The sequence below is a fragment of the Delphinus delphis genome, chromosome 5, assembly GCF_949987515.2.
Source record: "Delphinus delphis chromosome 5, mDelDel1.2, whole genome shotgun sequence".
NCBI lineage: Eukaryota > Metazoa > Chordata > Mammalia > Artiodactyla > Delphinidae > Delphinus > Delphinus delphis.
This window is the reverse complement of record NC_082687.1, coordinates 102,909,387-103,478,325: the sequence shown is the minus strand read 5'-3', so window position 1 is coordinate 103,478,325 and position 568,939 is coordinate 102,909,387. Positions and strand designations below refer to the sequence as shown.

Genomic DNA, 568,939 nt, shown 5'->3' with positions numbered 1-568,939 from the left:
CAAACTAAAGTACAGGAAAAAAAGCTGAAAAATGAATAATCCTCAGTGACTTGTGGGATATCAAATGGCTATATAATTAGAGTATTAGAAGAAGTATAGCAGGAACTAATATTTAAAGAAATAATGAACAAAAAATCTAAATTTGATGAAAATTATAAACGCAAAAATCCAAAAAGCTCAGCAAATCCCAAGCAGCATACACACACACACACACACACACACACACACACCCACACACACCCAATGCACGTCTGAAATTGCTGAAATACAGTAATAAAAGAGAGAATCTTAAGAGCAGCCAGAGAAAATAGTACATCAAAAGAAGAGCAAAGGTCTAAGACCTACACTACCTGGCTTTTCAAGATTCAGTATGAAGTCTTATAACAGTGGTATTGGCATCAAAGATAGACAAATAGGTCAATGGAACAGAACAGACTCCAGAGACAGACCCACACATTATGTGGTCAATTGATTTTTGACAAAGGTGTAAAGAAAATTCTGTAGAGAAAGGACAGTGTTTTCAACAGATGGTGCTAGAACGATTGGCTATCTATATAAAAATGAATTTTGATCCATACCTTGAACCATATATGGCAATTATCTCAAAATGGGTCATAGACCTAAATAAAAATAAAAATTATAAAAATTCCAGGAGAAAACATAGGAGAAAATTGTTGTGATTTGGGGTTGGACATAGATCTTAGGTACAGTACCCAAAGCATAAGACATTGATCAAACAGTGAAAAGGCAAACTATGGACTGGGAGAAATTATATGATTATATAAATAAATGTGAATGTGTGTGTGTGTATCAACTCCCACAATAAAACAAACAAACCCATTTAAAATTGTCAAAAGATTTGAATAGACACTTTACTAAGAAGATATACAGATAGCAAATAGGTACATGAAAAGATGTCAGAGCGTTAATCATGTAAATAAAAATGAAAATTAGAAGTACAATGACCTACCACTACATACTTATAAGAACGTCTAAAATTAAAAAGGCAGACCATACGAGGTTTTGGCGAGGTTGTGCAGGAACTGGAGCTCTCACGTGTACTGCTGGTGGGAATGTAAAATGGTACGACCACTTTGGAAAAGTTTGTCAGTTCTTAAAAAGTTAAACATACATTTGCTACCTGACCTGCATTTTACACTCTTAGGTATATACCCAAAAGAAATGAGGGTATATGTCCACACAAAGACTTATATACAAGTGTTTATAGCAGCTTTATTTGTAATAGCTGAAAACTGGAAGCAATCCAAATGTCCATTAACATGAGAACGGACAAGCAAATGGTGGTATATCAATCCAACAGGATACTTCTGAGCAAGAAAAGGAGTGAACTATTGGGCTTTCCTGGTGGCGCAGTGGTTGAGAGTCCGCCTGCCGATGCAGGGGACATGGGTTCGTGTCCCGGTCCGCGAAGATCCCACATGCCACGGAGCGGCTGGGCCCGTGAGCCATGGCCACTGAGCCTGTGTGTCCGGAGCCTGTGCTCTGCAATGGGAGAGGCCACAACAGTGAGAGGCCTGCATACCGCAAAAAAAAAAAAAAAAAAAAAAAAGGAGTGAACTATTGACCAGTGCAACAACCTTGATGAATCTCAAAGTAACTGTCTAGTGAAACAAGACCAGGAAAGCGCCAGGGATGAGAGGTGGGTGTTGGGGAAGGGGAGAGGCAAGAAGGAGGCCTCACAGAGCAGCTCCAGGAAGCCTTCGAAGGATGAATAGGTTCACTGTCTTGATTTGTGGTGATGGCTACACAGGCGTCTACACGTGTCAAGATTTATCTTCACTTTATATACGTGCAGCTTATTCTGTACTAATTTTCCTTCAATAAAGTTGTTACAAAAAGAAAAACTATAATTGACAGTTTTAAGCAAAAATAATTACACTTTTCAATTTATAAGAAGTATAGAAGTAAAATAATGGGCAATAGCACAAAGGAAAGGATGGGAGAAGATTGAAGTATAAGGTTAAAAGTTCACACATTACATGGGAAGTGGTATGTGTTATTTGAACTAGACTGGGATAAAGATGCATATTATAAATTCTAAAATCAGCCAGTAAAAAAGTAAAATAGAGGAATGGCTAATAAGTTAATAGAGGATAGAAAATGGAATACTAAAACACTTAATTTAAAATAAAGAAGCAAAAGGGGAATAAATAACAAGTGGGAAAAATAAAAAGCAAATACCAAGATGGCAGACTTCAGCCCACCCGTATTCACAATGACATTAAAAACGGATGGATAACAACTCCATAGAAGAGGCAGATTGTCAACTAAATAAATAAGAAGACCCAGTGATATTCTGTTTATAAGAAACCGTTTTTAAACATGAAGAAAGATGGGCTGAAAGTAAAAGGCTGGAAAACAATAGACCATTCAATATTCTTAAGGATCAGGAATTTCACAAGGCTATATAAATAACAGAAAAAACCCAGACCTTACAACAAGGAATGTTACCAGAGAGGTTGCATAATGATAGAAGGGTTAGTTCATGAAGAAGACGTGACAACCTTAATTATGGATATATGTAATAATAAAGCTTCAAAAAATAAATGGATCAAAAAGTGACAGAGCTGAAAGGAGAAATGGACAAATTCACAATTATAGTTGTAGATGTTTTTTGACCCCACTCACTCGCTTGATAATTGACAAAAATCAGTTGATACATAAGAAGATCTGAACAGCGCTATCAACCAACTTGACCTCACTGACATTCATAGACTCCTCTACCCAATAAAAGCAGATATTGCCTCTCTCCAAGTGCAGATGGAAAATTCACCAAGATAGATCCTGTGCTAGACCATAAAATACGTCTCAATAAATTTAAAAGGGCCAAAACCATACAGAGTATCATCTTTGACAACAGGAGTATTAAAGCAGAATTCAGTAGCAAGAAGATGTATATAAAATCCCCCAAATATTAAGAAATTAAGCACCACATTTCTAATTAATACACAGGTCAAAAAAGAAATCAAGGGATTGACTGGAAACCAGGGGAAACAGAAAATATTTAAAACTGGATGATGATACATACTGTGTATATAAAATTAGTGATCTACTTAATAGTGTTAAAAAAAGTAGAAGCCAGAATTAAAATACTGGACAAAAACTGTGTAACCTGAGAGAGAAGTGACTGAGGTTAAAGTACTATTGTTTGAGATGATGATTTAAGATTTTGATTAATTTAGGCTTTGCAAAATAAGTATGGTAAAACTTCCAGGTGAATCACTGAAAAGATGGAAATAAATGATAACTTTCAAACAGAGGAAAATGGAATAAGAAAAAATCTCATGTCATCTAAAGAAGAAACAAAGAGAGAAAAGGGAGAAGAAAAAAAAAAAAAAAGCAAGACAAAATCAGATGGGTAGAAATAGCTCCAAAGAGATCTATACTCACGGTCTGCCTAGATGAAGAAGCTTAGCTGGGTAAGGATGGAGCGTTATGTTGTAAAAATTCAAAACCCAAGTATACAAGACACACCTAAAGTGTGAGAAGGACACAGGAAGGTTGGAAGTCAAAGGATGAAATAAAATCCATGAAGTAAAAGAAAGCTGCAGTAGCTTTTACTATCGGACAAAATAAACATGAGATTAAATCATCATTAGGATAAAGAGGATTACTACCAAATAATGAATTCGCCAGCAAGAGATCACAATCTACAACTGCACGCGTGGTATATGAAACACAAATATATGAAAAAAGACGGAGAGAACTGGAAGGGGATAGTGACAATTCCACTATCTTAGTGGGGCAGTTCAACATACCGCTTTTTAAAATTTAATTTATTGTGTTGAAATATACATAATATAAAGTTTACCATTTTCACAGTACAGTTCAGTGATATTAAGAACATTCACATTGACGTTGTGCAGCCATCACCACCATCCACGTCCAGAACTTTTTCATCACCCCAAACTGAAGCTTTGTCCCCATTAAACAATAACTTCCCATTTTTCATTCTCCCCCAGTCCCTGATAACCACCATTCTACTTTCCGTCTCTATGAACTTGACTACTGTAGGGACCACATGTAAGTGCAATCACACGGTATTTGTCCTTTCATGACTGGCTTTCCTCACTTAGCATAATGTCATCCACGTTGTAGCATATGTCAAAATTTCCTTCTTTTATTGAGAGTCAATACTATTCTGGGGTGTGTGTGTATCACACATTATTTAACCGTTTATCTGTTGATGGATACTGGGGTTGCTTCCACTATTTGGCTATTGTGATGAATGCTGCTATGAACATGAGTGTACAAATATCTGTTCAAGGTCCTGCTTTCACTTCTATTGGGTATATACCCAGATGTGAAGTTATTGAATCATGTGGTAATTCTGTGTTTAATTTTTTGAGGAATCACCATACCATTTCCCACGTGGCTGCACCATTTTACATTCCCACCAACAGTGCACAAGGGTTCCAGTTTCTTCACATCTTCTCCAACACCTGTTATTTTCTGTTTTTTTGATAGTAGCCATCCAAATGAATGTGAAGTGTCAACATACCACTTAATAATTTATAAGCCAAAGAGTTAAAAGCTGATAAGGATAGAGAAGATCTGAACAACACAACTATAATCAGCTTTATTTAATGAACACATAGAGAATCCTCAACTTATCATATAAAGAACATTTATCATTTTAAGATACCATTTACAAGGACTTCCTTGGTTATCCAGTGGATAAGACTGCACACTCCCAATGCAGGGGGCCCGGGTTCGATCCCTGGGTGGGGAACTAGATCCCACGTGCATGCCGCAACTAAGAGTCAGCATGCTGCAACTAAGAGCACTCATGCCGCAACTAAAAAGATCCCGCATGCCACAACTAAACATGCCGCAACGAAGATCCCACGTGCCGCAACTAAGACCCAGCACAGCCAAAATGAATAAATAAATAAATGATTTTTTTAAAAAAGATACCATTTACAATAGCAAAACAAAATGAGAAATACATTTATTGACAGATATGCAAGACTTTAACAGAGCAAATTGCAATTCCATATTGAAGGATGTTTAAGAAGACCCAAATAAATAGTGGGATTCATCAATAGAAGGACTTGATATAAGATGTCATATCTCTCCAAACTGTGTGATAGATTTAATGCAGTTCCGAATACAATCCCCATAAGGTTCTTCGCAAAATTTGCAAAGCTAATTCCAAAATGTATATGGAAGAGCAAAGGGCTAAGAATAGCTTAAATGCTCCTGAAAAAGATGAACAAGTGAGGGGGGGAAGTGACAGATATTAAGACAGAACAAGTGACAGATATTAAGACTTACTCTAAAGTTAAAGTAATTATGACTGTGTGATATTGACACAGAGTTAGACAGATAGACAAATGGGACACAATAAGCAGACCATGAATACATGGAAACTTGACAAATATCACAGGTGGCATTGCAGTTCACTGTGAGGAAGGATGGAGTTTTAAATAAGTGACGATGGGACAATTGGCTCTTCCCATGAGGGAAGAAAATGAAATAGGACCTCTAGCTCACAGTGCACACAAAACCCCATTCTAGGGCCATTAATTCTTAAAACTAAAAAGTAAAACTTTAAAACATTTAGAAGGGAATATGGGAGAATATTTTGAGTGCTTCAAGATATGGAAGAACTTCTTAAACAAAATGGAATAAGCAGAAATCATAAATGCAAATATTGAAAAAACAACTATATTAAAATTAATATTTTATTCACCCAAAGGAGACCAAAGTAATGAGAAATGACAAGCCCTTAACTGAAAGAATGTATGTGCAAAACACAGGCCCAGCAAAACATTAGTATATAGAAAATATCAACAATCCCTGAAAATAATATGAAAAAGACAACCCAATAGAAAAATAGGCAAGATACATGGAGAGGCACGTTCATTGATACAAAATGTGAGTAGCCAGAAATACACAAAGAGTTGCTGTCAGAGAAATTCACAATTCATTGACTCTGAGACACCACTTTACTCTCACCAGATTGGCAACAACTTAACAACCAGCCAATAGTACATGTTGGCAAAGATGAGGAGGAACTGGCTTTCTTGCAGACTGTTGGTTGGAAAATTAATTAGCATGAACATTTTGGAAAACTATCTGGCAGTTATCTTGTTAAGGTGAGGATATTCCTGACCTAGCAATTCCGTTCCTATGGTATATACTCTGGAATAGAGGTTCTGTCTGTGAAACCAAGTTTTTTGTACATGCAAGAAAATCTAGGAAACTGCCTGTGGAGTCTAGGTGTCTTGGAGACTTTCTGACCACAAAAAAAACCTCAGAAACTATATAAAGAAAGAAAAAGAAAGTGAGAGCCGTTTACATGTTTGACTATATAAAAAGTTCGTTGTTGTGTGGCAAAGATGCCACAGGTGAAGAACTTGAGAGATGAAGGCTGGATCTGGAAAAAGTGCCTGAACAGTCATGACAGGCCGAGAGGTAACAGCTCTACTGAGCAATCTTAAAAACTGACAAAGGAAAAAACCCCAACTAACAATGGGCAAAGCGTATGAACAGTTATCAAAAGAGCAGATCTAAAGTTATGTATATATTCAAATTCTGTCAAATTCCCAATAGACAGAGAAACGCAAACCAGGATAACAAGGACATATCACTTTACATCCATCAGAATGGCAACAATTACAGCACGCTGTAGTGTCCGCATTGGTTGATGATGAGAAATAAACACATTGAGGTAGAAGGGTGAGGGGCCACAGAGTCTTGGGAAGTTGACCTCTCAACATCTACTAAAATAAAAGTTTAAACCTTCAAACCAGCAATTCCATGCCTGGGAATCCATTTGTAGAATGATATGTGAGGACATGCGTGCAAGAGTATTTACTGTCCACTGTCCTAAGCTGACAAGGACAAAGAGGATGCCTACATCATGGAAGCCATCAGCCTTTCAACCTTTCAAAAGGATGAATCTAGTTCCCTCTAGATGCTAGTAGGGATTTTCGCCAGGTGTTGATGAGCATGAAAAGTAAGAAGCAGATAAATATGATTAGGATGGATTCATTTTGTAAAACAATGACCCCCGCAAACCCCTGTATGTGTGTGTGTATGTAGGCGTGTATGTATACAGTATATACTTTCAAGCATCCATAATAAAAATGTGGTGCATAAAAGGAGTCCATTCATGTAAGTCATTTGTATGTACCTGCACTGGAGGAGATGCATGAAGGCCTGGTCACCCGAGGGCCCATGGGGTTACCCTGTGCAGCAAGATTCAAGGTGACCTTTGTTTTCCTTTTTATATCTGCCTGTACCGTTTGAATTCTTTACAATGAGCATGTATTATTCATAGAACCAGAAATAGCCCACAGAAAACCGTTTTCATTGGAAGGTGGACAGGAGATGAAAGAAGCCTGTCTTGGCACAGGGACCTTGCTGCTGAGAAGGCTGGATGCCTCCACGCTGGAGGTGGTGGAGAACTTTGGTGTTCTGCCTGCCCCACCCGCGTCAAGGCTGCTCCACCCTGTTTCTGGAGGACAATTCCCCCCTCCCCCCGGTTCCATCTCCCTGTCCCAGGGAAGAACGCTGTCTGGTGCAAGAGCCTTGGTCAGCTATCTTAACCACTGTCTTTTAAAACAACTTTTTATTTTGAGATAATTGTAAATTCACATGCAGTTGTAAGAAAAAATACACAGCGACTCATTATACTCGTCACCCAATTACCCGCACTGGTAACACTTTGCAAAACTATAGCACAACATCACAAACAAGACAATCAATGTTGATACCAGCCATCCACCTTATTCAGATTTCCCTGGGTTTATATGGACTCGTGTGTGCGTGTGCATGTGCGTGTGCGTGTTTAGAGCTCTGTGTGCCACCACCACGGTCAAGATACAGCACAGTTCCAGACAAGGACCCCTCCTGCTAACCCTATATAGTCACAGCCCCCTCCCCGACTCCTGGCAACCACGGATCAGTTCTCTATTTCTAGAGTTTTGTCATTTTGATAAAGTTATATAAATGGAATCATACAGCTGTTCTCACTCCCCATCATCCCCATCCTTTGCATTTGAAAGTGAATTGATGGAGAAAATGGCCTTGGGGTCATAGAGACCTGGCTGTAATTTCCAGATCCTTTTTGTCAGAGTGACTTGGCCTCTCTGAGTTTCCACTGTCTCATCTAGAAAATAGGAATCACAGCACCTGCCCTGCAGGGATGGAAGGAGGTAAGCTTTTCAACTATGTTTACCAGCAGTGTTACCGAGTACATTTAATAGCCCCGACCCCCTTTTAGGTGTGTCTTGATCGGAATCTATTTAAATAGCCAAAGCAGCCTGTGAAGTAGGTTCTGTTCCCATTACTCAGATGAGGGAACTGAGGTTCAAGGTAACCTAGGGACCAGATGGTGGACCCAGGATTCACATCCCAGACCATCTGGCAGGTGTGCGGTATGGCAGCCCTAGGAAACCAATAGAGATTCATATATATTAACTCATTTAATCCCCACCCAAAGCTAGGAGGTTATTACCATTATAAGCTCCACTTTACAGATGGGGAAACTGAGGAAAGTAAAAGGGCAATAACTTGCCTAAGGTCACCAGCTAGTAAGTGACAGAGTCAGGATCCAACGCAGGCAGCCAGGCTCCTGCAGTGGTGGGCACAAGCCTCAGGTTCACCCCGGCAGAATCCCCTCTCCAGTGCTCTCCTAAGTTCACAGCCTTCACAGCCAAGGGAGCAGCATCTCTGATGAGGGCCTTTGTTCTCATGATGCTGAGCTGAAACCTACCTCCCTGTGATGTCCAGGCCTGGGTTACACACCACAAGTCCCACGTGCCAGGGAGGCCGCTTTGGAGGAGAGGGATGGGCTCTTGGGCCCCACGTTACTGCTTCCTGTGTCTGGGCCCTGGGGCCCCCTCATCCCTAGTAAGGAAGTAGTGATGGTACCTGACTTGTAGGCTTGTCCTGGGGGTGTGCCGTGAGCACATAGTGGCAGTAGGCATGGATTCCCTGAAAAGTAAGGAGGGCAAAGCTGCAGGCTCCTCCAAGGCTGGGGAGGGCCTGAGCTCTGGGTTCAGGTGGTCACATAGTTTTGACAATTTTGCAAATGTGAGATATTTTAGCCACAGTTGGTCAAGCCCACTGCTAGGGCTGCCATAACAAAGTACCATAGACTATATGGCACAGAACTTATTTTCTCACGATTCTGGAGGCTATAAGTCCATGATCAAGGTGTGGGCGAGGTTGGTTTCCTCTGAGGCCTCTCTCCTTGGCTTGCAGATGGCCGTCTCCTCCCTGTGTCCTCACGTGGCCTTCCTGTTGTGTGTGTCTGTGTCTTAATCTCCTCTTCTTACGAGGACACCAGTCATGTCGGATTAGGAAACATCCTAAAGACCTCATTTACCTTAATTAGCTCATTAAAGACCTTGTCTTTAAATACAGCCAGTGTTCGAGGTGCTGGGGCCTAGGACTACAACATATGAATTTGGGGGACACAGTTCAGCCCATAACACCCACCGTCTCTTTCCCACTGGTTTCCCATCATCATACTCCTCATGTTGGGAGGTGCTGGCGTGGCTGAAGGCATTTTGGGGATGTAGCTGAAGGGAAGTTGAGTGGAGGATGTCTTGATGTGAATTTAGTGGGCAATGTTTATATGGTCCTCAGCCAATCTGTGTAGGTCAAGTTATTGCTCCCTGAGCAGGTACGATGGCTTCCAGGTGTGCCCTTCCCCACACTGTGCCAATCCAGGGCCACCTGATGTCTGAGTAAATGGGTAGAGGAGGAATGAGGTTTAAAAGGTAATTTTTCCAATGGGGAGACCTGGATTTGCAAACCTTCAGAGTCAGAAAGCAACCTTGGAATCACCTAATCCAGGGCCTCTCAGGCCTCAGCAGACATTGGAATCATGGGGGCACTTAGTAAAATACCGATTCCTGGGCCCTGCTGTTCCAAGGCCTCACTTCAGCAAGATGTGGAGGAGCCCAGGCATCTGCATTTTTATATGTTTCCACATGTGCCTGTGAGGGGCACCAAGGTTTTGGAACTGCTGGCAGAGTCATCTTCTGGAAGATTTGTACAATTTCCAGAAGACTTATTTGAATCTGTACAATTGCCTTTTGTCCCCCAAATTAATAAAATCACAATGAGGAAACTGAAAAAAAAAGCAAGTCTTCCAAATCCTAGTGTTCATTTATGAAACAATGATAGAGGTCTTCCCAAATTTGACAACAATCCCAACAATGTACATGAATACTAATAATGAGTTATGAAGCTGAAAGAAAGTTTTCTCATTAACGTTTTATAAAAATCCATCATTAGGGACTTCCCTGGTGGTCCAGTGGTTAAGACTCCATGCTCCCAATGCAGGGGGCCTGGGTTCAATCCCTGGTCAGGGAACCAGATCCTGCATGCTGCAACTAAAAGATCCCACATGCTGCAACGAAGATCCCATGTGCTGCAACTAAGACCCGGAGCAGCCAAATAAATAAATATATTTTTTAAAAAATCCATCTTTAGAGGAGTACTATGAATTACTTTCTATTTTCTCCATAGAAAAAAATATTGCGAAATTATTGTCCTATGAAGAGACAATCCCAAAAGATGAAAAAGCCAAAAAAATGTAGAGAAAGATATTATAAAGGTGGATATCAGTTAATTAAAACTTATATTATTTTTCTGGATTTTTTAAATGCTTGTGATATCTGACAACTTGAAACGTTTAAACATTTGTTGTGATGTTTAAAATTATTCTAAATATATATTCACTTTTGTACTTAATTTTGTATTGTAATTTTAAAATTTCTTTTTCTTAAAGAGGACCTCCCAAATTGCGGAAGCTCCAGGTCCTGTGAAACCTGCTCCACCCCTGCTAGTTGCCAGCTGGAAATCCATTCTCCCCTCTTGCTCACCAACAGAACCCTGATTTTGTTTCAGGCAACAATGAACCCTCCTTACTTTTTTGTTTTTTAAATTTCTACGAAGCCAGGGGTGGCCATGTGACACTGACTTGGTTCAAAAACAGAAGTCTCTGGGAAGAGTTTCCAGGAAAGTGGTTAAAGGGAGCCAACTCAGTTGAGTTATGCCTTTTGCCCTTCCCTTTCTTTTTTTTCCTTAAAGATTATTTATTTATTTATTTATTTATGGCTGCATCAGGTCTTTGTTGTGGCATGCAGGATCTTTTGTTGTGGCGCGCGGACTCTTCCTTGCAGCGTGCAGACTTCTCTCTAATTGTGGCATGCGGTTTTTCTCTTCTCTAGTTGTGGCGCGCAGGCTCCAGGGCGGGTGGGCTCTGTAGTTGTGGCTCGCGGGTTCCAGAGTGTGTGGGCTCTGTAGTTTGTGGCACACGGGCTCTCTTGTTGAGGCGCGTGAGCTTGGTAGTTGTGGCACACGGGTTTAGTTGCCCCCTGGCATGTGGGATCTTAGTTCCCTGACCAGGGATCGAGTCCATGTCCCCTGAATTAGAAGGCGGATTCTTTACCACTGGACCACCCGGGAAGTCCCTTCCCTTTCTTCTTGACTGGTATAGTGATGAGATGCTGGAGTAAGGGTGACCATCTTGCCACCATGAGGCTATAATGAGGAAGAAAATTGTATGCTGAGGATGAAGCAGTGCAAACGGATAAAAGAAGGGATGGCTTACCTTTGGGTTTCTTGTTGAGTGAGAAAAAAAAATTTGTTTAGGCCACTGTATAGTTGGCATTTTGATTACTCACAGCCAAATATAATCCCTAACTATTGAAATATGCATGTATCAACGTACCCCAAACTGAGTGGCTTAAACAAGAGAAATTTATTGTTTTTCAGTTCTGGAAGCTAGAAGTCTGAGATCAAGGTATCAGCATGGCCATGCACCCTCTGAAGGTGCCAGGGAAAGGTCTGTTCCAGGGCTCTCTCCTAGCTTCTGGGGGTTTGCTGGCAATGTTTGGCATTCATTGGCTTACTGATGCATCACTCTGGTTTCTGCCTTCATGTTCTCATAGCATTCTCCCTGTGTGTGTCTCTGTGTCTAAATCTCCCCTTTTTATAAGGACACCAGACATATTAGATTAAGGCTCACCTCACTCCAGTACAACTTCATCTTAACTAATTAATATGCAATGACCCTATTTCCAAAAAAGGTCACATTCTGAGATATGGGAGTTAAGACCTCAACGTTTGATTTTTTTTGGAATTCAAGTCAACCCATAACACCAGGGCCATCCCTGATGCCTCTTCTCTCTGGGTGCCTCCTGTCTAAGCCTTGATCAAGTCTTGCCAATTTGATGCTTGACCCTCTCTGATGCTCCTCTTCCCTTGCCACCAAAGCCACGCCCACCCACCTCTGTGATCCACACTTGCCTTCTTCTTCAGTCCACAGTCCATAGGCAGCCAGTGCATCTGTTAATGAGAGTCTCATCTGTTCACAGATATTCCAGTTCTTCTCATCTACTGGGAACACGGGAGGTCTGCACTTCTCACCCTGATTCAAGTCAGGAATGGCCATGTGACTTGCTTTGGCCAATGAGCCATGAGGGGAAGTGATGTGTCTCTTCCAAGTGGAAACTTTAAAAGCCGGTACAATTTGCCACCTTTCATTCAAACTGCCAAATATATTGTGGGTACAATACACAGTTTCAGATAGAGCCTCCATCAGCTTGGGCTCCTGATTCACTAGAGCAACCAGAGCCCCCTGTTGGCCCAGGTGGGATGTGTAGCATGAGCAAGATGGTGAGATTTGAGTTTGTTTGTTCCTGGGGCTTTACATAGCTCATCCTGACATGTACATTTTAAAAATATGAATCTGACAGTGCTCCTATAGACCACCTTCCCTGGTGAGACAGTCTCAGGATAAATTCCAAATTCTTTCCCATAGCCTATGAGAGCTTACATGTGCTGGCCTCTGGCCACCTTCCCAGCCTCAACTTTCCCCACTCTCCCGCTTACCTCTTTGTGGCACAGAGACACCCACTTCTTTTTTAGATTCTCAAATATGCCACATTTTCCTCCAGTCAAGGGGTTTAACACGTGCTGTTCCCTTTATGTGGACGCTCTTTCCTCCCTTCTCTTTGCTAGAATGTAAGCTTCAGGAGGGCAGCTGTTTGCTTTCTGTTTTTTCACTGCGGTATCTCTAGATCTTAATGGTTATCTGGTACATAGGACACATACCGGTACATAGGATATGTACCTGGTACAATAAATATTTGTGAAACGAAACTGAATGAATGAATCTTTGCCTAGCTAAATGCTACCCTTCCTTCAAGCCTCAGCTGGACATCACATCGTTCATTTTACTATTGTTTGGTGATGCTGTTTTGCCTAGTAGTGAAGCCTCTGGGCTCAGGAGTAAGACTCCTGGCTCTGCCATTTGCTGGTTGTGTTACCTTCAACATATTCCTTTAACCTCTGACTTTCAAATTGTTATCTATACAAAGGGGGAAACATAGTACCATGGTCGTTGTGTCTTCTGGACCACGGATGGCCCAGGATGGCCACAGTCTCAGGTTATAAATATCAACACACTCTCTCCAAACTGGGTGTGAGTCCCCTGAGGGCAGGAACGAGCTTCCTGGGGCCCTTAGCTTTAGATGGAGCCGTCAGAGTCAGCCTCGACCCAGCGCTGGGCAGAGCGGCTAGGCTGATGGAGCTCAGCAGTAGGTCCCCCAGCCCCTCCCTGGCACGAGCCGCTGGGCCCACTGCGCACGCTCAGGCCTCCCCTAAACTCCTCTCGAAGCAGCAGAACAGCTCCCGGCCTCGGCCCCTGGCGGGGGCGGGGCAAGCGCCGGGCCCACCCCTCCGACTGGCAGGAGGACGGACCAACCGGAGGGGCGCCCCGGGTGAGGGGCGGGGCCGCGCTGCGAGCCGGGCGCCGGGCTGCCGCGGGAGCTGCAGCCGGGAGTGTGCGGCACGCGCTGACCGGCTGCCCTAAGCACGGTCACCCGCGTCGCTGCATCTCAACCCCCGCCCCGCCGGGCCGCGCGCGCACATCAGCCCGTCTTCCTCATTTGCTTCTTACGATTTTTTTTTTTTTTTGCATGCATCCTTTTTCTGTTCCGTTTTGTCCTTTTTAAGGCGGGGGCGGCGGCAGCGTAAGCTCTGGGCGGGGAGGGGGGCGGCCGGAGGATGCGGTGCGGGGCTGCGCTCGCTACGCCCGCTGCTGCTGCTGCCCGGCTCGGGCCTGAGCACCGAGCAGGTGGGTACAGGTGCGCCGGGGGGCGGGAGGCGCGCGATGGCCAAAGGGGAGCCGCGGACTCCACGACCGATGGGCTGACCCATTGGCAAGGGACGCAGTGACCAGTGCCGCCCCGCCCCGTCTCCCACCTTCCCCGCCCCTCCTCCAGCCTTCGCGCCCCCATTTGATTACACTGCCACTCTTGCATCTCACCTCTGAGGTCCCGCACCTTTCCGTTCCCATCCCCCAATCCCCTCCAAATCCCCCTGCAGTCTCCCAGCCGGAGGACTCTGCGTCGCCTTCCTACATACACCCCCTCCTTCTCCCGCCCCCAGCCCTCTCTTTCTTATGCCACCCCCATTTCCACTCCTCTCCCCATTCCGTCTCCAAGCTAAGGAGGGGGAGGGGGATCCACCGGGTGCCTCCCGGCAGTGGCGCGGGGGGCGTGGCCGGCCGGTTCTTTCTGGGTCCCACCCCCTGAGTAGGTCTGGGTCCCACGGATCTCTGCCGAGGTGGTACAGAGGATGGAGCCCCGGGCCGCGCCGTGGAGGCAGAGGGCCGGGAGGGCGAGGCCGCCCCACCCCACGCACAGCACACGCTGCCGCGGCCTCTGCCACGCACACCCCCACGCTGCTCCGCCCACGTGGGCGCCGGGGAGGAGGCTGGAGAAATGCGAAGAAAGGCTGGTACCCACCCTCCTGCCTGGCCGGCGCGCCCTGGGCGTCCTCTGCCTCCGGAGATGGCGCACAGAGATTGGCTCCCGCGGGGCCGGGCACCTTGCCGGACGCCCTGCGTTCAGGCTAGCGGCCGCTCGGGCCTGCCGCGCCTTCGCCACCAGCCGCCTGACTCCATCGCTCCATCACTCCACCCTCCTGGCTTCGGGCTCCTGAGCCGGCCTCGTCATCCCTGATAGAGGCTGCCTCCCAGGCTGGAGCCTTTCGCCTAAAGACAGCCCCCTCGCCCCCGCACACACATACACCACCACCACCACCTCCCCTCGCCACACACTCTAGTCTACCCTTCTGAAGTCTTGGCCGGCCTGGGCTCTCCGCCGGCCTCTGCCCAGCTCTCTAAGCTCCAGAGATACTGTATCTAACCCTGGTCCTCCTCCGCCCCCCACACCCCTTCCATGCACACTCACAGGCACGCTCTCCTTGGCCTTTGCTCGTGCTCTTCCCTCTCCGGGAACTCCCCTCCTTTAACTGGACAGCTCCTTCTAGAACAAGGCAGGGAGAGCCCCGTGCCCCACCTGAGCTTTCCTGTATGGCAGAGCTGGACATACTGCTGCCCTAACTGATGGCCGCCGCCTCCCAGACCAGACTAAGAGGTTCTGGCGGAGGGCGGAGGAGCCTAAGCCCCTCGCAGAGGGATCCACCCAGAGTACATATCCGGCCTAAGTGGGGGGGGCCTTCCCCCAACTCAGGGTGACCTGGTATGGGGCGGGGCTGTGGACGGAGTTGGCTTCTTCTCCAGGGCCTTGGGCAGGTGGGTGGCTCTTCCATGAGCCCGGATGTACGAAGAAGAGGGACAGGTTTGGGGATGGGGTGGGATGGTCAGCACTCCCCCACTTCCCGCCCCCAGGATGCTTGCCCAGCAGGGCATTGTCAACTCCCAGAGACCTGCTGGTCTGAGCAAACTTTTCGTTTTGTACAACTCGGTGGAGGTTTATGGATGGTTGCACAGTTTTTGTTGTTGAGACGCCTGCATGTGGTCTGTAATGCTGAACATCTCTGGTCGGAGTCTGGGGGCAGCTCTTCCCTTGAGTCTTATCACAGCAAGAAGCCCCTCAAAGGGTCAGAGTGTGGGTCCCACAAATGAGCTCATTGCCATTTTCATCCTTCACTAACCATCCATGGCTCCCACTGCCTCCATGACCTCACAAGTTCCTCACATCCCGGCTTCCCTGGCCCACCTCTTCCTCTCCCCACCACAATCTCAGCCACACATGCCAACTCTGTGTCCCCAGATGCATCTTCCCACTTAGGTTTTCCCCACGTGCTGTGTTTTCTCCCAGAAATGATCCCCTCCTTTGTCTGTCTGGAGAACTCCTATTCATATGACAAAGCCCAGCTCTCATGTTACTTCTCTGTGGTGTTCCTTGACTCTGCCAAACAGATTGTGTAGTTCTCTCCCAGAACCTTATATCTGTACGTGGCATAGTATTTGTGTCATTTTTCCTTAAGCAGACCTTGCCCACCAGAGACTAGGGGCACAGTGAAGTCTGAGAGGCAGCCCCTCTTTGGTGGGGCTCCATCTTCCTGGGGAGGCCTTCACACTGGCATCGGTACTGCCAGCGCTGGAAGAGAGACATGTACAGAGGGAGAGAGCATGACAGCTGCCTTCCCCCGACCTGGAGCCTTCATGAGGAGGAGGCACGATGGAGCCCGCTGTCTTAGCACAGAGCAAGTTGGGGCTGGAGAGGAGCGGAGGGGGAACAGTTTCTGAGGAAGGCATAACCCAGCAGTGATTGCCGCCGTGTGCTATGGCTGTTTACCTCCCCGAGGACGGGCTCTCCCTCTCTCCAGGCTGTAGAGCCAGACTGCCTGGGTTCCCCTTCGGGCCCTGCCCCTTACTCATCTGCGGCTGGGCAAGTGCTTCCCACCTGGGCTTTCTAACTAAAATGGGATGCCTTCCTCAGAGAGATTGGGGGTGACTGCAGTGTATCCTGGTTCTTCTCTGTCGGCCTCCTTCCCCACTGTGGTTGGGTCAACCTGCAGGGCTTCTGAAGCTGGACTCACCTGTGCCTGTTCCTTATGGCTGTGTGATCTTGGGCAAGAGGATTAACCTCTCTGAACCTCCATATCCTGTACAAATGAGGGCAGTGGTCTGTCTTTGGCTGAGTTGGTGTGAGATCAGAAGTGTAGTCTCTGGGCATTGGAAGCATTTAAATAAGTGGTCATGACAAGGAAGGAGGGTGTCATAAGTGATTTGAAAAAGATAAATCCTTTAGCTTTGTCACAGAGCAAATGGCCTGGTTGGAGGCCCTCTTTGTCCTTCGCAAGCTAACAACGTCACGCCAATAAGCTAAATATTCAATAAGCAGGAATGAAAGATGAAAGGGGTGGGTGCCGTGTTGACTAATCCCAACTGTGCAGACTTGTGTGAGAAGGTGCTGAGAGCTACATGCAGGAATCCTGAACTCAGAGTCCACTGGTCCCAGAACAGTTCCTTCGATGCCTCTTTCATCTAGACTTTCTCCCTCCTCAGTGTTGGGGTACAGCAGTTACAATAATTTCCACCCAATTCTTAGGAAAACTCGTTAAAAAAATTTTTTTTTATTGAAAGATAGTTGATTTATAATGTTGTGTTAGTTTCAGTTGTACAGCAAAGAGATTTAGTTATATATATATTTCAGATTCTTTTCCATTATAGGTTATTACATATTATTGAGTATAGTTCCCTGTGCTATGCAGTAGGTCCTTGATGGTTATCTAGTTTAAGGAAAACTCTTAATGGAACTAGTGATCATGAGCGGTGGCCACCAGCTAGGTGAGGTGGGCTGGGAGGGAACAGGGCTGGGTTAGAGGAGCTGCATTGAGAACCACCTCACCCCTACTAGCTGTGTGACTTTGGGCAAGTCACTTAACCTCTCTGTGCCCAGTTCCTTTTCCTGTGATGTTCGCATAGGGAAAATAGCTCTCTATTGTTGCTTAAACTCCCACTTCTGCCATGAATTATCTCATTTAAACGGCACAGCACCAGGCAGGGTAAGGATTATGTGAGGCCCTGACAAGCAGGGGCTGTGTCTGGAGGTGGAGGCAGAGGTGGAATTAAGCAGTGTGTGTGTGTGTGTGTGTGTGTGTGTGTGTGTGTGTGTGTGTGGGCGGGGGGTGGGGGGGGGTGTCTCTCACTCCGGAGCTTAGATGTTGTTCCATGAAGCATGCTGATTCCAGTAATGGAAAGAAAACCTTCCTACAGGGCTAGTGTGAGAAATCAATCAGAGGAGCCTTCTCAGTGCTTTTAATAGAAACATGTTACCTTAAAGGCAGTAGTAGCTATTGCTGTTGGTGTAGCCCGAGGTTCAGAAAAAAACCCCAAGGCAGGCTAGCAGTGGGACCTTGGCTTGCCACTCTAGCCCTGAATGCCTTCTGAAAATATTTTCTTTGCTTATGCCTTTCCAAAGCCAGATGGACAGCCCAGGGACCATGGGCCAGCAGGGAGGGGCAAGGACAAGGAAGGGGGCCCTGAGGGCCTCATGGTGTGAAGGGCAGGGGTCAGGAGCCCCTCCTGTGGGAGGTGGGAGGGGCACGAGTGCTTGCAGAGAGTAGCCCAGGAGGTAATTAACATGCTGGTTCTGAATCAACCTGAAAGCAGCAGAGAGAGGGCGCAGGGGTGCTCAGGGTGAGGGAGGGGCCAGCTCCGCAGTGGGGACAGTGGCTCTGTTCTTGTCTTTGGTGATAGTATTTATTTTCAGAACCGCAACAAGGAGTACTGTGCCTTTCATTGGTCTACAGAAATGAATTGAGATAAATGCCGTTTTTCTTAATTGTAACAGTTAACATTGGCTGAGCACTTACCAAGCGCCAGGTGTCCGCAAGCTACTGCTCATCGGCCCGCTGCTTGATTTTGTAAAGAAAGTCTTACTGGTACACAGCCATGTCCATTTGTGTACCTGCTGTCTATGGCTACTTCGGCCCTGTATTGGCAGAGTTGGGCAGTTGGAGAAGACACCAGTAAAGCCAGAAACATTTACTACCTGGCCCTTTGCAGAAGTTTGCCACCCCCTGGTCTGTGCTCTCTCCCTGGTTTGAGTTCATTCAATCCTGAACACAACCCCAGAGGGAGAAGCCCTGCATCTCCCATTTTACAGGTGGACACAGAGAGGCTGTGAAGCCTACCCAGGGTCACAGAACTGGTAACTGGGGAAGCAGGGATTTTTTTCCAGCAGGGGAAGAATTTATATTTTTTATTAGCTTCTAACAGAATCTTACCATGTTCAGAGAATGTGGTCTGTATGATATCTCTTTTTTAAAATTTGTTGATAGTTTCTTTATGTCCTAGTACCTGACCAATTCTTCAAATATCTTTGCTTCAAATATATATAATATTTAATATTAACCATTTCTGAGGGTATAGTTCAGTGGCATTAAGTACATTCGCATTGTTGTGCGACCATCACCGCTATCCATCTCCAGAACTTTTCCGTCATCCCAAACCGGCGGCCCGTGTTCTTAACCATGACTCCGTCCTGCCTTGTGGGAGTTTTGTAGAAAAAAGCAAACATCAGCAGCAGCATAATTTAGCACAGGAGGCGTTGATGGCAGCCTTGGGTTTGAACGCCGGCTCTGCCGTATGCTGACCGTGGAGGATCGCCTGTACCCTTTGAACCCTCCACAGCTCAGTGTCCTCATTTGTGAAATGGGAATAACCCGAATCCCCATCCTTGCCGTCCACGTGGGTGTAAGGATGAAATAAAGAACAGAGGTGGGGCTTCCCTGGTGGCGCAGTGGTTGAGAGTCCGCCTGCCGATGCAGGGGACGCGGGTTCGTGCCCCGGTCCGGGGGGATGCCACATGCCGCGGAGCGGCTGGGCCCGTGAGCCATGGCCGCTGAGGCTGCGCGTCCGGAGCCTGTGCTCCGCAACGGGAGAGGCCACGACAGTGAGAGGCCCGCGTACGGCAAAAAAAAAAGAACAGAGGTGAAGACCCAGCCTTGTGTGGTGGACAGTCGCTGTGATGCTGTTCCCTGGAACAGCCACACCCTTAATCAGTCGTTAGGTCGGTCTGTCCTCTCTGTGTGGCTCGTGGTGTCCCCTTTATCCTTTCCAGGTCTTGGAATCATCCTCAGGACCCGTCATGTGTCCTAAAGCCCCCAACTGGACCTCAGAGGACCCATGTGCTGTGTGGAGGCAGGTTTCCTGCTGTACTTTCTCCCCTGTGGCCCAGAGTTGGCTGAAGGGCCACTTTAGGGAATGAAAGGAGGTTCTGTTGTGGCCATCCCGGGGCTGCCAAGGGCTGCCCATTGTAGCAGTAATGCCCTTGTGTGTGCCAGGTCAGGGGATGCGCTGGCTCAGCCTGCTGGCCCCCAAGCCTCCATCTCGGCTGCATTTTGATTCAGGAGCCCTGGACTGGCCCCTCGTCCCTTCCTTAGGGCTGGTAGGGGTGGGACACACCACTGAGGAGAGTCCTGCTTCCTATGGAGGACAGGAAGACTGTGAGTATCACAGGCGTCGATAGTGGAGGTGAGAGTGATCTGGTAAAGTATCAATAGCTTTCTGCTTCTTTTAACATTGGAAAGTCCGTCTTCTCTCTTTTCCTTTTCTATTCTGGTACTTCTGGAGGCTGATCACTCCTATCTGCTTTCTGAGACACGGGGTTTTATTTTATTTAACAGGATCATGACCTGACCGTTCTGTTGAAACAATTCTTTTTTCCTCCCCTTCCCCTTTTTTAAAAAATTGAGCTGAAATTCACACAATGTAAGATTAACCATTTTAAAGAATACAATTCAGTGGCATTTAGTACATTCACAGTGTTGTACAGCCAACACCTCTGTCTAGCTTTAAAACACTTTCATCATCCCCGAGGAGAACTCCCTCCTCGTGGAACACTCACTCCCCCTCCCCGTCCCTCAGCCCCTGGCAACCACCCATCTGCCTTCTGTCTCTGTGATTTCCCTGTTCTGGAATTTCATATACATGGGCTTATATAATATGTGGCCTTTTGTGTCTGGCTTCTTTCGTTCAGCATCATATCCTCAAGGTTCACCCAGGTCGTAGCATGTATCCGTACTTCAGTCCTTTTTGAGGCTGAATAATATTCCATTGTAAGGATGGACCACATTTTGTTATCCCTTCATTTGTTGATGGACTCTTGGGTGGTTTCTACCTTTTGGCTATTGTGCAGAGTGTTTGAGGCGTAGCTTCAAGTGTTAAAGCTTTCTTCTTGGGGCCTTGGCTACCAGGCTTCTGTTGTGGTGCTTCCACTGTCTCCTCCCACTGCTCTCTGATTCATCCGTTCAGCCACTCAGCAGATAGCTATGAATGTGCCCTCCTTGCCAGGCTCTGTGCTGGGAACCTCCAGCCTTCACTTGCTCTTGACATCCGGAGAATGGTTTGTAGATTTCTCATTTTCCAAGCCAGAGTGTGGGAGCGCCCTGAGGCAGGGGGGGCCCCCAGGGGCCAACCCGGTGGCCCAGAGAGGCAGCTGGCACAGCATAGGGGGCCTTTCTGACGGTTCCTGGAATGTACTGGACTCTCCTGCCCAGAGTGTTGTGTCTGCTTCTTGCCGCCTGGCCTGTTCATCTCCTGCCCTCACCGGAACTGGCTTCTTCTCACCCTTCATGTCTCAGCTTAAATGTCCCCTCTTTGGAGAGGTCTTCCCTGCCCTTCTCAGGTAGATGCCCGCCTTCCCGCTCCACTGTTATTCTCCCCTCTGGCACCCCGTTTCTTCTGAAATCATCATGATCTGAAATGCATTTTGTTTCCCCATTTGTGATCATTCCCCTGGTCCTCCTGAGCTAGAATGAAAGCACCGTGAGGGCAGGAACCTCGACTGGCATGTTTTCTATCTCTCAGCACAAGACGCTGGCATGCAGTAGGTGCCCAAGAAATAATTGTTGTTTTGCTTAGAGCCAGATGTGCGTTAATTTCCTAACTCCACCTTGGTAGCTCGGTGATCTGGAGCGTGTTACTTCATCTTTCCAAGCTTCCCTTTTTTCTTCCGTTCAGTATGGAGAAAGTTCAGCGTCCCTAGCTCTTGGGGTTGGTGTGAAGGTCAGAAATAACTGTGCAGACGTCCCAGAGCATGCTGGTGTACAGGAGGTATGTGTCAGGTGGTACTGCTGACACTGGCGGTTCCAGAAGTACTGGTCATAATGATTATGAACGGGCCTCCTAAGTCATACGTTCACTTGCCCTGGGGAATGGAAAACACACACTGGCTTTCAAAGACTTTGTAGGAAAAAGAGAATGAGAAAGATCTCAGTAATAACTTTAACACTGATGACTTGTTGAAACAAAACCGTTTTGGATACGTCGGGCTAAATGAAATGTATCATTGAAATTAGTTTCGCTGGTTTCTTTTTACTTTTTTTTAACGTGGCTGCTAGAAAATTTAAATTTTTACCTGGGATTCACATTGTATTTTGGGGGGCAGTGCTGCTCTAGACGCTATGCTCCTCAGGGGCAGGGACCAGGCCCAGAGGATGGTGGCTCTGCCTTCTGTGAAGTATGTGGCCCTGGGCAAGTGAGTTACATTCTCCCATGTTTCAGTTTCCTCCTCTGTAAACAAGGCACTCAGTCTGATAACAAAGAGTGACAGTGCACATCTGTGGGCCTCCTGTGTGCCCCCGGAAGGAACTAGAGCCCCAGGAAGACCAGGCGCGGCAAGGTCCCTGCCCATGGCAGCTTTCATTCCGAGAGAGGGGAGACCCACAAATAAAACACAAACCCCATCACCAAGACTGTGACTGTTACCTGGAGAATATGAGGAAGGAGACTCGGTAAACAATCGCAGGGCGGTGAGAGCTGGGTCTCTAGCTGGGAGCCCTGAGGGCAGACCTTGTGAGGGGAACAGGCTGGATCCACATACAGCCTGGTGCGTGGTAGGCTCTCTGTAACTGGCGGCAACGTGATTAGGATGAACAGCGTTGGGACACTCTTCTGAGTCGCCTCCACTCAATGGCTCTAGCGTTTTTACTCCCTCTGCATAGAGTAACCGCACCAGAATTCTTCTGTCCTCTGAAGAGTTTGCATGTTCATTTCCCATGGTCTCTGAAGGTGGAGATCTCTCCATGCTTCTCAGAGCAGTGGGCAGGGCTGCCCAATGGCCAGAGCTGATTGCTCGAGGGAAGCTGATTCTCAGGGCCTGGCAAGGCCACCTCCATGTTTTGCGCATCTCCTCTGCTCCAGACCATCTGCTTTCTGCCAGACCTGGGAGGGAGTCTGGGTTGAACTCCACTCCTCACCCAGCCAGGAGCCTCGAGGGAGACGAAGCACATCACCCCTGGGAGTTCTGGTGTCCTGGGGGGTCACACCCCTCTCCCCAACCCAGGGTGCCATGTGTTCCACGTGGAGAGATGCCCGTGAAGGGCTTTGTCCAGGTTTTGCAGGGGTCAGCGAATATTGTCCTCCTTGTCTACTCCATGCACACCTGCCTGCGAGTTGCTGGCCTTCTGCTGCTGCTCGGGTGGGGACTGAGGAGTGGATCGTGCTGACGTGTAAGTGGAAGTGGGTTATTGAGGGCAACAGCGAGTCTTCCTCTCCAGCCCCTGTTGGGCCCGTACCACCTCATTGGTGAAGAATGAATGACTTATTACCTGAGATTGCCCAGGTAGAAATGGCAGTGATGGGGGTCAGACCTCTGGCTACTCCAGTTGCTGATTACTTATGAAAAGAGTGCGGCCAGCTTAGCCTGTGTTCAGGGCCCCCATGGCCTGCTCCCAACTCAATTCCCATGTTTCCCCTGGTGAATTGTACCCCCCTCCTAAGCACTGTCCCTTCTTCCAGACCCTTGCTTGCCAGCTCCCTCTGCCAGGAATACCTCCCTCCCTCACCCCCCCACCTGTGAATCCCTGCAGGTTCCATGGCCCGGCTTGGATGGTGGAGCCTAGGAGAGACCTGTTTGCTTACTCTACAAGTGAAGATACAGTGGATGAGGTCACCAGGGCTGGATTAAGATAGGAACAGCCCGGAGGCAGAGAGGCGGACTAAACAGGCTTCCGGCACTCTCCTGATCTTGCCAGGGTGGCGTGGCCTGCCCCTGCCTCTCTCCTTCCAGGCCTTCAGTAGAGCACGTTTCCAGCTGTACCATCCGCCTGCCATTCCTGACTGAGCCGGGCCTTTGCACATGCTGTTCCCTCTGGCAGATCTGCCCATTAGCCTTTCCTGCCCCCATTCACCCAGTTGAACATCCTCCACGTGTGCTTAAGATCCACCATCAGCCTTATTTCCTCCAGAAAACCTTCCTTGACAATCCTTCCGCATCCGCAGGCCAGGTCAGCTATGTCCCCAGGGTTCCCGTTGCTCCGCACATCCCTCTGTTACTGCCCTGGATTCTGTATTCCAGCTGCCAGTGACTTGTCCGACTCTCCCACTAGACAGAAGGTTCTGGGAAAGTAGGGATGCTGCCTGGTTCACAGTGGGATTCCCAGCACCCAGCACAGGGTGAGGGGCACAGTAGGTGGTCAATCACTTTTGGGCTTTAGCCTTAATATTTGCTGTTTATAGTATTATGACTGAATTGTTTTCACTTCTGGGCCAAGAAAGGAAGAATGAATATGTTTCATATTCCTATAATGTTCGTGTTGGGAGGGACTGTAACCGGGTGCCGTAGGTTCTTCTCTCTGTTGTTTGCATCAGGTCCACTCTGCCCTCAATAAGCCCCACTCCTTTCTCTGTAGCAGCCTCCTCTAGTGACATCAATTCTCCAAAGCTCCGACCCCTCAGTACTCGTGGTTGAAACACCCCTGGTGGTTCTATCAGCCCAGAGATGACATTTGTGAAGTTTCTGTAGAACTCAGTAAAGCTACCCTTCCCCTGCACACGGGGATTTCACAGCCTTGCAGTGCAGTCTGCGTTTAGTTAAGGGCAAAAAAAAAAAAAAAAAAAAAAAAATGTTAGACAGCTGTTCTTCAGAATCCAAACCATGTTCTTGTGTTCACAGGTCATATTTCTTGTTAAACTGGTCTGATGTTTCCATTTCTCCCAAGCTGCACCTCAGAATACGCTTTGGAAGACACATCTTCTTTTTGGAAGTTGGCGGGGCTGCTCTGTGGGCCAGGGCAGCTGGGTGAGTGAGCTCGTTAAGCCTGGCGGTAATTGAGTTTCTGCGGCAAGTCTTGGAGCCTTTCAGGATCAGGGCTGGAAGAGGTTCTTTTGCCAACCAGACACCTTATTTAAACAAGGGCCCGGATGCCCCCAAATTATGCCTAATCTGTTTAAACTATTGGGCAAATGGGCACTTTACTTTTAGTATCTATCTCTCCCTGGAAGTGCACCAGATACCCAGGATGAGCCCAGTTTATGAGCGCCTGGGCATTGCAGACCCCCTGAGTTTTCTATAGGCATGGCTAAAGGTGAATGCAAGACACTTCATACCAAATACGCAAACAAGTCCTGTTGCTGGATAGGATATCGGAAATTGGGAGTGTTCCAGTCAGAAGATGGGGGAGGGGTGCTGGGTGCCCCAAACCTCAGGTGTTCACAACATAAATTGTGAATTGGGGATTTCACAATTCACAAGCTCCCGGATTGTAGTTTCCCTTCATATTTGTTGATGAACAGAGGGCATTGTAGGTAGGTCAACTAAGAGGTCAAGTGACAAGGAGATGGGGGGCGGGTATTAAATCACTTCCTGGAAGGGATGTGGGCTGATCAGTTTGTGGTGTCTCACCTGTTCATTGTAGCTGGTATAGAAAACCCCTCCGCTCACCAGATCTTTGTTAGCATCTGTGCCAGGTGTCTGTGAAAGCACTGCCACAGCCCTTGAAAATATCCATGCTGTGGACTCTGTTGTGAATTCCAACCATCCTTTCCCACCTTGGTCTGAAGCACTGAACTGTTATGACACTTTGTATCATCCCATGTCATGAAGGTGGTCCTCAAAACACCGTGAGTGGCCCCATGCCTCCTCTTTGTGGGAAGGTCAAATTCTAGCCTCAAATTGTCCAACCCAGGAATCTGGTAATGGACATTATTATAGACGATGTTCTATGACTATTGGGTGAATAATTCATTTGCTCCTGTTTACTGGAACCAGAGAGAAAAAAATCATGGTCGATTAGAAAATGAACCATTTTAAGAAACTAAAAATTGCTGGAGAGGTGATTTTGTTATCTGAATTAAAAAGAATAAGCTCTTTGAAGTTCTTGCTGTGACATATGCCTGATTCATTTAATGCAAAAGAACACGGTAAAGGAGGAATGGAGGAAGTAAACTGACATGAGACATGTAGAAAACAAAAAGTAAAATGGCAGAGGTAAACTCAACTGTATAAATAATAACATTAAATGTGAATGGCTTAAACAACCCAATCAGGGACTTCCCTGGTCATCTAGTGGTTAAGAACTTGCCTTCCAATGCAGGGGATGCAGGTTCGACCCCTAGACGGGGAACTGAGATCCCACATGCCGCGGGGCAACTAAGCCTGCATGCCGCAACTACTGAGCCTGCACGCCGCAACTACAGAGCCCACGCGCTCTGGAGCCCGTGTGCTACAACTAAAGAGAAGCCTGTGTGCCACAACGAAGATCCCGCGTACCACAACTAAGACACAATGCAGCCAAAAATAAATATTTTAAAAAACCCCAACCCAATCAAAAGGCAGAGATTGTTAGAGTATATTAAAAATGATCTAACTATATGCTGTCTACAGGTGACATACTTCTTTAGGCTCAAAGATACAAATAGGTTGAAAGTAAAAGAATGGAAAAAGATACATCATGCAAAGAGCAACCATAAGAAAGCTAGAGTGACTATACTGATATCATACCAGATAGATTTAAAATAAAAAATAGAGATAAAGGGCTTCCCTGGTGGCACAGTGGTTGAGAGTCTGCCTGCCAATGCAGGGAACACGGGTTCGTGCCCCGGTCCGGGAAGATCCCATATGCCGCAGAGCGGCTGGGCCCGTGAGCCATGGCCACTGAGCCTGTGCGTCCGGAGCCTGTGCTCCGCAACGGGAGAAGCCACAACAATGAGAGGCCCACGTACCGCAAAAAATAAATAAATAAATAGAGATAAAGAAGGACATTTTATAATGACATTTAATAACATTTTACAATGATAAAAGGATCAATCCATTAGGAAGATATAACAACTAGAAACACACATGCATCTAACAACAGAACACCAAAATATCAATATTTGAAGCAAAAACTGATCTAAAAGAAGGGAGAAGTAAATAATTCAGCAATAATATTTGGATACTTCAATACCCTACTTTCAATAATGGATAGAACAACTGGACAGAAGATCAGTAAAGAAATAGAAAACTTGAAGGACACTATAAACCAACCAGACTTAACAGACACCTAGAGAATACTCCACCAACATAAGAATATACATATACACATATATATGTAGAATTGAGGTATAATTGATATAAACCATTATATTAATTTCAGGTGTATAACATAATAATTTGATATTTGTATACATTGTGAAGTGATCACCAAAATAAGTGTAGTTAACATCCATTGCCACATATAGTTACCAAAAATTTTTTCTTGTGATGAAAACTTTTAAGATCTACTCTCTTAGCAAGTTTCAAATACACAATATGGTATTACTAACTGTAGTCACCGTGCTGTATATTGCATCCCCATGAATTGTGTATTTTATAACTGGAAGTTTGCGCTTGGTGACCTCCTTAACCCATTTTGCCCACTCTCCTGTCCCCCGCCTCTGACAGCCACCAATCTGTTCTCTGTATCTATGAGTCTGGTTTTTGTTGTTGTTTTTTAAGATCCCACATATAAGTGAGATCATGTGGTATTTTTCTTTCTCTGTCTGATTTATTTCACTTGGCATAATGCCCTCAAGGTCCATCCATGTCTCACGAATAGCAAGATTTCATTCTTTTTTTGTGGCTGAATCATACTCCATTTTATATCTATCTATTTCATAGTTTCTTTATCCATTCATCCGCTGACGGACACTTAAGTTCTTTTCATTTCTTGGCCATTGTAAATAATGCTGCAATGAACACGGGGGTGTGTTTATCTTTTCAAGTTAGTGTTTTCGTCTTCTCTGGGTAAATACCCAGAAATGCTGGATCATGTGGTGGTTCTATTTTTAATTTTTTGAGGAACCTCCATACTATTTTCCATAGTGGCTACACCAATTTACATTCCCACCCAACAGTGCACAGAGGTTCCCTTTTCTCCGTGTCCTCACCAAGAATATATATTCTTCTCAAGGGCACAGGGATCGTTCTCCAGGATAGACCATATGCTCAGCCATAAAACAACCTCGATAAACTTGAAAGGATAGAAATAATACAAAGTGTGTTCTCTGACCACAATGCAATGAAATGAGAGATCAATAGCAGCAAAGACAGGGCCTGGTCCATAGCTGATGTTCAGTTCCACCCTTGTAAGCCTGATTTCTACAGCCCCTGCTTTTTCCTCCCACCTCATCCTGCACCTCATTACTCCTAGCCACCTCTTTGACCCCAGTGAACTACTGACTTCCTTACCCACTGTTCCCAGATTCCACGTGTTTGCTGCCCCAGTCCCTGGAATGCCTGTTCCTCTGCCTTCCCCCATCCTTGCTGTCGTAGGAGGACCTACCTATCCGGGCTTATGGGACCACCTGCCCTAATGAGTCACAGTAAGCAGAGTTTGTAAAGAGCAGATTAGAGCAGTGGTTCTCCGAGTAGGGTCCTGGGCCAGCAGCATCAACGTCACCTGGGAGCATTTTAGTAGCGCACATTCTCAGGCCCCACCTTGAGGGGCTGAGTCAGAAATACTGGGTCGGGGTGTAGCAGTCTGGCAATAGTTTGTTTTCATATTTATTTTATGACTCTAAACTTATAGTGCTTCACGTCACGTCAGTCCATGAGAACAGTGAGGTTGCCTTGATGCATGTAACTTTCAAAATGAAAAGTTTGGGGTGACAGTAGTATTCTTAACAGCCATGGCACCCTGAGTGTTAATTGGGCTTTGTTGTGGTTGTGAAAATATTCTGTTCTCAGAATCTTTACCTACCACATTTGCAATCGGTAAGGTTTTTGTCAACAACTTGTCTTCTAGTTTCAGGACCCATTTTGCTGGAGATGACAGGAGAATCTCAACCCCAAGACGTGTATAAAACTGAGTATTCACCTGGCAACCCAGGTCCATGCAGTGGCGTCTACAGAGGGTCGACATTTGATGTGCAGCTCATTTGAGCTTGTATGCCGTGTTTGTAGTTTAAAATGATTCTACCTATAAAAAATAGAACCAAACATTTGTTGCTCCAGAACCCTGATCTCTGATACCCCTGAGCCTCTTCAGGGTGGACCAGTGCTCCATGGAATGTGGTTTGAAACCCAGGCCTGGTCACCATCTCCCAGTGCCCCAAAGTTCTGATGGTTCTGCTCTGTTTTAGGTACTGGCCACCATCCCTTTGCAGACACCTGTGTCTCTGTGTTGTCATGTGCCCATCAGTATCACATTGGTTCCGTCTCAACCTCCAAGTATTCTCATGTTCCTAAGACTGGGCCCTGGGAAGGAGGAGCCTCCAGGACTGTCACTGACTGAACTGAGCTGGGCTGGAGAAAGAGCTGCATTAAGACCAGCACTTGCTTCACCCCAGGTCTCTGTGAACAGACCTTGAGGGTCCAGTGCTCTCCGAGGACCGTCTGAAGGTTCTGCCCACCCACTCCTTCCTCGGAGTGGCTCTTGAGTTATTGGGAGTATTTGGGAAGACAAACAGTCATACCAAGAAAGGCTGATATCTTTCAGAAACCACACCTGGCTGTGTCACCCCTCTGCTCGATGGACTCCGCCGGTCCTGGGATGAAGCACACACTCCTTGTCACCACATCTGTGACCTCATCTCTCGATGCTCTTGCTTTTACCAATTATCTTAGTCTGCTTTGGCTGCTATAACAAAAAATGCCATAGACTGGGCAGCTTACATAACAGAAATTTATTTCTCACAGTTCTAGAGCTGGGAAGTATAAAATCAAGGTGGTGGCTGATTCTGTTTCTGGTGAGAGTTCTCTTCCTGGCTTGCAGATGGCTGCCTTCTCACTGTGTGCTCAGGAGGTGGACAGAGAGAGGAAGTAAGCTCCCTTGTGTGTCTTCTTATGAGGATGCTAATCCCGTCATGAGGGCGTAATCACCTCCTGAAAGCCTCATCTCCAAATACCATCACATTGGGGATTGGGGTTTCAACATATGAATTTGTGGGGGGGGGGACACAGACATTCAGTCCATAACACTGTCCCCTACCATATAGAAGAGTCTGACTTCCTTGAACCTGCCCTCCGTTCCTCCTGTCTTTGCACATCTGTACCCTCTCTCTAGCGCGCCCTTTCTGCCGCCTCTAGAGGTGGCTTAGGCTCATATCCTCGGGTACTTCCCTGACTCCCCAAGCCTTGCACATCTTTCTGTCCCAGCTTTGGCCATACTGTGGGACTGTTGTCTTTCACAGTTTTTCTTCCCCACTGGCTGGAGCTCAGGGCCCGGCTGGGATTCGCGTCTGAAGCCCCTGTGCACAGCACCGGGCCTGGTATTGGGCAGGCACTGGGATGTTGATTGAATGTGGTTCTCTGCTGCTCTCCCTGCCTAAATGCCATTCAACCTTCCTTAGACCCCTATTCCCTTGTCTGCATGTCCACATTTCACCCCTGCCAGGGCCCACTTCAGATGTCTCTTTTGTCACACCCTACTGGGACCCACAGCCCTGGTCTGCACTTATCACCTGGGTTTGCTGCACTCTGTTCCCTTGCCTGCCTCCCTGACTTGACGGGAACTCCTCACGCATGTGGGGGAACCATTGGGACACCCAGCCCTGGGCCAGCACATTCGAGGGATTCGGCAAATGTCTGCACCTGATGAAGTCATCCTTAACCATCCTCCTTCCCGATGGTGGTAGTAACCTGGTAGTAAATAACCTGGCAGTAAGTTCATCTTGGTCCGAGCACCCGAGCCCCATAATTAGTGTTCCGATTTGAGCCCCTTGTCTCTCCCTGCTTGCTTCAGCCTTACCACCCTTTCCCCTGTCCTCCAGTTCTGGAGTCATTTGTAAGTGTCTGTTGAGGAGTGCCCTAGGCATATCGGACGACATTGAGTGGCTGGTGGAGAAAGGATGTGGAAACCACAAAAGAAGTTGCTCTTGGCTTGAAAGTCACGAGTCACACTGCTTGTTCTTAGTGGTGTGATGATGTGACTCATTTCAGGAGAGGTGGGACAGAAACAGCCTAATGGCTGAGACCTTTTCTGGGACTCCTTAAGGGGCCCTTGCACATCAATAAAGGGGAGATTACAAAATGGTGCAGGGGGTTTGCGAAGAGTCAGCACGTAGTAGCAGAAAGCAAAGGCTTTGTATTCAGGTGGGGACTCGAGCAAGTCCTTTACTTACTTTCAGCTGAAATTTTGTCCCTATAAAATGAGGAAAATAACATGTGCCTCTCCAGGACCTCGTGAGCACCAGGATTATGTGTGTAAGGACCTGATGCGTTTTGGCTGCCTAAGGGATAGCAGCCATCTACCCCCAGGTATGCAGAATGGCTGAGGCTTCGTCAGTCTTATAAATGTATTTACTTTGGCATTTTGCGGATGAGGCAGTGCCTGGGCCACCCTAGTGGCTCTATCTTCACATTCTGGCTGGCAGAATGTCACAGGGCTGTGGAATAATAGAGAATCTGGAAAGTTTGGAACAGTTTCTAGTACAGAGAGACTGCTGTATAAGCAGGGACTGTTATTCCTGTTAACTTGGTGCACGTTGGTTGTATTGTATTGAATTCTGTCTGATGGAAGAGGAATACGGGTGCTGCCACGATGCTTTGTTTTTCTTGCCGCACAGTTATTGTTCCCATTGCTCATCCCCACCTCAAAGTTTCTCTCCTGTTCAGCACCTGGTAAGATTTTACAGTGAAAAGCTAAAGAAAAAAGAAGACGTCACATGCACAGAATATTCCAAAGGAAGTGTCATCATGTTCCTGTAACTGTTGATAAACAACTATCGTTCCTCTATTTGATGAGAATTTTGTTATGGGGGTCCTGCATACGAGTAGCAATTTTATCAGATTGTGTTTGTGGGTGTGTTTGGTGTTTTGGTTTGGTAGGTGGTTTTCTGATGATATTGGAAGTTTTTCATGATTGAAAAAGTTTTACTGTTTTATAGAAGTTTTACTGTTTTATATATGTCACTCATTCAGTGACATTTGATTTGCTGTCAGTATGCCTGGTTCTTGGAAGGTGATGGCATGATGTGCAGGAAGGAGCCTGGCTGTTCATTCCTAAAAATGTTCTTGGGTGCCTTCTAAGAGCATTCATGGTGCTGGGTCCTGAGGATAGAAAACAAAATTGACAGTTCTTTGGGCACCTGGGAAGTGGCCTTAGAGTCAGACATACCTGGGTTCAGTCCTGGCTTTGCCACTTACAAGCCACAGACCTTGGGCAGGTGACTTCACCTCTTTGAGCCTCAGTTTCCTTATCTGTCAAATGGGGATAATACTGTTACTTGTTTCACAAGGACGGATGGACTGAGGATGGATTGAGATGGGTAGGTCCAGCACATTGCCTGGCATAGAGTAGGCTCTCATGAGTGGCAGCTCTTGGTTTAACAATGCTGCTTTTAGGGCCCAGAGGAAGGAGTCCTGCCCCAAGAGTCCCATGCAGCCTGACTCGGGGCCACCCTGGGCCACTCCCTTCCTCTTGTTCTCCGGCTGGCAGAATGGGTAGGGTCACCTTCTGCAGAGGAGGTGGCTGTGTGTGGGGGTGAGAGGCCTGGTTTCCTGTGGGTTTGCGGCAGTATCCCATCAGGGTCTCCCAGGAGAGCACGGCCAGCGACCACCCCCCCTCCCCCTTGGCCTCTGCCTTCCTGTCCAGCTCTATCCAGTCTGCCTCTCAGCAGTGGTATTCACTGAGTGCTCCCTGGGCAGGTGCTTTCTGCTTCTCTCTGGGCCCCTCAACCACCGTGTAAGAAGGTAGGAGGGCACAGGAGGCCCTGGGAGGTTACACAGTCATTGAACCGTCAGAGTTAGTGAGCGGTGGAGCCTCAGGACGAGAGCCTTGCCCTCTCTCCACCCACGCTGGCGCTTTCTGGGTGGGCTCAGCAAAGGTGGCTTAAGAGGCTGAGGTTTGGGTGTGGGTCCTTCCAAGAGCAGCTTCATGTGGACTGTCCAACAAGTTTTCATGTCATGAAAAAAAGCAAAAACTGTTTGAAAAGCACCTCTAATCTTTATTTTTTTTGCCCTCTGAACATATATGCTAGTTTTGTATTTTACTGGGGTCATACTGAACCAACTTTGTAGCCTGCCCTTCTTTTTAAATGGAGCAATCGAGGCTGAAGACTTCCCCACGGCGTGGTTCCTTTGGGGCGGGGACAGGAAGCAGGCTGTGGGCGTGGCTAATGAGGTGGGCTGGGGACAGGAAGCGTAAGGGGAAGAGTCAGGCTCCACTTTAAAAGTCCGTGGCAGGAAGTGACGCAGGACTGGCCGGAAGTGGAAGGGGCAGGAATCAGAGTTGGCGGCTTTGGGTTAACGTCAGGGCCTTAGTGAACAAACTTGCTTTTGGAGTTGAGGAGGCTTGGCATGGGGAGAGGAGAGGTGACCAGGCAGAGGGATGAGGGATGGCCTGCAGCGTGTGAGAGGCCCCGTGGCAGGACGGGGTCAGGTGCTTCCCAGGCCGCAGAGAAGGTGGTGGCTCTGACGTAGGTAGTGGCATTGGAGGGGAGCAGAGTCTGTGGCACTGACATTAAAGGGAACGCAGCTGTTATTGTATGGCTGTTCTCTGGGCCCATCCATGGAAGTCTAGACTCTGCAGGGGTCTTCTTAATTCGTGTAATCCTTACAACATTCTCAGGAGGCAGGGTTTTCTTTCGTTCAGGTGACATGACTTGATTTAGGTCCTACAGGAAATAAGGGATGGAGCCAGGATTCGACTCTGGGTCTGACAGTGAAGTCCAGGCTTTTTTGGGAGTCCCAGGATTTCAGGGGCAGGAGCCTTGGCAGTCATGGAGGACTTCCTGGAGCCGGTGGTGATGTGGCTTATACACCTTTACCAGGCTAAGTATGAGGTAAGGGTAAGGAGAGCAAAGGATTGGGTTCAAATCCTGCCTCCCTGTGTACATTTGCATTAGACACACCATCTCTGGGCTCCATGTCCCATCTGTACAATGGGGAGGTGGGACCAGATGGCCTTTCTCAACATCCCTTCTAAGTCTCGGGCTCACTCCTTCTCTACAGCAATGTTTGCTAAATATTTTCCTCTTGGGGAAGCCTGACATCTGACTACCAACACTGTCTCTCTTCCTGAGCTCCCTTTCTGGTTCCAGGATGCCAGTGGGTGCCCAGGTAGGTGTCCCTGTTCACGACAACGAGGGCTGTGCCCTGCCCGCCATTTTGAAAGACTCCAACTCTTTCTGGCCACCTGGGCTATCAGTGCTGCTAGGAGGTTCACCTGCTGGGTGACGCCATGAAGCAGGCCCTGGGGCCTGACAGACCTGTGTTCAAATCCCAGTCTTCTTGCATGTTCGGTGGAACCTTAGGCCAGTCCCTCTGCCTCTGAGAGCCTCCATTTCCCTATTTGTAAACATGGAGGTATTATCTCCCTTAGTCTCCTGACCTCCCTCCCCCATCCCCCCACCCTTGGTTTTCACCCTGAGGGCAGCGGGAAGCCAAGGGTGAGGTGAAGCAGGGCTGCTTCACATTTCTGCAGAAAAGCAGCCGGGTGGTAGGAATGATAAGGAGCTTGGTGAACCCTTTGATGAGATTTAAAAATAGATTAAAATGTAAAATACAGCTTAATTCAAGCTTTAGGAAATCTTCTTTGTCCCTCTCGTCCTATGGGTTTTGCCTCCTGAAATATTCACATCCGTGGCTCACCTCAGGCCTCTTCGTCCCCTACCAGGTGAGGACACAGCCTCAGCACTGTGCCTCTGGGGGCCCCCTCCAGGCAGCCCTCCGTGTTGACCCTGAGCAAGTGGTCTGAACTGCGTGGGTATCTGACCTTTTCCTCCCAGGCATAAACCTTAACCAGTGGCTCCCTGCTGTGCTCAAGGTCACGTACTAGCCCTTTAGGGATTTATTGTGCTTCCTCCTACACGAAGAGCCTGTAATCACTCCAGGGCAGCACTGCGTCTTGTTCATCTCTATACCATCAGTGCCTGGGAAAGTATCTGACACTTAGTAGATTCTCAGTCAGTGGTAATGATGCTGCCTGTCTACTGAGCAGGGTACCTCCTCCACTGTTAAGAGTTTCAGTTACAGCCCTGTGGATGCCAGTATTATTATCTCTTATATGGATGAGGAAGCTGAAGTTCAGAGGATAATGGGTCTTGATGGGATTCAAAATGATCATTAAATAAATATATGGTTACTCTCTTAAGCTCTTTAAAGGGAGCCATGAGGCATCTATTACTTCAATTGGACAAAAAAAACCCTGAAGTCTTCCAGGTGCAGAGAGAGCCCAGGATAGGCAGGCATGCTGCAGATGTGGGTAGGGTCATGGGCTAGGGCAGCGTCCACCTGCCTGGGCAGAGCTCAGGGGGAAATCCTACCTGTGCCAGCCACACTGAGGTGAGTTCCCAGCTGAAATCAGGCCACCAGTTTTATCTCCTGTGCATAGCATATCAGCTATATCAGCATATAGTGACACTGAGATGCTTGTGGAATTCTTCATCACTTAGCGCCTGCCAATTTCTAGCCACTTTTATTTTTCCACTGTGAAAATTTTACACCATACAAAATTAATGGAAGTATTGCATAAAGAAAAAACACACCAGCATCCACCTCTATTCCTAGCACCCTCTGAACCACTGTTGTAATGTCCTTTCCAGCACTGTCCAGAGGCAGTGTGCATGTAGAGACCTGCATCGATGAAACATTTTGCCTTTAATGTGGGATGAAGGGATCGGGCTTGGAGCTCACTTCTTTGTGCCTTGGTTCTATCACTCCTGAGCTGTTGAACTAGGGAAAGTTTGTCAACCTCTCTGGGACTCCATGGCCTTAGCAGTCTGTCCCGTAGAGAATGCCATTGCTGGTCAGGGCCGCTGCTTTCTGACGTTGGTTGGGATGGCGGGTGAGGGGAGTCCGAGGGGATCTGTGGTAAGGGGGAGGTGGGGAACAGACGAGGAAGGGCTTTATCCAAGCCAAGGAGTTTGGTTTTCCCCCTGAGGCCAGTGGAGAGCCAAGGGCAGTCTACGAATATATTTTACTATTTCTGACTCTCAGAAAAGTAGTGGTAGACACCCGGATCAAGAGGCCCTGATCAGAACTCTGCGGCGCTCAGGGTGGCCGTGGCCGTGGGGGCAGTTGGGGCTGCATGGAGTGGGGCGGGGGTGAGGAAGTGGCCAGATCCCATCCCTACAGATGGGAAAACTGAGGCCCACAGCGGCTGTGTGACTTCTCCAGAGTGACTCAGCAGTTGAGAGGTGGGAGCCCAGGTCCCCTGCTTTTCTGCGCCATGGCCCACCTGGCCCACGCTGCCAAAGCCCAAGGACAGAAGGACCCTACTGTCCTGCCTGAGAGCGTGTGGTTTGTGTTTTCTTAGACACAGAGCTAAGGACCAGGGCTGGCATCGGCTGAGGGGTGATTTGAGACTGATCCTCGTTTATCGCTGTGCCCAGAACCCCTTCCAGCTGCCCTGCCCTGTTGTCAAAGATTATTCTGTACTTAATGATGTTTATTATTCTTGATTGTTATGTTTTACTTTTCCACTTGATTATTTGGGAAAGTTTGTTTGTGGTTTGGAGTACCTCTGACAGAGACAGAGCTGCATCCTGCCAACAACTGCTATTTAATAAGTGCTGCGTGAAGAAAAAGAATCATTTTGCTACATAGGACATCATTGCAACAGTTGGTGACATTGGAATATGAAATGTATCAACGATAAAATTTCCTGGTCTTGATAATTGTGTTATGATTTCATGATGTCTTTGGCGGTAAGGGATGAAAGCCACAGCACCGAGCGTGAGATGTCATGATGTCTGCAATATACTTTCAAATGATTCATAAAAATAGACGTTTATATATAGAAATGTATCTTTATAAAGTAGCTGTGGGAAAATGTGAACAATGGTGAGTTTAGGTGAAGGTATGAGGAGTTCATTATACTATTCTTGGGACTTTTCTGTAGTTTCAAAACTTTGCAAATTGAAAAGTTTGTGAAAAATACTCCTAGCGGGAGAGGTGTGGTGAGGCTCGGCTGTGTCCACCTGTCCACCCTGGTGTCTCTGGCCTCTTCTGTGTCTCATTTGCCTCTAGGTGGAGAGATCTGCTCACCCCACAGTTCGAGTCTGATCAACCCCTTGGGGGCCAGTCTTGAAATAGAGGCACAGCCTTTTGACAAAATTCATTCTTCCCTCTATAGAGAATTCATTAGATTTTCAGAATCTTTGCTTTTGGGTCAACTTCCCCTAAAATTTTCATTTCCCTCCTTCCCTTATTACATTTTTTAAAAAGTTGTGTTGCCTTCCAAAATTACTAAAGTAGTATTTGTTATTTTAATTATTCAAACAGAGAAGAGAATAAAGAAATGAATAGACTCTATTTTTCTCCATCCAGTGTGGGGTAACCAGTGGTAGGTGGAACCCCCAGAACGTTCTCCCATGCTCGTGGGAACACATAGAAATGCACACACACATCTAGTAGGGCTTGGTGTCTTCTTTTCATTTTTTGTCCTTTGTTAACCTGGGCTTCCTGCCTCTCCTTGAAGACATGGCCTAGGGGCCACCTCCTCCAGAAAGCCCCCCAGACTCTGAGCGCTGACCTTACTTCATTGCAGTCATCTGATTACAAGCCGCCTCCCCTGCAGATCGTGGGTAATGCAAAGGCAGCAGCTGTTCCCATTTCATCGTCTGCACTCGAGCCAGGAGCCCAGGAGATGTACAGTCGGTGTTTGTAGAGTGAACAGATGGGCAGGGCAGGCATCCTGGGCGAGGAAGCCACATGACCAGAGCCTTGCAGGTAAGAGAAGCCTTCTCGTTCAAACACTCCTAGCCCCTGGGAAGAGAGTCCCAGGCCCCTGGGCATCTGGGGTTGGAAAGTCACTTTGGGGAACATGGTCACTGCCGCCCTGAGGCTCCCATGCCCGGGCTGATTCTGTCCTGTCACTAATGCCCTATGTGGGCCAGGCTGGTGAGATGGCCATGAGCAACCAAGGGCGGGCAGGGCTGGATCCTCTCTTCCATCCCAAGCCCCGTACAGGCTTGGCCCACTGGGAGTCTCAGGGGCGACAGGAAGAAGCCCAGGCCAGGGCTGGAGCAGCACAGGATTTAGACGTGAGCCTGGCCTAGTCTTGTTATCTGGCCATAATCCCGACTGCTTCCTCATTAGAGGCACTGCTTTCTGCATCTGGGATTTATTAATCTTATCTGCAGGTCGTCCGATTGGTGCCAAGGGACCAGGTCACTGCAAGCTGGAGGAAGTTAAAAATTTCAGCAGGATGTAAAGCTGAGGGGCTGGCTTCTCAGCCAGTGTGCTTGGGTAGTGCAGAGAAGAGCATCCCTTGCTCTGGGCAGCTGTCCCAAGCTTGCCCGCCAGTTCAGGCTGGAGGGGCCCTGGCTTATCTGATGGCGGGACTGTAGACATTAGAGCACTGGACCAAGATTTTAGATGATTTAGGTTACTGGAAGAGAGTGCGCTGCGAATTCCCTGGTGGGATGGTGTGGGCATGTGTCCTGGGAAGAGCGGTCATGGTCAGTGTCAATTGGGGAGCCTGTTAGAAATTAGAAATTCGGCTTTTCTGTTAGTTTTGATTATTAAATTATTAAATAGTTATTCAGTATTAATAGTGCTTGACTATTAAATGTCTTCATAGCTTTGTAGGAATATATACTTCAGCAGGTTTGAAATTAGCATTTTCCCTGTTTAATGGAGGCATAAGCTGAGTGGGAAAGTGACTTTGGAAAGTCAGGTCTTGTGGACTCATTCCTGATGCCATGCCAGGCCCCGGACCGAGAGTCGACAGTCGGAGATGAAAGAAGCACAGTCCTAACCTCACCTAGTCTAGGTGGTTTTTAGGTTTGTCCACCAACGTGCAGGGCATGTAAAGCTTCCTCTTCTGTCTCCCACGCCCGTCACTATTTTGTATTCATTCCCATGGCGTTTAGTTCTGAACAGGTGCTGAAGTGAATTGAGTTGGGCTACATGACAGCAGGTTCTACATCCTTCTCTCCCTCTCAGTTTCTTGTCTGCTCGTCCACATAGGCTGACATTCTTTGATGGCTGGAACTGTACTGTGAATACCCGGTGGTGGTGCTGGTGGGGTGGTGGGGAGGGTGGTGACAGTGATGATGGTGCTGGTGGTGGCAATGGTGACGGTAGTGGTGGTGGGGAGGGTGGCAATGGTGACGGTATTGGTGGTGGCGGTGGCAGTGGTGGTACTGATAATGGTGTTGGTGGTAATTGTGATGGTGATGGAGGTGGTGGTGGTGAGGATGGTAACAGTGATGATGGTGCTGGTAGTGGTGATGGTGACGGTATTGGCGGTGGGGAGGGTGGTGATGGTGACGGTATTGGTGATGGCGGTGGTGTTGAGGGTGATGGTGGTGGTGTGTTGGTGGTGGTGAACGATGGTGATGGTGGTGGTGGTGGTGGCAGTGGTGATGGTATTGATTGATGGTGGTGGTGGTGAGGATGGTGGTGGTGGGGAAGGTGATGGTGGTGGTGAAGCTGATGTGGCAGTGGGGATGGAGGTGGCTGTGGTGGTGGTGGTGGTGTTTACTAAACTTAAAATTATGGGCCTGTCCGTACTAGGCACTCTTGTAAGCACTTTAGTTGTCTGAATCTGTTGCCTGCTCATAACAATCTATGAGGTTGTAACCATTGCTAGGCCCATTTGCCAGGTGAGGTGATTGAGGCACAGGGACACACAGTTAGTGCATGCTAAAGTTGGCTTCAGAGCCCACACTAAATCAGAGTTACCCAAGGATGGTCCTGGGTTCTCCAGCATCACATCACTTGGGAGCTCTGTGGAAATGCTGACTCATGGGCCCCGACTCATGGGATCAGCATCACTGGGGAGGGGCCAGCTAAGGGACATTCAAGGAGCTTGTCATTCTCATGCATGTTAAAGTTTGAGAATCACTGCATTAAACTGTCACCGAGTCCTGCTCTCAGTGGCTGAGTCAGCTTGTAACCAGGCTCATGTGACTCTGACCTTGTTACTTAGAGTAGCCTGCGTGCAGCACAGTAGCAACTTAAACAGGACCTGGGCCTCACCCCTGGCTGGATGAGAGCTTCTAATCCAAAGTGGGGGGAGGGGCAGGGAGAGGAGAAGAAGGGAGGGTCTTCTCACTCCTTACTGTGTGCTTAAATCACCTGGGCATCTTGTTAAAATGCAGGTTCTGATTCAGTGGGTCTGGCGGGGGGCGGGGAGAGCTGAGACTATATCTCGCAAGATCCAGTGATGCTGACGCTGCCAGCCTGTGGACCCACTTTGAGTTGCAAGGCCCTAGGCAAGAGATTCTCACACTTAAACTAGCATCAATGGCACCTGGAGGACTAGCTAAACTCACCCCCAAGTTTCAGATTCAGCAGGTCTGGGGTGGGCCTGAAATCTTGCATTTCTAACAAGCTACCTGGTGGAGCCAGTGCTCTGGACCTGGAGGCCACACCTGGAGCAGGCAGGGCCCGAAGCCAGCGACTTCAGCTTGGACTGCACGTTGGAATTACCTGAGGACCTTATAAAACCACTGAGGACTTAAAAAACCCCACTCCAAGACGCTGAGTCACTAGGACTGAGAGGGGCCTGGGCGCTGGGAATTCTCAGCCAATGTTGAGAACTGCTGCTCAAGCCTTTTTTTTTTTTTTTTTTTTTACCCTAGTTGCCTGGGGAGGTGAGAATATAATACCATCTTGCCCCTGGAGAGTTCTCATTCTGTGGCCAGGTGGAGCCAGGCAGGGGCATGAACAATAAATTCTCCAGACTTTTCCGGTGGGCAGTGTGGCTGAGAACAGCTGCCCCGGACCTAGAGCTTGTGCCTGGCCCCTCGAGGCTCTTCTGCTGCCGGCAATAGGTCCTGAGGGCCAGCCTTGCATTCCTAGCCTCTAATTCCTTACCTTGGTGAGGTGAAGCACCTTGAAGTCAGAGACCTACACAGAGACTCCGCTTCTCCTGCTCCCCGCTGGGCTGTGTGACCTCCGGGAACTTACTTAACCTCTCTTGAAGTCTGTCTTCATCTATAACATGGGGGAAATAAATTATTTGCTCCAAAGAGTTGCCTGAGAAATAATGTTTATAAGCAGCTTGCACAGCACCCGACACCCGGGAGTCCCCCTCAATATCAGTAGCTGCGTATATGTGGGTAGTACTGTTTATCAAGTACAGCAGCTCTCCAGCGTGGGGGGCAGGAGAATCACAGGGGGACTTTAGGAGCTGGGCCTCTGTGACCTTTATGAGCCCTCCAGGGCTTTTGGTGCACAGCAGTTTGAAAACCACTAATGTTATAATAATCTGGTGGCTATTATTAGCTAGTAGCTAAGAAGCACACCCAGATTTCTGGCCTGGGAGTCTGGTGGGGTCTTCTCTGGGCTGAGGAACATGGTAGAAGCACAGATGTGAAGGAGGGAGATGGGGAGCCCAGTTCTGGGCTACTTAGTATGAGGCATCTGGGGGTCAGCCAGGGGAGGTACAGATGGCAGTTGGGGACATAGGTCTGAAACGCATGAGAGAGTCCTATGCTGTATTCCTACCATCTCTGAGGAAAGGCTCTGGTTCTTCAGGACCTAGAGCTTCTTGCATTGCATTGTGACATTAGCAGTCGGTCGTACAAGCGAGATCCATTTGTGGGATCTATGGGGATGCTCTATGCCATGAACTGGCTCTGGGTCTCACTCACTGTCTGCCTTGTCCCTCAGGCTGTGGCTCTCAGCACTCTGACCACTGCCTCCCACGTGCTTTGTCAACCCCTGGCCTCAATTTCTTTGCCCTTCCTCCCCTGACACCCCCTCTGAGGCTGCCTCTCTGAGGCCATGGTTAATGGTTTAATGTCTCTGGTCAGATCTGGTCACAGCTGTCCTTTGCAGGCTCTGGGCATCGACATGGCGTCTCTCAGCCTTGAGAGTTTTGTTTGTTTCACTTGCCTAATGGTTAAAAGTCAGTTTAAAAATAAATCATATATGCTCAACAATGCTAATTGTTAGAGAAGTGCAGATCAAAACTACAATGAGGTACCACCTCACACCGGTCAGAATGGCCATCATCAAAAAGTCTACAAATAGGGACTTCCCTGGTGGTCCAGTGGTTAAAACTCCAAGCTTCCAATTCAGGGGGCGTGGGTTCAATCCCTGGTCAGGGAATTAAGATCCCATATGCTGTGGGACGTGGCCAAAAAAAAAAATCTACAAATAAATGCTGGAGAAGGTATGGAGAAAAGAAGACCCTCCTATACTGTTGGTGGGAATGTAAATTTGTGCTGCCACTATGGAGAACAGTATGGGGGTTCCTTAAAAAACTGAAAAGTTACCATATGATCCAGGAATCCCACTCCTGGGCATATATTTGGAGAAAACCATAATTCAAAAAGACACATGCACCCCAATATTCATTGCAGCACTATTTACAGTAGCCAAGACATGGAAGCACCCTAAATGTCCATCAACAGATGAATGGATAAAGAAGATGTGGTACATATATACAATGGAATACTACTCAGCCATAAAAAAGAATGAAATATTGCCATTTGCAGCAATGTGGAAGGACCTAGAGATTGTCGTACTGAGTGAAGTAAGTCAGACCGAGAAAGGCAGATATCATGGTATCACTTGTATGTGGAATCTAAAAAAGAATACAAATGAATTTACTTACAAAAAAGAAATAGACTCACAGACATAGAAAATAAATTTATGGTTACCAAAGGAGAAAGCGGGGAGGGATAAGTTAGGAGTATGGAATTAATAGATACACACTACTATATGTAAACCAGGTAGCAGGATTTACTGTATAGCACAGGGAACTATGCTCAATATCTTGTAATAACCTGTAATGGAAAAGAATCTGAAATATATATATATATATATATAAAACTGAATCACTTTTCTGTACACCTGAAACTAACACAATATTGAAAATCAACTATACTTCAATTAAAAAAAAAAAAGGAAAACATCATGTATATATGTGTGCACACATACACAGAGTTTCCCAGGGCTGCTGTAACAAAGTACCACAAGCTGGGTAGCTTAAAACAGATATTTATTCTCTAGTGGGTTTAAAGTGCTGTCTCACTGTGGTTTTGATTTTCCTTAATGACTAGTGATGTTGTGCATCTTTTCATCTGCCTATTGGCTATTTGTATATATTTTCTTTGGAAAAATATCTATTCAAATCTTTTGCCTATTTAAAAATGAGGTTGTCTGTCTTTTCATTGTTGAATTATAAGAGTTCTTTATATAGAGTTCTGGATATAGGCCCCTTATTGGATATACGACTTGCAGATATTTTCTACTGTGGGTTTTCTTTTCATTTTCTTCGTGCTCTCTGTATTAATTTCCTGGGGCTGCTGTATAACTACAAACTGGGTGGTATTTTCTTAAAACAACAGAAATCTATCCTCTCACAATTCTGGAGGCCAGAAGTCTGAAATCAAGGTGTCAGCAGGGTCATGTTCCCTCTGAAGTCTCGTCCTGGCTCTCCCAGCTTCTGGTGGCCCCAGGCATTCCTTGGCTTGTGGCCACATCAATCCAATCTCTACCACTGTTTTCACACAGCCTTCTTCCCTGAGTGCCTTTCTGGTGTCCTCTTCTCTTCTTATAAAGACACCAGATCCAGAATGATCTCATCTCGAGATCCTTAACTAATTATGTCTGCACATACCCTATTACCAAATAAGGACACATTCTGAGGTTCTGGTGGACATGAATTTTTGAAGGACACTATTCAAACCACTACAGTATCCTTCGAATTTAAAAATTTTGGTCAACTCCAATTTATCTATTTTTTTCTTTTCCATTTATGCTTTGGGTATCTTATCTAAGAAACCATTGCCTGATCCAAGGTCATGAAGATTTATTCCTATGTTTTCTTCTAAGAGTTTTATAGTTTTAGTTATTGCATTTAGGTTTTTGATCCATTTTGAGTTAATTTTTGTATATGGTGTGAAGTTCATTCTTTTGCTTGTGGATATCTAATTGCCCAAGCACCATTAGCTGAAAAGACTATTCTTTCTTTCTTTATCAACTTGTCTTGGTACTGTTGTTAAAAATCAAATGACCACAATGTAAACATTTATTTTTAAATTCTCACTGCTATTCCATTTATTTATACGTCTGTCCTTATGCCAGTATCGTATTATCTTGATCACTGCGGCTTTGTGGTGAGTTTTGAAATCAGGAAGTCTGTGTCCTCAAACTTTTTGTTTGTTTTCAAGGTTGTTCATGTTGAAATGTGAATTTCAATGTGAATTTTAGGATCAGCTTCTTAAAGAAGTCAGCTGGGATTTTGTTAAGAATTGTGTTGAATCAGTGGGTAAATTTGGTCTTAACCATATTAAGTCTTCGGATCCATGAACATAGGATGCCTTTCCATTTATTAAGGTCATCTTTAATTTCTTTCAACAATATTTTGTATTTTTCAGTTTTTTACTTCTTTTGCTAAGTTTATTCCTGAACATTTTATTCTTTTACATCTTGTTTATTTTTAAAAGTTGTCCTAAAAGCAAAATTCCTCAGTGGAAAAGACTCCTCCAGTTTGAGAAATGATTGTTTCCCTCCTTTGAGTGGTGCTTCTGCTGAGAATTTTCCTTCTAAGCCGAGCCCAAGAATTGAGGCCAGCCCCAGGCATCAGGGGATTGTTCCATAAAGTCCTAGAAGCTCAGGTTGGAAGGATCTTATGGACCCCCTGGACCAAACTCTGCTTGGGCTCTAAATCCTCTATTGAAGTTCTGAGTTGAACTGAGAAGTTTTTCTTTATCCCTCTGTTTATCCATGCATCCATGCATCCATCCACTCTCCCACCCCTTTAAGCCCGCCACTGGGGTATCCCACGTGCACCCTGTGCTGAGGGATAGAGACTAAGATGACTTAGACCCAGTCCCTGCCCTCCAGAAGCTCACAGTCTGCAGGAAATTAGGAGGCAATCCAGATGACAGCCTCAATGACTGTGGCAAAGCAGAGAGAGGCAGAGGTTAGGGGTGTTGGGGACAGAGGGAAGTCTTTATTTTAATGGGAATGACCCAAGTATATAAAGCTGACAGTGAGGTGCCCTGGAGGGAGGTGACACTGCAGCAACTGGGAGAAAGAAGGGAGGTTTGGGAAAAGATGGGGATGATAAGGTGTCCAGGGCCAGAGAAGAAGGGGGTGTTGATTTGGGGGCGTAGGGTTGAGGGTGACCCTGTCTGATTCTCAGTTCAGCTTGCTCTCTCCTTTATAGAAAAGTACCGTTTTCTTCTCTCTCCTGAACAGTCTGTGCTGTTCATTCCTAACTCCTTTTGTTTCAGTTATAAATGGAATCTTCCAGTTTTATCCACAAATTGGTTATTGCTGGTATATAGGAAAGAAGGCTATTTTTTGGGTCACTTAGCCCTATCCAACTACTTTGGGGAATTCTAGAAGTCCCATTAGTATATTTCAGACTGGACGTTTGACTTTCATCTTCTCAGTGCCATTGTGGCTTCTCTCCAGCCTAATTTCTTCTCCCTCTCTTTTTCTTGGCCTAAACCTAGCCCACCCCCACTCCATTTCCTGGTTCTTTTCTCCCTCCCTGCCCCTGATAGGAGCCTTCCACCTTCTCTTTCTAAGAATCCTCTTTGTTCACACAGCCTCCTTCCCCTGCCCCTAAATGGAAATACTTTCTTGGCTTATCCTACTCGTTAGGGCTGTGATGTCAGCGAGTGTCTCAATGTGGGGTTTTTCCCCTGAGAAACGGGATCACCCCGTTTGTGACCAGCTTTTCTCACATACACGGGTATACAGAAATCTTGCCGTGGCCTCTGCGGCTTGGACGTATTATGATTTATTTAACAAGTCCCTTATTATTCCCATCTTTATGGATTATCCCCTTGTCTGATTGTTCCCTTAGGAAAGATTCTAGAAGTGAAGATACTGAGTGAAAGTAATCCATGTTTAAAAAGGTTGACAGAATTGCCAAATGGCACTCCAGAAGAGTTGCGTCAATTTGCACCCACCAGGGATGAATGAGAATAGCAGCTTCCCAGAACCTTGCCAGCAATGGATATTGCAGATCTTTGCCAGCGTGATAAATGCGAGTTCTCAGCCCTATTCTCACTCCTCTGATTGCAGTGAGGCTGAGCATCTTGTGGTCTGTGTACTGGCCACGTGCTTGTCTTCTCTGGAGAACTGCTTCTTCATTATTTATACTAATTGTTCTATTGATGTGTTGCTTAAAGCAATTTTGATTTGTAAAGTCTCTTCACTAAAAGGGATATTAACCTGTGGTCCTTAATATGTTACAGATATTTTTTCCCAGCTTTTGGTCTGATGTTTTTGCTCTGTGATGCTTTTCCCCTCCGGAAGTTTAACAGTGGTGCCTTCCGTGGACGCTTAGACTGTTTGCCTCCTTTAATACTTGTTTTTAGGAGATTCCTTTGTTTTGTGTTTCTTTGGTTTTTTTAAACAAATGTATTTTTAAATTGAAGTATAGTTGATTTACAATGTTTCAGGTGTACAACAAAGTGATTAGGCTACATACGTATATGTATATATATATGTATGTATGTATATATATATATATATATATATATATATATATATATACACACACACACACACATACACCTATTCTTTCAGATTCTTTACCATTATAGGTTATTACAAGATACTGAGTATAGTTTCCTGTGCTGTACAGTAGGACCTTGCTGCTTATCTGTTTTATATTTAGTAGTGTGTATCTGTGAATCCCAAATTCCTAATTTATACCCCCCTTTCCCCTTTGGTAACCATAAGTTTGTTTTCTAAGTCTGTGAGTCTGTTCCTGTTTTGTAAATAAGCTCGTTTGTATTATTTTTTTAGATTCCACATATAAGTGATATCATACGTATTTGTCTTTCTCTGTCCAACTTACTTCACTTAGTATGATAATCTCTAGGTCCATCATCTCTAGGTCCACGTTGCTGTAAATGACATTATTTCATTCTTTTTTAAGGCTGAGTAGTATTCCATTGTGTGTGTATGTATATATATACATACACACACACACATATATATATATATACCACATCTTCTTTATCATTCATCTGTCAACGGATCTTTGTCTTTATTTCAATTTGTAATCCACTTGAAAGTTGTTTTACTGTAAGGATCTAGGTAGATATCCAGTTTTATTTGTTCCCAAATGGCTAGTCCTTTATCCCAATCCACCTGTAGTGCATGAGCTGTTCTCTGTCCCCATTTGTGTGTGTTAAATTCCTGTGTCCATCCTTGGATCTGTTTTTGGACTGTCTCTGCCATCTCACTGATCTGTTGAGCAGCCCACGTTTTACCCCTAAGGAGAGAGACACAAACTCCCAGTTTGAAGTTTTCAAACCAGATTTTTCTTTGCTAACTGAAAAAGATGGACTTCCTGTCTGAGAATGACAGCTGTTATCTGAAGGAACCCAAAAGATCGTCTGTGGGTGACCAGCCGTATACCCCAGCCCCTCTAGAATGTTCTTATACCTTCTTTCTCCCTAATCATATCTCACCCGGGGCTCCAACACTAAACCTTTACTTAACCTACAGACATTGCTTGCCACCTCCTCTGCCAGGCCCTGTGCCGGGGCAGCCACACGAGTTAAGCAGGGGCTTCAGAAACCATGACCCCTGGTGCCTTTCTTCACCCACCACGAAGCTTTGTGGACCTGTGTTCATTCGCAGCATCTCTGACATTCCTACTTGGAAGCAGGCGGGCAGGCAGACACCACCACCCCACTGCTGTCCCTATGCTGGAAGGCTCTTGGCCTTCAAGTGCTTCGTATTCGAGCCTGTGGGAAGCTGGAACGTGCGTGGGGAAAGCTGGGATGTCTGGAGCACTCGCTCTGTGCTGGCCTTTATCTGTCCTCAGTTCTGACAGCATCCCTGTGAGGTGGTCCATTCTCATCAACCTCACTCTGTTGAGGCTTGGAGACAGTGAGAAGAGGGCAGAATAACCTGGCCAGGGTCCCACACAGGGGAAGGGGGCGGAGCCAGCCTACAGCTGGGGCTCTGCCGTGTTGCACTGTTCTCCGTTCCTCTAGCCCTGGAAATGTGGCCCAAATAACTCTTCTGAAGTTGTGGAAGCTTAGTTAGCTCTTGCTCTTTGGGGGAATAAAATGCTCCATAGAAGGAAAGCTGAGCTAACCCGGTGCTGTTGCTCTAAATGAAGACGTCGTGCGAGTAGCTCTCCTCCCCAGAGGCACTGCAGGAGGGGGCTCTGTGCCTGGTGCTTTGCAGAGAGGTGGATCTAACTGTACAGGGAATGGGAGAACTAGACAGTTAGCCCCAGGTTACACACGAGGAGATGGAGGCTCAGAGAGCTTAGGTGGCGTGTCCAGGGCAGCACAGGGAGACAGTGCTGGGATTCTGGCCCCAGTTCCTGGCTCTTAGCTGCTGTGATGGTTTGTGCCACTGACTCACGAAAAGGTCTGGGCAATGATGGATTTCAATCAAAAAAAAAAGGCAAGTGTTACGATGGAAAGTAGGTGCTGAAGTTTTCCTGAAAGTTTGAGCATTTCTACTCATTTGTGTCTCCTAAATGTCACGAATTACCTTGTATAGAAATTGCTGCTATTCAGAGAATTTTCAAATGAATCTCATTTGGTTCTCAGAACAACGCTGTGTAGTGGGCCGGATTCCCATCCCCAAGCCCTTCTTGCAGATGAGAGTAACCTGCCTAGGGTGTCCGACTTTCATCTAGCCGTGGGACCTGTTAAAGGACATGCAGGGCTGTAGAGCACTGGCCAAAGGGTGCCGGTCCTCTGAGTGCTGAGAAGTCACAAGAGGACCAACAGCTGTTGTGGACAGACCACGTGCCAGGCCGAACATCCAGGGGCGACGGGGCTGGGATGAACCCGAGTCTGGGCCAGAAGCACCCTCTGGCCCATCCTGTGGCCTCCAAGAACGTAGAGAAACCCTCCAGCCGATGCCGTCAGAAGTTTCCCAGGTGAAGACAGGTGAACAAGCCTGTCATTTGCATCAGATCTTGGTTTTGCATCTCAGCAGCAAAGGGTTGGATGACCAGGAGTACTGGGGGCTGCAGCCACAAGCTTAGGACAGATGGCATTGGATTAATTCTTGAAAATCATGAGAAAGGGGATGCACAGCAATCTGTTAGCTGTGTTGGCATCCGACTTTAATTTTTTAAAATCAGAATTATGTACTCAGTTCCCGTATTTTAATAAATCTAAGATGACAGCAATTGAGAGATGGCATCATTATCTTTGTACCACTAAGGAAGGGGAAGAAACAACGCTGCCAGCTAAACCATGACAGAGTTAGGTTGTAAGACACATTCTGATTTCAGAAATGTTAAAAAGTGAAAGGACGTGCAACTCAGAATCAATGCAGACGGCAGTGTTCATGTGTTTATGTGTTCATGTGCTGGTGGACTGCGTCCGAGGGCTGGTTCTGTGCTGGGTACGACAGGGTAACAAGATGTTCACAGGCCCTGCTCCTCAGAGGCACACAGATTGGTCAGTTATTTAGACCTGCCAACAGAGCATTGCAGAATAGTTTGTTGATTGATGTGTTCATTCAGTCACCAAATATTTCTCGAGCACCTGCCGTGTGCCAGGCACTGTTCTAGGCACTGGGGACCCTGTGGTGAACAGAACTACTCGCGGAGCTCACCCTTTCCATGGCATAAATATTTATCCCCAGCAGTGGTTCTCAAACATTACCATGCAGAAAACTGTACATGTAAAGATTCTGATTGCCAGATCCCACTTCCAGACATTGTGTTTCATGAGGTCTAGGAGGGACCCAGGAATCCACATTTTCACACACACCCTGGGAGCTCCAGGGGCAGGAGGACTTCAAACCGAAATGTGATAAATAGAGTTTATGACTCTGTTAGCATGTTAACGACTTCATAGCATCCCACTGCGTAAATGCTCCTCAGTAGTTCAGGACGTTTGCTAATATTTGGATGTTTAGCAAATACTTAGTCGTTTCTTGTTTTCCTGTTAGAAACAACACATCCATGAATATCCCTGCAGCTAAATCCTTGCGTAACTCTCCCGTGGTTTCTTTAGGGTAAATTGGGCAGCGGTACTTGGGCTAACTTTCTAAGGGTGAGGTATGGGTCTGCCGTAGTTCTCCCAGCCCGTCCACCTGGGTTCCTTTGCCACTTGTTAGCTGGGCACTTTTGAGCAACTTCCTGAACCTTGCCATATTTTCTCATCCCTAAAACGGGACACTAATAGTGCCTACATTTTAGGGCTATTGTAGGGGTTCGATGGAGGTGCTTAGAGCGGGACTGGTAAATGGTAACCGGGCTGTGTTATGTGCATATTAGCTGCAGTGCTGGTTGTGATACTGCCTGGCAGGTCGAGGGGCCCTGCTTTCTCTGCACGGTGTCTGGGCACAGCAGTGACTCTGGAAGGATGCTCTGGATACAAGCAGTCAAGCATATACGATTTGATGCTGGAGACCCACTTCGTCATCACGGATCCAGTTTCAGCCTGTCTCCCACATTGTCACCAGAAATTTTCTACCACGCTCGTCTGGAAGTGTTTCTCTGCTTGTGTCTCCTCCCTGACTTCCCACACTGCCTGAGGATGAACTGTAAATTCCTTACACACCGGACAAGGAAGGAAGGCCCTTTAGAACTTGGCCCCAGCCCCATGGAACAGCCCCCCGGACCCCGCCCTGCCCCGTGTGCTCTGTGCTGCTCTGTGAAGGGAGAGATTCTATGAGGGGAGACTTCCTGTGGGAGGTGATGGTTGAACTTGACCATCATTCCTGGGCCTTTGAGGAATGAATAGGAGTTTTCCAGGTGGAGAAGGAAGGAAGGGCTGTCCTGGCTGATGAACCGGCACATGCAAAGGTGTAGCTGAATGTTTGGGGTGATGTCAGTAGATCATTGCGGCTGGGTATGGGGTGTTGGGATGGGGCTCATAATCTAAATTGAGAAAGAGGCAGCTGGGGGCTGGGTTGGAAGGGGCTCCAGTTGCCGGGCTGCAGAGTCGGGCAGTGGTTCCTGCACGCGATGGACCCGGCATGGCAGGGCTCTTGAAGTCATGCTAAGGTTCCCCGTCTACCTTTTCAATAGGGCCTTTTTCTAGGCTGCAATCCACCTCCCCATTCATTCTCTATTTCTATTTTTTAGAGGACTGTAAACATCTGACAAACTCCTTGCCTAGTTGCTAAGGGCACAGAAGGCTTCCCTTCAGTTATTTAGCTCGTTGCAATACTGGGACTTGGAAGGCTACCAGTCCCTCTTTGCATTCTTTGTGGTAAATCCCTTCTGGGAATGCAGATGCGACATCTTGGAGGGCTTTTCTTGCAAAAGGTTTTGATGTGAAAGCGACCGAGTTATTAAAATAACTTAGTGGGCTGAAAAAATGCAGGCAGAGGACGGAGAATTAGGAGTAGCTCTCCCAAACGTAGCCTTTGCACTTTCACCGCTTTGTTTCTCTTCTGCATCCACCTGGTTTCCTGCTTGGCTCTGCTTCTGGTCCCCTCTCCCTCTGGGTGGCCGTTTCTCTGAATGCAGCATTTATCAGCTCCGAGGAACGTAAGCTGGCTGCTTCCGGCTGCAGGTGGTGGAACTCAGTCAGGTTGGTCAGAGATGGAAAGGAGATGGGCCGTGGATTGTCCCTCGTGTTCAGCAGCCAGTATTTAGTAAGTGCTTGCTGTATACAGGACACCGGGCTAGACTCAGTGACAAGTAAGATGTGGAATCCAGACTTTCAGAGCTAAAGGGGCCTCGGGAGGGAGTGGTCACTTCATTAAGTATTTCTCCATGGGGCATGCATGGCTTTGTAGGTACGTGAGAAGATTTGGGGTGGCACTTGGACGTTTTATTTTAATAGGAATTATTTCCGCGTGTATTAGAGAAAGTATACCTAGCCCATTAAGCCTGTCATTTTGTGGATATCATTGCTTAGAATAAAGCTGAAGCCATGTATGTTTTTAAAAAGTCAGTCATTTTAAAGGAAAATATTAAGCAAACAAAGGTAAGTTGCAAAGGGGTGTGAGGGAACTTTTGGGGGTTCCCCCAAACGTTTTCTATCTCAATTGCTAAAACCCTTTGAGCTTCCACTTAAAGTTGATTTTTAAAAAGTAGTACTTGTTATATGTATTTTATGCAGAAATTACAGCAGCTGCAACCGGATGACTGAAACACTGTCCAGCCCAAATGTGCATTTTTCAAAGGATGAAACTGAGGCCCAGAAAGAGGCGAGACGTGGCCTGAGGTCACACAGTGCACTGAGGGAAGAATGGGGATCAAAACCCAGGGCTGGCGGCGCTCAACTCAAGATCCACCCCAGATCCAGCCTGCGACCAAGGCCTGTGTTAACAGGAGGCCGGGGTGCGGCAAGGTCTGGAGCTGAGGCGGCCGTGGCGGGGGAATCTGAGTGCTGGTGACGTGCAACAGGTGTTCGGGCCAGGTGCACGAAGGTCTGGGTGGGGCTTGAGTTTGAGGCCTTGTGGCTGGATTTGCCTGCTGAGTTGTCAAGGAAGGTGGGAGTGGTGGACATGCCTGGTTGTGGCTTGTTACAGCAAAACAGATGGTCCTCAGGTTAGCAGGTCGGCGCTGTGGGTTACTAGAGTTGCTAAGGAATACCCACTCCTGGGACAATATTCTGAAGACATCCCCATGGCAAGAGTGAGGGTTTAGAAGTTTCAGGATCAAAGAAGGAGAGTTTAGGTTAACTTAGGGGTTAAAGCATCGTGTAAACACTCCTAGGGGTCCGATGTTATGGTTCTCTCTTGTTGACTGCCTGCGTTTTGAGGGCTGGCCCAGCTCCTCCGATGCCTGGTCTTACCTTTATGTTCACGGCACACAGAGAAGCTGCAAGATTCCTCAGCGGGTTGGTGGGGGTCGGGGGGTGGGGCGCTGGGAGCAGAGGCTCCAGGCTCAGGTAATGCAGCCTCCGCCAAAGAAGATGAAAGTCAGGCTTGGGTAAGTTAGGACAGTTCATCAAAGCCGCTGCGGGGTGTCATGGCCAGAATTCGAAGAAATTTGGCTTTTTTGCTCCCATTTAGGGCATTGTCTGTCGGTTATGCAGTTTTATTCCAGGTAGATTCATTGGCCTTTTTCTTTCTTCCTCCTTCCCTTCCTCCCTCCCTTAAGTGGCTTACAGTGTATCAGGAAGAGTGGTGAGGACTGTAGTCGCTACCGAGCCAACACAGGAACATCAGCTAATGTTTAGTGAGCGTATAGCAGGTGCCCAGCACTACGTTAAGCTTTTACTTACATTATCTCATTTACTTCTCGCAACAACACTGTGAGTTAGGTATGGTTGTTTAATAATCCCATTTTCCAGTTGTGTGTCCCCTGAGCTCGCTGGTGGACCACCTGCTTCAGGTGTAGAAGTGGGTGTCTTCTGTCTGGAGGCATGACTGTCCTGCTAAAACGGAGGAACCCCAGACGGGTGTAGGCAAATCATACCCGTTCTTTAACCGTCATGGTCTAGGAAGGTGATTTTAGAGACCTGCATTTCCAAAGGTGCTTTTCAAAGAGTTTGCTTCCTATCAGCAGCATCAGGGCCATTTTGGGGGCCCAGGTGGAGTCTGTCGGGTTTCAGGGAGGAAGACAGGCAGACGCTGATGCAGATGCTGCCGGCTCCCTGGGCTGTTCATCACGATGGAGAGGCCGTTTCGGGGAACACTGCTCAGAAGCCGAGAGTGGAAGCATGTGTCTATTCCTGGACGCGGAAACCACTCAGTTCAGCAAGCAGGGCCGTGTCCCTGCTGTGTCAGGCCGGAGACAGGGCCCTGGGGATGCAGAGGTGGATGAGCTGCAGAGACTGCCCTTGAAGTTCAGGGCACAAAGGTCAAGGTTTAGGTAGATTGAACCCTGATGGGTGGGTGCCGCTTCCCAGCCCATGATCTTGGGTAGGTCACTTAATTTCTCTGGGTTATGGTTTCCCCTTCTCTGAAATGGGGGTGGGGTGGGGAGGGTGACAGCATCTCTTTCAAAGAATCATGACGATCACCGAGCACATAGCATGAGTCTGCTCTTGAGAGCTGCTCCTCTCTCTCTCTCTCTAGAATGTTCTGTGCTGTAGGAGCAGGGTGGGGACACTACCTGTCTCATTCACCTTTCACTCACAGAGCTTGGCATACAGCAAACTTTGTGGCATGTTTGTTGGAGGAATGAATGTGACAATGGCCTTGGAGAATTTGGAGTTCAGGCAAGTGGAGACCTGGGAAGGCGGGTCAGTGTTCTGGGCAAGCAGGGAGCACAGAAGGAGCAGAGGTGCAGAGGAGGGGAGGCCGGAGGCCTGGGCAGGGGTGAGAAGAACGGCCCGGCTGGAGGGCGGGTTTCTGTAGGGAGAGTTGGCAGTGGGACGGGAGAGGTCAGCAGGGCTGTGCTGCAGATCCTGACCACCAGGCGGATGCTGTCACTGAGGTTCTGAGGCTGTCTTTTGGGTGTGGGTAAGAGATGTTTGGCCTCGTCTTCTCCAGCCTGGTGGCAAATGGAGGCCTGCTCTGTGCTGTTCAGGAGCTGAGAGATACAGCCCTCCCCGCTCTTGGAGCTTACAGCCTGGTCAGGAGAAAAAGACACTGCAGGTGCAATGAGAACTTGATATAATTTGGACTTTGTGAGCAGATATAAATATTGATGTACAGCAGAAACTAACACAGCATTGTAAAGCTATTCTCCAATAAAGATATTAAAAAATAATGAATTTTAAGTTAGGTAATTTTTTGCCCTATTTTTTTAATCTTTGGAGGAGAGATGAAATGAACTTTCCTTCCATCTTGAGCACATGTGGCACAAACAGTGATTTGCAGTCAGATCTGGTTTCAGATCCTGGACTCAGTATTTCTTACCTGGGTGGCCTTGGGCCATGTCACTTGATTTCACAGAAACTCTCTTTTCGTGTCTATAAAGTGTGAGAGTCCTTCTTCAAACATAAGACTTGAGGGTCGACTGGGATGGTCTCACAGAGCTGGGCCTGGACTAAGTGCCCGCTCACTGCTGGGCCTTTCCTTCTGGGAAGAAAGGTTGCAAAGACGCCATGTGTTGGGTGTGAGGTGTGGGATTGTAAATTAATTTTGTTTTTTTTTCTGAACCCCTCAAATTTTTTCTTTGCTTAGCATGATTTTACTTTTATAATTAAGAATATGACTTATAAAGAAAAGCCCCAACAAGCAATCTGCTCATTTGGGTCCTTGCCTCTGCAGACTGGCCTTGTGCCCACTGGCGGCAGGTGCGGGACTCAGGAGCCCCATGCCCGTGGTGGGTGGATGCCATGTGCTGCTCCAAAGCTTTGAAACTTCCCAGGCAGCCAGAGAAAGGGAGATATTTGGACCCTGGTACATTTGCAAAACCATTCGCTTACATGCTCATATGCATTTCCTGCAGTGCAGAAGCTGAAGCTTGAAATCCTCATTTGCTTAGGAAGAAACAAATGCAAAATGTCACCAGTCCTCTGCTCCAGAAAATCTGCTAGGTGTGAGCCAGCACTGGGGACTGTAAGTCAATCAGCTGCATGGAGCGTCTCGTCAGGAAATGCACCTGCCCCGCTCTTGGTCTGAAACTGACGCACCGTAGCCATCACATCATTGCACTCCAGCTGGCATTCAGCTTGGAATATGCCAGAGTTCAGTTAGCATGTACTGTTACCCAACCCACAACAGTTCCAGAAAGCCATTCTGCAGTGGAAATCCTGCTTGATTTTCATTCTGTCACCCACTATTCTCTGAGCACCTACTCAGCCCCAGGCACTGTGGTAGATCCCGGAGCACAAAGCTGACCTGACCAGGTCCTGGCACCTAAGGAGTGAATGTTCAGAGGAGGTCAGCTCTGGGAGGGCAAGGACTTCTGTCTGTCGGGTGGTCCCAGTGCTGAGAATTGTGTTCTTCAGAGTGAAGGCTCAATAAGCCTTTGTCAACTGGATGAATGATTGCGTGGGAACAAGTCAGTGGGTGATGCCAGCCCAGCATAGCCAGGGTAGCCCTGTCAGGAGGAAGTACGGGAGCTGTGGGTACCCTGAAGCGGATTATGGAAGCTTCTGGAGGAGGAGACTTGTGAGCTGAGAAGAAGACTGTGTCCAGACTGAGAACAGGGCCTCTGGTCAGAGGGAGGCAAGGAGGCAGAACCCACATTGTTAGCAACCATGCGAGTCCAGTGAGATGCACAAATACACCTGTGTCTTCTGGGCCGTAGCTGGGTGTTTTCTTAATTGTATTTTCCCATTGTTCATTCCTAGTGTATAGAAATGCAATCAATTGTTGTATACTAATCTTGTATCCTGCCACCTTGCTGAATTTGTTTATTAGTTCTAATAGTTCTGTGGGGTTTTTTTTTGGGGGGGGCGTCGATTCCTTAGGGTTTTCTATACAAAAGTTCATGTCATCTGCAAGTAGGGGTAGTTTTACCTCTTCTTTTCCAATATGGATGCCTTTTATTTCTTTCTTCTGGCCTTATTGCACTGGATAAATCTATAGTATAATGTTGAGTAGAAGTGATGAGAATAGACATCCTTGACTTGTTCTGAACTTAGAGGGAAAGCTTTCAGTCTTTTACCATTGAGTATGATTTAGCTGTGGGTTTTTGATAGGTGCTTTTTATTTGGTTGAGGAAGTTCCCTCCTGTTCCTGGTTTGTTGAGTGTTTTAACCATGGTAGGGTGATATGCCTTTTCTGCACTGAGATGGTCCTGAGGATTTTGTACTTTGTTCTATTAATATAGTATATTAAACAAATTCATTTTGGATGTTAAATCAACTTCGCATTCCTAGGATTAATCCCACTTGGTCACGGTGTACAGTTCTTCTCATATGTTGCTTGTTTGTTTTTCTAGTATTTTGTTGAGGATTTTTGCATCTATATTCATAAAGGATATTAGTTTGTAGTTTTCTTATAATGTCTTTGCCTGGTTTTGGTATCAGGGTAATGCTGTCCTCATATAATGAACTGGGAAGTATTCACTCCTCTTCTACTTTTTTGGAAGAGTTTAGCATTGATTCTTCTTTAATGTTGGGTAGAATTCACCCATGAAGCCATCTAGGCCTGGGCTTTCTTTGTATCTAGCTGTAAAGTTTGTTTAATACATAACAGTTTTCATCTCTGTTGTGGCATTACAGTTTTACCTGAATTGGAAAGGAATGGCTAACAGGGCCAGGGCTTTTAAAGGATAAATTTACATCAGATTTGCACCTTTTTTTTTTTTTTTTTTTTTTTTTGCGGTACGTGGGCCTCTCAGTGTTGTGGCCTCTCCCGTTTCAGAGCACAGGCTCTGGACGCGCAGGCTCAGCGGCCATGGCTCACGGGCCCAGCCGCTCCGCGGCATGTGGGATCTTCCCGGACCGGGACACGAACCCATGTGCCCTGCATCGGCAGGCGGACTCTCAACCACTGCGCCACCAGGGTAGCCCCTGCACCCTTTTGATATAAGGATGCATAGGCAGGAATGGTAGTTTTTTTTTCCTACCCAAAATCAGACCTTTGGCGGCATCATGACAAAGCTCCTTCCTTTCTAACCCGTCTACCCACACCAGCCTTTGTGCTGAGCCTGGGTCACCATCTCCCCTTTAATCTCACGGATGCTGTGAGGTGATTCTGTGGTCCCCTGTTCCAGATGAGGAGACTGGGGAGAAGGGAAGGTGCTCACCCAGAGCCATTAGCCAGTAAGTAGCGGGGGAGCGGACTAGACTGGCCCCAGGTCCCGCAGGCCTTCCGTTGTCACCTGATGACCAGAGAGAGTCACTGTGAGACTATTCTTTTTCTTCTCCATTTAAATAAAAAGCCATGCTCCAGAGCAGCATGCATTAGGATCAGCTGGAGGACTTGTTAAACCTCGCGTTGGTGGGCCCACCCCCAGTTTCTGATTCGGTAGGTCTGAGTCGGGGCCAAAGGCTTTTAATTTCTAACAGGCTCCCAACTGGAGCTGATGCTACTGGTGCAAGGACCACACTTTGAGAACTGCTGTTCTAGGGGAGGCATCCAGACTAAGTTAAAATTTAAAAAAAACCAATTATCCAGAGGCTGTAGGTGAAGCTGTAAGAGACTGAATGGGACCTGGGGTGGATACAGCAGCGCTGCTTCTTGTCTTCGTTTTGGAGTGTGAGGGGGCCCATGCTGGCCTCAGAGGGGACCTGGTCACTCTGATGAGCCCGTGTTCAGAGAGGGCCACAGAATGAGTCTATGGCAGCTGAGCCTTAAGCCTTGGTGATGGCAAAAGGTGGTCTCCCACTTCTAGATCAAAATTCGGACAGGGGGCCACAAAGCCCCTAAGTCTGTTCAGAAAGCTTTCAGAACATATCCAAAGGAAAACAAAAACGGGATAATAAAGGTTTAACGTTTTCTGCGAACTCTGCCAGGTGTCAGGTGCTGTGCAAAGTGCTTTACATGTGTTAAGTCATCTAATCCTCACAGGTGAGAGCTGTCATTGTCTCTACAGATGGGACGCTAAGGCTCAGAGAGGTCCAGTAACTTGCCCAGAGTCACCCAGCCAGGCAGGACCAGAGTGTGTGCTGAACCTGAGTCTCCCAGAGCCCCTGGAAGGCATCAGGGTAGTTTTTCTCTTTATGTAGATAGTGTAGTTGGAAACAAGAGGCCGTACACACGTGCATATGTGCATACCCACACACACACAGTGCTGGACTAGGGAACCAGGATTCCAGGTTAACCTCTGTCATTTCCAACTGTGTCATTTAACTTTTCCATCCTTAGTTTCCTCATCTGTGGACAGTGAGGTTGAGTTATTATCTCCGAGGTCACTGAAAACCCCACGATATCATTTGTCACTTCTTAGAAACCTTGCAGACAGCACTGGGAGTATTTAGATGAGTGTGTCTCTTGGTGGTTCAGTCGTATGATAATCTCAGCCCCTGTGGACTGCATGCTGATTGCGGCCAGGCCCTGTGCTAGGAGCTTTCCATCTTTGTCTCATGGAATCCTACATCAGACTCCAGAAGCCATGAACTTGACCCCTCTGCTAGCTGCCTCTTGAGTCTGAGAGCAGTGACTCCAGATATATTTTAAGATTCAAGATTGGAATGCGGATAGTAACGTTTTGATATGTTAGCTTAAAAAATACCACTAATATGAAACAAAATCAAAATATACAGCTTTTGAATATCACCGAGTCTACTTAGAACTTTTATTGTGTGACAAATCAGCAGTGCTGTGGCTGAAGGTGCAAAAAAAAAAAAAAAATGTCATTAGGAAGCACTAGTCTCAGAAAAAGCAGAATCTGAGAAGCTACCATTATGAAAACATAGGACTCCTGGGTTGGGCCGGCTAACCTTGCCTGTGCAGGTCTAAATGGGTACAAGCCCCTTGGAAAGTTTGTGAGGTTTGGCCAGTGAACCCACTCCTGGGAAGGGAATAATTCTAAATATGCATAAAAGTGCCTGCAAAGCAAGGGTCAGTACAGCTGAAAAAACGTTGTTCACGTTTGTTCTACCCCCTCCAGTCTTTTTTCTCTCTGTGTGGATGAAATGGTTCCCTTCAAAAATTGCGACAATATTTTATATGCCGTTCCCATTACTTAGTAAATATACTGCATTAGTTTCCCATGGCTGCTGGATGAAGGGACCACAGACTGCGTGGCTGAAATGACAGAAAATTATTCTCTCGCAGTTCTGGAGGGTGGAAGTCTGAGGCAGGGTTGGTTCCTTCTAAGGCTGTGAAGGGGGATCTGTTTGAGGCCTCTCCCCCAGCTCCTGGGGGTTTTCTGGCCCTTCTTAGGGTTCCTTGGCTTCTAGCTGCATGCCTCTGATCTCTGTCTTCACACAGTGTTCTCCCTGTGCGCATGTCTGTCTCCAAATGTCCCCTTTTTATAAGGACACCAGTCATATTGGATTAGGGCCCATCCTGATGGCCTCACTTTAACCTGATTACTTTGGTAAAGACCTTATCTCCAAATAAGGTCACATTCTGAGGTACTGGAGGTTAAGACTTCAACATGTAGCTTTTTATAGGAGGGCGAGGAATTTAACCTATAACATATCAAGAACATTTTTCAATATCATTGAAATTTTCTTCTGACATTGTGGCTTTCAAATGTTTTTCAGCTGGCGTGGAATCCTTTTAACAAATGAAATCTTGAAGTCCATGTGAAACCCTCAAGTGCAGGTTAAAGTGGGGGAGGGAGAGTGGTGCCCAGGCTTTAGAGGAGTTCAGAGGAGAGCAGGGCTGGCCCCTGCTGTTGTGTGTGTGTGTGCATGCATGTGCGTGTATGTCCGGGTATGTGTCAATGAGTATTAATTATTAATATTAACTAATGGGATGGGTAATAGTTAATAATTATCCCCACTGTTCCCAGAGGGGTGGGGAAATAAGTGATTTTTAATCTCATCTTTATCTGTCTTGTTCACATTTTCCATAATGAGCATGTAATACTTATTAATTAATTATGTGTACTCATTAATGTTAATAACATTAATTAATAATTAAATTATGACTTAACAAGTTAATGCAACTCATGCTGTACTCACAACAACCCAGCCCTGTGAGGTAGGTGTTATTACTTTCATCATTTTCCCAGGTGGAGAAACTGAAGGCCAGAGAGGACAGGTAACCTGCCCAGAGACGCACAGCTAATGAGGGGCAGCTAGCTCAGTCTGATGCCACAGTCAGCCCTTGAGAACCCTCCACTCCACTGCCATTTCTGAGCTTCTGGACTGAGAAATTCCATCAGTGGAGTGTAGGTGAGGCAGGCTCTGTGTGTGCTGAGCGTGAACAAAGTATTGGGTTTTGTGCTGTGTGATTTAACATTGTGTGTCCCCCTTTCATTTCAACTCAGGTTTCTGGGGCACCGCCTTTTTTTTTTTTTGCAGTACGCGGGCCTCTCACCACTGCAGCCTCTCCCGCTGCGGAGCACAGGCTCCGGACGCGCAGGCCCAGCGGCCATGGCTCACGGGCCCAGCCGCTCCGCGGCATGTGGGATCCTCCCGGACCGGGGCACGAACCCACGCCCCCTGCATCGGCAGGCGGACTCTCAACCACTGCACCACCAGGGAAGCCCTGGGGCACCCCCATTTTAATCTGTGTTCAGTTGCAGACAACAGAAGCCACTCTCTTGGGTTCCTTTAAACAGAGGGGTGTCGCACAGGGAAGCAGGTGCTGACAGCATGCTTGGAAGGTGGAGGAGTGGGGTTTGGGCTGGGCCTCAGGGTACCACCCCAGAGTTGCCCTCTGGGGAGCTGGGGGGTTAGAAGCCACTGTCCCAGGGCTACAGCTGCAAGCAGAGAGGTGGCCAGACCCCAGGAGCACCAGAGCATCCCATATCCTCCAGGCCCACACCAGCAGATGGGCGCCTGGCACCAGCACCTGGTTGCCCATTTATCCTGGAGTCAAACCTTGTGTTTATGAATGATTGAATGAATTGAATGAAGGATGGAGTGTGAGTCCCACGTGAAACGCTAGCCCCGATGGAGCTGAGAAGTGTAGATCTCAGCTTGCCAGCCTCCGCAGTTGACGTTGGCACGTTTGTCCCCCTAGGGGGTCATTTCCTCAGGGTATGAGAGAGTATGGCCAGACCTCTAAAGAGAATTTTGAAGAGCTCCTGCCTCTAACCTTTGAATGAATCACTGATGTCCTGGAGCAAAGGACTTGAAGGGTTCGTACTTGACATGCAGCCTGTGCTGTTTCCCAGAGTGTGAGTCAACTTTGCAGGAACTGGAGCAGGTGTGTGGCGGTGATGGCTCCACAGGGCAGAGCCTTGTGCATTTCCTGAATCCCAGCGAAGACACAAGAAGTGCAGCGTAAAGCTGCTCTGGGCCCTGTTAGGAGAACAGCGACAACACGCTGTCTCTCAGCAGAGATGGGTGAGCCCACAGGACGGGCACTGAGAACACATGCAAAGCACCTGTCTGTTCACATGGAGGAGCGTGGAAGAGGCGGGGCTGCACGGGCTGTGTTCTGGGGCATAAGATGGGGAGTGCCACCAGGCAAGGCGACAAGCAGCCCCTTACTCTGAAAGTGTGGAGTCGGGTGGGAGGTGGGGGGGAGAAGCAGTTATCCCTTCCTTGGGAGGGCAGAAGGGCCACAGAGTGGAGCAGAGGAGGCTGGAGGGAGCAGGCTGCGGAGTCAGGCCCAGTGGGATCGAGGCCCCCATTTCACCTCCTTGAGCCTCAGTTTCCTCAGCTGTAAAATGGGTAGTCAACTGAATTCCATGAGCTTGTTATGGAGTTTCAGAACAAAACTGTTTAAATGCTGAGTGGCTACATGGTTTGTTGCTGTTGTTTTGTTTCTGCAGGCTGTTCACAGAACAGAGCTTTCTGGGTGCAGAGGACCTGCTGCCATGTGGGTTCTGGCCAGCTGATTTCTTTGTTTTTTCCTGGGCCGGCCATTTCTTAGAAGTCTAGTTTCTTTACCTTAGTTTGGCTCTTAACTAGTACTCAGTTTCATCAGAAGTAAGAAAAGCAAGCAAGAAAGGGCTAAGAGTAGGGGTGGGGTGGGGACGGCAGGGGCCCTTTCTGGCTGTGTGAGCATGGGCAGTGGCTCAGCCTCTCTGTGCCTCAGTTGTCTAATGTGCAGAGTATGCCAGATGAGCCTCCCTGTCAGGAGCTCGAGAGGGTTAGCGAGATGACTCTGTGCAGACACTTAGCACGTTCTAATAGGTCCCTAATTGGTGCTTCCCTCGTTCCTGCTCCTGGAGGGAAATATTACCACTGGGGTGCTGAAATAGGATCTTTCCAAAAGTGCTTAAATATTCTCACGGTTATTTGGGTTTAAACAGACCAAAATATGGATTCATAGATGCCTGCAGGAAACCAGAGCACTTCCATAAGCATTGAAGGAATGGTCCATTCACTGTGTAATTTTCCACCTCCCACTATTTCTTAATTCCCAGGACACCAGTCTCTATCACGGTGTTAGGTGATGATTTGAAAACGTTTGTAAGAATTTCTGTGACAGCTAGCAGTTCTACTGGGCAGTGCTTTGGGAAGGAACCAGTGGACTGGGCTTTCAAAGGTTTGGGTTCAAGTCCAGGCAGAGGTGGGACTTCAAACATTCAATTACTGCTTCAAATATTTCTTGCGTTCCTTTCTCTGTTTCTTCTCTCTTCTCCTCTCATTATGCATATGTTACAGCTTTTGTAATTATCCCACAGTTCTGGGATATTCTATTCTGTTTATCTCAGAGTTGTTTTTTTTTTAATTTGCTGTTCACTTTGGAAAGTTTGTATTGATGTATCTTCAAACTCACTGATTCTTCAGCCATGTCCAGTCTACTAATGAGCACATCAAAGGCATTCTTCATTTCTGTTACAGTGTTTTTGATCTCCAGCATTTTTTGCTCCTTTCTTAGAATTTCCATGTCTGCTGACATTAGCCATCTATTCTTGCATGTTGTCTACTTTTTCCATTAGTGCCCTTAGCGTATTGATCAGAGTTATTTAAGGTTTCAGTCTTATAATTCCAGTATCACTGCTATATCTTAGTCTGGTTCTGATGCTTGTTCTGTCTTTTCAAACATTTTCTGTTTGGTTGTTTTTTGTTTGTTTTTGCCTTTTAGTATACCTTGTAACTTGTTGTTGTTGTTGAAAGCTGGCCAGGAAGTATTTGGTAAAAGGATTCTAAACCAGTTCCCACAGAGGTTTCTACTCCTGGGTTTCTGTTGTGTTATGTTGTTCTCTGTATCTGCCTGTCTGCAGTGGTTTGCCTCATGACCTCGGTTCTCTGACGGATATAAGAAAAGTTACTGATTTTCAGTTTGTTCAGCTCTTGTCTTGTGATGACTCCCAAGTTCCTTACACACCAGACCAGAAACCAGAAGTTTGATTCCATTCTTTCTGTGTTCTCCCTTCTCCCTCCTTCCTTCCCTTTTTCCTTCCCTCCCTCCCTTGTTTTTTTCTTCCATTTTTCCTCCCTTCCTTCCTCCTGTGTAGGGGTCCCCTCCTTTTCACTGGGCGGAACTTTGCCAAAGTGGCCACAGGGCAGGTAACTGCACAGTGTTGCCCTATTTGGGTTTCTCTGTTTTTTTTGGCAGGGGAGGGGAGCTGGCATCCATGAGTGCAGGTGTGGCCTCTGTGGGTCCTTGACTATGAGTCCTGGTGTTTCAGAGTCTGCAAATTCAGAGAGGCCTCCTGTCCCTGAACTTGGCTGTACTCTACTGCTTTGGGACATATCAAGATGGGCATGCTAGGACCAGGTGATGGAGGCTGTCCAAAGATCCCTGGGCTCTCCTGCTCCTGTTGAAGGGGTGTCCTCAGGGTCCAGCTGTTGCTTATGTCAGCTCCAGCCATTCACATGCTCTTGACCTCAGAGGTGACGATGCTGATTCTGTGACTGGGGTGACAATGGCAGGGGACGATGGCAGGTGATGCTGCCATCAAAAGGAGGGGGTGTTCTGACCTCCTAATACTTTTCTAGGGATTGAAGGGTGGTGGTCCTTGGAGAAATCTCACTACACCCTTCTTACAGCAGTTTTAAGGTGCAAAGGGCAGGTCTCCTCCGCAGCTGCGTATGGAGATACAGAAAAGAGCAAGGGAGCAGGGGTCTGAGAGGAGGGAGCGTTGGGCTGGAGAGGCCGTCAGCATCCCGAGGTGGGGGCGGGCTGGGGCGGGGCTACTCGGTGCCGTGGTCCAGTGCCCAGCGCAGTGCCTGCATGCAGGAAGTGAGCGGTGTGCTTCCGCTGAACAGATGAGGGAATGACGTGTTCATTCGGCTGAGCTCCTCTCTGCAACCAGCTACCCAAGGGCAAGGCCAAAGTCTTTGATGCTCATATCTTGTCATTTTGCTGAGGGCCACATTTGACTATGGGGGGTACCCATCTGGCACAGCAAGGGGGCCAGCTTGCAAGTGAGCCAGACCCACTATCCCGGGCACTCGCGTCTCTGTCCACACAGAAGTCAGTTCTTACGTAGTGATGCTCGGCTTCATGGTTGGGGGATTATTTTTACCAAGGACTCAGGAATCCTGCATCCCTTGAAGGATCTCTTGTGTCCTTCTGCCTGAACTTTGTAATTGTAAAGACACCGTGGGCTGGGTATGAAAGAAGGGTATGTGATGCTTTCACAGATGAGCAGATGTCCGGGAGGGGCCCTGATGTCGCCAAGCACCTGCTCTGGGCAGGCACTTTGCTTGATACTGGAGAGTCAAGTGAGTAGCTGAGAATCCGGCAGGGCAAGCAGACAAGGAGATGCGGCAATGGGGCAAGACGGCAGGGGCCTCGCAAGGCATCCTCGGTGATGTGCGGACTTTCCCCTGAGGCAGTGGGACCACAGCAGGTTGACGTGTTGTTTGATTCTTACTGTTGTTGTTTTGATTATTTTCTAGGCAGGGGTGCAATGTGGGCTGACTCCTGCTTCAGGAGGCTTCCTCTTGGTGGCTGTAGCTGGGTGACTGGAGTCGGGGGGCCAGGGAGACTGCTTGGTAGTCTGCCAGGCTGCAGGTGGCAGGTGCGGGGAAAGGGAAGGACGCTAGAGGGAATCTGACAGGTGGCACCGTGGGTTTGGGCATTGCCCGTGAGGGGCAGGCAGCAAAGTCAATGGTGGGAGGAGCGGCCCATGCCTGTGTGTCCCCCTGAGCTGGGGTTTGTCCAGTAGATGAGTCCATTCTTTTCTCTCCACTTGCGGAAGCAAGTTTGCCACCAGCCGGGTTCCCCACTGTGGGGACGAACTCCCAGGCCCCAGGCTTCCCTTCACCCCCTCCTCTTTCTCTGTCCCTCTGAGCTCCATCCACCACACCATCCGCAGTGCCTGGCTCCGGCGGGTAGAGTGCTATGTCCTCACGTTTGGAAAAACACACCCACAGGAAACCGGTGCTGGCCGGCCCTGTCCCCATGGAGAGATGTCCCGTGCTGAGTACCTACTGTCTAGGACCTTCTCAACAGTGACAGCTCCACTTCACAGATGGGAAGACTGAGGCCCAGGGAACTCAGATCACAGACCGCAGACCAGAGTGACTGGGATTTGCATCCAGGTCTGCCTGCCTCTTTTCTAACTGCATGACCGCCTCGATTTAGGGCCTCAATTCCTCCATCCACAAGATGGGGGCAACAGTAGCACCTGCATCACAGTCATTGGGAGGCTTAGATGGATTTGTCCTGTAAGAGGCTGACCGTGGTGCCTGATGAGGGGCATGTGCCTTGCTCTTCTTATGCCTCGTCCCCTGGAGGAGAGGAAGGTGGGGGAGTGCGATGGGCATCTTCAGGCTCTAAAGGGCCTTCTTTGTGGCGGGGGAGTGGGCTTGTTTGGGGCAGCTTCCAGGTGCTGGAAGGCACTAACAGCAGAAGTCCTAAGGAAGCCCTTTTAATTTGTGTGTCTGCATGTTTTGGGCTTGAAATAGGAAGTGCTTTCTAAAGTAGGGATGCCCTGGAGAGCAGACGTTCCCATTGTGGTGGCGTCTTCCTGTCCCTGGAAGGACTTTCAAGAGAGGCTGGAAGGCCACGTGTGGCAGCTCCCGCAGGGGAATGGCCAGGAGGAGGTGACCTGTGGGGCCTCTGGGTCCCAGGGTCCCTGCTCACTGACCTTGTCTTTGTTTGCGTTATTTTTTCATCACACATTGAAAAGCCCTGTTTCTGGGCCACTTCGTGGCCTTCCAAGTACTGTCATAGCCATTGTCCCAGTTGGCCCTTACCAGTGTGCTGGTGGGGTCGTGCTAGTGACCTGACCAGTGGGAGTCAGAGGCTGCCCGCCGAGCTTCCCCTGCCAGGGCCCGCAGTCTCTGCCCTGCCACCCCAGGCCACAGCCCACACCCCCTTTCTCCTCTGCTTACCCCCATCCTTCCACAACAACCAGCTTTTCAGCAAACCCAGATGTGTGGCTTTTTAGTGTGTGTGTGTCTGTGTGTGTGTGTGTGTGTGTGTGTGTGTGTGAGCCTCAATTTCCTCATCTCTTAATCGGAGAACAACCTTTGCGCTGCCTGCCCCTGGGTCACTCTGTGGTTTGGCCGCAGTGAGGTGGGCCATGGTGGGCAGCTGGTAAACCAGACTCAGATGGGGCTCGCCTGCAGTGACTTGGGCGCTCTGAACCCCTCTGAGCCCAGTTCCCTCGGTGGAACGATGGGAATGATGATCCCGTCAGCCTGTGGGCCTGCTGTGAGCGCACCTGCTCAGAGCCTGCCGATTCTGTGCTTGCCTTTGTTGTTGGTAACAGGAATTCTGAAGCACCCAGGCCTTCCCGAGTCATTGGAGGCTCCGAGGAGCCTTCACAAGACGCACAGGACCCCTTCTGGGGAATCCCGACATGGAGGCTGGCGAGGCAGGTCTGCGCGTCTCAGAAAGGCTTTCCTTGGACATTCGGGGCCTCCCCATCCTCGTTGGAAATGCTGACCTAGTGCGTGTGGCGTGTATGGGATGTGTGTTGTGTTTGGAGGGTATGTGTGTGGTGAGTTTGTGGTGTTTGGTGTGCATCTGTGTGTGTGTGTGTGTGGTGTTTGATGCCTGTGGTGTGGTATGTGTGTCTTCGTCAGCTTGGGCTGCTATAACTGAACTCCATAGACTGCATGGCTTAAACAACAGGCATTTATTTCTCACAGTTGTAGAGGCTAGAAGTCCAAGATCACGGTGCCAGGATGCTCAGGTTCTTATGGGAGCCCTCTTCCTGGCTTGTAGACAGCTGCCTTCTTGCTGAGTCCTCACAAGGCAGAGACTACAAAGGCACTAATCCCATTCACGAGGACTCCACCCTCACGATCTAACTTTTTCCCAAAGGCACACCTCCTAATACCATCGCATCGGACATTAGAATTTCGACATACGAATTTTGGAGAGAGACATTCAGTCCTTAGCAGTGCGTATGTGTACTCACTTCTCTGTGGTGTATATGTGTGGTGTGTGCATTGTGTGTGTGCTTCTGTATGATGTGTGCATTTTGGTGTGTGTGCGTTTGTGTGGTGTGTGGTGTATGTAGAATATTAACAGAAGCCACCCCTCCCTGTCACTAGAGGGACCCTCAGATGTTTGTTGGGTGCAAAATGTATAACCTGAACTAGAAAAGGAGGTCAGCACAGCGCAGGCCCTGTGGTTGCAGAGTCCGCGGCTGGGAGACTTGGCAGCAGGGGTTGAGTCCCAGCTCAGTGGGAACGGGTGGCCCTCGGTGTAGGGAGGAGCTAGGCAGGGTCTTGGCTCCGGTGGCCCCTGGGATGAGAGGGTCCTAGGTGAGGGGTCAGCCAGCCCAGGCAGGGGAGCCCAGCTGCTGTGATGAATGACATCACTGGCCCGGCGGTGGGGGCCATGGGAGCCGAGGGCACTCCAGTGAGCTGGGGCTGGGCCCGTGGGGTCCGTGTGGGGTGGTGCCCACCCCACAGCCTCTACAGCTCAAGGCAAGCTCTGCCGACTGCCAGGTGGGCTCAGGGGAGTGGTGAGTTCTCCTCTCCCCACTGGGCCCCCCTCCCTGTGACCCCAGGCAGGCCTCCGATCTGTCTGGGCCTCAGTTTCCCCATCGGTAAAATGATTCTGTCTCCTGTGGCAGCCCCAACCCTGCTGGACTCGTGGCCCTGGATGGTGGCTGAGCGTCAGTCTGGTGAGGCTCGGGCTGCAGGGACACCCTGACCCTGCCTGTGGGGCGGAGAGGGCTGCCGGAGGAGGTGTGGCCGGAGTCACGTGCTGGGCACAGTTAGGAGGTGGCCCTGTCAGGCAGGGAGAGGCACGGGCTGAGGACGGCAGGGGACGGCAGGTGTGGCCCACGGGGGCCGGGCAGTGGATCAGGGCCCAGCACAGCGGGCTGCTTTCTGTGGCCATGGGCACTGTCCCCTGCAGGTTGTCAGCAGGGAGTGGCGAGGAGGGTCATCCCACTGCCCCTGGAGCCTGGGGGGCCAGGCAGTGTGCAGGCCAGGAGACAGGGAAGGCCACAGTCAGGCCAGCGGGACGGCCAGAGCCTTGGGAGGAGAGGACACCTCTGAGAACTGGTGGGAACAAGGCTTGGTGGCCGGACACTGATGGTCAGGAGCCCCGGAGTCAAGGTGAGGACCGAGCCGCCACACAGAGAGCTTGGAGCAGGGCCCAGGGAGCCGAGCGCTGCCAGATGTGCTGTTCTGTCATCATTTCTAAGACGTGGCAGCTCCGGGCTGCTGGGGTCTGTCGCGGGACGCAGAGGCCCCGGCACCGTGGCCGCAGGCAGCCTGCTCTGGGGTTAGCCGTGGTGGCAGCCCTGGCGCCCACACCACCCCTGCGCGGCCCGCTCCACTCCATGGCTCGAGAGTCCTGGGTGAGGAGAGCGCAGAGGTTGGTGGCGGAGCTGGGCTGAGCGACTGAGCCCAGCTCCTTCTGGGTCCTCTTTATAGCCCTGAGCCCCGGAGCCCAGGATGTGTGTTAGGAAAACCCGACTCAGCTGACTTTATTTATTACATCTCATGAACTTTTTTTTTTAAACTCCCACTGACTCTCTTGCACCAACACTGTATAAGAAGAGTCTGGACAGGTAGCACCTTATTAATTTGCTGTAATTGGAGAATGAGGTGTCCTAAGAATGTTAATATTTTAGGCCTTGCAGGCTTTTTACGTATTAAAGGTAATACTGAAGGTAATAAAAGTAATTATTATTTTACTCTCTTAAGTTTTGGGGGGGAAGGTATGGTAGAAAAATCTTTGCTCTCTTTTCATTCTCCTATCTGCGTGTTTGCCTTTTGCAGAACACCGTCTGCCGGTTTTTAGTTTCCTTCTGCTCTGGGCTGGGAGAACAGACAGCACAGCTTGCTAGCACTGTGTGTAAATCATGAGATAGTAGGCTCTGAGTGAGGGACAGGGGATTTGCCTGTGGTGTGGCGTGAGTTGGCTTATTACTGATGGGAAAGGAAGCAGGGAAAGAAGCAGGGCTCAGTGCTGAGAAGCTGGCTATCTTAAGTCATTCAACAAAGTGCTGAATGTGTCCCACGAGCGTTTTTCCCTTCATGCCCAGTGTATTCCTTTCCGGTGTCTGCCATAAAGAATTTCCACAAGTGGAGAGGCTTAAAACGACAGAAATTTACTTTCTTACAGCTTTGGAGGCCAGAGTCCAAAATCTGGCGGTGTCAGTGGTGTCGGCGGGGTGCTGCTCACTCTGGAGACTCTAGGAGAGGACCCCCCGACCTCCTCCAGCTGCATCACTCCAATCCCCCCTCTCTCTTCACACGGCCTTCCCTTCTGCGTGCTCTCTGCTCTGTGTCTCTTTCAAGGGTGCATGTCACTGAATTTAAGACTCGCCCTCATCGTGGATGATCTCATCTTGGGATCTTTAACTTGATTACATCTGCAAAGACCCTTTTTCCAAATAAGGGCATATTCCCAGGTTCCGGGGAATAGGATGTGAACATGTCTTTTGGGGACCATCATTCAGCCCACTGTGGTCCTCATCAGCTAAAAGCTGACCCCTGTTGCTCGGGACCTGCTGCCCAACCAAGCATCCTCAGAGTTGCGCTTAAATTCTGTCCGGGGCCAGCATCGCCGGTGCATGGTGTGGTTGTAGAGGCCGTCAGGGGGCTTCACTCTTGGTTTAATGCTCAGTGTCGTGGTCATGAAAAGCTGAATAGCTTTTGAAACAAGACCCTCGCATTTCCATTTTGCACTGGGCTGCACATTCTGTACCTGGCCTTGACTCTGTCCATGGTCTCTAGGCCCCATGTGGTCGGGCAGTTTACTCCCCTTGTCTCCCTCTGCCAGTGACTTGGGTAATATTTGATAGAGGTCTCAAATACCCTGTTTACTATTTCTTTCCAACGCCAATCCCAATCCAGAGTTATTTTATGTATTCATTTCCGTAGTCGTCTCCCTGGCTAGAAAGTTCTATGATGGCTGGGACGCTGTCTGGCCTTCCATCGCATCCCAGGGCTAGCGCAGGGCCGGCGCTGAGTATAACTTCTGGAGCGCACCTTCTCGGCCCTTCTCTTCCCGTGGTGTGGCATCGAGCAGTCACATCTCCTTGCTGAGACTCTCGGGCTTCTTTGTCAACACTGTGCTGTGCCGTGTTCTGTGGGGTGACAATACACAGTGCTACTAGCTGTCACTAGGGCCTGATTTTAATGGCTTTGGCTTTGACACCGTGTGGGCTGTGAGGGCAGCCCTACCAAATGGAAGGTCTGGGGTCCCCCAGGGAAATGTGAGTGCGGGAGGGGCCGTTAGCTTATCAGGGCATCCCGTTGGCCGCCTGACCAGCTCAGGCCTGGCCAGGCGGGCACAGAGGCCTGGAGGCCTGCAGAGCACCGTGCTTGGCTGTCACTCCTCCAGGGGCTGTGCTACTCCCCCAGGCTGGCTTGGGCACCAAAACTGGGCCCAGAGCTAGCAGTTCTGGGCAACCAGTGCTGTGCTAGTCCTTGGGGTGGGGAGGGAACCACTAACCTTTAGTGAGTCAAAAAGCCCAGTTTTCAGAGTGCGGTCCTTAGACTCTGCTCCTGAATCACCTGGGTGTGTGGATGAGACATCCAGGTCCCCTGGCCCCCTCCCCACAGGCCTCAAGCTTTGAGCTCTGTGCTCCCCCAGAATCCTGCCTGTGAATCAAGCACCAGGGTGACCGAGGCCCAGTTACACTTGCAGATCGAGGTCTATAGTTGCTTAGATGGCATGGTCTCATCTTGATGAGGCCGGGACTGGACCAGACAGAGCTACTCAATGAGGGTGGTCACCTGGGAGCCTCACCTGGGAGCCTGGGAGACGTGCAAATCAGATTCCTGGGGGTGGGCCCAGGACTCCGTCTTAACAAGCTTCCAAGTGATTCTGATGCGGCCCCTGTTGGAGAAGCCCTAGGTCAGTGTTGTGAATGGTGGGCCATCTTCGGGGTGAGCAGGTGCCCGGATCAGGGAGGGAGGCATCGGCAAACGCTGCCTGCCATCGTGTTTGAGTGCCCCAGGCGAGGGGGCGCCGGCCCGCTCTCTCTGCTGACCTGGCTTCCTTCCTCCCCCAGGATCCCAAGTGATGGTGGTTTACGCAGAGGAGCTGAGCCCTGTGAGACTGATTAGTGCGGTGGAGCTGGGAGCGGCGCCTGCTGGCTGGCGGGAGTGAGCACAGGATCTCAGCGTCTCAACCTGAGAGGAAGCATGTCTAAGAAAGGCCGGAGCAAGGGCGAGAAGCCTGAGATGGAGGTGGACGCGGTGCAGATGGCCAACGAGGAGCTGCGGGCCAAGTTGACCAGCGTTCAGATCGAGTTCCAGCAGGAAAAGAGCAAGGTGGGAGGGACAAGGGCCTCCTGGCTCAAGTGAGGGGTGGGCTGTGAACTCCCGGGGGACAGACTGCCCCCGAGGGAAGTGTGAAGGGTGTGTCCCAGGGCTGGGGTGGGGCTGGGCGCTCCACCTCTCTGAGCCTCAGCTTGCCTCACTTTAAAATGGGTATAACATCAGTGGTGGTACAGAGACCACCTGGATGCGAATCCTGTCCGCTACCCGCCCCCCACCGACCCTCCCCGACATTTGGCTCTGATCTCAGACAAGGTACTTCACTCTCCACACCGTAATTTCCCTCACCTGCAAGATGGGATCATAACAGTACCACCTGATGGGCCAGTGGGCAGGAGTAAGGATGTAAATACGTATATCAATACGTAAAGCAGCGGTCCCCAACCTTTCTGGCACCAGGGACCGGTTTCGTGGAAGATGGGTTTTGCATGGACAGGGTCAGGGGTAGGGTACAGGCGGTAACGCGAGCAGTGGGGAGCCGCCACGGGGAGCGCCAGCTGAAGCTTCGCTCGCTCGCCCGCCGCTCACCTCCTGCTGTGCGGCCCGGTTCCTAACAGGCTGCGGACCGGTACCGGTCCACGGCCTGGGGGTTGGGGACCCCTGACATAAAGGGCTTGATTTGGAGCCTGGCTCTGTGATGGGAGCTGTTTTACTCTCGTAAGGCAGGTATGAGCTTTGGAGCCAAGTCAGTACGATGCCCCGTTGGGTGCCAATCAAAGTGTCGGCGTGATGGGCAGCCAGTCACAGTGGGAGGAGCCCAGGCTTCCTAACCATGCAGACCTGGCTTCAGATCTCACCTTGACCCCCGACTGGCTTCACGATCTTAGACAAGTGACATAAAGCCTCTGAACCTCCGTTTTCTCACGTGTAACATGGCATCACGATAACCACCCAGTTTAAGGTTGTCTTAAAGATCTTAGGTAATGTAAGCAAGAAAAGCCCATCCGGTGCCTGGGCGCTGCCCCAGCCCTCCTTGTTGGTGTGGTTCTGACCTGCGTGGTTTGAGGGCAGAAGCAGGCGGGGTGGAGGTGCTCTCCTAGCAGGATGGAGCCGCCATTCGTGTGAGAAGAGAAGGAGGACGGGGTTAGGGCTTGCTCCTGGGGGGCCCGACGGAGGGGCTGGCCTTATACCCCAACCGTGAAGGTACCCTCCGGCCCTGCCCATAGCACCTGAGGGAGGGGAGGGGCTGCTTGGGGGATGGCAGCAGGTGTCTGGTTGAGAGCTGCAGTGCTGAGCGGGGTCCAGCTCCTGGGTGGGGAGGGGGCTGGGGCTTGGTCCTTGGCTCTGACCCCAGCTCAAGACAGCTACATGGAGAGCAGAGGCAGAGCCCCCGACCTGGGGCGATGAAGACTGGGCTCCTGGAGCTTGCGGACACATGTGCTGCCTCCCATCCCCAGACGCTCAGAGTTCCAGGGCCAGTGCAGCCAAGGTGTTTCAGCACAGTTGCTGGTGGTGCCAGCCTGTCCACATCCTGTCCAGCTCAGGAAGGATTTGCCTGCCAGGATCCCCTGGGTTGTCAGCTGCACAGCTGGGCCTAGAGGGGCTGACCAGGCAGTAGCAGCAGCAGCTGTGGTTATGGGGAAAGCCGCACAGCCAACGTCATTCGGCCAGGTCTCCGTCCCACCTCCACCACCTAACTCGCCTTGAGGCCTTGGGGCAAGCCAGGTAGCTGCCTTATGCCTCAGTTTCCCTATCTGTTAAATGGGGACATCTGATGTGTCTGCTTCCCTGGGTTGTTTAAGGAATAAATGAGAGAGTCATATCCGGAGCCTGGGCACTGCCTGTCACATGTAGTTACTCAGCGGTTGGCAGACACGTGTCTGCTACACAGGCCACACCAGGTACCTCAGAGGGCCTCCTGACCCTCATAGTGACCTGTGAGGTCAGATGTGGCTTTCCCCACTTTATAGGTGGGCAAACTGAGGGTTGGAGAGGAGAGGTGGCTGGGCTGCCGTAACAAAGTACCACAGACCGGGGTAGGGGTTCAACAACAGAGATTTATTTCCTCACAGTCCTGGAGGCTGGGAGTCTGAGATCAAGGTGTGGGCAGGGTTGGTTTTTCCTGAGGCCTCTCTCCTTGGCTTATAGACGGCCGCCCTCTCCCTGTGTCCTCACATGCTCTTCTCTGTGTGCATCTGTGTCCTAATCTCTTCTTGTCAGGGCACCAGTTGTATTGAATCAGGACCCACCCCCAGGACCTCATTTAACTTAGTAACCTCTTTTAAGACTGTCTCCAAATACAGTCACATTCTGAGTGTCTGGGGGTTAGGACGGCCACTCAGGAATTTGGGGGGACACAGTTCAGCCCGTCACAGCAGGTGTGCACAGTCACAGGTCACACAGGTGTTGGCACTGGGTTGGAAGCCAGGCCTACAAGAAACCCAGTCTGTGCCTCCCCAGGCACCTCCTGCCTCTACGTGCCCTGGCTGCCCGTTTGCTCAGTCCAGCCACCCCGTGGCCCTGCCGGGGGCGTTATCCAGGCCGCCACTGGGAGAGTTTCTGTTCTCAGAGAATTCAGCAATGTGCTTACTGGCTGGTATGAGAAACATAAGTGTAAACTTTGTGATTGCGTTTAACTGCTGTTTCTATATGATCTCATGATAACTGTTGCTGATGTATTTACAGTGTTGTTACTTGAGTAGAGGAGTCCCCATTGAACACCGCAGGGCGAGGGCATGTGGGGAACGTACCTGTTGGTTCATCCACACATTCATCGAGCCCCCAGCCCCCCGCCCCGTGCCTGTGCTCTGGGCCTGGGCTGGGCGTTTAGAAGTGACTCAGAAACGGCCCGCCCTCAGGCAGGCTGGGTGCTCAGATACTCAGGGAGCTAGCCGGATGACAGTACTTGGCATGTTGCACCAGAGATTTTAGGAAGCCATGCAACGGTCAGAGTGGCCCGAGAAAGCTTTGCAGGGGTGGTCTGGAGCTGGCTCTGAAGGATTTTGCTGGCTGGCATAAAAGGGAGCAGGGCTCACACCGTTCCAAGTGTCTGGCATCACCTGGGAGTATGCGCAGCACCAATCAGCGTGCCAAGGCCACTGGGGCAGAGACCCTGACTTGTTGAGGCCCATGGCCTGGAGTGGGTGGGGGCAGAGAGGGCAGTGGTCAGCACTGAGCTGGTGATTCATTCGTTCTTGCAATGAGCAGCCCACTCTGGTCTGGATCTACATTGGAGGTCCTCTCCTGGAGCTAGTGTCTAATGGGGGAGGTAGGGAACGAAGGCCAGGAGATTAACATGTAATATTTATTCCATAGTGAAAAGTGCCAAGAAAGTAAAGCAGCAGAAGCTGGTGGAGAGTCGTGGGGCTGCAGTGGGGGTGGCTCTTTTGGGAAGTGGTCAGCAAAGGGGTGCTGCAGGGGGTGGGAGGGCAGGTCCTGCAGAGGCCTGGCTGGGAGCATTCCAGGCAGAAGGGCCGGCTTGGGGAAAGGCCGCAGGCGGGAAGGTGCCTGCATGTCTGAGGTGCAGCAGCCAGGGACGTGGCTTGAGCTGGGTGGTCAGGGAGGAGGACCGGAGAGCCATCAGCCGGGGTCAGTCCTGTGGGCCGGGGAGGACGTGGGCTTGTATGCTGGATGCCACAGAGCCCTCGAGGGTGTTTTTGGTTTTCTTTCGTATTTTTACGTGTATCAGTTCAGTCATTTATATCACTATGAACACTATTTTACACTTCGGCTTATAATCCAAAAGTACTTTATTTTGTTGCTCAGACTGTTCTAGCTTTGGCCACGGGAATCTCTTTCAGTTGACCCCTGTGTTCCTTTGCACCCCATCATTGTGGCATTTATTTATTAATTTATTCTTGGGTACACCCTTACTTTCCAGTCCTGTAAGGTGCTCCAGGTTCGTCTCGTATATTCCCTGCCCCAGTCCTAGAGCCACTCATTTCTCCAAGGAGCCCTGGTCCCACTTATTAGAGAATGGCATGAGAAACCAGGATCTGGGCACTGGGTGTGCTCACCGCTGCTGGCATGTCGTTGCTTCTAGGCTTAGCTGACAGAGCAAGGAAGTGTATGCGTATATACTAACCGTGTATGTGTACATATCTAAAATATTTCTAAATGTAGCATCTATATGTATATTAAGTTAAACATGAGTTCTTACCGATGTCCCCAGGCTAATCCACTAGCACCTGGATCCTCTGGCCTTCTCCCCTGGCTCATCTGTCCTCCCTCCAGCGGGGAGGGCCTGACCCCACCACCCATTTACTTAGTTATTCAGCACTCTAGTGGTTTCAGAACGGTTAACCCTCACCCCGTGGATTCAGAGGGCAGTAGAGGGAAACCTTCTAACGTGTGTGTTCAGAGGCCTGTGCTGGCCGCTGGGAAGGACTAAAGGGCGAGTGTGCGGGGGCAGAGGCAGGGCGATGGGTGAGAAGGTGACTGCCACGGTCTGGCAGAGGGCTGCTGCCGCTGGCTTGGACCAGGGTGGTCGCAGGGAACGGGGAAAAGTGGTCTAGGCCTGGAAGTGGAGACCCGGCGCTGACAGATGGGCTGAGGAGCTGGGGAAGGAGCCAAGTGGAGGCTGACTTCACTGTGCCCAGGGGGCGCTGGCAGTGCTGCCTCAGAGTTCTCCAGGCCAGCCCCTCCCACCTAGATGCCTGCCCTTTGTTGGTCACTTTGCTCTTGCCACATTTAGAGCCCAGGCGCTGAGGCAAGGCTGGTAAGGGCCCCTCTCTCCTGCTGCACCTCTGGACTTGGGGGCGGGGCACAGCTTGGAGGCAGCTGGCGAGTCAAGTGGCACATGACTTTCGTAGACCTGCTCCACTCAATGGAGTAAGGAGCGGGTGCTCTGTGCCCACCAGGGGCCACCCCGCCTCACTGTGCCACACCTGGCTCATGGCGCCTGGGCTCGGCCCTCAGCTTTTCTAGGCAGAGCTGGTGGGACCCAGCAGGGCCTTCTCCCGCAGCCCATCCACTGTTAGCCTCCCTGCCCTACACACGGGTGTCACCTGGCCCATCTCAGCTGGCCCCCTCTGCCCCTCCCAGGGGCAGGCCCGGCCTCGCCCAGGCTGCCCTGCACACGCCTCTGCTCACGCTGGCCGCATTCCTCCTTCCTTTACTGCCTGGGACCAAACTCCCCTTTATCCGCTCATCCGCTTTCAGCTTTCCTCCTCCCAACAGTCTTTGAGGGGCAGCTGTTGGTAGCCTTGTTTCCCAGGGGAGGGTCAGGAAGCTCTGGGAGGTCTGTATAGTCAGGGTTCTTCAGAGAGAAGAAGAACCAGTAGGAGAGAGATGGAGGGGGATTTGGTGTTTTCAAGAAGGTGGCTCACATGGTCACGGAGGCTGACAAATCTGAAATCGGCGGGGCAGATAGGCTGGAAATCCGAGCGAGCACTCATCTCACAGTAACGAGGCAGAATTCCTTCCTCATTGGGGGACCTCAGTCTTTTCTCTGAAGGCCTTCAACTGACTTGGTGAGGCCCACCCACATTATAGAGGGTCATCTGCTTTACTCCAGGTCTACTGATTTAAATGTTAATCACATCCTTAAAAATTCCTTCACAGCAACATCTAGACTGGTGTTTGGCCGAATGACCTGGTACCACAGCCCTGCCCAGTTGACACGTAACATTAACCATCTCGAGGTTAAGTAGTTTGCAGAGGGAAATGCACTCGTCAGTGCAGATTCGGATTCCGACAAGATCCCATCCCTTTGACTTCAAATCACCGTCAGCATCCCAGAAAGTTAGAACAGTGTTGCCTCCTTAGAAGGAGAATGCCAGAAGCATTTAGTTCCTCCCTGGGGAGATCATGTTAAATATTTAAAGTTCTGGCTTCCTGGCACTCAATCCCTTAGGAAGAGGCCAATTCTAGCTCTTGGGTGAGATGAGCCCTCTGACAGGTCCGGTCCTTGTTTTATTTCTGTGATTATGCGTGTTTGATGTAAGGAGACATTGATCTTGTATCTTTGCCTGGCCAGGTTTATTTGCTCCTTTCCCTGCTGTTATGAGTAAGGATTTATCAACCCGAGTGACATCGTGAAACTCCTCACCTAAAAGTAATTTCAGCATGTTGGTGTTCTGTAGACTGTGGTCTGGGGGAAATGTTGCCACCTTGGAAGCAGCTCATCCATGAGAGACACATTGGTTTCTGTTCTTCGGAGATTGCTGTAATTTAGAAAACGAATGGGTTCCTGTGGAATGTGTGTAATTGTGTGATATTTGAAATAAAAAGATCGAATAAAGCCTTTTGGAGTGTTTGAAGAAGACACTCCCTTGGCATATTTTACAAATAATGTTTTTTTTTTGCTGAATAGACGAATACCTTCTGGTGGGGTTAGCAGCCTGGCACCCGCAGAGCACTGGCCCTGGGGCCGGGCTCCTGGGGGTGAAGCCTGGCTCTGCCCCTTGGCAGCCCCTCATCCCAGGCAGGTCACCAGCGGCGCATCTCTGATGCTCGGCTGCCTTGTGGCAAAGCAGTTACCTCCTTCCTGGCTGCTGTGAGAGCTTCATGTGGGGGGGAGGGTCACAGAAGCCCCCAGCCCGGGCAGGAGAGCCACTCAGCAGTGAGGGCACCTCCACCCCTGCCCCTCTCTACGTCCACCTGCTCGGCCTCCTCTAACTCCAGAGTTCAGGGCATGGGCACTGGAAATTTGTTTCTGGTTTACAATCTGTTCTGCTCTGATGAGACAGATGATTTCTGCGCGGCATATTTTGTGACTGATAAACTGTCCTTCCTCGTAAATCTCCAAATTGGAAGGGATGTTAAAGCCTTACTCTCCTCTCCAACACCCTCAGATGTTTTTCCACGGCTGGGAACATCTCAACAAAATAGTAGGGAAGACTCTGCGTGGGACTGATGGAGGTGGCAGGAGGGGGAACTGGAGAGTGGGGACCGGGGGAGGGTCTCAGGGGCCTGTCACACACGAAGGGACACGGGGAGGTGGCGGCAGGCGTGGCCGGCTCCCCCAGCCCGGACCCTGACTGGCTCTCCCCCCCACGGCTGCAGGTGGGCAAACTGCGCGAGCGGCTGCAGGAGGCCAAGCTGGAGCGCGAGCAGGAGCAGCGGCGACACACGGCCTACATCTCGGAGCTCAGGGCCAAGCTGCACGAGGAGAAGACCAAGGAGCTGCAGGCGCTGCGCGAGGTGCTTATCCGCCAGCACGAGCAGGAGGCAGCGCGCACGGCCAAGATCAAGGAGGGTGAGCTGCAGCGGCTGCAGGCCACGCTGAACGTGCTGCGCGATGGTGCAGCCGACAAGGTCAAGACGGCGCTGCTGGCCGAGGCGCGTGAAGAGGCGCGCAGGGCCTTCGACGGCGAGCGCCTGCGGCTGCAGCAGGAGATCCTGGAGCTCAAGGCGGCACGCAAGCAGGCGGAGGAGGCACTCAGCAACTGCATGCAGGCCGACAAGGCCAAGGCGGCCGACCTGCGCGCTGCCTACCAGGCGCACCAGGACGAGGTGCACCGCATCAAGCGCGAGTGCGAGCGCGACATCCGCCGGCTGGTAAGTGCGCTGCCCTCTCCCCCCCACCGGCTCGAGTGCGTACCTGACCTTCCGCACACGCAGCCCATCCTCCCTGCACACATGCAAGCCCTCCTGCACACACGCAGCCCATCCTCCCTGCACACACGCACCCTGCTCCCTCTTACGCACAAGCAACTTGTCCTCCCTGCACACATGCAAGCCCTCCTTCTGCACACACGCAGCCCATCCTTCCATGACGCATGCGCCGTGTCCTCTCCACAAGCAAGTGCCCCAGTCCTCCCTCACGGAGCAGTAAATGCCGAGTTTTGGGGACCCACTGTGCTCCAGGTATGGTTCTAGACCCTGGGGTCCCAACAAAGCCCCTGCCATCCTGGGCGTGGAATGGAAGCTTTGGCAGGTCTCTCCTGTCTCTGGAAGACACCTAAGAAATTTAAGGACTGGAGGCAGAAGGACCAGGTGTTCTTTTTGGAGGCCTGGTCCAGCTGTCCATCCTAGACTGGTCACCAGTCAGTGACAGAGCATCAGTTCACAGCTTAACAAGCCAGTACCAAGAATGGCAGAAGAGATGCACTGATTTTAAATGTCTAATGTATAGAAAATCTAAGCACATACCGATACTAAGTTCTCAGAAGTATTCCCCAGCCCCTTTTCCCTTTGTGTGTGTAGGGGCGGTGTTATCACATAATAGGAAGAGAAGGCTTTGGAGAAAGTCTCTTCTGGGTGTGAATCCAGACTCCCTCACTCGTTAGCTGTGTGAGCCCAAGCAAGTTGCTTACGGTCCCTAAGCCTCTGGTGCCTCACCTACAAAAGGAGAAATAATCACGTATCTGTTACCGCATTACGAGAATTAAGTTAACTAAAGCATCTATCCGCAGCTTGTAGATTGTGTAATAGGAGACATGTAAAATATGTTCCTCTGTTACAGGAAATGTATATTTAAGGTAAATAAAATGGGGAAAAAACAAGTATTTGCACAAGAGACAGACTGAGCTTAATTTAAAACGAACCAAGGACTTGGTGTCTGTTTCCATTTCAGTGCCAAACAGAAGTATCCCCAGCTCAGGTAGTCTCAGTGTGTGGGGGCCACTTAGGAGAATAGAGTGAAAAGAATAAATGTCCATTTCTCCAGTTCTCCACGCATTTGATAAATGTCCCTCGTCAGACAGGCCTCTTGGCAACGTGTTCAGAAAGTGGCCTGCGTTTTGTTTCTTTGTCAGCTGGATTGGATTAGAAATGCAAAAGGCTTCCAGGCTTCCACTTACACAATTAACATGCCTCTTAAGAAACAGTCGAGAAGAAAAGGCAATTATGGTCAACGTGGGGCTATTGGACACATTCTTTAGACCAGTTAGGATTAGGTCTGAGAAGACTCCCCCCAATACACAGGGGCTTAAAATCTGGAAGTTATTTCTCTTTCATATACAAAATCTGTAAAGTGCTCCACAGAGTAGGGTAGGCCACAGGGCCTCTTACCTCTTCTCTCAGAAGGGGCTCTGGGATGTGGCCATGGTCCTCATGGCCCCTCATGCCATGGAGTGCCAGCCATCACATCTGCATCCCAGGTTGGCAATAGGAGGGCAGATGAAGGAGGGTATGGTCTTCATTTAAAAGCACTTTTCTTTCTGGAGGTTCTATATACCTCCACTTCCGTCTCTTTGGCCGGAAGTTACTTGCTCAGCCTCACCCAGCTGCAAGGGGAGCTGGGAAATGCATGGCAGCTCCTAATAAATCCTGGTATGGCACTCTGTTCATTTCCTAGGGCTGCTATAACAAACTCCATGGCTTATAACAACAGGAATTTATTCTCTCGCAGCTCTGGAGTCTAGAAGTCTGAAAACAAGGTGTCAGCAGGGCTGTGCCCCTCTGAGGGCTCCAGGGAAGAACCTTTTGTTTGCCTCTTCCAGGCTTGGGTGGTTGCCGGGAATCCTTGGCGTTCCTCGGCTTGCAGCTGCATGACTCCAGCCTCTGCCTCCACATGGCCTTCTCTTCCCCACGTGGCTGTGTCTTGTCGTCTTCTTATAAGGACACCAGTTACTGGATCTAGGGCCCACCGCCATCTGTTATGATTTCATCTTAGTTATATCTGTAAAGACCCTATTTCTAATAGGATCACATTCTGATTTTCCTAATAGACATGAAATTTGAGGGGGACACCATTCACCCAACTACAGGTACCAAGGAGGAGACGAGAATGGATCTTGGGGTAGCAGCTTCTTTTTCATTCTTTGATGCTCCAAACTTTGCAAATGAAGTGGAACTAACATTTATTCACAAATTGGTGGGTTCGTTGGGAGCTGACTAAACTGAGGTTTTCACTGAGACGAGTGTCCTGATGGATGTGACTGCTGAGAAATGCTTAGATTCTGTGCCTCTGGGGCTGAGAGAGGGCATAGTGAGGGCTTTGCAGGGGCTGACCCGAGTCTGAATCATGGATCTGCTTCTGACTAGTGTGTGGGCACATTCACCTCTCAGGGCCTCAAGCTTATCTGTAAGATGGAGTAAATAATGTCTACTTTGAGGGTCTTTTGAAGACTGAGAGAGAGAGTGTCTCTTAAGTACCAATGTAGTCCCGAGCTCACACTAGCACGTAAGTAAAAAGTGATAGACGTCATCCAGACTGTTGTTCTTTCCCTAACTGTATGTCAGCTAGAATCTTATGGTTGCAAGGGACAGAAATTCCACCTCACACTAGCTTAAACCATGAGTCTGCCGGCTCTCATGACTGAAGTAGCAGGACTAGCCTCAGGCATAGCCCCAGTGGCACTAATGATGTCACCCCGGACCCAGGTTTCTCAGGCTCTGCTGTGTCCCCTGATGCATCATTCTCAGGCTCTGAGCTCTCAGTGTGCTGGTGAGATGCCACCACTGTGCCAGACCCCACATCCTCACAGGAAACAGCCCAGTTGATTTACAATGTTGTGTTAGTTTCTGCTCTACAGCAAAGTGAAGCTGTTATACATATACATATATCCACTCTTTTTTAGATTCTTTTCCCATATAGGTCATTACAGAGTATTGAGTAGAGTTCTCTGTGCTATACAGTTGGTTGTTATTAGTTATCTATTTTATATATAGTAGTGTGTATATGTCAATCCCAATCTCCCAAGTTATCCCTCCCCCCCTTTCCCCCTTGGTAACCATAAGTTTATTTTCTACATCTGTGACTGTATTTCTGTTTTGTAAATAAGATCATTTGTACCATTTTTTTTAGATTCCACATATAAGTGATATCATATATTTGTCTTTCTCTGTCTGACTTACTTCACTTAGTATGACAATCTCTAGATCCATCCATGTCACTGCAAATGGCATTATTTCATTCCTTTTAATGGCTGAGTAATATTCCATTGTATATATGTACCACATCTTCTTTATCCATACCTCTGTCAAAGGACATTTAGGCTGCTTCCATGTCCTAGCTATTGTAAATAGTGCTGCAGTGAACACTGGGGTGTGAGAGAAGCTCTTTCTTAGCTCCTAAGGAGAAACAGGAGGGGCCTAGCAACACCCTCTTCGGGCCTGTTGGCTCTGATTGGGTCATGTATCCATCCCTGAACCAGTTACTGTTAGGCGGCAGAGCCATGCAGGTGATGTGAGCCAATCAGGGCCTGCCCTGGGAACTTGGAGTGATTTCAGCCCCACCCCTCTCCTGAACCACATGGTGAGAGTGGGAGTGTGGGAGAAGGGGAAATGGATGCTGGGAGGCAACCCAGGAATGTCCAGCACACTCAGGTGTTGGGGTTTGGGGAAGCTTGAGAAGCTCATTGTCAGAGGTTTACACTTCCTCAGGTCCTCAGGGCAGGGGGCAAGATCACTAAGGGCCCAGCCTGGGGGCCAGACCAGAGTCGACAAATAGTGAGAGTAGCTGTGTGAGCTGGCAGGTCTCCTGACCTCTGCAGCCTCAGGACTCTGGCTGGGGAAATGTGACAACCTAGAAAATGATGGCTCCACAATCTATTCCACATTGTCCATCCATTCCTGGATGCCATCTCCACTAGCGGAGACTGTTTTCTGGGAACCTTTCCCACATGATGGGGTGTAAGTCCTCTGCTCATTTTCTAGGATAAATGGGGAATCTGTGCTCTTCCAGGCTGAGAATTTGGATTTCCAGAGATGTCTTGCTTAAGATGCTGTTCTTTCTTGTGGGAGGAACTAGTGTAATGCAGTGGTGGAGACAGCGCTTCTGGGCTCCAGTGCAAAGCCAGGAGTGTGCAGCTGGGATGCTGAGGGGGACGGACTGGAGCCCTACCTGTTAACTTGTAACACCTCCCCAACTGGCACCACTGATTCCCCTCGATTTATCTTTTTCTCCTAGCATTAATCATGCTCTGATCTACTCCATGTTGACTTTTTTATTCTGTTTTCAGCTACCCTCCCCTCTGGAATGGAAGCTCTGAGGGCGGGGACTCTGTTTTGCTCATCAGTGTTTCCCAGCACCTGCTGATGGCACTCAATTCAGTATTTGTTGAATTAATTAAAGCATGTTTAAGTGGTTTCAATTAATGAACTTTCACTGGTTCACATTGCTTCTGGATTGAACCCTGCAGTGGCAACGGTGTTTTCTGCATCATCAAGTGCTCTTCCCTACAGCGGGGAGGTGTTCCCACCTCCGGCTCTGAAGAGCGGGGAGCTGCGGGTGACCGCCACCAGGGGGAGCAGCAGGCACATTCTGCAGCTGCTGCAGGAGAAGCTGCACCGGGCACACCCTTGGCTGGAGTTCCAGGAAACTGTCATGGGGAGGTGGTTGGGGAGTATCCTTTTTTCTTCTAAAGAAAGGCCACTCAAAGAGCTTGTCAGAGCTCTGGGACTTTGCTTGAAAGCCTCAGTCTGGAGGTTGGGGGTACCATTTGCTGCCTTCTGTAAACTGTATTTTGTAAGTTTTTCATGGTCTGCTGTTTAAATCAGATAGCCTTCTGTTATGCAGGAGCTAAAGTAGATTACTAGTGGCCGCTAACATTGATTGTGTGCTTGTAAGATGCCAGGCTCTGTGCTAAATTCTTCCCGTGGTTGAAGTCTCCCCCCAGTTGGACGGGGTGTTCTCAGTGTCCCCACATTACCGAAGCTGAGGCTAAGAGGGGTGGCCCAGTCTGCCCAGAGTCACACAGCAGGTAGGGGCGGGGATTTGAGCTAGCTTCTGTCTGCCCTCAGGGCAGGGCTCCTAACTAGCATTCTCTGCTGTAGCGATGTTTCAAGTTACAATCAGCTTTAGTTTGTTACCCTCTGAGAGTGTGATGAGTGAGAAGGGCATTTGTATTAGTTTCCTGGGGCTGCCTTAACAAATGGCCACAAACTCAGTGGCTTAAAACAACGGAAGTTTACTCTCTCACTGCTCTGGACTCCAGAAGTCCAAACTCAAGGTGTCAGCTGGGCTGTGCCCCACTGAAGGCTCTCGGGGAAGACCCTTCCTTGCCCTTACAGCTTCTGATGGCTCCAAGAGTTCCTGGGCCTGTGGCTGCACCACTCCAATCTCTGCCTCCCTCTTACATGGTGATAAATGGAATATTTCCTGCCATACCAATAAACAAAGGATGTCACAGTCATCAACGACTGCAGCCCTTCAACGTGAGCCGGTGAGCTCTGAGGAAACTCAAGGCTGACAAGAATACCTGCCATCTAGCAGCCCTCAGACTGCAGCCACTCCCTGCAGCGGTGAGCCCTGAGGAAACTCAGGGTGTGAAAATACAGGATACTGGCCCCAGGTAGCTGAGGTGCATATCAAAGGAATGATTTCAGTGAGCCCAGACTCTTGCATCTTCCCATACATAGGAAAGCACTAAATTCCTTTACTTGAGATATCTGGTTTTCTTTAATTAACAATCATCTTTTGACGTTCCCTACTACTTTGCCTTTGTCGCAAAAACTCCCCTATATCCTGGCTCCTCCCCTCGCCTCCTCCGAGCAGTTTCTCAGAGTTGCCTGAAACGCTGTCTCCTGGGCTGCGGTCCTCATTTTGCCCCCAATAAAACTTAACTCGCAACTCTCACATTGTGCTTTTTTTTTAAGTCAGCAATGGCCTCCCCTCTGTTTTTTTTCTTTGGTCTGCGTCTTCTCTTTGTCCTATGAAGACACTTGTCATTGGATTTAGGACCCAGCCAGTTAATCCAGGACGATTTCCTCATGTTAAGATCCTTAATTACGCCTGCAAAGACCGTTTTCCCAAAAAAGGTCCCATTCACAGATATCTGAAGTTAGGATGTGGACATGTCTGTTTAGGAACCACAATTCAAACAACTGCAATATTCATTCATTCATTTCCTCAATATTTGCACACCTAATGGAAACAAAAGTCTAGGAAAGACAGGAACTACTATTTATTGAGACCTACTATGTACATGCAGCAATTATAATTAGAGCTAATGTTTATTTTATGCCTACTGCGTGCCAGGCGGTTTTTATGTGTTAGTGTATTTCATCCTCAAAACATCCCTATTATTATCCCCATTTCACAGATCGAAAACTGAGGCTTAGGAAGAAATCAAGTAACTAAACCAAGGTGACAGAGCCAATAAGTGGTGGCATCAGGGCTAGAACCCAGGCAGTCTGGGCCCAGTGGCCTTGCTCCTAAGCAGCCTGCCTGTCTCTGCTGTACCCTTCAGCCCTCACAGCTCCCCTTCCAGGTGGATGTTCCTACATCCCCATTTTACAGGTGAGGAGCCTGAAGCTTAGAGAGGTTGAGTGACTTGCCAGAGGTCACACAGCTTGCCAGTGGGGATTAGTCTCCAGTTAATACTTTTGTACGCCATGCACAGTGCTTTTTCCTCTGTGCCACGTTGCTTTATATCAGTTGGCTTTAACCTTTACGTTGGGTAATCAAGGTAGTATCCACGTTACACTGCCTAGTACAGGCCCGCTCATGGGGGGCACTCACAGGTATGTGTTAAATAAATCCCCATCATATAGACTTTGTCCAGATTTCGTTGAAACCATCCTTACTAAAGCATTAGTATTCTTTTCAGAACTTTTTAATGTACCTTATCTCAGATAGAATTTATTCCTAAGTCCCATGATGATAGTAATCACTGTAGCCGAAACTCTTATGGTTTTTGTCAATTAATGAAACTCTAGTACTTGGGAAATTTTCTCTTTTAACACCTGTATTAGTTTCCTAGGACTGCCGTTACAAAGTACCATGAACTGGGTGGCTTAAACAACAGAAATTTATTCACTCACAGTTTTGGAAGCTAGAGGTCTGAAATCAAGGTGTCGGAGGACCATGTTTTCTGAAGGCTATAGGGGAGGATCCTTCCTGCTGCTTCCGGCTTCTGGAGGCTCCAGGCGTTCCTTGGCTTGTGACCACATCACTCCAGTCTCTGCCTCCATCTTCTCCCTGTGTGTCTCTCCTCTTATAAGGACACCAGTCGTTAGGGCCCACCCGACTCCACTGTGACCTCATCTTAACTAATTATATCCGCAAAGACCCTATTTCCAAATGAGGTCACATTCTCAGGTTGTAGGAAGGATATGGATTTAGGGGAGGGGCACCCCAGTATAGCACCCTTACTGGGGCAGTTTCCCAGCTGTTGGCTTTGTGTTCAGAAACAATCGAAGTGTATGGCCCGGGGCAGAAGCTCCCTCCTCCGTAAGCTTCTTTCTGCTTGGTTTCCTCTAGGGAATGTGGGGCGAGGCTGGGCTGGGGGAGCTGGGGCTCACGCTGAGGCTCAAATGTGGGGAGGCTGAGGTGCTTTGGAGGCCCCAGAAGCATCCAGTCGGCTCTCTGACCGCGGGACCCTGAGAGACGTCAGGGCGGAGGGAGGAGGTTGGAGTGTCAGCTGCACACGGGGAGTTAGCATGGGTGAGGATGCGGCTGGCTGAGGAGAGGATACAGACTGGGAAGAGAGCCAAGCCTTGGAAACTACAGATTTCAATGGTGACCAGGGCAGGGCGAGAAGAAGATGGAAGCAGTGAAGTCCCACAGAGGGCGCGAGGGTGGGAGCAGTTCACGTAGCTGGAGTGGGCGACAGTGTCAGACGGGGTGAGAAGGAGAGAGGATGGAAAATTGTTCAGTGAGTTTGCGGGCCAGGAGAGCGTTGGAGACGTTAGCAAGAGCCGTTTACTGGAGGGGTGGGGACGTGGCCAGACAGGAGTGGGAGAGAGGACGACCAACTCTGTGAAGAAGCTGAGCTGCTGGAGGGCCAGGGGGTGATGGCTGGAGGGCCCTGGCAGGTCAGGATTTGACTTTATTTCATTAAGGTGAGAGAGATACGAGCACTGATCAGTTTCGAGGGTAAGTGTCTGGTTGACCATATAGGTCGTTGAACCCACAGCTCTGTGCTCCTCTGTGCTGGGGGCGGTGACGGCGGAGCAGGGCCTGGGCTGTGCACTATGGTGTCTCTCTGTCCTGTGTTGCTGAGTTCAGCTGCCCCAGGTCCATGGACCTGCTGCACCTTTCCCTGGGCCTAAGGCCAGCAAAAGAGAGCTTTCCCTGGTCACGAGCCCCTACAATTGAATGCTTATTCTTTCTCTTTCCAGATGGATGAGATCAAGGGAAAAGATCGTGTGATTCTGGCCTTGGAGAAGGAACTCGGTGTGCAGACTGGGCAGACCCAGAAGCTGCTTCTTCAGAAAGAGGCTTTGGATGAGCAGTTGGTTCAGGTCAGAGAGGCTGAGCGGTACCACGGTAGTCCAAAGAGAGAGCTCCCACCTGGCATAGGGGACATGACCGAGCTCATGGGTGTCCAGGTGAGGGGCTTATGCAAGCACTGGGGCCTCAGAGCTGACCACCTACCTGTCCTTCCTCCTACTGGTCATTCTTCTGGCGAACTTGCCTGCCTGCCTGCCTTTCCCCCACCCCTCCCCCTTCCCTCCCATCCATCTGTGCGTCCTTCCTTCCCTCCCTTACCCCTTCCTCCCCAAACGTGAGCTCAGTTGAAAAGAAATGAAAACATGAGTGCCGAGTATACAGTGAGAGCTCAGAAAGGGACCCAGTCAGATCAGGACATGACTTAAAGGCAGAGCTCTGCCCATGAGGAGAGCTCAGCCAGCAGAGAGGGCACCTGGGGCCACAGCTTGGTACTTATCAGGCACAGAGGAGGCCAAAGCTGCATTCCTTCATTCATTCCCTCATTCATTCATTCACTAAATACTCAAGTGTCTGTTGAGTGTGCTGTGTGCAGACACCACGTGAGGTGCTGGCGTCTCAGTGGTGAGTGAGGTGGGCACAGTGCCTGCCCTTGAGGAGCGTCCTGGAACTCTGTGACTGTGCCTTTGTCAGAGATGCTTGGCGGGCAGGGGTTGGGACGGGAAGGTCCCCAGATACCACGTTCAGATGTCAGGGAGCCTCTGGAGGGTTTGAGGTCTTGTCGCCTTTGAGATGAAGTCTTTCCACCTGTTGCTTGATTTGGGGGAGCCCCAGCATGGCGCACGGTCCTCCTAGTGAGGAGCTCACCTTTGCCCTCAGAGTTTTCCACAAAGGGTCCACAGAGCGCTTTGACTCAGTTAAGCTTTTTCAAAGTATGTTTGTATCTTGCTTCTTTTTTAGGATCAGCATATGGACGAGCGAGATGTGCGGCGATTTCAGCTAAAAATTGCTGAACTGAATTCGGTGATACGGAAGCTGGAAGACAGAAATACCCTCTTGGCAGACGAGAGGAATGAACTGGTAATCAGCCCCCAAGAGGCAGATGGCGCCTTGGGATGCAGGAAAGCAGCCCCGGGGCCACAAACCACGCCCTAAACAGGAAGTTAACGCACAGGCCATCTGGTTTTCTCTACTTTCCTTCTCATTTCTTCCTGATTAAAAATCTAACACTCGCTTGTTGAGGAAACCTGTTAGTGCCCTTGATTCTGTAGGAATTTATCCTGAGCTGACAATCAGAGAAGTTCAGTGAGGGGTGTGGACAGGGTTTTCATTGCAGTGTTGTTTATAGTAGCAACCGAAACCGAACCAAAACAAAAACCAAGCCCCACCTAAGTATTGATCAAAATAATTATGGAACATTTATGCAGTGAGTTGCGTGCAGTCATTAAGAATGATGTTATAGGTCACGTTTATTTGCCATAGAAATTTGTTCACGATGAATTAAATGATAAAAGCAGTCTACAGAACAAAAATACATTGTCATCCTCCTGGATTTTGGAAGTTGTTTTAGGTGGTGTGATTATGGATAATTTTTATTTTTTGCTTATCTATTTACTTTCTTTTGCATAAAAGTTCACATATTTCTAATTTTAAAAGTAGTGAATGTGAACTTCTGGTTAAAAAAAAATAAATCTCTAGTAAGAATAGCAATTTCTTGAATATGTTTAAGTTTGCTGGATAAACAATTAACCTAATTTTTATGTAGTGGTAGTCAACACGTACAAATGTCTTGACAAGTGTCTCGTAATATTTCTCTTTATTCTAAATTTTATTATGAAAGTAAGTGTATCAATATATTTGAAAAACATGGGAGATGAAAAGTGTTAAAAAGTGTCACCTCTTCACAATTTTAACAGGATCAGAATAAATTCATTTCCTTCCAGTATTTTTAAAGGCATATTTTTATATAGTTTTCATCAGACTGTACATCTAATATTATGTCTCCACTTTTCATTTAAATATTCATGAGCTTAAAAAAAAATCCCTCATGAGAGGCAAAATAGTTTACTAAGTGGATTAGAAAAAAAAATATCTTGCTTGAAACAATGCAAACCTTCTGAAGTGTTTAAAGTAAGAATCAATAAGCTGGCCAGCACTGGGATCTTAAAATCATGAGGTGACTTCTGTTAACAGTTTGAGGTGATTCTCACGTGTTTTTAACGCTTATGCAAATATTTTGACACCCACGAAGAGCCTTTTTCTTATTGTTTTGTGGTTACAAACGGGACATTTTCCCTGTGTAATATTGTTCTGCAACTTGCTTTTTTCGCTTGCTGTGCCAATTACAGTGCTCCCCAGCAATGCGCGAAGATCCACCTTTGTCTTTGTAACCGCTGCATCATACTCTGTTGGTTTATTGAATGGTTTATTCAACCATTCCTCTACTGGTGAAGATTTAGGCCGTTGCGCGTTTCCTTGCTGTTGTAAACAGTGCCTCACAGAAGATACATTTCTGTCTTTACCGACTTGAACCTTTATTTCTGCAGGATAGATTTCTAGAGGTACAATGTATGAGTCAAGGTACATGTTATACTTTAATGGCTACCATCAGTGTTTTATCTTAACTTTCACAGCCTGGTAACCAAAAGCAGGGGTGTGCAGTCAGTCCCTTGTGTTTGGTTCTTGGTCTTGGCACTTTCTATGTGGTACATCACCCCACCTCTTTGTAGCCAGGTTCTTTGTCTGTGGAATGGGGATGGGGATGGGCCCCCTCCTAGGGCGGTGGTGAGGGCTAAATGAGAGGGGATGCCTGGAAGTTCCGAACATCGTTTTGGACACATGGCGAGTACTTGATAGATGCAGTGGTTCTTGTGATTGTCGTGATACTGGTAAATATTTTAAATTGTTTATGTTTTTCATCCATTAAAATGACCCTGCGAAGACTCTCACTATGCATTTAGTTCTCATAACAAGTCTCTGAGGCAGATACTACCATCATTCCCATCTTATAGAAGAGGGAACTGAGGCTGAAAACTCGGCGGTGGTCGTGCAGCTAGTGTGTATGTCACGGAGGACACTGTACTCAGAAGGGAAAAGAGTGGGCGCCTCTAATGGAGCAGCCTCCCAGTCCCAGCTCCCCCTCCCCCTCGCCTGTCATCTCTCGTGTCTCTGTCTCGCTGGACTGGCCTCCACACAGCAGTCAGAGGGATGGATTGTTCTAGAAGGCATTCCTGACCACAGAGTGCTCCTGCCTCAAAGCCCTGGGGGCGGCAGGAGTGTGGCTGCAGGTGGAAACAAATGGCAGAGCTCTCAGCTCCCTAAATCAGACCTCACCATGCCCGCCCCTGCTCTGCCCATCCCGCAAACTCCTTGCTCCCGCTGCACTCAGCGACGCGCCGTCTTCTTGTCCGTTCTGAACCCCTGGATGTGTGGTTCCCCGGCCTGGCGTGTCCACCGGCTCCTGTCTCACTGTGTTCTTACCTCTGTTACCGTCTTTGTCCTCTTCTCTCGTCTGTTGGACGGTCACCCCATCGTGTCATCCCTTTGACCCAACTCCCAGCACAGGGCCCGGGCCCAAGAGGGGCTCCTCAGATGCTGATGGGATGAGAGAGACTGGAAGGACACCTCGTCAGTCATAGGGACTGTGCTCAGAGGACTCAGGGCGTGGCTCCAGGGCTGGATGGAGCCCTGAGCATTGAGGCTGGCATTGAGCAGGGCCAAGGGATCGTCTGTTGTCTGAAAAGTGTTGAGCTTTCGGCTAGGTCTCTACCTGGAGAGGAATGGTGGCCAGGAGGAGCTAGGTAGCTGGAATGACCTTTATGCATATGACCCATGACCTCTGGGGGTTATGCCCGGAGGTAAAGGAAGTGTGGAAGAGGCTCAGGCCGCTTGCCGGCAGGGACGACCTGAGGGAGGTCTCTGGGCCTCCGTGTTGGGCTGCACCCCCTCCTGTTGCCCTGCCCGAGGCCCTCTCAGGCTCAGGTGGGAGCCTGCATTTGGAAGCCAGGTGTCTGTGGGCTCTTCGTGGTGTTTGCACCACCCAGGAGATGTGGTCCCAAGCAGCGGCAGCTCCAGGCCAGGGGGCATCTCCACTGGCCTCTGAGGTTGTCTCTTACAGCTGCTGCCCTCTCTGTCTGGCCGCAGCTGAAACGCTCCCGTGAGACCGAGGTCCAGCTGAAGCCCCTGGTGGAGAAGAACAAGCGAATGAACAAGAAGAACGAGGACTTGCTGCAGAGCATCCAGAGGATGGAGGAGAAGATCAAGAATCTCACGCGGGAAAACGTGGAGATGGTAAGTCATCGTCTCGGAGGCCTTGTCTCTGCCCGGGCTCCTCCAGCTCCTGGCCCTCACCGTACACGTTCCCTGGGGCCACCTCCTACCCACCTTCCCCAGGAAGCCTGCCGAGCGGTCTCAGTCTGCACCCGTCCCTCCTGCCTCTGTTCTCCACAGTTCACAGCACTGTGGGCATCTGTGCCTGACAGAGAGCCCGGGGCAGTCAGACAGTGGGTCTCCACCCAGGGTCCTTAGGCCCAGCCCTCATTCTCTCAGCTTCCTCATCTGTGAACTGGGAAGGAAAATATCAGTGCTGTGGGTTTAAGGAGAGGATGAGTGATGGCGTAAAACATTCTCACAGAAAACCCGGTGCACTGACGAAGCTCAGTACATGAATGATTACAATTTTGCTCTGAGTGCTTTGAATTTGGGCCTTTTATTTGCTCCAACAAGAATGACTGGTCTTTGTGGTCAGGGTGGTGTCTTGCAGTTGATGGTTTAAGGAATACTCTGAGGTTCATTGTCTAAACTAGTGTCAGTCATGCCCATTTTACAGCTGAGAAGACTGAGGCTCCGGGAGACAGAACACCCTTCTCCCACGCCCTGGCAGGTCCAGGTGTGAGTGTGTGTCGTTACCATGTGTTCCGTGCTCTCTTTCCCCAGCGACCAAGCTTTCCAGGCTTGGTGCAGACACCCACCTCTCCCCACCCCAGTGCCCACCCAGCCCTTCCTGTCAGCGTCAGGCACAGTCAGCCACACCTCGGGCCTGACTCTGGTCTGCAGCTGTCCACTCCTCCAGCTTGACGACCTGGGGGCTCTCATCCCTCCCTCCATTCTTCCATCCCATATCCCCAAGCCCACACTCCATGCCCTGACGCACACGGTGGCTTCCTATCAAGTGTTGTAGATGAGTGGCCCTGCAGTGCCCTCTCTTCCCTTGGCTGCAGAAAGAGAAGCTGTCGGCACAGGCGTCCCTGAAGAGGCACACTTCCTTGAATGACCTCAGTTTGACGAGGGACGAGCAGGAAATCGAGTTCCTGCGCCTGCAGGTGCTGGAGCAGCAGCATGTCATCGACGATCTCTCGCTGGTATGTCTGCATGAGCGTGAGCGACAGCCCTCCGTGGGGCGCATGAGACCCAGGCCCCGGGAATGGCAGCAGGGCTGCAGGGCGATGCTGCTGGCAGGGTGGGATCTCACAGAGCTCCTCCTGGTGATGGGCACCTTCCCCCTTTGTTCTTCCAGAAAGCAGCCTCCACTTGTTTATATGACATCACTGGTATCTGGGAGCGGTTTTCATGGCTGCTCTTTTTCTCAAATCTTATCCCTAGTTTGCTGCCATTGAGAAGCAGCATCAGTTTTTTAAAAAGAGCCTTCTGGCCTCTACAGAGTGGGCATGATCTGTCCCCAAGAAATCTATTTTCTTTTCTTCTAGCCTAGTTGTTGCAGACCGTGAACTTGAAAACTGGAACCTTGTGATCAGAGCAGAATTTGAAGGACTTGTTAAGACTGTGTGTGTGTGTGTGTGTGTGTGTGTGCGGGGCATCATTAAGGGGGTTGTATGTCTTAAGTAGGTGGAGTGTTACACCCAGAGAATTCTGCACCTCTTTGTGGAAGGAGCTTAGGAACCAGGAAGGGAGCATCTATAGTGAGCTTTAGTTGCATCTTAGAAGCAAAGTGTGTTCTGCTTGCCCAAGGGGGTATGTGATGCTTCCGTTAGTGGATCTTCAAAAAGTAGAAAAGCCAGTGATCAAAATTATAGAAAAGGCTTTGACTGTAATTGTCCAATTCATTTTGCTTTCCTATCTCTCTATCTCTACTCCTTCCTTTTCTCCTTCCACTCACCCATACATCCTCCCTCCCATCCCTCCATCCATCTTCCCATCGTCCCCTTCCTCCACCCATCCCTTCTTCCCTCCATCCCACCTTCATTCCAACCATCATCTAATCATTTATCCTTCCATTCATCTTTGCTTCATTACACGAAAGTCTTTATGCCACATAAGATGAAAAAAACACACTCAACAAAACAATGATAGAGTTGAAAGAGGAAGATTAACAGATAAGACTAGAGAAAATGAAGATAGCAGCATCAGTTAAGATCAGCAGGGACACATGGGTGGACCATATGGGCTGTGGCCAAGCACCAGATTTGTCTCTGGGTTTCCTGGCAGCCAAAGAGAATAGGAACATTTGATTAGGAAGGAGAGAATTTACTGGTTTTATCTGGGGCAGAATGCTGCTACTCCTGCTACTACTCGATGGATGCCATTTCTACTGACAAGAACCACAGGTACCCACAGTCTCTGAAGGGCGTGTTCCAGTCCATATAGCAAAGGAAGAACCTGAGAGTCAGAGAAATGAGGTGTGTCACCTGACCAGGAGGAGGCCCCATGGGGACTTGGCCCCAGCTCTGTCTGAGATCAAAGCTGCAAGCTTTTTTATTTTCTGCTGGGATCACTGACAGCTGATGTCTAGTCAACACTGCCTAAAGTTTTATAGCTTACAGCCCCAGAGACAGACAGGCTGGAGTTTTACAAGATTGGCAAATCTTGGCATTTTTTCTGGGATGGTCCATGTCCAGTTAACGGCATGGCTCTGTAGCTGTCAGTTCTGAGAAGCAGCCATGCCTTGGGTGCTCAGAACCTGGACTGACCCAGGCCTGGTGCAGACAGGTAGGCACAGCAGCATTGTAAGTTATGCCCTCTGAAGTCAGCTGGGTTGGTGGATGTGATGTGAGGCTGGCTGAAAATCCCAACAGTTGTGTTTCCTTCTAGGAGAGAGAACGGCTCTTGCGCTCCAGAAGACATCGTGGGAAGGGCCTGAAGCCACCCAAGGTGAGCGTGCGAGGGCGCAGCTGCCCTGCTTTGGCTCCATGCCAGCGTCTGCAGGGCGGATGGTCCAGGCATAGGGGGAGAAGCGAGCAATCCATAGAGGAGCCCTAAAGGCAGACACACTCACATCTCTGCATATTCGATGGTGAAAAACCTGTTATAACTACCTCTGAAAGCAACGTGGGGCTGCTTACTGTAATTTATTCATGGAAAATTTACAGATGAATTCTGTATTTAGGTCTCAGGGGATGCACACCCCAAATTAAAAACTTAAATACTGAGACCTTTTGAAGGATTTAAAAGACACTTAGTCTTGGTTTATAACATCTATATCCTGTTTTGAAAAATCAGGAGCTTCGGGCTTTTTTGGAATGATACAGGATGCGTTCTTTTTGGAAAATGTGGTTTTGCCCATTTTATAGAGATGGTGTCCAAACGTCCAGTGAAGAGAGCAGAGCTGGGTTTGGAAAACTCGGATGCCCACAGAGACCAAGCTGGAAATTAAAAGAACAAATTGGTATTTAAAAAGGACTTAGTTTGCATTAATACCCGTAAACATTTTTCACTTCCATGAAGATGTGGGCCTGTTCTCCTTTTTATTGAACCAGATGCCCCTCATGGTTTATCTTTGGGTAGAGATATGGTTGTAGAGAAATATTTCTCTCCTATAAAGAAAACAGCAGTGCAGATGTCTTACTGAATGATCACTAATATATGGCTTTGGTGTCAGGGTGACAATAGGGAGTGGTGGGGACTGTGGAAAACTGGCCCCAGACTATCAGTTGCTATAAGAAAGTGAGCCAGGTGGTATCAGATATTCCAGTCATTCAAGAGAAGTGGGGCTCCTTATGCATTAGTTTCCTAGGGCTTTTGTAACAAAGTACCACAAACTGGGTAGCTTAGAACAACAGAAATGTGTTATCTCAAGGTTCTGGAGTCTAAAAGTCTAAAATCAAGGTGTTAGTAGTGCCGTGCTCCCTCTGAAACCTGTAGGGGAATCCTTCCTTGCCTCGTCTGAGCTTCTGGTGATTTACTGGCAATCTTTGGCTTTCCCTGTCTTAAAGCTGCATAACCACAATCTCTACTTTTGTTGTCACGTGCCATGTTCCCTGTATGTCTCTGTATCACGTGGCTATCTTCTTATAGGGGCACCAGTCACATAGGGGTCCACGCCACTACAGTGCGCCCTCATATTATTGCAATGACCTTATTTCCAAGTGAAGTCACATTCTGAAGTACTGGGGGGTTAGGACTTTAACATATCTTTTTTGGGGGACTCAGTTCAACCCGTAACACCTTTATGTAAAATCTAAGGGTTGTAAATATTGGTGCAAATTGTTTATAGTATACTCTGTGGGCCAAATAAAATATATCTGTGGACCGAATTTGGACACATGGATAAGTGGTTATTTATACCATCTCATTTAATCTTCATAGCAACCCTGTGAGACTGGTGTTATTTTTTTTTTCATTTTAAAGTTACAGGAAGTATATAGAAATAAAATTTAGAAATGAGTCAAAGACGTAAAGTAATTGACAAGGCTGACCTTCAGCCTCAAGTCTCGGGCTCCAAGGCCCAAGCTCGTGCCACCAAGTGAAGTTGAATGAGATACAAATCTCTATGCACTGACATTAGAAACTCAGGAAAGGGAAGTGGTTCAGCAGAACCTGGTTATTTTTAAATATATATATTTTATTATGGAAGTAGTATAACCACATTGTAGACTATCTGGGAGACAAGGGGTCCATCACAGCGGTACCTCCCCAGTGCAATCAATGTTGGCATTTTAACGCAATCTCCGTTCCCCCCATCCTCATTCTGCTTCCATTTTTTTTAAATAATGTAACTGTAGGGCTTCCCTGGTGGTGCAGTGGTTGAGAGTCTGCCTGCCGATGCAGGGGACACGGGTTCGTGCCCTGGTCCGGGAGGATCCCACGTGCCACGGAGCGGCTGGGCCCGTGAGCCATGGCCGCTGAGCCTGCGTGTCCGGAGCCTTGCTCCGCAACGGGAGAGGCCACAACAGTGAGAGGCCCATATACCGCAAAATAAATAAATAAATAATGTAACTGTAATTGTAGAATACACTTTTGCACCCTGGGTGTTTACTTACTACTATACTAAAAAGCATTTATCCATGTTATGCTGCTGTCATCACAAATGTGAATGTTCATGGCTACATAATCCATGGAGTGGATGGGCTATAGACTTGTTTACTGTCCTGTGTCTGCCGAGCATGTTTGCTTCCAGCTCCTCACGGTTGTGAATAATGCTGCAGTAAATGTGTCTATGCTTAGCAGACCACTCTTCACGGGCCAGTTCTGCTGGATTCCCTGAGTGCTGAACATCTCATTGGGTGACCACCCTTTCTGTCTTCCTGGACTTCCTTCTTCTGTAAATGTCGCCACAGCGAACTCTTTTTGTCCAGAAAACTGTGTCCATAGTCTGGATCGTTCCCGTGGGTAGATTTCCAGAAGTCAAAATGTGGGTCAGAGGGTGTGAAGGCTTCAGTCAAGAACATTCGCCCCCAGCCCCCCACCCCTGCTTTATAGAAGGGTTGCGTCATTTTGCACAGTTGCCAGTAATGTACACCAATGCCATTTTCACCACAGGACGTATGTTTAGAAAGCAACAATCTAAAGGTATTCAGTTTGTTGCATGAACTGGATGTGCTGCGGCCTCATATATCCCAGAAAGGTTTTCAGGAAACCCACTTTGGAGCCGTAACTATATTTTTCAAACCTTATCAGAATGCCTGGAATAAGAGAAGATTATGTTTCCCCTTTTCCTGTTTCTGAATGTGTCTATGGGAAGGAACTTTACAGAGGCCTAGAATGGGCTTGGGATTTGCTAGGCTTGCATGTACAGCCGGCAAGGAGGGCAGCACCTGTGTCCTGCTCACCACGTCCTGGTCACTGCCTGGCACAGAGTGGGTGGCCCTAAATAGCTGTTGACTCAATAAACAAATTGCTTTTACTGGAATGATACATTTGCCTGACACTGGGTCTTCTCAGGATGGGGATGTTTGGTCACTGTAATTGCAATAGTTTTATGCCACTGGAAGGTGGAGTTTGGGAACTTCTGTGGGAAATTTCCTGACCTGATTCAGGGTCTTTCCCACTTACTATGACCCACCAGCATCTTTCTTTTTCTCAAGGTTCAGTGTACAGCTGTTTCCCTTATGCTACTGCTCAATCCCAGCTTGTCGGGGCTGGATGGGATGTTATCTGGGTCCATCGGGGACCCGGTTAGGTTTTTAATTCTGTAGGGCTGCCTCTCAAGCTGGGCAACTTCCCTTCCTCCTCTCCACAGGCCGCAGGGATTCAGTACTTTCTTTTCTCTCCTTAAATGCCTCCATCGCACTCTGTCCCTTATGCATCCACGCACTTTACCGCTTTGTCCGGGTCCTTGCATGACACAGTGTCATGGTGAGCGCATTGAAGTGTCCAGAATTTTCTGGAAGTCTGACAGCCATCCCTGCTCTCTGGCTGTTGCAAGCCTCCCTGGACTCTGCAGTTCCCCCGAAGGGGCTCCTCTAATTCCACACCCACAGCCCAGTTGCTGCAGAAGTGCTGAGGGGAGAGCAGTGATGCCAGCCCTCATCTTCCAGGGGACCATCCTGTCCCCGAGGGCTGCTGACCTGTCTCATGGGTCTTCTGGGGACAAGACTGGTGTTGGCTGTCCCTGCCCGGGGACCCTGCTAGTTCAGCCCCGGGTGGAGGTTGCAGGAGAATGACCCTGAGCGGTTCCTCGGGCCCTAGCCAGGGAGGGGGACTTGCTCTGCAGAAGGTCTGATCAGGGCCTAACTGGAATCAGAGCCCCGCCATGGAGTGGCGGGTGGTAGGGGGTCAGCTCGTGCGGCCTGGCAGCAGAGAGCTGTGTCTTAGGAGAGAGCTGGGTGCGTGAAGAATGGCTAAAATTAGTACAGTTTGCTCACGCACCTTGAAAGGGGGGCTGGGATCTTGGATGAGGCTCAGAAACCGTAGCCTGGAACAGCGTGGGGGTCACACCGGCTCCTAGCTGTGTGGCCTTGAACTCTGGGAACCTCGGTTTCCTGGTTCTTACAATGAACATCACACCCATGAGATTAAAGGTAGCTTCTGGCTCCATGCCTGTTGTGTCGTCAGGGATCAGTAAATTATAATTTCTCTTTCTCCCTTCATCTTAAATCAGTAGCTTTCTTTTGGAGGGCCTTTTAGATGCAGGTTCCCGGGCCCTGCCCCTCCCCTCCCCCACACTCTAATTCACGTCACCATCTTTTAGATAGAGACAGTCTCAGGTAGCAGTGAGGTGACATCTCGATGCCCTGTAGACAGCAGCCATCCTTTGAGGGGAGGTTGGGAAACATCAAAGCACCACCTGAGAATAGGCCCTTCCTTGGGTTCAAGCATCTGTTCTGTGGTCCCCGCTCCCAAATGGACCAGGGGTCTGCTGTCACCAGGACACAGTTCACACCTGGGGAGCTTCTGATACGTCACTCCTGCTCAGTGGCTCCTGCATCCATTCTGATAGGACACCTAGGGCCTATCCAAACTTGACCTTGTGCCTCCGAGGCCAAGCCTGCGGCCTTGTGGAGGGAAGGACCAGGGTCCCAGCAGCTGCTCTGGCACAGAAGCCAGGGTGCCGCACCTTAGCCTAGCTGGATGCCAGGCACTTTCCATCACGTGGATACATTTCCCATTTTTAAGTAGCCAAAGGAATCTTTTTTCCCCTTTCTGGTTGTTTCCACTTGACTTTGTTCCTGTTACAGCCCTTCCCCATGGCTCTGTCATCAGCCTTTGAGTGTGGAGAGGGCTGGATCCTGCCTCGTTCGTCCAGTTATGAGCAGCTCCCAGCACAGCACCCGGCCCACACAGTGGGGCTCGATCACATGGACTAAGTGAGCTATACTTCCTTTCAGTCCTGCTGGTCTGTGAGGCTCCCCGCGTGGCAACGTGCAGCCGAGGGCTTTCGCTGGGTGTTTCCTTCCCTGGACAGGACAAAGGCTTGTCCCTTCCAGGCTGGGCAGCACCCCGTCACTTGTTCCCTCCTCCATAACCCGGTCAGGCAGTTGGCTGAGCTCTACATCAGTAGTACATGAGGCCCCCAGGAGCTGCTCCAGGCGCCGCCTGCTGGGTTTTGGGGGCTGTTTGGTAAAGGACTCAGGAAGAGATTCGGGTCCTGCAGATAAAACATGGGGATGATTTTGAAGATGCAGGGCAGCTGAGTAGCTAGCCGCACACGCAGTCTGCACTGTCCCGACCTGGGGCAGCATTGCAGGTTGCTGGGCAATGGAGGGAGGAGAGAAAGCAGAGCTGGGGGCCTGACCTGGCTGCAGAGCCTGCCCAGGGCACCTCATCCCGCATAGCAATGCCCATGGGGACATCCAGGCCATACCCGAAGACTTTGGAATAGATAGGAGGTGATGGTGGTTCTAGGCAATGTATTCTAGCAGGGCAGGAATCCCCAACACGGGGAGTGAGCATGGGGGTGAGCCTCAGTCTTCGGAGAGGAGCCAGCTGAAAGGCGGGTCTGCAGCTCCTGGCCTCCTGCCTGGTGTTAGGAGGGGATCCCAGACCCAGTGCTGAGGAGCTTGAGGCAAAGCTCCCTGATTCCAGACCCTCCTCTCTAGGCCTCTGCTTCCTCATCTGTCTCCACCATCTTCCTTTGGGCCCTCATCTGCTGTCCTGGAGTTATTGCCACAGCTCCCTGGCTGCTCCCCTGCTTCCAGCATCTTCCTCCCCCAAGAGCTGTTCAGAACAATCTTTTCATGGCACACGTCTGACCCCGCCACCTTCTTCTTAGAAACCCTCCACTGGTTCCCCATTTCTTCTGGGACCTGGTCCCGCTTGCCTCCTGCCCAAGGCCTATGGTGGCTCGTGTCCTCAGTGGGCTAGGTGGTGAAGGCCAAGGTGGTGCAGCTCTCAGCCCTTCCCCTCCCCCCATCTCTCTCGCCATTGCTCCATCATCCGTGGAGCATGTGCCTTGGGCACAGCACAGCGTCAGGTGATGGGTGCAGAGGGGTGCCTCCGCTCTTGAGGAGCTTCCAGCAAAGGTGGGTCTAAGTAGGTCCAGGAGGCAGCCCCACTGGACATGTGTCATGGTGTCCACAGAGCCAGGAATCTGCTTGCAAGGCAAAGGTTGTCTTTCATTTTTCTTGAGGGTTCAGGTGTAGAGCAGCTCAGAGAGAAATCAGTCTTTAGGCTTATCACAGAACTCAACAGTTTGCAGATGACTTGATTTCTAGGATTATCTCCCTCTTCCCCATTAGCCAGGATTTTTTCTGTTGCTAGCGTCAAAAACTCAAAGTCATTTAAACAAAGAAAAAAATTTGTATAACTGAGAAGTTTAGACTGGTTTCAGGCATGGCTGGATCCAGATGCTCACACGATATTGCCAGGTACCTATCTCCATCTTTCAAATGTACTTTCCTCTGGACTGGCCTCTTTCTCAAGCAGGCTCTCCCATGTGGTGGCCCAAACAGCTTTAGCAGCTTCAGGCTGGCATTATACCTGTCTAGCAACCTTTGTGGTCAGAGGGTGTCTCTCCTTAGTGGTTCCAGCGAAAGTCCCAGAGCTGGTGCTCCTTAGCTCAGCCTGGTCACAGGCCCATGCCTGAACCAGTCCCAACTCTGCCTGGGTGGCAGCTCATTTGGAAGGATGACTTACAGACTTAGCACTAAGTTCCATTGTATGCCATGGTTACGTAGCTCATATCATGGCTACTTTGAAAGGAGCAGAGTATCAAACATTATTAGAGTTAAAATATGTATGAACCTGGCTATGTATATTTTTTCTTTTGTGAATTAATGTTGCTTTACTACCTTTTAATGTTGCTTTACTACCTTCCAAGTTACAGAAGTTTTACTTTTTAATGGTAAGATGCCCTTTTTTAAACCCTCCATTAGGAGGGTTTTTTTCTTTTGATCTTATGCTTAGAGAAGTCTGCAAGAAACGCAAGGCCCTCGTAGGTGCCACACAGTGGGAAACTGAAGACCTCTCTAGTTGCAGTTTTTCTGTTGGATGATGGTTTCTTTCGGTTCGTATAAATGATAAAAACAAATACTTACAGAAGAATTGCTGAGAACCCATGAGTTTAACTAGTCCGGGGCGTGTACAGGGTGGACGGGGATCAATAGAGAAATTTCCCAAGCCTCCCCGTTTTGGGCTCTGGTCATGAAGAAGCCTCTCTCAGCTTCATGGTTGCTAGCGCTGTTCCCGGGGGCCCTTGTGATCATCCAGGGACCCGGGCCCATGGAATGGCCCCAACAGCAGGGCGGCTCAGGGAACCTGGGGTCTGGGAGGAAAGCCCCCAGAGAATAAGCCAGGCTGGAGGCCGTCCTCTGTGACTGACACGCCCAGGCCCGGCCCCTGGAAACCGGCTCCTCTCAGCCCACGGATCTGCCCCAGAGCTGGCATCCCTTTTAATAAAGGTGCATCTTCCGGAGTATCTTCATTCTCAGAGCTCTGCAGCAGAGAAGGAAGACAGTGGGCTTGTGTGGTCGAGGGAAGGAGAATGCTCTGGGGAGGAATCGGTGCTTCCTCCTAGGACTTGAGAGAGACCTAGAAATTGATGGCAATGATATGGCTTTCGGCTCCCTCGACACACACGGCTGGTGGGTCCTGCAGCCCCTCCCCGCCATGGAGTATATCCTCTTTGTGCTGTACTTCTCCTTTTTCCTCTGTCTCTGCGCCCTGGTGTGCCTCTACTTTTCTGGCTGCCAGGAGATGACCTATAAGCGTGACGGTGAGTGGCCAGCTTTGGGGGATAGGTTGTGGCCATGTGAAAGTAAGTGGCTATGATCGGGGAGCTCCTTCCTGTGACCACGATTGTTGGGAATGACACAGATGAGGAGAGAGGAGGCTGAGAGAGGCTGGAGTCAGTTGAAGGGTTGTTTATTTGGGGGGTGCCTCGCCTTTTCCTCTCCATCCCATGTGATCTGCTAAGAATGAGCGTCTATTCAGCACATAAATGGAGAAGAAATGTTTATTTTTCTGTCATTTTTTGCCCAAACTGCATTTCAAGCATTTGGATTAGGTAGTAAAAAGGTGTCAGCAAGGCAAGACTTTGGTGGTAAAGAAAATAGAAGTCTGGAGGAGTGCGCCCCTTTTATACAGAAAATGCACTTGGAATGGGCAAAGATGGAAATTTTATGCTCCTGAAGTGTCTTTTCATAAGAAATTCCCAGAGAATTTTTGAACAATGGAGGCTCCAAAAAATCGATGGTTTCTTTCATGCTTGACTTTTTAAAAGCCCATTATGAGCCGAGCATTTGAGGAAACAGTATTTGCAGGTGATTTTCCTCTCATTCCTTGGAGGCTGGTGTGTTATTTTGTGTATAGGAAAATGCAGTGGAAGGCAGTGTTGCTTAGTCTCCAAGAAGACAGCCACCAGATTTTCACTTGAAACATTAAAATGTCTTTTTCTATCTTGTTGTTTTATCAATAAAGGCATAAATATACATAGTACATTCTGGCTTCCCATATAATACAGTCACTTAAAAAAACTAACCCTCAGAGGAAACAAACTAACCTCACCCATAAGTTATACAAGGTGGGGGGCAGGTCATAGTCAGCTCACTGCTGCCCTGGAAATTGTCTGTGCTGTGTATTTGCGGATTCGTCTCCTTTCTGATTGTGGGGGTATAATTTGATCCTTTTGTGTTTGATCCCCACTCTCAGAGCCGCTTCCTCCTTCCCTCACTGCAGCACGCTTCCTAGGGTTCTTGGTCTCTGGGCCCACATGATACTTCGGGGGCTCCCCTTGAGTCTGGGCAGGTCTGCTTTAAATGCGCGGCTGCGGCGTCTGTAGTTAATACACTGTACTAGGGCTCAGTAATTGAGTACTTAACTCGCAGTCCCGCAAGTGTTCAAAAAGCGGGTTGTCCTAGGTAATGGAACACTGAGCCATCACCTCCCAGCATGGCCCACGACACCTGCAGTGAGTGACCACCACTCAGCATTGCGTCCTGGCCGTGCGGAGACTGTGAGGCTTGATGCTTCCTGGGGCTCCATCGGTGTGCCAGGCGGGGCCCTCCCCGCATCACGGCTCGCTGCCACTCAGCACAACAGGCCTGTCCCCAGAGGCCTAGCAATTAGCAGTGTTTACAAGAAATGAGGTCAGCTGAGTGGCTGCCCAGAAAAATAAGGAGCCTGAGGCTCGGGTGAGCTGCGTGTGCGCAGAGGAGCTGAGCGCCGTAAATGCTTCCGCCATCAGATGTCATAGCCACAGCTCCCTGGAGATGGAACATCTGGAACATCGTTGACACTTGAACTCAGGTGGGGTTTCCCAACCCAAGGGCAGGGGGGATTTGAGTGTAGGATTGTCTCCTCCAACCTCCACTCAGAAAGGAGCCTAATAGGGCCTCACATTCCTACCTGGCGGACTCACCTGGGGTGCACAGTCAGGTGGAGGCCCAGCTGATGCTGGCTGTATGAATGAGGGAAGGGAGGTCACGTGCAAACCCGACACTATTTGTGGGTAAACAGGTTTGTTTGGCATTGAGTTCATTGCAAATACTCATTGAACAACCGATATTTCTTGAGTGTGTCAGGTCCTGGGCTACAGTGGGGAAGAGAAGAGCCCAAATCCTTGCTCTCATGGAGCAAAATCCCTGTCCTCATAGGGCCTATATTCTAGAGGAGAAAGACAGCTAATAGACACGTAAGCAAAATATGTCTTATGTTAGGTAGCGATGAGCACTATGGAGAAAAATAAAGGAAGGAGAACAGAGGTTGAGGTGGGGATAGGTTAGTCAGGACTTTGATGTGGTGGTCAGGGAGGTCTTTTTTAATGTTACATTTGTGCAAAGACTTGAGGGAAGGGAGGGAGAGAGCCTTGTGCATTCTGGTGAAGAGCATCTAGGCAGTGCAAAGGCCCTGTGGCAGGCATGTGGAAGATGCAGGGGTGTGCTTGGCAGTGTGGCTGGAGCCCAGTGGTCTCCAGGGCCTGTGGACTGCAGTGTGGATTGACTTTTACTGAGGTATGGTGCAGAGCCGGTGGGCTTTGAGCAAAGGACCAACGCAACCTGACTCTTGTTTCAAAATAGTTCATCTGACCACCAGGGTTTGGGACAAGGGCAGGAGCCGGAAGGACAGTAGGAGGCAGTTTTTTAAATTTCGGTGAGAGACGATGGTGGCTTGAGCCAGGAGGGAGGCGCTGGTTCCTGGAGGATTGGATTCTGGGCTGAAGATGGAGCCAACAGGATTCCTCCCAGAGGCATGGAACATGGGGGGCGGGGCGGGGCGGGAACCTAGGTTTTTGCCTGAGGAACTAAAAGTATGGAGCTGCCGGTGACAAGCACATTAGACTGTGGGAACAGTTGGTTTGGGGGTGCCCACTAGCCACCCATGGAGCTGTTGAGGAGATTATTTGGGAGTTCACGGGGCAGTACCTGCCCCTCCTGTATTAAATAAACAAAAAGGAGCGCAGGGTGAAAGCAGTTTGCAGAAACACGAACGCCAAATGCAAAGCCATTGTGGGTGACAGCGGTGGTCAGGTGCCTCCAGCACAGCCTCTTGAGAGACACTAACCGCACGAGATGACAAAGGAGCCCCTTCTTCTCCCTTCCTGATTCTGAATTATTTCCTAATCACGTTATTGATTGTGGTACCAACCACATTTTTCTTACATCTGGGCACATGAGACTGTACACAAGCATTAGCCCCAACAGAGTGGGAGGCGCCCTGCGCATGTGGGGAGCGCCCTGACCCCTCCCTCTGTGTATTGCAGGGGGGCAGGCGGGGAGGGGGATCTGGGAGGAGCCGGTTCAGATGAAAGGGTAGGAGCCTGGGCTTGGCTCTGGATTTAGTTATAGTTCTTTCTTCATGGCCAAGAGTATTCATTGATTGTAAAAACAAATGAAAATCCTTCTTTGAGGCTATTTTGGGGAAGAAAAGCGCCAGTGTTTCTGGACAAGGGATGTTGATCTGGTGATTGTGAGTTGACATCTGCAGCCCCAGGGGACAGAAGCTCTTTGTGGTAGCGACCAGGCCTGGTTTTGGTCTAGTTGTAGCCCCCAGGCCCAACCTAGTGTCTGACCCATAGAAGGCGCTCAGTCAGGTGTTTGCTGAATGAATGAATGAATGAATGAGTGAACGAAGCCCCATCTCCTGTGATATTTGGGGTGGGAGAAGTGCTGGGCAGGGTAACCGGGAGGCCAGTACACAGAGCATTTAAAATTGCCTCTGAATCTGAATATTGGATGTATGTGGGTCTGTTACACTCTTCCTTCTCATTTTGTAAGTGTTCCAAGTTTTCCATGACAGACGGTTAAACTAAAATTGCCTCACGGGGAACGTCTGGTGAGGACCTGGGGCCCACACTTGTCCAGCTGGAGTCCCAGGGTCCACCCGTGGACAGTCTGCCTCACCACCTTCCCCTGTGCCTGGTCTAGAACACCACGTCTCACGTGGCTCCCCTCCCCGCAAGGATGCTGCTCACTCGTACTGCCCTGGGCGTGGTGCTTGGTGACCTCACTTTGTGCCCACAGGTGAGGGGGGGGGTCCCATGTCTGTCCGATGGAGAAAGTAGCTGGCGCTCAGAAGGGCCAAGGGGCTGACTTGCAAAAGGTCATCAGCTCATGCGCCTGGAGCCAGGGCTGGGCCAGCACGCTCTGCGGCAACCCTCCACCCTCTGACCACCTTTGGCGCCCCCTTTCTCCCCCAGCCAATCCCGGACAGACCCTACGACCCACCTCCTGGGATGCCCCGTTGGCCCAGATGCCCATCGTAGCCCCCTCTGCCCCGGGGAAGACGGGATGGAGGATCCAGGTGATTCTGAGTCCCCTCCTCATGTCATGCAAATTGCCTTTTACAGAAGCATGTTGTGGAGACATTTTTTGGATTTGACGAGGAGTCTGTGGACTCGGAAACATTGTCAGAGACGTCCTGCAACACAGACAGGACGGACAGGGCTCCGGCCACGCCCGAGGAGGACTTGGACGACGTAAGCAGACCTCACCCTGGGGATGCTTGTACGGCGCCTCCCGCCTCTGGCCGCTGCAGGCATTGCTCCCTCACTGTGAGGCACGAACCCTGCAGGACCTGTGTGATCACAGTCCAGCGTCCAGGAAAGGTGGTCCCCACTTTCACAGGTTCCGAGAATGGTGATGGGGGCGCTGGCAGCACGTGGGGACCCCTTCCTTCCCCAGCACGGCTTTCACACAGGAGATCCGTGGCCACTGCGTTGTTGCTTACCCTTTGTCATTGAAACTGCTGAGTGGCGGGCTGTTCCTCGTCCCCCTGTGCTCACACACGCACGTGCATGCACACGCACACAGACACACACACCACCCATGTATATGAAGATGGCATATCATTGTAGGAGAGGATCCAAGCAGCACTGAGAAGGGTAGAGAGCAGAGTGAAAGCCACCTGGAGCCTCTCATCGTGGCTCAGCGCCCTCACGCTTTCCTGACTCTCCATCTGTGCACGCCCGCGTCCGTGACCGTGGCTCTGGTGAGCTGGAGCCACAAGGGAGGGAAGAGTAGCTTCACTTTCCCCCACCTCCCCCACCTGGTGGGGTTCACTCAGGAAACCCCATGAAACGTGATCACGTCAGACATATGCTTTTTGATTTGCTCTTTTCACCAAGAATGTGTAACAGGCATCTTTTGACACCAAACACTGTGTTGCACATCACCCTCTGTCACGAGCAGATCCTCATGGATCTGCACGTGCCTCTAACCTAACAGGCCCCGATGAGAGGTGTTACACGGATTCCAGTTTCTCACAACTGCGGCGATGCTCTTTGAGTGGTTGTTTCCTGAGGAGAAACTCCCAGAATGAGGAGGGCTCCTCGTGCTGGGTGGGAGGGGCGCCCTTTACAACGTAGATGCTCACCGTGCAGTCGTGCAGTCGGGGCGGGCTCACCCTTGCTCGCCTGCACGTGACTGAGTGATTCCCGGGGTTCAGGGAGCTCCTGGGAAGGGCGCTGACGGCAGAGAAGGCATCTTGTCCCCGAGCCCTTCACTCCAGAGTTCCAGTTAGGTCCTGGCAGTGACCGGGTCATTGTGTAACTGTTGGCAGCAGTCGTGAGATCTGGACATGCGCTTTGCCTGACTTGACCCTGGCATCGCAGTTCACGTCAAGTCACGCACTTCCTTGTGCTTTTCTTTTCCATGACGTTAAGACTACAACCCGAGAAGAGGCTGACCTGAGGTTCTGCCAGCTGACCAGGGAGTACCAGGCCCTGCAGCGAGCCTACGCCCTCCTTCAGGAGCAGGTGGGGGGGACGCTGGACGCCGAGCGAGAGGCCCGGGTAGGTGCGGCGGGCGGGGCGGCGAGCGTCTGGGCAGAGGCCGGGTGGCTCGTGCCCTTTCCGGCATCGGGATTCCATAGGGGTGCTGAGCGAGGATGGGGACGCCTAACAGCTTCCGCCGTGGCAACATTCCAGTGTTTAGCAAACCGGACGGGGACTATCTGCCCATCCTCAGTGTGACAGTGGAACTCGCAGAAGAAACGCTGCCGTCGCACACGTGTCGTGTGCGCCGTACATTGACAAGAACGGTTTCAGAATTTAAGACTCAGTGATGAAATCAGGCTCACTGTTAAACAGACTCCCCTCTCTCCTGGCTGAGGAGCCCTCAAGCCTGTCCGTAAGGAGCCCAGGCAGAGACGGTCGGGGTGTCCCAGCCCACACGGCGCTCTGCTGGACACGCAGGTCTGGGCCACGCCAGCCCTCGTGCTGGGCTGAGCTCTGCCTTGTAGTAATATCCACTCACTGGCCATCACCCCACCTTCAGGAGTCACACAGACCAGGGTCTGCTGGCCCTTCCTTCTGAAGGCGAGGGGGACTCCCAGGGAGCACACCCGCTGGGGCCAACATTTCACCCCAGCGCGTCCCCGTTTCATTCCCACAACAGCCCCGTGAGATGGGAGGTGGCGAGTGAGGCTGGGGGAAGGAAGCTTCTAGTGCTACAGTAGCGTTCCACCTGTAACCGATAGATTGGAGGAGGTATACTGCTGGAAGTGGTTTGGGCTGAATCGTGGTTTTCATTAAAAATTTCATCTACTTGCAGCATTTAAAAGTCAGGAGATTTCACATCGAAATCCCAATTCCTGGCTTCTCTCGAGGGCTCAGAACACCTGGCAGAACGGGGCTTCCCGTTCCACATAGTCCCATTTGGCCGCAACCACTGGGTGGCACTCCCCCTGAGATGGGATGTGTGCCTCTGGTTTGCCACAGTCCCCACCCCTCCCTATTACCCCACACCCAGTTGGCTTCCTTCTTTATAGTAGCTGCCTGGTCCTTGGGGTATTTTGGAATTCAGCCCTTGTTCTAGGTGGCAAAGGCCCACGAGACGGGCTAAGCGATCATGAAAGTGTTGCTGGCATTCGTGATGCAGCCGCTGCACTTGGTCAGCTGGGCTGGGACCTGACGTGAGTGAAGAATCTGGCCCCTTCTCCAGTCTGCAGACTTATTTCTAAACTGAGGCGGTAGCACTGACAGCCTCTCAAGACCTTGCAGTTCTTACACACGTCACACCTGTAGGTGACAGAGGAACCAAGCAGGCCAGTTTGCACGTGTGCTCCTAAAAAAGGACCCGTTTCTTAGGACTGGATCCTGCAGCCTGGTCCTTTCCACTCTCCTGTCACCATCCAGGGTGACATGCTCACTTCCTGGTCTTTTTCATTTCAGACTCGGGAACAGCTCCAAGCTGATCTGCTGAGGTGTCAGGCCAAAATCGAAGATCTGGAGAAGTTACTGGTTGAGAAGGGACAGGTGAGCAGAAACGGTCGTGTGTTCTGTGGCTGTTTACATTTCTGTTCCCTCGGTGGTGGCCCTGGGGCCTTGGTGCCAAGGGGACTATTCTGTGGATCTGCATCGTTCACTGCGGAGACAAGAGAAAAAAACACTAGCCGAGACCAGGCGAGAATATCCCAGCTCACGTGCCTCTTTACCGAGCTTTTAAAAATCAGACACGTTATGAGATCCTGACTTGGCTTTTTCTTTGTTTGTTTGTCAAATGCACAAGAATAGGAGACAATTCCAAAAGTAAAGTGGTCACCAAAATCTTTTCTGACTTGAATCTGGAAGAAAAGCTGGCATTGCCTATGAGGATTCAGTTGTGGAAAAGAACTGGTACCTGCAGCTAGCTCTGAGTGATGGCAGGCAGAGGCGGCCTCGGGATTCCATGCGGTGACTGCCACATAAAGACCTGGGCCCCGAGCTTCTCAGATTAAAGTCACCTCCGTTTGCGCTTTCTCTGAATTTGGTTAGGCATGAGTTCTCTGAATTTGAATTCATTGCATATGTTGACAGCAGGACACAGTCGAGAGGCAAAACCTGGGCCCAGACCCATCCCCTGGGGTGGGGGGACCCTGAGGGGCTCTGGGTGGAGGTCCAGCCTCTCAGAGGTTAGCATCTAAAAGCAACATGAACCCAGGGGTCAGTACGGGTGGGCCATGCTCTCCACGTCAGAACTCTCTGTGGAAGGAGATAACCGGGACTTCTCAGTGGCTTACCACAAGGTTTCTGTCCTTGTGGTAAGGACACGCTGCATGTCCTCCTGTAGGCAGAGGGTCTCCGCTCCATGTGGTCACTCAGGGATCCAGCACTGGAGGCAGCGCCATCTTGTACTGGCCTATCCCTAGCACATCCTCCTCGACAGAGGCCAGGAGAGGCTGTTCAGTGCCTCAGCCTAAACAGGCACACTTCCTGCCTCTTGTGAGGGTGCCAGGGAGTGTGTGGGCAGGTGGAGTGTGTGGTGGCACCACTGCCTCAACCCCAGGGCAGGAGGTAACATGAGGAGGTCTGGCATGGGCTACTAGAGGCCCTACGGTGGGACACAGGGAGTGGGGAGGTGGGTGTAAGGGAAGGGGTTGTAAGAGGCTCCAGGAGGGTTAACGGGGGCTCAGGAAGAGCTACGGAGCAAATGGCTTAGAACTAAGTCTGGTGTCCAGTCAGTGGGATGAGGGCTCAGGTTGTGACTGACATTCAAATGGAGGCAGCTGGCTAGTAACCGGAACTCAAGCCTGCACAGAGCAGTTCACTGTGGCAGCATTTATGCAGGACTGACTGGGCACAGGGTAGCAGCCAGCCCTTGGGAGCTGGTCACGTAACCATGGTCCAGAATCCTCTGCGGAGGCAGGAGTGCAGTGCAGGGCACACGCTGCAGCAAACCCACCACATTCCAGCCCCACCACTGACCTGTTGCACAGCCTTGGGCAAGTTACGTGGTCTCTTGTGCCTCAGGTTCCTCATCTTTAAAATGGGGCTAATAATAGTACTTAACACATAGGGGAAGGGGAGACTCAGCAGCAGCTGGGCGGAGTCCAGGTGAGAGATCAAGCTGTTTTCAGACTCCTGTCCTAACCGGCTGTTGACCTCAGCTTCCCTCTTCCAGGCTGAGCTCACAGATTGTTACTTACCCGACCACAGTCTACGAATAAGTTAACCTCCTACCTGAGGGTGCTAGGCCCTGTTTGTGGGCCCGCTCTGCCCTCAGTTCCTACTAAATGAAGAGGCCAGTTTGGGACAGAGCACATGGCCATTCATTTGGTGAGCACTTACCAGAGCCCTTGCCCTGCGCCAGGCTCTGGGCTTGGTGTGTGGGATAATGTATCAGTTAGCTATCGCCGCCTAACAAATCACCCCCAAACTTAGTTGTTTACAATAACAAAAATTTTATTTGGCTACAGTTTTATGGGTCAGCAGTTTGGGTTGGGCTCAGCTGGTGGTTCTGCTGCTAGTCTCACCTGGGGTCATTCTAGAGGCTTCATTGTTGGTAGATCGATTGGGGATAGATGGCCCCAGTGGTCTCTCTGTCCTGTCTTTGCATTGGTGCCAGCTGTTGGCCAGATTCTTATGGTCTCTCATCCTTAAGGAAGCTACCCTGGCTCCTTTACCTGGTGGTCTGGGGGCAGGAAGAAAAGGCAGGCCCCAAAGCACAAGTACATGCCACGCCTCTGCCTGTGTCACATTCACTAATATCCCAGTCACCAAAGCACGCTGCAGGCACGCCCAGCCTCGAGGTTGCAGGAAGAGATGCATCTCTCCATGGAAGGAGCTGCAGAGTCACGTTGCAAAGGGGCACAGAGATGGAAGGGACGTTGCCAACAACCTCCCACAGGAAAAAAGATGAATGGAACTGGCTCTGTCCTCACAGGGACTCAGCCTCGTGGGACCTACACGTGTGTCAACCCAGGGATGGCGCAGGGTGATAATGTTGGGTAGAAGGAAGGGAGGAAGAAAGTTCCCTCGTGTACTCCTTCATCCATCCCCTGGCGTTTATTGAGCACCAGCTGTGTGCCAAGCACCATGCTAGGCACTCAGGATGCTGGTGTAAAGGCAGACTTAGCGCCTCGTGCTCCTGGAACGTTCCTGGACAAGACTTGTCCAGGCAAAGAGACTTGGTTAGGGCGTCACGGGCAGAGGGTCTAGGATGAGCAGAAATGTGTTACTGTAATGACTCCAGGTGTGTTGAGTGTGGGCAGACCCTTGAGGTGCGGCCTGGGCGCTGGGCTGCGGGCCGCAGAGAACAAGCCAGGGGAGGGTCTGTTGGGGCCAGCTCAGTCGCCGTACAGGTGCTTTTCTGTCAGTGATACAGATGCGCTCCCTGTGCTTTAAGGAACATGAGAGGTGGAGGAGGGATGCGCCACAGACCCGCTGGTTCTCTTTTTCAGGTTTTGAGGGATGATGCGATCGTTCTAACTGCTGTCCTTTTCTCTGACGTTTTCATAGAAAGTTTCATACGAAGTGACCTTTCCCACTGCCCCTTTATTTGTTATTTAGCTGTCTGTTTGCTTCAATGAGTGTGAACATATTTAGTACTTTTCCTTAGGATTCCAAATGGGTGGAAGAGAAGCAGCTGCTCATCAGGACAAACCAAGACCTGCTGGAAAAGGTATGTGCCGCAGACACCCTGACGCCTCCGCAGGGGGTCACCCTGACGCCTCCGCAGGGGGTCGTGGTATGCGCCGCAGACACCCTGACGCCTCCGCAGGGGGTCACGGAGCCCCATGGGCTTCAGAGGCCTGCTCTGGCCGCAGGGGTCGGACCCGCGCCCCTCCCGGGGGCCCCCGGCCTCGGGTCCTGGTTCTGTCCTCTGGGGCGGGGTCCACAGAACTGGGTTAGAGCATGCTGCAGGCATGACTGGGGCTGCCCATTCTTCTGATGCTGGGCTTCCAGGCCACCTCTGCCATTGCCCTGGGTTCCAGACCTCCTCCCCCGCCTGCTCCCCGTGCATGGGCCTGAGGCACTGGTTGGCAAGCAGGCCCTCGGCGGTCATAGTCCAATTCATGGACCGGAGGCCGTGGCGCTGGCAGAGCTGAGCCTGGCCTTCCCTCTCTGGTCATGGAACTTTCTGGTCAAGGAACTTGACAGAGCTCTCTCAAGGAGTCAGCTTGGCGAGTAGGTCTATAGCTTCGGGACAAGACTTTAGCTTTATTTTTTTCTTATTTGTGAACAATTAGTGCTTTTTTTTTTTAAGTAAATTTACTGAGTCATGCAACCATCCCCACAATGCCATTTTTATCTTTTAAAAAATTTTTTGGCTGTGCTGCACGGCATGCAGGATCTTAGTTCCCCAACCAGGGATCAAACCCGTGCCCCCTGTAGTGGAAGTGTGGAGTCTTAACCACTGGACCGCCAGGGAAGTCCCGCCACCATGCAATTTTTAGAACTTTTTCAGCCTCCCGTAAAGATCCCTTGTGCTCATTTGTAGTCACTCCCCATCTCTCACCCTGCAGTCCCTGGCAACCTACTTTCTGTCCCGATAGATTTGCTTGTTCTGCACCTCCCGTACTAGTGGAATTGGACCTGGGTTAGGCCGTAGCTTCTAAGCATCCTAGAATGCCCCAACTGTATGAGCCCAGCCTTGCCCCCTTGGGTGGGGGGCCGCGGCCCTGTCCCAGCTCTGCACTGGCCCGCTGTGTGGCCATCCATTGTCCCATGTCTCTCAACAGCATCTGGGGCATTGGGACAGGACTGGTCATTGTCCTGCGAGGCAGCCCCGTGCGTAGGGAGAGATTTTGTATCCTTGGTCCTGCTCGCTATATTGGGAGACACGGAAGGCTCTCACAGTGTTTCCAAATGTCTCCCGGGGGTGGGGCGGTACCACCCCAGTAGAGACAGGAGGGAGTAAAGGTGACCGTGACCCACCGGGGCCCTCGTTTCCATGCATTGTCTTAGTCTCACCGCAGGCAGCCTAGTGGGGGGGGCTGCTGTTTGCCTCTAAGGTACCGACAGCTACGTAGCTGGCCCAGGGTCTCCCAGGGGGGTTGGGACCCAGGCCATCCCCCTCCCAGACTGTGCTTTGGGGAGATCTGCTACCATTCGGGCTCCCCATAGGAGCACTCTGGGGAGTACAGGGTGCCTTCCTGCCGGACTCTGGGTGGGCTGACTGGGGGGCCAGGTCGGAAGGAACTCAGACAAGCTCGGGGATCACTGTTGCTTCCCCCACGACTGACCTTGGGGACGGGACTTAATCGCTTCATGCCTCAGTTTCCCCACCATTCGTGTATTCAGCAAACATCTGGCCCCCGTGCTGGGCCAGGCTCGGGGCCGCAGGGGCGCAGCAGGCGCGGCCTCCGTCTGTGCCATCCCCAGCTCCCGGAGCAGAAAAGGCCTTCTTCACCCACTCGCTGAAAGCCTCCCCTTCCCACCCGCCCCCTGATGACAGCCCCTGTGTCCTCAGGCCAACACCGAGGGGGTCTGTGATCGAGGGACACATTCTCATGGCCCCTGGTGAGAGACAGTGGTTCTCCCACCCGTTAACCCACAGGTATTTCTGCTCCAGATTTACAGGCTGGAAATGGAAGAGAACCAGCTGAAGAACGAAATGCAAGACGCGAAGGATCAGAATGAGCTGTTAGAGTTCAGAGTGCTAGAGCTCGAAGTAAGAGACTCTATCTGTTGTAAACTCTCAAACGGAGCAGACATTCTCTTTGAGCCCAAACTGAAATTCATGTAAAGTCCCAGATGTTTTCAAGCATGTGTAAGGGGACGTGTGACACTTGCTTTCTTTTCTTTTTTTTTTTAAATCTGTATGTTCAGAATAATTTCACTGCCTTAATATGTTCTGGAGAGAATGCTCACCGAAGTCTTTGGACATGTACCAGAGCTAATATATTTATTGCCTACGGCTTGTTTTTGCACTTAATAAAATAATTTGTTTTTGCAATATTTTGCCTTTTTTATTTGTGTTTCATTTCCATAACTACTTCCTTCTTGCATGCATAGTCACCTGGTATGCATTCTGCAAACCCGGACAGAAGCACTGTTGCAATTAATAACACACCTTTTTAAGTGACCTTGCATGCATGAATCTCACCTTTTGAGAGAGCGGGGTCTGACCTGGCCCGCAGCTGACTCTATAATGTGTTTACTGCTAGTTTGGCCCATTTTCTATTTGCCAAGGTAAACACAAGGTAAGTAAACAGGGTAAAAGAAAGTATTTGCATAGGCGGTTGAGAAAGCTCGTAACGTTCCAACTCCTTGATGCGGTGAATACAGACATGGCAAGCAGTGTTGGACTAACACAATTGTTGTTTGTAACTCAAACGGCAACTCAGAATGACTCTTTAGCGTGAAGGGAGATTGGATGTTGTTCACAGGTAGAAATCTTGTCCCAAATCTTCAGTGACTTCCCACATACACGGAGTTGGACCCAGTGTGAGGGGTATTGATGGGACTATTGCTTCCTACTGGAACTTTGCCTCGGGTGTGTTACTGTATTGCCTTGCTACCACTTCATACTCCTTTTTTGTTTGTTTCCATTTAAAAATCATCAACCTGTGAGACATCACCTGAGTTTGTGACTGGTTTTCTCTAAGCATCTGTGGTGACACGGCTCTGCTGTCCCTCCGCTGAAGCCTTTGCATGTCCAGAACCCTCAGTAAAAGCGAGCTCCTTGGCAATGTTGGTGTTTCTCTGATTTTGTTTTCTCCTCCCGGCCTCAGTTAAAATTCTGCTTGCACTGGAACTTCCCATCTTGTTCTTTGTTGTGCTGACATGGACCGTGGCCTGAATATCTCAGAACCAAGTGTTGCCGTGCAACTCAGCTCTTGCTTGAACCTGAACTGAGTCCTTCCTTCATTCATGCAGCAGGAGTAGAAGTTAGGAAAGGTCATGGTTAATACTACTGCCACTGTTAGAAAACCTTTCACGTCTCTTTGTGTCTTTCTCATGAGAATTCCATAAGCATCGGTCGCTTTACTAGAACTTTCTTTGAGTGTCTCCACCATCCTTTGGAGCCATTGGAAACCAGTCTTTTGCCTTTTGTTCATATAAAACATGAGCTTTCTTTTGTCACCTTTTCTGTGGAGACCCCATTTAAGTAAGCATTACAGGTAGGAAAGGCATCTGTAGCACAGAACCATTGTGAATTGTGGTGTTCTTGTCTAATAAGGTTTTCTATCTAAACCGATTCAAACCAGGTTAGGCAGATTGGGGCTTGGTGGAAATTAATTGAATTAATGGCCCCACCCTTCCTCTCTCCTTTAGAGCATCTGCTTAAGACCTGCCATCTGGTGCTCATCTTGGCTACATTTCTTAGTTGAATGGGTAAAGAAGCCCATTGGTTCTGTAGCTAGGTTCTGCAGGCATGGTCCAAGGCAAGCTTACTTACCATAATTTTGAGAAAATAAAAGCAGTTTGATTTCAAGGTATCATTTGGAAAAGGTCTTCTCTGCTGGCTGACCTGTCCATTGCTCAGGGTTTAAAGGCAGCTCTGTGTAGAAAACACATTTGAGACCAGAGTACTATTCTGCTGCTGTATTTTATTTCTGTAAGTAATTGGGCTTCTCCTGTCCTTTTTAAAAACTTGTCACTTTACACATGATTAATGTACTGCTTCTGGGAAAATGCTTGCTCTCCCTCCTGAGTAGTTGAGATTTGACTATTAATCTAAGGCAGAGGTAGAATGATCATTGCAGTGTTAGTGCGGTTCAAAAACAAATTGTGAACAAAGTCAGCAGATTATATTGAAAAAGATGTGAAGCCAGGGTCAGGGTCCTGGCCCTGCCACTCACTCATGTGGGACCTCGGGGGTCTCTGCCTCCCCAGCCTCCTTCTCTTTGTCCACAAAACGGAGGCAGTCATGGCTGCCTCATGGGGTTGTGTGAGGATGAAATGAGATAACGATGATTTCTGTTGAAATTTCACGCGCTTGTTCTTCCCGAGTATTTCATGATGATAGTGTGACTTCCTGAGCTTCCATCAGCAGGTTAACTCAGGACACTCTGCTAACCACTTCTTCCCAGCTGATTAGATTAAGAAGTAACCCCGTGTCCACAGGAGATCCACTGTGGTGCAGACAGGACACAGTCTCCATCAAGATTGTAGCCTGAATGCGTGCTTTCTAGTAACACCTTTGCCAACTGGAATTCGTTGGTTTTTGCTGAGTAACGTGGGAAAATGGCAAGTGGTAAATAATCCAATAAAGTTCTGTTTTTAAACCAAATCTTTTCCCCAGGAGAGAGAGCGGAGGTCGCCAGCATTTAACCTCCAAATCAGCACCTTCCCCGAGAACAACAGCAGCGCCCTCCAGCTGTTCTGTCACCAGGAAGGAGTTAAGGTAGCGTGCCTGGGGGGTGCCCCCGCTCTACTACGGCCACAGCCTGCTCAAACGCTAGGCTCAGCTGGAAAGGGGATCGTGTGCCGGTGCCAGGGGTAGAAATGATTTTAACAAGATACCCCCGTCCCTCCACTATATTTTGAAAGTCAGAGTTCATTATTCCAGTGGGTCACCAAAGGTTACTCTACCTGTACTCATGTTAAAAGAGCAGAGCCTTGGGATGCAGCCTTGAAGGTAACAGCTTGGCTACTTCCCAGCTCTGGCCTGTAACCTCTCTGACCCTCAGTCTCTTCATCTAGGAGAGCTGAGTGGCAACACCCACACCGTGAAGTGGGTGTGACAGTTAAATTAGATAGTGAACATGAAGGGCTCAGTGCAGTGCCCAGAGTGTGCTGAGTATTCTAGAGACAGTAGCTGTGGTCGTTCTAGCAGCTCAGTGTTTGCCGTGACCCTGGAGTCCCGCTAGGCCCGCGGGCACAGAGGGGTCCTTCTGACCCACAGGATTCCGTGAGCCTTTCTAGAAAGCGGTGTTTGTGCTGGCGTAAAACTCAGCCAATGCGCAGCAGTTACCAGTCCTCCCTCCCTCCCTGAAGGAACTGCTAAGAGTAACTCTGTGCCCGGCCTTAGGCTCTAAGAGACGAGAAAGGGAGAGGTGTCTTATCGAGGACTGAGGGCTGAGGCCCTAGATTGGTGTGCATGGTCTTTGTAGCTCACACAAAATGAACGTTGGACATCTTTTCCAGGATGTGAATATTTCTGAACTTATGAAGAAATTAGATATCCTTGGCGATAATGGGGTAACTATGAGCGATCGGTTTCCGGTTTCGTGTTCTTGTTTTGATTCGGGTGTACTCTGTGTGGCTTTTGTTTCGTTTCGTTTTAATTTCTTCCTAATTTAAGAGATCTACTAAGTACAATGTAAGGCTTTTGTATGGCCACATTCCTGCGTGGGTGGCTGGGTCCACATCCATCAGAAGTGGGGTTCTGAAGTTAGATCGTCCTGATAGCCCGTGAGTGATGAGGGGGGAGAAAGCCTAAAAATGAATGTCCAGGAAGAAAGTGGAATCAGTCGAGGTTTCTGAAATCAGAAAGTGAGACTTCTGCCTTCTCAAAAGATCAGCTTGAGCGAGGCCCTATTTCTAAAAGGCTCAGTGCCACTACATGAGACATTCCCACCCCGAGGGCCAGTCCTCAGATATGTCACATCTGGTCCCGTCAGTGAGTGGGGCTGACCCTGGGGAGGCCGCTGTCAGCGTTGTGTAGGGCTGACTGTCTGCACGTGATGTGAGATCAGTGTAAAATGCCCTTGCCCATTTTTGTGTTTTAGAATTTGAGAAATGAAGAACAGGTTGCAATAATCCAGGCTGGAACTGTGCTTGCCCTGTGTGAAAAGGTAGAGCCCAGCGGCATTTCTGTCCATACACCGTGTCTGAGCTTCCCGGCACCATACAAGAAACTGTACATTGGCGTCTCGCTTTGTTCTGGAAGCATGGTTCTGGTCTGTCTGTGTCTGCATGCGCACGTGCATGCCTTTTTGTTTTCTGATTAACGTCACTCATACTTACGGTAGAAAACTTAGAGACCGTGAAAGGAAATCAAAACCCCCTTCAAGGAAACCATCTGCGACAGTTGGGCTATTTCCTTCCAGTTTTTTCCCACGCCCTTTTAAAAAACTTGGTCAGGATCATACTTGAGTTTTTAATCCTGCTTCATAAGCTTCCACCATGAGAATGAACGGCCCTGCATCATTCCACCTATAGCCACACGCTCGGTGCTGATTCTTTCGCTGTTAAGATATTGAGGGCGTTTCTGCTCTTTTTTTCTATTTACCATCATGCAGCGATGAGCGTCTTTACCCATAAGTTTCTATCTACATATTAAAACACTTCTACAGGATAGAGTCTAGAAGTGGAATCACTGGGCTGATGGGTAAGAGAGTTTTTAAGAGCTTTCATGCTGTCAAACGTTTTCCAGAAAAGTGGTACCAATTCCCCTCTACCTGAGTGTTACCGCTGCCGGTTTCTTGTTCAACAAGGCATATATCACCACTAAGAACTCTGCTGATAGGATAGGCAGAAATTATATGATGTCATTATTTTAATTTTCATTTATTTGAGTGCTAGTGATAATGGATTTTTGTGTATTATCCATTTTCTTCTTTCTTGTGAATCATAATTACATTCCATTGCCCTTCTTTGTTACTTATTCATTCATACATTAATTCAATCATGCATTCATCTATTCACTTACTTAATACGTATTTGGTCATAACTATGGTTTTTCTTACTGACTTATCTATGTGCTTTACATACTAAATATAATAACTTACTGCCGTATTTATTAAAAATATATCCTGGTTTGCCTTTTCCATTAATTTAGGGTGTTTTAGGCATATCCAACTTGTTAATGTAGTCTGGTCTATAGATCTTTTTCTTTGAAAGCACATGAGTTAAACTTTAAAGTGCTACTTATATCTTGATGAAGTCTTCATGATCTTAATCAGGATTCCTTCCAGAATCTTTGGAAGGGCATTTAAAATATAGTTTTCTTCCCTGAGCACCTGTCCATCCTTCCCCGAGTACAGGGCACTAGACGTTGGTAACAGACTTATGGCAGACCCTTGCTGAGGTCACACAGGTGGTTAAGTGGCGATGCCCACATCACTGCTACTGTCACCTGGCTGAGTCTGTGTCCTCAGGTGGGTCGGGAGATGAGGATGACTCATACCTGGCTGGCTGGTGGCCCCTCAGATAAAGGTGATGGTAAGTGTGCGTTCAGTAAGCATCCCTCTCACCAGGAGAGCCAAAGGCTACAGCGTAGCCTCCAGGGGGTCACGCAGAGAGCCCAGCAGACACTTCCAGTTTATTCCTCGTTCACGCCAACGTTCACTGAGAACGAGCCTCCCAGCGCCCAGCGCCCAGCGCGCCCGGAGGACGTGGCGATGCCAGACCCAGGCCTCCTTCCTTATCCCCCAGAGGCCCCTCCTGGGCTGGCTCTTAGCCCCCCGCAACCCGCCAACTGCAGGGGCTGCTGCAGGCCAGCGCCTTCCTCCCTCTGAGCCGCGAGCCTTGCAGAGCTAGTGTCAGGACTCCAGGACACGGCACTTCTAAACAGGACCGAGCCTCGCTGCCGAGCACCTGGGGCAAGGCTGGGGACTGAGAGGTGTTTGAGCGATGGTTGTGGTCAGTGAGCAAAGAGCAGCGACTGCCAGGGACTCGGGGTGGGGCTGGGGCAGTGGTCCTGGGGAGGGGGCTCTCCCTCTCTCCTGCCCCCAGAGACTCCTGGAGGGGGGCAGACTGTCGGGAATCCCCAGCCCTCTGCCAGTTACCGAGTTCTCCCGCCCCGGGCCCTTCCCGACACTCTCCTCCCCACACCAGGTTCCAGACCCACGGCCTTGGCCCCAGCTCAGGCTTTCAGGGCTCCTCTTCTTCTCCACAACTGTGCAAGGTTAGCAGCACGGGTCCCTGGACACAGAGGACACGGGGCCTGCCTGGCATGCGGCTGCTGTCTGCTTTCACCCTGTCGCCCACCCCGTGCCCACCTGTACCAGCCCCTGCCGGCTGCTGCCTGTCTGCCAATGACCACAGAGCCCTGCCAAGCTGGCTGGCTGGCGCTACGCTCTGCTGCCCTGGCCTGCCAGCTCCTCCCGAAATCCCACAAGGGTGGTGGCAGGAGAGGCGGTGCCCGGCGCTGGCCTTTAGAGGCCCGACTCTGGACCAGGTGAGAGGGGCCCAGTTCCCCATTTGGGACAGTCTGTGGGGACTGGACTTAGACTGGTGTTGCCTCATATCCTCAGGGACACTAGCTCTGCCGCATGTCTGTGATTGAAGGCCCAGTGTTCGGGAGGTGCTGTGTCTCCCCCGTGGAGAGAACTCAGTGCTGAGTGCACCCCCGGAAGAAAAGTCGGTCAACGGGACTCCCCTGGGAGCACCTACAGGACAGCCAGGGTGTCCGACTGTCCGGTTTCCCCAGGATGCATGGGACTTTCAGTGCCGAAACGGGGACAGTTCCAGGCAAACGGGGGCGAGTTGGTCACCCTGGGGCTGATGGGTGCGAAGAAAATCTCGCAGTGGGGCTCAGAGGCCCCTGCGACGTCCTCAGTCAACCCCCCTCAACCAAGTTATACCTCATTTAAAAAATTGCGATTCAGTACTGGTATCTGACTGGCGGTACTGAGGTCCACTTCCATTTTCTACTTAGGAGCACAAGGCTCCTTTCAAGACTCCTTTGAGTCACGAAGTGCGACTCAAACTAGTTCGCATGTCCCTTGGCATTCTTGCTGCAAATGGCATCTTGCCCTGGGCGCTTGCCCTCCTCCCATCACCACCTGGGGAAGCCCTGCTCTGTCTGGAAGGTTCAGAGAAACACATGCCGGCCCATCTCAGCGCCCTCCAGACCCGCCTCTGTTTAGCGGAGTCCAAGATTGGGGACGTCGCCTTGCTGCCTCAACCCAAACACACAGCACACATGCTGAGCAGAGAACATGGGGCGTCAGGGGGACTTACAAGTGATCACAAGTCATGCCTCTGCTCCCTCGAGTTCAAGATCAATCAGAAAGATGGAAGTTTTCAAAAATCCACGCTCTTACTGGTAACAACAGACGAGAAGAGGCAGCTTAGGCCACAGGCAAGCTTTCTAATAGTTGGCCCAGCGTCAAGGCCTTAGGACCCTTCTCTGAAGGGAGGGTTGAGGGTTAGAGGGGGGAGGTTCCCCATTCCCCAGCTCTGAGATCAGGGTCCTGCACCTGTGGGCAAAGTGCCGGTTGGGGCGGAGGTGCACCAGCCACACCTCCCACGAGAGTCCTCTTCCCGTGCCCTGTGGGCTGACTCACTTCTCCCTGAGGGTTTGGGGGCAGGCAGGCACCCTGTCTCCACTCCCCAGGTTCTCACCCCAGAGCGAGGCCCCATAGACATCTGGCCGGACTCCGATAAGAAATCCATGCCCTCACACGCCCAGGAGGCCCAGGGCCAGCATTTTCTGTTCTCACTTTACTCTCCCAGTGGCTGAAGAGGACCTGTCAAGTTTTTTCTTTATGTGCATAATATGCCTGTCAAATCTTTGTTTTTTAACAATGAGAAAAAACTGGACATTTTGTTCTACAAAACCTAAGAGCAGCTTGTAGTGATTCAAAACTGGAATTTTTTTTCCATTTTATTTTATTCATTTTATGACTGCTTGCATTAGGATAGTAAAAAACGAAATATTTTTCATTCCTTGTCAAAAATATGCTTACCTGTTTCTAAGACATTGCACACCGGCTCAGCACCGTCTAAAGCAATGCTGCATTGGGTGCCTGCTTCTGCGGCTGGCTCTGGGGCCGCTCTTGGGGGCCATGCTAACATGGACTTTAGCGGGGAGGCTCTGTGGGCGGAGCTTTATCTAGGCTTGTTCGTTCCCACTATGGAGCCAGAACACACCCCACAGACCTCCAGACCCCTGCATCCTCCTTCCCTAAGCAAACGTCTATTAGGTGCTTGCCTCACGCCAGGCCCTGTGCAGGGTAAGGAAATTTAACAGAACACATCCCATGTCGTGGGAAAAGGGAAACAGCAATCTGTCAGGTGAGTGCTGTGACAGGGGATCCATGGAGGGCACCAGGCCCCACAGACTCAGGAAGCCGGGCAGGCTTCCTGGAGGAGGCGACAGCTAACTCAGGTCCAGAGGCTGAGCAGGTAAAAAGGCCTGGGGCTGAAGCTGGGGATGGGAGAGGTGGTGATGTTCCAGGCAGAGAGAGCAGCATGTGCAAAGGCCCTGAGGTGAGGGAAGGCATGGCTGGTCCCCCAGCCATTGTCAGGAGCGATGAGATCTCCTTGGGGAGGCTTTCAGTGGGAGCAGGGAAGGTCCATGAGAGACGCTAAGTGTTTGGAGAGAACACGCTGGCTGGTAGGCAGAAGGGGATTTGGGGTCCGACGTGAGCCTGAGGGCTGAGAGGGGGCCTGCGCTGGGTGGTGGTTGTGGAGTGTGGTGGGTGGGGTTTTGAAACGGGAGGGGGTAGAAACAACGTTTGGGAAGTGAAGGGGGAGGAGCCGTGGCTGCTCCCAGTTCCCCAGTCAAGGTGAGCTGGGGCTCTTCCCGTTCGAGGGAAGCCCTTTCTCAGGGAGCTTGAAGCATCGGGGTGTGGGGGGCAGATCTGGGCTGGAGGGGGACGTTTCAGAGAGGGAGAGAGCATAGGGGAGGGTGGTACCCCCAGGGGAGTGCTGAGGAGAGGGGATGGGCAAGGGTGGGGCCTTTGAAAAGGGCGCCAAGAGTCCAGGACGGGCAGCCGCAGCCAGAGGAGGAGGAGGAGGAAGGGTCTGGGCCGTCGGGAAGGGGCGCGTCCACAGCTGGGCAGCAGGCAGGCCCACGGCAGGGAGGTCGTCCGATGGCTTTAGCAACGAGGAGGTTGAATATACACATTTATACATGTTGTCAAACTGACACCCCTAAAACCTAAAACGTCCCCACAGGGCATTAGCCAGGTGTGTGGACCTCCCACCGTGTCTCAGGTGGGCTCCTCGAAAGAGACACCCACGTGCCTACACCTGAGGAACAGCGGCTCGCCTCCTGCTCACCCCCTCCCAGACCTGAGAACAGGCAGACGGACCCCCATCACCAGCCCATGGCAGGTGCCCCCGCCCGTGCTCTCAGGCCCTCACACCCTGCACGGCCAGACCCCCTTTCACGCCTGCACCCCGTGGTGCCCCCAGCTGCTCAGACACGCCCCAGTGGCTGCAGGGGTGCAGTCCCGCAGGCTGGGTTCGAAATCCCCACTTCTCACCTGTGTGACCTTGGACAAGTGACTTAACTCAGCTGCCATGTCTTCACCTGCTAAATGGGGAGATGCTGCCTTCTCCATGGGGTGGTCATGAGGGGGCCGGACGAGGTCCCAGGCGTGAAGCCGCCAGCACAGCGCTCGGCAGGGTAGAACCCAGGGAGGCTCGCCCGCCCGGCTGCGGGGATCCCAGGGCACACACTCGCAGCCTTCCTCGTGTATCCACCACGCACACCCACAACCTCTCCCACTTACAGGCTTGCCTGGGCTCACACCCCACACCTACCTGCATGCACGTACGCACGTGTGTGTACCCACGATCCCTGTGCTAACATCTGTCGAAGCTGAAACATTGGGATGGACTTGGAAATTCCATTTCGAGGACCACCTTGGGACATGATGGGGACCCTCTCCGGGCCAGGAGCCTCCTCTTGGAGGACGGCCCCCAGGGAGCTCTTGTTCTCACTAGCTGTGCGCTCTGTCCCTGCTGTTTTCCAGTGGCTGAAGCAAATAGAGGGAACGGAGGCGGCCCTGACCCAGAAGATGCTAGACTTGGAGAAAGAGAAGGTAAGAGATGCAACCCCCTAGGAGGGAGGGGGGTTGGCAGCTCAGAGAATTCGCTTCCCAGGAAGGCTTGGCGTGTGTTTCGTATTGATTTGCAATGCATTGCTAAATTTTGCTTTTGCTCTCGTGGCTGTTCTGTTAAGTATCATCCATTCACTCAGTTATTCACTTGATACATATTTTTGGAGCCTCTGCTCTCCTGGACACTATGTCAGGATTAGGGGTTCAGTAATGAATAGCGGGGTCCCTGCCTTGTCTAGCCTGCAAGCCCTTGGGGGTGTATGCGCGGGAGCTGGCAGCGGCAGCGTCGTGTGGGAACATTAGGGGAGGCACTTTGGTGGTAGGGGGCACATGGACCAGGGGCTCAGGCACACCAAGGTGGAGCTCCAGGCTTCACTTGCCCCTTCTTGGCCATGAGTTTGGGAGAGACACACTGGACTTTGCTTCCTCATTGCTAATGGGGTTTCCTATCTCCGCCTCGCTGGGCCATAGGGATGAGAGATACTGGACACATGGCCCGTTTTCACGCTGTGCTGGGCACACGCGGTACCTGATAAACAGTGATGCCAGCTCTTCACCAGGTGCCGTGAGTGTACAGCGGGATCCATCTTCCCCAGCCTGGGGATGTCAGAGAAGTCTTCCCAGAAGAGAGGGTTCTTGAGCCTTCAAAGACCAAATCGAGTTTTCTAAGTAGAAATGAGAGGGGAAGGACCAAGGAAGAGCCTAAGGCCTGGAAGCAGCGTGTTGGGTGGGAAGAGCCCTGGGCTGAATCACCGGGCCTGGGTGTCTAGTCCCACCTCTGTCACCAGTGAACTGTGGCATCTAGGGCAAGGCACTGGTCCTCTCTGGCCCTCTGTTTCCTCCTCTATAAAATCAAGTGGCTGCAACAGCTGAGCTCTAAACCTGAAACCCTCCGATCAGTAATAAAAAAGAGATTTGGGTTTCGGAGAGATCACGCTTTCAGGGACTGAGTGACCAGAGAGTGGGGAGGATGCGTGCAGCAGGGAGAGTAATCAGGAGGTGGGTGATGCCACTGGTGTGGGGAAGAAGAGCCACATCTGAGAACCAGCCGCATCCAGGGTCCACCGGGATGTGACAAGAGGAATCGAGAAGGATTCCTGTAGCCCGGGGCGTGGGAACCAGGTCAGACACCTGAGAGGAAGGAAGCTGGGAGGAGTTGGGACAGGCTTGATCAAGGCTCCTGGGCCAGCGAGGCTCCTGCTGGGGATTCACGCAGGAGCAAGCAGGGCAGACCTGACATCCCTTCTCACCCAAGCGCCTGGCAGGTCCCCAACTCGGTGGGACCGTCACTGTCCATCAAATGTGAGAAGGTTGGCTCTGAAGAGCTGCCCGGTGATGGCTTCTCACACTGACCTTGACCTTGGGCACCTGCTCTTTTTCAGGACCTATTCAGCAGGCAGAAGGGCTACCTGGAGGAGGAGCTAGACTACCGGAAGCAAGCCCTCGACCAGGCTTACCTGGTAGGACCGGAAGTGGGTTGCATGTTCTGATTCTTTAGACTCAGCATTACAGGCTGCTCTTCCTTTTGGGGCTGACGGCACATTTGGGGTCCTTGAAATGCCGCGTGGCGCGATACCGATGCCATCTCCACATTTTCGACTGGTTTCAACCCGAATGACCATACAGATAAATTGTCACTTTTTCCAAATCAGTCATGATTTTTCAAAAGCATTTAGTTAGCTTGGTGGTTTCTTTGGGCATACTTATTCAGTTCTAGTAATCATTGGAGATGAAGGAAAAGAAACTTTCTGCTTATTAATATTTCTTATTAATATTTATTTATGCTTAAAGCCCAGAGCAAGTTTTCCCGTAAATAGCAAAAAGAGACAGTCACAGAGGAACAAAGGTAAAGCCATGAGTGGAGGGTGGGTGACGATCAGAACAAGAATTACTTGTTGTGAGGTCCTGTGCAGCATTGCGCCTGGGTCACAGAACTGGTTCTGGACTTACTGGTGATGAACATGAGGTGGGACCATGCTCAGGTTCCTATGGCTTTGAGGGGGCATTTCCAGGATGTCCTCACAGCAGAGCGCACTTGGAGTTCAACACCGCTCTTGCAGGAAGAAGCAGTGAGTATATAGAGTCTGGAGCAAGGCTTTGCTCAGGTCATTTGTAGCTAAAATCATTTTACAAAGTGGGTTTGTACCTAAGCAATGCAGAATCAATAACTAAAAGTCCCCGTCTCCATGAAGACAGAGAGTAGGACGCTGGGCTTAGCACAGGTGGGAGATTCTGGATGTGAAGGCTGGTCCACCTCGCTGCGACCCTCGAGCCTTTGTATCCAGGCTCTGAGGCTTGAATCCCCAGGGCAGGGGGCAGCAGATGGAGAAGGTCAGGACGGTTTGAGCCTCATCAAGAAGTGGCATTTTCCCATTCGGTTCTTACTTCTGGGCACGTGCTGTTAAGGGCAATTTAGGAATGAAAACACTCATCCTTTTCTTCCCTCTTTCACTTTTTTGGGTTTTCCTTGATTCTGTCCATTCTCCATCCTTTTGCAAGCGCCCTTTGCCGCTGCACTATACACCACCTCTGTCCTTCCCTGGCCTTCCCCAGAAAGTTCTGAGGAATATGATTTCAGGAGATAACGTAGAAACGCATGGCCCCAAAAGGAGGGAGAGGCTGCCGGAGAGTAAGTTTGGAAAACTCTGAGGACTTCTTGGGTCCTAAAGGATGGGCTGAGACTTCAAGAGGAACAGAGCAAGCCATGTCCAAGTTCAGTGGTTCTTGGGGCCCTCTCTCAAGGGACATCTTGCAAGATGGGTGTTTCCCAACGCACTTTGGAAAATTGGTGTCCTCCTTTGGCTCTCTAAGTGCCATGTGCAGAAAGGCCCTTGGGGACCCTGAGTCCAGGTTCCACAGAGGAGGCCCCTGGGCGTGCTGATCCTGCCACTGGGTAGAAATGACATTCTTACCCAAAGAATATTCCAAAGCCTCAAGTGGGCTTTCAGGCACATGACGAGATTGGAGCTGTGATCAGCGCTCGGCTGATCTGAACGGTCAGGGAAGAAAAGTCTCCAGAGGGTGGCAGTGCCGTGGCCGCGGGCAGAAGGGAGGACAGCAGGTGCCAAAGTCACACCTGTGTTCCTTTGTCGTTGAGCTGAGTGAGATGGTGCAAGGCCACAGTGGAGCTTCCAGAATTGGATGGTGGGGTCCTGGCTGGAAGCTGGCCACATGCGGGTCTCCTAGGAGCCCAGCTGCTGCAGGGGGAGGGGGCGGCCAGCAGGCACAGGCAAGCTCCGGCTCCATGTGGATCCCTTGGCTGTGTCAGCGGACAGATTCCCACCTTCTAGTTTCCCAGGGGCGACGACTAGGGTCAGGACAGGGGAATTTGATGCCTGCTGGCTAAGATCGGTCTGATGGGCCTGGAATTCCCTTGCGGGGGAGGTTAGCACAGCCATGCTGAAGCCGGGGAGGCTGCAGGAGCAGGTGGCCACAGGCACAGAGGGCCACCCGTGTGGACCCACTGCTTCAAACCTCCTCCTGCGTCTTCACAGCAATTACCATTAAAATGGGTGATTGGTCTATAGCGTCTTTGGAAGAGAAAGAGCTGTTCCTAGCAAGGGACATGGGTGGGGATTTAGGATGGCAGAGAAGGAGATACTTCTCTCTTCTGTCCCTAGATATTCCCATGAGGTAAACGTATTTAAGTGTCTCGCCGTGAGGCTGAAAAGAAATAACTTCCTCTCATGATGAAAACTCTGAGCTTTCACAAGGATCTCCTCCCCTGGCTACTAGTCTCTCATGTGCTCTGCTAACCAGGGGTGTCTTGCTTTTCAGGGGGAGGAGAGAGCAATGAGGACACTGTCCCCATTTGCTTGGGGTTGAAATTGCTTTTCTAACTAGGCAGCTGAATGCCAAGTGCATGGCATTTGGGACACATTTTCCACGCTACTCAAGATAAAAGGCGAGATTTGTTCCCAAGCTGGGGGCAGTAAATTGGAAGCCAAAGACAAAAATAAAGACCAGTTGAGTCAAACCTCTCTGAATCACACATCTTAAGGGGCGGTTATGACTATTTCTTCTTATTGCCCTAGTCCCCTCCTGTACAGAGCACGGTGTCTTGATTGAACAGAGTTAAGAAGTGTTCTCAAAACCATGTGCACAGGGCTGAAAGGGGCTCCCTCGCCCCCATGCCCACCCCCGAGGCCGCTGGCCGCTCTGCTCGGCCCCTGCATGCCTCCCCTCCCTGCCCAAGATCCCCCAGCTGGGCCTCGCTCGGCTGCAGTGTCCTAGGGGTTCCCGTCCACCCACCTGTGACCTCCCACTGTCTGTGTGATTTGGGCCGCTCAGAAAATCCAGGAGCTGGAGGCCACGCTGTACGATGCACTGCAGCAGGAGCCGGGGCGGCGGGCCAGCGAGGCGCTGAGCGAGGGCCAGCGGGAGGACCTGCAGGCCGCCGTGGAGAAGCTGCGCAGGCAGATCCTGCGGCAGAGCCGGGAGTTTGACAGCCAGATCTTGCGGGAGCGCATGGAGCTGCTGCAGCAGGCCCAGCAGGTAGGGGCAGGGGCCCAGCTGGGCGCCACTGGCCACCATTGGCCACCATCCCCGCTCCTCCACCCCTCCCGTCCCCTGTCGGCACACTGACACCTCTGACGGACACAGTCGTTGGAGAGCTAGCAGGAAATCAAGTTTCCGTGAAGCAGGGAGGTCTTCCCGTGGACGCCCTCATAGCCCACAGGTGAATCCTCAGTGATGGGGAGACGCGGGGCTCTCGGGCCCACTATACCGCCAACTGTTTCTAATCACACACTTAAACAACACAGTCCCCGCCCCAGCTAAATGGTAACACAAACCAAAGCAAGGCGTCCCCTCTTCCTCCAGCATTTGTGTTCTGTTTAAACTCAGGTTCTTGTAACCAGGAGGCGCGGGCTGGACGGTTTGCTCTGGGGCTGATCTTGTGATGAGGCTACTTTGAGGACTGGACCTGTAGGCTGTATTAGTTGTCACCTCTGTATTCCTAAATGTGTTTGGGGTCCTGTGCGAACGTCATGTGCTGCCGAGCGCACGGGGACCAGCTTCCCGGGACTCGTGAGGGGGACAAAGATGAGGATGCAGCAGTCGCTCTGGCATGCATTGGGCACGCACTGTTTTAGATCCTTTACCTCACGGCACTCCTGCAGGTGGGATGATTATGTCCATTTTCCTGGTGAGAAAACTGAGGCTCAGGAAGGTTTACTCACGTGCCTAAAGGTCACACAGCTCATAAGGAATCCTGTCTGTGAGGAAGGATCTAGATAACCAGTGGGGGTCGGTGTCACAGAAGGAGAGAGACAGAGACAGAGAATTGGAAGAAGGAGCAGGTAGAGAGCTGTGTCCGAAGCAGCAGAAGCCCCCATTAGGACTGAGAAGCCAAGATCCCCGGTGGGTTTGGAAGGGGTGTGGGGGGCACAGCCGACTGCATCCGGTTGAGGACTGAAAGGACCGTGATGAAGGGGGAAAGGGTAACTGGAGGTTATGACGGCGAACTCTTCATTCCACACTTGATTTGGGTGAGAGGACTTCGGGCATCCCCCACGACCCTCCACCTGGGCTCCCGCACTGCCCCGTCTGTGCCAGTGTGATCTGCTCGCCAGCTCCCGAGTGACCTGGCTCCGATGGGCATAGCTCCTGAGCTGGTATGATGTCTGGCACATGCTAGGAATGCTGGGGACACCAGGAGGGAGAGGATGGAGATGGAGGGGAGAGAAGGGAAAAGCATGGAGGGGGTGTGACAAGGACACTGTCACTGAACCATCTCTGTTATGGTCACATCACTAATGAAAAGTCCCCTGAGGTGGCCGCACCCCAGCGGGACAGATCCCGAGCATCTAGCGTGACTGGGGCTCTTCAGTCGGTGCACACAGAGTGCTGGGGGTATGGGGAGGTCCCTTCCCAGGGCAAGCTGTGAAGGTCCCGATGGAGGGCCCAGCTGAGCCAGGTTTTGAAGGTAAATAGGAAGAAGCCAGGTGGCCATTGGGGGAGCAGTGTTTCAGGCAGCAGCAGAGCAGGGGTGGTCAGCTGGAGTAGCAGTGGTTTAAAAAACAGACCCTGGGACAAGACAGCCTGGCTTTGAACCCTGTTTTCCCACTTATTGGCTGTGTGGCTTTGGACAAGTGACTTAACCTCTCTGGGTCTCACTTTCCTGAGATGGTAATAATGCCTACTCACTGGGATGCTGTAAGGTTTAAGTGAACTATTACATGGAAAGTGCTCTCGGTAAGTGTAGGCAGCGTTATTGTTGCCAAGTGTAGGCTGTGAGTAGGTGTAGCAGGACCAGGACCAGACCAGGCTAAGAGCTGGATGCTGGATTAGCTAATGCCCAGCACTGGGTGTCGTTTGCAGGACTTGCCAACTGAGTGTGAATGAAGGGGTTGATTTCATGTTCAGCAAATCCAGCTCAAAGCAGAGCATTTGTGTATTTGAACCAAAAAGTCATTACCCACCTGAGGATCCAGATCTCACGAAGGTGCTGGTTACAGTCTAAGTCCAGAAAGTGTGATGGAGGGGCCAGTGAGCGCACCCTAAACCCAAAGGGCAATGCCACATGTGGCCGTGACTCCCTGAAAAGCACCATGTCCCACATACGAAGAGAAAAAGGGACTCAGGTGATTAAAAAAAAAGCAGCAGAAAGCAAGCCATGCTGGCTGTGTGGTCGATTGAGGACTCGTCTCCCTTAAAGAAGAAAATCATTTCAAATACAAGTGTTTTGGAGTGTTTGTGTAAGATCGTATGGGACCAATCACTTCCTTTTCATTTCTCTTGACCTACCTAGTAAATTGCATGTACCTAAGCATGGGGAAAGTTGACTAAGAGCGTGACCCAGGGCTGGGAGCTGCTTTTCCTTTATCTCTGGAACATTTTCAAATCAGTTGAGAATTCTGCTGAGGGTAAATGGTAGATACCCTTCCTCCCACCGAAAATGCCCTCACTCTCATTAATATGCACTGATAGGCGTCTGTCAGCCAATACCAATGACAGATGATATATCACTCTGAGGCATTAGTGAGGTAGGACATGCAAATCAGTTAGTGAGCGCCTGGTGCCTGGGAGGTGTCTAGTAAAAGGAGGACTCTCTTTATATAATTACAAACGTGGATGTTGACACCCGAGGCCGCGTTCTGTTCTGTCCACCCTGGCTACTCAAAGTGTGGTCCATGGAGCATCTCCTGGGAGCTCTTAGAAATGCAGACTCTCAGTGCCCACCCCAGACCTACTGAATAGGATTCTGTTTCTACAAGATTCCCAGGAGATTTCTGTGCAAGTTAAGTTGTTAAATGCTAGTTAGTCTGAGAGATACATGGCTGTGAGTTAGAGAGGGGTGTAAGTGTCTGTATTAGTTTACTTGGGCTGCCATAGCAAAATACTACAGACTGCATGGCTTAAACAACAGAGGTTAGATGTCCAAAATCAAGGCCTGGCTGATTGGGTTGCTGGGGAAGGCTCTTTTCCTGGTTTGCAGACAGCCACCTTCTCTCTGTGACCCCCACATGGCAAGGGGGATGCGGGGGGCAGATTGGGGCAAAGATGGGAGGGAGAGAGATTGTCCTTTTGTTATAAGACCACCAATCCTACCAGATTAGGGTCCCACCTATGACCTTATTAGGGCTTCAACATAAGAATTTAGAGGGGTCACAATTCCGTCCATAGCAGGTTTCCCGTTACATTTTTGGCTTTGTAAGGAAATGAGTTCTCATGCCTTCTTCCCTGACTCAGCTCAGGTGAGCCCCTCCTCCATCACATCATGCCACAGAATCCAGGGGAAAGGTTCCACCTCCTCCCTTCTCTGGGCTCAGCTCCGGAACTGTCAGCAAGGCTACGCCCTCCTGGCCTCCTGTTCTTCGTGGGTGGTTCGGAGCAGCTCTAGCTCCAGGCTTTGTCTTAAGGGTCCTGTGTCACCCTGTAGGCAGAAATGCTTGGCCAAACTCTCCCAGTGTGGCACCGATGTAACCGATGATGCCATGACATTCACAGATTCTTGCTCCCCCCTCTCCCAGCCCAGCATCACACGTGTAATAGCAGCAGGAAGCAGGAGCCCAGGCAGCATCTCAGGGCCTTTGCAAAAGATGCTCAGAGTTCAGAGTACATCTGTTTTACTGGGTGTTTCCTTTAAAGGGATGGGCTGGATTTGGTTCATCCAGGTGGTACCTGGGTAGAGAGACTTTCCTTACAACCAGCCCCGTGACAGCGTGATGCTGGGGACAGAGAGACCCTCCTGTCTCGAGCTTTCATTCAACAGCATATCACTGGGCACCAGTCACGTGCTGGGCACAGGTCTGGCTGCTGGAGATGCAGCAGTGGGCAAAGTTCCTGCTTTCCTGGGGGGTGTCTTTTCATATCTCACTGAGGGGAAACAGGCAACATGCATGTAGATATCAGAAACGGTGAGACTTGAGGCTAAAATGATGTGAGAGGTGAGCCATTCAGCTATTTGAAGAGAGAACAGCAAGTACAAAGGCCCTGAGGTGGGAACAGGCTTATTATGCTGGAGAAAATGTTTACATTGTTCATCAGCTGTAGTTTTCAAAAGCAGTTCCCACCACATACAGAATTTTTAAAAGAGACCATCAACCCGAAACAATAGTTGTAATGAACATTGTTAAAACCCCAGTTTGTAGAGTATCACATGACTTGTAAAACTCTTGGCTATCTAAGTGTTTGACCCAGTTTAATTGATGGGAAACAGAGGCCCAGGGGCCAAAACAACTTGATTAAGGGCAACCCGCCTTTAGGAAGCAGTGGCCATTGCGCTAGGGGCCAGTTCTGAGTTCGCGTCATACTAATTCCCTGAGGTTTACTACTTGTTTTTGGCAAGTGTTTGTCCTGAATTTGATAGAGTCTCCAGAAATCTGGCATTAAAAAAAAATAATTTAGAAGAAGCCACATTTCCAATGGGAGAAGGGCGTTAGGAGCCTGAGAATTTCAAACGTGCATCCCAGTGATTTTTTTTCCCTCCAGGAACATAATAAACAGCATTTTAAAGCTTCGAATGGAGAGCTACGATGTGGCGTTAGGAGCACAGGGTCTTGGGTCAGACAGGCCTGGATTCAAACCCCCCCGGCCCCGCCCGCGTAACCTGAGACAAGGTACTTCAGCTCTGTGAGCCTCTGGTGGGTGTCCTCATCTGCAGAATGGGGACACTGCCAGCACACATCTCAAGGGTTGAGGTCAATGGAGAATTTCTGTGAAGCATTTGGAAGAGAACCCACCATGAATTAAGCGCTGGACAGGTGTCAGCTCCTACCCGCTGCCCTGGGCCTTTCCCACCCAGCCTGGCCTCCACTGTAGGTTCTGTCACTCACAGTAACAAGACCCCTGCTGGAGTCCCCAGCACATGCTGATCAGGCAAGTGCGGTCCAGGCTGTGCTCCAGGACTGGGAAGAGGGAGAGTGAGATGCCCTTGGCCTTGTAGAGCTCACACCTGGTATAGTGAACACAGAGGCAGGCCCTGGGCAGGGGGTGGCCATGACGGGGGTTGGGGGGTGCTGGGAGCCAGGGAGAGACCTGCTGGTGGGGGGGACCTCGACATGTACACCTGAGGGTAGGAAGGAATAGGCCCTGCCCAAAACCCCCCAAGTCTTCCCTTCATTCTTGGAAGAAGATCCCAGGTGCGTGCGCTCTGGCCCCGTGTCACCCCAGCCCTTGTGCCCAGATCCAGCCTTGCATCTGCTGTCCCCCTGCTGGGGACACATTCCTCAAATGTCACCCGAGAGCGGCTGCCCCATGGTCTTGCTTAACCAGCTGCTCCCCTGATTGACTTTTCTTCCTGTCACTTCTCACTACTTGGTCTTTGCTGACTGTCTCCCCACGAGGCTCTGAGGGCAGGGGAGCTGCCGTGTCCCAGTGCCCAGAACAATGCTGAGTGCAAGCACAGCACAGAGGCACAACACAGCACGCACAACACACAGCACACACAGCACAGCACACACAATGCACAACACAGTAAATATAACACACAACACACAGCACACACAACACAACACAGCACACACAACACAACACGGCACAGCACACACAATGCACAACACAGTACATATAACACACAGCACACACAACACAACACACAACTTTCAGAACACAGCACAGCACACACAACACAGCACACACAGCACAATACACACACAACACAACACAGTACAGCACACACAACACAACATAGTACAACACACACACAACACAGCACAGCACTGCCAGGCATTCTGGCAGCACTGAGCTGCATCTGACCCGGCCTGGAGCACCAGCTGCCTGCGTTGATGGGAAGAATGCGTCCCAGTTTGCCCTGGATGGCCCCTGTCTGTTTTGCCTGCATTTGGCCCATGGGATGCAGTGATGTGACGTCATCAGCCTGGCCCCAGCGGCCATTTCAGTTTTCAAGCCCTATTAAGTAAGGGGAAAAGTGGGTGCAGGAAAAAAATCAATCAGCCCATGGTACCTTTCCCAACAGAACGATTCTGCATATTTGCAAAATGTTCTCCCGGCGTGAAGATTGGAGTCGATCCACTCATATAAACTTGCTTTGTCCTCTCCCTCCCCAGGCTTTACTCCCCAGCACCAGCTGGCCTGCACCACAGATATCTGCTGGGACCACAAGCAATTGCAGTACCACCCTCACCCCTCACTGCCCCTCCCTGCCAATCCATCCACTGCACCGCAGAAGCCTTCCTAACACGGCATAGCGCCACCCCTCCCCAAAGACCCTCCCTGGCTCCCCCGTGCCCAGAAGATGAAGTCTGGGTTGCTTAGCCTCGCACCCTGAGCCCCTGGGCGCTGTGCTCACCTCTACAAATGCACTGGCTGCCTCTCTCACGAGCTTCTCCTGCTCCATGTCACACCATTTTCATCTGTAATTTTTCTAACATCTACATACCAGGCTCTGTTCTAGGCGCTGGGATACAGCACTTGCTCTCATGAAGCTTATATTCCAGTGCAGGGAGACAGATCAGTGATGGCACATAGAAGGGGCTCCATAAATGTTGGTTCACTGATGGTCACACCAACCCTCTGAGTGGGAACCATTGATGCAGTTTCACAGGTGAGGTGAGTGAGTTCTCAGAGAGGGTAAGCAACTTGCCCAAGGTCACACAGCCAGGAAGTAGCAGAGCTGGAATGTGAACCCATGTCATGAGATGACAAAGCTCTTAAGCACTGCCCCTTCCAGCCTCCCATGACTGGATGAGAGACTGACCCTAGTTATTAAAAAAATTCAGGAAAGACTAGAATGAGAATCAGCTTCTCAGGCTGAGTTTTTTTAAATAAAAATATTTATTTACTTTTTTTTCACTTAATCTTTTTAAAAAAATTTATATTGGGGCATAGTTGATTTACAATGTTGTATTAGTTTCAGGTGTACAGCAAAGTGATTCAATTATACATATGCATATATCCATTTTTTTCAGATTCTTTTCCCATATAGGTTATTACAGAATATTGAGTAGAGTTCCCTGTGCTATACAGTAGATCCTTGTTGATGATCTATTACATATATAATAGTGTGTATATGTTAATCCCAAACTCCTAATTTATCCCCCCCCCATCTTTCCCTTTTGGTAACCGTAAGTTTGTTTTCAAAGTCTGTGAATCTGTTTCTCTTTTGTAAATAAGTGCAAAAAATGGGCAGAAGATCTAAATAGACATTTCTCCAAAGAAGACATACAGATGGTCAAAAAGCACATGAAAAGATGCTTAACATCACTAATTATTAGAGAAATGCAAATCAAAACTACAATGAGGTATCACCTCACACTGGTCAGAATGGCCATCATTAAAAAGTCTACAAACAATAAATGCTGGAGAGGGTGTGGAGAAAAGGGAGCCCTCCTGCACTGTTAGTGGGAATGTAAATTGTACAGCCACTATGGAGAACAGTATGGAGGTTCCTCAAAAAAACTAAAAATAGAGCTACCATATGATCCAGCAATCCCACTCCTGGGCATATATCCAGAGAAAACCATACTTTGAAAAGATACATGCACCCCAGTGTCTATTCATAGAAGCACTGTTTACAATAGTCAAGACATGGAAGCAGCCTAAATGTCCATCAACTGATGAATGGATAAAGAAGATGTGGTACATATGTACAATGGAATATTACTCAGCCATAAAAAAGAATGAAATAATGCCATTTGCAGCAAGAAGGATGAACCTAGAGATTATCATACTAAGTCAGACAGAGAAAAACAAATATCATATGATATCACTTATATTTGGAATCTAAAAAAATGATACAAATGGACTCAGGCTGATTTTTAAAGCCCAGAAGTTGTTCCTGGGAGATTTTTGCAAATCCTTCGAAAGCTGTAAAGCATTGTCCTCCCTCCACGTGGCATTGTGATTTGCAAGGCACTTTCCCCCAGGTCCCCATTTCACCCCCAGGATTACAGGGTCACTGTGCAGTTATTACAGAAGAGGCGTTCCACACAGAGAGATTATTTGATTACATGACTCTCCAAAGTCCACCCTCTGGTAAATTGGGGACCCGGGATCCAAGCAAGGGTCTAGCCGAGTTCTGTGCTCATTCTCAGATGCTCTCTGCCTGCCCGCCTTGCAAGGGGGTCTCTGGAGGGTGGTCACAGTCTCCCTCAGGTGGAAGAGAATTAGAAACATACTAGGTTTCTCGTCCTTTATAGAGCAGGTACTCTCTGCCGACTTTGCTATAAGTACTTTGCACAGATTCACTTGCTAAATCCTCAGATGTGGGCAGCACTATTACCCCCAATTTACAGATAAGGAAACCAAGGCCAGAGAGGCTGAACTACTTGCCCAAGGTCACATATCTGAGAGCAGAAGTATTTTTCATCTCTCTTCCGTGCCAATCCATCTTCTGTTTTGCTGCCAGTGTGATCTTTCCAGAATCAAAATCTCATTATTTCCTTACTTGAAATCCTTCCTGAGTTCTCCATGACACCCCCAAATCTGTAAGTTCCTCATCGGGACATTCCAGACCCTCTGAGCTCTGCCCCCCTGCACTCCCAGCTCCCTGCACACACACACAACATTCCTTCTGCCTGGAGTTCCCTTCCCTCTTTGGCGTCTGGAAAACCACAGAGGGCTGGGTTTTGTGTTTCCTCTGGACCCCCCAGCCCACACTTCAACTCCTTACACCCCTCACCTCTGCTCAAGTGTGATCTTCCCTGAGCACCCCTATGAAATAGCACCCCATTCCTTCCTTACCTCTGCTCGACTTTCTCCATGACATCTGTATTCATCCAGGGCACCATCTATGTATTTGCGTAATACCATCGTCTGAACCTGATGGGACCACACACTCGAGGCCCCGGGCATACTGAGCCATATTTGCCGAGTGGGTGAATGTGCCCACAGTGGTGGTTCTCAGGGTGGGGTCCCCCGACCAGCAGCAACCGCACCACCTGGGGACCTGTGAGGAATACAGCTTCTCAGTCCCACCCTGAACTGCTGAGTCAGAAACCCTGGGGAAGGGCTCCTGGGACCCGTAGGGCCTCCAGGGGATGCCGATCTGAGTTTGAGAATCTGGACAGAAGGCTTCTCCGGACTGATGATGGTCCACAGGCTTAACTCGGGCTGACCTGGGTCGCCGCCCTTCAGCCCGACAGCGTTCTCCAGAGGAGTGAGGTCTCCATGTACATTCAGGGTTGGCAAGGCTGTAGCCAGCTAAGCAGCTGTCCGGGGGTATCAGCCCTTGAGGGGTATTGAAGTGCTACTGGACACATGACAATCTGGAAAAGGCTGTACTTGCCAGACCCCCTGGGTGGGATGCTGTGTGTAACTGGAAGGAACAGATGGATAAACCACCGAGGCTTGGTGTGCACCCCCAGGGGCATTCGGCAGGCGCAGAGCCAAGTAGGTGACCAACTGTCCCTGTCTCCCCGGGACTGATGAGTTTCTCAGGACTCTGGACTTTCAGTGCTAAAACCAGGAAAGTCCCAGGCAAATGGGGACAGTTTGTCATCCTAAAACCTAGCACTACGTGGGCTTCTGAGAATCTGAGTGGACGCTACAGCCATGCCTACCACTGGCAGTCATCTCTGCACCAGCTCTGAGGCTCCAGCTAAATAAATCTTGGACAAGTCATTTGGTGCTGCTTCAAATCCGTGATCTCTATTAACCTGCCCCAGGCACCTCCGTGTCCTGGTCTAGTCTTGATGTTTATGTTTTGAAAAGAGTACGCGCTGTATAATTCCATTACGATGCATTTCAAGAAGAGGCAAAATCTACTTTTAGTGACAGAGGTCAGAATAGAGTCCCATGGGGGCCTGAGGGAGCCTCCTGGGTGCTGGGGAAGCCCTCAGTCTTGATTCACGGGGTGGAGAGACAGGCCTGCACACGTATAAAAGTTAGTCGAGCTGCCCACTTATTATTTGTATGTGTCACTGCTTATACGCCACACCACGATAAACAACGAAGAGTAAGGTTTGAACCTGGAAATGTTACTTTTTCTGATACAGAACTTAATGTGTTGCAGAGAATCCGAGAATTGGAGGATAAACTGGAGGTCCAGAAGCGACATCTGAAAGAGCTGGAGGAAAAGGTGAGTGGTGTGAGCTCAGACCAGCCCCTGGGCTTCTCTCCATGAGTCGTTCACGTGGAATATTCTCTTCTCCTGTCAGTTTCATGCAACCCAAGGAATGGGCTCTGTCTCCAGCCCTCCCTTCTCTGCCCATGTCCTCCAAACTGGCAGTCCAAGAAGTAGATAGCCTCATCAAGTGCTTTTCTAGGGAAGAAAAGCACAGTCCGGGGGCTTCCCTGGTGGTGCAGTGGTTGAGAGTCCGCCTGCCGATGCAGGGGACACGGGTTCGTGCCCCGGTCCGGGAAGATCCCACATGCCGCGGAGCGGCTGGGCCCATGAGCCATGGCCGCTGAGCCTGCGCATCCGGAGCCTGTGCTCCACAACGGGAGAGGCCACAACAGTGAGAGGCCCGCGTACCACAAAAAAAGAAAAAAAAGAAAAGTACAGTCTGGGATCAACTTTATGTGAGGGAGGAGGAGGGTGTCTATTTTTTTTTCCACCAAAGACCTTCAGGTGAACCCCCTCTGACACTACCTCACCTTCTTTTGTGAGCCGTAAACCAGCCACAGACATTGGACTCATTCACCTTGAACGACATATATGCCAAAAACCAGTGAGCGTTCTTAGAAGTCTCCTCCCTCCAGCAGGAAGTATGGCTGACACCCAGCCCCATTGTCTCCCTACGGCTATCACCATTTTAAGAGTGAGAGCATTGAGCCTGAGAAAGATTCAGACACTTGTCCATGATCCCACAGCTGGAAAGTGACACCCGGGGTCTCCAGGGATGTCACACCAGTGCCCCCGCCACACGTTGTTGGTCCAGACGGACAAATGAGTCCACACATGCGGCATCTTTGTCAGGGCACTTACCACTTCCTGTCCATCCACTAGCTTTTATTCATCTCTTTATCCAAGACAGTTCTTGCCACAGAATAGGGCATCATCAAATGCTTGCAGAATGAGTGACAGATGAGTAGAGAGAAAACCTACAACTGCACATTTTATATCGCACAGGTACGCTCACATGTGGGAACAGGTGAAGGGCTCTGACCCCATTGGGCTGGTCCGTTGGGGACAATGTGCCCCAGGAAGCTTGAAGGGTGATGTGCCGTCACCCCGGGGAAGCAGTTGGAGAAAGGGCATTTCTGGGCTTCGGGTATCTGAGGCTGGCCTTTGGAGAGAGGAAGCCGTCTCATTCCATGGACAGAGTGAGGCCAAAGTCACGAAAGCCACCAGAGAGCAGATTCAGGGCTATCTACAAATGGGATGACGGCCCGCTCTGTCTAGAGGGAATCCAATACAATGGCCCAAAGAGACAGAACAGCTCTTCAGATGGTACACCAGCTTCTCTCCTGGGAGTCAGCTATTACACAGGTTAATTCACCTTCTTGGCATCTTCCCATCTGCACCTGGAGCCCTGGGGCCTACCAGCCTGCACAACCAGCAGCGGGGCAGCAGAGGGTCATGGCTGGAGGATTTGGGCCAGTTCTCCTGTTGGCGCCCTGGAAATCCCATGGAAATTCAATTTAAGCAGATTCCTAGAGTCCCCATCTGCTGCGTGCCATCCCCCCTCCCCAGCTTCCAAGGTTATTTTGAGGAGCTGAGGGGATCTCAAGGATACTTCAAGGATTTCCCCGCGGGCACTACTGGCCTGGGCTGGTAGAAAAATAACTCCAGCCACCATGGTCAGTGGTCAGGAACTCTGTCCCTGCCATACTCCGCAGGCTGGTCTTGGCAAGGACCTCCCCTACCCCGGGCCTCAGTTTCCTCATGTAGAATATGAAGAGCTAGGTGATTCTAAATGCCCCTTCTAGCTCTAACTTCCAGTGATTCTAAATTTTGTTTAAAATTTGGTGGCTGTCTGTTTGGATTTTCATTTTTTCAATAACAATTTAGGAAAAAAATAATGAATTCTTTTCAAAAGCCCTGGATAATGTTCAGACGTTTCACCTACTCACCAGCAATTCTTTTTGAATAACGCAAGTAATAAATAAACTAAGGGAAAAAACTCTACTCTCAAACTGACCTGTATAATTTTTCATTCCCTTAAAGTCATTTTTTTCTGCAAATTTTTTCTTTTTAAAGTAGACTAATCAAATGGTAAAAAGATTTTAAACAGTGGAATCTCTTGGGAGAGGGGGCCCTGGCAGGGATGGTATAGGGGCCGGTCCGCAGGTCGGACTGGATGACCTGTGACCTGGGTGGAATCTTCCTTGATCCTTGTACGCATGTCATGCCTGGCCTTTGGTGGGACCATCAGCTAGGACTATTGGAGAGGTCTTCCTCTATATATGCTGTCCTGCCAGGTTCTTCAAGAAAGTCACACCTCTGCACCAAAAAGCCCTGGTCCATGGTGTACATCTCCCCTGTCTAAATTAGCCAGATGTTTGGGGACTGTGTAGGGACAACCCACCCTGGGTGACACATCCCACAGGATGGGTTTCTCCGGTGAAATCCACTCCTACAGCCCACTGACTTCCTGTTTCTCTTTCCAAACCCAACCCCGGTGGTGTAGTTCTTGTGAAATGCTGTCATTGAGTTCCATACTACATATCTTACATCTTTTTTTCTTTTCTTTTTTTCCCCCTCATTTTCTTTTGGTCTTATTTTATAGTTTTTGTTCCTTTTTTTGTTTTTCTCACTAGCATTCATTCTGTGGCCTTGATGACGTCAGTGAGCCAGGAACTCGGGTTGGTATCCTTTCATTTTCACTGATAAAAATGATTTTTCTAAAAAGGAGATTTCCTCCCAGCTCTGACTGTAACATTCCTTTAGGTGCCATGGAAAGTGGCCTTGTGGTAGATTGCCCCTGGTCAGGCTCACTGGCCCCAGGGCATCCGGGGGTCACTGGCGAGTTCCACCCCTGAGAGGAAGATCAGGGAGCGCTCTGTGAATAGGATTGGACAATGGGGACCTGGTTGTCCCCCTGTTGTATTTTATCTTGAGAAGGTGGTTGTGGCTTTTCCCCAAGGTTCTTTCTATTTTGGCTTTGGTTTTGGGTGCTCTCTATTGCCTGTGGGACAGTAAATTCACCGTAGGGTCCAGACCAGGGTGGGCTTCTGGGATCAGGGGTCTGCAGGAGTAGGAGGCTGATGGGCAAGTCCATGACCTGCATACAAAATGCCCAGGAAGCCTGTGTAAAGAGCCCAAGCTCCTTGCCTCTCCCCCACCACCTGCCCTGGACCCCAGGCCTGGTTTTGATGCCATCCCGGCAGCTGGTCCTTCTCTGATCGTTGGACCCTGAGTGTGTCTCATCCTGAGTTCCTTCTTTGGCACCCAGGCCTCCCCCGTTCTCCCTGTTCTGAGTGTCCACCATGGACTAGGGTCTGCCAGGGCCCCTAGAGTCTAGAATTCCGCTGCTGAATCCAGCCCAGGTGAGGGCCCTGTGAATTCTGAGGATGCCCACAGCCTACTAGCCGCCTGGACCCCCAGGCTGAGCTCTGACACCTGTCCCTGCCTGATACTGTGGATACCCTGAGCCCAATCCCTGCACACAGGGCTCTTCCTTGGACCCTCTGTGCCCTGGTCCTAGGACAGCGCTTGGCACATGGTTGATGCTCATGCCGTGCTTGTGCAGCAAATAAAGGAATGATCCCAGGTCTGAGCAGACTGGGAGTGGGGGTTGCCATAGCGGGTTGGGGGTGGGTGCTGGGAGACAGGCCATCTGAACCCTATTTCCTCGCTCCCTGGATTGTCGGGGAAGGTCCCTCAGTGGGCTCAGCTGGAGAGTTCAGGACAGTGATGGGAACAGGTGAGGGCAGATAGCCAGGGGCTTCCCCAGCCATTCTCCCCCTTGGTTCTTGTGTCATGTCAAATTATTTTTTAATTTTCCAGGATAGAAAAAGAGCTTATGGAATAAACTGAGTCCTGTGGCAAACCCAACCCCACTCAAACCAAAATTCAACAGCAAAACAAGCTATTCCAAGCCCAGAAACTGAAACCAGAATTCACAGATACTACACGACAGCTTGAACGGGAGGCATTTAGGATCTATGGCTGGGTCCTGGCTGGGCCAAGCTGTAGGAGCTCTGCAAGGATGATGGGGAATTTGTCAAGCTCAGGGCCACATCCAAGTCCCCACTGTGGCACCTTCAAGAGCCCGAGGGGCAGAGACCTGAATACCAGGAAACCAAGTGCAATTACTAGAAATGGATTGATTGGAGAGCCACTGCACTGTCTGGGGACAGACTGCATCCTTGTCCCTGCACAGCATGCCTCCCCTAGCTGTGGTGTGTGTGCCCGGCTAGACACTGACTGTGTACATATGTCTCCATGAACTGTGCCATGTGAATCCTGGAGTCTGTCAGCCAGAGTGACTCGCAAATGTCCCTGTGATCTGAACCCAAAGTCAAGCCCCAGTCAACAAAACCCTCCAGATCTGTGTGCAGCTGAATTCAGCAGCCGTTGGCCAGAGAGAGAGGACTGGAGCCTCGCCCACTGTGGACAGTGGACCCCAGGACCTCGGATTTACAAGGGGGAAGCCACAGGCTCCCTTACTCTTGAGGGTGAAAGTCCCAGAGCTCGACTGCACCTGGGCCATTGTAGATCAAGGATTGAGAGGTGGACAGCATCCCCGCCTAGACCACACTCGGGCTGTCTCACATCTGGGTGGTAATTTGCAAGGGGCTGGCCAGGAAGAAATGCTGGGTTGTGGAGTGATCCCTGGAGCACCCGCGGGAAATGAGGCTCCTTCCGCAGTGGTCTGAGACCAGGTCCACTTTCTTACAACCTCAGCCATTCCTGATCCCAGGAGACCTGCCTCTGCACCACGCCTCCCAGGAGAACGATGGATTGGGTGGGGCTGCCGAGGAGGCCAGGACACCAGCTGGTGGAAGTCAAGCCCAGGAGCAAATCCTGGAGAAGAGAAGTTACTTTCGGCTGTTGTTGCTGTTGTTATTCTAGGGTGAGCAGGTGGGTGGGGGAGCATCTCCAGGAAAAGGCACCTGCTCATATGACTGATCCCTCCCAAACTTCTGGAAGGAAGACGTTGGGAATCAAAGTAGATCAAGTGAAATGGAAGGTAGTGAATGTGAAGCAAAGGACAGCTGCATGTTGTTGGAAGGAGCAGCTGAAGGCAAGGATGGGTTGATCCCAAGGATGGAAAGATTCATTGCTCTGTGTTTGTTGGGCTGCAAGGGCAATCCTATAATTTCTAGTGAGAATAACCTTTGGAGAAAACTAAAATGACTGAAATGCAGGCTACCAAAGGAATCAAGGAGGGCAGGGAATCCAACAGAGGAGCTGAAAGTTCTCAGAAGGATAAACCCAAGGATGGAGAAAGACATGGAGCTCAGCACAGAAGGGGCACCCAACCAGATGGAGAAGGATACTCAAACCAAACCAAAGGATTAGGGGGCTCTAAGAAAACACACACCCAAGATAGCTGAGAAGTGATCATTCTCTTTTGAAATCTAAACCCAAAGCACCACCACAGCAGCCCCCATGACTTTCCCACATCTGATAACCAAAAGCAAATGAACTGATGTCTTTGCTTGAAAAAAGCAGGCATCTGAGAACTCCAGGCAGCAATGGGAATGTGGAACCACACAGCAACTGAAAATGAAAAGCACGTCTGCTTTCTCTGGGGCCAGAGAAACACAGAGAAGCCTTGCTTTGCTAACTTAGTAGCAGAAGTCCAGGAGGTGTGCAAGGTCTCTGGGAAGCTAGTCCCACAGCACAGAGTGTCCATCCCTCCCTGCTGCAGGAGTGTGGGCCTCATGCCCTACTGCCCCGCGCTTCTGTCTTCTCAGCTCTCCCACTCGGACAACAGGATGCCAATGGCAGTGGCTTTGAAGTCAGACACATCCAGGTCCACTCCTAGACCAGCCACTCCCCTGCAGTGGACACTGGCAAAGTACTTGCCGCTCGGAGTCTTAATTTCTTCATCTGTGGAATGGTGGGTGATAGTTCCCACATAGCACCTCGCAAGAGGTCTTCTTTGGGCACAGCTAGACAGTTAGACCCAAAGACCCTCCGATACTGGCAGGAGATGCAGCAGGCAGCATCTGATGCACCCCTGTGGAAGTCGTCCTCCAAGGAGACCACACGGCCCACAGGGGACCAGGGGCCAGTCTCTTTGGCCCCCAGGAGACAGTTCAGGTGCGAGCGAGTGAGGCTCATACAGGCAGGTGCAGGGAGCCAACAACGAGTCGGCATTTCTTGTGACGGTCCCAGGCATCGCTTCCAAGGTTCCTGCCGGGGACAGGCCCAGTCACAAGAGCCACAGGGGGCCTCCGAGTTCTGGCGGCCCACCAGGTGTGTACTCGTGTACTCATACGTCATCCTCTGCCCTCTGCGCCCAGATGAGACACACAGCTCAGAGCTGCCGTTGTGCTTGTCACCTAGTAATGCAACTGACCTTCTGCCCAGATGAGGTTTCCAGGTGGTAGAGCTACAGACGCAACGGAACCCAAGTCAGTTTCTCACACAGAAAGGAGAAGGGTTGGGTCCACCCTTTACCACCAGCCTCCTCACAGATCTACTTGGGGGGTGAAGGGAGAGCCCAGGTCAAGTTCCTGACACAGGGACGCCATGCTATGCCACTTAAATGTGCTGTTTCCCACTCCCCTCACATCTCACCCCTCCCCTCCCCTCACACCTCATACTTCATTCCTCCCCTCCCCTCACTCCCCCCCCATCATATCCCTCAGTCCTCTACAGGCAGTGGAAACCAGTGAGGGGCAGGGTAGAAAAGTCCAGGGTGCAGACCGTGCCCCGCCGCCACCGTCTGGCAGCGGTGTGGGCCCGGAGACCAGCCCTGCGGGTGACCAGCCATCCGGTTTGCCCAGGTCAGGACTTCCAGTTCTAAAATGGGGAAGTCCCGGGCACACTGGGCACTTCCCCCCCGCTGCACGTACTGAGTTGGAGTCGGGTGAAATGCAACAGGCGGGCGTGTGCGGGAGCTGAAGCTTCTTGAGTCTGTTCACCCTAGAGGTCCCAGGCGCACTGACTCGGTGCCCAGGGCCCTGTGGGCGGAGGGTGGGGCGGGGCTGGAGGGGGCGGGGGCGGGGGGAGGGTGGTGGCACCGCAGGTGCACTGCGCACGCGCAGGCCCTGGTCACCTGGAGAGCTGGACTCTGCGATTTAGCGCCCACTCAGCACCTTTCTCGGTGAATTCATCATTCTCTCTCCTTCCATTGGCCAGCCCTCCTTCCCTCTTTCTGGATTCTCGCGTTCCGCAGTTGAGCCTCAGGGTCCGGGTCTCCTGCTCTCCCCTCACCTTCCAGAACCTGCTTGTGAAGAGCTGATAAGCGGGAATCCCACCTGCCGCTTCCAGTACAGAAAAGCACGTTTGTTTCTCTTTTCTCACATTTAACCAGGACCTGATAGAGGCCTGCCAAATTGGGGATCCCAACCAGCCGATTTGGGGTGCCCTCCAGGTTGTCTGAGAAGCCCTGGGGACTCCTGCAGATCCCGCACTGTGACCCTGGTTCCAGCTGAGGGGCAGAGCTGCCGGTCTCCGGAAGCCCGGCCCCCTCCCCACCATCTCTCTGGGGCTGCCATTTCATCTGAAGTGGGGACCCCTGCGTCCGGCCCTCAGCCAAGCTCTGTGTCCTTCCTGCGGTCGCCGTCCGCCTTGGGGAACCTCACCCAGGCTGCGAACGATGCAGGGACACGTCCTTACAGCAGTTCCACGGCCATCTGTCCCCTTTTCTCAGGTCTCCAGCCCTGAGAAGCCCGCAGGGGTGATAATGTACGGGCAAGCCGCGCTCCTGTCCTTCTCCCTCAGACACAGATGGTTCATTCCAAATGAAGCCCACAGTCTTAGTCATTTATCCAAGAAAGGTCTGAAGACACTTCCCCAGGCAGAGGCCCTGGGGCTCAAATGCCCTTTACCTGTCCCGGCTGCACCTTTCCTCTAGGCTGCTCCCCTGAGAAAGGTCTAGAATACCTGCTTCCTCCTCCTTGCAGGCCTGGCACATGATTTTTCAGGTGGTCACTTGGCCCCTGTCGGCTATCAATTAATCCTTCTGCTCGAGGATGCTTCTGGCAGCTAAGGTCCCTGCGGGCTCGCTGTGCCAGGCAGAGCACCAGGCACTTGAGAGCTAAGTGACTCGTGCAACAGCAGGGAGGGGACTGCTGTTCATCTCATTTCGCAGGGAGCTGGGTTAAGTGCCTAAGATCCTGGCGCATAAGAGGCAGAGCTGGACACAGCCCAGGCAGGCGATCTGAACTACATGTTGCTTCTGCCTGTCACGCACCGCCTGCACGCTGCATTCACTGTGTGCCCGGCGCTGTGCACTGCCTACCCTACAGCCACTAATTTATGCCTAAACAGCTCTTGATATGGGTACTATTTTCACTACCCACGCCCACCTTTTATGAGAAGTTAAGGGATTTGTCCAAGATTCCATCTAAGAAACACCGGAGATCTGAGTTGCCCCACTGCGCCCCCTCTTGGCCGATACCCCGCCCTGCTGCCTCTGACCGCTCCGTGTCTATTGCAAGCCCCCTGCGCCACCCTACACAGCCACTTTTGAGGAAGTAGATTTTAATTTTTTTCCTTTGCATTATGGCTTATTACAGGATATTGAATATAGTTCCCTGTAGTCTATAATAGGACCTCGTTGGGTTTAAAAAAATCTTTTTTCCATTATGGTTGGGAAATACACTCTAAAACAAAATTTTCTCCCGACCGAGACAATCTCTTCACTAAGGTAGACAAGAAAGAAAACAATTTTATTATCGAAAGAGCATCAAACCAGAATGTGATGTGCATCACAGACCATCCGCTAAGAGATTTGCAAAGACAGAAAAGAATCTCACTTCTTGTTAGCCAAGGAGATACAGCCCAATTCGTACAGGTCCTTGGGATAAACAATAATTTGTTGTCACGTAAGAGAACTTGGCAGCACTATTTATTACATATAGGTCACCCTAAATCCACCTGGCCATTGGAGTGACCCTCTGTGTTTGTTCATTTGTTTCGTACAAAGAAAGGTGGAATTTCTCCTATCTCTATGACAGGAGGTGGTTTTGCAACTTGGAGCCGGGAGACCAGGAAGTTAGGCTCTGACCCTCCCACAGGAACCGGGAGACAGGGTTCTATTTTCCTTGGGTGTTTGCATGCCAAAGAGATGGCTCCCAGGATCTTCAGAAACACGTTCCTGGGTCAGAAAAGCAGCAAAGGGCCTATATAGCTTTTAAAAGAATCAACATATATTTCAAAGAGATGAAGAAAGAACGACAAGTTTTCTAAAGTAGGAGCTCTCAGAAAAGGGTGGGGGAAGTCTCTTCCATCATTTTTCACAGGGAGGGTTAAGTCCTGTAGTTTAAGTTTCTATTTATTCCTGTACCACTCTGCATCAGGCCTATTTATTGCACTCTTCCCTGGCCAGCTCCTTCCGTTCTCACCTCCTGAACCCCCCGCGGTACCCCATCCTCAGAGATCTGACCAGGACCCTCCTTGGCTCTAAACACTCCAGGACCCCCTCACTTCCCACACAGAGATGCCACGTCCTGGAGTCCAAGGCCCACAGGGTTATGGCTCCAAGTCACCTTCTGTCCTGGGTCCTCACTTCCCCCTCAGGGTGTGCACTGGGCCAGCCACACCCGACCACTCCCACTCCCTTCACCTGTCCTGACTCTGTCCTTGGGCTATGGTCCTGAGACTCCCTCCGCCTGGAGGAGCCTTCTTCCCACCTCTGCCATCTGCGATGGGTCATCCCTTGGCCACCTATACAGCCTCAGTCTCCTCCACAGCAGGATGTGTTTCCTCCTGTTCGGTGTCTGGGTTCATCCCTTACCCCTTGAGTTTTGGAGTCAGACTTGGATTTGAATCCTGACTCTGCCACTGCCCATCTGTGGGGCCTGGCCAACTCCCCCAGCTTCCAGAGCCTCTGCTTCAGCATTTGTAAAATGGTTATGAAAATGCCCATCTCCTGGGGTTTCCAGGAGAATCGGACTAGGTAAGGTGAGATGACCCAGTGCAGTGCTAGTTTCCCTTCCCCTTCCCCTAGTAAACTCCAAGCCTGTGATAAATGTTTGCTGGACTCAGAAAGGAGGTTTAGAACTTCATGTATTACCTGGTGAAAACTTGAGCTTCACTGCTGAGAATTTATAACATTCTGATGGTCCTGCCTAGAAATCTTATTTTCGCTCTTTGTACACATTATTAAGTTTTCAATTCCAAGTGGCTTTTCTGCTTTGGGTGACTGCCGGCATGCTGGCTTGTAAAACGAGAGGCTTTCATTCATATTGTATGACATTTCTGCAGGTGTAACCCAAGTCCCCCACTCATAAATAATCCACCTGTTCTTGCCCTCCTCAAAGGGTATTTTTCTGCACAATCTGAAGGCACCACAGCCACCTTGAAATCTACAGAAAGTCCATGTTGCAGATTCACTTAATTGTATTAAGTCTTGGCCCATGAACTATGTCTGGGATGGAGCCGACAGCTAAAGGACGGACTGAAAAAAGTTTCAGCTACGTTGTCAGAGCCCCCAGCAGCGATGGGTTTGATATAATGAACGTCGATGTGAAGATCGACACGTCCTGGATCTTCCAGGATGTAGAGGAGACTGGTGAGGAGCCGGGATGTCTTCCAGAAGAAGCAGCTAGAAGCCCAGACATGGACACGGGAACACTCAGGAAGCAACTGGAATCCTCAGAACAGAAGCTGTTGGTAGCCGTGGACAAGTACGTGATGTCGGAGTCTGGGCTGAGGAGCAGGTAAATATACCCTTTGGACCTCTTCTTTGTGTATGTATGAATCCTGGGGCATCCTAATTGTGTCAGGATGGAGTGTTGAATCATTTCTGTGACTGAGGCTGCAGGCAAAACAGTCAGTGTTCCATAACCCGCCACAGCAGTCCCTGCTACTTCTCTGTCTTCCCCTTCCTCTGCTCCGTATCATAGGGGCTGAGCCTATTTCCCAGGCTCCCTCGCTCACTGACTTCCATCTGGGTCCAGCCAATGGGAGACGCTGAAGGGAGGACGACGGGAGAAGCCAGGGTATTCTCCCCTTCTCTTCTGCTCTGGGTGACGTCTCTCACTATGGCTGCCATTCAGTCATGCTTTCGGCTTCCTCTGTGGTCCTGCTTCTGGGCCCCAGTATCATCACCTCCTCCCTGTCTATCCCTCCAGCCCCAGGGGCAGAAGTGGCTCCCAGCAGCTGCTAACCTCTGGGTTGCCTGTCATCTCTGTCTGGCCTTTCATCTCTTCCATCCCTATGTTTGTTTGATTCTCACTGCTGAACCTTCTGGTGTAGGCTCTATTTTCCTGATGGAACCGACATGGTCCAGAGGTGGGGCATTTGAATCCAGGTCTTTCTCCAAAGCCCATGCTCTGTTTTGATACCTAGGCCAGTAGAATGAGCTGGGGTCTTGCATACATATCAAAGGAGAAACCAGCATGGAAATGCAGTACGGTTATGGCTGGGGTCTGACAGGTTTACCAATATGCCAACAACCAAGTGTCTTAAATTTGTCCGACTTCACGCTTTTGGTGTGTTTTCCTTCATTTTAGTAAAGGCAAGTCAGTAAATGTGTATTTACATGATCTTTACTTTTTCTCCTCTTTGTAAAACTTTTCACGTGAAAAAATTCACATATGAGAAAAATTATTCTGTCACCTTCAGTATCAGTCTATGTGATTGTCCATTCCCTCATTCATCCATTTATTCATTCATTCCCTCATTCATTCCCTCATTCTACAACGTGCACTCAGCCCTCGGGAATCACATACTGTTTGTTGTATGAGTCTGCTGGGGCTGCCATAACAGCACCACAGACTGGGGGGCTTAAACTGGGGGGCTTGAGCAAAGCACCACAGACTGGGGGGCTTTATTTTCTCATAGTCCTGGTGGATGGAAGTAAAAGATCAAAGTGTGGACAAGGTTGTTTCCTTCTGAGACCCCTCTCCTTGGCTTGGTGATGTCTGCCTTCTCCCTGTGTCTTCCTGTGGTCTTCCTTCTGTGCGTGTCTGTGTCCTAATCTCCTCTTCTTATAAGGACACCAGTCATAGTGGATCAGGGCCCACCCTAATGACCTCATTTTAACTAAATTACCTCTTTAAAAACCCTATCTCCAAATACAGTCACATTCTGAGGTACTAGGGTTAGCTAACTTCAACATATGAATTTGGGAGGACATATTCAGCCCAAAACATGAGTTCTAGGGGTTGAGAGCTGGAAAGGCAGGGCCCCAGCCCTGGAGAGATAGAAGTATAGCTCACGCAAGGTTGTACATGGCAGTGAAAACCAGATGGTCACAAGGCCTGGGAAAGATGGGTGGGAAACCTCTGCCAGAGGAGACCCCTCTATGTGAGGGAGAGACAGGCAGCCTGGAGGCACCATGAGTGGCAGAGAGGAGGGGCCTCTGTGGCTGGGGCCGGGGGTGAAGCCATCCTGGAGGCGGTGTCCTGGACCTGCCTGTGGGGAAATGTGGGCTGTGTCCTTAGTTCTCTGAAGGTGGGATGCACCATCCTGTAGAAGCAGGGCTTCGGGAGGGGAGGCCCGATCTGCAGCAGGGGTTGGGAGAAAAAAGAATTAAGGCTTACCAAGAGCCTGTGGTGCAGGGCACAGGGCTGACCTCCCCCCACCATGCCTCCATCGCTGCTCCCTTGAACCCTGTGGCACATAGAGTGATATGATCCCCTTTTCCAGATGAGGAAACTGAGGCTCAGTGGATGAAATACATTACTCAGTGTCACGGAGAGCTGAAGCCAGGGTCTGAATGCACAACTGTGAATATAGATTTCAGGCTAATTTCACCATGGGTTTGCTCTAAGTAGGGGATAGTAAAAGATTGATAATGTACATTGGATTTCACTTCAGTTAAAGAGTTAATATTTAAAAGTATTTATTGCAAAACTAATGCAACCACGATGTTAGAAATTTGAGAACGAGAACCCCACTCCCACCTCCGTAACACTATCATTGCTGCCAATTCATTTACAATCTAAATGCAACAAAATTAATAAGAGCTGAACACTTGTTGAGTGTTTCCTCTGGGCTAGGCACTATTTACATGCTTGACCCGTATTAACAGACTTAATCCCTAAAAATAAATTACTAGAAATGAAGTAATAGCAATATCTTCAATTTCTAGATGGGGAAATTAAGGTGCTGGCTTAAGTAACTTCTCCGTGGTCACACACCCGGCTACATGCGGGCGCTGGGACCACCCAGGCTGCCTGCCCGATTTATCCTGGGGGATATTCCCTGATGGAGTCTCCCAGTTCCGTAGCACTCTTTGCAGCTCTACACTGTAATATGTATATTTTTAACTTGTCATTAATCAGTGGAAAATGGTACTTCATTGCCTAGTTCCTGTTTATGTGTGTATATGTTTCCTATGGCTGCTAAAACAAATTACTGCAAACGTGCTGCCTTCAAACAACACACATTCATTGCCTTTCAGCTCTGGAGGCAGAAGTCCTAAAGCAGTCTCACTGGGCTACAGTCATGGTGTCCGCAGGGCTGTGCTCTCTCCAGAAGCTGTAGGGGAAACCTGTGTCTGTCTTTTCCAGCATCTATAGCTGCATTCCTTGGCTTCTAGCCCCTCCCCGTCTTCAAGCCAGCAGGGTAGCATCTTGCTTCAGTGGTCACATGGCCTCCCCTTCTGCCCCCCTCTCATGAGGACAGTCGTAATTGCGGTTAAGCCCACCCAGATAATCCAGGATAATCTCTCCGTCTCAAACTCCTTAACTGAACCACATCTGCAGTCTCTTTTGCATCTTAAGGTAACATTCATTAAGTTTTGGGAAGCAGGGCATGGATATATTTGGGGGCTCTTATTCAGCCTGCCACCATGAAAGTAGTCATTTTCTGCCTAGTTTAAGTATAGGGATAATACCAGAATTAAATATTGTCCCAGATTTAACGTTTCAGATTGGTCTCAAAAACTAAAAAGTTAAACTTTTCTTTTCCCATTCAGATATCACCACGTTTTATAATCAATCAGAAGGCACTCCACCCAAGCCTCTGACTGATGAATGTGCGGCCACTCCTCTGGTTCATTTTGGAAGGAACTTAATTTTAATCTACACAAGAGGGCCCCCTCCCTTCTGTCACTTTAGAGACCCTCCCCCAGGGCCTCAAAACTAGAGCAGGAGAGGGGACTCTTGGCCCTATTATTAATAAGAGTGACTCACTTTATTTAATCTTCACAATAACCCTCTGAGTAAGGTGCAATTACCTGTTTTACGGATGAAGATACTGAGGGTCATAGTGGTGGATGAGCCCAGTTAAGACCTCATGGCAGGTAAGTGGCAGAGCCAGGAGGCAAAGCTAAGTCCTCGCCCAGGGAAGCAGAGTCTGTCCTGGATGAGCAGGTCACCTGGTGTGGAGCTGGGTAAAGGAGTGAGGCTGTGCAGAGCTTGTCCATGTAGGCTGAGAATGCACTTGCCACGCGTTTCATGGTCTTCTATTATAGAAGTAAGATTGGCACATTGAGGGGACTTGGCTACTAGGTACGAGCAGGAGACAGACAAGTGAGTCTATGTGGCTCCGCCGCTCCTCATGGGACCACTAGGCAGATGTTCCTTCTGGCTTCCCTCCATTCACATGTGCTCCTCCTTTCTATGTAGCTGAGGTCAGGGTTCACTTCCAGCCTGGGTATTACTTTGCATATTGTACAACTTCAGCACTTTCTGAAGTGCTGAAGACTTCAGGTGGCTTAGCCATCCCTAACTGGTCGGTCATTTCCAACGTCTCACTTTTGTAATCCAGAGATTAATTTTTTAAATTGCAGAAACCTTTTTTCTGCATTTCAGTCATTTCCTTAGAAAAGATTTGCAATAATTTAGCTTAAATGGGAGGCAACAGAGCACAGGGTTAAAGCATGAGTTTGGGAGCCATGCAGCCTGGACTCTATAATGCTCTGTGACCTGGGGCAAGTTGCCCGGCCTCTCTGATCCTGTTTTCTCATGTGCGAAGTAGGGGGAAGGGAATCCACCTGTAAGGATTAATTGAGACAATGCAGATGTATGGTTCAGATGTTTGGTTCAGTCCTTTTTCATTGGTATGACCTGAACTGGGGATTACTGGTTTAGGGATGAGAACATTGTTAAGATTCCCAGTGACTTACTATTCAAAAGAGGTCTCTGAAGTATTTTAGATCATCTTCAAAAAGATAGGTATGAATGTTTTACAAAATGTCATTTTGTCAGAATATCAAATTGGCCAAATAACAGAAGAAACAAAGAAGATCCTGGTGTCTGTGAAAAGCTTAGGCCACGCTTACAGCATCCTGAGTAAACGCCTTACTGCTTCAATGCGCAGAATTCAGGAGCTGGAGCTGTCGGAGAGGAAACTCCTCCAGAAGGTGGACCAGCTGAGCGCCCTCGTGTTCCAGGAGAGAAGTGCCTCTCTCCGGGCCCAGGAGCAGCTGGAGGCGCTGCAGGGGGAGCTCGCCAGCCAGGTACCGAGTCCCTCCTCCTTCTTTCCAGTACTTGTTTCTTGTCCCAGCAGAGTCACCCCATAGGTTTGGACGTGGTAGCAGCTGCCCTTGAACATAGACAGTGGGGCGGGCCTGGAGAGCCTAGCCAGGAGGGGTAAGAGAGGTCCCAATTCTAACAGTGCAGGCAGGGGCCGCTGGACCTGGGCAAGGTCACGTGGCCTCCCTGCGCCTCGGCTGCCCCATCTGTAAAACGGGGCTCCCATCCTGTCCTGCCTGCCTCATAGGGCTCTGGCTGGGATCCACTGGGTGGCATGTGGGGGCTGTGCACTTGCTGGGAGCTCTGGCCAGAGGTTCCTTTCTGTGGACTTGGTGCCTGTCAGGGGAGCCGGCTCTGGCCTAAGGACAAGGAGAGGACTGATGCGGGGTCTCTGCCCTCAGGAGCTGGCTTGCGGGCAGGGACACAGATGGGAAACAAGTAACTCCAAAGCTGGATGCTGGGAGCCGTGGGGAATGTGGTGTGTGGTGGGGAGACAGAGTTGGTGAGGCAAGAGGGTTGCAGGGAGGACAGGTCGCCAGGGCCCTGGCATGACCCAAATTCTGGAGGCAAGGGGGAGCAGGACTTAGGGGGGCCTTAGCAGGAGAGGCTCATAGTCAGGGTTTTGGGGGATATCACTCTAACTGCATGGGAGAGAGAGGCGGCAGGGGCAGGGGGCAAGTTAGAGCGTGATTGGAGAGGGAGTGGGTGGTTAAGAGGATAGGCTCTGGAAGCAGATGCCTGGAGCCAAACCCTGGCTCTGCTACTCATGAGCTGTGTGATCTAGGCCAAATGACTTAACCTCTCTGGACCTCAGTTTCCTCATCTGTGAAATGGGAATGATACAGTACCAACCCTGTTCAATTGTTGTGTGGGTAAAGGAAGGTAATACGTGTAAAACACTCACAACGGTAGGCATTTGGATAGCCCTAGCTGCCTTTGTAATTACTAGTCTTTACTGAAATATTCCAGGGGAGAGATGACGAAGGCTGGAGGGCAGAGACTTGGCAGGCAGAGACCCAAAGATCCCGAGAGGCATCGGTTTCAGTAAATTGCTACTCACGGGGCAGCACAGCGACTGTTAAATTGCAGGTTGACACCCGTAAGTGGGTTGTGAAATCAATTCCGTAACTCACAACCAGCAATTTTAAAAATGGAATTGACTAGGAATTATGAAAGGGCATCACGTGTACGAAGGGGAGTGCTGTTTCCTGAAACTTCTGTTTCAGTTGTCAACACGTGCATATGTATAACGGGGCACGTTCTTAAATGTATTTTTTACCATGGGAAGTAGTCCAGAATGTTTGAAAAAGACCAGATTGATTAGCTTTCAACTGAAATAGAAGTGAAGCATGGAAAGCTAAGAAGTTCCATTAAATTGAAATTAGTCTCTGAGATGCCAGGGAGACATGCAAGTGCCACTTTTCCCCTTTGCATTGAACTTCAGGTGCAGAAAGTTGAGTTCATCCTCCTTGGTTCACAGCACATCATTGTCAGGGTCCGGGAGTTTTTAACCCGAGGTATAGTAGTGTTACGTGGGATCCCACCATCAAGAACATAATCTCTCCATGGAAAATCCTGTAATTAATATTTTTTGTCATGCCTTATATACATATAGGGTTTCCCAAGTGAATAGACACAGTCCTGCAATCACCAGAGGTTCCTAGTATGATGGGGAGACAGAGGATGAGGGTGACAAGCAAGCGAAATGACATGAGCGAGCTCGGGGCACTGCAGGACCCGCAGTTATGTGGCCCACACACATTTCTTCATTGCATTCTCTTGTAGTCTGTATGCTCCTGGGAATGTCCTGTCACAAAACCGCATTTCCAGATGAAGGGCAAGATTTCAGAGAGGTGAGGGGTCTGGCTTGGGTCCCCTCGGAGACCACTTGGCCCAGCTTCAACCCAGCCCAGACACTAACCCTCGATCTCTCCCCGGAGCTATCTGCATTTCAGAGCATATTTTGCAGGAGTGCATGAACTCTGCCCTTTGTACCTGATATCTGCCAAATGGCAATTTGCCCCATTGTTGTCAATATTTGCAGTAAGCATTTGCATACAAAGACACCTCACTTTTGTGGTGACCCGTGGTCATTCCCAAAGGTGATAAATGTAGACCCATCCAGGTGATGGGGCACCGTCCACCTAGCATCACCGAGTACAGGATTCATACCATCGGGAAGACCCCGAGCAATTTTCCTCGCAGGGAATCTAACTCCAGTTTTATCTGCCCGAATTCCCCCCAAAACACGCTGTCAAACAAAGCCTGCCGGGCTGTTCCCAAGTTTCCTCTTTCACATTTGCTCTTGCTTGTTTGTTTTGTCTTCTGCAAGCTCTCGTGGCTGTGACTGAGTATGAGCAGCAGGGACTAGCAGTTGACAGAGAGCTTAACATGAAGGCAGTTCTATCCATTTGCATCAATTAATTCTGAAAATTGGGCAAGGACGCCCATTTTTGCAGTGCATGGGTCACCCCAGTCCAGCCTACAGCTCATGCGTGGGGGGAGGGCAAGGTTTAAGAACAGGGAGATGTGTTCCTTGGACAGGCAGCGGGCCAAGCGGAAAAAGGAAAGGTCTTGAGTCAAGTACATGGCGGTTCAGTGACTTTTAGTCGTGTGACATTGTGCAGGTCACTTCTGAGTAGCTCCACAGGGCGTATTCACAGGAAGGAACAACTGCTGTGACACTGGTGGTCCTGTCTCACCAACCAGAAGCCATGGTCAGCTGATCCTTATTGGTTCAGGCATTAACCCTGTAGGCACTGGGAAATGGAGAGGTCTGGGAAGTTCTGCAAGTGAGGAAGTGGGGACACTCAGGGGGTTCCAGGTGGCAGCTCTTTACAAACTGGTGTGGGGGAATCACATGTTGGAACCACTGGCCCTCCCAGTGTGCACCAGCCCATCCCCCTCCTGCCCGTTGCACAGTTTCCTTCCAAGAACTCGGGGAGCTCACGGATGTGCAGGGCCCACACTAGGGGGAGGTAAGGTGCTCGTCTCCTGGGCAAACTTTAAGGGGGCGCCAAAAAACAGTCATCGAGATCAATAATATTTTGCAGCAATGTTTTAATGCAAAAATTAATGCAAAAAGAAAAGGCGCGCTGAACAACAAAACATCGAAGTTTCAAATAAAGACAGGCTCAATGCGAGCTACGGTGCGTCCCCGGCCGCCTTCCTGACGCCCTCCTCCACCGCCAACCCGTAGGTTCAGGAGAAGGAGCGCGCGGCCCGGCGGCAGCGGTGGCGGCTGCGGCGGCTGCGGGAGCGGCTGCGGCGCAAAGACGAGGCGCTGGGGCTGCAGGCGGCGGCCCTGGAGCGCGGCCGGCGGCTCCAGCGGCGCCAGCTGCGACTGGTGCGCGAGCAGGAGCGCATCCTGCGAGCGCAGGTGCAGCGGCTGGAGTTGGACGTGCGGCGCCTCTGCCACGCCGCGGGCCTCCTGCTGGCCGAACTGGACGCCCCGAACCAGGGTGGCCCCCGACCCCCGGGCCCGACCAGTCCCCGAGGCGCTCCCGAGGAGGCCGCGGAGCCGCGCGCGCTGCGGGCCAGGGCCGAGCGCGGCGAGCGCGAGCGGGACCGGGCGGCGCGCCGGCTGCGGGAGCAGCGCGCCACCGAGCGGCTGCTCCGCGGGCAGCTGGAGGAACTGCGCTGCTGCATCTATGGGCTGAAGCTGTCGGAGATCGGCCTGCAGGGCCAGGTGGAGGAGCTCGCCCAGCAAAACAGGTGCCTGCGAGAGGAGCTGGGAGCCCAGGCCCCCCGAGAGAGAGCGCTCAGCACGGCTCCTGCTGGTCACGGTAGCCTGGTAAGTGGCCGCAACCCAGAGCACGAGTGATTTTCTGCTTTTCTCTAACTTTCTGCCGCTTGGTCAAGTCACGGGCTCCGTCATTCCCCCGTTTTCCTCTTCAACCACTCCTGCAACCCACCAGCCCCCTTCACCCACCCTTCATTCCATCCGCGCATCTACCCACCTGGTGGTGCCCATCCACCCCTACAGCTTCACTCACCCGTTCACCAAGCCAGCCACCTCCCCACCACCTGTCCACCTGCTCGGCCACCGTCCACCTGTCCATGCCCTCATGCACCGTCTTGTCTACCCACCCACCCACCCCTCTACCCACACTCCATCATCTCTTTCACGCGACCATCTGCTTGTCCATCTCTCCTTGCAGCCACTCTCCAGGCAGTCATCCAGTTACCCTTCACCCCTCCTCGTCTGTTTCCTCCTGTCCGTCCATCTATCTGACATTTGATGGGTCCCTGCCTGTGCCAGGCCCCGTGCTGGGCGAGCTCCTCCACGTGCAGTATGACATTAACTGTCATGGTCTCGTGACTTCCACCCCGATCCGCCCCTCCCTGGGAAAGCCATCACCCTTTCCCACCTCCCTCACAGCTCCAAAGGTGACCACGGTCCCCAGCGTGCCGGTGCTGTACGTGCACCTTCATTTCTCCTCCTTTAGACTGTGAGCCCCTTGAGGGCAGGTCAGATGGCTTCTGTAGCGGCCCCCCCAGCAGCAGCACACAGGAGGCCCTCAGGACTGTGCAGTAGAGCACATGCAGGGTTCAGCTCCTTTCCAGTTATCCTATTTGCTAGCTGTGACCCCAAGCAAGTTTCTTAAGTTCTGGAGCCGAGAGCAGGCTGGGCACCGATGTTATCACCTAACTGATAGACGAGCAAAAACTTAACGTTTAATATACTCCTGCCATGTGCTTGGCACCCTACGGTGTTTTCAAAGGCATCATTTAATGCTCATAAAACTGTAAAGCAGGTACTATTAATGTCCGCACTCCACAGAGAGGAGGCTGAGGCTCAGAGAGGCAGTGCACTGACCTGTTGTCACACAGCTCAGAAGAGGCAGAAGTAGAATTGGATCCAAATTGGATGTGAGTCCAGAGTACTTTGTGTCTCCTGCACCAGGCTGCCTCCCTGAAAAGGGAGAGTTAACTCAGCTCCCTCCAAGACATCCAGATCCCACTGGGTTAATCTGCATTTAAGGAAAAATAAGGGAGACACTTTAGCCCAAAGAAGATGACTCATTAAAAAAAAAATTAAATTTATCTTTGGACCTGGACAACCTATTTCAAATTAACTGGAACTTTAGTCTTCTCAAGATAATGAAGTGTATCCTGCCTAGATCATTTTAATACTGAGTTTATCTGTGGTTATATTTTATCTTTTTAGTACTTCATTCTACTCATGTTACTTCTGCGTGTCCTGTTCGTTCTTCCTCCATTATGTTCATCAGGTAAAAGGAATACAGTGTACCTTTAATATTGGCACCTTGTTGTAATTTCAGAAAATAAATCGTGCAGAGATGGAAATTGTCATTTAGAATCCTTTCTGTAATTTTTCTAAACGTAAGATTTTAATTTAGGCTGTCGGCTTACATCCTTATTCTCCCAATCTTTCTGCCTTCCCGTGCACTTCTACTCTTTCTTTTATCTAAGGAAAAGGGTGGATACCTAAATATTTTAGAGATGCCTCCTAATGTTTTGTACGTTTTGTGTTCTCTCATTTAATCTTTAGTACAGCCTTGCAAGCCAGGTGCTATTATCCCACTGACTAGATGGAGAAACTGAGACCCAGGAGGTTAAGTGACTTGACCACAGGCATGCAGCTCCAAAGTATTAGGGCCAGCAAGGGGACATGGGCCAGATCAAGGCTGTGACTCCAAGAGGCTGTCCTTACCTTAAGATGCTGGGGCCAGCGTTGGTTCTTGCGGAGTTTGGGGCAGTGTCAGTGGCTGCGTTTGGCGGCTTGTGTGATCAGTTATAAGCCCCTTGTTGACATGCATCTGTGACCTTCTCGATGTTTCATGTCTTATCATTTAAAAGACCCAGTGCCCAAGGAGAACTGCATGCTCTCAAGACCTTCCTGGAGGCTGCTGTGCACAGTCAAAAGTCTCTCAAAAATTCCCTAAATTTCCCATAAAGTGTGGTCCCCAGCCAATTCTGCCTCTATAGCATCCGGAGGAGCCAGCCTGTTATCAGATGAGTAGCAGAGGAAGCAGGGGCCCGTGGAATAGAAAATGTTGATCCTTAAACATGGGAGCCATACACACTGGGGTGACATGCTCATGCTCTAAGATGGCAGGTGGGACCCGGAGTGGACAGAGGCGGTGGATTCCGCTGGGTGAAGGGGTAGTAGCACTTGCTGTCTTCTGAGTGTGTCAGAGTGAAGAGCCCATGGGAGCGTGAATGCAAGAGCCCTTTAAAGATGGAACAAATGTCAGTTACCGTTTCAGCATAGAGTGTCATGGGACGGTCACTGATCCTGGCTTTTAGCAATCTAAATGGCGGCCTGGGAGCATCCGGGCTGGGAGAGTGATATTAGCAAGGGCTTGCTTTGGCCGTTGGCGTCCATGTCATCGTGGTTTGTGCATTTCCTGTGTGGCTTGCTCTCACTTCCGGGAAGTGGCTCCCATCCCCTTGCTCATGATCTCTCCACGGGGGGCTCGGCACCAGGGCGACCAGCTTCTTGCTCCAGCCAGACGTTAGCAGTTCTCCCAGATGGAGACAAGCAGGGCCGAGTCCCCCCAGCTGGTGGGCCTGGAGCCTGGCCCTGCCTTCTAGGAGCCCCGGGAGCCTTGCCAGTCATCTTATTTCTATGCCTTAATATCTTTATTGAGCAAATAGAAATGTAGGTACTCTGAGAGTTTCCTGGGGCTACCCTAGCAAAGAACCACAAACTGTGTGGTTTCAACAATAGTCCTGGAGGCTGGAAGCCCGAGATCGAGGTGTCGGCAGGGTCGTTCCTTCCAAGGCCTGTGAATGAAGATCTGTTCCGGGCCTCTCTCCTTAGCTTGTGGGCGGCTGTCTTCTCCCTGTGTCTCATTGTCTTCCTTCTATGCATCTCTGTGTCCAAACGTCCCCCTTTTATAAGGACACCAGTCATGTTGGATTAGGGCCCACCCGAATGACCCCATCTTAATTGAATCAGTTGTGTCTCTATTTCCAAATCAGGTCACGTTCTGAGGTCCTGGGGGTTAAGAGTCAACTTAGGAAGTTTGCGGGGGGGACACAATTGAACTCATAACAAGTGCCCTCCTGGATGCACCGTTATGAGGCCCCGTGAAACAGTAGAACTGTCGGTTCTAGTTCCTTGATGTGCTTCTTCGCCAGCTTCATGGGGGTACAAAACGATTCCTATATTTATGAGGGAGTCTTTGCACTAGACGCCATCTCTCGTGCTCTGCATCTGTTGTCCACTCATTTTGTCCCTCAACGACCTTCAAGGGAGGCACTATTTTACCCCCATTTTACAGATGAGGAAGTGAAGGCCCGGAGAGTCCCAGGGTCCCACAGATAGTAAGTGGTGGGGCAGGATTTGCGTCCCGGCAGGCTGACCCTGAGATGAGCCTGTGAGTGCCATGCTCTGTTCCTCCGGTAACTAGTGGTCAGTGGGTCCAAAATCAGCATTTAACGGGTGCCGTACAACGAGGTGTACTCGGGCCTGAGCTTGGTACCAGGGCTGGGAAATAAGACAAGACCCCTGCCTGCACGGGATGACAAGACTGCCTGGAGAAAGAGGGTGCAGACAGAGGAAGGGGGAAGGGGCCTGACAATCTGTGGGTCACTGTTGGGGATCTTGGTGTTTGGAATGGGGAATGGACCATTCCCCATGACAGGGCCACAGGGTATGTCAGAGTCTTCCAAACTGTCCTACTCTCAGCGGGCACTGACAGCCCTGACTCTGAGCACGTTGGAGTCGAAAAGGGCCACCTTGAAAGGAAGAAATCCTCCAGAGAGCGCGCTGGAGAGATGGGAAATGCCAGCCAGTCACCAGGTCACGGGGCAGCATGGCTTGCAATTTTAAAGTTAAAATGCTAAAATCTATTGATAACAACACCGTAAAGCCAGATGGTGTCCCTCAGGTCTTGGTCTGGCCTGTGGCCATGGCTGTGCACGTATGAGATTGTACTCAGTGTTCTGAGAGCATTGCATGCATGCATGCATGATTTCCCAAGGCTGACAGTGCATTTCCAAAGGGGCAGGACCCAGAATGGTTAAGAGCCACGCGGCAGATCTTCAGCGCCCTTCTCTGGATAGCGGTGTAACCCCCAAATGATCTCTTTTCATAAGCCCCCAGCAGCTCCATCGCCTTGGGATCCAGCTCCACTTCCTAACCTCGGCATTCAAGGCCCCAGCTGCTCTAGCCGCTGCCTCCAGGCTCACTGCCCACCCCTTCCTCCCACCCTGTGGTCCTGCAGGTCCCTAAATATGCCAGACTCCTCCAGCCTGCTTACTTTTCCTGTGTCTAGAGACTTCTACCGTCTGCTCCCCATGGCCCCTTGGTAAACCCCTGCTTCTTTCTCTCCATTTGGTGAGAATGTCTCTTCCTCCAAGAAGACTTTCCTGATTTTACGCCAGCTCCTTCCCTCCTTGGTGCCCCCATTATGATATGACCCACCTCTGGCGACCCTAATTCTCACTGTGCTGGGCCTGGCTGCCCACCCCCCCGTAGCTGTTCCTTCATCGTCATCACCAACTGGGTCTGATTCAGCCATAAATCCCAGCCCCTGTCCACAGGCTGTGGAATACTTGGTGAGGAAGTGACTCAGTGAATAAATGGCCAAAAGAAGATATTTGCTCCATTGCCCATGGGAAATGGAAACTTCCAGATGAAGGGACCTGAGATGGCAATGCTGGGAAGTGAGGTGTAGAAATTGGGAAACGAGAGGGAGGTCTAGCCCCAGGGAAGTGTGTATCATATTGAAAATCATTGCAAATTATTAGGGTGCCTCCAACCCAAACCAGCCCCTTGGTTACATCTGATGTGTGTCATGGTGTGATTTATGGTGAGGGTAATCGTTATGAGAAGATATTTTGATTCTTATTTACACAGCGCTTCCCCAAACAGGATCTCCTTGATGCTGGGAGGTAGCCAGGCAGAGATCAGTGATTTTGTCCCCAGCCCCACAGAGGAGGCACATGCCTTGCCCAGGATCACACAGTTTATAGTTTCGAGAACAAGTTGCTTGGAGCCCAGGTCCCCACAGGAATAGCCATTGCGAGGACAAGCGCCCAGCTCGGGGAGGAGTTTGGAGAGGGGGTTTCTGGTCAGAATCCCAGGTGAAAGAAAGTTTAAGAGGACTCTGGTTTGCAAGAGAAGCAAAGCCTCTCTGCAGATGTGTCCAGATGCTTTTTAGCAAGCGTGCACTGGGCATCCTGTATGTTCCAGGCACCGTGCCGACCACTGGGGCTGGGGAGGCGATCCTTCTCTTCAAAAGTTTATAGGGGAGATAGACACAGGGGCAGAAAGGGCAATTTGGGTGACGACCACTACAGCAGGGGACACCCTGGGGCAGTGGCCTGGCCTGGAGGGTATCAAGGAGGCTCGTATAAAGAGATTAAAAGTCACTGTCTTATGATGTCAGTGTCAGGCTGTCATCCCAGAGCTGCGACCCCGCTCCTTGTGACAGTGGCCTCAGGAATGCGGGCTGCTCAGGCCAGCTTCTCGACCCCGGCGATCTGAGTAGAGCGACGCCTGGTGGCGAGTATGAGAATGTCTTGATTGTTTCCTGAGTCCAGGCAGCCCGTTCCTGCTCACAGCTTGCACCTGAGCAGAAGTGCCCGTTACTTTTTTGTAACTTGTCACTCACTCCTGCAAGCGAGCAAGGGCTTTAAAACAGTTTCGATAATGTCAAAAAACAAAACATAGGCAAAAGCCACGAACATACAAATAACGTAAAAAGGAAATACAGATGGCCCGTGGTCTTACAAAAAAGGTCCATTACTTAAAAACAAAATACGAATGAGCAAAACCTCACGATTCCACTGTATTCTGAATATTTGTCATATATTAAAGGTACCTCAATACTGTTTATAGTTGGTAAAAATTGGAAACAACCTAAATGTCTGATCAGAGGGACCTGATTTGGTAAGTGAAGGCATTCCTTACGTCAGAGATCATTCGGCAGCCCTAAAACACCACATTACAGAAGAAGTTGTGGAGAAATGATCCTTCGATACCATCACATGAAAAATGCACAAAGCGAAAGTCAACATTTTGTAGAAACAGACTTTTGGAAGAATTTAAATGTCTCTGCACAGAAAAAAAGCCCAGAGGGATATATTCTCACACATTTGTAATATTTGTGTTTGGATATCACTGTATTCCTCATTTTCTTCTTTCAAAATAATTACACGTTAAAACTAAAGCCAAATAAAGTTACAGGCAAATGCTCCTGTGAGTGTTGAAAAGCAGGGAGGGCTGGCAACACTGAGCAGAGGGGGGCAGGAAGAGGGAGAGAAGGCCCGGATCAAGTTCGGAGACCTGAGTTCAGGTCCTGTTCTCCCACTGTGTGTGCTGTGTGACCTTGGACAAGTCACTGTCCCTCTCTGAGTATTGATTTCATCACTTGTGACATGAAGCGGGTATAGCATCATCTTGGAAGTCCTCCCCTGGATGTTAGCTCCTCGAGGCAGGGGTCTGTGTGTGTCACCCATGGCTGTGTCCCAGCCCCAGGACAAAGCCTGCCACATAGTAGGTGCTCAGAAAGTATTTGTTGAACTGAATGGAAGTAAACTTGGTACTGGAGCAAAATCCAAATAGAAATGAACAGCAGAACAGTGGTGGCCTTCGACACTGCCCTCCGCCTCCCCTTCATCTGTTCCCTCCTCCTTCCTTCTGCTTCTCTCTCTTGCTTGCTCTCATGTCTTTGAATTTCTGTCTCCCTTCTTGCATCCTATTTCCTCTCTTTTTTTTCTTTCTCATTTGCCTTCTCTCTCTTCCTTTCTCTTGTGCCTTCTCTCTCTCTCCATTTTCTCATCTCCACCTCCTTCCAATAGTGATTTTAAGCTCTTGACAAGAGTGTTTAATTCTGATCGAGTGGGAAGCTAGTGGAGAAAACCGTGAGGTACCCCAAGGTCTGTGGGCAGAAGGCACCTGTGGCAGGTTGTCCGGGCCCGTCTGGATGCAGAGCAGGGCTGTGCCCAGACCCCTCTGGTTTTCACTGGTCTTGGCTGGGGCCCTGTTCTGGTACTTGTTAAAAGCTTCTGGGTGATCCTAAGGTGTGGCCAGGGCCTGGTCTCCCCTGGTCTCTGAGGAGAACTGGACAAGACACAAACTGTCGCACAGTAACTGGAAGGTCACAACCTTGGGGTATGAGGAGAAGATGCTGCAGTGAGGGAGGGGCTTCATTTGGGGGAGGCTCAGGGAGGCCTCATTAAGGATCTGGCCTTTAAGTTAAGCCCAGAAGGGAGCAGCTGGGCCAGGCAGAAGGGTGGGGAGGAGAGGTGTAGGCAGCAGGCACAAGGGGTGCGAGGCCCCAAGGCAGGAGGGAGAAGGGTCCATCCAAAGAGCAGAGATGGGCGTGGTGAGGCCGCACAGGCAGGGGTTTTATCTTTCAGGGCAGTGGGAAGCATGAAAGGGTTGGAAACAGGAGGGCAACCTGAGCCTGTTTCCATTTCAGTGCAATTGCTCGGCTGCCAAAGGGTGTGGAAAGGAGGGGCAGAGAGCCAGGGGCAGGGAGGGCTTTGCAAGAAGCAGCCTGCAACCAGTACCCTTCCCAGGAGGGTGCACCAGGCAGGCAGGAAGAACCACACGTGCGGAGGCCAGCAGGAGCCAGCGTGGGGGAACAGGGAGGCACTGTGAGAGGAAGCCAGGACCAGGAGCGTCAGGGGCTGCGGTGACAGCCCTGGACGGCCTCCGTGCCTGACCGCAGCCCAGGAGTTGATCCTGTGGACTGAGTGGGGGAGGTGAGGGCGGACTTGCAGGTCAGAGGGTCCCTGGCAGCTGCGGGCAGGACGGGAGGGGAAGCAGGAGGCCCAGTTAGTGGCCAACGCAGGGGTCTGCTGAGAGCAGGTGAGGACCTGGGGACGGGCACGGGGCATGACCTGTCCATTTCCGTTTCTCCCTCCCCTAGAAGAGCACCTGACCCACAGTAGGAGCTTAATAAACGTTTGCTGAATTAATGCACGGCGAGTCCGAAATGTCTGCCTTTCTGCAGGCTCTGTCTATCCATCCAACTGTCAAACCTTTATTAAGCACCTACTGTGTGCCAGGCTGGAGTGTCAGTGCGGACCGAATGAAGGCCAGTTTCCTTCCTGAACGACCTCAGGTCTAGTGTGGGAGCAGGTGGGAAGCAAACAGCGCCCCTTAGAACCGGGCTAGGCGTACCCAGGGCAGTGGGAACCTGCAGGACACTTGTGCCCTGGCCCCTCGTGGGTGGTGGCTGGAGCCGCAGTCAAGGTGCTGCCTCTAACGTGCTCTGCGGGGCGGGGGGTGGGTGTTGGGTTAGGGAAGCTCCTTGCTGCAGCCCAGCTTGCCTTTTGGGGTGAGATCCAGAGGAGGAGGGTGCCGCCCGGAGATGCCTGGCTGCGGCATTTGGGGCCTGTGGACAGTTGAGGGACAGGACTGCCCAGAGGGACAGGCTCCCACCTCGGGTGGATACAGAGGGAACTTCCGCACCGCCAGAAAGGGGACTGAAGCCTTTGGTGCCACCTTGGGGGGCCCAGAAAAATCTTGGCTGAAGGGACAAGCCCCCCATTGTCTGCTAAATGCTTGCTGGGTGCTCACAGGAGGCAGTTTCGTTGGCAGGACCGAGAACGCAGGACCAGGGCCCTATGGCCAGGCCACTGCCCTCTGCTGTCCTCACCTGGGGAGGGGATGCAACTCCCTCCAGGGGTCCTTGGGAGGGACTTGGCTGGGACAGGCTTGGAGGGTCCCTTGCAACCAGGGACACTCACAGCTGTCTTGTCTTCTTGTGTTTTTTTCCTCAAGGAGGCCCTGGGCTGTGTTCAGGATGAATCGCTGCCCCTGCCCTGGGAGGAGGCTCCGGATGCCTGCGGAAACCGAGGCCCTGACGGGGCCCCTGGACCAAGGGGCTCGGCAGGTGCGTGGGGGGCCCCATGTGGACATCCGCTGATGGGCCAGCTCTCTTACGACATCCTGATGACGCAGCAGGGTGGCGGTCCCTGCTCTACGGTCAGGAAGCTGAGGCTCAGAGAGGTAGTGTTGCTTGCTTGTTGCCACACAGCTGGGAGAGGTAGGATCAGAGTCCACAATGCCCACGGCAAGGTCTGTGACTTAGGATCAACCCGACATTCAGGCTCAGCCCTCAGCCCTCAGAAGGTGCCAACCAGGCGACGCACGTGCCAGCCTCGGGCAGCAGGGGTCCCTTCAGGGGGATTTGTCTTCGCAGAAGACCGTGTCATGACCGGGAGCTGTTCTATTCCCCGCCCCCGCCCCAGTGACAGCTCAGGTGTGAGACAAGTGTGCAGCCTGGGAGTTGCTGGGACCCCCTTATCCCTAAGTTGTCCCTAACGGGAACCAATATCTCTGCTAATATTCTCGGGTGCAGCTTCCAGGGTCCCTGCTGCAAAAGCCACTGCACGCAGGGAGCCCCAAAGCCATGGTGTCCAACTGGCCATCTGTGGTTTATGTAGTTTTCCAAGGTGAAATTCAACTTAAGGATGAGGGGGTCAGTTATACCCAGCGGGGCTGTTGACCAGCAAAGCTGACCTTTCCCCTCCATCCCATTTCTGGGGAACAGAGCTGACAGGTCAAACGAGGTCAGGTTTGTCCTTGGGGAAGGGGGCAGGGCGTGTCTGGCAAAGCCTGGGCATCAACTCCGCTATCTACGTGCTGACCATGAGGGGCTGGGGGCCAGGGATCATGACCCTGTGTGACCATGACGGTGTGGGGCCAGGGAGATGTCGTGGGCTTTGTGGTCAGAAGAGGTGGCTTCCAGACCCGATTCTGCTGCTCATCAGTGAATGTCATTCCCCATCCCTGAGCCTCGGTTTCTCACCTGACAGGCAGTGGTGGCCAGCAGGCCACTTGTGGAGGCTCAAAGGCCCTGAGTCATGAGAAGTGCTGTCTCATCCTAACAGCAGATGGCACTGCTGGTGGCAATCATGGGAAAGCTCCTAGGAGGGTCTTCTTAACTCTCCGGTCCTGTCATTTCCCAGGCCAGCCCTCCGAGGGGCCCCGCGCCTGGGACTGCATCGGGGCTGGACAAAGCACTGCTGTCTTGATCCCAGGCCCGGAGACCACGGACAAGCTCCCAGGAGACCTCGCAGGATCTGCCCGTGGACAGGTGAGGCCAGAGGCTTTCTGCGTGCCTGGGGTGCCAGCTGGGTCTTATCAGCCCTACTGTGTGTGCTGCACAGTGTGGCCACCACGCAGAAGATGGGAGAAGGAGGTAAAGAAGCTTGGGGTTTGGAAGAACGTTCTGGAAATAATTGAGAGGGAGATTTGAGCCCTGGGTGGGGAGTGGGCAGGAAGGCTGTGTGCCCCAGCTGTGTGCCCAGACCCAGCTGCCACGTAGCAAACTTCATCTCATTGAAACCTCCCCGCCAGCGATGGGGCAGGAGCCATGACCCCCCCGCTTCTGCATATGAGGAAGTCGTGATTTCCCAAGGCCTCACAGCCCTCTAGGGGACAGGGGTCCTCACATCTCCATAGCCCACACTCTGCACCACACTCTGCCCTACGGTTCAGGAGCCTGGCTCCAGCCGGCCCTGATGCGGTTCTGTGGTTCTAAAGAGGGGGCCTTCCTTGCTCACCTACTTTCATTCATTCACCTCCTGCTCTGAGCCACTGCGTGGTGTGCTGTGTCACACCCAAAGTGGGAAAAGAGCAGAGCAGCCCCTGGGGTGGGGAGAGCTTCACAGAGAAGCTGGGGAAGTAGTTAGACAGACAGGAAACCAGGGATGGACAGCGAAAGGGCAGGCCAGGTGGGAAGACCCGGCAGGTAAAGGTGGTGAGGCTGGGAGCGCTGCGAGGTGCGAGTGGGGTCGTGGTCGCATGTGAGCTGAGGGCTCCTACCGAGCCTGGATGAAGCCAAGTTTCCTCTCCCGGGCCTCAGCCCAGCCCGGGTTTGTTCTGAGTCAGGCCAGTCCTCCTCTCTGGTTAAGCTCATTGAATAAGTAAATATAAAAAGATATTCAAAAATATCTATGAAACCCCTCCTGTGTGCCCAGGACTATTCCAGGCAGATGGTCTACACCGTGCTGTCCACTAGAGCCTTCCACAGTGCTGGCAATATTCCGCACCTGTGCGGTCCAGTGTAGGAGCTGTGAACCACGCGTGGTTTCTGAGCACTTGAAACGTGGCTGGTGTGACTGCAGAACTGAGTGTTAACTTTCACTGAATTGCTTTAAATTGGAAGAGCCCCGTGTGGCCTGTGCGGCTACCGTATTGGACAGTGCAGGGCTATGGGAGGAGTTAAACAATTACACACACACATATCCTACATGATGTGAGTGAGGGGAAGGCGCCACAGAGCGAGGGAAAGGGGGTGAATGGACAGACAGTGGTGGAAGTGGTCAGCAAGGCCTTTTTGAGGAAGTAACGTTTGAGCTGAGATGTTAAGGAAGCCAGAGGGTGAGCCGTGGCAGGGGGGGCGGGGGGAGCAGAGGAAAGGGCAGGGGCAGAGGCCCTGGAGTGCTAACAGACCCGGGGTGTTTGGAAGACCTGTATGGCTGGGTGAAGAGATGAGCTCAGAGAGACGGGGAGAGGCTCTATGGGGGAAGGGGCCGCTTCACCCCTTCTCTTCTCTTCCCTCCCCTAGTTTACTCCGGCTGAGCCCAGCTTGGGCGAACAGACTCTCCTTCTCATCTGTGGCTGCCCCCCGGGGCAGGACATGGACGGCTCACTCCTCCCGGTGGAGCTGGCCTGGATTTCAGAGCAGAACCTAGCAGCCACCCTGGCCCAGGTGTCCTTCCTCCCAGTGCAGACATGCACAGGCCCTCCCTGGGGGCAGGCTGGGGACTCGGCTCCCCTGCCACTACTGCAGCTGCTCCTGGAAGATTCCCCAGAAGAACTGCAAGCCCAACAGGTGCTGGAGGCCAGGCCCCCGCCTGCTTCCTCCGCTGCAGGACACCCCAGCCGGGATCATCGCACGGCAAGGAGCCACGATGCCTCCCTCTGCCGAGAGTCCCCATGCATTTCAAATCACCGATTTCCCAGGAGAGGCCCCAAGGACCTAAAAGACTCTTGCAAGGAGGGAGGAGGAACCCCAGGGCGGAGACCGGAGGTGTGGGAGGCGAGGAGGACCGGCGGCAGGAAGGAGGATGACCTCGGTGCCAGGGCTCAGTCAAGTCAGGAAAGCCGTGAGAACCTGAGCCTGGAGGCTGGTGTCAGGGCCCCAGAGGGTGTATGGAATGATCACGGGGCTTCTGAACCCCCGGCTGCAACCTCCTGCCCTGGGCCCAGGCGGGAGCTTCCACTGCCCCTTCTTCAGGGGGAGGCCTCAGTGTCAACGGAGGGCCCTGAATCCCTGAGCAGGAGGGGGTGGGGCGGAAGGCATGTCTGGAGCCCCCAAGAAGGAGGAGAAGGGGGAGAAGGGGGAGGAGGGCTTTCATCATCAGAGGAGGAAGAGGCCCCCACAGCCGCCTTCTCCAGGGCCCACGGCACCAATGGGCCGCCTCCGGCAGGTGCTCCAACCTTTGCAGAGCAGGGCAGAGCCATCAGGAGAGTTCTGGGCAAGGAGGAAGACTGCGTGTGGTCTGGAAATGCTCTGCTTTTCCCAGAGGAAAGCCCTGAGGACAAAGGACAGGAAGGGGAGGAGGAATTGTCGCATCTCCAAGGGTGCAGCCCGGGCCACAGGGATGTCCGGGAGGAGCCTGGCTCCGAGGGCTGTGAAGCCAAGGAAATGCTTTTCCTACTGCAGGAGGGAGGTTTGCCACCGTCTCCTGGATTGGCTTTATGGCCCGAGGGGGCCCGACCTACCAGTCACCCCCGGGCTCCGAGCAAAGGCCGTGAGGGATCCGCGTTAAAAATAGAGGAATTTGAAGAGGAGATGGAGGCTTGTTTCCAGCAACTCTCCATCCTGAAGCCTGGGAGTGGGGGGCATGGCCGGAAAGCTTCCTCGTTGGCAGGAGAGAACTGGAGCTTTGCTCGGAGATGGTACAGCTGCCAGGAGGACGCGTATCCTCAGCAGGCTTTGGCAAACCAGGATCTCGATATTTGTTATGCCAAGGAAGCAAACCCCGAGGAGCCTGATGAAGACGTTAAGCGGGGAGAGAATGAGGCCCTAGGCACTGGCGAAGTTCTTCCAGGGCCGGTGCTGGATTTGGCCAACCTGAGCCCGGGCCCGCCAGAGGGGCCCTCTGAGTGGGGTCGGAACCAGCTCTCTGAGCAGCCGAGAGCCCTCGAGAGAGCGAGGACGAGGTTTCGTCAGCTCATTTCTGGATTGAAGACGGAGAGAAGCAAAGTTTTACGTGACAACGCCAAGCTTCAGGTAGATCAGGAACGATGCCACAGAAAACTGCGTGTCCTGGAAAAAGAGAGGGCGAGAAATGTGAAAAAAATATCTGCGCTCAAACAGGATAACGGCGTGCTGTTAGGAGACATCTCTCACGTAAAGAGGGAGCTGGACCAGTACGTGCAGGTCATTTCAGACCTTGAAGACTGTAACAGGAAAAGTTACTGCAAAATTTCTGAGCTCGAAGAGGAAAACGAGAGATTGAAAGGGCACCTTGGGCAGCTCCGGAAAGCCATGTCTGCGAGCATCCGAAAATCCAAAGGCGTGATGGAGTGCATCACCCTGGAAAACTGGGAGCTCAGTGCACTGATTTCGGAGCTTGGGGTCAGTTATAAAGAGCTGATAAAGGATATAGTGCTGGGAATAGAAGACATGATCCAAGCCTTCAGGGGGGAGAATGAACACCTTCTACAAAGGATCCAAGTCCTGGAGGGGGAAGTCGTGTGGGGGAGCAGCACAGATGTGGGACCTTTGGTGAGAGCAGAGGAGTATCTCCAGGGAAAAAACATGATGGCGGTGGACCAGGTGAACGCGGTAGAAAGGGGGGTGCAGGTGACTGAGCTTTCAGGGCAACTGACTGCAAGAGGCCCTGGGCCACCCTCGGAGCAGGAAATGGGTCTGGCTGGAGTGTGGACGGAACCTTGTTTAGGCCTGGAGAATTCCAGGTGCGGTGCTGATTCTCCTGCTACATCACTGGTCTGGGGAAACGCCGCAGGATCCAGTGCCCTGCAAGGAAACACCGATGGGGCAGGAGTGAACGAAGCACATTTGGAGAAGGACGACAAAAGACCACGGTGTTCTGCAGACCAAGGGCGAGCTCTGAAGTCCCCACGCAGTGGCCCCCGGGTAGGTTGACTCTGCATGGTTGTTTAATCATCTTGCTGACTTATAGCACTGACCACACCCTTTACTACCGTGTCCTCCAGCAGCCCTAGGAGGGAGGAACAGTCACCACCCCCATTTCCCAGATGAGAAAACATAGGCACAGAGAAGTTAAGTGAGTTGCCCAGAGTCACACAGCTAGGAGGGGTTGAGCCCAGACTCTACCTGGGCAGTCAGGCTCCAGAGTCTTTATTCTTACCCTGGACAAGATAATGCGAGTCTGCCCCTCTGCTCAGGCTGTTCAAATTGGTATCTGGTGGGACATGGAGTGGGTGTTTACACTTCAATATTAGAGATTTTACTTTCAGACCAAGGAGTTTTTCAAGCACCTCAAGTTATAATTCTGCACATTGAGTCTTTTTTTTGTTGTTGGTATTTATGTATTTATATTGAGACATAATTGATATCTAACACTGGGTAAGTTTAAGATGTGCAATGTGTTGAGTTGATACATTTCTATATTGCAATCTGATTACCACCATAGCTTTAGCCAACACCTCTATCACACTGAACACTGGGTCTTGAAAGGAGAGAGCAGTGGGCTTTAGAATTCAGTCAAACAGGGTTCAAACCCAGGTCTGTGCTGACTACATCCGTGACTTCTCTGAGTTGTTTTCCTCGTCTGTGGACAGTACTCGACATTCAGGACTGCTAGGATGAAATTTATTTTTCCAGTGGTCTTGAATGTGTCTGTAGGATATTTAGTGTTGAGTCCTTTGTATATATTCATATCCGATCTCTCTGCCTCTCTGTCTCTGTCTCTCTGTCTCTGTCGCTCTCTCTTTCTCTCCAATTTTATCAGTCATTTCACAGGATCATTTTTTGGTTTTATTGATGTTCTTTATTGTATGTCTGTATTTTATTTCATTGGTTTCTTCTAATATCTTCATGGTTTCCTTTCTTCTACTTTCTTTTGGTTTCATTGGCTGTTCTTTTTCAGGCTTCCTGTGTTGAAAGTTTGGATCATTGATTTTCAACTGTTCTCCTTTTGTGATTTATGCATTTAAATCTATGCATTTCTCTCTAAGCACTGTTTCAAGTACAACCCGCACATTTTGATAAGTTGTACTTTTTATGTCTGTTCAGTTCAAAGTTTAGCTTTTAATTTCTATTGTAATTTCTTCCTTGACCCATGGGTCATCTAGAAGTGTGTTGTTGAATTTCCAAGCATCTGTAGAATTTTTTAGTTATATTTTTGTTATTGATGTCTAGTTTTATTTCATTGTTGTCAGAAAACATACACTATATTATTTTATTTTTATTTTATTATTATTATTATTTTTTCCTGTATGGGGGCCTCTCACTGTTGTGGCGTCTCCCTCTGCGGAGCACAGGCTCCAGACGCGCAGGCCCAGCGTTCATGGCTCACAGGCCCAGCCGCTCCGCGGCATGTGGGATCTTCCCGGACTGGGGTATGAACCCGTGTCCCCCGCATTGGCAGGAGAACTCTCAACCACTGCGCCACCAGGGAAGCCCCACTATATTATTTTAATCTTGAAATTTGTTGAGATTTTTTTCATTGACCATGTTATGATCTATTTTGGTAAATATTCTATGTGCCCTTGCAAAGAATGAATATTCTGCAGTTGCTGGGTATTAATTAGCCCAAGCAGATTAATTATGCTGATCAAATCTTCAGTAGCATTACTGATGTATGGTCTATTCGTTTTGTCATCTACCGAGATGGCTTTTTTTTTTTTTTTTTTTTTTTTTGCGGTATGCGGGCCTCTCACTGTTGTGGCCTCTCCCGTTGTGGAGCACAGCCTCCGGACGCACAGGCTCAGCGGCCATAGCTCACGAGCCTAGCCACTCCGCAGCATGTGGGATCTTCCCAGACCGGGGCACGAACCCGTGTCCCCTGCATCGGCAGGCGGACTCTCAACCACTGCGCCACCAGGGAAGCCCTGAGATGGCTTTTGAAATTTCCAACTCTGAGTGTGCATTTGTTTATTTCTTATTTTTGTTATGTTAGTTTTAATTCATATGTTTTGAAATTATTTATTAGATACGCATTGATGTAGGATTATGATTGTATTCCTGGTGAATTGACTCTTATCATGATGAAATATCTGTCATTATCTCTCACATTTCTTGCCCTAAGGTTGACTTTGTCTGATATTAAAGTACAACATCAGTTTCTTTTCATTAGTATTTTCATGGTATATAAATTTTTTACACCATCCATCTTTTTGCTTTTGAGCTATCAGTATCTTTAAAGTATGTTTCTTAGAAACAACATATGGCTGTTTTTGTTTTTTTTTTAAACTTAGTTCAGTTTGACATCCTCTGCTTTTTAGTTGGAGTGTTTGGTCCATTTACATTTCACATACATAATTGTGTAATTGGCTCTATGTTTACCTTCTTCCTGTTTCTTCTGTTTGTCTGTTCTGTTCTCTTTTCTTTTATTCCTTCTTTCTGCCTTTGTTTTTGGTATTAGTAAACTACCTTCTATTATTCCATTTTCTTCTCTATTAGCTTATTTTGATACACATTTTAGTGTCATTCTTTTAGTGGTTACCCTAGAAATTTCAAATTGTAGGTATTAATTATTAAAATTTACTTTAAATTAGTACTTTTACCATGTCTCAAATAATTCAAAAATCTTTTAATAGTTTACTCCATTTATTCCTTTTCATCCTTTTCATTGTTTATTTTTGTCAACTATGTTACTTCTACGTATATATACCTTACAAAGTGCTATTACTGTTGTTGTTTTAAACACTCAATAATCTTTTATGTTTATTCATATCTTTCTACATTCTTGTGCTGTTCATTCTGTCTTCTACTTGTGTGGGTCTGTTTTACACCCACCTGAAGAACTTTGTTATTTTTCGCTGGTGATGAATCCCCTCAAATTTCTTTTTATGAAAACAATTTTTCAATTCCACTTTTAAAAGATTTTTTTCACTCTGGATTCACAATTTTAGATAGGAAGATATGTTTCCCTCTTTTGACACTTTAAAGATCTCATTTCATTGTCTTCTGGCTCCCACAGTTTCTGTTCAGAAATGGAATAATTTATCTTTTTTCCCCTGAAAGAAATGTGTCATTTTACCTCAGACTATTTTAAAGGTTTGCTTTTCATCTTTGGGTTTTGGCAGTTAGACTATGATGTGCTTACATGAAGTGTTATTTATGTTTATCCTGCTTGGTTTTTCTGAGCCTCTTGAAACTGTGGAGTCATACCTTTAATCAGATTTGGAAAATTCTTGGCCATTAGTTCTTCAAATATTTTGTTCCTTTCTATTTTTCTCTCCTCTCCTAAAAACCTAGACTGTTTTTTCACTTTATCCCACATCTTTTGGAACTGTTCTATTTTTTTCTCTTTGTGTTATCAGTTTGAATTTTCTATTGACCTGTCTTTTAGTTCACTAAAAGTTCTGCTGTTCAGTTCTGCTGTGTCCTGTCTTCTAATACACCCATCCATTAGTTCTTAATTTCATTTACTGTATTTTGCAGTAGCATATCCATTTTATCCTTTTTAAAGAGATTCTGATTCTCTGTTGAAATACTCCACATTTTCATTCATTTTTGTCTGTCTTTTCCTATGTTGTTAAAAAATAGAATCATAGTTATTTTGAAGGTCTTGTCTTCTAACCCCAATATCTAGATTATCTCTGAGTCTGTTTCTATTGGCTATTTTATTTCTTGGTTAAGGCCCACTTTTCTGCTTCTTCATGTGACTAGTAATTTTTTTTTAAGTGTTGGACGTTGTGTGGAACATGTAGAGATTCCTGCTTATTAGCTTCCTCTAAAGCATGTTGTAAGTTTTGCTCTGGTAGGTAGCTGAATGATCAGCAGACCATTATTCCTGTGCAGGTCTACTTCAGTTTTCCCCTCAGTACCAGGGCGTGATTTTACTCCTCAAGGGTGGTCCTTGCTTCTAGGGCATGGCCTTTCAGTGGTATCAACTGAGTTCCCAGAGCATTCACCAAAGACTCTCCACTTCGGCTACGCCAGAACTTTGCTATCTTTGTAGCAGTGCGTGACCTCCAAAACCTCTTTAGCAATTGATCTCCCAGCTGCTGTTCTCTGCTAGGCCTCAGAGTCTTACACTATGTTGCACCACGTATGATTCAGCCCAGGACCCAAGGGTATTTCTAGGACAGTGTCTGGATTTCTTCTCTGCGGCTCACCTCTCTCTGCTGCTTTGTCCCACAAACCCCAGCTGTCATAGCATCCCTGAAACCCAGTCTCTGATTCCACTTAGCAGGACCACTGTGCTCAGCATGGGATCTATTTCCCTGAACCATGGTTTGGAAAATGTTCAGGGACGATGTAGAGCTCACCTTGTTGTGCTTCCTTTTTCTCAGGGATTGTAGCCCTGCATTGGCTGCCATTTAATGCCTGCAAAGAATTGTTTTTATGTAGTTCCCTCATATCTTGTCAAATCCCAGGTAGTAAGACCTGGTGGGAACTAAAACTCTGAGAAGGTGAATTTCAAGCTGAGAGTCTCAAGGTTTGAAAGGAGCAGCGAAGGAAGAACATTCCAGGCAGAGGGAGAAGCAAATGGCCAGCCCCTGAGGCAGGAATGAGCCTAGCTTGCTGAAAAGCAGAAAGTAGCCAGTGTGGCTGGATCACGGTGGGCATGGGTGGGGCGTGGTATGAGATGAGGATGGAAAAGTTGTCATGAGAAAGGTAACGGGAGGCCTTGTAGGCTCTGGTTATGATCACTTCCAAATGCAGTGGGAGACTATTGGAGGGTTTTCAGCAGGACAACATGATTAAATTTCTGTCGTAAAATGATGTGATCTTTGATGCTGTAAAGACACAGAGAGGACACAGGGAGAAGAGTCAAGAGGATTTTTGCCAAGAAATGATGCTAGAACAGAGGATTTTTTTTAAAAAAAAAAGAGAGGAGTCCAGGTAAAAACTAGAGTTAGAATCAATGGGATTTGTTGATGGGCAGGAGGCAGAGGGTGAAGAAAGCTTCCTGTTTCCTTCGTCCCAAGTTACAAACCTGATCTTGTTTTTATTTGCTTAAAATAAAAACCTTAAACCCTCCGGGTCTTCCTGTCACACTTGGTATGAAGTCCAAACTCCTTTTGGTGAGTTATAAACTGGCCCCTGGGGAGCTTCAGCCGTTGCTAGATACATTCCCTAGTCTCCGCGCTCCTAGTTCCTCAAGCCGGCCCTCCCACACCCCAGCTTTCTCCTGAGAACTGCTGCTCACCATCTAGGTCTCATTTTAGGGCATCTCCTCCCAATCCCCCGGGATGGATTCGGTGCAGAGGCGACTCAGGCACGTCTCTCCCCAGCTCTGCTTTCCGTGGTGCCATTTTGGTAGCTTGCAGTTGGCCACGATGGTATTTAAACCACGGAAATCAGCACATGCTACACATCTGTGTGCCTCTCCCTCCCTGGAGAGTGGTTGTTACGCATTCACCACACACTGCTGGGTGGCAGTGGACGCCTTTGATTTAGTGCTTCCCTGGGGCTCCGGCGGCCTCCTGGCTTCTCCTCACCGCCCTGTGCTAGTGGCTTATCTCTGCGTCAACCTCCCCCACCAGACAGAGCTCCCCGAGGGCCGTGTTCCCCAGGGCTCCCAGCCCAAGTGCAGCCTGTGGCTGGAGCACGTGCCTCTGAGGTCTCTTAGGGAGCAAGTGAGTCATGGGTCGTTCACAAGGGTCACTGAGTGGGGCGGTCCCACGTGGCAGGCAGGGCCGGCCTCCACCCCACACTTTTATTCTCTTTAGAATAATGTCCTGTGGATGCTGTCTTAGGACCCTGGGGATGAAGCCCAAATCACCGCAGAGGAGAGAGGCAGCAAAGGCACCAAACTTCCCGGAAAGGCCAAGTCGTTTTGCAAATCTTGGAGCTGGATCTTACGGAACCATTCGGAGCACCCATCTGTTTTTGACAGGGCCCAGCCTGTGAATCTCAGGCCCACAATCTGTGAATTTCTATTAACTAAAAAAAACAAAACAACACATTCTGCTGTCGTATTCCTTGCTTACAACGGAGAGGCCTGATGGGCCACCGAGTCGCCTTGACTCTGCTGTCTCTGTCTCCCTTCCATCCTCTCTCTCCTGCCCCTCCTGCCATCTCACACCCAGGTCAGGAACACGTGGAAGAGATGATCTCTGTGGGCTTTCCATTCCCGGGGTGGCTGCTTTCAATGAAAGCTAGACTGCCAGGGCCGGGAGCAAAGGCATTTGAGACATCTCTGAGTTTCTGGGACCCTGGACACATTGCAATTGGAACGTTTACTATTAGCAGGGCTGCTCTTGCCCAAGGCCACCTTAGTAGCATGAATCAAGAGCTTAATGATGCTCAGGGCCTTGACATAGAAATTCCCCTCTGATGATCTCAGGGGAAGAAACAGAGGTGTGTCAGATAAGGCTTTCTATCTCAGCCCCAATTATAACATCAGTATATTAGAATAATCTGAGCGTTCACCATGCCACAGAATACTGCATAGATACTAACAACAGGGTTTTCGACATTATTTAATGATATGGAAAAATGACCATGACATGGTATTAAGGGAGGAAAACAGAATACAAAAGATATCTATGGCATATAAACGTATATAGAAAAAAATATGTGGGGATGTATGTGTGTGTGTGTGTGTGTGTATATATATATATATATATATGCATATATACCTATATATGCATATTTATGTATATGTATGTATGTTATTAAAAAATAAAAATTTAGAGTCCAGAGCCAGTGGGGGCAGTGGCACCACTGCCATTTGACCACACTTCCCATGGTGATAAATCAGCCTCTTTTTTCTCACTTTCTGCCCTCCCAGAAATTCCCTATTTGATGTTCATATGAAACCCACTCGTGTTTGACCCAAGAAGGGTGAGAGGCTGTTTTGTACTGATTTAAGAAGAGTGTTTTGGGAAAGTGCAGTATATTCTGTTCCATAGAAATACATGAAGGTTTAGTGTAATAAGCATCTCATAATTGGACTTGAACACTAAATTTCATTCATCATACTGTGTTTCAGTATAATGGTGACTGATGTCTATTAAAACAGACTCTGGAATACCATGCCATTTCACATATTCTTCATGTGTGAAAAAAATTTTTTTTTTTTTTTAAATAACACTCTAGAATGCTATTCTGTGATTCCCTAGACCCTCTCCAACTCTCCCATTCAAGGGTAAGGGCACCTGGGTAAGGGCATAGCAGAAAGACTGAAAATATAAGGTAATATATGGATAATAATGATGTTTATCTGGCTAATAGTTTTTGGAATGATCTCTGTTACTTTATTTTGTGGAATTTATTGTAAGCAGGAGAACAAATTAAGAAGGAAAACGGGTACTGTCTGTTGGCTAAGGCCAATTACTTGGAAGATTACCTAAGAATTACAGTCAAATCTGTGATTCCACAGCTCCAGGACCCTGAAGCTGAGGCTTCCAAGGAGGACCTCAGGCTGTGCGTCAGACAACTGCGTCACCAAGTGCTGACCCTGCAGTGCCAGCTCCGAGACCAAGGGTCTGCACACCAGGAGCTGCAGGCTTCTCGGGATGAGGCTGCCCGTCTCCGGTGTGAGCTCAAGGACAAGGTAGGCTGGGCCCACGCTTCCCTTTCCCGCCTGAACACCAAGGTTCCCTCACTTGGGAAAGTTTTGAGAGTAGAAAAAAGAAGTAGGTAAGATCTCACTGGCCCTTTCCCGCAGTTTGTAAGTATTTATTAGATTTTGAAAGTGCAGAGCAGTATAGGGAAGAAAAACCAGCCTGTAATCCCTCCATCCAGGTAACCTTTGTTAGATCTAAAAATAATAATACATGTGTATGGCTTTTTAAAAAATCAAACAGTTTTTTTTTTAAATAAATCCATCTGCAATTTATTTTGGGATAGATTATGAGGAAGGCATTTGATTACCTTTTTCTCCAAGTAGATAACCAAATATAACTTCATTCTTTTCAGAAGGCATATTTCCTCCATGGATTGACATGTCCTCCTTTTTGTCAAACAGTTTTTTAAATGTTACATAAATAAAAGTCCTTTCTCTGTAAGGAGGAAGTGCGTGTGAATATAAAAGAGCAACAGGAGAGGTCCTTGTGGAGTTGGAACGGTTCAGTATCTTGTCTGTGGTGGTGGAGACACAAGCCTACACAGGTGATAAAATTGTACAGAACTTGGAACACACACACACACACACACACACACACACACACACACACACACACACACAAACGTACACAGGAGAGATAGAGTAAGAATGGTGGATTGGGATTAGCAGATGAAAACCATTATATATAGGATGGATAAACAAGGTCCTACTGTATAGCTCAGGGAACTATATTCAATATCCTGTGATAAACCATAATGGAAAAGAATACAAAAAATAATATATATATATATACATATATATATATATATATGCATCACTTTGCTGTATAGCAGAAATTAACACAACATTGTAAATCAACTATACTTCAATAAAATAAACCTTTAAAAAAAGAATGGTGGATTGTATCCACATCAATACCTGGTTGTAATATTCTATAGTTTTGCACAATGTTCCCATTAGAGGAAACCAGGCAAAGTACACAAGGGATCTCTCTGTATTATTTTTTTAAACTGTATGTAAATCTAAAATTATCTCAACCTTTAAAAAATGCAGAAAAATATAGTCCTTTCTCCCCCTCAGCCCCAACTCCTTCTAACTTCCTTTATTTTAACCCTATCTACCCACATTCAGTACGTGTGTGTACATATATGAAATCATACCATAAGAAACATTCTGCATCTTGCTATTATCATTTAATAAAAAATTTTGGTGATATTTCCATATCAATACATGCAAACTGAACTTCATTATTTTAAACTCTTGCATATTATTTTTCAAGAGACCAAACCATAACTTCCTTAACCAATTCTTGGTTTATGGAAATCTAAATTGTTTCTGTTACTTTGCTTTACAAACGAACATTTTATACATCTGTCTTGGGATATGTTTCTGCTACATCCTAGTGAAAGAGTTACTGGGTCAAAGGCTATGTACATAATTAACTTTGATCGATAATGGCAAATAGCCCTCCAAAATGTTGCATCATGTATACTCCCACCATAAATAAATGAGTGTATTTGTTTGGCTACAACTTGTTACCCTGAATCATATTACACTTTACATTTTTTTGGCAAAGCGATGGGTGAAAATACACTATCAACATTTTGGAGTGATTTCCGACTCCTTCTTATGCATTCTTTGTATAATCGAATACACTGTACATGGAGTTTTATGTCCTCTGTCCATGTTGCTTCATAGCCTTTTTGTCCCTTATTTTTTGGACTGTGCAGTAATCTATGGGGTGGATGTGATTTCTGTTCCCCTACTGTTGGATCTATAGTTATTTCCATTAATTTATATATCATTGTTTATATACAATAGTTCAGAGAACTGGGATTACTGGTTTAAGGAGAAGAAACAGTGTTCATTCTAAATACATATTGCAAATTTGCTTTCCAAAGTATTGGCACCTACCTCCAAAGCCAAGGCAATTAATGAAGGTATATTTGTCACTGTGCCCTCAACCAGCGTAGGAGGTATGATGATGTTTTTGTCCTGTCTGTCACTGACCTGTGAACAATAGAACTCCAGTTACACACGTTAGACCTTTTTACCCTATCCAATATATGTTTCAGTCTATTTTTTATTCTTTTCATTCTTTTTGTCTTTCTCTGCTTCAGTTTGGATATTTCTTTCTAATCCATCTTCCAGTTATGTAATACTCTTTAGGTGAGTCGAATTTGCTCTTAAACTCATTATTTTAGTTCTTCATTTCAGGTATTGTATTTTGCAGTCTTAGAATTTCCATTTGACTAATTTTTTATAGCTTCCAGTTCTCTGATGAAATTCTTGTAATATAATTAATAAACATTTCAATCAAAGTTATGTTCAGGTCTGTCTCTGATAGCTCCATTTTATTCCCACTAACAATGGATGAAGGCCCCAACTTCTCCACATTCTCACATTTGCTACTGTCTGTCTTTCTGTTGCTAACCATCCTAGTGGGTGTGAAGTGGGTATTCTCACTGTGGTTTTGACTTGCATTTCCTTAATGGCTAATAGTGTTGAGCATCTTTTCATGTGTTTATTTGCAATTCATATATCTTTTTTGGAGAAATGTCTATTCAGATCCTTTGTCCACTTTGTGATTGGGTCGTTTCTTTTTTTGTTGTTGAGTTGTAAGCATTTGCTATATATTCTAGATACAGTCCCTTATTAGCTATAGGATGTGCAAAATTTTCTCCCATTCTGCTGTCTTTTCACTTTCTTCTCGTCTGTTTTTTCATTGCAAATGCCCCAATACACAGCTCACAGAAACATATTCATGCTATTTCTTAAACTGAAGTAGAGAGAAGATTTCACCCAAGCCGGCAAATATTATCGTGTACCTTCCAAATAGAGGACAGTCTGCTTGGAGCTGGCATTTTACTCTTCAAATATATTCAGAAACGTGTGCCAAAATAGGAATATAGAAATGTTCATTAAAGCCTTTTTGTAAAGCAAAAAAACGGAAACAGTATACATTTTCATAAACAAAGAATTGGTTAAATAAATTTTGTTTCAACCTCATGATTAACTAATATGCAAGATTTTAAAAGAATGTGATCGGTTTGTATGTAATAACATGGAATTAACACCACGATTTTATATTAAATGACAAAAGCAAGCTGTAATACATTTTGTATAGTATAGTTTCATGTGTGTATGTGTGTGTGTGTGTGTATACACATGTGAATTCTGATTATGGGTATGTAAGATTGAAAATAGTATTAGAGGTCAGAAGAGCTCAAGGGGAGAGGAAGAAGTACATTTATTTATCTAGCTTTCTTGTACTGACTACAGAGGGAATCAGAGAGTGAGTGAGAAGAATTCACAGAGCACCTGTGGTATTGTAGCTTATTACTGTGTGTCTTTTGAATAGAAGACAGTCTGCTTGGAGCCGGCCTTTTACTCTTCAAATATATTCAGAAATGTGTGCCGAAATAGATGCATAGACATGTTCATTTTGTGGAACAGGAATTTAGGCAGGACTCGGCTGGGCAATTCTGCTCTGCAAAGCATCAGTGGGGATCCCTTGGTGGTAGTCAGCTGGATGCTGGGCTGGGCTGGAAGGTCCAAGGTGGCTTCACACATGTGCCTGCCACAGAGAGTAATAATGATTTCTATTCATCGAATGTTGACCAGATGCCAGGCCTTGTCTAAGCACTTTACAGGAATCGATTCACAGAGTCCTTATCCAATCCTCACCGTTAGGTGGACACTAGTACTAACCCCACTTTACAGATGAGAAAGCTGAGGCAGAGAAAGACTTGAGTTGCACGGGGTCACAGTTCTCGTGAGTGGCTGGGCTGGGGTTAGGGTGTCTGGCTAGGGAACCTACAGGTTTAACACCACACCAAAGAACGCTGGCGCCTCTGCATGGGGAATGGGGAAGGCTTCCTTCCTGAAGTACGAGGCAACAGAACTGGCCCTGGCAACTGCAGTCTGGCAGAGCTCATTCTCCAGTGCTCAGAGCATCCTTCCTCCTCTGATCCGGCCGAGGAGCTGATGGGAAAGGTCCCTGTTCCCACCGAGGGCTCCTGTGGGGAAAGAGGGGCATAAGAGCCAACCTCTCTGAGCATGGCTCGCCTGTGGACGCACCGAGCTGTGTAATCCACGGCTCAACGTTTCCAAAGATCTCGGTTCTCTTTCAGCTTGATGCACTTCAGAAAAAGCACCAGGAAGCAAATTTGGCTGTGACTCCTCTGAAGGTAATACGTGTGTGAAATCAGTATGAAATGTCCCTTTCAAAAGAAAAAAGAGCTTAGTATTTTTCCCATTAGGAGGTAGTCCATTTCTATTGTGTAAAAACACTGGAAAGAAGAAGGAAAGGGACAAGTGGCATCCCAAGTCCCTATTTGAATCTAGTATTTGCATGTATTTTCTTCCCGTATATTTTCCATGTGTCTGAGGTCCTACTATACCTGTACGTCTGTGTCTGGCTTTTTCCACTTGGGAGTATAACCCATATAGGGGCTGTCCTTGTCTTTACCAGCCTTTGAAGCTGCTGTTCATGCCGCAGTCTAAAGCAGGAGCCACCGCAGTTACTGGGTCAAAGGCTATGTACATATGTACAGACCCTTTCGGGTGTTCAAATCCCTCTGTCCACTCTCCTTCCCTCTCTCCCTCCCTCCCTCTCTCTTTTGCATTATTGCACATAAACACCATGATGCACATTTTTTATTAGGAAAGTTTTCCCCACACATCTAGACATTTCTTGAGGACAGATTCCCAGAAATGACATTACTGGCTCACAGGGTTTAACGTGCTCATTGAAAGTGTAGTTTGGTTGAAGTGACACATGTCACCTCAAATATGACCCTTGGATTTGGGCAGTGGACCTGGCGGGGCTGCTTTTTCTTTCCACTCTCTGGGCAGGGTGGGCTAGGAGGGGCTCTGGCTGGGAGTTAGAAGGACATGGTTGAGCCCCGGGACCCCACTGACTTGCCAAATCCCACTCACTCTGAAATAACAGTAATTCTGCTCGGCTGCTCTCACAGCTTCTTCAGACCCTCCATGGATGGTGTCCATGGAAAAATGGAGAACAAAGTGTAAAGCTCTTGAAAATGGGAGGCTTTCTTGCTCCTTCATTATTTTCATCATTTGCTATATGCCATTTACTTAAATGAGGACCGTAACCCCTTGTACACGACAAAGCGCTTTACAAACTCAAGACGGAAAGGGAAATGGTATCAGCACCACGTCATTCACACGAGGCAAGGCCTAAGCAGAAGAGGTCAGACTGGAGGGAGGAGCCATAGCGATCTGGGTTCAAGATCCAGCCCCTCCCCAGGGGCGGCGTTCACCGCTGGGGGCTCAGTTTTCTCATCTGCAGATGGGAACTGTGATTTGTAACCTGGCGCGGGAGGTTTTGTAAGGATTCTAACGACGATGGCCACTCTCTGTTGAATGCTTGCCATGTGCCAGGTACTCCAGACATATTTTCTCAATAGCACAGTTTCTCAACATGTCAGGAACGTGTCAGGAACATGAACGCTACTCTATGGATAGGGAAACTGAAGCTCAGAGAGATGCAGTGCCTTTCCCATAGTCACACAGAGCTACTCAGTGGCAGAACCAAGATTTAACCCAGTTCTGTCTGATGCCAAAGGCTGCAACCTTCCCCTTGGCCTCGCTGTCTCTCCAAGAGCCCAGTGGAGTCATTGTCACCATCAACAATGGCCTCTTTCTTGGGAGAGCTGCACATGGTAGGTGTTCAGCTGATGCTGGCTGGATGAAGAGGCCCCGATGTTTTAAGGATGTGATTCAGGGGGCCTGGGGCACCCCAGCGTCCAGGTCAGACCACCCTCCTGTGCTGCCTGCCTGCAGTACTGGGCACCCAGACATCACTGCCTAGAAACTGATGTGCAAAGGTCCATGACCGTCTGGGATGGGCTTAGAAGGGAGTTCTGGCAAGAAGGGGTCATCACCTCCTCCGATGGAGCAGGAGATGGCGAGAGTCTATCAGTCCCTCCAGACATGCACAAATGTGGGAGGTCATTTCATGGTGGGAGGGTCACGAACTCACATCACTCATGTAACACATCTCTCCCATGGGCCATGCTGTGCCCAGCCACGGCGTAGGGATGGTGCCGGCGATCCAGGGGAGTGTCAGTCTTGACCTTGAGGATCCCCCAGGCTATGTGGGAGACAGACCCAGAGATACAAAGATTAACTGCTGGGACAGAAGGAAGCCAGGAGCCTGGGCACAGAGAGACCCAGGTCCTGAGCATGAGGGAAGCCTGCCTGGGGAGACGATGCCCAGTCTGGCCTCTGAATGGATCTGTGCAAGGCTTTTCTGGGCTCGGGACATGAGCTACAAAGGAGTGCTGAGGAAGTTCTGGGGCACCAGGGTTGGGGAGTGGACCAGTGTGTCCGGAAAAAGAGGAGTGAGAAGGAGGGTTGTCGTGATCGGGCTGGAGAGGCACAGGGACAGGTCTGACCTTTTGTGCATGAGGGCCTGGCTGGGCTGGCCCCGTGTGTGTGCTTTGCCTGCACCATCTCCTTTGGTCCTGGTGCCCTGATGATGCCCAGGGTACAGATGAGCAAGTCGAGGGCTAGAGAGGAGCTTGTCTCATAGCCGGCTGAAGCCCACGCCGCCTACCCACCCAGAAGGCATCCAGACAGCAGTGAAGGGCCCCTGGGATGGTGGGCAGCAGTGCGGCCCATTGTTTTCAAAGCTGCCTCTAGCTTCTGGGTGGAGGGAGGGATTGCAGGGAGGAGGCTGAGCTAAGGCAGGGCTGCGGGATGCAGAGCAGGGAGCCGATGCCCTGCCCCCCAGCTCAGTCATCCAGCCCCCCTGGGAGTCCTGCATGCATGGACCCTGACTGTGTCTTCCCTCCCACCCTTTCAGGCTAAGCTGGCTTCCCTGGTCCAGAAGTGTCGGGAGAGGAACCACCTGATCACACACCTGCTCCAGGAGCTGCACAGACACGGGGTGGAGAACCACCAGCTCTCCGAGACGGCAAGCAACATGGTGAATGACGCAGCACTGGCTGAGTACACGGCCACCTTCCTGGCTCCGGGGGTCCCACAGGTAGATTCCCACAGACAGCCCTGCCCTCTTCCTGTTGGGGCTGTGAGCTCAGCAACCTACCCTCCACCTGCCTGGCCTGACCTGTGTCAATTCAGCATCAGACAAGCACCGTGGCGTTTATTTCACGTGTGCCTCAAGACCTTAGCACTTACTGCTTCCTCTGGCAGAGTTTTTTGTCTGTCCTGTAGCCCTCCCATCCATCCTTCAGGGCACAGTTTGGGTGTGACCTTGCCCAGGAGTCTGCTCTAAATTCCACGGGCCACAGGATTAGCCACACACCCCTCCGTCCTTCATTGTACGTGGATATGACTGACGTGGGACATTCGAGGGATTTGCCCCCTACTGTTAGGGGAGTTTTGTCAGCATTTCTCTGTTGAAACCAGAGCTGCTTCATATCCATTTCTGTCTCCCTAGTGCCTGGCACAGAAAAGCTGCTCAGGTAATATTTGTTGAATGAATGAAGCAATGAAGTAAATGAATGAGCATCTCCTCTCCTAATGGTCTACAGAAGAGGGAGGAAACAGGCTCAGAGAGGTTGGAAGTCTCTCTTGAGGTCACACAGCTACGAGGTAGTGCAGATGGTGATGGATACCGGTTCTGACCCAGGTCTAGTAAACATGCTCCCGGGTCTCCGCCTGGCTCTCAACAGTGGTACCTGGGTGTCTGTGTGCATGCAGCACCCTCAGGTGCTCAGCTGAGTCTGCCCATGAGCATGCGTGCGCACACGCACATGCACAAACACACACGCAAGCGCGCATACATACTCAGGCGCACAGCCCCATTCCTGGGGACCAGCCAGCTGTGCCCCCACCAGACTAGCTCAGCTCCTGATGATGCGAGGGCGAAATGCAACTGCTGCTGTGCACGCAGCCAGCCCTGTTTTCCATCTGCCCTCAGGGGGGCCTGCTTTGGGCAGTGTAGCCCCAGGCCTGCGTCACCTTCCTCAGCCTTCCCAGCCCAGCCTCTGCAGGCCGACCCTCCCTGTCCCTTCCTTCCCCCACAGCCTTCAGGGTTTTAGATGTCCTCTCGTCCAAATTGCCACACAGCGGACATGGACACCAGGAGGCCAGGGAGCCTGCTCAGGGCCATGGCGACTTGGTTCAGAGCCAGAATTTGAATCCAGAGCCCCAGACTCCCGGTCCAGTGCTCATCCCTTTGCCCGAGGGTTTCAAGCCTCTTCAGAGGCAGAATAAGGATGGGGAGAGAGGTCAGCATCTTGTCAAGGGACCGGGCACAGTCCCTGTGTGCAGAGTTCCAGGGAAGATGTTGGATGCGGCAGGTGTCACCTGGGAGGGAGGCTGGCTGTGTGCTGAGAAGGCATCATTGCAGTGAGGGCCCCACCCTCCAAGGGCTGCTCTCGGTCTGGCAGGCTCTGAAATTAGACCCGATTTGTTCACTGGGATTAAACAGGCTGACTTACATTGACCAAATTCACAGAGACTGAGCTATAAACCTGAACACTAACTTAATAATTTCCCATGAGAGATCAAACTATGTGCAGGATGAAATATTGGATGGATGAAAAAATAATCAGCATATTCTCTCCCTATAGTGGAGTCATCTAGAAAGTCAAGTTCATTCATTCATTTGTTCATTTGTAAGTCAATATATATTTATAGTCAGAAGGTTATTCAATGAGAACAGAGAGTGTTAATGGTGTCATCAGCCTGATGCGTTAGTTTCCTGAAGGATGTGCTCTGCATGCCTCCCCTGGGGCCAGGGTGTCTCCCCACCCAGACCTTTTGAAAGGCTATGGGCAATCATAAGCTTCTACTTCCTCCTTTTAAGGTGACTTTGAATCCTCCATTTTGCATTATTTTGCAGTTCAGCTCACCAAGAACACCCCCACTTTCATGATCTGGGGGGTGGCTCACTGATCCCTCCACAGACCACAAAAGCCTGGCTCTGCCATTTTATTCCACAAATATTTATTGAGCACCTGTTGCCACAAGTCAGGCATGGTGCTTGGGGTTGGGGAGAAATGGTGAACCAAACAGGCCAAAACGTGCATGCAGTCAAGGAGAGAAATAATCATAAATTATAGCAAGTGTCAAGAAGGAAGGGCTTAGACAGAGACTGTGTGTGTGTCTTTGGAAAAGACCTTAATTGCTCTGAGCCTCAGTTTGCTCATCTGTAAAATGGGAATATTACGACCTACTTGGCAGAATGGACATGAAGACAGATGGAGATCATGAAGCACCTGGTGCAGGGATGTCCCACGAGTTAGGAACCTGGTCTTCGGGTAGGCAGTTGCCGAGGGGGCGGGTTCTGGCACCCAGGAGCCCTGGCTTCAATCTTAGCTCTGCCGCTGTCTAGCTCTGTGGCCTTAGGAGGGGACACTGACATGTATCACTTACTGTGGGGGCTTTATGTAACTGACTCAGGTAGTCCTTCCGCGGGGGAGGTGCTATTATTATCCCCCTTTCCAGACTGGAAAACTGAGGCTCAAAGGGGTTACAAGTCGTGCCCAAAGACACATGTCTATAGCAGCTTTCTAGCTCACCTTTTTGTGTGTTAAATCGTTTGCCTGAGGGGAGCTGGGATTTGAACCTGGCCGTGGGATTCTGTGCACTGAAGCTGCGACCCCTATGCGAAGGGGGGTGTGTTGGATGTCTTGCAGGGCTGTGGGGCATGTGGGCAGCAGCACGGGCTCTGGCACATACAGACTAGGCCTTCAGTGAGTCTGTCCCTCTTGTCGCTGGAAGGCCAATCCTCAGTGCGCAGATAAAAGGCAGTGGGGAAAAAAAAACCCTGTGATGTGTTTGAGAAGCAAAGAGGGCTCCAGGCTGGCTGGAGTCAGGGATCCCAAGTGGAGGAGTTCTGAGAGGCTGGATGGGAGGTCACGGACACCTGACTGCCCGCAGGGGTGTTTGCATTTGGTTCTTCAGTGAATGGGGAGCTGCTGAAGGGGTGGAACAGGATCCATGTGCTTCGGGAAGAGGAACCCTGCAGGCCTGTGGGCTGGACTGAGCTGCCGAGTCCCAGGCAGGCCATGCACACGGCAGCCAGTTGGCTCCGGCCGGGAACACCCAAGGCCCAGGCAGCCGAGCAGAGCTCTGGGGGCACAGAGACCCTGGTGGCTGCGGTGGCAGCTCCTCCTGCTGGCAGCTGGGCAGGACGTGGGTTTTACGGGTGCTGATTCTCGTTTCAGAGAACACAGATGGAATTCCTGCTGGGGACATTGGGCTCAGAGCCCAGGAGGGCTGCTCGGCTGGCTGGGGTGGGGGGGACACTCACGGGCTTGCGGAGGGGATGTGCCAGAGCAGAGAAGCAGGGGAGCCCCAGAAGCACTTGGGCCCCGGGAAGCTCATGTGCCCCGGCCCCTGCCCTTGGGAGGGAGCCCACACTAACCACAGACACCTGAGAGAGGACGGGGTGGGGGGAGCCCACCCGGACAGGCTGCCGTTCATATTTTCCCTGGAAGCGGTGATGACGGCTGAGACCCACAGAGCCTCCTCTGAGCCAGCACTTTCTGTGGTTCACTCACTTCATCCTCCCAATATCCATCTTTGTCAAGGAGGAGACTGAGGCCCAGGGTGGTCAGAGAGCTGGTCGAGGTCACAAGCAGGGGTGGCGGGCTGGGGGTTCAGAGCTGGGGTACGTCTGAGCTCCTACCCTTTCAGGAAGAGGGTGCTCACCCCACGGCGGCGGCTCAGGGTCGTTCACCGCCTCCCATTGACTTCCTTTTCTTGCCCTGGTCGGGTGGGAGATAGAAACTGAGCCTCGGCCGGCTCAGCATCTGTGTCCTTTCTTCGGGGCTGCATCTAAGTATCTTAGTCTGTTGGGACTAATTTAACAAAAATACCGCAGACTGGGCAGCTTAAACAGCAAACATTCATTTCTCACAGTTCTGGAGACTGAAAGCTGGGGATCAAGGTGCTGCACGGTGGTGGGGGCTCTCTTCCTGGGGAGCAGACGGCCACCTTCTCACTGTGTCCTCACATGGTGAACAGAGAGGCCGGCTCTCTCACACCTTTTCTTATAAGGGCACCAATTCCATCCTGAGGACTCTGTCTTTAGGACCTGATAACCTCCCCAAGACCCCACCTCCAAATACCCACTGAGGGACCAGGACAGGTGCATGGGTGGATGGGGGCTACCCGGCCCTCAGAGCTGCCATCTCCCTGAGCTGGTGTATTGTCCATCCCTTAGAATCTCGGCTGCCACTGTCCACAGGTTGGCCTTGCATCCGCCCTGGCGTCCTTCTTCTAGCTCTGCTGGTTCTCTTCAGCTCGGGCATTGGTCCTGCAGCAGGAGGATTCCATGAGGCTAGCTTGGGCAGCTCTCCTACTGTCTTCCATCTGGGAACATGGGATCTTGCCACCTCCCTGGCTTTAGCTGAGATGGGAGCACGGGGAGGGCGGGTTCCTTCCATTCTTGGACTCCTAAATGGAAACAGGGGGTTCTCAGTTCCACCCCATCCCCCAAACTGGCTTGACTGGGCAGGGCTCAGGGCACCTTCTCAGGGCCTCTTAAGTTCCTACCCCCCTCTCCAGTCCCAGGCCACCTATTTTTTTCTGGATTTCACCAGGACCTAGGCTATTGACATTCCCAAGCCAAGAGTGAGACACCTTCTTTGTTGCTTGTGCTCAGGTGTCATCCCCTTCTTGGAGGCAGATGCCCGGGTGCCAGGGGGAAGTGGTTCAGGGGTGCCCTCCTGCCCATGCTTGCAGGGTCCAGCCTGGGGTCAGCTCAACAAATGGAAGGTCCATCAGAGACCTGGATGGGTTCGCCCTGCCTGACTCCCTGCAGTTCCTGGGACGTGAGGATTATCGCCCTCTCTTCAGACACCAAGTTTCACCTGGCAGATAAAGACACCCCAGATCCTAAAGAACTGCCACTCTGTGACAGTCCTCTGTGCCAAGCCACTCGGTGCTCGTCCTTCACCTCCCCAAGCCGCCTGCTCTCTTAGGCCTTGGAAGCAAGGGGCGGGGGTTGCTGACTTCTTGTAAGGCTCTGTGAGGGTTGAACAAGATCCTACCTGAAACTCCCCTCACAGTGCTGTCACATAAAGACACTCACAGAGGGTGTAGGGTCCCTTCAAGCAGAACCAAAGTATTGCTCCACTGGGGGAGGTCAGGGGATTGGTGTACTAACACCTGAGGGTCAAGGAGACCCCAGCCTCGGAGAGATGCAAGCCACCTGGCAAGGAGGCTGCTAATTCCACTTCCTCCTGCCCTGCTTTTTCCTCTTTTTTCCATGTCCTGGAAACATCTTGCTCTCCTCTGGGCATTGGTCAACAAGATCTATATATGGGCCTTTGGAAATGGAATCTCATCTTGAAAGAAGCAGTGAGACTGAGAGTCCTAAACTCCCTTAATTCATTAAATCAACGACCCCGAGCCTGGGCCCCCAAGGATCCAGGCAATTATTTTCTCTTGATGTCCTACCTTTTATGAAGTTGAGAATATTCCCCAAAAAGTTTACCTGGGGAGAGAGGTGGGGGAGTGGAGTGTGTAGGATGAGTCTTTATCCGTCTGCTACTGTATGTGGAACATTTAGTAGATGTTCATTCTTATTTCACTCTGACAAAACCCTGCAAGTACCATATTAGTGGCTCCACTCTGCAGATGGAGAGGACAAGGCTCAGAGAGTTCAGCTGACTCGGCCAAGACCATGGAGCCCGTAAGCAGCAGAGCCAGAATTCAACCTGAGGCTGCCTGGCTCTAAGCCTCGCCAGGCCTATGGGATAAATGAGGAGCAGAGAGCAGGGGAAGGATCTATAGATCTCTGATCAGGTACTGAATGCAGTGACTCCAGAAGCAGTTCAGTGCCTGTGAGGCTACTCTGTGGACACAGAAGTCAATGAAACCTCAGTATCACTTTGAAGAAGTCTGTGTCTAGTAAGACTAGCTCCAAACCCAAGTGTGAACAAAAGCATTCACTTGCAACACAGCAATGAGCAGAGAGAAGGAGACTTATTTGGGAATATAACCCCTGGAGAAGGAAGCACGCAAAATAGGCCTTGAAGGATTAAAAAAAGAAGAGTTTTAGTAGCTGGAAGGATGGAGGGAAGGCCCTCTAGGCTGGGAGACCTGTATGAGCAAAGGCACTGGGGTGTGAAGGGTCATGCTACTCAAAGACACACAGTTTTAGGGGATGTAAGTGAAGTGCTCTCAGAGCAGAGTTACCATTGCTGCTTCACCTCTTCCTGTGTGCATGTGGGGTCCAGGAGGACTAGTCCACCAGGGGGTGGTGCAGGGACTCAGGTCCAGCCCGACCTGGTTTCCTGGGTGACTCAGTCAGGAGTCCCCCGTGCAGCTCAGCAATCAGCTCTCACAAGGTGTCGAAGGGACTTCCACACAGAGAGAGTATTTCTCCTGGAGACTCTGCCGTCCGGCTGCCCTCATTTTCTCCCTTTTAACAGCTTTTAAAATGCAGTCATCAGTTTCCCTCTGGAGATTCAATTTGAGTAAAGGAAGTGGAAGCTTTTCCTTGCACCTGTATCCCTGGGAGCAAATCCTGGACCCCTCTGAGGATTGTAGGCAGAAGGGAGGTCCTGCCTGTATTTTTGCACACACGGGGAGGAGTGGATCTGGTCCTAGAATGCACTTTCTGCAGCGGTGAGGGGGCTGATTTTTCCAGTTGCAGTTGTCTGTAGAAGGTTTTTCCAGCTGTGTCATGAAGAATAACTGCTGAGATGTCTTTTCTTGCAGACGAGCCATCACCTGGACGTCGAGTCTGAGAAGACAACAGTTGTCAGAGGTCAGTGTGATTTTCAGTTAGGAATAGTCTGCAGGCTCAGACACAGTCCACACCGGCAGGACAATCTGACAGGTGGGCCAGGGTGGAGAAAAGCCCACGGTCAAGTACAGATGACTAAAGGAAACCTGACCCCACTATCTTGCACTCTCTTCCCTACTGACTCTGCCTTTTCATTTCACTACTTAAGGAGAATGCATTCGAAAAATACTGCCACTTGGGCAAATTCTGCAGCCCTGTAGTTTCAGTCCCGGAAATTTATCCTAAGTAAATAATTCTATATGTGGAAAAGCTCAATGGACAGGCATATTCATGCCAGGGTATTTAGAACAGTGAAAAACTGTGGGGAAAAGCTCCAGTATTGTTAATTAACCCATATTCACTGAGTATGAAGTGCTAGTCATTAAAATGGTGCTGATAAGGACCATGGGATAGCATGGGAATTAGGATATCCTACTAAGTTCAAAAAGGATACAAAATGGAATGTATCGGATGACTACAATGATACAACTGTACGTGAACATCTGTGAATGACTGGCAACTTAGGCTAGAAGATAAACTAAAATACCAACAGTGGTTACTTACATGGTAACATGGGTGGGGTTATTCTTATTGTTAACAAGAAAATTAAGATGCTATCTGGCCAGAGAGAATTTCCCTGGGCCTTGTTTTACAAGTGCAGTGTACTATCGGCACTGGGGGAGGGGGGTTCCTAAGGGTTTGTTTAGGGTTACTTTGTTTTCAGGTGCTCAATATAAAAGTGAAGAAAGTATGGATAGAGTTACCTTTAGGCAACTGAGCTGCTCTTGATAACTGTTCACTTAGCAATTCTTATTACTAGATGCTGTTCTTAAAGCTGTGTGATCTTGGATGAGTTAATTAACCTCTCTGAGCCCCAGACGCCTATCTTTAAAAGGAGGATAACATGATCTTTTTTAGAAGTGTTAGTGCCTGACACACTGCAGGGCACCAACAAACAAGAAGAGGTACCTGGCTTCAGTTTTTAGCTGGTCAGGATGGGCCTGCCCTTCTGTACCTTTGTCTTCTATCCCTAAAGTCTGAGTTGGCATCTGTTTTCACAGTTGGAGGCGCATAAATTCTAGCTGGTCCTGCTTCTGCCACTAGTTTATGCAAGTGTCGTCCCTTCTCTGGGCTCGGTTCCTCACCTTTAAAAGAAGGAAATATACTAGATTAATTTAGTTACTTATTCATTCAGCATATCTAGAAGGCTGCCGTGTGCCAGATCTCTGATAGGTGTTGTAGGGCTTACAAAAATGAGTCAGCTTCAAAGGCGGTGATCCTTGTGCTGAAGGAGCTTACAGCCTGGTAGTGGACAGTGAAGCAGGCAGGCAATTTTCTAGGATATCCCAAGACCGTGGCAGTACCATCAGAGGGCTGTGAATGTGGCACTCAGAGTTCAAATGCACCCAAGAGGGCCTCTGTTGTGGGGTGAAGGAATCTGGGAATGAAAGACAATGAAAAAGCTCAGAGACTTGTTGATTTTTTTTTAAGGTTATTTTATGACATATAGGGTGTTTCTTAATTTATTCATTTGTTTATTCATTTTTGGCTGCGTTGGGTCTTTGTTGCTGCGCGTGGGCTTTCTCTAGTTGCGGTGCGCAGGGGCTACTCTTTGTTGCGGTGCTCAGTCTTCTCATTGTCGTGGCTTCTCTTTGTGGCAGATCACGGGCTCTAGGCACGCAGGCTTCAGTAGTTGTGGCACGCAGGCTCAGTAGTTGTGGCTTGCAGGCTCTAGAGCACAGACTCAGTAGTTGTGGTGCATGGGCTTAGTTGCTCCGGGGCATGTGGGATCTTCCCGGACCAGGGCTTAAACCCGTGTCCCCTGCACTGGCAGGCGGATTCTTAATCACTGCGCCACCAGGGAAGTCTGACTTGTTGATTTTTAGAATAGACGTCTGAACTGAGGCTTGACTGAGAACATTCTCTTCTAGCTCAGAAATACCTCCTGAATCCTGAAATGGACAGTGTCCTCCAAAGACCGTTGCATTCAGAGTCCTGGCCTATTCCAGAGGCTGAGTGGCCAGCACAGACAGCTCAACTGGGTTCTTTGAAGGTGAGAGGATGTCAGTCACTTAATTTCTCAAATAAATGTTTTTATTGAAAGTATAACTCACATGCAGAAAAGGGAACAACTTGGAAATGTACAGCTCAGTGAATTGTCATGGAGTGGTATGTGCCCATAAAGACATCACCAGGTCCAGAACTAGAAAGTGGCCACCAAGCACCCCTCTGTTTTCCCCTTCTAGTCTCTTTCTATTATCTGTTTTTAAATTTTGTGTATTGGGTCATATCATGTGTTCTGTGTCTTGTTATTTTTCACTGAGTGCTAGACATCATGTGTGAAAATGTGAAGATGTAATTTAATAGTGTCTTCATCCAGACAGGACTTCCTTTGTTCTGCACATCAGAACTGATTCAGAGAGAATTTTAGTACTTATGAGATCTGTTTTATTTCTTGCTCACTCTTACTCTTAGGGCATAGCCTTTCATGGTTCCAAGCAAAAACCTGTAATGTTTATCAGTGTCCTTCCCCAGCCACTTCCCACTCCATGAGGCTGTCAAAATCTCTGCTTAGCTTTCTATCTCTCAGCCATCACAATCACACACAGGCTTCACCTTCACTTGGAGGGAAATACAGCCTTCAGTCTGGGCCAACTACTCTTGGCTTCTGTCCTATCTTGAATTTTAGTCCCACAAATCCTCACAGCCTTTGTAGCTCTCAGATGGCTTCAAATACATCTTTTGCTATATTTTGTCCAGCTTTCCTAGGTGCTCTTGCTGGAGGTTTGGTCCAAAATGTCCTCATCAGTCAGAACCAGAGAAGCACTCTGTTTTCCCAGAGAAAACCTACTTTACTTATGATATTTGGAGTCTGACAGGCCTGAGTTCAAATCTCAGCGGTAATTCAGTGTGATGTTGGGTGGATTACTTACTTTTTCTGTGCTTAAATCTCCTCATCTGTAAAATGGGGATAATGCTGCCTACTGCTGATGTGAGGATAAAATCAGATAAGCAGAGTTGAATATGTCTCTGGAAAATAAGAGATGCTCAAAAAAGAAAAAAAAAGCAGCCATTACTTAGGAAGAAACTGATCTTATTCTTGGCATTTTATTTCAACTTATTATTATTGTTTTTCTTCTTCCTTTTATTCCTGTGGCTTCTCTCTTGCCTTCATGCTCATACTAATTTTTTTAATCTAACAAATGGGGCTAATATTTACTTCTCGGGGTCTTTGGGACAATTCAATGAAATCATGCACATAACATAATTATTGTACTGCCTGCCACAGGCGGTGTTCAATAAAAGACAGCTGGTGTTATTGATTGACCTTAAACTTTTTTTTCTAACTGGTGACTTTCATTTCAAATTACTTATCTGCAGGCTTATTATCTAGTAATGAGAACTTCTTTCCAGCTTTGATCTTTTTCTAGGAAAATTACATCTGACTTTTGATCTTTGACCTACCTTATTACAAGCAGGTAGAAGGTATTTTAGGCAAAGGGAATGATACCTGCAAAGACAGAGGGGTGAATGCTCCTGAAGCATTGGGGGATTGGTAAGCAATTAAATGAGGCTGCAGCATAAAGGAGAGAGGAGTCTAGGAGATCATAATGATGATGTTGATAAGAACAACAATGAGAAAGAAAACCCCTGCTTCCATTTCTTGAATGGTTACTATGTGCAATGCATCAGCTTTTCCAGTACTCACTATAGGCCCACAAAATAGATCTAGACATTCACTCCACTTCACCTGTGAGAAAAGGTGAGGCACAGAGAGGGTAAGTAGCCAGCCCCAGGTCACACAGCTAAAGAGTTGGGGTTCCAACACAGGCAATCTGGCTCTAGAGCTGATGCTCTGGTCATTATGTGTCCAGATTGTGCTGGGCCTTCACTGGGGGGATGAGAGTTGTCTCTCCTGCCCCCCCTTGAGGTTACAATCTGGAGTTCCATGTGAGAAAAAAACCCTCCAATGTCTGCACTCAGTGATACTGGCCAGAAACTGATAGCAAAGCTTTGGAGGAAATAGTTGGAGCATAAATTGAATGAATAGATGAACCCAAAAGCATCTTAATACTCTTATGGTTCCAAGTTTCTCAAGTGTTCCTCAACCTTCTTCAGAGTTCTCACCACACTATAGAATGCTGCTGGATAAAATCTCCTCCTTTATTGGACATAATTTCAAGGCCACAGGATAATTTTGTTTCTTTATAGCCAGAGGACAGGATAGTCCATGTAAATGTCTTTGTTCGAGTGCTTTACACAGTACCCGGTCCACAGGAGGCCTTGTTGTGTAGATTTGGATGAAGAGTGAGGCGGTGGGAGGAGGCTGTTGGGCTCTTTCTCTAGAAGCTCATGCAGGCACCTTGTCCCTATCCCCAGCATTGCATTTTGCCCACAGCCTTGGTTCTGTTCAGCTGTAACAGGCATTGGGGAGCAGAGCTCTCTGCCCTAGGAAAAACAGATTGCAAGCCGTCTCTCTGGGCCGGCTTTTGGTACGCGCTTCCCATGGTGAAAACGAACTCTAAACGACACCAGGGCATTAAGTGACCTAGAAGGAAAATGAGGTCATTTCTGAAGGGAAGTAACCAGATTTGTCATATGTCACAATTATTTTATGGTTGAGCTTAGAGGGAAAAAAAAACAAAAACAGGGGAGTAGGAGGTTGGATATTGCTTTCCTTTTAATGGAAAGGTCATCATCTCTTGTCACCGTGAACAACAAAATTTACAGAGGACATGACTCTATGGAGAGACCGTCAGTGATCGCCTCTTGTCAGGCCTTTAGAGGACCTGGGCTTCGAGCCTTCCCCACCCCAATCCCCACTGCCTCGTCTATAACTCAGTGCTGATGGCGTGTGCCTCACTGACATGTAATAGCAGCTTGGCACAGAAAGTGCTCAATAAATGTTTGTTATTGTTGCCATCTCTTCCTTGGATAAACTGTGGGGCCAAAGGGGCTTTTATGGACGTGTAAAAGTAGAGACCATTTCGTTGTGCTCTTGCCTCCAGCTTCCCTGGCCCTCGGGGCCGACGCCCGACCCTGGAATGTGCCAGGCTTCCATCGCTGTGGAACCAGGGCTCCCTGTACAACGTCTGCAAGAAAAAGGTGGAATGTCCTGGCCTGGCCTCCAAGCTGAGCACCTCCTGCCATCCCCCGAGCTCCTGAGCCCCGCAAGGATCCTGGCTTTACATCAAGAACTTCGACAAAGCATCTGCAGCACTTCCCAGGTCAATAAATCACCGTTGGAGTTATAAATGGAATAGGACCACTTACTCTCTGGGGCCATTTCCTAGACTCTGTAAATATCTGAAGCAGAACTTTCAGAGAACGTCTTAAGAAATTGGTAGCAATCAAAACCCTCATTCAGTGGCAAGTGGCTTTGCCTGTGGCTTGGGGATCTGTGTTGACTGTCAGAGTTCAAGAGAAATACTGGACTTGCAAATTCTTAGGAGTCCAGCTTTGCAAATATCTAGGCAGCAAAGGGAATATTTTCTGTTCCAAAACCTACCGAGTGACCGGCCCAGTGGCTCTCCACTGGGTATGATCCCCCCATCCCGCAGGGCAAAATTTGACAACTTCTGGAGAAATTATTTGTTGTCACAGCTGGGAAGCTGCCACTGGCATCTAGTGGGTAGAGGCCAGGGATGCTGCTAAACACCTACAGTGCACAGGACAACCTTCTAGAACAAAGAATTGTCCAGCCCAAATGTCAGCAGTGCCGGGGTTGGGAGACTCTGCCCTGATCTAATAGCTCCTAACATTGTCAGCTGCAGAGAACTGTTTTGTTATTTTCCTGCCTGGGGCCCTTCCCCATGTTTTAAAAGATTTTTGTCTACCAAAGGAGACAATTTAAGTAATTATCTCTTTCACATTTTAAAACCTTAAAACCAGTCAGAACTTTCTGAGAAGTCCATTCATTCAACAGACATTTGTGGACATCTACTATACACCAGGCAATATGATATGAGGGAGAAAGAGGTGAGTCCGCATTGGCCCCTGCCCCAGGGGCTCACAGGGCAGCAGAGGCACACATGTAAACAACTGAACGTGCCGTCATGGTTAAGTGTGCCGTGAGATGTGAGACAAAGGGCTTTGAAGCCAGTTCTGCCTGGCTTTGGGGAGTGGGAGGTCATTCCAGAAGGAATGGCTGAGCAGAGCCCATAGACCCAACGAGGTAAGGTGTTCAGTACATGGGTGAGGTGGGGAAGGAGGGAACAGCGAGGGCAAAGGCTCTGAGGATGAAACTGAACTTTGGTGTGCCACCAGAGGGGGGATGTGCAGAGTAGCCCTTTGCCAAGCCAGGTGCAAAGAGTCACTGCCTCATCCCTACCCAGCACCACTTACTTCCTCCGGGAACAGGACCCTGCCCTGACCCAGGTGTGGGACCCAGAGGTAGAAGAAGAGTCAAGGGGGCTTGGGCCACAGGTGCCCAGATCCTGTGCCCGGGCTCACCGATCAGAGACATCATCTCTCTCCTTAGGAGGGGCTGGTGAGGGGCTTGTCACATAAGGACAAGGAAGGACCAGGACAAGAAACCGAGGGCTCCCGGGGCAGTAGGCAAAGCATATTGATTTTATTTTAATGTATTTTAGCTTTGTATGTGGAAATGAAAAGCGCAAAGAGTTCCCACACACCCTCACCCAGCTTCCCCTGACGTTAACACCTTCTGTACTTAACCATAGCCCAAGGACAGAAATGAATGCATTTATTTTGAGGAAAACTGGGGGGGGGGGGCATCAAGGCATAAGAAAAGCACATCCATGAGCAAGCATCAGCTCATCAAGCCGCCAACATCTTCATTAGCCCACGGGACTGTCATGGGTCATCACGTCCATCCACAGTTCCCTGGATTAGGTTACCAATGGGTCCACCCATTCATTTGTTCATTAAGCATTTAATTTAACTGCCATGTGAGCTCCGGAACCTCGGGTAGGTGCTGGGAAACAAGAATCCAGAAGATGCCCATCTCCATCCTCCAGAACCTGTGAGCCCTGTGGCCCCATCACACACCAAGGAGTCCCCAGGTTGGAAACCACTGCAGTCATCACTTTCACGGTTTGAATCAGCACCGCCACCCCATAACTGCCATTGTGCGGCGTCCTGCAGAGCTGATCCGTACACTGGTTTGCGCTCACCTCTTCTGCCCTCTCCTCCCTTTTTCCTGGGACAATGCCATCAGCTTTGAGCACCGGGAGTACGCTGAAGACAGGCTATGAACCGGCTGATGTCGGGGTAAGCGGCCAGCTAAGCCACAGGGCTGAGCCTGCCGGAGGCAGTCAAGGCCATTTCTGGTCCCCAGATTCTCCCACCAGGTTCAGACATCCGTGTTCTGTCCCATGAATTCTCCCTCCCGCCTCTGCTCACATGCTGGGCTTCAGCAGAAAGGCCACCGGGGAAAATCCATTAAAGAAGCCGCGGCAATCTTTGCAGCGTGGCCCGATGATTCCGTGATAAATCACGTTCTGAAGCCAGGAGCCACTTATTATTAACCTGAGCCGTGAATCTGCCTGGGGCTGCACTTTGGATTTCCTCAAGCTGGGTCACTGCTTTGTGCTGTGATTCCTCCTGGTGACACGTTTGCGATGGTGGATGGTAGACTGCGGCATTTTCCTTGCCTCGACCGAAGACTCCCATCCTTGGAAGGGGCCCCGTGTTCCCCTGCTGCCCCCTTGGTGGGCCTGATGGGGCCAGGGCCCAGCCTGGTCAGATGCTCCCAGGCGAGGGACAGGACCTGCTCGGGCGACCGAGTGGGGACAGGCAGGAACCCAGCCCGCAGGAGCTGGCTCGGGCCGCCCCTCCCACCACGAGTGACCCAAGGCCTCTGGAGATCAGCCAGATGGACCAGCCCAGCTGCCTCTGCAGAAAACAATTTGTCACACGGGGCTGTCAGCAAGCAGCAGTGGACGCCTTCTTGGGGGCGCCTGGCCGAGCTACGCAGAGAAGGAGCCCTGAACACAGTGAGGTAAATGCACCCCCCGCCCCCGCTGCTGCGAACCACCTGGGCTTTTAGGCAAATCGGATGAGAGGGCTGGCTTAACCCCTGGCCAAGCGGTTCAGGTGCTCAGTGCAGCCTCTCCCTGCGCCTGATTCACTGCCATTCACTGCCATGCCCTTCTGGGAGGCATTTTGCTCCTACAGCAAAGCGGTCTGTTCAGCAAAAATTTCCCTGAGAACCTGCCGGGGCAGATGAGGCACTGGGGGGCTGGGTCTCAGGGGTCTCACTCCAGGTCCCCAACCTCCAGGCTCCTGCGGGGACGGATGTGCAGATAGCTGGAGACCGAGTGGCATAAGCAGGGTGCAGCAGGGAGAATGCAGGGTCCAGGGGCACAAAGCAGTGGCTGCCCAGCGAGGGAGGCGTCAGTGGTGACTGAGGTGGGCCCCACAGATGAGCAGGGCTCAGCCAGGGAGAGAGTCCTTGCGGGCGGGGGCAAACACACAGGCACAGGCTTGGGGGGGGTGTTGGGGGTAGGAAACCAGAGGTGGATGGATACACATGTGCTTCTATAATCCCCCGGTGGAAGGTGCTGCCTTTTTGTGCAATCCCACCGTGACTTTCCTGTTTGATTTTACATGTGTCTTTAGTGTAGGGAAGACATTTTCATGCTTCAAGATTCAGAAGGCACAGAAATCTATATGGTGCAAGCCTCCTTCCCAGCCCTGTTCCCGGTTCCCCTCCCCAGAGGCAAACATGACCCCAGTTCCTTATGACTCCTTCCAGAGATACCCTGTGTTTTCTAAGCAGTCACACACCCGCACACACACACACCCGTTTTACCTCGATGCCTGTGCTCTGGTTTTTTCAGTTCATTTATCTCGGTGATCATTCCCCATCAGAACATAAATTTTGTTCATTCCGTTTTTAAACACTTGCACTGTTTTCCATTGTGTGGGTTTTACTAGCTCCCTTTCAACAGACGTTCGCATTGTTTCTGATCTTTTGCTGTTAAAACCGGTGCTGTCTTGAAGATGCTTGTACATACATCCCTTCACTCACGTGTGAATTCATCTGAGGGCAGATTCCTAGAAGAGGAATTTCTGGGTCAGAGCACAGAAGCCTTTGTCACTTTGAGAGCCCTGTCCACACCCACTCCCCGCCCCACTTTGAGACTGTACAGTTTTCGCTCCCCCTCACGATGCTTGGGGGTCCCCGCCATCATGCACCCTAGGATGTGCTGATTCAATTCAACATTTATTTTTTGAGCCTCACCCATGGACCAGCGTGGTTTGAAGCGGTGAACTAGACATATGGGGCCCTGCCCTCAGGAGGAGGGGATACATCAGACTGGGGAGACGGCTCAGTGAACAGGACCCCAGCGAGGGACCGTCCGTGTTTCCATCCTGCAGGCACTGACCGCCTGGACAGGAGGGTGATGCGTGGGCATGAGTGACCTCAGTGCAGGGAAGCTGGGATCTGGCCACCAGGAACGGACAGCTTATAAGGCTCTGAGGAATTTGGAGGCCAAGGGGGAGGAGAGAAGGTCGCGTCTGGGCTGAGCCATGATGGGCGATATTGTCCTGAGAGCAGAAGTGGTGGCCTGGGTAGAGGCCAGTCAGGAAGGGACCTAGGGCTTCTGAGCTACGCTTATGCCAGACACTGTGCTCAGTGGTGGACACTCCAGCCCGGGTTTCCCCCAGATGTAGAAGCCTGGCTAGGGCAGAGGAAGCCGGAGGAGGGCTGGCAGGGGCCAGGGCAGAGGAGGCACGGGCGGACGGTCCCACGTGGCAGTTGGTACCCGGGCCGGCTCTCCCGAGCAGGTGGATGGGGTGTGGACCCTGAACACGGAGTCCTGCCTTCACATCCCAGCCCCACCATGCTCCCCACCTGTGGGCCTTGAGCCAAGGCCCCTGCAGGCTTGGCTTCCTCCTGAGAAAATGGAAATAACAGCATCATAACCTCGTCTTACCTCACTGGCATCTCACAGGAGATGCCCCATGACCAGCACCTCGCCCATGGCCCTCCCAGCCCAGGTGCGCATCCCTCCTTCTTTCCCTCTAATGCTGGGAGGCAGGTGGCCCAGGAGCTGAGCACACATGCCCTGCCTGGGTTTGGGCTCTGGCTCCTCTCCTCACCTCTCCTCTCTGTGCCTCAGTTTTTTAATCTGTACAATGGGGGTGCCTACAGCCTAGGGTGGTTTGTGAGGAGTGAGTGAGTAAAAGCACTAAAGAGAGGCCCTGGGATGTGATGAGAGCTGTGGGAATGCTGCCATTGTTTCCTCTTGACGCATGTGATGTTAAAAAGCAGAAGATGAAGAATCGGTGAAGTCCAGGGTGTAAGGAGAGGGCACGGATCGCTGGTGGTACAGATGGAGACAGAGCTTAGGACCGAAAAGCCTCCCTGAGGAGAGGCAGGTGTAAAGAGATTGGGGGAAGTGATGGTGCTGTGTCGGGTCTGTGGGTGATGATGCAGCCAAGCTCATCCAGGGCTTTTCAACACTTAACAGTCACAGGAGCTCAATCCCTGTGCAGCTTTGCGCTGACCCTCCCCACCCGGCTCAAACCGCTGCAGTTCCCTCCAGGGTCTTTGGTCCTCTTCCTTGGTCTGCCTCTTCCTGGAAAGCCTTCCCACGGATTCAAGAGTGTCCAGGCCTTCAGGAGGTGGTCTGGGCTGGTGTCTCCCATTTCCTAAAAGCCCCTGTTTAACATCCATGAGGATGCTCGTTTCCACTGCTTGGGCCAGGCCTTCTCACTTCATTTGACCCTTGTTAAAATGAACAAACCTAACACAGGTGGTAGAGTATACGCTGTGCAGCTGCTCTAACATCCAGCTCTGCCACCATCAGCTGTGTGACCTTGAGCAAGCTGCTTACCCTCTCTGTGCCTCAGTTTCCTCCCCTGGAAAAATGATGCAAATAACAGACCCACCTCCCAAAGTGTATCTATCTCAGAAGGGTTAAGGAGAGGCTAAATGCCTGCCTCTTGGCCATTTGCAGTGTTGATGTTAGCTTCAAGTGCAACTTGCCACCATGCCTTCAAGTAGAAAGCCAGTATCCCCTGCCATCCAGAAAAAGCGTTTTCAAAAACACAGAAATTACTGTTAGGCGTGGAAAATAATTTCCTGAGCTACTTCCTCCTCCCTTTGAGTTCAAGTCTACAGGATGCAGCCCAGCCCCAGGCACTGGCCTTCAGCCCCTCAGGGATCTGATGGACAAGCCCCTCCAGCTTCATCCCCCCCACCCCTACTCTAGCCACAGGGTGACCAAGCACGGCCACGGGGCCCAGCCTCTTCTGTCCCCTCTGCCTGGCCTGTCGACCTTGAGAGCAGTTACAGGATGCAACAAAGCAGGCTCTGGCCTCAAATTCTGCCCGCCATTTCCTTTCCGTATGACACTGGACCCCCTCTGGGCCTCGGTGTTCTCATCTGTAAAATGGGGACACGACCTCATATCTTAGGAAGACAATTCAGTGAGGCATGGAGCACGGAGCCTGGCTCACCGTGCAAGCTATTATTATTGTTGTTGTTGCTGTTACATTCGCCACCTGCTAAAGTCAGGGCTCAGCATGTCTTCCCATTTCCGGAGTTGTATAAAATATAGTGCCCCCACTGGCCAAATAACAGCCGTCGTCGCCCCAGGCATTGGGTTTATCACAGTGTGTCTCTGAAATTCCTCGCTGACTAGCCTGTGAGGGATGGGGGTTTATCCCATTTCACAGCTGAGAAAACTGAGGCTCACAGATGCCCAGACTGATAGAGCCAGGATTTGAGCCCCAGTCTCTCTGGCTCTGACTCTGAAATCAATTTTTCCTCCATTGGAGCTCAGATCCCAGTACCTGACACACGGGTCCTCACACCTGTACCCGTGTAATCCACCCCCCAGGCATGCTATATATGTCCCTACCTACTTCCAAGAAGGAGTTAAAGAGACTTAAAATAAAAGACATGGATACAATAAAAAGAATCTGTATTACAGAGAGTGAAAACTTAGGGTCAGATAATAACTGATGGTAGGAGAGAATAATTATACCCGGCACTAAGGCTATGGGCAGCTATGACAGTTGAATGGAAAAATGAGGTCTGAGCTTCCTGGTAGTCAAGGCAAAAAGGAGAATAACATGGGTTTGACGGCATTGAATTGCCAATAAAAGGAAGCAGCTCTGGAGATCTTTTCCTCAGCTCTGAGCTCTGAGGGGAATCATCCTGCAGGTTTCGATACAGTGAATGGGGGATAAATGGTGACTTGTGTCCCTGGTAGCCCAGCTCCCCAACCTTGGAAGTGGGAAGGAACATCTGATAGAAGCTGCTTCCTGCCTCTGCCTGTGCCAGAGGTCCACACCTGCCTTCATGGGGTTCTCACAGCTCCTTGGGCTCAGCATCATCACTTGTCCTTTACAGACGAGAACGCATAGAGAGACCTCGACTCCCACGTAAGTTTTCTTCGTTTGTGGGGGACAGGAATCTCAGAACCAGCGCAGGCCTGCCGTGCTCCTAAGCTCTTTCCCCTCTGCTGCACTACCCAGCTCAGGGAGGCCCTGCCGCTTGGATTATTGCCCAGAGCTAATCCCCCCCCAATTACTCCTCCCAAGCCCTTCCCCTTCCCCTTCCTGCTCTCCCCTCATACACCCCTCCCCCATCCCTCTGCATGCCTCCCCAACGCACATCAATTCTCCCCTTTGCTAAAATCTCAGCCAAATGCTCCCTACGGCCCCCAAGCCTTCCAGGGCTCAGCTCCAAGACTAGCAGCTCTGTCTGCTGGCAGCTGAGAGTAATTTAGCAACGGGAAGCAGGTGTGAGGCTGGAGGGGGGCGGGGCTGGGTCTCACTGCCTCCAGCTGCTGTCGCTTCCGCCATCCCCATCTCCATCCCTGGGACTGGGACACCCTGGTGTTTGCCTCACACCAGACCAGACCCCAGAGTCAATATCCTCTACCACACACACAAGGGGAAGACTGCAGACAGAAGCTGATGGGTTAAATCCTAGTGGCCTCAATGGACAACTCCCTATTGTTCCTGACGGTCTATTCATGAGACACAGGTCAACACCGAGGGCCTGTTGTGCCCCGGTGCTATCCTGGGTGCGATCAGCAGAGCAGGATCTGAGCACACCTGCTGAGGGTGTGCGTGGGGTAGTCGGGTCCGTGGTCAGGCAGCAGGAGGCGACCTCGCTCTTCCAGGGCTGCCGGTCTGGTTGTTCACATTGTGTACTGAACAAAGTATATGGTCCAGAGGCAAAAGGGGGTTAAATCCCCCAGCTCTGTCCTTGCCGGGAGACCGTGCCTGGCTGGAGGAGGTGGTGCCTTTTACAAGTTCACCCAGAGACCTGTGGGCTGCAGCCACCTGGAGTGGGCATCTTTCTGTGATTCCGCACAAACGCTCCAGACTAGCTTCAGCACCTTATTTTTGCCGACTCAGACCCAGAAGTGCCAAGTCAGCAGGCTGAGGTCAGCAGGTCTTAGAGGAGTCAGGGAGCCCCCAAGGCCTTCCCAGCGCGGCCCTCCTGTCTGCCAAGGGCTGGACAACTAAGCAACTAAGCCCGTGCGCAATAACTACTGAGCCTGCGCTCTAGAGCCCGCAAGCCACAGCTACGGAACCTGCGTGCCACAACTACTGAAGCCCGCGTGCCTAGAGCCCGTGCTCCGCAACAAGGGAAGCCACCACAATGAGAAGCCCGCGCACCGCAACGAAGAGTAGCCCCCGCTCGCCGCAACTAGAGAAAGCCCGCGTGCAGCAGCAAAGACCCAATGCAGCCAAAATTAAAATAAATAAATAAGTTTTAAAAAATTTTAAAAAGAAAATTCATGTGCTCTCCGTGGAGTAAGGGCCCAAGGGCCTGGTGGCGCATAGCACGGTCACCCTTCACGGTCAGAGCACCCAGCTGAAGGGCCCGCTCAGTTTTCCGGCTCCTCTGACATCTCCTTCCTCCCCACTCTGCCTCCTGGAAACACCTGGCTTTCCTTCTGACTTCTCCAAACACATCTAAACCAAGACATCCAGAAAAGAGTGATCAAATCAAGTCCATCCTCAAAGGGGCCAGGCAGTACTTTTTCCTTCAGCCCCTGATTATGCAGGAAGTTTGGAATATTTTCCCCAAAGTTCCCTTAAGGAAGGGAAGTGGAGTGCGAACAGATGGCTTCCTGAAGTCCCAGGCCTGGGACCTGCTTCCCACTGGCAGCCAGGGGCTGGGAGGTGGTCTCCTGGCTGAGCAGCCCCGGGGGCAGTGACCCCAGCACCCAGCTGCTTTCTGTACAGATTTCAGTCCTCCTGTATTTAGTCCTGCTCTGCCTTTCCACACACAGAGGTGTCCCGGGCCCGTTGCCAGCCTTTTCAGTATTCTGAGGTGTGATTTTGCTGCTTTCTGCAGGAATTCAGTAGAGCAAAGAAAGCTGCAAAGTGAGCTTAACTTCTATGCTCTCTTTCTTCTCTTCTTCCTCCTCCTTCTCTTGCCCTGTGTGTGTGTGTGTGTGTGTGTGTGTGTGTGTGTGTGTGTTCGTCCGCAGGTCAGCAAATCCTCAGCTCTACCGTTAGAATATATCCAAGATCTGACCACTTCTTATGGCCCCCAACACTTTTTTTTTTCAGCCCCATCCCCAGTGCCTAGAACTGTGCCTGGTTTCCACTAGGGGCTCAATAAGTGTTTGTTGAATGAATGCATAGGTTAGTTGCTCAATTTTCTTTTAATGGTGCTCCAAGCTCCCATTTTACTATATCTGGTTGTCTCTAGTACAGATCCTGCTGGATGAGAAAATATTACTATCCTTTTCATTTTTGCTTGGGGGGACAGGAAGGAAGTGATTCAGCAGAATGGAGAGCTGAATTCTAACCCAGCTCCCCTCCCCACCCCATTCCTCCTGCACCGAGAGTTTTGCCATCAGCTGCTGAAGGAGTCAAGGGCCCAGGCATTGCTAGGGGTCTGGGATGCAAGGAAGGTGGGTCAGAGAGTGGAGACGTCACAGGCAGGGATTGAGAAGGAGGTGGAGGTTGGGAGGGTGGGAAGGAAGGGAGATTTCAGACTCACTCCTCATCCTTGGAATTTTTCCCTTGGAAGGACTGGTATTTATTATGCACTGTCTGTCTTACTCCATTTGATACAGACGCTTCATCTGTGCCATTATTATTAGGACCATGAATTTTTCTTTTACTTTTTATTGGAGTATCGTTGCTTTACAATGTTGTGTTAGCCTCCGCTGCAACAAAATGAATCCTCCACACACATACTTATATCCCCTCCCTTTTGGACTTCCCTCCCATTTAGATCACCACTGTGCATTAGGTAGAGTTCCCTGTGCTGTACAGTATGCTCAGTTGTCTATTTTATACATAGTATCAATAGTGTATATGTGTCAGTCCCAATCTCCCAATTCCTCCCACCCCACCCCTTTCCCCCTTGGTATCCGTACCTTTGTTCTCTACATATGTGTCTCTATTTCTGCTTTGCAAATAAGATCATCTCTACCATTTTTCTAGATTCCACATAAATGCGTTATTATACGGTATTTGCTTTTCTCTTTCTGAGTTACTTCACTCTGTATGACACTCGCTAGGTCCATCCACGTCTCTACAGATGACCCAATTTCATTCCTTTTTATGGCTGAGTAATATTCCATTGTATATATGTACCACATCTTCTTTATCCGTTCCTCTGTTGATGGACATTTAAGTGGCTTCCATGTCCTGGCTATTGTAAATAGTAGGACCATAAATGTCACCTTATAGATAAGGTGACATCTTTTCTCAGCTTTATATTTGTATTTCTTGTATCATGAAGAGTTTCTCCAAGTGTTGGTTTGCAGGGTAGTGGGCAGCAACTTGGAATGACACAGACTGGAATACCAGTACCGGATCTGTCACTAGCTAGCGATGGGACCTACAGAGACATATTCTCTTTGAGTCTCAGTTTCTCATTCCACAGTTTCCCTTGCTTCATAACCATAACCCTCCTCCCTCCATCAGAACCATCATTCCAATGCATTCAGTACAGGTGGCTTTACCGTCCTGTTATTAGGAAAGTCATCTTGTTTAACTATTTCATACTATGTGATGAATGACTGATAGTTTCTAGGGACATTTGTATTTTGTGAAGAAGATACTCACTAGCACAGGGGAAATTTCAGTTGGCAGATCTGGGGGCAGAGAGATAAAATGAACTGATGCCTCAGAGTGCCCTTGCTTTATAGATGAGGGTATCAAGGCTCAGAGAAGGGGAGAGTGGCTCCCTTTGTCACACAGGAAGTCAGAGATAGAGCTGAGCATGGGGCCTGGGACTTCTGATTCCCACACTGTCTGGTACTCTTTCTATGCATTGAATGCAGGGGAAAGTTTTCCATGGGGTATGGGCCTGTGTCATGTAAACTGTATGTCTGCATTGATACAACATGGAGAGAACATATCATAATTCCTCCTCCAAAAATGATCCCTTAGCATGTGCAGTCTTATTTTTTATTTTGTCAGCCATGTTAATTTGAGTCTTATTCAACCCAAACAACAAGTCACTCCTCTTGGGAATAATGAGAAAATGAGTGATCAGGGGTTTTCAAAAACAGGGAGTCTGAGGGACCAGCAGCAGGAATAAGGGGATGGAAATGATATCATTCATTACATGGAAGCTTCTGGAGGCCGGAGACAGCCCCCCTTCCTGCCCCTGAGAGGAAGGATGGGCTGGATGAGTATAAGAAAGGCTTGATTTGACAGGAAGTTTTCAGGGGCAGGGCCTGAACTGTAAGCACTGAGTACTGGGAGGACGGGGGGAGAAAAAAAATCAGGGTAGTTGATATAAAAGGAACTCAGATTTTTTTCCACTTCAAGCTTCCAAGTCCCCCTGTGACCCTGAGACCAGATGGGTCCTAACATGCAGGGGAGGCTGTTTCAATTAAAAATGGATTTGGCTGCATCTAATGAAGTCCCAAATAATGATGGCTTAAATGAAATAGAAGTTTCTTTATGTGCCTCAGGGCTGAGCATCCAGGGGTCTCATGGGGGAGCTGTGGCATCATGCTCCTTCTTTATTCTGTAAGATCTCAGCTCAAAACTTCCATTCTCAAAGTCACCTCATGATCCAAGATGGCTGCAGAAGTGTCAGCCATCAAGTCCAAGTTCCAGGAAACAGAAAATGTTATTGTTGGTAGTGGAGTGGTGGGAGAACTGACCCCCTAAGGAACCCTTTAGGCATTTTCCACTGATATTTTCCAAAGTCTAGAACCTAGTCATATGGCCATACTTAGCTACAAAGGAAACTGGGAATATAGCCTGTTAGTTGGACACATGGCAACCCCAACAGAAATCAGTGTCCCGTTATAAAAAGCAAGTGGAAGATGATCATGAGATTGGCCTCTATGGGCTCAGCCTCAACTAGCATCAACTCTTCAGTTATAAAACCAGGAAGGCATTGAGCATTTGGGTTCAAAATCGAATACACCAGGCACGGCCTCACCATTCATGCTGTTAGCAAAACAGAGCAAATTCATTGGCATCTTGATGAAAATTTAAAGAAGAAAGAACCTGAAAAGTTTCTGTTGAACAAGGGGATAAAATGCTCTCCATCCTTCCCCCCGATGTTTCATCAGTGTTTTCTGTATATCATATTTCCTCACCATTCTCTTTATTCTCTGAGAACTCTGTCTATGGACCTTCATAGGTTCACTCACAACCTTTTTTCTCCTGTGAAGCCTCAAATTCTTCCACCACCGATCTTCTCACCTGGGCCACTTTTAGGAGCCTGACCCTTTCAGGTGAAGAGGGGCCCCTGCGTCTGCTCTCATCCAAGGTGTAGCCTGCTCTCATTTAAACCCTAAGGTTTTTACCACGTCGTTCAATAGGATTAATTTCATTTCTTACTAAGTCATCCCCCACCTTTCTTCTGAGCTGCTTTAATCGTCAGCCTCCTCTAGCATCACATTTCTCACTGGGGGGGTTGCGAGTGGCCTCCCCACACTGTTGTACTGTAGGATCAAATGTTTTGTCCATGTCATAGTCCCAAAGAACCAGAACTCTAGAGGGGCTCTCTAGTTCTAGTCAAAAGACAGCCAGTTTCCTCAAAAAGTTGAAAATAGAACCATCATATGATCCAGCCATCCCATCTCTGGGTATACGTCCAAAAGAACTGAGATCACCGTCTCAAAGAGAGATCTTCACTCCCATATTCACTGCAGCATTATTCTCTGTAGCCAAGATGTGGAAGCAGCCCAGGTGTCCATCAACGGATGAATGGAAAAGAAAGAGCCGTCTATCCCTACAATGGGCTAGGATTCAGCCTCAAAAGGAAGGACATTCTGACACATGCTATAATGTGAATGAGTCTTGAGGACATTGTGTTAAGCGAAATAAGGCAGTCACAACAGCACAAATACTGTGTGATTTAGGTACTACTTATATGGGGTAAGTAGAGGAGACAAATTCATAGAGACAGGGAGTAGAATGGCGGTTGGCGGGGACAGGGGATGGCTGTTCATTGGATGGAAGTTTCAGTTTTGCAAGTTGAAGAAGTTCTAGAGAGCTGTTGGACGACAGTATACACGTCTATAAATGGTTAAGATGGTAAATTTTATGTTATGTGTTTTTTTTATCACACACATACACACACACAGAATCGTTCACCCAGGAGTTGTGGGTTCAGGAAGATAAAGTGCAAGAAAGGCAGGTGTTGCTTTTAAGATGGAGAGAAGAAAAGGGAAATATGTAGTGATCAGTGAGCATCTATTCTCCTCTGGGTCTTGGGCTGAAAGCTTCATCTCACTCATGCTCATACTGACCTGGCGGGGCTGTTGTTACCTCCTTAATTCTACAGATGATTCATGCATTCACTCATTCGAGCGATCCTTACCGATCATCTCTTATGTGCCGGGCATGCTCCTTGATGTAGGAGATTCAGCTATGAACAAGTCAGAGGGGAGAGGAAGGCTATACCCAGACTCATACGTGGTGTAATTTCAAGTCATGATTGATGAAGTGGAAGAAGAGGGGGAGAAGGGGGTAGGAAATGAGGAGGGTGCTGTTATACATACCATCCTCCCAGGCTGCTCAGAGCAGGTGATGCCTTGAGGAGAAAACTTCTTGAAGAAGGAATGCAGGAGAGAGGTGAAGTAGCGTGCCCGAGAGGACCCAGCTAGTAAAAGACAGGACTGAGATTTAACCTCGTTTTGGAAAACATTTTACTGTGAACGAATTCAAACAGTTACAAAAGTAGACAGAATAATAGAAGTCCCCATGTAGATGTCACTCAGCTTCAAAAATTACCAATTCGGGCTTCCCTGGTGGCGCAGTGGTTGAGAGTCCGCCTGCCGATGCAGGGGACATGGGTTCGTGCCCCGGTCAGGGAGGATCCCACATGCTGCGGAGCGGGCTCGCTGAGCCTGTGCTCTGCAATGGGAGACGCCACAACAGTGAGAGGCCCACGTAGTGCAAAAAAAAAAAAAAAAAAAAATTACCAATTCAAGGACAATCTTGTTTCATCTGTACAACACCCTTCCCCCCACACATATTATTTTGAAGTAAAACTAGACAACTCATCGCTTAATTCGTACATAGTTTTTGAAACCATCATACCATCACCATACCTCAAGCAATTCCTTAATTTCATCAAATATCCAATCCGTGTTCCAGTTTCTCATTATCTTATAAATTTAGAGTTAACTTTTTTTGCAGTCTGTTTGAATCAGGATCTAAATAAGGTCTTCACACCGTGATTGACTGGTGTGTCTTTCTTGGTGGCCAGCTATACATAGCATAAAATGTACCTTTTTAACCAATATGTATGTTCACATTGTTATGCAGCCATCACCACCATCATCTCCAGAACGTCTTCATCTTCCCAAACTGAAACTCTGTCCCCATTAAACACCCCGCCCAGCCCCTGGCGACCACCATTCTACTTTGTGTCTCCAAGTACCTCATTGAAACGGAATTGTACAACGTCTGTGCTACTGTGACTGACTTATTTCACTCAGCGTACTGTCCTCAAGGTTCATGTCTGGAGGTTGGATAGAGCTGCTTCCTCATCCCACAAACCAGGTCCTGGCAGGAGAGAGGAGACACCCCCAAAAAAGGGTGACTGAAGAGGGTGTACTTGCTATTGGGGGGCAGGGTGAGGAGGGGACAGAGGATGGCCAGAAGGGAAGCAGGTGCCCGCCCCGGGCTGCAGGGCCAGGAGAGGGTGCTGCTACCCCCCGAGGCTGCCGAGAGCTGGGCCGTGGTAGAGACACTCAACCACTGCAGACCTACTCTCAATGGGTGGAGAACAAATTCTAGAACCTTCTATCCCGCCTCCCTCCAGACTCCTCCTCGTGCCTCTCATTGGCTGAACCAAACTGGAAGCCAGAGATCAAACGAGAGGTCAGCCTTGGGGTCAGCTTCCTGGGGTTGTCCTTAGGGGTCAGGCTTCTTGGAGCCCAGAAAACGGACAGAGCTCGTGGCCCAGAGGACAGCAGGGTGTATGAAAACAGAGAGGAAACTCAGCTGGCCACGGTCGATCAGAGCCTAGCTCAGGGCCCAGCACATGGCGGACACTCATGTCTCCATCTCATGAGATGGAGAGAAAGAGGCTTCTTAAGGAGTCAGGAGGCCAGGCAAGTCTGAGCTATGTCTCCTAGGGCGGCAGCTCCGAAGTACCCCCAGTCCTGCTCACTGGGGCCCCCCAGTGAATCACTGATGCACAGATGCTCGGAGCTCATGATCGTGAAGCACGGCCGGGAATACAATGTAGGGCTTTCCCTCCCCTGGAGCTCCAGCAGGCTAATCAGTGCTGCGGAAGATGACATGGAGGAAAATGAAGTGAGTCCCCGAGGTCTGGCCTTAGGGGGACCGGGAAGCAGCAGCCGCTCAGCCCCTGGGAAATCCGTGCGCCAGGCTGAGTCGGGAACAGCCCCTCAAGGAGGATTGATTAAGATGTCACGCTGTTGCCGGGCTGTCTAATCAGAATGCTGCTTACTAAGGGAGACCCTCCGCTCTCTGCCTTGGCTCCCCTAATGCAGTGGGAGCTGGGGCTCTGAGGACCCAGCCAGATCCTCTGCTTCACCGGAAGGGCTTTAGAATTCTCATCGCAGAGCACCTCCCTGTGCAGATCAAGTGATGGAGTCTTTTATCGAGATTTATTCTATAAATCCGAGGACACGCCATGGGGTCAGATGTGCCAGGTGCTGTTACCGACCTGGGTTCTTGGACTCTTTAATCAATAGAAATTGATAGGAGGCCAGATGAGAAATTCAGGCAAGGCTTTACTGGGGCTCGGGCTGTCGCAGGAGGGACGAAAACAAGTAACAGGTTCCCTTGCTCACTCCCTGAAGGGGGATGAGCTGGTTCCTTAAATGGGGTGAGGCTGGGGGTGGACTGGTGGGTCCGGCCTGAGGGGTGGCTTAGGGGGTCTGCCCCTGCCTCCACCTGCGTGGTGCTGTGTGCAGGGATCCTGCGCGGGACCTGCTTTCGCTCTCGACACCTTGGAAGTGGCAGTTGGGTTTTGGCTTTCTGGTGCCTTGTTCGCAATTGTCCACGTGTGCGGTTATTTTTAGTCCCTGATAGTTTCTTTGTATTCTGTTGCTTGAAGAGATGTTTGTTCAGGTGCAAGCACTGCAGCAAAGGGGCCCAGGCCCCAGCCTCTCTCAGTGTGAATTCCAGCCACACCTCTTACCAACTACTGGGGCCTTGGACAGGTGTTCTCTAGGGGCTGTGCTTCAGTTTCCCTCCCTGTAAGACAGATTTTTATGAGGCATGAGTGAATCAGGGCAGGGTGCCTGGCCTATATTCAGTGCTTAGAAAGTGTTAGCCCTCCCCTTTCTTACCTCCCAGTCCCCAGAAGCCTTCCCAGACCCTGGACCCCCTGCCCCTGGGCTTCCCAGACTCCCATTTCCCACTGCACCCAGCAGCCCTGTCCCAGATGCCTTGCTCTTTGCTGTCTTGTCACTTGCCTGTCTCCCCACCAAGCTCTGTGCTCCTCAAAGACAGACCTGCCTTCTCATCTCTCTCCTCCAGCCCAGCACAGCCTGGGAGGGTGGAGGCTCCAGAAGGTTCTCCAGGATATGAGCTCTGCTCACGGGTCTGAGCGGAGGCTGTGTGGGGCTGCTCCGGGTCATGCTTTCTGTCTTGCTGCTCTGTCTTCCACTCCACCCCTTTGTTCAGTCACTCCTTCATTCCACAGAGGTTCACCTAGCATCTCCGAGGTGCCGGGGAGCAGAGAAGAGGAGAAAGAACTCCTGGAGGAGAGAGAGACGGCCCTGTAAACAGGCTATCCCCCTGCAGTGAGCTGTGGGGGCAGCAGCGGGGTCCGACCCCACTGGGGGTCAGGGAGGAGCTCCCCAGGGAGAGCCCAGGACAGGCTGAGAACCCAGTCTCAGAGCTGAAGGGAACTCGGAGGCTGTGCCCTGTGACCGTCCAGGAGGCAGGGGAGGGACCTAAGAACCAGTGACGTGCGGTGACCAGAGTGTGGGTCTTGTGCCTTCCTGTCCAGGGCTGTGTCCCATCGGCCAAGACACAGTCTGTCAGAGATGCTGGCAGGAGAGATGTGGAGTTCAAAGAGCTGCTTGCAGAGGCCTCCGGAAGAGACAGCTGTTCTCACCCTCCCCGGGGCTGTCGGGTGCGTGGGGGGGGAGTCTCTGACCCGCTGTCTAACCGTGTCCTCTGAGAATCCACTTTCATATTTAGACCGCTATAGGGTCTACGTAACATCTAAATATCTAAATACCTTCACTTTCAAAAAGAACTCACGGGAAGCCTGATTCCTCCACCTCCATTTTTGTTTCTCAAGATGGCTTTGGCTATTCGAGGTCTTTTGTGTTTCCATACAAATTGTAAAATGTTTTGTTCTAGTTCTGTGAAAAATGCCGTTGGTAATTTGATAGGGATTGCATTGAATCTGTAGATTGCTTTGGGTAGTATAGTCATTTTCACAATGTTGATTCTTCCAATCCAAGAACATGGTATATCTCTCCATCTGTTTGTGTTGCCTTGCTTCCTTGCATTGGTATCTTATAGTTTTCTACGTACAGGTCTTTTGCCTCCTTAGGTAGGTTTATTCCTAGGTATTTTATTCTTTTTGTTGCAGTGGTAAATGGGATTGTTTCCTTAATTTCTGTTTCTGATCTTTCGCTGTTAGTGCATAGGAATGCAAGAGATTTCTGTGCATTAATTTTGTATCCTGCAACTTTACTAAATTCATTGATGAGCTCTAGTAGTTTTCTGGTGGCATCTTTAGGATTTTCTATGTAGAGTATCATGTCATCAGCAAACAGTGATAGTTTTACTTCTTCTTTTCCAACTTATATTCCTTTTATGTCTTTTTCTTCTCTGATTGCCATGTCTAGGACTTCCAAAACTATGTTGAATAATAGTGGTGACAGTGGGCAACCTTGTCTTCTTCCTGATCTTAAAGGAAATGCTTTCAGTTTTTCACCATTGAGAATGATGTTTGTTGTGCGTTTGTCGTATATGGCCTTTATTACGTTGAGGTATATTCCCTCAATACCTACCTTCTGGAGAGTATTTTATCATAAATTGGTGTTGAATTTTGTCGAAAGCTTTTTCTGCATCTAAAAATTGGTACAGACGATCTTATTTACAAAGCAGAAATAGAGACACAGATGTAGAACAAGCGTATGAATACCAAGGGGGAAGGGGGGGGTGGGATGAATTGGGAGATTGGGATTGACATATACAGACTATTGATACTATGTATAAAATAGATAACTAATGAGGACCTTCTGTATAGTAGAGGGAACTCTACTCAATGCTCTTTGGTGACCTAAATGAGAAGGAAATCCAAAAAAGAGGTGATATATGTATACATATAGCTGATTCACTTTGCTGTACGGTATAAACTAACCCAATATTGTAAAGCAACTATACTCCACTAAAAATTAAAAAAAATTCACAGTCTGAGAAATAAACTTCTGATAGTGTAATATTATATAGGGAAGTGAACTTGAATGAAACGTAATTTCCCGAGTTGCCAGGGATTATTGTCAGGTTCTCAATTTCCTGTCTGTTTTCCATCCACTGTGTGCTCAGTGTTGTCTCAGTCCATCCAGGTAGCTAAAATAAAATCCCACAAACTGGGGTCTTATAAACAGCATAAATTTATTTCTCACGGTTCTGGAAGTCTGAGTTCAACCCAGCATGGTTGGGTTCTGGAAGGCGGGACATCTTCTTCTGGGTTACAGACAGCTGACTCCTTGTTGTGTCCTCACATGGCAGAAGGAAGCTCTGTGGCGTCCTTTTACGAGGCCACTAATCCCATTCATGGGGACTACACCCTCATGACCTAAGCACTTCTCAAAGGCCCCACCTCCTAATTCTGTCACATTGAGCATTAGGATTTCAACATATGAAATTTGGGGGGACACAAATGTTCAGACCATAGCAAGTGGCTTAGAGGCTGCGTGGCTTCCTCTAGGTATTTCCCACCTCTTGTTTCTGGATGGAACTTTAAAGTTTTCAAAGTATTTCCTTGTGTGTGCTCTTGTTTGAGTCTCCTGACAACCATACCAGGGATAAAGAAGAGGATAGCATTTTACAGATCAGGAAACTGAAGTTTTTATGCATCTGCTCAAGGTCACAGAGCTGGGGTGAAGGGCAGAGGGTGGATTTACTCCTATCTCCCTGCCTCCCATGGAATGGAAAGAACACCACATATACCTCCATATTACCCCAGATTCCACCTGCTGGTGCCTGGACATCAACCCAGAGGTGCCCCCACAGTAAAATCCCAAAATTAAGTTCAGGGATCCAAAATATGAACTGGGAAAACTTGGGAGCTTATCTTCAGAGTGAATGTAAAGAAACAAAATCATTAAGCTATTGTTTGGTTCTGTTGCCTTCATAACAGTTTTAGGGCCCACTTTAGGAAGAAGCATGCCATGGGTGCTTTGTGGGACACTAGAAATAGCTGTTGCTCCTGAGAGGAAAGAGGATAAACATGTATTGAGTATCTATTCTGTGTCAGGCTAGAAACTTTCCAGATAGTGCCTGAAAACCCAGGATAATATAATATCCTTAAAGATATGCACAGTGCCTAACCAAGCCTGGCATGGTAGCTACTAAGAAACATTTTAAATAACGATTTTTTCCCTGCTTCTAAAAATTGATATATGTTTATTCCAGTAAGTTTGGAAAATACAAAAAATAAAGAAACAAAAACACATGGAATCCCACCATTAGGAGATGTTCACTTTCAACATTTTGACGTTCATCGGATGCAGCCAGACTTTTTTCAACCTGAGATCATATCGTGTATTGTATTTACTAGTACCTCCCATTCAACCTTGCACTGTCATCATATTATTTTATTGGGGCAGGAGAGCGTGTTGGTTAAGATTGTGGATTCTGGAGCTGGCCTCTCAGGCCACTTATTAGCTGTGGGTAAATGGACTTAATCCCTCTGTGCCTCCATTGCCTCAAATGAAAAGCAGTGAGCATAGCACCTGTCATATATTTGTAGGAGGAACTGAACCAAATATGTAATGTGCTTAAAACAGGGATTGATATACAAGTCCTCACTAAATATTGGATAGTATTATTATTTTGGGTAAAATTATTGAAGCCCCACATGCTACTGAATTTATGCTGGGCATCTTTCAAGGCCTTTTCACACATGTTGCTACATTTAATTTGTGTAATGATGCCAAGAAATCGGTATTGTCTCCCATTTTGCAGATGTTGAAACTGAGACTTGGAGCAGACAAGTCACTGTCCAAGTCGTACAGCGATTGGCACAGGCGAGATTCCAACTGCTTTGGGTCCAATAGGACCCTCAAGCCCCTGGTCTGTTCTCGGACCGCCCCGTGCCTGATCTTAGCTCTGAGCAAACCAGATGGGTGCAATAGATGCTATTATTTATTTGGCTGGCATTGGTTGTTGCTGCTCCCTGGGGTGGGGTGTGTGGAAAGGGAGACCTTTTCAGTCCATATGTAACCCACGCTCCACCCCATATTATTTCAAGCCAGCAGCCACCTCTTCTGCAGTTTTCTTAAGCAGTTGGACTGGGATTCCCCCTGAGCGCCATCCCCTTACCCAGTGCCTGGCAGATGCCCCGCACTCCATAAATGTGCACACAATTGAGCTGAAATCAAGTCTTAAAAATAAACATTGGTGAACAGGAGGTTCTTGGGATTGAAACCAAAACATAAGAAGGACAAAGAAGGGAAATGGGGTCTTTAGTTTGGAGAAGACTTGGAGGACATCCATCCTCAAGGAGCTGTGGGTGGAAGAAGGTCTCATGGTGAATTGGGGAAAGCCTAGGTCTGGGGTCAGGACACCCTGGGTCCCAAGCCCTAGGTGACCTTGAGTGAGTGTCCTTATTCCCCTCAGCCTCATCTGTAAGAGGGGGATGGTGCTGTCTATCTCATGTTGCTGCCGTGAGGATCCCATGAGGGAATGTGCTAAGAGTGGTTGTATGTGCTAGGCACGTGTTTAGACTTTAAGAGCAGAGGTCTGGTCTACTGTGTTCTAGCAATTGGTATCCTTAATTTCTAGAAGAGTATTGGGCACCCAGCAGGTGTGGTGCATGTTATTGTGTAAATGAATACTCAGTAGACAAATATGAGTTCTTCCTTCCGTGTCATTCTATGCAGGCCCCAGAGGGAATTTACCAGGAGGTGGGGAGGGAATGGGGGGTTGCCGGGCGGGGGGGAGAATTTCAGGATGAGAGAGAAGTGGTGTGGGCAGTGGCAAAGGATGTAGGAATTGGGGCCAGCATACCGGAGTTCCGGTTCCCACTCCACTACCTGCTTGCTCTGCGGCCTTATGCAAATTGCCTCATCTCTTGGGGCCTCAGTCTCCTCGTTAGCAATGAGAGTCCTTAACTCATAGCATTGTTGTAAGAACATAAGAGCTTTAAACTTGTAAAACACTTAGAGCCTGGCACAGAGGAAGCACCCAGTTAACATAAATCATCATCATCATCAGAACACTTTATGTAATTGGCAGAAGGAAGGCTCATTAGTTAGATATTGTTGAGTAATAAACCACTCCCAAAGCTTACGGATTAAAACCATTACTGTTTCATTTGTTCACCTATATTGGTGAGGAGTTTGGATTGGCTTGACAGGTAGTTTTTTTGCTTATCTCACCTGGGTCACTCATGTGGCCATGCTCATCCGACAGTTTGATTGGGGTTGGGTGGTCTAAGATGGCCTCAAACCTGGTGGTTGGCTCCAGCCAGCAGTCCGCTGTTCTGTTCAGGTAGGATGCTCATCTCTGCTCCAGGAGGCTTCTCATCCTCCAGGAGGCTAGCTCAAGCTTCTGCACCTGGTGGTCCCAAGGCAGCGTTCCAAAAGAGAGAGAGCAGGTGCTTTAAGAGTTTCAGAGACCCAGGCTCAGAAAACCCACAACGGTCACTTCTGCCCCTCTCTATTGCTCCAACCATGTGACAAGGCGGGGGAATCACATTACAGATGCATATGCACACAGAGGAGGGAGGGATTCTTTTGACCAGCTTTGCAAACAGTCCTCCACAGAAGCAGCTAACATTTTTGAGGCCAGGTGCATTGGCTTCCATAGCCATTATCCACACAGGAAAATTAGCTTCAAGGACTTCACTATACTAGGAACATTCCAGCCACGTCTGCAGACCCCTTAAAATGACTGAGATGTTGGGATCCAGGCTGCAGACTAGGAGCTGGGAGGAGGGCACTAGGGCTTTTTCTGTCACTGAGAAATGCAGGATTTGAATAAAATGCAGAATAGCCAACTGAGTTACAGATGAGAGGTAAGATTTCTTTTGAGGGGTCAGATGGCAAAGTCATGTGGATTTTGTTGATGAGAAACATGTTAATATCAGCAGAGGTGTGTAGTTCTCCCTAGGCACTAAGGAAGAGAGAGGTGCATGGTTTTTGAGGGGCCTGAATTGACAGGGGGAATAGAATGACCTAGCCACAATCTGTCTTGCGGGAGCTCTTGGTCAGGTCACTTTCCGATGTCCTGGACACATAGTTCAGGGTACTTTGGACACAGCACTTCTTCCGCAAGCTCATTGCTCCTGCCTCTGGACTTCTGAAGCCAGCAAGTTCGGGGTTAAAAAATGAGCTGCAGTCCTGGATAGGATGGAGTTGTTAGCAGACAACCACTCCTGCCAAGAACAATGAGAAAGTCTGTTTTATATAAAATATAAAAGTTATCCGTTTAAATCCTCAGGGAGCCGCTGAAACAGTGAGAACTAGAGGGAGCCAGGCTCTGGAGAGGGGAGAACCGTGGAGGGCCAGCTGCTGCTTTTTCTCTGGGGTCTTTTGCTACCTGGGGGCAAGGCCATGAGCCCAGGCCTGGTACAGTGGATGCTGGTGCTAGGTACAGAGAGATGCCCACTCATGGGGCCAGATAGACAGAATTAGAGATGGGGGTAGGGGAGTCAAATACCCGGTTCATTTTCTCCTCCAGACATTTGCCAGTTTCTAAAGCGGTGCAGGGTGGGGAGTAGATAAACCAAGAAGAAAGCCTTTGAACAATAGAGCAGAGTTTTCCATAGTCTAGATCCTCAGAAGGAAAGGATCCCCATTCAGGCTTTGCCAGGGAAAGGACCCATTGAGCATGCTGCTGGGCTGCTGTAGGGATTTGAGCTTGTGGCTCCCTTGCAGCCATAGGGGAGCTTCCAGCAGGGGGATGACTTTGTGTGTTTAGGAAGACCATTCTGGACCCAGTGCGGAGAAAAGATCGGAGGGGAGAGAACCGTGGAGACAGGACGGTGTGAGGATGCTGCCTGGCTGTGGACGATGACTGAGGGGCTGCATGATGACTGGTTTGGTCTATTTCTTTCATGAATCAATGAAGCAGATAAACATGAATGGGCCGTCTGTCTCAACAGCCAACTTGGGAAGGTTAAGGTGAAGGCAAGCCGAAAGAGGCGTCATTTGTTTGAAATGATAAGAAAGAGAAGAAAACTGACATTATATTGTGAAAGGGATTTGACAGGTTTTTACAGTGAGAAAGAAGAATTTGTCTTGATCCGTGTGATATTTAGCAGTAGTGAAACTGGGGATAATCTAAAGTAAGCTTAAAAAATAAAGCAGTTATCTGAGACTTGGGGATAAATCGGTTCAACTATCTCATCTGAGGAAACTGAAGCCCAGGGAGAAAAATGGCTTGCTTAGGGGACCCAGTAAATGGATTACAAAACCCCCCCTAATATCTTTTTTACTTGTGGGGACTTGCTGTATTTCCAAGATTATGATTACTTCTTGCAAATGTTCCACGTGTGTTTGAAAATGAAATGTATTGAGTTATTATTACTTTCAGACTCCTATATATATCATTGTATCAAGCTTGTTAACTGTGTTCTTCAAATGTGATTTGTCCTGACTGGTGCTTTTGTATGCTTGATCTGTCAAGGTCTGAGGAAGGTGTGTTTAAACATCCAACTATTGTGTAGATTTAGCGATTTCTCTTTCTAATTTTCTTAAGTTTTGCTTTGCGTATTTTGAGGCTATATTATTCAATGCATTTAAGTCTAATATTTTTCTAGCATGCTATCAATCTTTGTTTTACAGTTAGGTAGTGACCCTCCTTATGCTTATAACATTTTGTGTTTTCAGGTCTATTTTGTTTAAAGTTAAATAGCTATATTGAGTTTCTTTTGGTGGTTAGTATTTGCTTGGTACAACTTTTCCTATTCTTTTAAAAGTCAATCTTTCTCTGTCCATATATTTTAGGTGTGTCTCTGGTAACAGCATGTAGCTTTATTTTAGAAATCCAATGGATGTTCCCTGATCTCTAATGGAGAGTTTAGTCCATTTATAATTATTATAATAACTGATATATACATTTGATTTCCATCATCTTGTTTTGTGCCTATTATTTACCCTGTCTTTGCTATGATTCTTATTTTTCTCCTTTCTTGCTTTCTGTAAAACTGATTGTTTTCTTTATTTCACATTTTACCCCAGGTATACATTATATTTCTACTCTTTTAGTGACTACTCTTTAATGTTTCAATGTGCGTCCTTGGATTAATATCTCTATCTTCCACCTGTACACAGGATCTTAGAAGACTTTAATTATGATATATTTTTGCATCTTTCATATTGTCCAATAATATATTTCCACTCTGTTTTTATACATCTCAAATTAGTCATTATTAGTTTATATAGTCATTACTTGTTTAGATTACCAATTTCTTTGCCTACCATTCCCTCTTGTATTTTATGTTTTCCTTTCGGGTTCAGTTTAGTTCTCCCAGGAGCCTGTGGATTGCTAGCATTTTATCAGCAAGGCACCTTAGCAGTTAGCCTTCTCAGTTTTTGCCTGAAAATGTCTTTATTTTGCTTTCACTATTGAGTGATCATTTAGCTGGATATAGAATTCTAGATCCTCAGTTATTTCTTCTTGGTAATATGACGATGTTATTCCATTGTCTTCTGGCTTCTGTCAAAACACCTGCTATTGGTGTAATTGCTGTATGTTTTTAGGTAATCTGTCACTTTCTCTCTGGTTGCTTTTAGGATCTTCTCTTTCTCTTGGGATTATAAAGTTCTGCTGTAAGACATATTTATTTTTATCTATCCCACTTGGAACATAACTCTTGAATCTGAGAATTTATATTTTTCAGTATTTCTGTAAAATTCTGTCATTATATATTTGACTATTACCCTCCTTCCTTTTTCCTTTCTTTCCTTCTGGAACTCATATTAGTATTGTTGGACTACCTTATTTTTCCTCAGCTCATAACCTCTCTTTCATGTTTTCTAAGTCTATCTCTCTAAGTAACGTTCTAGTTAATTTCCTCAGATGAATCTTCAAGGTTGCTGTATTTTTCTGCAGCAGGAAGTCTCTGTATTCAGACTACTGGGGTTCAAATTTAGATCCTGTGATCTTTCTGTACGTCAGTGTTATCATCTTTAAAGTGGAAGTTACAATAACACCTACCTACCTAAAGTTATTTTGAGGTTAAACGAGTCAATATATTAACAAAAACTCTTAGAGCAGTACCTGACCCATAATAAGTGCTAGATAAAAGTTAGATGTTATTTTTAGGATCTACTTTATGGTCTCTATCCAATAGTTCTACTATTTGATGTTCTTGGGGAACTTAACTCTGCTGATTATGTCTTAGGTCTCCATTCATGAAAAACTTGCTTCCTTGGGTGTTCTGTAATCTTGGTCTGTGGGGCTTTACTGGTGTGAGTCCTGGGTGTCTCAGCTTCAGCTATAACAGTATTATAGGCTCAACGATATCAGGGGCATTACTGGCCCAGGAATTTCTGGAATATCACTGGCCTGTGGGTGTTAGGAATATTAGGAGAATAATAACCAGAGTTTCACTGGCTCAGAAAACCGTTTCCTGTTTATTTACTCACTGGAGATTTATGGGCCATTTGGACGGTATGAGTTCAACCCCACATTCCCATGAGATACAGGCCTGTGGTCACATGTTCTCAAGGGAGATATTTTTTCCTCACCTAGAGCTCTGGCTGAGAAAGACAAGCATTCCTGTGATCTTTTGTGCTAAAGGTAGAATTTCTCCATCTGATCTATTCTTTTGCTGAGGGACCATTCCTTCAAGGGTCCTAGCTTATGTGGTGGTCTCAGTTCCAGGGTCATGACTGTCTCTGCATAAGTGTTAAATCCCATTCCCCTAATTTACAGAGAACAGCACAGCCTTCCCAGGGCAGCATCTATCAGGTAGACTTCTGGGCTTGTGAGTTCAACCCTTCATGCAGAAGATGCCTTAAGTGCTTTATCCAGCAGGAAATTATCCCATCTGCCATACTGGGGGAGAGCAAAGTCTTCCTTGGTCTTCTTCACAACTTCACAACCTCACACCTTGCATGGAGCCCAGATCAAGCTTGGACTCAAGAAATATTTGCCGAATGGACAGACTGGATGACTGGCCACCTAAGAGCCCAGGCCTTGGCCACCACTTGGAACCACGTCTCCATCCGCTCAGGAATCTGGTCCTAAGCACAGGAGACCATGCCTGGAAGGAGGACAGCAGGAACTTAATTGGAGGGTATGATATTCTTCCTGAGGTCAGTTAACAAACGTTTCTTGTTCAGCCTGATGCTCTCCATGCCCCGAGCACAGCAGTAACTAAGGTAGCCATTGCCTTACAGGACAGTGAATGCGTGTCCCGCTGGGCACTCGGAGGTCAGAGTGCACGTGATCACCTGGGGGTCTTGTCAACAAGCAGTCAAGCCCATAGGTATGGGTCTGATTCTGCATTTCCAGCAAGTTCCAGTGATCACAAATTGATCCTGTGGAAACATGAGAGCAAAACTCCAGTCAATGCTGGCGATGCGGAGAAGACGTGAGCTCAGGCCTCAGGGTTAAACAAACGGGCCGAATCCGAATCCCGTGTGGCTCTTTCCCCCCATTCCAGATTGTTTCTCACCTCCGTGAGCCTTGGTTCCCTCTTCTGCAAAACGCTTTCCTTATAGAGCTGCTGGGTGGAAAAAAATAACAACCTTTAATAACAGCAGTCATGAGTCTAGAGCTTCTCTGTGCCAAGCACTGCTCTCAGCATTCATGTGTATTAACTCAGGCATCACAGCAATCGTATACGCACACAATTACTAACCCTGTGTTACAGCTGGGAAAATGAGGCACAGCACTGTCACCCAGGGGCACAGCTCTGGTCATCCAGCCAGAAAGTGGGGAGCTAGATCTGAACCTAGGTGGTCTAGGTCCAAATGCAGGCTATTAAGCCGACACTGTGCTGCCTCCCAGGCTATGAGAAGATGCTTGGCATGGTCTTTGGTCCATAAACATGGTTATACAACAGTGGCCATTAGCATTATTATTATAAATGTATTATTGTTATTACTACCACTATTATTGTTATTGTTATTATTTACAAGTAAATCCTGTTCCCAGGCCCTAGGATCTCATGGCCCGGGACCCCCAGATCCACATATGGAAGGAATGCTTGCTTCTCCCAGCCTGGCTGCAGAAGTGACATATGAGATGAGGATGAGTTTAGAATTTGGGAGGTTGGGTGTCTGAGATGTGGCAGGTGATTTGAAGCTAAGGCATGGGCAAGGCATGTGCCAGTGATCGGTGTGGCTGGGATGAGCATTCACAGAGCAGCAGCAGGACACAGAGCAAAGGCTGATTGGACCAGATCTCAGAGGACGCTGGAGGCCAGACAAGGAAGAGAGGAATTCTCCTGTAGGACATGAAGAGCTGAGAAAGTTCTTGTGTAGGGGAGCGGCAAATGATTTTTTTTTTTTAAGTTCAATTCTGTGTTGAGTTTTCCCATAAAAGGAAACTTGCTGAAAATTTTGAATTGATGATATTTGGACAGAAAGATAATAAAGACAGTGGTGGAGTGGAAAGGATCAATACGTTTGAATGATGCCTGATTTTTAAGAATAGCAGCTGACACTTCCTGTGCGCTCACTAGGTGCCAGGCACTCATTACTATTTAGTCTTTTAAGCTTCACAGCCACCCTGTGGAGTCCTGCGCTTTATTTAATTAAAAAAAATGGGGGGGGCTTCCCTGGTGGTGCAGTGGTTGAGAGTCCGCCTGCCGATGCAGGGGACGCGGGTTCGTGCCCCGGTCCGGGAGGATCTCACATGCCGCGGAGCGGCTGTGCCCGTGAGCCATGGCCGCTGAGCCTGCGCGTCCGGAGCCTGTCCTCCACAACGGGAGAGGCCACAACAGTGAGAGGCCCGCATACCGCAAAAAAAAAAAAAATTTAATTGAAGTATAGTTGATTTACAATGTTGTGTTAATTACTGCTATACAGCAAAGTGATTCAGTTGAACATATATATACATTTTTTAAAATATTCTTTTCACTATGGTTTATCATAGGATATTTAATATAGTTCTCTGTGCTATACAGTAGGCCTTGTTGTTTATCCATTCCATATATAAAAGTTTACATGTGCTAACCCAAACCTCCCACTCCATCCCTCTCTTAACCGCCTCCCCCTTAGCAACCACCAGTCTGTTCTCTACGTCCCTGAGTCTGTTTCTGTTTCATACATAGGTTCTTTTGTGTCATATTTTAGATTCCACATATAAGTGATATCATATGGTATTTGTCTTTCTGACTCACTTCACTTAGTATGATAATCTTTAGATCCATCCATGTTGCTGCAAGTGGCATTATGTCATGCTTTTCTTATGGTTGAGTAGTATTCCATTGTATACATGTACCACATCTTCTTTATCCATTCCGCTGTTGATGGACATTTAGGTTGTTTCCATGTCTTGGCTGTTGCAAAGAGTGCTGCTATGAACATAGGGGGTGCATGTATCTTTTGAATTATAGTTTTGTCTGGATATATGCCCAGGAGTGGGATTGCTGGATCATATGGTAATTCTGTTTTTAGTTTTCTGAGGAACTTCCATACTGTTCTCCATAGTGGCTGCACCAACTTACATTCCCATCAACAGTGTAGGAGGGTGCCCTTTTCTCCACACCCTCTCCAGCATTTGTCATGTGTAGACTTTTATTTGATTATCCCTTCTTACAGATGAGGAAACTGAGGCATGGAGCTGTTAAGTGGTGGCTCAGGTGGTGAGAGGCTGGTCCTGGAGTCCGCTTTCAACCCGTATACCACCTGACCTCTCTAGTTTTTTTGTTTTTGGTTTTGTTTTTTTGCGGTACGCGGGCCTTTCACTGTTGTGGCCTCTCCCGCTGCAGAGCACAGGCTCCGGACGCGCAGGCTCAGCGACCATGGCTCACAGGCCCAGCCGCTCCGCAGCACGTAGGATCTTCCCAGACCGGGGCACGAACTCGTGTCCCCTGCATCCACAGGCAGACTCCCAACCACTGCGCCACCAGGGAAGCCCCCTCTCCAGTTTTAAAAGAAAGAGGGGGAGGCAGGCCTGTTCCCTGTCCTCCTCTGCTCCCCCTTTGTCTCCCCTCTCCTTCTCCTCTGCCCTCCTCCTCCCACCCCTCCCCACTGCAGCCACATCGTCAGGATCCAGTGCTTTGGCTTTTCTCTGTCCTGAAGGGGGCTGGCCTCCATGCCTCCCAAGGCTGCCTGAGCACTAGCCTCAAGAATGGGTCCTCCGTGTGGGCCCAGGCCAGAGAGGACCTTGCTGCTGCCCCGGCCTGTTTCCCACAAGCGACTAAGCACTACAGGGAGAAGCCACCATAGGACAGGACAAAAACAGCCCGTGCCTCAGACAGCCATCTACCCCCTTCTTTCCTGCAGCAGACATTTAGCAAGTCTGGGCTGGCCGAGTGCTGGTGTCGGGGACACGGCGTTGAGCGAGACAGCGCCAGCCCTCGGGGACTCTGGTCACATGAGCAAGTAATTGGAGTGTAGCCTGATGTGATGGATGCTCGAGGGGAGAGCAGAGGTCAGGGAGGTTCCCGCCCGCAACAGATGGAGGATATGGGGGTGGGAATGGGAGGAGGCAGGCAGGAACTGCCATTCAAAGAGGCTGGAGAAGTAGAAAAAGCCCCAGTCACAAAGTTCTGGGAATGGTAGCCTCGGGAATTTGGATCTCCTCCCAGAATCAGTAGGGAGCCATCCGGAGTTTTTCAGTGGGGCAGTCACAGCATATATTTGTATTCTGCGAAGTGAATTTTAAAGAACTCTTTTAAAAAGCATTTTCATGTGCCTCACTGCGTCGGATCCTTCCTCCGCCCTCTGTGAGAGAGGAGGGCAGGTCCGACAATCTCCATTTTACAGATGGGAAAACTGAGCAGCAGAAGGACTAATGGTCTCAAGAACGTGCTGGGTTGCTTGCAGTCCATGCAGCAAACCCGAGCTCTTCTCACCCCAGTGTTCCTCCAGATCCCTGGTTTGTGGGGTAGCTCTTCTAAAAGGAAACTTATCTAGAAAAGCTGTAGGGCAGAGATGGTAGCATTTAACAGTAATGATAATGATGTGTGTGCCATTTATTGAGTGCCCAGGAGGAGCTGGGCTGCATGTCATCATTAATGCATCATCTATACCAATCTATGAACTAGTGATATTCTCATCTTGCAGCAAAGGAAACTGAGGTTCCAAAGAGTTACTCTCTATCTGGTGGCAGATCTGGGAGTTAAACGCCGCTCTTGGATGGCTGGATTCTCTAAAGGAGCCCAGCTTCACTGCTTCACTCCATAAATGGACCAAGGACGGAAGGTGCTAGAGTGAAAATGATACCCTCTCTGCTCTACGGGGCATTCAGTCAAGTCCTGTGGGCGTGGTCCACGTGCCTGTGTAGACAGGTGGCCACTGGGCTAATTCCTGTTACTAAGTTACACCTGCCGTCCTGACCGGGAGGATGGGCCGAAATCCAAATATTGTGCAGAAATGAGGCCCCATAAAGCGGCAGGTGTTAGAAAGAGCTGAGTGTTTGGGAGTCATGTGGCAACTCTCTCTAAATTCACTGAGTGAACATACAGGAAGTCCAATTGTGCAAAGCCATACAGAAAGCTTCTGATCTAGCTTTCTGTATGGCTTTGCACAATTGGACTTCCCAGCCTCAGTCTCCTTTCCTCTAGGCGCTCTATAAATTTTCTTGAATAAATGAATAGAGGGAGGAAATGACATCGAAGACAAGTACAACACAGGGTGGTGAATTCTGTGTTAAAGCCCAAAGGAAGAGACCTGGTCCGGCCAGGGGATGAGTGGGTGGATGGAGGGAGCAGGCATGCCTAATCGGAGAAGACTTCCTGGAGGAGGTGGATACGAGGAATCCTCCTGCTGAGAAAGTGGAGCAGGGTCATCTTAGGAGCAGGGGAGGCCTTCTGTGTTAGGATGGAGAGAATAAGGGCAAAGCCAGAGCATGGTGTTTGGAGAGTGGACTCAGGGTCAAAATGGGCAGGTTTGTAGTTCTGCTTGGCCTCTTAAGAGCTGCAGGGTAAATAGCTCTTTGTTCCTAAGTCTTTTTTCTCCTCCATGAAGTGAGAATCCTGGTCAATTATTCTATCTCTCCATTGGGAGATTAACATTGGAAAATCTTCACCAACGTGAGGGTGTGTTCCTCTACGCAGGAGACCAAATATGCCTCCTCCTGGAAACCCTCTTAGAGCCGCTTCTGTTTTTCTCCTTCCTTTGCCCTGGCTACAAACCCCCGAGGTCATGGGAACACACCAGCCAAGTGCCTGGATGGTGAGGCCCTGGGGGTTCATTGTGGGGTGTTACCAGCTCAGTCCCAGACTCTGGGAATGTCTTTTCAGCTGGGCCTGACAGAGACGGATTCCAGTGACCTGTGAAATCCCGGGCACCGCGCTTTCATCCTAGTCTCCTTGGAACAGACCCAGGAGAACAGATCTCACTTCATTGCGAGGTTGCCAGTCGGGCTGAACTGTTTGCTCACTAAGCATGAGGCATTGATGCCATCCTGCCCGGGGCAGTCCCCCATCCCCCTTTCCTTCCTTTGTCCCCTCCCCACCTCTCTCCTTCCACCTATGCGTTTCAACATTTTTTGGAGCATCTCCCAGGCCTGGACCCAGCACCATGAATGGCAGGTTTGAATCTAAACGTGGTCCCTGCCCTCAAGGGACTCACGTGCTCCCAGGGGAGACGGAAACTGGAGCTGATTGCACCCCTATTGGAAGGGTGACCCAGGCTCTGGAGGAGCGATCTGACCTCCTCAGGTGGTCTGGGCTTGGGGGGCTCCGTGCACCCCATTACAAAGCTGCCACACCTGTCCACGCAGTGTGACACTGGGGACGGGCCACTCAGATACGTATGCACTGATTAAAATTGTCTATTATTTCACAGTTTATGAAACCTCAATGTTTTGCCTCTCGGGTAGCCCTAGGAGGTGGTCAACTGAAAAAAAAATGCTCAGAGGAATTTGAAGATGGTTTGAGCTAACACTTGAAGCCAGAGTCAGTCTGAGGTGATAGAAAGGAGAGCTTGGGATGGGACCGGGGTGGCAAGGGTTGGTCCCATAGAGCTTTTGAGACCCTTGGCACGTAGTAAACACCCAATAATGTTGGCTCTTATCACTAGTTGATATTTTCAAAGAAATGGAAGGCGCACAGAGACCATCCAATCTAAGGTCCTCACTGAAGGGGGATGAACCTGGGGCCAGGGAGAGGCAGCGCCTTGACCAAGGACCCAAAGCAAGTCAGTGCTAGAGTGTCACAGCATTCAGAGCCCAGGTTCCCAGATTTTCAGTCCTGCACCCATCCCCCAATACAGACAGCCTCTGCCAGGACCTAACGATATCCATACAACACCTGGTTGTCATCATGCCTGGAGGTGTCATCTGAGTCTATGAACACAGGAGCAGATGTTAAAGGTCATACACATTCATGAGGCTATAAACCTCTCCTGTGAAAACCACAGTAAACAGCGCTCAGTAAACTTCAGTGGCTGTGGGATGTCTGATATTTGAAGCTGCTTGTTGTCACAACAGCCCTTAAGGATCTAGTGTCTTCAACACTTCATCACACTTTATTAGATGATAGCAGAATTAGGTAGCTGGATCAGGCACTTGAACTTTTAACTCTCTCCCAATTTTACAGTGGTCTCTCCTGATGGAGGCTCTGGGTTTGGCTCAAACAGAGCTCCGGGCAGCTTCTGGCTTTTTGCTGCCACTGTATTTATTCAAGACGTGCTTAAGGGACAGAGGATTCATTTCCCCGAGTTTCTCCCTTGTATTTGTTCTGTTTATAAGAAGTAACTTGTAAATTTCCCATCTCCTTTCCTTCCATCCTTTGGCTTTCAATGCAAGCCACTGTTATTAAAATACAATTCCCGTCAGAGTCAGTTCTCTTGGACTTCTCGAAAGTATGTATTTCATATTGACATTCATGTCAAGAAAATGCAATGTTATTCCTAAAGGAGAATGCACTTGCTTTGGCAAAACAAAATGTAAATTCTAGCTACCTTGGTGTTTGGTTTGGGATAAAGGAATATTTACCCAACTTCCAATCTTTAATATAAGGCAGATATTGGCTTGAAAAAAATGTCTGCTGGCAGATGAGCCAGCAGCCTGAAAATTATTCACACCCTTTGACTGAGTAAACCCCTTTTAGGGGATTCTCTACTTGGTTGATCATTGACACACAGATATAATATGCACAATTTATCACAGAATGATTTATAGCAGCCGGTCTGTAGAAACAACCTCAACGTCCAACGGCAGGAAATGGTTAAGTAAATGGCAGTGTATCCCATCAATGAAATATTGGCCATTTAGCCTTCCTGCGACACATAGCGATACTTATTAAGTGCCTACTGTGTACCAAGGACAGGGGTAGGAGGTGGGTATACAAAGATAAAACGGCAGATTTACAGCTGTTTACAACAGCTGCTACAAACATTATGCTTTGAGGAAATCTTATAATGCTAAGTCAGAATGCTTGTGAAATTTTATAATCTTGATTCTGTTGAAAACACACACAAATGTATTTTCTGGGAAGCTGACTAATTTTTTGTGTTTATTTCCCCAAATACCTTTGTTTTTTATCTATTTTCCCAAAAAGCACTAAGATGCACATAAAAATTATAGAGTAGGGAAAAAGAAATTTTAAAAAAGCATTTTGACATATTAATTTGGAGGTGTCACTCTTAGGAATTGTATGTCAGAAGTCACTGCCCCTTTGGAAATGACAGGAGGTGTCCTCCGTGGTAAGAACAGCTCATAGCCCCTGGGAGATGTTTTATCACTGGGAGGTGCGGGGTGTTTTTGCCTCCAGTTAATGCTATGCCCACCCTTCTTCCTCCAGAAGCTCATGGAGAATCTCACCTTCTCCATTTTTGTCCTGTCCCCGTGGACCTGCCGGCTGCTTCCCTACAGCTCCCAGTGAGAACAAACAAAGGTACTTTATCATAGGCTCCCTGCACTCCCTGGTGACTGAGAACTGCTGCTGTCTCAGGTAGCTGTCCGCGTGTGTGTGTGTGTGTATGCGCACGCGCGTGTGTGTGTGTGTGTGTGTGTGTGTGTCTATGAAAGGGAGAGAGAGCCAGCCCACCTGCCAAAGAGCTTTGTTTATTGTTTACTGCTTTTGTCTTTGACCTTGTAAGATTAAATACTCTGCAGTTCTTATTCCTTCACTCAATGAATATGAAATGAATTAAGACACATTGTTCAGGGAAATTTTGTGAAAGATTTTTATTTCTACTTTTGACTTAATAAGCTCTATCTCAATGAAATTATCAGGTGTATTATGAACATTTAATGTTCATAATAGAAGACTATAAACCTTATGTTCCTTAATATTGCAAGTTCTGTGTATTAATTTCGTTCCATATTTGCAGACCTCTTCACCTAGCTGGAACTGGGTCACAGAGATAACAGTCAGGTCTCTGGTCCTGGCAGAGCTCAGGGTCCATTCAGGGACACACGGCTGAAATCAAACAATAGTGACGCTGTGTGATCAGTGCTGAGAGCCAGAGGTGGTGCCTGACCCTGGATCGGCAGTATAGTTGAGGAAGGCTTCCTGGAGGAGGCCACGTCTAAGCTGAAACACGAAGATCGGAAAAGTTACCAGGCAGAGGGCAGGCGTAGAAAGCAGGAAAGTTCTAGGCAAAGGAAACAAAATGGACAAGGGCCAGAAGCTAGAACAACAGCGAGGCGTTGAGTGTGGCTGCAGGGGGGCGTGGTCAGTGATGGGCTGGAGAAGGCGACAGGGTCTGGAGGGACTCCCGGCCCTTGAGGCACGGGAGGCCCAATGGTGACCCTAGACACGTGCAGCCAACTCATCTGTTGCCACGAGACCTGCTTTTGAGGCCCTGTTACCAAGTCACCTCTGAATGACCTGTCCTTTGGCTCCGAGGCACAGCTGGCTGCAAGAGAGGCTGCACACCAGTCCTCTCCCCACCCCTGACCCTCCTGGGTGGCTTCACAGCGCTCATGGCCATTGACCATGTGCATTGGCTCCTGAGCTGCCTTCCCCTCCACAGCTGAGATCTGAGAGGGCGGCACCGCCATGCATTTCACCTCAAATGTGGGCACACGGAAAGCGCCCGTAAAATACTTACTGAATGAATGAGTGGGTAAATGAGTGAACCTGAATGGACAATGGAAGCACTGTGGTTCTTCTTAAGGCCCGTGAGCAGGCATCCTGGCAGGGTGGGAAACAGGGAATGAATGGTCATGGGGTGTGGGTGTGTGACATTTTCTACTTATAAATTAGTTTATTTCTTTTTTTAAATTTATTTATTTTCTTTATTTTTTTGGCTGTGTCGGGTCTTAGTGGAGGCCTGAGGGATCTTTCGTTGTGGCGTGGGCTCTTTGTTGTGGCTCACCGGCTTCTCTCTAGTTGCGACATGCAGGTTTTCTCTCTCTAGTTGTGGTGCGCGGGCTCCAGGGCACGTGGGCTCTGTAGTTAGTGGCACGCAGGCTCTCTCACTGAGGTGCGTGAGCTTAGTAGTTGTGGCTTGCGGGCTTAGTTGCCCTGAGGCATGTGGGATCTCAGTTCCCCACCCAGGGATCGAACCCGCATCCCCTGCATTGGAAGTTGGATTCTTTACCGCTGGACCACCAGGGAAGTCCCTAAACTGGTTTATTTCAATCAACTTATTTAGCTCTTCCTCTGGATCAGACATGTGGTCTCCAGGTCAAAGGGTACAGGTGCTCTGCTGGGTCATCCTTTTTTTTTTTTTTAATGGAGGTAAATAATGTAAAATTCATCTTTCTAATCATTTTAATGTTTACAATTCAGTGGCTTTTAGTGCATTCCCAATATTGAACAGCCAACAACGCTCTCTGATTTCAGAACATTTTCAACATCCAGGAAACAAACTCCATACCCAGTAAGCAGACAATCCCCATTCCCTCCCCTCCCAGCTCCCGGTAACCATCCATCTTACTGTCTCTGTGGATTCGCCTCTTCCGGACAATTCACGTAAATGGAATCATAGCGTATTTGGCCTTTCGTGTCCGGCTTCCTTCACTCAGCACGTGGTTTCAAGGTTCATCCACGTTGTAGCATCAGCACTTCCTTCCTCTTTATGGCTGGATAATAATCCACTGTGTGGCTATGCCACCCTTGGCTTATCCAGTCATCAGTTGATGGGCATTTGGGAGGTTCCCATTTTTTGACTCTTATGAATATTTAAGTTACCAAATTAATACAGGTTCCTTATAAAAGTGTAAACCTGACAGAAATACATACATACAGTAAAGGGAAAGTTTCCTTGAGGCCCACGTCACCACCACCACACCATCACCTTACCATCTTCCCTGTCTCCTCTTCAAGTTCTTCTCTGTATTGCTGAGAACTTTCCCTGGGCTGCCACTCTTCCCAGCTCCCTCAGGCCCCAGCTTCCTTTGCCTCACTAGCTCCAGCTCACTTTCAACTCTTATTAGGTATTGCCACCTCTGGAAGTCATCCCTGGTTCCCGAGGACGAGTCCGGAGTTGGCCTCAGTTTCCCCAGCGCCGTCCTCATCCTAAACCCAGGTGGAGTGTCTGTCTCTCTCCAGCCTCCCCGACAAGACCACGGCTTTCCAGGGCCGAGACCACACCTCCTTGTCTCTGAGAGTGCAGAGCCCATGCTCAGAAAGTGCTTTGCTGGAGCTAAATGTTTGAGGGATATGCAGGTCGGAGGCAGGTTGCCATAGAAACCCAATTTGGGGATGCCTAGGAGAGGGACCCGTCTCTGATGCAGCCACCCTTCTGTTAATGTTTCCAGTGACAGACTGGTTGCCTACGGGGGTCACTCGGCCCTTCCAGAACCTCCGTGGTTACAGCCCACCCCACGGGGTGACCATTGGCCTGCCTGGCCCTGTGGCTTTGGGTCAAGTTTGTGTATATTCTAGCTCTCAGGCTGCAGAAGAAATGGTGACCACTTCCTACACAATCCCCTGTGCTCCCCAGACCCTCTCTGCCTGGAATAGTTCTCCACAAAGAATATGGGACCCTGAGTCTTGGAGGTCACCAACACCCCTCCCCAATATACTTCATTTTCTTGCAGTTCCAAAGGAAGGGGGCTCCCTCTCTGCCACTTCTGCCCCTGCCCTGTGCCTCCTCTTAGAATGCCCGCCATCAGCTGTTCCTGTCAAGCACCCCCAAACCCCTGGTTTTTTGCCTCAGGCTAAGCACAGACCAAACTGACAAGTCCCTGCTTTCCTCCGCGTGTCCTCTCTGCCGCTCCCCAGTCTGTGTTTGCAGCTCCTCCGCTTCCTGGCTCACCCAGCCCTCCACTCACTCTGCCCGGCTGCTGCCCACCCCACGCTGCTCCCTGCTCCACTCATCAGACACCACTGCCCCCAGGTCTCCATCTGGGCAGCTCCGAGGCCACCTGCTGGTCTTTGTGTACTTGATCTCTCAGCCCACTCTGTGCAGAATTCTCTCCCTGGGCCTGGGCGCCGCCCTCTCCCGCTCTCCTTCCTGCCTGTGGAATCCCCAGCCTCTTCCTGCCCGCTGATGCTCTCTTCCCCAGGGTATGCTCCTTGGCCTGGCGTCTGGCTCCAGCCCAGACCTCCCTCCGGACCTTACAACCTTCCTGTTCCTTCATCAGCCTCCTTCCTAATCCTGCTCAGATGACCCACAGCAACTGAAACTCAAGCGGGTCTAAAGCGGGGCGGGGTGGGGGGGGGCGTGTTATCCTCATCGGTAACGCTGCCCCTCTGACGCTGTTTAAACTGTGGCAAGCGGACACCCCCGTCCCTGCCTCCCACCTCACGTTTACACAGAACCTCTGGTTCCAGATTGCTGGCTGGACGCAGCCTCTGCCTTTCCTCCCTGAGGGAGGAGACCCGGCCAGTCAGATGGGCTGTGGTTTGGGGGCCAGGGCCTGCCCTCGTGCTGGTGGACGCCCCTTTAGGCCCTGCGGTGGGTTCTTGCTCGCCTTTCCCACATGCCCCTCTTACTGGCCCTGGGTCCTGTGACCCTCGGAGGCCATTTCCTCCTCTATCACAAAGGAGTGACAATTAATCTCCACCGTTGGGCTGCCGAGGAGCTGTGCAGCCCCTGGCTCGTCATCATAGCCCCCCTGAAACTCCAGACCCTACCAAACCCACGAGCACCCACCGGTGTGCCCCCAGCCTCTGCAGCACAGTTTCTCCGCCTTGGGCTTCTCATCCAGAAGCTCCTTCTTTCCATTTATACTTAGCTGGAAAGTCATGGCCTCCTGGAACTTTCTTCTTAACCCTGCCGCATGCCGAGCTGGCCACTCCAGCCTCTGCCTCCACGGCCATGCACACTCCATCCTCTCACCCCAGCTGTCCCAAGGGTTCCCACCAAAGACCACCAAGAACTCCCCAGCCGCTGACCAAGTTGGGTCCGTTGCTTGGTGAGATGAAAGGACACACACCACTGGGAATGTGGGGCGTCCAGTTAGAACATGCTAGAGAGGCCTGATTGCAAGATGTGGGCTTCTAGGACGTGGATTGGGGCAGGTTTCAGGGAGGAAGGGCTTTGTTCTGCATTGGATGCTGTCAGGAAGCAGGGCTCATCCTGCAACTGGGCGTCGCGTTAAATCTCATCTCAAAGCAGGGAAGCCTCGATTGAGCAAAGGCACAGATGCACTGGTGGAGCAACAGCCCTCACTCATATTAGCCAGTGTGCAGGCAGAATAATGTTCCCCAAACACGTCCCAGCACCTGTGAACGTATTATGGTCCACGGCAAGGGGAACGAACGTGGCAAATCAGCTGACCTTCGGATACAGAGGCCACCCTGGGTTATCCAGGCGGGCCCAGTGTCATCTCGAGGTCCTTAAATGTAGACAAGGAAGGCAGAAGAATACACGTGTCAGAGTGAGACAGAATGAGAAGGACTCAACCCACCATGGCTGGCTTTGAAGATGGAGGAAGGGGCCACAAGCCAAGGAATGTGGCAGCTTTTAGGAGCTGGAAAAGGCAAGGGAATGGGTTCTCCCCTGGAGCCTCCAGGATGGAACACATCCCTGCAGACACTTAATTTTAGCCACTGAGGCCCATTTCAGGCTTCTGACCTTCAGAACAGTAGGAGAACACAGTAGTGTTGTGTCAAGGCACTATGTTTGCGGTAATTTGTTGGAGCAGCCGTAGGAAATAAAGGCAGCCAGCATAGGGGGTGTTTGGTCATTTCTGTGCTTTGCACCTACCCTGTTTAGCCTGTTCTTAAGGAAGGTAGCAGAATGTTCTTGTTTTGGGTCTCACTTCATCTCAGGCCCAGAGAGGCCTGGTCTGATATTGATGTTCCGCAAGGTGGAATTCACCTCCACCAAGGCGGAGGACACCCGGGCTGTGAGTGTTGCCAGCTGCCGGCACCAGCCACTGACAGCCCCTGGCCTGCTCCAGCTCCCAGGGATGCCCTTCTCTTCCTCACTGCCTTGTAAATATTTATACACCTGTTTACTTGCTTTGGTGCTCCCCTTTCTGTGGAGAGACCGACCCCACCCCCTGCCCGCCCCAGCACAGAACGGTTATATCCTGGATGTTTAGCTTTTTCCCCCTTTTACCTGGACATCTCTGGCAACAGGGAGCTCAGTATTGCCCCAGGCTGCCTAGTCCATCTTGAATTCTTAGAAAAATCTTCATTCTTCAGAGCTGAAGTCATCCTTTTTAGGGTCCATGAGAATAAGCATTTTAAAACAAAATTCAAATCCTATCAAGTCTAAAGGTACATTTCATTTATGCTTCTTGGGAGGAAGTCTCCCGATGTCCGGTTCATTTCTATTTTCCATACATTGTCGCTGTGCTGCATACTGAGCCCTAAATTGGTAGCACAAAGCATTTAACCTGGAGCTACTCAATGCCTGTGAAGCATCAGGTAATGGCCCCCATCACCTTCCCTGAAATACACAATACGCAGTGCATCTGACCCGGTGAAAGAAGCACCACGGATAACAATAGTAGCTACCCTATGGGATTGTCAGGAGTATTAAAGTAGTGTTGAGTATTAAGTTAATACTCAGTGAGTATTAAATTGACTATTAATTTAATAAAACGCATGACGTGCCAGGCTCAGTGCTTGGCCCAGAGTTAGCACTCAGCAAACGCCCACCACCACCACCATCATCATCATCATCATCCTCGTCATGTTTGTTGTCATTATTTCTAGACTTGGAATCAGACAGAACCAGGTTTGAATCCCAACTCGCTTGCTGTGCACCCTTGGGGACAATGCTTGACTTCTCTGAATATCAGTTTCTCATGTGCAAAATAGGAATTATAATTGCCTGGCATTGTTGCTGAGATAATTAAATAAGCTACATGTGTAAAAGAAAAGATAATAACAGCATGTGGAAGGCAAGCAGCGCATGAGGACACAGGTAAAACATCGCTTCCCTTCTCTCCCGTGACACGGAAAATCACGAACACCCTTGGTAAAGTTGATCATTGTCCAGCCCTTCAGAGTTGCATGAGATCCCAGGGAGAATAATGTGTGGAGAGTGGTTTGGAAATGCTAAAGTGCTATGAACATGTTGATAATGATTAGGACTGATTAAAATTTAGGGCAGCCAGGAGAGACGCATGGTGTGAGATGAAACTCTATCCTCCTGCCTTCAGGGGGTCGTTTAGAGACTCAGTGAGAAAACATAACCAATTAAGAGCTTGTGAGGGGCGTGTTACTTGGAGCGTGGAGACTGATGACCACCAAACTCCCTGGGTCCCTCCACACCTTCAGCTCCTGTGTATCCATCCCTCCCTCCATTCAATAAACACATGATAGATCCACCCTGTGCCCGGAACTGCCGCGGGTACTGGCGCTGGCAGACAGCCCTGCTCCTGCCCTCAAGTGCCAACAGTCCACGCGTGAGCCAGGAAAGTGATGTGTAAGTCAGAACTCTCCCCCTGTGACCTCTTCTATGGAGTTACCCGTCATGTGCAGTGCCAGTCCTTTTGTGGGTTCATTCCCCTCACCCCGGCCCCCAGACTATAAGTTCCTTGAGGCCAAGGACTCTTGTCTTGTCCCCTGCGTTTCCCCAACACCCAGCACAGGACGAAGCACCTGGAAGATGTGGATGGATGAGTGTTGAGTTGAACTAACTTAATAAAAGCCAGTCTCTAGGCACTCAGGGACCAGACGTGCATTACTCCAACCCACAAGGTTATTCATTTGTCTTCCGACAGTGCTCATGTCTGAGCTGGGCAGTCACCCTGAGATCTTTCTATTTGCATTTTCTCTGGGTTCCTGTCACTTCCGCCCTTTGCAGAAACCAGTGCGCTGGGGATCAAGGGCTGGGCTATCGCTGCTCCAGTTACCGGTTCCTACAGGGACGTCCAAGTGGGATCAGAGAGCTGCTCAGTTGCCTTTTGTGTCTGATGGAGGAGCTGAGCTCTTCTCCGCCTTCCACCACCAGCACCCTCAGACCAGCTCCCCCGTCCCCATTTTCTCACCTCTCTGTACCAGCCAACAGACTGCTCTTTCTTTCAAAGAGCAGCACTTTTTATATCACTCCAGTGTGCAAAAATAGTTCTTGAATCTATCTCACTGTTATCTGCAGGGAAAAGTCCAAATTCCTAAACTCAGCGTTGGTAGCCTTTGCCACCCTCTCCAGTTCTCCCTCCTGCTCCTCCATCTCCAGCCCCACCTGCCAACACACCCAACCCTATGGCTCCTCGAGAGACACATGCTGCCTTTCCCCACCCCATGTCCTTCTCACAGCTTACGCCACACCTAAACCCTCCCGCCCTTGGACGCTGCCTCAAAAGCAACTTCTTCCTCGAAGGCTTCAGCAGTTTCCATCAGCTGGAAGCAACCTCTAACCCACATTCCACTTTATCTGCACCGTCTTACGGCATTCATCCCTTTCCCTGTGTGTGCACGTGAAGACACGTACCTTCATATACATTACACAGACACACACGTATGTATGTATATATGTATGTATGTATGTACATACATATATGTACATGTATGTATGTATGTATATTTCCCAGATGGCATGTATCCCAGGGCTCCATGTGTCCATGGGAGTCATATTTTATTTCCCCAGCTCACTGCTCAACTGGGATGAGCCCTTGGTTTCTCTCTAAGACCCCAAAGAATCCCCTTACCCAGGCAGTACTGAGCAATGCAGAACTGCCTGAAGAGTAAGTACAGGAGACTACTTACCTCCATCACCTACTCTACAGCAAGCAATCTCACAGCCCCACTCTTCTCCTGGGATCCTCCCAAGACGGAAGAGACCATAAATGGATGGATGGGGTCCTTTTGACCCCCACCCCAGCAGCTAGCCCAGGGCTAGAGGTATCAGCCAAATCAGCAGGCCACATCCCACAGTTACCCTGACTTGTGGTCCAAGGGTCACTCGTGGTCATGGGGCACAAACCGAGACTTCCTAGTGGTTCAGCCTCTGCCCAAAGGGACCAATTTTTACTCACCTGCAGAACTAACATCACATCTTTCTTGCTGATCAGAACAAAGTTGTTTACTTTTGCTCTACTATCATAGTACCTGCAATTAAAACTCAAATTCACTATTTATTCTCCTGCCCTCATCACACAAGCTGAAACAATGGTCACAACTGTTATAGACTGAGTGTTTGTACCCCTGCAAATTCATATGTTGAAGCCCTAACCCCCAATATGATGGTATTAGGAGGTGGAGCCTTTGGGAGGTGTTTAGGTCATGAGGGTGGGACCCTCACGAACAGGATTAGCGCCCTGATTAAAGAAGCCTCAGAGAGCTCCCTCACCTCTTCTGCCCTGTGAGGACACAGAGAGAAGTTGGAAGTCTGCAAGCTGGAAGAGGGCTCTAAGCAGAACACGATCATGCTGGCATCCTGATCTTGGGCCTCCAGCCTCCAGAATTGCAAGCAGTACATTTCTGTGGTTTATAAGCTACCCAGCCTATGCTACTTTTTATAGCAGCCTGAATGGATTAAGACAGCAGCTAACACATAAGTGCTTATAATGCTCCAGGCTGTTTTAGAAGCATTTTGCACACATCAACTCACTCCATCATCACAACCAAGGCTGTGAAGTAGATATTATTATCATGCCTCTTTATAGACGTGGAAACAGAGAGGTTAACTGATTTGCCCATGATCACAGTGCAGTGAGTGCAGAGGCGGGAAGCGAACTGGTAAGGCTGGCTCCGTGGCCAAGCTTCTAACAGCTCTGCAACACATGATGATAACTAGGGCGTGAGCATTCCTTCTCTACCCACCTCCATTCCAGCAGCGATTTCACCTGCTGTGGTCCTTCTGGAGTCCCCTGAGCACCAAGCAGTGTCCCCGTCTTGCTCACAGCAGTAAACCCTGCAAAGGGGCTTCCGCTCAGCGCTGTGTTCACTGACCCTGGTTTCAGGAAAGATACAAAGGAGGCTCTTGGAGACAGAGCAGCCATCCTCACTGTCCATGCTTCTGTGGCTTGTCCCCAGGGAATGTTCCAGGGAACGTCCTGAACCCAGCCGCCTGGCAGGGGCTCAGTAGGGCTGCTGGAGGCACTGAGGCAGATAAGCCCCCCCAAGAAGGGATGTGCCCCCCACCCCTACCCCATCTGCACCTGCCTCAGTCCACAACTTATGAGGAGTGAGCAGGGCAGACTTGATGTGTCATCCCCAGTTAGCCCAGCCAGACTTCCAGAACCTGCCTGAGCTGCGATATCCACCAAAACTGCACACTAGATCTGCTAACTTGAAGAGCTAGGGCTTCCTCTGAGCTGAAAATAGGCCCCAGAGTCGGCAGCAGCACCTCCAGCTCCGGAAAGGGCACAGCCAAGGGACCCGAACGAGAAAGAGGAGCCCTGAGAGCTGCCATCAGCCCCGCCCTGCAGCTCACTGGCAACGTCCTCACCTGAGAAACACAGACTATTATCTGTTCCGACAGAGGCCGTATTAACAAGTTCTCTTTGAAAACCACCAGGCCAGGGCTTCCCTGGTGGCGCAGTGGTTAAGAATCCGCCTTCCAATGCAGGGGACATGGGTTTGAGCCCTGGTCCGGGAAGATCCCATATGCTGCGGAGCAACTAAGCCCGTGCACCACAACTACTGAGCCTGCACTCTAGAGCCTGCAAGCCAAAACTACTGAGGCTGTGCGCCAGAACTATTGAAGCCTGAGTGCCTAGAACCCGTGCTCTGCAACAAGAGAAGCCACGGCAATAAAAAGCCCGCGCACTGCAGCGAAGAGTAGACTCCGCCCGCGGCAACTAGAGAAAAGCCCGGGCACAGCGACGAAGACCCAACGCAGCCAAAAATAAAAATAAATGTAAAAATTTTAAAGAAGAAAACCACCAGGCCCCATGGGCCCTTGAGTTAGCCCTCAGCATCTCCAGGCCCCAGTCTCTCCATCTGCCTGGAGAGGAATGTGGTCTGGGTCAGGATTCCAGCCATGGCCGCACATTAGAGACACCCAGAGGAGTTTTCAATGACTGTGATGCCTGGTCCCCAGGCCCAGAGACTCCCTCCACTTGGTTTGGGAGGGGTCCAGGGATTGACACTTCTGAAAGCTTCCAGCCGGTTTTGACATGAAGTCCGGGCCCAGGTGACCCCTGGGGTGGCCCACTTGGCCAGGCACGAGCTTCTAGGGCTACTTGCAAAAGAGACTAACTAAATTCAGAAGGGCCACAGACGCGGTCAGTTTCCCTAAAATGCCTTTGAGAGGTGGCTGAGGGGAAAGTCGATTTACCAGCAAGCAGCTAAGATGTGATTTGCTCTCACGTTCCCCTGAAGCTTCCTTCTGAGATCACGTGCTGTGTCCAGGCCAGGCCCAGCCCTGACTCCCCTCCTCTTTGCGGCGCCAGCCTCTGGGGGCCCAGCACGGAGCAGGAGACAAGTTCATTACCGATGACCTTGACTGCTGGTAAAGACTTAGCTGCGCAAAGAGATTGGGTTGCTTTTTTTCTTTCCAAAGGTGGTGATGTGAGTGGTCAGGAACGTGGCTCAGGACCCAAACTGCCCAGATTTGGCCTCCAGAACACTGCTTTCTAGGCGGGTCACCTGGGCAAGGCATTCAGCACCCATGACTCCCTTTGCTCATCCGTGACATGGGAGGTGAGGGCAATGCTCCACCCTGGGGTGGCTGTGAGGATGAGCTGAGTCCAGCTCTCAACAGAGCACACCCTAAATACTGCGTGATGATGACCATTATGATTATAAGATCATTTCTTTTCTTTTTTTTTTTTTTTTTTGCGGTACGCGGGCCTCTCACTCTTGTGGCCTCTCCCGTTGCGGAGCACAGGCTCCGGACACACAGGCTCAGTGGCCATGGCTCACGGGCCCAGCCGCTCCGCGGCATGTGGGATCTTCCCGGACCGGGGCACGAACCCGTGTCCCCTGCATCGGCAGGCGGACTCTCAACCACTGCACCACCAGGGAAGCCCTAGATCATTTCTTAAAGGAGAGAGAAACACTGGTGTTCATTGTCAGTGAAGGGTGCAAACTTCTTTTTATTTTATTTTGTTTCGGCTTTTTGGTTTCTCTGAAAAGAAAGATGACTAACCATTAAAGCCCAAATGTGAATGAAGAATAGGCAACTCCTTTGAAGGTCTTTTAACCCAGGATAACATGTTATCTGTCCAGGATAAGTGACATTTATCTCTTTATTAAACATTTTATTTATCAAATATTTATTAAATACCTCTGATGTGCCAGGTGCTGGGCTTGGTATGGGAGCTTCAGCCAGGAGTGAGACAGACACACCATCCTAGCCACACACAGCTTAAAGCAGACTGAAATGGTACATAAATGATTCATTTCTTACACGAGAAATAAATCAGTTTCAATTCTTATAATTGCTATGAAGAGGGACATGGGGGCCATGACAGGGGCCTCTGGGTGGGGAAACTTCCAGAGGAAGTAACAGCTAAGCTAAGATCTGGAGGATGAGTAGAGGCCCTCTGGGTATTGTGGGGAAGAGCATCACAGCAGAGGGAACAGCATGTGTAAGTCCTGAGGCAAGAAAGAACCTGGAGACTCAAGGGACGGCGTGAAGGCCAACGTCCCTGGAGGGCACTGAGTACGGGAATCAGTGTTGGGAGATGTGGTCAGGGAGGCTGGCCGTTCAGGAGGCTGGAAGGGGGGCACTTTGCATTTTCTTCTGAGTGCTGCTGGAGAGTTTTTAAGCAAGGGTGTGACCTGCCCTGGCATTGGTTCACTGTCTCTGCTTGTTTGGAAGGTTGATTGCAGGGTCACAGGTGAAGGGGAGAAAGACCAGTGAGGGAGCCCCAGGGAGCTGAGCATCACGATGAGCTGAAAAGTTCAAATGACAAAATCATCACATTCAGACAGAATTGGGGCTTGGGGCGATGGTTGGGGAAGGAGGGAAGAGAAAGAAGCCACCAGTGACTGGACACATGCTGTGTGTCAGGGTCACCTGCGTTGCTTCATGTGAATTTTCACACAAGACATGAAAAAGATTCTAACCCAGGGCCGACCACCCTTTCTGCTCTGTGATACCCGATGATTGACACCCTTGCTATGGTGGAGGGGGTCGTGCCAGGGAACCCCTCCTCACCTTTTGCTTCTTGCTGTTGAATTTTTGGGGTCTCCTGTCTCTGTGGGCTTCTTCTTGGAGCTTCCTGAAGACAGAAGTGACACTGTGGTTTCTTTGTCTAATGTTGCCCTTTCACTCCATGCCTCACCCTCGGCCCTGGCATCATCATTTTTCTGAGTCATCATTTGCGTCCATCCAGTCCCTGGATCTCTGATGAATGACTGCGGCATCTCATTGCACTCTGAGCTGATTGCACCTCCTGGCCCTGGGCCTCTGCTTGGCTCACGATGAGTTACAGGCATCCGAGGCTGGATGTCTCCGGATGACCTGTGCATACTGAGACCTGAGGCGACCACTGCAGCACTAGAGAGCTCGACAAGGAAATGTCCTCTGGGGTTGGGGTTGTGCCTCAAGACTCAAGGTAGAAACGGAGGAACTGAAACCCACAAACTTCCCTGCATCCTGGCCCACCATTGTTATTCCTATTACTTTTTGTTGTTAAGATCACTGAGATTTTTCGGTTGTACTTTTCTGCATGTTTTAATTTTCTTTTGGGTACGTGCTAAAAATGTCCAGCTTTTGCAACCCAGGCTAGCTGAGCAGGGCTGTGAGGTCACCGTCTCAGAGACTCTCAGGCACTGGCTTTCCCTTTGCGCTGAACCTTTCTGGGGACAGCAAGGTGCTGTGTGAGAATCTGGGCTTCGTGGACCAAGGCAGCTCTGGATTCGAACGCCAGTTTTGCCACTTTCCAGCTGGGTGATTTTGGACAAGTTACGTGACATCTCTGAGTCTTAGTTCTGTCTTCTTTAACATGGGGACGAGGAGACAGTAACGTTAGGATTACAGAATTTCATCCAAAATAATGTTGGGGGCATCTGGTAGGGTAGGCACCATGTAGGTGGTCTGGAAATCTTGGGTCCACTTTTTAAAAAATTTTATTGAAGTATAGTTTATCTACAATGTGTTCATTTCTGCTGTACAGCCAAGTGATTCAGTTATACATATATGTATATTCTTTTTCATATTATTTTTCACTATGGTTTATCACAGGATATTGAACATAGTTCCCTGTGCTATACAGGAGGACCTTGTTGTCTGGGTCCACTTTTTTTGGCCAAATCTTTACTTAGGTCAGGCTAGCTCTGTACTGAACCAAGGACCCTTCTAACGTCTAAGAAAAGGCAGCTCTGGAATTACACCCTCCTCTGTCTGTGTAGCAGACATGTTTGGGCCCTGATATGACATCTCCAAGCCTGTCTCTTCTCTCAGCTGCAGTGACTCATTCCAGGGCGCTCAGACCACGTTGTGCCCACCTCAAGCACGGGCTCCCATCCTCTAAGCAGGAAAGGGACTTCTGTGCGCTTCTTAGAAGCCTCAGGCTCTGCTTTTGGGGACACCCAAACCAAGACGGTTTTTATGAACATGCCGAATAATGGCTTTTGCCCTTGGGTAACTTATGCTGCTTTAGGGTGACCGGTTCTGCGTACTGGGGAAGGTGGGCAGGGGCTGTGGTGTGAGGGACACCAACCTGTCACCCGGGGTCCAGCTGAGCACAGAGCCTGCTCCACACCAGCCCTGCAGTGGGTAGAACGTATGTGGCTTTGCTTCACCCCCTCATTGTTGATTGGCCCACAGCTAGACACCTGACCCAAGCAGATCAATCAGAATTCTAGGATTTTTCACTCTGAAACTGAGAACCATTCTCTCTGGGCACGGGTTCCACAGTAACTTCAGGAGTTGTCAGTGTGTCAGTTCCCTGTCACCGTGAAGGAAGCCATTGCAGAGTAAGAAAGAAAAAAGTCACAGCCAAGGAGAAACAGAAAGGTGGTGAGAGCTTCCTGGCGATGCCTGTGTTGCTGGTGACAGCTGTGTGTGGAAACCACTCCATCCCTGCAGATGGGAGGGATCCTTTCCATGAGGTCCCATTTTTGCTTCAGCCACTTCAACTTCATTTCTGTCACAGGCAGTCAAATCATGTATACAGATACACAACCTGGTATTTCTCAGTAAAATTTACAATTTGGGGTACAGTGTATTCCCAACAGGTGAGTAAGTTGGCCCAAAAGGGATACTAAGGAGGAAGAGAGAGGAGAATAACATGGATTGACCTTCTAGAATGTTCCAGGCACTGAAGTCACCACTTTGTGTACATTTCCTAATGTGAGGGAAGAGTGAGTCTGGTAGGAGAAATGTAGCTGCAAGCAATAGAACCCCTTATTCACTCTTCAAGGAGTCAGAGCTGCATGGCCTCAAGGCTAGTCTGGCATCTCAGTGATACCAGTAACCACTCAGCTGCTTTCCCTCCTTCAGATCCACTGTCTGCCGCTTGTTGGTGTTTCTTCCTGCTGATAATTGCCTCATGGTCACAGCGGGACTGCTCCAGCTTCAGGCTTCACATCTGTGTCCTAAGAGGAAAGGGGAAGGCAAACCTTTCCCAGATGCCTCCAGCAGACTGTTTTGTACCTCATTGGCCAAATCTGCCCATAAATATGTCCCATGGCCATTCCTACCTGAGAGCCAATTTCCACCTTTCCAACCTCTAGGCTGGGAGGTGACAAAAGAAAAAGGGTTTGGGAAAAGCTGTGGGTTGGCCAACAACTTGTGTCTTTCCCTAGTAGTATGAGCACCAATAATATGCTGTGTCTCGGAATGGTAGGAACTGGATGTGAGTGGCCCTTAGAGGGTGGGGGAAAAGGATGCTAACAGGCAAGATGGAGGAGGACCTGACATGCCCATGGGAGCCACTGAAGATGCTTAAGCCAGGTGGAGGAGTGTCAGGACCAGAGTTACATTCTAGAAAGATGACCCTGGCTATTACCTGGAGGGTGGCTTGGAGGGGAATTGGACTGAAAGCAAGTTAGAGGTGTTCCCAGTGCCCATCCTGTGGATTGAACATAGTATTTACAGGCATAGAATTTAGAGTAACTCCTTCCTGAGCTATTTATTGGATCAAGGAAGTGACTGGACAGAAAAATGAGACTAAACTAAAACTCTTGAGAAATACAGAAGAATTTATCCTAGTGGAGAGAGAGACTATGATCTGGCGCCTACATCCGATTTTTCAGATGATGAAAGTGGCTCTTCTTTGCATTTCTGTGTGCGTAAGCAAATTCCAGGCCACATTAAGTTACTGACTCTGCCACATAAAACGAACTCAAGGTTGCATCCATGGGAGAGTGAGTGCAAATCACATTAACACTATAGAATAGGACGTTAGACTAAGTATTTCCAACAAGCGAAAAATGGGAAATACTGTTGTACATGTTCCTTCATATAGATCTGCTGGCCACATTAGAAAGGCTATAGTGTACTTACATATACTATTAAAAAATTCAAATTGTAAAGATTAATTTCAAGTGATGTACGCTTATTACAAAAAATGTATTAAATGGAGAAAAATTGTTAAGAAGAAAACATCAAAAACCATAAAAACAAATCACTGTTGCTATTTTGGCCCATGTCCTTTCTATCCCCATGGGTAAGTTTCCCTACGATATTCATAATCATAATCAATGTACAATTTTATATGCTGCTTTTTTTTGTTTGTTTTTTCGCGGTACATGGGCCTCTCACTGTTGTGGCCTCTCCCGCTGTGGAGCACAGGCTCCGGACGCACAGGCTCAGTGGCCATGGCTCACGGGCCCAGCCGCTCCACGGCATGTGGGATCCTCCCGGACCGGGGCACGAACCCGTGTCCCCTGCATCGGCAGGCGGACTCCCAGCCACCATGCCACCAGGGAAGCCCTATGCTGCTTTTATCTAATCTCATCTTGTAGGCTTTTTCCCCATGCTAACATAGTTTTTGTAAACTTCACTTCTCATGGTTACATAACACGAAACTTTCTTGACCCTGTTATTGATCATTTGAGTGGCTTCCTTTTCTCTTCATAATAAATAATGTGATGCTTATGATTGTGTATAAAATTTTGTCTTCATAGAAAACTATTTCTTGGATATTGATTCTCGGAAATGGGATTACTATCTCAAAGGGAACAACTATTTTTAAAGCCATTGATACCCACTGCTGATTCAGAAATTCAAACTCGTGATAAAAGTTCAGTTAAAGACAGACAATGCAGTGAGGAAACCTGCCTCTATATTCTCTCCCTTGGCAGTGAGTTTGGTCATTATGTCTGTGGACAATTTATTGCCTTATTTCTAAAGAGAATCAATATGCCCAGAAGACCTAGTATAATGAAATTCAGCAGGGCCTCAGCTCATGTAGGAATCCACCAATTAGATCAGAATGCTAAGAACAGTGAAAGTGAAAATAGTCCCAGTGAATCTTGATATTGAAGCACAGATTAGGGCATTTTGGGGGGAAAAAAGCATTTTATCTTTATCTATGTTTTTTGTATCCCGTACAATTAGGAAGCTCATGGAAAATGAATAGAGGTTGTTTCATAGTGTATGCTCTTTCCACATTACACACTAGCATGCTGACCCCCACTACCCTTACTCCAAATTTATTTCAAGAAGAATCATTGCACATCTGCCATTTTCCAGGAATTGTGCAGGCTGCTGGGGTTATACTCATCCTCTAGGATGTAGCCTGCGCCTCAGTTCTTTGCCCAGGCTCAGATGCTAGCTCTGCCGTTTGGTAAGGCCTCTGCTTGGTGCCCTCGTCATACTAGCCCTGTGATGGGTATTATTGCCCTCATTTACAGATGGGGAGACTTAGAGAGAGGTTAAGTATCGTGCCCAAGGTCACAGAGGTAGTGACCTCTGCACTTTGTCATCATGGCCCTTTATGAAAAAACAGGCGTGATTCTTTGAAAGTAATTTGGAAAAGCTGTTTAAGATGCTTTTTACACTGATCCTGGCCTATTTTATTTGTAAAGTCTATTTACTGCAGTTATAAAAACATCCCATTCATTCCAGTTCTCTCCTATCACTTTTGCAGAATTGGTATCTCTCTCTGTTTCATTCATTCATGCATTCTTTATGCATCCACTCTCCCCAAATACACACACACACACACACACACACACACAGTGGTGTGCTGGCGCTGGCTCCTCCTGGCTGGCCAGAGCTGCTTGTGAACATTGTCTACCAACTCCTCAGTGACATTATGATTTATAAAAAGAAATGTATATTTCATCTCCATCCACTGTTCCTGGCACATAGCTCCTAAAACGCTTGAAATTTCCTAACTGTTAAGATAAAGATGGCTGTGTTATGTTAATGAAATGATTTGGGGGAAGCCCCCAGGTAACCTGAAGGTGGGGGCTGGTTGCCAGGGGAAGCAACCACGTGATTAGAGGGTTGGAACTTTCAGTCCCACCCCGGAGATCTGGGGAGGAGAGAGGGCCTGGAGATTCAGTTCTATCACCAAGGGCCAATGATTTAATCAATCATGCCTATAAAATAAGCCTGTTAACAAACACAATTCGACTGAGTAAAGTTAAAGATCCAATTGGCTTTATTCAAGGATTCATGAATCAGGCAGCATCCCATCTAGCAAGTAGAAATGAGCTCCAAGGAGCTATACAAAGTAGAAGGCTTTTACAGACAGAGGGGGCAAGGACAAGGAAAAAGTGGATTGCCTCATCTTTTAGGAGAGGGATGAAGGGGTCTATCAGGGGGATTACCTCACTACTGCTAATCAGGAAATTCCAGACTGACTGGTTAAGACTACATTACTGGGAGAGGCTGAGACTGCAGTCAGGCTAGGTATGTTGTCTTGGTTTGCTGACATGGGGCTTAGCACAAGTGACTCCATTTGGGGCCTGTTGTTTCTTTATAACAAGGCTTTATATAAAAAAAAGATGGGTTCACAGAGCTTCCAGGTTGGTGAACCAGAACTCATCCATGTGCCTGGAGGACTGTGCACACCAAACTCCATGGGGACAGACATTCCTACACTGGGGACCCTTCTGAACCCAGCCCTATGTACCCTTCATCTGTATCCTTTACAACACCCTTTATAATAAACTGGTAAACATAAGCAAATGTTTCTTTGAGTTCTGTGAGCCCCTCTGGCAAATTAATCAAACATAAGGAGGGGGTCATAGGAACTTCCAATTTATAGCCAATTGGTCAGAAGCACAGGTAACAACATAGATTTGCAATTGGCATCTGAAGTGGGAGCAGTACTATGGGACTAAGCCCTTAACATGTGGGATCTGATGCTATGTTAAGGGTTAAGGGACATGGTACTGCTTTCAAGTTCAATAAGGAGGCACCAAAAAAGAAAAAAATAATGTGAGCAGCTTGAGGGAAGGGACTTTATTTCATTTTTCCTCTGACACCACAATAGGTTCTTGCCCAGTGCCAGGCACCTAGAAGTTTCTGGATCAACGATGGCATTAGTTAGGGGATTGGGAAGCTAGTCCAAGCTCACCCTTATCGATCAAGTTGCGTGATTACTGCGGGGTCGCCTTCTCTCTGGAGGTCTGTTTCCTCAAGTAATTATACAAGGCTTATTTTAGATGACTTCTTGAGAATAACTAGTATTCTAACTAAAACACCATGATTCACACCAAACCTGTTTATAGCATAATGTGTATCACAAACAGACATCATTTAAAGTACAAAAATTAACGGCCAGATGGAGCAGATTGAGAAGGTTCTTAAATGTTGAAGACTTCTGTTTGAAAAAAAAATCATGAATTTTGCATTCGATTCCATTTACCTGCAAGAAAATGCTGAATATTCCCTGAGGAAATATGTTGGAACTGGTTTGCATTCAATGAGAATCACATTAAGTTGATCCACATTTAATCAGTTCCTTGTCAGCATCTGCTCTGTTCAGCCACAGTTTCTCATCTGCTTGGGCCATTTCACATGCCTTTCTCTGTGGGCCCTGGAGTCTGATAGGTCTTGTTTAAAATCCCAGCCCCACCACTTACCTGCTATAGAATCTTGGGGAAATTTCTCTCTAAGCCTCTCAATGTCCTCCTCTGTAAATGGGGAAAATGATAAACATGGATCATGGGGAGTTGTGAGGATTCAGTGTGGTGATATCTGTCAAGGGCTCAGGGCAGTAGCTGACACATAGTAGGTGTGGTCCAGGATTGCTCTCCTTGTAACTCTTGGATTATCAAGTTCTGCCCCTGCTGGTCCTCCTACCTGGAGCACTGGCTCCCCAGGGAAGAGGCCCCCACAAAACCCTCCTCACCTCCATTTCCACAGACTCCCTCCTTCCTGGTCCTGATTGTCTTGTGGAGGCTGCAGTTCCTTCTGTCTTGTCCTGCAAGCTCCTGAGAGCACAAACTTTGCATTTGTGGAAATCTAGAGCATTCGACCCACTGTCTAGCATGTCCAGGGAGCTGAGCACCTGCTTAATTGACCAAGCTGGACTTGACATTCAGATGAGAGACACTAGAAAAAGGGAAGCGATTTCTGGCCCAGGAACTCCTCCTGATGAAGCATTGGTGGAATGGAAGCTCCTATTCCCCAAATACCCAGAGGAGAATAGAGTTGAAGGGAGAACCCACTGAACGTGCCCATCAGTGCCAGGAGCACTTGCCATCAAGCACCGACTCATTCGTTCCAACCCTAGGCACCTAACACTGCTTGTGCAACCAAGACAAGCACACTCGGTGTGCAAAGAGGTTGTGTGGCTGCTGCGTGAAGTGGAAGGGTTTGCCTTTCGACAGATGAGATAAGACAGGGGGGCTCGACATTACAGTGTCCTGGAGGTCTTGCTAAGGAGCTTGGTTTTATCCTAAGAGCAGAGAAAGACAGGGAGTGGAAGCAAGGGAGTGATGTGACCAGCTTTCTAGTAATTCTGACAGCTGTTTAGAGAGTGGATTGGGGTGGGGCCAGCCTGGCAGCAGGGAGCCTGGTTAGGAAGCTGTTTCAGTGATTCAGGTAAGAGATGGTGGTGGTCTGGGCTGGGGCAGAGGAGGAGAGGGAACAGCGAATACCAGTTCTGTACTTCCCAAGTGTCTTTAACCTGTGAAGTAGGTCAATTCAGCACTGCTTTGATTTACAGATCACAGCAAGAGAAAGGGCAGTGACACAGTGGTCCCTGAGTATGACTTTCTCATCTCATCTATACCTCCCCCTAAAAAAGGCTGCATGACCTTGGGTGTTAAGTGAATGGTGTCAAGGACAGTCATGTCTGTGTGGGCCCCTCTTGTCAGAGTGCATTCTCTCATTGAGGAGCTCTTGTCTTCACAAAGGTCTGGAACTAAGTAGGGCATGGACTAGTGTCCCCATTTTTGCCCTCATTTTCTTATACCCAAGGGCTTCCCCTCTCCCCATCACGTGGTTGTCTCCCTGCCTGGGATCTCCACCATTATCTGCTCAGACATTTGCTTCCCCCAACGGACTAGGAGGTGAAGCTGCAGCCTAGTCCTCTCCAACTCCTCTGGGCATATAAATGCCTGCTGTTGTTTTATAGAATCATCGATTCTAGGATTGGAAGGGAGCTTAGAGTCTGCTGGTTAAGTGTTCCTCCAAGTGCAGTAGTTCCCCCTGATATCCACACATCTGCAGTGCATTGAGCACACTCTTCCCCCAAGAGGCAGTCCTGGCATCTCAGGTGGATCACCTTCGTGACTCCTTTTTCTGACCCTCCACAGCCACTGATATTTCTGTGAAGCCAGCATTTCATTCTGTCTGACCTTACAGTTTACCTGTCTGTTTTGCTCACTCAACTGTGAGGCCTTTGAGGACTAAGATGCATGTGTTTTATTCATCTCAACATTCCCCAAAGCCTTGTACACAGTGTCTGGCATAGAGTAGGTACTTGATAACAACTAAATGACTGAATGAATGGACAAATGAGTAAATGAACGAGTGAGTGAGTGGTTAGCTTTCAGTGTTAGAAAGTTCTTCTTTACCCTCAGCTGAAACAGTTTTCCTGCTAACCACCACTTTCTGAGCTGAAGTTCATACCACACAGGATCACACTTTCCTCTTCCCCGTGGTGGCTTCTCACCTGGTGGAACCACAGCAACCTGCTTATGTTCTTCAAACATACCAACCTGTTCCTGATAAGCTTTTTCCCACTTTAAGCATTTTATACATCTGCCCTTTCTGCCTAGGACACTTGACTCTCATTTCTTTAATGGCCTTCTTGTCATTTGGGTCTTAGCTCAGATATCACCTCCTCAAAAAGACCATTTCTAACCACTCAATCTAGAGTAACTCCCTTTGCCCCTTCACCTCTTTATCTCTCTGTGCTGATTTGGGGTGATTTCCTCTGATTCATCTTCCAGTTCACTAAATCTCTCTTCATCTGTGTCTGTCTAACCTGCTGACTGAGGTCTCATATCAGTTACTCTACTTTCATTCATAGAATGTATATGTGAATATTGTAAGCATTCTTATTTTAAAATCCTTTTTAGAATCTCTGTGTAATGCCCCAATAGAGATTTCTCCAATTTATTGTATCTGATCATCTCTCAGGAGTTGAGTATTTTTGTAATTGTTGTAATTTTTAAGATGTAACTTTATCAGGAATTATCATCTATGAGTGAGCCACATGTGTTACAGAGGTGACCTACCATGTTCATGAATCCTGGAAGAGTTGTTAATTTCTTTTTATTTATTTATTTAATTTTTGGCTGCGTTGAGTCTTCGTTGCTGTGCATGGGCTTTCTCTAGTTGCAGTGAGTGGGGCTACTCTTTGTTGTGGTACGTGGGCTTCTCACTGCGGTGGCTTCTCTTGTTGTGGAGCACAGGCTCTAGGTGCATGAGCTTCAGTAGTTGTGGCACGCAGGCTCAGTAGTTGTGGCTCATGGGCTCTAGGGTGCAGGCTCATTAGTTGTGGCACACGGGCTTTGTTGCTCTGCGGCATGTGGGATCTTCGGGGACCAGGGCTCGAACCCATGTCCCCTGCACTGGCAGGCGGATTCTTAACCACTGAGCCACCAAGGAAGCCCTACATTAATTTCTTGATGAATGCAAGATCAGTGCAAGGATTTGGGCACCGACCTTGTGCATGATGTAGGCAAGAGATGATGATTTCTTGTGTTTGGTCTCCCTCACCTGATTCCAGCGACATTAACTTTACATGTTTGCTTTGTCCTCAGACTGGAGCATCACCCAGTTCAGTGATACCCAGATGCCAGGTTCTTAATGCATGTACTTACTGTATAAAAACCACCCAGCTAAATACATGAGCATGGGACTCAGTGAAAACACAGATTTCTGAGATTCATTTCCTGGGTACTGATTACATAAGTCTGGGCTTGAGCCTGGGAATATGAATTTTTATACAGCTTTCCATATGATTCTGAGGTATAGTGAAGTTTCGGTACCAGTGGTCCTATAAGCTTTAAGGATTGTAGTTGGATTTATTTTTGTCTTGTTTATTTCCTTTAAATAAAAGGATTGAAAGCAGCTTACAAGATATATGTAAATACATTTTGAAAAGCAGACTTAAAAACCACCTACACAAATAAATAACCTAAGCAAGTGAGATCTGACTTTACCCCAAGACTGGAGACACACAGGGTAACGCTGTGGTTGGCGTCCTCACCAACATCCTCATCTTGGATGTGGCTGTGAGCGAGGTGTGAGCCATTATTATCCATCTCTAGAGACCCTCAACATTAAAAGCCCAACTAAGTGAAATCAATTATGGAAGTAACAATAGAACTGCAAAGGGATGCTGCTCTTTGATAGGGTTTTAATGTTTCTGGGGTCCCCTTCTGCAAACTGTCAGATTGCTCAAATACACCTATTGGTCTGGCAACACCCAAGAAGACTCCTCCTGGCAAACTGATCTGCCTTGCTGAGTCCTCCCAGCCCATGTTCCCACAGAAGCCAAGACACCTCTTGGCTTCTGCCCAGGCTGTTTCCTCTGCCCAGAGGCAGTCCTCCTCCACCTTCTTCATTTCCTTCCTTCCTTTTGTCCTTCATTAATTAAGCCCTTATCATGTCCCAGCACTACACCGGAGCCCCCCAACTTCCCTCCATCCCAGTGTCTGCCACACTGCAGACCTTCCCAGCCTCATCTCCTGTGATACTTCCCCTCACTTCCCTGGTCTGTCCACGCTGGCTTCCTGTGCTCCCTTCCTCTCTCTGCAGGACCTTTGCACAGGCTGTGTCAGTCTTCCGCCTGGAATGCTCCTCTCCCCTCACATTCCTGCTGTCCCCCACCTAAATTGTTCCTTCCTGGCACCCTGCAGTTGTCTTACTCTGCCCTCCTTCACATCTGGGACATAACATTTCTTTTGTGATTCCTAGGTTGCCCTCTGTCTCCTTGACCACAAGAGAGCAAGCACTGTAACCTCAATGCCTGGCACCGAGCCTGACATACAGCAGGTGCCTGATAACTTTGTGAAATGGGTGAAAGAAGACAGCCTTGAGAACCTCAATCTCTCTCTTCCTTTGGATCAAGTCGTTCTTAAACTTCTTTTGGCCATTGGCCCCTTTGAGAGTCTCACGAAACCTAGAAACCCTCTCTGTACAGAGATACATGAATACTTCTTCACATAAAACTCCCATATTGTTTCAAGGTTCAAAAACACCCCAGATAAAGTGCTTGCTTCGGCAGTACATATACTAAAATTGGAACAATACAGAGTAGATTAGCATGGCCCCTGCACAGAGATGACATGCAAATTAATGAAGTGTTCCATATTTCTGTTTGGGATTAGCAGAAACAAACTATTATACATAGGATGGATAAACAACAAGGCCCTACTGTATAGCACAGGAAACTATATTCAGTATCCTGTGATAAACCATAATGGAAAAGAATATGAAAATGAATATATATGTATAACTGAATCACTTTGCTGTACGGCAGAAATTAACACAACATTGTAAAGCAACTATACTTCAATAAAATATTTTTAAAATTCCAGATAAAAAGGGCATTGTTTATTCTAAGCTAAGGTACTTTTCTAGAGAGAGCAGCTTATGAATTGTATACACGTATCATGATTTAAACCCAACACAACTTGAGATGAATGTGAGACTCCCAGCATCTTAAAAGCTTATGTGTTCAGATGGCTTCATGTAGATACCATGCTGGTTGGTGTGTTCCCTTTAAGAACTCATCTCCCTGGGTTTTTTTTTGTTGTTGTTGTTGTTGCAGGAAAGAAGACAGCACAGAGGCAAGCACACCAAACTGGAAAATATTTACATCCCTCCCAACTGACTAGCGGAGCCGAGGTGGCCCCATGATTTGCGATCCCTTCCAGGGAGCTGAGCTACAAGCCAAACGACCATCTTCCTATTTCAAGTCACTCTTGACAACGTCTCTACTCTGTATAATACCAACCAGGGAACCAAAGAGATGGCTGTTAACTGTCAGAAGCCCGTACGTATTGGCACAGAGTGGCGGAAGGAGCCGGGGGCTGGAGTCCCAAGGTCCTGGCTGGCTCAGCCACTCCTAAGCTTTGTTCCTGCACGGATTACTAACCTTCTTAGAATTTCCACCTCTTCATCGGTGTGAGAGGCCTAAAGCCTACTTGAGAGTTTTGTTCCGACAACCTAATGAGCTCGTGGCTGCGAAAGTGCCCTGAACACTAAGGTGCTTCCCATGTGTCAGGGATCATTGTCGTTGGTAAAGTGTGATTCCATCCTCTCTCACTCATGCACTGACGTCTGCTCAGGAGGGCTGTCTGCCGTAAGTACTCATCACAGTTCTACGCAGCTGCCACCCAAGATGGGTGATGTGAGGCCTGGCAGCATGATGGTTTAAGAGACATCTGAGTAGTCATCTTGCTATTCTAGAGCTCCTGCTGGGCTAGCCTGTGCAAAACATTGTATGTGTGTGAGCACTTTCCTAGGGAGAGAGGCCATGGATTTCACTAGATTCTCAAATGAGACTGGGACCCCCAAGCGTCAAGCACTGCTAGTCTAGGGGGGAAGGACTCTTATTAAGGAACCTGGAGACCCAGCTTTGCCTCTAACTGGCCAGTGACTTTGAGGCCATCCCTTGGCATCTCTGGGCCTCAGTTCCTCATCTGTGAAATGGGTGTGACCGCGTGCCCTCCAGCATCCCTCCCTGCTTGGACCTCTGATGAGTCTGTAGCCCCTTTGTGCGTTGAGTCCTCCGTCAGAGGAGGCTCGTCCCACTGCAGCAAACATCATCTGGGTCCTTTCTGTGGGGTAGCCTCTGGTCAGCTGGGAAGGTCCCGAACCCAGCCTCCTTGCCAGAATAAGCGGAGATTTCTTCTTTCCTAAACATAAGTCACTTCAGGCCACTGTGTCCATGAATTTCCCACCCCCCACAAATAACCAAAGCACCCCAAAGTGCCCGAAGTACTGCAGCCCCGTTTCTGCTCGTCTGGCCCAGCAGTTAAAGAGCCTTGTGGCCCAGTGGCTGTGCTCAGACCGAGAGGGTTTGCCCCTTCTTAAAGACTTCCCTGTAAACTGCAGGGCTGTGAGGTCACCTCATCCAGCAACCAAGGGGCTAACAGGGACAGCTGAAACCTTAGCACCCCGAGAAAGGCCGAATGAAAAGCAGGCTGTGCATGGTGCAACCTGATTGGCTGAGTTCTTTCTTGAGGCAGAGGTTGATGGCAGGAAGGCAGCTGGTGGGGGTGGGGTCTGCCCTCACGTCTGGGACCTCAGCAGAACCAGGGCTGGGCTCACACAGGTCCCACGACCCATAGGACAGACCTCAGAGAGTTCCTAGTCTGTAGTCCTCAGGCCAGATCTGGCTCACAGACATGTCTTGTTTAGCTTATGTTTTTTGTTTTGTTTTTTAATTGAGGTTAAAACATGTGTAGCATCAAATTTACCATCTTAACCCTTTTTAAATGCCCAGTTCGCTGGCATTAAATGTATTCACGTCATTGTGCAACGATCACCACCATCCGTCTCCAGAAGATTTCCATCTCCCCAGTTTGAAACTCTGTCCCCATTAAACACTAATCCCCTATTTTCCCCTTCCCCAGCCCCTAGCAAGCTCCCTTCTACTTTCTGTCTCTATGAGTTTGTTGACTCCAGGGACCTCATATAAGTGGAATCACACAGAATTTTTTCTTCTGGGGCTGATTTATTTCACTCAGCGTAATGTCCTCAGGTTTCATCCATGCGGTAGCATGTGTCAGAATTTCCTTCCTTTTCAAGGCTAAGTAATACTCCATTGTGTGGGTAGATCACATTTTGCTTATCCATCTACCTGTCGATGGACAATTGGGTTGCTTCCCTCTCTTGGCTATTGTGAATAATGCCATGAACATGGGGGTACAAATACCTATGTTGTATTTGTTAATATTGGAATTAGCAAATAACATGTAAAAGCCAAGAGATTTCTCATTAATATCTGGATTTCTGGCTTCTTTTGGAAAAATAGTGAATGGCAACTCAGGGCTTCTAGCTTCCTGGCCACACTCAGAGCTGAATGAGGCCAGCCACTCCCTCCCCTACCGACAGGCCCACAGCCTGGGGTGCCTCAGGTCCCCAATCCCTCCTGGTCTCCTCCTCGCTCCCCACCTCACCTGCCTGGTCTGCCCAGCACCCTCCGGTTATGGGTAGAAACAGAGACCAGAGAGGCACAGTGAGCTGTGCCCAAGGTCTCATGGGTGGGATTGTGATGTGACTGCTGTCATCCAGGAAGGCTTGGACTGGAGTCTGGTTCCAGCTCTGCCACTTGCCTGCCCCTGTGACCTTGACCTTTCTGAGCCTAAGATTCCTCTTTCGGAGGGAAATGGGAGAGACAGAACCTTCTCTGACATCCTTACGGGATCGTTGAGACAGAAAGAAGGGGATGCGTGGTGACTGGAATGTGGGGTTGGGATATGAGGGGCTTATTAACAGCACAGACGGGGCAGGCAGCTTAGGGTTTGGGGGTCTGTTTCTTCATCTGCAAAATGGGAAAAGGGACCATGCCTCCCCCACGGGCTTATTCTGAGGAGTAACTGAGACAGGGAAGCTTAGAGCCGCAGCAGAGGGCTTGGCACACAGCAGGTGCTTCACACGGGTTACTTTGGAACAGGTGAGGGCTGCGTTCAAGGGCTCCAAATCCCCACGGCAGCAGAGCAACACCCAGCAAGAGATGTGATGTCCTGGTGTCACCGGGACAGCCTGGCTGCCGAGTCATTCAGCCTGATTTCAGAGCCTACCCTCTGCCTTTTACCTTCTGGGGGCCCTGGCAGGTCAGCCGCCTCTCTGAGCTGCAGACCCCCAGCACAAGGTGGGTGAGAAACGTAAGGTGCTTGGCACAGAGTCGATGCTCAATAGAGTTTAGTTTCCCTCCTTCCCTTCCCAAGCAGAAGTCTCTCTCTCAGGTGAAAAGTATGGCATGTTTTCCGAATATTTCCAAAAAAAAAAAGAGGAAAAAGTGTAGTTTCTAGCCTCCCACTGGAGCTCTCCCGGGTTCGTGTGTTCTTGGGGTTGAGGTGTGTCGCTCACTGGGGCTCCTTCCTACATCCAACCAGCATAAGTGCCAGGGACCGCTACAGACCTGGAGTTACAGCAGGGAACAAACAGACCGAATTCCTGTTCCCGTGGGCAGGTTTTATATCAGTCAATAGGTTAGTCGGCCGATCATCGCTCATGAAGTGCTTCTTCTGAGCTGGCTTTACGAGGGGCCCTGGCTTCACCCTCAAGGCTCATCTCTGTTGCTACATGTGCTTTGCCCCAGAAGGCATGCTTGTCCTGAGCCCCTACTGTCACCCACTACTGGGTCTTTCTACCCACCGTGCTGTTTCTGTTACCTCGGTCCATCTCAGAGTCCCTGCCAGGGGCCTCTGAGTCACTTCAGGGCCAGTGAGACCCTCCTGAGGGGAGCCGTCCATCCCACTGTACCTGGGAAACCTAAGAGGCCAGGTGTGGCCCCGGCAGAGCCTCACCTCTTTACCTTTAGGCTTTGGATGGGTGAAACGGGAAGGTGGATGGAAAAAGCCCTTGGTCAGCTCTTAAGTTCTGCATAAATATATAGGATTTGACCTTCACGTGATGGAGAGATGAGAGACTACCTGGTGTAGGAGAGAGATTAGGGTTTAAAACAGAATCACTGGTCTGGAGTCTGGGTTCTGCAACCTCTTAGCTCCGAGATCATGGGAACTTCACTTCCCCTCCTCAGTTTACTCACTTGGCAAATGGAGCAATAAAATACCTGCCTTAGCACCTGCTGGGAGCGTTAATAGATACACTGCATTATGGGAAAGCACTTTGCAGACTTCAGTGTGGTGCATACACTTTCATGTCATTAATTCACATCATTAGTTAAATGCACACCCATTATGTACCTACTGTGTGCTATTATGAACAAGGTGGTCTGTCTTATGACAGTTTGGAAGAGGTATCCAGGCTAAGGAAGAAGAGAATTGCTTGTCAGATGGTTGTACTGCACATTCATAGATCGTGATTAGCAACAGCCAGCGAGTTGGCATGGCAACATTTCCCCATGAACTGCTAGGCAGTGTACTTAAAATAGGTTCACTAGAGGTGTGGCAGAAGCAAAGACACACGGAGTCCACGTGGTCTGATGGCTCTGCCCTTCCCAGGCAGGCCAGTAGTGCAGTAATTAAAATAACAGATCTGGAAGCGTCCATTGTTAGAGCTAGAGACTTTAGCAGTAGCACCTTGCCTTTTCCCGTTTGATAGGTGAGGAAACTGAAGCCCAGAGAGGTTAAGTGAACACCCATAGTCACACAGCCTCTTGATGGCATATGGAGCCGAATCCGGTTCTGATATTTCATACAGGGTTCTCCAGCTGTGCCACGATGCCCGTTCTTCTGATTTGGAATTTTAGATCTGGGTCTGATGCAACTAATTTTCTAATGATTACAATCCACATGTCATCACTTACCAACATTTATTCTATCAAAGAATTTTCCCCACGTTTCACCCTGGGGAAGCCCTGAATCCCAAGATATCACGAAAACTCACTTACTTCTTAGCTAGGCTGAGATGATTGTAGTTTAAATCCACCCCTTCACAGCCTTCCCTACCTTAGTTTCCCAGTGTGAAAATGAAGCAGCATCAAAAGTTTATCAAAAAAAATGAAGTTGATCAAAAGTTTATGAATCTCTCTGTGATGAGATTACTGTATGAGCTTACTTATCCATCATTGCAGAGGACGGGGAGCCCAAATCCTTTAAAAGATGAGCTTCTTTCTTTCTATTTGTGTTACTCAGCAATTTGTTGAGTAAACTTCCAGACTCGACTGTGGCTTTTTACATCAGGCTGGTAAGCTATTTTTTAAGAGATTCACAGCTCTTGTTTAATTCCAGGGTGAAGTTCCAGGTCTGGAATGAGAAACTTCTTGAGAACTCAGTCCACATCGGAAAATAGGGTGCTAGACATTTCTGACATATTTTAGACATCAGCCTCTTTTTCTGTATTCAGACAGTGCCTTGCAGATGGAGGGGCTCTGGGCTGGGAGTCAGGGGACAGGTGTGGCATGAACCCTGCCACGCCCCCTCTCTAGGCTACCAGTAGAAGATTGCCCTCTGTAGTGATCATTCTTCACCCTGGTTGCATGTTGGACTCACCTGGAGAGCAGTTAGAAGTCCGATGCCCAGCTCCCTCTCCAGGCCACCTAAGTCAGGTTGTCTTGCGTGGGTCCCAGGCAGAGATCTTTAAAGAGCCCCCCAGTGATTCTAATGGGCAGCCAGGGAGAGAACCACAACGCTATAGCCTCACAGTCCCTTTTCGTTCTCCCATCCCGTGTGTTAATTAAATTCCCAGATGCCATCGTGTGTTTCTTTTGTGTCAGACTCAGTTATTTTTGTTCCTTGCTAGGAAAGAGATGTATCCTCAGAGTTGACAGGAAGATAGTTCTCATCTTTGGAATATTTTGGACCATGCGTCAGCGTGGTAACTTCACCTTTTAAGCAGCTAGCGGACCTATGAAAATGAAATACGTAGCATGCTGTAGCATTCAACTCCACTGAGAGCAGAGCTGGATGCCAAGCACTTGGGGGCTGATCAGGGCATGGTTACACGAAAGTTCAGATTATACAATTGAGCGATGCAATAGGTACACAAAGGAGATTTCTTGGGTACAGTTGCTTGAATCCTGAAATCTTCCAGAAGTAGATATTCTAAGTCCAGTGTGATATATAAATTGACCAGTTGTGTAAGCAAATAGAAACAGATTTCTATTCGGCGTTTGCACCAATGGCCAGCTGGGTTCCTACCCGGCTCTGAAATAAATTTTTTGGAAATTCTCTGATACTTTAATGGGCAGAGAAGAAGAAAGCCCTGGGGTTTGTGGATGTATTAGGTCCTCTTTCCTGTTTTGTGAGAGTTTCTAGAAAAAGATAGTATATGCCTTGGATCTAAAACTGCTTTTAAAAAGTCAATAGGCTTAGGATGGAAGGATTGGGCTTGCTTTATCCCGTTTCTCTAAATCCTACTCTGGTTTCAGCAAGCACAGCTCCCGTCCAATCTGACGTCTGCATCCTTGGCATAAAGGTATTACATAGAGTCGTGGGAAGACTAATGCGGGAATTGATACCATCAAAATAAGGTTTGCTTTAATAACGATTTTTTTTGTCTTTGAAAAACATCATCAGGCTATGCCCAAAGGTAGACTGATGATACCTTTATATGGTGGTAGAATAAGGGAAGAGAAAGACGAATGTGCTGAAAACTCGGTATCAACTCTATCCATATTTTCTTTTTAAAGTAAAGTGATATAACACATTGTTTGCAAACAGGACATTGAAAGTGATGGGGACAATAAATATCTATGCAGCAATGTTATAACTATTAACTTTTAGACTTTACATCAGGACAAGGACAAGTTCTGCCTGTCACAGACATTGGAGAATGGGTTAAGGGCCAGATACCTGGGGTTCGAACTATGACTCTGCCACCAACTGGTTGTGCAAGCTTGAACGGAATACTTACCTCTCGCAGTCTCAATGTCCTCCAGGGAAACATTAGGGAAGGTGTGAGCCTTAATGAGAGAGCACAGGTTTTTTTTTAAAAGCACTCAGCACATATTAGTGCTCTGTGAACATTGAGAACCTTCCCTCAACATTTTGAAAATGGTCCAGACACATTTCAGTGCCATGGTGGGACATGCACCACCAACCTCAGCTGGGTGACTGAGATGATCTCCCAACGTTCAGATTTGCACAACCAACTTTTCTGGTGAAGCAGGAAAGGGACTTGGGTGTCACTGGCAAAGGTGACGAATGTGGCTCGTGAGTTCATTCTGGCAGAACCTCCCCGGTCTCCTCACTCTTCCAGGTTGAATCCTGGGCAGATATCACATGAAAGCTGTGAAGCACAGACATCAGTTTGGAAACTGTGTACTTTCCTCCTGGATCCCAAATGCACAATAACTAGACACCTTGCAATTGCATGAATCTAAAAGGACTCCTATATTATACATCTCTATTACTCAACACCGGGTCAGAATTTTGGCAGTCCATGCTCTGCCCCTCCCCTCGGTTAGAAGCATTGGTTCACATGGAAGTGGTCTGGCAACATAGGCGGACCCCACTTCCTTTTGGATGTTTTGCAGTGGGACCCTCCCTTGGGTCCTGGAGCAGTGGCTGTCCCCAAACTCCTGCCTGCAGTGAAATGAACAGAGCAATCAGTCCTCGGAGATGCCCATCAGATTCCTGACCAGTTGTGAATCGGACTCAATACCCATTTCTGTGTTTTCAAGATTTGTAATGATTGCTCAATCTTGTGTAAAATAGGCTGGCATTTTCTCTTGTTACCAAGATGTATTTTTCTATGTTAGTTAAATGTATAATTTGTGTAATTTTGTACATTAAAATGTATCCTTTTTCACAGTTAAAGTTGTTTTTTTCTTTTTTGAATGTTTAACTTATTGATGGTTCCTTACATAGTGTTGTCGACCCTAACACAATACAAAAAGGCAACGAACCCGAGACTCTTCATTTTTGGTGGGGAATAAATGATCTTCCCAGAAGTCAAATCCACTTCTCACAAGTAATCGAGTGATGTCCTGTACGATCCGTTATATGCCTGCATTGGTTTACCATTTTTGCTGTAACAAATTTCCATGAATCTAGGGGCTTAAAACAACACATATTTAATATCTTACAGTTATGGAGAAGAGAGGTCCGGAACGGGTCTCACTGGGCTATAAATCAAGGTATTGGCAGGCTGTGTTCTTACTGGAGACTGTAGGGAAGAATTGGCTTCCTTGCCTTTTCCAGATTCTGTAAGCTGCCAGCATTCTTGGGCTCGGGCTCCCTTCCTCCGTCTTCAAAGCCAACAGCATTGCATCTGCAAATCTTGCTGTGGCTGTGGCACCTGCTTCTGTTGTCACATCTCCTTCTCTGACTCTGACCCTCCTGTCTCCTTCCCTCTTTCACTTATTACGGACTCTTGTGATTACATTAGGCCAACCTGGATAAACCAGGATAATCTCCCCATCTCAAGATCCTGAACTTTATCACATCTGCAAGTTACCTTTTGCAATGTAAGGTAACATATATACAGGTTCTGGGATTAGGAGGTAAACGTCTTTGTGAAAAGGGCATCATTATTCTGCCCACCACAATCCCCTATGAACTGATTTGGAGGCAGCAGAGGAAAACAAACATTTTAGAATCAAACAGGCCTGCATTTGCACTGGATCCCTGCCACTTTCTGGCCATATAACTTTAGGGAGGTTGCTTTACTTCTCTGAACCTTTTTCCTTATTTCCACAATGAGTGCGCTAATCCATTACTTGCCTCACAGATTTGCTGAGTGTTATGCACCTAACAATAAACTACAATTCCCTTTTTCTCATTTTTATAACTTACGAGGTTTTTTAAAAAATCTTTTTTTTGTGTGTGTGCTTGCCAAAAAAGTCCTGATGGATCAGAGCTGAGTGGCATCTCCTGTCCTCTCCCTGCCCACTCTGTTCGCTGCCCTCACCCCGAAGCCTTCCTGATCTGACAGGATAGCCAGAGGCCTGTCCTTCACCAGATGTCATGGTTTAATCCACTTATGAGCACTCCTTCCCTGGAGGACTGAGAGCCATCAGAGGGCAGGAGGGGAAGGTGACAGCCATCCTCTGGACCAAGTGCAGTTTGCTCAGGTCTCCTGGGCTTTCCTCTATTGGCCTCTGACAGACGCTGCTCCCCTTGGTCTCCCTGCAGGCTGGTGGGTGCATTTCCTAACTTATACCCTGGCTTTTTTTCCTGCCTCCCTTCTTCTGTTACACTGGGTTTACTGGTCTTGAGATGAGGAGATGTTGTAGAAAGAACTCAGACAAGCCTGAGTTGGAATCCCAGCATGGTCACTTCCTGGAGGTTAACTTGAGAAGTAGGTTGGAGCTTTGTCATCTCCAGCATTCCAGCCTAGAAACGGAGGGGACAACATCTCCCAAGGGGGCTGCTGAAAGCACGATGTAATGTGTGGAAATAAACAGTGTGTTCATAGACCCTGACCTATGGTAGGAGCTCAATAAAAGTCAGATCCCCCTTCTCTAGTAAAGTCAGGAGGAAAATAAAGTCAGTGACACAGTGGGTGCCCAAGATGTGTGTTGGATGAATGTGGAATGATTAGTTGCCCAAGGTTGCATGGAGGACAGGATTCAAACTCAAAAATCTAGTCTCTTCTAACTATGCCAGGTTCATGCCTTTGTCTCCCCTTTCCCAGTGGGAGCTCTTCAGCCAGGCTTCTTGGGGGAGGGAAAATGATACTGGTTAAGATGCAGACTCTGGGACCAGACTACTGTGTTTCAATTCAAAGTGGCATCATTTACCAGCTGTGACCCTAGACAAGGTACTTATCTCCCTGAGACTCAGTTTTCTCATTTGTAAAAGGTGGCTAAAACGGTACATATCTCAAAGGTCTTTGTGAGTCTTAAAAGAGTAACTGTATGTAAAAAGTCTACAATGGTCCTTGGCATGTAGTAAACCCTGTAGGTGGGAATTATTCTTATACTTTCTTGCTTCTGCACAAAGACAACTCTTTCTCTCCTCCCTCTGTGTTACTCCCTCCTAATCTTGACAACTGCCTACCCTTTCTCCCAATGAAAAGGGTTTTCTTGGAAAGTAGTGAGATCTCCATCACCAGCGGTATTTAAGCAAAGCTGGAGAGACAGTCTCCTCAAGATGTGAGAGCAGATTCAGGCAACCAAGTACGAGGATTGACCTCAAAATTTCATCTAACTCAGATTCTTGGTTTCTCTGATGTTTCTATGAGTTTGGTCACCACAAATAGTTTTGGAGCTTTAGAAGTTTCTATGTGGTCTTCAACAGGAAATTTCCTTGCCTGGAATGTGCTGGGAACAGTATTTCACAGGACAGATAGAAGGTTTCATTAAAAACACACTTGCCCTGCACCCCAGAGTCTTGCAGAGTCTGGGACTCCTGGAACCGGTGAGGCCGGGTACTGAAGGGACAGTTCCCAGCACTGGAAGCTGGCAGGGTGAGAGGTGGGGTGCAGCACAAGGCACTGAAGTTCCCAGCTGGGTCCCCACCCAGCCTGTTGCCGCATGTCTGAACTTGCTCGAGGAGTGGGTCGGCAGCTGGTGATTCCACCCATCCAGAAAGAGCAGCTGGGACCACCATGTCCCTGGAGACTCTTAGGACTCTCTGCCTGATAATGATCAGGGAGAAATGAGCAAGGGTATCTAGGGAAGGCACATGGCACCTGGCTTTGAAGAGGGGTAGAGGGGAGTCCCAGCAGAGTGACCCCCAGGCCCCTCGCCCTTCACCCTGGCCCTAGTCAGAGGAAGCCTTGGACTCCCAGGCTGCAAGCTCCTAGCTCAGCAGGGGTACGCTGCATCAGGGGTCATGGGAAGTGACCCTGGAATGGGGAATATTTGTCTGGGTGACTGACAGGAGTGTGTGCACGTGTGTGAGATGATCTATCTCTTTGTGTGTCTTTTTCTGGAGCGTTTCTATTTAAGCTCCCGACTGCCCATATTTCTGGTGTGGATTTGTGTGTGGGCGTCCTGTCGGGGTTTATGCGCGTGGAGTCATCTTGTGAGTTTGCCTTCGGTGTGAAAATCTCTTTGTTGTGTGGATGTTGCAGGCATGAGCCTCGTGTACATGTGTGAGTCGTTGGTTCACATGTAAGTGTGTTCTTCTGTTGTCTGTCAGTGTGAATGTGGACCCAGCACAGGAAAGAATCCCTCTTTCTTTGCTCTTTCATCCTTCCTGGTGTGCAGCACTGCCCGGTACACTATGTGTCTGTTTGTCTCTTTCCTCCTTAGGATGTCAGCTCCCAGAGGGCAGAACTCGGTCTATTTTGTTCACAGTGCTGTCCCCAGTGCCAACAACGTGCTAGGCACCAGCAGAGCACTCAATGTAATAGTGCTGAGTGAATGAATGCAGTGTCCAGTGTGTGAGAGTCTCTCTCTGGCTGTGCAATCAATCTCAGAGTGTTTCTGTCTATGCGCTGGGTTGCGTGACTGAGAATTTCTGGTGTCTGTGTGTGTGTGTGTGTGTGTGTGTGTGTGTGTGTGTCTGACTAGGAATATGTACAAGCATGTATGTGTGTGCAAAATTGTCTCTGATGTGCGTGAAAGAGCCTACATATGTCTAGGGAGTGTGTAGTGTAATCGACTCTTGTGTGTGCCAGCATGTTTGTGCAATTCTCACGTGTTTGTATGGCATAATTGTCTGGTGTGCTAGTACCAACCTGTGTGTGCCCCGGGAGCTTGTGCGTGTGCGTGCTCGCGGTTAGCAACCCTCGCACTCCTCGCGTCCCGCGCTCAGCCTGGGGGCGGGGAGCGGGGTGGGCGGCGAGGGCACTGCGGTTCTGCTGCCCGCCCTCCGCGCTGCGGCGAGGGCTCGTCACGGTCCCTCCCCGCCCTCGCTGCGGTCCCCGCCTCCCGGTCCTTTGTAGCCTGCCGCTGCGCTCTCAGACAGCCGCCCGGAGGCCCCGCCCCTGCCCCGCCCCGCCTCGCGTCCCGCCCCGCCCCGCCCCTCCCCTCCTCGGGCCGCAGTCTCGCCTGGGCAGACTCGGCCCTCACGGAGCGCTGAGCTCGGCACACAGCGGTGGCTAGGGCCGCGGGTGGGCGGGAGCGCGGGCGGGCTGCCGGCCTTGGACCGGTATGGCGGATCGGCGGCGCGCGTGGAACACGGAGGACGACCTGCCCGTGTACCTGGCGCGGCCGGGCAGCGCGGCGCAGACCCCGCGCCAGAAGTACGGCGGCATGTTCGCCGCGGTGGAGGGCGCCTACGAGAATAAGACCATCGACTTCGACGCGTACAGCGTGGGCCGCCGAGGCTCCGCGCGCACACCGCGCAGTGCTGGCCGGCTCGACGCGGTCGGCCTGCCGGGGCCCGGAGGCAGCGAGGACACGGCCAGCGACGTGAGCGATCCCTCGGGCTCGGCAGTCAGTTCGCCGGGCGAGCGCGACGAGCGACCAACTGCGCTGCGCATCCGCTGCCCCGCGCCCCGCGCCCTGCCACTCGGCCGGGACAATGCCCAGGTACCCTCGGGGCGCGCGTGGGCCGGACGGAGGGGACGGGACCCTCGGGTCGCTGGGCGTGGGGCCGCCCGAGGGCAGTGCCCGGGCAGGAGTGCTGGGGCCACTGCGGCCAGGCTTGGGAGAGCTACGGAACGCCCCTCCCCCACCCTATCATTCAGGAGGTTCGGAGAGGTTGTGCGACTCGGTCAGCGTTGGCCAGCATAGTCCGTGAGACTCCAAAGGGTCTTTCGAGATCCAGCACCCCCGCTCCTCCACTGCAGAAAGGGAGAGCGAGGTTCTGAGAAGGGAAGTAAGTTGGCTAAAGCCGCCACATGGTCCCTTAAAGCGCAGAGGGACCTCTGGGGTTAATTTCATCCAAGGATCCTCATTTTCTGCTTTACGAAAAGACAGGGAGCTCTGTTCCGCATTCATCCCTTCATGTATTCACTCACTCATGAGGAATTATAGAGCACCTACTATGTACCAGGCGCTGGGAGAGGTTCAGTGAAATGCCTGTGGTCACATGGCTTAAAGCTTAAGCCATTCCTGAGTGCTCCCTCTGTATTTTCCGGGGCAAGGATTTGGTTAAAGATTTAGATCGTGGGGCAGACAGAACTGGAAACCGCTAGCCGCAATCACCGACATCTTCAGAGGATGCTCCTGAGTCCCACAGCACAACGCCTCTGTGCTCACTTCACAGAGCAAGTTGGAGGCAGAGAGGGGGTTTGAACCGGGGTCAGTAGCCTCCTAGACTTGGAGGTCCCCCCCCCACGAAAGTGGGGAAACATCAGGGAGAGGGAACGCCAGGCCGTGGGCCCTATGGCTCATCTCCCTTTAGCTGGGGTCGCCAGAGCATTGGGGGAAGATGGGTAGACGACCCAGCTTTGGGATATATGGGTGAGGTGCTGGAAAACGGAAGTTGGAGCACCCGAGGGCCGATGAGCTGTAGCCTTACCCCAGAACTCCATGTCTGAGCACTGCTCAGGTCCCAGGCCCCTGATAGGTGCTGGGTTCCCTGTTTAGCACTCCGGCCCCACCCTAGGTCAGGGTGGGTAATAAATTCATTGTGAAAATTAAATCAGTTAATGCCGCTAGGTAGTGAGCATACAATAAGTGTTTGTTGTTTATTTGAGTTTGATCCTTATCATCATTTTTATTAACCCTTCTCCCCTTAAATGCTCTGAGAGGCATACAGTGAGAGCGGAGGAGGCAGAGTTTGATCTGGACAGAAATCTGGGAGGGCTTCCTGGAGGAGTGGGGGGAGGCTGGGCTGGCCTGTGGCTGCTACGACCCAATAGTGGGTCTCCTCCTGCCCCCACTCCCACGCCCCGGGTCTTCAGTCTCGGTAGCTCGGGAACTCTCCGTGGTCCTGAATCCTGAGCCTCGCGAGATGAAAGTCTACAGTGAGGGTGTGTGTGTCTGTGGGGGTGTGTGTGCAAGGAATGGAGATATCGAGAGGATCCCGTCTCCTTGTCCCTATCCCTTCTATATCTTGCCCTGCCCACCTCCTTCCCTAGTGTCCGACCTCGCTTGGGATCCAGGCTTCACAGCCCGAGCGGGAGGCTTCGGGGCCGCGGACCAAGAAGCCGGGGCCAATACCGGAGAATCCTAGTTTCCAGTCAAGGCTGGGCGTCCTCTTGAGCCTCAGCTTCTTCATCTGTGAAATGGGGGTGGCATCTCCCAGCCTCTCTCAAGGCGTGGTGGAGTATCAGGGAGGCGAGAGAGCTTTGTGCACGGCCGGGAGCTGTGCAAGAGCGTCCCTGACGGACCTGCAGTCAATGTCACCAAAGCCAGCATCGCCCCTGGGCTCTGTCTGGGACGGCTCCACAGCCGCGCCTCGGCCCCTGGGGACGCTGATCCCTTCACCTCTCCCACTCCTCTTTCTTCTCCCCCTCTAGCCTTCTCCCCTTTCTCCATGGCTTCTCGGGTACTGGACAAAAGGCAGCGCCTCCGGCGCGCCAAGGGCTCCAGGAGCACGCGAGGTTCGGAACTGTGGAGCCTAGGTGCTCGCGGTCTCCCTTGTGGGGGAGAGTTTTACTTTCTGCGGACCGAGCAGCCACGGGGTTCGGGTTCGGGGGCCGGCGGGCCTCGCTGCTCCTGAGCTTTGCAGAGGGTGCCGGGGCCCTTCCCCCGCGCCCGTAAAGCTCTTTCCCGGGGAGGGAGGAGGGGTTTCTGCGGCGCAGGCGCAGCGTTTGCCGAGGCCCGAGGCTGTGCAACTGCGGCGCTTTGTACCCGGGAAGTCCGCTTGGGAGCGGTGGTCTGTTTGGCCAATAGCAGACGAGTGCCCCTCCCCCTATACGCAGGAGGTCTCCTCTCCAATCCTGGAGCTTCCCTGCCCAAACTGAAGCCTGGGAGGGGCCCTGGTTCGTGGAACCTAGCCCTTAGCAACGCTGAGGAAGGGGATGTAGTGTCAGAGAGAGGGAGACCTGCAATTTCCGGTCATCAACAAGAATTTAGGACCCAACTCAGAGCCAAGAGTGAGCTCTAGACAAGTTGTGCAGGAACCTGGCTTCCAGATACTGCTCTGCTGCAGCTCACATGCTTTGTATCTAAGATTTCATTCTATCTCTGTAAGCCTCAATTTCGCCCCTGTGAAATGGGAAACTTAATGGCCTAGTGTTCCTGGAATACTAAGCCGTTTCTGTTTTGTGAACATAAAACCCTATCTCCACTTTAAGGCCCAGGCGTCTCTGGCCTTCTGTCCTGGACTGGAGGACTGGCCTCCAGGTGGCAGTGGAGGTAAAGGCTTCAGGCCCTAACCTGAGTGGCGGGAGCTTCACCAGGCCTGGCACCCCGCCCTCTGTGTGGCAGCTGGAAGTAAAGAAGGTGGGGTCTTTTTACCGAGCCTGTGGGTTTGGGTTTTATAGGCAGAAAGTAGAAGGTTGGCATTTTAATCTGCCTGGATTTGGGAGGCACCTGTCTAGCCCTATGGGGGCTTACTAGGGCTCCCCCGCTTTCCCCCTCTTCCCTCTTTCCTCTTCTGTCAAGAAGTTAATCAAGCTAGCCCAGGACTCCTGCCCACCTCTCCCCAAAGCAACACCTGGATTATGGGCGCTGGGGCTGGTGTCCACGCTCCACTGGGAACCAGGACATCCTTTTCCCCCTCCTGACCGCTAGCCTGTCCTAGGGGCTCTGGGCTCCTTAGTGCCAATGGTCTGGCTCTGCAATCAGCAAGCACTGTCTGGTAGACAAGGCTCTGGGGATAAGCCGGTGGCCCCAATGGCAGGGGGCCCTGTGATGAGAGAGGGGCTGCAGGCAGTAGAGCAGGTCAGTCACTAATTAGGCCTTTGTCTCTGGGGTCCCTGCTGCAGGGAGGGAGGGAGGCTGGTTCAATGATGGGGGTGGGAGGAGTGGCAGGGAAAGGTTTTATGGAGAAGCCCTAGGAGGTGAGTCTGGGAGAATAGATAGACTTCTGTCTGAGGTAAGATATTCAGAGAGAGGACACAGTTTGAATAAAGGCTTGGACTTGGGGCTGGAGATGTGCTCGGTCTATTCAGGGAGTGGCGCAGCGGAGGGACTAACGCAGGCTGTGGAACGAGAGGCCTGGGCTGGATCCTGGAGGGCCTCGAGCGCACCAGCAGCCGGGGCGGGTTCTGGGCACCCGGCCCACACTCCCTCCCCCACGCAGATGTTGGGGAGGCCTGCAGATGCACTGCTGCACACCTGTGGCGCTGCCCACGGCCTCTGCCTGCGCACCCGAAGTTCATCTCTGGCTTTTAAAGGAGCCCTGAAAACCAGACCTACCCAATCCGAGAGCGAGGCCGGGGCCCAGCAGAGGGCGTGTGCGCGGGGTGGGGGTCGGCGGGGCTGGTTGGTTGGGGAGGGGCGGGGGCGGGGGGCGGAGTGGGGGAGATCTGAAGGGAAGCGCTTCCTGGTTCGAGCCGAGAGGGGCGAATCGCGCTCGGCTGCGCGCCGCCGGGAGGAGCTGTCTGTCTGCAGCCCCCTCCTCCCGCCCTCGCCTCTCCCTCCTCCTCCCGCCCTCCTCACGGAGCCGGGCGGTGCTGGCAGCCGGAGCGGCAGCGGCGGCGAGCGGGCCGAGCAGCCGGGGCAGCCGAGCGCGTGGGCAGCCGCGGGCGCCGAGCCTCCGTCCCTCTCTTCACTGATCCCGGGCCTTTGTCACCGCGCCCGCGGGGAGCGGGACCGAGAGACAGCCATCCAGGGCGAAAGCCAGCCCCACAGGTCCACCGGCCGGGCGGAGGGCGCCAGAGGGGGGCCATGTCTTACCAGGGCAAGAAGAGCATTCCGCATATCACGGTAAGCTGGGCCGCCGCCCTGGCCCCGCCGCTCTTGGCGAGGTGGTGGTGGTCGCCGCCGGGGTCGGGATCCGCTGGGGGACCTAACGGGAGGCCCCCGAGGGGCTTTCCTGCGTCGCGGCGGGTGGGGCGGGGCCGGTCTCGGCCTTGCAGCCTCCTCCCCCCAGCCTCTGGGGACAATGCGGGGGAGGGCAGCCCGGCGTGGCGGGGCGGGGCGGGAGCCTCGGGTCCCTCTCCCCGCGGGCTTGCAGCGGATGGCTTGGACCCGGAGGATGCGGAGCTGAACAAAAGAGGGAGGGGCTCGGTGTCCGAACCCCCTCCCTCCGGCCCTGGAGCTGAGCCTCCAGCGGGCGCCCTTTGCACAGTCTAGCTGTTGCACCTCGCGGCAGCGTTTCTTCCCCGCCAGAGTAAGGAAAATGATCGACCACCGCCCCTCCCCCACTCCCCCCCCCCCGCCACTCCCCGCCCAAACCGATGAAGTGGAAGTCTGGACCTAGAGACAGCGCCATGATGGAGGAGCCCCTCCCATTCCTCACTGCAGCTAAAAATAACCTGATGGGGCGGCCCTGGCGGCTGTGTCCCGGGAAGGGTTAACACTGGGGGGTGGGAATGGTGGCGGTGGCTGAGCAGTTCTCGGTGTCTCTGGGTGTGGCCGGAAACAAAGGATCCCTGGTCTTTATGCTTTGTCTCAGGGTGGGGAGCTGAGGACACAGCGGGTCCAGAGACCTGGCCTCCGCCTCATTCCCTGTCTGGCACCAGAGTTGAACCAAACCATTCCTGAGGGATGTGGACCACAGGTGCTGGTGAAACCCATGGGCCTTGGGTGGCTGATATCTGAGCAGCCAGGTGCTGGAAGGCATGATGGAATCCTCCAGGGCAATGCTTGAGGTTTGAGGGCAGGAGACCTAGCATCCTCCTTTATCCAGAATCCAGGCTCAAGGATGGTCCCAGAACACCTTGGAGAGGGCAGCCGTGGGTAGGGGTGAAGAAGCTGACATTTCCCACTTGCCTGCCCAGTATATTGTGGATCTTGTTTTCTTGAATCTTCTCAATAAATCTTTCGAAGCAGGCATTGTCCACATAAAGTTCTCAGAGGCTGGAGCACTGGTTGGGGAGGCAATTGAGAGGAAGGTTGGGAAAGAACTGGGACCCCTTGCCTCCCCAGAACAGCCCTGCATTCTGCCCAATTCTGGATTGAGTCTCTCTTAGAAAACTCTTCCGCCCAGCTTCAGGTCTTGTCAGCAGACCTTTGCTGAGTTACCGTCCAGAGACGTGCCCCCTGACGGTGGGGACCACCTCTTGCCCATCCCTAATCCTTGCCGTCTGAGACACAGCAGTGTAAGTGACCAATCCCTTAACACTGTAGTCGGCTAAGCATCAATGGAAGGGATGTGGTTGCCCTGGGCTAGGCAGTGTGGGAGGAACGAACTGGATATTTGCATACGCCGGTCGGGCTTTCCTCCTCTTCAACCCTGACCCCAGGGGAACTGAGGCAGGAGATGGAGGTAGAGGGGATGCAATGACTGATGAGTCAGGAACCCAGGGTACCTTTGTGACTATTGCCCATAGCAGGTCTATGCCCCATTCAGGATCCCGGTTTCCAAGAAGCACGTTTAGCCAGATGGTCTTTGAGGCAGGTGTATGGGAACAGTGCCTCCAGAGTTGCGTAGTTCTGCCTGCACAGCCGCAGCGGTCACCCTGCCTGCAGACTGTGGCCCTCTGGAGTGGAGATAAACTGCCCAGGCTTTTGCAGCAGACGGATCTGGGTGTGCATCTCTGCTCTGCCTCCTTTCTGAGCCTCCGTGCTCTTATATCCAAAGTGGGCTTAGCACTGGCCATTTCACAGGACCCTTGAGCATCTGAGAGGACACTGGCAAAGTGCTTAGTGTTTCGTAGGCACACAGTAAGGGCTTCAGAACTGCTGGCTGATCCTGCTGCTTTAGTCTTTTGTGCGAAGCAGGTAGTCAACGCATGTGTAAAAGAGAATCACATGGGGGCTTCCCTGGTGGCGCAGTGGTTGAGAGTCCACCTGCCGATGCAGAGGACACGGGTTCATGCCCCGGTCCGGGAGGATCCCACATGCCGCGGAGCGGCTGGGCCCGTGAGCCATGGCCGCTGAGCCTGTGCGTCCGGAGCCTGTGCTCCGCAACAGGAGAGGCCACAGCAGTGAGAGGCCCGCATACCACAAAAAAAAAAAAAGAGAATCACATGGAGTGGATCCCACAGCTTCAATAGCATGGGGAGGAGAGATGCTGAAAATGCGCCTTATTTCCTGGGAAAGCTGTCCTTGATGAAACATTTGTGTTTAATGTGGCCCACATAGTCCGTTCCAGCTAGAAAAATGTGTGGTTTAAGGGAGAAGCCAGAGAGGATGGACTTGGATGGAGCTCCTCTGTAGGACCCACAGCTTCCTGAGGACCTTTTGCTGATAATGTACGTGGTCTGACAGGAACCAGAATGCCATTAAATGAACGGATAGGCATTGTGGCTTTCCACATGCTGCACCCTTAACCTGTTCAATCAATAGAACTCATTTGGTAAGTTAATAATAAGCACCTGGTCTGTGCCTGCCGCTGTCTGGGTGCTAAGGAAAGTGGGCAAGAGATGGGCATGCCCTTTGCCTTCACAGAGTTTAGCAAAGACTGACATTTCAGCCTGAAATAGCCACAAAATGTTGGTGGGGGGGTGTTATAAGGGGAAGTACAGGAGGCTGAGGAGACCACAGCAGGGACACCCAGCCTAGTCCTGGTGGGTGAGGAGGGAGGGGTTCTGTGGCAAAAGAGTGTGGCCCGTTGGAGAAACTGAAGGAAAGTCAGCATTGCAGGAGCCTGACCTCTGTGACCAAGTGTGGCTTCTCTGTGCAGTTAGAGCAAATCCTGGAGACGGTTAAGATGTTTTTGGCAGCCACGGTATGTGTGGCCTGTGGAGGGACCCAGTGGGGCTTAAGAAAGGACCAAGATACAGCTGTCAGCTGCATCTCCAGGTCCCCACCTGCTTGATGTTGGGTCACTCCTCCTGTGAGCCTCAGTTTGCTCATCTGAACAAAGAGGGTAAGGTCTCAGATTCAGCAGTGAAATTAGAGATAGGAGAGAGAGTATGTGAGCAGAGGAGGAAAAGGGACACTCCAGACAGGGCACAGTGTGGACAGAGGCAGGGGCACGGCTGAATCACAAAAATGCTCTACTCATGTTGACTATGGTGTCTTTTCCTCTTTTCTCTGCCTCAGCCTTTTTCTGAGATGCTAGAGTAGCCTGCTAGAGAAGAGGGAAGAAGCCAAAACACTTGGCTTCAGCCCCCAAGGATTGTTTAAAACATTAATAAAGCTCTCTTTCATGTATGGCTTTTTTTTCAAAAACTAATGGCATAGCCGGGATTAATTTAGTTAAAATGGTTTTTCGGTGCCCACTGCGGTGGTTAAGTGAGTAGGGGCATCCTGGGCGTGGCTCTGAGCAAACAAAGGCACAGGGCTCGTGGCCCTGCAGAAGCAGCTGTCCCAACAGAGCCACTGAAGGGGGAGGCAGGAGTGTCCACCACCATGGTTATGAAGTATTGCTATTACAGAGAAGACATCATGAGTTTGCAGACCATTACAGCATTCAGAAGGATTTCCGTGATCTTTCATTGGGTTTTCAGAACAGTCCTGTGAGGAAGGCAGCCTGTTTCCCAAAGAGTAAACAGGATTATAGAGACTTGGAAGCTTCTTCAATGGCTTGTGGAGGAATGAAGAGGTCCTGTTCAAGCAGGGAGGGTAGATGGGCTGGTCTGCCTGGTAAGAGAGTCACTGTCTGATTGAAATCTGTGTGTTTGCGTGTGTGTGTGTGTGTGTGTGTGTGTGTGTGTGTGTGTGTGTGTTAGATCAAACAGTAAAACAGTAAAGATGAGCAGAGAAGAGAAAGATTATTAAATAAAAATTACATCGGACTGAATTAGTTATTCTAATGGACAAATATGCAAAAATCTTGCTTCTTCCTGAGGATAGCATTCAGCCTACCGTATAAGTATCTAGATTATCTCATTGCCTTTTTTTTTTTTTTTTTTTTTTGGTACGCTGGCTTCTCACCGCTGTGGTCTCTCCCATTGTGGAGCACAGGCTCCAGACATGCGGGCCCAGCGGCCATAGCTCACGGGCCCAGCCGCTCCGCGGCATGTGGGATCTTCCCGGACCGGGGCACGAACCTGTGTCCCCTGCATCGGCAGGCGGACTCTCAACCACTGCGCCACCAGGGAAGCCCTCATTGCATTTTTATGCAAAGGATTTGAGACGCCTAGAGTGATTTATCCTGCATATAGTGAAATCAGAGGGAAGTCGAATAGCAAGACTGAGGCTCAAAGAAAAGCAGAGACCAAACCTGCCAGTGATTTGGACCACTGGGGGTGTGCTTCTGGACATATGGTCCTGATTCAGAGCTTCTGTCATCCAGGGCAGAGAAGCAGACATTCTCAGTTAGGTCAAGTTCATGATCAGACAGGAAGAAGTGGGCCATTTTCTTTGGGGAAGAATTATTTTAAATTACATTCTTAAAAAGTGTTTGTGAGCATACAAGTGATACTGAGTTGTGACATCTTCCATAACATAACGATGCCAACTGAGCCCTGATTGCCTGTGTCTTGTAATGAACTTGGCCAAGACTGACTACCCAGAAACACATGATATGACATATGTGAATGTACCAGGCACATAGTAAGCGGCTAACAGATAGACGATAGTTCCCTTCCCCGAACTCAGGCTCTCTTTGAGGAGATGAAAATTCAGAATGGCAGGTAATCAACGACTGTTAACTGCATATCTTAACCGTTTTGTTCCTTGAGCTGTGCAAGGTGTCATGAGCAGTTGAAAAATACGTATTTCATGATCCTGACCTTTCCATCTAAGTGAAAAATTGCACATACATGGAACGACTTAAAAATGACCAAAGGGTAAGTGTGGAATAGAGCACAGGTGTTAGAGAAGTTCAGGGAAGGGAGGGCTCAGCATTGGCAGAAGCAAGAAGAGGTGCCCTCTTGGGGCTTAGGGGATGGCATGAGCTAGGTGTTGAGGGATTTGATTGGTGGAGACAAAGGAAGAACATGCAAGGCAGGTGGAACAGCAGGGTCGAGACCTGGGCTGGGGAGTGAATGTTGTCAGAAGAGAATAAGAGTTTTATATAGCTAAATCCGAGGGTGAGGATCTTGAAATAAATTTGAATGGCAGGGGGACTGGGGAATTCTACAAGGCTTTGGAAGTCAGGCAGAATGCACCCAAAGTGATGGAAATAGCCCATGGGTTCTAAGTCTGGCTTAAATGCAAATGGGGTGTTTGATCTTGGACAAGTCAGTTCTCTAGGTCTCAGATTCCTTTTCTTTACGGAGTTAGATTAGATAATTCAGCTCCTAGTTATAGGATATTCTGACTTGATTCTGTGGGTAATAGGAAGCCTCTGGAAGTTCTTGAACTGGGAGGATGGTATAATGAAGGCAACATGGAAGAATGTGGATTCTGAAGCCAGACTATTGGGATTTGAATCCTAGCTGCTCCACTTACTTGCTGTGTAATTTTGGCAAATCACTTATTTTCTCTATGCAGCAATTTTCTAATTTGTAAAGTGGTAATAATAGTAATACTCCATAGGGGTTTTTTCCCCTTGAGAATTAAATGACTTAATATATGTGAGATATTTAGAATAGTACCTGCACATAGTACATGCTCAATGGGTTAGCGGTTATTACTCTTACTGCAAGATGGTGTATTAGTTAGCTTTGTTCCATAGCAAACAATCCGAAGTCTCAGTGGTTTTCAGCAACATACATTTATTTCTTGCTCATGTTACATGAGGACCTGGATTGGCTGTGGCTTTGCCCCTGGCTGTTGCGAGCAATGGGTCTGCCCCTTGGATCTCCTCACCTTGAGACACAGGCTGAAGGAGCAGAGGCTTGAAGCACAAATGCCTTTAAGAAGTCCTGCTCAGCTATGGTACGTTTCATATCTGCTCATAACCATTGGCCACAGCAAGTTGCATGATCAAGGCCTAAACTGATGGCAAAGAGCCCAGTGTTAGTCTTTCTGGAGCAGATATATGAGGATTAAATGTGAACATCGTGGCCCATCGGAGATGCTAATAAACACCTGTTGGAGCTGATAACGAGGTGGTCAGGAAGTTTAAGGGGTGAGTTTGAAAGAAAAGGCCTGCATCGTTTCCTAGGCTGAATTAGAGTTAGGAATGATCACCAAATTGAGGCGTCTCACTGGGCAATTAGAAACAGATCGGCATGGGGGTGAGAGGCAAGGCCCAGAGATAGAGATTAAGGACCCATGTACAAGAGGCGCTGGTGGAAAATAGGAAAACGCAAGATATTCCAGCAACCAGTGGTTCTCAGCCCATGTGCTGTGAGCACAGTGGTGTACTGAAAAAATCCTGTGTAGATGTGCTGCTAAATTTTGATCAGCATTTAAAGTTTATGTTTACTACAACCAAGTCTAAAACTTGTTCTCGTAACATCTATCAGGTAGATCCCTGAGCACTCACGAACGGAACAGTATGGAATAGTGTCTAATTTTTTTGTGAGGAAAAGGAAGCTCTTGTAATGGAAAGGGGACATCAGAAGACTTTGCCCCTTGAGCATATAAGAGAATAGGGTCAGGGCAGTGGACAGCGCAGCGCCATGGTGCTGAAGAGTAAGCAAGTTCAATTAAGGAGACACGAAAGGCCCTCTGAGATGGACACAGTCACACTGTAGTTGGGATGACATGGTAGTGATTGCTGCTGACTCATTTGGTGGTGTTTTATGTCTTTAATCCCTTCAAGACTGCTGCAAATTTTTATACCATTGGTCACTATGTCCTGAACACAGAAAGGTTGAGATTCATTGCCGTAGAGAGATGCAAAGACCAAATCCTATCTTTGCTCTTAGTGAGAAAAGACAACTCTGAATGGGTGGCTTAGGAAATGGAATGGGATCTAGGATACTTCACAGAGAGGCTGGTCTAGAAAACAAGAGTAAACAGAGTAAATAGGAGGGAAGTGATGGCTATGGACGTATGAAGTTTCAGCTTCCTACTCCTTCCTTGGGCCTGTGCCCCAGGTGCACTCCCACTTGGGTAACTTTGGTTTGTCCACTTGACTGTGCACACTTGGAGGATTGGGACAACATCTACTTTTCCTCAGCATCTCCTCAGGAGCACTCTTATGCATTGGTGACTCATAGCAGGGACTCCATATTCTGTGAGTGGATGAATAAAAACTAGATTGCAGGGCTTCCCTGGTGGCGCAGTGGTTGGGAGTCCGCCTGCCGATGCGGGGGACGCGGGTTCGTGCCCCGGTCCGGGAGGATCCCACATGCCGCGGAGCGGCTGGGCCCGTGAACCGTGGCCGCTGGGCCTGCGGGTCCGGAGCCTGTGCTCCGCGCCGGGAGAGGCTACAACAGTGAGAGGCCCGCGTACCGCAAAACAAACAAACAAAAAACCACTAGATTGCAAGCTTTGCATCTTTGCTGAGTGAGGTCTCAAGATACTCTTGCATTTGACCTTAACAAATGTCCTATCCATGGATTTAGCATTTAGGTAGTTACCATCCAGAAGGAGATGAGGGTGGTGTGAAGGGTTTCTGGAGGTAAAAAATAAAGACTTCCCAAGTGGTACTTTGGCAGTGGGGAGAAGGCAGGCCTGGCATATTAATGGGCTTCACTGCATTTCACACTGAAAGCAAGCTTTTACAAGAGGAATCTTCCATATATATATGTTGAATCATTAAAGTACACATTTCCCCAGGGTCTTGACCGAATAACTGCTTGGCATTAGAACTTGGGGTCAATTCCATGGGAAAACTCCACGGTTCTGATGCAGAATTGCATAAAGCAAAGAGGTGGCTGTTCGAGATTTTGTACCTGTCCCCAAATTATGCTGCCGTGTACTTTATATCAGACCATATTCATAGCCCCTTAGGGTTTAAATCCGAAGCAAATATTTGACTTATACAACCTCGAAGTTGAAAGGAACCTTTTAAATTATGTAAATTTTTCTGTGTTTGTGCATTTGAGGCGGCAGAAAGGAGTGTCCATTGCTTCTTCCCCACCCCCAGTCTCCCCTCTAGTGTAGGAATTGCAAGTACCCACTCCTTGCCCACCTCCAGTGGCAGGGAGATCTCACCACTTCACACAGCAGCCTGCTTTACTCTTGGACAGCTGTGTTGTTGGAAAGTCTTTTGCATGTAGAAGGGAGAGTCTACCTTTTGCCCTCAGAATTTTCCACAGGTTTCTTCCTCTTCCACACTGATATTCCTAGAGGCTCTGGACAATATTTCTCAGTTACTTAGGACCTTCTCTTTTCCAAAATAGCCCCAGTTCTTTACTGCAATTTCCAAGTACAGTGTTTGGATTTTTCTCTCCTTTTTTCCCTTCTTTTCTGCTTTTTTTCTTTTTGCTGTCCTTTATTTCTGAGCATGTAGAACAAAATGGATCCAAAATAAAACTTTAATTATTGGGCACCTTTTAAACTGGTTTAAATACTTTCCGGGTCCATAGACTCCTTTGAGAAACTGATAAAAACAATGGAAACTTTTCCCAGCTTCCTCAAATGCACAGCCACAGAACATTCATCAGAGAGCACTGGGCTTCATAGGCTGGTATTCGTTGTGTCGTGAGCTGTTACTCATCTTAAGTAATCCTGTGAGTTGGGTACTTTGAGTAGCTCCACTAATAGAAAGAAAACAAAAAACAACGGAAACACAGAGATTACGTTATTGCCGCAGGTCACCCAGCTAAGAAGCTGTGTGGGAACAAGCTGTAGTCTCTGGTGTGAAGGATCTCATAGTCTCATGCGGGAAACGGACATATAAAAATGAGCCAATAGACGAAGTTCTGTGCAGTTGGGAAACAATGCTAACAAGGGTGCAAGCTTTACGCTTTAGGAACTCCAGGAGGTAAGCACATGTTCCTGGAAGCAGGACACTGCCCCTGACAAGGTGAGTTGCAAGAAATCCAGGTAGCAGATGCCACAGACAAAGGCACAGGGTGTGAAAGTGCAGCTCCGAGAGCCAGAACATAGTGTGAGTATACGAGTATAGCACAAGGCCAGGAGAGGGCAGGGGTCAGGCCAGAGCCTGGGAGGGCATACTTTGCCCTACATGTGAGGACAAGCTGGTGAAGGGTTTAAGGAGAGGCACGCCATAGTTGCATTTGTGACGAGAAAGGTCACTGGCTGTCGTGTGGAGGGGACAAGGCAGGCAGCAGGGAGACAGGTGGGGAGGGCTGACCTGGAGCAGGTGCTGTGGGAGGTGGAAATCAGCAGGGGGGTATGAGAACAATGGAGCAGATGCAGCAAGGTCTACAAAAGAGTTGGGTTTGGGGTGTGAGAGGTTAGAGAGAAGCTGAAGATGGAACTGGGCATTTGAATGAGATTTATCTCCCCACAATGGGAAGACTTTAAAAATCAGGCACTGAGCTCTGTCCACGCATTAATTCATTTTACTTTCAAAACCACGCTCTGCGTTATAGATGGAACACTGAAGCGCAGAGAGGTCAACGTGCCTAAGGCACAAGGGTAGTAAGTGCGGGACCCGATTAGAGCTCAGGTGTTCTGGCCTCTACTGCCGTGTCCTTAACCAGCAGACAGCGCTGCCTCTTTGTTAAATGAGTATTGAATGAGATAATAGTTGTAGAAGCATCTGGCTTACAGGAGGCGTTGTCAGTGTTTATCAGGTGAACAGGGCTCTGCCTTGAATGTCTTAATACTGGAGAGCCCTTTCCAACTTCCAGAGCCCTTTAATCTGCCTTACTCCCTTTTGGCCACAGTCGCAACCATCCTGTCAGAAGGACCGGTGAGGTGCATGGCGTTGGGAATGGGCTTGAGATGTATGGTCTATTCCTGCTTATTCCCGTTTTTCAAAGGAAGGAACTGAGGCTCAGACATCTTAACTAGGTAGAGTGAGGAGAACACCGGGATAAATACCACGGGATGCTGGGCTGTCACTTTGTAGGTACCAGGTGACTAGGTTCACATCTGACTCCACCGTCTCCTGGCTGTGTGACCTTGGACAGAATCACTTCCCTTCTCTGAGTTTCCTTATTTGTAGCCATAATACCCACTTCTTAAGGTGACTTCAGAATTAAACATGAAAACCCATGTAATGCAGAAGTGATACTTAGTGTGTACTCAGGAATGTGGTTTTCTTGAAGGCCAAGGATTCCTGTTCAGATTGCTTTATATAAGGTAAAAGGCAGAGATGAAAAAATGCAGAAGTGGGTCTACACGTATATACAGATTTAGCTAGCATCATCCTTCTATAGGGAGCCTGAAGGCCTTGCCCACTCCTGGGGTCATGACAGAGGTTATGTTAACGCCAGATACTCCATCAGGGACTATTTCCTGAATGTCTGTCAGGTACAATGGAGCTTGAAATCTCGCTGTTAACATTGCAGTTGTCATGGACATGGGCCTCAGCTCACAGAAAAGGCCTGCAATCCATGGAGACCTCCTGTATTTCTTTGTTTTTTTTTTTTTTTGTTGTTGTTGTTTTTTGCTGTACGCGGGCCTCTCACCGTTGTGGCCTCTCCCGCTGCGGAGCACAGGCTCCGGACGCGCAGGCTCAGCGGCCATGGCTCACGGGTCCAGCCGCTCTGCGGCACGTGGGATGTTCCCGGACCGGGGCACGAACCCGTGTGCCCTGCATCGGCAGGCGGACTCCCAACCACTGCGCCACCAGGGAAGCCCGACCTCCTGTATTTCTGATTCATGAAGGAGGAAAATGCCACTGTGTCCTTGACCCATGCGGGTGGGAACAAATGTGTGCTCGTTATATTCAATCTCAGGCCTGTTGCCGCTTCCAGGGTTGCTTTCCTGAAAAGTGTGGCAAAGCACCACCGGCTGACAGGCCGTCCCCTGAGGCAGAATCAAAGGCAAATGGACTGGGTTTCTGTGAATAAATAATAAGAGCGTGCAGCTGCACTGCAGGCAGCACTTGCCACCGCAAGGAGTCTGGTTGGGCGATCTGTGAGCGGAGCCGGGGAGGAAGGGGTCTCTGGTCATGAAAGGAAGGAACAGAGTCCTGGGTTTATGAAGTATTTGAGCTGGAAAATCTCTCAGACAGCAATCACTGTGGCTGTGACTCCCAGCACAGAATTTGGATGGTGTATGAATTCGCTTTGATGCAATAATGCCACGTAACAAACAACCTTGTAATTCCGTGGCTTACAATAGCAAATAGTTGTTTGTTGTTCACAGGTCTGCGGGTGGCAGAGACTTAGGAGGGCTTAGCTAGATTTATCTTCAGGCTTCTTTTTGGGTCAGGCATGCTCCTCATAGCATCTCATACTGGGACTCAGACTGAAGGAGACACCATTCCTTGGGTCTTGTGGTTTTCATGGTGGAGGATGGACTCTCAAGAAATGGAGCTGGAACCCACCTGCCTCTTAAAAGCTCGTGCTCAGACTGGTGCAGTCACATCCACTCTCATTCTGTTGGTCAAAGCAACTCGAGTAGGCACACCCACAGTCAGTGCGGCTGGGAGAGCCCTGCACCCACATTGGAACATGGCAAGTGTGGGAAGGCAGGAAGGATTGTGAAAGAAATAACACAATCTACCACCGAGGGTCTCCATCAAGATTATCCTACATGTTTGTTAATAACAAATTCCTGGCCCATAAACTAGACCTGGCAAATGAAAATCTTGACAAAAACACCTGGATTGGAGTTTTTAGCAGACAATCCCAGTGGATTTTCAGGATTAATCTAGGCTCTGGTGCCATGTTGTGAGTTGTACTTGCATGAGTGAGGGGTGTGCCTACCTGTCCTATTGAATGTTTGAGTTGCAGCGTGAGCCTTAGTGTCAGTGACTTGTAGAGTCTGAAGGACTAGTAACTTTCAGAACTCACCTTGACATCTTGCCTTACGAGAAAGCCGTTTCACCTGCACTCAATGCACGGGCAAGCACATTTCTACCAAATGCGGCTTCCCTTATCTTTTTGAGACTCGTTTTCACTATTACCCTTTGGAGAGGAAGATATTCTTCATCTTTCCAGGAGTAACTTTTCATTTAATTTCTCTGAGCCCCTTCCCACGGATAAATCAGGCAGCCTCATGAGAATCTGTGTGCGCCTGCAGCCCCGGAATGGAGCTGCCCTTTTCGTGTGAAGGCCAGACCTCTGAGATCCGTTTTTGGCACTCATTCATTCACTGACCCCAGATTCCGATGTGTGTATTAGTGAAGAATTGTAGGAGAGGGGACATGGGAGTGTCACATGCCCTCCCCACAACTTCCTGGGTGGGATAATTAAAGTATTGATAGGATGGCACTCAGAGTGAAATGTATTTGAAACCAACCACATACATTGTGAAACATAATCTATGATTGTTTTTGTTCCGTGGCAATGTAAAGATTACAGATATGCCTGTGAGCCGAGAAAGAAAAGCAGTGAGGAACTCCAAGCCTGGGTGAGGTAGGAGGGAGAGGGACAGGGTCCCAGGGTTTGGAGAAACCTCACTGTCCCAGTGCCCAGTGGTGTTTCAGGACCACGGACAGCACAACATTCCCCTTTGCTTTCCTCGTTTACAGCGTGGAACCTGGAAACTGCAGAACACTGCTGTGTATATACTATGTATTTTGCTGGACTGTTCTCCTTCTCCTTCGTTTTTTCGGCTTCATGAACTTCTCATATTTCAGAACCCAGATCAAACATCTTCTCCTTGATGATAAAGTCACTGCCTTTCTCTGTCTCTGTAATAACAGCTTTTGTTCTCTACAGTTTTTCAGAGAGCCAAGGTTGCTAAACTAGTGATTTGGGGGTAAGTTGTTGGTTTGATGAGAGTAGCACCTCTTTTTTCTTCCGAGGCTCCGCAGACCGTAATGAGTTTTCTACTCCTCTGACTTTGGATTGGAAACGACCGACTTTATTCCCACCATGCAGGAAAGGAGGGAGAACAGAATGCAGGGAGGCGTCATGCTTCGCTCAGGGACAGACAGTGATGCAAAAGATGCACTGTGATCCAGACCTCCCCTCCTGGTTGAGGCCGACTGTTGTTTATTTTGCTGTTGTGTGGGTAAGAATGTCTGAAGCTTTAAAGGTTCATTTTTGTAAGCGGCACTCAACATAGCAGTTAATGATTGTGAAGAGAGCAAAGGCGTCCATCCCGCCAACACCAGCTCTTTCCTCCCGGTTGGGCTGGAGCGGAGATTAACGGTAGGTTTGGAGAAGAAGGCCTTCCCTTCTCTGGGCTACTCCTCTGACTCCCAGGATATTTGGCAATAGAGAAGTGATGAGGTTTAGGTGGGCCCCTTGTGAGAAGGCCTTCCAGCCTCATCTGTATTAGGTAGGCTTTGCATTAAGCAGGCTTCTGTTCCCAAGCCACAGGGTTAGGCTTTCAGGGAATTCTGAAAGCAGAGAAGAGAGGTTTCTGATCTGTCAGTCTACTCTTTCCTCCTTTTTCCTTTATTTCTCCCCTCCCCATTTCCTCCCTTTCGTTCTTCCCTCTTTCCTTCATATTCCCTTCCCTTTTATCACTCCTTTATCTCACTTTCCTCTTCTATCCTCACTCCCTCTGTCATTTCAAACACTCTCTTTTTCTCCCTGCCTCTCTCCTTGCCTCCTGGCTATCACCCGCTCTCCGCCCACTCAGCAAACACTTGCTAAACACTGTGTAAGGTTTATGCCTGGTCCCTGGGGATTTGGAGATGACTCACACAGGGCTGTCCTGGCCGTGGAGGGGTGTCCAGCCCAGCAGGAGATGGGCACTTGAACAGTGACCGTGGTGTGATGAGTATTGTTGGGGAGGTGTGTGCAAGGGGCCACGGGGACATAGGGAGGCACCTCAGGTCAAGAACTACCAGAAAGATCTACCTGTGGAGAGTTTGGTATTTTGCTTTCCCACCTAACATTTTATTGTCTAGTGCTCTTATTTATCCTTAAATATTCCTGGAGAATATTTTAGTAGCTGTATGTCACCCCATTAGTGGTGTGGTTGCAAGATTGTCTGTAATTCTGGTTCACCTCTTTGTGTATAATTCTTTGACTCTGTTTGGGATATTTTCCTGAAGACAAATTCTCAGCATCAGATTTCTAGGTCAAAAGTCGTGAACAAGGGCTTCCCTGGTGGCGCAGTGGATGAGGGTCCGCCTGCCGATGCAGGGGACACGGGTTCGTGCCCCGGTCCAGGAAGATCCCACATGCCGCGGAGCGGCTGGGCCCGTGAGCCATGGCCGCTGAGCCTGTGCGTCTGGAGCCCGTGCTCCGCAGCGGGAGAGGCCACAACAGTGAGAGGCCCGCGTACCGCAAAAGAAAAAAAAAAAAGGCGTGAACAATTTTAAGACTCTTCATACATTTTGTAAACGCGGCTGACGCCTACTCTTATTGAGAAATCCCCGCTTGGAGGAAAATGTAAAGGTTATCAGTTCCTCTTGTTCCACTTCTGCCCAGTTTTTGGATGATGCTTCAGTTCAGAAACTTTTGTAGGTTTGAATTCTTCCGTGATGAAAGCCCTTTCATTAGCATCGACACCAGCCTAGCCTTGCCCCAGCTCGTGGCCTTAGAGTCCCCATGAGCCAGCACCTGCTTGCCCCTCCAGCCTGACCACCCTGAGGTCATACTTCAGCCAGGGAAACCACTTACAGACCCCCAAGCACACCAGGCTCCCCCGAACCCCATACCTTTGCCCCACCATTCCCTCTCTCTGCAGTCTCTTCTCTCCTTTGCCATGTGGCTAATTCCTACTCATTCTTCAAGCTCAGAATGGGCATGATTCCCCTGGAAGGGCTGGAGTGGAGTCCTCCTCTGCTCCCACCACCCCTCTGTCCCAGCCCTTCCCACACTGGAGTGCAAAGGTCTGGTTATGACTCAGTCTCCCCCACTGGCCTATGTCTTTTAGCTGCACATATTCTTTCCTTAAGCAAATATTGATTGTACTTCCTGCTACAGAAAATGGCACAGAATAAACAATGTGTAACTCAGCTGAGTAGTCCCCACTGGTGGGCGTGGGCAAAGTGCTTTATATATGTACCCCGTGGGGTTCTCCCACGGCCCTGTGAGGCAGGGACAGTTATCCCCAATTTATAGATGAGGAAACTGAGGCTTGGAGAGGTTAAGTCGTGTGGCTAGCAAATGGGCAAGAATCGGAAGCTGCATCTGTCTGACTCTGGGCATTTTATTGTTGTACAGCACTGATCCAAGGACGTGAGCCGTGCTGAGCATAAGTCTCTTTAGGTCACCGCTGTCATCCTGGAAGGAACGGGCGGTCTCTGGCCTACCCTTGCTGTTTGATTTCTGTTGAGTTTTTAATGAGATAGTTCATTTTCTTTCAAGGTATTTAAACGATGAATTTTGTACGGAGTTCGTCACTGTTCATATCTGTCGACTATTTGCTCCTCTTGGTAATCCTGGGAGAGGCAGGGTATTGTCTTTTTTCTTTTAAAGGTGTGACTTTTATTAAATTCTTAAAAGTTATGTATCATAAAATTCACTGTTTGGGGAGGGGATGGTTCTTTAGGCTTTCACACTCACACTTCCTGCATGAAGAAAGGGAATCCTGGAGAGCTAGGTCCTCAGGTTCTTTCTAAATTGCATCTGATTATGGGGTGTCATGGATTCTACAGGGTGAACGTGTTTAAAAACGTGACAGAAGTGTGTTTGCTGGAGCGAATGCTGGACAGGAAGTCAGGAAACCTTGGGTCTAACCTCCACGCCTGTTGGTTGTGTGAATTTGAGAGTTCAGCTCATCTCGAGCCCCATTTCCATCTGAGGTTGACTAGACCTCACATTCCACAAGAACCACTCAGCACATCCAGGCGTGGAGAGCGTCACTGTCGTAAATCACATTTCCTAAGGTGTCTTCTGAGGAGGAGTCCCTTTGTCAAATGTCTCGCAAAATGAAGGGTCTAAATTTGGAAGAGATCAAACTCAGTTCCCCTCTTGAATATTCACATTACACATCAGCAGAGTAAAGGATCTGGGAATTCCTGACATAAAAACGATCTTTGCTTCTGTTTAACCCAGAATTTTCTAAACTCACTACACCTGGGAATCTCCTTTGGGCTCAGCCTCTAACAAAACCCCTCTGGGCTAGAAAAGAACACGGTTTTGAAAGTGCCAGTTAAAAGGCAAACACAGTACTAACTGTAAGGAAGAAAAGAAAAAAGTCACATCAGCTCTTGCCTTCTGGTGGGCTTATTTTTTAGAAACATGCTGGCCCCTGAGAACAGAAAGAGCCGGGACCCCGGTGGTAGCTGCCCACAGTATCTGCTGGTAGTTGGTAGGGAGGGGGCGTGGATTTGAACATCTGATTCTGGGAAGGGCAGAGCAGGGCGGGGCTGATCTTCTGGCGTGCAGCGCATTAAATACCACCTTTCAGGACTAGCCTGAAAAGCCCTCTATTAAATGTGACAAGGCAGAAGGCTGCCTGTGGGAGGCCATGTTCCAGAAGCCAAGCACCAGCTGCCGATGAATCACAGTTTCCTGCTTTCTGGTGTCCGGGGAAACCTGCACACCAGCGTGTCTCTGCTTCTGGATATGCAGGGCCCATGCCTCTTTCCCTAGGTCCTGGCTTCAGTCTTACGGCTAAGAGGGAGGTTGTCGGCCCTGGGAGTGACTGAGCTTGAAGCCCCTTCCTCCAGAGACCCCTCTCCTCGAGAACAGGACATACTTCTCTTGCTTGGCTCGCGGCTCATAGTTCTTTGTCTTACGGCTGTGATGCCTTTTCTCTCCATCTTCACCCATTCATCCTTCAAGAATCAGTACAGGCATCCATCCATCCATCCATCCATCCATCCATCCATCCTGCCAGGCTGTGTCCAAAGTATCAGAGATGGAACAATGAAGAAAATAGATGAAATCTCTGCCCCCATGGAGCTAAGTCTCTTAAGAAACTGCAGGGGCAACTCTAGGTGGTACCATCCATCCACAGCAACGTGTCTATGATTGGCCCCCTGTGAGTTGTGCCTGACACAGCCAGTGGGGTAACACACCACAGCTCTGATGTCAGTGGGACAAGTCACATTTTTAAACAAACATGTAAATAGAGACTATGTCAGATATACTATATTAAGTACCATGTAAACATAAAGTGGGTAAGAGGTGAGGGGTCTGCAGGCAGGGCAGCGGTGTAAGGTGTTCCAAACAGGGCAGCCAAGGGGAGGGCTGTCAGGTAAGTGACACTGAGCACAGACCTGAATCAAATGAGAGAGTGAATTTTGCCTACATAGTAGGATTCCAGGTTAAATAGGGTCTGGCTGACCTGGCTTTCACTCTGGGGGAAAATATACCGTGACAAGAACCCACTGGAGGGCTCTGTGCAGCAGGCTGCGTGCTCTGTGTCTGCTCAGCAAGCCTTGCCTGACTCCTGAGTTTGGGTGAAGCCCTCCTTTTCCAGGCTTGCGCAGCATCCTCTGCCTTCCTCTCGTGGTCAATGCTTTGGGACCACCGGCACGGATCTGAGGCACATTCTGTGATAGAGGGTTCCTAAGAGTGTCCCGGCGGGATCGAGCCCCAGTTGCTCACAGTGTTAGCCAGATCAGTGCCTGCCTCCCTCACTCCGCTTCGTGGAGTAACCTCCCAGAATCACTGCTTGCCTCTAAATCCTTGTCTCAGGCTCTGCCTCCAGGGGAACCCATGCAAGACACTCCTTCTGAGGTTGGCTACCCTGAATCATTGCTGTCTGTTTCCTGTCTGTCTTCCTGACCAAAGGGTGGGGCTTAAGGGCAGAAGCTGTGTTTTATCCATCACCCCATCTCCAGCTAGGAGATAATACAAATAGTCAATATGCATGTGGCAAAAAAAATTCTCAGCCTCCAAGAAATGCAAATTAACAAATATTAATGATAACCAAGGGTGTTTTGGTGGTCTTGGGATGGCAAACTGGGGAGGTACTTTTGGAAGGCAATCTGGTCATATTTATCAAGGGCTGAACGCAAGGTTTATACTGTTTGACTCAGTTGTTACATTTCTGAGAATTTAGCCTAACAAACAGTACAAATTCAGGGAAAAGCTTTGTGCATAAAGATGTTCATTATAGCAATATGTATCATTGTGAAACATTAGAAAGAACAATGGGGGAAATTAACCATCTATTGTGCATCCACAAAATGGAATCTTTTGCAGCCACTTAAAAACTATGGTTATGGTAAAATGCAAAAAGGACACGATCCTGTTTTCTTTTTAGCTCCTAGAATTTGCTACATCCCTTGCTGCCTCTGGGACCTGGCACACCATTTCTCTGCCCAGACACCCAGCACTCACCGTACTGGCCTTCTCCCCCACCCTTTGTTTGGTTCAGCTTATCTAGAATTATTTTCTCGATCTGAGCTTGCCTTACCTGACCTTTAATAAGGTTCGCAGCCCTTTTACTTTGTGGCCACGGTGGGCACCCTATACTTCTCCCCTTTTGGAACCCCACCTGCTCCCAGGATTTGTTAAACTTCTGTCTCTCCCTCATCAGCTCCACGAGAGCTCATTCTACCCTGGCTCATCAGGGCCTGGCCCCGGGCTTGGAGCCGAGGCAGTCGGCTGGTATCTAATGGGTGCATGGGTGAGTGAATGGCTGTGTGTGCTAGAATGACAAGTATGGAAAATAGAGGGAAATGGGAGAAAAACATCAGAACGTTGGTTGGAGTTTTTCTGGGGGAGTTGCATTTATTTTTTGATCATTTCACTGTCTCTTAAAATGTCTCTAAATTGAGTTTTATTATATTCAACAGTTAGAGATCATGGACTAAAGTATTTATAGGTGAAATTATATGATATTTGGGATTTGCTTTATAATACCTCAGCGAAAACAAAGCCAAAGTGCTTGGAGGGGAAAGAGGTGAAATGAGAAGGGTGAAGTATTTAAAGAATCTGGGTGAAGGTTCACAGGGGGCTTTTTAATACCATTACTTTAGAAAAGAGTTGAAAATTTTTATGTTAAAAGTTAGAAAGAAAAAAAACATTTCCTGGCTCTTCTCTAATGACATTTACTACTTTGCTTGGCTTTTCAGAGTGACCGACTCCTCATCAAGGGTGGACGAATCATCAACGATGACCAGTCCTTCTATGCCGATGTCTACCTGGAAGATGGACTCATAAAGTGGGTTGACCAAACAGACCTTTTAAGAAGCCCGTCTCCCTAGGCTGCCTGGCCCTTAGAGGGACTGGAAGGCTGGTGTTCTGCCCCAGAATGAATGTGCCAGCTCTTGTGACTCTCAGGGATGGAGAGATGTGGGGAGGTGCAAACCATGGCTGTAGAAGGGGCTTGTGTTTGTTGAGCGCCCCGTGACCGCACCAGGCTCCCTGCCACGGCGCTCACACAGGCCACGATGCCCACAGAGGCTGTGAAGTACACACGCTGGCCCCTCTTCTGTTCTTGGGAGGGGGGGCCGTGGGGTTAAGTGGCTGCCCCACGTTGCAGAATGAGTTAGGGTCAAGGCCTCGAATCCAACCTAGCTCATCTGACTGATTCACAGCTCTTTTTTCTCCCTGCCCAGAATTTCTGGAATTGGGTGGAGGGGGCTGGGAGAGAAGGAGTCATGTTTAGCCCCCAGGCAGAGCCTTGGCATTTAAAGGGAAGACATGCCTTGGGACTGGAGCTCTCCTTTGCCTCCTCCCCATTGGCTGCCCCTTCAGCCCTGCTAGGACCTCCCAAGTGTGTTAGTCTGTCCGGGCTGCCATAACACAATACCCCAGATGGCATGGCCTACACAACAGAAATTTATTTCTCCCAGTTCTGGAGGCTGAAGGCCAGGATCAAGGTGCCAGCGGGATGGTTTCTCCTGAGGCCTCTCTCCCTGGCTTGCAGACAGCCGTCTTCTTGCTGTGTGCTCACGTGGCCTTTGCTCTTCTCTTCCTCTTATAAGGACGTCAGCCCTATTGCATTAGGACCCCCGACCTAGCAGCCTCATTTTAACTTAATTACCTGTTTATACACCTTATTTCCAAGCACAGTCACATTCGGAGGTATTGGGGCTTCAGTATGTGGATTTGGGGGACACAATTCAGTCCATTAAACACCAGACAGTGGTTTTTACGTGGTTTCCACATTTTACCATCTGCTGCTCGGCCTCTTCTTCTGGAGTCTGGGAGAGTAGAGTTAGAGACCATCTCAGGATCCAGTTTGGCAGCTGGCACTGGAAGGAAAGGCAGAGGGGGTGGGGTCTATTGGTGGGCCCATCCTGGGGCCATGTATGCGCTGATGACGACGATGATGATGGTGAGGAGGGGAGAGAAGGGGGCTGTGGACTGTCATGATCATTAAGAGACCATCTGTGCAAAGACCCTGTGAAGAGTAGGTGCTCAAGGCAGCATTGAGCCCTCCCCTGCCTCCCTCTGCCTGCCCCCACCCCTAGTCCTGGATGGATCTGACCATTTCTGGGCCAGCTCAGGCCTCACCTCCTCCAGTTCATTCCCCCCGCTGCCCAGCTCACTCTTTCCAGCCCCACTGAAAACTTGATGTTTGCAGAACTTGCCAAGCACTCTTGCCTGGGAACAACCTTGCACCCATAAATTCTCTGCCTGAAATGCCTTGCTCCTCCCCCCATTCTCGTTTCATGCCCCTGCCCCCCAACTCCTGTTTGTCCTATGGGCCCAGCTTGTGTGGCTCCTCCTCCAGGAAGCCTTCCGGAGCCCAGGCTCTTCCTCTGTACTGGCTACCGCTCCCCCTGTGCTGGCCGCCTCTCCCCCCTGGTTGTGCATTTGCCCCTGACGAGGGGTCTTGCCTTATTGCCTCCCAGCCAGGGACCTGGCACGATGCCAAGGATGGATGGGACCCTGGAGTGTTGAAGTGAGTGTAACATACAAACACTGACACATCAGATGGTGGGGACCTCGACCTCAGCCAGGGTACAGCCTGGAACCAGAAAGGAGATAAAGGCAGGGGGTGGGGTGGGGTGTGGTGAGATGCATGATAAAGTGAGGTTTCTAAGTCACCACTGCTTAGATAAGGCACAACCAATCGGCACCGAGTTCCCCACTTATGCGGGGCCTCTGGAGTCCTGGGGACAAAGAGACGCGGAGAACCCTGTCATGGGACCACCATTCCCTGCAGCGACACAGAGTTGGAGGTTGGAAGGCTGTGTGAACACCTGGAGACTTAGGCCACCCAGGGTATTCAGGAAATAGGCAGTTTCCGTAAATTCAATATTTGTCCGCTCCTCTTAGTGGGAGACGCCTTTTACTTTTAACCGTGTTGCTGAAAAGCTTTCTAAGCACTGGGGCTGCTTTTCCTGCCTTATTAAGCAGAGCGAGTGTCTGTGCCTGAATGTCTTGCAGGGTCTTCAGATGGTCACGTGGGGCACGGGTCCCCGCTGACTGAGAAGGAGGTGTGGAAGGGGGGAGAGCCTGAGGAACCGCTTGGCATGAGGAGGCTCGGTTATTTCCCTTCACTTTGATTAAACCCCAAGAATCCTTTCATTTTGCGGCCATTTGCCAAGTTTTACTAAAAGCTGTTCAGCCGGGTTTGTGCAGAATCCGTTATGATTCATCGAGGGCTCCATCCAATTGGCTAAGCATTGGAGAATCAGATGCTGATGGCGCAGGACTTTTTTCTGAGTGATGGTGAGGGTGACGTTGGGGTAAGGGCAGGGGTCTGCTTCTCCGGCTTCCTTCCTCTCTTCCCTTTCCTTCCGTGCACACTGCCGCTGAGAACCATTCGGGGAATCTTCCTCCTAATTCATGGGGGGCGGGGTTCCATTTAGTTTACTCCCAGTTCGGGGAGAATCTGCTGCTTCTGCAGAAGGGAAGCAGGGAGACAGCCGAGCTTGGTGGGCAGAGCCTGATACTAGACTTGGGGACAATGGGCTTGAATCCAGATCCAGCGCTGACTTGCTGCGTGGCCTTCGATAAGTCACCGCCCCGCCCCGGCTTCCGTTTTCCTCTTTTGCAGAATGTGAATACTTCCTCCGTCACAGGTTGTTGGCAGGGGATTAGAGAGCGTTTGTTAATAGGCGATGATCTGCCTGCTAAGAACGGCCCTGAGCCGTAGAGCTTTTGGCACCGCGGTGTGGCGGCTGAGTCACAGACCGGGATCGGATTGGGCTGTGCCGAGTGTCTGCGCATGCGCATTCTCATGGGGCGGAGCCCGTTCCTTTGCCAGTGCTACGCATTCTGAACATCACCCCCGTCTTCTTTAGAAGCTAGTGTGAGCGCAAGTGAGACCGTCGGTGAAGGGCTTATTAGAAGAGAATCCTATAGTTGGTGCTCAATAGCGGTTCACTGCTCTTGGTGTAAAGCTTGGGGGTGACTTCTCTGAACCCCATTCCCTTTAGCTCCTGGCACATGGCCATGAGCTTGGAGATGGACGGTGAGAAGATTGGACCAGGCAGGATTCTGTACATGACGATGGGAATTACGGAGGGAGTGGGGTGGCGATTAGAAGCAGCAGCGGCCGCAGTTGTAGTGCTGGTGGAATTGGCAGAAATGCTGACATTTCCTGGGGCTCGCCATGGCCCTGGCACTGCGCTTGGACTAGACCAGTTTCTGGTTTCAGGGTAGACAGTGTGCGATGCTCCAGTTCTGTGGAAGAGCCCCAGGTAGAGCCCCGTCACTTCTGTGCCCCGACGTGCCTGGACCAGCCGGCCCAGGAGTCCAGAAAAGCAAGGAGCTTTCGCACCTGCGAGTGGATTCTGTTTGGGGCCTGACATTGCGGTCACTGAAGGAATATTTTCCTATGTCTTCATCACTGGTATTTTTAGGTAACTTAGAAAAACCAATATTGGGGCCACATCCCAAGAGTTTAGAACAACTGGATTTCTTTTTTAAATAAAAATTGCTCGTGGTCAGATGTAGTGCTGTCAGCCGGGCACTGACCGTGGAGCTGTTGAATCTGTCCTGGTCTGGCTGAGCCTCCCTCACCCCACCCTGGTGAGGGATACGTCACCTGACTCTGGTTCCAACACATAAGACACAGTGGACACCGCAGGGGCAAGGCTTTGAAATTCCTAGGCTCTTCTTCCTCGTTTCCCAGCTTTTGGAATTTGCCCTCCTTCTAGAGGAAGTTTCCAGGCACCAAGCACGTGGGGAAACAAAAGTGTTGGTCAGCCTGCCTAGGAGAGCTCTGCCACCCGCCGTGTGATTCCCTCATGGCAGGTCTTACGGGGGCTTAAGAAGCTTTCCCGAGGCTGGTGCTCGTGACTGTTGCAAATGAGAACCCAGGTTGCCTGTCAGTATCAGTTTGCGGGCGCTGACATAACAAAGTCCACAGACTCGGAGGTTTAAACAACAGATATTTGTTTCTCACAGTTCTGAAGGCTGGATGTCTGAGGTCAGGGTGTGGGCAGGTTGGTTTCTTCTGAGGCCTCTCTCCTTGGCTTATAGACGGCCGTCTTCTCCCTGTGACCTCACATGGTCCTCTCTCTGCATGTCTGTGTCGTAATCTCCTCTTCTCATAAAGACACCAGTCAGTTTGGGTCAGGGTCCACCCTAGCAGCCTCGTTTTAACGTAATGACCCCTTTAAAGGCCTTCTCTCCAAATTCAGTCACATTGTGAAGGGCTAGGGGGTTAGGACTTCAAAATATAGACTTTGGGGCGTCACAGTTCACTTCACGGCCCTGTCTCTGAAGACTTGCAGAGCTAAGGGGACTTTTCACTGCTTTCCCCCCATCGCTCACCTCTGTGTCCCCAAAGCAGTTGCCAAAAGTGTGTGAAGTGCTCTGGAGTGTCGGGCTGTTCAGAGAACCTGATGCTGGTCTCACTGCTGTTGGATTCAGCTCTGCCACTGCCTCCCCTTGGAAGCCCTCCCAGATAACCAGGCTCGTGAAATGGCCCACCTTGTGCTCCCCACACCCTGTATGAACTGGATTGTAACCATCTGCTTTACATGCCTTTCCTCCTCGTTAGGCTGTGAGCCCCTGGAGGGCAGGGACCCTGCCTCAGTTATCTCTGTTCACCCAGTGGCCTGCGTAGGACCTGCCTCAGAAATGTTTATCTAATGGAACGGAAGCTGCACGGTTGACAGCCATTTTGTTTTTCTTTTAAGAACCAAAGTCCGTCTCTGTTGTTTGTGCCCAGGCAAATAGGAGAGAACTTAATTGTTCCCGGTGGAGTGAAGACCATTGAGGCCAATGGGCGGATGGTTATTCCCGGAGGTATCGATGTCAACACGTACCTGCAGAAGCCCTCCCAGGGGATGACGGCCGCTGATGACTTCTTCCAAGGGACCAAGGCAGCACTGGCAGGAGGGACCACGATGATCAGTGAGTCGTACCCCTGCCTTAGGGCATAGGCTGTGACAGCTCTAATGCATCCTCAGCATCTCGAGTAACACCAGGCACTTTGCTCAGGGTACCTGGTGTGCAGGTGGCTAAAGTTTTGGAACCAGTGATGTAGATGTTGTTATGACAGATGGGGCTGTAAGGGCTCAGAGAAGTGAGATAAGTTGCTGAAGGTTACGCAGCTGGGAAGTGGTTGTGTTAGACAGTGTTGCTGCCGTAATGCTATGATAATGCTGCATAACAAACAGTCCCCAAACTTCAAGCAAACACTTGTTTTTCTTATTCAAGGGTCCACAGGAATAGGAGCAGGACTGGTGTGGGTCTGCTTTAGGCTGTGGGTTGGCTTTGGGGTGGGGGTACCATGGCTCTCCCATTCTGGAACCAATGATCAACTCAACCGTGCTCTTCTCCAAGTGGAAGGCAGAAGTGCAGGCAGTGTCTGGCAGAAACTTGCTCCTCCTCTTACCACCTCATTTCTTCACCTACACACTGTGACTTCAGCCCTCTGTTCTGTTGGCCAAAGCAAATCACACGGCCAAGCGCAAAGTCCCTGAAATTGCATTCTGTCCACAGTGAACCATGGTGAGGGTGGGAAGGGAAAGAATTGTGGACAAATAACGCCATCTACCACAGTGGTCTGTCTGGGTTGCTGGACTCTTCCTCTACTGCCCTTTGCAGCCAGATTGTTGTATTTTTTTTTTAATCCAACAGAGCTTTTGTTTGGATTCCATTTTAATGAGCAATTTTGATTAAATAGGCAGCAGTGTATTTGAAATATTCTTTCAATAGTTAGACTCCACATCTAGGTGGCTTGTCCCTGAGCTGGTCCCAACCCTGCCCATCTCTCCCCATCAAAGAGTTCCTCTGGAGGTGCACGCTGACTGGAGTTGGCCACTGTGAGCAGAGCTCATGTATCAGAGTTCCCGTCCCCCTGAGCCAGGAGGGTATGGCCCAGCTCAAGCACCGTTCTGATCCCTTTTCCAAAAAGCAGCCCTGTGTCTGCTGGTTAGGAACGTGGGAGGAGCCCAGATTTGGGACTTGGATCCTAGCTGCCAGGGTTTGCACTGGTCACGGCCACTCAGCAGCTGCACCACTGGGCAGTATTAAGCCTCTGTGAGCCTCAGCTTCCTCGTCAGTAACATGGACTTTGTAATGTGCCCCCAGCCCATACATGTGGCTCCTTAACATGGTGCATGGCATGTGGTGGTAAGTGCTTTGGGAACAGGAGCTGGGATATTCTGAGAGCTGGAGATGGAAGCTCCAGGCTCAGGGGACCTGTGTGAGGTAGAGGACAGAGCCCTGGATGAAGAATCGGGATCCCTGGAGTTCCCCTTGGCTCTTTTCCCATCACCAGCTGTGAAACCCCTGGGGGACCCCTCCACCAACCCCATGGGCCTCATCTTCCCCATCTACACAAGAGTGGTTTTCAAAGTATGTTTCATGGAGCACCAAGAGCCTATGAAGTCACCGTGAGAACCACAGTTAGGAGGTGTGGGGGGTGGCAGGGAGGTTCTGAGTCCCCACCCCATTTCTTCATTTAACAGATATTTATTGAGGGTTGCTCTGCACCAGGCACTGTGCTAGGTGGTGGGGAAGAGAAGGAACAAAGCAGCCATGATGCTTATTCTCCAGGGCCTCGCAGTCCATGGGGAGTCACTAACCACCCACACAAATGACTATACGCGGATTAGTTCTACAGAAGAAAGGGGCACAGTGCTTTGAGCTGTGCTCGGGGAGGCTTCCCTGAAGAAGTGGCATTTGTGCATCGATCTGAAGGATGAGTGGGAGTTAACTGGGTGAAGAGGGTGTAGGGGAGCAGAGCTCCAGGAAGAGGGAACAGCACATGCAAAGGCCCTGTGGTGGGGGAACACATCTTGTGTTTAAGAAATTGAAAGAAGGCCTAGGAGGCAAAGGTGCGGAGATTGAGGGCTGGAATCCTGTGAGATACGGCTGGGAGGAGAGGATGGTACTGGGCCTTGATGGCCAAGGTCAGGATTTTGGTCTTTTTCATATGGGTGATGAGCGGCCATTGAGGGATGTTAAGCAAGGGAGTGATGTGATCTGTTTTAAAGAGACCTGAATAGAGTGGCCTAGGTTGAATATGACTAGACCAGTGGGAGGTGGTTGCAGTCGTTCAGCTGAGAGTTGAGGGTGGCTTGGACTAGGAGTGTGACCAGGAGGTGGCCAGATGTGGACAGCTCCGGTGACATATCAGAGGGAAATCAGCAGTGGTGATGGATCCGCAATGGAGGTTCATGAGGGAAGCGAAGGGTCAAGAGTAACCCCTTGGCTTCTAGCTTTTGGAATGGTGAGGCGGTATCCTTACCATTCTGGGGTGGGGGTGGGGGACCAGCTTTGCCAGTGGGGTCGGGGAGGGGACGATGTGGCATGAGGTTCTGGACGTTCTCACCTTGAGGAGCTCTTGAGTCATCCTAGTGGAGAGTTCAGAATGCTGTGGCTGAGAGGGGGGGATACATTTGAATGAGCAGCCACGTAGAAAGAAAGTTCTAGGGCCAAGTCATAAGGAGTTTGATCACTTAATGGTCAAGCAGAGGAGGAAGAGTCTTCAAGGAAAAAATGGCCACAGAAGTGGGACAAAAAGCCAGAAAGCCGTTGCCATGGAAGCCAGGGAGGAGCGAGTTTAAAGAAGGAGGGAATGATTCACTGATTTCTGAGAGGTCAAGTAGAGTGAGGACTGGAAGGTCGAATTAGCAAAGGCTGATGCTCTCGGTGGGTGGAGGAGTGAGCGGGAGTGGGGGGCAGAGACTGCTCTTTACAGACGTCTGGCCGTGAAGGGTGGATGTTAAAAAAAGGGTGGGAGCTAGAGGGATGTGCGAAGGCCAGTGAGGTTTAAAAGACAGTTGTCTCCCCTTTGATCTGCTTTACATTTAAGACTTTATTGGAAAAGGGGATGATGAAGTTCATATTCTTTTAGGTCCTTTTCGCCTTGGCGTTCTGTGCCCACGAAGGCAGCATGGAGTAGCGGGAAAGGGTCCAGACTCTGCAGCTGACAGGACTCTGGGAATCTTCTCCGTACTGCTTACTAGTTGTGTGACCCTGGACAAGTTTTTCACCCTCTTTGAGCCTAAGTTTCCTCATCTGTCAGATGGGGATATTTTTATTCTCTTCATAGGGTAGTTGCGAGGATTTAATGAGATAATTTATATAAAGCCCTTGTGGCGGTATCTGACACATCAGAAACATTCAATAAACAGTCATGATAACGATGGTGGTGGTGACGACGAGGAGGAGGATGAAATGACGGTAACGGTGGTGGGGACAGTGGTGGTAATGAAGACTAAAGATGGTGGTGACCATGTCACTGCTGATGGCTATGATAATGATGGTGACAGCGATGGCAGTACTGATGTTGATGATGGTGGGAATGATGATGAAAAGGATGGTGATGACGAGGATGCTCATCTTGATGATGTAAGTGGTGGTGGTGATGATGATGGTCACGGTGATGGTGGTGATGGGGGGGATAGGGAAGGTCACGACGATTGCGCTAACATTGGAGATAATGATGCTGATGACGGCAGTGAAGAGGCTACCACTGGGTTGACTTGGGTCCTCAGCATCTTGGAATGTGACACATATGTTTCTGTCCCAGTTGACCATGTTGTCCCTGAACCTGGGTCCAGCCTGCTGACCTCCTTCGAGAAATGGCATGAAGCGGCGGACACTAAATCCTGCTGCGACTACTCCCTGCACGTGGACATCACCAGCTGGCACGACGGTGTTAGGGAAGAGCTCGAGGTGCTGGTGCAGGACAAAGGTCAGTTAAAGCCCCAGAATGGGGGCACAGTTCTGGAATCCCCGTTTTGTTTGTGGGTCTGATTTGTGGAGTTAGAATCCCTTTATCTGCATCTGCTACGAGCCCAACTGTGAGCTGTGCCCTGCCCCAGAAACAGTGGAAAAATTGGACCCTCCTTAAGGAGTCTGTCTTCCTCTCCTTCAGGCCCTTTGGAGGTTCCCCCTGTTTATAGAAGAAAGCCCGATTTCCTTAGCCTGGCGCACAAGGCCCCCATTGATCTAGCCTCACTTTTCTTTCTCTGCCATAAACTCATCTAGGTGCTTATTATCCTGGACGCCATCCCCTGAAACCTGCTGCTCCACTGGGCCTTTGCTGTTGCAGTCCCCACACCCGCTACCAGGGATGCCCTTTCTTCTACTCTGCTTCCCAGCTCAACTATCCCAGTTTCCCCAATCAGAACTTCAGAACTGCTTCATCCCTTGAATATCCATAGGTTACTTGGGCCTCTTTGGGGTCCCCTTTTCCATTATTTTTGGATTACGGGACACTGGTGGTCTGTCTGGCTCTTCTGTTAAACCCTGAGCTTACGAGGGAGGGGATTATGTCTGTGCATCTCTGTATCCCACCCTCTCTCCCCTCTGTGTGAGCTCAAACCAGACATCTCTGCACAGTGTGGGTACTTTACTGTGTGCCTTACACCAAATGGAGGTGAATTGAACTGAACACCCACAGAAACACAGAGCAAGAGAACAGAATAAACCAGGCGTGAGGGGTCCCTCGGAAAGAGGCCGTTCTGAGGCTCTCTGAGGAAGCACCATCGAATGAATGAGATGCTTCAAGGAGAGATGGGGGGTGTTTTCAAGTTTTTAAATATATATACTGTGTTTTCTCGTAAAAGTATCATCGCCCAAATACAAAAAAAAGTCAGAAAATCAAGAGAAGGAAAAAGTTTTTCCCTCTGGTCTTACCCCCCAAGTTGCCACTTACCATTAATATTAAGGATTATTGCTTTCTGTTCCCCATCTATTTAGACAGTTTTCTCCATATATAGTTATACGATAGCAGTTATTTGGAATCCGTGTTTCACCTAACGTTTTATGAGTAATCATTACTCTTCATTAATTACTTTTTAATGGCTCGTAATACACAATGTAATGGTTAATTTGCGTAGCTATTTCCTTTTTATTGGGCATTTAGGTTTTCTGTTTGCTTTACTGTAAATCGTGTTTGGTGAACATCTTTGTAATGCGATCCAGAGATGGCATTACGGGGGTCAAGGTTTTAACATTTTTCAAAATCATGACACTTACCGCCAAATTGCTTTCCCCAGAAATGCACCCACTTGCATGCCCACAGCCCATGTCTCTCACTCCGTGCATGTTTGCACCATTGGGTGTTGTTGTATGAAATCCTTGCTAATTTGATGAATAAAAGTCAGTCTACCATTGAACATTGCAGTTCTTTAACTGCTAATTACCTTAAACATTTTGCTTACATTTTTCCTTTGTGTGAATGTCCGATTGTGTTCCTTGCCCATTTACCAGTTTGGGTCTCGTAAGTCTGAGCTTCTATATCCAGATGGTTTTATCCCTTCATTGAAGTTGCTGTGAATCACACTCTTGTTTTGTACAGAATCATAGTCCAGGTTGTAGAAAGATCCCAGCAGTTGTGCTGCCTGAATCTGAATCCTGCCCTCATACTTCTTGGCCTTGTGACACTGGGCAAGTCACCAAGCTGACCTCTCTGAGGCTCGCCCACTGACTCCCCATACATAGTGTCAGAGCTCTGGTACCAGGTGTGAGACTCCTGGTCTGAACTCGGTGTTAATTCTTCAGTCGCAAGAAGGAAACAACCCATATGTCCATTAAAGGATGATTGGATAAACAAAATGCGGTCCATCCTTACAGTGGAATGTCATTCAGCTTTGAAAAGGAAGGAAATTCTGACACCTGCTACGACACGGATGAACCTTGAGAACATTACATCAAGTGAAATAAGCCAGTCACAGAAAAGACATGCTGTACGACTGTGCTCATGTGAGATGCCTAGAATCGTCCAGTTCATAGAGCGACACAGAGTAGAATGGTGGTTGCCAGGGTCTGGGGGAGGGGCAACGTGGAATTAGTGTTTAATGGGGACAGAGTTTCAGTTTTGCCAAGGTGAAGCGTTCTGGAGATGGAAGCACAACAATGTGAACGTACTTAATACCCCTGCACTTGCAAATGGCTCCAATGGTAAATTTCATGTGAGGTATATTTTACCACAACTAATGAAAAGCAGCAGTTATTTCTTTGCTCACAGCTCTGTGGAAAGGCACTTTGGTTTGGGCTCAGCTGGGCGGTTCTGCCCACCGTGGCTCACTCATGCCTTGCGCCCCAGCTGGGAGGATGGGGCAGGTGCGACCGCTCTCTACACCCTCCCTTCCCCAGCAGGCTCTCGTGGGCTTCTTCCCTTGGTGGCTCCGCAAGGGTGAGTGGAGCTGCAAGCCCTCTGAGGCCCAGGCTTGGAATGTGTCCATTGACACTTCCGCTTCGTTCTGCTGGGCGGAGCCAGTCTCGAGAGCAGCCCACGCTCAAGGAGTGAGGAAATAGGTTCTACCTCTTGAGAAGGGTCACTGCAAATGTTTTGTGAAACTGTAAACTATTATCAGCCAGTTTAGTCTCTTTCTGCCTCCTACTTCTACATGAAATTATCTTATTTGTTTGTTTGTTCATTGCTTATTTCCACTAGAATGTAGACAGGGATCCTTCCTACCTCGTTCACAGCTGTATCTCTAGCTTCTAGAAAGGTGCTTGTACATAGTAAGTACTCAGTGAATATTTGATGAGTGAGAAAATAAATATTCCATGAAAAAGGACTTCTGGGGTCTCATAAGTTTTGGAAATGCTCCCTGTTTATTCTATTCTTGAATATTCTTTTATTTACTTTTTAACATCTTTATTGGAGTATAATTGCTTTACAATGGTGTGTTAGTTTCTGCTGTATCACAAAGTGAATCAGCTATACGTATACATATATCCCCATATCTCCCTCTTGCGTATCCCTCCCTCCCACCCTCCCTATTCTACCCCTCTAGGTCGTCACAAAGCACCGAGCTGATCTCCCTGTGCTATGCGGCTGCTTCCCACTAGCTATCTATTTTACATTTGGTAGTGTATATCTGTCCATGCCACTCTCTCACTTCGTCCCAGCTTACCCTTCCCCCTCCCTGTGCCCTCAAGTCCACTCTCTAGTAGGTCTAGGTCTGCATCTTTATTCCCGTCTTGCCCCTAGGTTCTTCATGACCTTTTTTTTTAGATTTCATATGTATGTGTTAGCATACGGTATTTGTTTTTCTCTTTCTGACTTACTTCACTCTGTATGACAGACTGTAGGTCCATCCACCTCACTACAAATAACTCGATTTCGTTTCTTTTTATGGCTGAGTAATATTCCATTGTATATATGTTCCACATTTTCTTTATCCATTCATCTGTCGATGGACACTTTGGTTGCTTCCATGTCCTGGATATCGTAAATAGAGCTGCAATGAACATTGTGGTACTTGACTCTTTTTGAATTATGGTTTTCTCAGAGTATATGCCCAGTAGTGGAATTGCTGGGTCGTATGGTAGTGGTACAGTACTGAGGTTTTCATCTGAATTACTTTGATTCCAAATGAGACCAAATCTTATTCTCACCTTTATTTGTTAGGCATTTAAAAAAAACTGGCTAAAAATTCTGTTTGCCTTTTTTGCTTCATTGTTTTTATTTTAAGCATTTTTAAATATAAAACAAAACATACAGAAAACCACACAAGGAAAAAATGTGGCTTTGTGAATTATGAGATTACCCTTTCCAGGTAAGAAATAGAACTTTGCCCCAAACAAAGACCCCCAACAAACGCCTCATGGCCCCCCATTGTAGCCACAACTCCTTCCTCCCCCCAAAAGTAACCACTGTCTGGTGTTTTTTAAATAAGAGGTTTTTGGGGGGTTTTTTTTGTTTGTTTTTTGTTTTGTTTTTTTGCGGTATGCAGACCTCTCATTGTTGTGGCCTCTCCTATTGCGGAGCACAGGCTCCGGACACACAGGCTCAGCGGCCATGGCTCACGGGCCTAGCCGCTCCGCGGCATGTGGGATCCTCCCGGACCGGGGCACGAACCTGTGTCCCCTGCATCGGCAGGCGGACTCTCAACCACTGTGCCACCAGGGAAGCCCTAAATAAGAGGTTTTTTTAAAAAAACCTTTGTTAAATTTGTTGCAGATATGTTCACCATGTTGGTTGTTTGCTTTTTATTTTGAATTTTTAAGAAATAACTTACAGAAAGTTTCCATTTATAACAAGTCAAATCTATCATGATTTGGAGGAAAGCTTCTAATCTGAGATAGCTTTACCCCATCCACCCACCCACAAGAACCAGTTCTAGGGCATATTTATCAATTCTGCCAATTCATTATTTCTGCTTTTATTTGTATTGTTTACTTCTAATTTCTGGTGAATTTCCATTTTCTTCTTTTAAAGATTCTTATCATAGAAGCTTACTCAGTTGATGTATGCTCCCTCTCTCCTTCAAAAAATAATGAGGCATTTAAGGCTATGAATTTACCTCTCACTGTGGATTTACCTGTTTTACCCAGTGATGGTTCTTCTGTGTCTGTGTTTATAACTGGGTTTTTGTTTTTGTATGTAAGTATACTTGATTAAATAGAGACTGATACTTTTATGTTAATCTCTGAATATTATTTTTTCTTTTAATTTTTCTTAATCTTTTGGGAAAAGAAATTTTTGTTGCCAAGGTTTTCTAGACCAGAAACGATTTTTGGCTTGTCTTCACTGTTGCTTAGTGTAAAAGAAGTCTCAATCTCATTTAGTACTTTTGCCTGAATTTCTTCTTTTTCTTATCCAAAGGATTCCTGATTCCATCCACAAACATTAATGGCACAGCACATGTTGTGGATGTGCAAGATGAAATAATACATAAGATGTGGTCCCTGTCCTCAACCACTTGAAGGCATATTAAGAAACAGTCCTCCCCCCACCTCCTCTGCTCCCCGCTGGCTGCACAATAAGTCCTGTCATTTCAACCTTTTTGCATCCTCCCGCTCAGAGCCTCAGCCCACCCGTCCCTTTTGCCTTCAGCATCCTCCAACTCTATTTCTCCGTTTCTCCCTGCTGTTCTGCACACCCATCCTCCTTCCAGAACTGTCCTTCTGAGACAAAGTCTGATCGTGTCATTCCCTTGCTTTAAAAGCACATGTTCTATGAGATAATAGTGATGGCTGTACAACATGGTGAATGCTCTAAATGCCACTGAATTGTACACTTTAAAAACGGTTATGATGGTAAATTTTGTTTTGTGTATTTTACCGTAATAAAAAAAAGTGATTTTTTTTTTTTTTTTAAGCACATGCTCCTTTTTGCTCAGCCGCAGGACACTTTCCAGTACCCGCATACCTAATGTCTTTTTATCCTCCTTGCTGTCCTTGCCATGCATACCCATCCCTCTCAGCCCAGATAATTGCCTTCCCCCGGCTCCTCCCCCTCCCCTTCTTCCTTTCCCCCCTCCTCTTCCTTCTCCTTCAGACTCAGCTGACATGTCACCTTCCCTGGAGCCCTCCTCGGACCCTCACCCGCACCCCCAGGCTGGCTTAGGTGCCCCTGCTGTGAATTCTGGTGGCACCCTTCTGTCTTGGTTGTTACCACCCTGTGCAGTGCTTATCGATTTACTGGAAAGACATGTCCTTTCCTCTTAAATGCATTTTTCTACTCTCTTTTTTATCTTGAAACAGGTGTCAATTCCTTCCAAGTCTACATGGCCTATAAGGATCTCTACCAAATGTCCGACAGCCAGGTAGGTCCTTGCACACCCCCCGCCTCCCTTGGGCAGGAATAGGCCTGCCTTGTCAGGCAAAGCGGCACAGGGCAGGGGAGATGTCAGAGCGGGCCAGGGAGGGCTCTGGGTTCAAGTCCTGGTTCTGACGCTGAGCTGTCAGTCATCGCCCTTCCCTGGACCTGCATTCCTTTCTGCCTGTACGAGTGGCGTGGAGCAGGGATCCCCTGCTTGGTGGTTCCCGAACTCGGCTCATCTTCAGCCTCATCTAAAGAGCTCACTAAATACAGACTCATGTTGCATCACATATGCTTGGGGGTAAGGTTCAGGAGTCTGTACTTTCTTAAACCTCTGCAGCTGATTCTGGGGCTCAAGTGAGTTTGGGGACCATTACCTTAGCTCTGACCTGGAGGAGAGCCCTGGCTGTCCCTCCAGCCAATTGCAAGTCACGTCCTTTCTCAGTTTTCTCATCTATACGACGTGATCATCTCTGGCCCTAACAACCTCCAACAGCTGTTCTGTGGATGAGATGAGTCAAGGAAGAAGGTGGTCTAAGGAGTACAGGTGTAGGGGGTACAATTTATCAGGCACCTGGCCTTCTTACACCACTGGGACTCTTGGTTTGGTTTTGTTATTATTGCCCTGCCCTCTGCTTGTTAAAAAGGTGGGACAGTGTGGTGGCAAAGGGCACGGCTGCTGGAGCCGGGCTGCTTGGCAGCAAGCCCTGACTTTGCTGTGCAGCCTGGGGCAGATTTCCTAACCTCTCTGTGCTTTAGGCCCTTCATGGCACTTGCCTCAGAGAAGATGTCGGAGGATTAAGTGATTTAATACAAGTAAAGCTCTAGGGCAGTGCCTGGCACACAGCAGGCATACGAGTGTTAATAAGCTGGTTTTCATTATCCCCGTGGGGTCTCATGTGCAATGGAAGAAGCACCCATGTCTTACCTTTCAAAATAGACCCTTGGAGTTGCATAATATAACTTACCCCGAGATGGCCTGGAAACCAAAAGGCTAGAAGTTTGTTCAGTTTCATGGAAACAATAGCATGTGTCTCTCTAGTGTGATTGAAATTTTCACCTGTTTCATTCTAATGTCTGTTTCACTGAAGCCCTGGTTAGAGTCGGAGTTGAGCAGACTTTGGGTGTGGGTCCTCAAAAGTGCTTCATGCCTCCAAGTGCCTCCCCCACCTGCTGTCTACATCTGAAAGCACACATCCTGGACAAGGGAGGCGTTATCTTATATGCAAGGAGGGCAAAGTTGAGATTCAGGAGTCCCTGGGGAGGGAACCTGTGGCTTTGGTCCTCAGCAGGTGCAAATGTCTGATTGCAGATCCTTTACAGGTGGGAAGAGGGCACTGGACAGTGGACAGGGCCTGGATTGGCGAAATAAGGTGACGCTTGGCAGGATACATGTTATCTGAGTATTCAGGTTATTAGAGGACTTGGTCTCTCGACCCCAATTGGTCTATAAAATGACAGGAGTTGGAATTTTTGTAAAGATGTACACATGTCCTATGATCGGTGGTGGCTAAGGTACAGGCATAGCAGGTTTAGTTATACAATTTCAGTAAAACCGAAGACAGCTTCTCAGCTGCAGTTGTCACCGTTAACAACGTCACGCTCCAGGGGAGCAAAGCCACAAAGAAAGCAAAGGCTCGCGTGGGTATAATTGTGGCTATAATCACGCCTTGGTGTCACTTTTATCAGCTGTGCGCCTCTCCCCCACCCAGACTTTCTGCTCTTGGATCTGGAGGGTGTCAGGGTCAAGGGAAAATCTTTTCCAGTTCTTACTTGTTGAGCGACGCATTCCATTGATGTGGGTGGAGCATCCTGGCAGGTGGATGACTGTGTGTTAGTAGTAAGAGCAGTCTCTGCAAATGCTCGTGCTGTGATATCTTTATCTCACCCCAACCCCCCTTTATCCCTCCTTAGCTCTACGAAGCCTTCACCTTCCTTAAGGGGCTGGGAGCTGTGATCTTGGTCCACGCAGAAAATGGAGATTTGATAGCTCAGGTGAGTGATGTGAGTTTCCACCCCTTCCGCCTCAGTCTCCTTCTCCTTGTAAAGGATACGAGAAAAGGGGGTGGAGGCATTGGTCAGCCAGGTCACCGGACAATGAAGGGTCAAGCCAAGAACCGGATGGCGTGTCAGGCACTCCAGGTGTGAGTCGCGCACACACTATCGGCAGCGTGGCCTTTGGCGGGTCATAATCGCCTCCTCCTTGCGAACCTCGATTTTCTCACCTGTACAATGGGGGTAATGTTACTGCCCTGTGAACCATGGGGGGTTGCATGAGCAACAAATAAGGATCTGAAAGAAAATGCTTGGAAGCTGGGGTTGCTCATCCACCTCCACGACTTGAGAGCGGGGCTAATGGACGAGCTCAGGCCGGGAGCAGGTGTTCCAGTCTGGCCTCCTGACGTTGGGCGAGGAGCTCTACCCCACGAAGGCTCCTGTGCTTCATTTAGAAGCGTCTGCCTTGCAGTGTGGTTGTGAGGATTAAATGATATCGTGTATGTGTCGAGCAATGTCGGACATGTAACAGGCTGTAGCCATTCAGAAGTTTTGGGTAGCGTGAGACGTGAACCCATTTTGATCATTCTGGTTACAGAGTGGATAATTTGATAGGAATAGAATAAAGTCAGCTAGGTTTTGCTCCAGCAATTCTCATAGGAAATGAAGAGAGGAGACAGAGCGGAGGTGGAAGAGGCAAGAATATGATAGGGAAGGTGCAGAGTCTACAGGACTCACCGATTGATTGGATGGGGGAAGAAGGAGAGGAAGTCAAGGATGGCTGCTTGGTCCCAGTGCAGGGTTGATCACGATGCCACGAATCAAGATCAGGCATATGGAAGGTTTGGATGCATCCAATGAAAGTAGTTAATGCCGTGCGTGATGCTAAGGAGTATGTACATCCTCATTTCCTAGGTAGGGAAACTGAGGCTCAGATAGTAATAACTTGCCCACTGTTACATGGGGCATCGGAGCCAGGATGTGAATACAGTTCCATCTGGTTCCAAAGCCCAGTGGAATTGCAGCATGACAGTTAAGGGCGTGAGATCTGAAGCTTCACTCTTAAGGTTAGCTATTGTCTTTATTTCTTAACTATTTGTGTTCTTGCAGTTTTTCTGTAAAATTGAAATTCTTTCAAATTCAAAATAAAAAAAAACAACTCAGTACCATCACACAGCAGTATTCTGGTCATTGGCAAGAGGTCACTAAATCCAGCCCTCACCCCAAAAGATGGGATGGTACAAAGGTATGAATGCCGGGAAATGAGGGTCACTGGGAGCCGTATCAGAGGTTGTCTGCCAGCCTCTCCTCTGGCCCCCCAGTGATTGATGGCCCTCTCACATGCAAAACACGTTCATTCCTTTCCAGGGTCCTCCAAACTCTCACCTCATTACACCATCAAAGACTGGAATCATCTAAGCCAGGTCTAGGTGTGGATGAGGCTTCTTGGGTCTAGTCCCTACAATCTGTAGGTCTTTGAAGAAAATAGGCAAGTTATCTCTCCCCCCCCCCCCCCACACTCAACACACGACATATAGTCGTGGGGTGGGCATTCCTATTGAAAAAGGGACAGTGGAAAACACCAGGAGTCATTGGTCCATAGCAGTTCTGAAATCCAGTTAGACAAGTGTTGGCAGTTCCTTGATTAGGTCTCGAAGCCTGAGAATAATTCTCCATGGCTCTTGGCTCCACCTTCTGGGCTATTGGTCCCATCCTTCCTTTTCATGAAAGGTAGCCCATGCTTGCAGCTGAGGAATTTTCTCAGCCTGCTTCCTGCACAGTAGAATTTTAGGAGTCCAACTGCCTCCATTCATTTTGTATGTCTTATCCCGTCCAGTCCAGGCTGCCGGTGTTTTGCTAAGATAATCTTCCCAAAACCTTTGTGGGCCTCCTCTGAATCTCGCTGGAATTCACCCCATTAGACAAAAGATACCCACAGATTTCTTTTCAATAAGCCCTCCTCCTGGTCAGACCGCCAAGAGGTACATCCTTGAGCTTCCTAGAGGCCTTAACTTGATTGAGAGGATCTGTGGGCACACCCTCAATTATCTGTCCCTCTCACATTTTACTGTTTACTATGAGCAGCAAGAAGAAACCAGGCAGTACCTTGACAATTTGCTGGGGACTCTCCTCAGCTAGATCCTTGAGTTCATTAGACACATTTGCCCCTTGCCACATCACTACAGGTGACAGTGTTGCCAAGCTTTCTGCTACTACATAACAAGATTCCCCTTCCTCCAGTTTTCAATAACAGACGCCTCATTTCCTTTTGAGCTCTCACTAGCAAGGTCCTCAAAGTCCATATTTCTACTAACAGTCCATTTGAGATCAGCTTTCTCTAACACATGCCTTGAAATTCTTCCAGCCTCCATTCACTGCCCGCTCCCAAAGCCACGCCCACATTTTTAGTTAATTGCTGTGGCAGCACCCTACTTCTGAATACCAAAATCTGTTTCAGTTCTCTGTGGCTGCATAACAAATTACCCCCTAAACTTAGCATCGTCAAACAAAAAACGTTTTCTACGTCATGGTCCTGTGGGTCCGGAGTCCAGGTGTGGCTTGGCTGGGTTTTCGGGCTCAGGGTCTCTCACCGGCTGCCGTGAAGGTGTCAGGCAGGGCTGCAGTCATCTCAGGGCTGGTCTGGGGCAGGATTCCTTTCCAGAGGGTTGCAGGATTCCCACTCAGAGGGTTGCTTCTAGGATTCAGTTCCTTGCACGCTATCACACTGTTGTCCTTTATTCTTTGATGGCTGTTAGACAGAGGCCGCCTTGGTTCTCTGCCACATGGGCAGCTACAGCATGGTGACCTGTTTCCTTCCAAGTGATAGAGCAGGAGAGGGTGAGCAAGGGAGAAGTGGGAGTCCCTTTGTAACCTAACCTCAGAAATGACATCCCATCTCTTTCCTCGCGTTCTGCTCATTGGAAGCAGGGTGCCAGGTCCAGCCCACGTGCAAGCAGAGGCAGGCTCACTGCGAACCTCTTAAAAGCTGCCCAACACATGTATCATAGGTTTGCCTGGTTTTGAACTTCATAAACATGAAACCACACAGTAGGTACTCTTTTACATCCAGCTTCTTTTTTTTTTTTTTTTTTGCGGTACGCAGGCCTCTCACTGTTGTGGCCTCTCCCGTTGCGGAGCACAGGCTCCGGACGCACGGGCCCAGCGGCCATGGCTCACGGGCCCAGCCGCTCCGCGGCCTGTGGGATCCTCCCGGACCGGGGCACGAACCCGTGTCCCCTGCATCGGCAGGCGGACTCTCAACCACTGCGCCACCAGGGAAGCCCTACATCTGGCTTCTTTTGATCAATAGGTTTGTGAGATTCATCCCTATTGTTACCTGAAGCAATAGTATTCTCTCTGTCATCATGGTGTAGAATTCCACTGCAGTGATAGGTCACAATTTGTTCTTCAGTTGATAGATGTTTGGATAGTTTCAAATTTAGGATTACTGTGTATAAAGCGTCCTTAAACATTCTTGTTCAGTCTTTTGTTAAACATATGTTCCCATTTCTGTTGGTAAGTACGTAGGAGGAGGATTTCTGGGTCGTGGGTGTGCACATATTCAGGTCTTACAGTTACTGCTACCCTGTTTTCCAGGGTGTGCCAACCTATATCCCACCAAATGTGTGTGAAAAGTTGAGTTTGGAGTCCCCAGTTCTTAAGCTTTACATCAGGGAATTCTTAGCTTTCCTCGCTGCCAACTTAAGATTGAGTTTTCTCAGCTCCAATAAATCTGTTACCTTTTGTACATCTGCTTCCCAGCTTCCAAAATTTTGTTTCTCTTATCTTCTCTGCATTCTCTTGGTTCTTGTGTACCATTTCTGTCACTTTAGCAGAGTTTCAGGATGGAGTAAAAATAACGTGTGTGCTCAGCCCATGAATTTTGACTAGAAACCCTACTCTAGTCTTCTGTGATCTGTGTTTTTCCCCCACTACATCATCTTTTGTCCTCCCTCCTTTTTTCTCCTCCTTCCTTCCTTCCTTCCAACAGAAATAGTAACTGACATTTAAATAATCTTCCAGAGGGATGTCTCCCTATCATAAATCTTGTTGTGAACAGTTTACAAAAATGCCTTGTAAACACCATCTTCAAGAGCTGACATTATTCCATTCTTTACTTAAATCCACCCCAGCTGTTAGATCTTGAAACTGTTTCCAGCTTATGTTCTTATAATAAACTCGAGCTTAATAACCATAAATGCAGTTGAAATTATGATCGTTTTATGGTTTAGGGCCTGGGGCTCCCCGTAGGGCTGTGTTCCAGAATGATGTTACAGAAACTGCGGAAGTTAAAATTAGCAGCACAGCTGACACCTGGGCAACGTAAAAATATTAGTTTTGAGATACTACAGTATTCCTAAGGAGGGGGCACCTTGGAGCCTTGGAGCAAATAGATTTGTATCTGGGCTACAATGGCTCAGGGAACCGTTTCATTTATATGATAAGCTTGAGGTAGAGTTGTCCTGCTAGAAAGACAGGTACCAGGAAGAGGAAACTACAGTAGAGAAAATGAGAGCTGGCTGACCATCAACGAGCCCTTACTATACACCAGGTATCGTGCGAGCATTTCACATCTGCCACCTCAGTGATGTATTATAGCAACTCCGGTGGGTAGGTGCTGTTGTTTCCAATGTAAAGAAGAGAAGATTAATGAAATAATGCCATTTGCGGTGACATGGATGGACCTAGAGATTATCATACTGAGACAGAGACAAATATGTGGTATCGCTTATATGTGGAATCTAAAAAAATGATACAAATGAGCTTATTTACAAAACAGAAACAGACTCACAGGCATAGAAAACAAACTTATGGTTACCACAGGAGAAGCGGAGGAGGGATAAATTAGGAGTTTGGGATTAACATATACACAGTACTATATATAAAATAGAGAACCAACAAGGACCAACTGTATAGCACAGGGAACTACTCAATATTTTGTAAACCTGTAAGGGAAAAATATCTGAAAGGAATATATATATGAGTGTGTGTGTATAACTGAATCACTTTGCTGCACACCTGAAACTAACACAACATTGTAGGTCAGCTACACTTCAATTTTAAAAAAAAGAAGAGAACCTTGAGGCTCAGAACCGACAGAGACGGTCGGTTACAGAGCTGGATGCCCAGTTTGATTTCTGCATCCATGTCATACCCAAACACCACTCATCTTCCTTCTCTCTTACCCTGCAGCAGAGACTTGGAAGTTGGAAGAGCGCTGGGTGGCCTTTAAGGCTAATTTCGTATAACCCTACTTCCTCTCACTGGTCCCGTGGTGTTGAATAGAGCAGGTGTGGACGGGGATATCCAGGGTTGCAAAGGGGGAAGCGGGGCAGGGGTAGTGGAGGGAGCAAAGAAGCTGTGGATCGCCGCAGCCCGTTAGACCCCATGCAGACCACTCGCTGTCCTGGGCTCAGCTGCCCCATCTGTCTAACGGGGCTGGAGGATTGGCCTCTCCCGGCTCTGACATTCCGTAATCACTGACTCATTCGTTCTTGTCTTGTAGGAACAAAAGCGGATCTTAGAGATGGGCATCACGGGTCCTGAGGGCCACGCTCTGAGCAGACCTGAAGAGGTAAAGGAGCCTCCACTGGGTGTGACTCTGACATAGCTGAGAGCTCACCCCGATGCTGTTCCACCTGGAACAGCCCGGCTAGAGCCCCCGTCTCCGTCTCATTTCCCCTGCGTGAGCACCCCAGCATGTGTGGTCCTCTCCGGGTCTGCCCTCGGGCTTGGGAGCCCTGGGGCCTGCAGGTCGATCAGAGGAGCGGGGAAAGGTTCTGCCTCTCCCAGGGCCCGGGAACTTCACACCATAGTCCTATGGACACTTCAGAATCCCTACTGAGGACAAGGTGTGTTTGATGACTGGAAAGTGGAACCCCACGTCCCAGGCAGAGGACTTCAAAACAACTGCCCTTGCGCGGACCTCCTATCCGCTGTGCTCTAAGACTCGACAAGGGACGAGTCCCCTGGGAGTGATACGGCACATGTGTGGTGGGACACGGCGGGTAGAAGGAAGGCAAGCAGGTTGGGCATGGAACAGGACGGACATCCAGTATTTTCTGGTGTCTCATGAGATCATTAGTAGTCTTCCCGGACCTCCGCTCTAGGCCAGCCTGTGCCGGACATGGGACCCAACACACGAGTACACAGACTCCTTACCCGCAGGTTCCCGATCGGGCCCAGTGCTCCAGACGTGAGCTCCACACCCACGAGCTGGGTTCCCAGTCCCTGGTGAGACCAGGACAGACCTGAGACAGTGTCTACAAACCCTTATAGCACGTGGACGTTGCCACCACCTTCAGGCATGTGAGCAGCCTGGGGACCCTTCTGAGTGTGGCTGGACTCCTGGCACGTGGCTGTGGCTTCCTGCCAGCCACTAGCAGCTCGGCAGACCGGAAATTAAAACAATACCTCACAGGTCCTACTGTCTGCTCTAGCGGGGGCAGAGGCCAAACCCAGCAGCAGGTGGTTTCACTTGGTTATTGAACAAATGAAGGAAGGAATGCATGTTGGACACCTGTATTCCCTGATGTCAGGCATTTTATAGGTAACCGACCACTTTATGGGCCTTTTGATGACTCTACTGCCTAGGCGATCTCCTTCTAACAGAGCGTGCAGAATACTTCCAAGCAAAGGAAAAACATAATTCTGCCTTCCAGCCCTCTAGCCAGATACATTCTTAGTTTTTCCTTCCTTTTGAAAAATCTACAGTATTTTCCTCTCTTGATGCAGTAGATTTCCCTCTGACCACACTTAAGGAGAATCACAGGAACCTGGTCAGGGAGAGGCCCTAGGAACTCAGGGTGGGTGCTGCCTCCCACCTCTCCCTCCTGTGACCCATGTATTTGCTGTGTCTGCAGCTGGAGGCCGAGGCCGTGTTCCGAGCCATCACCATCGCGGGTCGGATCAACTGCCCTGTGTACATCACCAAGGTGATGAGCAGGAGCGCGGCGGACATCATCACCCTGGCCAGGAAGAAGGGTACGCAGCCCAGCGCGTGGGCCTCCTGCGGGAAGCTGCGGGGTGAGGAAGGGGCGTGTCCAACAGGCTCAAGTTCACTGACGGAGCCACTCCCCAGGGCAGAGACATTCTGCCAGTTGCCTGCAGCCTGGGCTCAGTAGGCCAGGTTGAAAAGGGAGCTTGTGATGGTGGGCAGGCACAAGATGTGCAGGCGTTTTCAGGTTTGATTCCTGGGGTGCCATGGGCCCCGGGTGTGACCTTGGGTAAGAGGTCTGAGCTTCGGTTTCCCCATTTGTAGCTAAGGTAATTATCCCCTCCTTGTGGGTCACATGAGACCGTGTATCTTAAAGATCTGTGAAGACTTCCAAGTTCTCCCCTGGGTTTCACATCAAAGAAGTGATGGAGCCAGGGCTGCATCAGCTCTTGGTCCCTGCCCGCCCCCTTTCTGGTCCTCTCTCTGGGCCCTTCATCCTGGGTCCCCTATCTAGGGCCTCTTAGCGGGTGCCTGCACCCAGGCTCCACCGTGGGGCCCACACAGAGTCTCAGCTGCAGGTTGGGAAGGAGGAAGGTGTTCTTCCAGAGCCAGAGGGTCTGGGGACAGCCCCGTGCTGGACATCAAGGGAGTGTGGCAGGAAGGCAGCCTCCAGCTCTAAGACTTGGACGCACTACTTAACTTCTCTGAGCTACTGTTGTTTCATCTCGAAACGGACCCGATGGGCTCACAGGTGTGAAGTTCCAGCCAAGTCCTTGGCGGGTCCCGAGGGCTCCTGAGGACCCTGGGGCACAGGCGCCACTGGTGCTCTGAGCGGCTCTGACCTGTGTGGTGGCCATTCCCCAGGAGACTCAGAGGAACCGCCCGAGTGTGGTCCCCAGGCCTTCTTGACTGAGGCCCACAGTCCCCAGCACCCACCACATAGAGAATGAAGGTTGCCCAAAGCAGCCTTCCTTCCCTAATTCAGGGTGAGAGGGAGAGAGAGAATGACAGAGCGGGTAGCACACGTCACACGAAGACAGTCACTAGAATCCTTTCGTCCTGTGGACATTCACCAAGGATGTTCACCACCCGGACAAGGTCCACCCGTCTACTTTCTGGGAGTCATATGAGGTTGACCGGCAGCTCTGGGTCGGAGGGCGCAGCCGGGTGGAAATCCACAACAGCCACACAGCCCTGACTGCATCCACCACCCTCTGCATGCAGGATGCCCCTCCTTTCTTACAGGAACCCTTCATGGGAAGTGTAAGTGGCTCTATTCTTAAAAATCTTTAATTATGTATATTATTTCACCTAATATATCCAGAATATTCATTCCACGTGTAATCAGTGTAAACGGATTAAGATATTTTGCATTATTTTTCTGTACCGTCCTTGAAATCCAGTGTGTATTTCACCCTTACAGCACATCTCGACTCAGACCAAATGCCTGAAAGCCACACGTGGCAGGTGGTTTCCGTGTGGGACAGAGCAGCGGTGAACCCCAAACACCTAGTTGTAGTATTTTTGAGGGCAAGCTGACGAGTAGAGGCATTGTACAGAGAGTGATCTAGGTTAGCACAGCTTGCTGAGGACCAGCCCCAGGTTACAGATGAGGAAACTGCCGCTCAGAGAGGTAACAAGAATCTGGAAGCAGCGGTAAGCGTGCCGGCGAGCTAAGCCTGCAGGTCCTGGAGCTGCCGAGAAATAAAGCGACCACCACCCTCTCGTGGCTATTTCAATTTAAGTAAAGTTAAGTACACTTTTTCAGTTGGCTCCTCAGTCGCGTTAGCCCTGTTTCTTACGCTCCAGGGCCACGTGAGGCTGGTGGCTGCTGTCTTGGGCAGAACCGTCCAGAGCAGTCCCAGCACCGCTGTGCTGTTGGGAGTTGCCGTCCCAGAGCCAGGCTGCTGGAACCCAAAGCCTACCTCTCGCTTGTCAGCAGGGTGGCCTCGGACTGATGCCACAGAACCCTGGGCCCACGTCGTCCCCTTGGCACTCTCTCTGCTGCGGGGATTCTCACTTGGGACTTTGCCCCTGGGGTTTTGTTCCGGCAGAAACACATGTGGCCCACTCCCTGGAAGGCAAACTGGACTTTCATGAAAGCGAATGCTCAGAAAGGAGCCCTCCCGTAGTGGGTTGGTGGCCGCACGTCCTGGCCCCTTCGCTCCTGTGGCGTGGGATGGCTCTGAGGCTCCCGGGGTCCCCAGTGCACTGAGCTGCGCATGCCCAAGGCCATGACAACTCATCTTTCCTTGGCTTCTGTCTCTGCCTTGTGTCACTTCCTCAGTCCCCACCGAGTTGTTTCCCGGAATCACCTCCGAATAAAACTCTTGAACGCGATTTTTCATTTGAAGATCTGCTTTTGGCGGAATCCAAACTGAGACATCAGGTCTCTGTGCTTTGGTTGAGCATCGTAAAAAGAGATAATAGTCAAAAATAGTCAAATCCAAATACTAAAAGCATTCACAGTCCAGAAGGTTGCTGAGCAGGACAGCAGGGCACTGAGTGCCTGGTGGCCGAGGAGCTGGGGCTCTGGGGGAGTGTGTGTGTGTGGTGGAGCCTGGGGGAAGGATGGGCGACTTATCCCCAGTCTCATTCTCCAGCCTCGAGATTCTACTTTCCTGCGCCCGCATCTCCCATGAGAGACCATTCACTCTCAACCACGCGTGTTTGTGTTTGCCTCCCAAGGCCCCGTCGTTTTCGGCGAGCCCATCGCTGCCAGTCTGGGGACGGATGGTACCCATTACTGGAGCAAGAACTGGGCCAAGGCGGCGGCCTTCGTGACCTCCCCTCCCCTGAGCCCGGACCCTACCACGCCCGACTACCTGACCTCCCTGCTGGCCTGGTGAGAGCCCCGGGGGTGACGGGCTCGTGGGCCTGGGCAGCGGGGCAGGACTTTTGGGAGCGGAGGGTTGAAGGATAGGAAATCGCAGCTGGTTCAGACACACTTGGGAGGGGGCCTTGGGTTGGCTGCCCGGGAGACCTCAGGACAAAACCCCGGGCTGTTTACAGCAGGCCTTTGGGCCTTTGAGTCAGTAACCGCTCCATTCATGTCTATAGGTCACCTCCCACTCATTCAGCGGTATTTAAGCACCTTCTGTGTGCCTGGCACTGTGGTGTGTTGGGAAACACCCAGAATTAGGAACGTGAGACCAGGACCCTAATCCTGCCTCAACCCCTAATGGGCTGTGTCACCCTGGCCATGTCACATAACCTGTAATGTCTGTGTCTCAGCTGACGCATCGGCAAAGTGGGGAGAATACAGTACCTACTGCAGAGGCGGGTGTGAGACGGCGTAGGTAAAAGGCCTGGAATTCAGAGCTCACGGCGGCCACTGCGTTACACTCTGCTTCCTGCACACAGTAGGCGCACAGCTACTTTAACCCCTTCTCTGCCATCAGCCAGTGTGAGGGAGGAACAATTAAGGCCATGGGAGAAGGCTAAGCGGTGAGGTGTGCAGGCTGCTCTGGAAGCGGAGATGCAAGCTTGGAAGGCTTTCTGGAGGAAGTGACATCAGGCCCAGAGCCAGGGGATGCATAAGAGTTTTCCTGAGGGGCGAGAATAAGGTGGGACTTCTAATCAGAAAGGACTGTAAGGTGGTGAGGGTGTGTTCTCCTTTTCCCTAAATGCTGCAGCAGCCCATGACACACCTGGCGTCTGCAGCCCGATGGCTGGTGGGCAGCTCCAAGTCCAAAACAAACCCCCCATCTTCCCCCGTGAAGCTGCTGCTCCCACAGTCTTGCCCATCTCGGGAGACGGCAGGACACGGACCAAAGGCCATGGCATCTGGCCGCTTCTCGCCCCCTTGGCTGCAGCCATCCTGGCTCAAGGGCCATCATTTCTCACCTCCTGACAAGGCTCTCTATTTCCATACTGCCCCTTCCACACCCTTATCGCATCACAATCTGTTCTCAAAAGACACTCAGATATTTTAAAACCGAAATCAGACCAAGCCAGCCCTCTGCCAGAAGACCTCCAGGGTCCTTTCCTCTCAAAGAGAAACACAAGTTCCCACAATGTCCCTCAAGGCTGAGCCTGATCTTGCCCTCGCTCCTCACTAACCTCGCCTGGTCCTCTTCCCCCCTTGGCTCCCTCGGTCCATCCCACTGGTGTCGCGCTAACTAGACCCCAGGCAGGATGGTGCCACAGGGCCCTTGCACTCACCCTACCCCTGCCTAGCACTCTTTTCTTCGTCATCTTGCGGTTTGCTCTTTGCCAACTTCAGATCTTTGCTGGAAGATTTCTTCTCAGTGAGATAGTTCTGATCATCTTCTTAAAATCGGCAGTCCCAGCGCTACCCCATCACCCCCCCACTCACCCTAACTCTCATTCTCCTGACTGTATGTTCCTGACTCCCGCCCCCCGCTCACCCTGCACTGGAATGTCAGCTAATGAACACAGGAATTTGTCTCTTTCTGCTTATAGATGCATCCCCATTGCCTAAGACCATGCCAGACACAGGAAGTGTGCAACACACCTTTGTTGAATAAATGAGTGAATGTCACATCCACATATATTTCTGTACGTCTACATGATTGCTAACATGCCCTGGGGCCCCGAAATGGAGGCTGGCCCCTCGCTGAAAATCACAAAATAAAGCTCCACTTATTCCATTAATTCAGATGCCAGTTAGGGGCTCATCATATAGCCCCAGAGTATTTTCTCTCCAAAGCCTGTGTGACAGAAGAGCAAACCCAGTGAGCTTGTGTCACTTTGCTACAACCAATGAATAGCATTTTGTCCTCCCGGCACAGCACAGAAACATTAGCCAGACCTTACATCAACAGCCTCACAGAGGGAGACCAAGGTCAGCACATTATGGTTTCCCACGTGACCTGGCGGAGACACGAGGCCAGGGACATGACCATCCTTCCAGCACGAACATCCGTGACTCTGTGAGACACACAGGCACGTGCTGGAGGCTGGGTTTTATTCACTCACTTATTTATATATTCATTCAGTCACTCATCCATTCATTCATTGGCTCCACTCAGCTTTTTTTCTTCTTTTTTAAACATTGAGATACAATTCACGTAGCATAAAATTCACCGAGCACTCGATTTTAAAGAGAAGAGGTGGAGGATGGAGAGAGGAGCGAGGGAATTGGCATCTTTGGCGCCTGCCGTGCGCCAGGCAAGTAGCTCATTGTCTCCTCAGGGTGATCCGGGATGGAAGGTTCCATTCTCTTTTCCATTTTACGCATGAAGAAAAGGAGTGACTAGCCGGGCCAGGAGGTGGCAGTTCTGGGATTTAAAAGCAGACCTGCTGGATTTGCAAAGTCAGATTGCATCAGGGGCTGTTCACGGGTCTAGTGAGATGCATGGAAGCAGAGTCACTCTGTTGGCCTCTAGCATCTTCTGTTCTCAGCAAGTCTCTCCTCACAGATGCCTGCAGCATCTTGAGGCCTTGTGGGCTCTCTGGGGGGTGAAAGAACAGACCCACTGCCCCAGGATCAGAGCGTTTTAGGGCAGGAGGAGGCTGACCCGGAGAGCCTTACCTGGACCAGCTGGAGCCCACACTCGAACAGGACCCTCTCCCGATGCACAGGCCTCTTTCCCGTCTTCAACAAGACACCAAAGGCCACAGGGCCTTCCGGTGTCACTCAGTAAGGCCTGTGATGTGCCCCAGATCTCTGTGGGGTTTGAGTTTCACAGCCTCCTTGGGCGTCTGAAGTCAGGGTCCGCTCCTCACCATGAGCTCAGGTCTGAACCCCACCCTGTTCTGTCTTTGCCAGTGGAGACCTGCAGGTCACAGGCAGCGGCCACTGTCCCTACAGCACTGCCCAGAAGGCGGTGGGCAAGGACAACTTCACTCTGATCCCTGAGGGCGTCAACGGGATAGAGGAGCGGATGACCGTGGTCTGGGACAAGGCAGTGGTAAGGCGGCACCGTCTCCCTCCTGGAATATTCTAGAAACACCCCTCCTGCCCATCAAAGCCATGCATTATGCACTTCTGGTTCTTAAAATTCCCTTCTTACTTTGAGGCAGAAGCAGAATGCACTAGGAGGGCACACGGAAAACACGTGACCCTTAAGAACGCAGCGCAAGTCCTGTGGTGTCCTTTGCATTTGCAGATGTGACAGCAGCTGTCCTTTAGTCTTTGAGGATGAAAGTGTTCTGTTTTGTTTTGAACCACATCTTTGTCCACGTAAAGATGACTTTGTAAACTGTGTGTGTTCGGGTTTAGGGTTGAGAGTGGGTATGGAGGCTTCCTGTTGCGTAAGGAATCCCCGGGTCACACCTTGATCACTCACTTGGAAACAGTAGATTTTTATTTTCTGTTAAACTTGGGCCCAATGAAACCGACCAGATGTCAGGGTGGCCGTTGTGGAAATGTCATCACACCTCTGAACGGTTAATTACGTTTCCGCTCTGATGAAGCCAGGCCTCTGGCACTCTTTCAGGGTGGCCTGGTTTCAGCAGGGAGAGGAGAAAACTCCAGAGTCCTTGTAAGGACTCCTGTTGGCTGGTTTCGATCTGTGCCTGTCTGCCCCTTCTGGTCCTGTTATGAGATGCTCTTTTCACCAATGGATCTTGTCTTCAGGCTACTGGCAAGATGGATGAGAACCAGTTTGTTGCTGTTACCAGCACGAATGCAGCCAAGATCTTTAACCTGTACCCCAGAAAAGGGCGGATTGCCGTGGGCTCAGACGCCGACGTGGTCATCTGGGACCCTGACAAGGTGAAGACCATAACGGCCAAGAGTCACAAGTCGGTAAGTCCTGGTTTATCAGTGACACTCCTGGCTTGGGTGAGCAATTCTTGCTCTGCAATCATTTTAGAAGCCTCTGGTTAAAAATGACTTAACGAATTTTCCAACTAGAATGTGATCTGATATCTGGCATGACTCGGTCTTTCAGATTTCTCCTCCAGTTGGAGAGATTGGGAGAAGGGTTTGGAGCAGGCTCAACTAAGCTGTTCTTGCATGTGTCTCTCCCGCGTCTCTCTCTATCTCGCTCTCTCTCTCTCTCTCTCTCTGGGGCTCCTGTGTACAGATGCATGCATTCTTAAACAACTGACTCTGCTCCTAATTCCATGGAGCAAGCCATCAGGCTCAGAGAGGGGACGCATAAGGTCCAAGATTCTTTCTCCAATTTACCTATCAAGCTGGAGAGGGTCTGATCTGCTATATCAGAAACCCACTTCAGTTTGGGGCCGGGCTCACAGTCATCAAAGGAAAGGATTGGACTGACTCGTGCACACTCTCCCGGGCTCCAAGCCCCAAGCTTATGGGTGTGGGTTTTCTCTGCCCTTCGTGTCTTACATGCCCTTGATTTCTTCACTCATCCATCAAACCTCTAAGGATGCAGAGAGACACAGGACATCTTTCCCTCCCTGAGTGCTTGCTTCAGACCCACTCTGCATGGTCAGCAGCAGTCTTGGGTCCAGATCAATGTTCACACTCACAAGACACAGAGTCCTCAGCCTGGTCCCTGGTTCACCAAAGTCTGTTACAGGGCGTGGGCTGGGAGGCAGAGCATGTGCACACAGCATCAGTCTGCGATGGGAGTCCTCACCCCCCTCGGCTGCCATTCCCCAGCCCAGTGGTCACTCGCTGGTGAGGGGCGAGACCACGTGCATGGGGACAGAACACCAGGCACAAGGAAGCCTCAAGAGAAAGTGACAAGGACCACTTGTAGCAGCTCATGAGTGTGGCCCCCAGGTCCCCCTCGGCCACAAGACCCATGGCCTGGGGACAGAGAGGTCTGTCCAGCTTATCAACCAGTCGTCATTCTTAACATAACCAGAGCTCCCTGATGACAGGCTGGCTTCCCTCACCCCCCTCCCTGGGGACAGGTCAGGAGGAAATGAGCCTGAGGTAGCCTCCCCTGGAGAAAGGTGTATGCTGTTCTCCACACTCACCGCCCAGCAGACACACGACTCCGTTTTAATTACTATGGACGCGGTGATGTGCACAGACCAGGTGGGCTCTGGGAAGGCAGGAGAGGCACGCTGCCCCCCAGTGGGGTCAGCTCACAAGGCCGTTGTGGTCCAGGGAAGAAGAGGACACTGGGTCAAGGAGCAGGGGTTCCAACTGTTATCAAATTCCAAATATTATCAAATATTATCTTGTAGTTACTCTGTGCTTACATTTTCCATACATCATCTCACTTAATACAATAATCTTCTAAGTTAGGTATGTTATTATTTATGAATAAGTAAGAAAATGGACAGAGAGAGGATACGTGTATGAGTCTCCTGGGGCTGCTGTCACAAAGTACCACAAACTGGTGGCTTGAAACAACAGAAATTGACTTTCTCACAGTTCCGGAGGCCTGAAGTCTGAAATCAAGATGTCAGCAGGGCCGGGCTCCCCTGAAGGCTCTTGGAGAGAATCTGTTCCATGCCTTTCTCCTGGCTTTTGGTGTCGCTGGCCATCCTTGGTCTGTAGATGCGTCACTCCGATCTCTGGCTGTCTCCCTATGTCTTATCATCTTATAAGGACACCAGTCATTGGATTTAGCGCCCACTCTACCCCAGTGTGACCTCATCTTAACTAATTACATCTGCAATGACCCTATTTCCAAATACAGTCACATTCTGAAGTACTGGGGGTGAAGACTTCAACATACCTTTTTGGGGACAATTGAACCTATAATAATAAGTCACAGACCTGAGATTACCCATGTGAGAAGGAATGTTTCAGATTCGCTATACTTGAAAAGCGTGCCCTCTCTGTCCCAAGCCAGATTTGAATTATTTTCATAATAAGAAGAGGACAATTCAGGATGCCATGAGACCAGTTGGCCACAGCATTTTTTCTGTTCCATTTTCTCTGTTTAAAGCAATGCAATTCACATAGTACAAGAAACAAATGTTTTTCAGAACATGGATCGAAAAATGCTGTCTTAGAGGTTGGTTTTATTTTTTCAGTTTTTTTTTTTTTGTGTGGTACGCGGGCCTCTCGCTGTTATGGCCTCTCCCGTTGCGGAGCACAGGCTCCGGATGCGCAGGCTCAGCGGCCATGGCTCACGGGCCCAGCCGCTCCGCGGCATGTGGGATCTTCCCGGACCGGGGCACGAACCCGCGTCCCCTGCATCGGCAGGCGGACTCTCAACCACTGCGCCACCAGGGAAGCCCTATTTTTTCAGTTTTAAAAACATTCCTTTTGACAGTGAAAATCATTTCTTATATCTTGATCGGTGATTAAAAATTTAAATCTACTTTTCTGTAAAAAGAACACAATTTTTATTCTTTCATATCTTCGTGGGAAAAGTATTTGCTTAAAAGTATCACCCCATAGGTCACATACATGCTTGTATATCCAGAGACTACCTCGTTTTTTTACAGTCTTTGTTTAGATGTAATTCACGTGACATAAATTTCACCATTTTAAAATGTACAGTGCAGCAGTGTGTTTAGTATACTGAGAAAGTCGTACAATCACCGCTACTAATTCCAGAACGTTTTCACCCCCTCAGAAAGAAACCCAGTACCCATCAGCAGTTATTCCCCATTCCTCCTCCCCAGGCCCCTGTCAACCACAAATCTGCTTTCTTTCTGGATTTGTTTATTCAGGGCATTTCCTGTAAATGGCATCACACAGTATGTGGCCTTTTGTTTCTGTTTCTGTTTACCTGGTATCATGTTTTGGAGGCCCCCCCACACTGTAGTAGGTATCAATCCATTCCTTTTTGTGGTTGAATAGTCTTCCACTGCTTGGATAAACCACGTTAATCCATTGATGGATATAAACATATACCACGCTTATCCACTCATCAGTGTCAGGCTATCTTTTTTTTTTTTTTTTCTGCCGTAGCAGGCCTCTCACTGCTGTGGCCTCTGCGCTCCGGACGCGCAGGCTCAGCGGCCATGGCTCACAGGCCCAGCCGCTCCGCGGCATGTGGGATCTTCCCGGACCGGGGCACGAACCCGTGTCCCCTGCATCGGCAGGCGGACTCTCAACCCCTGTGCCACCAGGGAAGCCCCAGGCTATCTTTTATAGGACATAAAAGACTGAGGAACAGTAGTTGCTTCCTGGGAGAGGTACTGGGGAACTGGGGCTCCAGGATGGGAGACACAACAGTTTTTTAAATCATAGTCTTTTGTATTATTTGAGTTTTTACATTGTTCGTAAGTACCTTTAGAAATAAAACAATTAGCTTTTATTTATTTTTTTTAACATCTTTATTGGAGTATAATTGCTTTACAATGGTGTGTTAGTTTCTGCTTTATAACAAAGTGAATCAGCTATACATGTACATATATCCCCGTGGGATAGGGAGGGTGGGAGGGAGACGCAAGAAACAATTCGCTTTTAAAACTCTATGTGGTTGTGGGACTTCCCTGGCAGTCCAGTGGTTAGGACTCTGTGCTCTCACTGCCAAGGGCGCGGGTTCGATCCCTGGTAGGACCCTGGTCGGGGAACTGAGATCCCACAAGCCATGCGGTGTGGACAGAAATAGAAAAATTAAACAAACAACAACAGCCAAAAACTCCATGTAGTTGTGAAATGTAGAATGTGACATGTGTGGGTAGTATAACCTGAGCCTCATAAGAATTCCCCAATTGAGGAATGCCACTGTGGCGTGTAATGTGTCCTTCCTCTAAGAAGACAACTAACAGACCATGCTGGGCTGAATGAGTTGGGCAGTTGTCTAGTTTTGACTGCGAGGTAAGTGATTTGCTTCTTGCACTGCCTTTCAGTATTTACAATGGACACTTGGGCTTCAGCAAAATTGTAAATTACTGCCTAGCGGGGTCACTTCAGGGTGACTCAGGAAGTGCTAGATGAGCAGATGTTAAAACTGAAAACAGATCTTCTGCCTGGGGCCTGGGAGGCAGCGGCCACAAAGAGTCTAAAGCATGGTATTAGCAGCTGTTTGTAAAAAATCAGCATCGAAGCCCTGAGTACGCACCTAAAAACCATCAAAAACAATAAGAGAATCCATCAGCTGATTCCAAATCAATATAAAGAATTGATACCTTTTCTATGAGATAATTAAAGAGCACTTTGAAAAACAGAATGGAAATCAAAACCCTGTTTCTAATAACAATCTAAAACTAAAGAGTTCCATAAGCGCAAGTCCTTTTATGCTAAAAACATTCAACAGAGTAAAAATATCAGTTCTTTCTAATTTATAAAGTTGAAGTCATCGCATCAGAAAATGGAATGGAATTGTTTTTTAACTAGAAAAACAGAGTTCCTAGATAGACAATTTGAGATTAGCCAAAACATTTCTAAGAAAACGAAAACTAAAGAGAGCGCTAATCATCCCAGTTATTAAAGCATATTATAAAGCTACAATGATTGAGGCAGATTGGTATTAGCAGAAGAGAAAAGAGAGCCAGGCAATAGACCGACCGCATATATGAGAGTTTGGTTTCAACAAAGGAGACTGTTAAAATTACACAGACAGTTATTCAACCAATTGTGTTTGAATACCCGGCTCATAGGGCTAGGCGGCTGCTGTACTCTTGACCACAAAACTAATTCAAAACTAATTCAAAATGGGTTGAAGATTGAAATAAAATAAAGTTATAAAAGGACTAGAATAAAACACATTTTTTAAAATGATCATTTTGAAGGGGAGAAGACCTTTCTGAGCAAGACACAAAACCTAGAAAATACAAAGGAGAAGATTGGTCTGTTTGACCACTGACTACATACAAATTAAACCAAGAAAAAAAACCCCTCTACATTGCAGCAAATGATAATTAATACTTTATGAGATCAGAAGGCAGAGGACAGACAGGGAAGTTTGGTAATACACAGTATTGGCAATACACAGGACAAACAAAGGGAGAGATTTTTTAACATTGAATATGTCCTTAGAAACCATTAAGGAAAATACCAAGAACCTAATAGAACAGGGTGCAGAAACGCAGTGACAGAAGAAGAAATATACAAAGGGTTTCTATTCATTTAAAAACAGATCCGATCTCAAATACAAATCACTGCAGTGAGATGCTGTTTTTACTTGTGCCAGTGTCTGAGATGCCGGGGTTTAATAGGATGGAGCTGAGGTGGGACTAGCATGCCGACAAACTCATGGAGTTTTGTCGGGAATGGAAATCAGCGCTGCCTTTTTTGGAAGGCCAATCTGTCAAAGTTAAAATTTGTTTACACTTTGGCCCAAAGTCCACATCTACGAAGATACTCACACGTGCCGGTGTGGACACTCAAGTGTGTTTATTTTGCAAAAGCAGGGCAAAGACCCACATGCTTGTCCTTGAGAATTGGATGAGTAAATGATAGTATGTCCCTGGGGTGGAATCCAGTGCAGCAGTTTAAGGAATATCAAAACATTTTTAACCCACGACATGGGAACATTCGCTGATGGGGAGCATTCTGTGAGGTAAGGAGAAAAACAAAGGTGAAACTGTCCAAAGCGCTTGGAACATGAGAAAGTTACTCACGCACAGAAAATATATGGGGCTCCAGAAAGGTCACTGTGGGGCAGGCATCTCGGTCTGAGGTCAAAGAGAGACCTGCTTTTTAAAGTTACGTATCTTGGGCTTCCCTGGTGGCGCAGTGGTTGAGAGTCCGCCTGCGGATGCAGAGGACACGGGTTCATGCCCCGGTCCGGGAAGATCCCACATGCCGCGGAGCGGCTGGGCCCGTGAGCCATGGCCGTTGAGCCTGCGCGTCCGGAGCCTGTGATCCGCAACGGGAGAGGCCACAGCAGTGAGAGGCCCGCGTACCGCAAAAAAAAGTTACATATCTTTTGTACCGTTTGAATTTTTACCGTATTTTTACCCTACTTTTTGAATAATCAAAGAGTTTGGCTGGTGGTAGTTATATTCACTTTAGGACTAATGAAAGGAATGCATATTTTCTAGGAAATGTTTTGTCTTTCAAATGAGTAAATAAATAAATATGACCTTACCTGGTGCTGGAGGTCATTTCATAGACATGAAATTACGAAATATTCCCCCGCTGCCCATGTCACGTCAATTGGTCCGATGCCTTCAGAAAATAATTTGGCAGTCTTTCAAAAGCTCATATCCTTTGACCCAGTAATTTAGTTTTAGGAAAAATGAAAGAAAATGTTTTTAAAAGAAGACCCCAAAATGTTCAGTTATAGTCAGAGGGGCTTCATTGCCTAACTCCAGGAGCCCCATTCACTTTCACGATGCCCCAGACGATATTAGTTAGATTATATAAAACCACCAGCCACGTAAACGCCCGACAGTGAGGGGCTGATTATGCAAATGAAAGTGTACACAGGAACATTACACAGTCCTAAAGGTGTTTTCCAGACAGAGCAAGCATTGGAAAGTGCCTGTGATAGGATGTGTAGCAGGATCACCATTAGGATGACAGGGCTGATGCGGAGAAAAGCCCCGGAAGCTGGATAAAAGCCCGCGTTTCTTGCCGTGCAGGCTGTGGAGTACAACATCTTCGAAGGCATGGAGTGCCACGGCTCCCCGCTGGTGGTCATCAGCCAGGGCAAGATCGTCTTTGAGGACGGCAGCATCAACGTCAACAAGGGCGCAGGCCGCTTCATCCCGAGGAAGCCCTTCCCCGAGTACCTCTACCAGCGCGTCAGGATCAGGAACAAGGTATGTGGAGCCAGGGTCTGTCGTGTGCAGAGCGAGCAAATGTCACAGCTGCACGAGCCCCCCCTTCCTCACGTGTCAGATGAACTGGGATGTGACCCGCCTGCGTCTCAGGCTGGAGTGAGGACCAGACGAGACCAACGAGGTGCCAGAGATGTAAAGGGCTGTGCGTGTGGGGCGATGGGAGGAGTCCTGGGAGTACACCAGCCAGGACGCACATCTTGCATCATCCTGGGGGGGGGGGTCTTCACCACTCCCTCTTTTAGGTGTCATGACCTTCCTTCTGTAGATCAGAACCCTGGCGCTCAAGGCAGTGCAGGACTGCCCAGCATCACACAGCTGGGAGAGCTCCGAAGCCCTTAGTGCCGTTTGGTAAAAATAAACCTCCCTAGCCCACTTGAGCGGTGGCAGGACTGCCTCTAGACTCCCTTCGATCTGCCCTCTTTTCTCCTTCTCCTTGCTCCCCTTCCATTCTGCATCCTCCTTCCCCCCTTTTTCTTAAGGAGTCTTAGCATGGACTCAGGAGGTCAAAGGGCATGGAGTAGGCACGGGCTCTGTCCCGTCCCCAGTCCAGTTCAGAGGAGGAAGTTTGCTCATGCTTCAGAAAGACTCCCATCTGTGATCAATCATCTTCCCTAATTAGGTCCCTCCCATCACCATGACAACCTGCTTCCCGCACTAAAACGGCTCATGTCTGCCAGAAAGCCCAGCTTTATTTGTGTATGTGCACGGGTGTATGTGTGTATGCATGGGGTGCTCCTGTGTGTATGTGCTCCTGTGCTCGCTTATGTGTTTGTATATGTGTGTGTGCATGTGTGCCCACCTGTGTATGGTCCCACTCTTCTTGTGCTTCCAATTTAGATGCAAGAGCCCAGAGGCCTCCTGGTATTCCCAGACTCCCAGGCCAACCATCGCAATGCTCTATGTCTGTTTACTGTCCCTCTCCACGCCTTAAAGTGTAGCATCCCAGGTCAAGGATACCAAATTGCACAGATGTTATGCGTCAGATGGGGAAATGATGGACATGGAGAATTGGCAAGTTAGATCCGAAAGATGGCCAGGGATAGCGATGTGGCCACAGCAGGCTGAGAGACAAAGGGACTCGTGTAAACTCCTGTTTGGGACACCCACCAAGGGGGCAGAAACACACCTTGGCTGGCTTCATTCCCTCTAAATCAGTTTGAACCTGAGGTCTGTGGTTAACAGTCAGCATCTGTGAGAGGTGGATGCCTGACCTCGATGCCAAGACGTGATCTGCAGTGGCCAGGCGGACAGGTCCCCTGGCACAGGGCCACCCTCCCCGCATACCTGAGGGCAGAGCACGGAGGCCAGGCCAGGTGGGGGACGGGCCCTGCCCCAGAACCTACGTCTGGCCAAGCTGAGTTCAGAGGTCACTGAAGGGAACTGGGGGGCAGGAACACAGGCCTGGAACCGGCTGGAACCAGGGAAGCCCAGAGGCGCAGGAAGCAGGTATTGAGAGGGATGGGGCAGAGACAATGAGGTCCCAGGGCGTCAGGGGAGCAGGGCTCCTGGGGGCAGAGGATGGGTTATCACCAAGCAGTGCTGGGCCCTTGATATTGGTGCTGAAAAAGGACCCCTTTGTTGTAGAGGAGGGAGCCTAGGGCTGGGGTCGGGCGCTGTCACCTGTGCAGGGGAAGAGGGACGTGAAGCTGGGGTCAGGGCACTGTCACTGACTCACAGTGGCCACACTCTGTCTCCCAGGGCCTGGGACGGACGCCCACACTCCCCTGGCCGGCTCTGAGCTCACCAGCAGGCTCCCAGCCTCCCACCGGAGCCCCTGTAGCTTTTGGCTTCTCTGCCTCATGGCTCTCTCTCCCAGGACAACTCTCCACCCACGGGGATGGAGGCCGTGCGCTGTGTCCCGTCCAGGAGGTTTGCCCCCTGCAGTAGCCCTGAGCCAGGTGCCCTCAGAGGCGGCCTTCTCGTTCTCTCTCCCTGTGGTGGGTGTTCTCCCTCTTCTCTCCCTCCTCCTTTGCGGGATCACCTTCCAAACTCCTTGCCCCCAAATCCACGATGAAGACGACCCCCTGATGCCACCAGTCCCCGAGTCCTTGTCAGGGTGTCAGGGAAGTGTTTTCCTCTTGGAAATAGCTTTGGAGTCCTCCTGCACGAAGCCGTGTATGTGTCTGTGCTTGTGTGTGTGTGTATATGTGTGTGTGCTGTGTCTGCTTGTATGTGTATGTATATGTGTGTGTGCATGTGAGTGTGCACTTGCCTTTTTATGAATGTGTGTTGGATTGTATGTGTGTGTGATGTGTGTGTTATATACGTTAGTGTGTATATCAAACGGTGTGTGTGCAGACATGTATGTGCAGTACATGTATGAATTGTGTGTATGCATGTGATTGTGTACTCTGCATATTAGTGTGTGCAGGCGTGTGTGCACGCACGTGTGTGAATTATGTGTATGTGGAGTGTGTGTGGGGTGTGCATGCATGTGTGTGTGTGCATGTCTGTGCGCGTGCATATATGTATGCCTGTGCACGTGTGTGAGCGGGTGCCTTGTGTGGTGTGTGTACGAGCACATGTGTGCATGTTTGTGCATACGTGTGTGTATCCGCGAGGAGACCATGGTCACTCTCCTGCACGCGGGAATGCATACATGCATCTTGTCAATCAGTTGCTCTTCTTGTCTGTTTAGGTTTCCGGGTTGCAGGGCGTTCCCAGGGGCATGTATGACGGTCCTGTGTACGAGGTGCCAGCCACACCCAAATATGCAACCCCTGCTCCTTCTGTCAAATCTTCGCCTTCCAAACACCAGCCTCCACCGATCAGAAACCTCCACCAGTCCAACTTCAGTTTATCAGGTACGAAACTACAGCGGCCAAGGTTCCCCACCCCACAGCGGCTCCCAGAGCCCTGAACTCCTGAGAAATGAATCCACGGCCTCAGGCACTCGATCAGGAGCCGAAGATGGGAGTGTGGGTTCCCCTCCCCTCCCGGGGTTGGGCAGAGAGGGCTGGGGGAGGTCAGAGAGCAGAGAGGGTCCGTGGGAGCAGCACAGAGATACCTGACCCTGATTTATGAAGAGTCTGCCTGAAAATTGGCCTTATGCTCTTCCTTAACACTCTTGGGGACATTTTACACTCTTACCCGTGAAGCTAAGTGTGGAGAGGGGAATCAGAGTAGCTGCCTTTGCTGGATGTACGTTCTGGGTCGGGTCTTCAGCCATCCATGGTAGTACAGCACACATTCTCGTAACTCATGACTGTTTCATCTTCACAACAGCCCTGTGTGTAGAGTGGTGTTATTCTTAAGCCTCCAAGACATTCAGCGTCTAAATGCCAGGACTTGGTGCTCAGCAAATGTGTGCAGACAAAATCAAAAGTCACGTGCTCCTTCAGACTTTCTGAAGGCTCCTGGGCCGTGTGTCTGCAGTGTCATCAGATCGCCACACAAGGGCAGGTGTGCACATGTTGGGACATTGCCTTGGAATTTCGAATATTTGAGGTGTTAGCATGAGTTGTATGCTGTGCTAGGTGCCAGGAATACGGCGATGAATAAGACACAGCTGGGCAGGCTCAGTCTATTCTAGAGGTCAGCAAACTTTTTCTTAAAAGGCCAGGTAGTAAATATTTTAAGCTTTGTGAGCCAAGAGGCAATATCTAAGACCATTTGAAATGGAACCATTTAAAAACGCAAAAAACTATTCTTAGCTCATGGGCTGTAAAAACAGGGCTGAGGGCTTCCCTGGTGGCGCAGTGGTTGAGAGTCCGCCTGCCGATGCAGGGGACATGGGTTCGTGCCCCGGTCCGGGAAGATCCCACATGCCACGGAGCGGCTGGGCCCGTGAGCCATGGCCACTGAGCCTGCGCGTCCGGAGCCTGTGCTCCGCAACGGGAGAGGCCACAGCGGTGAGAGGCCCGCGTACCGCAAAAACAAACAAACAAACAAAAAACAGGGCTGAGTTTTCTCAACGGGCTGACTTCTGGTCCAGCAGGAGTGAAGGACATTTAAACAGAAAAGGCGATGTAGTTGGCAAAAGAGAGAATGAAAGGGGCAGAGAGAAGATGAAATACCAGTTTAAATTGCGGGGGTGACAACCTACCATCCATTCAGGGATTACGCAGTGGGGAGCATGAATCAGAGGGTCCCCCAGTCCAGTCCATCTCACTTTCCCTGAGCCTGTCATGGAAGAGTTTCTCCCACACCGTGTGATCCAGTGTCTAAAAAATACTAATATTTTTGCACAAGTGGACCCTAAACACAACTGGAATATTTCCTCTGATGCTCAGTCAGCAGAACAGGGATTGGTTGCAATGCTTGGAAAACTGTCTGTGTGTGACAACACACAACCTCTCAGGGAGTTTGCGCACTGGCTCTCTGGTCTCATGTTATGCAATTCACGATTGCAATTAAATGCTGAGAGACATTCCCTCCCTTTTAGAACAACAAAAAAACAATGAAATGGAAAGTCTGCAGGAAGTGTCCCCCAACCATCCTTCTTCTCCCTGCTCAGCACCCACTTCTCTCTAAAGCCCCAGCACTGCCTTTGACCAGCCCCTCAGCAGTTTCACAGGTGACTCCATTGGATACCAACCGCACAGACACTTTCAAACATCAGGATGGACTTCACAGATGTCCTTTTAATTAATTAATTTATTTATTTATTTATTTTTGGCTGTGTTGGGTCTTTGTTTCTGTGCGTGGGCTTTCTCTAGTTGCGGTGAGCGGGGGCCACTCTTCATTGCGGTGTGCGGGCCTCTCACTGCTGTGGCCTCTCCCGTTGCAGAGCACAGGCTCCGGACGCGCAGGCTCAGCAGCCATGGCTCACGGGCCTAGTTGCTCTGCAGCATGTGGGATCTTCCCAGAGCAGGGCTCGAACCCGTGTCCCCTGCATTGGCAGGCAGATTCTCAACCACTGCGCCACCAGGGAAGCCCCACAGATGTCCTTTTAAATATCTGAGTGAGGTTACATCATAAAGACATAGCATGGTTTATTGAAGTACTGTCCTTTTGTACAACAGGTATTTTCAAAGTACCTGGCATGTAACCAAGCAAGGTACAGATGCTTATGAGGTAGAAAGATATTAAGCACTTGGCCTGATTTCTGGGTCTAGGAAGACACACTGTCTATCAATGAAACAATGAGAGAAAATCAGTCAGTACTCTAAACCAAATTCGTTGTGGCTTACACAGATGGTATAAAGTCAGAGGTAGAAAGACCTCATCTAGTTATTTTTGTCGTCATTTTCATTGAAGTCTTAATTGGTAAATCTTTGATTCCTTATGAGGGTCAGCGTTTTTCATGCGTTTATTTTAAATTTCCTCTTTGGTGAAATCATTGGGAGTGATGGTGAGAGGGGATAACCCAGTTTCCACCTCCTGGTTCCTGGGAACAAGACATCGAATATCGGGCATTGGTTCAGTACACATATTGTACCCTGGGAGGCAGCGCCTGACCCTAGCGGGCAGCCTAGCAGAGCTCTCAATGTAGACCATCCCAACTTCGTATCAGGCCAGCATCTTCCGATCAATGAGGTTCACGGTGAATCCAGTGAATCCTGTTGTCGTGTGCTCATTGTTACACCTGCTTTGCCCTAAAATTGATCCTGTGGTTTGAGGCAATAGAGTACACAATACCGTGGATCGGAGTCGGCTTTTATTTTACAGAAAAGGAAATGAGGCCGGGAGAGGGGAGTGTCTGATTCCAACTTACCCAAATTCCAGGCACCCTTTGTGCTGGAAGTGAAGTCTCCCGACTGGACCCCTCTCCACAACATCCCTCCTTCCCAGCATTATCCGTCATTCAGTCTTCACTTAATACATATTCACTGAGCGCCAGGCACTGAGCTGAGTGCTCCAATTTTAAATCTTTCTTTAACTGCAAGAGAATGCGTGAGATTGGCGTGGATGGTTGTCTTTGCAGATTTAAAACAAAAAAGGCCGCCCCCCACCCCCGCCCATGCAGACCTGCCCACTACAAACAGGGTGGGTAAACCCAGCTCCAAGTGTTCACACACAGCATGCACGCATGCACACACATGCACAGATACACACATGCATGCACGCAATATACAAATGCACATACGTGTGCCCCCGTGCATAGCGCATAAAACACCCTGGGAACAATGGACACTGCCAAGTGTTGTTGTGAGTGTGTGGTAGGAGCTGGGGCTTTGGGGACAAACCAGTGGGGCTACGCTCCTAGCTTCCCTGCCCTCTAGTGGTGCCCCCTACAATGCGTGACCTGGGCCTCAAATTCCTCATCTGTAAACTGGGGCTAAAACAATGCTCCCTTCATAGGGTTGCTGTGAGCCCTGAATTCGACAGCATATGTTAAAGCACCAAGTCTGTGTCTGCACGCAGTAGGCACTCAATAAGTGTTTGCCCACTCGTCTCAAGAACATGAAGCCAGACAAGAAGGAGCACAGCGTGGTCAGGGCTGCAGGAGGGTGGCCCCGGGGCCTGGGGGGCATAGAAGAGGGAGCAACGGACCCCGTGGAGGTCAGGGAGCCTTCCCAGAGGTCAGCCTGGACTGAAGGATGGTGAGGAAGGCAGGCGTGTTGAGACGAGGGCTCGGCGTCCCAGAGGCTGGGGGACATGACATGAGAGGGCACCCAGCCCGCAGGAGCAGCACATGGAGCTGGTGTCAGCAGATCTCGCTGGAGTGACTGGCTCTGTCTCTTCCAGGTGCCCAGATAGATGACAACAACCCCCGGCGCACCGGCCACCGCATCGTGGCGCCCCCTGGTGGCCGCTCCAACATCACCAGCCTCGGGTGAAGGCAACTCGTGGATGAGCAAGTGTGAAGGATTCTGGGAAGGATGTCCATCCCTTGCCCTGTCAGTGTTTGGAAACCCACAGTATCGTTTGGTACTGATGGGGGGAAAATGGAATGATGTTCTTTCCTTTTTGGTTTAGGAAGAAGTGGTACTAGTGTGGTGTGTTTGCTTGGAAATCCCTTGCCCACAGTCGTGTGTTCATCTGAGTCCACCTCAGAGCATGGTGTCTCCAGGCCCCTCCTTAGTGAACACAGGTTCCAGCCTCGTCTTGTACTGTCCCTCCCACTTCTGACGCCACGGGCTCCACGATTCTCTGAGTGGTTCCCTTGCACCCCTGTAGCTGTTCTAGGATAGTTGATGCATGTTACTAAGTTATGTCTGCGAGTTTGTGAGTGCGTCCGACAGAAGACAGCCGAGGCCCTACATAGACACAAAGGCCAGACCTCAAGCCCTCGGGGGCAGCTCCAAAACTCACAGCAGGAAGATGTGTCCTCATCGTCCCCTCCCCCAGGTCTACACGAGAAGGAAGCCCGCCCCACTGCCAGAGAAGCATCACTCTCGTCCTGTGTCAGGAACCCTGGTCTCCGTGGCACCTGTAACTCGCCATGACGTCTTTCCGGTCTGTGTGTGTCCTTCCATCCCGCTCCAGACTGCAGGCCTAGCCAGGTTCACACTCAGAAAGGGGTCTCCCACCCTCATTCAGGGCTGACCACGGTGTGGCCACAGCTGCTCCCGGCGCCCATGTCCTGGTCCCTCCCAGGTGGATGACGAGGCCGTCAGATTTTTAAAGTTTTGTACATAGTTTTCCTTTGTAATCACCCTCATTTTTACTTAACAACTGACTTATTGTGACTCTTATTTCTGAATTCAAAGCTTGTGAAAAAATAAAGAAAATAAATGGCCCACTCCCTGACTGGGGTGTTTGCGTTTAAGTGATGGCTGCTCAGACGCTCATGCTTTGTGCTCCCCTTTGTAGTAACGGGACAGCGGTGCTTGCTTCCACAGGACCCGCTCTTGTTAGGTAGCCGGGGGAGCGGAGGAGGGAGAAGAGGGAGCCAGTCATGATTTGGGGAGTGTTAGGTCATGAGAACAAGGATGAGAAGAGGACGATGGCTGGCCAAGGGCTTCTGTGAAATAGGTTGAAATCACATCATGTCCCTTCCCTCCTGCCCAGCATTTCCTTGGTGTGCTGTCTCTTCCTGTGTGTTATGTGGGTCAGACTGCCTCAGATTGGAAGTGACCAGCTCCTGAGCTTCACATTTCTGACCTCCAGTCCCACGGGAGGTATACATTCTAAGGAGGAGTAAAACCTCAAAGTTGTATGTCTTGATTACCAGTTAGTAGTGATGGTGATGCTGCTGATGCTGATGCTGATGGTGATGGTGGTGATGATGGTGATGATGATGCTGATGATGCTGATGCTGTTGGTGATGGTGGTGATGATGCTGATGGTGATGTCACGTGATGCTGCTGCTGGTGATGATGGTGATGCTGATGCTGATGGTGGTGATGATGCTGATGGTGATGTCACGTGATGGTGATGATGGTGATGGTGATGATGGTGGTGGTGGTCGTGGTGATAATGATGGCGGCATTATCTGTACAGCACATGCTACATGTCAGGTGCTCTGTAAGGTAGGCACTATTATTAACATCATTTACAGATGAGTCCTAGAGAGGTCAATAATTCATCTAAGATCACACAGGAAGTGGCACAGCCAGTATTTAAATCCGGGACCCACATGTCCAAAGCTCCTTGCTTCTAACTGCTAAGCTTCGTCATTTGAGGCGGGATGGCTTTGGATGGGTATACGTCTACTTTATGCTTCTAGTGTCTTCTCCCCCCACCCTCACTGGGTTAGGATACTTTAAGGTCCAGAGAGGTGGTGGCTTAGGGTCAGTTACGGATTTTCTTGAAACAAAGCTAAATACTAAGAAAGATCAAGAATGGAGGGTAATGACTTGATATTTGGCCTTGGCCCATTGGGACTACTAGAGGACATCGCAGAAACTTCCAGAAGAGTAAAGTTGGCAACAATAAGTTACCCACCCTGCTCTCTGGAAAGCACTTCCTCTCTCCCGCATCACCTCCCCCAGCCTATCAGGGAGCAGAAGCTGAAGTGGAAGCAGCCTTAACATCCTCCCTCTAGGACCGACTCTGATGGGGCGTTTGCCCGGCTGCCAAGTCACCAGACCACTGCCCAGTCAGCATCACCTGCTGAGGTTGCCAGCACCCCTGTCCTACATTAGCTTCCCAAGAGGCACAGACACAGGGGTCCTGGCAGCTGCAAGACAGACAAGCCTTAATTCTAGGAGGCTGAGCTGCAGCATTCCTTTTTTTTTTTTTTGCGGTACGCGGGCCTCCCACTGTTGTGGCCTCTCCCGTTGCGGAGCACAGGCTCCGGACACGCAGGCTTAGCGGCCATGGCTCATGGGCCCAGCCCCTCCGCGGTACATGGGATCTTCCCGGACCGGGGCACGAACCCGTGTCCCCTGGCATCGGCAGGCGGACTCTCAACCACTGCGCCACCAGGGAAGCCCTGCAGCATTCCTTTTAAGTAACGTTCTTTTCATTCATTTCTTGAAATGGTAGGAGGAGGTGGGGAACTTTAGGGGAAGGCTATCTATTCTCCTGTTCATTCATCTGCACCCTTACTTCCCCTTTGCAGAGAGCATAGCACGGTCACAGTTTCCAGGAATTAGCATGTGGAAGTCTTGGGGAGGGGGCACTGTTCTGCTACCACAATAGTCTTCTGAGTTTCCTTCTAGAAGTTTCATCTTTCACATTTAGATCTATGACCCATCTCTCATTCATCTTTGTACACAGTGTAAAACAGGGCTCAAGGCTTGCTCTTTTTCCATATAGAATCCAATCGACCCAGTGCCATTTATTGAAAAGACCATCCTTTCCCTCATTCAGCTGCAGCAGAGCCTTGGTTGTAGACCAGGGTGACCATAGTGCATAGGCTTCTAACCCAGTGGTCCTGAGGTACACTGCTAAATAAACACTGGACACTGAGCTTGGCTGGGCTGGGGTGGGAGCCCCAGTTTGTAGTGTCTGCTAACTTCTATGGTGCCAATACTCTCACTGTAGCCAATTTCAAGCTACCAACGTGAAGCCAGTGAGCTTTCCATCCATGCAATGTAAGTCGGGTCTGGTGTCCCAGTAAATGCCAGTACATTTGGTGTCATTGGCTTCAAGTTTTCCTTCAGTGACGTCAATTCATGGAGCAAGAGAGCAAGAGAATTCCTGAACAAAAAGGGCTTCTACCAAGATGAAGTTTCCCTCCTCCCTCCTTCCCTACATTTTTCCTTCCAACAGTGTACGAGGAGTGCCTGTTTAGTACTAGGCATCGTCCTAGTAGGGGAAAGCAATGGGTATATATTCCAGGGGGAAGGTCAGATATTAACCAAATTATTACCCAAAGCATCTAATTACACACCATGCTAAATGCTATAAAGGAAGCATTTTGCAGGGAGTAGAGAATGCTCATCTCCCATTCTTCATGTCCCCCAGAGAGAGGCGTCCGCTCTCCAGGGGAGAAATGTGGAGGCTCTCCTGGCCTCTGTCTCACTCATTCTTCCCCAGCAGAGGGAAACCACCTGATTTTTCAGAACTGAGAGTGCTAAGTAGCTCCCTTCCTCCCTCCACGGAGATGACCGGCCTCAGGACACACTTCCTTGGATGCAAATTTACCATGAAGTTAGTGATTCTCGTCAGCTGACACCGGGAGGCCATGGGCGTATCTGGGATCTGGGTTAGGGCAGACTGAGTTGGGTTCAGTGGGCATGGGCACGTGTCAAGTGGACGTAATTCCAGTCAGCCCGGGCACAAATGGCCACCCCCTGTGCCAACTCCCCTGCATCGTGACACAGAGCGCAGGCCAGGGGACACGACGCAAATTCATCCCGTGGCACCTGGCACCAGAAGTGCGCCCAGACCGGAAGTGTGCCCAGCAACAAGGAGAGGGAGCACTGAGGCAAGTGTGCAGAGCCAGAAACCGGTCCATGGAAATCTAGCCATCCGATGCACACAACAGTGAGTGGAGAAATGTTAGAACGAAGTATTACAGAAGTGGGTTAGGCAATTCATTGACTTAAAAAATTATATTTTTGTATTTGTGATTTTGTGGAATTCATCAGGTTCTAAAAATATTTGTTCTGCTCTCCTCTCTCATTCTAAACATATATTCTCTTTTATACCTTTTGTAACTTTATTGGCTTTTTATGAAACTCTCCTTGCCCAAATGTACAAGTTCCAGACACCCTCCCATCCTCCCACCCCACCCTAACCCCCCCACCAAATCTGGGCCCCCTCGCCACTCCTCTCGATGTGTTTTGGGGGTGTCCCCATGGTAGAAGCCTGTGACTGGGGCGACGTCTATGTCTGTGTTGGGGGTGGGCAAGTTTAGTTCAGGGGTAAGTATGAGCAGGCTCTTTGTGGACACAGAGTCCCCCAGTTTGGCCTCATCAGTTATAGAGCTGATATGCAGATCTCTGGCTGCTCTGCCTCTATCTCAACCGGTTCCAAACTTGGATGAGAAATAAAGGAATGTATCTACCATACCCTCCCCCATCCCAGCAACAAAATATACAGACAGTTTTTTTTTTTTTTTTGCGGTACGCAGGCCTCTCACTGTTGTGGCCTCTCCCGTTGTGGAGCACAGGCTCCGGATGCGCAGGCTCAGCGGCCATGGCTCACGGGCCCAGCCGCTCCGCGGCATGTGGGATCTTCCCGGACCGGGGCACGAACCCGTGTCCCCTGCCTCGGCAGGCGGACTCTCAACCACTGCGCCACCAGGGAAGCCCACAGACAGTTTTTAAGAGCAAAAAAGGGGGGTCTGATCTTATCAAGGTGGGCAGGGGTGGTTCTTGAAGTCGTGAGTGAGCCCTGTTGAGATGTGAACAATGGCTAGGAGCTGATGAGGCAAAGGGGATGGGAGGAGGCAGAAGGGTTCCAGACAGAAGACTGTCATGTGCCAAGGCCCTGTGGTAGGCAGGAGGTGTGGCACATATGAGGCTGTGAGAGGAGACAGAGGCTGGGTGGGGGCAGCAGCATCAGCTGGGCTGGAGGGGTGGCGGATACCAGACCTCGCAAGGCCCCGTGGTCCATGTTAAAGAGTTTGCTTTTTCTCCTAAGAGCAAGGGAACGCCACTAAAGAGCAGCAGTCAGATCTGTGTTTTAAGAAGTGTGGACAGATAAGAGGAGGGTGGGGCAGGGCAGGGCAAGAGCAGGAGCAGTTAGGAGGCTTCTGCAGCAGCAGCAATATCAGCCCCCGAGTGATGACGGCAAGACAAAGCCCAGGTCGGCTGGAGACTCTGCTGACCTTATATACCACATTGGCTTCATCTAGCAGCTCAGACCAGATCAGAGAGGCTAACTTTGCATAAAAATTAATCCATTAAACTCTTCAATATATCATCATTCATGAACCCCTTCTATTTTTACCTCCTTCCATCACAGCCCATAATAAGAACTGGGGACACAACCCAGATGGAGGGAGGGCGGCTGAGATGTGTCCTCGGGGTCTTCTTGCTGTTCCTTCTCTCTCCCCGGCCCTCGGTGTGCTGTGTTCATGCAGCTCAGTATCAGGCCTGAAAGTCCTCCTCCACACCCCGGTGTCCCAGAGCCTGCGCCCAACACAGCGGAGAGTCCTTCCAGATGTGAGAGTCGCGTTTTTTTTTTAACATCTTTATTGGAGTATAATTGCTTTACAATGGTGTGTTAGTTTCTGCTTTATAACAAAATGAATCAGCTATACATATACATATGTTCCCATATCTCCTCCCTCTTGTGTCTCCCTCCCTCCCACCCTCCCTATCCCACCCTTCTAGGTGGTCACAAAGCACTGAGCTGATCTCCCTGTGCTATGAGGCTGCTTCCCACTAGCTATCTACCTTATGTTTGGTAGTGTATATATGTCCATGCCTCTCTCTCGCTTTGTCACAGCTTACCCTTCCCCCTCCCCATATCCTCAAGTCCATTCTCTAGTAGGTCTGTGTCTTTATTCCTGTCTTACCCCTAGGTTCTTCATGACATTTTTTTCCCCTTAAACTCCATATATATGTGTTAGCATACGGTATTTGTCTTTCTCTTTCTGAGCGAGTCGCATTTTGTTTTGAACAAGGATGCAATTCCATTATGAAAGGCACCTCTAGAGTCGATTTTTGATGTGATGGAAACAGACGCAGTCCACAGGCCTTTATGGAGAGCTATGCGCCCCACACTGTGCCGAGCAGTCCAGTGGCATGTGACAGGTGACAGGTGACATGTCCCCTGGACTAAGGGAGCTACACTTAAGCAAAAGCGTCACCCATGCAAGATCCGTGGAGGCTGAACCTATACTGCTCGGATCTTCCAGAGATCCTGGTGCTGCCAGGGCATCTCCATTTACCAAACTCATGTCACCAACTCAGACGTTACCAGCATAGGAGGCATCTGCCTTCAGAATGCCTCTGTGCACAGGACCCATGTGACAAAAGCAATTGCTATATAAAACAGGTTCTCAAAATATCGCAGGAAGTCAAAACTTGTTACAAGACTCTGCAGAATAAGGAAATATTTTATTTAGCCACTAGAGGGGGCTGTTGGCTAACTTTGGAAATTCGCCTGGTGACCAGTCAGGATTTGAGGATCTCCGATGGTTAGTATCCTTGACAAACGATGTAACTAGTATGGATTACTTCTTTTGTTAAGGAACCTCGCTTTCCTGAATAAGAGAGACTAATCTAGGTTGTAAGAAATAAAAATTCAGACCACAAATGGTCCAGAAAATCCCTGAGACAGAAGCTTCTATAACCTGGAGCCCACTCTGTACTGGGAATTTGTGGAAACCCTGTACTCCCCATCCCAGACTTGCCCGGGGTCAGCATGCTCTGACTTACATCAGTGGGTGATGCCCCCAAGGGAACATCCGGCCATGTCTGGAGACATTTTTGGTTGACACAACTGGGGAGTGCTTCCAGCATCTGGTGGGAAGAGGCCAGGGAAGCTGCTAACCATCTTGTAACGCACAGGTCAGCCCCACCCCCCAAAAAAGAAATTTTCTCACTCCACGTATCCACAGTGCCAAGACTGAGAATCCCTGATTTCGATGAAAAGGGCAATTTTCTTTCCGGGTGGGAAAGGCACTGGCTGGTCTGAAAGCTGGATATTCTCAGCATCCACTGGGAGAAGCATTTCTCCTTAGGGGAGGGCTGCTGTCTGGCAGAAGAACTCATCCCTCCCAGGGGAAGTCCTCCCGGGCAGGGCCTCCTTCCTAGCGCTTTAACTGTCTCCAACAGAAGACCCTAACGCAGGTGTCATGTATCTGTGGGTCCTTAGGTCCCCAGGGTGGGTGAGGATAGGCCTGCCGGCCAGGGAGTCCATGGGCTATGTCATGGGGCCCTGAGACTCCTCAGATGCCCTCACTGAGACCAGGCCGTCGCTGCTGGCTGAACCAAAGAAGGCAATGGGTCCTGAGGAGAATCCATGTTGGCCACTGCCCACGGTGCAGGGGACAGAGAGAGCGGGGGTGATGGGAACGGAGGAGAAAAGGCCTCGGACCCAGAAAACACCAGCAACACCTGGTGATCCCTTTATTATAGGTGGAACTCCACCGGGAGGCTGGCGAGCAGAGGGCCCCCAGGGCGGGAATGAGACCACTTAGCGCTCGCGGAACGCTGGTTCGGGGTGACATTGGGACACGGGGTTGGGAAGCACAGGGAGCCAGGAAGGAGGGGCTTCCCAAGGAACGGAGCCACATCTCGAAGCCAAGGCGACACTGAAAAACTGGAGCAGACGTGTTTCCAACACAGGGGTGGGGGTGGGTATCATCTTCACAGGCGGTAGGGTCCGCCCTGCTCGTTTAGGCCTTTTTCTGGGACTTTGATACCCATTCTCCATCCCTGCACAGCAAGCCTGTGGGCAGAGGGGAGACCCCACCCCCACCCCGGGGTGGCCAGTCCCTTCTCACTGCCTGGGGGAGAGGCAGGTGGCATACAGACGGGGTCTTCAGGTTCCGTCCCCCCGACCAGCCTTAAGCTACAGGTTGCTTCTTCTCTTTAGCATCTTCTTGGAATTCTCACCGTCACCAACCTCACTTTCTTGCTGGCTCAGCCTTTTGCTGCTTAAAATATGGAAGAAAGGCAGTTGGTCAGAACTTTGATTCCAGGTCTGTCTAGATGCAATAACAATGCATCCAATCTGATCCCATGAAAAGGCGGTGACAGGCCATCAACACAGTCTGCATTTTGACATGGGCTGTTAAGAAACTCCCAGGTTCCCTCTCTTTGGTGGGAGGTCCGACCCATGCTCAGATGACTGAGGCACGCTACCACAAATCCGGAAGCATCTGTAGCTGGCAGCGCCCTGTTGAGGCCTGGGATTGCCAGCTATTCAGGCTGGATGCTGACGGGCTGGGGGGTGGGTCGTGGTTGACCCGCCAAATGGGACACTAATAATAGCAGTAACAGTAATACCAACACTTCCCATTATCACCCATCATTTCTCGGACCCGAGTCAACGCCTCTGAGAGGCGCTGGATTTCCTGCCCAGGTTTAGGAGATCAACAAGGGCCCCGTTGTACCTGAGCGATCCTGGGGGGGCACCCCCTGAGGCAGGGTCGTCGTCCTTGGGCCCCCCAAAGTCTCCTCTGTCCCGGGGTGCCGGCTTCTTCCTTTTGGTCCTTAGGGGTTTCTCTGCAGGAGACACGTGAACCCAGAAACCGGCTCTGTGACTCTGGGTAGGTGACAGCATCTCTAGGCCTCACGCCACCCCAGCATTGTTTGAGTACCTCTGGGGACCGAGTATGCACTCGGTATCTACTGCTCTTAGACCCGTTTAACTTGTGAGGAGGCTGAGACCTCGCGGGGGGCGAGAGCTATCCCAAGCCCACAAGGCTGAAAGGTGGCAGAGCTAGGATTCAAACTCAGTCGGCCAGGCTCCTGCTGTGTTTCTGCCACACCCCGCGGACGGGCAGCCTTCCCTTCCGAAGCAGTTAAGAACCTAGAACACAGCTCCAGTACCATAGCTTTTATTTTAATAGCCCTCCATGACTTTACACACCTTCCCCTTGCTATCCCGTTAGAGGTTACAACACTCTATGATGTCCCTGAAGTTCTGCTGGCCAAAGGAGGAGGGCTAATTATCCCCACTTTACAGATGGGGAAACAGAGTCAGAGATGAGAGTCAGCTACTGAGCAGCAGACCCAGGAATCGGAATTATTGCATTTTGAAGGGCCAGGGACACAGGGGCATCCTAGCCTAGCTGCTCATCTACAGACAGGACACAGAAGCCCAGAGAGGGTAAGTGCGGTGCCTGGGGCCACACGCCAGTTAGTGGTACACCCGGTGCTGGAACCTATACTCCCAGCCCAGAGAGCCTGCAGGGCATCGCCTTCTATGACTCACCTGACAGCCCATGCTTATTGGAAAACGGTTTGCTTTCGGCAAGGGGCACCCGGGCCAACGCCGCCAACTCTGAGATGAAGCTCTGCTCAGCTTCCTGGATGCAGAGAGAGAGGGTCAGCTGGGCCTGCCTCTGCCCTGCTCCGCCTCTACATCGCCTTCCATCAGCACGAGGGGGCGCTCTGAGAGTGGGGACAGGACCGCGTCCCCATGTGGAGGAGGACTCTCCAAGAGGCATCCAGAAACGCCAGGAGCAGGCAGACGCACGTGTGATGCGGGGGAGCTACCCACCCATCCTCGCTCACACCAGCCACGGATCCCACTTTACAGATGCGAACACTGAGGCGCGAGGGGCTCGGTGAGGGCAGCAGCACCAGGAGCAAGCGCACCCCTGGTGACTCGAGTCTGAGTCCTTAACTGCCAACACCATTGATTATCAGCCAGACCCGAAGTCCGTGGCTTATTAACTGTGGGGCACTGGGAGGTGACCTACCTCTCGGGGCCTCAGTTTCCTCATCTGTAAATGGGAGACTGGGTGTAACCCGCACCTTGGCTGTCGGAGTAGGACTTTAGGTGGTGGATGTAAAGCTCTCTGCTCAGTGACTGTCTACAAGAGACCCTCAGGGAATAGACGTTAACCACCATGAACGTCTTTCTCATCATCGTCTCAGATGTCACTGCCACACTGGCGGCGAACACTCAGACGGCGCCAGCACTCCGCTCAGCCCTGCCATTCTGAATATTTGATTTTTTTACAGGCAGCCACTTTGCTTTCAAGCCGCACCTTATAATCTCACGCTGATGAGATTTTTCTGGGATGAGATATCCACAGGTATCACGAAAGCTGAGCTTCCTGTATGTTCTAGGTAAAGTGCAAACCTTGGTCACAGCAGCACTGCCTGAATGATACCGATGTTTGCCGTGACACCAAGAGGCCCACACGGTGGCGATTCACACACAGGGAGACGCTCATTCCTTTCAACTCAACAGACAAAACTGACGAGTGGTCAGGGCCTGGCCCGGAGCTGGGTGCTGCAGACCCGGGGGAATCAAAGTTCACAGTTGAGCAGCGAGGCTGATGTGTCATCAGCCTGTGAGACTAGTGGGGGCTGAAGGGGTCCCGAGCAGGGCGTGTGGTCCTCACAAAGGCTCCAGTGCTGACCTGTGATCATGAGCTTAGCCTTTTACTATTTCCACTCCCCTGTAAACCACTGCCCACTTTGCAAAGGCCCATTTTCAGAAGCTGTACCTGTAGCTGGGTCTCAAGCTGGGCTCCCAGATGGTCCATGACCCTCGCGCTCTGCTTCCACGCGTCCTGGCGGGTCCGCTGGTGTGCCGTGAACTGGGCCAGGAACTTTTTCTGCTGCGCCAACATCCTGGGGGAAGGAACGAAGGCCGTCAGCGCTGCCCTTCCGGCAGGTTCGTCAGACCCAGCACGAACCTTTCCCCAAGGCCTGCTGCGTCGTGGGAACTAGTGACCGATAGCCATCCTTGAGCCCTCGGAGCCAGAAGAATGGCCATCGCGGGCACGATTTACTGCGGCCACATGCCCCGTGGACACAGCTCGAGTCCCTCCACCAGCGGCTGACTCATCAGAAAAGCAGATGCTGTCTGATTAACATTGAGAATTTACAGAGTCTCACACATACATTTTTCACTTGATCTTCAGGGTGGCTTGGTGACATCAGCAGGACAGAGAGGAGAAAAGCTCGAGAGAAGCTCAGAGGGCCGGGGGCAACCCTGAGGTCCCACAGCTGCAAAGCGGCTGGGCTGCAAGTGGCTTCTTCATATAAGAAAATCATTTTAACCCCAGGGTGTGGCAGGGAGCAGGGAGATGGTCCCCTGATAGCACCCGTCTTTATTTAAAATCTCAGAATAGCTCCTCCCTTGTAAAACAGAAGGCTCGTTTCCTAGGATGCAGAGTCTGAGAAACCCTGCCTACAGCAGCCTCATTACTGCTAGTGGCAGAGGACAGAGCTGGGGCTGAAGCAGGGTCCCTGACCTGGAGAGAGACCCCACCTCCCTTTCAGCAGCAGAGACCCCTCCCCTCCTGCTTTGAATACCCTCCCCTCCTTGGCTGACCTTCCTCTAGTCCTCAGCAAACAGGAACATTCAATACCACCCACTCTGTTTCTGTAATCGTTCTCTGCCTTCTTCCTGTCAATCTTGTGGTTGATTTTCTGAAAGGGGCTAAATTTCTAGACCTGAAGGCAGAAGTCACTTTTAGCATCAATAGGCAGGTGTCCATGGAGTATATCTGAAAGCACAAAATTCCACCTGCTTTTGCTTCTGCTCTTCCTTCTACCAGTAATGCCTTTCCCCTCTTCGTTGTCTTTGTCTGGCAAACTCCTATTCATCCTACAAGACCCCATCATCCGTCATCCATCCATCTATCCGCTCATTCCTTTATTCATAAAAGTATTTCTGGGCTTCCAGGTGCTATGCTGGGTTTTGAAGACACAGTTGTGAATAAGAGACTCATAGCCTCTGCCCTCATGGGGCCCCACTCTGAGCTGGGGAGGGAGATAGATATCGAACAAATAACTGTGATACGGCTGAGGTCAGTGCTCTGCATTGTGGTTCTCTTTCACATCCTCAAGGAGGATGCATTACTTTCCTGGGACTGCTCTAACAAATGACCACAAACTAGGGGGCTTAAAAAAACAGAAATCTGTCCTCTCACAGAAGATCCCAGAAATCTTCAGTCAAGGAGTTGACAGGGCCATCCTTCCTCTGGAGGTTCTAGAGGTGAACATGTCCCTTGCCTCTTCTGGTGGCCGCTGGCACCCCTTGGCTTGTGGCTGTGTCACTCCAATCTCTGCCTCTGTCGTCACATCATCTTCTCTGTGTGTGGTCAAATGTCCCTCTGCTTCCCTTGCCATTGGATTCAGGACCCACTGGGATAACCCAGGGTGATGTCCTCATCTCAAGATCTTTTACATAAATGACATCTGCAAAGACCTTTTTCTAAATAAGGTCACATGCATAGGTTCAGGGATTAGGGACATGGACATATCTTCTGCGGGCCCCGTTCAGCTCACTACAGAAGCTGGGTGGCTTCTTTCTGTGAGCAGCCTCCTCCCCAGACCCGCTCTGTCACCAGTCCTGGCCACTCTCGACCATCATCCTGCTGGCTTGTCTGCTCCCCCATGGACCTGGCTCTTGGGAACGCAGGGAAGTGACAGGCCTGCCCAGGAAGGGCCTGTGTGCCCGGGTTAGGGGCAGGGCTTCACGCTCGAGGCCTGGGGAGCCGCGCGAGGGTCCAGGAGCATCTGAGACAGGGGCTGCCTCGTGTTTTCTGCGATGCCCTGGTTGCAGCACGGGAAGCAGGGAGGACGAGCAGGATTCCGGTCAGAGGCCACAGCTCTAAGCCAGGAGGGGAGCAACAAGGGCCCCGGACAAGAGAGCCCACAGAGGACAGAGGCTGTGCTGGGACAGCCAGGTGGTGCCCGAGCTTGGGAGCAGGAGCCCCTACAGGACTGCTGACCCTTGGCACGTCCTGGAGGGAGGAAACGGCCTGAATGTAGGCCTGGCTGTGGGATCTGAGTCATCCAGTGAGATGCGTAAGTTCATCGACTTCTTGTGTTTGGACTCAGATTTGACTATGGAAATGAACATTAAAAAAAAAAAAATCCATTCTGAAAGAGTTCTGATTCCAGAACTATTTGAAGTTCACATTGCACTGTGCAGTGCCCCATGGCTCGGCGATGACAGAACTGACGGCAATGATGGACATCAGCGCCCTGGCCACGTGCTGGCCTGTGTGTGGGCGTTGTGCAGGCTTTGCGTTGCTCATCTGCACAGTTATACATCCATGACACAGGTGTTACTGCAACCCCATTTTACAGATGGGGAACCTGGGGCTCGGGGCGTGAAGGGACCCAGCCACTATGTGGCTCATGGGAGGGGTCGCCACCGCGTCACCTGGTATCCCTAGGCAAGCTCACTCACAATCCCACCCCTTGCCAGAGATGCAATTTGAAATTTACCATCTGACTGAGAATTGTGCTTATTGACATCTCGTTTTTTAAAGTCAATACCTGTCATCACCACACTGCTCTGTCCCTAGGAGCTCTGGCTGACTTTCACTAGAAACTGCACTTATGAACTCAAGGAGATGGGCATGGAGGGAAGGGCATCAACGGCCATGTATGAGCCTGTAAATCAGTGAGACTGGGTCATGCACCCACACCCGCACTGGGCTTTGCTTTTATTTTCCATAAACCCAGCAGGGCTGGACCAGGTGGTGACCAAGGCCCCTCCTCTTGGGTCACTGGGGTCAAAGTGGAGCCCTTGCACCACATCCGTCAGAATCCCTGGAGGGAGGGAGTGTGTCAGCAATTAGATGCCTGGGCCTCCCTCAAAGTTCCTGAGTCTGGGTCTCCAGGTGTGGGGCGGCCCTGCATGTTCAGCAGAAAGCCAAGTGAGATGGATGTCCCCCAGATCTGAGAACCGCTGGACTGTAGTTTGATGGATATGCGACAGTCAGAGCAAGCCCCAGCCTCAACCCAATGGCAGGGCATTTACTGACCGCTGTTAATGGCCAGAGGATTTACAGAGGGGATGCTGGACTCACTGTGACCCAGGGGACGCCGTGGTTCCTGTTTCCTAAATGAGCGTGAGATGAGGGCTGGGATTACTCATGGCATGGCACGGACCTGCTCTCCTCTACCCTGCAGAGCGGTGGTCCTGCTGCTGCTTCCAGCCGGCGGGATGCCTCTCCTCTGCCCCCTCCCCTCATCATAGTGCCCGCACCAACTTACTGCCATCTCTTTACTTGTCCGTCTCTCCCTGCAGGCTGTGAGCAGTCGGGTGGGAGGCGCTGTCCCCCGTGCCTAGCTCAGGACCTAAGTATGTGCTTACATGGACTTGTCGGTGCGGAGCCCACATCTCCTCAGCCCACCTGGTGGCCGGCTGCCCTTCACTGGACAGTTCCCGCACGCACCACCGGCATCTTACAAGCACCTGCGACCAGGTACCGGGGCTTCCTCCGGCCGTGAAGGGGGCGGGGGGCTTGGCCAGCTCAGGGATGCCTGGGAAGGCTGGAGAGTTAACGCCTCCAGGACAGACCCTCAACCAATGTGGAAGGGGGCTGGTAGACAAATCCCCTATTTTCCTTGCCCCTTGCTGGCGTAACTGGAAGTTGAGTTCTGCACAATCTCTCAGGAGGTCCAGACCAGGGCTGGGCCTCAGTTGCCACGGAAAGCCCTCATCATCACAGGCCTTACTGGCTTTTCTCCCATGTGGTAGGCTGCTCAGCGGCCCCCAAAGGTGTCCACGCCCTCCTCCCTGGAATGTGTGAAGATGTTCTGTTACACGGCAATCGGGACTTCATAGGCGTGATTAAGGTTCCTGATTTAAACTTGGAGATGATCCTGGATTATCTTGGTGGGTCTCAATCACCAGAGCCCATAAAAGCAGAGAAGCTTCCCCAGCTGGGGTCAGAGAGATGCAGCAGAAGAGATTCCAAGTGTAGGCAGGACTTAATGCTCCGAGATGCAGGGGCCACGTGCAAAGACCAGAGAGTGGCCGATGGGACGCCGGGAGGGCCAGCCAGTAGCCACAAGGAAATGGGACCTCCGTTCTACAAGGAACTAGATTCTGCCGACACCTGAAGAAGCATGGAAGCTTCCAGAGCCTCCGATGAGAGCCTGGCCAGCAACACCTTGATTTCGGCCTGTGAGGCCCAGAGAAACCGGCGGCGCCCGCCCGACTTCTGACCTCTGGATCCCTGAGATAACACAGCGTGTGATTGGCGGCGGGTCCATGTTATGGCAAACAGCCTTCGTCCTCATTCCCCTGCTCCCTCCCTGTGCTTCCTGGGCTCACCTGCCCCCCCAGGTCCTTGGCTCAGGGTCTGCTTCTGGGGGAACCCTCAGCACGGATCAGAGAGGAGATGCCAGTTCAGGGCTGTGAAGACCGCTCAGACCTGGAAAGGAAGCTCCCGCCACACCTTGACTTCCGCCCTTGTGCCAGGTCCCTTGCAGGGGCCGTGCGTAGAAGGGAGAGCCAGACAGGGGCTCATGGGCTTCCACGCAGCGGGGGAGGCAGAGGAGACCCGGGTCCGCAGGCGAATGTGTGGGAGGTCGGCTGCCGAGAGTGTCAGTGTCACTTGCACTGAGTGTAAGGTCAGTGCCGAGAGACACGTGCAATGCACAGGGGCCGGGATGGCCCGCGTGGGGACCCGCAGACAGCACTGAGGCCTCACCTCTGGTGCACAGCTCCGGAGGCTTCCTGAGCTCCACCCGCTGCCTCGGTCCCTGACGAAGGATCACCGAGTTCCTGCTTTTTCCGCAGCTTGAAATGTTCCATTCTCTCACCTAGAGCATTTAACATACACACAACGGTCAGGGTGCATGTCTGAAGGACTGACACTGCCAGGTCTGGCCCGGGCGCTGAGGTGCAGGGATCAGCAGGTCACACGTGCTCTCAGGTGTGCCTCCACCAGCGCCACAGTTCACGCTGGGAAGGACTTCGTGTGCGTGAGGATGCTGCAGCTTCCGTCACACCCTGCGAACCCGGGAGGGCAGCACCCCGGCTCTCCCTGCAACTGCTCAGGCCCGGCTTTCTTGTAAGTATCAGGAGAAAGGGGAGCCGAATAGGAAAGAGTTAACGCTAAAGGGCCACCACAAATGGATAAAAATCCACACCAGGAAGGAAAAACCATTCAAACCTCATTCAGAGCTGCAGGGGTGCAGTTAGCCTTACAGACGTGGGTGTTGAACTGGGTGCTTTCCAAGGAGCCGGGAGGTTTAGCCTCTGAGTCCGAGGTGCACTGGTCTGCATATCAGAACCTGCTTATTCTTTTTTTTTTTAAATTTAAAACAATGGTATATTTTGAAACAGATGATGAAGCCTAAAATTATTTTCTACTGGATTCTTACTACCACCTGAATTAACTGCCTATTTATTGGACCGTAGTTATAATGAGAGGATGTATGAAGGGGGAGCCCAACCGTAGCCCTGCAGGTGCAGAAACCGAGGCCTAGAGAGGGGATGTGAGCACCCTGGTCCCTGAACGTTCTGCAGAGGCGATCAGCCTCATCTGTCCCCTGCCGAAGGAGACCAACCCTTACTTTGGAAAAACATCAGGAGGGATCTGTAGCCAGCTGGTAGATTTCTGGGCGTGTCCCAGATTTTATCTGAAGGTAGGGCGAGGGGAAGACAAAAGTGGCAGCTGAGCTTATTGAGAAGCATAATATTCACAGGAGACCTGACCCCAGGACCCGCTGCCGGTCCTTCGTCTGGGGATCTTGGACCGTCCAGGAAGCATCCGTCAGAGAACATGGGATTCTACTTTGTTCTGAAGCCGTGGATGCAGGGAGGGATGGTACAAGAACAGGCCTTAAGGAACTGGATTATGTCTGTTACTACACCACGTTCTTGCTGGCCTTGGGGATCTTGTCCATTCCATCCCCTGGGTGGCCTCTTACAAGAGCCCACAGGGGAAAACTGTCTGGGCCTCAGGCACATTTATGAGCCACTAGCCTTTTCTTTCTTTTTTTTTTTTTTTTTTGCGGTACGCGGGCCTCTCACTGTTGCGGCCTCTCCCATTGCGGAGCACAGGCTCCGGACACACAGGCTCAGCGGCCACGGCTCACGGGCCCAGCCGCTCTGCGGCATGTGGGATCTTCCCGGACCGGGGCACGAACCCGTGTCCCTTGCATCGGCAGGCGGACTCTCAACCACCGCGCCACCAGGAAAGCCCCCACTAGCCTTTTCTTATGGACACTGTGACAGCTTTACTTGAGGAAATTTCTATCTCTTTGGCCACCAGGACGTCCAGAGCCAAACCCATGTCACCTCTAAGTAGGGATCTGATGACATATGTCCCAGATGACGGCATAGCCCCAACTCCACCTCACTGTCCTGTCCTTGTTCTGATTAGCCTACTTTAAAAAAAAATCCTACTGTACTGTATGGATATATTTCTTTAAGTGCTTTCTCAAAAGCCTTTTGGGGACAGAGCAGGAGACAAATAAATACATAAAACATTAAAAAAATTAAATCTCCCAAAATAAAATTTGAAAGACCTGACATCTTGCCCTGTCCCCAGCTAAGAGCATGTTTGGCTCGTGGCTGGCAGGGCTTCCCGGTGGAAGGGCACTATACCCTGTAGGGTCTTCAGGTGATGCCGCTTTCTCTCCTCGTGGTCCTGCATGGCCCTCCTGATCTGCTGGTAATATGCGTGCACGAGCCGGCCGACACCAGCGCTGGTCACGTAGACGCTTTCCACAGCCGCCTCCATCAGTGTTCTCTGTGGGCAGGAGGGACAAGTCTCGGCAGAGGGCACACTCGGAGCCAGCCATGGCCAACATGGTCCTGGCTCCCATCTTCCACCCACTGCCAACCTTGGCTGGCCAGGAGCAGGCAGACAGTGCGTGGCTGGTTTAAACCAGTTTCGATAATCTTATTTTCCTTTGTCAGGGATGGAGACTGACTGTATGACCCAGTTCTGGTCAATGAGATGAAATATTAGGGAAAGTCTGCTGAGGGCCAACCCTTTCCGAACATTAAGGCAAAGCCTTGGTGGGGGTGACAGACTTTGCTGTTTCCCTCTTCCTGCCTAGAATGCAAACTTGATGTCTGGAGTGGCAGTGGCCATTTTGAGACTATGAGGCAACCAACCAACACCAAGAATGATGGATCAGAAAGAGAGAGTCTGGTCCTTGGTCCTATCACAGAGCCTCTGTGCCAGCCTGGAACCACCTACTTCCACATTCCTTGTTATGTGAGATCAGTAACTTCTATTTATTTTTGTCCCTTGCAGTTACATGCATTCCTCAATGATATACTTTCAGACCCAAAGCAGAACAGAAAGGAAATGCTGAGATGTCCCATCATCAGGGACATGTTGGTTGTGCACTGGCAAAACCACCGTCTTTTACTTCATAAGATAATGGGCAAACGTCAGGCTCCAGAGCCCCCATTTCAGCATTTATTGAATGGTTCCAAGCTTTGGGCAAGAAAAAAATACCCATTTATTACTGTTGAGTGATTGGTTATGTTCCAAGGCCTAAGAAATGTTCCCTGATCTGCAGGTGTGGACGGAAGCTGTGGAGGTGAGGAGGGCTGCAGCTCAGGGTGCGGAGCAGGTGAGAGCCCACCTTCTCACTCCCGGGCCCTGCTCCTCCCTTACTGTGGCCGGTTCTCTCTCCCTCTCTGTCGGACATCTACATCTGATTCCACCGCCCACGAGGACTCTGGGCTCTGGCCTTGCACTTCCGGTCAGGAGCTCCCACTGACGGCCAGTGGCCTTCCTTGAATTTCATTTAGCACATGGAAGGCAGAAGACAGGAAGTCCCTCTTCTCCCCTCTCAGGTCAGCAAACCCACCTGTACATCACGCCTTCTGTCCGTCTGTCTTCCTGCCACAGGGAAGTGGTGTCTACCCCCTCTGCATCCCACCCCTCCCCCCCTCTCCAGGGCCTCCACCATTCTCTCCTCCTCGTTAGTTTTTCCAGCTGGTGTACCATTCAAATCAGCAAACACATTCGCTTGAGTAGCTCCAACTTTTCAGCCCTCTCTCGATCCCCCTCAGGCACGCCCTGTTGTCTCAGTTTCTGCAAAACTTCTCAAGGGTTAGCGTGTCCTCTCCCAGTAGATCGTAAGCTCCTTGAAGGCAGGAATGCTGCCACCTGGCTACTCTCTATCCCAGCACCTGCCGCAGGGCCTGGGGCCAAGGAGCCCTGTGAAATGAACATCCTTCCAGATACTGAGCCCATGTTCTTTCTGGTGCGTGTGTGTACTGGGGGCGGGGAGGGGTGTTCATCATCATCTAATTCTGAATCAGAGTCCCTTGGGGAAGGTGAGGACAAAATATGCCAAACTCATACTTCATTCTGTTTTCCTGTAACGACCGTTGATTAGGTCAGAGTTATAGAATTTTAGGGGAAGGAAGAGACCCGTCCAGCATCGCTAGCCCTGATGTCTGGATCATGTGCGGCAGACGTGAGAGATTTAGAACGACAAGGGGTGTCTCAGAAATGTGGGTCCAACCTCTTTACTGTGCAGATGTGTGACTTTACGTAAATGAAAGGACTCGTGGAAGGTGCCCACAAGCGTCCTGGCATATCCTGATGTGGGTCTGCTGCCAGCCGCAGATCTGCGCCAACTCCCATGGGTGCCGGCCACGGACTCTCTCTGCCGTGGTCTGCAATACACGGGGTGCCTTGCCTTTTCTTATGGCTCGAGTGAGGAGGCAGCCAAGGGGTCGGTCATGCAGGGCAAGGCCACCTCCAGTCCCAGCCACTCACTGAGGCTGGGAGGCTTTAAACATGTCTTTTGCCCAACGATAAGCCTCAGTCTTCCCACCCGAATGATGGAAAGAAAAATCATCCTTTCCGTGCAAGGGCTGTGGTGAGAGCCCAGTGAGACGAGGCAGGCAAAGCCCTCCTGCAGACGTAGGAGGGCGACGCTCACGTCACTTCTTACACGGCTATTTGCACACCTGGGGTTCCATCACCGTCAGTACAAGGAGTAAACCACTGCTTACTCAAGTCAGACTGATTTTAGCTGCATTGCTCAGCTGTCAGGGCCAACGCCACCAACCCTCAGGTCTCCGCAGAGGCGGCCAGAGGCAGGGAGTGTCCATGTCTCTCCCCAGGAGGGGGGCTTCGGTTCGAATCCTGCGTCAGCCACTGACCGGCTGGGCGGGGCGGCTCTGAGTGAAACCACGTCCCTCTCGGAGCTGCTGCAAGGACCGAGCCAGGGCTCAGAACGGTGCGACACGGGGCCAGGCAGCAGGCACAAGTCCTCACTGCTCCACGGGGGAGGCCTTCCCTCTTACGGGTGAGGAAAAGGAGGCTCAGGGAGCCGGGTCAGCCCTGCGAGGCCAGAAGGCCCTGGGCAGGCCCTGGCTGCTGCTCTGCCCAAATCCTGCCTCTTGTCCGCCCCTGCCCCCCACCCCAGCCCAAAGTGCCTCGGGCTCCCTGGGGCCGGGGTGGCCTCGCACCTTGAAGTCATCCCTGTCCTTGGCCCGGCTTTTGGAGGCCATGTTCCGCGCGTGGCCCAGCAGCGTCTGCCCGATGGCCCGCTCTGTGTGCTGCTGTAGGAGCTGCCCGACTTCCTGGGCCTCGGCCAGGAGCTGCTGCCGAAGCTGCAGCCGTGTCTGCTGCGTCTCCTCCTCCAGCCGGCCAGCCTCCTCCAGGACGCGCGCCTCCTGAAAAGGACGGGCGGGGAGAGGTTGGAGCCCCACTGCTGCCCTGCACGGATGCTCCGGTCAGGGCCAGGACCAGGATGTACGGTCGGCCCTGCCCGGGGTCCCAGGAAGGTTGGAGAAGGAATGGAGAAGGGGTGGAAAGTGGGGACCTCTATACGCACTTGACGGGCCTGGGTATATTGACGATCCCCCAAGGCATTTATTGAGCACCAACCACGTGCCCAGTGCCATGTGGCTTCATATACAAGCACTTCCTCATTCATCCCAAACACCGCGAGGCCTGAACACTAGCAGCGATGAGGGCACAGAGGCTCAGAGAGGCTAAGTAACTTTCTATAAGTCCCCCAGCAGAGCGGGTTCTAAAGTCACGTCTGAGTCCGCGAGTCGTCTGGGACATCATGGAGGCCAACACAAGGCCTACGGGGATTCCTTTCCCTGAAGGAATAAGAGCTGGAGAAGGAGGTGGGGGAATCAGAGGTAGGGCAGTAAGTCCTGCCTGCTTCCCACCAAGCCCTCCTGGGCTGAGCAAAAGAGACTGTGAGCTTGTCCCTCGCGAAGGGGTCAGAAAACGTCAGCTGCTCCTATAGCTCAGTGGCTACAGGAGACCTGCAGTCAGCTTGCTTGGGTTTAAATCCCAGTCCCACAATTTACAGTCTTTCTTTTGATTTGTTAAAACCTTAACACAGACTACAGAGCCCTTTTCTCCCAACGCCCGGTGACGACTGTACCTATCCGTGCTCTGATTTCACGTGCGTTTTTAGTATAATTATAACGTACACCAGAAACTTTGGGCATACTGGGTGCCCCAGTACAGGGGGGGCTGCCATCGTCCTGACCCCACAACGATGCTGGGGCAGGGTTGGGGTTTTGGCTAAACCGGGCTGGAACCTGGAGGCTGAGGAAGCAGCACTCCTGTCTGCGGGGCAGGGCGCTGACGCACAGTCTTACCAAGGCTCTGAGCAGCTGCCACTGGTGCTCGTCCAGACACTGGGAGGAGTCCTGCTCCAGGGCGTGCTGTTCGCGCAACTCCTGGAGAAGGCTCTTCTTCCCTGACAGCCTCATCTGGGTCAGGGTGGTGATGGCGCTGCTGCGGAGAGCCAGCCTCCGGAGAGCTGAGCGTAAGAGCAGGTCATGCCCCTGCAGGATGCACTGCGTGGACCTTTGGAGAAAGTGGGGGCCGGGCTGAGGGGTCAATATTCTCGGCTCCACTGAGTGTGACTGGTTAATGTTATGTGACAGCTTGACTGGGCCGTGGGGTGCCTGGACATGCGATCAAACATCATTCTGAGAACTTCTGTGAGGGTGTTTCTGTATGAGGTTAACATTTGAATTGGTAGACTGTGTAAAGCAGACTGTCCTCCCTAATGTGGGTGGGCCTCATCCAATCAGTTGAAGGTCTGAAGAGAGGAAAAGGCTGACTTACCCATGAGTAAGAGGGAACTCCTCCTGCCTGAAGGCCTTGAGTGGGATATAGGTTTCTCGTTTTGGACTCAAACTGAAACACTGGCTTTTCCTGGGTCTTGAGACTGCTGCCTTCAGACTGGCTCTTACACCATTAGCCCTCCTGGTTCTTAGGCCTTTGGACTTGGGACTGAAACTACATATTGGTTCTCCTGAGTCCCCAGCTTGTCAGCTGCAGATCTTGGGACATCTCAGCTTCTCTCTGTATATCTATATCTATATCTATAGGTTCTGTTTCTCTGGAGAATCCTAGTACACTGACCCACCAAGAAATGCCCCCAATAGTCATGCCCCACAGGGAGCCTTTACAGAGGTCGTAGGTTGGAATTATCCCATCCCCTGCTGCCCATCCTCTTAGACGTGGTGCTGACCTGGGTTATATTCAGCCAACTGTTCTTTTACTAATCCTTTTAACTTTATCACGTTCTGCCCCAAGTTTCAGGTGCATATATGCAGCTGCCTTCAGTACATATCCACTCAAATTTCTTACATAATAGCTCTCAAAATGAACACATCCAGAACTGAAATCATGAGTTATTTTTGAGTTCCTATCCCAATGAGTCAAGTAGAAAACCTCGGTCTACCCAGCAGCCTCGACATTTGGCTTTATAACTTGAGGTATTTTCTGACAGCCTGAGAAGTTGAACAAGGCACTGTCAGTCAGTTTACCAAGGAGAAGAGACCTGGCAAACACTCCAGGCTTCCAGCCGGGGGCCCTCATCCTAAGAATAAGGAATCATCCCTTATAAAGACCTAATTTTGAATCAGCTAAATTCACCAATGGAGTGGTTGATTTGTCACTTTCTGAAATCCCTGCTAGAAGTAAGATAAATCCTCTCTGGAGGAAGATCCCATCATTCATAGTCTCAAATTATCTCTACAATTTTTAATAACACTGTCCAGCATTCAGTAAAAATAACCAGACTTGCAAACAGATAAGAAGTGACCAAAAATAAAGAGAAAAAATGGATAATAGAAACATACCCACAAGATATTGGACATTAGAATAAGCAGCTATGATGAATATGTTTAGGAAATTAAATGATAAGATGAACTTTAGCAGATAACTGGAAACTATGACAAAAATAAAATGGAAATTTTAGAACTGAAAACATAGTAACCAACATTAAGAATTCAGTACATGGGTTTAACAGCAGATAAGACACAGCTGAAGAGAGCATGAACTGGAAGATAGTTCAAAATGAGTATCTAGACTGAACCACAGGGAACAAAAATACAGAATAGCTTCTAAGAGGCAAAGGACATAAGGTGAAAATAATCTAATAAACGTGTAACTGCAGCCCCAGGAAGAATAGGGACAGAATAGGCAGAAGGAATATTTAAAGAGATAGAGGCTCAGAATTTTCAAAAACTGATGGAATATAGCAAATCACAGGTTCAAGAAGCACTACAAATTTATTTAAAACAAGCAAACAAGAGATTCACAAAAAACCACATCCATGTTTAGGCATATTATAATAAACTGATGAAAACCAAAGAACAAAAGAAAATCTTAAAAGCAACCAGAAACAATTGAAATCAGAAGACAAAATATTACCTTCAAAAGTATTTAAAAAAAACCAACCAAACTAGGATTCTATACCCAATGAAAACATTCCTCAAAAATGAAGATGAGATAGACATTTTCAGACAAACAAAACCTAAGAGAATTTGTCACCAGCACATCTAAAATAATGAGAACCTTCATGCCAAAGAAAATACTCCTAGATGGAAACTTAATGATACAGGAAACCATCAAGAGCAACGGAAAGGGTAAGTCTAAATGAATACTCACTGCAGAAACCAAAACTAGTATCTCATGGGGTTGAAAATATAGAGACATGTAAAATATCCAGTAAGTCATGTACCCACATCAATTCTGACTCCGAGCTTTCATCCGCGGCACTCTGCTATCGCTCTATTTCACATTTATATTCACAATGTGGTCTCGAGATCACACTGTAAGGGAGGCCGGGGTACGGTTAACCTTACGGATGAGGACTCTGAGGTTAGCACGGAGTATCACACAGGACACAGGCACCCACCCTCCAGAAGGCTGTACTCACTCTTCACTGAGGCCGCCAAGTTGGCCCAAGACTCGGTGGACGATGCTGTCCTGGTCATCCCGCAGGTGTGTCTGCAGCACAGTGGACAGTGTGTGCTCCTCCATCCACACCTAAACCCCAGGACAGAGGGACAGGGGTCAACTCAAGTTCATGTCATCCATCATTGCTTTGTTGGATCATACCTTTTGTTTCTTATTTTTTTTAAATCCCTTTCTTAAGGGATTTTTTTAAAAGTCCCTCCTCCATCCATACCTAAACCCCAGGACAGAGGGACAGGGGTCAACTCAAGTTCATTTCATCCATCATTGCTTTGTTGGATCATATCTTTCGTTTCTTATTTTTTAAAAATCCCTTTCTCCCTTGATTTAATTACATTTTTCTCTTATATTTTCGGCTAAAGTTTAAAAATGTTTCCTATTTGCACGTACATCTTAAGGCATTTAATACGTATTTTCTGTGGCATGAGGAAGGGATCTAATTTTCTTTGGATAAATTGATACTAATTGTCCTAGCACCATTTATTAGATAATTTATCTTTTTATGATGGGCCTGTCATGCCACCTTGTCTGATGTAGTTTCCATATATATATGAATTTCATTCCAGGCTCCTTCTTTTATTCTGTGGATCTGTCTGTTTATTTCTATATAAATACCTCACTGCTTTAATTCCTGTAGTTTATAGGAAGACTTCATAGCTGCTAGGGCAAGTCTTCCATATTCTTTTGTACAAAACTGTTTTAACTATGCTTGGTTGCTTTTTTTTTTTTTTTTTTTTTTTGCGGTACGTGGGCCTCTCACTGTTGTGGCCTCTCCCGTTGCGGAGCACAGGCTCCGGACATGCAGGCTCAGCGGCCATGGCCCACGGGCCCAGCCACTCCGCGGCATGTGGGATCTTCCCGGACCGGGGCACGAATCCGCGTCCCCTGCATCGGCAGGCGGACTCTCAACCACTGCGCCACCAGGGAAGCCCTGGTTGCTTTTCTTTACATATGAATTTTAGGATCAGTTTATCAAGTTTGGGAAAACAGCTTTTTTTAGATTTTCTTCTAATTGGATTGAATTTACAGATTAATTTGTAGAGAATCACTGTTTTTCCAAAATTGAGTTGTCCTATCCAAAAACAAGGCTTTTCTCTCAATTCTTGCTTTATCCTTTCAACAACATTTTATAAACTTCTCTGTTAAGCTCTTATAAACATTGGTCAGATTTATTTTTAGGCACCCTGTAGCTTTGATACTGAAGGGGATCTTTTAGGCTCCCTGTAGCTTTTATTCTGAAGAGGATCTTTATGTTATCACTGTTCTCCTCTACTGCTTTGAAAGTTACCTATTCTGTTTCTATTTCTTCAGTGGTTTAAAATTTTTAATATACATTCCCACCTCCAGAAATCTTAAGTTAATCAACATTTCTTTTACCTTAGAATTCATGACAGTCAGCACTTCTGAAAATTTCTTACCTGTTATCACTTTGAATTTTATCTCTCCTTCATTCTCTCCTTCTAGATTCATAGCTCATACTGAATCTCACAAAATCACACTGTGTGACTCAGAACTCTTCCTTTAAGTCAGTCTCTGACTCCTCTTGTGAGGGGTCTACAATAACCTGTCAAAGTGCTTGGGAAACCAGAACATTCTAGAAAATTCTACACAGTGCAGATTCTCTAAAAGGTAAATTAACATCGTCACTAAGAACATGGGGGTCTTTGGTGTGCGTTTTGAGAAGGCAGATAAGACTAGCAACGGGATCCAAGGCCGATCAAGAGGACGGAGATCATAGGATCAGATGGTGCCTGCAATGGTCACACCACCCTCTTCAACGTTATCGAACGCAGGTTCATGAATGTTTAAATTCCGACGCAAAAAGCTGCTTCCGTGGGCTAGAGCGCTGACCCTGTTCATTGCTACCAGGTTATTCTGTGGTTTCCCATATGTTTACTCTTTGTTTCAAATTTTCATTTACTAAGGAGAGAAAGGGAAAAGGAACCAACAGGCAGTGCATGCCCGGTACATGCTCCTATAAAAGGGGTGGGTTTAGAGGTAGGGCCGGTGGAAAAGTCAACACCTAAGGCAGACACTGGAGTGCTGGGAGGAGGGAGGCACTGCAGTTTTAAAAGCACAGTCAGAGGAGGCCTCAAGGTGAAGGTGGCTTCAGGATAAAGATCTGAAGCAGGACGAGTGAGGCAGGAGCGCCCAGGGAGCTGGAGGGACACAAGGATGCCGGGGAGGCTGGAATGGGGTGAGAGGGGGAGACAGGGAGGGGGTCAGAGGGTAACCAGGTCCTGACAGGCAGGGCTGTGTAGGGCATGGTGAGGACTCTGGCTTTTCCACTGCATAAAATGAGAAGGGGGTTTAGAGCTGAGAAATGACACGATGTGACACAGTGTCTTTCATCAAATCTAATGTGCCAGTAATTATGAGATGCAGTCATTTGAGGTACCACACAGAGAGAAAAATCACTGGTAATTACATTAAGATGCACCTCAATCTCAGAGATGTTAAAATGGTATTAAAATCTGCATCTTAAAAATGAGTGGTGGCTTCCCTGGTGGCGCAGTGGTTGGGAGTCCGCCTGCCGATGCAGGGGACACGGGTTCATGCCCCGGTCCGGAAGGATCCCGCATGCCGTGGAGCGGCTGGGCCCGTGAGCCATGGCCGCTGAGCCTGCGCGTCCGGAGCCTGTGCTCCGCAACGGGAGAGGCCACAGCAGTGAGAGGCCCGCGTACCGCAAAAAAAAAAAAAAAAAAGAGTGGTATATGATATGCTCCCTATGGAGCAGTGACTGGGCAAGATGGCAGAATAGGAAGACCCTGAGCTCACCTCCTCCCATGGCACATCAAAATGACTATTTACAGAGCAACTATTGATGAGAAAGACCTGAAGACTAGCAGAAAAAAAATTACAACTAGAGGTATAAAGAAGGGACCACAAGGAGATGGGTAGGAGGGACAGAGTCACGGTAAAGTCAAGTTCCATAATTCCAGGTGGGTGACCCACAAACAGTAGAATAATTCCAACTTCAGTGGTTCTCCCCAAGGAGTAAGGGGTCCGAGGCCCATCAGGCTCCCCAGCCCAGGGGTCCTGCATTGGGAAGATGAACCCCCAGAGCATTTGGCTTTGAAGGTCAGCGGGGCTTATGTTTTCGGGAGAGCCAGAGGACCATGGGAAATAGAGAGCCATCCTTAAAGGGTGCGCACAAAATCTTACAAGGTCCAGGACCCAGGGCAGAAGCAGTAATTTGAAAGAAGGCTGGGTCAGACCCACCTGCTGATCTTGGAGAGCCTCCCAGAGAGGCAGGAGGCAATTGGCGCTCCCCCTGGGGGCACAGATGCCGGCAGCAGCCATTTCGGGGAGCTCATTCTACCACAAGGACACTGGTGCTGGTAAGCGTCCTTTCGGAAGCCTCCCTCTGGTTCATTAGCGCAGGGATCCAGCCTACCCACCAGCCTGCTGGCACCAGTACTGGGACACCTCAAGCCAAGCAGCTAACCAGGCAGGGACACAGTCCTACCCACCAGTAGGCCAACGGCCTTAGGACCCCTGAGAGCCTCCAGCTGGCCCAGGACCCTACCCTGCCCACCAGTGGTCCAACACCAACTCTAGGACCCCCCAGGACCCTGCAGCCAGAGGTCCCGGGACCTGGCTCCGCCCACCGGTGGGCCAGCACTAGCCCCAAGGCCAGCCTCACCTTCCAGTGGTCTTAGTAAGATTTTTTTGGATATGTCTCCTCAGGCAAGGGAAACAAAAGCAAAAATAAACAAACGGGACTAAATCAAACTGAAAAGATTTTGCACAGTGAAGGAAACTATCAACAAAACGGAAAGGCTGCCTATTGAACGGGAGAAGATATTTGCAAATGATGTATCCTCTAAGGGGTTCATATCCAAAATATACAAAGAACTCATACAACTCAACATCAAAAACACAAACAACCCAATTAAAAGTTGGGCAGAGGATCTGAATAGACGTTTTCCCAAAGAAGACATACAGATGGCCAACAGGCACATGAAAAGATGCTCAACATCATCAGTCGTCAGGGAAATGCAAATCAAAACCACAATAAGGTATCATCTTATGTCTGTCAGAATGCTATTATCAAAAAGACAACAAATAAGTTTTGACGAGGATGTGAAGAAAAGGGAACCCTTATATACTGTTGGTGGGAATGTAAATTGGTGCAGCCAATATGGAAGACAATATGGAAATTCCTCAAAATATTAAAAACAGAACTACCATATAAGGCAGCAATACCACTCCTGGGTGTTTATTCGAAGAAAATTAAAACACTAATTAGAAAAGATATCCACACCTCTATGTTCATTGCAGAATTATTTACAATAGTCAAGATATGGGAGCAAACTCGTGCCCGTTGATAGATGAATGGATAAAGAAGATGTGGTATATACAATGGAATACTACCCAGCCATAAAAAAGAATGCAATCTTGCCATTTGTGACAATATGGACAGACCTAGAGGCTATTATGCTAAGTGAAGTAAGTCAGACAGAGAAACACAAATACTGTATGATTTCACGTCTATGTGGATTTTTAAAAACAAAACAAATGAACAAACGTAACAAAAGAGAGAGACACAGAGAACAAACAGGTGCTTGCCAGAGGGGAGGGGGGAGGGGGGAGGAGAGAAATAGGTGAGGGAGGTTAAGAGACACAAACTTCAGTTACAAAATAAATGAGTCAGGGGTATGCATTGTGGGTAATACAGTCAATAATTATTTAATATCTTTGTATGGTGACATGTCATAACTAGACATATCATGGTGATAATTTTGAAATGTACAGACACATTGAATCACTGTGTTGTGTAACAGGAACCAACGTAGTGTTGAGGTCATTTATATTTCAAAAACAAACAAGAAACAAACAAACCCATAGAAAAAGAGATCAGATTTGTGGTTACCAGAGAAGGAGGAGGAGGAATTGGATAAAAATAGTCAAAAGGTATAAACTTCCACTTGTAAGATAAATAAGTACCAGGGATGTAATGCACAACATGGCAAGTATAATGAACACTGCTCTATGTTCTGTATGAAAATTGCTAAGAGAGTAAATCCTCACACCACAAGGAAAAAATATTTTTTTCTATTTCTTTGAATTTGTATCTATAGGAGATGATGGGTGTTCACTAAACCTACTGTGGTCATCATTTCATGATGAATGGAAGTCAACTCATTATGCTGTACACCTTAAACTTACACAGTGCTATAATGTCAATTACATCTCGGTAAAAATGGAAGAGAAAAAAATGTTTTTAATAAAATGGAAGAGAAAAAAATTTTTTTTAATAAAATGGAAGAGAAAAAAAAGTTTTAAGTGAAAGTATCACTCTGGTTGGAGGTTGAGAATAGACCACAAGGGGCCGTAGATTCAGGGAGACCAGAGGGCTTGCTCTCAGCAGACTGGGGAGAAGCCCACAAACCTGCATTAGAACGGATCACATTTTGAGAACCACCATTCTACAACCTGTTCCAATTGTGTGACTGACAAACTCCACAACATTTAACAACTTCTCTGAGGAACAGGATATGAAATCACCAAGGCCTTTTGGATAGAAAATAAGTGGAAAATGCATTTCATAGTCTGGGTGTGTGTTAGGTTTTCCAGGAATAGTTTTGTGGGCCTTTTCATCTTATGACTAAATATTCATCTTGACCACAGAAAGTTCATCTCATTTTTGTCATCAACAAGGAAATATGCCAAGTGAGAGAGAATCTGGATCTCTAAATGTGGTAATTTAAGGCAATTAAACAATCAATCAGTAAATTAATTTTGACATCCAAACTTTGAGAAAACAGACTTGGGTCATACTTATTTAATCAGTTGATGAGGTTATTAACTTCTGCTTGCTTCTTGCATGCAGAACTCCTCTTGAAATACTTCTGCACAAGCAAAGGAATACTCACACGCATGTATATGCTCACAAAGTAAATAAAAAATAAAAACCAGAAGCGATGCATTGTCTGACATCTGCGTAAAGTAACTTAAGACTCATAACTAGAGGTTTTTAGATGAATCATGGCTGTTTGCCTAATAATTTATCAGAAATGAAGTTCTAGATTTTTTTCAGTGTCAGTCATTAAGCAATTGAACAGATACTGCTTGAAGGGTCTTAACCTGCATTATCTCGCAGCAACCCTGTTGGGTATTTTGATCCCTATTTTTCACATGAAAGCTGAGGTTCAGAGAAATTTAGCGAGCTGTGCAAAAGCAGAGTTGTGGGAAATCTGCCAGGTGACCGGCAAGAGTCACCCAGCCCATTAACGGGGTTGCTCTGGTTCAAACCCAGGCATTCAGCTTCCAACATTAGAAGCCTGTCTTCAGACCACAACTGTCTCTACAAGGCCTGATCCCCATTTGGGAGCCGACATCAGAGGCACATGAGACTTATCTGGTGATCTTTCCAAACTGCTGAGGCCCAGGTTTCTCCCCTCTTTCCCTGGAGATGGTAAATTATATGGTCTGGGGCCCAGGATTGGTTAAGAATCAGAGGAATTCAGCTTTATTTACCCTTGGTGACCCTGTGATAATTTCCAAAGCTGCACTATTGTTGCTGGAAATGCAGCCAAGTTTTCCTGAGCATTTGCTATATCCCAGCTACTGGGCTTTGATTAAGGAAGTGAAATATGAAAAGCAGGGTTGCTGTCCTCCAGGAGCCTACAGCCATATGGAGGAGACTGCAAGGTACCAGTGACAGGACAACACAATGCAGCTGACGGCGGATTGAAATTAATTAGAAGGAGGTCTAATAAATTGGACAGGCAGGAAACTAGGCCCTATGCTCGTCCCTGGCTGGAAATGGCCCCATGATGCTTCCCTTTATTTATTGGTATTTTGGACAGCTCCCGTTAGTTGCTTTAGGAAACCTCTGTTGGTTGCATCAGTTGAGCGCTCTTTTGTACCTAACTGAACACTCAATGTAAAAAGACAGGGTGTTTCTCATAACAAGCACCTTGGGGTAGGCAGTCCAGGGCTGAGACAGTCCGCCTTTCTGCCCCACCCTCCTGAATCCTGCCTCTAAGTCAGAGGAAGGCCAGCATACCTCCAGTCCTCCTGTACCTGCTCTGGGCACAAAGAACAGGGAACACTGAAGAGGAGGATGTCTCCTAGCAACACTTGGCCTCTGTATTAGGGAACAGAAGCCTTGTGCAGGTACCATACCTTCTCTCATAGGCTAGAACTGCACGCGGCCACTTCTAGATGCTGGGATATTGAGCATGTTAGTTTTACAGCCTCTAGCATGCAGGAAAGCAAGAGAGAAAGGAAATGTGGGCGTTTTCATTTAGAAATTTGAGGGCTTCCCTGGTGGCGCAGTGGTTGAGAGTCCACCTGCCGATGCAGGGGACACGGGTTCGTGCCCCAGTCCGGGAGGATCCCACATGCCACGGAGCAGCTGGGCCTGTGAGCCATGGCCGCTGAGCCTGCGTGTCCGGAGCCTGTGCTCCGCAACGGGAGAGGCCACAACAGTGAGAGGCCCGCGTACCGCAAAAAAAAAACAAAAAAAACTTAATTCTTTAAAAATAAAATTGAGGTATATTAGCTTACATAACTATCGTAACACATGGCCACAAACGCTGTGGCCTCAAATGACACAAATTTAGTATCTTACATTTCTGGAGGTCAGAAGTCTGAAATGAAGGGAACAGGGCTGAGTTCCTTCTGGAGACCCTGGGGGGAATCTGTTCCTTGCCTCTTCCAGCTTCTCGAGGCCTCTCGCATTCCTTGGCCGATGCGCACATCACTCTAGCCTCTGCTTAGGTCCTCACATCTCCTCTGACTCTGACCCTCCTCCTTCCCTTTTAAAAGGACCCTTGTGATCACACTGGGCCACTCAGATAATCCAGAATAATCTTCACATCCCCAGATCCTTAATTTGATAGCACGCAATCAGGTCCCTTTGCCCTGTTAGGTAACATATTCACAGGTCCTGGGGATGAGGATGTGGCGACATTATTCTGTCTACCACATATATACATGGTTTTAATAATGAAATAGACTTTCACTGAAAAACAGGAGTCTCGTGTGTGCAGCTCCTCCCCCCAACCAGTCCACTCCCTTGAAGAACCGCTCTCTGTCGTTTATTTCTATTATTCTAAAGAAGGCTTTGCTGCCCTTCTTGTCGGATTAACCGAAGGCATCATCTACTGACCTCCTATCCTGGGAGAGGAGGGCTCTTGCTGTCTTCTCCCCCTCTCCCCATTGTGAAAGGCTGGCAACCAGAATCTTGGTAAAGCATCTAGCATAGGCACTAGGGGATGCTCAGAGATGGAAATCCCCCGTTATTCTTCAGAAGTTTAAAAAAAAGGCAGACTCCAGACCCAGTTTTACAAAATGCTGCACCTGCTTTTCTTGCTCCAGGAGATCTTGGAAGAGTTTCCACTGCTGACTCCGGAAGCGATCCAACTTCTCCAGCTGCTGGGCCGCGTTCTCCTGGGCCTCCTGCCTCAGGTATTCACACTCTGCCTGGGAGAGGTCAGTCACACAGGGGAGCGTCTGGAGGAACAGGACGTCCACAAACTTCTGGAACGTTTCCATGGTGCTGCGATACAGCTCCTGAAGCCGAGAGCCACACGACGGAGCTACGTGTCAGGCTCTCACCAGGGCAGGGCCGAGTGTTTCACGCAGGACACAGAGGAAATCCAGCGAAGGGAGCTCTCAAATCACACACAGGCGCGTGCACGCACACACATGCACACAAACACACTCGGTCTTGGGAAACGCCCACTGCCTTCCAGCCCTCTCACCCTCACCCTGTCAAGTGCCAGGCCTGCGCTTTTGACCCAATGAGCCCTTAATCACTGGCGTTTCCTCTAAACCTCCATCCAGATTATTTTCACGACCCCTCACTGGTCTCCCTGCCTCCCTCCACCCTCCACACTTAGGCGAGTTATTTGCACAAGCATAGATCCTTCAATTCCAGCTCAAATAACCTGGAAGACCTCTCTTCCCATCGCAATCAGACCTGCCTAGCAGGACTTCAGGGGCTGCCTCATTTCTCACCATTCTGTTACCTTCATCCCACCTCCCCCACTCCATTCTCTTTCTAAAACTCTTTTTAATTGTGAAAAACAAAAACCTGTAGATAATAATACATTAAACATCTCTGAATCCACCACTCAGTTTTCCTTTTTGTTTCAGACTAAAAACACTAAACCTTACAGGTTAAGTTGGAATCCTTTAAGTTCGCTCTGCAATTCTTTTCCCCTCCCTCCCAGTGTCCTCAGAGATAGCCATCCCCATGAATTCAGCATCTCTGTCTCCAATTTATATTTTTATACTTTCACTATATATGATGCCCATAAATGTGGCTTTTGGTGTGTGTGTTACTTCACATAAATGGCATCTCGTTGCATGTTTCATTATATGGATGCTTTTTAAAGCCTCTCCCCTTCTCCCCACCTCCAGGCACTTTCACATCTGAAATGGACTCCTCTTCACCCTGCAAAACCCCTGCAAAATAATCCCTTCTCTGTGAAGCCTTGCCTGGGCCACTCAGACTAACATGGACATTTCTCACCCTGGGCTCCTGCAGCTCTTTGGTTAGCCCCACCAGGGCATCAAAACTACAGTTTATCTGTCATCCTTCTTGGGCCACAACTTCCCAAGAGCAGAGGCTGCATCATACTCAGATCTGCACCCACATCTCACACCCTCCTAGACTAAGCACCTGACTGCAGTTTCTGAATGCATCACACACCAACACGATGCAGAATGCCCATTTCCCCTTCTCCATCTAGAAACTCCCCTCACATGTTCCAAACTCAATTTGAGGTCTCCTCTTCTGGGAAGGCCTCCCGACCACAGGGTTGTTTTTTTTGTTTGTTTGTTTTTTAAATATCTTTATTAGAGTATAATTGCTTTACAATGGTGTGTTAGTTTCTGCTTTATAACAAAGTGAATCAGTTATACATATACATATATCTCCATATCTCCTCCCTCTTGCGTCTCCCTCCCACCCGCCCTATCCCACCCCTCTAGGTGGTCACAAAGCACTGAGCTGATCTCCCTGTGCTATGTGGCTGCTTCCCACTAGCTATCTCTTTTACATTAGGTAGTATATATAAGTCCATGCCACTCTCTCACTTCATCCCAGCTTACCCTTCTCCCTCCCTGTGTCCTCAAGTCCATTCTCTACATCTGCATCTTTATTCCTGTCCTGCCCCTACGTTCTTCAGAAACCTTTTTTTTCTTTTAGATTCCATATGTATGCCGACCACAGGGTTTTTTACGAATAAAGTCTTATTACTTTAGCATCTATAGGGCCTAGAAAAGCACCTGGCAAATATCAGGTAATAATAATTGTTAATAATTATGAATTCTTACCATGTGCCAGAGAGTGTCATAAACGCTTTTCTTGTATAATCCCATTCATCCTTCTAACAGTCCAATGAAGATGTTATTATAATTACCATTATTTTACAGATGAGGAAACTAAGACCCAGAGAAGATAAGTAACTGGACATTTGTAGAGGTTGGGTCCTGGCTGTTGGACTATTGGACTCATGCTCTTAACCTGTATGCTACAAGGATAATTGGTTATTTTTGGAAAAAAAAATTCTCAGCACCTCCTCTGGTGTACTGAAGTCATACTTGGTGTGCTCAATGAACATAAGTTAAATTTAACTCAAATCAGTGTTAACGAAACCCAATGAATGCCATGTTTTAAAAAGTTCATGGCCAAGCTGAACTTTGTTTGTAATAAAGTGACCATGACAGGGGCACAAGGGACCCACACCTTTTTAAAAGATTTAGAGATCCTGCTTCCGAGAGTGGCCAACCAGGTAACTTGAACCAATTTCTCCCACTGAAGATGAATTTTTTTAAAAAGCAGGACAAAATGTTTATTAAATCATCATAGAAGTCCGAAAGAGCTAACAAGGTAGTGAAGGATGTGGTGCCCAAGGTCGGGCGAAGATGCAGTCAGAGAAGTGTGCCCAGCCCTTGGGCTGTGTTTACGTAAGGGGTGTAGGTCAATCCAGGGGAGATGGCTGCACAGCTGATGGACCTATGACAGCCTCAAGCAGTCGAAGGGACAGAAGGTGGAGTTCACAGCTCATATGGGTTGGGGCCTCGTAAACCATTCCACACCTAGGGCTGGAACCCAAAAAGCAGCACCAGAGATACATGATTGAAATGGAAGGAAACCAGATCTGACTGGTTTAAACAGATGGCAACCTGCAGTCTGGTCATGTGGGTGACCCAGCATATTTCAAGTCCAGACCTTGAATTAACATGACTCTGAATCATCAGAGGCCCAGTCATTGGGCAGAAGCAAAGGAAAATCCTCTCTGCGGGAGGAGAGCCTCACTGCATGCTTGAAAATATTTTTACCAATATATGTACAAATCTGAGACAAGGCATATGTAGAAAAAATAAACAGGTACACAAGGAGATAAGAATATGACCAAAGACCTATACAAACTACAGACATGAAAAACAAACCCACGGGTAGTCCAGAGAGTGTAATTAGAAGACAAGGACTTTAAAGGATTGATGCTTACCGTGCTCATGACGTTAAAAGCCACTCTTAAACCTTAAAGCAAAGAGCTAGAAATTATAAAAAGTAACGTTACTTAGTTTAAAAAAAAGTCAGAACTTCTAGAATTGACGAACACTGCTCAATAATATGAACCCAATGTATAGGTTTCATTGCAGTTTAGATGCAGCTGGAGAGAGAATTAGTACTGGAAGAAAGATCAGGAGAAAATCCAGAACAAAGTAAAGAGAGACTAAGGGATGGAAAATATGGAGGAGAAGATAAAGGCTAAAAGATACAGTGAGAAAGTCCAAAATGTTTAATTGGAGTCCCCAAAGGAAAGAAGGGAGAGTCCAGGCAGTAGTCACATTTGAAGTGATAATGGCTGAGAAATCTCTCAAAACTGATGAAAGAAATTTACAGATGAGGAAACTGAGGCTTTATCTGTACATGTAAAAGAGAGGTTAAATAAATTGCATAAGTTCACACACAGGGCCCCGATGGTCAGGCTCCTGCACCCTTGATCTAACCATGATGCTCTTAGGTAATTTTTTTTAACAAAGAATGGATGAGAGAATAAGCAGCACCTAATAAACACAGGGTCACTTTTTGTGACATTAATAGTAGATAAAGGGCTTCCCTGGTAGCACAGTGGTTAAGAATCTGCCTGCCAATGCAGGGGACACGAGTTCGATCCCTGGCCCTGGAGGATCCCGCATACCACAGAGCAACTAAGCCCGCGTGCTATAAATACTGAGCCTGTGCTCTAGAGCCCACGTGCCACGACTACTGAAGCCTGTGCACCTAGAGCCCGTGCTCCGCAGCAAGAGAAGCCACCACAATGAGAAGCCTGTGCATCGCAACGAAGAGTAGCCCCCGCTCGCCGCAACTAGAGAAAGCCCGTGCACAGCAATGAAGACCCAACACAGCCAAAAATAAAAACAAATAAATTTTTTTTAAAAAGTAGATGAAATAGTTTTTAAGAAAAAAAGCTCTTCTAGAGAGAAAGGGGATCAGCTCATAGCACCAAAAGCTTTAATTCACCAGAAAGATGTAAAGGTTCTAAATTTGTATGCACTTAATGGCATTACCCAAATCGATGCAATTTGTCACATTAACAAAATAAAGCTGAAAAGCATCAAGATGATTATGTGAATAAATGAAGAAAAAAGTACTTCACAAAATTTAATTTCCATGCAGAAGAAACACTCTTAGCAAAATAGGAAATGGAAGGAAACTTCCTCAATCTGAAAAAAGAAAAAAACTATAGCAAACATTATACCTGAGGGTGGAAACTACAAAGGTCCTGATTTTATGTAAATGGAATCATATAGCATGTTAGGTTTGTGTATCTCAACTTTCTATGTCCTTGTGAGATTCCTCTGTGCTGTCGTGTGTAGCAGTAGTTCATTCTTCCTCACTGGTCTGTAGTGTTTCACTGTATAAATACACCACCATTTATCCGTTCTACTGTTGAGGGACATTTGTGTGGCCTCTTATTTTAGACTATCACACATTCTGCTGACATGAACTTTCTCGTGGATGCCGTTTGATACACATGTGCGCTTGTTTCTCTTGGGCATATGCCAAGGAGCAGAATTGTTGGGCTATGTGTGTGTGTAGCTTCAGTCCATATCCTCCATAACTAGTAGCCACCAATTTGATTAACATTTTGAATTTATAGATCAACTTGGTGAGGACGAACATCTTGACAATATCAAATCTTCCAATCCAGAAACATGGTATATCTTTACATTTATTTAGGTCTTATTAATTTTTCTTAATATTGTTTTGTGAGCAGGGAGTGGATTGGGATTGGGAGGAGGTGTGAGGGGGCTTCAGAGGTCCTGGTTATGATCTCTTTCTTGATCTGGATGGGGGTTGCATAGATGGGTGTTTTTAATAGTCATTTGTTAATCCATAAGGTTATGTGTTACATAGATGGGTGTTTTTAATAGTCATTTGTTAATCCATAAGGTTACATGTTATCCATGTATTTGTGTCTATTACATTTCACAATAAAAATGGTTTAATAAGATGGGAGTGATTTACATTTTCTTCCAGCCTCTGGAAATCCCAATTTTCTGCTAGGAGACAGATTTTAAAAATTGATTCTCCTATGTTGGAATCTATCCTTCCACAGCAGCAGTTGGGGATACTAAGACACACCTTTTTCTTTTGTGTTCATGATGGTCAAACTGCAAAAATACACTGTTTGCAAATTCAAGAAAGGTGAACTTTGTAAAAACTACATGGTCCATTAGTCAAGGCTCTTTCTAATAAAAAAATGTGCTGGATTCTGTCTGCTCCCTGGACAGAGACACATTCGCGTCATCGCACGTGCTCTGATAGGCCATGAAACACATGGCTTCCCACTTAACGCTGACACGTTTCGTTTGGGAGATGATGATTTATCCTGTGCCTGAAATAGAACAGGAATTAATCCGTGTTCTTCTCTCTCAGCGTGTGTGAGGGGTCGGACAGCAGGGGACACTGGTCAGGGGAGAGGCTGGCCCTGGGCCTCAGCCCTGCACTTTTCCTCAAATAGAAGCACACAGAACCCAGGCTAGGGCGGGATTTCACCCTGACTCGTCCTTCACTGAGGTTTCCACCTCTGCAGCCTGACCCAGAGGATCCAGCGTCCTCTCCAGGCTTCTTGCAGAGAAAGGACTGGGTCAGGGGAAGGGCACACATTCTGAAACCTTTGAAAAGAAGTCTCAGTTTTCGTACCTGCAAAAGGAATAAGATGCGAACTACATCTGTAAAGACAGCACCTGCCTTGAGGGCTGATTGCCAGCGATTAGATACAGCACACAGCACAGAGCGAACGCTTCATAAACGCCGGCTATTCTCATTCCAGAGAGGTTGGGAAAGTCAGCGTGTGGCTCTCAATAAATGTTACCTGTTGCTCTTTTCATTCCCAGAACAGAGCATTTTGGAGAAAAGGCAGTGTGTGTTTCCATTTGCTTGCAGGGTGGGGAGGAGAGAGGGAAGGGAAGGGGGCGTTCCCAGCAGAGGTGGGCAGGTGCCCTTGGGAGAAAGCCAGGTGGACCAGTGGGCGGAAGCACAGGATGTGTGGAAGCAGAGAAGCAGCAGGGGGTCAGCCTTCCGGGGGGCAGGGAGCTCAATGCCATGCGGAGGAGTCAAGACCTGGCAGCCTGCACCCGTGAAGGAGCTCACACAAGGCGCGGATGTGGCCAGGTCTGAAGATGTACTGATGAGGGTGAGTGCTGACTGAGGGAATAAAACATGTACTTCCAGGATCCCATGGACATGGCCCGGCTCCCTGTGAGTTTCCGGTTCATCACAGGAACCAGAAATGTTCCTCTGCAGGGACCACACCCTGACAGTTTTGAAGATGCACAGTTAACTCCTTCAGAGTCAGGTGTGCACAGGATCCTGGGACAGAGCAGTGCTGAGAGCACAGGTGAAACTGGGTCTCTTAAAAACGGGAAGGGGAAGCTGGGATGAAGTGAGAGAGTGGTGTGGACTTATATATAAGTCCATAGATAGCTAGTGGGAAGCAGCCGCATAGCACAGGGAGATCAGCTCGGGGCTTTGTGACCACCTAGAGGGTGGAATAGGGAGGGAGCGAGGGAGACACAAGAGGGAGGGGATATGGGGATATATGTATATGTATAGCTGATTCACTTTGTTATAAAGCAGAAACTAACACACCATTGTAAAGCAATTATACTCCAATAAAGATGTTAAAAAACCCACAAAACTGGAAGTAGGTTGGATCAAGGGTCAGGAGCCTGGGAACCCACCTGCACTGGGTCACTTGCCAGCAGTGTGACAAGGGGCGACTCTCTTCCTCTCTGGGGCTTCACCCAACAGAGGAGGAAAATGATACCTGCTTCCTGAGGACATGCGACACAGGAGACGTGTGCGTGGATGGGCACAGTGTCTCCAGATCTTCCTCTCCCCCAGAGCCATGCCCTTTGCCACATAACCTTGCACGCCTTCCCACAGGGAGTGGGAAGCGCCTCCCCAACCCTTTAACTTCGGGTCAGTCATGTGACTTGTGTTGGTCAACAGAATGAGGTGGAGGTGAAATGGGCTAGTTTGGAGGCTAGACCCCTGTCATCGCTATGAGAACATTCCCAGGCCAGCCCACTGGTCCTAGGAAGAGTAGAGACGGTTGTGTGCGTGGCCAAGTTGTGTTAGTCACGCCTAGATCAGACAACCACCAGCTGACGCACAGACCCTGGGGATAAATCACTGTCATTTTCAGCAACAGGGTTTTGAGGTATCTTGTTGCACAGCATTACTGTGGTCATAATCACGTGATACCACACCGGACAGAAGGGGCCCTAAAGGTGAAAGCTCTGGGGTAAAGGTGTCATATCCTCACAGCCTTCACGGGTTCATCCTGCAAATGTCTCTTGAGCACCTACTGCAGGAAGGCTCTGTGCCAGGGCCGCTGGGTGAACAAAGCTGACGTGGACCCTGACTTTAGAGAACGCACCCCCAGTGAGGGGGCAGACATCGCACAGGAACTCACGATATCCTATGGCAAGTGTGATGACAGGGAGGCTGGGAGCCCTAGGGACAGACCAGGGAATCTAACCGATCTGAGGGGGAGTCGGAGAAGGGCTCCCCGAAGAAGTGACAGGTAAGCTGAGATAAGATGAGAACAAGCCAAACTGAGGGGATGGAGGGAATGGTATTTCAGGCCGCAGAAGAGCACATGCAAAGGCACTGGGGCAGGAGGGACTGGGCCACCTTTGGGGAGCTGAGGGATGTCTGAGGTTGGCTGGAAGGCAGGGAGCAAGGGACATGCCTCCAAACAAGTGGTGAGTGGGCTGTGTCACATGAGCCTTGTGGGCTAGGTCAGGGGGCCTTATGGGCCAGGTTGGGTGGGTCTCATGGACCAGACTAGGTTGGCCTTTGGGCCAAGTCAGATGGGTCTCATGGGTCAGGCCACGTGAACACTTCATTGGCCAGGCTGGGTGGTCACCATGGCCAGGTTAAGGATGTTGGACTTTATCCTGAGAGCTATGGGTGGCATTCTGGGGTACTAAGTGGGTTCTTTCATATGGTCAATCTACAAAAGAAGGCAGCTAAGAATTCCTACATCAGAGAGGTTAAATGATATGGACCAGGCCGCATAGCTGGTACAGAGCTGAATCAGGCCCACAGCCTGGCCTGTCTGATTCCTGGGTGACTCTTCTCTCCTTTGCAGTTTTGCAACTCTTTGCAGGGAGGTGAGCTGACTGTGAAAATTACTAAAAGGAGGGAGAGGTATAATCGGGTAGCAGTGGTACCCTGAGGGCACCGGCAAGTTTTACTTCTGTACATGAAGAAAACATAAATGAATTACTCTACTAGTCTTGCTAAAATAAAACAAAAAGCCACGTTCCCGTAGCTTGCTACAGTAAAGTAGATATAAGCATGCCAGTCTATCTTTCTCAGACCTGTCATACTTAGTGATGATTTATCACACTTTAACCTTGATAAAGGACCATGGAATTGACTCACCCTCTGTAGCACCTACGGAAATCCTCTTTCCAGTGACAGGAGCTGTATGGTGCCTACACTTGTCAATTTCCTTCTCAAGATCTACTTCCAGTAGAACACTGCCCCCAAATCATTGTTTTGGTATTTCTCCCAAACCTAGTTTCTTCTACTCTTTGGAAACTTACTGTTTCCCACCTGTGATAGGCAAAATAATGGCTCCCCAAGATGTCCATGTTCTAATCCCTGAAACCTCTGAATGTGCCACACAGTCAGAGATTTTGTGGATGTGATGAAAGGACTAAGTGCAAAGCAAGGATCCTGAGATGAGATTATCCAGGGTTATCTCAGTGGGGCCCACATAATTATAAGGGTCCTTGTAAATGAAAGAGAGAGGCAGGCAGTCAGAGTGAAAGGAGATGTAGGATGGAAGCAGAGGCAGGAAGAGTATGGCTGTGGCCTGGAGATGGAGGAAGAGGCCACAAGCCAAGCAATGCAGGCACCTCTAGAAGCTGGAGAAGGCAAGGACATGAATTCTTCCCTGGAGCCTCCAGAAGGAACCAGCCCTGCCGATACCTTCACGTCAGCCCACTAAAACCCATTTTGGACTTCTGACCTCCAAAAACGTAAGGTAATAACTCTCGTTGTTTTTAAGTTGTTTTTAAGTTTAAGTTGTGGTAGTTTGTTCTATCAGCAATAACACACCATCTTCAGGATGCCAATGTTTCAGCTGATTGATATATTCACTGATGCATTGATTCACCCATTCATTTACTCATCAGTGTTGCCTGATTGCCTGTAATGTGTCATCCCCAGCTGGATTCTGCAGAACACACCGCAGCCCTCCCAGCAAGGACTCCACACCCCCGCCTTCCTCTTGTCCACCAAATCACTTCTCCCCACCTGAAGGTTACAGCCCTGGGCCTGTAACCCAGGCCCCCAGCTGTGTGACCTTGAACAAAATACTTTAACCTTTCAGTGCTGTGCAGTGAAGAACTGACCTTGCTGAAAGAGAGGCCTAGCCTTGGTCCACGGTTCTTGAGAAGTGACTTGTAAGTTCTTGGAATGTCCTGCCTGATAAGAGGGTCTCTATTTACCTGGGAACCTCGGGCAGCTTCAGACAATCTATGACAGTGATGCGATTTAGGGTGGGGCCCTTGGGCCATGTGGCATCAGCTCCACCTCTAGAGGGGCTAGGGCTTAAGGTCAGCCACGTTGGTGGTCAACCACATCTATGTGACTGAGCCCCAGTAAGAACTGTGGACACTGAGGCTTGGGTGAGCTTCCCTGGATGGCAACGCTCAGTGTGTAATGCCACACATTGTTCCCAGGAGAAGTGAGCACTGTCCACGACGCCACCAGGACAGGATACCTGGGAGCTTTGCAGTGAGAACTTTAGACTCTGCCCATGTGCCTCTTCTCTCGGCTGACTTAAATCTGTATCCTTTTGCTGTAATAAACCATAACCGTGAGCAGAACAGCTTTCAGTATGAGTCTTTCTAGAGACATGAAGAACCTGAGGGTGGTCCTGGGGACCTCTGGACTTGCATTTGGTATCAGAAGCGAGGGTGGTCTACTCCCAAACACTTCATGAGTGCTGACCATTATTATTCCTGTCTTCTTTGAGGACAGAGCTTCACTTTTTCTCTTAGTTTCCTCAGCCCTAACTTCCCATGAGACTCTGAAGCTGAGACGGTTGACCTTGGCAGGGCTGTTATCACCCTACTCCCCCAGGAGCCCTTCAGGAGAAACAGTAGGGGGAGGACAGTCAGAAATGAACAAATAAACAAGCAGGTCTCCGGGGCACCCTGTGATGCAACCGTGGCAAACTCAGCTCTGCGCCTGTCATTATCAGCAAGACTCTGGGCTCATTTCAGGAATCTCTCTACAAGGCATCCATCTCAGTCAAAATGAGAATTCACTGTTTGTTTAGAGGCCAAGAGACAGTGGGAGTTTAGAAAAATGCACTTTTCTCTACAGCCTGAGAACCGTTAGGTGGTGATCAAATTTATCTCACAGCCGCCATGCCTACAATATCGTGATCAGTGCCCAAAGAAAGGGGGGAATTATGTGCACACACACCTGCTTAGACGGTGAGTGATACTAACCAGGACCATGGTAACAGATTTAAGTGCTCACTGTGGGCCTCACACTCTTCTGTATGCTTAGCATGTGTGAACTTATCCAAACCTCTGAATAGCCATATGAAGACCCAGATAGTGACCAACCCCATTTTAAGAGGAGACCCAGATACTGACCATCAAAACAGACCCCAAGCCCAGGCCTCCTCACCATCCTCACCCGCACCATCCTGGCCCAGGCCCCCAGCATCTCTTGCCTGGACCGCTGCGATGCCTCCCCAGGCCTCCCTGCTTCCACTTTTGCCCCCTACAGTCCATCCGCCAGACAGAATCCAGAGGGATCCTTGGGAACATAAGGCAAGTCATCTCCCTACTCAAAACATGCCGGCAATTTCCCATCTCCCTCAGAAGTCAATGCAAACGTCTTCGGATGGACTGCAAGGCCCTACAAGACTCTGACCTTAGCCCGTACCTGTCTCCCCTTTCCCCAGAGCTGCCACACTGGCCTCCTTGCTGCGGCGGCTGCTGGAACCCCACATGTGCTGCTGTCTCTCCAGCTCCACAAAAATAAGCCCTTTATCTGTTTGGTTCACTGCTGAGGCCCCGGTGCTGAGACTGTGGGTTGCACAAAGCAGTGCTCGATAATATTCATTGAATGAATGAACCAACGGGCTCGCAAGCTTACAGCTGGTCGGCGAGGAAGCCACACTCTCCCCCAGGCCCCGGGTCCAGAGTCATGCTCACCGTCCCCGGGCTCAAGGCTTCCTGATCAACACGCTCAGTGACGGGGCAGAAGGGAAGGTGTTAACTGAGCACCTGCCACGTGAGGCCCTCAGCCCTGCCCTCCCGAGCTGCCATAATGGTCACCAGGCTCTCTGTCTCCATCTCACAGATAAGGAAATGGGCTTGGAGCAGTTAAGGCTCTTGCCCAAGGTCGCCCACCCAGGAATGTTGGGCGCCCACCCGGGAATGTCCTCGCCAAGCATTCCAATCTTCCAACTGGCTTCTTTCCACCACACCAGAGGATTCCAACCTCCACCTTTTGGAAATATCAGATAAAGCAGTTTCCAATACCCAAGGCAATGATTTCCACAATTAAGGGATGTAAAATAAACCAAAGTTATCTGGTACCAGAGGGCCTGATGTGCAAAGACGACGTGAATCATAGGAAAGAGCTCTGCACTGACTCTGGGAGAGAAGCTGGCACAGGCCTTGGGCCATTGCTTTCAGAAGGACCTGCACAGATGCACAGAACTGCTGGCCCCCCTTCACCTTGCCGCTGACCCCTCCTCATGCAGGGCATTGCCAAGTGCCTGCTTCCAAGACAGAGACTCCAGCAGCCACCACCCCTCACGCACACCTGCTGGGTTCTCCTGATGCTAGAAACAAGGGCGTCTTTACTTCCTCGGCCCAAACTTCAACGGGCTGGCAACGGTAAGCCAAGTGTACAATATCCTAAGGACGTTGCTGGGGCGTGAGGCTGTGGTCACATCAGCATCATCAAATCTTTACTGAAAATGATGTATTCACTGCCACCCACTGAGACTGGCGCGGCGCTTCCACATGTATTTCCTCCCTGTAGCAGTGCTCAGTGTTTTATCCTTGCTTTGTGGAGGACGAAAGTGGCATTTAGTCGACCGAGACTTTAGATTCTAACTGCAGCTCCAAGGAGGAAGTGTCAGCCTGCTGGACACACTGTCCCCTGCTGGACAAGAGCTCAGGTGGGCGCATCATCAATGGCATCTGCCCATGAGTCTTAAGTCCATTGGACTCTCACCCCATCCCCCCAAGGCAGCGGTCCTCAGACTCTGCTGTGCATCAGAGGAAACTGAGGTACAAGTTAGATAACCTGCTGCCGACCACACAGCTGGTCAATGGCTGGGCTGGGACTGGACCCCAGGCCATCTGAGTCCAGAGCCTGTCCTCACTGCAGGATTCACAGCCCACGCTCAGCAGCATGGGTCACGGCGAGGACATCAGCACTGAGGTTAGAGAGACTTACTTTAGATCCCATCTCTCTGCTTGTTGGCTGTAGGACTCGAGCAGGATGGTTGGGCCAGCACAGAGAGATTATGTAACCAATTCAAGGTCACACAGCATGTTAGTGCCCAGAAGGGGACTGGAATTCAGTGTGCTCACTCCCAGCCCAGGGATTTGAGTCCTGACTCCCCCCAGGCATGGTGGTGTTCCTTTCCCGCCTGGGAGCCTGGGGCTTTGACAAGTTGAATCCCACCCTGCACTTTTCCCAAGAAAATCCTTCCTGGTTCCTTATCTGTGAAGGAAGGAAAATGCAGTTTCTGCCTCACAGGATTCTCATGAGGACAAAATGATCAAATACTCAGAAAGCACTTACAACAGTGGCTGGCTCTGAACAAGACTGGCTCTGGTATCAGTTTCCTGGGTAGCCAAGACTACAGAAGTCTATTCTCTCACAGCTATAGAGGCCAGAAATCAAGGTGTCAGCTACCTCTGGAGGTTCTGGAGGGACCCTTCCTGCCCCTTCTGGCTTCTGGAGGCCCCAGGTGTTCCTTGGCTTGTGGCCACATCACTCCAGTCTCTGCCTGTCTTCACACGGCCACCTACCTGTGTGTCTGTCTCCACAATGACTTTCTCATAAGGACACCAGTCATTAGATTTAGGGCCCATGCTAATCCAGAATGATCTCTTCTTAACTAATCACATCTGCAAAGCCCCTCTATTTCCACATAAGTTCACATTCTGAGGTTCCTGGTGGACATGAAATTTGAGGTACACTATTATGGACTGAATTATGTCCCTCCAAAATTCATATGCTAAAGCCCTAACCCCCAATGTGACTATATCTGGAGATAGGGCCTTTAAGGAGATAATGAAGCTTAAGAAAGGTCACAGGGTGAGGTCCTAACCTGACAGGACTGGTGTCCTTGTAAGAGGAAGAGACACCCAAGCTCTTTCTCTGCCACGCGAGGACACAGTGAGAAGGCAGCCATCTCCAAGCCAGGAAGAGAGGCCTCACTAGAACCCAACCTAGATGATACCTTGATCTTGGACTTCCAGCCTCCAGAGCAGTGAGAAAATAAATGTCTGTGTTTAAGGCACAGGCTGGGGTCCTTTGCTACGGCAGCCTCTGAAAACTCACAGACACCACTGAACCCCACACAGTCGCCATCATGACGAGGGGCTGCACTCCCTGTCCTTCCTCCTGTCCTGTCTGGGCTGCCCCCTGACTCCTGGTCCACTTGGAGCTCACCTCCTGATTCAAAGCCCATCTCAGGCATCACCTCCAGCGGATGGCCATCCTTGACCTCACCTTCACCCCTATGTCTCTCAACCCTCCTCTTTGCACCCGTCAGCAGGGATTTTGTAAGGGCAGCCAATTTGGACTGGGCATGTCCCAGGTGCAAGCTGCTGTCCAAGGGCCTCACGTGCATTTGGTGTTCACACCACCACCATGAAGATGGGCATCACTGGCCCCATTTCACAGATGGGCAAACTGAGAACTAGAGAGGCCAAGTAATGTTCTGGAGGCCACACAGCGAGGAGGGAGGAGAGCCAGGACGCAGACACAAGCACTCTGGGTCCAGGTGAAACTTCTCCAGGGTGCTCCCCACCACGGTGGCACTTGTGACCTTCCTTCTTGACCGGGGCCACATTCCACCTTCCCAGCAGCTCTGGGTCCTGCCCGGGGCAAGGAGCTCTGCCTGTCTCGGTCACTGCCATATCCCGGGAGCCCCTCTGGCTTTGGAGGGCTCGGGTGCTCTCTTCCTATTATCTGAAAGCCAGCCGTCATTCCAGAGCTGCACGAGGTTGCCCAGGGAGAAAGAGGTGGCACCAGCACTGAAACTCAGGCCTCCGTTTCAAGCCCAACCCTCCTTCCTCATCACCGCTCTACACTCATGACGCCCACAAACGCTGGCCTATTTTCATCCTGGGTGAGCTGACTTCCAAAGACCTTTGCCTCTAGGGACATTTGGAGGTGAGGGTCCCGAGCACCTCAGAAATGGAAAGGGCCTCAGATGTGACCTGGGCCAACCTCCCTCCCTGGTTTCTGCCAAAGAGGGTCTCGGGGTCCCCCGCCCAGGAGGACGTGAGGTTCTCACACATGCCCGGATCCTGAGGTTTTCCTGCCAGTCCCACTTGGAAACCACATACCTGGCAGAGCGCGGCCACGGCCTTGGTGGCTCTGACATCCTCCTCTTCCTCCAGGTCACTCCGACTCAGCCTTTGCCTCTCCAGGACCTCGTGAAAACCCTGTGAGTAAAACGGGAGCTGAATCTGGAAGGAAAATGCTGATGTTCTTCCCAGAAAAACCTCAACGGACCCCGCCTCTCAGGTTGGAAGGATGTTCACCCCAACTTATACACAAGGAAACTGAGGCACAGGGATGTATGTGACTTTCATGGCTTGTGAGTTGTGGCTGAGGCCGGGACCAGTGAATTCGACCTCCAGGAAAACCACAGACTGTGATTCTGTCTGTGTACCCAGCAGGAGAAGGTGGGACCAGCATCCCTGTCACCCTTCTCTCCTGGCCACCCAGACATCATTTTCTGATTTCAGTTGCTGGGGACCACCATCCAGGCCCTGGGAGGCCCACCCAGTGGAGCCCGAGGCCAAGCAGGGCCACTGGAGGTCAGCGCGGTCAGTGGCCAGCCAGACTCCGCTCTGACCAACGGACCTCAAGGAGCCCAACAGAGTGACAGGGAGGCGTGCGCCAGGTGCCCCAGACACAGGCAGAAGGCACCGCAAGGCGAAACCACGGACGGTGGACTCCTCTTAGGGGGCAGCTGTGGGGGAAGAGGCCCCATGGGGGAAATGAGTAAGCTGAGTCTTGAAGGACAAGGAGGGGTCCCTGGAAGGAAGGTGGGGGGCCAACCCAGTCCCAGCTCAAGGAGCTACAGCAACAGAGACCAGGCAGTTAGAACCCTCTGGCCTTGGTGGGGGCAGAGTGGGAGGGGAGCTGAGAGGGAGGGGCTGCACGTGGTGCCAAAGGCCGTGCTCATTCATCAGTTCCTTGTTCATTCAATCACTTTTTTGTTGTTTGTTCATTCATTCAATTATTTGTTCTTTTGTATCCATCCATTTGTTCACGTGTTCATTCATTCTTTCCTTCCTTCATTTGTTTGACTTTTCTTTCATTTGTTGGTTCTTCATTCATTTCTTTGTTCATTCAATTATGTGTTCCTTTGTTCTTACATCCATCATTCATTGATTCATTTGTCCATTCAGTTATTCCCTCATTCCTTCATGCACGCATGCATGCATGCGCTCAACCCTTCCCTCCTTGGTCCCACGTTTCCTGAGCACCAGCATGTTTCCTGAGCACCAGGTCCTGGCTGTGCTGAAGTCCTGGGTTGCAGAGCTGACGCTGTCACCGTTTCCACACTCAGGACTTGCACTGAGCAATGTGATGTCAGAGAGAAGGGCCTAGAAATCTCAGAGTAACAAACTGCTGTATAATCGTATCTTTTCACTCTCATTTCAAATGGATCTTCTTCAAGACAGAAACAGCCCCCCACCCCACGGTATGACAAACCCCAGAAACCCCAGGCGTGGGCCCTGGGAGGAGGCTCTGTGGGTGCGGAAGGGCACTGGACCAGGGAACCAGGGACGTGAAGACCTCTCCTCCGTTCTGGCCGCTGGCTTCTCACTCGGGTATAGCCGCCGCCACCATGCCGGCCCCCAAGGAGGGCAAGTGTCTGGGCTCTGGCCTGAGCCTGGACCCAGCTACAGTCCTGCCATCCCCTCGGCAGAGCTGAGACAAGCAAATGCTAGCGAGGAGAGAAGGACCCAGAGACACAGTCAGGCCGTGGCTGCCCCTTACTGGTCTGACTGAGCCTCAACAACCCGGCAAGGCGGTGCTATGATGCCCATTGCACAGATGAGGAAGCCAGAGGGTTAGCAAGGTCGCTCAGACACAGCGGCAGAGTCAGCATCTAAACCCAGGTCCTGCTGCCTCAGCGCCCAAATGTTTACCAACCCTGGGGGACGCCACTGACAAGCAGCCCTGCCTATCCCCGCCCCCTCCACCAACAGGGAAACTGAGGCAGAGTCCTGCTCTCTCTCTGCGAACTGCAAGCCCTGGTCCTTCCAGCCTGTGCTGGCGCCAGCTCCCTTGCTATCCCTCAAGCAGGGTGACACCTTGCTTCCTGCCCTCCAGCCGGTCTCCTTGTCTTTTTCCCAGTCAAGACCACGAGCGTTGGCTACCTTGGCCACCTCGCTGGTCCTGCCTGCTCAGCCCCCCATGCAGGGTCCTCCCCTGACTTGCCACCTGACCCAGCGAGGGGGGCCATCCCTGTGTGACAGCCTGCCTTACATCCAGGACACGCCTGTCCCCTCTGGGGACATCGCACGCTGGTCTGCATCGCAGGTTGGGCCCTTGCCCTGAGCCATCTGTGTGAAGCCCTCTCCACGGCCCCTCCCACCGTCTTTCCATCGTCCCAGTGAGGGCGGTGCTGCTCGAGCCACTGGCTTACAGACCAGGAAGCTAGGGATGCAGAGCCCAAGGGAGCTGGCTAAGGTGACTGGGCTGACAGGTGGGAGGCAAGGAAAGACCTCCCGAATGGCAAATGCCAAGGCCTCTGGCTTCCCAAGCGCAGTAGCGGGGGGCCGAGCCCCCTCCTGCCACCCTGATCAACCCGCGTGGCTCCCTGGGACGGCTGTGCCCGCGGACGTGGGAGCGAGTCAGGAGCAGGTCACCTGGAGGAACTCCTCGGGGTCGGCGGTCTGCGGTGCCGTGGCCAGGAAGCTCCTCTGTTCCTTTTGCTGGGCCAGCGTGAGCCTTGCCATCCCCTCCGCCTGGTGAACCAGTGACGCTTTGACCAGGTCTCTGCCTCGCTGGACAAACTCTGAAATTGAAATAAAACAAGGTTGCTCCCCCGGCGAAACCTCCACTGGCTGCTTCTGCCAGCACGTGGAGGGTCAGAAACTCTGGGGCAAGTCCCCTTTTTATTCTGGTTTTATCATTCAGGGCCCTCTCCCTGGGGTCCAGGACTCAGAGCAACATAAGAGGTTTCATGTAATTGCTGTGCAGGGCGGCCGGCCAACCTGACCAAGAAGTAAACAAAGGGGTATTTTCCCGGAGAAAAGAGTGTGAGGGAGGGGTAGGTGGCAGAGGGAGGGACAGGTGACACAGGGTACAGAGAGCCTGAGTCTTCAGGAAGATAGTGACACGTCAGACTGGAGTCGAGATTCAAAAACTGCCAGGGTGAGTTATTAGATCAGCAGAAGAGAAGCAGGGTGAACCCAAGGGCAAGGCACCCTGTGGCAGGGGAAGGTGAACTTGGGGAGAGAGGGGCGGGGCCTAAAACCACCCTTCAGCCCACCTGCGTCTTTCGGCCCCAGCAGTGCGCCAAGTACAGGGCCAGCAACTGGGGTCTACCAGTGAGCAGGACCCAGCCCAGCTCTCAAGATGTTCATGGAATGCAGGAGAAGAAATTATGCTGCATGAGGGCCAGGGCGGTGGCAGGGCGGGGGGGTGGGCGGAAGAGGGGGCACGCGCAGCGTGGGACCCCGGAGAAGGCTCCTGGGAGTAGCGCCAAGGACGAGGTTGGTCAGATTCTGTCCACTTGGGTTTTGGGGGAGATGCTGAGCAAGAAGCTGCTGAAGCAAGTGAGGGCCTGGCGACGAGAGGTCTGCAGTCCTCGGAAGTGTTGGTTTCAGCATCTCACACCATCCCCACCGCCACACACACACACACACACACGCACACACACACACACACACACACGCACACACACACGCACACACACACGCACACACACACGTCACACCTCCTTCTGCACTTGGCCTAAGGCAGGCACACTTCCTTAGGTTTGACCTGAGAATCTGTTTAGCCTCTGGCACCAAAGAAAAGAGTGTGGCCAGGAGAGACCGGAGTCCTCCCTCTGCCTAGACTCCTCCCTCCAGCCCTGACTGTCTCCTTGTCTCCCCCATCTTGTCCAAGTTCAACAGAGCCCCACCTAGGGGGCTGCTTCACCATCCCATCCCAGCCACTCGCTTCCCACTGATAAAGCCCAGACCACTGTGTGTGGTGACCCCCAAGGCCAGATGCATTCAGATTCTACATGGTCCAAAGTTCTAGCCAACAGAAAGTTTTCCACGTGGTCACCTCCTGCAGGTGAAACACCTGGGTTTCCTCTTGCGGGTCCCACCAGCGGTGTGACCTGGACTAATTCCCAGATGCCCTTGATGTCTTGAGCCCTGATCTGCCCATCTCCCAGGGTCGGCCCGGGAGCAGCAGCACGTGTGGGAAACAGCCACGCTGGGTTCCCTCTCCTGCCCCACGTGACTGACCCCTGTCCACGCTCACCCACCTGCAGCTGAGCCGGGCCCCGGGCCACATGCAGGGCTTCCGGGCGTTCCCGCCTCCTTCGCCCTCTGCATGTTCCGGGTGCTTCTCTGGCAGCCTGAATCACTGATGGCAATGTGCAATCCCGGACCCGAGGAGGTGACCTGGGATGGCAGCCTGCGCTAGCCTCACGGGAGCTGCTCCCGACGCCTGCAGGTGCCGCCACCAGCCCTGGCCCACACAGCCTGCAGCACACACGGGGTGCCGGGCGCCCGGGCCTGGCCCACTCGCTCACCCCTGCCGAAGCGCTCCGCCTCCTCCCAGAAGGCCTTGTGCTGCTGGGTCAGCAACTCCTCCCTCTGCCGCCCCGACAGCTTCCCCTCGACGGTCAGCAGCTCCAGGCTGTGGGAGATGGCGGCCAGGCGGCATCTGGTCTCCTCCCGGATCTGCAGCTTCAGGAACTCGATTGTTTTGGCCACGTGTGCCCGCCCCATTGTCCTCTCCAGGGCGTCCTAAGAAGAGAAACAGGCGACAAGGGGCTGGAACGCCCTGGGTCAGTCCTTGGCCATGAGGGTCTGTAAACAGTCACGGGCTTGGTCCTGGGGCCCCACCTCCCTAGGAGCAGAGCACAGGCCAAACCGCTCTCACGAGCTTCGTGTGTGTGCCTCAGATGGGGACAAAATGGTCCCGCACGGGGACGTGGTGAGGCTGATGCCGCATAACACAAGGAAAGCGCTGGGTACTCGGTGAGTGGGCCAGGCTTCTGGGGAGGAATTTAATAAATGCACACGACCAAAGAGGGAAGTCCCCCTTTCCCATTGTCATCCCCCCCCAGTCGACGGGGCCTCGGGCCTCCACAGCCCTGGAGGAGAGACATTAGAGAAACAATAAAGGTCGCGGGACCTTTGGCTTTCGAGCCTCCGGGAACCTGAGTGCTGGGGATTAAAGAGATTTGCCGGGTAAGCCTGACCTGGAGGGGGGCCCCGGCCGTCAGACTTTAGAACAGGCCTGCCTGCCCTGCCACGCTGTCCTTCACTTAGGACACGGCTCTCGGACAGGACGCCTCCCCCGTGGAGGACATGTCCACCAGGGGCAGGGGCGGACCCTGCAGTCTGCGTCTCCTGTCCTCGCGTCTCAGAGAGCAGCCGCTCCAGGAACCTTGTAGAATGAGAGCACGTGCACCACGTTAAAGCTGCACGCCCTGCGCCTCAGAAGGACACCTTTCCCACCTAGGGGTGGGCCCCCAGGACCCCCGGCACGGCGGCCTGAGTTCGCCTCCGCCCTTCTTCCCCACCACGCCGGCACCCTGGCCTCCTTCACACCCCTCCACTGCGTCTCCTTCCAGCTGGCCCAGAGCCACGGCCAGCTCAGGCCCAGGTCACCTCCGCCCTGGGCAGTACCTGCTCTGCCAGCCTCCCACCTGCCCGCTCCGCTCCACCCCGCCCGCCCCCCCCACGCCCGGCAGGCAGAGGGCCTTTCTGAGGTGCAAACGTGGCTCTGCCATCCTGGGGCCCAAACCCTGCAGTCACTGCCTTCAAACCAAGTCTAAACTTCTGGGCACGGTGCACGAGGCCCTTCAGGACCAAGCCTGGCTGAGTCTCCAGCCTCGTCCCACACACCTCCTTGCTCCTGGCTGCCCAGCACACCCGGCCTTTGCACACACTGCAACACCCTCCCGGCCTCCTCACTCCCCTGCCTGGCCAGGTCCTGCTCGTCCTTACGCGCTGTGTGGCACCTTCCCTGACCCCCTCCACCTCCACGGCCCCCTCCTCTCGTCTCTGCTGCTCCTGTGCCTCTGTCTAAGCATAGGGACAGTCCCAGGCTGGACTGACAGCCCTTGAGACAGCGGCCATACCTGCAACACCCAGTAACCAGCCCTGGGGCTCACTGTTTGCTGAACTGCATTGGTCTGTGTTTGAGCAACGTGTGAACAGGGCAAGGACAATGATCCCCCAGTTATGGACAAGAGCACTGAGGTTTATTCTGGAACGCCACCCAAATAGCCCAGGGACAGCGGCTCTGAACCTTCCTCTCCGCCAACTACATGAGCCCGACGGCCGTCAGCGGACCCATGACCGCTAGAGGGCGCAAGAGGATAAGCGCTCGGTGCAGGTGTGGACGGCAAGGGATCCAGCGAGGCTCAGGGCGTGGGGGACAGCGCCCAGTGCCCAGAGCAGCCACCTCTAAGGCATCACGGTCACGCCACCCGGCTGGAGAGTGACAGCTCAGCCTCTGGATTTATATTCAAGGAAAGACGGGAGTAGAGTCGAGAGGCGAGCATGAGCAGAGGGGCATCAGATGGAAGGTGGGAGGAGTAAAGGGACTTGCGTGGGAGGCGAGGGGGCCACCGCTGGCTCTGAGAGCTGTAGCCAGTCCTCAGACGTGCCCGGGCTCAAACTTGGCTCCAGACCTGCATGACCTTGGGCACAGAGTCCTCACCTACGCCTGACTTACAGAGTGGATGTGAGCATTAAATAAGTTAAAATAGGTAATGCACTTAAAATAGCAACCAGAAGACAGTAGGTGCTCATGAATGCAAGCTGTCGTCATAATTACGTACAGCAGGTCCCCACATCCCTCCTACCATCCTCTTTCTCTCGAGCATCCCTAGAAGCTGATTCTGATGACCTCTGGGGCCCTTTCCAGGGCTCTTCCAGTTCTGATATTCAGCAACTCCATGCGACACATTCCGACTGCCCAGGCCAGAGTTCTCAGACGCCTGCAGCCTGAGAATTTGAATTCTTCTGGAGTTTATCAACAACATACTCTGACACACAGGCAGAGCCAACCCGTCCCTCTCTGTACAAACACAGACTGTAGCTCTTTCCACACATCATTACGATGACTTGTTTACGTCTCTTTTGTTTGCTGACACTTGGCCTGCCATTGTCTAATCCGTATCACATACTGAGCACTTCCCCTGGGCCAGGCTCTGTTCTAAAGGTCCTACATGTTGTCCACTTTCTAACACTCTCAGAGCTGATGCTATTCAGATTCCCATTTTACAGATGATGAAACTGAGTCACAGAGGTTAAGTAACCTGTTCAACGTCATACAGCTAATAAAAGGCAACTGTGGGATGAGCTCAGGTTTCTAGCTCCCGTCTGCAACACTGTTCCTGTAACAGGATGTGGCACACGGCAGGTGCTCATGAAATGCTGACAGAAGGAAAGGCCTACAGATAACCTGGAGAAAATTATTTCCCTTCTTCCTATGTGGAAGTGACCGGCTAACACTCGGGCCAGAGTCAGCTAAGGATACGTTTTTCTTCTGCATCAATATCCTGCTGATGGAATAATAATTAAATACAAAGAAAAAAAGAATAAAAGGAAAAAGATCTTTCTCTTTGATAAGCATTCATATCGGCAGCATTATCAAATCAAAATCCAATTCAAAGGGTTTGGACGGCAAACCAGGAAGCCTGGGGCACAGGCTGAGCGATATCATTAGGCAACATGGGAGTCCTAGGTGAGTCGCTTAGCTGGCTCCTCTGCTCTTCGGGGATGAAATATCTGTGTGTCTTTCAGCAGTGCGGAGGAGGGAAAGGAAACTATACGTGTACGTGACAAGCAAAAGCAAAGAAAGTTCTCAAACAGCTGTGTGCACCTGGGAATTTGTTAAAAATGCAGATCCTGATTCGGGAGGGGGGACGAGATTCTGCATTTCTAACCAGCTCTCAGGTGACGCTGATGCTACCGGTCTGCGGACCACACTTTGAGAAGCAGAGCAGTTTGTGCGGAGTCTGAGGAGCTGAGTCTCTGAGCTGAGGGCAGGGCGGCTGCTGCAGGTTTCTGAGTCAGGAGTGCCCTGGGCAGGTGCACAGGTCTGAAATGTAATTCATGAGTTCTCAAGGTCAGAGGAAGGGGAAATGGGTGGGTAGGTGCCCTGGCCTTTGCACACAGCAGGGCTAGACCGAAACCTCCACAACAAAACCCAGCAGTGACCGAGCATTTCCCCGGGCCCTGCCTGCAGCAACTCCTGAGACCACCTTTTTTAAGTACAGTCATTGAAGCTCAGAAGGGTTAAGTAACCTCTTCGAGATCACACAGCTTCAAGTGGCTAAGCTTAGATTCAAAGTCAGATTTGGATTTGTGGATTCCTCTGCGCCAGTGGTTTGCATTCCCAGCTATACATCAGAATTGTTTGGGGAGTTTTAAAAACAGCAATGCCAGGTCCTCCACTTCAGACCAATCAGATTGGATCTCTGTGTAAGAGGCCCAGGACATGGGCATTATTTTAAGCCCCCTAGGTGGTACATGGGGCCGTCCAGGAGAGCTAACCAAAGCTCCGTCCACACCAGTGAGCATCAACTATGACTACTCACTGTGGTCACCTGGAACCTTAAAAAATCCAGACTAAGAATCTTTGGGGTGGGGACCCATCTTGGACCCAAGCATCAGTACTATTTAAACCTCCTCAGATAACTTCAACGTGCAGCCAGGATTGAGAACCACCAGTGTCCTATGCTGTAGTGATGTGGGGCGGGCCAGTCTCTCCACTGAAGGAATGGTTAGATGGATGGACGGACAGATAAATGACTGATGGATAGATGGAGGGATGGATGGACACACCGCTTTTCTCTGGCCTCTATATCCCTTTCTACAATCTGCAGGTTTTGAACTTAATGACCCCGACGATGCTCCAAGCTTCCGGATTCCACGCCTCTAGTTTGAATATCACGTTCCCTCCCTGCCCCCTCCAGCGTTACCAGAGCCTGCAAATCCTGAGAATCACGCAATAGCCCTTCAGCTGCAATCATTCTTTCTGTCAGAGTCATCATGAGCTGTCGGGCTTTGGAGCTGGAACACTTAAATTGGTCCACCAGAAAGTGCTGGATGTTTTCCATCTGTTTCCAGAAAGCTTCCATCTGTGAAATGAGAATGAGATGCAAGAGGTGGGGGGAGAAAACTTATTTAAGAAAGCTTTAAAGCTGTCCGGCTCAGGCTTGGGCATTACTATTCACCCCTTATCACAAACTGAGATTAGAAACAATTCTACAAGTTGGAGAAAGTTATCTTGGCAACGATCACATTCTCCATTCTCTTTGTAGGTGCCAGTCAGTTTGGAGGTGGCTTTTCAGCAAACACCAACGGGCTGCTGATAAGAAAGGCAAGCACCATGAATCTCTCAAACAGCTGAAAGACTGCCCGGCAGTGGGGTAGGGAGCGGGGCGGGTGCATGAAATTCCACAATGCGCTCCTGGAAGCTTCCAGATCTTTAAAGGGGATTAAACGCATCCTGGAAATAAAAGCACGAATGGCCATTTAATTATTGATTATTGTCCTAAAAGTATAAAAGAACAATATGACAGAGATGACGACGACCATAAAAACATTTTGCCTTCAAATCTTTTTCCTTTCTCCACCATCTTATCAGGAGCAGAGTAGGGAATCGCCAAGTGGTTTAGAATGTTGGGGGCTAAATTTTTGTCGCTGCAGCCTTCCAGACCCTAAGAACAACGATGCCCATAGTCATAGCAACTTTCCTTTACGGCACTCAGGTTACAAGCCAGGCTCCGTCCTTCACGCATTTTATTTCTAGATAAAATATGTATCGGAGGTACAGGGAACAGGCTCAGGAAGTTAGGTCACTCGTCAAGAGTCACAGAGGCAACAAGAAGCAGAGGCATATTTGATGCAGGTCCCTTCAAGTCCCACAGCTGTGATTTTCTCCATCTTGGTTCCACCTCTCAGATGCTGAGAAGGATGTTGCTTGCTGGGCAGGGTCAGGAGAAAACCCACACCTGCGCGAACCAGCACCTCTTCGTAAGTTTGCTGTCCTGTCTCAAGGGCCTCGTGGCAGCTCAGCAAACCCTTTATCTTCACTGGCCACCTCCTCCCTCACATTCGCACCCGGCTCTCGCCCCCTCTCGCCCCATCAGACGACTTCCTTTCCAACTATCAGAGAATGTGGACTATCATCTGTGAATTCCTGCACACCCGGAACCAGAGCTCTACATCCAAGCAGCTTCGCCTCTTCTCTTCCCATCGCAGAGAACGAGGATGCCCACTCCGCTCTTCTGAAAAACTCGTGATGCCCCTGGCATCCATGACCTGACTTTCTCCTGCTTCTTAAAGGTCCATACTCTGCTTCTTGTCTTGATTCTCCTTGATTCCGGCTCCTTCAGTGCTGCCAAGATCCAAGATCTGGCATGAGGCTCCTTTCTTTACCCCTTCCACGCACACCCCTGGACCAGAAGCATCTCAGTTAGTGAAGGACACCAATACTTCAGAGACTCTTATGAGAATGATCAATCCTCTGCCTGAAATGTGCAGACACGGACAAAATATTCCACGGCTTTGGGGAGTCCATGCACCACCAGAATCTGGGCTGAGTGCCCTCCCTTAGCCATCTCATCCCGAGAATATCCCCGCTCTCCGTGTGATCCTACCTGAGCTTAGTGGGGACTCTCCACCCCCAGGCATCTCCAACTCAGGATGTCAAGCCACACTCACCATCTTCCCTCCCAACTTGTTCTCCTTCTGGGATCCTTATTTCTGTAGACCTGATCCTCTATACCCTCCTCTTCCCACCACCTCCTTAGATACCACCCTATCAGCTCTCCCACTTTTTCTTACCTCTCCATCCCTACTGCAATTGCCTTCCTGAAATTCCTACTGGATTATCCCCAAAGTCCCTAACAACCCTCCACACAGCAGCCTGGGCAGTCCTTCTAAAACACGGCCAAGCCACCCTCTGCTGCTTCAGTGACTCCCATCTCCTTGGCATGAGACGAAAACCCTCAGGGAAGACCTCCGGCTTTATCCTGCTCAGCCTGCTTCGTAGCCCTGGCTCCCTTCTCTGCCCACCCACTGGACAGCATCCATCCACACTTCTCTCCAAAAGCTTCTCGATGACCCTTTCTTCTACAAAGACCTTCACAACCCTGGGGTAAAATGAATCGTTCTCCCCACTGTACCTCAGTCTTCCCATACTTCTATCTATCATGGCACTTGTAACCCACAAAGTCCTCATCCGTTCGCCTGTCAGTCCCCCCCACCAGGCAGGCCTGGGCATCTCCCTGGCGGGGCCAGGTCTAAGTTCATTTTGAATTCCCAGAGTCCAACACAACACCTGCGTGCCAAGAAAATATTTGTTTAATTTGTAATATGTGAACAGCAGGTAGTAGAACCTCAAAGCAAAAAAGAGAGTTTGAGGGAAGCCATCCTCTCTAGAATTTAAAACACGCTTTTATGAGTGATGCCTGGAGTTTGAGAAGTTAGCAGCTGGCATCTGCTCTAAGCCACAAGGCGGTAAGGACACATAGGGTTAGAGTGATCTTTGCTTTGAATGATAAAAAGATCGATGTAAAATTTAAACAAGGAGAATTCATTAAGAGGAAAAAAAGACTCCCTCAGTAAATCTTGGCCCCTTAATTATACCTTCTCTATCACTAACTTCAGAAACTGGATCCCTGGCTCCAGAGCAGAATGCAACAGGGAATTCTAGTATTAAACATGCTTCTAGGTACCATCTCTTTAATCTCGCCAAACGAACTGTCCCAGAAACCACGCTTTTTATATGGGAAGGAAAATCCACCACATACATTAGCTATTAGATGCTCAGAATATTCTCTCTCTTTCTTTTCTACATCTGCCAGGGTGATGTATTCAGAGTCACCAGCACCCAACATCTCCGTGTTTGACAGTCTGACCTGAAGTCTCTTTTCTAATTCCTCCAAATCCTGGAGAAAAAAAGAAAAAGGTAAATATAGAAAAAACCTAATGTATCTTAAATTCTAGAGAAGAAATGCTTTTATTTTCACCCCATTATCATAAAATATTTCTTAACCATAATTAAATGCTTTGGGTGTTGTCCTACTGAAGGACTGATGATAAAAATCATCAAAGGGCCTCGGGAATAATGGATTACATATTTTCTTCTATAGTTTTTCCCTCATCCCCCCAAAACAGGCCATATTTTAAAAACAATGAAATAGTATCTTCCTATCTTTGTGAAGTCCGGGAACATGTCATGACATCTGGGGTGTGGGATGGAATGTCTCCTCCCCACTCCTCTGGTTTCCATGGGGAAGGATTACTTAGTACACCCCAGGGAGGAAGTGATATGTATTTGACTGGCGGTTCCAAAGCAGGAAGTGAGCACAGCCCCTAGCTTGCCCAACCTCTTCCTCTTTGGGATGAACCATTCAGGGGAGGCCACTGCTCTGGTGCGGCCTCAGCCCAGAGTGAGCTGGGCAGCAAAGGTCCATCTTCTGTGTGGGGAGGCCTGAGGTGGCCCAGCTTTGCCAGTAAGCAATTTAGCTAATCCTGGGATTCAGTGTTAGGAAGCAAGCCATGATCGCTGTGCACCTAAGCTATGTCTTCCAAGCTGGCCCCTTTCAGTGATGAAGCTGACATTTCTCTGTCTCCCCAATGCTTTCTCTTAATTAACTCAGAACTTAGAAGGAAAAGGGGAACCCTATGTATGGAGTCCTTCAGACCCCAACCTGGAGTGTGGAGGGTTTGTTTTCTGTTCTGTCCTGTTTTCTGGGCTGTTCTGTTTTCTCTAGACCTATGTTCACTGACATGTCATCAACACTGGTGTGGGTCCAAATCCATTATTGATTATCCAAGCAGAAGCCACATGTGACTTCTAATTCTCACAGCGTCTCTACAAGAGAGAAATGAGGGTTCTTTTCCAGATGAGGAATCTTATCTATGGGACGTTGAGATATTTCGTCCAAAGTCTCCCAGTAGGAAGTGGTGTGCTAGGCGAGGCCCCTTAGGCTCACTGACTCCAGAGCCCCACTCTTCTAACTGCACGCACTATGCTGCTTCTCTCCAAAGCAGCTGCTATTTCTGGGCACTTCTCATCTTCATCTAGAAGTTCTGAGGCTGTTGTCAATATTATAGGAAAGTATGCATTTAAAGCCCTGGCCAGACTACATCCACTGAACAGTAGCCACTGACATAATTAAGATGCTCTGGAAGTGGTAGAGGTGGGATTTGATCCCAGGCCTGCAGATACCAAAGCTCTTATTCTTTCCATATGACATTCATTACTAGTACAATTACAAGTATCACCACCATTATCATTCTTTTTGTCATTGGAGAGTCATTTAAACTCGTTGAGCCTCAACTTCCTCAGCTATAAACAAAAAGAATGATGGTCACTCACAGGGCTGTTGTGAAGATTAAATAATGTGTGTAAAGCACTCTGTGCATCGCCTGATGAGGACGATCACAGTAGTGGTGGTACTGAGGATGATGACAATGATGTTAACAAAAATGAAGACGTACTGCCTTCTCCCTGGAAGGGAGTGATGAATCCTCCCCCTTGGAATCCAGAAGAGTGAGGAAGAAACACTCCCTCCTCCCAGTCCCCCAAATCTCATGGTTGCAGTGATAAGGATGGTAATGATGACTATGATGAAGATAAGGGTGGTGATGGAAGGAATGAGGATTATGACAATGATATGATAATGAAGATGAAAGTCGTGATGGCAGAAGTGAGGATGATGAGGATGATGGTGGAGGTGGTGATGGTCACGGTAACGAGGATGAGAATAACGATGCAGATGAGGATGACGGTGGCAATGGGAGGAGTAAGAATGATGGCAACAATGATGGTGGCGATGATGAAATGTTGGTAGTGGTGGTGGTAATGAGGAGGATGGTGATGGTGGTGGTAATGAGGATGATGAGAATGATGAGGAAGATAATGATAACAGTGGTGATGGTCATAATAAGAATGATTACGACAATGATGAAAATAATAAAGATGGTGGTGGCGATGGCGATGATGATGCTAATGATAGTGGTGGTGGTGACTGTGTTGGTAATAAAACAATAATAATGACGATGATGATGATGAAGATGATTGTGCTGGTGTTGGTGGGAATGGGAATGACGGCAGCGATCATATAATCAGGGTCTGGTTGTTACTTTGCTAGGTGCTTCATACAAATTTTATTCTTTCTGTAATCCCACAGGATGGGAATTAGAATCCCATTGCACAAAGGAACAACCTAGGATTCTGAGTGTTTGTGAAAGACAGGACCAGGATATCAATCTCCGCCACTGTGACTCCAGGGTAGCCCTGACTCATTTTGCTGCACATAAAACAATATAAAGCTTGTATAAAAGACTGAAATGAGAAGAATGCAAAGTAGTAGGAAGAGTTATAACCAATAAGCGAATTATATATTTTAAAATACCCCACATTTGTACAGAAAATAGAATCAATAGTGGTTCTCTTTGAGTAGTGGGTATGACCAACATCCTTTTTTTTTCTACTTCTAATATTTTTCCACATTTTAATAACACGCACTGTTAGTTTTATGTTTATAGCTATACTTTTATACACCATATTTGTTGAAAAGTATATATTGTAATAAACTATTTTTATACATAAAAATACTTTACTATAATGTGTTTTATATATCATAATAAACTATTTTTAAGTTATTTTGAAATATAGGTTGAAGACTTACATTTTCTTGTTTTGAGAGAATCTTCTGGTATAATTCATCATCCGTCTTCTTTTTAGGAAGAAGGTCAAGGAGGCACATTTTAAAAATCTGAATAAACATCTATTGCCAAAAAGGGAAACATAACAAAGAGAAAGGTTTCAACAATGGTATTTCTCTTCCCTCCTTTTTCTCCTACCTCCTTCTTTCTCTCTCCCCCAACTGCCCACACACTTTTTGCTCTAGGAAAAGACCTCAGATTAAAAGTCATGACAATGGCCTGTAATGGACTGCATTTTCATGAAGCCTCTAAAGAAAAATGCTTCATTTCTTCTGCACATATCTATGAGGAGCCCACTCTGTGGGAAGCCCCCACTTTCCCCGTTTCCATGAGTCAAGAAAACAGACGAGGCGAAGGGGGGTTGCTTCTTTGTGGAAAGAATCAGAGAGATGGTTGTACAGAAATGGGATGTGTAAAGTCATCTACTCCAACCCCCTGTCTCAATGGATGGACATGGACCCAAGAAGGGTCCTCCATAGGCAGGGACACCCTGGCAAGTCCAAGGGTGCTGTGTCCACAATTGGTTTAATCATTCACCTATTGCTGGACATCTGAGTATTTCCAGTTTGGGGCTATTACAAATAAAGCTGCTATGGACATTCACATACAGGTTTTTGACTGAACATATGTGTTTCTGAGATGAATGTCCAAGACTGCAACTGCTGGGTCTCCTGGTAATTGTATATTTCGTTTTATGAGAAATCACCTGTCTTCCAGAGTGGCATTTTATATTCCCACCAGCAATGTATGAGTGATCCAGTTTCATTACAACCCCACAAGCATTTGGTGGCGTTGTTATTTTTATTTTTGTCATTCTGATAGGTGTGTAGTCATATCTCATGTGGTTTTAATTTGCATTTCCCTAATGGCTTAATGATGTTGAACATCTTTTCATGTGCTTTTGTGTGTGTTTCCTTGCCAGCCGTATATTCTTTTCGGTGAAATAATCTGTTCATGTCTTTTGCCCATTTTCTAATCGGATTGTTTACTTATTTCTTTTTCTTTTTCTATTATTATTATTATTTTTTAACATCTTTATTGGAGTATAATTGCTTTACAATGGTGTGTTAGTTTCCGCTTTATAACAAAGTGAATCAGCTACACATATACATATTTCCCCATATCTCCTCCCTCTTCAGTCTCCCTCCCACCCTCCCTATCCCACCCCTCTAGGTGGTCACAAAGCACCCAGCTGATCTCCCTGTGCTACGCGGCTGCTTCCCGCTAGCTATCTATTTTACATTTGGTAGTATATATAAGTCCGTAGCACTCTCTCATTTCATCCCAGCTTTCCCTGCCCCCTCCCCATGTCCTCAAGTCCATTCTCTACGTCTGCATCTTTATTCCTGTCCTGCCCCTAGGTTCTTCAGGACAGTTTTTTTTTTTTTTTCTTTTAGATTCCATATATATGTGTTAGCACATGGTATTTGTTTTTCTCTTTCTGACTTAACTTCACTCTGTATGACAGACTCTAGGATTGAGGTTTGAGAGTTCCTCATATATTCTAGGTACTAGTCCTTTTTTAGAATGTGGCTTGCAAAATATTGCCTCAGTCTTTTCATCTTCTTAACACGATTTTTTGCAGAGCAGAAGTTTTTTATTTTGATGAGTTTCAATTTGTTTTCCGTTTTATGGGCCACACTTTTGGTGTTAATCTAAGAACTCTTTCCTTAGATCCCAAAGATTTTCCCCTTTGTTTTTTTTTTCTAAAAGATTCATAGTTTTATATTCTACATTTAAGTACATGATCCATTTTAAGTTAGTTTTTGTATGAGGTATGAGGTTTAGCTTGAGGTTCATTTTGTTTTGCTTATGGATGTCCAACTGCATGATTTAATGAAAAGCTTATCATTCCTCCACTGAACTCCATTTGCACCTCTGTCAAAGGTCAGTTAGACATATTTGTGTAGTAAGGCGCTTTTTTTTTTTTTGAAGAATAATTGACATAACCAGCTTTGTTCTTTCTCAAGACTGCTTTGGCTATTTGGGGTCTTGTGGGTTCATACAAATTTTAGGATTGTTTGTTCTATTTGAAACATGCCATTCAGATTTTGATAGGGATTGCATTGAATCTGTAGATTACTTTGGGTAATACAGACATTTTAACAATACTAATTCTTTCAACCCATGAGCATGGAATATCTTTCCATTTATTTGTGGCTTCTTTGATTTCTTCCATCAATGTCAAGTTTTCAGTGTACAAGTTTTTCACCTCCTCAGCTAAATTTATTCCTAGGTCTTTTATTCTTTTTGATTGAATTGTAAATGGGATTGTTTTCCCAATTTCTCTTTCTTATAGTTTGTTTTTAGTGTATAGAAACACAACAGATTTTTGTACATTGTACCCTGTAACTTGACTGAATTTATCAGTTCTAACAGGTTTTGTCCAGTCTTTTCTATGTATAAAATCATGTCTTCTGGAAACACTGACAGCTTTACTTCTTCCTTTCCATTTTGGATGCCTTTTATTTCTTTTCCTTGCCTAACTGCTCTGGATAGTAATTCCAATATTATGTTGAATAAAGGTGGCGAGATTGGGCATCCTTGTATTGTTCTTGATCTTAGAGGAAAAGCTTTCAGCTTTTCACTGTTGAGTATGATGTTAGTTGCAGGTTTGTCATATAAGGACTTTTATTATGTTGAGGTACATTCTCTCTATACCTACTTTGTTGAGTTTTTATCACAAATGCATGTTGAATTTTGTTAAATGCTTTTTCTGTTTTGAGATGGTATGATTTCTATCCTTCATTTTGTTAATGTGGTATATCATGTTGACTGATTTGTGCATGTTGACCATTCTTGCATTCCTGGAATAAATCCCACTTAATTATGGTATATGATCATTTTAATCTGTTGCTGAATTTGGTTTGCTAATATTTTGTTGAGGATTTTTGCATCTATGTTTATCTGAGATATTCGCCTGTAATTTTCTTCTTTTTTTTTCTGGCATCCTTGTCTGGTTTTGGTATCAGGAAAATGCTGGCCTAGTGAAATGAGTTTGGAAGCATTCCCTACTCTTCAATTTTTTGTAAGAGTTTGAGAAGGATAGGTATTAAATCTTCTTTAAGTGTTGGTAGAATTTACCAGTGAAGCCATCTGGTCCTGTACTTTTGTCTGTCGGGAAGTTTTTGCATACTGATTCAATCCTCTTACTAGTAATCAGTTTATTCAGATTTTCTCTTTTCGTGATTCCATCTTGGAAGAGTCCATGTTTCTAGGAATTTATCCATTTCTTCTTGGTTGTCCAATCGTTGGCACGTAATTGTTCATAGTAGTCTCTTATGATCCTTTGTATTTCTGTGGTATCAGTTGTAACTGCTCTTTCATTTCAGATTTTATTTATTTGAGCCCATTCGCTTCTTTTATTGGTGAAGCTAGTTAAAAGTTTGTCAGTTCTGTTTATCTTTTCAAAGAACCAGCCACTGTTTCATTGACCTTTTCTATGCTTTTTTTAAAGTCTATTTCATTTATTTCTGCTCTGATCTTTATTCTCCTTTCTTCTGCTAACTTTGGGCTTGGTTTTTTCTTCTTTTTCTAGTTCCTTGGGTGTAAAATTGGATTGTTTTTCTGAGATTTTTCTTGTTTTTTTTGAGGTAGGCCTGTATGGCTATGAACTTCCCTCTAGAAACTGCTTTTGCTGCATCCCATAGATTTTGGTAAATTATATTTCCACTTTTATTTGTCTCAAGGCATTTTGTGATTTCTCCTTTGATTTATTCATTGACCCATTGGCTGTTCAGTAGCACATTGTTTAATATTCACATATTTGTGATTTTTCCAGTTTTCTTCCTGTACAGGTATCCCTCGTTTTATTGAACTGTGCTTTATTGCACTTTGCAGATATTTCATTTTTTATAAATTGAAGGTTTGTAGCAACCATGTGTTGAGCAAGTCTATCGGCATCATTTTTCCAACAGCATTTTCTCACTTTGTGTTTCTGTGTAACATTTTGGTAATTCTTGCAATATTTCAAACCCTTCACCAGCAAAAGGATTACAGTTTGCTGTAGGCTCAGATAACGGTTAGCATTTTTAAACAACAAAGTATTTTTTAATTAAGGTATGTACATTGTTCTCATAGACATAATGCCATTGCACACTTAAGAGACTACAGTATAAACATAACTTTCATATGCACTGGGAAACCAAAAATTCATGTGACTCACTTTATTGTGATATTTGCTTTATTGCAGTCATCTGGAACTGAACCCACAATATCTCCAAGGTATGCCTGTAATTGATGTCTAGTTTCATACCATTGTGGTTGGAAAAGATGCTTGATGTGATTTTGATCTTAAATTTATTGGGGCTTGTTTTGTGACTTAACATATCATCTATTCTGGAGAATGTTCCATGTGCACTTGAGAAGAGTGTGAATTCTGCTGCTTTTGGATGAAATATTCTGTTTATATATATTAAGACTATGTGGTCTAATGCGTACTGTAAGGTTGACGTTTCCTCACTGAATTTCTGTCTGGATGATCAATGCATTGATGTAAATGGGATATTAAAGCCCCCTGCTATAATTGTATTGTTGTCAGTTTCTCCCTTTAGATCTGTTAATATTTGCTTTAGATGTTTAGTTGCCCCTATATTGGACGCATAAATATTTACAAATGTTATATCCTCTTGTTGCACTGACCCCTTTATCATTATATAATCCCCCTCTTTTTCTTTTATTACAATCTTTATTTTAAAGACTACTTTTTTCTCATGTAAGTATAGCTATACCAGCTTTCTTTTGCTTTCCATTTGCATGGAACATCTTTTTCCATGTCTTCACCTTCAGTCCATGTGTGTACTTGTGTACATATACCTTTAATGAGTCTCTTGTAGGCAGTATATAGCTGGGTCTTGTTTTTTTAATCCATTCAGTCACTCTATGTCTTTTGATTAAAGAATTTAGTACTTTTACATTTAAAGTAATTATTGATAGGTATGTACTTATTGCCATTTTGTTAATTGTTTTCTGGCTGTTTTGTTGTTACTTTCTGTTCCTTTCTTTTACTCTTGCTCTCTTCCCTTGTGGTTTGATGACTTTCTTTAGTGTTTTGCTTAGATTCTTTTCTTACTATCTTTTGTGTATCTAATATAGGTTTTTGTTTTGTGGGTACCATGATGCTCATATAATATTTATATATTTAACAGTATATTTTAAGTTGATAGCAAATTAAGTTTGAGTGCAATCTAAAACTCTACATTTCCCACCCACCCTCTGCTCCTGGCACACACATATTATGCTTCTTGATGTCACATTTTACATCTTTTTATTTTGTGTTTCTGTGATTATTATAGTTATAGTTTTACTACTTTTGTCTTTCAATCTTCATACCAACTTTATAAGTGATTAATTAACTACCTTTACTATATAATTACCTTTACTAGTAAGATTTTTACTTTTGTATGCTTTCTTGTTACTAATTAATGCTCTTTCTTCTCAGGTTAAAGAAGTCCCTTTAACAATTCTTGTAAGGTTGCTTTAGTGGTGATAATATCCTTTAGCTTTGGCTTGTCTGGAAAACCCTTTATCTCTCCAATTCTAAACAATAACCTTGCTGGGTAGAGTATTCTTGATTGGAAGTTTTTGCCTCTCAGCATTTTAAATATATCGTGGCACTCCTTCTGGCCTGCAAAGTTTCTGCTGAAAAATCTGCTTATTGTCTTTTGGGGGTTCCCTTGTAGTTAACAAGTTGTTTTTTAATCTTGTTGCCCTAAGATTCTCTCTTTAACTTTTGACTTTTAAATCTTAATGTATCTTGGTGTGGATCTTTTTGGGTTCATCTTTTTTGGAACTCTCTGGGCTTTCTGGATCTGGATGTCTGTTTCCTTCCCCTGGTTAGGAAAGTTTCAGCCATTATTTCTTTAAATATGTTTCCTGCCCCTCTCTCTCTTCTCCTTCTGGGACCCCTGGTATTGCGAACATTATTTCATGTGATATTGTCCCATAGGTCCCTTAAGCTATCCTCACTTTTTAAAATTCTGTTTTCCTTTTGCTGTTCTGCTTGGGTGCCCTGTCTTCTAGACCACTGATTTTTTCTTCTGCTTCACCTAGTCTACTGTTAAACCCCCTAGTGTATTTTTCAGTTCAGTTATTGTATACTTTGGCTCTGTGACTTCTGTTTGGTACTTATATTTTCTATCTCTTTTTTGAAGTTCTCACTCTGTTCATCCATTCTTCTCCCGAGTTTGATGAGCATTCTATGACCATTATTTGAACTCTTTAATCAGGTAAATTACTTATCTCCTTTTCATTAAGGCTTTTTTCCTGACGTTTTATCTTGTTCTTTTGTTTGAACATATTGCTCTGTTTCCTCATTTTGATTGACTGTGTTGGTTTCTATGTATTAGGCAAAACAGCTACCTCTCCCAGTCTTGAAGAAGTGGACTTGTAAAAGATGAACTTTATCTTTCAACCTTGCCCTAGCTCATGGTTGTCTCTCAAACCTTTGTGATTATCTAAGCAGCCTAATATATTCTTTTTCATTCTTTTTTTTTTTTAAATTAATTAATTTATTTTTGGCTGTGTTGGGTCTTCATTGCTGCACGCGGGCTTTCTCTGGTTGCAGTGAGCAGGGGCTACTCTTCGTTGCGGTGAGTGGGCTTCTCATTGCGGTGGCTTCTCTTGTTGTGGAGCATGGGCTCTAGGCGTGTGGGCTTCAGTAGTTGTGGCTCACGGGCTTAGTTGCTCCGCAGCAGCCTAATTTATTCTTGATGGGTCCCACTTGTTGAGGGTATGCCAAGAGTGTTAGTCATGAAGGAGATGTTCACCAGTTTTTAGGTCTTTTTCAGAGGGATCTATTTCATACGTAGCTATAGATTCAGTGTGTCCATGGGAGGAGGTGAGAACAGGATCTTCCTACGCAGTCATCTTGGACTGCCCCCATGGTAAGACACTTTTAAATGCACGGGTGAGCAAATGCTTTTCTCCAAATGTCCACAAAGTAAATATTTTGGGGTTTGCAGGCCATACTATCTCTTTGCAACTACTGAACTCTGCTGTTACAGCACGAAGGCAGCCATAGGTGATGTGTAAAAGAATAGTATGGCCAGATTGGCCCAAGGGCCATAGTTTATGATCCTTGTTTTAAGGTTTGTTAAACACTCTCTGTGCCAGGCTAATATATCTATTACCTCAAATGATCATCACAGTGGGAGGTTGGTACAATATTCCCCATTTTACAGATGAGGAACTCTCAGTTGAGAAATCTGGACAACTGGCCTCATGTCACAAGGGACATCCATGAGGGACAGACCCAGAACTCTTCACCAACCTTCATTATGCTTGCCAATGCTAATAAGCTCTAAAAAGACAAAAATTGTCTTGACTTTCCAACCACTGAAGTCTGAGGCTATGTACAGTAACATTCTTTTCTCAAGATGTTAATCTCAAGCCTATTTTCTTTTTGACCCCAAACTGAATCAGTAACGTTTACAGGTCTTGTCCCATTCCTTTGAATTGTAAACACTTTTTAATTTGGAATAATTATGGACTTAGAGGAAGATGAAAAACAGTACAGAGTTCTGTGCGCTTTGTCCCCAGGGGTGACATCTTACATCACTGTGGTACAATATCAAACCTGAAAATGGACATAGGTCCAATACAGTTAACTACAGACCTTACTCAGTTTTCACCCATTTTTACATGCACTCATTTGTGCGTATATGTGTGCGTGTGGATCTATGCAATTTTTCCCCATGTATTGCCACAATCAAGATAGAGAATTTTCCAGCACCAGGAGAAATCCGCTAGTCCTAGTGCTCCTCTGATATTAGCCACCCCGCTCCCATACCCCCTGATCTATTTTCTTTTCTGCCATTCTGCTTTTAAAGGTTACCACTTCCTAGACAAGCCCAGCACCAGTGTCTTCCTCCTCAAGGGCCACCAGAGAGCTCTAAGCTTCTTGGCTGCATGGTGGTCACATCTGGTCTGAGTCACTTCTGAATCCTGACCTGTGACAGTGGATCTCTACCAGAGAGATGAAATTTGAAGTCTTTGTGTAACATGGTTCCCTCCTGTTCCCCATGTTTCTCTAGGTCTTACACACAATGAAGACATGCCCTGCAGTGAATGGAAGGCCATGCTTAGAAAGCAGCTCTCCCAGGGTGGCGACGGTGTCAACCAGACACATTTCCATTGAGCACCTACTATGTGTAGGGCACTGTTCTGGGCTCTGAGGATACACAGACCTTGGACTCAGACAAACCTCATTTGGGTTCTGACTCTGCAGTTTACCAGCTGTGTGATCGTGGGCAACTGACTAGACCTCTCTGAGACTCAGGTTCCTCATGAGTGGAACAGCACTGAGGTTTCAATGAGATCAGACATTTAAAGTGTTTAGCCTAGCAGAGTTTCAGTGCTTCATAAATGATGCTGTGATGACGCAGATCACACAGCCCAACAGAGCCCAGAACTTTGCCTACAGAGAACTTTCAAAGTGGGACTTCACTTCTAGTAATTCCATGCAGTAAAAGCTGGAAGTATATTATTTTCACACCTTTCCTAAAGTGGCCCAGAGAGGGGAAGTGACTTACAAAAAGTCACACAGCTCTTAAGTGTCAAAGGGTGGATTAGAACCCAAGTTTCTAATTCCTAATCTGGTGCTCCTGGAACTTTCCCAGGTTCCAGCTTAAGTATCTCCCTCCAGGGAAGCCTGACCACCTCCCTGAAGCCTACACACCCTCAGGTCCTCTCTTACATGCCCTCATGGTACTCCATCATTCGCTTTGTCATACTTTTTGCCTCTGTGCATTTTGTGCAGTCCATTGACTGCCATCTCTCTCCCGGACAGTGGGCTCCATAAAGGCAGGGGCTGTCCCCAGTATTGTGTCCAGAAGGGCGGGGAGGCTGCCCACAGATGAGTGACAGTGAATGCTCTCTTCATGACAGTAGGCTGCTTCCCTGTGGGCATTTGCTGGCTGCTCCAGGGGCGAGGGGCCAGGACCACGTCACTCACCAGCTGGATGGGGCTCTGAGCACAGAAACAATCACCCTCCAGGGAGCACAGCCTTTGAGAAAATCGCCAGGGCCACCTGCCCCCAAGCAGAACCAGGTGTGGCTAAGTGAAAGCAGCCTGCAGCTGCAGGTGGGCTCGTGCCTCATGTCCATGAGCCTCTGCACAGGGGTCTGTGGGACTGTAGGAACAGGCTCGATTTCTGGAATCCTAGGATGATTTATGGTTTCAAATACTGGCACCTGTTTACGAGGCCCGTTCTGCTCACACAGAGCAAAATTTCTTTCTGTTGCATCCTCAACTTAATATTCTTTTATTTCTCCTGTTTACAATGAAGCACCTGCGGGCATATCTTTGTCTGTCTGTCACTCTCTCCATCTACCCCTCCCTTTCTCTTCCCAACAGGCCTTCTCTCTCCTCCCTTCTCTCCGTAGGTCTCCTCCCTCATTCAGTCATTCAGAGGATGTGTCTCATGGAGAAATAATTCTTTTTTTAAATTTTTTTCATTTTCATTATTTATCTTTGGCTGTGTTGGCTCTTCGTTGCTGCGCGCAGGCTTTCTCTAGTTGCGGCGAGCGGGGGCTACTCTTCGTTGCGGTGCGCAGGTTTCTCACTGTGATGGCTTCCCTTGTTGCAGAGCATGGGCTCTAGGTGCACAGACTTCAGTAGTTGTGGCACGCAGGCTCAGTAGTTGTGGCTCACGGGCTCTAGAGAGCAGGCTCAGTAGTTGTGGTGCACAGGCTTAGTTGCTCCGCAGCATGTGGGATCTTCCTGGTGCAGGGATCGAACCCGTGTCTCCTGCATTGGCAGGCGGATTCTTAACCACTGCGCCACCAGGGAAGCCCAAAATCATTCTTTTTCTTTTTTAAACCCCAGTGGCCTTGCTGCCTGGCTAACCCATGGAGGTTCTGCAGCTACAGTGGGACTCATCCCTCTGACTTTCTGTGACCTGGATCCAGTGTGGACCCATGTGCATCTGGCAGGGACCAATCTTGTTTCCTCCGTGGCTCTGACTTCTCCTTCCTTCACTCGGAGAATGCACACCCATACGAAGGTACTCAACTTCCCATCTCAGCCCCAACTTAGAACTTTATGACTTAGGGCCAGTCTCCACTCTGTGCCTCAGTTTCCCCATCTGTAAAGTGGACATAAGGATGGCACCCACCTCGCCAGGTTGTGTGAGCTTTAAAATAACCACCTGTGTAACACCCCCAGGACCTAGTACATAGTGAGCACTCATAAACCTTATGATCCCTATTATCATTCCGCTAAAAATTCTGTGCTCTTTGGTCTCCATCAGGAGGTGTGCGCAGAGAGTAGGTACCCAGCTTTCTGCTTTTAACCCCAGTGGCACTGGGTAAGGTAAATTCTGCTTCCCGTCTGCAGGCACGAATTGCTTTTCCATTTTGCGGTCGGACGCCTAACCCTGCTCTGCCTTCCCCTGTGGCAGCTCCGCTGTCACCGACACCCGTTTCCCAAGGGTCTCCGGGACTCCATGCACACGGAGAGCCTGTCTCCCGGGTCCCGAGTCCTCTACCTACCATGTGCTTCTCCTGCCTCAGCGCCGTGTCCAGATGCAGCAGGTCTTTCAAGTGAAGGTTGTAGATACACAAGTCGAGGTCCACGCTGAAAAGTCCAAAGAGAAACAGAAGAGACTTTCAGAGTATTTGATGTGGGGGGTAAGGTTACCGAGTTATCAGTACATCCCTGCAGCATAAGCCACGGTGCAACCTGAGTCCAGATTTTAAATTCTGTGGCATGCAGATTGCTCACAGCCACCCCAGGCACACAAGGAGCAATCGAAGTAGCCTCTGAAAGCCACCTGTGACTAGAAGGCAACGGCTGCCCGAGACATCAAAGACAGGACACAGGAAGAGACGGAAGGTGAGAGATGAAAAAGAGCACGCCCCCCCAGGCCCCCCCCGGCATTTTCATGTCTAGTGTCACGTGTCATCCTTCCTTTCTGCCATCATGTACACATTCTCACAGCCATTTACAGATGAGGAAACTGACTCAGGAAATCAAGGGTCAGAGAAATCAAGTCATGGTCACGTGGTCACGGGGGCAGATAACTGACAGTGTGAAGATAAAGGCCTTTGACCTTTTCTCCGACATAGGCAAATGCATCTTAAATGACTACACTCCCACCTGAACTGTTCAAGTCCTCTTTGTCCGAATGGGAAGAAACACCCCTTCCCAGCCAGGCAGGGGAGCCAAGAAGGCTGCAATTAAACGAAGTCCCTCCTTCCCGGGTCCACCTTCAGAGTCAACACCAAGCTCAGAGTTCTGAGCCCACTCTTTGCACAGCCCTGAGCCAGGCCATGCCTGGTTCAAATCACCCAGGGCTCCTTGGACTCACGGAAATTCAGATCTGAGAGAGGCCTGAGGACTGACGTGCAAACCTGCTGACTAGTTTTTTGAGCACCTACTGGGTGCCAAGCCTTACTCTGGGCTGGACAGTTTGGCGATTTAGAGCATGGGCTGCAAGATAAGGTGGTGGGGTCACACCAGGCTCCAACACTCACCTGCTGCGTGACCTTGGGCAAGTCACTCTGCCTCTCTGTGTCTCATTTTATTCTTTGAAAATGAGGGCAATATTAGCATCTACTATACAACCTTAACAACATAGGGCTGTTAAGAGGAATTAATTCATTGACTGATTAATACTTGCTCATCACTGTGCCTTTCCCAGGCTCCCACTGGGTGGTCGTGCACAGCTGTGAATAAGACAGACCTTCTCCTCGTGCTCAAAAGAGAATTAATCCCTGCAAAGTGCTTACTATTTTGTACACAGAAGACATTTAACCAGTGCTAGCTGCTGCTATGCAGTGCACGGGGCAGGTCAGTGATTAAAGGAGGTCCCCTCTGTCTCTCCCCAGGGCTCAGGCCTGGCTCCCTGACCCCCATGCTGGCCAACAGCACACATTCAGCTCCAGCTCTGACACTGGGTCACTGTGTGTCCATGGCTGAGTCCTTAACCTCTCTGGGCCTCCACTTCCTCCACTGAGCATGATACAGCCTATCAGTCTGCATCCTCCATCCCACCCCCTCCTCACCTCTCGCAGGTCAGTGCCTCGGGGAAGCTGCTCGCCCCCAGGAAGGTGCGACCGAGGAACCTGTCGTCACTGGCGGCCGAGTGCACGCTGGACGAGGAGCTGCAGTCGTCCTTCTCAGCCTGGCTCAGGCTCCCCAGGCTGCTGGAAGGCGATGCCTCCACGGGCTGGTTCGGCAAGACTGCCTGCTTTAAGGTTTCATGCAGAGATGGGTTGGAGGAACCGTCGGCCAGAGGCTGGGGCAGGAAAGAAAGCGTACTCTCAATCCACATGACCCCTCATGAGTGTTTCCGTAATTCCGCCAGTGACACACGCGGTGGCTCCCAGGAAGGCCAAGCCGGGACAGGCAGGGAGGGTATGAGTGGACGCCGTGGAGCTTCTGCCCCAGGGGCACGGCCACGGCCCTAGGGGCCTTCGTCACAGCTCTTGTCACATCATTTGTCCCCAGAGGCCAGCCCCTCTGCACCAGGCTCCTCCCCTCCAGCTATTAGCCTGGGTCTGTTCCCCGATGGCCCACCTGTACCCACCCTCGGCCGCCAGCTCTGACCTCCCCAGCAGCCCGCCTGCCCTGCCCCACCTCTCTGGCTGCTGACCCAGACCCCTGGCCCGCTCTGTCCACTGACCTGCCCTCGGATAGACTCAAAGCCCCTTAATGAGGAACTCAAGCCCCTTGCACTGCCATGACCACATGAGGTCATAGCCTAGTGCCTGGCACAGCCAGAGAGCTCAGCAAATGTCAGCCATCCCTATGTCCAGCTTCGTCTCCTGCTGCCCCCAGAGGTGCATGCCCAGGTAGCACTGAGCTGGTGGCCAGCTCCAACCCTCACTATCATTTCATGCTTCTGAGCCTTTCCAGACTCTTGTCCCCCTGCCTGAAACACCCCTAACTCACTGTCTGCTGGGCTGAAGCATCCCTCCCTCCAGACACAGACCCCTGAATCTTCCTACCCTGATCCCCGGGCCTGGCCCACACTGGGTTCCACAGGACCCTGGTCATTTCTGTCCTGCCTGCTATCACACGCCATCCTGCAATGTCCGCCAGGCTGGGAGGGCCTCCAGGGTGAGGACAGTGCTCTCCTGACCACTGGATAATCACCAGTGCCCACCACAGAGCCTGCCCGGCACGGGTGCTGATGACGAATGAATGCCCCAGGTCTGGGAGTTTTGCACCTTCCCGCACCCACCAGATGGTGAAGGAAGTGGTTCCCAATGTGTGTTCCGGGGAGCAGTCCCATGAACTATAACCAGTTACTGCTCACGGTGAGGGTCCCACAGAAAAATTAGTTTGGGAAAGTCTGCGTGAACAAGGTAGAATCATTTCTTTGGTACAGGAATTCTCAGAGCCTTCGATAGGCTCTGGCTGTCCTCAAAAGCAAATAATAATTTAAAAAACGGAACACGTACTGAGTGCGCAGACATCACACACTGTTCTAAGCCCTATGCCTAATTCCCTATCTCATCCTCAAGACAACTGGGTGAGGCAGGAGGGCCCTTTACCCCCATTTTATTGATGAAGAAACTGAGGTCCTGAGAAGTCAGGAAATGGCCAAGAGTAAACGGCTGAGATAGGAGCTGGGTTTGAGTTTGTCCTCTTTATCTCCAGGAGAGCAGGCAGCACTTTCCTCAACTTACTTGAACAGGGAACTATTTTTTTCGTGGAGCATCCCATAGGCCGAGGCCTCCTTGAAACATCAAGGAATATGCTGCTCTCTGCAAAACTCCCAGCCACAGGTGTGAACTCCTGGCTCCAGGTGTAAGACCTGAGGGTACGACTCTTGCCCTGCCACTTCCTGCAGTATGACCTTGAGCAGATCATTAACCTCTCCTGGCCTCAGTTTCCTCATGCATAAAGTGGAGAGAACAATATTATTTACCTTCTAGGAATGTTGCAAGGAATACTGAAATGTGTACTGTATGACAATGCTTAGCACTGTGCCAGCCCCGCAGTAAATGTTCAGCATCAGCTGCTGGCATTAGTCCCAGGGTCTGTAAGGATTAATGTCAGTAACTTGTTAGTATTTGTACTAGTGTTAAAAGGTCAGGGCAGATGCTGCCCTACTGTGCTGTCACCTGGTGTCCCTGTGGATACCTTGCTGTATATACCACGGGCATACCCTGTCCCTGACAACACTGTCATGAAATGGACTAACCCTAAAGTTATGCTCCATTACACAGCCACAAAATCATCTCTATTAAAATGACTTGCCATAAAATCCTCAAAAAGGACCCCAAATTGCACATTGAATCCCGCTTCTCCTACCCCAATCTCTAGCACATTACTGGTTAATTGCATTTCTAAGACGGAGCTCAGGACTCTCACCCGGAACTTCTGATTGATGGGATAGACGACTTTTGCCTTCAGTGCAAACGCTGTGATATTGCCCTTGAAAGACGGCTCACATTCCTGGGAAGGAAAAAAAACAAACGGCATATGGGGGCTTTCAGTGAGATGAAGGACAAACCACCAAGAGTTTCCAAAATGCCACATCCCGTGTGTAACAGTGGCCTCGGGAAGGGCCCATAATAAGCACATTGAGTGCTCACTTGCTAGAGGGATGGATGGAGGGATGGAAGGTTGGATGGATGGATGGATGGAAGGATGGATGGATGGATGGATGGATGGATGAATGGATGGATAGATAGACATATGAATGGATGGACAGATGGACAGATGAATGGGCAGGTGGATGGATGGATAGATGGGTGTAGGGATGGGTGTGGGAGGGGTAGATGTACAGATGGGTGGGTGGGCGAACGGACCAAAGTTAAATAGCACATTCTTCATTTAATTCCAAGCGGTCAGCTTTGGAAGAAGTAAGGATTTAAATAACTTGACAACACCAAAAGGTTTCCTAAAACTTGTGAACCACTTTTTGGTGGAATAAGGAAGCATATAATTTTAGCATTGCCAGGTGTATAAGCACTTACGTGTGGCAATATGCATGCAAGGCTTTTGATTAGACCCTTAAATGAAAAGTAGTGGTTGGGGCTTTCCTGGTGGCGCAGTGGTTGAGAGTCCGCCTGCCGGTGCAGGGGACACGGGTTCGTGCCCCGGTCCAGGAAGATCCCACATGCCGCGGAGCGGCTGGGCCCGTGAGCCATGGCCGCTGGGTCTGCGCGTCCGGAGCCTGTGCTCTGCAACGGGAGAGGCCACAGCAGTGAGAGGCCCGCGTAACGCAAAACAAACAAACAAACAAAAAATAGTGGTTGGACAGGTCTTTTCACTTTTCTGAGCCTCAGTGTTCCTAGGCAGTAAGCAGGTAGCGCATCTGCCCCCAGGGACGGTGTGGATAAAGCTCCCAGCAGAGCTGCTGGAACACAGCAGAAGTGAGGCGATGGACAGCTTAAGTCACGGTAGTGAAGAGCCACCAACAAACACTGCGCAGGGATCATCTCCCCAACCGCAGCTGGATGGACTGACTCGTGCCTGCTCCACACGACATAGAAAGGCCCCACATCCTTTCCATATCGCTCTCCTGTCAGGGTCGCCCCCGCACTTTGCACGGTCGGTGCTGAACAAATGCTTGGCCACAACCAGCGGGTGAATGAAGTTGAGCGGGCAGCAGTTCAGGAACCCGGCACTCCAGGCCGGGAGGAATCTCTACTCAGCAATTCTGAACTGGCTGGCAGGTGAAAACTGCATCCACATCGATTCCAATGCTTTGCAACTAAATCTTAAAAAAAAGAACTCCATAACAAATGACTGATTTCTGATTGCTGAGTTCTCCTTGGAATTACATATCCTATCACGAGGAAAGCAGAAGAATTTATGGCTTCCTCACGTTGTGTGACGTTGAAACAGCACCTGACAGAGCCCGTGACGTGGCCCGTATACATCTCCTGAGAGGGTGACGCCGTGTGCCCTTCTGAGCAGGGCAGGGGGGAAGCTCTGGGGCAAGGGCCCCAGTTCTTGTCATGTCTATCTCTCTCTTCGGACTCGCAAAAACAGATTTAGATGACAAGAATGGGGAAAGACCACCAACATGTGGTCCTTAAACTTAAGGACCATTCTTATGTCCATCTATCCATCCTTAAACTTCCAAGGATCCTGCCATTTCCCAGATGGGGAAGATGACACAGAGAGGTTGAGCTGTGCGCCCAAGGTCACACAGCTATTAAATGTCAGAATCAGGATTTGAATCAAATTCCCTGGCTCCAGAGTCCCTCCTCTTCAGCTGACACCATCCATCTCCTTCGACATGACACAAATGAGAACAAGAGGAAAAGCCATGCTTCACCACACCCCAGGGACACAAGTTGGATCCTGAGATACTGGTCGCTCCCATATCTGCCACATCCAATCGACCACAAATCCCACCAACTTCACCTCCTAAACATCTCTCAAATCCACAGCCCTGGCCCAAGCCACCATTATATTTACCCCAAGGGGCAGCAACAGCCTCTTCCCTGGCTCCCCATCCATGTATTGAGGGCCTACTATGTGCTGGCATTTGACGCGTGTTTGCTCATTTCCTTATCACACGACAGTCAGCTTGGGGAGGTTGATGCTAAAACCCTTCCTGGCTTTCCTTGGATCCGAGGGAGCAGAGCCAGGTCCGTCCCCAGCTCCCAGCAGCCAGTCCCACTCTCTTAGCTGGGGGACTGGTACAACAGCAAAGCGTGGCAGTAAGACCAAAAAGGCTGACTTCAAAAACGGGTGACATAATCTGTGGGGCCCCGTGCAAAATGAAAACAGCGGCAGGGCGGGTGGGTCTTAGTCAAAATGATTAAGAATTTCAAGACAGCAGAGTCCAGAAACTGGCGGGGGGCGGGGGGAGAAGGGGGCGTGGTGACTGGGCACGGGGTCTGTGTGACCATAGGGCATGTCCACCTATGAAGCCGGCCCTGGCTGATGGTCCAGTGGAAACACACGTTTTCAAGGAACAATGCACAAGCAGAAAGAGCACTGTGCATTTTTTTTTTTTTTTTTGCGATACGCGGGCCTCTCACTGTTGTGGCCTCTCCCGCTGCGGAGCACAGGCTCCGGACGCGCAGGCTCAGCGGCCATGGCTCACGGGCCCAGCCGCTCCGCGGCATGTGGGATCTTCTCGGACCGGGGCACGAACCCGCGTCCTCTGCATCGGCAGGCGGACTCTCAACCACTGCGCCACCAAGGAAGCCTGCACTGCGCATTTTTAAACTCCTTCCAAACAAAGGTGAAAAGAAAGGACAGAATGAAAGGGGTAGAAAATGAGAGGAAGGCTTGGTCTCTGCCTTCCAGGAGTGCATCTTCTAAAGAGGAGACACCAAACAAACATTGCATTTCAGGGGAAAAACATAATATAGGAAGGAAAGAATATAGACACAGGGGTCCACCTGAGATGGACAGAAGCAGAACCTGGGAACCGGGAGCCTGGCTGTTTTTAGTTTTTCACGGCTCTTCTTATTAAGTTCAGAAGTCCTCCAAAGTCTGATCATCTCCCCAACCATAGCAACACAATTATTCAGAAAATTGGCTGTAGTGCAAATTTACAATGTAAAACTTCTTCAACTGAAGCAGTGCGATTATTCTGAAAATTAGCTAAAACATAATTGTAGGAAAAGAAAAGCCATTTCACTCTCTGACAAAAGGTGCTCTTTGCGGCAAATGCACAAATACCTCCAGAGGGGAGGTATGCACCCTCCCTCCTCCACAGCCAAAGGACAGGAGGAGGCTGGGGAGTAGCATGCCTCAGAGCCTTCTGGAATTTTGTTTGTTTGTGGCTAACGTGAGCTATTTATCAAAACAGAGTTCATGCAAGGAGTGCCGTGGACCCCACATGCCTTGGTTTTCTGGGCATTGGAGGATGTCAGAGTTACAGCTCAACTGGCCCTGTCAAAATCAGTCCTGTCCTCATTCCTTGACAAGCTCAGCCTGCAGAGGGCAGGGGCATTTTGGCAAAGCCGGTCACTGGAACGGGCAGACCTTTAACTTAACTCTTGGCAATTATTAGCTTGATAATGGGCATCGGCGAGGCACAGCTAATGGTTAACAGGTAAAACATTACTAGGTGGAAGAAATGGGTTAGATAGACTTCTGGGGAGGTGGAGAGACTTGGCTCCCTGGCAAAGACTGACTCATTCTGTGGTAGGACTGTTCACAGGGTTGATTCATGGGTGACCCTGTGGGGCCGCCACCACTACTGTCAACACAAAACTGAGAACCCTGAGGCTCAGAGAGGTTATTTCTCTTGCCCAACATCACACAGCACACAGGTGGCAGAGCTGGGCCTGGGGTCCAGGATTCTGGATCCCAAAGCCAACATTGTTTGTATCATATCTGAGGCTGCCCTCTCTGTGAGAAGGGTTTTTTTTTTCAGATAGGTTTATTGAGATATAATTTATGCAACTGAACAATGTAAATTGAATACTTTTTGGTATATTTACAGATATGTGCAACCATTACCACAGTCAGTTTTAGAACATTTTTATCATCTCAGTAGGAAACCTGTACCCTTTAGCTATTACCCCTACCCCTTCCATTCCCCGCCCCACCCTAAGCGACCACCAGTCTACTTTTGGTGTCTGTAAGTTTACCTGTTCTGGACATTTCAGATGAATGGAATCCTATAACATGTGGTCCTTTGTGACTGGCTTCTTTCAGTTAGCGTACTATTTTCAAGTTTCAGTCATGTTGTTTTTGTGGCTGAACAGTATTCCATTGTATGGAAGGACCACATTCTGTTCATTCATTCCTCAGCTGATGGACATTTGGGCTTCCACGTTTTGGCTATTGTGATTAGGGCTGTCAGGAACATTTGTGCACATGTTTTTGCGTGGACGTATGTTTTCATTGCTGTGAGCAGGGTTTTAATCCTATGGGGTGAGGGGAACAGAGGCATAGGGATAGATGAGGGAGAGAGAGAAACTAAGACAGGGAGACATCACAAAGCTACACTGTCACACTCTCACACACAGGCCCACAGAGATGCACATGGAGAGAGATACACAAAAACAGAGATGGACATGCAGCGAGATGCACTGATACACACATAGACAGACACACATGGAAAGACAAGCACCTGGAAACAGAGAGGCTGGGAGTGTGAGCTCAAGACACACAGCACAGACAAGGAAGGGAGGACTCATCTCCGGGAGCAGCCAGGCACTCTCTCTTCCTCTCCAGCTCCCCACGCCTCAGCCCTGGGAGGGCAGCTGATTGCTGCACGGGATCTGGCCCAGCGTGGGGAAGGGAAGCCCTGTCTCCAGAACCCTTGGGAAGTACAGACAGGGGGGTGACTCGAGCACTGAATTTTCAGCTTAATTAGAAGCTTTTCCTATTCATTTCCAACTTTTTGGTGAAATTTGTTTTAGAATACCCAACGCACTTTCCTTGATTGGTAAGCAGAAGCTGCAGAACATGACTGAGTGTCAGAGGCTGCGGGGTGTGGGGAAGCAGCCCTCCCGGGCAGGAGCTGAACACCCCCAGGCCCAAATGTCAGCTACGTGACTGAGGACAGTGACCTGGCTCCACGAGCCTCAGTTTCCCCATCTGGAAAATGGGCAAATAAACAAGGTCTACATCATGGGGTGCTGAGAGGATTGCATGAGAGAATTCACACGAGTGTTTACAGGACTCAAAAATGACACGTGAAAATGCCTGGAATTCAGTAGATGCTAAATAAGAAACTTGGTTCCAATCTTTCCCCTTTTCCCAGCACCTCTCTCTCTCTCTCTCTCTCTCTCTCCCCCTACCTACCTACCTAGATGTCTATATTCACCTTTGGGCAATTGAGGCTGGAGTCAAATGGGCAAATGACTGGAGTCTGGTCCTTTCTAGGGACCAGGAAGTGACTAGAAAGAACACATCTTTGGAAGAAACGCCCTCTCCATCCATGGAGCTTATGCAGGAAGTGATGCCCTATGGGCTGATTCAGGCTGGATGGAGCGGGGAGAGGAGCAACGAGGAAGGTACAGGGAGCACCCATCTTTTAACATCTGCATCAGAGGCCCAGAACTCCCACTCCTAGATATTTACTTAAAAGAAATAAAACAAAATGAAAACAAACAAACTTACACACAAACATTCACAGAAGCCTTGTTCAGAACAGCCAAGCACTGGAAAACAACCCACACTGTGACACATCCCCATAGTAGGCTGAGCAATTAATAGGGACAAGTGCAACGACGACCTGGACCAGCAGGCACAGGAAAGCATGTGATTGTATTCATGTAAAATTCTAGAACAGCAAAACCAATCATGGCGATGGAAATCACAGCAGTGGCTGCCTATGAAAGGGGCACTAGAGAACTTCCCGGAGTAAAGGAACGTTCCCGATTGGGGTGTTGGTTACAGGGGTGTATACACTTGTCACTCATTAAACTGTAAGCTTAAAATTTGTGCATTTTTTCTATGTAAATTATACCTCAAAAAGAAGCCTACTGGGACATGAGATCTGTTGGGGCTCCTCTGGATGAAATCCAGGTAGGGCACGGGACACCCAGCGTGAGTCTCTTCCAATGCACCCCAAATACCCAGCTTACGTTCAGAGCCTCCTCATCCTTTGAAGTCAGTGCTTCTCTCTTCCTCCTCCTGGATGGGGAGCCGGTTTCCGACGGCGTCTGAACGTTAGGTTCCAAATTCTTGAGCAGACTCTGAGAGTCATCTTTCTAAAATCCAAAGGTGGGGGTGGGGGGAACACATTGAAATTGGTCAGCCTAGTGCCCCTGTGACATTAGCCATCTACTCCCCACCCCCAGCCATCACAGCTGCTCATCTCTGCTCCGGGCCTGGCCCTCTGTGTGCAGTGCTTCTCTCCACCTGGAGTCAGGTCCACATCCTTCAAGACTGTCCAGGTGTCACCCTCCTGACAAGCCCCAAAGCCCCATCTCAGCATGTCCTCAGGACCTGGAGGCAATACTTGGATCAAAGCTCATTCCAGGGCTTCCTTGGTGGTGCAGTGGTTAAGAATCCGCCTGCCAATTCAGGGGACATGGGTTCGAGCCCCGGGCCAGGAAGATCTCACATGCCGCAGAGCAACTAAGCCCGTGTGCCACAACTACTATAGCCTGCACTCTAGAGCCCGCGAGCCACAACTACTGAGCCCGCCAGCCACAACTACTGAGCCCTCATGCCACAACTACTGAAGCCCGTGCATTGCAACGAAGAGTAGTCCCTGCTCACTGCAACTAGAGAAAGCCCGCATGCAGCAACGAAGACCCAACGCAGCCAAAAGTAAATCAGTTAATTAATTAATTAATTTTTAAAAAGCTCATTCCATTGTTTTTCTGAGTTGGTCCCCACTTCCCCAGCTCCTGTAGCCTGTGAGCTCCTTGGGGTGGGGTAACTGCTTAACATGGAGAATGACACATAAATATTAAAATTCCTGTTACTTCCTATAATGTGATTGGATAATTTTTAAGACAATATCTTAGGTAACCTTAAACTATAGAATGGTTTCTGTTGTGAGCTACAGTTTATGCTCATTATTTGTGGATTCTGTATTTGCAAATTTGCCTACTTGGTAAATTTATTTGTAATCCCCCAAACCGACACTTGGGGTGCACTTGCGGTCCTTCCTGGACACGAGCAGCAATGTGAAAAATGTGAATTGCCCGATGTGCGGTTTCCAAATGAGACTGAACAAGGCCACACTCTACTTTCTGTCTGAGCTCATCCTGCAAACAAGTGTCCTTTCTATGTTCTATTTAGTACCATTCTTTTTTAGCATTTTTGTTGGTGATTTTGTTGAAAATGACCCCGAAGTGCTGTCTAGTGTTTCTAAGGACAAGAAGACTGTGATGTGCCTTATGGAGAAAATGAATGTATGAGATTCCCTTTGTTCAGGCATGAGTTATAGTGCTATCGGCTGTGAGTTCAAGGTTAATGAATCAGCCATGTTAAATGAGGCATCTTTAAACAGAAACACACATAAACACACGTATTGATTGGTTAATGAAAATATTGTGACCAGGATCTTGTAGAAACAAAACCCTGCGTCTCCCCTGGGAGCAATGCTTCAGTATCTGCTAATCCTATGTTTGCACTGATTTTATAGAACATAATTATCTACTGTATTGAAAATCCTATTATGCCAGAGACACTTATCAAGCCTCTCTTTGACCACTGGCTGCTCATAGATATAATCTTGAACCGAGGATATATCACCAGTTTGTCATTGAGTTAGTAACCAACTATTATAGAGCATCTACTCAGTGACAAGCCTTAATCTAGTCACTGGGAATAGAGTAATGAACAAAACAAACAAAGCTGCTGCCTTCATGGAGTTTACATTCTAGTGACAAAAGAGAGACATAAGCAAACAAAGAAATAAATATATAGTGTGTTGGAGGCGTAAGTGCTATAGGGAAAATCAATGGAGGATGGGGGAATGGTGAGTGATGGGAGGGGAAGGCCTCTTGGACAAGGTGGCATTTGAAAAGAAACCTGATGGAAGTGAGAGAGCAAGCCATTCAGATATCACAGGGACAAGCATTTCAGGGTAAGGGCACAGCAAGTGCCAAGGCCCTGAGGCACAAGCGTGCTCAGCATGCCCAGGGAAGCCCATGTGTCTGGAGCAGTTGGGGGTGGGGTAGGCAAGGTTAGATGAAGCCAGAGATTTGGGGGTTGTTTGTTTAGCAGCCATAGCTGACCAGCACAAGGCTTCTGCAGGGAAGGACCCGGTCCAATCACTGTACAGTAAAGACTCCAGGAGAAAAACCTCAGTCACCCAAGAAAGAGTATCAGATTTTTTGCTCCCCAATTAAAAATGGCCTGGGGATCAAGGGTCACCAGCCATTTCAGGACAGATTCTAATATGAAAGACAAACCCCAAAACAAACAAAAGGAAAAAGCAGGCAGGAAATAGACACTGCATGGGGAAAAGAAAACTAAAAACAAACACTTATAATATCCTCAGAGAGATAAGAGAAGATTTTACAGTCACAAAATAAGAACAGGCTAGTAAAAACATAGAATATTCTGAGGACAAAAAGAACTCTTGAAAATTACGAATATGAAAAACTCAGTACAAGTATAAAGTTGAGAAAAGTCTCCCAAAAAACAGCATAAAGAGATCAAAAATAGGAGAGAAGGAAGATAATTAGAGGCCCAATTTAATCAAAAACTGATAGGAGTTCCTGAAAGAAGCACCAGAACATAGAGGAAGAAAAGAGTCATTAAAGACATCAAGAAAATGAACTTCTAGATTGAAAGGGCCTTCTGAAAGCACAGCACAATAAGTAGCATTCGATTTCCACCAAGACCCATCCTGGTGCATTTCACATACTGGGAGTAAAGAAAAGATCCTTTAAGATTCTATTGAGGAACAGAAGGAAAAAGAGATACCATGCAAAATATCAAGGATCAGAATACAACCTGATTTCTCAACATCAACAATGGAAATTGAAAGACAAATGGAGAAAATGCCTTCAAAATTCTGGGGGGAAATTATTTCCAAGCTGGAATTCTATCACTTAACTACTCTAACCAAATTAAGTATAAAGATAGAAAAAAGATATTTTCAGACATAGAAATTCTCAAAAGAACTTCCACCTATCCTTTTCTCAGAAAGCTACTGGAAGATGTGCTCCACCCAAATGAGGAAATTAGCCAATAAAGACAGTGCAGGAGATCCTGAAAGAGGGTCCAACCCAGGAGGGAGGTGAAGAAGTTCCAGCATGATGGCCCCAAGAGGTGCCAATGGTGACAGCAAAAGCCTACAGCAGATGTTTCTCGAACTTTAAGAATAAAGAGACCATGGGAGGGCTTGTTAAACACAGCTTGCTGGACCCACCTCCAGAGATTCTCATCGGTAAATCTGGGGTGGGGCCCAAGAACTGGCATTTCTAACAAGCTCCCAGGTGACGCTGATGAGATTGCTCTGGTTCACTATGAGAGCAGCAACGGTCTAGAGGCAACCGGCTCATATTGGAGAGTTCAGAAGCTTTCTGGGAGAGAAGTTTTCCTAGAAGATAAAACTGATCAAATACCTAATGTATTCAAATGTCTTAAAAGAAAATGTAGACAAATGGGGGAAAGTTTACTGTTAAACAGATGATAAGTACACAGAGTCTAAGCAAATGAAAAAAACGGGTAATTATTCATTTCAGGGAAAACAAAGTATTGTGCAAAAAAGGAAAGTAATCCTAAGTACAGCGGATCCTTGGTTGACAGTGAATTATGTTTACAGAATTGTAATAGCGAAAACACCAAATACTGATTTCACCAAAATTACCCCATAACCACATAGGGAGGTGGTGACGGTGGATGGGCAGGGTGGAAATAGGAAGGAGGGGAGAAGAGAGCTAAATCACTGCGCACTTCCTCAGTGGGAAGTCAAGCAGCCATGTCAGCAGGTTATTTAGAAGTAAATGACCAAGATGGCCAGCTGAACAAGAGTCGAATATGATGGCTTCTGAAAAGTGGGAAATGGTTGCAAATGAACATTTTAAATTATGTGAATGTGTAACTTTGATGCAAAAAAAAAAGTTTTAATGATGAAATAAATAAAACTAATAAACAAAATAAAACAGAAACCACAAAGGGAAAGGGGTGCAAGACAGAATTATGAGCTGGGTGACCTGGACCACAGGAGGAGAACAGAGTACCCGGGACCCAAGAGGGAGGAAGTGTCTGATCCAGCCTGAGGTTGGGAACACTTCCCTACATGGTTTTCTTTCTGGGTCCTGAAGGATGGGTGGGACAAGAGGCAAGGAACAGATGTGCAGAAGTGCAGCGACATCTGGGAATCAAGGGGATTCTGGGTGGCTGGATGCATGGGCGCCCATGTCCCAGGGAAGGTCAGTCACCTTATATACCATGCGAGGAAACTGGACGTGATCTTGTTCAGGTAACCAGGAGCCACTGAAGGTTTTTAACTAGGACAGTCATATTGCTTCTGTTTTAGAAATAGAAACTAGAGGCGGGAGACGGAGGAAAGGAGGACACTTAGAAAGGAGTGCTACAAAGGTCACATCCAAACCATCAGAAAATCCAATCAGCCCCAGCCTTGAGCCAGAGCCCCCTCCATAGCTACAAACCTGGTCTGAGCCACGACCACCCTCAACTGGACTAGTGCAGCTGTGACCGACCAGCTGTGGAAACCCAGACAGCTTGGTGAGTCTCTGTCAGCCTCGGCTTACTCAGCTGCGAAATGGGCTGCTCTATGGTCTGAATGCTTGTGTCCCTTTCCCTCTCAGTTAATGTGTTGAAATTCTAACCCCCAAGGTGATGGTATTTGGAGGTGGGGCCTTTGGGAGGTGATTAGGTCATGAGGGTGGAGCCCCCCCTGAATGGGATTAGTGCCCTGATAAAAGAGGCCCCAGCAGCTCCCCTGTCCCTTCTGCTCTATGAGGACACAGCGAGAAGTCAGTCATCTGCAACCTGGAAGAGGACCTTAGCCAGAACCCAACCATGCTGGCACCCTGATCTTGGACTCTCGGCCTCCAGAACTGTGAGAAATAAGTTTGTGTTGTTTATCAGCTACCCAGCTGATGGTATTTATGTTATAGCAGCCCAGACTAAGACAGATACCAACTGCCACCTTACCAGGTAGCGGATGACTAAACACTCTGACTTAGGGGTTCAGACAGACTGCAGTTGAAGTCCAGCCACTGTTTATTCATCATGTGACCCCAGACAGAGAACAACCTTGCAGAGCCTAGATGTCCTCACCTGGAAAGTGAGGCTGACAGTCCCCCCCCACTCAAAGGCTTGGAGTGAGAATATAGAAACAAATGCCCGCAAACTCCTGGCAAGGGGCCCGGCACCCAGGAAAGGCTCTGACGTGTTATTTCCCTCTTCACACAAGGAGCCAGTGTCTCTTAATCACCAGCGGGATGTGACAATCTCAAACTTACCTACGAGCATCTTGCACTATGTTAATTTCAACTTTTATCACCACTTTGCAGCACGACACGCCCCTGAATTCCCCTGCCATGTGAGATGCTTACATCTGCTGGATGCATCCCCTTCTTGTGTGGGCCAGGAATGGGGGAACAAAACCACACCACCTTATCTCAGATCCCACCAGATTTCATCCCTCAAAGAGGTCAAAGCTGCAGGAACCTAAGACAGCGATCATACCACCAGTGATGGAATCCCTGCTGCATGCCCGATACCTCCACACAACATCCGATCCCATAACAACTGCCATACGAAGCATCCGTGAATCCCTTTCAGGCAGCCACCTGTGACCAATCCCATCCACCTCCTATACAGTGGCTTTGGGGTTAGACACACACGCCTGTCATTTGGCAAGTTATTTTAACCCTCTGTGCCTCGGTTTTCTCATCTGCAAAATGGGGCCATTAATGGAACAAGCTCACAAGCTGTTTTGCAGAGTCAATGAGATCATTTTCAGGTAGAAAGTGTAGCTCAACGCCCAGCATACAGCCAGAATTCAATAAATCCTAGCATTTTCATTCCTCCATCACACAACTCATTGATGAGGCTGTGTTATAATCAAGTGTTTACTTGATTATCTGTCCATCCAGAGGCTGTGAACCTCCAGGGGCAGGATCAGGGTTTATCCTGTACATTGATGTGGTCTCTAAGCCCCTAGGCCATGCTTGGCAGTAGACGGTGCTCAGCAAACTCTTGCTGTGTGATCGAATGTTGAATGCATGCTGATGTAGCAGCCTGGGACTCAAGAGGAGTTAACTGGGTAATGCACACAGCAAGGAAGCAGAACGGACATCCAGGGGCGGGGAAATCCCCTGCCCTCCTGTCCACCACGCTGAGCTCCGCCCATAAGTCCAAACGCTTAGTGCTACAGATGAGGAGACTGAGGCCTGCAGGCCTTCATCAGCTAAGGTCACACAGCGTTGTCAGATGGAGCAGACACTTCGGGGCAACTCCAAGCCAGAGCCCTTCTGTCACTTGGCCGGCTCCCCCTGAAATCACTGTCTCCAGCCGCCTCCCGCAGCTGAAGGGGAATCCCCCAGGGCAAGACCTTTTGCAAGCGATGCCCAAGATCACGCTCAAATGGGCTCAGAGAAGGGGGATGGAAACCCGTACCACAGAGCCGAGGAAGACCGCGTCCCCGCGCCCCACACCCCGGTTGCACGCTCGGCCGACCCACCTGGTGCGGCGGACGCGGGCGGGCGGCGCGGCAGCCGAGCCAGAGGCCAAGGCCGAGGCCGAGGCCGAGCGCGGTGCCCAGCAGCACGGCGGGGACCAGCAGCGCGGGCGCCGGCCGCACCGCGTCCCGGCCCAGCTGCAGCCGCGCGTCGCTCCCGCAGGTCGCCGCGCCACGGGCCATCGGGGCTGCTCAGGCGGCCGGCCCGCCGCATCCCACCCGCTGCCGCGCGCTGCCCACTCCCGCCGCTCGGAGCTCCATCCCCGCCGGGTCCTCCGTGGACCTGGTCCCCGGCGGGCCAGGGGCGCGGCGCGCTCCGCCGACTCCTCCGGCCTGTGCAGCCTCCTTCCTCCAGCTCCCTTTCCAGCTTCCCGGCGCTGCCCAGCCAGAGGGAGGAGCCTGGACCCTCCGCCCAAAACTTTGAACCACCCCCGCCTCCAGCCCTGCCTTTGCACTGAGCATGCCCGGCCAGAGGCGTGCTTCTCAGCCAGGAGGACCTTTTGAGAGGACTCTTGTTTTGCACGGGCCTCTTGACTTCCAGAGGGGGAGGGGACCACAGCCAGGGAGGAGGGTGTTGCTCGGTTGTTTACTGAGTGCTTAGGATTTGTTAAGCATTTAGCCTGATGATCCGAGTAACTTTCTTAACAACCTTCGGAGATGGGCACTATATTTTTTTTTAATTTTTAACATCTTTATTGGAGTATAATTGCTTTACAATGGCGTGTTAGTTTCTGGAGATGGGCACTATTAACGCGCCCTTCCTGCTGAGAGGCTCAGGGTCAGCACCAAGTGATACATTGCGAGTCTGACTCAGCCTTGCTCCTGACCTCTACCAATTGGCCCCCTTTGGACCGCACAGTCCGGCCGTGCCTCTGAACTTGTTTGCCTGCAGACTCCTGTTTTAATACTATTTTCTTCCAGGATGGTCAATGCTTTCCTCTAAGACTACGTGTAGGGAGATTGTTACCCTCAGCCCCTGCTAGCCAGGAGATGCTGCGTGGTCATTCATTCACTCAGCATTTCCAGAGACCCTGCTGTTTGAACCAGCACCAGGGCAGCCACCAACCAGACAAGGTCCACCAGTGAGGATTTCACAGCTATGTGGGGAGATAGGCAGAATTCAGCAACTGTTTTCTTTAAGCAACATTTACTGATGCTAGCTCTCTTTCTGGGTGCTGGGGTACACACACACACACACACACACACACACACACACACACACACGTGCATGCGCGCATGAATGCACTCACACCCCTACCCTTTGGAGCTTAATTCCCTGTGAGGGCCAGAGCAGGGGTACCATGGGGATCTCTGGGGATCCAGAGAGGGGTTTTTTGTCCTTGACCTGGACGTCCAGCTCAGGTTTCTGGCTTTTTAACTCGTTTCCTCTTCACTCCTTCCAAGTTGGCAAGATGGGAACTATTACCTAGATTTACTTTTTATAGATGAAGAAACTGACAGCCAGACAGGAGAATTGGCTCATTCAAGGTGTTGCAATAGGAAACTGGGCACATATGTTCACACCCGTGTCTGTCTGGTTTCAGGACTCACACTCTCTGCCATGCGGTGCTTCTTAAATGTTTGCTTGGGAGCAGCTCCAAGGCTCCTGGGAACATGTATGAGGGCAACCAGAAGTTCTTGCTTTATGCTGGCTATTTCCTTGGATACTCAGGCTTTCATTTCTTAAAATGTAGTGTTCTTTGCATGTTTATTATAAAATTGGTTGCATATCGAAATCATCCTTTACATTTCTCACTAATAGAATTAATGCTCCAACAATATGCTAGCATTTAGTCTTTGGCCTTGTCTCACTCCTGGCACACGCTGCATACCCCCAAGGACAGTGTACCCTGTGTGGAAAGCTTGGCTAATAAACTCTCAGATTCCCAAACCCCACTGTCTTGTCCCTGTCAAGTCAGGAAAGGACGATCCTCGGAGGGGCTGGGTAAGAAGGAGCACAGGTGCCAGGCTTCCTGGCCTGAGGCTGCCCTGCAGGAAGGCTGCAGGAGGGTGAAGAGGTGTAAGCTGTCGCTGGGGGCCCAGGGTAGTAACAGCCCTCCTGCCATGGAGAGTTCTGGGAGTTCGCTCAGCTGCTGCCTCCTGGCTCCAGACACCAGCTCCCCTATTTTTGGTTCCCCAGAGAGGTCCCCCAGTGGCTGTCCTGACCACCTGCCCACCCCTCCCTCCTGGGGGAACGTGAGGGTGGCTTCTTGGACATGTTCAAGGGCTCATCCACAGCAAGGGTTCACACAGTGGGAACCTCACTGGGTTGAACAGAACCCAACAGGACATGAACAGCGGCCTTCCTTTCTAGCCTCTGAGCTGCCTTTTCCCTCCCAGCCCCTCTCCTTGCTGTCCTGTGTCCCCATGACCCTGCCTCTCCAAAAGTTTCACAGTTCTCTAATAGGGGGCTGGTGGGCCTGGGCAGACTCCAGATTCAGCGCGGTGTGTGTGTGTCAGGGAAGCCTTGCTGGAGCAGGTGAGTCTGAGCTGAGACTTAGAGAACGGAGGAGGCATTAATGGAGGGGCACTTGGAACCCCTGAAATCTTTGGAAGCAGGGGTCACCCAATCTGATTTTGGTAGAGACCCCGTCTGGGGCGCGATCAAACTCAAGTGTGGCCGCCCAGCGCTCGCCGCGCCAGCCTGGCTCCCTCCCTCCCTCGCCAGTCTTGGTCCTCAGCCTCCTCCGGTCCCGCCAAGCCCCAGATGCCTGTGTCTGTTCCAGGAAACTTTCCGCGGAGGCTCTCACTGAGCATGCTCGGCGGCGGGGCGGGCCTGGGGTCCGGAAGCTGCTCCAACTCGGCCTTCCCCAGCCACGTCTGGGGTCTCGCGTCCCTGGCTGGCGATGGGCTCGGCGGGCGCCCGGGGGCGCGCCACGTGGGTGCTGGCCGGGGGCCTCCTGGCTGCCGCCCTGGCGCTGCCTGCGGGGTCCGGGGACCGAGGCCGGCTCCCCGCGGACCCGGGGCCCCTCCGGCGCCCCCTCGGTGCCCAGCCTCCCCAGGATCCCCGCTCCGCTCCCGGGGTGGGGCCCGAGCAGACCGCGGAGGTAAGGAGGGCCCGCCCCCAGTCTTGGGACTGAGTTGGGAAGTTTGGCTTCACCCTATACCCGCGGCGGGGAGGCCCCTTCGGGTTAGGGAAATTACCCTAACGGGAGGGCGGGATCTGAGTAGGATGCAACCCGTGTTCCTTAACGCTTGTGGCCAGAAAACTCCCTGGAAAGGTGGAGACAGCGGTGTGGCTGGTGGCTGTGGGTTTGGACCTTGCCAGAGGCCGGGTCGACCCCCCTCAGCAACCTAAGAGCTCTGTGACCTAGGGCAGGTAGCTTCCCTTCTCGTGCCTCGGTCTCCTGATCTGTAACTGTTGCAGGGTCCACCCCAGAGGGTCGATGTGAGAGTTTAGATGAGCTCAGGAATGTAGGTAGCGCATCTCACACAGGTGAGCGCTTCGGGAGAGTGTAGCAGTTGATACAAGGCACTATTGTTGGGGTTTCCCGTGACTGCAAATTTAGTTACTTTCTACTTCACCCTGCCCCTTCCTGTGTGGTCCCTAACTTGGGAGGGCACAGAGCTCTGGCTGTCACCCTAGATTTCCCCTCTCCCTCCGCCAAATCTGGTCACCAGTCCCCCTGCCTTTTCCTCCTAATCAGTTCTGATGTCTACTCCCCACTCCCTTGCTCACCCGGCTGCATCCACTAGGGTCAGTCCCCACCCCTCAGCCTCTGGCCTTTGACGGTTGTTTCCTCTGGGTCACCCTCACACCCTAATTTCCCGTCCATTCCTCCCCCCACCTCTAGGTGACCTGTCCATGGTAGACACCTGACCACTCTGCCCCGCCCCCCACTCGCCACTTATATCCCCTTTCCACCCTGACCCCTGTTGCAAATCCAGGCTTCTGTTCCCAGGAACGTCTGTCCAGTGGTCTGGCGCTTCGCTGCCCTGTGGTCCTCCCAGCCCTCCCCCAGGGCCCGGCTCCTCTTGTCCTTTTGAGTTTTCTCCCTGTAGACCCCAGGGCGCCTGCTACACTTGCTACAGATTTTTAGGTCCCTTAAATGAGATTCCCTTCACTGTCTATGATTAGTTCTTAGGTTTTCACTAGAGAAGACAAAGTAATAATGCTGTGTCAATTTACTGAGCTTTTATAAAGCTCATGATGAACATTTTCACAAGGTCCTTTCACTTGCTCCTGTCTGGTGTGGTGGGAAGTATCTGGCCCATTTTGCTGATGAGAAAACCAAGGCCCAGGGAGCCAAACCCCCAGGCCTGTCCTGTGCTCTCACAATGGCTCTCCCGTTCAGAGCTCACTCACCTGTCCTCACCTGATCTTTCCTTTGGGAAGCCAATGCCAGAACATTTACATGGATGCCAGGCTCTACAAAAGCGTGCTTTGAAAACTGGAACCCAAATGCTCACATTAACTTATTGTCTCTCCCCTCCTGCAGAGGGCAAGCTAACAGCCAGTTTACAACTGTTTCCCAGTTGTTCTAAAACTGCTGTGTCCAGTACATTGGCTCCGGCCACGCTGTGGCTGTTTGAATTTAAACGTTTCAGGTGCCCGATGGCCCCATGTGCTAGTGGCTCCCATATCGGACAGCCCAGACCATAGAGCATTTCCATCATCCCAGAAAGTGCTATTGGAAGTTTGTCAGAAGGAGAGAAACAGTGAAGGCTTGAGTGGACAAGAGGCTTCTGAGTGTTTATGGAAGGGCCTTTGGGTGCCAGACTGTCCTGGGCGCTTGAGATACAAGGGGACAAGACAGTCTCTGCTCTTAGACCTGCATTCTTGGGGCAGGAGAAAGACACTAAATGGTGTTAGTCTATAGTGTGGCAGTTGGTGGTCAGGCTGTAGAGAGAAATACAGTGGGCAAAGTGGACTGGCAGAGATGACCTTGAGAGCCGTGGTCAGGGTGGAAGGCGCTTTTAGGAGATGACAGTGGAGCAGAGCCTTGGATGGAATGAGGGAGGGGCATGGGTGCTTCTGGAGAAAAACTTTCCAGAGTGAGATCATAGTGAGGACAAAGGCCAGAGGTGGGAAGTGCTTAGTGTGGCCCAGGACCCGTAAGGAGGCTGGTGTGGCCTGAGTAGGGGTCGGGGGAGAAGGGAGGAGGGGGACGAGGTGAAGCTAGAGGGTGAGGGGGGCCAGATCAGGAAAGACCCTGTGGCCCATGGTTAAGACTGGCTGTTATTTTGAGTTAGATGGAAGCCATGGGTGAGTTTTGAGCAGAAAAGTGGCTTGCTCTGACTTGTCCTTTTTTTTTTTATGAGGTAGGCGGGCCTCTCACTGTTGTGGCCTCTCCCGTTGCGGAGCACAGGCTCCGGACACGCAGGCTCAGCGGCCATGGCTCACGGGCCCAGCTGCTCCGCGGCATGTGGGATCTTGCCGGACAGGGGCACGAACCCGTGTCCCCTGCATCGGCAGGTGGACTCTCAACCACTGCGCCACCAAGGAAGCCCTGACTCGTCTTTTTAAAGCATCCCCATGGCAGGTGTGGGAGTAGAGGATAGAGGGCAGAGGTGGAAAGAAAAACCAAGAGAGGAGGCATGTGGGAGACCAGGCAGACGATGGAGGTGAAATGGACCAGGGAGGTTAGTGGAGGGCTGCTGAGAAGTTGTGGATTGGGGATATACTTTGAAAGTAGAGCCAGGGGATTTGCTGGGATTGGATGTGGGTTGAGAGAGAGGAAGAGGAGTCAAGGATGAAACCAAGGATTTGGGCCTGAGCAGATGAGAGACTAGAGATACCATCAGCTAATATGCAGAAACCTTGGAGGCAATCAGGAATTCTGATTTGGTCTTGTTGAGTTTGACGTACCTATGAGGCATCCAGGTGGAGATGTACAGGAGAGTGGGGGATGGGTGAGTCTTGATCTGGGGGAGGAATCTGAGCTGGAGATCTATATCAAGGAGTGGACAGTGTACACAGGCCTTTAACCCCACAGGGCCTGGCTGAGTTCCCCTTGGGAGTAGGTATGGTTTGGTTTGAGAAGAGTGAGGCCTTAGGGCAGAGGCCTGGAGCAACACCAGGGCCAGGCATCCAGCAAAGGAGGTAAGACCAAGACTGTGACCCACAGGCCAAGGGAGGAAAGTATTTCAGAGGGAGAGAGGGCTCCCCAAAGATGTTCACATACTGATCCCTGGAACCTGTGAGCGTATTACATCACATGGCAAAGGGAGATTAACGTTGCAGGTGGTGTTCAGGTCGCTAATCAGCTGACCTTATAAAGGGAGGTTATCTTGGAACATCCCGGTGGTCCCAGGGTAATCCCAAGGGTCCTTAAAAATGGAAGAGGGAGGCAGGAGAGAGTCAGAAGATGTAACATCGGAAGGTCAGAGGGATGCACGGGGAGGCCTCAACCCACCACTGCTGGCTTTGAAGATGGAGGAAGGGGCCGTGAGCTAAGGAGTGTGGGCTGCCTCTAGAGGCTGGAAGAGGCTTACCCAGAGCCTCCAGAAAAGAATGCAGCCCTGCAGACACTTTGATTTTAGCTCAGTGAGACCCATGTCAGACTCCTAACCTCCAGAACCGCACAGTAATAGACATGTGTTTGCTTTAAGCCGCTCAGTTTGTGATGATTTGTTACAGCAGCCATAGGATGCTAATACACTCACATACCAAATGCTGCTGGTGAGTTGTGTGCAATAAGGATGGAGAGCTGGCTGTGCACTGAGGCCTTGTAGAGGTCCTGGTGACCTTGTCAGGAGCTGTGTCATCTCGGAGAAGGGGATCACCAGGGAGGGGAAGGCTGGATATTGAAGGTGGGTATCGACTGGCAGTTGGTGTGGTGTCTGTGAGAGCAGGCTGCTCACGGCGGCCAAGGAGCCCCCAGAGAGTCACCCCTAGGCTAGTGAGACCCAGGATCCGGCGAGACCTCAGGGAGCCACAGCCAAGGGTCCCCAAGGGTCCCTGGCACTTGAGGGCTTCCCGAGTCATTTGCTACCTGGGATCCTGCCCCTCCCCCTCAAGCGGAAGCGTCTGTTGGGAAGGGGACCTCTGTCCGTCGGTGAGGTCAGGGACCTGCCACAGAGCCTGCCGAGTGGCAAAGGCTGGGTGAAAGAATGGATGGAAAGTTCCAGGGGCAGGGGTCGTATAGGCAGTCGTGTCGGAGTTGGGTGCCCCGTAGCACCACTGTTTGCCCCAGAGACCTCACGAATGAATTCTAGTCTTCTCTGGTTAACAGACTTTAGTTTTTAGAACAGTTTTTGATTTTAGAAAAATTGTACACATGGTAAAGAAAATTCATATATATCCCCCCCAATACACAGTTTCCCCTACTATTAGTGTCTTACATTAGTAAGATACATTTATTACAGTTAATGGTCTAACCTTGATATGCTATTGTAGAAGTCCATAGTTTATTCGGATTTCCTTAGCTTTTGTGCCCAATGTCCTTTTCTGTCCCAGGACCCCATCCAGGACACCACTTTACGTGTAGCTGTCACTTTCCTTGTCTTGAGGACCTCAGCAGTTTAGAGAGGACTGGGCAGGTACTTTGCAGGGTGTCCTCTGTTGGGATTCATCTTGGCGCATCTAGTAACATGATTTATCGCTATTGGCGTTTTTTTTTTTTTTTTCATTTGTTTGTTTTCAGATTTCACTATAGTTTATAACAGTGAAAAAACACCCACATGGTCCTAAGGGCATATTCAATTTATGAGCATCAAAGGAAGACAGATTTAGATACATTAAACTGTTGTTTCTATGTTTATAATGATATGCAGCCACATAAAAAATAATGTACAGAACACCTTGTCCTACAAAACAGCTTTGGGGAATTTTCTCTGACTAGAAATTATCCCAGTTTGGGAACATTAGATTAGACATGAACATAAATTCAAGATGTTATTAATTTACTTGAAAGAGTTGAACATTTAAGAAGGCTGTTTCTACCAGTGGAAACAAAGATGGAAGACTGTCAAATAATTGTGAGTTGCTTGGAATTCTTCCTGGCTTCCAGGAATTAAATTGGGAAAAGACATCTGCTCACACAGTAAAAATGATCATATTAGTAAATGTTTCCTTAAATGAAACACACAATGACAAAAATGATTCTTTAGTGGATTCCCAGTCAAAGGGAAAGAAATATTCAATAAGTTGGAAACTATGCCACGGTCTTCAATTTCAGAAGTAGAGATTAGCCATTAAGAGGAAGTTTTCTGGGATGTTTCGCTGTCGGTGTTGACCTTGAACTCCCAGCTGGACCAGCGCTGGCCAGGTTGCTCCACTGTGAAATTACCCCCTCCCCTGCACCGTACTTGTTAGAAGGAGGTCACTATGCGCAGGCTGGATGTATGCTCTTAGGAGATTGTTTTTTCCTGCCAGATGGCAGCAAAGACTTATTCCATCCACATCAGTGTCTGGCACACGGCATTCTTCTTCTGAGGAAGTGGCATCTCTTTCCACCTTGTGGAAGGCACGTTATGGATTGGTGGTTGTCCTGGCCACACACACCTGTCCGAGGGGGTGTCGGGGACAACGTTCACATTGGGGGTGGGGGGCCTGGAAGACCCTGAAGGAACAGGCGTAGTTCCCATCACTCAGTCTATGTTCTCCTTATTGCTGGTGTTGCAATGACACATGGGCACACGCTCCTCTTACAAGAAATGAAACAATATAGGTGGCGTGGAAACAAGGGATTCTCCCCTCTACTGTGCACAGACTTGGTCCCCAAGACCCAAAGTCTAAGATTTCAGCATACTCCTTTCTAGGCTTTTAAAAATAATGTGTGGTTATGATATTATATGTTGTTAAAACGTGTAATTATATATTAAATGTATAAATAATTAGTATTAATTATATTGTTAAATATCTACATATATAGATATACTTTCAAGTTATTAAATATGTAAGTAAATATATACTAGTAAACTAACTGTAATTTATATAAAACTAAAGATAATATAAATACATAAATGTAATTATTAAATATATAATAATGTCTTAAGCATACAAAAATGCCATTTTTATTAAATGAAACCATATTATTCATAATTTTATGACCTAGGGATCTTACTTGATATATATTAGAGTTCTTTCTAGGTGATCACAGATCTGCTTTATTTATTTCTTTGTTTATATTTGTAATTGTTGCACGAGACACATAACGAAATTTACCCTCTTAACAGTTCAGCGGTGTTAAATACATTCACACTCTAGTGCTTCCATCTCCAGAACTCTTTTCGTCTTGTGAAACTGAAACTCTGTCCCCATTAATCAACAACCCCCCCTATTCTTTTGTCCCCCAGCCCCTGGCCACCACCATTCTACTTTCTGTCTATGAATTTGACATACCTCCTATAAGTAGAATTGTATGCATGGACCACTTTTACTTATCCATCCATCAGTGGACGCTGGGTTGCTTCCACCTTTTGGCTACTGTGAATAATGCTGCTGCGAACAGACTGGGCTTGGCCCACTTCAATGGCTGTAGCCAGGGCACTATAATAACAGTAATTATTATTATCATTATTTTATGGTGGTGGGATCTGGGCCTTTCCAAGCCTCAGTATTTTACAAAAGTAGAGTGGAGGGGTTGGCTGGGCCCCATTTAGACAAGTTTTCATCACTGAACGAGGTGAAGCAAGCTGGGAGGACGCTTTGAGGTCCACAGTTTTCAGAGGAGGAATCTGAGGCTCAGAGAGGCTGGGAGACTTGGCCAAGGACACACAGCGAGTAAATGGTCCAGTTCGAATCCAGTTCTCCGGACTCCCGGGCTAGTGTTTTATGTGCCACTCTGTGAAAACTTGCAGGATCTTGGGAGTTCAGAGATTTGAGGCTCTCCCAGCATCACGGGGTTTGTGAAAAGCAGAGATGGGATTTGAACCCAGGTCTGTCCAACTATATAAAATTTCCCCTACACCCTGCTGCCTCCCTAGACAGCTCCCAGAACTGCAGTTACATCATCCTATATTCAAAAGCTGGTGGGATGATCGACTTAGAAAGATTTACATCAGACTTCTGGATAAAAGTGCAGCTCCTCTCCACGTGAGCCATTTACAAAAATGGCTTTCAGCCACTCCTAGTATGTCCTTCGTTAATGTCTTTGTGCCTTTTGACTCTTTTTAGGACTTGCCCCATAGGATTTGGCCCAGTGTGGAAAGCTCTCACTTTCTGACTGCAGGTAAGTTTTTCTTTTGGTTGATTTTTTATTGATTTGACCATGAGAGAGAACCAGACCCTAAAGCCATAGCCCTCCTACTTCTGCCTCCCTTGCCCCCTGCTCACCAGCGTGCCTTACAGAGCAAGGCAATGTGTCACCTGCTACAGCAGCACGTTGGAGTTTGGCTGCACAGCCCAGAATTCAGGGTGAGGTGGTCTGTCTTCATTCCCCCTGAAGGCATCTGATAAAGAAAATGCAGAACGTTTGTATTAGCCAAGTGTATGAGTTTCTTTTTGCTGCTGTAACAAGTTATTACACATTTAGTGGTGAAAACAGCACAAAGATATTCTCTTATGGTTCTGGAGGGCAGAAGTCCAAAATCAGTCTAACTGGTCTGAGTCAAGGTGTCAGCAGGGCCTCACGCCCTCTGAGGCCCTAGGAAGAAGGCCTTTCCTTCTCCAGGATCTGGAGCTGTATTCCTTGCATTCTGCAGGTCATGGCCCCTTCCTCCAGCCTCCAGGCCAGCAGACTAGCATCTTGCCTCAGCGGGCATATGGCCTTCTCTTCTGCCTCTCAGATCTCTCTCTACCTCCCTCTTTAAGGACACCTGGGATTACATTTATGGGCCCCTGGGTAATCCAGGTTACTTCCCCATCACAAGGCCCATAATTTAATCACATCTGCAGAGTCCCTGTTGCCATATAAGGTAACATATTCACAGGTTCCTGGGATTAGGACCTGGGTATCTTTGGGGACTGTCATTCAGCCTACCACACTGGGTGACAGAAATTCAACTGAAACTAACTTAAGCAAAGAGGAATTTGTTGGTCCCTATAACTGGGCCTCGCAGGCCCTCGGCACTGCTGGACGCGGGAGTGGTGTTCTCAGGACTCTGCCTTTCTCTCTCTCTCTCTCTTTTTTTTTTTTTAATTGGGGTATAGTTGCTTTACAATGTTGTGTTAGTTTCTGCTGTACAATGAAGTGAATCAGCTGTATGTATGCATATATCCCCTCCCTCTTGGACCTCCCTCCCTCCTGCCCCCCATCCCACCCATCTAGGTCATCACAGAGCGCCAAGCTGAGCTCCCTGAGCATACAGCAGGTTCCCACTAGCTATCTGTTTCACACATGGTAGTGTATATATGTCAGGGCTCTGCCTTTCTCTTTTCATCACGGCCCCTGCTTTCCTCTGGTGAGTGTGATTTTCAGGAACATTCTTTCCACGTGGTGGGAAAGACAACCACTGGCAGCCCTGGACTTCCAGGAGTCTGACTGCTGCCACTTGCAGAAAGGAAGAGACTTCCCAGTAGCTCAGCAAAAGTTCAGGAAAGACCAGTGGGTGCAGCCTGGGTCCCATGCCAGTCCCTGACTCTGTCACTGGGGCTTGTGGGGAGAGTGTTCTGGGTTCTGTGCCTAATTCTGGCCTCCTGGGGACCAGGATGGGCTGGGATCCAGGTTTTTCTATATAGACTAAGAATCTTACTGACTAGTGTGTGTGTGTGTGGGGGGGGGGGCTACCATGAAGGCAGGGGTACTGGGCAGGCAGAATAGTTTTTTTGTCCAGAATCTTCTCGGCACAGATTATGAATACACCTCTTTGTTTTATACCAGGGATAAACATATTTCATTTCCTGGGGGAGTTAAAAGTACTTTTTATATCTTTTATTACTCTCTGCAGTCTTTACATTTTACAAAATCCAATGTTTTCATTTGCATAAAATAGGTTGAGATGATATCACAGAAATCACAGAGACCTTTTAGCCGCTGATTAAGCAGACTTGTCTGTCAAAGGGAGTGCAGTGCACTAAGGACTGTGGTTGTAGTGAGAGCAGGGGGTGGAGGACTAAGGCCACTGGGAGGGCTTCAGGGAGGGCTTCCTGGAGGAGGTGCTGCTCAACTGAGTCCTGAGGAGTGGTAGTTAGCAGGACAAGGGGATGGAGGGAGAGGCTTCCAGGCCTGTGGCAGCTCAGAGGCGAGGGAGTAAGGGTGCATCCAAACACCTGCACAAATAGTACAGGTGACCCACGTGACAGTGGCACTAGTGGGGAGGCTCTGGGCAATGATGCAGTGGGTGGTGATGGTCACTTCGGAGCTTGACTTCCTTCTATACTGTCTGTGGACAGTAGCAGTGGCTGCCTCATTCAGGTCCTCATCAGAGCCTGCGGCTGGGCCTTCTGAAGGCCTGGAGGAGCAGGGGGCACCTGCAGGATGCCTGCACCAGAGATAAAGCCCAGAGTGGCCTTAGGATTTTACATCCAGCAAGTCTCCTGGGAAAGCATTTGTTCTTAGCCCGAGGGGCTGGGCTGCGGTCCAGAGGTGGGTGTCCTGTCCCACTTGTGTGATTGGCTCAAACAATCCCGACTGAGCAGGCAGCCTGGGAGAGCTCCTGCCTCTTTCCGTGTGAGGGCTGTCAATTCCCCGATGCTCACCTTCGTTGCCATTCCAGCATCACGAACTGAATCAACCACAGATACTATTCTAGAAAAAAAGATATCGATTTTATCTAGGATTCCAGTTCCACGTCCTTTTTTTTTTAATTTTAATTTTTCCTACATATATTTAGAAATTCTATTAAAAAAGGGTTCAAAAGCACTTCTAAAGACCTTGCTATCAATACTCTGTGTAAGAAAGACTGAATAACAGGACTCGTTCTCAGTCAGTATAAGTTTATATCTGGATAGAAGATAAATGTTGAAAAGGCACAACTCCACAATTCAGGTCACTTCAAAATATATATTTTACACAGTGGTCAGATGAGTTTCCCAAGGACACAGCTGGTGAGTGACAGAGCCAGGATTCGAACACAGGGCGTGTCTGATGCCAGGTGTGTAAGAATCACCTATGGCTCCTCCCTTGCCTAGTGGTTCTGACTCAGTAGGTCTGGGGCAGGGCCCAGGAATGTACATTTCAGCCTACAGCCCAGGTAAGGAGCACAGACTTCGAGAAACACTGTCCTTAAGCTCTGTGTCTCCCAATGAGAATGCCTCATCTTCTTGGCAAAGAGATGGTAAGCCATTCATTCATTCACTCATTTATTCACTTACTCAGCAAAGATTTTCCAAGTGCCTTCACGTACCACGTGGTTTGCCTCTGGAGTTTAACCGCTGCCTTTCTGTATCATGTAACACATGTGCATTGTTATTTTGCAGCAGAAGCACCATTTAGAATGAAATTCAGTAAGAAAACTGAAGTCTTTAACCCACCCCCGACTTCTGCAGCCTCTAGTGGGCCATGGATTCATTCCATATTTGCTTTTATACCCTCGTGGCCCAAGAAGACCTTGTTTAAAAGAGAGTCTGCTGTAACACACCACTTGGTAAGTAACATGTTCAGTTCTTTAAAAGACATATCAGAAGTTGTAAAGAAGCCAATTTTGGACCATATGTGTAGAAAATATCACAGGCTTTTGTTCCTCCAAAAAACCTATTCTTCCTCTTTCACTGAATATAGTTATCATTAGGAAGCAAATCCCTCTTACTTTCCAGAGAGCTGCTGCTTCCGTACAATATACAGTATTTAGATGAACAGGATGTGTGAATCTGAGCATCGGGCCCCCGCGTCAGCTGGTTCTAAAGCAGGGCAGGGGGTCCTGTTTTAACCAGACTGATTCACTTGCCCCTGTTATAAAAATGCTGCTACCGACAATAGGGCTAGGTGTTTAACAAATATTTTCTATTTGCCAGGCATGAGGCTTAGCACTGACTATGCATAATCTCACTGGGGCCTCATTACGAGTTTCTTAAATAGGTACTGTTTTAATTCCCATTTTACAGAGAGGAAATGAGGATTGGAGAGATTAAGAGGCTTGTTCAGGGTCCCACAGGCCGAAGTGGCAGAGCCAGGATTTGGAGCCCCTGCTCTTAACCACTGGCCCTGCCCCGCTGTCCTTCATATTCTGTGTAATGTGTTGGCTTCACATAGCGCTGACTTTCACCTAAGCTTTCATGACTTAAAATGCCTTGAGGACCACTGCCTTCAGCCAACAGGCTACCATGACCACAAGCCCCTTCTTGGCCCCCGGCTACATGTTTGTATTAGTTTCCTAGACTGTGTAACAAATTTCCACCAACGTGGTGGCTTGAAACAATGACATTTATTCTCTCCCTGTTCTGGAGGTGGGAAGTCAAGGTGTCAGCAGAGGCGTGCTGTCCCTGGGGGCTTGTAGGGGAAGATCCATCCTTGTTTCTTCCAGCTTCTGATAGCTTTCCTTGGTTTGTGGCTGCCTCACTCCAATCTCTATATTAGGATTCCCTGGAGAAACAAAACTGGTAGAAACAAAACACGTAGGACACATGTGAGCGAGAGGGGGGGGGATTTATTTTAAGGAATGGCTCATGTGATTGTGGGAACTGGCAAGTCCACACTCTGCAGGGCAGGCTGGAGACCCAGGGAAGAGCTGGTGCTCAAGTTGGAAAGGTGTCTGCCACAGAATTCCCTTTTCCTTAGGGAAAACCTCAGTCTTTTCCATGAAGGCCTCACCTGATTGGGCGAGGCCCACCCACCTCATGGAGGGTCATTGGCTTTATTCAAAGTCCATTGACCTAAACATTGCTCTCATCTAAAATACCTTCACAGTGACATCTGGACGTGTTTGACTAAATATCTGGGTACCATGGCTGGGTACCATGGCCCAGCCAGTTGACGTGTAACATTTACTGTCACTCTGTTTCCACCTTCTTGTGGCCTCTTCTCTGTGGGTGTGTATTCTCCTTTTCTGTCACTGATAAGGACACTTGTCATTGGATTTAGGGCCTAGCTAAATCCAATCCACCTAAATCCAGAATGATCTCATCCTGAGAGCCTTGGCTAAATTACATCTTCAAAGACCCCTTTTCCAAATAGCGTGACATTCCCAGCTTCTGGGCTTTAGGACGTGGAGCCACATTCAACCCACCATGTTGGTCATCGTCCTTCCAACCCTCTCCAGTGAAAGGTGACTCAACCCCTCCTGTGCTTTGCCCAGGATGGAGGCAGCACCTCCATCCCCCCTCCTGTGTGTCTTTGCCCAACAAGCTATGTTTGTTCAGTTGTCGTTTGCAAGATGCTGTGTGGGGATCAGAAGAGTAGAAAGCCAGGCGTCTGCCCTCAAGGACTCACTGGGGGCCTGGCACGTCAGAGCACGAGGGTAGGGTCGTGGACAGAGACTCAACTGGAATCGGAGGCCTGGTCAGCTTATGCTGCTGCATGTGGTCAGCGTGTTCACAGGAACATCACTTCCCCTTTCTGTGTCTTTGTTCGCTTCTGTACAATGAGAGGGTCACGCTCCGGAGAGGGGTGTGTGGTGTGGGAGGATCATAGGATACAGAGCACACAGCCTGGGGTGGAGTCCAAGCTTCCTGCCTATGCGGCCTTGGGCAAGAGCGTTAACCCTCGTGAGGCTTAGTTTCCTCCTCTGTAAAATGGGAGTAATAGAATTCATGTGTGTACAGTGATGGGCATATGCCTGGCACTTGGGAAAGAATAGCCATTGTTATGATCGTTGGTATCACTGAGAGCTGCCGTGGTCTGTGACTGAGAGTATGGCCCCACCCACTGCAGATGGAGGGGGGCAGGGCAGACAGCGGGGAGGCATGGCCTGGGGTCACGGGGCACATGGCAAGGGCGGAAATGAGCAGGGACCGGTTGTGATTACGAGGGGCAGCCGGGCTGGCATCTGGTGGGCGAGCTCTGGCTTTCCACTGGTGCCCTTCCAGGGGAGCCATCGTGGGGCTGGAGGAGCCCAATCCCGGGTTGATTCTCTCCCTGTTGATGATGCATCCAGCTCATGGGAGGTGCCCCAACATGCTGTGGTCCACGTTCACTCAGTCCCTGCTGTGTGGCTGGTGTACCCCACACAGGACATGCGTGCAGTCCTTAAAGGACTTTTCCATAGCTCTGCTCACATTCCTCCTGCTGAAGTGTCAACCCTGGTTTGCTGAGTCCCTGTGACAATGGTGTCATTGACACGCACCCCAGACCAGGACATAGCCCCGTGTGATCCACGTCCACGTTCTTCTTCCCTCATAGGTTTTAAGTTCCAGTCCTGTAATACTCCTTTTAAAAAAATCTTCAGGATTGATGGGAGTTACTACACCAGCAGAAGTAACCCCTCTGCCTGGCCCTTTTAAAAGTTCATCTTGGGCTTCCCTGGTGGCGCAGTGGTTGGGAGTCTGCCTGCCGATGCAGGGGACGCGGGTTCGTGCCCCGGTCCGGGAAGATCCCACGTGCCGCGGAGCGGCTGGGCCGGTGAGCCATGGCCGCTGAGCCTGCGCGTCCGGAGCCTGTGCTCCACAACAGTGAGAGGCCCGCGTACAGCAAAAAAAAAAAAATAAATAAAGTTCATCTTGTACTTTTACTTGACAAATGTAGCACGAAATATTTTTCATTTTCTAATGATTTCTATATTTTATTGTAGTATGGAGACATTTCAAGAGACATTCAAGGAACTTCTGAGAATGGAGTAATTTTTCAGAAATGTGCAGTGGTGAGTATTCATAGGTAGTTTATACTTAAAGAGAAAATAATTGAATTTGCCCAAATCATATCTTAGCAGAGTTATGTATTTAAAGAACTGGCGAATCACGTGGTTATCTACCCACGATTGGACACGGGTGATGACGCGACCCACAGGGATCTTATATTTTACATGGCAGCACCAGGACTAAGATTTTTTGGTAACAATAAAATTATTGGCAGTGAAAATCCTCTGTGATCATTTAAAATGAGAAAGTTATATTTTCTCTCAGATTTTAACATTGATATGATGCCCGACAGTTTAAAAACTCACTTAATGTCTTTTAGGTCTTTGACCCTTACTAATCTCATGAGATGGCTTTCACATGATCCTGTGTTGAGGGTCCCCGAGACCACCCTCAGGTTCAATGCTTCCCTAGAAGGACTCACAGAACTCAGAAAAGCGGTTCTACACACAGTTACAGTTTATAGCAGCAAAATGATATAGATTATAGTCAGCAAAGCAAAAGGCACATAGGACAGAGTTCTGGGGAGACCAGGCCCAAGACAGCCAGTCTTCTCCTGGTGGAGTTGAAGGAACGGCGTTTAATTTGCCCAGCGATGATGTGTGGCAGCAACCCGGGATGCTCACCCAAGCCATGGAATCCAGGACCTTTATTAAGGATCCACCACGTAGGCATGGAGCACCCATGTCGCTGACCTCCGTTATTCAGGTCACCTGAGCATAGCTTGGCCCAAGGCCCTCACCGTGAACCACATTGTTTGCAGAGACTACCTGGGGCGGCCCAAAGCCGTAGGATATAAAGACACTCTTATCAGGCAGGATATGCCAAGGGCTTTAGAGGTTAGTCTCCCAGGAGCTGGTGCTCTCTTTGGGATGTGCAAGGTTTGGACAATCCAAGCCTGCTGAGCTGACCATGTACTGCACAGCCCTCATTTCAGCCCAGGCCCTCAGCTGTCTTGCTCCCCTTCCTGGATAAAATTGGTACTACCAGTTTCTCCTGTGTCCTTCTAAAGATGTTTCCTGCCACATGCACTCAGTTATGAGTGTGTGTGTGTGTCTGTGCGTATGCACGTAGGTACATACACACACCTTCCTTCTTCCCCTTTTTACGTTGGTGCCACTATTCCATACCTGAAGTTTTACAACTTGCTTTTTTCATTTATTATGTTCCAGAGCTCACTCTTCTTGGGACATACATGGCTGCCCTCTCTTTTCTCAGCTCCTGTGTCTCTTTCAGCAGAGCTGGGATGAAGGAAGGGCAGGAGTGGTGGGAGATAGGGTTCGAGAGAGGGAGCAGGGCAACGTCACAGAGGCCAGGTGGGGAGCCAGGCTGCTGGTGGGCCATTGGCTTTGAATAGCTGAGCTATTCATTTAACTTTTTTTTTTTCTGGCCTCACCACATGGCTTGGGGGATCTCAGTTCCCCGGCTAGGGATTGAACCTAGGCCACAGCAGTGAAAGCCTGGAATCCTAACCACTAGGCCACCAGGGAAGTCCCTAGCCCTGAGCTATTCAAACACATGGGCAGGCAGAACCCTGAAGGGGGCGACTGGCCAGGAGACAGGAGACCAGCTTGGGGCAAACCTGGAGATCAGATGGCAGTCAGAGGCCGTGGACTGGCTGGGGCTGAATCTTCAAACTAGTAGAGTAAGAAAGAGCCACTGTTTGCTTTTCCTGGGGACACCAGTTGTCACAATCTCCCCAGCCTGACTGTGGTCCTGTGCGTGGCTGTTTTTTCTTCTAAGTTTCTCTGTGGGCATCATTTCACTGCATTTCAGGGTCCCGGTTTCTTTGAAATGATCTCTGAGCAACAACTTGGCAAGTGGGAGTCAAAATTCTCCTGGGGCCTTTGAAATCAAACCTGATAAATTCTAGAACTTCTGTGAGACCTTAATCCCCTCCCACGGGCACAGGTTGAGCTGGGGCCTCGTTTTGGGAAGTCGGGTTTGCCAGCAAGCCCATCCTCACTTTGCCTCCTGTCCTAGGTGTCCGTGCAGAGCGAGTGGCCGACGGCTCATGTGCGACTGTCTGTGAACAACACCAGGACGCCCGCGGCTGCCAACCTCTCTGATCTGCTCTTACTGGACAACATCACCGGCCTCACCGTTAGGGAGTCGGCTGGAAACCAGACCTCAAGGGGGTTCCAGGCTTTCAGGAAGAAGTTTCTGCAAGGTAATAGCCATGCGTATGAAGTCAGGGGTGGAAAATGATGAAAATACGTACAGATACTCACAGAGCACGGGATGTGCAGCGGGCATCTTCTTAGACACGTGACGTGTGTTCATGCAGCTGGTCCTCACAACAGATTGTACTATCAGGGCATCAGAGGAGGAGGCCACTGCTCAGTATCTGCAGCCAGGTAGCTGGCTTGTCACTTAGGTTGAGAGAGGTGGGATTTGGGGAAAGAGTTTTTGAAATATATATATATTCAACATTTATTATGAAAAATTTCAAACATGCACAGAGATTAGAGTGAACCCCAATATATCCATCACCCAGATGACCAAAATGACCATCACTCAGTAAAATGAAGAGCTTGTTTTGGGGAGTGCTGGACAGACATGGGCGTGGTCTGACATCAGCCCTGGAAGCATGCTCTTGACATGTTCAAGCGTGTTCAGGCGTGTTCACGGGAGTAACTCCGCTACTGATTGGTCAAGGTATGACACCGTCACTCATTGGCTTTCAGAGATGTGTTTCCTGAGGCGAGTTGTCATTGGTTAATTAAGGAGATTTAAAACCAATTCTGGATGCAGTTGTTACTATGACTTCAGAATTGTCAGTTTTCCTAGGAAGGTGAGATTTCTTTTATTCTGAGTACGTGCTCTGTCTTCAGATAAAGAGACTAAGGTGGTTAGGAACTTGCCCAAGGCCATAGGACTGGCACTCAAGGCTGAGATTCAAACTCAGAAAGTCTGGATTCCTCCATCCACCCCGTACCCAGGATGCTCTAGTGCCTCTCACACGCCTGGGACTCTTACTGACCTCTCCACTTCCATACACATGGCCCACGTTGCTCATCAATCCACCACTCTTTCTCTCTGAGTCTAGATGAAGCCTCAGAATCCTTCTTAACACCATATTATTGACAGAAGCCACCAGTGGAGTTGGCCCACAAGTAATGACCTCTTTGCTGGCTCTGGTTTAAGCAGTGTCATAAAAACTGTATGATACATCCCAGCTAAGTGATCTTCAGTGCCTTTCTTCAATGATGTAAAAATAAATCCCCCCAATTCTTAAACTGGTGCTCAGAGAAAAGAACGTGGGGCTGTAAGCAGAGCACAGACTCGGTCTCAGACAGACCTAGCTTGACTCCTAACTTAGCCATTTTGGAGCTGTGTGGCCCCTGTAAATCACCGTCTCTGAACTCCAGATGTGGCATGCGGATAACAGCCTCGTAGAGCTGTTGCAGAGGCGAGACGAGGTGATGTGGCCTGGCGCTCTGCCTGCTCCAGTGTGGCTTGCCTCTCTTGTCTTGCTGCTCCAGTGGTATTTTGTAGTCCATGCTCCTGCGGACCGAACTTGTCACTTTTCTCCCATGGCTCGGCATCAGCTCCTGCTCTTGTGTCCGTCTGGAGGGTCCTTCTCTCCTTCCCTGCATCTCATTCACCTGCCCCTCCTGCATTTCACCTGCTTGGAGCCTGGACCACCCAGGCACTTCATGCATGAACTCACTGACTTCCACCCCAGCACATGAGCTCTGCACACCCTTAAACCTCAGCCTCTGCTCCTGTGAACTGTGGGTGCTGGTGACACACTTCAGGGAGTCCTTCTAAGGAGAAGCTAGTTCGTTCATGAAAAGCAACACAGCCTAGCCCGTGGGAAGTGCTCCCAAGTCCATGGCTATTTTGTTGTGATTATCTTTATTTTTTATTTTTGTGTTTGGTAAAAAACACATAAGATCTGCCCCCTTCACAAGCTTTTAAGTGTACAGTACAGTACTGTTAACTGTTGTACAGCAGATCTGTAGAACTTTTTCATCCTGCGTGACTGAAACTCTATCCCCATTGAATAGCAACTCCATTGCCCCCCGCCTCCCAGCCGCCGCCAACTATGTTTACTCTTGTGACTGTATATTATTGTATGTATGCCCTCGCCTTACCTCTGCCTGCTAGATTCTACACGCCCTGAGAGTAATATCCAAACTATGTTTGTCTGTAACTTACCGCAATCTCAAGGGATATGACATTGGTTTTCAACTTAGTGGCATGAAACTTTTTTCCAAAGAATAAGTATAGAACTACAGAATCAAATGACCCATCCGACCCCAGCTCATTGATGCTCTGACAGTATCAATATCATTTTCATCATCATCATTTGCTGCTCTAAAAGAGCCACAAGTCCAAGAGGGAGGGGTGGCTTCCTACTTAGTAACTGGGTGACCCTAAACGAGTCACTTCATCTCCGTCAGTCTCAGTTTTCTCTTCTGTCTGCAACAGGAAATATTGTACTTTCCATCTGTCTCAGGACACCATTTGGGCATCAACTGGTTGATGTCCTGCAGACATTTTGAGGGTGATAAAATCACTGCCAGGTCTGATTATAATGACCTTCACCGGTATTATCATTTTAATTAGCAATTTAATCTTTATCACCTTATCTTTATGATCTAACTTTTATCATTATACACAAATAAAGTAAAAATGTTGAAGATTTTTAAAACAAAAATCCTAGGGATTCCACAGGCTCAGTGCTAATTTCTCCTCTTTTCTTTACATCTTTTTGAGGTCTCAGTACATTGAGAGATGAAGCACGTTATAGCGTATTAGGGATAAAATATCACCCCGATACAGGTACAGACAGAGTCAGAGGACAAGTGTAGGTGAGATCAGGTGGGCTGGCTGACTGACCAGCAGCGTTGGACAGGCTTTGTCACCCACTGGACATGTTGGGATGGCTCCCCCATCCTGACAAAAAGGCAAGCCGAGTCTTGCTTTCTGCCAGTAGCCCACTCCCACGAGTAAGATAGGCTGACTGGCAATGCATACCCAAACTTTCCATCGGATGGTGTGCATTGCTCAGTGAGAGAGGGGCAGGGAGAGGCCAGCCCTGTTTCAGGTGGGGCACCCATGCTCAGGGACAGAAACCTCAAGGGTGGTGGGTATGTGCTTCCCTTGCCGATCTCCGTCGTTTTGTTCTCCAAACCCACTGGGCTTCTGGTTAATCTGAGGATTGTCAGGGGGGTGACTAGTGCCCTGGGGAAGGAGAACAGCTGTTGGTCGGGACTCAGGACAGCCCTGCTCCCCCAAACCCACATTCGTTGCCCCTGTGTGTGTCCCTCTGGGACTGCTGGTTGGTGGAAGAAATCTTTTTTCCAGCCCCATGAAGGTTTTGGAAATGACTCGAGTGTTACATTATTGAAATAAACTCAAAGGATACTCCAGACCCAATGCTGGAAATTCTCCCTAATTCTAAAGCCCATTCAGATCACATCCTGCTATGCTATTAAACAAAGTATGTCAGGGGTTTTGCAGTAGGATTCAAGGACAACCCTGAGTTCATTCGCATCAAGATCCTCCAACAGTGACCTGCCAGCACCTCCCTTTTGCAAATTCTCCCGGAGAAGTGAAAAGTTCAGGAATGAATCCCTGACGGATAGAAATCCAAATATATTCAAGTCCAAAAGGAATTAAAATCTGAGATCAAAATCTTTGCCCTTGTAAGTTTTGAAGTCCACAGTCAAAATTCTTAAATTAAGCTTCCCCAGACCATCTTCCCATTGTCTTATTCTGTCCAGACTCCCCCTGATGGTTGTTGCTGCTGGGAGGAGTTGGGGTTCCTTCAGCAGAAGGGTGCAGCTCCTTGACTCAGAAGCTGAAATTCATTGAACCCCAATTTTTTCATATGCTTCACTTTAAAAAATTTCTATGGAGGTAAGGGACATGAGAGTATCATATAAACAAAATGTGGTCTATCCATACGGTGGGATATTACTCTGCAGTAGAAAGGAATGAAGTATTGGTACATGCTACGACGTGTATGAACCTCAAGAAAAAGAAACCTGACACAAAGAACACAGCTTGTATGAGTTCATTTCTATGAGATGTCCAAAAAGGCCAATTAGTCCCCAAAAAGTGGAATAGTGGTTGCCTAGGGCTGGGGGTGGCAATGGAGAGTAACTGCCATTGGGCACCAGGCTACTTTTTAGGGTGATAAGGATGTTCTGAAATCAGACTGTGGTGATGGCTGTACAACTCTGTAAGTATACAAAATTCTCTAAATCTCACGCTTAGAACAGGTGAATTGGGTGATGTATAAATTTTATCTCAAAGCTGTTTTTTTTTTTTAAAAAAAGTATCACAATCTCGGGCTTCCCTGGTGGCTCAGTGGTTGGGAGTCCGCCTGCCGATGTGGGGGACACGGGTTCGTGCCCCGGTCCGGGAAGATCCCACATGCCGCGGAGTGGCTAGGCCCGCGAGCCATGGCCGCTGAGCCTGCGCGTCCGGAGCCTGTGCTCCGCAACGGGAGAGGCCACAACATTGAGAGGGCCGCGTACCGAAAAAAAAAAAAAAAAAAAGTATCACAATCTCATTTCCACATCCACCCTATTCAGACAACCAGCCGCCAGTCTGAGCCTCTGGACAGACGCGGCCATGTCCCCAGAGCAGCACTCAGCATCCTCCCCAGGCCATGGCTGGGGCTTAGAGCCATCCGTCAGAAAGAGCAAGGACAGATGTTGCTTTAGTTCACAGGTGCCTTCGGTTTCTGCTGGATATCTGGAGCCCACCTGAGAACGTCAGCTCAGGGGAAGAACTCCGCCTTTAGTAGTTACGGTGGGCACAGTCTATTTCCAACATCAGACAGAAGGGTCCCCAGGGCACGCCGGCTCTACCGCCAGAAGGTGGGGCTGAGACATCCCTGCCTCCTACAAAACTGGAAACCTGCAGTGGTGGCCACCCTGTCACCCGCTTTCTTTGGGGGTCCCTCTTTTTCCACCCATGCCTCCAGAGCCTGCTTGTTCACCTGGGGGTGTGACTGAGTGTGGCCCCTCCCTATAGCAGAGCCGTCTTCTTCTAACCAGTCCTGGCTTCTGACTAAGGGGAGCTTTGAGTCAGAAACCCCATCTCCTAGGAAGCTTCTCTGTTTGTGTAACTAAGCCATCGAAGGCCAGCCAGAGACCATGAGGTTGGAGGAGACCCTACGTGAGCCTGAGTGACCTTCTCCACTGCCCCCTCCCGGGCCCAGTCTGGCACTGCTTCCCTGTGCTGTGTGCTGGGCTTTCAGAACCAGCTGGAGGTGTCAAAGCGGCAGCTAGTGTCGCCCAAAAGTCCTATAAAAACTCTGTCCCATCATTGTGTGGATGGGATCATTGGGAACAAATAGGTCCCCACCTGGATTCAGAACAAAACAAAAAGGTTCTGGATTTCCTAAGTGTATGACATCCTGAATTAGGAGGACTGGCTGCCCAGCCCTAGGATGGAGTGGAACCCAGGTAAAGCTCCTTGTAAGGGTGCTGACAGCCCTTCCAAGTGAAAAAAGAGGGGGTCCAAGAGCACACCTGCCCAGTTTCTTCTCCCTGATAGAAAGTATGTGAGATCAAAGGGGCTCTTGCTGCCACTGTCAGCTGTGATGCCAGCCGCCTCTGGTTGCTTGGCTGTGTCTGGGGTGTGGCAGGGGCCCCGTTCTTGACCCACATGTGCCTTCTCTCTGAGCAGTTGGAGACTCCTTCTCCGTCAGCTACACAGCATCGCTCGAGGCCAGAGACGTTGGGAGTGGAGAGGTCCTGATGCTTCCTGCCCAGCTCTCCTTCCAGAGTTCGTCACCGGTATTGTCTTTGTTACTTTGATTTCTTTCTTGTCACTGTTGTTTTAGAAACCCTGGACACAACATCTGTTAGTTCATTCTTTTCTTCGTTCCATCCTTCATTTGTTCAGTGATACCCAATTCTGGATGAATGCGCAGGCCCTGGAATCTCACGCACTTCACCATGAATCAGGCTCCCTCGAAGCTCCTTGTGACCTTAATTACTTTAACTTCTGTGGACCTGATTATCTCTCATCGCTGTGTCTTGGGCGTAGTAAGCACAACTAAATATCTCCCATTTGTATTGGTTTGCTAGAGCTGCTGTGAAAAAGTACCACAGACCAGATGGCTCAAAAACAACAGAAATTTGTTTGTTCACAGTCCTGGAGGCTGGAAGTCCAGAAGCTGGAAGGTGTGGGTAGGGTTGGTTCCTTTTGAGGACTCTGTCCTTGGCTTGTAGATGGCTGTCTTCTCCCTGTGTCCTCACATGGTCGTGCCTCTCTGTGTGTCTGTGTCCTAGTGTCCTCTTCTTTGAAGGACACTTTTCAGGTGAGATCAGAGTTCACCTTGGTGGTCTCATTTTACCTTAATCACGTCTGTAAAGGTTGTCTCCAAATACAGACACATTCTGAAATACTGGGGATTAGGGCTTCAACGTATGGATTTTGGGGGGACGTGATTTAACCTGTAAGCCCATTACTATTAGCACCTTCATTTTCCATTCACTTTTTTGTTAATCCACGTAGGCAGTGAATGTGGTTGGTTGCATGACCCTTGGTACATGCTGTACACTTCTGGGAATACAGAGGAGGAGATCTGTGTTCCACTTGAGGCCGGAGATATTGGGAGTGGAGAGGTTCTGATGCTTCCTGCCCAGCTCTCCTTCCAGAGTTCATCACCGGTATTGTCTGTATTGTCAAGACAGTATTCTCAAGATCTCCGGCCTCGAGATCAAGGAGCTCGTGCTCTAGTTACTCTGGTCATTTTGTTCTGATTTCAGTCCCTGGAGAAAGTACCTTTTATAATAGACTTAGAAAATGAGGCTCCAAGGGTGACTGCCCCAGGTCACGTGGCAGAATCAATATCAGACCCCACAGCTGCCGGATCCTTCCATCCAAGGCTGGGGAGCCTGTGTGCAGTGTTTCTGCTGCAATAAGAAAAATAGTCCTGGATAAAATTAAATAAAATGAAAGATTCCCAAAAGGTAAAGACCAGATATGAGAAAACTGTATAAAACTGTCAGAAAAGACAGATGTCTCCGAACACAATTAAGTGCAAAGTCAAGAACAGAGGACAAAGGATACAAAAATGGAGATAAAATGACCCAGAAGAAATACCATCCGAATTTCAAAGGAGAGGAAACCAAATATGTTAAAATCAAAATTTAAGATAAGGCAACAGTCAGAAACCAACAGTGAGAAACTCAGAAACCCAGTGAAATTGGAAGCCTCCACCACCTCGTGTAGGGAAGGGACGTTAGGCCAGGGTGGCTTCACCTCCCAGAAGAGCCTGGGGAGGCTGGTGGGGCAGCAGGAGGCATGAGGTCTGGGGCCTCTCACCCCAGGGCGACCTCCTTGGCTGTCACCCCCGATGGGTCCTGTCCATTGCTTTGCTTGGTGCCTGTCTGTGTCATGTCAACCCCATCCCCCCAGTAAACCCCCATCTGCCACTAGAATGTCACTCCATGAGACCAGGAACCCCATTGGCCCTATTCCCAGGTGTGTTCTCAGTGCCAAAAATAGAGCCCCACCCACACTAGTTGCTCAGTAAATATTTGTTGAGTGAACGAATGAATAGATCAGTGAACTAATGGTTCTTGGGCAGATGTGGTTGTTTTCTTTTTTAACTTCTCTGAGCCTCTAGCTTCTCATCAGTAAAAGGGAGATTGTTCTATAGTCTCCAGTCTCTTGTGGGGATAAAAGAAGTAATTTTATATTTGCACGTGGCCTGCAGTTTCTTTCTGTCCCCTTCCAAGCCTTCATGTGCTCTCTGGGCAGTTCTGTAGACAGAGCGGAGAGCCCCCCTGCCCACCTGGAGATTCCATGTGTTGTAGGTTCCTGCCTGCGTTAGACTGTCAGCATCACCCTTCCTGGCCCTGCCTTAGAAAAGGCCCGTGGAAGGCTGGCATTTGCTGAGTGGATGAGTGTTGATAATGGTGAGCGGCTCCTATGCCTCGTTCTCCAATCGGTTCACCCATTTGGACTTCACAGTTTCTTTGGGTGACTCCTAGGCCTTCCTGCGGGATGGCAAGAAGGTCCAGTGTACTTGGGGCTGAACATGATCAAAGTTTGAGTGAAACTCACGACAACTCCCCAAGAGAACATTGGTCTACTCTGCTTGTCAGCCATAAAGAGGCTGACACTACAAATGGGAGAATAAAGGAGTTATTTAAAAATGCAGGTGCCCAACTTGAAATCCTTCAAGTTAGTGTGGAGCTGGTGTCTGGTATTTCAGAGGTGGGAACGCTGTCCTCGCTGTGTTTTCAGAACAGTTCGGTGTCTCTGAGTTTCAGTTTTCCTACCTGAGAAATGAGAGGGGTAGGAAGACTCCCCGCAATCTCTTCTAGTTCTGACATTTTCACATGGTATGAGAGCAGTGGAGAGGGTAATAAAAATAGTTACCACTTACTAATCCTCACAGCATGAGGTAGGTACTGTCAGAAATGCATTATGTTTAGATCTGGAAACTACTTTCTCAAACACACACACACAGATGTGCACACATAATGCACATGGATACACAAACATGCACGTGGATATGCACACATGCACACGCGTGCATGTGGATATGCACACGTGCACATGGACACACATGTGCACATGGATGTACACACGTATGCACGCACACATGCATGTGGACACATGCATATACGTGCATGTGGATGTGCCCACATACATGCATGCACATGGATACACACATGCATGTGGATATGCACACATACACACATGCACCTCAAATTCATACAAGGGTAGATGAGACAGGACCTAGATGAAGGGAGGTCAAAGGGGAAAATCTAGAACATTCATCTCTAGTTCCTTACCATTTATTGTATAAACATGCTGCCCACCTTATAAAACCATCACTGGATCTCACGTGGTCCATGTTTCCTGACTTCAGGCTGTGATCTAAAACATGTTTCTCAAGCCTTGAAGTTTATGTAGGCGCGGGGCTGAGGATTCATGTTTTGCAAAGAGATGAAGTACACTTTCGCTGAGGATTCATGTTTTGCAAAGAGATGAAGTACACTTTCAGCCCCTTTCAGCTGAGACTTTGAGTGTCAGGAAACACAGGGAAGAGGGACCCAGAGGGAGTGAAGAGAGAGGAAACTGGCCTTTGAACCCACTAGTTCAGGAGACCCTGAAGCTCACAGGGCACCATGAATATTCCGAAGCACAGACAACTCAGGAACAGAAAGGGCCAAGTTATTGCTTCATAGGTGTCTCTTCTTTAAAGACTTGTTTGTTTGTTTGTTTCTTAAAATTTCCATTTCCCTCCTGAAAAGGAAAGCTTGTGGCATTTCGACTTCCCTTGGAAGCCTCCATCAGCTTGTCCTGCTGGCCCATGATGCATTTGGGATGCCTCAGTGCTCCCAGTGTGGCTGCTGTAACAACTGTAGGGCATGGATCAGGAGGTTTCCTACCTCAGCACCATCACTCAGGTCAAGGGAAAATGCCTCCAAGTGGCCGTGATAGGATTACACAGGGGTTGCCTAGCTCACTGGACTTCGGGCTCCAAGTCTCTAGGCCAGGTTACCTACATTGATACAACCACCCATCACCACCTGCTACACCCAATAGCAGTAATATTTTCACAGCACTCCTCCCTATGTGCCAGGCACTCTTCTAATTAATCCTCACAGCAACCCTCCGAGTTGAATATAATTCCCATTGTACAGATGAGGAAACTGAGGCACAGAGAGGTCAATAACTTGTCCAAAACCAGAGTGCTGGAGAGTGATAGAGCCAGGCATGAACTGGGGTAGTCTGGTTCTCTCCAGACTACCCTGCACGGCCTTTCAGTTGCAAGATATTCTGACTCTACCCTCAGGGAGAAGTATGATCTCATGTTGAGTCTCCTCAGATACTACATGGCTGGACAGATAGCAGTCATAACGCCCACCCTTCATTTTTCCATTTCCTGTGTTTTCTAAGCAGAGGAGTATTAGAAGGTATTGGGAGGAGACACATAGGGAGTTGGGGTTTAGGGGTGTTGGGGGCATTGGAAAGAGAGCTGACAATTGGAGCAATGCCATCAGAGCCTGCGATTCTCTCCCCCTTCCTGAAGGGTACAGACTAGATCCCAGAGGGCAAAAGCGGCTGCTCCAGGTCACAGGGTCATCCCTCACCCCAGCCCGACCTGACCGTAACCCCAAGTGTTTCACCACCAGGGCACACTGCCTGGGTTTCCCTGGCAATTAGGGAAACTGGTGTTTGGATTTCATACACGCCTCTAGGAGAGAAGGAGGCATCACGGTTTCATAGACCTTTCCCCCAAAGGGATTTTAAGACCTCCACAAGCCTCCACCCGCAAAGTCAGGGGCCCAGGCACGGTGGGTCGGTGGGTCAGAAACACGAAATGTTACCCCGTGTCTCAGATGTCAAAACCTATTTACTGAAGTGCTTTCTTTTTCCTTTTTCTAGAACAGAGCCCAGCTAAAAGCCCTTTTCACCATAACAACAGAAGAAAAGATCACGGTAGGAGAAAATCTTTGACCTGGACACCCGCTTTATGCCCCCAGTGTGTCTTTTTATGTCTTTGGTGTGTGGTCTCTTGCTGTCCTCAGAGCCAAGGGTAGGAGCCTACCGCTGGCCTTAGCCTCCCAGACACGAGCCAAGGCTGGGGGCTCTGTGCAGTCTGGGGTCCCCCAGTGTGGCCTGAGGCTGTCTGGCTAGTTTCCTGGATGACCCTTTCATCTGGGCAAGACGGGTCGGTCACTGCCTGGACAGGCTGGGACCTCACCCACCCATCAGCCGGCTGGTACCCGCCCTGCAGTGTTCACCCCACGGCTAGTGGGTGGTCATGTTTTGTCTTCCCAGAGCTGCCCAGGGCCCTGCAGGCCTGCTTCTGCTGTTCACCATTAACATTTCTCCATTTTTGTTCATCATTCAATCACCCACAGCTCATGCATTCACTCATTCACATGTTCATCAAGTGTTTATTCACTATATAACCACGCTCCACATTTCTTAAGCACCTACTAGGTGCCAGGCATCCTAAGCGGTCTTCATTTGCTGAATTGTGACATCTTCACCATAATCTGAGGGAAGAGATTGTATTTTAAATCACCTCCATTTCATAGATGGAGAAACTGAGGCACACTTAGGTCAAGTCATTTGCCCAACGTCACAAGTGATGGTCTTAGGGTATCAGTGTTCCCAAGACCACTCCCAGGTGCAGTGATTCCCTAGGAGGGCTCACAGGACCGTGAACATAGTCTTACTCAGGCTGATTTATGACAGAGAAAGGATGCAAAGCAGAATCAGCAAAGGGAACAGGGACTCAGGGCGAGGTCTGGAGGACACCAGGTGCAGGCTTCCAGGGTCCTCTCCCAGTGGAGACCCATAGGACATGCTTAATTCCTCTGACATCAGGTTGTGACAGCACATGTGAAGTGCTGTCTACCAGGGAAACTCATTAGAGACCCAGTGCCAGGGTTTGTACTGGGAGCTGGGCATGGGGCACCCTCTGCCTGGCACCTCCCAGGAGGACAGCATGTATTCAGTGTACACCACATCCTTTGCCCAACAGTTTAGGCCCTGTGAGCCCCTCTTATCAGGAGATGGTGGGAACCCTCTGAAACCTGAGTTCCCAGACACCAGCCAAGGCCCAGCACCTTAAGCAGGCCTCCCAGAGGATGGAAGTCTCAGACCTGCTGTGTGAACGCCATTCCGCACAGGTAGTGTTAGAATAAGATATGAACCCAGGCCCTTTGGCTCCAGAGCCCTGCTGCTGGGCAGCGGGCCACACTGCCTCCTAGTGAGCCGAATGGCTGCACAGATGAGGCCGGCACAAAACCCGAGTCAGGCACACAGGTGCAGACAGTTCTCCGGGCGGCACCATGTCTGATTCCTTCCTGCATCCCGCACGGTGCCTTACATTGTGGGTGGCACTCAACGGGTAAATATCCCGTGACTGAGCTGGTTGTTGTCAATGCTGCGTGATTGCAATAAAGGTCAGAGGACATTCATTTAATCAGTATTTATGAGCCCTTTCTCCGTGGCCCAGACCGCCTCACATAGATGGAGATGAGCCACACCCAGGTCTTCAGGGCTGTCTCCAGCTCATTGCCTTCAGGAGAAACAGGCATAGGTGGCCCCCCTGGGCTGCAGTCCCATGGGTGCAAGGCTTGGCAGTGGAGCAATGGGTTGGATTTCAGCCCCGCTGGCCCCTGGGCCAGGTGACCTCTGCCTGTGGATCATGTTCAAGGAGGTCATTATCGAGTGGGGAGATGAGACATATGCAGGTGATGGCCCTAGAGTGTTGTGGGAACAACGGGCCCTTGCACCAGAGGCCTGGACTTGCATCCCTGTTTTTCCACAGATTGTATGTGACCTTGGGCACATTACTTACCTCCCTGGACCTCAGTATCCTGGTTGTAAAATGAGAATAATAATAGTACCCGCTTCATAGGGTGGTCGTCAAAGTAAACGGATTGATGCAGGCAAAGCGCTCGGCACAGTGCCTTGCATCCTGTAAGCGCTCAATAAACATCATCAGTATCATTACACATGGAAATAACGCTGCTGTGCAAGTGTTCTGTGTTAATTGCGAAAAGAATGTTATGTATCAGGGTCTCAAGCTTAAATTCCCACGAGGGCCGCGCCGGTGCTGTAAGTGTGTGAGTCAGGCCCACGCAAGATTCTAGGGCGCAGAGGAGTCTGAGGCAGCCTGGAGATTCCGATCGACCATCACCCACCATCCCTCCCCCACACTGAGACATTAAACAAGGGCAAAAAGACAAACAAACCACGTACATCAGCTATGACTGAACTTGTGAGGTTGTGACCCAACGTACAGATCATAGGTGCTGGGGGTACTGACAAGGGAGAAAGGATGGGCTGGGCGGGCTGGGTGGATGGCAGGCCTCTTGGAGGAGGTAAGAATTCACTTGGATCTTGAAGGAGTTAATTAAGGGTGGAGGAGAGGTTTCTAAAATATGTATCTGAAGATCTGACGTCAAGGTTAAGCCTGTTTGACTGTCGGTTGGACGTGAACCAAGGTTTACTGGGCTCGAGCACAGTGCCTGGCACCTTTTAGGTATACGTAAGGAGGAGGCTCAGCCCTTGCCAGCTGCAGCGTGTGTTCTAGCATGGTTGACTTGGGCACCTGCAGAGATAACGTCGTTATACTAGGAAAGTGTGACAGTGATGAATAGGAGGAACTCAGCAGTGAGGTATAAGCTCCTCTGACATTTTTATCAAGCAGCTAAAAACTACAAAGCAAAGACATTGAGTAACCCATTGTGTAACTTGGGAACTGCAACACTTGGAAGAGACGCCATCACCTCCTTAATTTCTTATGAATTTCCTGAGGGTGAAACTGATAGATGTCAACTAAGACCCCAAGAAATCTTCTTACCCTTTCTGCCTCCTGGATGAATAGAGAGGAAAAGAATCACTCCACCCTGTGCCGGACATTGAGTGCAGGTGTTCTTTTTTAAAAAATTGTATTGAAGTATAGTTGATTTACAATGTTGTGTTAATTTCTGCTGTACAGCGGAGTAACTCAGTTATACATATACTTTTTCGTATTCTTTTCCATTGTAGTTTATCACAGGATACTGAGTATAGTTTCCAGTGCTATACAGTAGGACCTTGTTTATCCTACGGATAGTAGTTGAGTGGAGGTGTTCTGATTGAGCTGGACTTCACGCCAGCTTCTTGTAATTTGGGGGGCAACTGACAGGATCTTTTGGAAGAAAAATGAAGATGAATTCCCTCAACAGATTTAAATCTAAATGGATAAAACAATTTTTAAAGAGTAAATATCGGTTAATATGCTATGAAAAAAACCATGGGGCAAAACCATGGGTCTGAGTACACAAAATAGTTGAAAACTTTACATTTGAAAACAGTATTAAAAAAGGTCAGGGGTAAACTTGGGAAAATATTTGCAGCATACATTAAAAAGGATTAATGTCTTTATAATATATTATAAAGAGCTCCTATTCATTAATAAGGTAAAGAATGCCTCAGTAGATAGCTATGTACGATATGAGAATTTCTCAAACACAGAGATTTACAGCGTGTGCCCTTGAGCACAGTGGAGGGAACGTGTAACTCCACTGGCAAAACCATTTGGCTTTGGGTTTAACTCAGAGGGCTGGAAGCATGCAGTCGCATATCATCACGTCTGCCTTCTCTGGATCACTTCTTTGGATGACTTACCAGCCTTCTGCCTGTTCAGTCCTGCTCCCCTCCAGCCCATCATCCTGAAACACAAGCCTGCTCACTTTCTATTCTGGAGGGGCTCCCCATTGCCTGCTGGATAAAGCCCAATTCCCTTAAGTTAGGATTCAGGCTCCATCAGGAAAGGTGACCTCTGCTAGCTCCCTGTGCCTTGGGGTTCCTGTGTTTTCCACATCGCTCCGGTTTTACACATGCTGATCCTTTCCTTCCTGTCCTCTGGCAGCTCATAAACATCCTGCAGAACCCTGACCAACTTTCTCCACCTCTGTGATTCCTTCACATCCCCCAAGCAGGCTGGTAGCCCCCCTTGCTGGGATCTAGTGGCATTGGGACATCTGATAAACCTTGTCACTCTGTGACATTGAGACTATTCCCCTGGTTGGCACTTAATACATTTTTGTTGACATCAGAATAGAATTTTTGCCCAGGGGGAGACTTTAAAGATTATCTAGTTTTACTTCCTCATTTAAGAGTGAAAAAAACTCAGGTCCTGAGAGGCTTTGGGAACTGGCCAAGGTCCTGAAGCTTGATACAACATTGAGGAATGGAATCGTGCTGTGCAGTTTCTTCTGTAGTCCAAGCCTTATTCATTGGATTGTAGCTTACAGACCTCTGTTAGTGAGTGTGATCGTCTCTGTTTATGGTTACCTTCAAGCTCTTGCTTTTTCCAGAGTTATCAGAGTCTCTGCCCTCAGAGCTGCCCCTCAAGGGCTGTGGGACAAGGGTCAGCAAGTCACTGACTCCTCTGCTTCTTCGAGCAGTTGAAGGATTTCAACTAAATTACTCCTAAAATGTCTTTCAGAGAAATCATTCTATATGCTCTCCCCTTCAAACTTTTCCTGGTTTGGGGAGGGGGTGGGATTTAATATATGTCTATTATGGACACTTTAAACAAAAACCCTTCCACACACACAGACACACACACACACACACACACAGACACACACACAGACAGACAGACAGACAGACACAAGGAGAAAGTTAGAAGAATAAGATAACATTTCATCATATCCCCACCACCAGAGATAACCATTGCTAGCATGGTAGTTTCTTGCCTTCTGCAAGTCTATAAATATATTTATTACATAATTGAAGTCAAATTGTATAAACAATCTTTCCTCATGCTCTTGTAACTTGTTTTTAAGCATTTAAAGCATTTCTTTTGAAAATCTTTTTTTGTCTGGCATTGCTCTTCATAAATGCAGTGGTGGAACGCATCAAAGGAATCTGCTACCAGCTAATATGTGATTAAAGTGGTGATAATAACGGATCCTTTTCCAGAGACAAGAAGGAAAGTTAGTGCGGGCTCTGGGGGTGAGACAGCTGGGATCACTGAGCCACCTCTTTTTCTTTATTCTTAGATAATGAAGTTTAAGGTAGATAGGCTCTTTGAAATTCTGTACTTACAATGATTATCAGTGGAATTTTTCTGCAAGATTTTTGCCCTCATTTTACAGATGGGGAAACTGCAGCTCAGGGAGGGAAAGGCTCAGGGTCCCACAGTGTGGTAGGGGAGGAGCTGAGAGTTGAGCCCCCCCCCAATGAGGGCCCAAGTCCATGGTCTTTACGAGTATGTTCTGCTGCTTCCCATAGCATTGTTTGTGGTTCTCATCATTTCTCCATTGGCTGTGTCATCCAGGTTCACCCTCCTCCAGGCTTTCTCTTTCTAAAATACTGATATGACCATGTTACTTCCTGGCTTAAAACCCTGCAGGGAGCCCCCTAAGCCTGAAGGTTGATGTCGCAAATCCCTAACCTTCTCTTGAAGGCCCTCTGGGACCTGGGCTGTGTGTCTTGCCATCTGCAAGTCCTGCCCATGTTGTTCCCTCTGCCTGGCTCACCCTCATCCTGGCGTGGTTCATTGTCCTCTCCCCACGGGTCACCTCCTGGAAGGTCTTCTTTGTCCTTTGAGCTGGGTTAGGGACTGCCCCTCTTCTCTCCTTGCCCTAGTCACACGTGTCGCCCCAGCCTGTGTGCCTGGCCATTCCTCTATAGGATGCTGAGCTCCTCGGAGCAGGGCCTGGGTCTCTTTCCTCCTTGTCTTTCTTTGTCAAGAAAGGTTACCACCACATCTAGACATTGAGTCAAACCTGGCAGTAATTGTGATGTAGCCACTTAATAGAAATTTTCAGGGAAATGGAATTATAGCAAAGCTTGGTTTTTGCAGCCATGAAGTGTGAATTCTGTATTTAAAGCATTGTTCTAAAGATTTCAAAGGAATTACTTGGCCTCTGATGAAAGTTCAATAAAGATATTGATAGTTAAGTGTAGTTTTGAAGGGATGGCTTTTAGCCAGAGACTCAGGAATTCTAAAATTCTGCCCTGCTAGTCACTTACCGCAAAAGGGTGAGCTGTATACTCAGAGAGGGAGTCAAAGTGTTCACAGCGGCACAAGCCCCTGAGGACTCAATGCAGGGCTCCTGGTAAAAGGCCAGGCTGGAGCCTGAGCCCTGGAGAGGCAGCTGCGGTCTGAAGACTACTGCCTAGACCATGGGGTGTGAATCCTGGGTCTGTTACTTGTTAGCTCTGTGACCTTGGGCCATTTATTTAACTTATTTATACTTTGGCATTGTAATCTGTAAAATATGGATTAAAATAGTGCCCACTTTATACTATTGCCACGGGGAGTGAATGGATAAAACAGGTAAAGCACTTGGAACTATCCTTGGCACTCAGTATCTGCTCAATAGGTATTAGCTATAATGATGGTGGTGATGATGGTGATAATGATGGTATTGATGGTGATATTATGGTAAGGATGATGATGGTGATGGTGGTGATGGTGTTGTTGATGGTGATGATGATGGTGGTGGTGATGGTGATGTTGATGGTGATGATGATGATGATGACGATGATGGTGATATGAGCGATTATGGGGATTTTCCTTCCCATAAAGCTAAATCTTGAGATTCAGTCTTCTTTGGCCATTTATATGGAGGAGGGAAGTTGAAGACTAGAGGTGTTGTGGACAGGTCAGGGGATCAGGACCTAGCTTAAGTTAGTAACAGAGGTAAATGAAGAAGGTTGAAAAGAAGAAAGTGGGACTTGTGAGTGGGCTTGCCCCAAGTAGGCAGTCTTTACCTAGGTTTGCTTATCACCTGGTATTGGAAAGTAGGAATTGCAAGATCTCAACGTGGAGATTCAGAGAAGGTGGAGGTGGGAAGAGGAGGAGTGAGGTGGCTTGTCTTGGCTGTTCTACTTCCTAAAGCAGGAAGGGAGGGAGACTTTGAGAGAATGAGTTAGTTTTGTTCCTGATTTTTTTAGTACGTGGACGCTGCCTGCCTGTAATTCTGTCCCAATATCTGTTTCTGGTTCTCATCCATCAGACAAGTAACTTCTACCACGGTGTGGGAGGTTGAGACTAAAAATGTGTTTAGAAAACCACACAGCCCCCTGGACGGCAAGTAGTGTAATGTACCGGGGAGAACACAGACTTTGGAATTAAGCAGAGCTAGTCTGTCCCTCTTTAACTATGGACTTTGATTAACTACCTGATCTCTTTGCATCTCCATTTATCTATCAGTGGAATGGGAATAATACATCCCCTGCAGGATTGCTGAAGATTGAGTGAGATAAAGCAATACCACACTTTTTCAGTTTCCTAGGGCTGACATAACAAATTATCACAAAGCTTAGAACAACAGAAATTTATTCTCTCACCGTTCTGGAGGTTCGAAGACTGAAATCAAGGTGTCGGCAGGGTCATGCTCCCTTTGAAGACTCTAGGGAAGGATCCTTCCTTGCTTCTTCCCGGCTTCAAGTGGCTCCTGGAAATGCTTCCTTGGTTGTAGCTACATCACTCCAATCTCTGCCTCCATGGTCACGTAGTCTTTTCTCTGTGTGTGTCTGTCTCCAAATCTCCCTCTCCTTATAAGGATACAGTCACCGGATTTAGGACCCACCCTAATCCAGTATGACCTCATCTTAACTTGACTATGTGTGCAAAGACCTCATTTCCAAATGAGGTCACACGCATAGGTACTGAGGGTTAAGATTTCAGCATAGCTTTTTGGAGGACACAGTTCAACCCCCTACAGGCATCTAGCCCAGGGAGTGGCATATTGTAGGTGATCAGATGTCATTCATTCCCTTACCTCTCCATTCTTCTCCCTAAGGCTGTAACATTAGAAGTGTTTGCCTTCTGTCAGTAGCGAACTTTGAAGACAAATCGCTGATCTATAGCCTTTTGTTCTCTTTAGACACAGATGTTTTGTCTCCTTTCCATCAGTATTTTAATGTAACCTGTTTGCACTGCTTTTCATAGTTACCCAGTTTATTGATTTTCTTCTTATCTGATAGGTTCACAAATCAGAGCTTAGAAGGCTATTTCCAGTGCAAATGGAGAACTTGCGTTTCAATTAGGTGCTAATGAAAATGTAAGATTTAGAATCAGGATGTTTGAGTCTGAAAACAGAATTGGTTTCCTGACCACCTCTGATAACAGCCTCTATGGACAGAGGCTGATTCATCATAGGTGAGTCATATGTGGCAACACACTTTGATTCAGGTTCCAGTAATTGTCTGGACCGAAGCTCCTGTTCCCAACCTAGCTTGGCTTTGACTGTTTGGAAGGTCAGGTTGGCTTTGTTGGTCTGTCAGAAAAATTTAACCTTAACTACAGTGTGCATTGTGGCCACAGTAATGAGGAATGCGTTAGTTGTCTTCCAGCTCCTACATAATGCATCAAATGTTCCCGTAATCTGCAGCCACTTTTTTACTGAAGTATAGTTGATTTACAATGTTGCATAAGTTTCAGGTGTACAGAAAAGTGATTCAGTTATACATATATATATTCTTATTCATATTCTTTTCCTTTGTAAGTTATTAAAAAATATTGAGTATAGTTCCTGTGCTATACAGTAGGATCTTGTTGGTTATTTTACATATAGTAGTGTATATATGTTAATCCCAAATTCTTAATTTATCCCTCCTCCCAACCTGTCCCCTTTGGTAACCATGAGTTTGTTTCCTATGTCTGTGGGTTTATTTCTATTTTGTATATAAGTTCATTTATATCATATTTTTAGATTCCACATATAAGTGATATCTTAGGATATTTGTCTTTCTGTCTGGTTTAATTCACTTAGTATGATCATCTCTAGGTCCATCCATGTTGCTGCAAATGGTATTATTTCATTCTTTTTTATGGCTGAGTAATATTCCATTGTATATATGTACCACGTCTTCTTCATCCACTCATCTGTTGATGGATATTTAGGTTGCTTCCATGTCTTGACTATTATAAATAGTGCTGCAATGAACATTGGGGCCTGCAACCATTTTGAATTAAACTTGTCACAGGTTGGCTTCTCTGGAAGCAGATGCCAAGACAGAGTTGGGGTATAACATGGTAACCAGTGTGCAGAAAAGTTGACATAGCTGGCCTGAGACTGCTATCCTTAGAAAGCCCTACTTACAAGGTTAGCCCTTGGCTGGCATCTGGGAACTTGGATTTCAGGATGATTCTCACCATTTACTGAACTATGGGTGGCTCACCCACCTAAACTGTTTTTATAAAGAATATATTTTATGTTGAACACCTCATTTCCGTCTGGAGTCTGGGATTTTGGTACATGCCAGGCAGAGGGTGCCTAAGTGACTAGTCCTGAATAAAAACCTTGGGTACCGAGTCTCAAATGAGCTTCACTGGTGGACAGCGTTTATGCTCATTGCTGCAGGAATTAAGTGTGCCCTTTGTAGCTCCGCTGGGAGAGGACCTTAGAAGCTTGCTCCTGGTTACCCCGGACTTTGCCCTACATGCCTTTTCCTTTTGCTGAGTTTTCTTTGTATCCTTTCACTGTAATCATAGCTGTAGAATGATTATATGCTGAGTCCTTTGTGATTATATATGAGTCTTAGTGAATCATCTAACCTGGGGGTGGTCGTGGGGTTCCCCCAACACAATCAGATCACCTGTGAAGGGGAGGAGGAGGAAGCAGGTTTGGGCAGAGAAAGAAGTCAAGTGTGATCCAGGCTGACAAAGCTTCACCTTGCAGAGAGCTGTGGGGCAAGTGTTGTCACCTGTCTGAGCGTCCCTCATCAGGCTAAATGGCTGACCATTATGCCTCTGCCTTGTTCTGTTACCAGATGTCGGCATGACCTAGGTGAGGTGGCTCTCTGCAGCTGATCTAGACCATGAAGTGGGAGGTCTACTGACCACACTGCCCATAGCTGGACACCTAGTCCTTCCCTGAAGGGAGATCTGGGTGGTGCATCTCCTTGTCTACCAAACTTACCTTTAGAACTCATTATTATCATTTTTTGTCTCCTGATTATACAAGTAATACATGCCCATTATAGAAAACACAGAAACATAAAGAGAAAATTCATCAAGTAATTACGCTCAACAAAAGTCTGGAATATTTTCTTCATAGGTTCCATATGTATATGGGTGCATATATATTATTTTAATGTAATTGGAATTTTTATGTATATACAACTTTGCGTCTTCTTTTAAAATGTTATACTAGCATAGAGACACTTTTTATATTACTAAAAATTCAGCACGCAAAAGTCAGTTGCTTTTATATACATACACAATGAACAATCCAAAAAGGAAATTAAGAAAACAATTTAATTTACAGTAGCATCAAAAAGAATAAAATACTTAGGAATAAGCTTAACCAAGAGATAAAAGACTTGTACACCGAAAGCTACAAAACACTGCTGAGAGAAAATTAAAGACCAGTAAGTGGAAAATCATCCCTTGTCCATAGACTGGAAGACTTCATATTGCTCTGATCTACAGATGCAGTGCAATCTCTGTCAAAATTCCAATGACATTTTTTTTGTAGAAATAGAAAGAAAACCCATCCTAACATTCATATGAAATCTCAAAGGAACCCAAATAGCCAAGACAATCTTGAAAAAGAACAAAGTTAGAAGTCTCACACTTCCTGATTTCAAAACTTATTACAGAGCTGCAATAATCAAAGCAGTGTGGTAATGTCATGAAGACAGACATAAAGACCAATGAAAAGAATAGAGAGCCCAGGAAAAAAAAAACCCTCACATCTATAATAAAATGATTTTCAACAAGAGTGCCAAGACTATTCTGTGGGGAAAGGATAGTCATTTCAGTAAATGATGTTGGGGAAACTGGATATCCAAAATAAAGTTGGGGTCCAAAATAAAGTTGGACCCCTACCTTATACCATGTACAAAAATTAACTCATTAATTTTTGTTCATTTTGTTAATTTTAATCAAAGACTTAAATGTAAGACCGAAAACTATAAAGCTCTTAGAAGCAAACATGTGGGAAAGCTTCATAACATTGCATTTGGCAGTGATTTATTGGATATGACCCAAGAACACAGGTAACAAAAGAAAAAAAAAACAGATAAATTGGACTACATCAAAATTAACAACTTTTGTGCACCAAAGGACACAATCAACAGAGTGAAGGGCAGCTCACAGAATGGGGGGAAATATTTGCAAATCATTTATATGATAAAAGGTTAATATCTATACCACATAAAGAAATCCTATGTCTTAGTCTGGGCCGCTATAACAAAGTGTCATAGACTGAATGGCTTATACAACCCACATTTATTTCTCACAGTTCTTTAGGCTGGGAAGTCCAAGGTCAAAGTAGATACGCCAGTAGATATGGTATCTGCTGAGAACCCATTTCCTGGTTTGTAGATGGCCATCTTCTCATTGAATCCGCCTTTGGCAGAGAGCAGAAAGAGCTCTGGTCCATTTGTCTCTTTATAAGGACACCATTTACCTCCCAAAGGCCCCATCTCCTAATACCATCACAAGGGCGGTTAGAATTTCAACATATGAATTTTGGGAATACACACAAACATTCAGTCCGTAATGTCCTACAACTCAATAACAATAATAACCAAACAACCAGATTAAAAAATTGGTAAGAGACTTGAATAGGCATTTCTCCAAAGAAGATATACAAACTGTTTCATTTTTTTAAAGTTAGACAAAGGTAGCTAACTGAATATAACCATTGAAATTGGGAGAAAGTGTAGGGAGGGTTATTTGTAGGTAACAATCCTTCAAAATTTGGGGGTAAAAATTCGTCAGCTAAAATCCACATCTGTCGTAGCAGGAATTCATAAGTAATGTTGACACATCAAGGAATAAAGATGTCTGCATAATTTTTAGAGTATTTAAGTTAACTAACCATTCTGGTTCACTAAACCATAGAAACTGAAACCAGTATCTCTTTAAGATAGTTGCCTCTGGGAAGTGGGGTTAGAAGAGGATGCAGAAGGACACACAGGATATTTGCTTCTCTTTTTAAACCCTTGGTTTCTGTTAAACACCTTTTTTTCCCCTAGCAGGCATGCATTATTCTGCTTCTCAAAACTTGTAAAATGACTGCATGATTGGCCGTTATGGATAGAATAACTCATAGAAGCTTAAAATATTTAACCCTTCTTTGTGTTGTGCAGCATTTAGGATACGTCCCATTTGTGTTATTTTATATGATGTTCTTAAAAGCAGCCTTATATATAAATAAATCTTCATGCATATTTCTGGATCAAACCAACCTGTGTATAAGCTTTTATGCCTATTTTTGTATTATCTCCTGAGGAGTGAATCCTGGGTATGAAATCACTAGGTTAAAGGGGTGAACATTTTAAAGCCCCTTGTTATGGACACAGACATTTTTTCCCTTTCATTTTTGAGTATAGACATTTTGGTGAGAGCACTCCAAAGGATGGAAGTATCATAAAAATCTTAGTCTCTTTTAGTCCAGGCCTGTTTTCGAGGTCACGTTCTGAAGAAATGACTGGGTAACGGTCACCACGTAGCATCTCCCTTTCTGTACCAGTGGAGTGGCCTTGGGTCACCCAACCCACAAAGGAAGGCAGGGCCAGAACCACTTACATTTAGTCAGTGAGTGCCACGGGTTAGGCCCTCTTCTAGTGACTTCATTGGACTCTGTTCATGTCTCATGTTTAATCCTCAGTACAACCTTTGGAAGGCTCTTGTCTCTGTCTTACAAGGGAAGAGCAAAGGCAAGGAGAGATGAAGTTACTTGCCCCAATGCCACACGGCCAGTAAGTAGCAGAGATGGGTCCCACACCCAGGGGTCTGAGTCTAGAGCCCAAACGTCACTCTCTGTGCTGTTACAGGCCCTTATCTGTGAGAAGCAAGTAGGCTGGGTCAGCCCCGGTCAGTGTCCACAGGAAGAGTGTAATCACACGAGGGGAGAACGCATCAGCATCTTCTTAGTTTCTAGCATATTGCCTGGTACACAGGGGACACCCAGTACCTATTTGTCGACTAAATAGATAAGCCAAACTTTACACCAAACTCCTCTACATTATTATTTTGTTTAATCTTCATGCTGTGAGGTACTTTTATCCCCATGTTACAGATGAGAGAACTGAGGTTTCCAGAGGTCAAGTCACTTGCCCAAAGTATAGAGCTGTTTCGATAGAGGAGGCATTGTAATTCAGGCCTGTAGGATTTTTTTTTTTTTTTTTTTTTTTTGGCTGTGTTGGGTCTTCATTGCTGCACGTGGGCTTTCTCTAGTTGCAGCGAGCGGAGGCTACTCTTGGTTGCGGTGTGCGGGTTTCTCGTTGCGGTGGCTTCTCTCTTGTTGCAGAGCACGGGCTCTAGGCTGCTGGCTAGAGTAGTTGTGGCACGTGGGCGCAGTCGTTGTGGCTCGCGGGCTCTAGAGCGCAGGCTCAGTAGTTGTGGCGCACGGGCTTAGTTGCTCCACGGCATGTGGGATCTTCCCGGACCGGGGCTCGAACCCGTGTCCCCTGCATTGGCAGGCAGATTCCTATCCACTGCGCCACCAGGGATGCCCCAGGCCTGTAGGATTTGAAACCAGAGCTGTTTTTATTTTGCTCAGAGTGTCTTTGGGAGAATTCAAGAAGTTAATTCTTATGAAACCCTTAGCCTAGGGGTTCTCAAAGGGTGGGAGCTTCCCCTGGGAGCTTGCTAGAAATGCCTCTTCTCGGTTCCTGCCCCAGGTCTAGTGACTCAGAATCCCCGAGGGAGGGGCCCAGCAATTTGTTTGCACAGACCCTGCAGGTGATTCTGATGTGAGCTCCGACGTAGGAGCACAGCCTTAGCCCCAAGCCTGCCCCATGCTGAGTGCAGCAGCAGCTGCTGCTGTCTTTGGCATCACGTTCTAGATCCCAAAGAAATGGTGGAGGGAGGGGAGGAATGTGGGGTGTCTAGAACTTACTGCTTCTCACAGTTGTTATTTGGTGCCAGCCCCTTCTGGCCCATCAGTGGACTCACAGTGGTCCCAGGATGTCGCTGACTGGAGCCCGGAGGAAGCCTTTGAGGAGGGAGAAGTACGCTGAGCACATTAAGTGAAGCTCACGTGAACTCTCGAGCTCCCCCTGGCGGGTCATTTACTGGATTGCCTGGCAGCTGGTCTGCCTCCCGCTGTGTGATGCCTCCCCAGCCACGTGCATCCTCCAGGGTGATCCTGAAGTCCAGAGCGGGCTGCACCCCTAATGGGACGTGTTCCCAGGGCGGGGAGAGCGGACAGCTTTGAGGGAAGTTGAGGGCACCCTGGATTCTTCCTCTGCCCTCTGCAAAATTCTGCCCGACTCAAAACATTTCACAGATCCTTAGTGCTGCCTTAGGTTTGTTACATATTTGATTTGAGAATTTAACATTCCTGAGCACCTGTGATGTGCCAGGCTTGGGGTGGTTGGCCCTACTGTGTGCAGGCCTCCATGCTCAGCTCCTTGAAGTGCTTGCCCCGTTTAACTTGGGCCCGGAGAGGTCCAGCAATGGTCTCAAGGCAACCAGCTAATAGGTGGCAGAGCTCGGTCTAAACCCAGGTCGGTTTCACTAACTCTGCGCTTGTTCTGCTTTAACGCAGTTGTAACTTGACTTGAAAAATGTAAAGTGTGGCCACAAACAAATCTCTCTCTCTTATCCCCATAGGTTCTACCAAACCACGGCCTCCACGCAGCAGGGTTCTTCGTGGCCTTCATCCTCTCCCTGGTGCTGACCTGGGCTGTGCTTTTCTTCATGGTTCGATATCAGTGTCTGAAGGGAAGCATGCTTACCAGACATCAGGTGGGAGTCCACGTGCATCCTCTCCCTGGAGGGTAGTTGGTTGGTGGTAGATGTGAGGTTGAAGTTGATCCTTCAGTTCAGTCAGTCTCAACTCTGTATCGATGTCGGGACCCCCAGGGAACCGTGAGGCATGCTCATTCCCAGGCCCTCCTGCACAGACTCTGACTGCTTTGTCCCGGGAGCCATGCCCAATCATTAGTAGTTTTTAAAAGCTCCCTGGATGATTCTAACAAACGACCAGGATTGGGAACCCCTGCAGTCTGACTGAATAACTGAGCGCCCACCTGTATGGCCAGCTGTGCACTCATGCCACACCCTGACTCAGGTCCTGGTCTACACTTCCCTCTGAAAAGTCTTTGAAGACTTACTTTGTTTGACCTCAGGGTGAAGCCCGGATGCCTTAGCATGGCTTATAAAGAAAGTCCCCTGTGGTCCAGCTTCACACCTCAACTTCCGGCTCTACCCAATGACTGCTGAGCTCTCCACACTCACCTGGATGCTTTTATAATCCTCTCTCCGCTCTTCAATGAGCAGAGCTCTGACGCATCCTTTAAGACTCATCTCGGGCCTTGCCTCTCCTTGGAAGTCATCCCTGGCCACTTCCTGGCTGAGTTGGGGACTCTCTCTCTGGGTTACTGCACTAGCTTTTGGACTCCACCCAGCATTTATCCCCACCTGTGAACTCCTCAATCTCTGTTTTCCTGTCTTGGCCTGGGTTCCCACAGAAGCACATCCTGAGACTAGGACCCAAATGCAAACAGTTTATATGGGAAGTGATGCCAGGAAGTAATGGTAGGAGGTGGGGAAGTGAGGCGGGAAGGGAAGGCAGTCAGTCAAGCTTCCACTGTGGGCACCTGGGGCTTTATCCCACCCAGGATAAAGCCTGAGGGGAGAAGGAGCCAGGGTATTTAGCCATCAAATCCCATTGGTCATTGGTTGACGACAAGGGGGTGAGGGGGCCAGGACAAAGGGTAACGTTATTTCCCTGGCATAGGCTCTGAAAGCCAGCAGGAGCCTTCAGGGGAGGAAGCAGCATAGGTGTTGGCCGGTGGATCTTGGGCTAAAAGGCACTGAGCGGCAAGGGCGAGGGGACACGGATGAAGCATGGATGCTGGCTGCTGTAATCCCCATTGCCTTGTACAGAGCCTGGCGCTTAGAAGGCACTCAGTAAACGTGTGAAGGAATGAATGAGCCCCCAGCCAGAGGATGGGCAGACAGAGGAAGGAAAGCAGGGCACAGTCCTAGGGTGAGAAGGCACTGCTGGGACTGAGCACCCTGGTAGGTTGTTTGTTCCTTCAGGGCCATGGAGGCTGCAGCTGCTGTGACTCTGTCACCCAGAGGTCCAGCAGCTTGGAAGGAACATCGATCATCTTTCTCCCTCACCGTACAGTGAGGAAACTGAGGCCCGTGAAGCTCAACAACCTGCTTCACGTGGCCGAGTGTAGGCTGGACCTGGCTTCCGAGGACCACCTTGCTGCCCTCTCTGGAGGCTGGCAGTCCTGTGCCATTGTTCATTTTGTTTCTGCTTCCTGGAGAAGAGAGTTGTTATTTCAAAGTGAGGTCAGCCCACAGTCTCCTTGGCAGGCAGAAGTGAGGAAAAGAAAAATGGCCCATCTAAAAAGACATTCCACTTACTCTCCAAAAAAGACATTCCACTTACTCTCCCAAAGCTGTTATCAATCACAGAACAGAACTCATCCTGCTACTTCGATGAAGGAGCAGGATTCATTTCTTGGAGATTAAAGGCTGATTGTTACAACCGCAGGAGGAAAGCACAGCGTGAATTTGACTTAAGATCTGAAGCCTCTTATAGAATTTTTTTTTCCCGACATCACAAAACAATCTCTCTTCACATTAAAAAAATTTTTTTCCATCGTGGTAGTAACCAAGGAGACAACATGCTGTAAACAGAAGGCAGCCTTTAGAGTTAGATAGACTTTGGGTCAAAAACCAAGCAGGCTCTTTATGAGCTGTGTGAACTCAGATAATGTCATTTCATCTCTCTGAGCTGCAGTTCCATATACGTGAAGTGGGGGCATCAACACTGACTTGGTGTGACGGTTTCATGGTATGACACATACAGGCACAGGGACAGGAATTCTTAAATGTTGGTTATAATTATCATGCATTTCTGCAGAAATAATGATGATAGTGAGCAAAACAGATATATCATCTACCCAATCGGAGGGTGAGCTTAATTATCTCTGATGTCACTTCCATGTGACAACTCTATAGTCTGATTAGAAACCAGCCAGATCCATGATGTTGACGTCCATCTGCCAACTGTAATTTTCCTCTGCATGATGGTGATGATGATGGTGATGGTGATGATGTTGGTGGTGATGATGATGGTGATGGTGATGATGTTGGTGATAATGGTGATGATGGTGATGATGATGGTGATGATGTTGGTGATAATGGTGATGATGATGATGGGGATGGTGATGATGATGGTGATGGTGATGATGTTGGTGATAATGGTGATGATGGTGATGATGATGGTGGTGATGATGATGGTGATGGTGATGATATTGGTGATAATGGTGATGATGATGATGGGGGTGGTGATGATGTTGGTGATAATGGTGATGATGATGACGGGGATGGTGATGATGATGGGGATGGTGATGATGTTGGTGATAATGGTGATGATGATGATGGGGATGGTGATGCTGTTGGTGATAATGGTGATGATGACGATGGGGATGGTGATGATGATGGTGATAATGGTGATGATGATGATGGGGATGGTGATGATGATGGTGGTGATGATGATGGTGAAGTATTTTTATTACATCTTTATAGTTATAAAGGTCTTTCCATCCATTGCTCTGCTTTATCCACACAACAAGCCTGTGCAGGGCTACCAGAATTATTATCCCACTTCTTTGATGAGAAAATGAGGCTCAAGGACGTGCAATGTCTTGCCTGAGTCTTACCAGCTCACAAGTGGGTGGGGCCAGCTAGGTTCTCTGACTGCAGATCCCCACCTACCCTCATGACTTTTCCAGCTTGTGACGTTCACAAGGCCTACTCAATTGTGGTTTCTGAAATTCTCCTGAAGGTTCAGCATCACGAGAGCAAGCTGGAGCGCTCCCAGTTCACCTCAGCTGATGGTATGAATGAAGATCTCGCGCTAAATGACCAAATGATAGACATTCTGTCTTCAGAGGACCCCGGGAGCATGCTTCAAGCCTTAGAAGAGTAAGAATTCTAAGTCACATTATACTTCCATGGATATGATGAATGTTTTACCTATAGCAGCATGAGAGCAAACACTGAGTGTGTTTCATTCATTAATTCATCCTCTTAATCATTAATTTGTCATTCAGTAGTCATAATCGAACAACTGCCATGCCCTGAACACTATGCTTGGTATTTGATAAAAGAGATAAGACATAGGTTGAGCTGTGAGGCAGTCTGACCTAGTGGGAAGACAAACACAGAAACAGAAGTGACCATAAAAGTTTGATGAGTACCATGCTAAGATCGGGGCTAGCTGAGCCCAGGAGAAAAAGTAATTACCTCTGAGCAGGCCATGGAGATGCTTCCCAGAGGAAGAGATATTTTAACTAATTTTTGAAGCACGGGCAGAAGTTTTTCAAGTAGATGAAGGGAGGAGAGGCTTTTCAGGCAGAGGAAAGACAGGACAGATGCCAAGATAGGAAGTGACCAAGATATGTACATTTGGTGAAGTGTAAGGAGCTCAGTATGATTGATGTGTTGATTGGAGTATTGAGTAGTGTATTGAAGGAGAGGAAGTAACACCTTGAGAGAGAGGCCAGACCAGGTGATGTGATTGTTGGCTAAACTGAATTCAGTTCTTTTTATTTTATTTTAAATTTTTGTCTATTTATCTATCTATAATTTACTTTTAAGGACAGGACCCGAGTATCTTTATTTTATTTTATTACTTATTGAGGTAATGTTGGTTTATAACATTATATATTTCACGTGTACAACATTAAATATTTCTACTTCTGTATACCCTGCAGTATGTTCACCACCAAAAATTTAGTCTTCATCCATCACCATACAGTTGATCCCCTTTACCCATTTTGCCCTCCCCCACCATTCCTCTGTGGTAACCACTATTCTGATCTCTGTATATACATGTTTGATTTTGTTCATTTATTTTGTGTTTTTGTTTATTTTCTATATTCCACATATGACTGAAATCATATGATATTTTCTTTCTCCACCTGACTTATTTCACTTACATAATACCCTCAAGGTCCATCTATGTTGTTGCAAATGGCAAGATTTTGTCTTTTTATGGCTGAGTAATATTCCATACACATATCACATCTTTATCCATTCATCTGTTAATGGGCACTTAGGTTGCATCCATATTTTGGCAATTGTAGTGATGCAGTGAGCATAGGAGTGAATGTATTTTTTTCAAATTAATGTTTTCATATTCTTTGGATAAATACCCAGAAGTGGGATAGCTGAATAGTGGTTCTGTTCTTATTTTTTTTGAGGAATCTCGATACTGTTTTCCATAATGGCTGCACCAATTTACATTCCCACCAACACTTGTTATTTCTTGCCTTTTTGATAATAGTCATTCCAACAGGTGTGAGGTGATATCGCATTGTGGTTTTAATTTGCATTTCCCTAATAATTCATGCTATTGTTTTCATGTGCCTGTTGGCCATCTGTATGTCTTCTTTGAAAAAATGTCTATTCAGCTCCACCCATTTTTCAATTGGGTTGTTTTGTTGTTGAGTTGTATCTGTTCTTTATATATTTTGGGTATTACTACTTATCAGATATATTGTTTACAAATATCTTCCATCCGGTAGGTTGTTTTTCGGTTTTGCTGATAGTTTCATTTCCTTTGCTGTGCAGAATCTTTTTAGTTTGATGGAGTTCCATTTGTTTATTTTTGCTTTAGATTCCTTTGCCTGAGGAGACATATCTGGAAAGATATTGTTAAGACCCATGACCAAGAGCATACCACCTATGTTTTCTTCTAGGAGTTTTATGGTTTCAGGTTTTACATTTAAGTTTTCAATCCATTTTGAATTGACTTTGGTGTATGATATGAGATAGTGATCTAGTTTCACTTTTTTTTTTGCATGTGGTTGTCCAGCTTTCCCAACACCATTTATTGAAGAGACTGTCCTTTATCCATTGTATGTTCTTTGCTCCTTTGTTGTAAATTAATTGTCCATAGATGCATGGGTTTACTTCTGGGCTCTCAATTCTGTTCCATTGATCTATATATCTGTTTTTGTGCCAGTACCACACCATTTTGATTACTATGGCTTTGTAATATAGTTTGAAATCAGGGCGTGTGATACCTCCAGCTTTGTTCTTTTTTCTCAGGATTGCTTTGGCTATTCAGGGTCTTTTGTGGTTCCACATAAATTTTAGAATTTTTGTTCTATTTCTGTGAAAAATGTCCTTGAGATTTTGATAGAGATTGCACTGAATCTGTAGATTACTTTAGGTAATATGGATGCTTTAACAATGTCATTCTTCCAATCCACTAGCATGGAATATCTTTCCATTTCTTTGTGCCTCCTTCAGTTTCTTTCAACAGTGTTTTATAAGTTTCAGTGTACATATTTTCACTTCTTTGGTTAAATTTATTCTTAGTTATTTTATATTTTTTGCTGTGATTGTAAATGGGACTTTTTTTCTTAATTTCTCTTTCTGGTAGCTCATTGTTAGCATATAGAAATGCAACAGATTTTTGTATGTTGATTTTGTACCCTGCAATTTTATGTGTTTGTTTATTATTTCTTTTAGTTGTTTTGGTGGAGTCTTTAGGGTTTTCTATGTATAAAATTAGGTCATCTGCAAATAGTGACAGCTTTACTTCTTTCTTTCCAATTTGGATAACTTTAGTTTTTTTCTTCCCTAATTATTCTGTCTAGGACTTCCAATACTGTGTGAAATAATTTCTCCCTTTAGGTCTGTTAATAATTGTTTTATATATTTTGGTGCTCCTATGTTAGGTGCATATACATTAATAACTGTTATGTCTTCTTAGTGAATTTTCCCCTTTATAATTATATACTGTTCATTTTTGTCTCTTGTTACCTTTTGGGCTTGAAGTCTATTTTGTCTGATATGAGTATGGCTACACCCCCTTTTTTGGCTGTCATTTGCTTGAAGTATCATCTTCCATCCCTTCACTTTGAACATGTGTTTTTCTTTAGAGCTGAGATGGGCCTCCTGGAGGTAGCATGTAGTTGGGTTTTGTTTTTTAATCCATCCAACCACCCCATGTCTTTTGATGGGTAAATTCAGTCCATTTACATTTAAGGTTATTATTGATAGATGAGGACTTAGTACTGCCATTTTACCTTTTGTTTCTGGTTGCTCTGTCTCTCCACTGTTTTCTTTCCCCCATGTTTCTGTCTGCCATTTTGATTTGGTGGTTTTCTCTGATGTTTTTCTCAGTTTCCTCTTTTTATGTTTCATGTCTCTGCCCTAGATTTATGTTTTGTGGTTTGTGTAATACTTTTCATAGATAAAATAGTCCTTTTTATGCTGATGACATCTTATCTTCGTTCAACTCTATGGGTTCCACCTTTTTCCTCTTCCCCTTTTTGTTTTCTCAAATTATCCATTTTTATGTTGTGAGTTACCAAACTGAAGTAGTTATCATTATTTTTTCTGCTTTTTCCCCCTCCTTTAACCTTTATGCTATGACAAAATATTGTAAAACCTATTCTGGGAAAGAGTAACAATTTTCTGATTCTATTTATCACCTTACTCAAACTTTGGGGTACTTTGCCTTTTTGTTTCTGAACAAAGGGCTGCTTTCAACATTTCTTGTAAGACAGGTCTAGTGGTGATGAACTCCCTCCGCTGTTGTTGTCTGGGAAAACCTTTATTTCTCCTTCATATATGAATGATAACTTTGCTGGATAGAATATTATTGGGTGACAGTTTTTATCTTTCAGTATTTTGAGAATGTCATTCTGCTCCCTCCTGGCCCATAAAGCTTCTGTGGAGAAATCTGGTGATAGCCTAATGGTGATTCCTTTGTAGGAACCTTTTTCTCTGGCTGCCTTTAAAATTCTTTCCTTGTCATTGACTTTTGACAATTTTAGTGTAGTGTGTCTTGGAGAGGGTCTTTTTGCCTTGAAGTAATTAGGTGTTCTCTTAGCTTCACAGACTTGTTTATCCAGTTCCTTTCCCAACTTTGTGAATTCTCAGTTATCATTTCTTTAAATAAACTCTCTGTTCTTTTCTCCCTCTCTTCCCTGGAATACTCATTACCTTAATGTTACCCTTCCTAAATGAGTTGAATAGCTCTCATAGAATTTCCCTGTTTTTTAACATCTGATTTCTCTTTCCTCTTCTACTTGTATCTTTCTAGATTTCTATTTTTGAGCTCACTAATTCTCTCCTCCATATGGGCTGCTCTATTTCCAAAACATTCTAATGCATTATTTACCTTGTTTATGAGTTCTTCAGCTCTAGAATTTCTGTTTGATTCTTGTTTTGAGTTTCAATTTCTTTGGTAAAGCATTCCTTCTATTCATTCATTTTATTTCTCAGCCCATTGAGCTGCTTTTCTGAGTTTTCTTGTAGCTCACTGAGTTTCTTCATGACAGCTATTTTGAATTCTTTATATGTTAGACCCCAGTATTCCGTGACTTTAAGTTTGGTTTCTGGAGATTGTCATTTTCTTTTTGTGGTGCAGTGTTACTGTGGTTCTTCATGGTGCTTGATGAGTTGTTCCCCTGCCAGTGCATCTGAAGTAGCAAACACCTTTGTGCTTGGTTCTGAGCTGCCTCTAGTTAGATCTGAGAGTTGGCACTTTTCATCCTCCACTGCCTCTGTCAGAGGTGTGGCTCCATGTTTTCCTTATCATTTCTTGTGTCTCCGGGTTTGTTGGTGCCTTGCTGTTGCCACGGTCACTGGCATTGCTACCTGGGGCACCAGGATGAAAGGCTTTTCTGCCGCGTCTGGGAATCCTTGAGTTGCAGGCTCTGCCACCACAAGGGGTAGTAGAGGGGAGCTGGATTCACACAGGCACCTCTGCCTTGTCCAGTGTTGCACAGTTCATGAGCTCTGCTGCTGGGGGCTAGGGGGTTGAGGGGTCAGAGTCATGGGTGCCTCAGTGGCTGGAGGGACGGGGTCCCAGACCCCACTGCCACTGCTGCCCACTTACCTATGGCCATGGGCGCTGCTGCGGCCAGGATGTCAGTCTTGTGTGCTTCTTCCCCCTGCTGCTACTGGGATCTCTGGGGCTGTGGGTTCATCTGCCATGGCTTGGGGGGCCAGGACTGCAGGCACCAGTCCTGCTGTTCCCCCAGTTCTGCCCCCTGTGTGTGTTCCAGTCTGCTCACCTTTAGATGTACAAATATGTGGAATTCTCTGGCATCCTGTCGGGCAGAGGCACCTTTGTTGCATTGTGGGTGCCTTACTGGTTACTGATTGAAGGGGAGACAAAGAGAGTGTCTCACTCCACCATGATGCTGATGTCCTCCAGTCCACCCATTTATTTTTATTTATTTAACAAATACTTATAATGTTCTATGTATGAGTAATAGAACGTAGAACCAGACATGGTTCTAAGAACTTTGCAAATATGTATAATCCTCTGAACAACCCTAGGAAGCAGGCATTGATGTTTTTACCATCTTACAGGTGAGGACTTAAGGTTAAAAAGCTTGCCCTAGGGCACACACTAGTAAATGAGAGGGGCAGGTTTTAAACCCACTTGCTGTGGCTCCAGGGTACATGCCCTTAATCAGGGTGCTGCACTGACCACAATTTCTCCTGGCCAGGCAATGGACACAGTCTGCTGGCTGACTGTAGCTCAGTAAGTTTCATCAATTTGGCCTTTCCTTCTTTCACTTCACAGATAATTGGCAGGTGACTTCTTTATATGTTCCCTTTTTTCAGTTGTTGCTAAAATGCTCAGTCTTATCTTTTATTTCCTGAAGAATATTAAGTATACTTATTCAGTCTCTGTCTGAAAACTTCATTATCTTTACCCCTGTCCTGTGTCTATTACCTCTTGTTCCTCTTAGTTTATGATCCTATCTTCCTGTCTCCTTGTATGCCTAGGTAGTTTTGATTGTGTGCCAGACATTGTAAATGAAAATGGAGAAGACAGTTTGAGGACTAGGATGATGTTATCTTCCTCCAGGCAACTAAGGGTTTTATTATGGATTACCTCAATCTCATCAGAAATTGAGTTCATTCGAAGCTGGGCTTCATTTCCTCCAAGGGCTGATCTGTTTCAGGTGTCCTTTACTACTAAGGTATGAATACTAAACAAAAGGCCAAGGGATTTTATCATGGTGACATCTCCTCTGCAGTCTTTGGACTCCAGTTTTCATCATCAGAAATTCTGCTCAGCTTTTCAGCCCCTGGGCTGCCTCTTCTAGAACCACAAGATGCTCTTAGGAACACAGTGACCCCAAATATGGGACTGCCATCTCTGAGCTTCCTATTCTCCTAGATCTTAGCCTCATATTTACTCACTGCCTTGTTAGCTCTCAGATGCTTTCAAACAGATTTTGTTTTTGTCCAAATTTTCTGTTTTCAGTGGGATAGTTTGTCAAAATTACCTAGACCACTGTTAATAGGAACAGAATCCTTCTTTGTGTAACTCATACTCTCCACAATGAACCAGATACAGTCCCTGTTATCAGTGGCAGCCTAGGAGGGAGATTGGTGTGGAAACAGACAAGACTCAAAATAGCATAGAGCAATAGGACTATTGAGTGCATTGGTTAAGACCATGGTCCCTGGAGTTAGGTCAGGTTTAAATCTGGGCTGTATCCCCATGTGGCCTTGGTTTACTTGCTTAAGTGATGGCTTAGGATGGAGAAGAGGAGCTGGGTCACAGAGATCTCTGGATGTCAGGGCTCCAGAGTAGGCATTGGAGACCCAGGCAATGGTTTATTAACACGGGTAGATTTTGTTTTAAAAGACTACTCTGAATGCAGATGGCAAATGGCTTAGAGGGGAGAGTGAGGGAGACTTTGCGGGAGATGTTGAGGTGTGATGTCGGGTGGGAATGGTAGACTTGAGGAGGAGAGGGTCAAGTGAGAAGAGCCTACAGAACCGGGTAACTCGTTGTTACCTTACTGTGTGTGTATGCACAGGGTGGGTGCAGTTTGGACATTGAAGGGGAGGGAACATTTTTGGATGACTCCCCAGGGTTCTGGGTTTTGTTTGTTAGTTTATTTATGTATTTGTGTTTGAGGCGGGGGGGACCACCCAACAGTTCCAGCTGCTCAGTAGATCCAGAGGCTGCAGAAGTGTCCAGGAGATTGGAGGAAGGAGAGGGGCTCACTTTCAGGACAGTAGTTAGATGCTGAATCTGGGGCAGAGGTCTTTGGAAGATCTATGTATGCCAAATATACCATCTGAAGAGATTGGATTCTCATTTGGTTTTATCCGCTTTTTATTTATGCTTTCTTTGCTTTCTTGTTGATTATTGACTGCTGATTATTAATACTGGGACCATGTGGGAACTCTTCAAACTGGATTCCATGTACAGCAACCTTTTTCTGAGTCTAGAGTCAAGAGGCATAGCTTCATCTGCCCATTTTCCACTGGGGAGTAATTTCTATGAATTTTGAGTCATTTCCATACTGATAAGTTATAATGCCTTATATTCTTGTATAATAACTCATATTTGGGTAGTGTATAAACATGTACAGTCTCTCTCCCAGGCCTTAGTTAATTTGGTCCTCATCCTGATGCTGTTTAGGGCATCTTATTTTTAGTAGTTGATAGTTGGAGAATCTGATGCATGGCTAAGTAAAGAGGTTTATCCATAGTCACACATCTAGTAGGTGACAGAACAGGTCTCGAGCTCTCAGAATTTAATATTGAGCACATGATACTTTACAAATATTCCCTGAGCCTCAGTTTCCTCATCTCTCATCTGGAGAAACCATAACCTACTGCTCTGGGATACTGTGAAGTGTACTGATATGAAAGATACATGATGGTAGAGTTTTCACTGCGATGTTACCTCTAAGCCTGGATCTCAGTTCAAGGGAGATTAGCAGATGCTGAAGAGAAATGTTCAAGATGATCAGCACTTTCTTGAGTCTTTCTCAAGAACATTGCAGATAGAACCGAAAATGGAAGAGCTTGTCACCGAACCAAACTGGGGTCCACTCCCCTGTGTGCAGTAAAGCCAATCTGCTGACACCCGCTTGTGGTGAAGGAAAGTACAGCTTGATTGCAGGGCGCCAAGCAAGGAGTTCAGGGCAGCTGGGGCTTAAAACCCCGAACTCCCGGGTAGGTTTCATCAAAGAATTCTTTAACTTTTATTTTATTGAAGTATAGTTGATTTACAGTGTTGTGTTAATTTCTACTGTACATCAGAGTGATTCAGTTATACATATATACATTCTTTTCCATATTCTTTTTCATTATGGTTTATCGCTAGATACTGAATATAGTTCCCTGTGCTATACAGTAGGACCTTGTTGTTCATCCATTCTATATATAATAGTTTTCAGCAAAGCATTTTAAAAAAATTTTTATTGGAGTATAGTTGCTTCACAATGTTGTATTAGTTTCTGCTGTACAGCAATGTGAATCAGTTATAAATATATATATATATCCATTCTTATTTAGATTTCCTTCCCCCTTAGGTCACCACAGGGCACTGAGTCCATCAGCAAGGCATTTTTAAAGGCCAGGTGAGACAGGACTGTCCCAGGGTATGTGATCAGCTCCTGCACTGTTCTCTGATTGGTTGATGGTGAGGTAACAGGGTGGAGTCACAAGAGTTAATGTTATCAGTCCTCAGGCACCAGTAGGTCCCGGGGGGGGGGGGGGGGGGGGGGGCTACATGCTCAAGTAGTTTATTTCTTCCATTTGGTAGGCGTTTTAGCATCTGTAAAACAGCTCAAGAAATGTGCATCCGATACTGTTATCTAGGTCCTTCGGAGAGGAGCTACAGCAGAGGATATGGGGGAGGGGTCTGTCCCAGGAAGGCCCCATAGGGTCCTGCTCTGTTACAAGCTCAGAGGCAAAACTGAGCATCTGTGTGATCCTCTCTCCATGGAACCTGATGGTGAATAGACATGGACCCAAGATAGAATCAGAAACAGCGAGTGTGGCCTCCTCGTCTATAGAGGGACCGCTTATCGGCCCGAGAGGAGAACTCTGTTGCGTCTGACTCACAGCACTTTGTGGGCTGAGGGTATTCTAAGCAGAGAGGGGCTTTCCTCCTGCTTGAAAGGCAGCTCCTTCCCAGCTGAGTGAGTGCCTCGGTGCAGGGCCAGGCCATCAGCTTCGTGAGTGCTGGGCTGACCTGGCACCCAGCTGGGAATTGGGCCTGTTAATCCATTGCTGGGTGTCATGGTTGTGCAGCCATTCAGTTGTGAGCCTTCATTTTAGCTGAATTCCCTCATCAGAATGCCAAGGGCGACAAATTAAAATCCTCCACACTGTCTGAGAGAGCGGAGGGAGGACAGGCAGTGGGGAGAAGGGGGGTGGTTATGGCGGTGATTCGTAAATATCTCTAATTATATTAAGTGGTACGAGCAGGTGATTATCAATGTATTTTGTAACTAAAAGTCTGTTTTCTTCCAAAACTTGAAAATGAGTAGAGTGAAATGATTTGGTTTGTGTGATCAGCACTTAGATGTTTCATTTTGCGAGTAGATCAGACTCTGTCACCTTCTGACCTAATTAATGAAGCCAAATCCAGTTTTTGTACGCTGACACCGAATTAAATCTTGGAGACAGAGTTTTGGGTGAAGTAGAAAAGAATAGCTTTATTTCTTTGCCAGGCAAAGGGGGCCACAGTGGGATATTGCCCTCAGAACTGTGTGTGCCGGGCTTCCCTGGTGGTGCAGTGGTTGAGAGTCCGCCTGCCGATGCAGGGGACACGGGTTCGTGCCCCGGTCTGGGAAGATCCCACATGCCGCGGAGCGGCTCGGCCCGTGAGCCATGGCCGCTGAGCCTGCGCATCCGGAGCCTGTGCTCCACAACGGGAGAGGCCAACAGTGAGAGGCCCGCGTACCGCAAAAAAATAAATAAATAAATAAAAATTTAAAAACAAAACAAAACAAAAAAACTGTGTGTGCCAACCTGGAGCGGGTAGAGAGAAGTTTTATAGTAATAGTTCAAACAGGGCGTGATCAGCTCGTGGACATTCTTCTGATTGGTTGGGGGTGAGGTAAGCGGGAGTCAGCATCACCAACCTTCTGGTTCCAACCGGCCTGGGATCTACGGGCTTGTGGGTAGCACACAGTTAATTTCTCCTACCTGGTGGGGGTCTCAGTATCTGCAGAACTGTTATGTGTATCCCTTGAGGGGGAACCAGCACCCTGCCCCGAGGCTGCACTATTTCTTGACTGTTCCTCCCTTGTCTAGTATCCTCTCCTTTCCCTAATTAACATCTGTTTGAACCTGCCCTTTGGTACTCAGGGAAGGTCATAGAGGCTGAATGAAACCTATTTCCTGTGATCAAGAAATGGGGGACACAGAAAGGCTTTTTGCCTAGGAGCACCATAGGATCTTGCTCGGTGTCATTAGTACTATAAAATAGGAAAGTATTGATCATCCCGGTTTTGTTTTAGATTCAAGACGTGTTAGCCTATGAAAAGCTAACACTAAATATAGGGATAAAGTCTTCCTTTACCCCTATATTTTATGAGATTATTCTCAGCTGCTGCAATTTGCTGATCCTGGTGTGTGAATGCAATAGGGATATTGGGGCTCACCAAGATTTTATTCTTGTAAATTACTTAGTAGCTCTGGACTTTTATATTTATTTCTCCTTGGGAACTGATCTTATTTTGTCTGAGGAGTGTTTAACATTGATTATCAAGCATGACCTGAAAATCCTCACCTAGAGAACTAAATTTTCTCCTCGCTTCCTCTCCCATCTCTCTGCCCTCCCTCCCCATCCTGACACTCAATATTTACTGCATGCCAGGTCTGTTTAAAGCACTGTGATTGGACGCTCATTTTGGGACCTGGTGATTATTTTAAAAATCGTAACATTGCCAATTACTTTTAATCTTTCCATCTTGATTTATGTCAGGCGTAGAAACTCCCAGAAAGAAAAATGTCACTCAGAATGTCAGGGGATTAATATGCATGGGAATCTGTGATAGTCTCCCCACTAAAAATAGAGTTTTTCTGCAGCAAATCATTTATCCCATTTGTAATTCTTACCTGAGGTTTAGCTGGGATTCTAAATAGGCCTGTGATTTGATTGCCACCTCATTTCCGAGACCCATCAGAGCCATAACTTTGCCCTATATTGCTGATTTATTTTTGACAAAGAGCATTTCCTTGGTTTGCTTGGTTGTTTATCTTTTACATTGTTTATTCATAGGCTGCCTCCTACACAGAGCATTTGAGGAAGGAATATTTCCTTTGATATTTATCAGGCTCCCCAGCTATGGTTATAATGGAGGTGGCTCAGCCCCAGTCATGCTGGGACAGGAGAAAGGAGGAAATGACCACGACTTGCTGGTCCTGGAAGCTTCTGGAAGCATAGTGTGCCCACAGGGTTTTAGCTCCAGCCTTGCTCTGGCTCTGACCACCACCAAGCATCTCACACCCATGCCCTTACTTCATCCTCATAGCAACTCTAACAAAGGAAGCTGACGTTCGGGAAGGTTTATTGGTTTTGCCTGAGGTCACACAAGTGGTGATAGATTTTGTCCAGGCCTGAGTGCTTTCAAATCCACCGTTCTATTGACAGAACAGCTTTTTAAAGACTGAGCTTAGGTTTTTCTAGAGAGGCAAAGAAAAATAGGAGTAGCTAGTAAGTCCAGGTCTGCGTTTATTTCCTTTGTTATTAAAAGGAAGCTTACTGTTATCTTTCGATGCTACCGACATTACCTTCTAAACTGCCTCAGAATCATGTTTTGTACTGAAATCGAGCAAGACCCTGTGGGGCTCCTGGCACAGAAGTCTTTATGTCCCATTTCTTGACTCTAACCTCCATGACCTTCCCTGAGTTCCAAAGGGCAGATTCAAACAGTTGCTAATCCACAAAGGGAAGGGATGCGAAGACAAGGGAGGGGCAGCCAAGAAACAGTAGTGCAGCCTTGGGGCAGGGTCCTGGTTCCAACTCAAGGGATACACATAGCAGTGCCTTTAAGCTCTTTAAGATGTCCACGTTCTTCATAGGAGAAGGACCACCTGAGGCTACATTAAAGGAACCAGAGAAGCTCATCGAGAAGATTACTTGAGACCAGATTAGAGGTGCAGGCCAAGCATACATCCTAATCTTATCAGCAACCCCACCCTTGAACCGTTGCTATAAAACTCCCCATCAAATCCTCCTGGGTTGGGACACATAGTTTTCAAGTCAGGGACCTGCAGTGTTCCCCTTTGCCTGGCAAAACAATAAAGCTATTCTTTTCTACTTCACCCAAAACTCTGTTTCCAAGACTTGATTCGACACCTGTGCTGAGAGGCTGAGCTTTTGGCATCAGTACCAAGTGGGTGTTCAGAGTATTTGTAAAACTGAGGCCTTTAAACCTGTGTCTAGGCATACCTGGGAGATACTGCAGGTTCTGTTCCAGGCCACCGCAGTAAAGCGAGTTCCATGAATTTTTTGGTTTCCCAGTGCGTGTAAAAGTTATGTTTACATTATACTGTAGTCTATTAAATGTACAATAGCATTATGTCTAAGAAAACAATGCACATACCTTAATTTAAAAATACTTTATTGCCAAAAAATGCTTTTGATTTAAAGTGAGAGATGTGTAACTTCCTTTCACTTGAACCCTTAGAGGTCATTGTGGGGCTGTTACGGAGTCCAAGCTCGCTCTGCTCGCTGTACAACAGGTCAATAAATTGGAGACGAGGTGTTGAGGCAAGGAGCATGACTTTATTCGGAAAACCGGCAGACCGAGATGATGGTGGACTAGGGTCCCCCAAAAAACCATTTCGTAGGGGTCTGGATGCCAGTTTCTTTTATAGAATCAGAGAGGGAGGTAAAGTAAAAGGGCAGAATAGAGAGGGAGAGGTGGAGAGGAAGTAAAGTAAAAAGGGCCATCAGTCTTGTAAAACATCTCCTGGAATGGCCAGCCTAGGGGAGGGGGGAGGGGATGTGTTAATTTCTTCTTTGTTGCAGCCATCCACAGGTGGGTAGGGTTCCCTGAAGCAGGCCATTGTGTATGATTATAATAACAAAAGCAACAAAAAGCAAAGGCTAAAGTCAAAGAAAAGCATCCAACGTGGAGTCAAAATTGGCTCTTCCCTGTTACAGGTTATTAATTGGCCTCATTTCAATATTGTTGTGTCTCAGGGAATAAGGAGGACCGAAGAGAGGGAGAGAGAGATGAGGGAATGGCTAGTCTGTGGAGCAGTCAGAACACACACGGTATTGGTTAAGTTTGCCATCTTGTATGGGCGCCGTTCGCGGCGCCCCAAAACAATTACAATAGTATCATCAGAGATCACTGATCACAGGTTACCTTAACAAACATAATAATGATGAAAAAATCGGACATATTGTGAGAATGCCAAAATACGACACAGAGACAGGAAGTGAGCAAACGATGTTAGAAAAATAGCACTGATAGACTTGCTCAGCACAGGGTTGCCACAAACCTTCAATTTGTAAAAAATACTGTAGCTGTGAAGTTCAGTAAAGTAGAGCCCAATAAAACAAGGTCTGCCGGCATTGAGTAGTTTTTTATGTACCAACCATATGATGCTTTTTACAATCACTGTTGGTTAATTTGATGGCAAAGATTAGAAGGTGCAAGGCTACTCAAACTAGAACCCCTAGGATGTAGGTCTGTCCAAAGTCCATCCTACAGGTTCTATATATACTCGTGGAACTGAGGAATGATGAGGGAGACTCAGCAGGACCTGATGATGGATTGAGAATGGGGTTTGAGGGAGAAAGGGCCATCAAGCATGATGCCGAAGTTTCAGGCTGACAAACAGGGAGAATGTGGTGCTATTTCCTAAGATGAGGAAGGAGAGGGCAGGATTGCATTTTGAGGAAAAGATTGGAAGTCAGTTTTGGACATGGTGACTGAAAGATGCCTTTGAGACACCCAGATGGAGGTGTCAGGTGGGCAGTCAGCTGTGTAGGTCTGTTATTGGCTGAAAGTCTGGATGGAGGTGCTAGGTAGAGATGGGGGTTCATGGGGGAACTTATGGGAGAGGACAAGGAAGGAAGGGAACCAGGACGATCCCCTAAGGAATGCCAGCATTTAGAAGTGAGAAAAGTAAGAGGAACCCAGGAGAACAAGGAGGTCTGGAAAGTCAAGAGAAAAGGGGTCCTAGAAAAAAGAGGTGACTGACCATGCCTGATATTGCCTAGAGTTCAGTCAAGTGTCTTGCTTTCAGCTACTGGGATACCATTGAAGATCAGAGCAGCTCTCGGGGAGAGGCAGGGGCAGAAAACCAGAACAGAGTGAGTAGAATGCTGACAAGAAGTATGGGCAGCTCCTTCAAGGTGCTTTGCTATGAAGGGGAGCAGAGAAACGGAGCCGAAGCTTAAGGAGAACATGGGCCCATGAGAGGGAAATGCTTAAAGCACTCTGGGTGGATGCAGAGACAGCTGAAGGTTGGTTGTAGAGCCCAGGGTTTAGGAACTCAGGCTGAGAAACCAGGCCTCCTGGTTGGGGTCCGAGTTCTGCCACTTGGCCGTTGTGTGACTCTGGTTGCCTTTTCTATAAAATGGGGATAACTGTGCCTGCCTCAGAGAGTGCTAGGACAGTGGCTGGTCCCCTGCTCTGCACAGAAAGGGCTTTTCCAGGTGAGCAGGAGAGGGACGAGGGGAGTGTGGTATTCTCCTGTGGCTGCTTTAACAAAGCACTATAAACGATGGCTTCAAGCAGCAGAAACTTATTGTCCCACAGTTCTGGAGACCGGAAGTCCAAGGTCGGTTTCACCGGGCTGAAGTCAAGGTGTTGAAGGCTTGCATTCCCTGCAGATATTCCTGGGGAGAGTCATTCCTGCCTCTTCCAGCATCAGGGGGCAGCCAGCAGTCCTTCACTTGTGGCCGTATCACTCCAATCTCTCCCCCACGTGGCCTCCTCCTCTTCTGTATGTATCCAATCCCTCTGCTTCTTCCTAGGAAGACACTCGTGATTGGATTGAGGGCTCACCAGATAATCCAGGATGGTCTCCCCAGTCGTGATTATTCACTTACATCTGCAAAGTTCCTTTTTTCAAATAAGGCCACATTTACAGATTCCAGGGATTAGGACCTGATATCTTTGGGTGGCCATTATTCCAGCAAATGATCAGGAGATCTCAAAAGAATGAGGAAGGGAGTGGAGACTTGAGGGGTCTCATGAAGAAGTGAGAGGAGGGGGTCTGTGGGTTGGGGGGTTTCAAAGAGGTGGGTTATAGCATTGTTTCTGGAATGTTCCTGAGGGTTCTCTTCAGACAAGCGCTGTTGGAAACGGTCTTCTCTCTATTAAGAAGTAGTTGGTCCAGGGCTCAAATGTGAGTCTCCGGACACCAAGGCTGGGTACCCTCTAGCGCTTCCTCATTGTCTACAAAGCATTTGATGGAGAGTCTTCTCAAAATAAGCAAAAGGAGACTTCCCAGGAGGGAAAAGCGTCCTGATCCAGGTGGGGGCAGCCTTCCCCCTCATGGTACAGCTTCCCCACTTCCCTCAGTGGGATTGGGATAGAAGTGGCAGCTTGCAGGTGGCAGGGGTTCAGAAAATACTTATGGCCTTGAAGAATCGCACCTCGTCGCCTGGGGCTGGATGTCCCACTGGAGACTAGTAGGGTCGTGGTGGGTTTTAGGAGGCCAGTAAATAACTCCCTCCTCTTTTCTTCCCAAATTCTAAATGACTTTGAGGATACCTCTTTCCCTTCCCTCTCCTCCCCTCCCCCCTCCCTTCCTTCTTTCCTTTTTCTTCCTTCATTTTTTTTTTTCTTCATGTATTGATTAAGCATCTAGTATGTGTCAGATACCGTGCCATATGGTGGGACACAAACAAGAGTCACCCGTGCTCCCACCCCTGGGCCCCCGTCAGGCCCTCACCACATGGTTTTGTGATGCCCAGATTGTGTGTCTGTTTCCACATTAGACCCTGAGCCCTCGGAGGGAACCAGTCTGGTGGTACTAGGTAAGCATCAGCCATCGTCTTGTGAATGAATGAGTGGGTGAAATTTGCACTGGATGTTGAAGGGTCATTGAGACATTGTCAGGAAGTGAATGGGCTCTTAAGAAAATAACCCAAGCCTGGGCCATTCCTGGCTTTCTGGAAGGAGCAAGTTCACCTAGAGCATCAAATGGCCAAGCATCTTGCTACACAGGCCGACCGAGGCAGAAAATAGCCCTGTCCTCACACCTGTGCCTTGCCCCGGGTCCCACCAGTGCCCGACCAGCCAGAGGGGGATTTTCATGGGGACATAATGAGACCGCTGCTGAGCAGAGCAGCAGCAGTGCCACTCTGGTTTCCATGGTGACCCTCACTCGTCTTTGCAGCCAGGTGTTTGTCGGAGAAGTTCTGTGTCCCACAGACACCTTCTTTCGGCAAGTGTTTACCGAGCTCCCGCTGAGTGCTTGGCGCAGAGCTGGGTGAGGTGCTGGAGAGGAAGCCAGACCAAGTGAGGACCCAACATGCAGCCGTCTACGGGGAGAATCAACCCAGACGACTAAATGCAGTGCAGGGAGACGCGGTGCAGGCTGGGATGATCGTCGACTAGCACCCTCACCCCCACTGCAGCCCCTCCCCTGTGTGCCAAGGAGTTACAAATGGTCCATTTAACAACTGCAGGCTGTGATGGGTGTGCTCTCTGACTCAGCATCTCCCCTTCCTCACAACACCCCTTCCAAATCACAAGGTTCGTGCATCCTCTTAGGAGTTTCTTAGACATAACAGGAATCATCTCAACAGTTGGGCGTGTCTGAGGGGTCAGTAAACAGCTCCCATCTCCCACCGCCTTGAGTTCTGAGCCAATTGGGAGATAAGACATACATCAGGCATGTTGTCCAGTCCAGCCAGAAAAATCACCCATCACTTTTATTGCTTAGAAGAGCTAGGCTGGAGGATGCGGCTTTTATCTGGAAGCATAACCAGCCCCACTGCAGGCCTCTCCCTAAAACTGACTGCAGGGGATTCCTGCTTCGGTCCTCCGTCACTTCCGCTCCCAGATCTTCTCCACGTGGAAGGGCCGTAAGCAGGGGGAAAAGGCACATGGCCCCTCCCCAGCACAGGCCATCAGTCAGCTGCAGTGATGGACACTAGTTCATGGAAGTTTGTGTGTGCTGGCAGGTAGGGCTGGGTGCTCTGGGTGTGGTGGTGCTTCTAGCCGACTTCTGAGGCCCTGGCCTGGGCCACCATCTTGACATCACTACCCACATTGGTCTGGCACCAGCCACAGAGAGCGGCCAGAAGAGAGGTTGTCAGAAGCGACCCAGAAATTCATTCTGTCCTGCAGGGACACGTAGTCCCTGACTCTGATAACACCCATGTTTGCTTTTTTTCTGTTTCTGTACTCAGTTTTTTGAATAGTAACTAATGAACATGGCCAAGAACTAGAATGACAGAAGAGGCCATACTGTAAAAACCAAATTGTCTTCTCATCACCTGCACTCTGGTTGTCATCCCCAGAGGCAAAGGCAGTCTATTACCCATGTCATGTACCCTTTGGAGATCATTGATGACTATATGTATATTTACACGTATACTCCTTTATTAAAATGCAAAATAATCACATACTTTACCCACTGTTTTGCTCCCTTTTCTCCCACTTTGCAGCAGTCTTGGAGATCTATACACAGCGACCTTGCTCTTTTAAGTGGCTGCATAATATTCCAATAACAATAATCATAACTGAATTTTTGGAGAATTTAATACGAATGAGACACTGATCTGGTTTTTTTATTGACATTGACACTAACATATTTACCCTTCAGAGCAGCCTCTGAGCTAAGTACTGTTTACAGATGAGGAAACTAAAGCCCAGAGAGTTTAAGTCACTTTCCAGAGGTCACAAGGCAAGTAGGAGGTGTGGTCAGGACATGCGTCCGGTACGCGGGCCTATCACTGCTGTGGCCTCTCCCGTTGCGGAGCACAGGCTCTGGACGCACAGGCTCAGCGGCCATGGCTCACAGGCCCAGCCGCTCCGCGGCATGTGGGATCTTCCCGGACCGGGGAACGAACCCGTGTCCCCTGCATCAGCAGGCGGACTCTCAACCACTGCGCCACCAGGGAAGCCCCCAGAGTCTACCATCTTAACCCCACCCTCCCACAGTGCTGCGGTGCCTGTCCGGCACAGACGTCTTGATGCACGTGTGCAAGGTCATCTGTAGCATGAATTCTTCAAAGTCAAGTTGCTGCATTAGTGTGTATTTTTAAAAATAGGTATTGCCCACCATAGAGGCCAGACCAGTTTGCCACCCCCAGTGTTTGGGATCTCTCTTTCCCACACCCTAGTCATAGGGGCAGCTGATCTTTCTACCTGTGTCAGTCTGATAGGAAACCATTGCACCTTCCTGGAGCTCTAATTTTTCACTTTTCTTATAATGTGTGAGGTTGGACAACTTTTCATACGTTGAAGGTGTAGTTGTGTTTTCTTGTCTGGTTAGCAGAGGAGGTCGCCTGGGCTTAGCGCAGGGCTGCTTGAGTTGCAAGGTTCTTCCCCACTCCTGGCTCCGCCATTTAATCATTTAATGACCTTGACCACAACCCATAACCTTCCTGTGTGTCAGTGTCCTCATCTGAACACGGGGATGGTGAAGGTTTAATGAGCTCCCACACACCCAGACCTGAGCGTGGCGATGCCTGGCTCACAGTAAGTGATTCACCTGTTTCCAGTCATTTTAGCTCTTGGCTCTATTCTGCCCACTGAACCCCATGGTTTCTTTCTATGGCTCAGTTTCATGGATTTTGCAAAAATGGCCAGCATTTCCTCGGTGACTCCTGACTCCTTATTCCGCTGCCCACGCATGAGTCGTTCAGTCTACAGTAGGTGGCAAGGGGCTGGAAATGCAAGGGTGAGCTCAACAGGCAGGGTCCTGGCCCTCGGGGCTTATAGTCTACTGAGGGAGACAGACAATCAGCAGAGGACCACATGGAAAAATATATGATTCCACACCGTGCTGGGCACCGTGAAGCTTTATCTCTTTGTCCTTAGCACGTGTCTGCCCTGTAATCAGCACCAGTCCCGAGAAGTGGACAAGTCACCCTGAGTGCTCAGTAAATGTTGGTGAACGAGTGAACAAGAATAGGATTAATGCTGTGATTGTGTCCAGTGCAAGTAAAGTGAAAAATCGTTAACTCTGTGCAAGTGCGACAATAAAAAGCCCAGAAATTCGTTCACCTCCTGAAACAGTGGTGGCTGAGCTCGTGAGGGGCTGCCAGGATGGCACACCTTGGAGGTGGTTGTCATGATATGTTGGGATGTGGTGAAGGTTAAATGAGCAACAAAGGGCACATTTTATATGTATGATCAATGAGTGGGAAAATAAGCTTTTCTTGGTTATGTAAGAGTACACCCTTATAAACTAGTGAAAGGATAGATGTGGGATGAAAACCATTTTCACAAATTGCTGATCATCTGTTAGCTAACATCAAGTATAAAGTGATTTCTACTTTCCTGGGAGGATAGAGTCTTAGAGTTTTGATGCTGCAAAGGATCTTAGAGGCCATCTGGTCTAAATTCTTGGCCAGGGAAAAAGTATTCTTGTTACCAAAAGTTAGGTTGGCTACTCGCTGCTTGAAAGCCAATACTCGAGAGGCAAGGTTGGTGGAAAGGAAAGTTTCGTTTATTTTGGAGGCCAGCAACTCGGGGAGAAGGCAGACTCGTGTCCAAAGGCCAACTCTCCCCTGATAATCAGTGGACAAGAGCTTTTGAAGGGAATTTTCAGGGGTGTGTAGGTGGAGGGAGGGGGCTGCATGCAGAAGCAGCACAGTCAGCTCTGACAGTCATCTGGAAATTGGTCATGCAGTGGTCTGATCAGCGTCATCTTGATTGTTTTAAGTACAGTTAATCTTCAGTTTCTGGGTCAGTTTGTTCCCATTTCTTTGAGACTAGTTCTCAGAATTGTGGCAGCTTATGTCATGGCTACAGTCTGATTACCATGTAGTTAACTTCTTCCACCTGGCGGGGGTTTCAGTATCTACAGAACAGCTCAGAGGATATGGCCATGGCTCAGAATATTATCTATAGCCCTTGAAGAAGAACTAAAAGTCCTTGACTTTGCTTAATGACTGAACTATTGTTATTTGGTCGTGTTTGACTGTTTTCCTTTGCTTCTGCATTTTCTCACTCTCTGATTAATTTTTGTTTGTTTGTTTGTTTGTTTTTGCGGTACACGGGCCACTCACTGTCGTGGCCTCTCCCGTTGTGGAGCACAGGCTCCGGACGCGCAGGCTCAGCGGCCATGACTCACGGGCCCAGCCACTCCGCAGCACGTGGGATCTTCCCGTACTGGGGCACGAACCCGTGTCCCCTGCATCGGCAGGCGGACTCTCAATCACCGTGCCACCAGGGAAGCCCTCTCTGATTAATTTTATTCTTTGGCTAAACTTTTTCTATAGACAAGAGGCAGGTAGAGGGCAAGGACCATGGGGTCCTTCTCCATTCCATTGTCTCTAGTACACCCAACAGATGGTCAACCCATTTCTACTTGGATATCTCATTGACAGTGAGGGGCTTCCATTCTTGGGAGGCTGCTGTTAGAGCTTGAATTGTGTCCTTGCAAAAAGATATATTGAAGTCCTAAACCCCAGCACCAGTGAATATGACTTTATTTGGAAATAGAATCTTTACAGATGCAATTAAGATGCCAGTATGACTGGTGTCCTTATAAGAGGGAAATTTGGACACAGAAACAGAAAGGAGGAACATCATGTGAAGACAGAGGTAAAGACTAGTGATGTCTCTACAAGCCAAGAAATGCCAAAGATTGCTGGCAACACCAGAAGCTGGGAGAGAGGTATGGGGCAGATTCTCCTTCATGGTCCTCAGAAGGCACCAACCCCGTGGACACCTTGCCTTTAGACTCTGGCCTCCAGAAGTGGGAGAGAATACATTTCTGTTCTTTGAAGCCACCTGGTTGGTGGTACTTTGTTAATGAGGCAGTCCTAGGAAACCAATACAGCACCTTAATCCATTTGTTCGGAATCAGAATCTGAGAGTAGTGCTGGGAATCTGCATCTTAACATGACTTGAAGTCATTCTGGTCCTTCTGATGCCTAATAGTTCGAGGGCTTCTGCTGGAGACCCGTGTGCCCAAACCGTGCATCCTCTAGTTGGTTCTAGAGTCCCAAGCTTCCCCGTGTAAAACTGCAAACCCTCCAGCCCTCTGTCTCTCTTACCCTGGACCATTCATCTGCAACTCCGAGCCCTCACTGCCTGAAGGATGCTCCTGAGGGTCTTAACCCCCCTGCATAGCTTCCCACCTCTTGATCCAGACTTCTTCTGTGACACAAGGCATTTCTGTTGTCCTGAGCCACCTGGTTTGTGAGACTCTGTTACAGCAGCTCCAGGAAACCAATAAGTCGTCCATCTCAGTGTAGGCAGCTTGTAGTCCTTGAAAGGCCCTCCTCATCTTTAACCAGGAGTCCCCATTCAAGGTTCCACGTGAGCAAGCAAACAGCCTGGTGAACTGTGGGCGTCATCCCGACACGGCCTCTCCTTGGGGCCCCTCACCTCTCTCTCCCAGACCTCTCCCCTCTTTCCATCTCACCTTTACCACCCGATTCCTGGTCATTGCCATGGCTTCACCGGCCACCTGCACTCACCTCACGTCCATCCCGGACCCTCAATCCATTCTTTTCAGTGACCCCGGCTTTGCCAGCCTCCTGTTGCTCTTGGTAAACCAGTGTCGTCTGCCCCAACTGGAAATAGTGTACACATGGTCACCATTGCCAGATACCTCTGAAATCATCAAGAAGATGGTGGAACCTGGAACAACAATAGACATTTTAGGGAGGTGGCTTCTAGTGGATTACAAAGAAGACCATTCTGACTGTCTGAGCTCTCCCACGATGGAAAGCCCGCCCGGAGAGGCAGTTAGCACCCCTCACCATGCGTGTGCAGAGTGGTGGCTGGGGGACTTCTGCAGGAAAGATAATGAGGACACCTGGGCGTTGGTTGGAAAGATGACTTAGCTGATGTCCAAGGTTGATCTCATTTCTAAAGCCGTCTTTAAATGTTCCACCTTATATTTTCTTTCCCATCACTGTCATCTAATCTCCAGGTAGAGCAAGATCCAGCTATACAAATAAGAATTTCAAATGTAATCTATTTATGTAACATTCATCTCTCCACTTCTCCATCCATCTATCCATCTGTTTATGTTCCCTTCAAATTTTCTTTTCTTTGCCATAAAGAATGACACCAAGGAAGACTCTGATGGCCATAACCACAGCAACAACAGTGTGAAGTAACATTTTCCAGCATCTGTTTTGTGCCGGGCACCAGCTAAGTGCTTTGTGTGTGTCAGTGTGAGGCAGTGGGGCAGAGTATAGAGCCAGGACTCTGGAGACATGTCATGCCTTCAAATCCCAGTTCTGCCACCTAATAGCATTGTGACTTTCAACAAGGTAATTTTTCTGTGTCTCAGTTTCTTCACCTACCTTATAAGATCATCATGGGGATTAAATGGCTTGATATCCATCAAGCTATTAAAACAAAGCCTGTGCATAAAAGGCACTATTAACCCTCTCAATGACCTTCATTTTAAAAAAAATGTATTTTATTGAAGTATAGTTGATTTACAATGTTAATTTCTGCTGTACAGCAAAGTGATTCAGTTATACATAAATATCTTCTTTTTCATATTCTTTTCCATTATGATTTATTACAGGATATCGACTATAGTTCCCGGGGCTATACAGTAGGACCTTGTTGTTTATCTATCCTATATATAATAATTTGCATCTGCTAATCCCAAACTCCCAATCCTCCCCTCCCCCAACCCCCTTGCCCTTGGCAACCGCAGGTCTTGTCTCTACGTCTGTGAGTCTGTTTCTGTTTTGTAGATAAGTTCATGTGCATCTCAGTGGCCTTCATTTGACATGGGTGATAATATTCTTACTAACCAACTAGGGATCTAGGATCAGAGACATCAAATAACTCACCTGAGTCACCCGGCGCCTAAGAGGGGGAGCTGAGATTGGAAGCTAAGTTGGCGTGACTCCCGAGCTCATGATGTTTTCAGACGTAGTGAAACACCATCTCTTGGGAAACGGCCAAGTGGAGAGAGGAACTCTCCCTTACATTTTTCGCCTGTTCCAGAGCTGTCCCGTCAGGTCTGGCCACCGAGGGGTTGGGGAGTGAGCAGTGATGTGGAAACGCCAGGATGGAAGGAGTTAACGAGCCTCTGCTTCAAGCTTGGAGAGGGAGGGCCCAAGCTGACTTCTAAACCAAGAGATCTTTAAGAGGAAAAAGTCAAAGACAAGGATGCTGACCCTGGATCTGACAATCTATTTGAGTTTATACCAAACTAAAAAATTTAGGGTTTATCATAACTTCAACCAGTGTTTCACTCACACACAGTAGTTAGTCTTACTCTGATTTAACCTGCCATTACAGTTTTGACAGTGAGGATACCCAGGAGGTATTTTCCCCTGAATTCTTATTGTCCAGGCCCTCAAATCGATTGGATATAAATATGATTTATGGTCTCTACATGGAATCTTGCTGCAGTAAGATGCCATGGAAATTGGCTCCTATGAGGAAAATTTTGTTTTCACTAATACTCAGTTGGTTTTTGTGGGTCTGTTATGCTTACATCAGCCAACATGGAGACTTGTATTATAAAAAATGGCATGGCCATTTCATTTTCACTCTGAATGAGTTACCCTCCACGTTAATGAGTCCTCTTTCTCATTCAGGAGAACACCTACTGCCTTCTGTAGCAAAGCCTACTGTAGTTTCTTTCTGACACCTTGCTTGCCATTTGGTGAGAACTTGATTCATTTTTATACAAAATAAATAAGGAAAAAGACACCTATGTCTTTGTTTCTTTTGTATCGTCCGTAGCTACGCAAAGTATTAATCAGTTCTGGGATAAGTTAAGCTGTACCATTTCTTTTGCAAAGATGTTGTCATGGGAAAAAGCCACTAATACATCTTAACGGCTTATATTTATGAAGCGCTCCCTCGGTGCTGGTCATTGTTCTAACTCCCATGGGAAATCACTCATTTATAAGAGGGCTGTTGCTTGTACAGGATGTATAAGCAGCAAAACTGGCCAGAGTAAGTACATTCCTCTCTAAAGTACAGTGACAAAAGCTGACACTTCTGTGACCTGAAAAAATTAGATGTTCTCTAGGAAAGAAGCGTTTGAATCTTGCTAACTTTGCCAACTTGTTGAAGTAGTAAAGAAGATGAAGAATCCCAGTCCAGCCTGTGCAACTCAAAATGTCTTTGTTTCATGGAGGCATTAGGGACTTTTGGAGGGGGCGGGGAGTGGGAAAATATGTGTATTTCATTGTTGTCTAAATAATTAAAAGTACCATAGGGGGTGATGAGAATTTTACCAGTGGATCCAATCCTGTATGTAAACTATGCATTCTTAATATGCATTTAGTTCTTCTGTGGCTGGTTGGGAAATTAACAGATGACACCTTCATTAATTGCATGCTATTTTAATTGGTTTAAAGGGACATTTTTCTTTCTTTTGTGGCTTTGGAACACCCTGACAGTTTTTGTTACTTCTGAGAGTTTATCCATGGTGATTAACATTAATACCATTAAAACAGAAAGTGTCTGTGAGCTTGTGTTCCCAGGGGATCGGGAAGGGTGAGCTGTGAGGACCGACTCTCTTCTGCCACCAATTTCCTGGGAGAGAGAATAGAAAAGAATAAGGAAACTACTGTATTTAGAAACAACAAAATGCCGGACTCCGCACCATGTATTTTCTATATCTTATCTCTTTTAGCCCTGAACAACTACCTATGAGGATGGTCCCCATTGTGCGGTGGGGAAGCCAAGTCCTTTACCCAGCTCGCTTAAGCTAGGAAGCAATTTAACAGCAGAGAACTTATGGAAATGTCCTCCTGTTCATTTCAATCCCCATGTACCTGGCAAAGCACTTGCAGTTTACCCAATAGGCAGCCACCCATTTTCTAATACAAGTTAATAAATGAATGAATGAATGGATGATGGATGGAGTGAGTCAGATAAGGTGTATGAGTTTCATATGCAGCTGTAACAAGTGACCACAAACTTGGTGGCTTAAAAGAACACGAATGTATTATCTTACAGTTCTGGACATCGAAGTCCAACACGGGCCTCGCTAGGAAAACTCAAGATGTCAACTGTAGGGGAGAATCCATTTCGTTGCCTTATCCATCCTCCTGAAGCTGCCTACATTCCTAGGCTCGTGACCCCTTCCTCCATCTTCAAAGCTGATGATTCCATCACTCCTACCCCCCTACCCCCGCTTCCTTCATCGAATCTCCCTCTGATTCCCATTCCTCTTCTACCTCCCTCTTCCACTTTTAAAGACCTTGTTATCAATCTCTGATTAGCAGCCTTAGTTCCATCTGCAACCTTATTTCTCCTTTACCATGTCACCTAACAGATTCACAGCCTCTGGGGATTAGGACATGAACATCTTTGCCGGGGGCATTATTTTGTCTACCACAAAAAGCTTCATTAAAGGTGTGAAATCTATTTTGTCTGTCTCAGTAGAGAAGTAATTCTTTTCTGAGACTGTGGAACATGGTTTGTTTGGTTCCTTGGATATTTAACCATGCACACACCACCTGGAAGCATCTCTTTGCTTTTTCCTTGCTTTGTAACCTGCAAACACTCTCCGCACATGCCATGTTCAGTAAGTACCCGTTGAGGAAATGAAAGAATGAAATGAACGAACTGTTGTTTAAAACTATATTAATTTGGTCTAAAGGACACGGGAGACATTTTGATCTAAGATGGTAAAATTTGAGCATTAAAAAGAATAATGGCTGTAGTTGATTGAAACCCACCAAATATATACAATTTCATAGTGATTCTATGCAGAGGCATGGGGTCTTCCTAGATTCAGCTCAACATTTGCACTCTTCAGACTCCCATAGGCCACACTTGACCCCTTCTATGTAACTCGAGGGCATGTGGGTGCCCTTGCCTCAGGTCACACTGCAACCTATAGCTGTCCAGGAGGTATTTTCTCCCCAAGTCACACAGCTCTAGTGCAAGGAGGTTCAGTCTACATCAGGCAGCTATGGGAGCCTTCCTGGCTTAAACGCTTCATACCCCAGAGTTGCCAGCATCTTTTGTAATAACTCGCGGGCATGGCTTCCAGCATTTCCACAAGGGACATGCCCAGGTCCAAGAATGACCTCATTTGGGAAAGTTCAAAGCACAGTGTCTGCTTCCCTGTTAGGGATTTATGGTTCATTTACAGGTCCTCCCATCCAGATGTAATTTACCAATCAGGTTTCATTTTTTATGACATTTGATGTTCTTGTCCTTCTGAGGTTTTCAGGTAAAAGCCAAAGCTCAGATTCTCAGGAAGTTGGAAAAAGTTTTATCAACCTTTTGCTCTCATACCTAAACAAGCAAATAAACCAACTAACAAACAGACCCCAACTCATTTGCCACCATGGGAGGTTGCGATGACACCAGCTCTTTAACTAGCAAAGAATCAAACATCTATCATAATTATAAGCTTTATGTCAGAGTAACTGCATTATTGAGGAGAGAAAGTTCTTTGTGAAGAATTCCAGCTTAAAAAAATACAGAAGAAATGATAGAATTAGAAAGTGTGATTTTTCAACCCCTGATGATATCATGGATCTAGGTAACAATTACAATGTATACTAAAACCATTAGGTGAAAGGTAGATAGGGAATTTCATAATATAGGGATCATGCTGGAACCACTTGAACTTGTGATCCATCTTAGTATTTACCCATTGTATGATCCTACAGGAAGCACACGGTACTACTTATGGTACATTTTAAAAAAACAAATTTAATCTGACTCTAATCAAGACCTTAGATCTAACTAGTAGTTTGTGGAAATACAAGGGATAGAGGAACAATGACACCCTTTGGAAGCAATCAGCCAAGTCCAGAATGTGGGACGTTCTGCAGGATGAACGACCAGGTTTCCCCAGCAAATCATGGAAGGGAAAATGGAAGGGCAGAGGGCTTCTCTGGTGGCGCAGCGGTTGAGAGTCCGCCTGCCGATGCAGGGGACACGGCTTCGTGCCCCGGTCCGGGAAGATCCCACATGCCGCGGAGCAGCTGGGCCCGTGAGCCATGGCCGCTGAGCCTGCGCGTCTGGAGCCTGTGCTCCGCAACGGGAGAGGCCACAACAGTGAGAGGCCCGCGTACCGCAAAAAAAAAAAAAAAGGAAGGGCAGAATGATATAGAATAAAGTGGACTTAGTCAACATTGTGGGATTTTGTTTGGTTCTTGAATTAAACTTTCAACTGTAAAAATTATTTTGGGACACTTGAGGTAGTTTGAATAATGACTGATATTAATTATTGGAATTATTGTTTAACACTTTAAATATGATACGGTTAAATGGTATTGAATATGATAATGACATCAAGGTTAGGCAAAACTGATATACATAAACACATATATACACATATATAGACATACATATGCACGTGTGTGTGTATATATATATATATATATACAGTTGACAGTTAACGATGCATACTGAGGAAATTAAAGGTAAAATGAAAAATCTGGGGTTTGCTTTAAAATGCTAAGAAAACTTTTTTTTTTTTTTTTTTGCGGTACACGGACCTCTCACTGTTGTGGCCTCTCCCGTTGCGGAGCATGTGCTCCGGACGCGCAGGCTCAGCGGCCATGGCTCACGGGCCCAGCCGCTCCGCGGCATGTGGGATCTTCCCGGACCGGGGCGCGAAACCGTGTCCCCTGTATCGGCAGGACTCTCAACCACTGCGCCACCAGGGAAGCCCAGCTAAGCAAACTTTGAAGGGAGTAACTAAAACAAGATTGGCAAATATTGACAGTTTTCCAAGTTGAGTAATGATTACATTGGGAGTCTGATTATTCTACCTACTTTAAGTGCCTGAAAATTTCCATAATAAAGTTTTCTTTTTTTTTCTTTTCATAAGTTTTAAAATTTTTATTTATTTTATTTATTTATTTTTGGCTGCATTGGGTCTTTGTTGCTGTGCATGGGCTTTCTCTAGTTGTGGTGAGCAGGGGCTACTCTTCGTTGCAGTGCGCGGGCTTCTCATTGCAGTGGCTTCTCTTGTTGCAAAGCATGGGCTCTAGGTGCATGGGCTTCAGTAGTTGTGGCACACGGGCTCAGTAGTTGTGGCTCGCGTGCTCTAAAGCGCAGGCTAAGTAGTTGTGGCCTATGGGCTTAGTTGCTCCGCGGCATGTGGGATCTTCCTGGACCAGGGCTTGAACACATGTCCCCTGCATTGGCAGGCGGATTCTTAACCACTGTGCCACCAGGGAAGCCCCATAATAAGGTTTTCTTAAAACCCTTATATTTTTACAGTCAGATGCCATTTTCTCCTATCAAATTATTAAATATATTTAAACATTTTACAGGGAGGGGTGAAATAAGGATCCTACTGCATTGCTGGGGAACTTCTGGAAAGCAGTTTGGCAGGATGCCCTAAGAGGCTTAAAATATTGCTAGCATTTGACCCAGTGATTCCCTTTGTAGAAATCATACTGAAAAAATCATTGTGAATATCAAAAACTCTTTACAAAGATGTTCACTTCAGGTTATCTTAGACTTTGAATTTTGCAAGTAACCCAAATGTGCACCACTAGAAGAATGGTTAATTGAATCATGGTACACCACATCATGAAGTATTTTGCAACCATCATAAAGGAAACTTTTACAGTTTTTAAATACAACTGGAAGATGCCTGTTACAACATTAATTGAAAACAGGACAAAACTATACTTGCATCTATGTAAACAATATACATCCACGGGGAAAATATGTGTAGACAAAAAAAAACTGGAAGCAAATACAACAAATACCTCCATTGGTTCTGACTGGGTGATAGACCTACTGTGAATGAAGTCTTTTTCTGTGTTTATTTTCCAGATTTTTCTATCATAGACATAGTTTTGTCCTGTGCATCTTGTAATAGTTTTATAAAGGTATAACCAACAAACCACAAAATTCACCCACATTAAGAGTACAGTCTGATATATATGTGTAACTATATATAGCTGTACAACCACCATTACAACATTACAATCAAGTTTTAGAACCTGTGACTCTGTGAAGTATCTCACAAATATTTCTTGAGTAGACTTCATTTTTAGAGCAGTTTTAGATTTACAGAACAATTGAGAAGATAGTACAGAGAGTTCCTACGTACCCTGTACATAGTTTCCCCTGTTATTAAAATCTTCTATTACTGTGGTACATTTGTTAAAATTAATGACCCAATACTGATACGTTATTATTAACTAAAGTCCATACTCATTCAGATTTCCCTAGTTTTTACTTAATGTCCTTTTTCTGTTCCAGGATTCAATCCAGGGTATTACATTACATTTACTTGACATATCTATAAATTAATTTTTAATTGGAAAAAAGTAAAATGAACCTAATTTTTCAAATCCTCCAAATATTTAACCATTTTTCTCCTGGTCTTCTTGTTTTTGTTGACTTGTTGCTTGTTGACAAAGACCATGTCTTATATTAATTATATTCCTTGTAGTTTCCAACATGGTACCCTGCAAATTTACTAAATAATATTCTGCTAATTTAGTCACTGTCCTTCAATAACTGGATGGAGCAGAAGAGAGGGAGAAAAGGAAGAGAAGGAAGGAAAAGGAAAAAAAAAAAGAAAGACCTTACTTTACAAATCAGTTGAAACCTCAGAGCTCTGAGGGACCTTTGGTTTCTGCTGTGATTTTATGTAATGGAATTCTCTTGACCTTTGTGTTTCCCAGGCTGGAAATTGCAACCCTGAATCGGGCAGACTCAGATCTGGAAGCTTGTCGAACCCAAATCAGCAAAGATATCATTGCTCTTCTACTGAAAAATCTGACCAGCAGTGGCCATCTCTCCCCTCAGGTAGAGAGGAGGATGGGTGCTGTTTTCAAAAAGCAGTTTCTGTTGCTGGAGAAAGAAATTCAAGACGAGTATGATCGGAAGATGGTGGCCTTGACAGCTGAGTGTGACCTAGAAACAAAAAAGAAGACAGAAAGCCAGTACCAGAGGGAGATGGCAGCAATGGAGGAAGCAGAAGAGGTGCTGAAACGTGTTAGTGAGAGGGTAAGGCAACTTTGAAAAGAAGGCTTTCCTTTGCCTCCCTCCTTCATCATTTATCCATCCATCCATACATACATACATCTACCTGCCCATTCATCCATCCACCCACCCATCCATCCATTCTCCCCACCTACCACCCTTCCATCTATCTGTCCATGTACTCATCCATCCATCCATTTATTCACTCACCACCCATCCATGCATCCATTCATCCAAACTCCAACCCATCCATCCATCCGCCTACCACCCTTCTATCCACCTGCCCATCTACACTTCCATCCATCCATCCAGAATTCATTTAGAAAGCATTTACTGATCACTACTGTCTAGGCAGTGAAGGTACAGAGAGCACTGAGACATGGTTCTTGCATTTGAGAAGTTCACAGTCTAATGAAGGATTCTCGCATATAACACATGTGAATTCATTCAGCCATGTTGTAATAGAGGTACGTTCACAGTGCTGTGGGGTGTCATGGGACAGGTAGAATGGCTTCATTCACAGAAAAGCATGTCCACAAGAGCACAGCTCCGGGGGGTTGTGATGTCAGTGCACACGTGTGTCCGTCTGGACTGCACCACAATAAGTTCTCTCCAGCACGGGCTCTGGCGTCAGACAAACCTGGACTCATATTCTAGTACACTCCAGCTCAGCTCCGGAAGGCCTTAACTAGCCTCTGTAAGTCTGTGAGTCAAGGCCGAGGGCGCCCCCCTCTCAGAGCAGCTGGAAGAAGTAATGCAGGAAAGGAGCCCCGGGTGTGGGCTGCAGTAGGCTCTCGTGCACAGTGCCCAGTTCTGGGATCTCTGACCTCTCGGCCTTCCCAGGGCTGGTCTCTGTTGATCGGAGATCAGCTCTCATTTTCCTAAGAGAGTGTCAGTTTCCGTCTTGAAAGGAATCACGCCAGAGTTTTTTCCCGGGCGCACCAAATCCAGTCTGATTTCTACCTTCCTCCATGGAAGAGATGGCTGGTTCCCTCTGGTGACTTGAGCCCACATAACCTGTTCTGAAAATTTATCAACCTAGGGAGGCCTAACATCTTAGGAACGAGCTTCTGAACTCCTAACCTCCCTTCTGCAGACTGGCAGCCGTGCACAGAAATCCTCTGGGAGAGAGTAGAGAGCTCTCAGGGTGACAGCGCCTGGCTCTCAGATGGTCGGTCACCTGTGGTCAGACTACGGGCTGGGCACTTAAGCAGAGAGGTGCGATTCACGCTGTCTCACCCCCAGCCACTCCCCTGCAGCTGGGGTCCCCTCGCCTCAACACACATCTCATTTTAGGGTGTGGCTTATTTTCTGTTTGGCTCCTGTATGGATTTCCTGTAGCTGCTGTAACAAATGACCACAGACTTAAAACAACAGAAATCTGTGGCTTAAAACAACAGAAATTTATTCTCTCACAGTTCTGGAGGCCAGAAGTCCAAAATCAAGGTGTCAGCCAGGCATGGCCCTTCTGAAATCTCTTGGGGAGAATCCTTCCTTGCCTCTGCCAGCTTCTGGTGGCTCCAAGCATTCCTTAGCTTGTGGCTGCATCCCTCCAATCTTTTTTTTTTTTTTCGGTACGCGGGCTTCTCACTGTTGTGGCCTCTCCCGTTGCGGAGCACAGGCTCCGGACGCGCAGGCTCAGCGGCCATGGCTCACGGGCCCAGCCGCTCCGCGGCATGTGGGATCTTCCCGGACCGGGGCACGAACCCGCGTCCCCTGCATCAGCAGGCGGACTCTCAACCACTGCGCCACCAGGGAAGCCCTATCCCTCCAATCTTGACCTTGGTCTTCACATGGCCCCATGACCCTGTCACCTCCACTTTTGCCTCTTTTAAGGACACTCATCTTTTGATTTAGGACCTAGCTAAATGACCCTGTATTATTATCTGCAAAGACCCTTATTCCAAATAAGGTCATGTTCATAGGTTCTGGGATTACGATGTGGATGTATCTTTTTGGAGAGGGGGCAACGTTCAGCCCACCACTGTTCCCCTGGCTGACCGTGCTCTCTGACCTCCATCCATGATTGCACAGGTCAGCACTGTGTTTCCTTGAGTCCAGCACTTTAAAAGAATGTGTTAAACACACTGTTCACTGTTTCAGCCCCAAACAGTCTCATTCTCTCTCTCTCTTATTTCCTCAATTTGTTATATATTTTTTTCTGATAAAAATAATACGCATTCAATGAGGGAGGCTTGGAAGGTACTCAGAAGCAGAGGTCGGCAAACTGGGACCCATGAGTCCAATCCTGCCCGGCCTGTTTTTCCTGGCCCTTGAGTTGAGAATGGTTTTTACATTTTTAAAGGATTGTAAAAAGTAAAAACAAAAAAAGAATATGTGACAGAACCCTGATGTGTCCTGCAAAGCCTAAAATATTTATCTGGCCTTTACTGAAAGTCTGCCAACTCCAGCTCCAAAGCATAAAAGGAAAAACCCAGAAAAAAATTGAAACACATTCCACCAGTCAACAGTAGACAAACATTCATTCAGCCTGTTTGTTGAGTTCCTGCTGTGTGTCTGAGCCTGGAGACGCCACTATGCTAAGGGGACCCCATCTGTGCAAGTCATTCCATCTTAGAGTGACTTTGTCATCTATTCATTTATTGTAGTATTCTTTAAATAAAATGCATGAAAATATTTTGGCCATATTATTCCTCCAAGAATTAGATTTTGTTTTGTTTTTTTTAAAAAAAAAGCTAAATGAGGAGTATCAGTTTTTTTGAGTAAAGTTTAGGAATTCCAGTAATTAGTATAGCGATGAAATCTGTTCACATTTAAACATCTATATGATCCCGTACAGTCTGTAAAGCGTTTCTGCATGGAGAAGCTCTTAAGGGTAGTGGCAAATATAGACTCTGAAGGCAGGTGGCTTCGGTTTAGATCTCACTTTCTTCCTCCAGAAGATGCCTTGTTCAGGCTCCTTGGGTCTCGGTTTCCCCATCCTTAAACTGGGCGTAATAATGATGCCTGTCATGTAGGACTGTCAATACTTGTATAGTACTTAGACCGATGCTTGGCAGTGTCAGCCCTGTTCTATCCAGTTTCATTATTTAGTGTAATCTTTAAAGAAGCCCATGACATAAAACAGTCAGGATGTGAAATCTTTCCAGTTCAAGCTGGAGAAACAGAAGCCCAGAGGAGAAGTGTCTTGCCCAGCTTCCTGCAAGCAGCCACTGGCCGTTCAGCGTGTGTACTTTGTAGGGGGACCCTCTTCCAGATCCACGTGCTTCCCAGCTACTTGGAGAAGAGGCAGCAGCAGCGCATCCTGCCCTGAGCTGCCGGAGGTTTCCTAACTCCTTTGAGTGTGTCTTAAAGGAAAAGATGCCTTAAGGGCAAGAACTCTTAACGCTGGAACCATCTCTGGGGGTTTTATTTCTATAAAACATTTTCACAATTTGTCCAGCTTGCTAAATTGAGTACAGGGAGTGTCATTTAGTACGGTCATAATTTCCTGACGCGATTTCACATTTTTGATGGCCTAGAGTCAGCGCGATGAGCAGTTGTCAGAACAGCCTGGCACAGGCCTGCGATTCTCGAGCCAGGATCGAAGTACCCTGTCCTGATCCAGGCCTCCCAATCTCTCCATGCAAGTTGCTTTTTTAGGCCTTTTAAGCCGAAGGATAAACATGCCTCATTTCTCTGAGAAGTCTATTTTAGTGGAAAGTTCAATAGGGAGTTGGGGGTGAGTGACCATTATTTTAATGTACCTTTAAAAATGCACATTTGTTGCCAATATTTAAAATATAAAATTTTGGATAGAAAATCCAGACTTTCAGCTTCTCTTAAAAAAAATGGAAAGATATGGCCACACCAGGTGCGTAGTCCTGCAGCGCCCCCTTTGGTGGGCTGAGCAGTGGCTGACCCCGTAAGCAGGGCTTGCTCTCTCTACTATACCCCAGTCCCCAATGCCCCCTAGTACAGTGCTTCCCAGGCTACCTCACATGACCTCCCCTGCTTGGCAGGCCTCCGTGGTGTCCCCTGTTTTAGGATTTAGTCTTCTCCTCTGTGCCACAGAAGGATTGAACTAGAGCAGGGGATGAACACATTTCTGTGGGTCTCTGGACCCCCTTAGGAGGGCAGTATACATGGAAATGGGGGGGACTCCCACCAAAAGTTATTTTAAGGAGCATTTCACTATGACACAAACACATTTCCTCATGCCTTATTCTTCAGAAATACTATTCTAAGCAAGGACAGATAATTACGTTTTAGGATTTGCACGCGCGCACTCAAGCACGTGTGTATGCGTGTGTGTGTGTGCGCGTGCACGTGTGCTGTGTGCTTGCTTTTTGTCCTGGCTGTGAGGAGTTAAATGGATTTCACCCCTGTTTCATTCCTATTAATTAAAATAAATTGAGGTTTGGAGCTTGTCGAATTGCATACTGTCAAAATAGAAGGTCACTTTCATGGATGAATGGACCTACCTGGGCACCAGCTACTCCCCTGGTAGCAGAGCATCCCTGTGCTGCCCAGAACCAGGGGCCCAACACCCTCATTGTGGGTGACTTGCATTCTGTAATTTAGATCAAGTCAGCTGTGAATAACTACTTCTCTCCAGAAGAGAAGACCCCTTCAGCTTTGCCACATAATAATCTGACCATTGGAGTGACAGTCCCATCATATTCAAAGTTTATGTCCACACTCAGAGGGAGGGAATTTCTGTGACGTCTTACACCGGGGGCCAGGAATCTTGGGGGCTTCTTAGAATTCCGCCTCTGCACGTGGAATGACTAAGACACCCTCCTGCGGCATGAGTCTTTTGAGGTAATGGGAGTGCAGATGCATCAGGAACTTAGTGAAGGCGTGTCACCCCCCTGCTGCCCTCCCTCTGGACCACATAAAGTGGAGGCATCCCAGGAGCCACTTCCTACCTCCCCTTTGCCTCCCTTTTAACACAAAGGTTATCAGCTTGGGCCTGATTGCTCGTATTTTTTTCTTCATCTAAGTTAAGGATGAAAGATGATGGAAATAAGCGTGAGAGCCTAACAGCACAGTCCATTGATGTTTCCATTTTGTGGGCTATTTTCAGGCAGTTTGATTTGAAAATTTCCACTCTTGTGAATTTTTTTCTTTGAGATGGTTCTGGAAAACGTTAAGATAACAGGGAGGACAGGTTACAACAGCATTTCCCAGAGTTTAGCAGCTTCCTCATGGCAAATTTGGGATTCAGTGTGTGTGTATGCCTGTGTGTGTACATGTGTGTGTTCCATGTGGGTGTGCACACACATGCTTGTGTGTGCATGTGCACATGCGTGCTCTGTATTTGTATTGCTGCGTGTGCCTGTATCTTTGTGCATGTGTGTGCACTGTTCGTTGCTGTGCGCGTTTATATGCCCTGTGCATGTGCATGTGTGCACATGTGTGTTGGTGGTGCATGTCTGTGTGCTGAGCGTATGTGTATGTGCCTGTGCACGTGCATGCATGTGTGTGCGTGTATGTGCATTACTGCTGTGTGCATTGATATGCACTGTGTGTATGTTGGTGGTGCATGCATGTGTCCTCTGTACACGTGTGTGCATATGCACGTGCATGTACGTGTGCCTGTATGTGCATTATTGCTGGGTGCATTTATATGCACTGTGCACATGTGTGTTGGTGCGTGCATGTATGCGGTGTGTGCGTGCATGTATGTACATGTGCACGCGCGTGCATGTGTGTGCTCACATGTTGTACACATGTGCCTGTGCATGCCTGACCAGTGTGTCACCTCCCACGTGCCCCGCTCTTCTCCACAGTCCGCTATCGAATGCAGCAGCCTCCTGCGGACCCTCCATGGCCTAGAACAGGAGCACCTGAGGAGGTCCCTTGCTCTGCAGCAGGAGGAAGATTTTGCCAAGGCCCACAGGCAGCTGGCCATTTTCCAGAGGAATGAACTGCACAGTATCTTTTTTACCCAGATAAAAAGTGCTATTTTCAAAGGGGAACTGAAGCCAGAGGCAGCGAAAATGCTGCTGCAAGATTACTCTAAAATACAGGTAATGCCTCAAATGAGGCTCTCTCTGATGGAGGAGTCATTTTCCTGAACTGTTTCAGTAAATTTCTCCTCTTTCTGAGCTAAGTCCTATCTCTTTTGTGCTGGGTTCCAGTGAACTAATGCTGTCTTCCTTCGACCTCTTGATGCGGCGGCTGAGTTTCCAATAAGCAGGGCAAATGGGGGCTTGAAGCACAGGCCTTAGACTCAGGCTCACCTGGACCTGCATTCCAGTTCCACTACCCATCAGCTCTGTGAATTTAAGCAAATTGCCTAACTTCTCTGAGACTCAGTTGCCTCACCTGTAAAATGAGGGTAATAGAGTCCCCACACTAAAAGGGGCATGATGGAGATTTCATGATCTAATTCATGGAAAGCCAGTGCTTGGCACAATATATGGTTAATATATATAGTGGTTAAAAATATAAATATATATGTGCATACACGTATGTATGGCAATGTATGCCTAGGGTTTATGTTCTCTGTCTCGATATTCTTGGGTGAATTTGTGGGTGTTTTTGCATGTAAGCTTGAGTGTGAGTGTCATTAACCCAGACTGAATAAATTCCTAGATGACTGTGAAAATAGTTTATGAGACTGTCACTATTTTTATGAGGCCTGCCTGAGGCATTTTACCTGTGCCTGTACACACAGTGCATCACTGGTGTGCAATAAAGCACCAGATTTCTGGTCCTGGCACAGGCCTCGTGAGTGAGAGCTGCAACAGATCAGGGCTGTCCCACGAGGAGACCAGGCGGCTCTCGTGAGCCTTTTGGGAAGAGAGGACCACTGTCAGAAAGCACTGGGCATCTTGGCATGAAGAGAGCCGGCCAGCCTCTCCGTTTTGCTCTTGGTTTTTCCCAGTAAAACTTTAGGAGAGTAAATAAAGTCCTGGGTAGGTATTCAGACCCCACAGCATCACTTAGGGATTAACAGATTTTGCTGTCGTTTTGCCCGCTCCTCGTGATAAGCTGTGGCTGACTCTCCATGTTGGAAAGAACACGTGTTATTGTTAATAATACTGGGGACAAAAAAGTAACAGCCCTGGTGACAGTCCCAAGGCACAGACAGATTAGGATTTGAGGATCCCGACTCTGAGCTTCCCGACGGCAAGGGCTCAGGTCAGCTGACTCACGTGATCCAGCTCCGTAGAGGATAGAAATGTCACCACAGTGTTCCTGCTGTATTGATTCTGCTGCCAGGAGCTCTCAGAGGGAAGCTGGCATTTGGCCACATCCCACCGACCATTCTGCTTTTCACTGTCAGGAGAGTGCAAATCCTCAGGTGTTGGACCTGGAGAGATTATAGCTTTTGTGTGGAAAGAAAAACATCATACGTTTCTTATTGAACAAAATGTTGAACTTTCGGGTAACCCACTGCATGGACAGTATTTCCCCAGATGGAAAAAAGACAGCAGAGCCAGTCAATGGGATAGTACACTGAGGCTGATGTTTTAATTACCGTGGGTTCAATTACTGCTGGTCTGATTATTATGCTACTGGTTGAAGCTGGATTTGGGAGGCAGCCTATTATGAAGTTAAAACACAGGCCCTGGAATTAGATGGCTGAGTTCAAATCCCTGCTCAGTCATTTACCAGCTGTGTGATATGGACTCAGTTTCCTCATCTGTGAAATGGGAATAATAGTATCGTGTCCCTAAATTAAGTTACAAAAGACGAGAAATGCTCTGGGTCCAATGCCAGGCCCAGCAAAAACACCCAGTATATGCAAGGCTATTATTACTCTCTTGTGTTGCTTGGGTTCTTATGCATTTTGTACATTATAAGAACTTTGTGCTACTCTGTGACCAGGCTCATCTCATGTCCTCCATGAGAGTGGGAGTTCTGGGGTCAGAGCCGGTGGCTAATTTATCCCAGAACTTCAGCACCTGTCCTGGTGCTGTGTTTGGGGAGCACCACAGGTGTGACTGTGCGCGTGGGTGAAGGATGCCTGAGAGAAATTTATATTCCATTTCTAGGGAAGCAAAGTTAGTTGTTTTGATAACTCTTTACCATCTGGGTCTCAAATGCACTTCTCAAAGCCCTCATTTCTTCTGAGCTTTTGTTCGAGGCAGGGACATTTAAGGTGTTAATCCCAGGGCTTCTATCCCCGTGTATTTTCTTCAGAAAGGAAATGTAATATTTTAACTGACTAGAAAGAATTGTCTTTAAATTTTATTTAAGCATACTTTCTTGATTTTTTTTTTTTTAAACAGGACAATGTAGAAGAGCTAATGGACTTTTTCCAGGCTAGTAAGAGATACCATCTCAGTAAAAGATTTGGCCACAGGGAGTATCTGGTCCAGAACATACAGTCATCAGAGACCCGTGTGCAGGGCCTGCTTAGCACTGCTTCTGCTCAGCTGACCCTCCTTATCCAGAAACACGAGAGGTAAAACCCCCAAACCACCCAAAATGATGCAGACAAACAGCCTTGCCCCCAACGTTCCTCATCAAAGACCATCTACTTCTGTTCATGCAGCGCATGCACTGGCTGCTCCTGACTTATTTCTTAAGAATTCTCTAGTTGGAAGAATCCTTTGCATTACAGAATTTTTAAAACATACCCCATAGTCGAGACAACCATACAGTGAGCCGACGTGTGCCCGTCATCAGCTTCAGTAGGTACCAGCTTGTGGGCAATCTTGATGTAGCTATACATCCCTGCCCTGAGTTATCTTAAAGCAAATCCCCAACATTTCATAGAGAAATCAATGGTGGAGGCTTTCATGAACTGTGTGATGGGATAGCCCACTTCTCCTTGAGCTCTAGGACACCGCTGGCTCTTGCATTCACCTTTGTTTTTCTTTTTTTTCGGGGGGGGAGTTTGTTTTTATTTTTGTATTTTTTTAATTGAAGTATAGTTGACTTAGTTTCAGGTGTACAGCACAGTGATTCAGTTATACATACATATATATATCTATTCTTTATCACATTCTTTTCCCTTATAAGTTATTACAAAATATTCAGTATAGTTCCCTGTGCTATACAGTAGGTCCTGGTTGGTTATCTATTTTATATATAGTAGTGTGTATCTGCTAATCCCAAATTCCTAATTTATCCCTCCATGCCTTTCCCCTTTGGCAACCGTAAGTTTGTTTTCTACGTCTGTGAGTCTGTTTTGTAAATAAGTTCATTTGTATCATATTTTAGCTTCCACATATAAGTGACATCATATGGTATTTGTCTTTCTCTGTCTGACTTACTTCACTTAGTATGATAATCTCTAGGTCCACCCATGTTGCTGCAAATGGCATTATTTCATTCTTTTTTATGGCTGAGTAATATTCCATTATATATATATATATATATATATATATATATATATATATATGCCACATCTTCTTCATTCATTCATCTGTCAGTGGACATTTAGGTTGCCTCCATGTCTTGGCCTTTGGAATTAAGTAAAAATACACAGATGCTTATCTTGGACTCTGAGTATCTTTTCTCGGCAGCACTGGGGTACCATGCAGCCAGGTAAATGGTGCTGTTCGCTGCAGCCTCTAGCCCTTCGGCAGCGTTCCTTCTCAGCTAGTCTATGAGACGCATAATTGTCAACAATGAAATTTATTCTTTGTAGGTTACAAGCTTTAAAATGAGTAGGGCCATGACGATAAGGTTGGCTTTCTTAGGACAAGCCGTGCTTTTATGAATTGGTTCTACTACCTGAGTAATTGTACTAGAACTTGGCAGCTCTCTTGCCCTCTTTATTTATTTTTTATTTTTTATTTTTATTTTTTGCGGTACGCGGGCCTCTCACTGTTGTGGCCTCTCCCGTTGTGGAGCACAGACTCCGGACGCGCAGGCTCAGCGGCCGTGGCTCACTGGCTCAGCCGCTCCGCGGCATGTGGGACCCTCCCGGACCAGGGCACGAACCCGTGTCCCCTGCATCAGCAGGCGGACTCTCAACCACTGAGCCACCAGGGAAGCCGTCTCTTGTCCTCTTTAATGAGGATTCAGTAAGGTGCAAGTTATGTGAACACTTCCCACCCAAAGATGCTAATGAATTTGTCCCTGCAGTTAACTTGACATTCCTGATTCATTTTCACTCGAGTGAAAGAAACAGCTCCTTGCCTTGAATGGAAGCACCCAACAGCTGGTTATACCATGGGGAGCAGTTACCAGGGAAGTGTTCTGTACCTCTGATTTTTAAATCCTATTTTAATAGGTTGGCACAGACTTATATTTCTGAAATGCATATCTGCCATTTGCTCAGTCACCTATTCACTCCTTCAGGAAGCTTCCATGGGGAATCTACGGTATGCCAAGCAGGGGGCCCAGCCCAAGGATGCAGACAGACTGGGAATGGTAGTGGTGATAGTGGCAGCAACAGAAAAACAGAACCAGTAGGATATGTATGAGAAATTGTGTCGTGTGACTGTGGAGGCTGAGAAGACCCAAAATCTGCCGTCTGCAAGCTGGAGGCCCAGGAAAGCCAGTGGTGTAATTCAGTCCAGAGGCCTGAGAACCAGGGGAATCCCAGCCCTAGAGCAGGAGAGGATGAGATGAAATGTCCCAGCTCAACAGTGAGGCAGGAAAAAAAAAAGTGAATTCCTTACTCCTCCACCTTTTATTCTGTTCAGGCCCTCAGTGGACTGGGTGCCCACCCACATTGGGGAGGGTCCTCTGCTTTACTGAGCCCACCCATTCAAATGTTAGTCTCACCTGGAAACCCCTGCACAGACACACTCAGAAGTGATCTTTAATCTGGGCGCCCTGGCCAGTCAAGTTGATAAACAGAATTAACCCTCACAGCGAGTTTTCCCTGCATTTTACCTCTTGGACTTTACTTGTGCCATTCCTGTCACTAGGACTTCCTAATCTACCATCTCCTCTTGGAAGATTCTATCTGTTCCACAGTGGTCCCCTTGAATGTTGCTGCCTCCGAGAACTCTTGCCCAATTGTAATTTCTCTCTTTCTCTGCACATCTCTGAAAAAGCTGACCTTACCCTTCCTGCATTTTCGTAACGTCTTAGCTGCCTGTTCTCCTGCTCCTTCTGATGGTAGAGATTTCTCTGATTCGAACCGAACTAATATGGAGATAAACATTCAGCCACAGCACAGCCAAGCTGCAGGTGAGTTTGGATAGTGTGTTAACTAACCGTGCATCTTTTTCGTCTAGAGCAGGCTACTTGGATGAAGATCAGATGCGGGTGCTCTTGGAGCGGGCTCAGACAGAAGTCTTTTCTATAAAACAGAGGTTGGACAATGACTTAAAGCAGGAAAAGAAAAAACTCCACCAAAAATTAATAATGAAGAGAAGACGAGAGATGCTGCAAAAGGTATATAAGGAATTATGCTCTTGATTCTTTACATAACCATTGTGAACACCCACCAAGTGCCGGGTTCCATGCCAGGCACTGCCATCAGAGGGCTAGGATCCGAAGGGCAGCTGGGCAGGCATCCTGATGTGCCATCTACAGTTGATTGGTAGTGACTTTTTGGAATGCTGCGTCAAGATCTCTACAGGTCCTAGCAAAGCTGAGGGTTGCGGTAGGTTAGTAATGTCTGCCAGGGCAAGGGAATAGGAGTGCTGGTTCCAGTGAATAATGACCGATGGGTGCTACAACATTTATGGAGTGTTTAATTGGCACTGTGCTAAGTGTATTATGCATTTTATTTAATCCTTACATTAACCCTATGAGGTAGATGCTACTGTTTTCTGTTTTTGTTTTTTTTTTTATGGTACGCGGGCCTCTCACTGTTGTGGCCTCTCCCGTTGCGGAGCACAGGCTCCGGACGCGCAGGCTCAGTGGCCATGGCTCACGGGCCTAGCCGCTCCGCGGCATGTGGGATCTTGCCGGACCGGGGCAAGAACCCATGTCCCCTGCATCGGCAGGCGGACTCTCAACCACTGCGCCACCAGGGAAGCCCTGTTTTCTCTTTTTTTAATGAAGACTTCGAGGCTGACAGGGCTTAAGTGTTGTGATCTATTTGCTCTGCTATAACGAAGTACCAGACTGGGTGGCTTATAGAGAACCACAATTTATATCTCACGGTTCTGGAGGCTGGGAGTCCAAGGTCAGGGTGCCGGCAAGGTCGGGTTCTGGTGAAGGCCCTCTTCTGGCTGCAGACAGCTGACTTCTTGCTGGTAGAAGAAGTCAGAAGGGTGGAAAGGGGGAGGAAGCTTGGTGGGTGAGTGTGGGGCCTCTTTTATAAGGGCACTAATCCCATTCAGGGGGCTCCACCCTCATGACCTAAGCACCTCCCCAAGGCCCCCTCTCCTAACACCACCATGTCCCATGTTAGGTTTCAACCTATGGATGTTGGGGGAACACAAGCATTCAGATCACAGTATTAAGTAATGAGGTCAAGGTCACATGTTTAGTGAGTGGCAGATGTGGAATTGAGCCCAGGCCTGTCTGACTTAGAGCCTCAGTCTTGTCCTTGACACTGACCCGCTCAGCTGTTTGTGAACCTCGAGAGGGGAGAGACCAACCGGCAACCACAGAAAGACATCATGTGCTCCCTACATGCTCTGGTAGCACAGAGAGGAAGTCACCGTCTCCTGGGGTACCCGAGTTCTGGGGGACAGATGAGCATCTGATGCGAGCAAGGCAGGAAGGACACTGCAGGGGATGGGGAGGCGTCTTGTTCAAAGGTGAAGCACTCAGGCGAGGGTGCCCCGCTGTGCGTGGAGCTCCGAGAACTTGAGAGCTGGGAGGGCAGAGGGCGGGGGCTGGAGGAGGCACGCCCGGGAAGCAGCACCTCGTTAATGAGGGCAGTGTGCCGGGCTGGCAGCTGACCTTCATTCGAGGACAGTGGGGAACACTGAAGGGTTTTCAGGAGGAGAAGTGATGCCAAAAACTCGGCCTCTGTGCACCAGTGCTGAATCAAATCTTGGAGACAGAGTTTTGGGTGAAGTAGAAAAGAACAGCTTTATTGCTTTGTTAGGCAAAGAAGGACGCAGTGGGCTCGTGCCCTGAAAAACTGTGTGTCCCAACCGGGGAGGATTTGGTGATGAGTTTTGTAGCAGTGGTTCAAGGGCGGAGTTGCTGCTAAGGGTCAGGGTGTGTGCAGTGCCCGCAGTTCCTTAATCTGGCCTTAGGTGGTCTCCTGAAGGTCATTACCTTCTCTGGAATGAAGAATGCTAATATCTTCCATTTGTCGGGGGTTTTAGTTCTGTAAAAGAGCTCAAAGATACTGTTATGTGTATCCCTTGAGGCGGAACCGGGACCCCGCCCCAAGGCTGCACTATTGTTTCTTGGCTGCCCCTCCCTTGTCTCTGCCTCCCCTCCCTTCCCTGATTAGCAGCTGTTCAAAAGGCTCCCGTGCCCAGGAGCCCCACAGGTCCTGCTCAGTTTCAGAAGGAAGATCAGATTTGGGATTTAGGAAGCTCCTGTGAGCAGCCTGCGATAGAGTTGGAGGAGCCCCAGGCTGTAGACCTTGAGCAGGTCTACAATGGGACCAATGGGAGGCTGTAGACCTTGACCAGGTCAAAACAGATGAGAGCATGTCCTGAGCATGGGAACAAGGACAGATTCAGAGGAGATACTAGATACATGGGATAACACAGGGGGTGGTCTGATGCCATTCGGGAGGGAAAGGGAAACAATAACTTAATTTGGTTGATAAAAACTCTGCTTTTATTATCAAGTGTTGGGCCCAGCATTCTCACCTGGACCGTTGAACTCCACCCCATCTTTAGCATCACCTCATCCATCTCCATTGGCTCAAGGATCAAAGCAATGAGGCCCAAGAACACACTTCTCTGATGGTCTGGCCTGGTTCCAGGCTAGGGTCTGGAAGGATGGAAGAACTGCAGATATTTCAGCAGTTTCCCATGAGTACTGTTTCTTACAGCTGCTTTTGATAAATCTTGTGAGTGGTACAGAGTGAGAACATAGCTCCACAAAGGCAAAGGTTTGTGTCATATCCTCAGCTCTGAGGACACATTGTAGGTGCTCAGCCAATATTGTAGAAGGAAGGAATTGACACTCTCTGGTCACCCGGACCCATGAACAAGACATATTTGCACAAAATAGAACCCGGACTGTCCACAGATGCACTATTGTTAATAACACCGTGATGTACATCTCTATGCATGTCAGCTTTTTCCCAGCACAGGGCCTTTATGCCTACTGCTCTTTCTCCCAGGAATATCCTTTCCCCCATCTTAACCCAGCTGAGATATGACCTCATCCCTCAGGTCTCCCTTGGGTCTCCTTCTTTTTTTTTTTTTTTTTAAAGGAGAAGATGTTGGGGGTAGGAGTTTATTAATTAATTTATTTATTTTTGCTGTGTTGGGTCTTCGTTTCTGTGCGAGGGCTTTCTCTAGTTGTGGCAAGCGGGGGCCACTCTTCATCACGGTGCGCGGGCCTCTCACTATCGCGGCCTCTCTTGTTGCGGAGCACAGGCTCCAGACGCGCAGCCTCAGTAGTTGTGGCCCACGGGCCCAGTCGCTCCGCGACATGTGGGATCCTCCCAGACCAGGGCTCGAACCCGTGTCCCCAGCATTAGCAGGCAGACTCCCAACCACTGTGCCACCAGGGAAGCCTGGGTCTCCTTCTTTATTTTTTTAACTTTTTAAAATTAGTAATAGCATATTATTACTATAATTACTCTTGGTGGTGATTAGCCTTTGTTGTCTGTTTTTTTTTTTCCATTATGTTTTACTACAGGATATTGAATATAGTTCCCCGTGCTGTACAATAGGACCTTGTTGTTTATCCATTTGGGTCTCCTTCTTTAAAAGGCCTTCTGTGACCTCCTCATTTAAATTGTCTCTCATGGATCTCAGGGGGGTTTTCTCTTAGGGTATCTCAATTTTCAGTTCCTATGTGCCTGGGACTTGGTAATAATAATAGCAGACATTCATTGATGCCAATTCTGCACCAGGCCCTCCTCTAAGAGTTACACATGTCTTCAGCAACTCATTGCATCCTCACAACTACTCTGTGAAGTAGATCCTATTATTATCCCCATTTTACAGATTAGGCAGTAGAGGCCCAGACAGGGCCAGACACTCGTTTTGGGTGGCTCAGCTTGTAAGTGGAGAAGCCAGGATAGGAGCCCAGGTGGTCTGCCTCTTGGGTTTTACTACTCAATAGATACGTGTTCAATAAATGTTGAACAAATGAAGTTTTCACTACATGTTGGCTTATTTTCTAAAGAATAATTTTGTTTTTTTGGGAGGGGGGAACGACGATCAACTTTATTGATTCATTTAAAAACGATGCAACCTCAAACAAAGGAGGTACTGCTAAAAGCTCAGTTGGGTGAGGCAGATTAAGCCTTTTGCTTAAATCTTCACCCTAAATCTTTGAATTATGAAATTTGCCACCCCTTGCCTCTGGAATACTGTGATTAACATAGACAGAGGCAGGTTTTGTCTAGTCCAGAAGAAGAGAGCAAGATAGAGAGAATAGAGAGAATATTATATCTGAGTGAAGGAAGAGAAAAAAAGATGTCCTGGATCCTTCTTTGAAACAAATGAGTAAAAGGTGGTCACATTTTGCTAAAGATCAACCAGGTTATGCACTCTTCTCCTTTGGGGAGGATGTGTTAAGAAGGTAAAAACCTTAATAGAAATTTCCTCTCTTGTTGTCTAAGACTTGACTATGGGGAGAAATCAAGAGTCCTTCCAGTTCTGAACACGCTCGTGCAGCATTTCTGTCCTATTAGCCTACTTGCATAAAAATCTTAGTAGGTTTTAGAAGAGCAAAGCATTTATTCAAAGTTTCCATTTCGTGGCTCAATTCTCCTCTGCTGCTACTTTGGCAATCTCCATTGGTCTTTCTATTATGTTACTTTTTTTGTTTTCAAGAATAATTTGCTGAATGTGAGGTGATTGGGGAAGGAGATGTTGACATTCGGTGCTTCCTGCAACCGGAGTGTTTTCCCCAAGAGCTGTACAACCGAGTCCCGCCCCCCGTTAATTGTCTGTTCTGGAACTCCTGCCAGCACAAGGAGCAGCGGAGGGAGCGGCTGTCCATCGCTGAAGCCTTCGGGGCGGCCGAGGATGCTCGCCAGTACATGGGCCAGTGGCGGAGCCTGGTGGCCGAGCACAGCGCCACCCTGGAGGAGCTGCAGGAGCGCCTGGACCAGGCTGCCCTGGACGAGCTCAGGGCCCTGACCCTCTCACTGTCCGAGAAAGCCACAGAGCAGCTGCGGCGGCTGCAGAACTCGGTGATGACCCAGGAGCTGCTCAAGCGCGGGGTCCCCTGGCTCTTCCTGCAGCAGATCCTGGAGGAGCACAGCAGGGACCTGGCCGCCCGGGCCGAGCGGCTCGAGGGCGAGGAGAGGGACAGAGGCCAGGAGGGCATTCAGAGCGTGAGGCAGAGACTGAAGGACGATGCTCTGGAGGCCTCCACGGAGGAGCAGGCGGAGCTGAGATACTGGGAGCACTTGATCTTCACGTGAGTTTTAATCCCTGTGTGTTTGCATCACCTCCTCTCCTCCCACTAGTGGGGGAGGGATTCCACCGCCTGGTTACGGGGATGGCCAGACACGTGCCATCTGACGCTGGACAGCAGTGTATTAGTTACTTATACCCACAGCCCAGGGAAGACGGGCAGTGCATGTCCCCCCAGGGCCACTCAGGGGTTGCAGAGCAAACAACCAGGGCTCGTGGGAGGCAGGCTTTGTATTTGGGTTGGCCAAAAAGTTCGGGTTTTTCATGTGAGCGGGGAAACAAACAAATTTTTTGGCCAACGCAAGAGCAATAGGAGGGTGAGGTGCCCCCTGGTTCCCGTGGGAGGATGTGATGGGCTTGTTTGGACAATTACAGGCTGGCAGGGAACTGAAACCCACTGCTCATGAGTAAGCAGGAACTGCACCTGGTCCCCTTGATGAGAAGTGTTGTGTGAAGAGGGGAGCTTGTCCACAGGAGCAGGGTGGGGAGGGGAACTTATAGTTAAGCCACATGAGGCCCTCCCTGTGTCAGCAGATGTCAGGGAGCACATGGTAGTGGGCCTTCATTCCAGGCCTTATGGCCCACTGCACCATCTCTTTATGGGTCCCCTTCATTCATTGAATTCAAGAACCATGGAATGACATCCACTTCTGACTAGGATGCTGTAAGCCATTGCCCGCCAGCAATCCTGGTGTAATAATTATAAAATAATGGATAATTTGCACCACTCATGTTTTCAAAGCCACTGGAGAGCTATGGAAGCAATGAGGACAAGTTAAAATCAGATTCCAGAGGGGCCACTGTTGACAGTCCTTCACTGCCCTGCAGCATTCGCCAGCTCTTTGTGCAGACTGAGATTTGACGTGGCCCAGAAGGGGCCATCAGCTGTGTGATAGACACAGCTATCTGGCAACTGTTTAGGGCTGGCCCGTCAGATTGGAAACTGGAGGAGCCTCGAACACGGCCCACATGGGGCTACAGAGAGGAATGAAAGGTGGGCAGTGTAGACCAAAAACCTGGGTTTAAATCCCAGCACTGCCACCAACTGTCTGAGTGTAGGCAAGTTACTTAACTTCTCTGAGCCTCATCTTTCTTGCCTGTAGAATGGGATGACAATGATAAATCATCTACGGTGCTTTCAGCAGCACATGATACTATTGGGTTGTTAGAAGGTGAAAAAAGCATTTTATAAGAAGTCGGGGGGTAAATTTTCTAGTTTTGATTCCATGACCCAATGATACTATCAAGGATCCAGCCCTCAACATCCTTCTGCTCCACTATACTCAGTGTGCTGCTTTGGTCTTTGGGCTCAGCCCCACATGGTTTCAGGATGGCTGCTGCAGCTCCAGGTGTCACATACATCATCTCTCTTTTTTTTTTTTTGCGGTACACGGGCCTCTCACTGTTGTGGCCTCTCCTGTTGCGGAGCACAGGCTCCGGACGCGCAGGCTCAGCGGCCATGGCTCACGGGCCCAGCCGCTCCGCGGCACGTGGGATCTTCCCGGACCGGGGCATGAACCCGCGTCCGCTGCATCGGCAGGCGGACTCTCAACCACTGCGCCACCAAGGAAGCCCTATGTCAGTCTTTTAACACAACCCTTGGTCTGCAATAAGTGGATGATAAGAGGTAGCTGCTATCATCACCACCATCATTCCTGTGCTGGAAGAACTCAGATTATCAGGAGGAAAACAGACACATAACTAGATGATTGTGATACACAAAGCAGGAGTAATTAACCAGGTACCAAGCTCTGAAGAAGGTACATGTTGGGCGCCGGCCACTGACCTGGTACTGGGAGCCGGAGACAAGGGGACACTGCCCACTGTTGCCTTGCTGAGGCGGGGCAAGACCAGGCGGTGGAACAGCTGGGTGGGTCCTTGTCTGGGTGTGAAGAGGGGAGACCAGTCTCACCGCATGAAAGACAGAATCAAACCCCCCAGCAACAGCAGCGCAGTGAAGATAAACAGTAACCACCACCTTCCCAGTCTGTTTATTTAGAGTAGTGTAGACTGTTTACACATAAGGGCGTAACGGTGCCCGTTTGGCTATAACATAGCGCTCTTTTCCTTTTAACCAATGGACCCACCCATCAATGTTCCTTAAAGGAACCAACCAACCCAGAAAACACTATTGAAGCGAATAAACAAAACCAAAGCCCTTTGACTATTCTTCCCTCGGTATGGCCACTCCACAGTTCAGTTTGGATCTTAGCCACAATTTCAATTCTGAATTGAATTGAAGCCCTTTTGATTAGAAAAGGTTGCATCGACATAGGATTGTGGAGGGGGTGTTGGGGGTGGGCGTTGGGGGAGGGTAGGGGAAGGCGCCCTTCTCAGTCTGTCTGCTCGGTCCCTCTGTCCCCCTCCTCTACTGATCCTGCATGCTGCTCGCTGGACGTCGGTGGTCCTCCCCATCTGCACCGAGGCCTGAGCTCTCCTTGAACCCTTTCAGGGATACCAAATAGCAGAGCATCGTTCTGCAGTGCCCATCCTTCCTCGGTGGCAGTGACATCCCATGGAACAAGGTCTTCCTGGCCTCAAGGATGCAGTGCCTCCTCCTTAAGTGCTCATTCCCAGGCACTGACCTTGCTGCCAGGGAGGAGAGGTCCCAGGTGTTCGCAGAGGGTGAGATTGTCTTGGTTTAGATGAAGTGACCTCTCCCCTCCTTCTCATCTCTCTTTCTTTATGGTTCTGTCCTTGTTCAGTTCGCCATCTTTGTTCGTTTTTGTTTTCTTGAACAAACAAGATGCTGTCTTCTCCAAGCCCACACAAGTCAGATGCTTCAATGCCACTTCTTATTCCCACTAATTGTTCTCAGCAGTAATTATTCAGCTCAATCTACATTCGACCAAAGTCTCTTTGCTCCATCCAGCCTGCTTTGGGCTCTTCAAAGTGTGTGGATTGGACGTGACCTTCCCATTATTGGGTGGTCATCTTCTTTGATTCATGTGGTTCCATTTTGCAGGGAGTATTATTAAAGCGGCCGCCGATTGAGTCGTTCAACAGGAAAAGAGAGATCTCACTTTGGTATCAGAAAACTCTTTATGATTTTCCTAAGGGTTAAAGGGGGTCAACTAACAATACACACAATCTGAGTCTGCTTATATACTTTGCTTATTTAAGACCCTAAAAGGTTGTAGCCTTTATTTCTGAGGCATTAAGTAGAAATGGCTTTGCACAATAGTTTTGAAACATATTTTTATAAGCTTCTCAATTTCAAGCAAGAGAGAGTTGCTGTCAACCTGGTCCTATAAAATAAGAATTAATAAGGTTGCATATTTTGCCAGGGAAAGTGTCTTTGAGAGCTTTTTGCTAAACTCCTGCCTGGATTTTAAATTCCTTCAGGGCAAAGACCCTATCTCCTATATTTCTGTATTACGTTGGTGCCTACCTAGTGGAGGCATTAAAGCCAGACCACCCTGGGCCAATCTGGTTTGAAGATTGGCAAGACTAAAAACTCAGATTCATTTCAGAGTTGCTCTCACCTTGGAGTCCACGTAAGCAGCAAACACGTGGGGCAAAGATTCTCCACGAGGGAAGGTACAAAGGAACAGCTGCAGTTTCCTAAAGTACTTCAGAAAAATTGGTGAGTCCCAGGGAACCCAAAACATGGGCTTGGGGCCTTTAGACTGCTTCTGTCTGGGGGCCCAAGTCAGCCCTTTCGGTCTTATTCTGCTTCCACGAGAGAACTTTCTAGGTGAGCTGAAGTCCCACAGGCCCACATGAAGATTTTTTCAGTGATCAATGAACAGACACATGTTGCCCAAAGCAGGACAGAAGAGATGGCCTCCCCCCAGATGCTGTCTCCTGGGTCAGGGAGGACGTTCTGTCCAGAAGTCCCAGCCGACCTCCTCTTCCATCTCGTTGGCCAGACTGGATCCCCAGAGGTGGGAAAGAGAGCCTGTGGCCATTCTCCCCTGTAGAGTGGCTGTAGGCCTTGCCTGGGAGGAAGAGGGGGACATTCCTTAATTTCCTCATTTGTGGGCTTCCCTGGTGGCGCAGTGGTTGAGAGTCGCCTGCTGATGCAGGGCACACGGGTTCGTGCCCCGGTCCGGGAAGATCCCACATGCCGCGGAGCGGCTGGGCCCGTGAGCCATGGCCGCTGAGCCTGCGCGTCCGGAGCCTGTGCTCCGCAACGGGAGAGGCCACAACAGTGAAAGGCCCACGTAACAAAAAAAAAAAAAAAATTTCCTCATTTGTAAATTGAGGATTGAGTTGCCAAAGGATCGGTGAGGATGCAGGTAGATGTTTCCTGGGGCTGGCATAATAAAGCACCACAGACCAGGGGCTTTAAAACAACAAAAATGTATTGGCTCCCAGTTCTGGAGGCCAGAAGTCCAAATCCAGGTGTTGGCAGGGTCATGCTCTGTCTGAAGGTTCCAGGGAGAATCTGATCCCCGCCTTTCTCTTAGCTTCTGCTGTTGCTACAATCCTCAGCACTTGTTGGCTCGTAGACCCTCATCGCATGGCCTTCTTGTGTGTGTGTCTTCTCTTCTTTGAAGGACACCAGTCATATTGGATTAAGGGTCCACCCTATTGCAACATGACCCCATCTTAACTTACTTCTAAACTGCCTCTGCAAAGACCCTATTTCCAAATATCACATTCAGAGGTACCAGGGGTTGGGACTTGAACATATCTTTTGGGAGGACACAGTCAGCCCCTAATGGTAAATCACCCTGCATGGTTTCCAGCACGGAATAGGTTTTCCCTAAATGAGAGCTGTCACTCATCATCCTAGAAAGACCCAGCACAAGGCCCCCCCTTCCCCATGGCCTGCCGAGTTGGGCATCTCTCCTCCGGGCTGCTGGTCCCTACTTACAGTCTGCTGCTGGCCAGGCTCGGTGGACAGTTCTTTGTCTTCATGTCTGTTCTAAACAGAGACAGGTTCTCTTCAAGGTCGTGAGTGCCGGGACACCTGTTGCCTGCTCACAGGCTTGTCTCATTCAACTCTGAATTCCTAGCCCCGATATGATGTTGTGTCCATCATGACACACATTAGATGCTCAAGAAATCCTTGTGGAATGAATGCCCGATTAAGGAGATGGCGTTTTTTTTTCCAGACGTGGATTTGACTAGTGGAGTTTGAGCCTTGAATTTACACTTTCCCCCCAGCACAACCCGCACTGTCTTCTCTCCACTAAAACATATCACTGTTCTTGCTTTTCCAGAAAGCTCTGGTCCTCTGCCTTCTCCCTGTCCGAAGAGGAGCTGCTCGGGATGAGGCAGGAAGTTCACGGCTGCTTCGCTCAGATGGACAGGAGCTTGGCCCTTCCCAAAATCCGGGCCCGAGTCCTGCTGCAGCAATTTCAAACCGCATGGCGAGAAGCAGAGTTCCTGAAATTGGACCAGGCGCTGGCTGCCCCTGAGCTGCAGGTAGGATGGGCATCTCGGGGCCTCGTGGGTGCAGAAGCGGGGCCTCCTCCGGCGGTTGATACTGTAGGATCTCGCTCCACGACCCACCCTCAGCTCATCTCCCACCCTCTCCTCTCTGGCCCTGTTGGCGTCAGCTGTTCCTGGAAGCACCTTAAGTTCTGTAGTGGACACACTGGTACCTGGACTTTGCACTGTCCACCAGTGGCCCTGAGTCTCTGCCACTCACGGCTCACAGCTGCGCCCCTCTCCTGAGCTTTCCCCTCAGTGATGGGAGCCACCTGCCCTGAAAGGTGACTCTTCCTCCTGCCCCCTCCCTTGGCCACAGCCAGTGACCCACTCAGAGTACTTCTGTAAGTGGCACAAGGAGGATGCTCAGCTCAGGTGGAAAAGGGCATCTCTCACCCTGGGCCTCGGAGGGTGATGATTGACAGATGCCTGTGGTGAGCACGTGTTATGGGCCGCAGACGAGGCAACTCTTGGGTGCAGGGTTTACTCTGGAGCCCCTTATGGACCAGTCAAGGCCAGACCCTACCTGAGACCTCCACCGTGCGTGGCCCTTTCCCCCTCCTGTCCTGGTTCCCTCACCCCCTACGCCTTGCTCAGAGGTCCTCTCTCCGGAAACTGCGTGCACCCCAGTCCCCGTCTCTGGCTCTGCCTCTGGGGAATCCCACCGGAGACAAGGCCTTTGAATTTGCTGTTTCCTCTGCCGAGAACATCACAGGGCCAGCTCTTTATGGTCTCTTCACATCTCAGTTCAAATGTGTCACCTGCACAGTGGTCTTCCCTGCCCACTATCCAAGATCACCACTTTCCCAGCCATCCTTTATCCCATGCTGCGTTCCCACGTCTTCAGAGAATTGATTGCTATCTGCAATGTCCTGGTTTCTCGACTTAACTCACGGTCTGTGCTCCCACTGCCAACAAGCTCCCTGTTTGTAGTTCCCGTTCACCACTCCATCCCAGCACCTAGAAGGTGCCTGGTGCATAATAGGTGTGCAATAAACTTTATTGACTGAACCAACCAACCACCGGATGTGGGCGGAATGCGGGGACTTCCCTTGAGTTGATATTATGTTGAGATTGAAAACATTTCGAATCACTTACACTTCCAGTAGCTCATCTGTGGTTCACAGCAGGGCCAGGAGGTAGATAGTTTGTCCCCATTCTACAGATGAAAGCACCAACCAGCAGAGGAGAAGTGATTGACCGACGTAGGAGGAAGTAGAAGGACTCGTCTTGGAGCTGGTGCTTTCTGACTTTAAACCTACTGCTTCTCCTTGAGGAGAAAACAGAATTCAGGCACATCCTTGGTGCTCTCTGCCCAGCTATAAGTTCTACCATGATCTCAAGACCCCCTGTGGTCTGACCCCTGATCAGTCACGTGCTGGTAAACTGACTCTCATTGGGGGTTCAGAATTCCTGACTTGTAGCATTTGCCTATTTCCCTGGTGTAAATACTCCTTCCAAGGCCAATTTCAGGCTACCGACTTGACATCACTGTGCGTGGGGCTGGGAGGGATGCACACGATCTGCCCCACCCCCGCCCCACTCTGGCTTCCCCCGCTTCCAGTGCCAGTCCTTGCTCTGGGCTTCAGGGTCTTACCCACCAGCCTAGCTCTGTTCCTAAGAGGGGTTGACCCCCAATTTCCTCTTTTTGGTATTATCACCATTAGATCAGGAGATAAAAACTATAGTTCACTCATGGGATTAGCTGAGCCCAGCCCGAGTTTTTAAAGGCATTGGGTGCAGGAGTCAGGAAGCACACCGTCTAGTTCTTAGGGCTCCCATGATGTGGCTGAGGCCACCGATTCTGTTCTGGCCTCAGTCTCCTCCTCTGTCACATGGGGGTCTCTGAACTCAGTGAATTGCTGTGTACGTGCTTGCTTCCTCTGAGTGCGCTGGGGCCGGCCCTGAGGACATGGGGGTCTTCTCTTGCATTAACACCACGGCCATAGGCGCCGGGTCAGAGTCTGGTGGGCAGGCCTGAGTCCAGGTCTAGAGCAGGCTCTGGGAGATCGTGCCCGTGAAAGAGTAGAGGAAGGGTGGGTATGTGAGCCGGGAAGGGAGGAGGACTGGCCCTCATGGGGAGTGACCAGCGGCCACGTACTGCACCAAGCATCTTAGATGTGGTGCGTGTTGTGTTGGTCATGCTACATTATGCCCTACTGCATGCTGTTTTGTTTTGCTATGTGATGTCATGTCCTATTGTTATATTCTCATTTAGGCTACATTCTAAGCATGTTGTTATGTTCTATCGTGTTGTGTTACAGTATGCTGTGTTGTTATATTTTTCTGTTTATTATGTTAGATTATGTTCCATTTATGTTCCATTGTGTTATGTTCTTGCGGTAATCCTATGAGGTAGGTATCATTAGCTCCATTTTACAGGTCTGGAAACTGAGGCTCAGAGAGGGTAGCATCTTCTACACTCATTCATTCATTCGCTGAATATCAATTTACTGAGCACCCACAACCTCTTCTCTTTTTAAATTATTTATTTTATTTCTTTCTTTTCTTTCTTTTTTTTTTCCTCTGGCTGTGTTGGGTCTTCGTTATGGAAGCGCGGGCTTCTCTTTGTGGTGTGCGGGCTCCGGGCAGGCTCCAGAGCGCGTACGTGGGCTCTGTAGTTTTTGCGGTACATGGACTCTCTCATTGAGGCGTGCAAGCTCAGTAGTTGTGTTACGCAGGCTTCGTTGCCCCGCCACGTGTGGGATCTTAGTTCCCTGACCAGGGATCGAATCTGGGTCCCCTGCGTTGGAAGGCAGATTCTTTACCACTGGACCACCAGGGAAGTCCCACACAACCTCTTCTTCGACCCCTCTCACCCTTGCTCTGGGCTTCAGGTCTTCAGGGTCTGGAACCTTCTATTCCCACATTTTCACACTCCTGACACCTTGTCATGCGGGGCTCAGCTGCAATGTCACTTCTTTACATTTGTGAGGAGCTGGTATGTGTGTGTAGGTTGTGCAGCTGTTATTCTAGGAGGATGGTATGTGTGAAAGCCCACGCATAATGCCTCCTTGAATGCATGCATACGGATGTCCTCAGCAGCCGTTCGCCTCTGCAGACGTGTCCCCGTCCGCCTAATGTAAGATAATACCCAGAGAATATCTGTCTCCTTGTCTTCATGGCACTCACCAACCCTCTGAGAGTGTCTTGGTCGGTTATTTGTTTTCACGTTTACTGATTTTTTCCTCCGCTCTTCTGTAAGCTTCCCAAGGACAAGCACCTCTTCCGTCCTGTGCCTGCTCACAGAGGCTGACGGGTTGAGGTCCCCCACTGGAGAGGAGGTGGACTCAGGTGGGGCCGCTATCTGTCTGACTGCAAAGCTCCGGCTCTGCCCACGAGCATCCCTCTCCTCCCTTTGGCGGGACAAGCTCCCAAAGTATGCCAAGACCGAAGGCCCATGAACGGAGTTCATTCCAGGAGAGTGTTCATCTCTCCTCCCCTCTCTGGCTAAGACAGCTGTGCGGTGCCAAGAGCTGCAGGAGCCTCTCTGGGCTTGGGGAGACCAGGGGCTGCACCAACCTACTGGTGATCACTTTCTCGCCCATGTTTTCTCCCCTCTCTCCAGCCACAGTCCAAGGCAAGGAAGCCACGCTCCAAGAGCAAAAGCAAGACAGACCTTTTGAAGAAGTGCACTGAAGATAAAATTCAGCTCTTTGAGGAACAGGCCCCCGAAGACCTGGTTGAAAAGGTCAGTGTTCGATCTGTCACTCCTCATAGCACATGGCAGGGCTGGCAGCCGCCCAGTTTAAGGGCACACAGAGCCCTTGGGGGCTGTGACTGTCCATCTCCACCCAGCACCTGTTTTTTTCTTTTTCCATCTTTATTGGAGTATAATTGCTTTACGATGGTGTGTTAGTTTCTGCTGTATAACAAAGTGAATCAGTTATACATATACATATGTCTCCATATCCCCTCCCTCTTGCGTCTCCCTCCCACCCTCCCTATCCCACCCCTCTAGGTGGTCACAGAGCACGGAGCTGATCTCCTTGTGCTATGCGGCTGCTTCCCACTAGCTATCTATTTTGCATTTGGTAGTGTATGTATGTCCATGCCACTCTCTCACTTCGCCCCAGCTTACCCTTCCCCCTCCCCGCAGCACCTGGTTTTTACCTTGTGTTCCTGTAGGTGGGACCCACCCCACCCCCACCCCCGCCCCTTTTCACCTGGTCCTTCTGCCTGGAACCCTCTTCCTCCACTTCTCCCCCAGGAGGTCTCTCTCTGGTCCATTCTTCTGGCCTCATCTCTGGTGCTGCCTCCGTGGCCTGTGGTTGCCACCATCCTTGTGCCTGGCTCTGTGCTGAGGGGTTCACTTGTGCTGCTTCACTTCTATCTCCGCATTTATCTTGCACACCCTCCTCTGTGCGCCACAAGCAGCCCAGCCTCCCTCACCAGCCCCCTTTTGTTACACTTCTGTTTCTGCGCGTACTGCGTATGACCACGTGCTGCTTACCCGTGTCCTTCCCTCTTCTTGGATTTACCTTTCCACCTCTTTTTACCTGAACAAGTGGACTTTGTCCTCAGCTGTCCTAAGGCACAACTCTGTCCTCAGGTGCCCCCTCTTCCAAGAAGCCTTCCCGGAACACCCAGTTCTCCCACTTACCCCTCCCCCTGCCAACTTCCTTTCCCGTCCTAGCATATCTCACGCTGTTCCTTCATTCCTCTGGGATGCTGAGGAGGCAGCAATGTCCCAGGCATCGTGTTCACGAGCGCTGGGGTGGTCCCAGCTCTCAGAAATGCACATTCTAGACAAAGAGCACTTAAAATGATAGATCATGATCAGTGCCGATAAAGAAATGAACAAGACGGTATGATAGTGACGGGGTGGGGGGATGGCGAGGGGGAAGTGGGATCCACTGTAGGTGGGAGAGTCAGGTGAGATGTCTCTGAGGAGGTGACATTTAAGAGTCGACACCGTGTTGTCACTGCCGGGGGCCCGCTGCCTTCCCCAGCAAAGGGCAGACTCCCAGAGGACTGTCAGTGAGTGGATGCGCAGACCATATTCTAGAGCTGCTCGTCTTGTTCCTACCTTCTGTCCCTCGGGTCCTTTACCTAGTTATTTTAATTTTTTTTTTTAATGTAAGTGTATTTCTCAGAACACAAATGCGTAATCCAGCAAAGAGCCATAGAACCTGCTCCAGGCAAGGTCATGGCTCCTTCCAGGTGTGTACAGGTTGTTGATGTCTTAAGGGACACAGAAGTAGCACCCTATTCCCACTTGTGTTCTATATAAAATTGAGACACAAGACAAAGACTAAGGCAGGTACAGGTGGAAATATCTTCTGTTTTACAGTTAAAGGCTAATTCAGAAGATAGAAATTAGTATGAGAACCAGATGGGCTTGCTAAACATCCCAGAATTAGACAGACTCAGTCACACGATCACAGGTGTCCCTGGGGGTGTCCTGGCAGCAGCCTACCTGGAGGAGCAGAAGTGGGGCTCCCAGAGCAGAGCTGAGCCAAGCTGCCCAGTGGGGTGGATTCCCGGTTCACCCAGGAGGGGACGAGGAGAGGGTGGAGTGAGGCAGGGACTACATGGAGGAACTAGCCGCATGGGGGGCGGGGCAGGGCATTTCCTCCAGTGCACGCTGGTTTGTGACCCATTGTCACACTTAAGGTAGCTATTGTCAGAGAAGGAAAAGTGGGGATTTGATTTGGTGGAAGGAATGCATGGCCTGAGCCGTGGCCAAGGACACAATGCAGGTTCAGGGGAGCCCAGAGAGTCTGCAGCCCCCTGAAAAGGCTGCTTTGCTGGGGTGCTGGGTCTCCCGAGGGGATGGGGGAACAGACCTGGGGTGGAGGGTCTCAAGTGCCTGTCTGGGAAGATGGGCCGAGTCTCACCAGCGCTGTAGAAGGAGGAGAGGGACAGGATGAAGGATGGGTTGAGAAGGTCCCGAGGTTTCCTGAGCCGAACTCAGCAGCCCACCCACCGTGAGTTCACCTGACCGCACGTGCTTCCCCCATTCTAGCCTGTCTCTTTCATCCCATTACGTGCTTTACCCCTCCCGACTTCCTAAAGAAGTAGGAACGGTCCATATCCCTATTTTACAGATGTGGAAACTGAGTCTCCACAGTGAGTTCATCCAGGTTTCTGCAGCCAGGCGGTGGTGGATCCAGCACTTCAAACTAAAGCTCTATCTCTTCTTCATCTCTGACAGGGAATATTCTCACGGAACATGGTTATTTCCCACGGTTGTGTAATGTGAGATGAACGTGCCTTGGCTCCCACATCCGTAAAATCAGGATTGAGACAATGATAACCCACTAGTCACCGGATTTGTGAGGAACAAATGGATCGGAAGGTGCTTTTTAACTTTGGAGTGGGCTCCAGTGCCCATTTCCCCAATAATGGAGCAACTCATAGGCTACCTAATTTCGGCCTCATGGAGAAAGGCAGCCAAGAGTCATTTGCCAGCCGTGACCTTTTCATGACAGGCCATCTTCACAAATGGCTATCTCACTGTGGCAAGTGCCAATACAATAGGTACTCCCCAGTCAGCGGCTTTGATGTTCCTCCTGAAGTCGGTCGACTGCATCTCTTAGCATCCGAGTGGCAATTGTTCAGATTTTTTATTTGCAGGGTAATTGCACAGAAATGACAGCCCTTGGGGGGATGACAGCAGCTGAGAGTTGTTTGATTGTGCTTCAGGACTGGGAACCCCTTCCAAGCTCATGTAGCTATCAAGATGGAGCAGGGACCTAATGGCCACTGTCCCAAGACCCACTGTCAAGCCCCTGCCTGGCTGGCAGCATGCTGTCCCCAAAGGGACTGTGGCTTCGCAGCTGGGGTTTGCAGAGCATGCTGAAAGCACCTGCCAGGTGCCCCCTTTCTTTACTAGAATCTGCAACCCTCAGCCCCAGGTTGATATGTCCCTGGTCTGGACTCTGCCGTCTGGAGAGGTCGGCAGAATTGCCCAAGGTCACGCCATCAGTGAGTGGTTGAGCTGGGGCTCCCACAAGGCACGTCTGCTTCCATCACCCATGCCCTTTCCATCATGGTGCTGGGTCCACAGTGACAGTGAGAAGGCTTCAGCCTCCCAGCAGGGCTGTTTGGTCCTCTTCCCCACGTCCCCTCCCTTTCTTCCACCTCTTTCCTTTTCCTTGCCCTGCTCAGCTTTCCCCTTTCCCTCATTCTCCTTCACTTCCTCCTTTAGAACATTTTGTAGCTTGTTTTCTGGGCCGGGCGCTGTTGCAGGATCCTGCACTTGAGATGTTCACGGTTTTAGATGAGCAGCAAGTTTGTACATCGACCATTTACAGGTTTGCCTCCTGCTTTCACATAGAAGCCACCTGACTATGCTGAGCTCCGCCTTGAATGAGTGGTACGTGACTCATTCAGAAAGACTTGTACGACTGATTCAGGGAGGAAAAGAGAGACAGGCAGAGGGATGAAAGTGGACTTCCTGCCTGCCCACTTTTTCAGTCCAGTTGATGGGTTACCAGCTCCGGTCAGAGGCAGCCATCCTGAGTGGCTGTTGTGCACCTGTGACACTCCACAGACATCCCAGTCCTTCTGATAGGCTCCTTACAAATGCACAGATGCATGATTTTCAACCTGGAGGACTCTGGAGGGCAGGTACATTTGAGAATAAGTTAATCAAGTTCCAAGATAAATTTCTGTTGGATTGAACTGAAATTACAGGTTAATTTGAGAATTGTCTTCCCCTCCAAAAAGGTGGAATGTTTCTTATTTTATGTGGATCTTCTTTTAAGATCTTTAATAGATTTTATATTTGCTTCCATTAAGTCGATATGCTTGGGACAGTCCCAGTCTCCCCTGTCATCCCCACGTCCCTTCCCGTTAGCTCTTCCTTTTACTCTCAACTTGGGCGAGAAATCATAGGGTCACCTTATGGATAAGGTGTACATATACATAAGGTCTTGTGTATTCTTTTTGATGATTCCCAGATACATGATAGGTTTAGTTGCAATTGTGAGTTATTACCTATTTTCAGTTATGTTTTGGGCTTATTTGATACTGATGTAAAGAAATGTTACGAATTTTTATAAGTCTTTCCAGACTCCCTTATTCTATCTCTGGAGCCAGACTGCTGGGTCCAAAGTCCCTACCTCTGTCACTTATAACCCTGTGACCTTGAGCAAGTCACTTAACCACTCCATGCCCTAGCATACTCATCTTTCAAGTGTGCATGATAGGTACACCTACCTCTTAAGATTCTTGTGAGAATGTGTCTGTTGATTTTTTGCATTTGGTCGTAATGTCTACAAATAATCACAGCTTCGTAGCCTCCTTTCTGATTCTTACGCCTCATTTCTTTTTCTTAGCAGTGTGTCAATATCCTCGTCTGCTTATTCCATCATCTCGCTCATTTCCATTGGTTGATTTTCCCCTGGATTATGGATCGTTTCCTTCTTCTTTGCTTGCATGGTAATTTTTGATTGGATGGTAGGCATTGTAGATTTTACATGTTGGGTACTGGATTTTGTATTTTCTTTAATAGTGGAGTTTTGACATGTAGGTATGTTCTTTTGGATTAATTTTATCCTTTCAAGACTTGCTTTTTTTTAAAACATCTTTATTGGGGTATAATTGCTTTACAATGGTGTGTTAGTTTCTGCTTTATAACAAAGTGAATCAGTTATACATACACATATGTTCCCATATCTCTTCCCTCTTGCGTCTCCCTCCCTCCCACCCTCCCTATCCCACCCCTCCAGGTGGTCACAAAGCACCGAGCTGATCTCCCTGTGCTATGTGGCTGCTTCCCACTAGCTATCTATTTTACATTTGGTAGTGTATATATGTCCATGTCTCTCTCTCGCTTTGTCACAGCTCACCTCAAGGCTTACTTTTAAGTTTTGTTAGGTTGGGTCAAGAGCTGCCTTTAGTCGAGGACTAACGTATCCCCGCTGCTGAGGCAACACACTTCTGAGGACTCTACCTGATACCTTGTGTGTCGTGGGATCTTTTCACTCTGGGTTGTGGGAACACAAGCTCTTCCCAGCTCTGTGTGAGCTCCAGCAATGGTTCTGCCTATTATTTCTGGTGGTTCTTTCCCAGCCTGGCATTGGTTTGTTATTTGGGTTTTTTTCAAACATGCACAGTATTCAGCCAAAGCCCCTTGCAAATCTCTGGATCTCTCTCTCTCTCTCTCTCTCTCTCTCTCTCTCTCTCTCTCTCAGCAGCTCCCTCCTCTTTAGGACTCTGCCCCACAAATTCTAGGCACAGGGGCCTCCCAAACTCTGCTTTTGTTTTCTGAAAGTACTGAGCCTGCTGGTCTCTCCCTGGGTTCCCCAACACATCCTTTTGTGTACTAGGAACTGCATTCAGGCTGTAAGCTGGGGCAACCGTGGGGCTCACCTTGTCTATTTCCCTTCTCTCAAGTATCCCAGTTCTGTGCTGCCTGTTGTCCAGTGTCTGAAAACCATTGCATCATGTGATTTGTCTAGTTTTCTAGCTGTGGGAAAGCAAATCTGGTTACAGAGTAAATTTGTTCCCTGTTCCTGTATCATGGCCAGAAGCAGAACTTTCTAACCTATCCCTTTTTGATTGATTTTTACTTCTAACAGATCCTTAAAAAGAAAAAAACCCTATCCTTCTGTTATTGATTTCTACTTTTAGTATGTTTTAGATAGAGAACAAAGTGTATATGATAACAAGTCTTTGGAATTTATTGAGGCTTACCTCGTGGCTTTATTTGTCCTCAAAAAGGCTGAGTATTTTCTGTTAGATATGGAGACAAGGGCAGTAGAGGCAGGGAGGACCCAGGTCATGAGAATCCTGACAGCTAACTGAGAAGCTCAGACCTTTTGAGGGAAAATTGACAAGATTTACGCACTTCGTAGAGAGTATCTCTCAGGATATATTCATTAGTAGTTCTAGAAGTCAGTCTCTGTTGGCCAGTCCTCCTCTCCTGACCTCTGCTCTCGTTGGTTCTAGGGGTTGGGGGCCGTGTCTTAGTCTGACCTGTTCTCTTCCTTCTACTTGTCAGAGTGAGATGGAGGTTAGGGTTGCAGTCCCAGCCCCCGTCAAGAGCTGGACTGGTTTCTGGGGACTGAGGGGCCCTGAGCCCAGACACTTCAGCAAGGATAAGGTTCCAGTCTCTCGATGCCCACCTCTGTGTTCTGTTAGCAGAATTTTAATTGATGGATCTAGAAACGAAGGCAATATTTCAGTTCATCTTCGGTGCGTTCTCTTGCTGGTTTTGCACAAAGTATATATAAATTTCTCATAAATTTTCTCTAGGAGCACTTCAATATAAATGAAAGTGACATGACCGTATTTTCTGCTCACCCACGATTTCTGGTACTATTTTAATGATGTTGCTTCCATCTGGGTGGTGTGTCTACCACATAACCATTCACCCATCCATTATTCACTCACTATTTCTGGGTTTCACGAGATGCCATGCTTGCATACTTCATTAGCAACCCCTCCATCAGGAGTGGAACTCTTGCAGTGCAATCAACCACGCATCCTAGTGTGTTTCTGCAGCAGCCTCGGCAATTATGCAGAGGTGGCTGGCGCTTCTGTCAGGAACAGCTCTTCACACACCTGTCATTTCAGAAGTGGCTAGAGCTTAAGCATGAGAATAATGTGCTCATTTTCAGATGACATGACAAGAGAGAAAACTGATGGTACAGGTCTTTATAAAGCTTAGAAAAGAAGGCATATTGGAAGGGAATGCATTTTAGGAAGAGGCGAGAAAATCCCTTCATCCACCTACCAAGACTGGGAAAGCCTCCAGACGGTTCTCTTCATGTCTACTCTTGCCCCTGTTTTATCCCTTGAGGCAGACTCTGTCAAAGTCATCTCCCTGAAGCACCATTTTAAGGAAAGTTTCTTCCTTTTTTTTAAATTTTTATCTTATATTGGAGCATAGTTGATTAACAATGTTGTGTTAGTTTCAGGTGTACAGCAAAGTGATTCAGTTATACATATACACATCTATTCTTTTTCGAATTCTTTTCCCATTTAGGTTATTACAGAATATTGAGCAGAGTTCCTAAGGGAAGCTTCATAGTTTCCCACTGCTCCCAAAGCAGCCCACTTACATTTTTAATTTCTAATTTTTCAAGAGTTTTTTCTCTCTGAATGCTCTCTACGAAATAACATTGTCTTGTTGCTTTAAGGCTACAATAACTCTTGTATCTCTCTGAGAACATTAAGTTTTTCAAAAAATTCCTGCATATTTATTATTACCTCTACGTTCATTAGAGGCTTTCCCAGGTATGTGGCCATCCTTGATGGTCTGCTCATATTTAAGAGTGGAGTACTTGGGCTTCCCTGGTGGCACAGTGGTTGAGAGTCCGCCTGCCGATGCAGGGGATACAGGTTCGTGCCCCGGTCCGAGAAGATCCCACATGCCGCGGAGCGGCTGGACCCGTGAGCCATGGCCGCTGAGCCTGCGCGTCCGGAGCCTGTGCTCCGCAACGGGAGAGGCCACACAGTGAGAGGCCCGCGTACCGCAAAAAAAAAAAAAAAAAAAAAAAGAGTCGAGTACTTAAAAGCTACTTGGAGGCTCTGACCTGTAAGTAGGCCTTGCAGACTGTGACCTTCACGCTGCTGTGACTGGGCTGGACCACGCACTTGGTGAATTCCCAATGTCTGTAACTTTAGAGCTTTCTTAAAATCTGGTCAGAGTGCCCAGAGAAGACCAGTCTCCTGCCTAAATGGTAAAGGCCTTGCTGCCCATATGTCAGGAGCCAAATGAGGGAAGAGAACTGAGATTTTAGTAGTCAGTATGTAGAGTTTTACTTGAGTCCTTCTGCCTTAAAGAGAGCAGTAGATGCATGTTATAAATCTACTGTCTTTCTCCAGGAATCTCAGTTGTTAATATTTTTCTACATTGTGCATGTTTTTTTATAATTAGAAATGAAAAAACTTTTTAAAGGAGGAAAGAAAACTCTCAATATTATAAACTATTGTTTTATCTTTTTCCTGCAACCCAAAGGAGACTCTATTTAACTAATTATAGTAATGATACCAAAATAATACTAGTGGTAAGAATACAGCAGCTACTATTTATTAGGGGCTCATTAGGTACCACAGACTCTACAGGGATTGTTCCCTGTCATTTTATTGTTTGCTTTTCAGAGATAAAACTGAGACTCAGAGAGGTTAAGCAGCTTGTCCAGGTCACACAGCTAGTTAGGTGGTAAGTTTTTACGTAGGAGATAACAGATCAGCCATAAACACAAGAAATAAAACTATGCTGACTAGTTTAAGGCAGTGCTCTTAATTTGTTTGAGATTTTTGCACTTTAATTATGCAGATGAGGGGTTGAGTGGCAATGTCTTTCCAGGCATAGAAATCAAGTTTTCTATCTTAAATTTAAGCACTAATGATGTTTATTTAGCCGGGTGTTATTTCATTCAATAAACATTAACCCAACACACCTTTACTGAGTCCACTCCCCTCCTGATGCAAGATAAAGGAGAGAGTCTTAAATTTCGAACCCATCCTGCAAAGCATGGTTTAAACTGACCTGCTTTTTGAGAGGGCCAGCCACTAGAATATGAGTACATTCTTATATTTAAATAGTGTTTCATCAGCATCTCCTCCCAGCATTTGGATGGGAGATTCCTAATGTGACTCCTTTCTGACCCCTCTCTTTCCACATGGAGGGACTTTGCTAGTGACATCCTGGCCTCTCTGCATTCCTTGCCCACTTCTCTCCAAGGAGTGTTACCTGATTGGTGAGATTAAAGTAGGAACTGAGCATGCTCAGCGCAACTCCCTCCTCTCTTTGGAAGCCAGCCTGCCTGCAGGAAGCCCCCATTTTCTGACTACAATGTGATGAGCTAGAGGGGAGGCCTGCTGTTTGGAGGACTGTCCACTCCTTTGCAAACACATCTGAGCCGCATTCTCCAGTCTAGTTTCCATCAATATCAGAGCTGACATTTGGTGTCCGTCTGGCTCACCCATGCATCTAGTTGTATATGTTTCCAAACTTGTGCAAGGAGGAGGGGTGTAAGGTCTTGAACTTCTTAGAATCTCAGTAATTCTCTGATGATTGACAGGTTGATTTTATTTTGTGTTTAAAGGACATCCCAATGAATAGAAGAAACTACTCCTTCAAAACTGCACATTCTACCAGGGAAACCAGTTAGGAAGTTGTTTGAACTTCACATCTAAAATAAGAGTATTTAGCAGCATATTGTTTTGCAAATGAATTTTTATTAATTTAGGTAGCTTGAATATTTAATTTAGCCTGTCATTAATACCTCATAGAAATGCAAATCTGTATCTTTTCCCAGGAGTTCTTTTAAACAAGGATGAAAGCCCTCTTCGGAGGTGTATTCTCATAGGGCTAGAATTAAGAAATTAAGCTTTCCGAAGAAGAAAGAGGATGTTAGAGACTCTTTCTTCTGTTAATTTCACTGCAAGTTGTTCTCGAAGTACATGCAAAAGGCTTTACGTTTATCCCACATTTTAGGAATGACTTTGCATAAGTAAAATGAGATATCCCTCATGGCCACCTTACTCTGCCCTGCGTCTCTGCAGGGGACTAGGCCTTACAGGGTATTTGGGCCACTACCTGTCCAGTGGTGGGGAAGATTGAAACCACACGGAGGAAATGTGGAAATATGAGCTCATGCAGGTGTGTAAGGAGGGGGCCTCTCATCCATTTCTTGTTCACCTGCCTGTCACTCATGTTTTTCCTTTTTAGTAACTTTAACAGGCTTGCCAAAGCCCTTTCTGTTGCCTCCAGAGAAAGGCTACCTACCTCCCCTTAGCAGTGAGGGTCTCTGTAATGTGGTTTCTGTCTGACTTCTAGGTCCTTATCTTCCACTTTTCCTTTCAGCTTTGGTCTAATTCACCCTCTCACTAACCCCATAGAGACCCCATACACTCCTGCCTCAGTGCCTTTGGTTGTGCTGTTCCCTCTTCCTTAATGCCTGGATCCTTCAATGTCCAGTTCAAAAGCTGATATCTTCACAACCTTCCCTGACGCCTCCCCCTCTTCCATCCTCTAAAATATCATAGCGCTATATATGGACCTCCTTTATGCCACCAACCATGTTCTACCTTTAATAATAAAATTAATACTAACAATAAACAGGGCTTCCCTGGTGGTGCAGTGGTTGAGAGTCCGCCTGCCGATGCAGGGGACACGGGTTCGTGCCCCGGTCCGGGAAGATCCCACATGCCGCAGAGCGGCTGGGCCCGTGAGCCATGGCCGCTGAGCCTGCGCTTCCGGAGCCTGTGCTCCGCAACGGGAGAGGCCACAACAGTGAGAGGCCCGCGTACTGCAAAAAAAAAAAAAAACAATAAACAACAACAGCTAGCCATCATTCAACACTTCAGTGTGTCAGGCACTGTTACAGTCAATGAAAAGTAGTAGATTATTTATTTATTTATTTATTTTCTTTCAAGTATTTGTTTTTGGGGTTTTTTTTGTTTTTTAACAGCTTTATTGGAGTATAGTTGCGTTACAATGGTGTGTCAGTTTCTGCTTTATAACAAAGTGAATCAGTTATACATATACATATGTTCCCATATCTCTTCCCTGTTGCACCTCCCTCCCTCCCACCCTCCCTATCCCACCCCTCCAGGCGGTCACAAAGCACCGAGCTGATCTCCCTGTGCTATGCGGCTGCTTCCCACTAGCTATCTATTTTACGTTTGGTAGTGTATATATGTCCATGCCACTCTCTCACTTTGTCACAGCTTACCCTTCCCCCTCCCCATATCCTCAAGTCCATTCTCTAGTAGGTCTGTGTCTTTATTCCTGTCTTGCCCCTAGGTTCTTCATGACCATTTTTTTTTTTTTTTTAGATTCCATATATATGTGTTAGCATACAGTACTTGTTTTTCTCTTTCTGACTTACTTCACTCTGTATGACAGACTCTAGGTCCATCCACCTCACTACAAATAACTCAATTTCATTTCTTTTTATGGCTGAGTAATATTCCATTGTATACATGTGCCACATCTTCTTTATCCATTCATCTGTCGATGGACACTTAGGTTGCTTCCACATCCTGCCTATTGTAAATAGAGCTGCAGTGAACATTTTGGTACATGACTCTTTTTGAATTATGGTTTTCTCAAAGTAGTAGATTATTTAATAATCAAAATAACCTTACTGGGGACTTATTTTGCTTCTGCCCATAACGGAATTGAAGCCTCAAATTATCCCCTCACCTAAAACAAAACAAAAACAATGAACAAAATGTATGAAATAATGTGTTTTTTAAAATACTGGACAACAGTCAAAAGTGATCCCTGAGAAACAGGGAGCAAATGAGTTGAGCCCTGTGACTGTCCTGGGTGCGGCCCTGAAAGAGCTTCCAGGCCATGGCGCAGGGGAAGGAAACCAGGCAGAACCTGGTGGACTCCTCGAGTGAAGAAGACAAAGCTAGGAATTCGGAGAAGCTAAGTCATGTGCATGACTAAATAAACATAACACCCGGCTGAGTAAACATCATTAGTGCTTAAATTTAAGATAGAAAAATTGATTTCTATGCCTGGAAAGTCATTGCCACCCACCCCATCATCTAGATAATTAAAGTGCAAAAATATCAAACCAATTTAGAGTACTGGCTCTGGAGCCTGTGCCTTTCACCATGGTGCCTACTTCCCTCCTCAATTCTGAGCTTTCAGGATTAGATATGTGTCTAGTGACGAACCCGTCCCCATTCCCTGGGTGCGTCACACATTCCTTTATATTATACATATTTGGTGCTCATTAAATTTTTTTGGATGAATGAACAAAGATGTAAATATATTTCCTGTTTGTGAACTTACTGTGAAAAAAATAACGGTGGGAAAAAAGAGTTTGCTGGAAGACCGTTAGGATCTATAAAGCACTTCAGAGACTCAGTTTCCAAGTGTCCCCATGAGGAAGTAATCAGACAGCGCTCTTGGGGCCCCATTCTCACAGGGCATCGCCCAGTCTTGCAAGGACATTGGACCACCTCTACGAGCTGTGCAGGCTCCTCCACACAAGCTGAGTATAGCTGCTGGCCCTCGAAGAAAGCCCACCTGGAAGGCGCAGGCCAGTGATCTGTAATTACCGTGGAAACAGATCACCGGACTGTCACAAGTGGCTGTCACCTGGTGCTCCAAACTAGGGAAAGACTGGGGTCTGGTAGCATCCTTTTGATAACAAGACTTCATGTTTCCTTTCAAGCAGGGAAATGAAGTGTCTTCTTCCAGAGAAGCTGTTTTCATGCCGTAGTTCTGTGTGTTATTGCCTCTGATCCCTGTTACTCGTGGGCTGCAAATATGCAGGTCCCCACAGCGTGTCTTTGAAGAGCTAGTTTCACTTGTTGTCCTTCCTTCTCCATGGCCTGTGGTAAGCACCACCTCTCCAAGAAGCCTTTGCAGGTCCCCCAGCAGAGTTTTCTTTTCCAGCCAATAATACACAAAGTGGGCTCTTTGCTTCTTTGGGGCACTTTTTCCTCCTTCCTGCAGCAGAGTTTTTCCTGAAGGACAGATCACACAGGTGAAATCTGATCTCTTTAACCTGGGATTTGCCTTCCTCTGAAGGACACACAATGGGCACAGGAAAATTGCACAGCCCTGGGAGAACCCGGGCCACCATCTTCTGCCAGCCTCTGTGCCGTGTAAATATTTTCCCTTGGGCCAGCTACTTTATAACCTCTGAATATAAACATACAAATCTTAAAAATAGGTTACGTAGCAGCAAACAAAATTCCATTTTTTTTATTGTGGTACAATACACGTAACATGAAACGTACCACCTTAACCATTTTTTCAGGATCCAGTTCAGTGGCATTAAGTATATTCATGTTGTATGCAGCTGTCACCACCATCCATCTCCAGAACTTTTAATCTTCCCAAACTGACACTCTGTCCCCATGAAGCACTAACTCCCACCCCCTCCTCTCCCCAGCCCTTGGCAACCACCGTCCTACTTTCTGACTCTGTGAATTTGACTACTCTAGGAAACTCATATAAGTGGACTCATACGGGATTTGTCCTTTCGTGACTGGTCGATTTCTCTCGGCATCATGTCACCCATGTTGTAGCATGTGCTCGAATTTCCTTCCTTTTTAAGGCTGCATATATTCCACTGTATAGATAGACCCCATTTTGTTTATCCGTACATCTGTTGAGGGGGTCCTTGGGTTGCTTTGACTTTGGCTATTGTCAATATATTCCACAAACCTTTAAAGATGAAATGAAAGGCTTCATCGAGATACGATGCTTGTGTAGGCTACTTTTGGGGTTGTACTTTAGCTTCCTGTGCAGGGGAGAGGCGTGCACACTTACAGGGACCTGCCTTTAGGGGCTCGGGTGGTGAAATCAGAGAAGCAGTAGACTATGTTGTTCCCTGTAGCAAGTTTCCTAGAGAAAGTGTAAGAGGTAGTGATAGCAGAGAAAAAATGTAGAGAAGCTGGAATGAACTACTTAGTTGAGTGAATGAGTATAATGAATGGATTCTCTCATCTAGAGGCTGCTGGGCCCCTCGGGTGTTGGGCCCTCCCCTGCAAGAGCTCTGTCCTGGTGGGGTAAACAGTGTGGTACCAGCTGGGGAGAGGAGCTTGAGAGACAAAAGAAACACAAGGAGGGCGACAGATGTGCAGAGTGAGGATGCTTCAGAGTGGCTCCTTGGGAACCAGAGACGCAAAGGCCAAGTAGGAGATTTTCAGGAGGACAAAGATGAGGGATGTTTGAATCATAGCGAAGAGCTCGGATGGCAGACACAAAGAGCATGGTGTGCAAGGCCCTGAACTGTCAGGAGCAATGGAAGTCCCACGTATGTGGGTGGAGGTGGCAGAACAGACCAGACCTTTCCAGCTGTACCTTCGCTGGGATCGGGGAGGGGAGGGCCTTAGGGGCTGTGTTAGGAAGACTGAATTTTCATCCTTTAAGATGGGAGGCTTGAAGGAATTTGCCCTGGAGAGCAACACAGTTCGATTTACCTCCGAGAGTGATACATGTGGAATGAACAGCTGGACTCTGAAAGCCCCGCAGCATCTTTATAAGCAGAGAGGCCCTTGCTGTCTTAAACTGCGCACTGAGATTCCAACGCTGCTGCCTTGAGACCTTCTTCAGAATCCCGAATCGATGACCGGCTGCCTGCCTGCACGAATATACATACACCGGCTTTTGTCAGCCGCGTGCTCTGTCCTCCGCCGTCCCTCCACTTACTGTTCTCTGGTTCTCTGGCCGGCCCCTCCCAGGTCCGAGGAGAGTTGCTTCGCGAGAGGGTGCAGCAGCTGGAGGCCCAGGAGGGACGCTTTGCCGAGTCCCTCGTCTCCCTGCAGTTCCAGAAGGCGGCCAGGATGGCCAAGACCCTGTGGGCATACACTGCGCTCCTGACCATCCAGGACCTGCTCCTGGAGGAGCTGAGCGCGTCAGAGACCCTGACCAAGGCAGCCTGCACGCAGATCCTGGAGTCGCACAGCCCGGTGAGTGACAGACCTGGGAAGGAAGGCGCGGGGGGCCGCACCACATACCTTGGTGTTTCGTTCTGGTGGCCACCTCCACTTCTCCCACCATTAGGTGGGTGGTCCACTGCCCTGTGCCCACTGCAGCGTCCTGGAGAGGGTTGAGTGAGGAAACTTCCATGGGAGCGTGGTGCACCCTTGCAGCCCAAGGCTGCTCTATTTCATTGCCTCCAAGGAAGCAAACCTTTTGAATTTTAACATTTTTAAAATCTGGGAAACTGGGATGCTTCTTGCAGCCAACAGCGGTATTGTATCTTTCATACTACTATGAAAAATAGCTGTGTCGCTTTCAATGAATGGCGCCTTAGATGCTGTGAAATAACGGATTATTTTTTATTTTCAAAATTCTAATTATTCCTACATGCTGCATTTTTTACAAGGCGTGGGAGGTATACTCGTAAAACAAAAGCTACCGACGTAATGGTTTTGAGGACTAATTTTAGTCCCTGTATGTATAATTTTAGAATTTCATGTATTATTATAATAGTTACAGTGAGGAAAGGGAACTCACATTTATCGAGTGTCACGTGTGTGGCAGGCAAGCACTAATGAGCTGTGAAATGGGTGTACTCTCATTTAAGCATTAACAATTCATTACTTAATTGTGCGTCTTAAGATGATCATTTAAGCATGATTATTAATAAGTTGCGATTTTATGCTGCTTTGCAGTTACGCGCTTTGTCAGGCATTATGCCAGTTAATCATCGAGCCATGCCATGAAGTCGGTACCTTTTCTGTGCTCAATTCTCAAGTAAAGAAATGAGATTCAGGCAGGTGGCAGGTCAAGTTCTTTCCGAGGTCCACAGAGCTACTGAGTGACAGGAGCCAGAAATGTATCCCTTTCTCACTTCAGACCCCTGGGTCATGTTCATGGACTAGTTGATCTTGCTAATAGGGGTTCCCGTCATTTCTTTACAGAAGTCATAAATAACATGAGACCCTGAAGAGTCCAAGCTATTTTTCCAGCAAAGATGGTGCACCCTGCACTGTGACGCCTGTTTGTAGGGATAGGAAAGAAGGGGAAGCTTTGCTGATATCCCAGCACAAAACATCCAAACGCTGGGTAAATAAAAATAAACATACTTTTTAATGCTTTGTGACTTTGCAAGAGAATGAGGAAAATCCCCAAGGGCTAATGATAGCCTGGAGAAGCTGAACTTATAGAGGGAGATAGAAGCAATTCCAGAGGCTGAAATCTAGGGGCAAAGGGTGAAACCCAGAACGCCCAGGGATAGGGGATTAATTTGAAGGACTAGGAGATGGGGCTGTGGGATGTCCTGAGGAGACAGAATGCCCAGTGAGGCGGGAGGAGAAAGCCACCTGTGGTCAAAGCAGCCACCAGGGTAACCTGTCCATCTTCAGCCCTGCTGGTGGCAGGGGGTGAGGGGGTCGGGGTGTGAGCCTCCTCTGAATTTGTCACCAAAGGCTTCTTCTAATGTGATGAAGGAATCCAAAAGTACTTTAGCCATTCAGTCGGGAAATCTCCAAGGTGATAAATTAAATTTAAATAGGTCCAGGTGGGATGCCTGCCCTGGTGCATGGCTAAAGCTAAGGCAGATCCTGTCCAGAGGAAAATATTCTCAATCCGGGCACCTCAGGATTTCTATGAGTTCTCAATTAAAATTTAAAGAGTCACTGAATACATAAAGATGCAAGACAAGAGGACCTGTGGGTAAGAGAAACAAAACACCAGCAGATTAAAATCCCCAAGGACTGTAGATGTCTGAATTATCAGTATAGAGTATAAAAGAATGATTTATGAAATGATTTAAAAAGTTAAAGATAATTCCAAAATGATTTCAAAGTTTCATTCACCCAGAGAGCAGAGAGTTCTCAACTTGCATGTATGTGGTAAAAGACCCAAAACAACAAAAAGAAAAATCGACCAAACAGGGAGAAATTGAGAGATCTCTCATCATGGTGGGAACTTTCAGCACAGCTCCTTCTGTGGTTGAACATTGATCAGATGAAACACCAGTGAAGATACAGATGGACTGAATCACACATTTAACAACCTGTATTTAATGCACACATGCAAAATCTCACAGCTAACGGTTAACGAACATACGTTTTTCTTCAGCACATATTAGGACAGTTAAAAAGTCATTGACCACGCATTACCCTGTTGACCACCTTTTTGAAAAAGGACAATTAAGTTTAAATCCGTTTTTTTAAGAGATTAAAACTTCCATACTTTGGAAGTATTAAGCATACTTCTTAATAATTCATGGATCAAAGAAATCAAATTTTCAAAGAAATGGAAATTTTCAAATCAAAAGAATGGAAATTTTCAAATCAAAGAAATGGAAATTTTAAAATTCAAAGAACAGAAAAATAATGTAGATACGACGTTTCTAACTGCTTTTTTTCCCTCTAAAAAAGCAGTTGTTAGAGAGAAATTTATGCCCTTAACTTATATTGAAAAAGAAGAAAGGCTCACAATTGAAATCATATAAAAAGTTAGTGGGGGGCTTCCCTAGTGGCGCAGTCGTTGAGAGTCCGCCTGCCGATGCAGGGGACGCGGGTTCGTGCCCCGGTCCGGGAGGATCCCACATGCCGCGGAGCGGCTGGGCCTGTGAGCCATGGCCGCTGAGCCTGCGCGTCCGGAGCCTGTGCTCCGTGGCGGGAGAGGCCAGAACAGTGAGAGCCCCACGTACCGCAAAAAAACCCCCAAAAAACAAAACAAAACAAAAAGTTAGGGGGATAACAACCACAAATGAACCTGTAGAAAGTAGAGGGAAGGAAGAGAGAATAAATAAAATTAAAAACAAAACTACAGTAGAGAGAATCAATAAAGTGAAATGTTGAATTTTTTGAGAAAAGTCTAATAAATATACAAATATCCAGAAAGACTGACCATTTAAAAAAAGATAAGGGACAAGTAATATCAGAAGTATAAAAATCAACATAACAATAGATGCCCTAGAGTTTTAAAAAATAAGAGAATTCTGTGAACAATAATTTTATGTAGATGACTTTAGACATTGCAATGAAAGAAAATTTTCTAAAAAATTATAGATCACCAAAATTGGTTCAACTAGAAAAAACATCTGTATAGGTCTATTACCACGAAAGAAATTGACTCAGTAGTCTTGAAATCTTCTGACACACGTGCAAAGATATCTTACCTTGATAGTTTTACAGGTGAGCTCCACCAAACCTTAAGGTAGCAAGTTTTTCCAATCTCATATAAGGATTATTTCTGATGTTAAAAAAATAGGGAATATTCCTCATTTCATGAAGCTCAGATAACCTTGACACCAAAAGCAGACATGAATAGTACAAGAAAGAACAATTACAGTTGTCTTACTTTGAGCATAGATGTACAATTCATAAACAAAATATTGACCTAATCCAGCCGTCTGTAAAAAAGATTTAATACAGCATGACCGGACTGAGTTTTTCTCAGGAATGTAAGGTTGGTTTAACATTAAAACATTCATGTACAAAATTCATTAGATTAACAGATTAAAGAAATGACTCCTGTGATCATTTCAGTGTATACAGAACAAGTATTTTATTGAATTCAGCACCCATTCAACTTAAGACTCCTTAGCAAATTAATAATAGGAGGAAATACCTGCAGGATGTTTACCCAAAACCCACAGTAAATATCGCTGCCGGGTGATTGGCATGGAGGTGGACATTGCCAGGAATTATAGATGAAGCAGGTGAGGCCTTCAGAGGAAGGGCAGGTCCAAGGTCATGTATCAAACAAATGAGGAACAAAATAAGACACTAGGAACCTCTGGCTTTCAGTTCCCAGTTCATCTCTTCATCATAAATGCTCTGAGAAGCACCTCAGTTAAGCCCTAAGACACCGAATGGCCCTTTCCACTTGCAACGACCCTTATTCCCATTAGTAATTGGGCAGCACAACACTTACATTTTCAATTTTATCTTAAAGCCCTTTTGAGTAACATCAAAGCTTTCTTATTCTCAAGCGTGTTTAGAATAGAAGAGTTAATGTGTCCTGAATTGGAAGCAACTGATGATAAATCAGAGGATGCTGCATGATTAAATTCCTGGTACAGCGATGGATACGATGCCGGGTTTTTTTGCAGTGAAGATTTGCATTTGGGGGGAAGACAAACCTGTCATTTTGCTCCTGGTATTAGACTTTCATTCTGCAATCTGATCATTCTGGGAAAACCACTTTCCCATTGGGAACGGGCTTTTAAGCTGTTTCACATTCAGGAGAATTTAAAAAAGCATGAAATGAAATGCTTTGGAAGCAATGACTCCTAAGAAAACTATATCAAGTTCCCCTCACTTGATGAAAGATTTAGACTCATTTTGTGAAATTGGGACATAGGCAAAGGCATAACTGAATCATGGGCAAATTTAAATGGGATGGACTTACTCATACAGATAATGTGACCCCAGACTAACTGTACCCACTGTATTTGCATTTCAATTTCAGTGGCTGCATATCCACTTTTCCAAGCCTGGACTGGACATCTTTCTCTTCTCCCCTCTGCCTTACTGCCCACTTGCTGCCAGTCACCCAGTCTGTCGATCCTGCTGGAATTTTCTCACTTCTGACCTTTGCCGCCCAGCTTCACTCTTCAGACAAATCTGAAAACCAAAAATCACACCAAGAGTAGCTTGCACTCATCGAGCTCTCGTTAAGCCCAAGGCATCGTGTTAAGTGTGTAAACTTTCTGTCAACCCCAGGATGATTTTATTCCCATTCTACAGACGGAGTTGAGGCTTAGGACGGTTAACGCATTTCACCAGGGTCCCACAGCTGGAAAGCAGAGCCCACACCTCCTGCCTGCAAAGCCTGGCTCCTGTCCTGACATTGATTTCCACCCACCTTCCTCTTTCCCTCTGCAGTCTCCTCCACACTGCAGCCAGAGGAGCCTTTCTGAAAAATAAAAATGATCAGTGACAGCCCCATTCCCAGCTCCATATTTTAATATTTATCCTCTACCCCTCCCTCCCTCGGACTCTGAGTTTTAGCCCCTGGACCTTCTTGCAGCTTCCTGAACACTTGAGACACATTCAGGCCTCCATTCCTTGGAAGGACCTCTGCCTAGAATGCTTCTGCTGCCCACGTACAAACTCCTCTCCATATTCTTAGACAAGCCAAGTGTTGCCTCCTCTGTGAAGCCATCCATGATTCCCTTGGACAGAGTTGGTTTTTCCCAGCTCTGTACTCAAATAACTCTCCATCGCGATTCCCAGAGACGGGCTGTTACCTGTCACTGTTACTGTGTTTGAACAACTGTCTCCCACGCTAAACCGTGAGTTTCCAGAGTCTAGGGGCCATGTCTCATTCACCCCAGCATCCCTTGTGCCCAATAAAAGGCCTGGAACTGTCTCTCTATCTGCCTGTCTGTCTGTCTTCATCATCATCATCATCATCATTTGTCCATCTGTCCAACCATCCATTCATTCAAAAGATGCCTACATAATGCTTTCCAGAGACAATAGAAGCGAGAGATGGGGCCCAGAGTCAGACAAATTAAAATCACTCCTCTCTTGGGTTCTTGGGACTTCAGGAGATTTCCTTACACTGTCTGCACCTGAGCTACCTTATCGATAAAATGGGACTACCTTGTGCTATTTTGTGAAGATTAAATAAACTAATTCATGTAAAGATAGCGTGAATCAAATCTAGCGCAAGGTGGGCATTTGGTATGTGCTAATTGCTGTTATTATTACTATTAGTAAGATGTTGCTGATTACTGTGACTCGTCCACAAGCCAGGTGCCTGCTTCCTGCTGGGGAGAAGGATGAACAAGACAGTCCCAGAGCCCCTACCTGAGCATCTAAACTCTAGTGAAGAGAGCAGGCATTAAGGAAGACAGTTCTAGAACCGAATCTTGGATTCCAGTTGTGCTAAGTGGCAGGGGTTTGGAGGAGAACTGACCTCTGGGAGAACCTCCCATCAGCATCTTAGAACCTGCAGGATACCAGGTTCCCACCTTGTTTCCTGTTCCTAACCAGGGCTAACCCAGTCTCGGAAAATCAAAGTGTGACTCGCCAGCTCTCTGTGCTCTGCCTGTTTTGGGGACACTGGCAGGCGTGGGTCTGTCCTTTCCTTCCTCACACTGTGGGCTGGGGGCTGCCTCATTGGAAGCCTGGTCCGTGACCAGGCTCCGGGCATGCTGACAGAACACACTGAGGGAAACTCATTAGTGCTGTTGGAAATGCTGTGTTTGGTTATGTTTCCAATTTGGGACGCAGCAACGAGAAGGATGGTCATAACTGGAAATCTCAATGTGATGGTAGCCCACGCTCAGAGCATTCCAAAGCTTCCACGGCCCTGACGGCACAACCCGGCACTCTCCACACTACGACTTCAGTTTACCTCTCTGGCCATTTTCTCTTCTGCCTTGGTTTCTGCGCCTCTGGGGGACTTTGAGACCCTTCTGAGCGCTTGATGCAAGCTTTGGCCCCTCTGCAGACAGGCAGACGGTTTTGCACAAAATTTAGGAGGACCAAGGGCCACCATCTCCTGATGACACCTAACCAAGGCCTCTTACGATTGAGCCCCATCCTCACTCCACCCCACATAGAACACTGGCCAGTTGGTGAATAATAGGTTCGGTGTGTGTGCATTTTACAAGGCTTGGGACCTTCCTGCCCGCCCTCTCTTACCCATCTAAGCAGGCTGTGGACAGTCTCTTGTACCCAGATTCTCTGACTCTGGTGGCCTCAGAATGCAGATTTCTTCTGTCTGGCCAGTGAGAGACAGTATAGCCTGGGGGTTAAGGACACAAACCCTGGAGCCGGCTGGCCTGGCCCCATATTCTGGTTCTGCCACTTAAGAATTGCATGGCCTGGAAAATTACTTTGTCTCCCTGCCTCAGTTGCATCATTTGTAACAGGGAAAATAAGTATATATTCCTTACAGTTGTTATAAGGATTCAATGAGATGAATAAACACAGAGCACTTAGAGTGGGTCAGGCTTGACCTGCGTACTGTCAGTGTTAGGTGTTATCCATGGTTGCTGGTCCAGCACAGCTTTTGCCGTGTAGGTTACGTGCTGATAACCCATGTGTTTTAACTTTTTTTTTTTTTTTTGCGGTACGCGGGCCTCTCACTGCTGTGGCCTCTCCCGTTGCGGAGCACAGGCTCTGGACGCGCAGGCGCAGCGGCCATGGCCCACCCGGACCGGGGCACGAACCCGCGTCCCCCGCATCGGCAGGCGGACTCCCAACCACTGTGCCACCAGGGAAGCCCAACCCATGTGTTTTAGCAACAGGTGGGAGCTGCCAGGGAGCTGCTATGTGCTGCAGGTTGGGGGATGGAAATGCAGCCCTGCCCCCCAGGAGCTCACACTCTAGCAGAAAGTGGAGCATTGTCCTAATCTGCTCGTGCTGTTGTATCCAAATACCATAGACTGCAGGGCTTAAATAACAAACATTTATTTTCTCACAGTTTTGGAGACTGGGAAGTCTAAGCTCAAAGTGCCGGCTGATTCTGTTTCTGTTGAGAAGAATCCTTCCTGGCTTGCAGACGGCTGCCTTCTCACTGTGTCCTCACATGGCAGAGAGAGGGAGCTCTGGTCTCTTCCTCGTTCTATAAGGGGACTAATCCCATCTTGGGGGCCCCATCCTTGTAACTTTATCTAAACCTAATTACCCCCAAAGGCCACACCTCCAAGCCCCATCCCACTGGGGATTAGGGATTCAGCATGTGGATTTTGAGGGACCACAAATATTCATTCAGTCTGTAATGGGAAAATACGAGGGATGGTGAGTGGACAGTTGAGGAGGGGGAGTCTGCATCTCCCAGGGGACTTAGGGAGCCGTTAGTAAGTGCCTGACAATTAGCTTTTTTGATTGTAATATAAGTGCCTGACATTCAGCTTTTGATTGTCGAGGCATCCGTTTCAAAGACATCGTCTGAAAATAAACAGGTTGCCAACTAAACAACTAGATAAAAGTCAGGCTGCCCCACCCATGAATTTCCCTTTTTTGGAAAGCTCTGGTTGACCTACATACCTGACCTCTTGAGTGACCCTGCTTTGCCCTCCCTGCGCCTCAATTCCTGCTCTTATGATTTAAGTTCACCAACAAAGAGTGAACCAGTGAAACACTAGGCACCCCACCCTTGACCATCCAAGGGCCATGCTGTCTCTCTCTTTGCGACCCTGCTGTGTGGCCTGGGTGTGCCGTGTACCCTCCAGGGCCTGTGAGGAATAAACCTTGTTTTTTCAAGGTCCCTGATGGTTGTTGCTGAGGTTGAGTCTTGCAATCATAAGAACCACAAGGGCCAGTTCAACCTTGACATCAGCCCATCAGGAAAATGCCTGTGGGCGCTGCCCCAGGGAGTGTGGACCCCCAGGCATCTCCAGCTAGTACTGTCACAGTCCACAGGCTGAGACCAACACAGAACAGAGCTCTTTCCTGAGGAGGTTCTTCTAAAGCCAGTCCTTGAAAGAAGACTCAGAGTTGGCCAGGCAAATGGGGAAAGGCCCTGCAGGTGGGTGTACAGTGTGTGCAAAGGCACGGAGGGGTGAGAGACCCAGATGCAGTCTCTTCATGCTGTTTGGCACGGCCAGATCCGGGAGGCAGCAAAAGGAGGTGGTGCTAGGCTTGCAGCGCCGTGCCAAGCGGGGCGGATTTTATCCTGCGGTCCACCTGCCTTGGGCTCATCACCTGCCCCTCTGTGTGCAGGAGCTCCAGGAACTGGAGAGGAAGCTGGAGGACCAGCTGGCGCACCAAGAGGCAGCCCAGCTGCAGCGGGCCCTGGAGAGTCGGCAGCAGTGGGCAGGTGAGGGGCCTGGGCTTCTGCACGAGCCGGAGGAGGAGACAGATTCTGAAAGGCAGGTTTCGGCTGTCCTGCGACGGGCCCTGAGCAAGGGTCAGAAGTTACTGGAGCATCACCAGCAGAGGTGAGCCAAGGGCCCAAGGGCAGTGTGTAGGCTCAGTCCCCGCAGGCCAGGGGGGCACCTGGCCTCTCAGACTCAGCGGGATAAGGCCCACCTGGGCTGTCGTGCTGCCGTCTGAGAGGTCCTCCCAGCACTCAGGCACGAGCTGTTAACTTTGTAACAGGCTTCTTCCCTGACATCTTTTTATACTTCATTTTTTGAGTCTTTTAATATTTAATTTCTGTTGAATATTTAATATTGAGGTTTTACTGAAGGTAATATTTTTCAGCTTTTTATTTTGAAATAATTATAGACTCACAAGAAGTTGAAAAAAATAGTGCAGAGGTTCCATGGCCCATCACCCAGCTTCCCCCAATGGCAACATCTCACAGGATAACAACACATTATCCAGACCAGGAATTGACATTTGCACGATGCAGTGAATACAGGCCTTACTCAGGCCTCACCATAAACATAATATTTATATCCTGCTTTTGTAAAATTATAAAACAGACAGAACCCCCTGATCTTCTTTTTTGTTGTTGTTTTTTGCATCCTTTTTCAATTAATTAGACAATTAGCCTTTGCCCATGGCATTAAGAACTGTTGAAAAAAATACTTTTTCCCTTACAGAGTCTAGGTATTTTATTTTATTTTTGAGTTACAATTAACATACAAGATTATATTAGTTTCAGGTGTACAACATAGTGATTCAATATTTTTATACATTATGAAATGATCACTGCAGTAAAACCAGTTACTATCCATCACCATACAAAGTTGTTACAGTATTACTGACTATATTCCCTATGTGTATATTACATCCCCATAACTTATTTATTTTATAGTTGGAAGTTTGTATCTCTTAATCCCCTTCACCTATTTTGACTTTCCTCCCACCCCCTTCCCCTCAACCCAACCCAGCAACCACCAGTTTGTTCTCTGTATCCATGAGTCTGTTTCTGTCTTGTTTGTTCGTTTGTTTTGTTTTTTACATTCCATATATATAAGTGAAACCATACGGTATTTGTTTGTCTCTGTCTGACTTATTTCACCTAGCATAATACCCTCCAGGTCTATCCATGTTGCTCCAAACGCAAGATTTCATCCGTTTTTTACAGCTGAATGATATTCCACTGTGTATATATACCACATCTTCTCTGTCCATTCATCTATGGATGGACACTTAGGTTGCTTCCATATCTTAGCTATTGTAAATAGTGTTGCAGTGAACATAGAGGTACATACATCTTCTGGAAAACATAATTTTTAACAGCTTCACAATTTTCCATTGTGAATATAATGTTGACATGTGAAGGACAGGGTAAAAACTATATATACAGCATGATTTCATTTTTGAAAACATACACACAAATTAACTGAAGCAAATAGGCCAAATTGTAATAGATGTGATTTCTATGTGGTGAGATTACAGGTTATTTTAATGTATTTGATTACGCTTTTCTGTGTAAACACAACATCAAAGTGCAGTTCTGTTTTCCATTGAAATAATTGCATAAAAGACTGAATCTGTTTGATCAGAGGAAAATGCTCAGAGATGTTGACTTTATTTAGACTTGATTTAGGATTTTAGTAACGTATTCCATGCTTCATGGTGGAAAATGCTGATGATCGAGCTTTTGGTATGAAGTGTACCTGCAGATTGGGTTTGGATTGTATTAACCAGCAGGAATGCAGGATGGATAACCCAAGATGCCAACTTTGATTGGCTGAGGGATAGGCTGGGAGGACCTCCTTGTGGGGAAGTCAAGACGCCTGATAGAGACCTCGTGTGATAAGGTGCCATCCAGCCTCTGTGGTCAGAGTCAGGTCCATCCTTGGGAGATGGTTCTGGGCCCGCTTCAACACAAGGTCACATGGTAATTGAAGACTCCAGATCTTGGTGGTCTTGAGCACAAGCATGACAACTAATACTGAGAGTTTTCAACTTAGGATCACGGTTGGAGGTCAGAGGGAACGAAAAGTGCCCACCGAACTGAGCAGGCATCTGGAGACCGAAAAACAAGGCAGGCAGCTCCGTATAACCAATGGATCTGTTTATCTAGGGTAACATCCTCACAAGGTGGGGTCAAGCAGACGATAATCCAGAAGCCTTCACAGCTGCATTCCGCACCACCAAGGGGCCATTGGGACAATTTGATAGTTAACCTAAGGTATGGGGATAGGTGCTTGGAAATAGGACGTGCATTCCCAAGTCAAGATTTATGAACGGGTAGCTAGTCTCGTGGGTGCCAGGAATACTTCAGGGAAGGTTTTCATCCTTGTCTGGGGACGAACAAAGCATAGAGGCTACCTGGTCCTAATGATTATTAAACAATATCTATTAACTACAAAGCCCTGATGACAGAGAAGTGATTCACTGCACAGTCCTAGGTGGGTCAGCAGAAGGACAGGAGAGACTGTAAGGGCCCAAGATGGCATCAGTTACGCTAATAGCCATGCAGATCACAGATTGCCCTGCAAAGCCACAGAAAAGTCTCCATGTGGCTCCCACAAAACTTCTTGCTTCGAGGAGCTCTCCATCCTGCTGAGCCCTCCCTGATAACATTATTTGCAAGGTAATCTAGCTAAAAACCAGCAAGCTTCTTCTGACCACCTTTTTGGATGGATTTTTTTTTTAAATCATGTTGATTAGATCTGTGATCCCTTGTTGTTTAAATAACTAGGATTTAAATAACTAGCTTTATAACAAAACTGGACTCATATAGATTTTGTTTTCACTCTAGTTTGAGAGAGGAGCAAGAGAACAGTGTCATGCTTGAAGATTTGCTGGAGAATATGGAGACGGACACCTTTGTGACCCTGTACAGCCAGGTGAGAACAAGTTTGCCATGTCCTGGGTCCATCCCTTGCCAGGTCGTCACTTCACCCTTTTCTCAGTGTCCACGATTCCTCACCCTCAGGATGGGGATGATAACACGAACCTTGGGAGCTACCAAGCAGATCTGTGAAAACCCCTGGCCCAGGGCCAGCACATAGAGGACATTTGATCGGGGGTCACGGCAGCAGCAATGACAATAGTAATCATTGCCCTGGTCAGTTTCTGTAATTAGACAGGCACCCAAACCTTCTTCTTCTCAGTCTTAAGTAAGTTTAATATATACATTTAATATATCCATTTTTCAAATAGAGGAACCATGCCCAGATTGGTGGCGTGAGGGCTCCAGGGCTCACTGCCGTTCCTTGGAGCTCAGGATTCAGCCTGGGGTAGGTGACTACACAGGGTGTGCTCTTTCTGCTCAGTTTCCCTGCAGAGCACATGATGCCCCTGGCCTGGGTCTCTGGGGGAACTGAGCCATCTCCACACTCACTCTGATTGCCCCCCCACCCCCTTTCTTCTTTGTAACTAAGAGAATTGACAGACGGCCAAAGTGTCACATGTGGAATTTCATCCAGATTCATTTCTGATTTGTTGGCTCTTTTAAACTGTGAATTCTGCTGAAGAATTGGCCCTATGGTCAGGGGGTGGTTTTTCTCTGCCCCCAACCCTGTGCCTTGTAGAGTCCCCTCAGCAAAGTCTACTCAACTGATTTGTTTCTTTTCCAGCCCCTGTGTATTAGTGAGGATTTTTCAGAGAAACAGAACCACAAAGACTTGCGGGGGGAGAGAAGGAGAGAGAGACTTACTTTAAGGAATTAGCTCATGTGATTATGGAGACTGGCAAGTCCAAGTAGGCTGGCAGTATAGACCACCAGGCTGGAGACCCAGGGAAGAGCTGATGTTAATAGTTCAAGTCCAAAGGCCCACTACTGGCAGAATTCCCTGTGGCTCAGAGGTCAGTCTTTTTTCTGTTTGGGTCTTCACCTGCTTAGATGGGGCCCACCCACATCAAAGCAATCTGCTTTAAGTCCACTGACTTAAATGTTAATCTCATCCAAAAGCTCCTTCAGAGAAATATCCAGAATGATGTTTGTCCAAATATCTTGACACTGTGGCCCAGACAAGATGACCTGTAAAGTTAACCATCACTCCCTGTTTAGAGGACTCCTGTATTTCACCTGTTTCTTCTCTGTACCAGGCAAGATGATAACGAAGGAGGCCCAGGTCTCCCTCCCTGTCTCCCTGTTCTTCCTCCTACTCTACTCCTCCTCCCCTCCTCCTCTTCCTCCTTCTCCTCCTTTTTCTTCTTCTTTCTCTTGTGATCTCTCTGTCTCTGTCTCTCTCTCTCTCTTCTGTTTTCTTTCCTCATGGTTACACTGCCTTAGGGACAGCATAGTTTGAATTCCCAAATTTGCATGAAGGATAGTTTCCACACAAGCACCCATGTTTTCATGTTTATGCAACTTTGCCAACTCCTCCTTTTTTGCATGTTTATGACAATATCTAAATAACACTCTCGAATGCCTGCTCTGTGCTAGACACATCACACATCATCCCAGTTCACGCTCACCATTGCTCTGGGGACCCTGGCAGTGGGAAGAGCCTCCCCAGGGCACTGCTGCAAATCCATCAGCCCTTCTGTGATGGTGATGATACAAACAGCAGCTGATATCAGCCCAGCGTTGAGGACAGGCATGGAGAGGATCATCACCTGACAGATGAAGAAACTGAGGGTCAGAGAGGTGATGTGACTTAGCCGGGGTCCCATAGCCAGTCAGTGGGGGCTGGTTTAAAATCAGGGATTTTTTCCCTTTAAAGGCTCTCCTCATTCCATTTCATGCTACTGCACAATTCCCTTTAAAGCAAAGTATTTCCTAATTGCTTCATGAATAAAACAGGAAGGGGGTGCTCATTTAAAAATGAATGGTACTAACCCCACAAGGCAGGAAGTTTCCCTGTGCTGTGGGGAGAGGCTGGGACCCCATCTGTGGTCCTCACTGAACTCGCCTCCTTTCTCCCCTGGGACTCCAGCATGACTGCAGCCACTGTAGACAACAGAGTGGCATTCTTTTCTAACCACATAAAGGATGACTTAGATTCAGCTTAAGATCTTCTAAACGGGCTTTGTTCTTGAATAATATTGACTGTGCTCCTAGTAAGTGGCAAGTGCTATCCTAGGCACTGGGATTTTAGCAGCAAACAAAACAGATAGGGCTTCCCTGGTGGCGCAGTGGTTGAGAGTCCGCCTGCCGATGCAGGGGACGCGGGTTCGTGCCCCGGTCCGAGAAGATCCCACATGCCGCGGAGCGGCTGGGCCCGTGAGCCATGGCCGCTGAGCCTGCGCTTCCGGAGCCTGTGCTCCGCAACGGGAGGACCCGCAACAGTGAGAGGCCTGCGTACCGCAAAAAAAAAAAAAAAAAAAAAAAAAACAGATAAAGCCCATGCTCTCAGGAGCTGATATTCTGGTGGGGAAAGCAGGCAATTAACAAAATAAATACATAAACCAAATAGTATTTTATGTGGATTATGATCTCATTTTTATAGTCATGTCCATCCATCCATCTGGCCGTCACTCCGTCTGTCTATCCATCCATCCATTCACTTGTCCATTTGTCTACCCGTCCATCCATCCACCCATCTATCCATCAGTCCATCTGTCTGTCCATCCATCCATCCCCCCACCCACCATCCATCCATCCATCTATCCATCTGTCCATTTGGCCACTCGTCCATCTAGCCACCGAGCCACCCATCCATCCATCCACCCACTATCCATCATCCATCTATCCATTCACCCATCTGTCCATCTGTGTACCCGTCCATCCATCCCTCCATTCATCTACTTATGTATATGCCTAAAAATATTCCTGGAACGTGGTTTGCCTAATGGTACTGATAACTATTTCTGGATAGTGGCATTTGGAATAATTACTTTAACATTTTTATGCTTTTCTACATTGTTTGATTCCTTTAAATTAGCAGTATTTCTTAAAGATCAAGGCAAGGATGAAATATGCCAAGATACACCCAAACAACGGAAATCCGTGCCAGGTCCAGTGGTGGTGAAGCAGAACAGGAGAGAGGGACAGGCAGGGCCTGCTGTTAAGCCTGGTCTTTCTGCCGCCGTCTTCTGCATGAACAGCCGGTCCCCACATTGCTTTGTGATTCATTTCAGTCTCTAGAAGTGACCCACACAGATGCTTTTTGTGTCACCACCTTCAGGAAGACTCGACCCAGTTAATTGACCTTTGTTAAGGATTATTTTATTGATCAGAAAGCTTCAGAGCTGGGAGAGCCATGGCAGTGGGCCGGCGGGTCCCCATATTCACCAGTGGGGATCCCGGTCATGAAGGGTTACTCCTCTGCCTCAGGAAGAAGTGAGTCTACAGGGTGTTGATGGAGTTTATCCTTCATTTATTCGACCCACGTCTGTTGATGTTTTTCTCTGTGCTGGGAACCGGGTTAAATGCTGGAGGTAGAGACGCATATGATGCTGACCCCATCCTAAAACCTCCCTGCAGAGACACATGAGAAATTGGACAACTGAATTTTATACAAGAATTGGACAGAAGAGAGTTGATTAACACCAGAGAAAAGCAGAGGAGAGGCATCTGTCCCAGAATGTGGGGTCAGGAAAGGCTTCCAGGAGCCCCACACGGGTGTAGAAACCAAAAGAATGAGTTGAGGAGAGCCAGACAGAGAGCACGTTGGGGAAGAGAGTACTACAGGCAGAAGGAAGCACACGGGTCGCAAGGAAAGAGCTTGGTATTTATAATAACACTTTTCCCCATTACGGCACTGAAAGCATTGGTCAAAGTAGTAAGCAGCCCCATGTTTCCAAATCCAGTGGTCAAGTCCATGTCTTTGTCCTTCTTGACCTCTCTGTGGCACTTGATCCACAGCCCTTTTCTTGAATATGTTCCCTCCTTGGCTTCCAAATCCTGGACACCTGGTTCTCTCCCAGCCCTCTGGCTACCTGTGGTCAAGCCCCTGTGTTGGATGCATCGTGGCCTTTGGACGTTGCGAGCCTGAGGACTCGGTCGTTGGACCTCATTCCCTCTCATCTACATTCAGTCCCTTGCTGATGTCATCACCACACTGATTACCATCTAATCTTAGCTCCAGACCCCTGCCCTGAACTTGAGACTTGACATTGCCATTAGTGACTTAACCTGTCCAAACAGAACTCCGAGTGACTGACAGTCCCCTGTCCCAGGCTTGCTCCACTCATCTGAGTAAATGACACCAGTTACCCAGCAGCCCAAGTGAAAGATGGTGGAGTCATCCTTTATTCTTGTCTTTCAACGAACCTTGTTGGCTCTACCATCAAAGAGTCTCCCGTGTCCCACCACTTCTCACCACCTCCCCTCCACCATTCTGGCTCACACAGCTACCATCTCTTGCCTGAGATGCCGCCCCTCTGCTACCTCACTTGTTGCAGATGGTTCATGGCCCCTGTGTCATCCAAAGTCATCTTTAAAAAATGAGAATCAGCTCATGCCATTCCCACTGCTTAAATTCCTGCAATGACTCCCCAGCTCACCATGAAGACAAGTCAAAATTCTCCCTACGATGAAAAGGTCCGTATGAGCTGATCCCCCGCCACTTGTCCCAACTTAACTGTTGTCACTCTCCTTCTCACACGGTCCATGCCAGCCACACTGGCCTCCTTCGCTCTCCATGAAACGTGCCAAGGGATATCCCCACCTCAGGGTCTTTGCCCTTGCCTTCCCTCTGCCTGGAAAGCTCTTCCCTTCCATGTGCCCGTGGTTCACTTCCTCACTTCATTCAGGTCCCTGCTCAGACGTCACCTCCTCGGAGAAGCCTTCCCTGACTACCTGTCTCAAACATCAGCCACCCCTGCCCCTCACGCTCTGTCTCTTTATCCTGCCTTGTTTTGCATCCTGGCACCTACACTGCCTGATACGGTGTTTCTTTGTAGGCTTACCATCTGTCTCTTTAACTGACTGTGAGCCTTGTGATGGCAGAGACTTTGTCTGTGTTACCTACTGCTCTGCCTCCAGTGCCTGGAACAGGGTCTGGCGCCCAGTAGGACTCCATCGTGGTGTTGGTTGAATGAATAAGTGTACTAATAATCTGGCACAATGGCCCACCAAACATGTCTAAGTCCTAATTCCCAGAACCTGTGAATATGACCTTCTATGGCAAAGGGGATTTTGCAGATGTGATTAAGGATTTTAAGATGGGGGTGTTATCCTCGATTATCCCAGTGGGCCCTAAATGTAATCACAAGTGTCCTTACAAGCTTGAAGAGAAGGCCATGTGAGAATGACAGAAGCAGGGATTGGAGGATGAACTTTGAAGGTGGAGGAAGGGGCCATATGCCAAAGAATGCAGGCAGCAGCTGACGCTAGGGAAGGCCAGGGAAGGGATTCTCCCGGGAGCCTCCAGAAGGAGCCAGCCTGGGTGACCTTGACTTTAGCCCAGTGACACTGATTTCAGACTTCTGGCCTCCAGAACCGTAAGAGAATAAATGTGTGTTGTTTTAAGCCCAAGTTTGGGATGATCTGTTACAGCTGCAATAGGAAACTCATACAAATACTGTAACAACAGCAACGACCAGCACTCACTGAATGACCTTGATTTGTCAAGCACGGCACTTAGATGTCTTGTAAAGTCAGAATTCTTTTTAGGTGAAGGTAACAGAAATTCATTTCAAACTAGTTTGAGTGTAAACGAAATGTATTAATACCCTGACTGTCCCCTCCAAGAGCAGAGCTGAGCTCTGGGGCCTCAATTGGCAAAGGACTCTTTGTGGTTCTCTCTCCTTCTCTGTCTCTCTCCCCTGTTTCTTTGTGTCCACTAATAAGCTTATTCCACACAGGAAGGGACATGAAAGCTGGCAGCCCTGAGCTGATGGCCTTTCAGCATCCAGCTCTCCTGGTTTTGCTGTATAAAGTGCTTTTTTTCTCCTGGGTTTGCTGTGTAAAATCCCAGGGAAGGTCTCTGGTTGGCCAGGTGGCCAGGCATGCCCACGCTGTTGCTAGGAAAGGGAGTTTGCCTTCTTAACACAGACCAGTTTTACACATCACAGCTCATTTTGTCCTCACAAAGCCTTTTGACATAGGTATTATTGTTAACTCATTTTACAATATGAGGGAGCTGGGGCCCGAAGAGAAATAAAGACACTTCCCAAGGACACACAGTTCTGTGCAGTGGGGCTGGGAGCCAACACAGGTTTGGGGGAGTGCAGAGCCTGCCTGTACTCTCTCTTTCTCCTTTTCAAACCTTTTTCTGAAATACTTTTAGGTTCACAAGACGTTGCAAAGCTAGTATGGAGAGTTCCAGTGCCCTGACCCCTGTTTCACTGTTCCCCCCCATGGTTGCATCTTACAGGACCCTAGGACAATATCAAAACCAGAAAGTTGACATGCATATAAAATGCATGTGTAGTTCTGTGTCATTTTACCACATGTAGTTTAGCATGACACCGCATTTAAGATGTCGAACTGTTTGGTCACCACGAAGACCTGTTTGTGCTACGCTTTCATAGTTATATCCACTTCCCCTCCACACCCCCAACCCCGGCCGCTAAGCTCTGTTCCCCATCTCTAAACTTTGTCACCTCTGGAATGTTATTCACGTGGAAGTACAGCGGGGCCTGGCTCTTTTTACGCAGCGAAACGCCCTAGGGATCCATCCAGTTCTTTCCTTTCCCTGCAGACTGGTATTCCGTGGCACGGCCATAGCACAGTTTCTTTAACCATCCACTGATTTAGGCACATTTCAGTCGTTTCCAGTCTGTGCTGTTCCCTCTGAGCCCTATCGCCTCATCGAACATGAGTAGAAGGAGAAATGACTCATGGGCCCAGGCTGCAGCCGTGAAGAGTGAGTGGAGAGAAGTTGGAAGGGATGGATGAAGGCTTGGGGAATGTCATGGCAAGCCAAGGCTGCTGGCCAAATAGATTTTTCCTGACAGCTCTGTGACTTTGGGAACACGGTTTCAAGACTGAGGTACTAAAATACTTATCTCCCTGGGACAAAAAGTCCTAAGACTGTGATCCGTTAAAACGTGCTGTTCGTCAAGGTTAGAGCCGTGAGGCCCTGAGTCCCTGCGTTCACTCCTCTAGGAGCTGAGACTGGCGTCCTACCTGTCGAAGCTGGCGATGCTGCCGGGGAGCACGCTGCGTTGGCTCCTGAGCGTGGCTGCGCCTGCAGCCTTGCAGCCCGAGCTGCTCTCCGTGCTGGATCCCGTGGGCCAGAGGCATCAGGACCACACGGCGGAGAGTGACGGCGGCGGGGTGCAGGCTGACCTGGGCAGGAGGGGGTGAGTACAGGGTGGGAAAACGAGGTCCCTGTAGAGAGAACGGATGGGAGAGGGGAGCAGGACCACGGGGCACAAGCACACCCGCCTTCCCAGGGGAATTTCTTTGCTCAAGAAACAGACAGCATCCCGGAGAGTCGCTGTGCATCCTCTGTGTAAGTCATGGCAGACCCAAGTATTTTGTCCACAGCTTCTCTTTTCATCACCAATTCATTTCCCCAGTAGGATCTTAAGAGAATAAGTTGCCTTGGGCTGTAAATATGCCATATATGCATATTTACAGCCCAAGGAATAAATAATAAAGGAAATAAATAAATACAATAAATACATAAAGAAAAAGAAGAAAAATATATCCATGGTTCTATCAGCTGGAGAAAATGGCTGTTAGCGTTTTGCTACCATTCTTCCTCCAGAACATGTTTCCTCTGCTGGGTTTTATGAGTGTGTGCATTGTGTGTGTGTGTGTGTGTGTGTGTGTGTGTGTGTGTGTGTGTGTGTGTGTATAGGAATCCCAGTATATACAACCTTGTGTCGTGCTTTTCAGAACCTTATATCAGAGGCAAGTTTGCTTATTACCTTTTGACTCTTGTCCACGTGCAGACGGCTTTCTAATCATCACACTATTTTGACGCTATTTCTGCTGTTTTTATTAACAAATTAAAATTCATACTTTTCCCAGTTATTGAAACATCTCCATAGATATTATTTTTAACAGCTGCCTGTTGTTCCACTGAGGTGTGTAGCATAGTGTATGTAACTGTTATCCTCTTACTGGACATTTAGTTTGCGTTCATTTCTCCTCAATTATGGGTAATGTTGCAGAGCTACTTTTTTAGGGTCAAGTTTCAGGTGTGCGTTTGATCAGTTAAGGGTCTTTATAAGTCAAGACATGAAGCGTGGCTGTGGATAAGGTGGGTTTGGGGCAGCCAGTGGTGCCACTTGAGAGCAGAATTTGCTGGGGGTGAGGCTACAGGGAAAGCCGCGAGCAGACCTGAAAGTGTTGAAGGCCAGGCAGTGAAGCCGAGGTCCTCAACCAGGACCCACAGGAGGCTGGGGACGGGTGTCTCGGAGCCCATGAGTCTTCCAAAATGGCATGATTGTGTGGAAAGGTGTGTATATACATTATTTTTCCTGACGCGTAAAAGGGGTCCCTGACTCAGCTGAGGGCTAAGAGTAGGGTTAGGGTGAAAGGAAGGATAGGAGCCTGGGAACAACAGCTGTTGAGCAGGGGTGGGAGTCCACAGGGGCTGGGACGAGCCTTCCTAGAGTTGGTGGGGCCCACCACGAGGGCTGGACGTGAGTGTGGTCACAGGAGCTGGGGTGTGGGTGGGGTCAGGGCTGGTGTGGGCGTGGTCAGAGAGCTGGGTGCGGTCAGAGAGTTGCATGTCTCAGCCTGGTTTCTCTCAGTGCCCAGTCAGGCAAGAGCATGAAGGTGGCAGATGTCGGTGGTGACGCTGGAGCAGGAATGTGCAGGGTCACAGCGATGTCACCTCTGCCTGAGGGCTGCCCACGAGGACCTTATTTACGGGCTCCCCTTCGGCCAGTTTAGTTTGGGAGGCTGGTAAGCCGGCATGGGCAGGTGGATGTGGGACAAAGCAGGAGCGCCCAGGTGGCGTGTCGCCAGGAGTGTGGAGCATGGGCATGCCCTTGTGTAGCCCGACCTCATGGCCAAGTAGACTGGATGACGTCTGGAGTCAAAAGCCACTCACCATAGCCTCTGAGGGCAGGGCAGTCACTACTCCTGTGTCCCGAGCGACTGGTACCTGGGCACACCGTCAGTTCAGAGTCTCGGGTTTCACGCAGCAGAAACTGACTGATGAATCTAAGCAAGAAAGGGTGTGTGAGGGACCTGTCAGAATCCAGGAAGAGCTGTACGCCGGGTCCCTGTATGGGCAGGACAAGGAGAGCACGGAGACCATCCTCTCTGGGTGCTCCCTTCAGAGGACCAGCCTTCTCTGCCCAAGAGCTAGACTCCTGGGACAGAGAGCCTGGCCCAGCGTGGGCAAGGGTCCTTCACCCCACCAGCTGGGCAGTGTGAACCAGCTGAGGCAGAGTATGAACTTGGCCAGAGGCAGGCATAGACAGGACTCTCTGCTACACTGATCTTTACTGACTTAACTTGAGCCCAAGCCTGCGAACACCTCCCCACCCCCTATTCCTTATGCACTGTCCCTTCTTCGGTCGAGAATCACACCTCTTCACATGGCATGAGGACTCCCTGCCTCACCCACCTTCCAAGCTTCCACTGTGCCTTCTCAACCTTCTTATTCATATATTCATGAACACTCACTGAGATCCTAGCATGTCGACTGTCTTAGGCACTGGTGCACGTGGGAGAGTAAGGGGCAGTCCTGCTGCATGGGGTGTCCGCTCCAGTGGGGGAGGTGGACTGCACAGAAGCCAAGGCAGGAGCCCTTTCCTTCTCGAATGCACCATGCGTTCCCTGCTGGGCTACCAAGATCCAGCTCAAGTGTCCCGCATCTCGGCAGCCTTCCTTTATCTGACTGATGTCACCTGGGACCTGTCTGTGACCCGTGGATTGGGGACCCCTTGCGGCAGAGACCGTGTCTTGACTCGGCCAGAAAAGATCCTTGATCGGTGTTCACAGAGTGAATGAGAGAACAAACGTGAAAACTCTCAGGGTTTCTCATGTCAGCCAAAGGTCAAGCTGAGGGAAGGAGTCCCCATAGTGCTTTTTAAGGTTTTGCTTCGCTTGAAGATTCTGTTCTTTTTGAAAATATAAGAACGCTCCCTTCTTGCCCTCAGGAAACATCAGGGCTGGTGGCAAGCCTTTGAGAGCAAACTTCGAGGAGAACTGTTAAGCAGAGGATTAGAAAAGATGCTCTGGGCTCACAAGAGGAAGGAGAGGTAATGAGGGCATCTGCTCAGGTGGGCTGAGGAGGGCAGCCAGGCTGCCTGTGAGCTGGGAAGGGGAGGCGGAGGGGACCACAAAGGGAGGGTTACTGCAAACATGTCAACATTCCTTCCCTAAAGACCGCAGTCTTTATTCAAAGTGGGCTTAGTTTGAAGTGAAGTAAGCAGAGAAAGACAGATATCATATGATACCACTTATATGTGGAATTTTAAAAGTCATACAGATGAACTTATTTACAAAACAGAAATAGACTCACAGACATAGAATACCAACTTACGGTTACCAAAGGGGATAGCGGGGGCAGGGTGGGGAGGGATAAATTAGGAGTATGGGATTAACAGATACAAACTACTAGACATAAAATAGATAAGCAACAAGGATTTACTGTAGAGCACGGGGAACTATATTCAATAGCTTGTAATAACCTAAAATGGAAAAGGTGCACTTTGCTGTACACCTGAAACGAACACAATATTGTAAATCAACTATACTTCAATTGAAAAAAAAAATGCAAAGTGCACTTAGTTTATGAGCTGAAGATAGCCACCAGCTATCAGTGGGAGAATGTTGTCACTTATTAGCATTTTAATTGCAGTATTTATTTTAACTAATGGCTCTTTTTAAATGGAATCTCATTAGAAGGAGAATAAGTCCTTATAAATGTTCAGACTTTATAGTTTACAAAGCCCTCTCTCGCCTTGCTGCACTGAGCCTCCCCACTTCCTGGAAAGTGAGGGAAATGCCACGGCCACGCCTCACCAGCTCAGGGAGGTCAGAGGAAGAGACCCCATGCCTGCAGCTGTTAAAAGTGACCGTGGGATTTAGGGTCCCTTCATTTCCCTGCACTTCCGGGCCAGCGCTCTGCTCACTCTCTTGAGTGCCTTCTCTTGCAGCTGTGGTGATTGCTCACCTGGAGAGCAGAGGCACGTTAGAGGCAGCGCGGTTTTAGGGTGCTACAAACAACAGACCAAGGGTCTCGCGTGTTTCCCACTAGAGATTCGGAAAAAGGGTAACGTGAGTCACAAGAGTTACGTTAGACCGTTTAACATACAAGGTTAAAATGTGATAACCAAAGTGTGCTCTGGAAACAGAGGATGTCCAAGAGAAGTGTCCTGCCCCTTCCATAATTTCTCAGGGCTCCGGTGAAGCCGCAGAGACAAGCTTCCCAAATAGTCCATGAATAAAACTCTGGGAGCCATTGATAATGGGCCAGGTATCAGAATTTAGTCCCAGAGAAATTAGAACCGGATACTGAGCCCAAACCAAGAAAATTAAATTCAAGCTGTGTACTGTGAAGCGCTCCACGAAGGAACGGAAGTCAGTTGTTCTAGATTAGCATGGGGATGGGGCCGCTGAATGCCTTCCTGGGCTGCACTGACACAGGTGGGCGAGTACAGATCAGGAGAACCCTGGCGCCACTGTCTTGGATCCCTGTACTCGCCTTTTTGCCTTGAGATGCTGTGTACAATGGTGGGAGGAGGAGAGACTGTGAATCAGTCTGAGTTGCCTTTGAGTCCTTGCTCAGATCATGCAGCTGCCAGGGCAGGAGTTCGTGCTGAGGGGGAGGGAGCCTCATTGGCCACGCCTGTTCAGGAAGGGCCCACGAGCCTACCAGTGGCCTCCAGCTGGTCGCCCCCCAGTGACATGGCCTCGTCCTGCACCGCTTGGGCACAGGACCCTGTGGCTTTCAGGTTGTAGAGCGCTCTCAGGAGGAGTCAGAACCATTATCAAGAGACTGGACTGCTTATGGGCAGGATTCCAGCAGTCCTTTTACAGGATATTCTCGAAGTGTGTTGCTCTGTCCTATTTCAAACACATTTTACCTAACTTCTAACTGTTGCTTTATAATCAGGTTTTATCAGCCTGCTTTTAGTGTGAAGCCCACAGGCAGGCGTGTCCTAGGAAATGTCTCACAATTGTTCCGGGGGCAGATGGGAGCTCTGATTTGTAGCACTTAGTTTCCGTGGTGTGAAACACTCCCACCATGGCTGATTCCGTGCTGACAATATGATGACCACAGGCTCACAAAACTCCACAAAAGTGAACAGTCATGAGTTGGTGAGAGCTGTCTGCAGCCACCGCTGCCACAGGCTTCAGCTAATCTCAGGGGCAACCTGGCAACCACAGGGAAAAACCTTTCTTTAAAAGACACTTGATTGGGGCCCTAGGGACAAGAGGGGGTTTTCCTAGAGAACTCTTTCAGGACACGGGAGAGTCAGTTGCCAAAAACGTCGTATCTGATCTTCTGTTCTTTCTTTAGCTTATTAAAGAAGACGTGTCCCCCTCTCAGAGAGAGGGTGATATTCTCTGGAAAAGGCAGTTGGCCACACCTGTCACTGGAGTCCGTTGGTGAACTGGCCCCGGTGCCCATTGTAGGGGCAGAAACCATTGATTTATTAAACACTGGCGAAAAGCTCTTTATCTTCAGAAATCCAAAGGAGCCGGAGATCTCACTGCACCTTCCTCCCAGGAAAAAGAAGAAGAACTTTCTGAATGCCAAAAAGGCCACTTGGGCCTTGGGCATGAACTAGCCCAAAGGAAAGCTCCAGGGAGTCTGAAGACAGAAAGATTTGTTTTCTCCTGCCCACATGAGTGTGTGTATGCGTTTATAATGTACAACTTGCAGGTGTTAATTGCACTTGCAGAGGACAGATACATCCACTCTCCCTCCCTCACCACGACTTTCATGGACTCAGTTTAATCTGGTCCCATGAATTCCCAGATGGCCCATTTCCCTTCAGCATCGCAAAGGACATGAAGAGACGGGGGACCAGCCCGTGAACCCTCGTTGCTTTCAGTCCCACCTTGCTGAAGGTCTAGAGGAGCCCCGGGCCCCTAATTCACATCCCCGCAACACCTGGCTGAAGAGTGGGCTGTATGTTGAAGGCAAGGCTCTCTCTTCTCTCACATTGTGTGTTTGTTACATATGCTATTTTTATCAAGGGAGCTTTTGAAAGAAGAGCATTTTCCCTAAAGCTCTTCTCAAGGGAACTCGTCTTTGCTTTCTGTAGGAACCATTTATTTTTAATCCCTTCTTGGGTTTTGGCCATCGTGATGTTCAATGGAAATTTGCCCTCCATCTTTCCAGGGGCCAGATGCGCCAGCCACTGGGCCATACCATATCCAACTCAAATCAGGAAACTCAGGCTTAAGAAGGTGAGGGGATTTAGGCAAGATGATAAAGCCACTAAGTAACAAAGTCAGGACTCACTGAACTCTTTACGGCCCCAAACCCTTGTCCCTTCTCCTGGACTTGGTAAATGGACACATACCTGCCCTCAGGTGTTTGCCAGCAAACTGACTGCGCACAGGTCCTCGTGTTGCACAGAGTGCTTTCCTGTGCCCTGACCCTCTCCATCCTCACAGTGTGGTTGGATCATTATATGAGCTTTTCTGAGAACCAGGCAAAGAATACAATTATAATGGGTCTTTCCTAAGCGTGGGAAATGATTAGGCAGGGAATCCTGTCACCAACGAGAAGAAAAGGGATTCTGATGAAGCATCTCTTACATGAGAGTTGCTTCTAGACCCTTACAGCTACTTGAACCCACTTTTTTTTTTATATACAGCAGGTTCTTATTAGTTATCTATTTTATACATATTAGTGTACATATGTCAATCCCAATCTCCCAATTCATCACACCACCACCACCGCCGCCACTTTCCCCCCTTGGTGTCCATACGTTTATTCTCTACATCTGTGTCTCAATTTCTGCCCTGCAAACCAATTCATCTGTACCATTTTTCTAGGTTCCACATATATGTGTTAATATACGATATTTGTTTTTCTCATTCTTACTTCACTCTGTATGACAGTCTCTAGATCCATCCACGTCTCTACAAATGACCCAACTTCGTTCCTTTTTATTGAACCCACTTCTTAATCCTTGACAATACCCAGCAGATGAGGATCACTACTCCCGTTTTACAGCCAAGGAAACTGAGACTCAGAAAGTTTAAGTAACTCGCCTGTGATCACACCATGTGTAAGGGAGGAATCCTCACTTTGAACCCAAGTCTCCTAGCTTTCAAACCCTTAC

The 568,939-nt window shown here is 48.7% G+C and overlaps 5 protein-coding genes and 1 non-coding gene across 14 annotated transcripts; 5 read left to right on the top strand and 1 right to left on the bottom strand.

Moving 5' to 3' along the window:
* Positions 1-13,653: 13,653 nt before the first annotated feature.
* Positions 13,654-141,832, top strand: JAKMIP1 (janus kinase and microtubule interacting protein 1). Of its 2 annotated transcripts, XM_060011810.1 has the most exons (22): positions 13,654-14,128; positions 24,711-24,836; positions 71,563-71,824; positions 78,776-79,270; positions 87,722-87,931; positions 88,731-88,850; positions 91,914-92,060; positions 92,990-93,130; positions 94,818-94,877; positions 106,669-106,797; positions 107,983-108,111; positions 109,492-109,575; positions 112,637-112,699; positions 114,593-114,691; positions 117,269-117,370; positions 118,114-118,167; positions 118,698-118,763; positions 124,620-124,688; positions 126,089-126,166; positions 128,997-129,200; positions 139,123-139,188; positions 141,782-141,832. In XM_060011810.1, exons 3-22 carry the CDS (start codon positions 71,696-71,698, stop codon positions 141,830-141,832), a joined length of 2,496 nt encoding a protein of 831 aa, XP_059867793.1. In that variant the 5' UTR covers positions 13,654-14,128; positions 24,711-24,836; positions 71,563-71,695. The 2 variants fall into 2 exon arrangements, with proteins under 2 accessions (XP_059867793.1, XP_059867794.1); XM_060011811.1 differs by lacking the exons at positions 24,711-24,836; positions 117,269-117,370; positions 118,114-118,167; ... (4 more) ...; positions 139,123-139,188; positions 141,782-141,832 and having other exon boundaries at positions 13,662-14,128; positions 114,593-115,076.
* A 7,718-nt stretch (positions 141,833-149,550) lies between these two features.
* On the top strand, positions 149,551-199,157 carry C5H4orf50 (chromosome 5 C4orf50 homolog). The gene is made up of 12 exons (XM_060013190.1): positions 149,551-149,837; positions 154,390-154,528; positions 157,744-158,337; positions 167,257-167,368; positions 168,447-168,574; positions 170,051-172,591; positions 179,979-180,152; positions 184,298-184,354; positions 186,997-187,179; positions 193,836-193,884; positions 195,834-195,955; positions 198,912-199,157. Exons 1-12 carry the CDS (start codon positions 149,551-149,553, stop codon positions 199,155-199,157), a joined length of 4,632 nt encoding a protein of 1,543 aa, XP_059869173.1.
* A 58,242-nt stretch (positions 199,158-257,399) lies between these two features.
* LOC132426387 (U6 spliceosomal RNA) lies at positions 257,400-257,506 on the top strand. Its single transcript, XR_009519681.1, has one exon. It is a non-coding gene; the product is annotated as a U6 spliceosomal RNA (small nuclear RNA).
* A 12,241-nt stretch (positions 257,507-269,747) lies between these two features.
* CRMP1 (collapsin response mediator protein 1) lies at positions 269,748-338,234 on the top strand. Of its 2 annotated transcripts, none has more exons than XM_060011808.1 (14): positions 269,748-270,192; positions 293,354-293,442; positions 298,357-298,541; positions 302,173-302,337; positions 308,088-308,149; positions 310,060-310,140; positions 315,647-315,715; positions 317,004-317,124; positions 319,766-319,922; positions 322,812-322,953; positions 323,622-323,792; positions 330,404-330,583; positions 333,243-333,408; positions 337,235-338,234. In XM_060011808.1, exons 1-14 carry the CDS (start codon positions 269,812-269,814, stop codon positions 337,324-337,326), a joined length of 2,061 nt encoding a protein of 686 aa, XP_059867791.1. In that variant the 5' UTR covers positions 269,748-269,811; the 3' UTR covers positions 337,327-338,234. The 2 variants fall into 2 exon arrangements, with proteins under 2 accessions (XP_059867791.1, XP_059867792.1); XM_060011809.1 differs by lacking the exon at positions 269,748-270,192 and adding an exon at positions 274,146-274,425.
* A 4,915-nt stretch (positions 338,235-343,149) lies between these two features.
* EVC (EvC ciliary complex subunit 1) lies at positions 343,150-426,537 on the bottom strand. Of its 6 annotated transcripts, none has more exons than XM_060012821.1 (22): positions 426,173-426,537; positions 419,634-419,759; positions 414,099-414,305; positions 413,491-413,574; positions 411,174-411,406; positions 409,659-409,743; positions 399,131-399,229; positions 396,242-396,379; positions 393,404-393,562; positions 388,991-389,207; positions 387,105-387,253; positions 384,561-384,659; positions 369,753-369,965; positions 361,402-361,511; positions 358,823-359,033; positions 357,668-357,874; positions 354,827-354,971; positions 352,923-353,034; positions 347,964-348,090; positions 346,718-346,811; positions 345,894-346,005; positions 343,150-345,434 (listed from the first exon to the last, which is right to left on the bottom strand). In XM_060012821.1, the coding sequence occupies exons 1-22, from the start codon at positions 426,350-426,352 to the stop codon at positions 345,350-345,352; spliced, it is 3,192 nt and encodes a 1,063-aa protein (XP_059868804.1). In that variant the 5' UTR covers positions 426,353-426,537; the 3' UTR covers positions 343,150-345,349. The 6 variants fall into 6 exon arrangements, with proteins under 6 accessions (XP_059868804.1, XP_059868805.1, XP_059868809.1 ...); XM_060012822.1 differs by having other exon boundaries at positions 343,150-345,431; XM_060012826.1 differs by lacking the exon at positions 369,753-369,965.
* Positions 426,538-429,005: 2,468 nt separating this feature from the next.
* EVC2 (EvC ciliary complex subunit 2) lies at positions 429,006-567,622 on the top strand. 2 transcript variants are annotated; one of them, XM_060011807.1, is made up of 22 exons: positions 429,006-429,216; positions 436,230-436,284; positions 439,416-439,579; positions 442,658-442,726; positions 444,705-444,891; positions 450,375-450,484; positions 455,103-455,156; positions 469,756-469,890; positions 472,955-473,094; positions 502,673-502,997; positions 508,709-508,948; positions 511,160-511,335; positions 514,070-514,229; positions 518,851-519,305; positions 524,473-524,677; positions 528,252-528,374; positions 542,804-543,031; positions 551,705-551,922; positions 554,646-554,733; positions 561,831-562,027; positions 564,791-564,892; positions 567,160-567,622. In XM_060011807.1, exons 1-22 carry the CDS (start codon positions 429,016-429,018, stop codon positions 567,428-567,430), a joined length of 3,903 nt encoding a protein of 1,300 aa, XP_059867790.1. In that variant the 5' UTR covers positions 429,006-429,015; the 3' UTR covers positions 567,431-567,622. The 2 variants fall into 2 exon arrangements, with proteins under 2 accessions (XP_059867790.1, XP_059867789.1); XM_060011806.1 differs by having other exon boundaries at positions 439,413-439,579.
* The last annotated feature ends 1,317 nt before the right edge of the window (positions 567,623-568,939 follow it).

Coding starts and splice junctions, on each gene's coding strand:
- EVC (XM_060012821.1), bottom strand. CDS start 426,352: ATGGCCCGTGGCGCGGCGACCTGCGGGAGCGACGCGCGGCTGCAGCTG. Junction 361,512..369,752: donor TCCTGGAGCAAGAAAAGCAG/GTGCAGCATTTT, acceptor CCTGGGGTTTAG/GTGTGGATGGAGGAGCACAC. Junction 354,972..357,667: donor AGGACAGGGATGACTTCAAG/GTGCGAGGCCAC, acceptor TCCTGCCCACAG/AGAACACTGATGGAGGCGGC.
- C5H4orf50 (XM_060013190.1), top strand. CDS start 149,551: ATGGAGCCGACAGCTAAAGGACGGACTGAAAAAAGTTTCAGCTACGTT. Junction 172,592..179,978: donor CCCCACGCAGTGGCCCCCGG/GTAGGTTGACTC, acceptor GTGATTCCACAG/CTCCAGGACCCTGAAGCTGA. Junction 180,153..184,297: donor GGTGTGAGCTCAAGGACAAG/GTAGGCTGGGCC, acceptor GTTCTCTTTCAG/CTTGATGCACTTCAGAAAAA.
- CRMP1 (XM_060011808.1), top strand. CDS start 269,812: ATGGCGGATCGGCGGCGCGCGTGGAACACGGAGGACGACCTGCCCGTG. Junction 298,542..302,172: donor AGGAGGGACCACGATGATCA/GTGAGTCGTACC, acceptor TTTCTGTCCCAG/TTGACCATGTTGTCCCTGAA. Junction 333,409..337,234: donor GTCCAACTTCAGTTTATCAG/GTACGAAACTAC, acceptor TGTCTCTTCCAG/GTGCCCAGATAGATGACAAC.
- EVC2 (XM_060011806.1), top strand. CDS start 429,016: ATGGGCTCGGCGGGCGCCCGGGGGCGCGCCACGTGGGTGCTGGCCGGG. Junction 450,485..455,102: donor CCTTCCAGAGTTCGTCACCG/GTATTGTCTTTG, acceptor TCCTTTTTCTAG/AACAGAGCCCAGCTAAAAGC. Junction 551,923..554,645: donor CTGGAGCATCACCAGCAGAG/GTGAGCCAAGGG, acceptor TTTTCACTCTAG/TTTGAGAGAGGAGCAAGAGA.
- JAKMIP1 (XM_060011810.1), top strand. CDS start 71,696: ATGTCTAAGAAAGGCCGGAGCAAGGGCGAGAAGCCTGAGATGGAGGTG. Junction 88,851..91,913: donor CAGACGAGAGGAATGAACTG/GTAATCAGCCCC, acceptor GTCTGGCCGCAG/CTGAAACGCTCCCGTGAGAC. Junction 129,201..139,122: donor TGCTGCAGCAGGCCCAGCAG/GTAGGGGCAGGG, acceptor AATGTGTTGCAG/AGAATCCGAGAATTGGAGGA.